The 576,716-nt window shown below is 36.5% G+C and overlaps 2 protein-coding genes across 4 annotated transcripts; both read right to left on the reverse strand.

The window, feature by feature from the left end:
• Positions 1 to 12,825: 12,825 nt before the first annotated feature.
• GPC5 (glypican 5) lies at positions 12,826 to 326,890 on the reverse strand. Its single transcript, XM_051780908.1, has 8 exons — positions 326,720 to 326,890; positions 315,839 to 316,000; positions 239,133 to 239,827; positions 219,573 to 219,706; positions 215,389 to 215,514; positions 131,259 to 131,379; positions 13,756 to 13,918; positions 12,826 to 12,854 (listed from the first exon to the last, which is right to left on the reverse strand). Exons 1-8 carry the CDS (start codon positions 326,883 to 326,885, stop codon positions 12,826 to 12,828), a joined length of 1,596 nt encoding a protein of 531 aa, XP_051636868.1. The 5' UTR covers positions 326,886 to 326,890.
• Positions 326,891 to 348,425: 21,535 nt separating this feature from the next.
• LOC127467597 (cadherin-related family member 5-like) lies at positions 348,426 to 352,933 on the reverse strand. 3 transcript variants are annotated; one of them, XM_051779736.1, is made up of 3 exons: positions 351,609 to 352,933; positions 349,804 to 349,887; positions 348,426 to 348,716 (listed from the first exon to the last, which is right to left on the reverse strand). In XM_051779736.1, exons 1-3 carry the CDS (start codon positions 352,519 to 352,521, stop codon positions 348,706 to 348,708), a joined length of 1,008 nt encoding a protein of 335 aa, XP_051635696.1. In that variant the 5' UTR covers positions 352,522 to 352,933; the 3' UTR covers positions 348,426 to 348,705. The 3 variants fall into 3 exon arrangements, with proteins under 3 accessions (XP_051635696.1, XP_051635695.1, XP_051635694.1); XM_051779735.1 differs by having other exon boundaries at positions 348,426 to 348,719; XM_051779734.1 differs by lacking the exon at positions 348,426 to 348,716 and having other exon boundaries at positions 349,711 to 349,887.
• Positions 352,934 to 576,716: the final 223,783 nt, after the last annotated feature.

Raw genomic sequence — 576,716 nt, forward strand, 5'->3', positions numbered from 1 at the left:
CAACCCCCTACAGAATTTAATTGGGCCTGCTTCTAATCACATAGAAACATCATAAACTCTAAACATTAGCTGACAAACCTGTTTGACCTCAAGACATGAAGTCTTTAAATATTAACTGAGAAAAAAATATTGACAATACATGGCATAGAATTTGCATTGTATAGTGCTTGTGAGTAATATTTTTCCACCTTTTGTAGCAGAAAACCCTGTACGGCTTAAATGCCACATATGCATTCTGGTTGAATGTTTCATGACATTCACATTTGACAGTGGATTGGTGTCCCACTGAAAATCATACATGCAGACCCTCTGAATATATTTGCTTGCTTTTTTACGTAGGCACCACTCCACCTCTGAGGACAAACAATTAATTAATTGAGAGCTTGTTAAAAGGAAGGGTTTTTCAAGTGCTTCCTCCTATTGTAATTTTTTATAGATTATCAATTTTGGCCTTTTTGACCATCATGGGGTGCACAGTAAACTTCCTCTCTCTTCTCCCTTGTCACCAGCAAGTAGCATAGGTGTTGAGAGGTTAAAATGTTCAAATTGTTCTTAAAATAAAATAAAATAAAATAAAGCATCCTTTTAGACAGACCTTTTGGGGAAATATTTTTTGGCTGCCCTGTTTCTTTACTACCTGGGGAAAACCTAGTTTCTAAAGCTAGTGATGGACTGCAAGAATTAAAAAAAAAAAAAAAAGAACCATGACACTGCAATAGATAGATGATCTCAAACCTCTCTGCTATTAACTGGATGTAGAAGAAAATGAAATAGCAACCTAAGAAGACTATTTTTTCAAAGTGATTTATACAGTATATTAAACAGCAGGAAATTCTTTCTAGAAAAATCCTTTGGAGAAAAAAACATATATTAATGTTTGGTACACTGCTCTAGCACATAAATATCCAAGGTAACAAATACTGGAAAAAAGGGTTGCAGTTAATGAAATCATAACATAAAATAACTGTTTCTTTTAATTCCCAATATGTACATGCTTTTATTTATTTAAAAAAAAAAAAAATTGCAGAATCTCATTCTCTTACCAAATGAAGACCCTGTCCTTTTAGGATACTCACAGTAATACCTTCACAGGAGCAATCAATCAGATGCTGTATCTGATAATATTCATACTCTTCTCCCCTGTCATCAGTCTTCACTGTGAGTGCTACAGTGGCATCTTCTGGCATAGAGAAGAATTAATTGCCTTCTTTCCATGAAAGAACATTGCTATTAAAAGGGTAAGTTAAGAAACAAGATTAAAGAACTGAAATAAAAAGCACCTGCTGTTCTTCAATTATCCTGTTTAGAGCAATTGAAACAGCAATGAATGGTGAGAAATTAAAATCCACTTCTTTGGTAAGTGGCCATTTGGACATGAGAGTTTATGTGTAAGGCAACTGCTTGTAGAGCTATTAGTATCCTACATAATGACCTATAATTATGTCAGTTAATATAAGATGACAAATGGCAGTTAATTAGAAAAAGGGAAGAACAATAAAAAAGACAAAAAAACCCGCAATAGATAGGATTAACTAGAGGAGGAATGAAATCTGATTATTCTCTGTGAATTCATATCTAAACACTTTCTTTTACAGTTTATAACTTGCTTTTCTTAGAAATTACTGCACAGTAAAATAAATTAATGTTTATGGATTTGGGGACAATGAAAGTTGCTAATGAACTGAATCTTAAATTTGAAATTTTAGTAGAAAACTACTTTATAACTTCATAAAAATACTACTGAGCTCAAAATTTTTAATCATAATCTCTTTAATTATATATCATATTTTTCTTTTCAATGATATATTCTATGTCATTATGCATCACACATCTTGCTCAGTGCATTCACATAAGAAGCTAATTTAGAGAAGCAGAAGCAGCAACTTTCTCAGTCCACTGACAAGAGCCTTAAAGGGACATTGTTGCTGGGCACAGCCCATGAGAAGTTCCCATTTATTTCTAGTGTCTATGGAATTTTTTGTTTTCTGTTAATACAGGTATTGATCACTGGACCATTTTTCACAAGGTGAAGCTACTGGGATTTTGGTAGTTGGGTGACTGTCTCAAAGGATCTAACCCTGAATTCATCAAAATACTTGGCACAGAAATGGAAGGAGCTGAAGTCCTGACTGTATATAAGCAGATCTACAAGCAAACACTTGTTAAATTACTGCAGACAGACATGTAGAAAGAGTAACAGATTTTGCCATCTGGCAGGCCAAACCTTCTGCAGTGTGTGTACACACAAGGAGACTCTCAGTTGAGCCCACAGGGCTGTCCATAGTGCTGGTTCATGACCAGGGCTGGATTAAACAGCAAGTGAATAAAATGAGCTGGTTGTTTCCTCAGCCTGTCCTCTTGACATGACTTCCAAAAGTGATTCCCCCATGATAAAGAGAGATGAGTCCCCTGTGGAATCTGACACACCAGTGCCCAGTGTGCTATTGCACTGGGTTTATGTGCCCCAGCTGTGAGTGACTAAAAACTGAAAGTTATTACTGGCTTGAAACAACTCTGTGTGTGTGGGAGGGGACAGATCAGGTTCTGCCAAGGTGGAATGATGCTCTACCCCCTGCAACAGCCCCATCTCCATGAGAGCCTTCAGTGCAGCTGTCAGTCCCGGGCACACAGGGAGCACTGCCCCACACTGCACCCCCTGGAGCCCCTAAACCAGCCCAGAATGGCTGGCAGACCGAAAGTCCCACCTGGGGGGGGAGCGGCCACAGGAGTCCAGATAAAGTAAAATCAACACCACAGCCCTGTTGTCCCTGGATCTGTGGTAGTTGGTTCTGTGCTGAACTGAAGGCGGTAGCTGTAATTATCTCTCTCTTTCTTTACTTCTTCTCCTTCTCCTAACGTCCTTTTTTTTTGACATTTAAGTAACTTAAACCTGGATGGGTTGAAATTTGCTAAGTCAATGCTTTCTAAAATGCTTTATGTTGATTGAATATTTGTTTTAAATTTTTGCCAAGTTCCCTTATTTTCCAAAGTATGCCATTGCATTTTTCCCTGAGCTTGTGGGGTGAGCCTGGGGTCCTACACTTGTGCTGGTAGTGGGGGCTGTGGGGGTTGCCTCTGTGAGGAGAGAGTTTGATGCCTTGTGCTGGACTCAGGTAGATTCAGTGACATCCGGTGGATCCACCACAGGGCATGGATGAGCCCCATTAGTCAGGACGGTGGTGCCTCTGAAAACATATTTAGGAAAGGGCAAAATGCTGCCTGGCACTGTAAGGAAGGAGGCGAAAAAAAAATGTGAGAGAAAACACCAAGGTGAGAGACGAAAGAGAGGGAAGAGGTGCTCCAGGCACCAGAGCAGAAATTGCTCTGCAGACCCTGGAGAGGAGCTCATAACCATGCTGCAACCTGTAGAGGACTACATGCTGGAGGAGGTGAATGTTTCCTGAAGGAAGTTGCAGCCTTTGGAGAGGACCCACACTGGAGCAGGAAAGAAAATGTCAGGAGGAAGGAGTAGTGGAAAGGAACTGTTATGAACTGGCTGTAATCCCCGCTCCTTGTCAGCCCTGCACCACTTGCTGGCAGAAGGAAGTAAAGGAGCTGGGAATGAAGTAGTGAAATAGAGTGAAAAGAGGTGTGTGAAGTGGTTTTTTACTGTTTGACTCTATTTTATTTGGCAAGAAAATAATTTTCTTCAAGTTGAGTGATGTTCAAGTGCTTGTGATGTTAATTGGTAAGTGACCTTCCTGTTGTTTATTCTTGACACAAGAAATTTTTTTGTCTTATTGTATTTTTTTTAATGTTTGTTGAGGATGGGGAGTAAGAGAACATCTGAGTGGCTATCTGGCCAGTACATCTATATTAATATATGGCAGAAGCCAATTCAGTTTGCCTCAAAGAGTTGGTCTCTGTTAAAGAGTTATGGTGAAGGTCCACTGCCATTTGTGGTGCAACTATAGCAGCTAGAGGAGATATAGCTTGAGAGGACAAAGTGGGCAGCAGAGGCCACCTTCTCAGCTAAATCAATTTGCAAATGATAGTCAGTACTCTTAACTTCCTCGTATTTAAGGTGTGTCTGTCTTATGTGTCTAAGTCTTGAAACTACCAGAGACAAGCACATTGTAAATTGTGAACGTATTCAAGTGTCTTATGATCTTCATTTAAATATATGAGTATGCATGTTTAGTTTGTTAAATATAAAATCTCTGATGTGTACTTTTAACTAGTCAACCCTTAACAAAGTTTTAATAAATTTCAAGGTCTTCTGCATGTCACAATGTATGATTAGTATTTTTGTCTATAAGTAGCTTTTGCTGAACAATTTTATTAGGAAGCCTTTTCCTTAATTAATAGTCCCTTTTTTTGGTGTGTGTGTTTTGTTTTTTTTTTGCTAATGACTGCATTTATCTATGAAAGGCAACAATACAATATGTACTAAGTGATTATCTTGCAGCTATTTAGCTCATATGTAGCTTCTTCCTTTAAGAACAATTGTCATATTCTGATTTTGCTTCCTGGTATTTCAGAAATAGTGTTTTTTAACAGCCAGCTATCTCCACTCCGTCTAACAACTGACATATTTTCCAAATGTCACTGTTTCAATCCATACTCTTAAGAGTATTTTACTTTCTATGTCACTATCAACTGTGTAAGAGCCACAAACTGTATTTTTCACATCCCAACACTGATCACAGGATCCACTCTTTGGCCTTGGAGATGGAGACTTACATATATAAGCATTTCTATTTAAGACTATAAACACTGGGGGAAAAAAATTAAAAAAAGAAACAGACACAATAAAGGTAGCGTACAAGGACATTTCTTCTTATCTCTCATATGTCATTCTCTATTCAGACTTGTTCTCATGCAGACATCTGTATCAGACAACTTCCTCAAAAAAAATCCTCTCTTTGGCACTAGTTTCTTATTCTTGGACATTTTATTTCATTCTGTCAATGTTGTGAAGGTTACATTTTTGTTTCTCCAGGTTGGGTCACAGAGACATTTTGGCCCTGAATTAAAATGGCATTGATTGACTTGTGTCCATAATGCTTAGGGCATTACTGATAATAAAATAAAAACAAGGGATCCATGTCCTTTCTAGAAATCTGACATATCTTTCCATCTAATCTATGTTCATAACAAGCCCAAATCATATGTCTGTATGAGAAACGTAACAGGCACTCAGGAGGCCCTTAACTTCAGCTTTTGCTGTGAAAGCAGTTACCTGGGGATGACTGCATGTAGCACAAACTTGAGAAAGGAAACCAAAAGGGAGAAAAGATCCATGTTTCAGAGACCTAATGGATTTGACATAAAAAAGTGCTGGTGACTACATGGTTCCACAAAGGATGCTTTGATGAAGTCTGTGTCTGTTGAGCTGTGGCGTAACCCTCTGTTTCTGCAACTGGGTAAATCACAATGAGGCAGGAGATTTTCCCTTCCTTAAGCATGTCTACTGGCCTTGAGCAGTGTCTGCTTAATGGGGCTCTAAGTAAGAAAAATGACTCATGTTTAGTACATCTAATCTCACTGCTACTGGCCAACATCTGGCAGGGTTCTAGTTAGACAACCTTTGAAAACACGATGAGTGGAATTTATCTCCAGTTTAACTTATCTAAATGTAGGTATGTAGGTATGTGAGCTGGCTCCTGCTATAGTGACTGGAAACAGAGTTCATACAGTCAAAATAAACTAGTGAGCACATACAGAAACAGACTCCTGAAATAATCTGCTAAAAAGACAGCATGTCTAGGCAACTGAGTCCCACCCACACAATTAGGTGTCTGAACTATCTTTTACAGGTATTTCATTCCAGAAAGTTAAAACCAGTATTTTTGCCTATTACCAGACTAATTCTAGAAATGAGGCATCACAATCATAAGCCAGATTGGAATTATACAGATGCCTAACCACTTCCCTTTAAAAGAACAAAAGAAAAGGGAAAGTCACTTGCTACCTTGCAGAACAATATTTTAGAGAATACAGATCATAACTGAGTATTTTAGAATAGGTTCACTATTCTTTAGGAAACTTCTGGTGATTTACATTTTTATATATATATATATTCACACATGTTTTGCAGATTTTAACAACTGGATCCTGCACAGGCTTGTATCTCACATACATATTATTTCTTGGGAAAAAAAGATAGTGCTAAGTTTCTGTAAAAACAAAAATTAATTGATTTCTAGCAAACTAGGCCTTTCAGACAACATGAATTCCATTTTGAGGAAAACAAAGACCTAAAGTCAGACACTAGTGAAGTGGTTATTCTGTTTTTATTACACATACCAGCTGTAAATCTTTAACCACAGCTCTAGAGACTTAGCCTGATTATTATCTCCCTCTAGTTTTTCCTGTTCTATCCAAATAACTAAACAGTCTTTGGTCCAGAGAGAGACAGATTTATAATAGATAAAGGTAGGTAAATAGGTAAAAGTGGGAGACAACGTACTTGGGACAGTGTGATGCTTTTTAAAGGATTAACCTTGACCAATATTCCACTGGCTCATTTGAGGGCATTGGATTAGTAAATAACACAACTTTGATGGTATCACATAAAACTTCAATAATATTCTCATAGGCTATTACTGATTGGGAAGCTAAGGGCACCTCACCCTTCCTTCTCACAGAAAGACTGTCATAATCTGAGCTCTCCTCTCTCATTTCCTTGTGGTTTGTGGAACTGAAAATCTTTTGAAGAGAAAAATTTATGTAATTAGCACATTTCAATGAAAAATTTACGTTTCAAGAAATTACTATTTACTTTCAGCAAGCAGATACATATTGTCAACATATATGATGTTCAAAGATTCTTCTGTATGCACGATCAAGTGTTGGCACAGAAATACATAATGATATAAATATTGAAGCATAAACAAAGCCACAAGTTCCGATGATTTCCACCAAAAAAAAAGAAAAAGAAGACTTGTGGATTCCTAAGCATAGACCTTCACAATGAAGTTTGCACAGGTAAAGTTGCTGAATGTATGAAACATGAAGCATTGTGGTGGATTGACCCTGGTTGGACTCCAGGCGCCCACCAACCTGCTCACTCCCACTTCTCAGCTGGACAGGGAAGAGAAAAGAAGAGGGAAAATAATTCATACATTGAGATAAGGCAGTTTAATAAAGCAAAAGTGAAATGTAGTGCACATACATGCAAAGGAAAAAAACCAAAGACTTTATTCCCTACTTCCCATCAGCAAGCAATGTCCAGCCACTTCCTGATAAGTAGGACTTCAGCACACGTAGTGGTTATTCCAGAAGGCAAATGTTGTAAATATAAAATGCCCCACCCTCGTTTCTTTTTTTCTTAGGTTTTATATCTGAGCCAACACCATATGGTGTGGAATATCCCTTTGATCAGTTTGGATCAGCTGTCCTGGTTGAGTCCCCTCCCAAGATCTTGCCCAACCTCAGCCTACCAATGGGAGGAAGAAAGTTGAGAGACAGTGCTGGTCCTGTGCTAGCACTGCTAAGCAGTAGCCAAAACTCTGATGCTTTATCAATACCTTTCCAGCTACCAATGAGCTCCATCTCAGCCAGACTCAATACAAGCAGTGAGAGAAGAAACAAAGTAATTCCATTTGAAATGCCATGCAAAAATTGAGAAAAGTTACCAGACAACTTTCTCGAATATTATTATGCAAAAAGGTGTGACCTGCATATTCATATTATACACTGGAAAAAAACAAATGACAACATTTCAATTTTTAGTTGTTTCCTATTAAAAGAGTATTGTCTCTCTCTCTTAACAAGATGTTTTATCATGAGTTAATATTTGAGCTCGAGTGATGAATTTAACCTGAGTAATGTATTGAAGCTGTACCATCAGGTTGAATCGTTTCAAAAACAAATAAGGGAAGGGTTACATAAAATTTGCTGAGGGAATTCACAAAGAGGCAGAAATGAAGTCAGATAATATAAAAATTCATATTTTGTAACAGTATTGTCCGGTATTAACATGTTATGATCCATATGAAGATTTTTATGACAGAGACTACCAAAACACAAACAAAGAAGCACAATTGCTCTTTAAAGGTTTTAAGCTATCATATAGCATTTAATGAACACCCTCACTGGTCTTAAACAGCACATCAGAACAGTGCAATTATTACAAATGACCTGTATTAATAACATGAGGTTATGTTTTGCTGGTAATTACTTTATAATATTACCACTAATTCTGAAGTTATCAGAAATTTGGAGCCTTTTATTACAGGTATTATTTCACTGAACCAATGTACAAATATTTTCAGTCACAACTACCAGTAAAGAAACAAACTTCCAGCAAAATACTAACATTTATTGCTTTCTCATTCATTTTTTTATATTTCTTGAGGAAAATGAATAAGATAATAGATGTCACAGCTATTTATCTGGATAAAGAATGTCCTAAATGCTTTCTTATTTCCCCAGCAGTAGAATGAAAAGTAGCCAGTGCCACTCTTACAAAAGTGCTAGAGTACAGCCCTGCCTGTTAAACAAATTCTCACTTACTACTCAGTTTTTAGCAACTTCCAAAAAAAACTCTCCTGCCTACTGCTTAATGCCTCCCAAAATTGGTCACAGAGGATATACTCCAGTATGTCCTTTTCTGATCTGGATTCTCTGGTGAAGGCTACAGCTCTTCAAGAGCTCTTTTTTGGAATAATCAGAGAAATACCATATATGGTATTGTGTGGGCAATGTATCATCCAGGTTGTGTGTCATCTGAACTACCTTTAGACTAATTTGCTATACTTCATAATAAAGTTGGTATCCTGGTGGAGATAGACACTTTATATGGTAATGGAGTAATAAAAGAGTAATTTATCAGCCTGTAGAACACTGAGGGCAGGGAGGAAAGCTTACTTCTGTCCATGGATTCATGCATTTCCTTCTAACTTTTCACCAACATGGACATCCTCCAAGCTGTTTCCTAGAGAGAGGGGGAAAAAACCCAATTTCTTGTGATTGGTCTTCCAGATATGTAGACACTTTTAAGCTGTTTCAGTCAAGAAGTTACATACTGAATGGAAAAGTAATATATCATTTCCTTGTTTCACCTAATTTTAAGCCAAAAAGCATAGAAGCAAGTACACAGGTCCAGAAAGCCAAGTACAGATATAGTCCTTGCTCAAATAGACCTGACAGTGAATAATACATCAAGTTTCCTAATGTGGACTATAAAATTAATTCTGAATGGTACTCTTAAGAAAGGTGGAGGGTAAAAACACCTTCTGTGTGAAAGTTTTTGCCCTACAACAGGGCAAGGCTATATTCCCTATTTCAAAATGGGGTGGATTGTTCTGTGAGTTTCCTCATTTCCCACACCTCCTCCATAAGGAGGAGTCTCAAAGACATGTCTCAAAGACAAACCACCAGCTGTAGACAGAATTTTCAAATGGGGAATACACACAGACTGTTTCTGGATAGATTTGTAAGACTAAAAAGAAGTCTACATTCAATTCTATTGAAATATATCAAGTACCATAATTAAATTCCAGTTCTTCTAGCTAAACAAGAGATGTTTAATCATATCCATCCCACAAATACAGCATAAAATCTTAGTATAAATGCAAATATTAGAAGTTAGTACCATATTTAGATCAAGATTGGTGTTCACAGAAAGAACTTATTTTTCTTATTTGTTTTTCATAAATTAAGATGTTCTGAACTGAGTGAACTATAAACAGTGAAGTCATGCAGCCCTTCAAAAGACACCTGAATAAGAACACCTCACATTAACATTTGGAGATCAGGAAGAATACTCCTGTGTGTAAGTAAAACCTGAAATCCTACTCAGACATAAGGGATGCCTGTCTTTACTGAGGTAGCACGGAATGCAGATGAGAGTTTAAAACAATATAACAGATGGCAAACATCATAATGAAGATTTTATTGCCAGCTTCAAGTAGTTTTGGTCACAGAATATGCCATCAGAATCAGATTTAAAAGTGAAAAAACCAACTATATTGAAGTGGGTGAAGGAGCAGAAAGAGGAGGAAGGATGTTTGAGACTTGAGAGTGCAGTATAATGTCAGATTAGAGACACAGACTGATTTATTTATATGGAGATCACAACATAAAGCCTAATCCAAGCTGTTTTATCTCTATTGCATATTCTGAAGAAGAAAATAATAATCTACAGATTAAGTAGTTTGAGAAATAAAGCATTTTGGAGACTTCTGTCTTCAGATAGGATGAATATCAGATGAGATAAAAATCAAGAAGGGTTCATCTCTATATACCTAATCACAAGCCCACCCTTAATATTTCTACATATTTGAGCCCTGAACTAGGAGATCTCTGTCTATAGTAAAGAAACACCTGTGTGGCAATTTAAAATTAGCAAAGAAAGACAAACCAGTGATAGAGCACTTTGAAAATTGGTGACCTTGCTGAAAATCTTATGAGAATTTTGATAGATGGCATTGAGAACCTCAGAGGAGTGATACCAGGGTTAGCCCATCCTCACAGAGCTACATGAAAACAGATTCAAATCAATACATAGCTGATAAGTATTTGTTGTTATTACTGCTGCATTCTGCAGGAGTTTTTGAAAAGGTAATTCATTGTGACACATGAAAGAGTCCTGTGGGAGCTCCTGGGTTAGAGTAGAATAAAACTAGCAGATGAAGTGTCAAGACTTTATACTGCTGTTTATTTTATGCATTTAAAGTACACTATCCTTTCTAGTACCGTTTTTTCAAATAACTATTTTCAAATAACCAATTTACTGTATTTTAAAAGTACTTATGAAAGAGCAAACCAGTCAGCACAATTGTAGCACTTTGAAACATTGAATGTAATGTAGTGATTGACTGGTATGAAAACCAGATTTTTTCCAAAATATATTTAAGCACTAGTGTAATGCTAGGGCTATCACTTCTGATTCACAAATATCAAATCTGTTCATTGGCCTCCTGAAACCTAAGAGTTATCACCACACATTTCTCAGTCACCAGCACTAAATGAAATCAATTCTTACATCTCTAGCACTGAGTGTGGAAATAATTAATCTTTCGCTTCACACATAAAATTGGTATAATTTTATGTTGGCAGAAATAGATCCCCTCCCTTCCTCTCTGTTCCTTCCAAGTCTGAGTATCATACACGTGTTCAAAAGGCAATGACATGGCATCAAAAAAAGAACGCAGATGTCTCTTTAAATTTTACTTTTATATAGAGCAGTACACTAAAAAAGCTTATTAAGATCATTAATTTGTTGCAAACAGGATCATCTCATTGGTGAAAATGTCTGCAGTAGCTAAGAAAAAAAGAACTTGGGCTTTGCCTAGGACCTTCAGACTCTGTATAGACCTTCAGACTCTATATGGACCTTCAGACTCTAGTTTCACTATTATAGTGAAAATAGGTAGAAATCTCCCTTTCTTTCCTGACTGGTTATGAGACAAAGCAAAGTTGTCCAGAAGTAAAATATGCAAAAAGTTTTCTTGATAAGGAAAAATAATACTATCTGTATGTCTCCATAGAGAAGCTAATGCTTAGGATCCAACACACTGTGGTCAACCTATAGGTTTATCTGAAGTTCAGATATACTTTTCAAAGAGTACTAAGCAATATCACCAGAGTGAATCTAACTTTACAGTTTAAAAACAAGGAGTTTAGAGTCTGACTTAGCTTGAAATTGATAACAGTCACCTGAAGCTAAGAAAATTACATAAAATTCTAAATAAATTGCATAAATATATAACATACATTAAAAATATCAGCTTAAATTCTCATTATATTTTTTAAATTCTAATTTGTCACATAAAATCATAATCTTGAGAAGGTAATTTTGTCTACTTACTAAAATATATTTATTTTACTTTTTTTCACTTTCAATTTAACTTTAAATTCCCAAGGTCCTACTCATATGAGTAGAACTGAGTGATGCAAAAGAAGAATGTTTCAAGCAGCTGTTTAATTTATCTTAAACATACACTTCAGTGATTTCTGAAAAAAAATATTTTCTTGGTCTATATTGTAACAAAATTCTTACTAAATGGAATGTTTTAACAGTTCTCTTGGACAGTCCACATCTGATATCCCAGAACAAAGTAGGACTCTTTCTGGTATACATTCAAGACAACTTTAAGGTGAATTCCAAATAATAAATACATGCCAGCATAAAGCCACAAAATCACAACAGCTGGAAGGTACTAGTAACTCAAGATTTATACACAAGTCAAATATTGAACAGTATGGATTCATATTTTTGTTCTATTTTTAAGAAAATGTTCAAATGAAACACCATTACATGCAAGCTTCACTATGCCTAATACATAGCTTATAATTCTGGAAATTTATAAGACATGTAGTATAAAGAGAATATGAAGGCTAATTATAATTTTGACATTTTGAAAAGATTACACTAAATATATCAATATAAAGAAAATTCTAATGCAGTAGAAGAGGCTGAAATGAAATATACTCTTCTTGCAGTTCTTTTGTCATTTAATACTTTCTTAATAGCTCTAGTCATATTCTAAGACTATTTTACAGTCTTTCAATACCATAGAGTGTCATTATCAAATAGATATAATATACTCAGCATTCCAAAGAACATCTGGTTTTAAATATTTGATCCCTATCTTCTTTTTCAAAGTAAAATCTTCAAGGACACTCTCAGGAAGTAAGTATTCAAACTCTTTTGGAGATGTCTCAAAATCCCATCTGGAGAGCCTCTAGTAGGACTTGAAAATGTATAGACTAAGTATTCATTCAAGAAGATCAGAGGCTGATTCCAAACTGTCTTGCTAAGGCATGGCCTAGAATGCTCAGTCTCATTTTTTTCTGCTGTTCAAACAGAATTAGGCAACCATACACTACAGCTTCTCTACAGCCACATTTTTAAAATGCCCCTTCACTATCAAGTCAAGAAGGACCTGGGGTCTCATCCAAGCCTGAAAACATGCAGCATTCTCAAATTCAGTAAGTATAGATAAATTCAGGCACTTATACCAACCTTGACTTCTTACCTGTTAGTATTGAATTTTGCAATGCAAAATGCAAAATGCAGAAAAAAAATACAAAATGCAGAAATGCAATTTAATGATAATTGCATCTATTCTCACCTTCTCTTCCTATATTTCTACACTGGGAAGAAAAATAAGAGATGTAGAAAGACGCCCTGATTCGCAGAAGTAGTTCACTCACTTGTTTGCTCATGATTGGAGTTCCATTCCACTGAAGTGTACAATCAAATGAATTTTTTAAAGAAAATTGTTACAAATGTGTTTCAGAGAAAAAAAAAATAAAATTAAAAAAACCCCAGCCAAACAAACAAACAACAAAAAACAAAACAAAACACACCAAAACAAAACAGTAAGGAAAACAGAAAGATGTGTAAGAAGCAATACTGTCATTATTGTTGAGTTCTTTAGTACATTGTTTCCAATGGTTCTCTATGAAATGCAGCTACCATCACTAAACATCATATTTTGCCACATTTCCATCAAAAATTAGTACAATTTCTCTTTTTAACTGCCAAATCTCTTCTATTTTACAAGTAGTAACTCAAAGGGTCATGTCACTGTAACACCTATTATTTGGCTAAAATACTATGTTGAGTCCAGTCTATATTACGCCAAGTATGTTTTAACATGAGTTACAATGAAAGTGGTACTCATATTGATACCATGCTCACAGGAATCCTACCAGTGCAGGCCTGTTCCTGTAAATCTTGGAAACATTATGCAGACAACATTTCCACATCTTTTCCAAGATAATTCAGTGGCATGTATTAGTGAAAAATATGCTAATTTACTATTTAAATGCAAGAAGGAAAGAGAATCATGCACTTACAGTCTGTGATTTTCAGGATTCTTTTGAATTCTCCACTTCCAGATCCTCCGCAGCCATCTTCATCATCACAATCACCACTTATTTGTTCATCTACACCTCCACCACTGCCTGTTTGATGGAGATCCCATTTATCATATTTTGGAAATGATTCGCCCTGCAACAGCTGAAGACAAGATACAGTATGCAAGTTAGCAGTACATGTGGAGAGCTTCAGTGAGTACCCAAAATTTCATATATGTCTCTCTAGTAATTATCTGATTTGAAAAGGAAATTCCAGGGTCAACAGAATGAGAATTCTGATTTATTTTTTTCATTTTTTTTAACGTGGCTTACAGACAGATTTAGAAGAGTGGTATCTGGAGATATATAGTTTATTTTTAATTAAAAAAATATAAATTGACTGTGTCTTTATTAGTATAAAAGAAAATCAGGCACCAATTTCTGGTCCAGAGACCAACTGGAATGAATAGGTACATAGAATCATAGAATAGCTTGGTTTGGAAGAGACATCTAAAGGCCATCTAGTCCAACTTCCCCTGAAATGAAAAAGGACATCTTCAACTAGATCAGGTTGCTCAGAGCCCTGTCCAACCTGACCTTGACTATTTCCAGGGATGGGGCATCTATCACCTACCTGGGCAACCTGCTCTAGTGCCTCACCACCCTCATTATAAAAATCTTCTTCTTTATGTCTGGTCTAAATCAATCCTCCTTCAGCTTAAAATTGTTCTATCACAACAGACCCCACTACAAAGCTTGTGACCATCTTTCTTATAGGTACACTTAAAGCAGACAGAGAGCATCTGTGCTACAAAGCAGGTGGACCTAGACCTTTTAAAGACCCGTGTGGTGTCTACCGAGACTTAGGGTACATTTATTATTTTGTGTGAATTTTTCAGTTTGAAATGTCTGAAATAGTATAAGAGCTCTGCTGCAGCTCTGTATTGGTGAATCCAAAACATATTTGTGTGCTCTGCATGTGTCATATTGACATCTGGTGGAAGCTGAAGGAAAAAAAATGTGTTGGGACAATATGAAATGCGTGACCAAGCAGCAGCAGACCAAGCTAGCACAGTCAGAGGCAGGGCTAGCATGGAGAGAACTATTTCCAAATTACATCCAGACATTGTTTCAGCAGAATTAATAAAGTTGACTTAAAATAAAGCAAAGGGATAGGTGATACTGGCCTAAGCAGTGTAGGTGATTTGAATACAGTACTTGTTCTCTTGATCCTTTTTATTTATCACCATAGAAATGGCCATCGATGCCAGCATGGTCTATAAGACAACTGTTAGAGATCTCAAAGTTTAACACATTTCTCCATTCTTCGGGCAGTGCTGGGTAATCATCTGAATAATGTTAATGTCTCTCATTAATCAAATGTACAGCTGCTGTCATCCAGTTTTTAAATACTAGGTGGTAGGATTGTCATGCATACAAACATACCCAATATGCCCTCTTTGATATTCATCGATATTCAGTTCAGTTTATGTGTCAGATACATATAGACATCATAATCTCTAAAGAACCAGGTTCTTACAAATGTTAAGGATTCTTACAACTTTATCTCATCCAAAATATCAGTTTGTGGAGGCTTGTACATTACAATTGCTTCAATCTAGCAAGCTTTCTTTACACTGGCTTAAATTTCACTGGCGCAGATTCTTTAATTTAATAATGAGATAGTTCTTTCTCTTGAAAGTAACTACTAATTAGTCTGAAACAGACTCAGTTGTTTTATACCTTCAAAAGTGTGGTTGCTTTGTTGTTTAACAATATACTGGGTTCATATTTTCAACCAATATACTGAGTTTATTTACAGATTAAGGAGCTGCTTCCCAGACTAGTTGATCTGTTAAGTGCTGTATAGTGCCCAACAAAAAATATTCTAATGACTACTACAACTCATATAAATCTCAATAGTTTTATAAAAACCACTTGCCACACTGCGTAAGAGCAGTAGAAAGCCATTCACCATTGAATCAGCAGGACCAATTTATGCAGCACTTTTAATTCAAAGGTTTTATTAGGCATTTATATGTTACCTGAAAGACAAACTACCTAGCTAAGAGGAAAAGATGTTCCTTTGTATTGCTGCCCTGTTCCCTGCTCATTGTGTAATCCATGCCATACTTCTGCCAAAATAGTATTTATGAAAAAAAAACACAGACAGTTTAATGAACCACATTCAGTTAAACAGCACACTTTTCTTACTTTTTGCCCCTATTCAAATCATGACACATTTCTGAAGCAAGTTGTATGATAAGGTACTCTTTATCCCTGAGCTCTGTGGCATAAAGGTGGACAGGTACTTCAGTAAGACAGTATTTCAAACAAAAGTTGCTGCCAGTTTCCACAGTATACCATATACGCATATACACATTATTTCAGCCTGAAAACATGCATCCTCCTCTATACTCTGTATCTCAGTCTTAAAAATATATTGGCTTGATAAGATCTTATATTTTCCTGCTTCTTTAGATTTTAGCCCAACTTAATTATTTCTCTTTCCTCTCTTTTTTTCCCCTTTTTGTCTTACTGTGTATTATTGACTTAAAACTAGGAATCTGAAAACCCAGGTGATCCCACTATATTCTTTTAAGGGTAGACTTATAATTGAAAAAGCGCTCTTCAATTTTTTCCAAACTTTTTACTGTACTTGAAAAAGTAAAGATTAAAGAATTAACAAGATCATTTGTTATGTGTACTTTGTTATTCTCTTCAGTTTCCTTAATTGTACAAGAAGAAATATTGTCTCCATATAAGCTCAGAAATCTCAGTGCCGGTTCTCTACTAAGCAAGACTTGGATCTAATACAAATTCTTTATTAAATGTGTATAATTCAAGCTAGATTGGATTCACATTATAAATAAAGATAAAAGGCATTTAAAAGAATTATTCTGTTGTGCTGAGCTTTTTATACAGTTATGATTTAAGTGGAGAATAAGTACATGTTATAACTAGAGAATTTTGTATACAGTTAATGAGTCTTCCAACTGAATAAGGAGGGTTACTAGTTATGTACTATGTGCCTCCCCAAAAAGTACAATGAATGTTCTTCCCATTGTGTCACAGCCTAAAATAATCACTTTTCTTTTTAGGTGTCTCAAACTTTTTTTCCATTCTACCAAATTTTTGTCTCAAAAAACCCCAACCCAAAACCCCATGAGTTTGTTTACTCATACACTATTGTTTTCCAATTTCAATTAAAATAACAGCAAATAATGTTGGCAACCATGTTAGTTTGAATTATGTCAAGGATTAGTTCACTGGTATTGTAAAATTGTGATAGACAACAATATTCCAGATTTGCTGGATCTTTCTCTTAATTTTAATGAAAGTTTATTGAACTAAGATTTTTTTATCTAAAACATGTCTTCTGCCAATGGCATTTTATTGTCAGAGAAAATTAGTGTGCTACTACTATGGTACATGTGCACAAGTGAATGATTTGGGTGTAAGGTCCTCGGGAGTCTTCAGCTTAACCTACATAGCTGTGGGAAGTTTGGCCTTCCCCCTAGATCTTTTACTGCTCAATTGACTAAATACCCCTCAGCATTTTCACTAATGTCTTAGTGGAATGCTTTCTTTGACACAAACAGCAATTCTGAACCAGCTTATAATATCAAAAAATATCATTAATAAATTTTGTGAAATTTCATCTTTTAGAATGCAAATGTTTGCATTACAGAAGTTACATTGTTGTAATAAAGTACTTACAGGGATGACTCAGTACTATGTAACATTTTGGTAAGAAAATAAACTGCTTACAGCAACAACATCTATGAGGGTCCTTGAAGCTTCTCTGAAAATCTCAGAGTCTAAGCATAATTGGGAAAATTATCACTAAGGATGTACGGTTGTTATACAGTCCTATAGGGTCTGTATATCTTTCAAGATTATGTAAGACTTTTATTGATGATCTAGAAAGCATTATAAAAACCAAAATGGTAATGATCATTTTTTACTGCCACAAGAACTGGAGAACTACTAAATAACAAAGAGAAATGACAAAAACTGTCTAAGAAAATATCTTATCTGGCAAGGGAGGCAATCAAGTGAATTTTTAAACACATACTATAATAAAATACAGACAAATGTAAATTTGCAAGTCTAAATATTATATTGCATGCATATTAGAAGACAAAATATTCTGTTCTGTAAAATAATTGTGGGTGTCTAGGGTAGCCGGCAGACTATGAATTACTAAGAGCAGTGTTCTAGTCACAGATTTTAATGGGATATCTCTGGGGACAGAAATAGGAATACTAAGTCAGATTAGGGTTGTTATATTACTCCTAAATCCCATTCTCATTTCCTTTGTTCAAAAAGGACGGCACAGAAATGAGTTCTATTATACTGATTAAAATGGAACAAAAAAACCCTTTTCTTTTAACCAAGGAGCTCATCCTTCAGTGCATCCCAAAAAACCCGACCTCAAGAATTTATTTAACCAGCTTTATAAGCCTTGTAAGCATCTACATGACAAATACAACATAATGGATTTGGTAGGCCAAATCATATGAAAATAGCAAAAAAAAAAAATATTTTCTTTACACATTCCAAGTTAGTAATTTAAAAAATATGCAAGTTGTTCTATATCAAAATAATTTATCAATAATAAAGAATAATTATGAACAGTTAGGGTAAGGTTATTTTATGTATATATACATATATATATATATTCTGGATCAAACAGTTTTTGGTCTTAAAGCATGAATTAATCCAGGGGTTCAAGGGCAGGGTATGCATGTGGTTAAAGTAAACCAAAATGCCTCTCAAAAATGTATTAGTTCATATAAATAAATATGGTTTAAATGAGAAGACTGTATTCACTTTTATTTTCTTGTGCTTGCAGGAAGTTACAAGTGATTTAATCTCTGTTGTTTATCTCGGCAAGTAGCTAAATATCAGATAGCCATTCGCTCACTCTCCCTCAGTGAGATGAGGGAGAGAATCAGAAAAATGGTAAAACTCAGGGGTTGAGATAAAAACAGTGTAATTGGACATGAAAGGAAAGGAAAATAATAAGGATAAAACAATGTGCAAAACAAGCAATGCAAAATGCAATTTCTCACCACTCATTGGCTGATGACCCAACCAATGGACCACCAGTTCTTGGTCAGCTCTCCCAAGATTATATTCTGAGCATGATTTTGTATGATATGGGATGTCTCTTGGGTCAGTTGGGGTCAGCTGTCCCAGCTGTGTTCCCTCCCAACTCCTTGTGCACCTCTAGCCTGCTTGCTGGCAGGGTGGTATGAGAAGACGAAAAGTCCTTAACAGAGTAAGCATTGCTCAGCAACAATTGAAATGTTACTGTGTTATCAACATTATTCTCACCCTAAACCTAAACCACAGCACAATACCAGCTACTAGGAAGAAAAATAACTCTAGCCCCGCTGAAACAAGGACAAGGGATCATCATGAATGATGAACACTGAAAGGCAAGGATGTTTATGTTTACACTATTGAAGTCGATGTGATACAAAAATCTAGTATCCTATTTACTTATTCTACACATCATATACCTTCAAGGGAAACACTGATTTCCTATGAATTTTATTTTATTCTATTTCAATAAAAATATCTTGATACTCTATTACCTTCAATATGAACTAAGCTCAGTCATAGTATTTCCGGTCTTTCATTTCATCACAGCATAAAATTTCCTTGTGAGGGGAAGAGGAGGAGCAGACACTGATCTCTTCTCTGTGGTGACCAGTGAAAGGACCCAAGTGAATGGCCTGAAGTTGTGTCAGGGAAGGTTTAGGTTGGATATTAGACAAAGATTCTTCACCCAGAGGGTAGTTGGGTGCTGGAGTAGGCTCCCCAGGGAAGTGGTCGCAGCACCAAGCCTGACAAAGTTCAAGAAGCATTTGGATTATACTCTTGGGCACATGGCATGACTCTTGGGGATGGTCCTGTGCAGGGTTAAATGTTGGACTTGATGATCCTTGTGGGTCCCTTCCAACCCAGTATATTCTGTGATTCTGTGATTCATGTGTGCACCAGAGGTACTTCTTGAGGGAATCTCAAAGGAGCCCAGCAGTGAATTCAATTTACCTAATCAAATCAAATCCAGAAGAATTATTTCTAGGAACTCTTTTAAAATGCGAGGAAGAAACAATCCTAATTTTTTTCCCTCCTCTTAGCATTACATACCTGAATACTTAAAAGTACTGCATTTCTTTTTGGTGATCTCATTAAAAAACTACTCTTACATCTGTAGCCAGAATATCCTACAGGGTTTCATTTTCTTAACAAAAATGAACTTTCTACATTAGAAGTCCAGTTTATATTGGATATTGGTATTAAAGATCACTAGTATTACAACTCTCGTAGTCCCTCACGATAGTGCCCTATGGGGATTTTTTGAATAAAAAGCTGTAGCTTTGTGTGAGGTACATCAGCTCCTTTCTTACTTTTTATTTTTTCAATGAAATTTTAAAAGAGAGAATGAAATTTCTTATCAGCTATACCTTTATATCTTTGGGATGATACACAAAATAAAAGCAATACTTGTACTGCTATGTCAAACCCACTGTTTTCTGCCTCAGATCCAGGGCAACAACTCTGTTTCTAGTCTGAAAACTCTTCCATAAAATCACCAATTAAACAGCAACCTGAAATTTTGATGGAACTAACACAATGCCAGCACTGCACAACACAGTTCTAACCTTTGTGTTTTCTTGATATACCTTTACCAGCTCGGGATCAAAACAGTTGCTACCTGAATAGTAGAAATAAGAATTAACTCAACTTATCTTTCAGCAAGAAAAAAAGAATTCAAACTTAGTATAACTTTATAAAAGTAGTACACCCCCAGAAAGATTTGAAAGCAAGTTAAATACAAAAAGAAAATAGAAGAGATCCTTTACTTTTGCATTAGCCATTGCTCTACAGATAATAAAAGTGAGAAATGGTCGCTCATACTTAAAAAATTGAAACATTAAAAGCACATTTCCCTGTTCAGCAGCTGAACATGTACTTTTTCCTTAGATCAGAGCATTTTAAATTGATCTAGAATATGATATGGCAGTAGACACCTATAAAATTTAACACAGAACTCAATTACTATGAAAAAAATCCTTCAGTATTCATTTATCTCATAATGGGTCATAACAATGTTGTCTATAGCACAGTTTTTGTGGGGAGATTCTCTATGCAAAAATACTGTCATGTCCTATCTCTCCTGCCCCCCTCCCTACCACTAATACAAAAGAAGTTATGCAGAAACTTAACTAATGTAACCAATAAGCAGGAATCTCCTTACCTTGGTGAGATCAAGTATCACTTACTTGATATAGGTATACCTCCAGTCCTTATCTGTGACTTTGTCTGGCCCAATGAGTTTGCCCCAAAACACATCACAGCAAAAAAATACATACAGAATCTTCTGCATCATCTACCAAGTTTTTCTTAAGGTCCAATATACCTTCTTTACATTATCAGAATATAATCTTCAGATAGAATGCCAGTATAAACTCTTGCACACCATTTATGCCCCACTTAAGCCTTACCCCAAAAAGTTTCCAGTTGCTGACATTTTGTGCTAGCTAGTGAATTCTCAGTAAGGGTAAAGCATGGCCTTCCTGTCACACATTTTGCCCCTTGTCCCCATTCTTGAGTTGTCATTTATTTTCATGATTTCTGCATACTATATATTCGTGTAGTAAGGCTGCTTTGCATAAATTGAGACTTATCATGTATGAAGGGCTGTATTTTTAAATCCTCTTTGCCTCCAAACTATTCTTAAAATAGTTCCCATTGCCTAATCTTGTCAAAATGCATCATGCCTGTTTTTCAAAATCTGGAAGAGAATTAAGGTATCCTTGAAGTTTGAAAGTGGTGGAGGAGGGGACGCTTACATTACTTGAGAACAGGTTTCTTGATGCATAAAGAAGTGGGCCATTTACAAAAAGAGTCTTCTCAGAAAGATTTGATAGAACAATTCTTTAGATCCCATTGGGTCTTGTATATGTGATAAGATTATAACTTTTCTCAGAAAAGCTAGCTTCAAGTTCAAGTAGCTGCCTATGCTATTTCTCTGCAGCATTACTTATTCAGATGCAATCAAATACCATGGAGAATATTATAAAATAGAAGAAGCCTTTTTGAAATTTCTGAGAAACCCTGGCTCATCCATTTTGCAGCTGTAATATGTGTGCAATAGTCTAATTATAGTAATTCTAATCTATACAGACTATGTTATTAAATGTGACATATATTTTAATTGTTGACAGATGGCTTTGAATTGTGTATAAATATTTATAAAGTCACATGTATTCCTATAGCTAGCACACACAAAAATTCCAGGTATACTAGTCTGTCTTTCTGAGTCCTTTTAAATGCACATGCAAACTCAGGATTTCCATTATAATAACTATTCTATTGTTTGGGTTATCTGAAGACATAAAGAGACCATTTTCTTTTTAAAGTGAAATGAATATTGCATAGATTACAGACTATTTTGATTACTTTGGAAATCATAGTCCTTTTTCATCAGTACATTGTATTGTGTTAGCCCATGTTCTCACAGTTATTAAATATTGCCATTGTGCTGTTTATTCATAATCACCATCTTCAATCATCACCTGCGTAGGAGATATCAATAGAAACCTTTAAATCTTCAAGAATGGTGCAGAAAAACAGGATCAATCCAGCAATACCATCCACTGACATGTGAATCTAATGCATATGTTCATCTTATTTAGAACTTAGAAATCTTCATTTAAATCTCATACAGTGAAAAAGTTGGTTATTAACAAAACACCCAAAACAACCAGAAAATAGGTAACATTTACCAAAAATGCCACATAGGAAATACATTTCCCGGGCTTTTAAAAAATATCCTAGGACAGGCTTAAACTAATGAATAAGTGAAGACTGACAGATCACACTAGTCACAAAAACTGCTTATGTATTTTCTCAGCTATTAGGGTGGGAGTCACTTCATGTGGCTTTAGAAATCTAAATTTAGGCATATGTCTGTGCAGAAAGATGGGAAAGTCCAGTGGGTAATTCATCTCAGCTTAAAGTTTTCTGAAAGATGTTTATTGAAGTCAAAAGTCAGATTCTTTGATGATATGCTGTTTTACAAAAAAACCCCAAACCGACCAACCAACCAAACAAAAACAAAAACAAAAAAGCCCCATCAACCGTGTAGGTTTACTCTTTTTTTTCACTGTAGGACTTGTCTATTAAACTGCAGGATACTTAAGTGGTAATAGTCACCTTTTAGAGTCACTAGACCATTTGTAGTCAATGGAAAGAAACAAGCATCTTCAAAAGTCTGATCTCATCCTAAAATAAACGATGTAAGAATGCATGGACATATGCATTACTGATTTTGGAAGGGTCTTATCTGACGCTACATATTCCAAAGAGGGTTGGGTTTTTTCCCCCCTGAATTCTTGCACAAAAAGCTTATTCTGGCAAAAACTACCCTCCTGCAGAAAATGAAGAAAGGAGGCAACCATTTAAAAGAACAAAGTGAAAATGAGAAACCTTAGCACTTAACTTCAAAAACTGAAACCATGAAGTTATAGTCCTTTCAAGAGAGCGTGATAATTTCTTCCTTGAAAGTCTGGTGAAGGGATAAATAAAAAAGGAAGGAAGGAAGGAAGGAGGGAAGGAAGGAAGGAAGGAAAGAAGGAAGGAAGGAGGGAAGGAGGGAAGGAAAGAAAATGTGTCAACCACTTGATGTCATTCTTCCTACTCTCTGAAAGGTAAAAATATTTTTAAAGTTCTGAGAGTAAATTGTATGCTATTTGTTATATTAATTTTCCTTAGAATTAATACAATTTTTATGGCAAGTTTTATGCATTTCTTTAGCACACTTAGCTTTCAATTCTTTTTCGTGTGTCAGAAATATTTCACACAAACAACAACAGATGTTGCCAACAACATCAGAAAGAGATGTGTCAGAATTCTAAAGCTTTCATGAAATATAAAAAATCTTATATTCCTCTCACATGAGCCATATTTCTTGTATTAATTTTTTTTCTCATATAGACCATCTAATTGGGGAAATACTGAAATCTCCTATTTGATGCAGTTATACATTTTTCATTTTATTAGAAGCAGGAATTTCTATCACTAATAACTTTAATACAAATTTTTAAAAACCATTGTTAAAGTAAAGAATAAATATAATATACTTTTTTTAAGGCACTTGGGATGTTTTTCACTTGGGATGTTTTTCAATTAATCATAATCCAATTACATATGTACATGTCCTAGCTGCTCTGGAGATAATATATGACAGATGGAATCTGAATTTTGTTTCAAATGCTAGTAGAATTTATATATTGCACTTAACTTGACAAGGATTTCATTACTGTAATGTGTTCATTTCTGCATGGTTTTGTAATGTAAATTTATGTAGAAATGGGAATCACAAAGAGATCAAGTATTAATGCCAAAAAGTATAGAATACATTTGGTAAAATATGAGTCAAAATATATAGAAATGTTAAGTCTGAAGTTAATTTTCTAGAGTTTAGTGCTCCCATTTCTCTTTATATCTTTTTAAAAATTGAATGTGTACTAAATTACAATCGTAGAATTTGTTCAAGTCAGGACTTTTACATACAATCAATTGGATACACACAGTATAAATGGCAGTAAAATACAGTTGTATTTATAAAACCAATATTAACGGAGCTTCAATCTATAACACATAATAAAATTTGATTTTTTGTTTTACTGTAGTGTTCTTTTATATCCAGGGCTGGGCTATACTGCTGTGTAATTGCAAAGAAAACAAAACAGTTCTAACGTGAGCTGATATAGTATAGTGCAATACTGGGGCCTACCAGCAGCTGTGCTCCAGCTTGGGAGAAAAGATACCCCACTAATCATAGAATCATAGAATGGTTTGGAAAGGGACTTTACAGATCAGTTATATCCAATCCCCCTGTCACCTTCCACCAGAGCAGGTTTCTCAGGACCTCATCCAACCTTGAACACTTCCAGGGATGGGGCATCCGCTCCAAGAGGTACATGTCCCCAAGAGGCAAAGATTATTAGTACAAGCACAGCCTTAGGGAAGAAGATATGGCTCAGCAATCAAGAATTTCTGTGTCTCACTGTTTCTTAAAATTCTGCCAACAGAAGAACAGATATCACTCATTTTCTTTCATATAAGAACTAAATTATTTAGGTTTTCATGCAAAAAATGAGTGACTTGGACTGAAACCTGTACCCTGCCCACTGTGAGTCATGCCCTTATTTCCTTCTATTATCCTAATTTTTATACTATAGTCTAGTTTCATTAAGGAAGAACAAAGGCATGTTCTCAAGCTATTCTTACAAAAAATGTATCAGTGAAGAATGAATTCTTAATATTTTATGGCCCAAAGTGCTAAAGAGAAATCAGAGATTCGTAACCTCTTAGTTAAAAATCTGAAAGTTATAATCATTGAAGAAAAAAGTTCTTCCTTCTCAAAGATCCTGTAGCTTTGATCTAGAGGCACTCTCTTTGGAATAAACTGAACTAGGATTTCTCAACTGGTACTTTACCCATCATACTATTATTTGAAGGGAAAGAAGGGAAAGAGCAGCAGTTTCTTTTCTTAGGTCAATGTTAAAAGACTATACCATTTAGCATAAGTGATTAAATGATCATCTCCACCATTATGAAGGAGAACACAGACACAATGATTGAAGGGAAACCAAAACAAGCCAGATAGAGATGGATGCCTGTCCCAGCCATCCCAGAAAACTCTCAGTCCGTGGGCTGGGGGATTATCTGTCTTCTGGACTCAGTGGGGAAGGATCTCCACAGATGACTTCACGTGCTGAAGGGGTTACTTCCTAGGAAATGTGAGACAAATGAGGATACAGGGAAAGAGTATTTAGAGATTGTACAAAGCTTAATATGGGTTGCTTGGAGGTAAAACCAAAGATGGGGCGAGACCAAGGGGTTATGAGAAGGAACAAGCAAGGGAAAATAAAGGGATAAAGGGATGAAAAGGGCCAATCATCTGTAAATAGTGTCTCATCTGTACACTTGTCTGGCTGTGTTCTGCATACGACCTGCACAGCCTGCCCTGTCTTCTCATTCAACTCCATCTCTCACTACCATTTAGGATAAGAGACTGAAGTGTATAATGTTCTGAGTGTCAGCTGCTGATGTGGGGATGATTGGCCACGCAGGTCCATCTCTCCGTGATGATAGCAACTGGAGGGACTGGAGTGCATTGCTATTCTGTGATTTTTATTGAGCAATTGGTAGTCTGGACTAGCTCAAGAGTCAGGTAAGAGGTCTGGGAGCCAGGTAGTGAAGCACACATAAATATGGGCTGAGTGCTGGAAAGATCAGAGGGTCTGTGATTTGGCCAGTGGAGGGACCAGGAGGCCACGTGCATGTTGATCTCAGTGTGTGAGGCCACTAGAGAACAGAGGATCCAAGATGGCTGGGTAGATGATGAGTGTCTAAGGGTAGTTGCTGAAAGGATCCCTAGTCTGTGTGTCTGGAGATATGGTGGTAGCCCTTCAGGGCGGGGCACCTTCACAAATGCAAAAAGTTTCATTTTTGAGAAATAAGGAAGTTTAAAGTCTCAACAAGGCCTAGGTGCTTCTGAGACAGAGTGAATAGGGGAAACAAATTTTTATTTAGTTTCTCACCTTCTGGTTTACTTTTTTTTTTAAGGTGAGGGGAGGTCAGTCCTTTAGGAAAGATGAAAAGGATCCTGAAGAATGGCTGTGATCACAGCAGGTATGTCTGTCTGGTCAGTAGGTTGTGCAAGTTCTACATTCTGTTAGAGCCCTGCGTATATCAGTGAATATAAGATGGTAGTACAAAGTCAACATAAGAAAAAATGGCTATTTCTTGTGAGGAACATTACCTTTTTCTTGGCTTGACCTTCATTCCACAGATCAATTACTTACAATGCTTGATGTTGAGATTCAAATTGAAAGTATTTTTCCCTTTTTTTCCCCCAGTAAGCAAGAGCTTAAGGCCTGAACCTCAAGACAACATGTATATACAAAACTGTATTTCTGAAGAGTTAACAAACTGTAAACAAGTCTGTCATATATCAATGTCTGTGTGTTGGCTAGCCCCTCACATGCTTCAATATATGTCTGTTGTTTTAAACTAGTTTTGTTATAAACAATCACTCTTGTACTATAGCATAAACGAATGCTATAGTTCTAAAAGCTTCTTTTTCTTCCTTTAGAACATACTCTCATCACCATTGTCTTCCTATTTCATAAGCAAAATCTAGACTATGCACTATTTGATACATATCACTATATCAACATAAATTAGGGTCACTATCTGGCCAAGTAAGAAATATAATTAATAATTTATTTGGTAAATTATTTTGAGAAGACCCATTACCTTACTAATTAAAATATAAATGTTGGCAGAGTAGACTACATATAGTACACAGCTCCCAAGGACACATTTTGCTTCAGCCCACATTTTGGCCTTACTTATGTGAAATTAACCTTTTCATAGTTCTTTTTAACCTGAAACAATCATAGATTGCATAGTTTGTTAATGTAAATTTTCTGATTTTTGTCCCTGACTTTCAAAAAAAGGCACAATTTGGAAGGAATTAGTTTTACCATATTAGTTTTACCATATTCTGTTGTATTTAAACAAAAAGCCTTTCCTCTCCAATCTGTACTCACAGAAGATGATGAGGATACACATAGTAAAATGTACAAAAAAAATTGTTCAAATACTCAGCTCCAACAAAGTAATCAGAAATATGGCAAAGCATGCTGCTTGCAGTAGTTCACCATATTTTGAGGTACAATTTATTCTTGTGTAATAAAACCCATATGCTTTCACACTCTTCTATTATTTCAGTCACTGTCTCTTTTACCAGATCATTTTTGTCTGATTCACAGTTTGCAAGTAGCATTAAGTCAGGACTGTCAAAATGAGGGCCAGCTATTACAGCAGACATATTTTCTATCAACACAATTCAGAGAAATAAATGACCTAAGAGAACAAAATTTCACCTATATAGTTTAGACAGTGGGGTCTCATTTTATGATTTCAATTATTTAGTTTAGTTATTACAGTTTTAAGTGTTTTGTGGTAATCAGAAGAAACTGATTAGACATAAAACTATAAGACATTCATTTTGAAACGCTTAATTACATTGCAAATGTTGATATTAACAGATCACATAGCAGTTTGTTTTGTTGCTTCAATGATTGCTAGAGAGTACTCTAAAAGCAGTAACAAATGCCCACTAATATCTTCAGAGTCTGCAGTAGATGTAAACAATTAAAGGAAGGACACAAATTATGTACATTTATTTTCAAGCACAAGAGATAGAGAAAGGACCACTACTTACATCCACAACATTGCAGAGTGATGTCAGAACCAATTTTTTCAGTAAGAACAATAAAATATTCCCAGATATGGACAAATTAACAGAAATGGGTCTAGCACATTAGCTCAATATCCTCCTGGTAATCCTCATCATTCAAAACAAAACTGAAGAAAACACTAAGTAAACAGAAAAAAATCCAAACAGCAGCCAAATACACCAAGTTCTTTCAATGGAGAGAGTACTGCTTCTAGGGCAAATGCAGTCCAACATCCGAAAAAGCATATATTTTAATTTTATTCTGTTATTTCTAGGCAACTATATAGGTTTAAAGTACCACCAATTTGCTTTGGTATTATCTCTGTGGCAAATTACTATCATGCTACTCAGATTTTTCTTCCGTCAACATGAAAATTATAAGAATGAAGCCAAACATATCAGTGTGACATGCTACTGGAAGAAAACATACAGAGAAGTTTACCTTACCTCTTGCAAATTCTCCTTTAACATACTGTGTTTATTTCAGGAGTCTGATTTAAAAAAACAGGATAAAAAACAGCTGGCTGCATTCCTGCCATGCACTTTCATAGTTCATAGACTTCCAAACCACAAATGAAACACCCTAACATCAAAGAATTCTTAGTTTACAGCAAAAATCTTTAACTTCGTATCTGAACAATATAGCATAATCTCATTTTTCCTGAAAGTGACTGCTGGTCTCTTGAAAGTCTTTATGCAAAACAATCAGCATGCCAAAAGATTCCACAACAAAACAAAACACAAAAACAAAACTGAAAGAAAAACAAACAAAATAAGTACAGACTAATTTAACTCTTCCAAGAAACCACAGGAAACTATTAAAGACTTCAGCTTACCTCAGAGCCACAGTATTTTCTCTGCTTTAAATGCAGGGAGTGGAAATTAATTATTACATTTTTGTATGAGACAAAAGTAGATAGTATAGGCAGTGACAACATACATAGAATGCTATGAAAAGTTAGTATTTGAATACTAATACTAAGCAATTATACTATTTGATATTCTAAATATAAAGGAAAACTCACCACATATTAACAAAGCTGAATTTTAGCTGTATCAATGGTATATTAAGTAGTCTACACACTGAGGACTCATTTTAGTGCTGGTACAGATAATAAGCAGAACTCTTTCAAAGACTGCCACGGTAACTATGAAATGCATTTTGCTAAATCCCAATAAAACCTGAATAATTTCTATGGTATAACAAAAAAATGCTTGGAAGACTGGGAATTAGGTGTTGTCTTAATGTTTAATTCTCTTATGAGTTTAGGAATTTTCTCCCAAATTAGGGTCTTGCAAGGATTTACTCATGCAATTTACTCATTTTCTGAAGACTCCATGCAAAGATGTACACACCATTTAATAAATAAGTTGTGGCCATTGCTTGGTTCTCAGCCATAATCATCCCTACTTTCCCCAGTATGCTACTTTTAGGACATTATCTTCCAGACTGTATCATCTGGCAAGGGTCACGACTTCCAAAGAGGATATTAATATTTAAACTGTAGTTGATCTAATGTGAGCATTTAAGTTGTGTCTGTGCAATTTCCTAGTGTGGATACAGCTATCCAATCTAGTAGGTTAATACTTCATGTATCAACATGAATCCTGTATTATAAAACCAGTAATGACAAACAGATGACTGAGATGGTCAGTAATTACCACACACCTATTGAAATCCAGGATTAGACTGCCCAGTTTCCAATCTCAAATTCACAGAAAAGTGGTAAATTTGAATAGCAACTCTACTGTAAATTTTTATACTCTTTATTGCAATACTTAGCCTCATTGAGGCTCTATTCCTAAAAAAATATTAAAAGCAAAAGGCTTAATACAGAGCTTTTTGAAATCAATCAGAAGACTTTATGTGGTTACAGAGGCTTGTGAATCAAACTCCCAAAGTGTGAAACAGGAATAGTCCAGCACAGGGAAAGTTTTAAGAGAATAATTGTTTTAAACCTATCCTCTATAAAAGCAAATGAACGATTTACTATGCAGAACTCAGACTAGCAGGGATAGTCAGAAATGAAAATCAATAGTAGAGGAATCACCAAGAGAAATACATTATATTAAAAATGTGCAGCAACCTCCTTGGAGAAAATTTGAAAATTGAGTTATGTGAAAATTTTTATGTAAAACATGAGGAAATATCAGAGAAAGCTAGTATTTCCTTTTTCACTTTCACATAAGTTTTTCACTTTCAAATTATTTGTTTGAGCTCTAGGTAAGCCACAGCACAACTGAGTTTTGAATTCATGATTCATATTGCACTCAGTGAAATACTTTCTAATCAGCCATTATTGCCTGTAGGCATGAAGCCAAAGAAATCATCAGAGTAGAATGTACTTATTTATTCATTTCTATCAGAGAAGCTAATGCCAGGACCTTTAAACCATCTGCTTCACTTAAGGAAAAAGTATGGACAACTGGTGATGTTACTACTGAAAAAAGCATTTAGAGGAGAAACATATGTTCCAATGGCAGTTTTCCTCTGGAACGCAGAAGGAAAGCGGCAAGCAGCATATGAGAGCAAGCTCTACAGCTACTGTTCCACAGTTCTGCATACTCTGAATTGCCTTCCAAGACATAAAGGTTTTTCTTCATGTCTGCTGGTACTCAGGGGGGCAAAGGGGACAGAAAAAAACCCCACTGTAAGCAACCGAATCATCTCATGATGTATACACAGTTCAAAATGAACACACGAGGATTGATATATTGATCGCTCACTCCAACACATTCTGGATAAACACCCCAGAAACTGATCTGGCAAATAACATTACAGTTTAGTGCAGATACAAATTTTAAACTCAACTTCTGTCTGTGCTACTTTTACTATTTCCTGGTTTATCCACACTTTGGGAATCTCCAGTTAAAGAGATTGTATAAGACCCAAGGCATTAGTAGAGGGCACAGGTTGTTTGTCAAGACAGATAGAATTGTTTTCTTCCCCATTTTGAACTGACTCTTTCTGAAGTCGGTATCACGTGGGCAACTTGTGTGTAATAGCTTGCCTTGCCAGCATCTCAGCTGCAACTCTTTCCCTTCCTGCCTTATATGACTAAAAAGAAACTTCACTTGAGTTTGAGATGAATCCTATCTTTTCACAGGGCACATGAAACGGCAAACAGAGACAGAATCTGACATGGAAAAGAAACTGACTGAAAAATTATCTGAGAGAGAGATATGTCTATGACCTTGGCAGTGCTCATTAAATGAGGACAAAAAACCAAACCCTCACCAAACCCTCCTGTGACCTTCATATTGCTTTAAGCAAGCTCTGACCCTAAGGCATAACAATTCTTTCATGGGAGTTTTTTAACTTCCGTGTCCAGAATAACATGAGGAAGCTGTGCCACCCCATCAGATAGTGGGTTTCATGCATGAAAAAGCAAATATGTATGGCAACTTTCCCAGTCATGCCAGGTAACTATGTGGTGGTACCTGGTGGTACCTGCCGAGGCATTGCTGAAGGTCCACAGAGATCCAGAGCAAAATGTAGGTGAATAGCAGAACTACCTAAACAAAATGCTCCCTACAGTGAAGGGATCTGGAACTATGTATTGGAAAAAGACAGTTTTTTACATATGTAAATAATACATTCATAGAAGTGGCATTTACATGTATATTTATTGTGTTCAACAGTCCTCACAGACAGCATCGATTATAAATCCATGAGTACAAGATTAGTCATTGAGAGGTCATCCTTGTGAAATGAACAGGGTTTGGTCTTCATTAGGCAGGACATTCCTAGTTGTACATACATGACATATTGTGGCATATGTTGTGGATTTTTAATACTAAAGAGTATCTTTAAACTTCTCAGTTTCTATAGATTATCAATAGTTTGTGTAAATAACATAGCTGTTATCTTTTATTTAGGAAAACTGGCCTGAGATAACTGCATGCACTGTTAGGATTTACATATGACATCAGAATTGCCTTATCGTTTATTGTACTCAGTAGGCATCGTACGAAGTGCCTAAGAAAAAACATCCTTTAGAAAGGATTTCTGAAGGAAAATGTAATCAGAATTCTAGCTGTAACAAGTCTTTGAAAACTGCTAAGGCATATGATCCTTTCAAAATTAAATCTCTAAGTGCAATGAAAATTAATTGGGAGTGTATACTCATGCCAGAAATATAAAGCTAGAAACATGTATCTGTAGAAGTAACAGGTGCGAGGCTGAAATGGGCAGCATGTCTATATCAAAAGGGACAGATGGGAATGTATCTTCTAAGGGTTCTAATACAACTACTGGGAATTCTGGCAGAATACAAAAGGATCACATTCTCCCTAAAGGGCACCTCCTATTGCTGCTGTAAGAGATAGAGTACTGAACTCAATGGACCACTAATTTAAATGGAAAGGACCTCTCTGGTGTTCTTAATCATTTGACACTGAAAGACTTAACATAACAGGATACCCTTTACATAAGATTAATTAATAGTGTATCAGTTTATGGTGAAGGAAAAAAATAGAAGAAACTTTAAAGGGAGAGGAACTGCTGTAATCTAGGGCTAGAATAAAGATGATGCTATATTTTAATATTTTAAAGTTTTCAGTGTAGCTAGTCTATTTCTGACTAACATCACATTCTGGTTTTTAGCCTGGGGATACAAACAGGCTTGCTATACTGCGTTTTTCCAAATACATATAGTATTTGATGACACAGATATCATTGTGTATAAGCACCTTTCTGAGCTTCAGAAGGAAGGAAAGAATGAAGGAAGGAAGGGAAGGAAGGAGGGAGGGAGAAAAAAGAAAGAAAACAAAGAAAGAAAGAAAGAAAGAAAAAGAAAGAGAAAGAAAGAAGGAAAGAAGGAACGAAGAAGGAAACAAAGAAAGAAGAAAAGAAAGAAAGAAAAATAAAGAAAGAGAAAGAAAGAAAGGAAGGAAGGAAGGAAGGAAGGAAGGAAGAAAGAAAGAGAAAAGTAAAAAACCCCACCCATCTTTTCCTAAAACAACAAAAATGAGTGGTATTCCATATTCCACAAGCAAGCTTCCATTGCCTTTAATGATGCATAATGGGGCCCTCAGTCATAGAAAGACAGCCACATTTCTGTGTAGCACCAAGAACCCATTTACACTGATGAAAGAAATAGCCACCTAAAACTGAAAGTTTTTGTGCATAATAGCTTTTTATGAAAAAGATATATGACCCAATTTCATTTTGACAGAAATCACGCAGTGAAATGGCCATCTAAGGTAAAATGTTTCCATTAAAATTCATTTGTGCTGTGAGCTTTAATTCTTAATATAACTTGGGGCATACAGAATTTAGGCACAAATGCAGTTGCTAGTAACTCATGCAGAATTTAGCACAAAAGTTGTACTTACAGGTAGAGTCCTTAACTTAGAGAAAGAAATTGACTGCCATGACATTTGCTGCAGTTACAACATGACTGAAAGGTAAAATCCTACTCTCCTTCCAGGCAGAAAAGGGAACAAGTCCAGAAGAAAACAGTCTCTCGGTAGGGTTTTTTAAATGGTTTGATTTTAAGCAGGTTTCATAGATATTTGCATCAAAGTCAATGAGACAATTCAAGTCCTTGTAGGATGAAATAAGCCTGTTGAACACTCTGTACCAATGAAAAATCAGTTAGAACAATGAGTAGACTAAATATTTTGAACCTTATTCTCAGTAAGTGTAAATTCCTATTATCGCCTGAGTTTATTTTAACTCCACAGATTTACAGCAATTGAAGAAATAGGGGAACATAAAATATTTAAATGCAACTTCCTGAAAGAAGTGCAACCGTTTAATCATTATTTTCTCTCTAACAAAGTGGAAAGATAATTTTGAAAGTTATTAATAAGGCCATGGTTACATGGCTATTTGTGACAATATTCCATTCATTTATAGCATATAAGGTAAATATCCTACTAAAAATGAGCTAATAGATTCTGTAAATTTCATAATATAGTAAGATCAAGAAAAACAGCTAAGCTATTCTCAAATGGCTTATAGTCATCTTATAGTTTTTCTCAGAGACTCAAAGACATTAAAGATGCTAAAATACCAAAATCAAATAAAAGGGATTTGAAAATGACATTATTTAAGCATTGAAATAAATTGTGTGCAGAGCCATACTAAGAATACAATCTATTCTGAATTTCTTTCTTTCTTATATTCTGATTAAACATATGAACTGGCCTCTACTGACATTTTAAAATCCTAGTTTTAGAGTCATGTCATGCTTTAAATAATTCCACTTTGAAATAATTGATTCATGAGCAGTTTATCTGATTTACTTCACTACCTTCTAGATAACTATGAAAGGACAGAAATGTTTTGTATCACAAGCTCTGCTACTGGGTCTTTTACCAAGACTGGATTACCTTATGCATTGGACCTGTAGTGGCTATCGGTAATGACACCCCTGTAAATTACCTTAATAAATGAATTTAACATTTATCTTTCAATGATCACTAATTTTTAGACTACAGGTAAAGAAAAGTGTTTCTGGATTTGTGTTAGCTGTTTCAGTTCCCTCTCAGGTATCATGAACACGCACTTTAAACAGTCTCATTTGGTGTGATCAAATACAGGAATGCAAGCAAGATCCTCATTAATGGTTTCCCATCATGATATAACAAAACAAAAAAAACACAAACAAATAAACAAAAAAGGGAATCTGTCTCATATTCTGCATTTCAGCATTCAAATTGAAAGAAAATCTGACATCAGTTTAAGATGAATATAGGAAAAACAGAATCAAGAACTGTAACTCAGAGAAAACAATACTTTATGCATTCAAAACATTAAAGAACCACATATAACTGAGCATCTTGCTGGCATCAAGGTAAACATACTAGAATTATGCAACCAGTGATCTAACCAGGAAAAGCATGCTGCACCCATGAAAGTTCCCTCCTGGAAAGTTCAAGAACAAACTTGTTTTCGAAGTTGCTTTATTAAATGTCCCTGTTAGTATCTGCTGTAACAGAATGGTAGCAGCTTTTAAATCCAGGTAGTGAAAGAAAAAAAGACAGGACAAAGTGCTGCCATTACAGTTATGAAAGTATTCTCTTTAAAAGTAGGCATTATGTAAAATTTTATATGAGCTGATAGAAGGTATGCAAAAAATTTTGAGTTAGATCCCTTCATATTAAAACTAAGTACCACAATCACTGCAAATATTATCTTGATCAAGTGTGGTTTGCATGCTGAGCTAACTGTTGTGGGTTTAGGTTTGCTCTTTAGTTTTTCTTTTTAATCTGAAAAGAAGAAGAGCAGCAACTGGGAAAAAAACCATTTTTTGTTGACTCCTCTACCTACAGACTGCGAGCAGTAGAATAAGTAAAAAAATGAGGCCAGAGATGAATGTAAAAGGTACAGATATGGCAACATATCGCTCAATGCTGCCCAAAAAGGGAACCAAGCAATCAGAAGCTGGAGGTGAAGAAAGTAACATGGAAGTTAAACAAAGAGGAACTATCTTGCAAAAATCATGAGACATGAAGGATTTACACTTCACCTGTGAGGTTTCAAAACGTCAGTAACTCTGTCTCAAATCATGCAGAAGAATGTCCACTAAGGGGATGTAGCCAGTGGTGAGGCAGCTACAATTCAATGTAGGGAATGGAGAGACACAGATACCATCTTGTGATACCACTGACCAGACAATGTAGAAATGACACATAGGAAGCTGGGTCTGAGCCATCTTGTCAGATTCCCTGCTTGGCCATTTGCTGAGGAGGAGCCCTGGGTGGCTCCAGGGACCTGGGCATCTGTTGGTACCATTTCGAACAGATTGCCAAGGAGATCCCCCCCTTGATCAGGGGGATCAAGGAAAGCCGAGGACTGCCACTCATCCCTAGCCCATTTATGGAAAGCACACACTTCTGACATCAAAGAACAGAGAAGTAATCTCTGTGAAATGAAGTGTTAAGCACTGGTGTATGCTCTGAGGCATGTCTTCCACTTGAAACTCCTGGAGCAACAACTAATGAGAATAAGCAGTGACAGAAACCACCGACAAAATTATGATTATTGAATGACAACTACTTCAGAAAGTATTCTAACTGTTTCAAATACTTATTAATACACATATTTTTAAAGAATAAAGGTTATCTACACGTCATATGTGCTTATCTTTAAGAAATGGTATGACGTGCTGTCTCAGCAGTTGAACCTTGTAGTTCCCCTTTTTTTTAATTCCTTACAGAATTTTGACCTATACTTTATCAGATAAGCAAGCTGAAGAGAACAAAACTGTTTTACGTATGTTATCTTATCTCCTTAACACAGTCCACAGACTTTTATGCTATATTAAGATTGTGTAACTCAGGAGTGCTTCTGAATTTCTGGACTCAGGCATTGACACCAGTCTTACTGCCTCTATTCTTGGGGATGAAAAGTGGTGATATCTGATGCTGACATCATGATACAGAGGAAGGAAAACCTTTTACAGAAAAGAAATTTTTTTGGAATCATCTGATAACAAAGATCAGTCCTGCCTCTGCCAGCTCCAGCATATAAACATAGTCATAGCCTTAAATTTATTTATGCTTTTAGACACAAACCTCTGAATTAACACAGATGATACTGCCACTGTTTGTGCACAATAACAGCACACTCAGACTTGGTTTCAGTGGAGTACATTTGTGCTTACAGACTTCTCCATGCCAATACTCTAGCAAGGTATATTCAGAAATTACATTGAATATATATTTAACAACCTACAAACTTCTTCCAGATATCCTACTGGAAACTGCATATTCAATATCAGTAGAGAACAGTTTCCATATTTCATTGGCAGATTCCAAATTTAATCTTTATGATATGTGGATTTTTTTCAGGGATCTGCCACATCGGGATTTTATTTTCATATATTACAGTTCATTTTAAACTTCAAATAATCCCTACGATTAAAAGACTGTCTCTGATTATACTTGTTCCTTGGGGTTCTTCAAGGTTGTAAAGTACAGCTCAATAAAATTCATATAATCGTGTTGCTCACCATTTAGAAGACCAGTAGGTCTCATTCTTAAGAAATCTAAAATGATCCATTATCCAGTTTCATAATTTTTCCTGTATCGAACTACGTAGATTTTTCTTTTTAAATTATTATTATTTTACTACCAATATCTTCAAAGACATGGAGGAGCGGATCTAGTCTGTTAATTCAGTTTAAGCAGAAAACTGCTTTGTGCAACAGATACTCCTGTGAATTTTAATTGGTTTAGTCTGCTGTACTACCAGAAGACTAACACCATTATACAGATACTTTGAAGAGCCATCAATCAGCCAGTGCTCCAAGTGAGCAAGAGCTGAGCTGTGGAACCTTTCACCACCAGGATCAAAGTTTCTGTGCTTCTCAATGAAAGAAGTGTTCTTACTGCTTTTCTTGAACAAAACAGTAAGAATAAAATATAGAATACAAAATGGAAACCAAAATCCATTCCAGTTGGTGGAAAGGGGGGAGAAAAAGCCAGTAGATTATTCAGTGAGGTTCTCTCTCTTACCTATTTTTGTTCTGCATAATGTAATCAATCTCTTCATTACCATATTCACTTTACATTTTCCCATTTGACTGATTTTCAAATGGAATCACTGTCACATAAGGGCCCTAGATAGAATTACTATGTCTTTTCTGCTAGCTACTGCATTACATTTATAATACAAAATCTGGTGTTCGATTTTTTGTCCTTTTTACATCCACATTTCAGCTTGTCTCTGACCGACATCATTCCTGTTCCTAATTACACTCAAGACTTTGCACGCACTTGAGGATGGATTTTCGTTATTTAACGGTAGTTTATTTCTTGAGTGCTCATAACTTACAAAGTAGCTGCACAGCTCACTGTATATGAGAATATGCATATAGGAATATAATAACACTCTTTGAAGTCTCCAAATCTAAATCCCTGTGACACCTTTGCTGCATTAGTCTTGATTCTGAACAAGAAATAGACAGGGTTACTATTACCACAGTTTTTGAGAAATTCCTCTTATTTCGTGAATAACAGTTGAAATAGTTGGGTTTAGAATGGCATTTATAAAGTAACCAGTAGCTTTTACAATCATTTGGTTTATTCTGCTTTGTTAGCAAAACTGAAAACTGCAAGGACTAAATATCAGCATGTCAAAACTTTCAGACACCAAACCTTGAAGTAATTGGAAAACCTATAAAAAGAAATTTTGCTAGATTAAATAATTCTAATGCATGTTTCCAAGGTTTTCTGGATATTATAAACCCACAGTAAGCACTACAGTCTATCTGTGTAACACTAATGCTCACAGCTGGTGGTACTGGGACATTCAAGAGCATATGGGTCCCAGATAGGTTCCTTTTTCCACACATCAGGAAACCATAACCTTCGAGTCCTACACTCTCTGATTCCTGCAATGAGACCCTAACCAAGCCTCCACTTTACAGTCTCTAACTAGGAGCTTTACACCCTCTAACTAGGAGCTTTACACCATGTCATCAGCTTTTCCTTCCACTCCTTCAAACTGATGCCTTCTCCACCCATTTAACTTCCTGCCTACATCCTTGTCACTGATAGCTGTAATCATCTCAGAAAGTATGTAATCCCACAGACAGAAGTCATCACCTCCAGACAGTCAGTTATTACTCTGAGATTGCTGAGTGCCAGAGATTTAGATTTAAGACCTCCACAGAGGCAATTGTTAATCACTGATATGTCTATTATCAAAGGGATATAGCTTAAGGGATAACGCAACTAAGGTGAGCTTCTCCACACAGGCGATAGGATCATATGGATATGTTTCCTGTAATAACATTTCAAGGTTAAAATGTGCTAGGAAGTTTTTAGGGTGGCTGAAGCATTAGCTTTTATAAAAGATTTCTAAATCAATGGTGCCATATGTTTCTCTCAATGCCCAGAATTTCATAATCTAATCAGGATACTGTTCCTGAGAATCATGTCTGGACCAGATTACTCCAATCCAGAATACTGAAAATAATAGTTTGTAAGTGTTTCTGCAGGAAAATATATTTGCACATTTCAATTTTTCCCCAAAGACTGTAGAGCTTGAATTTTGTTGTCCAGAAAGAAAAAAATGAGATTGTGCTGCTTCATTGCTTACCTGCCAGTACATCCCTAATATTTTTTAAAAGCATTAGTGAATTCCAGACAAATTTGATAGAGGGAGTTCAGCATTTCTGTACACATCTTTGGGAGTCAATGACTAACAGCCATTTCAAAAAAGAAGGGAAAGTTTAGTTGTGTTTGGCCATGATCAACTAATCAGCTGGGGAATCAGCAATCTAACAGCACAGATGTTAGGGGAAAGAAGTGGGAGTGTTCAGAGAACACATCTGAACTATATTCTAGTAACAGGCTTATGATGGTCTTGGGTTAAAACTGTGACTATATAATTGATTAAAAGTTCGTCTGGACCAATAAGAAGTAATCAAAAACTCTAGCCAATCTAATGAACTAGTGCATTTTATTCTTTCCATACTTCTAATTTCAAATTAGAAATTAGAGTTTGCTTTTCTTTTTCCATTAAATTTAGTGTTTAATAACTGTGAAACATCTAGAAATTAAGAAGTGAAAGTAAGAGTATTATTTGAGAATGGGTAGATTCGGTTTTACAAACCCAGATGTATTACAAGGTTTTCTTAAAAAATCTCATTATTCAAAAAACTGTCAGAGTCTAGCAGGAAGAGAAATAAAAAATACATTGAGAACCTACAATTCAAGTAAAACATTTTAAACTTTTTTTTTTAATTAATAATATGGGTTGGTACTGAAAAAAATATTTCATCTCGAATGAAATACAAAACCACTCCAACTAGAAAAGTTTCATAGAGCTTTATTGGGCATTGATGCCACCTACTGCAAACCAATAAAGGCAGAAAACCTAAATCTGAGCAGTGCTCAAATATCCAGAAGAAAATGAGTGAATTGCTATCACATATAATCTCTAAACACATAAGCCTGGGCTCAACATGTGGGTAAGCTCACTGACAAAATAACATCGTGATACTGTCTAGGTTAGTAACTTAAGAGAGTGCTTGTAATTGCATATACCAAAACAAAGAAATTTGTCCATTCCCGACTTTGAACTCTAAACTAAAATCAGAAATGGTCATCTGTACTCACAGAATTCTGAAGTGTTAAGAGGTTTTTTTGTTCAAGTGACAATCATTCAAAATATGTGACAATAGGATTTTGAAGACCACAGTGAGGTCTCCCCTCAGTCCTCTCTTCTCCAGGCTGAAAAAAAAGAGTGGTTGCCCTTCTCTCTAATTTGTTGAGGTCTCTCTGAAGGGCCTTTTCTGCTCTCAAGGGAGTCTACAGTTCCTCCCAATTTAGTGTCATCAGCAAACTTAGTATTCCTTTGAGTTCTACGTCCAAGTCATTTATGAAGTTGTTGAAGAAAACAGGGCCGAGGATGGAGCCCTGCAGAGCTCCACTAGTGACAGGACACCAGCCTGCTGTTACCCCATTCACTAAAACTCTTTGTGCCCAACCTCTGGGCCAGTTGCTCACCCATCACCTAACAGAGTTATCCACCTATATGCTTCTTCCAGAAAGTTACTGTGAGAGATAGTATCAGAAGCTTTGGTGAAGTCCAAAAAGATGACATCTACTGGCTTTCCTAGATCAACTAGATGGGTTATCCTGCCATAAAAGGAAATCAGGTTTGAAAAGCAGGACTCTCCCCTCATGAAGCCATGCTCATCTAGGATATTCTTAAAGGAAATACATTTGAAGTAATTGCTGTTTCTAAAATAATGTTTTCTGGTTTTGTGCATTGCAGGCTTCTCAAAAAAAATAAACCTCAAAGATCAGGTTTGGTTCTTAGTGTCTCAACTGCTCTAGTCTCCTCAAACTGCTACAGATAACGTACAAAAGTAATACTCTAGACAGAAATAGCTTAGATAGTGTAAACTTGCTATAATAGCTAAACAGAAATATAAAATTATAAAAAGGAAATGGAGTAAAACATGACAAGAAGAAATTCTGTATCAGATGTTAAATCAATAAAGAACTAAATTTATTTTAATATTGCACTAGAACTCAAAATTAAATAAGTGAGTACATTCACCGTATGTCAATTTCTTATCAACCTCACCCAGAGGATTCTTGTCAGAAAAGATTTTTTTAATTCGATACAATATACAGTTCAAGAAAAAAACTATTCCAAAGAGAACTCTTGTTTCCTTAGTCTCATAAAATGTCTTCATTTTTGCAGTGCCATTGGCAAAGGTAGCAGTAAAATGCAGGGGTAAGATTTTAAAATTGATAGTATCCTGCTAAGCTATAAGCACATTCTAATGGCTATTGCATAGGGAAAAAAAGCCTCGTGAAAAGCGTCACAGGACAGACATATGCAGAACCAAAAATATAAAACCCAGTAAATCTGGTCCTAAAACTATGCAGAATATACTTTGCAATTACTAACTGACCTCATATATGCAGTGACAGTGCATATTTGTCAGCATAAGAAATGATGTATCCAGTTTCCATAATCTTAGCATATTTATAGCAACATCAAAACAGCTTTAAAGCAGTGAAGAGTGAAAGTCCCTTTCTCTCTAATGCTGCATGTTCTGCATCAGTCCTCACTGGTCTCAGAAAGAATTCTAGAAACAAGTACAGCAAAGTCAAGCCCCATGTCTCCTTATATTATGTTTTCAAGTACTACAGATGAGTAGCACAGGTGTGACAAAGTACAAGTACAAATGAACACAGATGATGCTTTGAGGTAGTAAGATCTCTGTAGTTAGGAAATCCAAGCAGACAAATAGATCTGCAAAAGGAAAGGGACAGGAAAACTAAAACAAAAAAAATATGAACCTGAAAAAAAATTGACAACTCATTGCCCTCAAGCCTCAGACACTATGCTAAAAACTTAGACTTCCCCCATCACAAAATACTTTCATATCCTTGAATTTTATAAACCATATGTAAGACCTATCACCAAACTCATAAGAAACTTAGCTACTGGGACAAAATCACTGCTAAAATAATTTTCAAAATTAAGTTATTGAGGTTTCACTGGGGAACTTAAAAATTAAACTCTGTGATAGTTAATGAGATGATAACTACAGTGTTTGGGTAGAATGTGGACTGAGGTTCCAGACTTCTCTGAGATGAGCAGAGCACAGACAAGAAGGTGAACGTGTGTATTCCATGAAAGGATTTTTTTTTACTGCAGTACAGAATGAGAAAAAAATTTGATGTTGAAAATTATCACTAAATATTTCAGTTTCAGTAGGCTATTAAAAACTCTATATTTGCCATAAGACTAAAATATTTTGCCTGACTTCTTTTCAATCCCCAGCAGCATCCACAGAGGCTTTTGTCACACAACACCGGTTTGGTGTTACTCGTACATTGTTTTTACTGAGCTATAATGTTCTGACAGTTAGCATGCGATTTCTAAGTCTAGCCTGCTGTCACTCTTTAATGCTCCTGCTCCCAAGAACCAGACATATGTTTAGTTATATTTAGAGCATAATTCAACAAAATATTTAAGTGTATGTTTGAATCTATTGTTATGAGTTATGTAATTAAATAACTTAGAATATATGGATTTTAAAGTATTTCTCAGGTTTTATACAGACAGTATTCTTCATCTTTTATGTGAAATACATGATTTTTACAAAAATGTATTTATCAGATCTTATCCTTTCAGTTAGTACTCTTGGGAAGTGTGAAGAGTGAACACTAGCTGCCATTCTGTGAAATCACAGCCAAAAGCTGGATTTTTTTAATCTCAAAGAAGTCAACACACAAGCACTGCATCATGAATAGCCATAAAACAAAGGGATGCATAAACTAATTAAGATTCAGTCTTCGCAACTATTAATTGTATTTTACTTACACCTACAGGCACCATTAAAAATTTTCATTTTGATACATATAACAAGGAAGGAAGGAAAAAGTTGTCTCTGGTCTCATAATCTTAACAGTTTAAACAGGTTCCTATAAAAAATAATTGGAAGCATTTGTGAATTCATAGAAGACAATATTCTTCTTGCAGGGTTCTTCTGATTTTAATAGAAATGGAGCTCTGCAAAAGACATACAGGGCCAAATTCAGTAAAGGTCTCTATGCCTACAGCACAACCAATACCAACTTGAGTAACTGGGCTCTGTGTAGTGCTAATGATAATAATGATATGTCTTTGACATTAAGCATGGAGAGGTCCATTGGCAGAATGTGCCTCTCATAGAGGAAATGTGAAAAATAGGAGTGTGAAATACAATAATTTTTTCCCCAGAGTTTAAAGATTCTATCACCAGGAATCAGAACCATTCTTTTGGATAAGTAACCAAGGAACCCACGTACTCCTAGGCTGTGACTATGATATCATCTCCGGTGTGTATGGTGCATCTCATTTTCCTGTTAGAACTGCTTTTACTGCTTAGTAAAGAATTTAAGGAGCAGGGTGAGATACTTGGTATGTGCCCTTGCTATGTGTACTTGCTACAAGGTCTTTGTTTTTATGCAGTGATGTTTAAAGCAAGGATTAATTGTTCTGGAAATAAAATGCTAAGCTGAGTTTATGTTATGGTCCTCATGAAGTGCCCATGTCTTAGATTTGACACCTATATTACAGCCCAATTCATAAATGTAGGAGAGAAATTAATCTTTATTTTGTTTACTGCTTTTGATATTGAGCAACTTCGTCTAGTAAAAGGTGTCCCTGCCCATGGTAGGGGGGTTGAACTAGGTGATCTCTAAAGTCCCTTCCAACACAAACTGTTCTATGATTCTATGATATCACCACGGGCATTATTATCACTATCTTATGAATTAAAGACTACTGAATTGTCCCGCTAATCATAAAACAATGGTTAATCCTTCTTTGTCATGGACATATGTCCACCTTCCCGCATTTCCACTGCTTCTTTTCATTGAAATAAAACAAGATCTCACCTCCACCCTATCCTTAGAATGACCCTACAGCAATTCTTCAGTTTTCTGGCAGTTCCCAATTCAATAACAGTAATGACAGCTTCTCCCGACATCCATAATTCCTACTTTTCATAATTTAGCAGACTCTCACCACAAAATACTCCCTAAAATCCTCGCAGTTTCCTCCAGCAGTACTTCCTCTGGCTTCAGTAGTACTAGATCCCTGTCTTCCTTTTGGTGCACAGATAAATTAAGTCAAAATCATTGCAGTGCCCTATTATAGAGTGACATCTATTCCTTTTTTAGATGTGGCTGAAGAATGCTACAAGGTCCAGAAAGTTATCAGGAGCATTGGTAGACATAACATCATTGCACAGGTTCTAGTTTCTTAGGAGGCTGAAAATATGTTCACATCTGATTAGCAAATCCATCTTACTGGAGATATCAACATTTAGATATTCACATTTCTCTAGGCAAAATCTATTTTGTATTGCAAAGCTACACTGGGCCACTAAACTCATGGTATAAATTGACTTATTGAAAATATTTTGCTGCAGGGCTGCTGGGAAGGTGCTTATGATGTTATATTGAATTAGGTCGATGATGGGTAGGTAACTGTCCTGTAGTGAAAAAAATCTTTTTTTTTTTTTTAATTTTTTTATTCTAACAACAATCTGTTGTATGGAACAATATTTGTGTATCTTATACGCACCTAAATGCATGTTGGTAATGCATACTCAGTTTCCATGCTGTAGGGATGCATGCTACAGGCAATTAAAGTTTAAAGCAAAAAAATTAACAGATTGGGTCTGTCTTGAATCCAAAGTGGTACTCAGACATGTTAGTTCAGTTGGTAACACTGCCTGCTGTTCAGGTTCATATTGCAATGTGGTTTCATGGAATTTTAAACCACATCTTTTCCTCATTTGAATAGGCAATTTCCTTATCTGAAAATAAATTACTCCTGGAGGTATTTTGGTGAGAGGAAAAAGTTTCTGAGCATTTCTCATACATAAAATATATCAAGTCCATGTGAAATGCCTCAAACAGAACACTCAGCTTGTAGCAGAGGCTTTCAATTTTACCTTTTATTCTCTGTAATAGTTACAAGCCGTTTTTCCCTTCTTTTCAAATTTTGAATGGCATATTTCATTTCACACATCCATTGCTTTCTGTCCAGCACTGTAATTCAGCTAAAGAAAAAAGCTCAGTATTTGAAAATGTCAGCTCCCCAAAAGATATTTGGAAGTCTGCGAATGTTAACCTTTCTAACATTTGCTTAAAGCCATCTGAAATTAATTTTCCTCTCTGCCTTCCCGTATCTGAATAAGGAGAAAGAAATACTCTAAGATGCCTATTTAAGCAGAAACTGATACCAAGTGTATGATCTCTTTGGGGAAAACAGGCCTCCTAATATATGTAAATAACTCCCATTCACATTACCATAACTGCAGAGGAACAGATTTGCTCCCAAGATTTTTATTCAGTAAATTAAATTCATGATCACCCCTCTCAGTTCCTCTTACTTATTCTCATAAAAAGTATTTTTTCTGACATTTTGTGCACACCTTTCTCATCAGTTCACTGTTCATAAAATTAAATAAATAGAGATATATAAATAGCTTCAAACAATCTTAGAACTCAGAATATTTGTTTTAACCATTGACTATCAATTTATCAAATCAAGATTACTGGCAAAGACATAAATCCTGAAGGAAGCTTTGAATTTATTATCCTTTCAAATAAAACTTTACTGCTTAGCCACAAAACACAACTGAACAACAGAGCAAAATGCCTCAATTTGCTAGATCATCATTAACATGAATGTGACACTGTCTATCATATGTTTGATTGCATCCTCTCAATACAAAGTAAAATGAAACTGCAGATCTTATTAAAAATAACTTACCATGTAATCATTTCAAAGAAACACAAGAGAGTTACAATTGTTTGTGAAGAACAAATAATAATCTTAAAATGATTTATGCTTGAAGCAAGTAACTTTTTGTTATTGATACAGTTTGTTCTCTCTATCACAACAAAGTTCTTAAAATTCTAGTCCCAAAAATAAATAGTATTTACTTTACATAATAGGTCCCATTAAGATGAAACTATATGAGTTCACTGAGGCAAATCTGAATTTTTTACTTTTTTTCTTCCCTCTGTGGTCTTGAGAAAAGGAAAAGTCCCACTCTCTACTGCTGATGTATAATCATAGCCTCCTGCAAAAAAACTGCTCTGGGACACGTAAATGGAAAATGACCATGGCAATCAGAGCCAATGTTAGAAAATGTGAGGCCACAAGAAGACTCTCCTTTTGAAATACTTAGCTTCCCCTTTTCCTTTCATAATCACATCTGAGCTCCATCTAGACTCCACATCATTCATTATTCATCCACAGCATTATCTTCCCAAACCATGCTAGAGCTTGATGTCCACTGCTCTCCCAGACATCCATCTCCTTAACTCATGACAAATATACCCCAAGCCTACCCCAAGAGACAGCAGTTTCCATTTTGCACAGCAGACCTGTCTATCAGGAATTCCCTCTATTCTTGACAGGAGATGTGGCACAAGGGACATCTGTACCTACATGTAGGATCTTCTCCTACGCTACTATTTTGAGATGAAGAATCAATTACAAGGCTTTAAATTAGAAATAGAAGCATTCAGGGTCCTTTCCTAGAAGCCAATACACACTCTTCAGCATTAACATCCACTTTCCAAGAACACCTGACTACTGAGAAAATGTTTCCTGCTGTTCCAATCTGTCACATGTAGATTCTTAATTGACACCTTCTCAAGTGACTGATTCAATATGGACCTGCTGGCTGTCAAAGTAAAAAAAAATTGTTCTTCCTCACTACAGAATTATATGATTTGCATTAATCACATCCACAGTATCAGGCAGGCCTTAGTCCAAGCTGAACTCCTCAACTCTCAGTAGGCAGTAGGTACTCATGGACACGATCTACTACCAGTTTCAAGATATCTGGTTTCCTTCAGCTCTTAGGTCTTCCAACAGAGACTTATCTGCTTCAGTTTTGCTCAAAAAACATCAGTCTCTGTGTTACCAGAGTGCCAGTGTACACTGTAAACATTACTCTCCACTCATACTCCACTGCAATTTTCAGCCAATACTGAACCCTGTGAAGCTAAGAATGGATATATCCCTTCAGGCAAGTGACTCATGAAGGACTCTTATGGACATTTATGAAGCCTGCATCCCTATCATGGTTTATTTCACCTTGCTTTATTTCTGAGAGGAATCTGGAGAACCACACCATGTGAATGAGTTCAAAATGCCTAGTTTAACTTAATAAAGACTGGGACAATCGCTGCCATCTCCCTAGTACCCAGGAAGGTGAGTACAAAGGAATGTCATATGAAATATATGGATGTTCATAGGTAGTTTTGTTTTTTTTTTAATCAATGCACACATGCATGCACAAAGTTTGATGATGTGAGGTTACTCAAATCCTCTCCCGTGTGCAATGTCATCTGGGGTCTCCCCCAGACCCTCCAAACCTCTCAAGGGGAAAAAGTGAATAGCATTTTGGCCTCCCTGCTGTTCCCTGAGGTTGGCCTAGTCAGGTTGGAGGTGGATTTCAGATGAATCTGATGTGACAAATGTTGGTCAAATGGCACATGCCAGATAAGAAAATGCTCAAGGTAGGTGACCAGTACTTCTCTGCTGTTGGTCACTTCTTTCACCTATGTACCTATGTAGCCGTGAACCCCTGAGGGCTCACGCCTTCCAAGACTGCCCATCCATGCAGAGAAGTATAACTGTGGGGAGAGAAAGAGACAAGTCACACAGTTTTCAAGAGGAGGAAAGACAGCACAGCAAATAGTATCCAAATGCAAACTGATTGGCAATAAACCATTCTAAAAGGCTAGTGCAGCTTAAAATGAAGGTTTTAATTAATCTGTCGTTGATTTACAGGATCAGCCAGTCTGACTGAGAAAAAAGATGTAGAAGAGGCGAGAGGGGGGGAAAAAGGCACAGTCTGCCTACCTGCAGCAGACACATGATACATCAGCCTGATTGCCAAAATAAGGTGAGTGAGAGTATACACAGGACTGTCTTGCTCCTCTATCTTCTGTGATACTTCACTTATATCCCAGTTGTTTAAAGGCTTTGATAGTGCTTTGGCAATGATTTTACAGTCAAAGGCCTGACAAAGGTTGATATAGCATATATACTTAGCTACACCAGATAGCAATTTTTTAGAGGTTTGTTGGGTTTTTTTCTGCACCCATCAATTTCTATAGATTGGAATATCTTGTCCCTTGGACAGTGGTCATCAAGGCTGAGCTTCCCAGATGCCAGGAAATAGCAGGAATGAATGAAGCCTGGAAAAGCAGGAGAATTCATCCTGTAGAAACCAGTGCCTTGATCACCTCTGGACCTCAGTACCTGCTCCGTGCCAGGGCACAGTTGAGTAAAATACTCCTCTGTGCCCACAGTGTAGAAATTAAATAGCTACTCCAGACTAGAGCCAGGCTTGAGCCCCACATCAAAAAGTAAAGTAGAAAGTGACTCAACTTAGATAATTATTCTCAAGCCTTTAGCTGCTTAACCTGAAAATCTACAGAAAAGACTGGTGGATAGGCCCCAACTTCAGCTAAGTCTGACCTCATAAAATCACTGAACTGTAATTCTGTTTCTGGTTATTTGCAAAGTAAATTGTGTTTAATCATTGCCAGAGTTAATTTGACATGATATTTTCAAAACTGAATTATTGCATTTTTTGCACTAAAACCAGACCAGTTCTAATCTCAAATATGCAAAAGCACATGACTGTGCCAGTGATTATGATCACAGAGCCTACATATTGCAGTCTCCTCCACTTTATGCAATTAGCATTTATCACCCATTTCTCAGAGAAATTACATCCGCAAAGAAGGTTATCTTGACCAAGATCCTGTATGTAACCTGTATGTATGAATTTAATAAAAATCTTAAACAGAAACAATATATAAAAATCCAGTCTGTCAAAGTCTCCGCATGGAAGTGATAAATCATTTAATTTTTCTTTATAAAGCTGACAAGACTTCTGCACTGGAACCTAAGCACCATTAACAGATATATTGTTTGCTTGTTTGCATCTAGTGGCTGTAAATATATGTAGTCAAAGGTCAATAGAAATACACTGTTTCACTATAGCACTTACAGATATGCCATCATCAGCCACATGTTTGCTTGAAACAAAGATACTGACCATTCTATGGAATGAAAACACTGAAGTTGTAAAATAGATCTTTAAAGGACTGTTATCTGCTCTTTATAGATAGTGGTACTATTTATATCTCTATGTTATGATTACTGAACATTTAAAACTTAGTTTAGAGGGGACAGTTTTGTTCTGTATTGGGTAGCATCAAGGTTCATGGCTGTTTTTATTCAGCACAGAATGAAATCTACAGGTTCAATTGGATATGTGACACCAAGTTGTGGGGTTTTTATAACTAGTATCAGAATAGTTGATTTTAATTGATTGTGCTTTCTTTTCTTCTGCTTTTCAAATACATGGGGAAAATGAGAAACAATTTATTTTCATAGGAGTGACAGAAACACAAATTTCCTTGATTGTAACTGTACAATGTCACATGGTAAACTTGAAATTCCTTTCAGATCATATTGAGACCAAACACAAAGTGTGGTAAAACTGACTTAAATGGAAGAAAGTAGATTCATACAAAGGAATTCAGAACTGACAAACAAACCCACTTTTCTTCTGTATCAATATAATGATTATTATTGGTTTATTATTCAAAACCAGGTGTTGATGACTATTCACCTCATTTTTTCCTTTCCTGGTTTTTGAAATCTTATGGCAGCATTTCTCAGCCTGCATCAGGGAGGTGCCCTGTTCACAATGCCTGCTACCCGCTGGGGTGGTGGAACAGCTGTGGCTGCAGACTCTGCCCTGCCACCCCATGGGGGAACCTGCCACTCCTGGCAGCCCAGTCCCTGTGAGCAGCTTGCCCATGCTAGCAGAAACCTTGTCTTTGATGGGTGGAGATGAGAGTCTAACCAGCTGAACTTACTCTCCCCACAGACTTGTCAGGATTAGCTTCAGAACTAGGGAAACAGGAGGGCACACAGGCAGGGTCATAGTGCTGCTCTGACAGCCTTTCTACTTTCTCTTTCCTCCAAGACCCAAAATAAGAAAGGTGTAAGATACATCTGAGCTCAAGGTTTGCTCCTATGAAAGAAATAATAGGTAAAAAAGCCTTGTTTTCACATTGACCTTCCCTCTCTGCTTTCAGCCATGTGTTCCACCTTTTTGTTGATTTTACAGCTTACTGTATCCCTACACAAATTGATTTCATTGCCTATTCAGTAAAATTTAAGAGGAATTACAGAGAATTAAGAGCCCTTATAGAGCTTATGAAGCCAGGCAGGGAGATGAATCTGAAAATTAACTATTGCTAAAAGAAATCCTCCATATATGTCATATTTGACTTGTGTTAGTTGCCTGATCCAGTTTATCACATGGTCATGTTAATATGTCTGTAGGTGCAAAGCATCCAGTTGTGCAGGGCAGGGGAGAGGAAAAACTGTTTCTTTCAGAAGCTGTATCAGTTGATATCAGCTTAAAATATGACAGCCCAATGAAAGGTGGAGTAAGAGTAGTACTAGTCATAAATTTTCAAATAGTAATTAGTTAGGATATGTATTCAAGAGGTATAGGAAAATGTGGTTAGGCATCAGTATCTCATTGCAAGCCTAAGGAAGAGCCAAATATAAGTTTCAAGTGCGAAAATCTGTTCAGTCTATTAAAAATTATATGATATTTAATCACCCTGAAATCACAGTTATAGGAATAAGCTCAAAGGTGTTGCTTATTTTGTTGATTAAGTATGTAACAGACATTGTTATGGGCATTGGAAAAACTCTAAGCTGACAAATATCTTGTCAGCTCTACTGACAAGATATTTGTAAAGATGGTGGAAACCAAACAGCCTTTTATCCTCAGTTGACTGCCCCTGCTTGGGTTTTTTGAACAGTGGACTTGGATAATAATAGCAGAATCAAGATTTTTAGAATACTACCATCCTTCCTGCATTTTAATGATGAAATTAGATTTTCTTAGATAACTTCAGCAATTTTTATGTTGTAAAACAAACTTAAAACCTCTGAAATCCCTTCTTAGACTGATTTGTTCAAGAAATTCTTTCAAAGATTTTTTCATCCAACATATCAACAAAAATATGATTTTGCATCCTTCTAAGTATGTCTTAGGCCTCTCCTTCACACACAGCTCTCATCTGAACTCGGCGCATTTCTACTGTACAGACAAATCCAATGAATCAGATCCTTAGTTAGAAACTTCTTTGAATAAGAACTGTGTACTTGTGAAACAAATTTTATAAGGAAATATGTATGATAGCTGCGAGACAGTTTTCATGTGCATTTTTTGTGTGATTTGGAAATAAAGTCATTTTACAATGAAAATGCTTTAAAAACTGCTGAATAAAAGAACTTGGAAGAGTGCGCAGAGCTCTTTGAAATCCATTTTTGGGGACAAACTGAAATAGTCCACACAATTTTGAGTTGTGTATGTTTTTTCTTGACATTCCTAAAATAAACTACGACTGTAAAATAAAAGTAATTTCAAACTGAAAAATTATAACCTTTAATTCTGAAAATATGAAAATATGTTTATTCTTTTTTTCAAAAGTAGATGTTTTGTCAATTTCATAGATAGTCAGAAAACTGACTACTGCCAGCATAAGTCTTAAGCAAAAATTGCATTCACTCTTCATACTCTGTTGTATAGAATACTTAATACTCAACATTAGATGCAAATTAAAGTCCTGTACACCCCAATACTCTGTAAAAGAAATGTCAGTAAAATTGATATGTAAAGTGTCAGTGTAAACTGTGCACCAAATGATGAACTATTTTATATGACCAAATTTTCTCCATAAAGAATTATACTGAGAGGGGTAACTCACCAGCCATTTGGAGACAGAAAAAAAAAGTAGAGAATGACCTTTTAGAGATTGTGTTTCAATTACTGATATTTCAGATAGGCTTGGTTGAAAAATTTGGGCAATTTTTATGAAATACTTCAGTCCTATATGAGGAAGATAATAATAAAATATTACATAATGTAAACAAAAGATATGATGTCTATTTTATGAAGTCTCACTTCAGAGCATTCAGTATTAGTATTGTATTTAGCAACAAAATGCATCTCCTGGATAATGATGTCAAGTGAAGAAAACCAGAAAAAATTACAAAAGTTCCCAGATGTTACCTAAACTTCAAAGCACACTACTAAACACACTGACTATTTTAGATCACAAAAAACTTTGCAACAACTTCATGCACTCACATACTTAGTAACATTGAAAGCTAGAAATTTCTACCGAGCTTTTATTAAATTACTTACCAAGAATGAAGAAAAAAAAGCAAAAAACCCCCATCCACCTTAAAGAGAAACAAGGAAGTCCCTGTGTTTATCCACATATTTGTGCACATATTGCTTTTTTTATATTTGAACATGTGTGGATAAAAAGTAAAACAAAATGATCAAAGCTTTCTCAAATTAGGATGCATCAGTAAAGTTTTCTCCCGGACCATGCAGAGCTGCAAGGCAGGCTCTGTCCTGTTGAAGCCACCTATTCATCATGCTGGAATATGTTTGCATCAAAACCTGCAGTTTAACATAAAGCTGTAGGATTTGTATTATGTAGTTAATGATAAGGAAGACAAGTATCAGAAGATGTAAGAAGTATGTTTCCTAAAATAATAGACGTGAGGTAGTATAGAATAACCTCCTCCTAGCCATGCCCCCTTCCTGCAACTGCAAAAATTCACCCTGTCCTGGCCAGAACCAGGACACAAAGTAAAGCATCTGTTCTGACTTTCAATCTTCATGTAATACATATGGGACACAGAAATTTTATAAATTTGTCAAAAGAAATGAAACCAAACATCTCACAAGAGATTTCCTTACACTTCTCACATTTTAATTCACCTTTTACCACCACAAAGTCTTAGTATAAAAGTTTATAAAAACAGTGAACCACATATTTTGCATTAAAGCTTCTGGAACACTGAAAATGAGATTAGAAGAGAGTTATGTGAAATTATTTAATTTGAAACTGAGTTTCAATCTATGTTAGTGCACAGAAATTATTTTTACCAGAGACTTATTCATAATGGACAAAAGAGTACAGATAGTTCAGTGTGAGTGGGCACAGCAATTAAAATACCATAACAGAGTCATTGGGAAATCACAGTCTTTCTGTTGAAGCAATTGGAGGTATTCATACCAGCTAAGCTTCATTTGGAAAACACTGTAATTTGATTATGAAATATGAAAGTAAATTACAGAAGCTAACTGATACACTTACTTACAATGAATGTTTTTAGTTAAATCCTACTAATTTAATAGGCAGATTCTCCTGACTTCATTGGGTCTGCACAAGGGGAAATAAAGGTACGAATTGGCATTTACAGGTGTGGTTACACATCTACACTTAACAATAGGAAAATTAGGCTAAATTGATTAATGGCGTAAAGCACTTATTTGTGCTCCATTAGTAACATTTTATTATTTTTATTTTTTGAGATAAATTCTTTTGTTGTAGTGGCAAACTTCAGACCAATATTGCCACTTCTTTTTCAACAAGTAGAAAAAAAAATTAAAACCCAGGGATGTACCTAGCAACTGAGGATGTGACTTTTCAGGATGAAAGCTAGTTACTTATAGCATAATTTGATCTGACCTTCTATAACCCATAGCCTTCAAATCTGTTTTACAATATCAGCCTATAAATATAAAAAATGTAAAATTCCTTAATCACAAAGAAGCTAAAAGCAGGATGACATTATAGAGCAGCAATTGGTTTGCTAGGAGCCAAAGAGAAATGTCACAGTTAAGCTTCTGAATTCTTACTTTTGTCTTCTTGCTAATTATTTTCTAACTTCACTACAGTTCTGTGCTTTACTCTTGCAAGCTTCCTAGTGGTTTAAAGTTCAGTTTAGATTAGCACATGCTAGTAGTTGTAATGGCCATGGGCTTCACATCTGTTGTAAGAGGGAAAATAGTCAGAGACACTCATGTAAGGCAGTGGAGGTAAAAGCCAGCCTGTAGGATATTTCATAGGCCAAAGAGGCCTTACATTTCAGATGTAAGTTGGTGTGAAACTTTCAGTTATTTCTATTGTAGAATTCTCCTGCCTGGTGTCTTGATTAAATTCCCTGTTTGGAAAATCAAAGCAACAAAAAACCAGCTGTGAAAAACTCAGTTTGAACATTGGGTCACAAAACATTTTTTTACTCTCTTTAAATGACAGTTAACAACTAATAAATCATAACAAAACATTTCCCTTAAAAATAATTTGTGCAGTGAAGCAGTTAGCTACAAAAACCTCTAGCTAAAGACAGATGGGATGCAGTCCCAGCAGTTTTAATTAATCAATTAGCAAATGTGATATATCTCAAAATTAAAATTAATTGCATTTAATTGGAGGCAAAACTCCATATTTATCCTTAGCTCTTAGCAAGATTTTTCCAAGTTAGTACACTAAAGAGACTATCAAAAACAGTGTTAGAAAAGGTGAAAAATATTGTCCCATTTACTTGCAGGAACTTTTAGCACAAATGAAGTCTGTTTATAAAGAAGAAATAAACATAGCATATAGGAGCTTTCAAGATGAGTACAAGAAGAGATCACCAAGTACCCCTAGCAAATATTCAAGTACAAAAGTCTCTCTGAAAGAAATAGCCCTTAAAGCTATTTAATTCTGTGAACACTGAAGAAATAATTAGTCCTCACAAACAGCATGTCCCTTTTGACTAGAGAAAAAAAATACTGATGTTATGAACAAAAAAGCAGATCAAAATGTTGACAGACACTAAATGGGTTTTTTTGTCATTTTATTCTAAAATTAGTAATTTTGAAAAACTTTAAAAACTAGATATTACATGGACTTTTCACAATCAGACTAGGGGAGTTTCAGTCCCAGTGAAGGTCAATGGGACCAGTGCTTTTCAGACACATAGATTATTTATTGAAAATCTTCCCCTAGCGTATGTCATCCTCCATGTATTCTTTTCTGCAATTACAGAAGAATGGTAGATCAAGCAGACAAATTGAAAAGAATCGGTAGAAAAAAACCACAACAATATCTGAAGAACTAAAATAATCCAGGTTGCAGATTACGGATGTTATATTTATGTCTCCATACTAATATAGTGTATACACTCCAGCACTACAGCAAACTTCAGCCATGAGTGGTACTTTTAATCATTTACATTTACACTACAGACATACCAAGTCCCAAACTCTACAGTTGATCAAAATAAGACTTCATATGTTACTTAATTGCTGAATCCCTCTAATATTAAAAAGATTATATTCAAATTATATTCAACATTATCACTTCACAGAGAGCCAACTTAATCTAGTTCAACTTCCCTCTTAGAAAAGTTCTATATAGAAAAAAATGACAGTCCTTTATAATCGCAATTTAAATCTTCAAGAAACAACAAAATTAAGGTACGTACCTTTGTTTATCAGATTAGATGTTTTTAAATTATTGGTTTGGAAGTTCAGTGATGAAAATTTTTCCAGTCCTTCTGCAGCACTTTCCATCAAAGAACATGCTTTTATGCTAGCAAAAGAATAGCAATGCAGCTTGTGTCTTCAGAGAATTAGAAAAGGTTTTATACAATACATCTTTTAATTTTATGCTCAGTGATGAAGCTGTGCAATTTCCTATGTGGATAATAAATTTTCTCAATATATGTGTTGCTTCTCTAGTTCCAGCTACATCTCTAGGTGGCCTTTAACAACAGACATTTCTTCTTTCTTTTTTTTTCACTGACCTACTGTGTAACTAAAAAAATTTGGAGTCTTATTGCTATAAAATGCATATATATATCACTTGCTATTAGAAACAGCTTGGGAAACTGAGCATTTAAAGGAGTTTTGTCCATCACTTCCACCTTCAACATGCTGCAACTGTGGATCAGCTTCAAAATTACACTTATCTGCATTGTTTAAATGCAAAATTAAACCTTGAATTTATCAGTAAAACGCAGAATTATAGTTTTATTTTAGATTTTCATGTTTTCAATTTGTTGAAATCACCTGAAATGAAATTGGGACAGAGAAATACACAATCATAATAAATATAAAATAAATATTTTAAGGATTTGAATGGCAGATTCTGCAAATGATCTCAAAGCATGTTGCTATAAGCAGACCTGAACTCACCATTATCAATTCCTGAAGGTAAACAAATCTGGAGAAGGAGGTATACCTAACTCCCTCCTTCATGACTAGAGAGAGCAAAAAGTCTATTTTTTAAAAAAATCCAACATTTATACAATGTGCAGGGTCCCTCTTCTGCTTTCAAAATTTTCAACTTTTTTGGTGTGGGTTTTTTTTTTCTCTATGAGTTTACATATCTGTCTCATTGAAATGTCAATGAATAACACCAAATCTTCTAATGAGGCAGGTTTTGACGTCAGGCTCTTTCAGTTTCCTGCAGAGACTTCTTCTACACAGCATGTTTCTTTTAGAGACCTCAACATACAAGAAGCCTTTTTCTTCTCTTAAAGACTGTGATACAGCAAAGGAAATAATTCAGTAAGTAAAGAACACATTGCAGATTCATGCATAACTGAGTGTTGTGCTTCTTTGTGTTGAAAATGCAGTCTAGTAAAAAAACCCCAAAACAACAAATGAAAAAAACCAACAAAACAACAGAGAAATGAAGAAAAAACCTGCCACATGCACACTTATAATTACATCTGTGCCCCTTTCAAGTGGTGGCATTAAAAAGTCTTATTCTACAGAATCTCATTGTGTATAATAAGTATTCTTAAGGATAATAACTTACAGTCTGTATGATAAGTTTTATGATATTTCCAGCTTCCTTTAACCACAAACTCAGCTACAATGCAGAAACTTCAACCTACCACTTAACACTCACAGTCATTGTAATAAATATCAAAGGTACAATGAGAGTAAACAATGTAAGTCACATTTTAAATTCAAATGTTTTTCCAAAGGTTGACTTCAAATATCAAAACTGGAACTCTATTATGTTACAGACATAAAAATGAAATACATACTCTGCTTAAAACAGCCTAAAATATATGCATGTAAAAAAGGAAATAATAGAAAAAATCACTACTATCCACATTTCAGAAATTCTTAATTTAGATCTATTGAGATTCTATAACCAGCTAAATTACACTTAATCACTTTGGACCTTTGTGAATTTTAACATTGCTAATCCCTGTTTCTTGAATTTCAAATAAGTAATTCAACCACTAACTTCAAACCTTAACTTTTTTGTATAAAACCTTAGCTGGGCAGATAGTGGATGCACTTGATGTTGCCTCAATACACTTTGGATTTCACATCATCTCTGAGAATGCGGGAAACATTAGTTGTTCAAGCCATATATCTCTGACAACTTTTTTGAAAGAAAACATCACCACTCTAGCCTATCACCTAAATCCAGTGCTTGGTATATGTAACATAATAACCTTCTCCAGCAGGGATACTGATCTCTTAAAGTATGACAACTTCCTTTGGAAGACAATTTTTTACTCAAACCCCACTCATTCTTATAAATAATCAAACCTGAATTTTATTTTCTTCATGAATTTTCTATATCTTATTTCAGTGTTTCAAGTCCTTGTCCAGACTCAGTATCAGGTCAAGTTCCTAAAGGACCTAATTTATGGTTTTGAAAAATACTAGTGTAATGTTATCAATTTACCCTCTTCTTTCAGTACAAAAATATGCTCTTAATATAATTCTCTTTTTTCCACTTATAGCTTCAGTGTACCTACCCCTCATCATATTGACTCCATGTTTCTGAAGGTTATTTTTAAACTCATTAAAACCATTTTTCGACTCATGATTTACATTCATTTCTCCCTTTTGTTCTTTTTATGTATTTACACACACAATTCTGCTCCTGTACATATTTATTGTACATAAATACACAGCACTTAAACTCAAATTTCAAAATGCTGTGTATGACAGTAATACCACTAGAGGAAAAAAAAGTTAGTAAGCAATTCTCTATCATTTTGTGACTTGGGTGATTGCCGGTGCTGCATTGCAATCAGGCAAGTTCATATAGACATATTTTTTATCACCTTACAGGTTTTATTTTTATTTCTTATTGTCTGAATGAGATTTTATATATATATATATATACACATATATTTAGGTGAACAAGCTTTCTTACCTGCAAAATTGTAATTTTGTTGTCACATAATAAAGTTTTCTTAAAATATATGTATGTTTTCTTGATCAATCTTCATTTCACAGATTTGACTTGTGTTTCAACATCTGAAGATATAAAAGGCTAATCTGTGAAAGTTCTATACCTCCATGCTGAAAATGTATTTATGTTTTTCTGTTGATTAAAAAAGCATATGACGAATACAAAAGAAAAAAAAATTGTCCATAACCTTCCAACACTCAAAGAAGAAAGATTTAACTGTTTTAGTCAAAGAAAAATGGTCTTTTGGATGATTCAATGAGTGAAAATAAATAGAGGGGATTTATTTTCACTGGAGGAAAGAGTGAGGAATGATAGCTTGGCTACCCACATGCATATATATCCACCTGACATGCACCTGTTTCAGATGCTGGTCTTTTTGTTCTCAGTATATTTGCTTTGTTTTTGCAGGTGAAGGAAGCCATTGGGGAGATGTTTAATTGAACTCTGGTATGGGGGACAGACACAGAGAAGGCAGAATGGCTTCCAGCTTTCACTTACAAATTACACAGAATCCTCAGGGATCTTTAACTGGCAGACATTTGGAGGAAATTAAATGCTAATGTGTGCAGTTGCACTTCCTACACCCACAGACATCAAACATATAAAGACACTAGCTTCTCTTCTGTTTCAGCAAATTCATACTAAATGCACAAGGTATAAGGTTAAATCTTATGAAGTAAGGTAAGAATTCAATATAAAATCATGTACTTGCAGTATAACATGAGCCTAGACATTTTCAGCATTAAACTGTTTAACTAAATGACAAAAACTTTTTTTTAAGTGTGCAGAGATATGGCACTACTGCAGAATTACAGAAGGTCCTTGCTGAATACTACAATGTGAATCATGCCCAGGAGAATACAGTTAATGATGTTCTGGGATGGCAATAAAGTTCTTAGGGATAAGTTCTCAATATCTGCATCCAGAGAAGAAAAATGTTTTAAGTATTTCCCACCTAAGAGCTTCAAAAATAGTTCAGCAACTCAGGAGAAAGAGTGTGTACCAATAATGGCACAAACTGAGTCAGGTCACAGCGGAAAACTCATCTTCTTTTCCATACTCTTCTTTTTTGTAGGTTATGACAAATGTTTGCACTTGTATAAATGGCAAATTATGGTATTATGGATGTTTTGTTACTATTCTAAAATGTCAGAAAGCTGGTGTCTTTAGGAGGGAGCAGAGTGTAAACTGCCAGTTTAGGAAACAATGGTTTGGAAAAAATGTTTTGAGAAAGCATTGGATGACCACATAAGTGGACTTTTAGAAACCAGTCAGCAACCAAATATATAAAGAGTTGACGAAATTTATAAAATATATGCTTTAAAATAGTAGGGGAAAACGGATTTAAAAGGAAAAAGTTGATTCTGTGATTTTGGATATCTGCAAAGAACAAAAAAAAAAGTCCAGTTATTTCCTTAGAAACCTAAAATTGGGTACTAGCTGAATGCCTCAGCTGAGTTGCTCATTTTGTGGTTATTGAAGAGAAATAGCTAATTTAAAGACAACTTAGATTACTAATGGTTAGGGTTTTAATGCTGAGATGAATTATGTCCCAAGTTCTTACCAACACTAATGATGGACATTATTCTATTGCTTGTCACAGTTAGTATAAGTTAGACACAGTCTTTGTGTGTGTGTGTATAAGCTTTAATTGATGCTGTAAGAAAAAAGAGTAGCTAAGCAGAGAAGTAACCTAAACATAAACTTTTGACAGTGTGAAAAGTTGCGGCTGCTGAGATCCTTTGACATGGGAAGACTGAATACCAGCACCAGTCATTTGCTGGGCATCCAGTGAATCTGAATGAGCCAGTCAAGGTATTTTCTACATCATCCTAGCATGGACAGCATTCAGAGTTGCTCAGGGAGAAAATCTGAGGGGCCCTACAGCCCTGCAACAAGGTCAGGACCATCTCATTGACTTCCAGCAATGCCAGTGAGGAGAGAAGCACTTGAAGCTAAAGGAGGATGCAGGGCACATCTGGAACCCCTGTGCTGACACTCCAGTCTCTCCTGGACTTCATGTTGTCTCACAGAACAGGAAAGTCATGTAATTTTAAAACCATGTATATCTGTGCTGAAAGTGTTTAGGTATTTGTTTCTTCTGGTATCAGTTTCTGCACTGCCATTTGGTCTGACACCACAAAAAAAAGATAGTTTGCTTCTTAAAAGTATGTCCCTTGCATATGATGGCAGTATAGAATACAGACAAGCTAAAAATTTGAGCCTAGTAGAAAAGATGGACAGAGATAGGATTTGTTTGTAACTGCACATATATATGCTACAATAAATTTATTACAATTTAATAATAATATTAAATAATAAATAAATAATAATCTTGAACAGATTCTCAGACAGTCATCTTTAAGATGGTATACATAGCTAAATGGTTTCACCTACAGACCTGATTCAACAGCCCCCATTCAAGGTGCATATTTTTCCTACTTATATTTCATAACTATATATCCCATGGTTTGTAGACCTGCAATTACTGACCTGAAATTTCTAGAAGCAATATAGATAAAGGTCACGTGTTTTGATGTTAAAGTTCTTTTTGAATCACACCTTTTGTAAGTATAAAAATTTTTTTAAAAACTTAAGAGGCCTTTTCAGAATGTTGAAACAATCTGATAATTGAGGTGATAAAAAGGTTCCAATAAATGGAACAGTAAAAGAGTATTTTCTACAAAATAATCACAGAATATGCCAAGTTAGAAGCGACACACAAGAATCATCAAGTCCAACCCCTAGGTCTGCACAGGACCATCCCCAACAGTCACATCATTTGCCCAAGATGTCATCCAAAGGCTTCTTGAACTCTGTCAGGTTTGGTGCTGTGACTGCTTCCGTGGGGAGCCTGTTCCAGTGCCCAACCACCCTCTGGGTGAAGAATCTTTGTCTAATACCCAACCTAAACCTCCCTTGACACAACTTCAGGCCATTCGCTTGGGTCCTGTCACTGGTCACTACAGAGAAGAGATCAGTGCCTGCCCTCCTCTTCCCCTCATGAGGAAGGTGTAACTGCAATGAGGTCTCCCCTCAGTCTCCTCTTCTCCAGGCTGAAGAGACCAAATGACCTCAGCTGCTCCTTTTATGGCTTTCCCTCAAGGCCCTTCACCATCCTCATTGTCCTCCTTTGGACACTCTCTAAGAGCTTAGTTGTGGCAAGGAATTATGGGAGTTGTAGTTTTCCGGGTTCTCACGCATGCTCAATCAGTACTTGATTGTCATTGGTTGGAAGATCACGTGACATGTTTAAGCGCTGTATTTAAACCAAAGTGTTTTGTAATAAACCCTAATTCTGCCTGGCACACCGACGGGGTTCATGCCTTATTCATCACCTCACTTAGTGTCTTTCTTATATTGCAGTGTCCAAAACTGCACACAATATTCAAGGTGAGACTCCCCCAATGCAGAGCAGAGTGGAACAATTCCCTCCATCAGTCGGCTGGCGATGCTTTGCCTGATGCTTCCCAGGACACGGTTGGCCATCCTGGCTGCCAGGGCACTGCTGACTCATATTCAACTTGCCATCGACCAGGATCCCCAGGTCCCTTTCCACAGCACTGCTTTCCATCTCATTCCCCGGTATGTATGTACATCAACAACAACTAACTAACTAACTAACTAACTAAGTAAAAATAATAATACATTAAATCTCCTACAATTGCAATATGTTCCGTACTAGTATATAAAACCCAAAACTTTGGTTAACTTTGTCATCTTCTTCGGACTTACAGGAATGCAAGGATCACTGTATAATTTTGTTTTAATAAAGCAAAAAAGGATTCAGAATTTAATACTTTTTGTATATTTTTGCCTGATATGGAAAGAATGTAGTAATTGAACCTTTCTATGTTCAGAAATCTTAAAACTGTAATGAAGAGGAGCAGTTCATTTCAGGAAAAATAATTTTAACTTGCATCATCTGTAATTTTTAAATGATTTGGTCATTAGATTTTGAAAAAGTGATCAAATACGTTTCCCAAATGAACTTAAAAAATTATTTTTATGACAACAACCCCTATAGCCTAGAAAACACAGAACTGCCTAGTGTGTTTGAAGTATATTTTTCTCAGCCTCAAAGATACCTTATCAATGTATTCAAATGCCTAATGGGGAAGATTAAAGGAGATGGTGCTAGACATTTCTTGGTACCACCCAGGAACAGATGAAGGGCAATAAGCACAAACTGAAACTCAGTAACTTCCATCTAAGTATAAGAAAAAAACATTTAATAGTGACAGTGTTGAAAGACTGGAGTAGGTTGCCCAGAAAGGTTTGGAGTATCCATCCTTGTAGATATTCTGAATCCAACTGGACAAAGTTCTGAGCAACCTGTTCCAGTTGGTTCTGCTTTGAGCAGACTAGAGGAATCCAGTGACTCCTTCAAACCTCAGCTACATGTCATTCTTTGAATAGAAGGCAATAAAGCAGTTAAAGTGTTAATCCAAATATTTAAAGGAAACAAACAAACAAACAAAAAACCAAAAAAACAGATTACATTCAAGACATATCCTTCTGCTGAAAAAGAGTTTCTTAACACAGATTATCAGACTAAAAACTGTCTCATCAGAGCACTTCTCATTGACTCAGAGCAAAACCAAGTAAGGCCTCAGTTTTTAATTTCTGTGCTTACTGTGCTGTTCAGAATGAAGGCTCCATATGCATTGGAAGTAATCCATCCTGATGCCTGCAAATTAGACCTACAGTCCATGTAGCTTGTGAAAGCTGCTGTGAAATAGTAGGGCAGAATAAGAACTGTACTGATTGTGGCACAAAGAGAGAGAGAGAATGACAGCAACTCATTTGATAGATTGGCCAAAAATTGTCTTTGCCTTACTGGTAGCACTTCTTTTGTTCCAGCCTTGTACTTCTGCTGTTGCCAGGCTCAGTTTCTTACAGTGTCTGGAAACAGAACCCTCAAGGCAATCATTGTTCTTTTTAGTCTTGTTTAGTAATAAAGCATTCAGTTTCTGGAAGTTTGTTTGTTCATTTGTTTGTTTGTTTTAAGGCTAAATTTAGAACTTAGGGTTAAAATACACTAACAAAGCATTTCTTAGTGCTAGGTCTATATATGCTACCAAAAACAAAGCAACTTTTTTTTTTTTACATACATGATATGGAAAAATATATACAAAATCAAGGCATGCCAACTGAGAAAGTGAACTGCAGAGCACGCTTTTTCCTTTACCTTGTATCAACATAAAGGATCATTTTTATGATCCAAAGTTAATAATTCTGATAATGGTTTCAACAAAGTTAGTAGCAAGATTGACTGCATTTCAAAGTTTTTTAAGAATACTCTTGATTTTCTCTGAAAATAAACTCCCACCACATTGGGCTAAGCTTTAACCTCCTCCCATCTGGTAGTTTTAAAATACTAGACCAGTTAAATAAAGTTAGAGGACTCTTATTACTTTCATATCTAACTCTAGTAGGTAATAAGAATACTGCAGAGCATCTTTAATGCACTATATGTAATTAACTCTTCCACAATTATGAACTCAAAAAAAAAAGTCTCCACTTGAAGAACACCAGTAGGATACCAAAAATCCAAAGGAAAACAGAAAGGCTTGATACATTTGTTTGATACCAAAGTATCTTCCTGTTCACTGGAAGATATTTGCTTTATTAAAAGTTTCCAAACTTACCCCCCATTTAGTACTTTAATTCTTGAGTAGTTATTCTCACACAATCATGCTGACTCGTGCCTTCCTTGAAGCTGAGATGCTAGCCAGATAGCTGGAAGCTATCCAATGGCTACTTAGCAGAACCCAGATAAGATATATGAGAAACTATTGCTCATAGTACAATGTTCATTCTTGTGAAATGTCAGTAAGTTAACTGGTTTGTATCAGAAAAGTGAAATTCATATTGCCAGTCATAGCATATATCAGTTATAGTTACAGCCACATGCTGACATCCATCATCATTCATTTTCCAGTCAGGCATATATGCACTGACTTTACTTTTGTTTAGGGATCTTACTTCCCATAGTGCTTGGCAGTTACTGTAGAAAAGTCTAAAAAAAATGCTGAGGTAGTATCATGAATTTTTGGTACTTCAATTACAGTTTAATTATTTTTCATGAAGTTATGATACTAGCTTGTTGCAAACCCAGTTGGGTACAAAGAGACCTTCCCATATCAGGAGTTTCTTTTTCATGAAGTTCTTGAAAAAGTCTAGGGTTTAAGATAAGCTTTGTGAATTATTTTTTAACTGCTAGCTCTGAAAAGAATACACATTTCTGTGGACAAAAGAATTAATATTCATGACTGTAGAAGCATAGTCACATCCTTGAGTTTTCATGCCAGAGTATGCAGAGATGAGTAATTCTATTGAAATGCATATGATTAAAATGCAGATCAGCTAAATGTACCTTTTCATCTTTGCAGGTTGCAATGTGTTTTGTGAACCAGAGGATTAAATAATAACTTTGCCCACATAACCCCACAGAAGGCCTCCACAGAGGCTGAGTTGTCTTTTAGAAGAAAGAAAGGACCGTTCCTCTTTCTTGACTTGAAAGACAGGATAAACATTATCTCCAGGGCAGACTTACAACCCATAAATATGGTTCCCCAGACTGTGAGAAAGACTACACTGAAACCACAGTGCTGTCAGCCCACATACTCTGGTCTAGGTGGTTTGAAGCACTGTAGTCTCTGTGCTGTGTATAATAGATCTTATTCTAGGCACCTAAGTATTCACCCAATATATATTTTGCTTAAGGTCCAATGATTTAAAATTTAGGAGTTGCAGCATCAGCCCTTTCAAATGCCAAGAAAATGAATCTTTGCTTTCAAAATCCTTGGTCTGATATGGCTTGTTTCATTTGAATCAAAACCAGCATTTTTTACCTTCAGGAAAATATCCCAGTCCCAAAATCATTGAGTTTTTTTCCTTCCTCTTTGGTGTTCCCTGCCTCATTTAGAAAAGGGAGATGTTGATTTTCATGTTGGCTAGGTAAAGGATCAAAATTATCACCCAATGTGTGTGTTTAGGATGGATACACATACATATACTGACATAATTTCTGGTCACTTCTTGCTGTCAAAATTCCTATTGGAACAAGCCCCTCTAAAAAGGAATCTAAATAAATTTATAGACTAAAAATGTCACCCTGGATTTATTTATTATATTTTTCTGTAATATATAAGCTTTGCTGACTCAAGTTACTTTACATTCTATTAACTGTCAATATTAGTACTACGAAGAAAGCTATTACCACCTCTGATTTGAGGACCTAATATATCACTTTTTATGGGACTCAGCACAGTGCTATGCTAACACGTTTATCTTCTAACTCAGAGATCTCGGAACAACACTTCAGAGATTTTGCTGTTTGCTTCACAAAAAAAAAAAAAAAAAGGTTCTTCTCAGTCATTAGAACTGGAAGCAGAACTGGCCCTGCCACAAGAAGATGAACTATGCCTGAAGAAGTGATAGGCCTGGTACTGCAAGCTCCACGGATGAGGGGAAACACCCTGAGCAGAATCTACCTGTGGTACTGACTGAGCAGAAGTATCACAGAGAGGCTTTATGTATGGAGTGGCCCTGTGAAGTAGTTGTGCTGTTAACAGTTGGAATTTATGGATATAGTTACAGTAACTTGTGGATTCAGCAAAATATACTGACAAGGCAAAAAATCCTGTACTAGTTCTGTGTGTGTGTATATATAGATAACATTTTAATTGCTGTGAATTAAAATAACCTCACCACATTACATGACAGTTAAATGTCCCTCAAAATTATTTCAATATTTTTACAAGTTTCATAAAACAGTATTTTAAATGTCTTTCTTTCATACAAATAAGGAAATCAAAACAGAAAGCAAGATTGTGATATGTGTGATCAAAATTGAGTAGCAACCTTCTGTGCAGTTTTGTCCCTCTTTTTCTTATGGAGTCAAGTGCTATCTGGAATAAGTATGTAATTTTATCAACTCTCATTAAAATTGTGTGCAGACTGTTACTTGGGAATAGACACATTTGTCTATATTGGAAATTTAATTTATCATTGGTTATAAGATCATGATTAATTTTTGTTTATGGTTTACCATTGATTGCATATACTTTCCACAGCCATATCAATTTAGTATGTAATAAATAATAATAACAATGTTTTATTTTATCTTACCTGTTTCTACAAAAATTATCAGCACAATACAACTGAAAAGAAACTATGAAAATGCAGAATAGTGATAGCTGAGTAGACTGGGGAAGATTAATTGCTACTCTGTTCTTTAAACACGTGCTTTTTAACACTGATCCTACATACAACTATTCCATAGGGTCCTTTGGAGTGTTAGTTACCCATGCATTCTAACACTCTGCTTTTGTGGAAGCCTGGTAAAAGATTTCAAAATATCAGTTGGAACAAGTATGTGTTCTTCAGGATTTCTATAGGGAAAACATGACCAGAAAAAATGCAATAAACAGCTTTCCATAAGCTGCAATCCATTTTGTCTTAATGATAAGGAACCCCCAACAACATATATCACCAATGAAAAAATGAAGAAGCTGACAGCCATATGTATACATTGACAACTGGGAAATACAATAAATTGCTAAAGGAAACTAAATTTATTCATGAAAGTTCTAAGGCCAACACTGGAAACAAAATATTCTAACACTGATACATGACCTGAAGTTGACACAGATGGCCAATTCATCAATCAGTCATAATACAGCATGTCAAAACAGTATAAGAATATTTCTGTGTTTGAAACAAAGCCGGGTGAAATATTCCACTGTAAGTGATAAGAAAATACTTTCTATCTTATCACTAAATAAAATTACATTAGATGACATGATAAATATTTAAAATCCAGTTTAGATCCTATTTTTAAGTAATAAAATTTGGGTATTAAATTTCATCATGTTGTTAAGTGACAGGCTGTAGTAGACAATTCAGAATATATATGCAAACTAATCAGACTAACTTGCAAGGAAGAACATTGAAATTACGGATCAAGGAGCAGTCTGCATGACTGATGTTGATTCTTTAATAAGTTTTAGGCTACACTGTAGGCCCTGGGCAATTTGGGCCAGCTAATGTTCTCCCCAGCATTTTGAAGTGGAAATAGGTTGACGAAGGCAAACATGGGTCTGTTAGCTTCACAACAATTTCATAAAAAAAAAAAAAAACAAGAAAAAATGTATATGTGATATGGTCTATGAATACTTAACAGATGGCAGTGAAATCACTGCCAATTTAACTCAGCTCATATATACATATTTGTCTTCTCAGACAAGATTTATACTTACGTGTATTCTAATATACACTCATGTTTATGTGCATGTATGATCATTTATATGGGTGCACATATTCATATGCATAATCATCACTCAAGGCAAAGGAAATTACTGATAGAATCAATTTTAAAGATATTTATTAACCAACCTGCCATTCATTTCAGCCTTGCATGGCATAATATTAAAAAATCATTCTTTTGTCATCTTAAAATCTCTCAATCATCTATTCAAACAAAGCAATATGACATTAAAATTTCTTATGCTGATATCTCAGTGAGGAAACTGGTTTAGCTGTCTATTGAGAGTCAGGAAAAATTTTCTGTGTGATAGAAATGTGGAGGGGTTTTTACTTTCTCTAGAAGAGAAAGGTGGTTTAGACTTGTGCTTCCCTCTTTTTTCCTATTTTCTTTCAATAAAAAATTAATGTGCACCATGACAAAATTATCTTTTTACCATTAGCTACCAGAAAAACAAAACTTTAAGAGCTTTGCAGACATGATTTGCTTGCTAAAGAGTTAATACTGCAATGGTTTTGGGAATTCCCTGTGCAGGACTAGGTGAAGAAGGAACAGCGAAAGAGGGTTGTGCATGCAAGTGAAAACCTTCCTGATTATAATGAAGCATCTAGATAACTTAGAGTTTGCCAAGAACAAAGGGGAACGTAGAAAACAAGGTATGCAGAACTCATCACAAAATAAGGAGAAAGATTATCAACTCAAAAGAAATAAATATATGCTGACTCATCAAGCAGCGGTTCTCTGCAGCAAAGTCTGTGCAGGAGAAAGGTTCTAATTTCCTTCTCCTTAGGATTCCTGTAAATCCTAAATTAGATCTATATTCTCATTTAGACAAATGTTGAGCTGGCTTGTTTCTCACACTCACTACATGCCTCACATAGATCCAAACATAGCATCATTAAAGTACATACCAGATTTCTATTTCAGTTAGAACAAGATTTGACCAAAAAAGCTTTGGGGGAAAAAAATATAGTCTGAGTAAAGAAGTTATGTAGAGATCAACTAAGTGATCTTTGCCATTATATGCTTTCTCTCACAGTAAGTCTTGGATTCTGGTTTGTTTGGGGTTTTTCTAAGTGAATATTTAGAAATCATAAAGCATTATTTCATACCTAAAATCTGTGAATTACATGAAGACAAATGTAGTAATATGACATAAACCTGCAAAAACCTGCTCTGATCTACATTGCTTTTTATTCCTGAAGATACCATATAGAATACCATAATTTGTTTCCCAATGAACAACTGGGAAAGTGTCCTTCATGATGGATCAGTCTGCCTCAAAATGTAATTTAAACTTCTTTTCTTTTTTTTAATAGAATTGAGAAACTGATATGTGAAGGTCCTTAATGAGAGCACACTTACTCATAACAGCAGGACAGATAATCTTTTCCAATTTTCCTTTACCACCAACAGACTTTTATAAAAGCAGAAAGGCTTGTTCATATTGTGTACATGCAGTTCTTTTTCTTTTCTTTTTCTATTTTTAGACAAAATGTAGATATAACTTTTACAACCTTTCATAAAATAACTGGCAAAAAAGTCTACTGAACATTATATAAAGTTTTGGCATAGTGTAATTGCCCCCCCTACAGTCCACACCTCAGTATTCTGCATAAGAAATTTGTGGAAGAAAAAAGTAAGGCATCATGGAGTGACCAAGTTCCATGCATGTCCTCAGTCTAACATGCTGGACATTAATCTCACATGGTACCTCTTTCAAAACTTCATATTACTCTTAAAAGAGCCCAGTTCTTCAACTCACTCAACACTGAAGAACAGTATTTATATTTACAGGATAGATCTGTGTAACCTTGTTAACACCCTTGTTCATGATCTAATGTGTGAGAAACAAACCCCTCCAACTGAAGTACTAGATTTAGAACTTCACAATTTTATTGTTAAACCCACTTTGCTTAAATAAATACTAATTTTAATTTTGGTTTGCATTGATTTTTAGCTTCTTTGGCTTCATATGTATTTTCCTTGCAACCTCTATAGAAATATCTCTTTTTTGTAGCTCATTTGTAGCTCGCATACTAAGCATTGCTGGACTCCTCTATGACTGACTACAACTCTCCAAGACCAGGAATTTTCCTTGGCTTGATACCTTACCTACCATATAGACCTATTCATCTGCAAGCTATTCAGTGCCTTCCACATGTCATGCACAATAATTTTCTGTTCCACAAATGCAACAAAATGTGCCAATTCTTATATTCTCAGTTTTTATTTCCCCACAGCCTGGGGCTACCTACAAGATCATCCAGTCCAACTGTCAGCTTAGTACCGACATAATCACCCCTCAACCATATCCTCAAGTGCCAAATTCAGATGCCTCTTGAACGTTTCCAGAGGCAGTGACTCCACCACCTGCCTGGGCAGCTTATTCCAAAAATTTATATTATCTAATCTGAACCTCCCCTGATGCAATTTAAAGCCATTTCCTCTCATCCTTTCACGTGAGACAAGGCAGAAGAGGCTGATCCCCACGTCACTACCAGCTCCTGACAGGTAGTTGTAGAGACCAATGAGGTTCCCCCCTCTGAGTTTCCTTTTCTCCAGCCTAAACAACCCCAACTCCCTCTACTACTCCTCATAGGACATGTTTTCTAGACTCTTCACCAGCTTCCTTGCCCTTCTTTGGACACACTCCAGCACCTGTCCTTTATCAAGTGAGTGGCCCAAAACTGAACACTCACATAGGTGCAGTACTCAAGGTGCAGCCTCACATAGTTAGACATCTCTCTCAGTCCTAACCCAAGATTTTGTTTAAATGTATTAATTGAAGACAGGTGGTTTTGAATGTGTTCAGGAAGAGACTGAACTGATGAGTTCCATCTTCACTGGTCTGTAAAGCCCTTTTTATAGTTATTGTAATATGGGCCATTCCCTTTAAAAGTAAGCAGTGGAGAAGTCAGGGTTTTTTCTTTTGCAAGTTAGGTGTATTTTTAGCATTCCTGCTAGATCAGGCCTGCAGGAAATAATAAAGAAAAAGGTACTAGTTTCTGGCCTGTTTCACTTCAACAGCACATAAGGTATCATCTTTCTTTTTTTAGCATGAACACAGATTAAGGAAGATGGAGTTCTTTCCACGTTATGCACTACCTTAAAATCAACTGCAATTGCCACAAAGGCAATAGAGATGAATATTAAACATAGCCCACTGTTGACTCAGTATATCTTAGTTTTTCATTTGGTTTCTTTGAGAACATAATTTCCTCTCTTTCCCAAATTTCTTATTATTTGGTTTTCCTTTCATTTTCTCCCCCTCCTCTTTCTCTTTTTTCATTCCAAGCTTTTATCACAGATAAAGAAATTCCTGCTTTTGACAGACAGGATCTAGATTCCATCACCTCAAAGCCTGTCCAGCTTTCAGCAGGAGTCAGAAGCTCTTGTTAAGACAACTTGTTTTCCTCTATCAAGCAACTAGCTTGGAAAAAAAGAAAAAAGACAGATTTGACACAAAATGTAAGTAAAGACTGTCTCATGGTAGCAAGCCCTTTTAATCCCAGTCAGATGATCACTTTGATGTTTCATGCCTCTGTTGTCTTATTTGCCCTTTTAATTACCAAACTTTGCTAAAAAGTGAAAAAGCGAAACAAACATTACAAGTGTTTAACAGTACTGTCATTCATGCTAACTTACCTAACTCTCTCTTTAATTTTGTTCTCTGTAGACAATGAAAAGAAATATGAATCTGCAGGTGATAATTCATGTGTTTAAGACATACAGTAGAAGTTTCCCATTTCTTCCATTTGTTATAGAAGAAGCAGAGAAGTGCTGCACAAGAATTTGATTTTTTGACATTTAAAGTTATGGGCTAAAAATCCCCCCAAAGTGTATTTTTCATTAGTTTGCATTCTGTGCAATTAATAATATATTCTGTGGGTAAAGAGATTTAATAATATAGCTAATTTTGTGATTTAACAAGTGTTACAGAATTACTTTAGAGTTCAATAATTTTGTTCATGTTTGCAATTTAAAGCAGCACCCCCACTGAAAAGATATTTGTTTTACAAGTAAAAAACCCCAAACAATTATTTATCACAACAATTAAGGGAAAAAGGAAAGCAGATAACTTCAGTGGGAAACCTATACCTCTGGTTGCCACATTGGCATTGAAAATGTGGGGGTTTTATTAATTGGCACCCTTACAGAAGTGAAGTTTGAAATAACATTTGAAACACTGTTTAGTATTGTGTTCATCAGTAACCCAGGACAGAAGATAGAGGTCCAAAGTCTATTCTTAAGAATATCACATTTTTAAGAAACAGATGTCTCATTAAAGTGTTCCTTTATATCAGATTTACAAAGTGGATAATTAAAATACTAGCGACTGTATCAGTTTATTCTATTTTTTTTCTGCATAGTTTCATATGTAAAGTTATTTGGGCAATTTTATTTGATAGGCATTACTGCAAAAATGTGATTTTGGACACATCAGTTCAGCCTTTGCATATTGTGAATGTTACCAAAGACTTAAAATGATACAGTTTGATGCAGAATTTCTGTATCAAAAATATTGTCATTATTATAAGAAGCGCACATAGTAGTTTCTCAAAAACTCTGTCAACAACAACCACAAAAACAACAATGAAAAAGGCAGTAAAAATAACACCTATAGAAAAAGTCATGTTACAGCATTCTGTCATTATTAAAATATCAGACAAGAACTCAAACTTGTAGGTTTTGCTCAAAATACTTCTAGGACTTGTTTGAAAGCACTGAAACTTTTGGCTATGTATATAAAACAAAATGAAAGGCATTCAAAAACTAATGCACAATATTTTATTCTTCACATATACAAAAGCCCAAACCATTATTTTTTCTGCCCCCCTCCTTTTTTTTTATTCTTTTGCAGAGGTGTGGGGGAAAGCTTGGTAGAGCAATGATGGAGAGAAAAAACATCACAGATCCATAAAAATTGGAAATGTAGTAAATTATCCATACTTGTTCAGAATTTCTTAATTTTATTGAGTGTCAACAAGAGACTAAGAGGTGGTCATGCGATAACAAATATATATTTCTCAAGGGAAGTCTCCTTACCATTAAGTAAATAGTCAAGATCGTTATGCTACAAGGGCATACAAATCTTCATTGCCTGCACAAGAAGTGATAATGTTTACTGAAAAAGGGAATACGTACTTTCAATAGGCAGAATGTAAAAGAATTTGTAAAAATCTCTATACTTTTTCAGGGTAGTTTTGAACCTTTTTTTAAAGAATGTAAACAAATGATCAAAAATTAATAGAGGTATTGTAGACTAATAATTTGCCAGTTTCTTTATTGATAAAGGTGAAAAATCAGCCAAATTAAGCATTGCAATATTTATGTTAAGTAATGTAATATTTTATTCACTGAACATTGCATTCAACCACTAATTATTTCTTTTTACTTTTCAATTAATATGGTATTTGTGATGATGCAAACATAATCTCAATTTTTTCTCTGTAAGCTAAATAATGACACCTTTTAACTAAGAAACTATTTAATCATGTCATTGCCTTTTGATTTTAGGCTCACCTGATTGAGGACATTAGGGCTTACAGTGAGTGTTAAGTCAGGACTGTCTCAATTTAGGCCAATCAAGATTTATGTTTTAAAATTATCACCCTCTTCTTTCATACAGTTTTTCTACTTTTTACAAGATTCTTAATAACCTCCAGACACTCCATAAATCTGATGAATCTGAAAAACTTCAAGACCATTGGAGAAACTTAGCTAATTTCAGTGAAGTCAAATCAGACGCTGGATAAGAACAGGAAGATCAATTTTTTCCCCTAAAATGTTGCTTCCTAAATCAGCAAAATGGAAAAAAAGAACTAAAATTTTAATTAAAAATATAATACAAGCATATAACTATGACAATAAAATTATTTTTCTTTTAAAAAATCTAACAAAAATAAAGAGGGTTTTTTGATAGTGTCCCTTTAATCAGTTTTCACCTCACCGAGTTTCAGTATGTTACACTTTGTTAACAGACAGCTAGATCTTTTCCCTGTTATAGTAAATCAATGCAAAATGTATCATTCATTTCAGGTAGAAGTAAGGGATAGCAGGGAGTCGAGTCATAAAAGGGCAAAAAAGAGAGTTAAACACATTTGTTTTATTGATTACTGTTGCCAATATCTGCAAAACCATTAAAACCTTGATTATAGAAGAAGGGGCCTTGATTTTCTCCTTGTGTTGGACAGAAAGATAAAGAGTGCACAAGAAAGTAAGATACAGAAATGAAAGAGTCTTTCAGAAATTATATTTACCAAGTGATAGAAAGACTTAAAAATTCTGTATGTGTACATTTGCTCAATGTAGTCCAGCTTTTTACGTATAAATACACCTTAGTGCACGTATATCCTTCCAAAAAAATAATTAATTAAAAAAACTGTTAATATTTCATTAAACAGTACTATTCAACTGCTCTTCATTAAGTGAAATTATTGGAAGTTAATCCACACAAAGTTATACTTTAGCTATAGTTTGTACATGCACAAGTAGTTACCAAATTAAGACTACGGGAGAAGTTGAGAGATGACTATCAGTAAGTTAGCGAAACAACTAATGAGAAGATATACTTCCTTTATCAGCACTGCCTAACATACATTTGTTCTGTGTGAAGAATTACTAATCATATTATAGGATTTCAGTAGTTCAAGTAATCTAAATATTAAGGAACATAACCAACCTCTCTACACTTACTTGGATCAGTAGAAATAAATGGTTCAAGAGACATATTTTTCCACAATAGAGTGTCTACACCCTAACTTCAAGTATTCAGTTTAAAATGTAAGATTCTGTGTCACAAAATGAGCTTGTCGCGATTCTTGTCACAAAATGTGGCCAAGAATCCTGTTCTGCTTTTACTTAGTAAGGTAAAACAGAAAGGCATCACATATAACCTCACTGTCAAAAGCTGGGGTTGAAAACCCTATAGTTCATATGCACTGTTCTGGTGCTCAATGATCTGTCCTAAGCACTGTCACACAGTTGTACAGGTGTGCCTGCTTATGTCTGAGCCGAGTCTGAACAAATGGCACTAGAAAGTCTGAGAATGCAGGAGAGGCTAAATCCAGAAAGTGCCATAGGAGTATCTAGTCTTTCCCTGTGCTCCACAAATGACATATAGCAAGGCACAGAAGACCAGAAACACATGCATAGGAAGATACAGTGAATAATGTGGGTCTGGACTATTCACCTCAGTAACTGAGAGACAACACACAGTTGTACTTCACTTCGTTGCTACATTAACTTCTGTTGTATCCTATGTAGCCTTGCTTCAATTGTGCCATGATGTAGAGAATGATATGGTGGGGACCAGAAAAACAAAAGTGACTTATTCCACTTGGCATGGCTGAGAGAATAAATGGGTATAAGGTAGGTTTATGTTCCCATAGATTCTGAGGCTACCTGAAAGCAGCTCACCCCAGCATTAACTTGAGCAGTGTCAAGTCTTCAAATTTACAGCACCAATAATAATTCTCCAGACACGGTTGTAGCCACTAGAAATTCCCAAAGTACCACCACCTACTGCCTATATACCTTCCTTTTCTGAGAAAACCTGAGGGGCAGACTGATATGTAACAGCATCACGAAATCACTCACCTGGCCCTAAGCCCAAACACACCTATTATCATGTCAGCAGTGCTTCCAGTCACTGTGTTATTGTGTTATTTCCCGTGACTTTTGCATTAAAAAACAAGTTTCATCAGTCTACCTTAATGCAAAACATTTCTAGTTCCCAACTTGAACAGCTCTAATAGTGCCAGCACAGAAATATATTCAATGTCATATGTCAAAGGAAAGAATGAAGCCCCCGTGTTGTGTACACATGATACGCACAGAGGCACTTACGGTGCATGATGAGCATAATTTTGTGACACAGGCTGAACAATGAGGCAATTACAGCAGCCATCCTGCATTTCACAATCACCACTTCAGAAAACATTTTGTATACACAGTCATGCTATTTGGGAAAGAACTTACACTCAGAAGAGATAAGAGCTGATTGATTGAATTCTCTTCGGAGAGTATTTTAACCAAGCATGCTTTATTACAGCTTACTGCACTTTAGTTTGTGTTTATGAACGTGCAATGCTGAACATGCCTTGATAGACAATGATGATGTCTCTGTCTGACATGACTGTTATCATACTGTGACTTTATTAGCATATAAATATTTTTTCATTAAACTTTTTGGATGATATTCAATTCTCATGCAACTCCACTGGTTTCACCAAGAAAAGAGACAAAATAGTGTACTGCAGTCTAGTTTGATATTAGTCCAAAAATAAGTAAAAACCCTTGAAAATGGGATGTTTTCTACTGCTGAAATCAATCTACTTGTAAAATGTAATTTGAATTTAAAGTTATCTTAATTATCAAATTCACTTAAACTTAATTATATTTAAATTCACTCAGTACTCTGTAATAAATGTTATACTTGTAATGGATAGGCTCAGCCCATTAAAACAATAATTTTTTTTATGAGTGAGATGAGGCCAATTTAAAAGAAAATTAATCTGTGGATGGAACAAGGATTCAATTTCAATAGTCTAATATCTCAGACATAGTACACTTTTACCAAGGGCACCTCCGTCAGTATGCACCATATTATTCTACAGTACAAAATATACTGACTTGGAGAGTCTTTTTATTTCACTACTATGGCCTTCAACCAATGGCTTTGGTTTTCTATATAATAAGAACTGTTATACATTAATTGGTATTTTAACATAAAAAAACAGAAGACAAAACCAAAATCTCAAATCTGAGAAGTTAATTTTGGAAACGATTATTTTTAATTTCAAAAACTTCCACTGAAAAATGACAGCCAGCTCTGAGCCTCTGTGTAATTTATGTCCATACTTTCAAGTGAAACTTGTGTTTTCTAATACATTGTCAACACACAATGAACCTGCAGTTGCAATTTGCATAAGCAAAGACATTTTTAAACTAGTTCTTATGTAGGAATTAATACTTTATTTTTTTCCTGGCAAATTTCCAGACTCCATGGAAAAATGCTAAAATAATTCAATGCATCACGCTTGCCAATTCATCAGTTCTCTCAAGACTGGCTCCATTGCAAGGTTAAATAAATATTTCACATTTATAAATCTGCATTTTTGCTACCTAGTTCTTCTCTGGAACTAGAAGTTAGGTATTTCACCTGTACCTAGAGTTGGTATTGTACATAAAATTATACAATATAGACCTATTTAACTGTTACAGTTGCACAAACAGAAGTAAAAATGCCATATTCATATAATTCAGTTTCTTGCTGCATATGTATTGTAATCATCTAATAAAAATTAAAACGAGAGTCCATGAAAGGGCCAAGTAGGCATCTACATAATATAGGATTTCTGTTCTATACTTTCAACAACAAAGAACATTATTTCTTATCTTGAAACCCTCTGTCTCACTCACTCTGACCTCTTGCTCATCTTCAGTCCTGTCTTTGAACAAAGTTATATTCACTGAGTCTCCCAGAAAATATTCTTTTCCTACTGATGAATTTCACCCCAAAGCTCTTAGCTGGATTTTTGTTACGCATTTTATTTCACAAAAGAAAACATTACTTTCATTTAGAGCAAATTGGCAGCACAGGATGACTGCTTGTATGAAAGAAACTCCACTGCTCATTTTTATCCTAAATACAGAGTTTAAGTACTGAAGAACTCCTCCAACCTTTGGAAAATGTTGAGACACTTTTTTTTTCATCATATGGCTTGAAATACACATTTCTCCTAAGAATGCTGTAATGGTCAGGTTTAAGTATTAGGGCTGGAAGGGAAGGTATCTATATGCTTCTACACCTGAAGCTCATCCTGCACATATATACATACACACACAAATATGTGTTACAGTAGAACAAGCATGATTCTTGTTTCTTACTGATTAACATACTCAAGGGAGGAGTTGCACAGCAGTCATTTCTGAATCTGCTGTTTAAATGAGTTAAAACTAACTGTGATTTTCTTGTTTCAAATGCTAATTTATTTGATGGTAAAGACTATATTATTGCTTGTTATATGCACATAAAATATTGACTAATTTCATCTTAGTCATCCTCTTTTTGATTTTTCTTCCCTTTCAATCTTACTCATAGGTAAAGTCACTAGATAGCACACATAATGAAATATATTTACCATAAATAGAAGTTTTATATCAAGCATTTTAATTCCCATACACGTACAAAAGAGAGGCAATTAAGACTCATTTTGAGTTCTCTTTCCTTATATATAGCCAGTAATAAAACTTAGTTAATAAAACACAACTATTATTAGGGCATTGGACAACTACAAATTATCCCAAACTGATTTAATTCACAGAAGAGAGTAGAGTAGAGTCACATAATCAGAGTTCTCCAAGTAGCATCCAAATATTGTTTTGATGTGCTTCTTTAGTAATACTTCTGTGGTCATTTAAAATGGGGTTGTTATAAATGTTTCCATGACAGAAAACACAAGTATTAGGACGAGAATCAAATGACAGAGCATAAGGTTCTACCTGTACTGCCCATCAGTGGGTCTTCTGCTACTTTAGTGACTTTCTTTCTTCTTGTTCTTACAGTCCTTAAAATGTCAATAAGAGACACATTCCTGTATATGCCAGAATCAACTGTTCTGTATTAGATAGAGAATATTACTTGGACAGCAAAAATAGAGCTAGAACATATTTCTCTAGAATTCAGTTTAGACCAGATCCTTTATGATAAGTTATCACCTGTTCTTTTCCTTATTTGATGTGTTTATGCTGTGTTCACTTAATACAGAATGTTTTTGCTGAAATATTATAGACCATTTTTATTACTGAAGAACATTGCTGAAAAAATCAATAAATAATCACAAGCTTAAGTTACATCAGACACCTTAAAAAAAAGACTAAAGTCCTCTTATTTTCACCACTTTTACTCAAACACACATTTTATATGGGTATTTTGAGGTCTTTTTCTGAATTGTAATATTTTTGGTTTAGCAAATAACAAAGTGTGAGCTCTATAAAGTCGTAGATCATGTCCGCATGAAAGAGAAAAGGTGAGCAGTAGTTAATGGGGCTCCTTCCTGCAGAGGGGATAGATGCACCAGTCTTCTAACCAGCTCTGACATCTTGGAAGATTTGTTGGTTAGGGCCAAGACCAGTGAAGCCCCTTGCAGTCCATATGCAAGGCTTCTCAGCCTGTTGAAGCGTTACCTCTTCCTTATCACAAGCACCACTAATCCTGCCAGGAGTGACCTGGAGTATATCAAGAGTGTCTACAGAGCTCTAGGGTGAAAAGATGTGGGCAGGTGGTGTTCTCCTTAAACCTCCCACTGAGGCAGGAAAGGCTTAAGCAGAGATGGACTGAACCAACTGGTCAGCACCTGTCTATGTGGTCACGTTGCAGGCAGGGCTTTTGCTTTTGTGGTTATGGGATCCTCTTTGAAAAAGTACACTTACTGAGCAGGGATGGGTTAGATCTAAAAGAATGAAACATGCAAGAGAAGTGTCTCAACTGTATTCCAAGGTGCATCAAACACAGCATAATCAGAGGGTCAAAAGAGGGGATTATCTGTATTCAACTTTGGTGCAGCCTCACCTGGAGTACTGTGTACAGTTCTAGGCTTCACAATTTAAGAAAAACACTCAGGTCCTTGAATGTGCCCAGGGCAGAGCAGCAAAGTTTCTGAAAGGGCTGGAAGGCATGTCCCATGAGGAACAGCTGAGGACTTAAGGCTTGTCTAGTTTGGAGAGAAAGTGCTGATCTCTTCTCCCCGGGATCCCATATGTGGGAATGGTCAAAGTTGCATATGGGGAAGTTCAGACTGGATATTAGGAAGCATTTCCTTACTGAGAAGGTGGTTAAACATTGGAACAGGCTTCCTAGAGAAGTAGTCAATACTCCAAGCCTGTCAGTGTATAAGAGGCATTTGGACAATGCCCTGAAGAACACGCTTTAACTTGACCTGAAGTGGTCAGGCAGCCTACCCTATCCTATCCCATCCTAAACAAACTAGACTCAGCATCCTAATGAAAAAGACTTTAAACTAGGTGCACTGGGAGAGGGCTGCCATAACCTGAAGATAAGTGACAGTACAAGCTGCAACACAAATGTATGTTTGGCACGCAACATGGCAGTTTTCATGTAAAAGCAGCACAATTTGGCCCATTTCAATTTCCTGTAAAAACTTGGAAACATAGGAATTACTCATGAGGAATAAGAAATTCATGTACAACTGCAGAGTTATCACCTGACTGGGACTACAGTGACCTGGTAGGAAAACTCATGGCTGAAGCACTGAGAGAGTGGAATACCAACTCCTTATGAAAAATATGGCGGTTAGGTACGGAGGAGGGGTTTGACTTTATTTGAATGAGCAACTTAAATGCATACAGCTTTGCTTTGGGATGAAGCAGTTGATGAGGTGTGGGTGAGGCTTTGAGAGAACAGACCAGCACAGCTGATACTGGCTCTGCTTTGTATAGCTGGAGAAAGCCTCACAGACACAGGCCTTCATACTCATGGGTGACTTTTAAGTACCATGTTGTCTGCTGGAAGAGCAATATGACTGGGTGCAAGTTCAGGAGGCCTTTGGAATGTATGAAAGAAAATTTATTGATGCAGGAAACCAATGAACTGATCAGGGGAGATATTTTGCTGGACCTGCTACCACAAAAAAGGAAAAATTGATTTAAGTTGTGAAGATGAAAGGGTAACCTAGTCTGTACCCACCATGAGACTCTAGAATTTAAGATCCTGAGAGGAATGAGCAACATAAAACAGCTAAATTACAGTGAGATAAACGTCGAAAGCAGCAGAGAAAGAAAAGAAAAAAGGTAGAAACTGCTTCTTACCCCCCTCCATCTAGGCAGAAAGGTAGTTTTGGTGGTAACTTTCCTATGCTTCTAAAATAATCTTAGCTTTTTTCAACTTTTCCCTATTTTTCCCTCTTTTTCTCTTTGCATCTCTTATAATTAATAAAATAAAAATATCAGGTTTTGGTATCAACATATAGTTTTACTTGGGCAATACTCAAACCTCAAGTTCTTTCTGCAAAAATTTAGGTGGAGTGTAACAGTGATAGGTCAAGAGGCTATTGACAGAAGTTGGAATCTAGTGGTTACTGAATATGTAAAAATGCACTGCAGTTGAATGCATTAAGGAAACGTATTTTCATTTTTCTTGCTCTTCTTTAGGCCTTTACTTTAGGTAGTACTGGAGGATGGGATAAGGGACTTCTCAGACCATTTGGTCTGACCTAGGATAGCCAATTGAGCTTTGTGTTACAGTTCCTCTGCATGCCATAATCATAGAATCATAGAATGATTTGGGTTGGAAGGGACCTTAAAGATCATCTCATTCCAACTCCACTGCCATGGGTAGGGACACTTTCCAGTTGCTCCAAGCCCCATTCAACCTGGCCTTGAACACCTTCAGGGATTGAATATCTACAAGTTCTCTGGGAAACCTGTTCCAGTGCCTCACCACACCACAGTAAAGAATTTCTTCCTAGTATCCAATCTAAACGTACACTTGTGAAGGACTAGGAATCAGAATGGGGAAATCTCAGAAGTGGAAAAAGATGTACAGTGATTGAAAGGACTTTATTATACAGACTTTACAGTTATTATGTATATACACATTGTATGCTTCCCTAAAATTTGTATTTCCCGGGCATGTTCAGCCTTGTCCGTTCCCCTGCTTTTCTGCCGATTGGCTGGAGAAGCTGCAGAGAAGGGACAGCCTCCATTTGCCCCTTCTCTCCCTGGTTCCTCCCACGTTCCTCCCTCTTTTGCCCATGTCCCTATCCTGGTTTGTCCCCCCGCTTGTCTGTCTCATGCTCCGCCCTATGTTCTGGCCCTTTCCCCTCGCGAGCTGAGAAAAGATCGCGTGCACACATGAATAAAGGATTCTACCTGCATCCCACCTTTGTGTTCCGGACCCTTGCGGTGCCACGGTGTCCCCCCCCGCCCCCCGCCTTTTGGACCACGGCATACACTCTTTCAGTTTAAATCCATCCCCCCTTGTCCTTGGTAAAAAGTCCCTCACCAGCTTTTTGTAGGCCCCCTTTAGGTACTGGAAGGATTAAACTTCCTCTAAGGTGTGCTTGACCCATATGCCACAAGTCAGCCTGTCAGATAAGGTATAAAAAATGACAGTCAAAAGCATCACTCAAAAATAATTACTGTGTTTACTTTTCTTTTTATAATGCAACATAGTGAATAGGAAGGGAAAATTTCAAATATGTGTTTTGTACTGGATCACCAAGGGATGTTTATTATAACACTGTAATTTAAAATAATTCACTGTGATATTCTGTTTTGATTTTCTTCAAGAAAATCCTACTCATTTTACAACTAGAAATTCCCTATGCTTTGACATGGAAGGGAATAATTTCTCTGTAATACTTGCATGGATAAATAAGAGCTGACAGATGGTATAATACACAATAAAAGTTTCTATTAGGTTCAGAATACATATTACACAAACACAGTCCTTATGTACATATAATCCCAATAGCCCTGGTCTAGATCTTAGTGAAATCAACAAGACTATGTCAATTAAATCTGGTGTATAAGATAAGAAATTTAACTGTTTACCACTCATTTCATACTTCTAATAAAAAACTAACAAAAATTTATTGCTAGTATACAGTATTGAGATGCATTAATTTTAATAATTTGTAATCACTCTCATTCTGTTTATGTACTGCAGCCTGAAACCACTTGATTAAGCTAACTATATACTTAGTTAAGACAGCAAGAATATATAAAATAAATGCAGTAACGCAAAGGAAAATGTTGTTTTCCTTTTAGTTTGACTCTTTGGGCATGCATTCACTATATGATGCCTAGGGAAAATTCAAAACTGTGGATCAATAAAAGAACAAAGAAATTAAGTAAAGACAACTATTACAAAAATAATAAAGAAGATGAGAAAAAAAGGATATAGGATATACTCTTCTGGGGTTCTGCTGCAGCTAGTTAACTGTAAACTAAATTTGATTAAGCAATGAGAATTTGGAAGATTTTATGCATGACAAAAAGAGACGTGAAACCATCCTTTGTCTTTCTACATAAGAAGTAACTCTAGCCCCACTAGAACTTAATCTAGCTAGGACCCTAAAAGAAAATAAAAATGTTTCTCTAAATACATTAGCAATAAATGGAGGGCTAAGGAGAATCTCCAGCCTTTTCTGAATGTGAAGGGAAAAAAAGTGACAAAGGATGAGGAAAAGGCTGAGGTACTTAATGCCTCCTTTGCCTCAGTTTTTAATAGTAAGACCAGTTACTGTCTGGATACCCAGCCTTGTGAGTTGGAAGACATATGAGAGCAGAATGAAGACCCTAGAATCCAAGAGAAGATGGTCAGTGACCTGCTACACTATTTAGACACAGACACACACAAGTCTATGGGGCTGAATGGGATCATAGAAATATAGAATCACTAAGGATGATCACTAATATAATCAAGTTCAACCACTGAATCTTTCATAAACTCAGCCAGCATGGGTTTACAAAAGGCAGGCCTTGCTTGAGTAAGCTTATCCTTTCTATGACAAGATGACCCACTTAGTGGATGAGGAAAAGGCTGTGGATGTTGTCTACCTGGACTTTAGTAAAACCTGTGACACCATTTCCCACAGAATTGTCCTGGAGAAACTGGAGCAGTGGTGAATGGAGTTACATCCAGTTGGCAGCTGGTTACAAGTGGTGGTCCCCAGGGCTCAGTATCGGGGACCTATAATCATTCTGTTATTATATCCAATAAATGGAAATTTACAAAGAAACCCTCTTTCAAAGCCTTTCAATGGGTGACAGGCACCATAAACCTGGACTTTCCCTCTCTTTTATTTACCCTTTTCCTTAGTTTTTTTTTTTTTTTTTTCCAAAAATGCAGGAGAACCATTAGAAAAATGAAATGTGTTAATCTCAGAAGTTTTACAACATGAAACTTCTATCTCTGTGTCAGAACTCAGTTACTAGTTTTGTTGTAGCGTGCAGTTAGCTGTGGAAATGATAACTTTAATGAAGACCCTGTTTCCTTATAGACAAATGGAGTGAACTCCCAAGGGCATCCCCCATGTGTCATTCTCGCTATGCTTTTTGATTTGATCAAATTGAATCTTTCATGCTTGATGAATACACAGGTGGTGTCTTGTAAAGTTGCCTGCTCCTTGGATTTTCCATGGCCATTTCTAAAATTTATGTTTTCCTGTTTTCAGTGCCCCCTGGGGCAAACACAGATCTACCTACTTTAAATTATTTTTGAAACTTATTTTTTATCAGTATCTAACTCCTGTTACTTTCTTCAGCTTATTTTTTTTTCAATGTCTTTCAAGTCAGCATTCTTGTGCATTTTACAGACTTGAAAGGAGAATTTGAGAGGACAGTAGTTTTGAATGACACTCATGCTAGCCCACGTATCTGACCATTAAGTGCAAGCTCATGTAGTACATAGAAGTGACACTGAATAAGTGAGAAGGGTGCGATTTGTCAGGAGGGTGATTGAGAATACTTTTTTCATGGTAACCTCTGAATGATTACAAATACAACAGCCATGAGGAAAGTGAGGAAGGAATACCAGTTAGTTTTACAAATGGAAAGCGCAAAAGATAAAACAAGAAAAGTTTAGATACTATGGTAACTATAGACAAAACAATACTGCACTTTGCCAAAAAGAGAATTGCTAAAAATTTTTCAGAGGTACTGCTGATGTTAACTTCATTTTGGAAAATGTTGTGATAGGCTTTCAGTGGGTGGAGGTGGGGAGGGCGCAGGGAAGAGTGGTTTGTATCTTAAATTAAGTATGATAAACAATTGTAAAAAGATTTCATGAAGAAAATAACACTGACCAAGTTCAGATAGCTCTGTACTGATCCCCACTGCCTAGGCTTTTAGATTAGCCTTTCAAACCCTACATTTTTGATTTCCACACTTAATGCAGAAAGCTCCATCTGAAGGATCACCAACCACAAAATTAACTATACCAGTTAAAAGTTAAGAAATCTGAATGATTTATCAATAGGACAATGATGGTTCTTGGATAAGGAGTCAACACTGATGAGAAAACTGAAGTGCAAGCAAAGGAAACTCCAGTAAAGCAAAGGTAGAGTGTATAGCTTTGGAGAAGTTATTTCACACTGCATTTCTGCAGTCTTAGCAACCAATAGTTATAGCATCATAATGCATAGGTTTGCAGTAAAAAATTGATTTAACCAGGCTTTTAGGATTCATCCACTTGAACTTGAATTAAACCCATCGTAGTGGTACAGGAGCATGCAATGCAGAAAGGCATTTATTCATGACTTCCTGATCTCATAGGATAAAGAGCTAATCTTCACGTCATTGCATTGGTCAACCACCTTTACTAGTAAACATTATTTTCCCCTCAAACATGTCTGACTCCTTTTTCTCATAATTATTTTTCATAAATTCCAGATTAAAACCGTATTTTCAGATTTTCCTTCTGAACACTGTTATAAATGAGGAAAAGAACTCCCAAACCATCCTCTATTTGTTTGCTTTAAATATTGAGCTAAATATGTTTAAAAAGCAGGTTCTAACTAAAGGGATATCTTTTCTAAATATAATAGCTTTCTCTGTATTCTTCTGTACTTTTCCACACCACTTTAAAATATTGACTTTAGCTCTCCATTGTAATATTGGTCTTCTTAAAGACACATTTGAATGACAAATACTTTTTGCTGTCTCTACTGTACACACTTTTGTTTAACTTTTCAAGGATAGCACTAAACCTGCCTGCGCTTATTGTAATCTAAGACTGCTAAACATTTTTGAGGAGGACTGCTTGCAAAGGCATGGCCACCAGTTTTGTGGGTATGGTCTACCCACGGAATATAAATATATGCATATCTATTATTTTTTTGCAACATAAAAGTAAGACACTGGCTTAAATTTATTGTTTCTTTAATATTAATGAAACCAGGACATGTCAGGTCCTGGTTTGGAGGTTTTCTTCCTATTAGCAATGAATAAAACTACCCTAGCTAGTGAAAAAACTGTAATACATTTTCACTCACAGGTTACTTGTAGCATTAATATATAAGGACATACTTTTAAGGCTATTGGCCTAATAACTCGCCTTTTTGCAGCTTCTTAAGACTAATTTAATGATTCAGTTCTGTTTGGGGGTGAGGTTGAATATATTATTGCTTAGGTCACTATATCATCTTAAAAACAAACAAACAAAAGCCCAAGCCAAAAAAACTCAGCTGCAAGTTAATACACAACAAATTTCTGTGTGCTTCCTAGGGAAAGTCAGAGGAAGAAAGAGATGAACTGTTTAACCCACATCTCTCAGCTTCTTGCCACAGAACATTCACATTGCCAGGTCAGAAATGAGATTTTTTTCAAGATGTTCAATCTAACCTAAAAGATTTTGGGTGCCACTGAGAATTTCTAAAACTCTATTTTAAAAAGAAACTGTGCTTGTGGTACAGCATGGAGTAAAGATGAAGACTGACATGAGAAACCAATACCTTCCATGGCTAGAGCAATATCCTTTTTCACTCCATTATCCACACGAAGAAATTCACGTGCAAGAATTCAGATGTAGCCAAAAATACATGTGTCACAGGCATGTATTTATCTCTAAGCTAGGAATCTAAACTATCATCAGAGTCAATGAAGATCCAGTAAATACAGTCAGTAGAGTCTACAGAGCTGTTTGTGTCACTGTAAGACAAGACACTGACATTTGATCTGCTGGTTCTCTAGACACTGTTGATGTGCTGGCAAGGGGCTCAATGCACTTGACTGCAGGTATTGATTCAGTGTCATCTGAGACAGCAAAGTCTGTCCTGCATGGGCTCCAGCTGTTGCTCCTCTGTGATACCTGTGGGTCCCATGCCATATCTGCCAGCCATGCAGGGGCCTGAGATAGGCTAAGTCCTTTCAGAGATGTGTGTGTTCGAGCAGGAGAATTGAGCTTCGCTGTCTGAGTATTTCAGTGGCAAAGTGAATTCCATGTCACATCCAGATTTCTCCTCACACTTCTACTCTCCCCATCATCTAGATTTAGGGACACAATGAAGCTCTTTCATTATCAAGTACTGTTGTCAAATCAGTGTTTGGGAGGCAAGGAGAAAAACTCTTATTCAGATTACAGTCTCAGATGATATTCTACAATATGAAACTGAGACAGTGTTTAACTAACACTGTTTAACACAGCCTTATAAATCAAGGTCAGTAAAACTTCACAGCATTCACTTAGTGAATACTCACTTAGTCTGAGCACTCTTTTAGCACATTAATATTATATTTGGGATGCAGAAATATTTGCTATAGGTAATTAAGTAGTCATAGCCACAGATATGACTGACTTAAAGTCACTACAAAAATTATGCATTTTTATTCCATCAAGTAAATCAGTTATTTCTACTAGTTTTACACTAAATATTTGCAGAATGATTTGGAACATGCAGAACTGGAAATTATATTTGGGAATTATATTGTACACACTGCATGAGGCAGCCATTAATCTTTTACAGCTGAGAAGTTTGGGTAAATTAAGAATAAAATTATTCTATGTAACAGGTATAAATTAATAGGACAGAAATTTTTACATGGAGGATTTTTAAAAGGCAGTCTTCAATAGTAAATTTTAAAATGTCTAAGTTTTAGGTGTGCTTTTAGTATTTATTTAAAAAAAGCAAATCAGGATTATCGCAATCTGCTTCCTCAAACATCCATTAAAAATCCTTCATCATTAGATTTTACACAAAAACATATTAGATTTAATATAATAAATAGATTTAACATAAAAAAGAAACATTACAATAAGCATTTTAGATTATTAAAACAATTTCAGAAGCCTTATTCATATGAATGTAATTTGTGTTTCACATATTCATGACAATGAAACCAAACTAACTAGCCAATTTTACTTTTTGTTATGTATGTTTGAGTTTTTTAATTGCTAGTTCTGTGCCTCTCTTTCAGCTGCAAAATGGAATTAGAATGCATAATTGAAGTATTTTAACTTTGGGTCCAAAATGGTACTTTTTTTTATGCAAGGGATAGATTTACCTACAAAACCCACAAACAATTAAGAGTTTAATATTTTTTTTCTAATTATTTTCTAATTTGATCATACAAAAGCAGATTCTACAAAGCACTCAGAAGCTCTTTTTCTTTTTTTTATGTTAATAGATGTCTTTCTATTTATACTAAGAAAATTACCATTATATGGTTGTATTAATCCTAAAAGCTTTCTGGATGTGTATTTTCATTAGATAGTGATGCTCAGCATTACCAAGATAAAAGAATTAAGAATATATTTAACAATATGTTGGAGAAAGTAGAAGTTTGGCATAAAGGCCACGTTTACAAGTTATATGGACACATAAATAAATAATCACGTAATTTATTTCTTTTACTTATGTGATAATTTATTTATTTACTGTTAATTTGGGCACTGAGCACTGTTACAATGGAAATTACTGAAAAAACATCTGAGATTTTTAGACAATTTAGGGTACATGCAAAACATGATCAATCATCCTTTATGTTGTTTGTGATGTCTTAGTCACTTCTTCTGCAGTACAACTCTTCAAATTGCATGTATATGAACCAGTGCAGAGGTCAATAACTTCATATTTAAAGGGTTTAGGATTTACATATTCAACAGGGGGTTTACATATTCATGGTAATAAAATTGAGGGTTTTCACAAGGATGACATAAGGGGAAAACACAGGTTAACACATTTTGGGGTTTTAGGAATTACCTCATGGGAAAAGCCCTATTTTATCTTGGGGGATTTTACAGGGGGGATTAGGTATTGGACCTACCTAATCCAATGCATGGGATACATGGGATGCAAGGGACACAGAGTATACACATGCAAAGGGGGGAACACAATGGGTTTTATGCAGAGGTCTGATAACATCAAAGCACCTCTCCCTGTTTCTTGGCAGAGCTTTTCAAACAAGTGACATCTGTTCTGGCCCTCAAACAGGTTTTTCCCCAGCTTCTGTGATTCAAGGTTTTCTGTTTAAACCTAGCAGTTTCTTTTCTCATATCCAAATTTGGAACACAACAAACCAGTGCCAGCAACATTTTACATATTCAAAACCAGAACTGCTTTGATTGCTCCTTAGCCTTTTTGATCAAAAGTGGAGTTATTCTGCAAGTACCAAGGCTGCCCCTTTTGATTCCCTTTTCCAATTTTTTTTTCATGGGTGGGGGTTGGCTGGTTTTTTACACTGTGAAAGAAACTGTCACTAAGCTCTGCTAAACTGAGTGGAACTTGTACCTGCAATGATCCCATCTCTTGTGAAATTCTCTTTAAAATATCAACTGAATTACAGAATTTTTAGTTCACCAAACTGCTTATCATAGCACTTGGAATAATGCCTACTTTCTCTATTTTACTAGTTAAATGCATTGCTTTTCCTTATCACAACATAAGTGGCTTCTGAATACCACTCTTCCATATTGGAATTAGGTTGTATTTGTAACACTCTTGAGCATTAGTTTCCACCTGCTTCACTCATCACTGCTTTCCTTGCTGGTTCACTGTGCAACAAAAAGTTTACCACACTCTTGATATTTTTAAGCTGTATATCTATTACCTGTATATCGAGTTAGCTGCCTACAGCTAGTAAGTTCCCATTAGTATCAGGTTATATGAGAAACTAAGGTCTCCCAATTCAGGATTCTTTTTTCTAACAGTCATCATTTGTCTAAGCAACTTAAACTTCTGGTTAGATCCAGATCATATATTGAGAACCTGTATGTGGACAAGATAGCTCAGTCTGTTTTCTCAGGGTAAGGTCCAAGACTAAAAACATGCTTAATGGATACAAAACTCTCATTTTATCAGTTTTGGTTTTTGTCAATATAACTTCCCTCAAACATTTTATGTTCTTTTTCTCAGAAGTTGTGGTGTTTGGCCAAGCTCTTTTGTTTGTGACTACGAAGAAAACAAATTGCTTTAAACAGTAAATCTTACCTATGTATTTGGTCTGACTCAATTCTTCATCCTAAAAGGAACTTCCACTTTGACCTTTACCTCAAGGATTTGTTCTCCCAGTGATTTCTCAGTTCTGTAAATCACCCATACCCTAGTTTCCTGGTTGACATAGCTGAAGCAATGAGTGAACTGAAGTGACTAGAATTTTATAACTGCTCCTTCAACAAAGATTTCAGCTCTGACTGTAAGTTACCTACTAGAATGCTCCCAGGCAAGTTTTGATTTGACTGATTGGAATAACTTCTCCCCCTGGTTTCATCTGTTCTTGCATAAGAGATTACCATTCCTAAATTACTGGCAATCAAAGACTGTGTGCTGGTTGCTGACACATTCAAATTCACAGTCTGGCATATTAATTTCCTATGTCACTGATTTTACTTTAAATAAATATAGCAATTCACGAACTGGGAGTAGTTTGCACATATTTTGTTTTTGGCAACTCTGGATTCCTTTAGAGAGTGACTGAAAGAGCATGCAGTGACGGGATAAGGGGAAATGGTTTTAAACTGAAAGACAGTAGGTTTAGATCACATATGAGGAAGAAATTCTTTAATGTGAGGATGGCAAGGCACTTGAACAGGTTCCCCAGAGAAGCTGTGGATGACCCATTCCTGCAAGTGTTTAAGGTCCGGTTGGATGGAGCTCCGAGGAACCTGGTCTAGTGGTAGGTGTTCCTGTCCATGGCAAGGGAGATGAAGTTAGATGATCATCAAGGTCCAACCCAAACCATTCTATGATTCTATGCTTTGGGCAATTTCTGGAGAAAGACACAGCAGAAGAGATGGAGGAAATGACCTCTTAAATTGCATGAAGAAAGAGTTTGTCTGGAGTTATTGCCACCTTCTTGGAAAATATCCAGATATTGCTTTAATTTCTTTTGTGAGGCCTCCAGCTAACTTTTTTAAATTTCTGGAACATACTTGAATCCTTTTTCCTCCATTTTGGAGTTTGTGCATTGCCTCCATGGAAACTGAATCTTATGGTTGTCATCAGTACTGTCCTTTTTGACAAGAAGGATATTGAGATGCTGGAGCAGGTCCAGAGGAGGGCAACTAGGCTGGTGAAGGGACTGGAGTACAAGTCCTGTGAGGAGAGGCGGAGGGAGCTGGGGCTGTTCAGCCTGGAGAAGAGGAGGCTCAGGGGAGACGTCATCACTCTCTACAACTCCCTGAAAGGAGGTTGTAGCCAGGTGGGGGTTGGTCTCTTCCCAGGCAACTATCAGCAAGACAAGAGGGCATGGTCTTTAGCTCTGCCAGGGGAGGTTTAGGTTAGATATTAGGAAGAATTTCTTTACAGAGAGAGTGGTCAGACATTGGAATGAGCTGCCTAGGGAAGTAGTGGATTCTCCATCCCTGGAGATTTTTAAAAAGAGACTGGATGTGGCACTTAGTGCCATGGTCTGGTAAACAAGGCAGTAGTGGATCAAGGGTTGGACTTGATGATCTCGGAGGTCCCTTCCAACCCAGCTGATTCTATGATTCTATGATTCTATGACTACTTGGTTACCCAAATGCTGGGACTGTGTGGGGTCAAACAGTCCCTATGCAAACCCCTTCATATACTACGAATAAACAACAAGTTCCTTTCAGGCAACATTTCGTCAAAAATCTTTCTTCCTTAGCTTTCCCTGTATTGCAGTCTTTTTTCTCTCCTTTTCTTCAGTCCTTTCTTTTTTTTTTTGGCTCTGCAAATAAATGCTCAAAGACAGTTTTCTTTCACATGTGTCAGCATATGCCTTTATTCTGTGAAGTGACACAAACCTGGGTTTGAAGGAAAGGCTTCTATCGTTTCAGTCAACAAACTGTGTAGAAGGTTTTAAAGCTTCTATCAAATCAGGAAAGAGGTTCATATCCAGCCTCAGTGAGGCTGAATCTGGCCTATAATAGTTCCAGTAGTCATGGAATCATATTGATTTATAAGCCAATTTGCATAATGACATTGCAGATGTTAAACAAAGCAAGTTTTCTTTCATCTACCATCAGATTTGTATCTTTCTTCTGACACACCTACTGTCAGTAATGCTTATGAGTTTATACCAGACTAATAAAATCTTCACTGAACGGAAACTTAAAGATAGTCTTGCTCTGGTATAGCTAAGCAACTTACTTTCTTTTCAATTACGTATTTAAAGGAGGGGACAAGAAAAATTGTGAGGAATCTCCATAGCTTTTCTCTAGACATGGTTAGATGATCACTCAGACAGATTCCATTCTTTTGGTGGCTGGTTTTCTGTTACTAAAATTTGTAATATCTTATTAAAATTCTCTTAGGGTGTAGAGATGTTTCAAGAAGCTTATTTCTTTCCACTAATGTTTAGCTGCCTGATTATCAGTTCATTTATGCTTTCAAAGGAATCATTTATTTTTTTAGGACAGTGTAATTTTTGTGCAAGCCTGACTGTTATCTCATTTGCTTGCAAAGTGACAATTAGTTCCTGATATATAGCCTCTGGTGTACAGCGCTTGTCAGTCACACAAAATCAGCTCAGTCACTGATCTTGAAGTCTGTAGGAAAATATACTAAAACTTGTGTAAGGTTTAGGGGGTTTTGTTTGGTTTGGTTTTTTTTTTTTTTATAGAAATGAAATTAATGTTGACACATATGCATGCATATTATCTGCTCTGAGGCAGTTTTTATGACTTGCATTTACAACTACACTACTATGCATCTGATTTTCCTGTTATTTCATTTTCTTTGAAATTTTCCAGAAGAATTATGTTTCAGACAGAAAATCCTTTGATGCACTTCCTTAAGATGTTTTCTATGAAAAATCTAGCTGTCTAGTGAGACAATTTATTTGAGTCAGAAAATTACTTTCAAGTAGAAAATTAAATTAAAAATCTTTAAAAATGCATAAGAAACTTTCCCCAACCACCTAATTACTCATTAACACAATTATTTTGAGTTTAGAGTACTCTAAACACAAGTATTTAGAGTTTTCTATGAGACGTTAACAGGACTTTTACCCTTGACAGCAGTGAAAACCTTTTTAAGAGAAATCTTGGATCTGAGAGAAAATCAGCTAACACAGGAGATGTCTTTATTTAAATAGGTGGTATGACTGACAAACTTTTAGGGACTGAAGTGATCTGAAGGGTACAAAATCTGACCATCATTTTTAACTGAGGGAAGACATTGAGGCAGCAGATAGAGGCAGCTTAAAGAAACTTCAGCATAGTATGTAGGAGAAAAAAGTGTGTGGAGAGAAATGGAACATACATTTAGGTTAAACTTACAGATTTGGATCAGTTCAGATTTGGAAAGACAGGGGAAGAAGAACATAACACTGTTCTGCAACCCTGAACAGAACTTTGTTCCCATCCCCATATCTGTTTCAAATTTTCTCCTAATGTTTACAGTGTAGAATTAGTTTCTTCTGCCTCTAAGTTAGAGCAAATCAACCTGCTAAATATATACCATTTAAAAAATATTTTTCCATTAATGCAAATAAAGTCTTCATAGCAATAGTACAAAGGGTCCCATTCTATTCCTGCTAAAAGTAGCAGTAAAATTCAGTGTTTTTAATTCATGTTGTCAGCATTAATGAATGTTTAACCAATGTAATACATTTATCCTCTTATCTACAATAATGTATTCTAGTAGCAAAACAACAAGGAAGAAAAACTATACAGTGTTAAAAGATAAGACAAAAGTAAGTCCAGAGATAACATATATTATTTACCAGACACAGGCTGCAATTCAAAGCCTAGAAGAAGAGGAAATTTTTATTTGGTATTGCTGAGCTTAGCATGGCTACCACAATATCCTCACTAATCCACAATTGCAAAGATTCACTTGATCCCTTGTCCAAATTCTTTTTAAAGCTCCTAACCAGTTCCATTTTTCACAAAGTTAGGTTCTTATGGAAAATATTCATATACATGTATAAACTTGGAACTTGAAGTTCACAAATATAAAAACGTCAGGGTAGGAAAATACTTTGATCTGTCAAAACATTTAGCAGAAAAAATTTACCTTGAGCTTTATCAGGTAATTGCATAAGGACATTGATGAGGACAGTCTTCATAAAGGGTGAGAAGGAAGACCAAGGAACTACCGTCCAGTCATTCTCAGCTCAATCCCTGGAAAGGTGATGGAGACCATCTCTATCCACACGGATGACAAGAAGGTGAATAGGAAGAGTCAGCATGGATTCATTAAAGGTAAATTATGTTTGACCAACCTAATTGCCTTCTGTGATGAGAAAACTACCTGGAAGGATGAGGGGAGAGCAGTGTTTATTATTTACTTCAACTTCAGCAAGGCTTTCGACACTGTCTCACAATATCCTCATAGACAAACTGGGGAATTGTGGACTGAATGGACAGTGGAGAGTGAGGTGGATTGAGAACTGTCTGAATAGCAGATCCTAGAGGGTTGCAATCACTGGTACAGGCTCTATTTGGAAACCTGTCACTAGTGGTTTCCACAAGGTTCAATACTGGGCCCAGTATTCGTTAACTTATCCTTCAATGACTTGGATAAAAGGGTAGATGCCTTCTCAGCAAGTTTGCTGACAACACAATGTTGGGAGGAGGGGTCCATATGCCACAGTGCTGTGCAGTCCTTCAGAAGGACCTCGACAGGTTGGCAGAGACAGATGGGCAGAGAAGAACCATCTGAAATTCAATAAGGGCAAATACAGGGTCTTGCATCTGAGAAACAATAACCTCATGCACCAGTATAGGCTGAGACCCAGTCTGTTGGAAATCAGCTTTGTGGAGAAGGATGTGGGAATCCTGGTGGACAACAAGCTGTCCTTGGCCAACTGTTATCGTTTACCTTGGCTGAATGCCTAGTGTCCACCAAGACTCCGCCCAATCCCCCCTGAGGGTAAAGGAGAAAGGAAGGGGGGAAAGAAAAAAACTTGCAAAACCGAGACTGTTGAGAAGGCAGTTTCATATTTACACAGAGAGGAAAAAGAGAACTATAAGCACTATGCACACAGGGGAGACTGATAATAAAGACTACTTCCCCATGAAAGGTGTTTTCCTCCTCCGAAGAACAGCCGTCTATCCCGCGCAACTGTCCCGAAAGGAAAGGAAGGAGTTGTTTCCTTCTCATCTCTTTATATCTGGGCTGATGTAACACTGTATGGAATAGCTTATTGGTGAAATATACATCAGGTGACCTATCCTAGTTCCGTTTCACTCCCAGGGAGGGTTACAAGCCCACTACACCAACAGTGTGCCCTTGTGGCCAAGAATGCCAATGGTATCCTGGGGTGCGTTAGGAAAAGCAGGTTAAGAGAGGTGATCCTGCCCCTCTACTCAGCCCTAGGGAGGCCACATCTGGAGTGCTGTGCCCAGTTTTGGCTCCTTAGTAAAGAGAGACATGAAGATCCTGGAGCAGGTCCAGCAGAGGGCAACAAAGATGATCAAGGGTCTGGAGCATCTCACTTACAAGGAAAGGCTGAGGGAGATGGGCCTGTTTAGCCTCAAGAAGAGACAACTGAGAGGGGACTTCATCAGTGTCTGTAAGTATCTGAAGGGAGGGTGTCTGAGGATGGAGACAGGCTATTCTGGGTGGTGACAAAAAATAGGACAAGAGAAAATGGGCAGAAACTGATGCACAGGAAGTTCCACCTGAATATGAGGAAGAATTTCTTTACTCTGTGTGTGACCAAGCACTGTAACAGATTGCCCAGAGAGGTTGTAGAGTCTCCCTCACTAGAGATATTCAAGAACCATCTGGACACAATCCTGTGCAATGTGCTGTAGGATGACTCTGCTTGACCAGGCAGATCAGATGACCAGATGACCCACTGTGGTCCCTTCCAACCTTACCCATTCTGTGACATTAAAATTTTAACTACATACAGTAATACTTGATACCATTAAGTGACATGTACATGTATATATACAGAGTCTTCATGTTACAAGGAAATTTCACATCTCTAGATACATGCACACACATTGACATTATTTCTTTCTTGTTTTCCTTGTCTCTCTTGTACAGTTTCTCTTTTCAGTCACATTCCCTCCTCTGTTTGTTTCTTTTGTTCTTTCTTTGTTTGTTCCTTTATTTTTTTATTTCTGGGGCATATATTGTCTTCCATTTTTCCAACTCTTTTTTCTTCTTGCCTGTCTTGCCCCATTAAATATTTACTAATATATATCTGATATTTCCTTTCCCCCCCGGCCCTAGATCTCCTGTTGCATCTTACCACACTTTTAATCTGCCTTTCAGTGAGTCTTTTTAACTTCTATTCATCTTTTACTCTTTTCCAGATCCTTTGTTTCCTTTTGTTTCTCCTCCATTCAGTTATTTAGTTATTACTATTCAGCTTTCCATTTGTAATATTCACCTTTAGATCAGACTCTTTGGGGCCATCATGCAGTTCTTTCTTTGTAGTTGTAAACTATGTGCAGCACACACATATAAGCATCACATTATAGTTTCAGAATGTTTTTCTACGCAAAGCTTAAGTTATACTTTAATTCATTTAAATATGACAGCAATAGATGTGACTAGGCAGAAAAAAAGTCTGCGTTAGCATATTTGGGAGATGTAGTGAGGGGATATATTACTTTAATTTAATAAATGATGTATTTCATTCACTTTCAATCTTGTTTTGAAAGTGCCCCATTGTCATTTCGTGTGTACTCCGCCCAATGTAGCACTTCTTGTCGATCTTCAAGGCAGTCAATAAGAACTACTGCAGTATTACACAGAGCTTCTCTGTCTTTTGTTTTCTGCATAGATATCAATTTGTTAAACAACCGGAATCTCTGATGACTTACAAAATAGTTCAGCTAATGGTCCATGCTTTAATGCATCTTATCAACAGCAAACATCTGCCTAAAAATGGCTGTGCTTTCATGACAGTCAAGCTCTAGGGGAAATGTGAAGTTAGATGTCATTTTGCTGATCAAGTTTAAAACAAGGACTGAAAGATAAAAGATTCCTGGCTGTAAGCAGCAACTCCATGTAAATAATTTATAGTCCAAAAATAATGTGCTATTCAACACTCAGAGGAAGGAGTCTTTTTTCTGTGTCTGTTTTATAATTATTCCTTTAGAATTATTCTAATTAATATTCAAAGATTACCAACTTGTTATCTATAAATGAGTTCCTTATTAATATTACATAAGCTGTCCTCCTTTCCTCTCATGGAGCAGAGCACCACATGCTGTAAACAGTATTGACAGGCAAATACATGATTTGGAACTGTAGAAAAGTCATTTACCATTCATGAAGTAACTTACTAATAATAGTTGCCTACTTATGAAAACTCAAACATTAAAGTTTTAACAGGGCACTGAGATCAAAAAGGAACAGTAATAAATGACTAAAACTGAGTTCTTTTTCATATAGCTGCATAGAATAAAGTGCTGCATTTGAACTGCATGCGCATATGCAAAATATTCAAGAGTTGTATTTGCTTGGGAAATTCAGCACAGTAATAAGACAAGCAAATGTAAAGATCAAAAAGCTAGTTGTAAATAGCTTACCTACTGGTCATAGCTATCAATAAAAAACAAAAAAGAAAGAAAAGTATCAGTGTGCCTTTCGGGAAACAGGGGAAAAAATCATAGGTTCACAGAATCATAGAATATGCTGAGTTGGAAGGGACCCATCAGGATCATCAAGTCCAAATCCCGGCTCTGTACAGAACACACCAAGAATTCCACCATGTGCCTGAGAGCATTGTCCAAACATTTCTTGAACAACACCCTAGCTCAGTGGACAAAAGCTGAGTAAATGTTGCCTTCCGCACCCAACATCAATTTGTCTAAAGTGTGTACAAATCAAACACAATAACAATAACTGTAAAGCAGTGATCTACCGCAGGAAATTTCATAACTACATGCTGATTATTTTGACAAGTTCAGCTGTTTAATATCATGCCTGACTATGCCTTTATGGCTGATGGTTTTCTTCTGTTCGATATGACAAGTTTCAATAAATTTGAACCCAAGTGAATTAAAACTCTGATTCATTTACTTTGATTAAAATCCCATATGCACAAACCAAATGCGTGGTTTGGCTTTTGCTAATTAATTTTTAGAAACTTATGACTATCTAAGAATTCATCTAGCTGTTGCATATTCCATAATTCTACTGCACAAGCATATAGATCCAGCAAGATCCAGGAGACTCAGATGCTATTCCTTACAGGAGTGACCAAAGCCATATTATGCCCAATACTATTTTTTTTTTTTTTTAATAAATAAAGAGAGAGCAAGACTTTGCTGGCTCTTAGCATAAATTTAAATCTGGTTTATATGCAGTAAATGTCACATCATATTGATCAAAGAAACTACTATATTATTAACACTGGAATAATGTTTCCTAAAGGACACAAAAGGACTGCAAACAAATGAGCAGCCTGTTTAGGCAGCATCACTAAACCATACCAAGATCCAGTATTTTAAAATCTAAAGTTAGTCAGCACAACACTGAGATGGGAAGGAAAACATACATGACAGTGTTTCATCTACTTAATAAAACAAACCTCAGTCACAATGTAATTCCTCCTAGGAGAATCTCTGCTATGATTCTGCCTTTAAAAAAGAATGAGAGTCGAAAATAAATTTGTTACAGTACATCTCTAATTTTTTCTTAGATTAAAAGATTTCCACAGCAATAGGCAGACACACAAAATGGAAAAAAGCACTTTTTCTCTAAATTAGTTCTGATCTTTGCATAGTTTTTCTTACATATGTGACATACACGCTTATCACTGTATAATGTCATCATATCAATTTCTGTATTTCCTCTACATGTTGGAAAATGCTGACTGAAAAAAAATGTAGCAGTCATAATAAAAAAGAAACTAGTAAATGAAAAATAACTAGAGGTATGAAAAATTTAGGAGGTAGAAGTTGTGTGAAAAAAATAAAAAGCATTCTTTCTTGAGTGGGAATTATTACTAAGTTTTCAAAACTACAGAAATATTTGTGTTAAGACCGTAGACTAAACAAAAAAGAAAAAAAATCACAAAAAAATCCAAACAAAAAAAATCTAAAAAAATCAACCAAAACAAAACAAAATTATAAATCATTCATGTTTCAATTTACCAAAAACCACTGTTATCTTCTAAAATATCCAGAAGAATTATTGACGTTAATTATAAATATAGGAATCGGTTTCACCCAGAAGCTTAAGTCCCTTTTAATTGTTTCATGAATGAAGGCTTTGTGCCCCAAAACATTCTTGATTTGGTTATATGCAAAAAAATTGCCCGTTTTTTTCTTTACTGGCACCATATTTTATCTTGGGAGGATGTTGTGGTGGTTTGGGCTAGGCCTTCCTTGGTGACTAGTTTGCAACCAAGGAAGGGTCCAGATTTACCCAGTATTCCCTACGATTTTTACGTAAGCCAGATTATAAGAAGAAAGGAGGAGAGGCCTTCGTCCTCTTTCCTTCCGGCGACTTGGAGGTGCAGGTTCCCTGTTGTTGAGTCTACCGTGTTGGGGAGCGAGGCCTGGTTGGGCCTTGTCGACCTTGGGAGACAGAGGTTGCCGGCGATCGTTCCGGAGCGACCCTTGGTTGTCCCAGGAGAGTAGTGAGATATTTCTTTGCTAACTCTTTTAGTGGATAGATATTGGGCTGCTAATTGGGATATTTATATATATAATATTTTGGTTTTGTTCCTTTTCCCTTCCCCCTTCCCTTTCCCTTATTTTTAATTATATATAAGTGTAAATATATTTATATATCTCACTTTGGTTGTCTCTCTCTCGTTTCGGGTTTTCTTTCGTTTTTTTTTTTCTCCCTCTTTTCCCTGAGGTTTGAGGGCGGGGGGGGAGGAACTCTGGTGGTAAGGTTTGGAGACTTGGCAGGGAGCCAGCTTCAAACCATATCAGATGTGTAGAAAACGTAAATTTTAGGCAGCTTCTGATCTGCTTTTTTTTTTTTTTTTAAGAATTACTTTGATTAAGGGATTCAACTTGGGGATTTAAACCATCGTCCTTTTGGAGATCTGGAATATACAAAGTCCACTTTGAAATGAGTTACAGAAAATTGAGGGGCTACTGAAAAATTATCTCTCACAGAAAAACACTCTCATGGAAGACAAATTTCTCATGGGGAAATTTTGCAGTGAATCTTTTGGAGAGATTTTCTCGTTAAAACATAATAAATATTTGGAATATCTTTGCTAACCAACTGTGTGAGGGCTTATATTGTTTACATATACCTAAAATAACGTGGAAGGATATTGCATCATGCATCACCTCTAGCAGTGCATTTTTAAAACAGCAACATTTGACTCAAATGCTAATGTTCCATAGAAAGGTTATAAATTCTATCATGTGACAGTGCTGTTTTAGGAAACTTCATTAAATGCAAGAGTATAGAGAGGTTATTATGTTTCAGAAATCCTAATAAGTGATTTAAAAACCAAAGAAAAAACCTTCAAATATTTTCATTTTTGGAAGTGGTAAAGTATTTTCTCCTTGGCTTTCTCATAGTTTAAGATAGCAATATTTTTTCTTATTATTTCTTTCCTTCCCCTCCTTTCTGAGGGAATGAATATGACTTTCAAATATTTAAAGTATCTTTATTACTTAAAATACTTCTTTTCTTGGGCCATACATTACCCACAACTCTTTCTTTTCAGTATCCCTTATTTTGCTATCATATCTTCTCTTAATGCCCCTTGCAGAAGATTGGGCCCTGAATCCTCTCTAATAATGCTTAGCATGATGGTGATAATAATACTGGTATCTTTACAAATCTACCATACCAATGCAGAAAAGAAACTATTCAGTAAAAATAAATACAGGTGACTGAGCAAGGCTAAATAAAAATTAAAAAAAAAAAAAAAAAAAAAAAAAAAAAAAAAAAAAAAAGAAGTCTTCTGGAGTTTAGAAATCAGACCTGCTGGCCACTCAAGAAGAAGGAATACATAGTTTTGTTTACCTGGACAGCAGTTTCTGAAATTGTTTCAAAGACCTAACAGGTATGGTCTTGCTCACCAATCATATTCAGGAGTGCAGGCAGGTGCCAGGCTAATTGCTGCAACATGGGATTCATTTGTGCTCTTGCAGAGCCAAGGAGTAACTGGTGTGTTTCTGTCACTTCCTCCTTGAACAGCACAATGAGCTGTGTCATCAGTATGGTGTATGCTTGTTTCTATGTTACAACTTTGTTTCTCCCCTACACGGTTTCTGTGTCCCATAAGCTCTGTAAAGTCATTTGGATGCCTATGACAGCAGCTCATTTATCAAGCTGGTATTGCTCCTGGGATTCAACTATATTTGAACATAACATACTGATTCTGAAAAACAAAAGCATTTTCTTTTTAATTACAATTACAATTGAGAATACAAAACGAAAGTGAAATTTATAATCTTAAGAGGTGAAAGCAAACAAGTTTCTTTCATACGTAACTTCATTTCACTGGCCAATAAATACAGAACTAACTATGCACCTATTTGCACAAAGTTCTGATCATGCAAATGCTTCTAAGCAGAGGCCAAAGATTTCTTTGATTCTTATCAGTTTGTACTGGGAAGACCCTTTCTGATTTTAATGAAAGTTTTATTGACTGAAAATTAAGTAAGGCCTTCACATTTCAGCTTTATAGGATTACACTTCTGGATAAAGGCTGGGTGCAGAAGCAGGTCTACAGGATGTTAATGACATTGATAATGCAATACTTTCTGTGGTTCGCTCCTTTACCATGATAGAGACCTAAATCATTGCTATTTAAAACAGGGGAAAAGAGCTGTGACAAGGTAGTTATGGATGCAAGTACATGTGTGTGTGCATGTGTGTATGTATACTTACATGGATATTTATACACATGAATATGTATAAAAAATACATAGTACTATTAAAGTTGAAAGAAAAAATCTGATGAGCTTAAGTTTGAAATTATAGGATTGTTGTCTAGCTTTAAAGCCAGTCCTTGTTTGTAATCATGCTCTGAGATAATTTGGTTTGAAATTCAGTGCACCCTCAAGAAAGCTATACTGTTCCCCCCCTACTGCCCTGTCAGAGGAGATAGTGACACTGCCCCAATACTTCTGTGTAAAATATAGTAAACCCAGCTGTCAAGAATCCATTTGTCATACTCTTTCTTTTTCAGTCATTGCAGAGAAACCTGCAAGACAGTTCAAGGACAGTATGTCTTGAGTACTAGATACCAGCTATTGTCTTTTAAGAACCCTAAGATTCCATCAGGGGAGAGAAAGAAGAAACACAATCCAGTTCTTGCCCAAGGAGAAAAAGCAACAGTAAAAACAATACTTTCAGTGCATATAAAAATAAGAAGCCCTAAAGTCTGGACAATTGCACAAAGTGATTTCTGAAGTTTTGGTAAGGCTGTACATTTCAGAATTCCAGTTAAAAGAAGATATTAACAATCAGATACAAAAGAATTAGTACTGTCATTAAATAGAACAGCTTCTAAACATTTTATTTTATAACTGGTCAAAGAATACTGACTTTCCATTTTCCTGGATTTTTTGGTATATGTGAAAATCTCATTGGCTGCATGAATGTAAAAGAAACAGAAAGCATGAATTTTTTGCTGTTCCTCAAGAAACTTAGCATACTCTTAAAGAATCATATACATTTTTAAGTTTGCTTGAAAAGCAACAAGATAAAATTTATGTACTCTTTCCAGAAAGACATGGAAAGTTCTTCACTTGAGAAATTACAGCCTTTAATCAAATTTATAATCCTATGGTTTCCTTTATTTTAGGGTTTTTATTTTAAAACATACACTGAAATTGCTCACCACAGTCACTTATATTTTTTTTTCAAAATGTGTAGGATATATTAATTGTGCTTTCTTTATGGAGCACACTGCAGGAAAACCAATTTTGAATGTTTGGCTGTATTTCTTGTTCCTCAAACTAGAAAGGCCTAAGAACACAAAAGAAATTATCGATTTATGTCCCAGGGAGTGAAATTTAATTTTATCTGAAACAGACGTTTTGTGGCTATTTGTAAACAGTATGACTAAAGATCTTAAGTGTTCACAGTAGGCAAAGAGAAAATGTGTTTGCATTCCCTGAAACAGCTAAGAGATTATCTTTACCCTAAAATAAATTATTAACACATTATAATGCAGAAAATATTTTTCTTAAATAGTAGCATATAATGAAGCCAGTGTAGGGTAGACTATTCTGACTTGAAGTCCAATATAGATCTATGAGGAGTGTAATTATGTAAATATATGTATTTGGTGGAATAAAAGAAGCTAGTGTGTAACAGTGTCTCTAAGCCAAAAAGAATGGAGACCTGAGGTCAATGATGAGAAGCTTCTCTTCACATTATCCTTAAATTTTTACTGACTATAATATCTTATTTTTCACAAAATCATAACAGATCATGCATGTTAGACCATGTAATAGCTATATCACACACGTGCCTGAATTTAGGACACAGACATCTGCTGTACAGTGTCTCACCTACAGTTCACTGTGGTATCATAGGTCAAACTTGCTGGAGGGGCAGACTTGAGACATCTCTAAAACTGCCATCTTCTCTTTTACCTCAAATCAATCAAACGCTTGTCTTAGAAAGAAATCTATTGCTGTTGAACTATGAAATTGGTATTTTCTCCACTGAATATAAGAGAAGAAAAAACCCAATGTTTAGAATAAAATTACAGAATGGTCTAGACTGGAAGGTACCCTTAAAGACCATTTGGTCCAACTGTCCTGCCATGTGGAGGGAAATCTTGCATTAAGGTTGTTCAAAGCCCTGTCCAACCTGACTTTGAATGCTTCCAGATGGGACATTCACAACTTCTCTGGCCAACCTGTTCTATTGCCTGGACATCTCCTTGTAAAAAACATCTTCCTCATATCCAATCTTATTCTGACCTCTCTATGTTTAATAGCATTGCATTTTATCCTGTCACTACAGGCCTTGGTAAAAATGCTTCCTTCATCTTTCTTATAGGTTCAGTTTAAGTATTGAAAGGCCATGATATGGTCTGAGGATAAAACAGTTAGGATCCTGAACTTAGATTAAAACTATTAAAACTGTTAAAAATATAAAGCCTCTTTTCAGTAAGTTCTAATATTTTCCTATTTTTTGTTATCAACAGCTGAGAAAAAATAAATAGAACTTCTGCACACAAAAAATGTAAACATCATTTTCAACTTGTGTAAAGGTAACTTATAAACATTTTGTTTAATCTTTTTAATGTCAATTTATTTAAAATATTTTTACATATTCAGTTTAAACTCTTATCAATAGCCATGAAGAGTCCTCTGATACCCAGCCATTCTAATGATCTCGTCCCAAGTTGGACACAAAAATATTATGGGAGTCAGCTGAGGTTTCTCTTCCTTTGTTTCAAAATGCAGTCATTTTGTCACAGTAGAAAATCAGGGTGGTCAGACATGATTTACTTCTGATAAGACAACTTCATGATTTTCCCAGGGAATGCAGTAAAATTTATAAGCCTGTAGTTCCTTGGGTTGACCTCCAGGCTTTTCTTTTTTTCCAGTCATCAAGTCCCTGCCCAGATTTCCATGGTGTTCCAAAGATGATACAGAGCATCCTTGCCTTTCTTAACTCTCTTGGCTACTGCCTACAAGGTCCCAAGGATGTGTATGGGTAAATTTGTCCTTTGCAACTGTCCCTGTTTCTACTCCTGGTATACTGTCTTTCTGGACTGGAGCTCTCATGAGCTCTCAGTTCAGCCAAGCCAGTCTCCTGGTCTGTCTCCTTCCTTTCCTTCTGTCTCCTTCCTTTCCTGAGTATCACGAAAAACTTTTCATGCTGGAAAGATACTTTCCTTAAACTTAACAGTTTCCCGAATAAACCAAAATATGTTCAGTTAAAGTCCAAGGTTGGTACTCTGCTACTGTCCTTCCCTACTCTATTCAGGATGCTGAACACCACAGTTTCATGGTGATTGCAGCCAAAGCTACTGCTGACAGACATATCCCTAGGAAGTTCTTGTTACTGAATATCAGTTCTATCTGCGAATCATCTCTTAGCTGGTCCATTTGGCTCCTGTACCAAGCTGCTTTGGAAGTCTTGCTTGCATTTTGCTGTGTTGCCCTTCCAGCAGATAGAAGGGAGTTTTAACTCTCCTATACGTGCCAGGGTCTGTGATACAGAGACTTTCTCTACTTATTTAAAGAAGATTTTGTTGGCTTTCTGACTGTGATCAGGTGATCTGGAATGATTTCTGACCACGATGTCATGCTCACTGACCTCTCCTTTAATTACAGGTTACCATGCGCTGTCAATCAGCCTGTTGTCTGATGTACTCAAGGGCTACATACCTTCAAGCTGCTTCAACATAAAGGGCAGCCTCTCCTCTGCTTATTCCTTGCCTGCCCTTCTTGAACAGTCTGTATCAATGCACTGTAGCACTCAAATTATGGAGCTATTCCACCACATCTCAGTTATTGCATCATGATAATACCACAATTCAACATCCCCACATGAAGCTTGTAAAGATAAAATACCCTCTCCAGGAGATTTATGGCAAGGAGATTACAGCTTGTTTCACTTAAGAAAGCTTTTCCTGCACCTTTCTCAAAGATAGTTTGGATGTTTTCTCCCCCTGCATTCCAGAAGAGGCTTTCAGGCTCTCTCTCTGGTATGAGGAGGGATAAACACTCCCAGACATGTTAGGGCCCTCCACATTTGGGGAGGGCTAGAAGGGGCCAGCGAAATAAAGCCCTGAGGAGAACAGGAGGTGTGTCCTTCTCAGGCCTGGTGTTCAAAGCACCATTATGATTTTCTTCATTAAGTCTAGTGTTCTCAAGTTTGGAATAAATTTCCTTCCACTGCATGGCATTTCGGGAGGAGCTGTGTGTTATCTTACCTCACAAAGCTTTAGTTCTTCCTGCTCTTTTCCAAGGCCATATATGTTTGTGTATATTTCGGGAGGGTTCATTTTGCCCTGGTTTACTGTTCCTGGAGCATATCTTGTTCTTGTCACCTCGCACCCTTTGCTCTGCACCCCTGTCCATTGCTTCCACATTTAAATGGGCTGTAATTGCCCTCCACCACTGGATGTAGTCAGAAGCTTTCTTCACCAGGTTTGTCAGCCTGTTGGCAAAGGCCTGTAGGTCTTTACCCATCAGTCCTCAAATTCGGACCACTTTTACTGTAGCCTTATTAAAAAACAGAATGAAAACATGGCATATTGTACAGAAAGAATTCCTTTGAAATCATAAAGAAAGTGCTTTCATGTGTAGAAGCAGTAAAATCACATTCACAAAACTAATAGTAATCCAGCTATTGAAGTAAATAAAACTGAAAAACATGGTCAAAGTTGAAAATTAAAAAGCACTAAAAGATATACAGGGCCAACAAACAAGATTTTACCAACTGCAACAGTTTTTGATAAATCTCTAGCCTAAGTAAAGGGGAACTTTTATTTTTGTAATATATTGCATCTTAAAAATGAATTCAGTTTTTATTGATTTTTAAAGTAACACTTGCAAGTATGAAGGTAATAGCTTTTTGATTGATTCAGTCAGAATGAGTTAGGCTTTATGAATAAAGGGGAAATTAATCAGTAAGGGTTGATTTAGGGCCTCTTTCATAATATGGATTTCCATTTTTGTGTGTCATTGTTCTGTTGTTAAAAACCTGATGGACTGTTTGCACTGAGGTAAATGATTAAATGTCTGTAACTGGGAGTGACTGAAAAGTGAGGCCATCTTACAAGAATTAAAGCCTTCCTGAAATTAAATGCAACAATCAAACCTAGTTAAGAAAGTCTGTAGGAACCTACAAAGTCAACAAGCAGAAATGGAAACATTTTCCATTCTAGGCAAAGCAGCTCAGAAAAGAGAACTATTTCAGAAATTGACTTTCAGCAAGTCATAGATGAGCACAAAGACACTCCATGAGACTTTTCTGGACAAGTCTTCGCTCTTTCCTGTGTTTCAAAGGGGAAAAGTCATGAATACAATGCACCTCACTAGTGTACCATAAGAAAAGTATAGAAAAAGGCAGAGAGAACCCTGTGTAGTTCTTCACAGCCTGAAAGAACATATTCCTTCAGGCACACATGCAAAAAATAAAAATGGTTCATTTTTCCCTTGAACACGGAAGATAAATGCCAAGTTTATAATCACTCATATTTGGCACCACAGATGGCCTATTTAAAAGCAGTTTTGGGTTAAAATAAGAGAATGATTTCCAGATGTTTATAAAAGAAAAGAGATACTTAGAGCTTTTTCTTTTAAAAAAGCTTGAATATATTTGCATTTTTCAAGGTAGCATTAAAGACACTACTGTTACAAAAGTAAGACAAATGGTACAAGACTCTTTGCTTCTAAATGCACTGCAATAGATGCATAACCAACAATAAAATTACTATAACTGCTTTCCAAAAAACCCCAAGAAATTTATGAAGACCTTGGTTTGCTTTATTCTATCCCACCAGTATTTTATAAATCTTGTTCCAGTCAGCTAAGCTAGTTAGAAAAAAACCCTACGTATGGACTGTATTATGGACGGAAATACAAAAGTTAGAGAGTGCTCGTGGGTGAGTCAGAGGAATCAGTTAAGGGTCCAAAAAAGTTTTCACTAAATACCTGTAGATGATTTTTGGTGAGAACATTTTATATTTAAACTGAAGAACTTCCTTATAACAATACAGTCACACTGTCATAGGACTGTACAATCAATGACAATTGAGGAGGACTGAAAATTGGCTGACCAGGAACAAAAAGCAGGGATCAGTGGCATAAAGTATAGTTGGAGGTCAATATCTAGTGCTATAACCCAGAGATCAGTACCAAATCTAGTCCTGCTTAACATCTTCATTCATGATTTGGATGATGGGGCAGTGTGTACCCTCAGCAAGGATGCTGATGACACTAAACAGGGAGGACAGGCTGATATGACAGAAGGTTTTACTGCCATTCAGAGGGTCCTCTCAATAGGCTGGAGAAACAGTCTGATGGAAACCTCATGAAGTTCAGCAAAGTAAAGTGCAAAGTACTGCACCTGGGGAAGAATAATTCCAGGCACCAGTACAGGCTGCGGACTGCACAGCTGGAAAGCAGTTTGGTAGAAAAGGACCTGAGGGTACTGGTGGACACCAAGTGGAACTTGAGCCAGTGATCCTGTGGCAAAGGCCACCAACAGTCTCCTGGGCTACTTTACAAGTGATGTCATCAGGTCAGAGTAGGTCATCCTTCTCTATTTAACACAGGTGAGGTGACACTTGGAGTACTGGGTTCAGTTCAGGGCACCACAGTACAAAAGAAAGAGGAAGCTACTGAAGAGAATCCAGCGAAGGGACACTAAGGTAATTAACTGAGTGGACTATCTTGTAAGGAGAGGCTATGAGAGCTGAGGCTGAGGGTATCTCATAAATGTATACAAATATCTGAAGTGAGGGTGTAAAGAATAGGTTGCCAGGCTCTTTTTGATGGTGCCCAGTGGCAGGACTGGAAGCAATGGCACACTCTGAAACACATGAGGTCCCCTCTGAACATCAGGAAACACTTTTTTCCTGTGAGGGTGACCACACGCTGGCACAGATTGCCCGAAGTGGTTGCAGAGTCTCCATATTGGAGGCATTCTAAAGCTTTTTGGACATGGTTCTGGGCAAATCACTCTGGGTGGCCCTGCTTGAGCAGAGGGGTTTGGCCATATGAACTCAAAAGGACCTTTCCACTCTCTGTGGAAGGGTCTGTGATTCTGTGACAATCTGTGTTTCTGTGATAATTTGTCTTCAGGCTCCTCTGGTTTTAGTCTGAGTTTCTCTTGAATTGTGCATATTGCTGTGCAGTTGCAATACTGTTTGCAGGATGGCTGTGTTATGCAATAGCCCATTTTTAGCTCTCATAGTTTTCTTTTATTGTAACTTTTCTCGAGTCCAATCCAATACTATCTCACTAGTGTCTGTATGCCCCCCTTAAATAAATAGCAGGGTAGAAAAATCAAGGTTTATCTGTTTTCTAGTCAACATTGTCATCGCTTCATTTACTTTTATGTTAATGGAGTAACTGTTCTCCAGATTATAATACCATCCATACCAAAAGTCCCAACAGAAATTCAAAGTGCAGAAAGACATAATTTAAAACACAAGGAGACTTAATACGCAAAGCAGTATCTCAGAACAACAAAGAATGCAAAGGAAGGAAATAGAACTATTAATATAAATCATTATGGAGTAAACACCATATACATGGCACTTAAAGAACCAAGCTTAAATTGAATATATGTCAAAAGAGAGCAAAACTTAAAAGACAGTAAACAAATGTCACAAACAATTAGGAACCCCTAATTTCCCATCTCCCAGATCATGTTAAGAACACTGTCCTTTTCTGCTTCTTTCTATCCCACACACTATGTTGTCTTACTGAATACACTTCAATTTCTGATTTTTATGAAAGTTTGAATTAAAGAAAAATGCTGATTTTGTTCTTGACAGTAGACAACTGTCATAAACAGGAAACAGTGTACCTTTTCATAAACAGTGGTTTCATATTCAAAATTTTAAAGATAAAAAACTATACAAGCTGAATTATAATAACTGACTGGTATTAAATGGAAAAAGCAAATAAAATATTATTTCTTAAGAAAAAATAGGATAAATGAAGTATGATTACATAGATCCATCTGAGTAATTTTTATTCCAACACAGATAACAGTATGTGCAAGATAATCAGCACTTATTGAAAAAAATATTAAAGAAGAACAAAGTTTTAATTTTTCTTCCTTTATTTTAGATTCAGGGGTTCTCTTGAGAATAGTGTGCAAAACCAGTCATTTTAACCTATGTTAATTTTACAAATCAGTATCTTGGTAACCCTCAGTGGCAAAGGGATTTCTCAATGAAGTTCTTGCATTTTTTTAAGCAAAAAAAGTTCACTGGCAGTTTGAAAAAAAAAACACTAAAAAATATTTTTGGCAAAAATAGTCAATATTTATAAATGCAGATAATTTTTATGTAAATCTATGACTAAGGGAAAACTGTCACTAAATCAAAACAAAGAATACTACTAAGTATTTTTTTGTGATAGTATTCACAATAATAATTGGATGAACTTCCAACAGTTGATTAAAAAATCTTATTTCAGAATTTGTCATTTAAATATTTTTTCTGTAAAAGTAAATTCATAATAAGTAACATTATGCTAGCTTTTGAAAGATTGAATATGGACGGCAGGAGTTCTGGAACACATGCAGATGATCAATATGATCAGGCGATGTTCAGTTTATTATTTAAATGAGTTAACTTTTATACAGTTTAGTTTTTTCCGGGTACGTGCTTACAACAAGGTGATTGGATAGCTCAGTCTTTGCATGAGTCTCATGCCTTCAGTTCATGGGTTCTGGTGCTCTGTCCACATGCTCTGACATCACTCGTGCCACCCAAAGTCCCTCTTATCAATCCGCCTTTAGGGGCTTTCCGAGATTCTCCAGGTGTCCCTTTATCTCTAGTTTTCCCACAACTTTCAACTATAAACACAGGGTTTTCTCATACCTCACAACTATAAACATACAGTATTCATACAGCTAACAATTATAAACTCACATAATTTCACACAGTCTGCAAGTATAAACACAGTGTTTTTCACACAGCTTGCAACAAGCTCCAAAGTTATGTCAAATGAGGCCTAGTGCTCTTTAGAAACATGGATTATTCATAATGTGTCCATTTTCCTGCAAATATCCCACAACTGAAAACCAGATTTACATTAAATATAATACATTAAAAAATAAAGCAATCAGTGAATGCCATAGGTAATGGATGTAGATACTGTAATTAACCCATTTTATTATTATTAAACTTTATACTTGAATAGGGGAGAGAAAGACAAACCTTTGATCAAGTCTGATAAGAATGAAAAAGACTAAAGTGATTAATACTTAAATATCTTGTTCAAAGCCTACTTGCACTTTTTCACAACTCAAACCTGCTTAACCAAACAATTAAGTTTTGGAAAGTACCTTGGGAGTCTAATAATTTTTTTTTTTGGAGGTTAATTTTATTTCTATAAAGAAGAAAAAAAGATAATTTTTATTTAGAACCCTTTAGACAGTATCCAGCTAGGAAATAATATATATTGGCTTACCAAGACATGGCACAAAAGCAAGACTAATTTTTTTCTTTTTCTTTTTTTGAAAAGTCCCACATCATCTACAAGAGTTTTACAAAAAATATGGCTCAAATTTCACCACTTCTACAGTTAAAAGTCTTCATGGCCACAAGGATAGCAAAAGAAATTAAATGTTCAAAAATGCTTTTATGAGATATTTCTGATTGCAAATATTTCCTATTAAAAGTTCAGTGTAGGGAGAAAGAGTTCCTTATGGTTCAATTCTACCCTTTTTACCTATGTAATTGTGAAATTACATGTAGAAATATCAATATAGCAGAAAATGGTTAAAATAAATCTACACAACTATTCAAGAGTCAGCAGATACTCAATTTTAATAAAAACTTTTTATATATTTTAGGGAGTTGTGTGGAGTTTGGGCAATATTCTGAGCCTTTAGTTCTACTGAGTTTACTAATAGTAAGATTATTGATTCTGTCAAGGTAATAAAGTCTGAAATAAAATCAGTTCATCAACAGCATCTCAGAAACATTCAATAGAATGTGGAAGATACTACTATGGTAATTTTTAAAGTAGTGCTGCTTTGGCTCTAAGTCCTAGCTATTATTATCTTCTTGGTTTCATTAAAAGCTCATCAAAAGAATGCAATCATCACTTCCTCAGTTTAAAAAAATAAAATAAAAAGGAGCATTTTTTTCATACTAATACTGGAAAAGCCGATAAAAGATTTTTATTCCATTATTTTGAGGAAGCAGCCTATCATAAACAACTTTAGGATAGAAAAAACAACATTTTAATATTTATACATAGTTTGGCAATATTTAAATATTTAAGTGAAGCAGAAATAACTGAAAATATAAATTCACACTACCATCTTTTCTCTGTAATAATAAGAAATGCTAAACTTAAACATAAAATCTGAAAAGCAATTAGGAAATGTTGAATGTAATATTGTAGTGCAAACAGATTCATTAAATAACAGCTAATATATTTACCCAAGTTTCACCAATCACATCAAAATATACTGTTATATTAATAATAATATTATTCAAGCATTTATAGAATAAGGTATAAAAAAACCTATAAGGATTAGCATATAGAATTGCTAGGAAAAAAATAGTTTCATTTTTACATGGTTTGTAATTCTAGAAGAATCTATAAACTTGAGGTAGCTTTAAAAACAAAAACAGTGTAGTTCCAACCTTCCCCAGGTGCACATCTCACCGTATTTAATTACTATATTGAAAATAACTGGGAAGACGATGAATGTGTGATAAGAATCTGTTCCTGGACCTACAGCCGTGCAAAAAATAATAAGACTACATTGAGTCGAAATTACTGGGAAATGTAGGTGGCTCAAATCCATCTTTTCATCTGTTACCAGGCTCAGGTTTCCTCATATGCCTCTACCTGATGGACATTAACTTCATAGAATTTCTTAATTCTAAATGGAAGCCTGTCCAGCACAAGCTCTTGTTTCACATTTTTATATTTCATCCTATTTCTACTATTGTGGCTTTTAATCGTTTCTATATGATCTGACTTTTCTTCAGATTGCCAAATGTTGTCATTTCCAAATTTGTAAAACACTCCCTTTTAAGCCAAGATCATTTAATACTGGCTGCAGTCTTTGAGGAACTATCCTAGCGATCTTCCTCCAGTCTAATAACTGCTCCTTAAACACAGATGGTGACTTCCTTTTTCCATTTTTTTTTCTTTTTAACTAAATTTCTTAACTACAAACTCTATAATCCCTCTTCCAACTAAGTCTAACTTAATTCATATAACATTTTAGTGACCGTCTTACTGATACACAGAAATGTTTCTACGATACTCCTTCAATCAAAGATTCTACAACATGATATTTGCCTGGTATATTATATTGCTCTGTCACAGGCTCTCTGTAAACACATGTTGTCTCTTAGCACATTTTCTGCTTTCTCCCTCCTCATCTTTTCCTAAATTGTGTCGTGGTGGTGTGTTCCATCTTTTAGGTATACAAAAGCCTGAACTGAGGCTTCTAATCTGTTATTTATCTTGATCATTACATTTCATTTCCATGACCTCATTCCCATTCACTGCTCTTTAGATTCCCTATTCACCATCACCTTTGTTAGTGGAATGTCCATACTGAAGCTCAGTTCTCTCAAACAGGCTCTTTACTAATCTTTACTAATCTTTTACTGTTTGTTTTACTATTGTCTGTGTGTTTAAGTCAGCTTGCCTTCTAGAAATTCCATGCAATCCCTGCACTTTCTAAAAATCTCCTTCCATCAGGTCTCTTATTTTCAATAGACATTTACATTTGTATTTATCCATTTTGATTTGGATCCTCACTTTGTTATTTTATTTTTTCCTCTTGTTTCTTGACATTTAAATGAGAGTTTCTACAGTTCAGATACATTTTGTATTCAAAATCATTAACTTAGCAGAGTTACTCTCATATTTCTAATGTCATACTGCAAACAGATCACAGCTGTTTAAAAGCAATCCTCTCCTACCTATTTGCTGCTTTGAATCACCCAAACCAACTGTAGAAACCCTCCAAAAACATGTATGAGGAAAAGAGCACTGAGATGTCTGGCAGATGGGAATCCCTAAGATTGGTATTTCTGCTAAAGTTTTGTGTCATGAAAATTATCCTGACTTAATTATTTACGTTCAAATTACTCCCAAGAAATTAACTTATCAGAGGGTTTTAATGAAGTTTACATGTCTGGGGAACTGCCAATAAGTTTTAGAAACCTACAGGTTTTTTTGTGGTGCTGAAAAGCAGTCAATCTGTTCTTGAAAGACAGCTGCCTTAGGTCCACAGGAACAGATGCAAACAGAATTCAGTGTTGTCCACAATGAATGAGATTCTGTTTCCTTGGTCAAATGTATCTAAGAAAGAGATCTCAGTTTAGACTGTAGTCATTCTAGGATGACATTCTAGAGTATGATTTACACCATCTCAAGCATGAACTGCTCCTAGAGGTGTCTTTCCCTTTCTTATAGAGAAAGTCTCGCCACCAGTTTAAATGATTCAAGATTTAAATCACTCAAGGTCTGAGCCCAGGCTACAACTTTGCTTCCAATATCAAAGTAATGATAGCTATTCATGTTATTTTGTATTTCTCTAGAAATACACACAATATCAATATACTATTTTCCTATCCTGAAGGAACTTGCATATTTCACACTCTGAATAATGGAACTGTCATACAAGCTAGAGAACAATAAAGGCAAGACTCAAAAATAATCACTGTAGTGTTTGAAACTACTTCTTATTTTAAATGATTGGCAAACAAAAGAGAGAGGGAGAGGAGGGGGAAAAGAGAAAGAAGTTGAGCAGCATCAAAACCAAGAAATTTTATAAAATTAAATCTTCACCTGAGACACTCATTCCTGTAACATATAGAAGTACAGAGAAAAAGTACAGTCTCAGGGTGTACAGAACACATTTCCTGTTGATCTATAATACCAGAATGTCTTACAGAAAATGGCTTTGCAAGTAATCAGATGAGGGTTTACTTACAAATATTAGGAATATTTTATAGCAATGAAATAATTTTCTGTATTTTATGTTGCTGCTCCATGTTAGCGAACTCATTTCTTATATTCAAAGAATTGTCTAAAACATTTTAAAAAGTATCACAAGACAAATTCTCTAAGTTTCTGTACTGTGATCAGAATACAGAAAGTAAATACACCCCAGCGAATCCTGCTCCCAAAACAGTCCTCTTCCATTTTCTCAGAATATTTGCAGTCTTATTTAGACAAAGGACAGCAAAATTAAATTATTTGGTAGCAGCAACAACAACAAAACTGATGTGACATGAATCATCAGAAGTAAAAATTCTAAAGTATTTTCTCAAAATTGTTTAAGGGTTTTTGCTACAAATAATATCTAAGAACACTAAAGATTAAAAAGAATGTAATCCAGTTGCTTCACTTTTTATTTATTAATTATTTTTTTGCAGACCTTTATGCCCAAATACATTTCCTCTCAGTTCTTAAAAAAGGCAACTTTTACTTCTCCATTGCCCCTACTTCCAAAATAATCTGAACCAGAAGGGTGCTCTGAGGTAATTGCCCACTAGTGCCAGAGGGGAAGCTGCATTTCATCCCAATGATGATCCTCTTCCAGCAGGAGCCTGCTTATAGTAGGAAGGAATGAGGAGTAATGGGATTTGCTAAGATGAGACCTGGTCGTGAGGATAGCTCTGAATAACACTTCCAGGAGACAATGTGGAATTGTCATTGGACGTAATGCTATCCACTCTTACATTAGGCTAAAGTAAAATATAAGATGGAAAATTTTATACTGATGCCTTAAAATCTATATTATATAAGTTTTAGTATAGCTTATTAGGACATTCAGCCTGCTTTGTATAAGATTTCTAAAAATGCTGTTTAATTCTTTGTTAAGAATTTCAACAGATGAGGGATTTTAACGAGGTGGAGAGTTCTCTATCTGTCAAAATTTACTGAGAAATAAGACTTAATATAAATAGTCAAAGCTGCTCAGAAGCCTTGAAACAATTCCAAAAGGCATGACACTGGGTCAGAGGAGATGAGGAAGAGGAAAACATGATGAAGATAAGGGGTCTTTCAGACTCAAATTTGGGAGGCATGTCGAGGGTGGTATTAAGGGAGGGATGGTTTTGGAAGTGGGTATAACAGTATTAGGTAATGCTTTGAATTGTTCATTAAGTAACTAAATAAAAGCAAGAGGCTTTTGTAACTGCATACACACTTCTGAAGAAATTAGATTCTCGTGCATCCAATGTAATAATAAAGGGAATGCTGCCTTCTAAAACTCACAAATTGAGTCTTAGGGGTTTTCTTTTATGACTCAGTTTTAGGCATCAATAGTTGGGGCATAAGGAGACAGGCAAACAAAACTTGCTATATTCAAAGGACCTAGACAGTATGGTTAAGGGCCTGACATGCAGACTGGGCAGTTCAGAAATCTTCAAATATTAATTGAGTAGATGGACAAATTGGCAGGACACAAAAAGACCGTTAAGCCATGAATAAATTGAAAATATTACCAATTCACAGCATAGGAAAGACAACTAGAGCTCAGAAATTCAAAAGCACTGTAAGATATACCTACAGCACATTCTGTGAATTTCATACACAACACTGTTATATAGCATCAGATAATATATCCTAATGGAGAGCAATAATATTAGTTAAAAAAAAAAAAGAATACAACTAAGAAAAATACAAATATTTGAAATCTTCCACTGAAAACCCATAGAAAGTTTGTGGTTTTTTCACATGGGCTTCAACTGAAAATTCTGGAACATTCAAGAAAATTCAGGCTACTTCTATTTTGAAATTAATAATCAAAACACACACACAAAAAGAGAATTATACTGAGATCCGATTCATTATAAGATTGGGCTAAGATATGTAAATTTGTCAAAATTAAAAATTTTCAATTAAGTCTTTTAAAACTGAATATGGAATCAAAAATCAAAAGAATGGCTGAAGGGAAAAGGTTTTTAAGAGAAAATATTATACAATCATCAAATAAAAGATGAAATAGAATTTATATATTCACAGTTTCTTATTTGTTCACATTTTTCATTTATTAACATTTTCACTTAATTTTTTGTTTCTGTTAAATCATTTGTTTCTAAATGATTTTTTTTCCTTCAGGTTGAAAAACAACATTAGGAAAGATTAGAAACAGAATTAAATAGGAAACATAAGAAGACAGTGAAAAATATATGAAGTTAAACCAATCTTTTCAATCAAAACTGTCATTTAAAACCAATACTTTTTTCTCTTTTAGAACTTCCAAATAAATGCTTTCTCAAAATCTCCCAAAACTGTAATTTTTATTATTTACTGTGTTTTCATACACCACTATTTCTTGAGGAAACTTCTGTTGCACAAATGCTCCTAATTGAATTGTCCTCCTAGATAGGAAGATACACAACTTTTACTGAAAATAGTTATCTTAAAACTGTTTTATGAGGTGACCTCTTCACATATAAGCCTCCAAGACATATCAAACTGACTGTTACATTAGATTTAATTTTACTTACACCAAAACCAAAAGGTGTTGTTTGCAACACCTCCAGAGTTTAACTACAGTTATCCAGGAGAAAATGACACCTAAATCTGACCAACCCAGTACCCCAGAACTGCAAAAGGAGGCAAGTCTGCTATTCAATTATTATAGTATGTTCTGGAAAGCGTCTAAATACATATGTCTGCACTTCACCAGCTAAATCCTAAATTTACGCTCTGATCTTAGCAAATTCTTCATAGAAGACTTCCTTAAAAGTGCTGAAAGAAAATCAAATATAACCAGTGATTTCTTGAAGGATCTACAGAGAATGCCAGTATAATTCATATAAGTAATAAAAAACCACTATTAATATTACATGTAGTAACTAAAGAAATCACACTACATTACCTGGTTATGGTGAAGCCTTTCAGTTGTTTAAGTAAGATACGTAATAATTTTTGGATAAGAAAAAGTATAATGGTACACGTAGATTTATACAAAACCAACCAAAAAAGCTCTGGAGATAACATTTAAGCTCTTAGGAAGAAAACTGAAGACCAAGCCCTCCACAGTAGCATTTACTGACATACTTTCAGTATCACAGGTGGTTCCAAAAGCAGAAGTAGAGGCAAAATTTTAATCTACAATTGAAGAAATAGTGCAAGTAAAAAAAAATCTGATCAATCAAGAACAGTAGACACTAGAAATTAAGAGAGCTGTTACAGAAGGGACTAATTGCAGCTGAACTGTAAAGGAACCAGATGGCTGGCACTTCAAACAAGGCTTCAAATAGGTTGTAAAGGAGTTCCTAAACAGAAGAATGGGGAAAAGCTGGCAGCTATGATAAAATATGTACTAGATACATAACACTGAACTGTGGCACGGACATGTAGATGTTTGGAGAAGGACTTGTAGTAAATGAAAACATAGAGAACAATAGTCAAATGGAAAGTGGAGAAAAACAGATTAAATGGATCAAGTTATTAAAACAAATAAAAACCCTTTCTAAAGGGTTTCCATGAAACTATTGAATGCCATGCTCCATGGTTATGATGCTACCTATCTGTTCAAAATCAGTATGGGACTTACTTGGACAGCAGATTGTTATCTCTGCATATTACAAGGGTGTTAAATCAGGGGATGAAGAAATAAAGAAAGTAATGGTGGATGGTTTTATGAACAGTAGCCTTACTATGGTACAGGTCTGGTACAGAAGTTTGCATATTTTCACTAAAAAGTAATGTTGTTATATTTGTTGACCTATTATGCTTCAATTTTGTGTTTGCACAGATCTGTGTGCTTTGACATTAAAGCTCAAATAGAACAAACTTAGCATAGACCTGAGTAAATAGTTCTGTTGCAAGGCAGAGTCAGGGCAAAGCAGCTACGTTAAGATAGAAATTACAGTTCAAGGTCACAGAATTTGAATTTTGCAACCTCTTTCAACGTTATTACTGTGTTTTTATCATAGTCATTCATTATTTGCACTTTAAAATGCCTCCCTATCTCCCATCACAATCATGGCTTAAATTTTCACAGAGGCTATAATACACTTCTCTCCTGCTTTCCTGTATGACTAGTCACTAACTAACAGTAAGACCTTAATTCAGATATTTAAAACTAATTCTTGCTGTTTATAGTCATGACTGACTGGGAAGCAACATTCCTGTATTTGAGCTTTTTTATCATTGTCCCAGGCCTGCATGTCAATGGGAAGCACAGAAGGGTGCATGCCCATTAAAAGAAATGCTGAATATGACAGGAAAATATTTTACGGAATGAGGTGAAAGCTATGTGATTCTTTCAAAGAGGAAGAGGAACTGGGAAGGGTCAGGAAAAAAAAAACAAGAAGCTGACGAGGGGAAACTGGACCTGGTAAAATAGTACTTAAAGGAATAAGGGTAGGACACTTCTCTCTTCACTGAAAATACACATCCATTAACAGGCAGAAAAGAAATGAAAAAAAAAATCTAAAATTAGCTTACAGTACCTCTGTCAGCAAAAGCCTTTAGTCCCCACAAAATTCCTTTTTGTCATTTGCACAACCTGGATTATAGGCCAGTGTACCAATAAGTAGATTTATACAGTAATCACATGTCAAGTAACACTAGATGTTGGATAGTGATTACTTTTAACGATTTGGCTCAATTGAAGCAACAAGCAAGTTACAAGATGAGAAGCATCTAATCAAATTTTATCATACATGAAAAACTGTGGTCTATATATTGTGCTTAGGAATTTACAGATAACAAGAGTGGTTTAGGGTTCTCTTTAGACATACAGTTCATTGTCTATTGCTTGAGGGTTCTTTTTATCCTACATCTACAGCTGTTTACAGCTGTTTACAGCTGTTTACATCAATGCAGTGAGACAGTCTGTAGATCAAACTGAATGACTCACTGAGACAAAAAAAAAAGCCCAGAGAAAAGAGGAAGTAGAGGTGCTTCACCCAAATCCCATTACCAGAACAGCACTTCCTACGATTATCAACAGTTCCAGAGTAGGAAGGAGAAAGAGGTGTCTCCATTTTCTCTACAAAGTATGACCTACAGAGATGGACCTTGGCAAACAACTTAGGATGGGTCTTTGACAGTAGAATGTCTAGATCTTCTCCAAAACTTTTATCTGTCTGTTTTTTATTGATTGCAAACAGACAAGAAGGTAAAACACAGCATTAAGTAACTGGTAAGTATGCTGGTTTTAAGCCAACAAATAAGACAATATTACTTTTAAGATGTAAGGTCTTGAAAAGTCATTTAAATAAATGAATGCATTAAACAATTTAAATTAGACTGCACCATCTTTCTAATAAAGTATGTTAAGATTGTTCTGGTTTTTTAAAGACAAAATTTGAAAAATATTTTTCAAAAGTAATAACCTGTCTTGTAAAGAAATACATAAATGTCTATTTGTAGTGGGTTTCTGTGGCTGGGTTTGGTAGCAGAGGGGACTACAGGAGTGGTTTCTGTTGGAAGTTGCTAGAAGCTTCCCCTATCCTGTGGAGCCAATGCCAGCTGGCTCCAGGATGGACTTCCTGCTGCTGGCCAAGGATGAGCAGGGTCCTGCCAGAGACCTGCATCCCATGGAGAGGGAAGCCCATGCTGGAGCAGGGTTTTCCTGTGTAGGACTTGTGGCCCCTGTGAGGCACCCACATCAATACAGCTCATTCATGAAGGACTGCACCCCATGAAGGAGTGACCCATGGGACAGCAGTTTGGGAAGAACTGCTGCCTGAGGGATGGACTTATGCTGGAGAGGTCCATCAAGGACTGTCTCCCATGGTAGGGACCCCACAGGTGCAGGGGAAGGACTCCTCTCTCTGAGCAGTGGGAGAAACAAAAACTAAGCTTAAACCCCATTCCCCGTCCCCCTGCACCGCTGGGGGGGGAGAAGGGAGAACATGGAAGGAAGGAGGGGTGGAGAGAAGGTGTTTTTAAGACTGTTTTATTTCTCACTCTTTGGCTCTTATCCTGTTAGTAATAAATGTAAGTACTATCCCCACTCTGAGTCTTGTTTTGCCTGTGAAGGTAATCAGTCACTGACCTCTCCCAGCTATTATCTCTACTCAGGAATTCTTAGCTGTTTTTTCCTCTCTCTCCTCTGTCCAGTTGCAGAGGGAGAGTGAGAAAGCAGCTTTAGTGGGTACCTGATATCTGGCCAGGGTCAACCCACTACACTATTCAATCATATTGCTATCAAATTTATGATTTGTTCTACATGTAATGTATTTTGACATTTTTCTTTATGAATGCATGTTTTATTATATGCTTATTTTAGAAGAAATATAGAATCAGCATATTTATCAGGCTTTTCTTTCATTGTTGTTGGGGTTTTTTGGTTTTGTTTTTGTTTTTTTTTTAATGTAGTAGTCAGTTAAATACAGAGAAGTGTAATATTTCTTTACTGAAGGGAACCTAAGAAACCTAACCACAAACCTAACACATAACCATTGCTGCCAAGATGTATTTGTATTTGCCTGTATTTTCTCTTGAAACAAAAACTGAATTAAAAATTGCATAGCACAGCTTTTTTTCTGGCACTTCTTTTAATTCCACAGTGCTGAACAGCTTTGCTGTGACTTCATGCAGATTAAGTACCTTTCCTTTGACACTGATTCTTCAACCATTTGCTGACTGATTCTCTCAAGACAAAACTAAGGTTGTGCTGATCAAAATTTGTGACCCTAATCTATATGGTGCAGTTTCAGATTCAGTTTGTAATCCACATAGATTTTACACACACATATTACAGGATTCAGAAGCAGTTCAGTGCTCCATATTGTGCTGTTTTCTACAATTTCCAACACTTGCAGATGAGTTCTTTAGGCAACAAACAGCCCCTATAGATAACATGATACTTCTGTTTATAAGATTTCAGAGCAACAGATTGCTTTCCAGACTGATATTTCTTGTACCTGCTGAACACGTTGCTTATTTTACAAACTGACAAGGAGAACAAATTATGATGATGTCTGCAGCAAATGACTTGCTCTGTATTGCTGTCCACAGGTCACTGACTCAGAGGATTTCCCAGGACTGAGACTAAAACGAAATAGCCTGTCTCAAATAGGAACCATTCAACATGCTCAAAAAGGATGTATTGCTTTTCAGGCCAGAAAGTCTGTGGACATCAACTGTTTTCCCTTCAGCAGTTAACCATTGAAATACCACTGCATTTCTTTTTTTTTATTATTTCTATTTAGGATTTTGGTACCTGTTTTGTTTTAGATGTCACAGTTTTGCATAATGACTGTTGCACATATTCTGAGAAAGAATTCCCTAAAGAAGCCTGTTTCCCTCATGCTTTCTGTTTCGTAATTGTTGACAACCTTTTTTCATGGTCATAGCATTTGGGAAGACTGTTCCCATGTGTATTACCTGGTGTCCATAGAGATGGGTTCACACAGTATCATTTTAGAATCATAGAATATTTTGGGTTGGAAGGGACCTTTAAACACTATCTAGTCAACCCCCCATTCCTCCAGTAGTGTTCTCTGCAGCTGTGGCACTTGGACTCACAAGAGGGAATGCATTCCCATTGTATCTATCAACTGTTTCAGAATTGTCATTCTCTCTGAACAATTTCTGCTCCTGTACGTAATCCACAGCCAGCAAACTGAAGTGGGGACTGTCAGAGGCTGGATTTGTATCTCACTGATCAATGGGTCAAATCAACAATTTTGCAATAAATACCATAGAACACTAATATAATTGTCTAAATCTATTAATGGGATATGTTTTACTGTTATAGACATATCACTTGCATTTTGGTTCACTGTCAACCTGACCTGTAAACGGAAACACACAGAATGAATAATGTTGTTTGCACTGCAAGTAGCTGAGGCTTGTACGTATCTCTACAAAGTCCAATTATTGCCCCACAGGAGGAAAAAAGGATGTGGTTCTTCAGTCATAAGAAGAAAGACTCTTGCATGCTGAATTCCTAAACTCTTTTCAGTGGATTATACAGTAAGTGGCATGGTTGCCATTGCACAATTGATTCCCTAAATGGGAAGGCCAATAGCAAAAGTAATCCGCAATACCACTCTTGAAAACAATCCACTATTGAAAGTATCCAGACATAAGTCAATTGCTAAACTGGTATTCACTCAAAATTAAGTACATTTTCTACACCACTCTTCTTCTCCCTCCTCACAAGACATCACAGAAGACAAATAAGTTATGTTGTCCAATTAAAATAGACATTTACAACTTCCGCCTTTAATAAAATTGAAATAAACAATAAATTTAAGCAGTTTTTTTCTTTTTAAAACAATAACAAAATGCATGCATACACCCCCCAAAAATCCTATGATATTTCGAATGAGAGATTCTCCAAAACCAGGTAGCTAGTTAAAAATTTGGCAATGTCAGACATTATGCAATATGTCTGACATTATGCAATATTGCAACCATCTATACAACTAATGGGGTACCACCTCACTGCATAAGGAAGGGATTTTCTATTCTCTGATGAAATTATAAAAGAAAGCAAGTCCAGCCTTCATAAACAGTCTGCTATGCTTCTGTGGACCCCAACAAAGTTAATGAGAGGCTGAGCAAATACCACATCAGAGCCCTGAAACCCTCTTGAACTCTCTAGTCTGTCTCTGTTACGTATCTATATATATATTCCTTTCTTTTCCTAAGTTGGGATTTTGAGTTAAGGGCATCAGAAACTCCTTTTCACTTTCAGAATTGCTACTACTTCCATAGGGTAGGGAGACAAAACTTTCTTAGAGATATATAGCAAAAATGATAGGAAGTGTGAGAAAAAGTATTTAAAAAAATAATAAAAATCCATTTTTAAGAGAGTCAAGGCACAAAAATAAAAAATCATAAATAGGAAAAAATAATGTCCTTTCTACAGTTTTGCAAATAGTAAAGTAGGTCCAATTTTCAAAAGTAAGCATCACAAAATGTGATCATATTGTTTGTTATAGCTATAACTCTTCCAAAATCTTAAAACTCTCCTTCACTTAATATTGTACTGAAAAACGAGAAGGCAGAACAAGGTTCCATTTTTGCTAAAAAACCTGATACAAGCAAGTTTTACCAACTATAACAGCAAAAAATTTATGTGCAAAATAGACTTTTATAGAGAGTATCTGCACCATAACTGATACGTAGGTAAGTGTCACTGTTCACCTTGGTAGCTAGAAGAGGCTGTCTTATTTTCTGTGCCACTGTTCTCTGCACTAAGTGGATAAGAATTGACAGTATCATTCACTGATTGCATCAATGAATATGTTTTCTCACCGTGTACCGTGCAGGGCTTTATAAGAAATGGAATAAGCAAAAATAGTGAAAATACAAATGTTAGGGATTTTTTGTTTAATTAGCTCATAATTTATAAAAAATTGAACAATAAACTTAATTTCAGAAAGCTCCGTACACTGTATACTCTTTTCCTTTTCATCATGAATCTTATTTTAAAAAAAGATACTTCAGAAAAATGATCATTTGTGCTAAATGAATGGGATTTTGATTAGACTTTAATAACTTTGGCAAGCTAGTTAGTGAAAAACAAAACAAACCAGGGAAAAGATTATTGGGATTTTAATTAAATTACTGATCAAAAGGACTATATGGCTGGGGACTGTTCTTCTCAATATCTCCTAGGCAACAATGGGAGACACATGGACTAAATTTCAGGCCCTCCTAATCGTTTTTCTCTTTTCTACCTTCCACCTGTAAACCTTAAGACGGTTTGAGTTACACAGAATTTTCCAGGACATACAGTCATCTCAGAATGTTCATGTAACTTCTAGAGTTTTGACTTACAATACAGAAAGACCTTTGTGAGCAACAGAAAGGCTTTATACCTTCATTTTCATCACAGAACTGTGAAGAAAACCTTTTCACTCTCAAGAGATACAAAAGCATCAGTGATCCTGCACTCTTGTGTATTTTTGATGTTGGAAGCTGAAGTATATTTTAAAGGGAGGAGGATGACACTCAGGAAATAATTTCCCACCTTATTTATAACTGTTTAATATTTTTATAGAAATTATGCCAGTATCTGCAATGGCAATAATCAAGTATTTAACATACAACCAGCATCGGTTAGCAGTCAGAGACAGGTCAGGTCAATACAGTTGTCATAGGTTGAGCCGCCCCCACAGGAGGGGGTTGGAAGTGGTTGATCCCAGTTGAGTTTCCACTGAGGGACCAATCAGAGCTGTGTTTTTGCCCCTGTGAAATTAGGATATTACAACAGCCGGAAGCTGTTGGCAGAGTGTGAGAGAGAGATTTGGAGCCACGAGGTGAGAGGAGAGAGGCCTGTGGGCCCCTTGCAGGGGGGCCAGGCCCTCTTCCCCCCTTGCTGGGCTGCAGGGGAGCTCGGGACAGTATATTAACTGGACTGGGTGCCTGTGGCCAAGGCTAGGGGGCTTTTTTCCCCCTCACTGCCCAGGAGAGGCAGTGGTGTGGACTTAAGAGGCCAGCCAGGGGGTTGGAGCTAGCCCCCGCCCTGGCAGGCAGGCTCGGTATTGGAGTCGAGCCACAGATGGACTGAGCAGTGGTCTGGAGCCCGGAGAAGCAGCTGCGATTATGTAGAGCTGGAGGAACTCCAGGCAGAGGAAAGAGGCAGAAGCAGTCTCGCTGCTACCCTTTTTCCCTCCCCCTAATGGTGGGGGAGAGGGAGCGACCTTGAGTTGAGGCTGAAAAAACAGAAGACAGGCCGAGAGGCTCAGAGGAGGCTCTACGTGAGGTTTGGGCAAGAGCAGCCGAAAACCAAAGGAGGAATGGGGGGGGAGGAAAGCCTCCCTGTGACACATGGAAGCTGAAGCTGCAGCAGCTGAAACAGAGAGAAGCCAAACCAAGCAGGCTTTTCTGGGTAAGGACTTTTGGTGAAAACTATTTGGGGTAAAAAGACTGAGCAAAACCCAGAAACCTTGCTACCTGGAGAGGAAAGAGCAAACATCTACTCTCTGGGAGGAACCTTCACGAACCATGGAGAAAGAACTCAAAGCTGACTCCCTGGACCTTCGGGATGAAGACCTGATGACGCAAGTGTTCCCTTGCAGCTCAGGAGGAGACCTCACCAGGAGCTGAGGGCTGGTGGGAGTGTGAAAAGTCCCCTTCCCTGATACCCCAGTGAGAGAGAAACTTTAACTATCGCCCTGAAAACTTCTCCTGAACTGATGTGGGAGGGTCCAGGGGTGGTAGAAGTTCTGTTAATACTATGTATTTATTTGCTTTTCAGTATTTATTGTGTAAGTAATAAATTGTAATATAATTCCCTTCCCCCACGCTGAATTGTACCTGTCTGAAAACTTCTCTTCCGTGTTGAGGTAAATTGTGGGGGGAGCTTGGAGATTGGATTTTTTAGGGTCAAACCCCCACAACAGTGTGACAAACCAGCTCTCAGTAGATGTGATTAAAGACAGGAACAGCTCACAAAACAAATATAGAACAGACTTCTCTGTCAAGTAGGAATACCATAAAATGACACTGTAATATTCTGCTATCATGCCTTGCCAAAGATGGAATTTATCCAAGGGTTTGATTTCAAAAAGACAGTAACATTGTATTAATTCCAGAAATAAGAAAAAGAAAGAAAAAGAAAGAAAAAGGAAAAGGAAAAGGAAAAGGAAAAGGAAAAGGAAAAGGAAAAGGAAAAGGAAAAGGAAAAGGAAAAGGAAAAGGAAAAGGAAAAGGAAAAGGAAAAGGAAAAGGAAAAGGAAAAGGAAAAGGAAAAGGAAAAGGAAAAGGAAGAAAAAGAAGAGTCAACACATTGCTGGGGGAAAAAAAATAATGCCATCAAGATAAACTGAGCTATTCTGTACCTGCAGGACTGCTCTAACTTTGGAAGAAACTAAAAAGTGAAAAAGGCAGTAAAAACAAAGTAAGCAAATTAACATTTAGATATGCATTTGTAACATGAAAAATGAAACAAACTTGTAAGGCAATCTTTCCTCTTGCAACAAAAATAATAAATAGGCAGTTTAGGAGTGAACACAGATATACAATTCTAATACCAGTGAATGTTGAATGACTGCTGCACAAAGTGAGCTGAATTTTTACTTCACAATTACCTCTACAGGATACCTGTTATTCAAAGGTGCAAACTGCAGGTTACACCACATCAACCAAAAACATTTAAGAAGAGAAAGTGAAAAAAAAAGGTCTGAAAGTGAGTCTCCAAGAGCATGTTACTGAAGAATGTATCAAACTAAGTGTCTGAGACTTTCAAATGCTGTACTCCTAATTCTGTACTCTGAATTCTCTCATTCCATTCAGTCATCAACAAAGTAATCAGAATGTCTGATTTGTGACTTTTATACAACTGTTTAAACTATTATAAGAGGCAGAGGGATTCTAACTATTGGATGATCACCATAGCACTAAAGTAAGGAGGCACAAACTTGATATCAGCGGTGAAAGGGAAACACAACTGCAAGTGCCACATCTTGTGTATGAATAATTTAAAAATGTGGTTCTTTGTATGTGCAGATGAGGATTCAGGTAACATCACCATTTCCAATCCGTGCTTGAAAAGCTCTTACAAAAACACATATATGACCAGTAGTAAAGGAAAAATTAGACTGTCACCTACATTTAATGTCTTTTGATGTAGGGGCATTTGCTCCTTTAAAGAATGCAAGCATCAATACTATTACGGACAGTTCACAGCCCTTTGTGGAGAAAGTAAATATTATTTCATGCATATTAGCATGCAGTCCAGTGGTCTAGCAGTATAATATGGGATCTTTTCTAAAGAAGTTCAGACACATCTTTCACTGCACCTGGAAATTAGAAATAATTTATTTTGACAGAAGCATTAAAATTTCCAATATAGTCACTAGTGGTAGGTACCTATGGAGATCTCCAGAAGGAGATTTGGTCTGCCTAATTTAGAGAGTCAGACATAGGATTATCTTCTGCTATGGCAAGATTTTCTAAAATTAGGAAGTCTTTAACCTGTTAATAGAAGCTCCAAGTAATGTGTATTATTTTCAGAAGTGGTAGCTTTTTTGAGATTGTCATCTGAAAGAAAAAACACACTGAAATGACCAAGGTCCAATTGCCTGTAATCACAGCTCCAAAATATTATACTTACTTCATAGGCTTAGTATTTTCACTTGTAGGAACAATAAATTAATCATGTTTTTAAATTATTGGGGAAGAAAGAAAAATAATTACCATTATTATTCCTGCCATATGCAACCGACTTTGCATATCTTGATTGCCTATTAGAGTGATAGTTGCAGATTGCAGTACATAAAAGAATATGCACTGAACCCATTATTTGCCTGCCGTGAAGACAAATGAATGAAGAGGATACCATCATTTAAAACTCTCCAAAACACCAGTCTGTACAAGTAAGGATTTTTACAGAAGAAGGTGACTTTGTCAAACCATATTCAGCAGAGTTTATGTCAGTTCCTCTAACTGTACTTTGTCACTGTGAATACGAACCTGTGGAGTCCAGAGCACAGATTATAGCTGTCGGGGTCCAATAGAATCAAAAAGTTCTATTGATTTTTTGGTAAATCCACTATTTACAGAAAAAGGAGGTTACTGTGAGCCTCTCACAAAGGAGAACTGCACAGAAACCACAGCCTGCTGAAAAGAGATACTGTCACTTACACAACCAGTTTGATTTCAGGGGTTTAAAATTTCTAACAGGAGAAAACACGGAAAACAGAGTATGTTTAAGCATTGTATACTTACATATTTTAAAGCTGACCATTTGATTGGGATTTTTATGCATTTGCATATCTAACTGGCAAGAACAGAGGATATACTAAGAGAAATCTGTTCTTTTCTGTATGCAGGGCAGAATGGTCTTGGTCAGTTTTCTTATGTACACATTAAATATGAGCAGGAAGGGATCTCAAAGATGTCTGTTCTTCTTTTGTTATTTGATAATATTTAGTCATTTTTATGATAAATATGTTCTGCCTGATTTTCTGAGAGCTCACTGCAGCATCCCTTAAATGGGATCTCCCTTTACATCTCAAAATAATCAGTTCCTTCTTGCCTTCTTGCTGGGAATCTTGAAAGTAAGAAGGGAAATTCAATGCAATTGGTCATAAAAGTGATCATCTGCTTTGAAGGTAAAGAGAAAATAAGGTTTCATAAAACAATGAAGCTTTCGAACAGAGTTTTTATACTCCGGATTTACTAAAAAGAATTACTTTTTCTGGTCTGGAAGGACAAAATCTATTTAGGAGATGTTTTTCAATTTATCTTAAATGATGTATTCTAAATGCAAAACTAGCCACCATCTTCAAAGTAGTCCTTCTACAGTTTAATCATATTTTTTTAACAACTGGAAAATCATATAATCATAAAATGAAATATGCGTGTATATACATATGTATATACATATGTGTTTGTATATGCTAAATATTTCTCTTTAGAAAATGGTACATTTCTAATCTGTGTGCTCAAATTAACTATCTTTTGAAAAGGGATCAGAAATGTGACACAAGGGTGAAATCCTTCAGAACAGACACCTAACTGCAGGTGTCTACAGTAGAGATGCCAACACGTGGGCAATGTACCCAAACTTCTTATGTATTGTGCAGGACTAAAGAACTACTGTCCATCTTATCTTGAAGCATACATTTACCCAGGGCCAAATGAACAGTTCTCTAAGGTCCGTGGAGTAGATCTGTATATAAGGGAAGTTTAAACACCAAAATGCAGGTGTCTGATTAAAGAACTGAACTCCACCCCTGCTACAAACAACAGTCACAGGTTGTCACTGCTTAAATTGCATTTCAGGGCATTTTACCATTTTTATTGTGAAAAGTACCAGAAGCAAAGCTTCTGAGTCTTTGTGCATGTTGATATTTACCAAGTGGCAGAGATTGTTCAGTTCTGAAGGCCTCAGTACCATCACAGGCAGTACCAGCAAAAGAAAATCAGGCTGTACTATATATACTCAGAGCTCTGACTGTGGTTGGGAAGGAAGGACCATATCTTATTATGACAGGATGAGACAGAAAGAAATGCTATTTTGATGTCCTTAATCTTTAAATGTTTAAAAGCTGATGTGAAAAGTCAAATAAACTTAAATTACCACTCCCATTTACTTTCTCCTAATATCGAGAGCAAATAGCTACATACAAAGCAAAACTAAATAAAAAAAAATTACTTGTTTATCAAGGTTACAGCAACATGGGATTTGTATAAAAATATATATAGTTGCTTCCATAAATAGCAAGGTATATACCAACCTGCCAATCTATGTCACTGTAAAACTGAATTAAAGTATATAAACTTTTATAAATTCCAAGAATGATTGGTTCTGAAAAGCATGACAAATGTTTTGTTTCTATCAAATTAGCTATTTAAAACTTTGAAGTTCAAAGTATACTGCTTGAATAGAGTGCTAAAGTATAACTCTGCCTAAATCTGAGGCAACACCAGAATCCATTAAGCTCCCCTTATTTACCTGCCCATCATAAGCTTAATATGTGATTCATCCTTTTCATATCACAAAGGACAAAGAGGTGTTCTTTTGTATTTGAATCTGTAATTTCCACTCCTCCTCTTCCTTTCCCAAGCAGTAAATGGTACAGAAGAAAGCTTTTTCTGCAGTTTCTTCAGCTCTTTTTTTATTGAGGAAAAGCAGTTATATGTCAGGTCTGTAAGGAATTTGATGCTCTCTTTATCCTTCGACCCTATTTTCATACTCAGAGCTACAAGCAAAGAAGCTGTCCCACAGAAAGATAACATATTTGGAGCCTAGTAAGAATTTCAGTCCGTAAATTATATGTCCTTTTCCCCAAGATCCACTAGACTCTTTTGGGAAAAGGGAAAATAAGCTCTCAAAATGAAGTACTTTATAATGGAAATATTTTATTCCACTCTTTCAGATACTCCCTTGAGGAGAAAACAACACAACTCCTAGTCTCTAGAGGAAAACAGCACTATCAAATATACAGTGCAGATTTAATATCAAAGGATGAGGGCATTCCTGATAGATTAAAGACCTTGGGACTTACCCAGTAAGATTTGCAAAGTTTGTCTCTGCATACTATTTTGTAGCTATTAATTAAGCCATAGCATCTCTTTGTATGGAAAATTTTAATAAAGAAGAGAGACAAAAGCATGCTAAAGCTGGAGGAATACAAAAGATATTTCTTTCAAGAAGGAAGGAATAATGATGGCCTTTGAGCTTCATTCTTGATGGTACTTCTCCCAGAAAACAACACTACTGATGGAAAAGAAATTTTTCTGTTGGGTTCTTTTTTTTTCCTATTTCACCACTCTCTCTTTTGTTGTCAGAGAAGAGCTATTGTTCACAAATTGAAATATAAGAAGAAGAGGGCTTACCATGCAGCAATCAGTAATATTTAAACTCCAGAAATCATTTGAGAAATTGCATTTAAAAGCTACTGAGAAGATGCAGAAAAAAAATTAAAGCAAGCCCTTAGATGGAACTAAATGCACTAGACAAGGAAAAGACTTGTAATATCTCTAATTCTCATGTTTGAGGAATGAGGTAGAGAAAGGGCATGGAGGCCACAAAGGTGCCAAGTGTGCATGCTCTCCCTTTACCAGTGCAGGTGAGAGGATACTGGGTTAGATGGGTCACTGACAAAAAATGCCAGTAGAACATTCTTGTCACTGAGTCTTCAGATCAGAGTGAAAACTTATATTTTTAAACTGAAATACAGAGCTATTGGCAAACTAACTGCTGCCTTCAAGAGAATCAGGCTTTTGTCCTGTAGTTCTACCTACCTGTGCATGTAAATACAGCATGTAACCAAAGATACCTGTAATCCTGTAAACTTATTACAACACTTTATTGTGTGGAACCATATTGGAATTGACTGCCTTGTAAGTCTAAAACTAAGTAACTCACAGATATGTATATCAGGTAATGCACACCAACTCCTTTAGCAAGCATGTGATTTTCATTCACACTTCCTAGTTTTTTAATCTGGCATCTAAACAAGAAACCTTGCAACAATATTAGTTAAGAAAGAACCTAGATTTAGTAAAGAGGGAAGAGGGAAATTATGTTTTATTTTTATTTAAACATATGCACTCAATTAATATACCTAAATCATACTGTTTGTGCTTCTGTACGCTTACTGCGATGCTGAGCTGTGGCACTTGCAGGTACAGATGGCCCAGCTGCCAGTCTCACTTCCTACACTTATCTACCATATGCAAGCTTTTTAACTAAATCATTTTTAATAACTGAAGTGAGACAGCAACTGGTGTTTTGCTGTTGATGTGCATTCAGCAGTAACTTGAATTAACAATTAACCTTTAATGTACATTAAATTAATACTTTCATTACTAGAGTGGTAGTTAGTATTATACTGTATCTATAGGAAAAAGCAGCTTACCTGAATAACATGTTTCAGCTTGTCAATAATTCGACTTATTACAGGATCTGTTCCCTTCACTTTTACTTCTGGATTTGCAGACTGAGCTTTGATTCCACTGCCAACCACACGACGTGTATAGCTAGTTTAATACAGAAACACACACAAAAATGGTTTAGTAACTTATTCTACTTTTAGAGAGTCATCTTTTAGTTTGTATTATCTCTCATGGCACCAACATTCCACTTTAATGAGATGCATTAATTTTGTGCACATATTTTTCACAAAAAAAGAAATACAGCAAAATATAATTACTACATTCCACAAAGTTCTGTTATTTATTATAGCTTTAAGTTTGCTACAGACTTTAACAAGGAAAGTTATTTGCATTTTGAACCACAAAACATTGTGCCCTATGCATGGCTTTTTTGTGTCTGTGCAAAAAGACTGTTCTCCACTTTGGTTTTGCTAAATATGAACTACATGATGATTGCCTAAATGTATCACATTTCAGTTTTAAAACAGACTCCAGATTCTCCACATACTGCATGTTCAGAATTAAACCTGAAGTTTCCTAGTGTTTTTGTGAGCGCACATGCAGACAGAATACTTATTGCAGGACAACAATCACATTGTGCATAAATTATTTAGCATTACAAAAATTATATAGGTACAGAGGCCAAAATGTACTTAATATATAGATATGTAAAAAAGAAGAAATAGAAACCAGATATATGGTGATTCCAGAAAGAATTTGTAGCGCTAAATCTGATGAGAAACTTGTTTGGACATGTCTTAAAATGGCTCTTTGTGGTCTCTTTGCAAACATGTGTTTCTTCTTCCCAACACCCCCCACGACAACTGTTATCTCCCATGCAGGAATGTCCTGGGAAAGGTGTCCTGAGGTATTTCGTATTGGTCCTTGTTAACCCCTTCCTGTGATTGGGTGTTCCTGTAAGCCCCTTGAGACTTCTAATTAGTTAACCTGTGATTCCTCCTAACCCTATAAATGTAACATCCCAACAATAAACTCTCTCTTGCCTCCTCTCCACGCAGGTGTGCTGTCTCTGTACCAGCCATGGGACCACGTGGGTGCTGGGGGGAGGGGAGGGCACTTCTCCCCTCCAGGCTCGGGGCCTGAAAAACCCTGTCGCTGGAGTTCCCTTTCCCCATCCCTCAAGACGTCGGAATGGTTCTTCAGATGGAGATGGAACAAGAACTGGGCTCCCCCACGTCGTGGGTGGGGAAAGGGATCCAGAACGAACTACTGTAGTAATTAGAACATTGTTTCTAATACATCGAAACTCAAAATACGGAAACTGAACTAACAACCTAGCAGAATTCTGCGGCTTATCAAGATGCAATTCTTCATTCAACTTACCATGTTATATGTAATACTCAAGTTATGCAAGAAAAACTGAATATCTACCTTCTCATCACAGATATTGTAAAGTATGCAAATCCCCTCCATATGTTACATATTGCCTGCATACCCTTTAAGAGGATAGCTCTATACATCTCTATCTCAAAAGTATTTTGCCAGCTGTTATGCTGTCAGAAAAAGAAAGGAAATAACCTTAACAAAAGTGGAGTAAAAAAAAGTCTAATTCCTGCCTGTTAGATTCGCATATGAGCATAGATAACACAGCATATTCAAATTTTACTAATTTTTTTTAATGAAAAACACTACATGTTCTCTTAGCTCTGCAGAAAATCTTCCATATATGCTAAACACTGAATGTAGTTCAGTAGAACAAGGTTGCCACATAACAATGATATTTTATCTTTGATCTTTTCTTAAATATCACCTTAAATGAGATTCAGGATATTCCTAAGGAAGTGCACACATTGAATATATGAATGCTCACAGTCTTCAAAAAGTGTTATTTTGTTTTATAGCAGACAGCTTTTTGTGCTGTCTTGTAGCAATGAAGCTACTTGCCAGCTTGAAGTGATGGGGGAAAGCTTTGTATAGAGGTGTGTAAAAAATCCACAGCGTGCCTGCTAGTGGGTGATTGTTTAATGCAGCAATTTGAGAAGGGTCAACAAATCTTCTGGTAGTTCTTAGCTGAAAAAGTAAATGTAAAAACCTTCACCAAAAAAATCCTTTAACAGTCATTTGTCTAAGTTAAAATAGATGAATCAATAAGGAATTCATTCCAGCTGGACAATGGTGCGCTTACGAGAAAGACAACTGGTTTAACTAACATATTGGTTTAACGCAACAAAGAAATTTCTCTTCATACTGTAACACTATAAAAAGTCTTGAAGGTTATGACTATCCTTTCTATGCAGTGCTCTTGTTTTCTGTTGCACAGCATACAAAATCTGTGTTCTCACTTTCTTTCACTCAGAATTCTTCAATTAACAGGTTTTTTTTTTAAATGCTGCAAACCCAACTATCACACATTCACCTGTGAACTGCCGCTGCTGGGATGGCCACAAACATGACATCACACACTCTTCTTCCAAAAATAAGACCTTTATTTCATACAAACGTTGTTAATTTATAGTCTTTTCTAGCCAGCATCTTTCATCACCATCGGTGCCCCTACTACATAAACGTGTCGAGATTGGCTGTTCTATAGCTTCTGCAAACTCAGGATGATTCAGCAGACAGTCCAGGATCTCCGGCTATCACAGCTAACCCGCAGCTCCATCTTCCCTGTCCACCCTCTCATCTTCAGTGTTTACATTCCTTCACAACCTCGCAGCTGCAACCGCTCAAATTCAGGGCCCAAGCTGTCCACAGCTCAGTCGAGCTGTATAACTTTGAAAAAGAATACCCTTTCTCTTTTTTTTTAATTCAATTGACAATACTTGTTTCTCTAACCATGCAGGAAGAAATCAATCACACAGAAGCTGAGACTTCCCTAGGCACCAATTTTATCTGTTTAGCTCACCTGGGAATTATTTGGCAATGATTCATTCAAGACTGACCATCATTTCTTTTTCAGCTATTTCTACACTGAAATCCACAGCCTTGCACAGCTGGTATTTGCCATAGGACTAACACTTCTTTCACATGAGCAAAAGTAGCTAGGAAAGCAGTGCTGTCTGGTGAGTGGACCCAACATTAGGAGTTCCAATCATGTTCCCCAACCTCTTCAGAGCTGACATTCTCCGAATTCCTCTTCAGCTGTGGTTCATAAGGAACTGTTGGATTTACTCACCAGTAAAAAGTGTTAGCAATTACTTTGATTTTCTCTCTCTCGCACTCGTACTCATTCTCTTATAGTCATTCCTTTTCATATTCTCTCAAAGCAAAAATACATATACATCTACTTTCCAGATAGAGGAACTCTACTATCTATTACTTTTTTCTTGTATTGGAAATCCCAACACATATTAAATTTACTTCCACTGGAAGGTGATCCGGATTTGACAAACTGACATAAAAAGTATCATATAACTTTGAGTTTGTTGTAATTACATGTTCTGACAAGTTATAAGGCAGACTGGAAACCTTTTTTCTTTCTTCAGGTGTATAATAAGGCATTGACAAAAGCTTATGAAGTATTGATTATTGATTATTATCATAAAAGTAAGATTATGGAAGTTAATCTCTTTTTGTTTAACCTATTCTTTTGCTGCTTGAAATGGTATCTTTTGCATACAAAAGTTATAAATTACTTATACGTTGTTGTTTCATATTCCACATATCATCGTGTTTAATTAACAAATGTCTATAAATCTAACATCTTCAAACATACTAATGTAAACTAAATGATCTGTCAAAGCTAAACAAGCTATTGGGAATCTGAGCATGGTACACAAAACTTCATCCCTGTAGATTTACATTTACATGCAAAATATATTTCCCTTAAGTTGGAGGGGAAGGAAATGTAAAAATCTCACACTCTTGGTTTGAGAGACTTCATTTATTATAAAGTTTTAATACAGCATTAATCACTTGCTGTTTCTCTAAGTACTAATGTACAAGTAATGGCAAAAACATTTTAAGGATCCCCACAGAGGTAGTCTGACTTGAGTAAGTGTTGCTCAGATTTGAATCCTGGGGAAAAAAAAATGACAAATTTCTTGCTAGAGAAGTAATAGACCCACCATCTGTGCTCATTTCTGTACAAGCATGGTAATGTATCACATCGCTTTAATAGGCAGACTTGGTCCCCAAGTACTATTCATTTTCATCAACACTAGAAAAAAAAAACAAGCACCAATATATTTGTATTCTATAAACATGTTTTAAAGTGATGAACAACAAGGTGCCCATTTCCTGAGCTCATATATGAATATTCATATAAATTACCTATAACTATCTATTGTTTCTATGAATACAGTTGGTGGGGTTTACATTTCATTCTATCATGATCTCTGATAGAAGAGAAGATCATGCTTTATTGGCTATCACTATTTTCTTGGTATGTGTAATTAATTCTTGTAAGAATGAGCCATTTTGGACATGGTGCTTAAGGCAGATCTGTATCTCTATATCCTTCCAGCACAAAATAATCTGTTTTATATTGTGATGACAACAAGTACTGATACACCACATTTATTGTTATGATTTTCCCTGTCAAGCTCCTTTTAGGCAATTGGACCATGTTTCAAGCAGGAGATGAAAGCAACGAAAGGTGTATTATGATAGCAAACGCTATTCTGCAGAACATCCCTAAGTGTCCTGGCAGTCAAGCCTCTCCCAAAAGACCTGGTGATGTTCTACACTTCAGCAAGTTTAGCTGGTCATCCCATCCTGATGTATCTGTTTCAACTGCTACTATCACCTTCTGTCACTGCCTTCTTCTGGTCTCTAACAGTATTTCCCAGGTCTCAGTACTGGACTCTGTTCTGTTTAATATCTTTATCAATGGTTTGGAGAAGGGGCTCCAGTGCATCCTCAGTAAGTTTGCAGACGATGCCAAGTTAGGTGGGAGTGTTGATCTGCTAGAGGATAGCAAGGCTTCACACAGAGAACTGGACAGACTGGATCATTGGGCTGAGGACAACTGCATGAGGTTCAATAAGGCCAAGCGCCGGGTCCTGAACTTGTTTTGCAACAACCCCAAGCAGTGCTACAGGCTTGGAGGAGACTGGCTTGAGAGTTGTTCAGCAGAAAGGGACTTGGGGTGCTGGTCAACAACTGGTTGGATATAAGCCAACAGTGTGCCAAGATGGCCAAGAAGGTCAATGACATTGAGCTGTATCAATAGTGTGGCCAGCAGGACCAGGGCAGTCCATCTGTACTCAGAACTGGTGAGGCTGCACCTCAAGTACTGTGGTCAGTTTTGGGCCACTCACTTCAAAAAGGACATTGAGGGGCTGGAGTGTGTGCAGAGAAGGGCAACAAGGCTTGTGAAGGATTTAGAAAACATGAACTGTAAGGAGCAGCTGAGGGAACTGGGGTTTAGTCTGGAGAAGAGGAGGCTCAAGGGGGACCTCACTGCTATCTACAACTACCTGAAAGGAAACTGCAGTGATGTGCTTGATGGTTGGGCTAGATGGTCTTGAAGGTCTCTTCCAACCTTGATGATGATTCTGTGTGACTCTTGGGCTTTTCAATTTTGCTCAGTTGACACCATCAAGAGCTACTCAGGAATCTCTATGTTAACTTGTTGAGTTCCAGGGTCATGATACTGAGACAACTGTTCTGATTGTGAGGGGCTTAATGACTGGGGTGCATTGCCTTACCTCTGAAACGTTCATGTGTACCAGGTTACACAGCTGTAGGAGTGTCTATGTACACATAGACACTACCTGACAAAGCTCATTTTGTTCATCACTTTATGGCAATAGGATTCCCATCTCCATTTGCAGTATTTCATCTAAAATGTAATCTTAACTGATAGCATCACAGTAAACTCCATGACAGCAAACAGACAACAACAACTAACTCCTCATCTGGCAAAAATGGAGAAGTTTCCCCACTGACTTAATTTTCTGCATTTGAAACTAGTTTGGTGTAAATGATGCAATGCTCACTTCCATCTGACTGTTTGAAGTAAGCAGTGAAATCCTAGTGAAATAGTTTGAAAGTAGGTGTTTACCTCCTGTGGGTTCTTTGGGAAGGTCCAGACAGTAAGAATATAATGTACAAGAGACCAAATAACTTTTAAAAAGTATATTTATTTACTGTATTTGATTTTCTGTTTTCATCTCCTTTAACTGATATTGATACAGTAACTAAACCACAACTTTTGCAATATGTTCCCCCCTTCATTAAATGGATTTCCTCGTTTGTATGTTCTGGTTTATAAAAGTAAGCATTCATGTACTGGCATTGCTAAGGGATTTGCTTTGTTCAGCTTCTCATGCTAATTGAATTCTAAATTACCTCAGAACTTAAGTTGCTGGCACTTATAAGTTTCAAACAAGCACCTGTATTTATATAGTCTCTCCGTGTTAAAGAATGGCAAAATAGCACAGTGTGCCCACTACATTTTGTTTTATTTCAGACATGGGATATGACTTTAATAACTTTTTCTCAGCTTGCTTGCTTTATGATTGCTGGTAATTGCTGGTTTACACCTGCTATTGCCTGCATCTTCATCACTGATGGGCATTTCAAAATTCTGGGTAACTGTTAATTGAGAAATTAACAATTACTTGAATGCCAGTAAAAAAGTAAACATATGCAGCAACAAATGAGTAAGAGTGTTTAGTGATGCAAAATTTAATTAGTAAAGATGAGCAAATCAAAGAATCACTGCAATCATAAAAAATACCTGAAGCTTGGACAGGAGTGTTGGCTGTTTTTTAGTCTTATGTAGTTTTTTTAAGGGTAGATACTGTAGTTAGGCACAGAAAATTTGCTCAAAATATTTTTCACCCAGGTATCAGAGACAGTATTTGTAATAATTCTAGGACAGATCCCATATGTCCTAGACTTTTTCAATACTTTTTAATTGATCAAAAGCCCACTTAAAATAAAATAAAACGTCTTTGAATTTTTCAATGACAATGTATTTTTAGATCTGTAATTTGGTATATATTTGAAAAAACCTGATTGCATATGCACTTGTTAAATTTACAGAAAATATGAAGTGTGAAAAACAACTCAGTAAAATTTGTGTTATTTGTGTGTCGGGAAAAAAAAAAAAAAAGGTCCTGTAATCATTTAGGCTGAAACATGACTAATAAAAGGTATGCATTTAATTTTTTATCATTGCCCAGACCTGTTTTGATAAAGGAAAAAAAAAGTAGCAGATTACACTTGAAAACTAAGTGTAATGTCTTTGGAATATTCTGTTTAAAATAGGTATTTAATTTTGAAGTTGTTTATTTGGGACTACATTCACAGGATTATGATAAATAACATTGAAGTATGTAATAAAATACTGTAGAGCCTTTCAGACTATCTCTTTCAATGAATTTCCAGGTGTGGCCCAGATCTTTTTTTATTTTGTACAATATCTCTCATCACCAATAATTTCCATTATATTCAAATCCTAAAAAGCTCTTTTGAGCTCTTCTCAAACTCATAAAGCCCCCAACATTCCATCATGATCTTAATTTGAATATGAAAATTTTTGAGAGGATTTTATATGTAGTGTTTGGAAGTCAGTTCATCATTGTTTTGACGTTAGCTGCGTCTTCCAAAAAGTAGTTCTTAATAAGCAATATGAAGTGCTAAGGCAATAGCTTGATGTCCTGAAAGCTTCCTTAGGCAGACAGGTTTCCCTCTGGAGACATCCAAAAGCACAACTTCTTTCCAGGTGCTGTGTATGGAACATGTATTTAGAAGGATTGTTTTACTTTGCATCTGAAATTTAGTGCAGGATGTGTGTGGTTTAAGTCAGACTATCCTTTTAGCAAAGAACGAAACTTTTGTTAAAAGCTAAATTTTCTGCTTCAGAAGAAATGCTATAACACACATACTATAAAATCATTCTTTACAGCTTTCTTCTAGCACAACAAATAAATTCTGATCACACTGAAAAATCAAATAGTAGCACCGTTGTGACAATTTTGAAATACAAGTAATTTTAATGGATCTGCATTAACTTGTTAAGGTAATATATTTCAAGCTAAGGTTATAGAAATTGTTTTTAAAATACTATTTTTTCCTGCTGATTTTCCTTATTATTTTTCTTGAGGATTCTGTGAGTGAATTAGTCCACATTAGCTGAAAGAATTCTGGCACAATTCTGCCTCAAATGTTATGAAACCTTAAATACATCCCCCTGAAACTGCTGTTATTTCCTACTGTAAAGAAAATTTCTATATCATGTTTCCAACATCAGAGAATTTCGTTTTGCTTTACCTCAAAATTTAATCTTTATACTGTTTCAAAAAGTCGAGAACTTTTGAAGAATTCTCACTCAAAAGTTACCATGGAAATTAGTCTTCTTGTCAATTAATGGTAATCACTGTAATTCCTATTTATGTGTACATATCTCAGCAGTATGTTGCTAATTGCTGGACAGAGACACTATTCTTATATGTGATGCAAAATGAATGTCACGAAAAAGCATGACAAAACATGCCTGTAATGCACCCTAACAAATTAATGTGTTCTAGTAATTGCAAGCTCTGTCAAACAGAAAAGAACTGAAGAGGAGCTTTGAGACATATATTTCATTTAAACTAGGTGCCTTGGGTAAGTCACATGTTTAAAATTGAGAAAATAAATTCTTATTACATTAGAAAATAACTAAACAGCAGACATATGCAAGTGCACTAAATCTAGATAAATGAGAATAACAATATCTCCTTCTTCATGCAGTATTCTGGAAATCTTCTAACAACTGTAATAATTCTACTGTACCTTCATTTAATGGAGCAAGGAAATGAGAGATATTAATTATCATAAACAAGCACATAAATGTTTATAGTAAATAGTTGGCGAAACAAAGGAATTACCTCGGAAAAACAATTCAAACAAATTGGAAGCACAAAGCTGTCAAGCCTAATTAGTCTAAAATTGAGAAACCTGCTTCTCATATAAGACACTAAAATAGTTCTGCTTGGAAATGGCAAAAGGGTCGTGTAGCAGTGGCATTATGTAGGATACCAAACCTTGAAGACAGAAGTACGACATTTTATATTTTGTCCAACATAATGCTTCAGTGCACAAAACAAAGTATCCCCTAGGGACTTGCGATGCACTTGATAATTTTGGGACTCATACGTGACACAGTTAATACTTATCTCACAGCCCCATATGGACTACACCACTACAAATCAGAGTCAAAGGTGCACTCTCACAATCCATTCTTTGTTATTGAGTGGTTTGGGTTTTTTTCCTGAGGTAATTTATGGAAAATTAGAACAAAATGACAGTTAAGTTATGGCGAAGGACTATCAAGCAGATAATTAACCTGAATATGACGATTGACAAAAGAAAACAAGGTCATTCAGCAAATAAAGGTCATATGAAGGAATCAACCCAAGCCACTATGCAACACTAAGAGTGAAAAGCTATTTCAGCAAATTCACTGACATGAACCACTTGACAGAATTTTTTCCTGTTTATTCTAAAGAATGAAATCCCCTGTGCTGTAAAAGCTGCTTTTTACTGTCCTCTGTTGTCCGAGTACACTCCGAGTTAGCAAAAGGTTGGTAGATTATTAATAAATCACTGTAAGTGGCCAATCCATCTCCATGGCTCTGGATTCATTGTATCTTCCTAATTTCTCTGAATGTGTATGAATAATGATGCAAACAAGGAATCAATGACACGTATGCAACAGATGATGCTTTTCATCTTAAATGTTTTTTGAAACATATGTGCTTAATAGTAATTGTGTGGCATGGAGGGGCTTGTTTGTTGGTTGGTTGTTGGTTTGGTTTTGCTGATTTGTTTCTTTTTTCTCCCAAATAAAACACTTTAAAATTATTTGTTCTCATTTTCATTATTATCAAATCCTGGAGAATATAACATTTTCTTGAGGAGACAGAGGATATAATTGTCTCTTCATTCAAACTAGTTTTACACTTAGGGATGCATGCTTACTTACACTATATCTGTGTGGAAGGAAAATCCAGCTGTATTACTCTACAATCCGGATTGGGAAACAGTTTTCTCAGCAACTAGAAGTTTGTTCAGCAGTTAACCCATAACTTTTTTTTCATTTCACAGCTATATTATTCACGGTACCTTTGCTGGAAGCATGTGCATTACCTGATTTGCAAACTACCTGCATTGCCTGTTCTCAGAACACAGCGCATAACTCATATGAAGAACAAATACAGAGTTATGTATTAGAAGCTCTATAGCATGCTGTATTTTATTAAATAATAGAAACAAGCATTACAGTATAATGCCAGTTATGTGCTACTGTTACTTACTGTTTATGGGAAATTAAGCATTTCCTAGAATCCTGTATTTAAGCAATTACAGTTAAGTAAGGTTTCATTCTCTACTGGTCCTTAACTAACCTTATACCAAAGACAAATACAGTTGCCTTAACCTTTGATGCTTTTCACCCTCCATGAGAGGCATGATGAATATAATTTTTGAAGTATTTCAGGAAAAGTCACAAAGAATATGGACTTTAAATCAATTCATATTCAAAGATAGTGGCATATGCATGAAGAGCTCCAATTTCAGAAGCCACTATGAGCAGAGTAATGAACTGAACTTCTGTTCTGAGTAATGAACTTCTGGAGAAGGCTGAAGGATTGTCTGTGAACCCACTAGGCAGTTATTTGCACTGGCCTTTTAAGACTTGTGTCTTTCATTTCAAATTCTGTTAGACAAAATTATATTAGTACCACGAAAGCATGTTTTAGATGCACATTTTTAATATCTGACAGAACAGGAATAATGTAAATACTATATACAAAGCAGATCATGGTACAGGGAACATAAGATGGGATAAAAACACATTCAAGGATCTTTCAGAGTTGTCCGCAACATTTCAGCCCGATGGTTCTTGCATTCATGTGTGATGTAGAGCTGTCTTCTAATATTTCTTTAAAAAGATGAACTCATTCCTTAACCTTTGTGGGTACAATCAATAAATATATGAGCTAAGAAGGCTGATATAGCTATTGTTTAAATGTGTAAAGACAGAGATTGTACTGGAGGCTTAAGAGTTTTAATAAACTTTTGTGTTTCCCTTTCTTCCCAATCACCCCTTCTTGCATCTTCCTTTTACACATTTCACTCATCACATTCAGTTACTGCTTTCTTTTAGTGATAAATGAGTGCAGGTAAATAAATTTATTTTCTCTTCAGTGGATGAAGGTTCACAGGAAAACAGTAGTAAAAATATTTGTACCAAATTATAGGAAGATCATATTTCCAGGTCCTAATAAAAATAATTGCTTCACTTTTGTTGTCCCATGAATTACTGTAATTGTTCTTTGTTTGGCCCCATCGTGACAAAATTACAATGAAAATGTGGCAGTGACTCAGTTTTGCCTTCTTCCCATTCACCCAAATCTTAATAACATAGATTCTTTAGACAAATTTTTTAGTTTTCCCAGGGGAATGCCCCCCAGAAGAAAGAAGAACACAAAATTATTAGCAACTGTACTTCACTTACATATCTTTAGCTATTTAAAAATAAGACATCTATTGCCTACAGAGTATGGAAAGAGAAAGAAAAGAGAGAGAAGGGCCTCTTGTGGGAAATACAGCACCTCGTGCAGGATGAAATGATGACTTGCCCTTTATATTGGACAACCAGTCTAGACATAATAATGAACTTTTAAATAACTAAACTGAAATTACATTGCATTAGCCTTGGGGTACTCATTGCCAAAGTCATAAGCTCCCTGAAGGAAGCCTATTATTCTATCTGGTTTTCAGTTTTCTATTTGTAAAGTCATCATAATTCTTACTTGTATCATGGAAGATACTATGAAAAGACAAGAGTTAAATATTATGATGTGTCTTGCTATTTCAGTAATGGGAATTATATACCTGAGCATCAATGAGATGCTTGGCTTGAGTCAAAGAACTTGGTTTTTTTTCTGTAACATGCAGTTCAGTGCCTTCCAGAAAACAGTGCAGCTAATGACAAGCTTTTATCTTGCCTTTTATTCCTAAAGAAGCTCGAAGTATTTAATTTAATAAAATATGCAGTAGAAACAGACAAATTGAAGGACAAAACTTACATGAAATTTATACAGATTAAAATGGACTGCTAGAAGCAAGGAAAAGAAGGGTTCCACTTTATTTTTTTGGGATCAGAAGGAGAAGAAGTCTATTGTCTGTTGTAAGTTTGGAAGCTCTGTGTGACTGCTTAGTATGCAGTTTGAAGTGAGAATCAATCTAGATAAGGCTATTCTCAGAGATTTGATTTTTAACTTCACTTATGATATCACCTCGGTTACAGAAATTTATGTCAAGTAGGCAACAAGGGGTTCAAGGATAATATAAGTCAAACAGGCTATCTTCCCTATGGGAAATGCTGTCAAAGAAAGACAAGAAAATGGAGCGAAAATTTTGCCAAAAAATGTTCTTCAGGGAAACTGCACCTTACAGCAAGTATCGCATGACTGAAAATATTAAATGAACCTTGTGTTGCAAAATTATATGTAACTCCTGTGTACAGTTACGTATTTGTGTCTATGTATATATATGTATACATATGGACATGTACATTTCTGTTATGATCTAGATACTGAGCCAAACTCAAGTATTTCTGTTCTGTATCATGAAATGACCAGAATGTTTATGAACAATGGCTGAATTTTAAAAGCATTGTAATAGTGAGGATTTTCACTGAGAGAAAAAAACACACTTCAGTATCATGGGATTTGGAAATGTACAGGGGTGTGTCTCTATGTATTCCTGATTTAACATTGAACAAGCAACAGGAAAATAGGTCTTCACACTACAAGAGTGTTGCAGTGACATTTTAGTTGTAAGTTTTAGGTCATTGGCTGATGTCAGTAAAACGACAGCCTAATTTCTTATGCAAAATCTCTGGAGAGAGAGCAGTTTAAGAAACCAGCAGTCACAGGAATTAGTATGTTTCTTGAGTGAAACATTTTGGTTTTATCATTTTGTATTTATCAATATACATAAATTTCAAGCCACCTTAAAAATATTTCTCTTCAGTGGGTTGTTTTATATTAATTCTATCAATTCTTTGAAGTTTATTTCATTGTCAAATGAGATGATTAAACATAATGATTCAGGTGACTGATGTGCCTGGGATTTATTTCATGTTGTAACACAAGAAGGAGCTGGTAACAGGAAATTCTCCTCTCTGTTGACATCAGTAGGTCATTCATTTATAGGGTGATTTGGTCAGAGAGAAAAAAGACTGTGCTTTATTGTTAATATTTGAGGAGGAAATGAAGGAAGATAAAAGTTCCCATATCTTTACACAAAAGTATCTATTCTTTGTTTTACAGTTACTGGATAAAATGATGAAATATGCACTATGGAAGAAACTGTGATATCTGATTCCTAGCAAGCCATTCTAATCACTAGTCTACAAGCATGGTCATTCTTGCAGTGTTTTTTTTAACTCATGAATCTCAAATTAGTCCATACAGTCCGAAGAAATATCAGTGGGACAGACTAAGAACTGTGTTTGCTGATGCCTGCAATGGCCTATATCCCTCTGGACTGTGAGATGAGCAGCGGTTCTGAACTCCCAGTCATTTAGAAATGAAACTACTCCCTGCTCTGGCAGTATGGTTCTAACTGCTGAATTAAAGGAAGCAGGAAACTATCTCCAGTTTTTGTTGTTTTGGTGTTTTGGGTTTTTTTATTTGTTTGGAGTTTTTGTGGTTTGGTGGTTTTTTTTATGCATCCTAATCAGTTTCACATATTCTGATAACACTTAACAGATTGCATATTGCATATAAAACAGTCAAATCATTTAAATTGTAAAGCCCAAAGAGGTTGGTGCTTGAGCTAATTCAGCTGTTACACACTCTTATCCCTGAAATAGGTTTTTAATAGTCAAGGATGAAAGAGAACTTGCCAAACAGTTTAAAGAGGAAGTGTCATATAAAGGCAAGCAATAAATAGATGGAGCAACATGAATAGCCATGCAAACTTTTGATGAACAGTGGGTTGTGCATTCTTCTTTAAATATGGTGCTACTGACAATTATCTCCCCTCTCTGGGGCTAGAACTATTGTAGAAATGGGTCTTAGTCCTAACATCTTAAGGTCATTCTTCAGACTGTGGGGTTTCCTCCCTGATTTTACATTTTCTTTAGGAGACTGTAGTTTGTCAATAAAATACCTGTTGAAACAACAGTATTCTGACTATTTAAAAATATTTGTTTACACAAAAAAAAAATACTTTTTTTTCCCTTGAGGATGTTCCTTATAGCAAAAGGTCTGATTTGACTAATTATACAAAAGATGCTTTACTATGAAGGAGATAAACCCTAAAACATGAGTTATTAGGGAAACTTTATCACAAGCACTGTGAAGCACTGGAACAGGTTCTGGAAAAGTTGTGGATTTCCCATTTGTGATTTGATGATGGCACTCCCACATTGCCATGAGTCTTCTGTAAACAGACAAGGCTTGGAAGCAGCTATTTAATCTGAACTGCTGAGCTCTACACACAAGACAATAAGGTAAAATTCTAATTATTGTGAATAATATAGTAACATGATCTATTATTTCAACCTTTTTGGTCACTTCATACTTATATTTGAGTGAGCATTGGAATATATTCTATTTTTCAATAGAATATATCTTCCCAACCAACGTAGAAGGAACACAGTGAAAGTCAAAAAAGAACACTTGGGTCAAGGTATTCAGGACACATCTCAGAAATACTCATTATTCAGCTCATTGATCTTGCTACTTTGTTTTCAGAATAGGACTGAGCCAACAAATAGCATTGAATAATTTTTTTTTCAGCTTATAGCATTCACAGGGAGCAGTATTAATACAATCAATATTTTCTGACTTAATGAGGACCCAATCTTATGGTCTTCATTCAAAGGAATTTTCAGTTTAAGGTCCTGATCTTTCAGTGAATCTATTCAAAGAGGTCTCTCTCCAGGCAGATAGTGAAAATACAGACTTCAACTGGAAAAAGGATTATTTTTGTAATATCGGTGTTCTGGACATCTTAGAAAAATATTGAAACAAAAGGTGCCATATCCTGTTTTTATATTTATTTGTTGGAGGGTTTTTTAAATATAGCAGCAATATTATAGACCAGTAGACTGGGGGACTTCCTAAACAGTCTCTGATGTTAATAAATGAGTGTGTGGCCCACCAAGACAGGTGCATGCATGTCCTGCCCTGGGACCCTAACTTTCTTTTGTCTTAGATGAATTTTGGCAAGTGTTACCCAAGTTTATGAAATTGAAACCATTGTACAGATGGTGAGAAACAGTTTCAGACTCCTTTAGACATTCTGCTATAGATCTGCCAGCTCAATTATGTTTCCAAGAGCTTTACTAACCCTTAGCAGAAGCAGATAGGGAGAGTACTATCAGTGACTTTGAACATTCTAGTTCCCTTTGGCAAAGTTTACAAATGAAATAAACATTTTAAAAAAAGAATGTTTTGAAGAAAGAGATTGAAAGGAAGCCAGAATAAAGCACAGAACTGAACTGAAATTTCTCTGTTCTCAAGTTGTGACATAAACATTGGACAATTATTCCACTATTTATCTGTAATTTCACTAGTTTATTAAAAAAAAGACATTAAAACTACTTGCTAGTGCATCATTGGAATGAAGTCTAATTTTTTTTCCTCTGGAGGAAAGCAGTTTTGTAATTTCAAAATTCATCTGAGATGACCCAAGTCTGAGTATCAATAGAAACTTTTTTGTCCCTGGAGAATAAGAGACATTAATTACATCAATTATTTGTCAAATATTTTTTAAAAACTGGATCTTCAATAAAAATTAGGTGTGTGGTCAAGATTTCCTTCTCAGGAAATCTTCTAAATTTACATTTTCCACTTGGAAAATTTCCAATTTTCCACTTTATTTTTGTAAATGTAAAAAGAATCTATTGCCAAGTAATACTACCTCCTTTGAGAAACTACGTCTTTTCCTTTTTTCTTTTTTTTTTTTTTTTTTAACCTGGATGTAATGTAATAAAACCCTGGGAAAATAAAAAAATAAAAATTATCAAGATTTTAAATTTTTTCTTGATTGCAATATTTAATATATTTATTATAAATATTTTATATAATTTCTCAATATGTTTGAACTAAATCAAGTTCTATAATGAATCACAAGAACATATCATATGTATAATGTTAACTATATATTAGTTTTCTTTGCCAGTTTGCTCCTAGGGATGACATCAGCCTAATGAATTTAACATCTTTTTTCTTTTTAGTTTGTGTCTCATTCTGTTTAACTATTAATTGTAGACTATGATCAATAAACAGTACCAGGAGACATATTTCACTAAATCATCAAAATCCTTTAACTCATGAGACTTTCACTACATTTTCTCTCCCCTGCCCAGCTGAGGAGGGGAGTGATAGGGAAGCTTTGGTGGCACCTGGCGTACAGCCAGGAACAGCTCACCACAGATCTATGCAAAATAAAATCAAGAAGGCATGGAAGAGTTTTTAAATGTTCACAATTTCTAAAGTTAACACTTACATGTTTATCTTTCAAATAGCATGGATCATGCAGTCATAATCTTGGCTGCACACTGGGCTAGGGGTTGATTTTCTAAATAGATAAATTCTTTCTGAAAAGCTTTTAGTTCATTTCACTTGACTATTTCCTTTTCCTTTAATTAGAAGATCAACCATGTAGCTCTCCCTCAGCTACATATGTGGACAACTTAAGATGCCTTAGCTCGGCTGCAAACATCTATGATGCAGTTCAAATCCTCACACACAACTGACTAATGTCATTTGGAAGGCCTCAGATGGCTTATATAGACAAACCAGACTTCAGGTTTGACAGAGGACCCTCCTGGGATGGCACACGGATGCAGGGTACGTAGAGTACCTCCAAAAGTGCAAGGCACTGATGTTTAGGTGCCTCAAGCAAACTCTGCATGAGTGCCACATAGATCTCATCAATGCAGGTTACAAGCTAATGAAGGGTGACAAAAAAGCATGAGACAGTTTAATAATAGGCTTTGTGTCATACTTGCTTACAAATGTGAACTGAACTCCTACCCTATAGACATTTCAAGTGCCTGAAGACGAGCTGACATGATTACAAGTCAACAAAATGCTCCTCAATTTATTCCATTTATTTAACCTTTTGAACTAGGACCAATGAATTTGCACCAAAAACACAAGTCATAATATAAATTATCTCTAGGAAACTAAACATTGTATACAATGGTTAAAATGCAGGTTTAAAATATTGGGATGGAAGTCAGTGGATGATTGAGACACTCACAGTGTCTCAAAGTCCCTAAAAGTGCCTTACAGGCCCTGCACTGTTCCTGTTGCCCTGTATCTGCCTCCAATATCATGTTGCCAAGAAACAGAATCACTTCCTGGAGATCTAGTGACACCCTCAGTGGAGTCAAAAAAACCAACACACCTTAAAAGTACATTTCATCAGCTGAACCACTTTGTAAGCATCACTAATTGTATTGATTAGGGACTTGTTGGAATTGTTTAAACACATGTGTCTAGTGCTGTTTGAGATGCTGTCAGGTGCCACATCTAGTCAACAGCTGTTGCCCCACAATTGTGCAGATCTCCCATGGTGTATTTACCTGCTCCATACAGGTGATTCTAGTTACTCTGGGTATTGCAAATAGCACATTACAAACATTGTACCTTATTAAACAAAAATTCAGTATTATAAATCCCTGAACTACATTGGGAAAACCTGACATGCTTAGCCATAGTTGTAAACTAACACTAATATTAATATACTCAGCAGTTTCTAACATCTGTATTGAATTTGATAGTTTAATTCTATTTATTATTTAAATAAAAATTGCACTCAAATAACAATTAGACATAAATCAGACACAAATTTAGCTCTTGATTTGTTGTTTTGTTTTTGTGGTTGGGGTTTGAGTATATTTTGCTTTGTTTTTAAGTATTTGTGTAACCTCCATATGAAGACTTCTCAAATTTTTAGAATTACCCTCTGGGTTTTGAGTACTTCTGTACTCCAGGTTGGATAGATGCCAGTCAGTCCTGATCGGACGAATGTGAGCTCAAGCTACTTTAGTAATCCTAATGAGAGTACAGCACTGTGCTAACAAAGGTGGACAGCTTTCAGATTTAAGCTGGCTGGCCTTTAGCCAGCCTCGAGTACAACTAAAGGGTATGTTTGTCTGCAAAAGACCAGGAAGATATGCTGTGACTTGCTATAAATCAGATTCCCAGCACTTCATGAAATGATCACATTTGGCACAGCCAGGTGTTGAATTCCAGAATCTCCGAAAACATCTGTGGCTAATGTTTGAATAAATATGTCATATATGAAGAGACCTCTGTTGACATAATAAGACTGCTGACTCCACAGAAATGCAAGAAGGAAAAAGTCCCAGTGAGATCTAGGAAACTGGGAAGTGTCTATTTGATATAAGAATTATACATGCAGCTTTTTTTTAACCAGAGATACTATGTTAAGTATGGGATGAGGTACAAAGATAAAAATACTTATTCATTAGAATGCGTGGACCAGAAATATGGACTATTTCACAACTGGGTATTTTGGAAGTCACTTATGTTAAAATAATAATGTATTTGGATTAGACACTTTGTATAGATTTGACAAACTACCAGCGTAAATAATGTGAATGTAATTCCATAATTTCATATTTACATGGTTTACAAATGTTCAGAAAATGAAAATATTGCAAGAGATAAAATGACAGACAGTTATGAGAAATTATATTTATACCATCACAACAACCCATTTTGTCAAGCCACATCATGTGAGAAAACAAGATTTTCTCTATAAACATAAATAACAGGACTTGAGAAGATTTTGTCTGTTTACTCCTGGCTTAATATTTCTGCAGTGAGAAATCCATGACATTTTACAATAATTTTAGTGACAGACAAAAATATGAATGCAGCAAAAGTCTATAGTTCTATTTAACCTAATCAGAATCAGTTAAGAACTCCATCAATATTAATTCTGATGATTTTGCCATTTACATACAAAGAGGTAGTTTTCCTGTTGTTATGCTGCTATATGTTTGAATAGTGGGAATAAATGGCACAAGAATTTTTTATTATGTAAGAATGATGAAAAAATTTCAAAATCCAAAGTTTTTTTGAACAGTGGTATGAAAGAACACAATAAACAATGAACTGTAGGGGGTTTTTACTGCTTATTATAAAACTTGCAAATTTTATATTATCAATATCCAGTTGAGTAGAACTCATGTTTGGAGCAAAATTATGTAAGTTTATGCCAATCAACTTCATACTTAGTAGGCAAACATGAAATACCAGTAGATTTTGACTATTGTTGAGGTCATTAATCCCAGGAAATGTACCAAATAAAATATGCATCTTTTTCAATGCAGAGAGATACAAAAATTCCTTTGGTTTCTCACAAACTTCTTACAGTATAGTGCAATGTGTGATGCATCATAGAACCATAGAATTGACTGGGTTGGAAAAGACCTCCAAGATCATCAAGTCCAACCCTTAATCCTACACTGCCATGGTTACTAGACCATGGCACTAGTCCATGCCACATCCAGTCTCATCTTAAAAACCTCCAGGGACGGTGAATCCACCACCTCCCTGGGCAGCCCATTCCGATGCCTGATTACTCTCTCTCTAAAAAATTTCTTCTTCTATCATACACACAAATTGTCCAATACCCACACATACAGTGAACATGTTCATACCTGGGGAATGCATATATATATATATTCATGAACAGACATACACATCTAACAAACTAAAAGTATGGCAATTGATCAAATCCCCAAAGTGGGATTTTTATACGCCATTTCTCAGGTTAGTCTGCTATAATGTACTGTTAACAGAACAAAGTGTATAATAAAGCGGTCAGACAGTCACTGTAATATAGAGTAAAAATTACTTTTGATCTGCTTTAAAAAAAAAGAGGCTTTGTCAGCTACTAGACAGGTCTCGAGTGGGAGGTCATTATCTGGAGGTGCCTGGGTAATTCTGCCTAGAAGTGCTAATACTGTATGCTCAGTTACCCTAGTCCCTCTGTAGTCATAGGAGAGACAGGGGCAACTTGGAAGGGAAAACTATCCCATGTCAGTCTGATTCAGGTTTTTTAAGAGCCTCTACCTTTCCACTGGTGACAACCCACACACCACCACAATGGAAGACTCGGAGGAGGTGGGCAAGAAACATTTACTCAGGGAAGAAGATAAGGAACCGTCATCAGTCACTGGTGAGAAAAAAAATGGCAAGGACTGGAGGGTAACCTTTGTTGTAGATACACATTGTACCAGTGGGCCTGCAGATTGTAAACAGCCTTCCCTGAGATAATTAGGAGAGAGCAATATCTTCCTGAGCTAGCCAGACCAGCATTAGGTTAGGGAAAAACATACAGTGGATCAATCCAACAAAAAGTATAAAAGCTGCACAATTAATGAAAGGAACTTTGAACAGAGAAATGGGCTTGAGTTGGCTTTTACTCACGTGCTCCTTCACAGCAGCTGGGGACACCTGGTGTCATGACATGTCAGTGAATATAAACAGACCAGTAATGGGAATCATGTTTGTATTGTGGTTCAGCTGTATATTGCAACCACAATGTTATGCTTCTCTTGTGATTTAAGAATATTGATGTATCACTTTGTTAAACCAAAATCTCATGTAATGCCAAGTATCTTCAAATAAGTAAATGTGACATTAAACATTAAACTGTCCTTGTGTGGAATATCTAAAACACAGCCAGACAGTATTGGATTCTAACACCACTGCACATAGGAGGCAGGAGAACACAGACTCCTTGTCTAGGAGACAGGTAAGTCCTTTAGTTAAGATTTGATGAATAAGGGACAAATGAGATGTTCAGGATTCAGGCCACTGGATTTCAAGTAGCATGGTGCCATTTAGGATTTCAGGGACTACGCGTAGCTGAGTTTAATCAATATAGGACAGTCATTTAGGAAAGAATATGGCATAATCACATTCTGAGCAGCATTTTGCCAAATGGTTGTCTCCCTATATACTGGGTACATAGGCATTTTTGGGGAGCTTAGGATGTTTTCTGGGTAATTCTCCTTCAGTAAACAGTAAAAAATAAAAAAAATATGTAAGGAAAAAAGAAATCTCTATTTCTCATCCGTGTCTTATTCTTACCAATTAATAGACATTTTTCTGATAGTTCTGTGAGCAAATGATGGCCAATGTACACCCTCTAGAATATGTAAATGTATTAATCACATTAAAGAAAATGCAAGTGTTCTGTATGCTATGATAAGACAGAGTATGATAAAAATCCCTTACTATCAGTACAGGAGTTGCACTTTAGCAATCACTTCTGGTTGTCAAAATAACTGATTCTAATAGGAAGATTCAACAGAGAAGAGTAAGTGCAACTATATATTATGCAGGGAAAAAATTCATCACAGTATCATGTAATTTACAGACCAATGAATTGACTGGCCCAGGTTCCTGAATTTTTAATTTTATCTACTGTCAGTACAATCACTGTAGTTCATGCCAACACCATATGTTACCTCACATATATGCCACTCCACTATATATATTTCAGATAATGAAGATCTAGGAGATCTCTACCCACTTGGCTGAATCACTTTTAAGGTTTAAAAAAACTTGGATCTCTGTATTCATTTTTCTAAAGATTGCATTTGGTCCATGAACAGGCTGTATTAGGTAGCAAAACAGATATATAAATGAAACATTTTTGCTTAAATAAACCCTTGGAAAAAAGGTTCAAAGAGGAAGAAGTAGATGTAAAAACTTTTCTAGGTAGATTTGTGTTTTCAATTTAAAATATTCTTAAATGCCATTTGAAATGATAATCAAATAACTAAAATACTAATGAGATTAAATATGCAATAATACATTTTTCTTCTATGATATGACAAACTTTAAGATTTATACAAGATCTATCAATATGGTTACTGAACAAGTAGGAATAGATAATTTTATATTTTAAATTTGAATTTTAAAACAAATTTTATAAGCTTTAAGAGTAATGGAAGCAAAGCTGGTATGTATAGGAACCCAAAAGACAAAGACAGACATGAAAATGAGAACAGCTGTAATTTGTACTGGAAAATAGTATTAAAAGACTTGAAAAAACATGACATCATTGAAGAAAATTTGAAATATCTCTTGTCCAAAAGCCACAAAAAGGACATATACATCTGCGGCATTATTTCCACTCTACAGTTAAAGATAATTAAAAACTGTTGCATTTTTGTTACACTCCCTTCACATATGTTAATGTTCAGCCACAGAAACTGTCTATTTGCTGATAGGTATATCTACGTAGGTTTCTGTATATATGCTGCCTTGCACATCTTATAGCGAGTAATTTTCAGACTGAACATCACTGTCATAATGTGTTTCAGTCAAACATTCAAAGCACCTTAAATAATTCGATGCACACTGGGTCTTTGTTCTCCTATATACAGCATAAAGCAAAAATAAAGCAAGATTGGACTTCACTTACAGATGTTATAAACTGTAACATAAATGGGCATAGTACTATTTTATTCCCAAACTAGAAATAGGATTTCTTTACAGTGCTGAGCTATGGATTAACAGAATTAATTAACAGAGCAAGTGGCAGTTACCATCTTTTTTAAAAATAGAACTGCCTATCATTATAATGTTAGGTGTGGATCTCATCCAGAAAGTGTTTGATAGGCGTGTTGGGAACATGCCTTCAGATAGGGCCTGTAGGGGATTTAGTGAGAAAAAAACCTAATTTAATGACCAGTGTTTGGATTTGACATGAGATAATCACGCAGCTGCTCAGCTTGAAATTGCCTAAGATAATTCTGCCTATGCACAGAAACAGAAATTTTGCTTCCCCGTTAAATTTTCTGATGACTGTTGGTGTTGAGGTAGGTATTTTGATGATCACAGTTTCTTACATGCATACATAAATTCTATGAACCAGAGCCAAATTTATTAACTGACTTGTGATGCAGAAAATCTCTGGCAGAGGCAGGGAGTGGCTTGATTCCTGGAAGCAAAGGCAGCTCATGATTATAGACCTGATCTGGAATTAAGGGAATGGCTACTTTAATTCCCCGCTCTGTCACAAACTTTCTGTGACCTTCACCAAGGTCTGCTGGATACATCTATTTATATGTGTAGCTATTTCCAGCTTTTTTCTAAATGAGTCAATGGGAACATCTGAAGCAATGCAGTTACATACACACGGCTCTGTGAAGCATGGCTCTTCCAATAATTCCTTATCAGTCAGATTCCAGGACTGAAAATATCTAAAATTATTAATTGTTAGCAGCTATGAGATCTTCCTCAACTTAAAAAAAAAAAAAAAAAAAAAAAAAAAAAAAAAAAAAAAAAAAAAAAAAGCCATTTCACAGAATCACAGAATCTGCCTGGTTGGAAGGGACTCACCAAAAGCATCAAGGCCATCTCCCTAGCACCACACAGGACCATCCACAGGAGTCACAGAGAATTGTACAAACGCTTCTTGAACTCTGACAGGTTTGGTGCTGTGACCACTGCCCTGGGGAGCCTGTTCCAACACCTAACCACCCTCTGAGTGAAGAACCTTTTTCTAATATCCAACCTAAACATCCCCTGACACAACTTCATACCACTTCCTTGGGTCCTGTCACTGGTCACCGCAAAGAAGAGATCAGTGCCTGCCCCTCCTCTTCCCCTCACAAGGAAGTTGTAACTGCAATGAGGTCTCCCCTCAGTCTCCTCTTCTCCAGGCTGAATAGATCAAGTGACCTCAGCCACTTCTCATATGGCTTCCCATCAAGGCCCTTCATCATCTTCGTTGCCCTCCTTTGGACTCTCTCTAATAGCTTAATATCTTTCTTATAATCACTAGCTTCTTTTCTGCTTCTTTTTTGCTCGATATGAGCCAAATATTTATTTGAAGACACTTCCATCACTCTGATTCAGGCACAATTCAGATGGTATTTCTGGTTAAATTTTACTCCTTACAGAGCTGTTAAGTCAGTATTGTATGTTTAGCAAATGGGATCTTGGAAGGTAGCTTCAGCGAGTCATGTGCACCAGAACTTTAAGTTGCTCATTCCACAGTAGATAGACATGGTTCCCTTGGTCTTTGGCATTATTGACTAGGATTGAGCTGTGAAGTTGAAGTTTGCTGTTCAAACATCTTTAATAAAAACTATTCAATAGGATGACTAGAATTTTGCTTTGTCACTTCTTCAGTTTAAAGTAATAAAAACATTACATTCAATTCCAAAGAATGAGAAATTAAATATTTCATAAAATGCTGAACAAGTTTAATGTGATATTACACATTTCCAGAAGTCAGACACTACTGCATCAGTGTCCTAACCAATGGTCTCAAAATCAAAAGTACAGTTACTGTTGCATTTTTATTCCTGTTGTAGCACTTGCTTTTGTTTCAGGCTCTGGAAGATTTGGATGACAAAGAAACTTCATAAATAAACCTGTCATCCTTTTAAGCTGTGTTTTCAGAAAAAAAAATCTTGATAGTGAAATTGGAAGACTTAAAGAAGGCCATTCATGTTACCCAGGAGAATACAAATCAATAAAAGTTCATGGCTCAGAGGTTCTCATTGATTGGAACATGCTGGTAGCACAGTAATTTCAAAAACCAATGCAGGGTTTGTCAACCACACCACATTTTGTGATTGTAGACAATAAAACTCTATGACCTAGAAACAGCTCTCTACAGTACAGGTCTCTCAATGTCTTAATGCGTTTGACTCTGACATGGATCAGCTAAATACTGACCACTTGGAATGTATTTCAGAAAATTTTAATACTCACATAACATAAAATGTTTAATATAAAGAAATCGATAAAATATTGTAGGCTGAAGAGCACAGACATTATAAAGGCAAAAAAAGAAAAATAATATTTCAAGGGAAATTGTATCTTATGAAAAGGCACTTAAATGCCATGTAATGCCCCTTAAAGATGTACCAAACTAAACTCTTCTATTCATTCACTAGATGTTGAAAACATTATTGGCTGTCACAGTCAATTCATGCATGCTGCTATGCCAGTAATTAACTTCAAGTCAGCAAGGGAGAAAAAAAAATCCACTCCTATTGCTCAGAGACAAATTTCAGTTAAGTTCTCAAACAAAAATAGCTTTCTCTATCAGTTGTTGCTGTGAAAAAAATGCAGATTATGTCTGAGCTGTACTGGAGCTTATTCTGACTCTTGGGACACACTGCTAATGCCACGTTCACAGTTCCAAACCATGGAACCAAACCATGGAAAAAATTTCTACATAGTTGTATCGGGACGAAGTTGGGATGTTACTTTTTGGTCTGTGTTTGGCCCTAGCCACCTGCAGTTAGTTTATGTTTTCTCCTGCCAAGTCTTCTGATAAAGCAGTGAACTTGGCCTTGGAGGGAGAGCTTCTGTGTAAACTGTTTTAATTGGTCTGTTGTGATTGGCCCATTGTTCTTCAAGGGCAGTTGGAGGACAAAGTGATGATGATGGTGCTGAAGGCCATCCCCCAGACTCAATTGGAAAGACCCCCCCCCAAATCACTGCACCTGCGTCAGGGGATTTCCAAGGTGCTCACGCACGAGCAGGAGGGGTGCACTTACATAACAGAAGGGGTGGGATTGAGAGCCCCTGACGGGGCAGTGCTGGCCACACCTCCCCGGGGCAGGTGCTCTCAATAAACTTTAAAAAGGCAGACTCGTGTTTTTGGTGTGGCTGGCTCTCCATGATGGACCAAGTTGCTTTCAGCAGGGATGCCTGCTTGAAGTTGGAGCCTGCCACCCCCCATGGACCCGCAGCTGCTGCAGAGAGACTTCACTATTGGCTAGGATGGGTAAGACTTGTTTACAGGTGACACCTGGGTGAGTAGGGGGGGAAGCCTTCTTCCTAGGGTCTTTTATGCACTTTCTCCTCCGCCCCAATCCTTTTCCCCTCAGGCGCCTGTGTTTTTCCTTTTTCCCTTGTTTGCCACCTTTTCCTAATAAATAGCTATTATTTTTACCAACTAGCAACGGTGTTTGGTTTATTCACGTTCCAGAATCTCTCGAACCTGTGTTTTTCCCTTGGCTTAGTCCCTTCCCTGTTACAATAGTACATTAACTCATGCAGAGTCAAGTAAATATTCTTGAATATTTAATTGATGTACAAATCATTATATATAGATAGATAGATAGATATATAATTATGATCTCCATTTTCAGTCGTGATAAAACCGACTGATTGGTTAAAAAAATTAAAGATAAAAGATACAAAAAATACAAAAAGAAAGAATATAGTATCTTAAGTATCATCCAACTTTATTTGAAATTCATACTAAACTATAAAAATCATTAATTTTCAAGCATATGCTTGGTCTTGCATTTTAGCATTAAGTAATGGGTTCAGTGCAAGGCCCAAGTTCTACAGTAAGGTGAAATACCAAGACTGGTCTAGAAAAGCCAAGAATGTGATTTATCTCATTTTCTCTTTCATGTACTCTTTCATGACTGAAGATAAAATAAAGCCTATTAGAGCAAGGAGCCTCTTTCATTGGTTATAACTTGTTTTAATAATGCAAAGCAGCATATAGAATAGAGAACAGAATAAAACTGATTGTAAATTACAAACACTATTAGAAAGGATGCAATAAAACTGAATGTTTCACTTGGACACAAAAAAGTCACCCTAAGTTATTCAGTCACAGGTTTGCAAATCACCCATACGCCTTTTTCTTCTCACATTTATGCCAGACAGGCCCTTTTATACCCAGGGAGTTTGCACATGACACTCATAACAAGGAAGACATGCACAGGATATTTGTACAGAGCAGTTAAACAGGTAAAGAAGCAACAGGTCATCTGTTTATAAAGTCTGTGTGGTAGTCAGGCACTCAAGCCTCATTTCCTGAGTCAAAATAGCTGGACGACTGAAGAGCAACAACCCCATGATTATATATTTCTTCTATTATAAGTGTTTTAGCTTCAAACCAGGTTCCATGATCCATCAGGAGCTGTTATTCTGCTTGGCCTTAATCCTTTCTTATTTTCACTGTAAAATGTGCATATTCCTTCCCATTACTTCATCACTCGTTCCATGCTCATAATCTACAACAGGAACTGGTCTGTTCTGAAGCTTGTGAAGAATAATCGCTCAACTCAGTCTAGAGAGAAGATTTTGTAAGACCTTTTTTTTCAGTGTCTGGAAACAGACTTGATAGGGACTCTTTTTTTTTATTATTATTTTTTTTAAATATGTCTTCCTGACTACTCGATAGTTCACACTCCACCTTTGTCTCTAAAGCCACATAGCAGGAGGAAGAAATTGCTAGTGTCCAGGCAGAGATTTACTGCTGAGTGAATCTGGTTCATTTCTCACCTGCTGCCTCTGCATCCGTGTTAGAAACACTGACTGCCACAAAGGGCAGATACTCCCATACCTTTCTAGCTTCGTTTGATCATTTTCTTCTTTATTACTTTCAGATAAATATTTCAGGATAGAAAAACTCACATTTTATGTTTATATATTTTTGCTTTCAGTCTTTTTTTTTCATTACGTTTGTAATAAATAAATTATATTTGTATGTTATCTAAAGGTCCATTAAATCCTATCCTTAGTGGTGTGCCAGAAAATTATTTGGCTTCAGGCCATGTGAACAAATATTCTGCCAGCCTCTTCCAGCTAGCTAAGCTGACTGCTTGCTATAGAATTTTTCTCTCAAACACCTGACATCCTTTCTCTGGCATGCATGGGGTCCTGTCCTTTTTGCTTATACAGAGTCCAAACAGTTTTCCCATCTTTCATCTTCTCATAATTTTTCTCCTCCTCCTTCTTGTAGCCCACTCCTTAGTACCTTACACACTCCAGAAGTGGAAAGCTGTATGACACAACCAAATCTGTAAGTATTAGTCATACTTCTTTCTTAGTCATACTTCATAGCACTCAAGGACCAGCAGAATTTGAGAAGCTCATACATCTGCATTATTGTGGAGTGTCCCTGTGGCTGGTCTGAGTGGTGTGGTTTTGGGTAGACATATGAGTGAAACTTAAATGGGGCAGAAATTAATACAGAACGGACAGACAGTTCTTTCATAAAAAAGTAAAGGCAAATGCAAGAGGAAATTTTTCTGTTAGAGTCCAGAAGACAGCTTATACAATAACACACCAGATTTCTTTAAGGCAGGACTGAGGATAAGAAAAAAAAGAGGGTAGTCATGAGGTGCTTACCTCAGACCCAGATATTAGAGATATTTTAGGCTGAAATACAGCACAACTGTTTATTTATGTTACAGGTTTCCTATGGGCTGATGAGCTTGGTAGCATTATGGAGATACATTTCTGCATTTTTTTATGCCTCATCAACTCTTCCTGACAGCCTGCAAATGTTGTGTCTTCAACAAAATTGTCTCATTGTCCACTTCAGCCTCATATTATCATTTATTAACTATCAATTACAAATTAGTAATTATTTATTATAAACTACCAATTATTTCTTATCAATTACCTATTATCTATGGTTATCAACATTGTTAAAATCCCAAAATAGGTACAGACTGGCACTACAGATTTTTGCAGTATCCTGAACACTGCAGATAGGCTGACTCCATGGTTTGAGCAGTAAAATTTTGACATAAGGTTCAGAGACAAGGTCTTTCGAGGTGTTACCAATGCTGAGACCAAGCTTGTATAAAACCTGCATATATTGGATGACCTTAATGCTAAGACAGTACTTTTTAAAGAAGGTTTGTCTGTAAGGATGACAAACCCAAGCAGAAGTGAACACCACTAGAGCCACTTAGACATATCCGTAGAGCTCTCCCAGGTAGCAGTGTCCCTAAAAGCAAACACTTGCTGAAAAAATTTGTCTTTATTATATTTCAGGATACTGCGTCAATGTAGAAAGGTCTGACTACAGTCTCCATCTTGTAATGCATGATACACTTAAATACAACTGAAGTAAAACAGAGATTTGGTTATAAAAAGTAATTTCAGATGAAAAACCAATTCTACCATCCCGCAAATCACTATTTTTTGTTTTAAGACGAAAAGAACAGTACATCCTACAAACAAGGAAAACTCAATTTCCAGACTTAATAGGCTAAAAAAGTAAATAGCAATTCCTTAAGTTTCAAAATTAATCATGAGTGGTTGAGATTTCTTTGCTCCAAATAATTATGACTCCAAATTACAGCAAGGTTTCATTTGCATATATCCCAACCTTACCAAGCAAGACCAGTTAAGGTATATTGCAAAGAGATATGTCTAAGAATATACACCCAAGAGGACCGTTATAAAAATATGTTTTTGTATCACCTGTCAGTTCAAAACATTTCTACATATGGTCATGGCTTAATACTCCCATTGCTCTTCTCATGCTCATGTTCTCCTTTCAAATCCTCTCTGCAATTAGTAGTATGTTGGAGTGAGCAGGGTGTAAATCACCCCCAAACTGGTGTTTTTATGATCCCTCCTGCTGTTGTTCCTCCTCTTACAGATGCTTCTCCTTCTGTTATTTTCCTATTTTACAGAATAGGGGCAATAATCTGAATTTTGCAGACTCATCAGTTGACAAACATTTTTGAAAAAGAGTGCCAGCCTTTAAGAATTCCAGTTTTCATAATGCTTGTTTGGTAATTTCCATATTAATTTCCAATCTGGTAGCCAGTTTAGTACTGAATACTGTATGGGGGCTAATTTGGCATTGGGTTTGCCACTCTAAAGTCACATGAGCTGCCAACAAGAGTGTGACAACATTATCTGCAGTTGAATTTCAAACAGGAAACATGGCAAAATGAACGTTTATGAATGGTACAGAAATTTAAATATTTTATTTAAAATATTGAGGGGGTTTTTGTCCGATTACTATTGTGTCATCTAGTATAATTCAAAAAGCTTATGTTATCCTCTCCACTATGCAAAAGTCATAGCAATTGAATAATCCTCTAGCCCCACAGTCAATTTGGAAGACTCATTCAGGAAAGACAAGTTGTCCCAGAATGCCATCTTTTCCTCAAAAAGCAACAGCTTCAACAGAACAGTCATCAAGTATTCTTCGCTATTATTTCAACTAATAGAGCTATTTAAGGAGCAGGTAATTAGGCACATCATGGATTCATCTGCTTTTCATTTCCAGTGCTTGGGAGATTAACAAAATTAATCCAACTGGCAATCAAATCTTCAAGAGCTGAAGCAACTATTTGGAAAATTGCCAAAAACTAAAGGTATTATCTATATCTTAAAATGCCTGATTTGCAAATCAACTCCAGTATATCTTCACCCTAATGACACTTACTACATGCTTTCCCTTTAGATACTCAAAAGAAACCATGCTCTATTGGTTATGCAGGTATTTGAATTTTGTCTCATCTTTTATTCTGCATTTAGTGATCCAGCAAAAATCTGAAGGACCACCACTTTTATAGTCAAGAGAATAATGAATTGTACCAGGCCAATAATGTACCTTGAAAGAATTTGTCTGGATTTACCTAAATTGAAATAAATTATCTTAGAATGACAAACCACAAAATTATGTTTAAAAGGAAAAGCAATGAAAGAAAATGGAACAGGATAGGCCTATCGTAATATTTAGCATATTTCCCACTTAAAAAGAGAACTTAAGAACATTCCTTTTTTTTATATTTTTCTACCATTTTGACTCTAGTTAACAGTAACTTACTTGATGAAATTCCTTCATTTTGTTATAAATTATAACAAGATATCTCTCTCAGTGGGAATATATTTCATTTCTTACTCTCATTGTCTTTACATTTCTTTCAATACATTGAAGAAAATCTCTTTTATTTTTCAATGCAAAAGTTTGTTATCACATCCAATTAGTCAAAACTAAATTGAATTCTCTGTACACTGGTCATATCTTTTTGATGTCTGGGTATTGAAAAAAGGAACACAATATCAATACATTATATAAAGAAGGGCACAGACTCCCTGCTTTATGTTCATATTCTCTTCATATGCATTTTAGAAAATCACAATAGATTTTTCCTTCTGCCATGTCAAATTTCAAGCTAATACATAACCAGTTAGGCAGAAAAAGTACCAGAAAAGAGAATATTTATATCGTGCAAGGTCAAATTATATTTTGAACTGTTCCTTAGCAAGGATTTGGAGTTTGTAATCTTCTCTTTAGCAGACTTATGATTCCCCCAGTTCTATTCATTTGAAATGCCTGCAGAGACCTTTTTCAGTCTTTACAGAACAATTGAAACATTCCATCTTTCATCAGAAATCTTTGATGGTGCGTTGACTACAATGAGGTGCAGAATTGTAAAGGCTTCTTCTGTCCTTTGACCTATTCATTAAATGAGATATCACATGAGCAGCCTTTGGAACTCCTGAATTTCTGACCACATGGGAAAGAAATATGGTCATAGAGCACAAGAGTTGCTTCCTGCCTAGATGATCCATTTTTAACCCATTCCCTCAGGTTTTCTTTACATTCCTATTGTTGCTACGTGATCTCCTGAACTTGTTTTTTTCTATTATATTCTTAAACCCACATTCAGCTACTGACCTTTGCTTTGCAAACCTTTTGCATTTTTCTGCTTATAAAAAAAATACATTTATTCAAGAATTTTCAGCTATTGTTATATCATCGTGATTTTTATATGAATAAAAAAACCTTCTGCCTAAAATATCATCCTGATTCTCTTTGCAAAAAAACAGTCAAAATTGAATAAACACAGAATTACATCTTTCTGATTATTATCTTTTCTCATCACAAATTCTACCTAGAGTTTAAAAAAGGTGTCCATAATACAGCATATAATTTTTAAAACATACATTTGTGGAATAGTCATTATCTTTTTGGGGTTTTTGCACATACTAGAACACAACTATAAGTCCTGTAAAATACCATACCTAAAAAATAAATGTGAGATTTACATTCTACAGACATACCATCAATTACAGTAGTGTTTATCATACTCCGAGCTGCAAATAATACCATCATGTGTGAACAGCCAGTTGATATCAAGATGCTATAGATAATGAAATGAAAGTAAGACAATTATATGCTTTGTTCCATTTTACTTCATTTAATTTGTAAAAATTAATGTGAAATTCAGTTTTACAATTCTAAAAGTCAAATAAATTTAAGTTATTTCTTTCCATAAATAATAAAACTTTTTTTTTTTGCTATTAGTAAAGACTTCTTTTGTACTTGTAATTGAATTTTCAAAAAATGGTGCATTCCTCAACAAGGTTACAACTTTCATAGAAGTCCAGTATTTTAAAATGAAAAAATCTTGTAGAAATATTTGACTTATAATCATCTATTAAATAGCACTTTCCATAATGATATGTATATTTATAAAGATAAAATATGCTCAAAATAATTTCAAGTCTTTACAATGCAAACTCATTATAAATTATATGTTTGTTTTATCTTTAAAAATGAAACCTTCTATCTGAATACATACAGTAGTATAGTAAATTGTTCTGTTTATGTTGTCTACACAGTCACATTGGTCCTGGCATATTTTTGTCCACCCAAATACAAATACTTCCATCACAAATACATGGAATAAATTGTTGTAACAAAACATAATATGACATTTATCTCTCCACTCTCATGTAAAAAAATGTGGTCATGAAAATTGACACAGTTGTTCTGCATTATGAAAAAAACAAAAACAAAAACAAAATGAACAAGAATTTAAATTCTATCTGTATGTTTACATGGATAAAAATGAATTTATTAAAATATTACATGTAGTTCAAGTAAAGTACAAGTAAAAGCAAGACAGTCTTATTCAAGAGGAAGAAGTCCCCTTAAAAAAAACAGGATCATGCCCTCAGTAGACAGAGAAAGAAGGCATTACACAACCTTGCTTGAAATCAATATAAATAAACTATGCTTATTATTTAGGAAAATGAGGCTTTTCCGAGACAGTTCCAGTCTTACTAGGTTCTTACTCAGCCATTAATATTTCAATTTTCATTTTTTTAATTAAAAACTTCTTAAGGGTATTGTTATAGCTTGTTTCTGCTGAGTAAATGAAACTTAATCATGGTATGTGTTTTCTCTGAGTGATTTGTTTATTATTTTTAACAATATCATTTGTTAACTTGGTAATAAAACCCAAAATCCAAGCTGCAGATTTTTTCAGCTCTGTATGGAAAAATCTGTAACTCCAGTTCTCCAGCTGCAAGAAATTATTAGCTTTACAGACTCTGCAATCAGTCCCATGTTTGCATGCCAGGATACACCTATTTATTCACTGTCAATACTGACACTCTATATGTGTAATCCCACCACTTTTAGGGATCAGACTCATCTCACAAAACCTAACTCCTTTGTCACAAGGCTGGGATTCAGCCTGAGAGCAGGATACCTAAACTTAATTGTACATATGTGGGCCATGTTATAGACAATGGGAACTTTCTTCATTTGTGCAAATAAAAGCATTGAGCATTAACTGAGATCTAGAGGATCCAATGCATCAACGTGGGGGTAGCAAATGTGTCCCAGAACCTAACCTGCACCCAAAAGGTATATGAACTACAGTTGTCAGGAAACACTAACTACAGTAACACAAATGGTGCTAAATACCTCTCTTTGGACAATCAAGACAGCCTCGGATGTCTGACCAGCTGGATCATTCTCCAGGTACCACTGACCAAGCTGATGATTCCTTGACTACAATAGAAGTTCAGGTACTGGACTTTCCTGTAGACGTGTGGATAGATGCCTAAATTAAGTGTCATATCAAATAGAATCCCACTCACAAGTTTCCTTATTTAGGACCATGAGGAAGATAAAAAGCATACCACCAAAAAATGAAGAATAGATGATAAGAAGCCTCAAATCAAGTAATCTAGTATCTATATATATTTAATCAGTTCAACAAAGGATTTTATAGACTATTGTGCTTATGTGTAAATTTCTCATTTTCTAATTGATAATTAACTTGTTCATTAGTCTAAATATTTCACAACCTTGAGTAATAACATCAAATGTGTATTTCATGCTGTTTACCTAGATGCACCATAGTTCCATCTCTCTCATTTCGTCTCACATCTGTATATCCTTCTCCATAAAGTACCATTGGTATCTGGTAGCCACAACTCCTAAATTTTAATGAAATATATGTATACTGTTCATTAGTTCAGGGTTCTGTAGGTCTAGTGCTACTTGGCTCCTCACTGAGAGAAAAGAAGCCTTGGAATCCCTACAGATCCCAAGCTCTGTTACACACAGTCAGGAGGAGAAAGCTCCCACCCCAGGTTCTCTGATTACTTTTCAAAGGCTGTCAGAGGCACTTCACTTTCTGAGAAAATAAAAAAAGTGTGCATACGCTTCTAATTTAGGCAGCATTAATGACATTGCTTAAGCATCAAATCTGCTTTTTAAATGCAGATTCTAAAGGCATTTGGGTAGCACTAATGAATCAAATTCCATGACATGTAGAGCAAAGTATGACATACACATTGAATTTTCCACCTTACTTCCAAAGTCCTCTCTGCTAAATATAACACATTTCTCTTTGCTTGCTATACTTACCATTGCAAGGCACAGTTATATGTGGTTTGCATTCAATTTATTAAAAGATTAATTGAATTATACACTCTAATCTGTGATTTAAAAAAACACGTGTTTTCCAATCCTGTTGTAAGAATACATTTTTATTATCAGAAGTGTAGTAACAACCCTGTCAGAGAGTATCTTAATTCATCTTGAGAAGCCCCATCCATATGTTGTTTCAGACTACCTTAATGGATAATTCTGTATGCATAACCACATTCCACAAACATAGTGTTCAGCATACACTGAAAAATTGAAATATTTTTCAGTTCTTTTGCTGGCAGATGATGAATTTCTAGTTACTTATTTTTTTTCTTAATAAATTAGCCAAGGTACAAAAAACATGTGTGCATTCTATTTAGAAGAAGCTTGATGTCTGTACCTGCTTTAAATATCTGCAGTTATTTAACTCACAGTTGTTGCATTTGTCTTCAAATGTTACAAAATGTTCCCACAAGACCAAAAACTAGAACAAAGAAGTCCTTGTGACAATTGACAGAAGAAAGGTTTTATTTTGAGAACCAGAAAGAAGAGTTCTATATGTAAAGAACTTCTAATTAAAAAAAAATACAATAATGTTAAATGAAATCTGACAACAAATATTTGTGGAATGATTCTTCAGCTTTTATTTTAGATGCATAGACAGATTAATAAATAGATAGACAATTATCTGGTGAATAATCAAAATATGAATTTTCTTGACACTTTGGAGAAAAATATTGTACTCCTGAGTATTTCTAACTACTTCACAAGACAGACAATTCTTTAAAACAACAGGCTATTAAAATATGGGCTTTTAATAATGGGAGATCACTCATGATTTAACATTGAGTACTTTATTTTCTCTCTATAATAATAATTAGTAGAACGTTTTTACCAGTTGGGTAGTGAACACTCTTGAAAAAAAATTATATTATTATCTCTCATATTATGGTGATTGTGTGGTTAAGGTCAACACAGCCAAATCTGTGTCAGCCATGGTTTTTTTTCCCTGAAGGAGACAAGATTCAATCAAGTCTTTTAGATCTGTACCCCCAAAAAATGTCTATATTTTCAGGTATATAATTTGGTTTAATGGAACATATCACTTCTGTCCATGTAACAAATTTTGAATGATATTTTTACTTGTTCATGTGAGAAACTAATTATTTGTAAAGTAATATCCAAATTTAAGTCTTCTGAGTAACATTAAATAGAAGAGTTGACAAAACTAGAGTCTCCTAAGAGAGCCGTTTAAAATTATTATCAGAACATTTACTTAAAGCTTCGATCAGAATTTTCTGAAATATTTGGGCCTGTTCTAAATTAATATATTTATTTTATTATGATATGTGTGGTGCAGTTTTTAAGATGAATTCTGCGATTCTTTCTACTTGATAGGCCAAGAGACACAATCCTTCTCTCCCACTGGTGTAGCAAATAAATATACTTTTTAAAGAACTTTGTCCTACGCTGAAAGAGTTTCACAATGTACTCTTTCTTTCAACAATCTTTATATTCTTATAATAGAAAAAAAACCCCAAAACTATGTTGTCTTTAGGACACAAACTTGGGAAAAGTCATACTTCAAATTAATCTTTGCAAGAATGAAAAGATGCTTTCCCTTACATTAAAAAGAAACAAAAAAACCCCAAACCAACCAAAAAAAGAAACTCCTTCTGACAGATTTCAGTAACCGCTTGATAGGCTACATATTAAGTTCCAGCTCCATTCTTACAAATTATCATGCAATACTGTATTACTCAGTTCCAAAATAAATGCTTTCAGAGTGCTGTATAGTATATAATGAAGTTCTAAAGACTATCTTAAAATACCCTCTCCATAACAATGTTAGAAATCATAAATTAATGAGAGGGAAAGGGAAAGCGAAAAGTCTTAATTATCAGTGCAAGACAACATCTAAAGGTTATATTTTAAATATCTTTAGCATGTGAAAGTAAAACAGCTCCCAAACAATTAACAATGTTTGTACACTTAGTTCCTCAATTAAAATATTTATTTTTAAGATTCTGAAATTAAACAAAAAAAGGCATACTTCCTTATGACAAAATGCTATAGTGAGCCTGTTTCTCATTTATACTGAAGACCATTTGCATGTTACTGACACAGTTAAGGGGAGTTTCAGTGAGTGTAAATGTAATTTACGATCAGCTAGATTTGGAGAGCTGATGTCTCCTGGTTCTGCAGTTACATTCTAATGCATAATTTACATATAGCTGAAACATTAATGTCAGCTGAAATAATTAATTTTTGAAATCCTATATAAACTTAGTACCAAGCTTAATTCTTAAACAAGTTGCTAGGTGGCCTTTAATTTATATGATGTACAGTAACCTTTTCCACTGGTAAATGTGCAGTTTGATCTGCCAATTAAATTAAAAAGCTGTTCATGCTAGGGAAGATGTTCAAAGTATGAGTACATTTCAGATAGGAATACTGTAAAGGTTCTTTTCTGTTCAAAATGTAACAAGATAACTTTTCTTCAGTACCTAGCATTAACACAGATTTTATTATACTTGATGCTGTCCTTCAGCAAATGTCATAGAAGAAAAAAAACAACAAAAACCCAACAACTTGCTAATAGATCATACTAACCACAGAATCACCTAATTCTGTCTACTGCACTTGAGAAATTTCTTTGGATTATTGCTACCTCTTTATATTTTATTAAATCAGTTGAGCTCCACAACTGAAGACTGAGAGTAAAATTCAATTTATTTCTGAAAGATGATGCTGAGTGTTAAGAATAATCGCATGAACTACAGAGGTTATACATAAAAATATAAACATAAATAGATAAATAAATAAATAAATAAATAAATAAATGTACATGAAATGTGAAGTCATTTTTAGTTGCTGATAGGCCTGAACTTTGATCTCCTTTCTAATCATAGCACCAATCCATGCATTTGTGCATACTCCTCATTCCCTAGAGACCTGATCATTGAACGAAGACAGAAAAAGCTAGAACAGAAAGTTTTGTAAAAACAAAATTAGAAGACACGCAAAGCCAAGAGTAATTTTCAGACATGTCTAAGTGGCTCACAACCCTTAATCTTAGTTTGGAAAAATGACCAGGAATATTTTAAAGAAGCTACTTGAAGACCTGCAAAAATTTATACCGTAGTAGACTCAGTCACTTCTCAATACAAAATTTGCTAATTTAATCCACTTAGATACTGCAGCTTTTCATTGGCTCAGTTTTTCAAAACTGTGGAAAAGCATGAAAGAGCTGAAAAATGTGCCATGAGATTGATCCAGATAGTTTTTCACTTCTGTCTCAAAGGTTTGTTTAATGGCAACTTGGAGCAGGGGGAATATCCATTATATAGTACAGCTATTGCTGTGTAAAACATGAACATATAAATTTTTTCTTTTTACTAAATCATTGTGACACTATCTGCTCAGCATTATTTTCACACTCTTTGACCTATTCCCACATATCAAATTAAAAATGGTAAGAAAACAGAAATATTCACTTGATAGTAATAGATGAAAAAATAGGATTTGTCCTGTCTGTCATGGTTTGAGATAGTCCCAAAATCCAATTCCCTAGCTCCATTTCCCCCTCCCACATCTCAACCTAATGTGAGATGGGTTTTTTCCAGACAAAACATACCAGACTCAAAGTGGGGGAAAGGGAATATATTACAATGACTGTACAAATAAATACCACATCAAATTATACACATGATCACAAACTATCTTTACCATGACATATAGTATTTACAGTGGACCAGATCTCTTCTCCCCTCCAAATAAAAGTCCAGGAGGGAAAGAAGGACAGATCCCTTCCAGTCCTTAAGCAGCAGCATCTTCTGAGGCAGCAGTCTGTCTGTCTTCTCCACATGCAGCAGCTGATAGCTGGCTTTCTGCCAGCACTCACGAGGGAGGTATTCAAGCCTCTCTCGGCCCCATCGCCTCCAACCGAGGGGTCTTCCGTGGGCTTCGTAACCCCAGACAAGGTCGTATCACCACGTCATATCACGAAGACACAGGGGGGTCTTCGTGACAGTCTGATATCTCCAGGAGACTCAGCTCCTTGCAGGGCCTCTGTGCCCTGTCTCTCAGGCTGCCGCCGTGGCAGCAGTGTAAGAGGGGGGAGCCAAGGTCAACTCCCCCCGCATTCCATCTGGCCGTCCCAGTCCAGCTCCGGGACGTCTTTTGAGCTTCTTAGCTCCTCTCTCTCTCCGGTGCTGCATGTCTAAAACTCTTCTCCTTAGTAGGAGTCCATCTCCCTCTTTTCTCAGAGGCATCTCAAAGGAGTTTTAGGGGATCTGGTACAGTCTTACCCCCAGAACTCTGTCTCTCAGGCTGCTGGCTCTCTTTCTCCTTGGCTCTCTTTCCAGGAGTCTTCTCTCCGGTGCTGCATGTTGCTTCTGCTGCTCCCCCGGTTCAGGTTCTTATCTCTGGCTCTCTGCCACCGTTTCTCTGGTCAGTGCCGGCTGCTGCTCTGTGCCCATGGAGAAAACATCTCCCAGCATAACTACAGGCACCTAGCCCAGCTTTATGCTGTTCCAGGTCCCTGCAGCCCCTGCTGGGGGCTGGGAAGGCCCCGAGGCCCCGAGGGGCTCAGAGCCCCTTCCTCGTGGCTCTACAACATGGCCACCTCTCCTCCAACAACCAAACTACAACTCTTCTCTTCCAGTGAGCTTGTGATATGTTTACATTTTTGCAGGAGCGCCCATTGGGCAGAATTTCAAAACTTCCAGGGGTTTCCACCCCTTGGGGTCTACCACTTTTCTTAGCCTCTGGGGGAAAACAAGATTCAAACCATGACATAAATGGTAGCAGAGGATGGTTGCGAACCATCGGGGGAAAGAGATAAGAGCCATGATGCCTGTGGTAGCAGAAAGAGTTTTCCAGACAAAACACAGACTGTACCATTGTAGAGAAAGTAAGGCTATAGTAATGTAAGTTAAGTCCTCAGAGTAAAGTTTGCGATAATGCTTTATTGATGTGTAGTACAGAGATTTTGGTTATATTTTAGTTTATTGAAGATTGAATGTTGATTAGAGTTTTTTTTCAGTTGTTGTGATATGTTGACATTTTGCAGGAGTGAGGGGTGGAGTGTTGTCGTGGTTTGAATCTTGTTTTCCCCCAGAGGCTAAGAAAAGCGGTAGACCCCAAGGGGTGGAAACCCCTGGAAGTTTTGAAGTTCTGCCCAATGGGCACTCCTGCAAAAATGTCAACATTCCACAAGCTCACCAGAAGAGATGAGTTGTAGTTTGGTTGTTGAGGAGAGGTGGCCATGTTGTAGAGCCACGAGGAAGGGGCTCTGAGCCCCTCGGGCCCTCTGGGGCCTCCCAGCCCCTGGCTGGGGGGGGCTGCGGGGACCTGGAACAGCATAAAGCTGGGCTAGGTGCCTGTAGTTATGCTGGGAGATGTTTTCTCCATGGGCACAGAGCAGCAGCCGGCACTGACCAGAGAAACGGTGGCAGAGAGCCAGGAGATAAGAACCTGAACTGGATGAGCAGCAGAAGCAACATGCAGCACCAGAGAAAGGACTCCTGGAAGGAGAGCCGGGAAAAAGAGAGCCAGCAGCCTGAGAGACAGAGTTCTGGGGGTAAGAGACTGTACCAGCCCCCCAAAACTCCTTTGAGATCCCTCTGAGAAAAGAGGGACATGGACTCCTATTTGAGAGGAGCCTTGGAGTACAGCAGTACCGGAGAGAGAGAGGAGCTAAGAAGCTCAAAGCGTCCCGGAGCTGGACCGGGACGGCCAGAGGAATGCGGGGGGAGTTGACCTTGGCTCCCCCCTCTTACACTGCTGCCACAGTGGCAGCCTGAGAGACAGGGCACAGAGGCCCTGCAAGGAGCTGAGTCTCCTGGAGATACCAGACCGTCACGAAGACCCCCCTGTGTCTTCGTGATATGACTGTGGTGATACGACCTTGTCTGGGGTTACGAAGCCCACGGAAGACTCCTTTGCCTGCGTCAAGGGGGCCGAGGGAGGTTGGATACCTCCCTCGTGAGTGCTGGCAGAAAGCCAGATATCAGCTGCTGCATGTGGAGAAGACAGACAGACTGCTGCCTCAGAAGATGCTGCTGCTTAAGGACTGGAAGGGATCTGTCCTTCTTTCCCTCCTGGACTTTTATTTGGAAGGGAGAAGAGATCTGATCATTGTAAATACATATGTCATGGTAAAGATAGTTTGTGATCGTGTGTATAATGTGACATGGTATTTATTTGTACAGTCATTGTAATATATTCCCTTTCCCCCACTTTGAGTCTGGTGTGTTTTGTCTGGAAAAACCCATCTCACATTAGGTTGAGATGTGGGAGGGGGAAATGGAGCTAGGGAATTGGATTTTGGGGCTATCTCAAACCATGACACTGTCACTGTTTTGGTAAAATTTTAACACATCACAAAGCCTTATTGAAACAACTACTTAAACACAGAATGTATGTTCTTCATTGCCAATACAGTCTATTCACTGCTAATGACAAACACTCAAATAGTCACACTATTCTTTTTTTTGATCCACTCATACTTTTTCATAAGCCATACATACGTCAGCAATACAGCAAAATGTTGGAGCAGAGCTAAAGAGAACACTCAAAATACATACAAGTCAACATACATATGGATTTGAAAGCATGAGCAATGAAGACACCAACAACATTAAATATCATTTGCCTTACAAACAGAAAGAGTGGATGGTAGTAGAACTACTACCGTTTTAAACAGTGAATGAGATGTGTGCACACTCAATCTTAATTCTAGTTTTTCTTGGTTTCAATCTGAGACTGCATATCAATCTAACAGTCAAGCTTTCCTAGAGATACCACAGGTATTACAGAAGGATGTGCCTACACTATGGTGTACCCAAAGCCCTGTCTACTCACATAACTCAAGCAATTGACTGCAGTGTTGTGCTTACCTGGGTAACATCCCCAGCTTCTCTTTTTGAGGGAGTTGGTGCATTGGTTTCTCTCACAAGTCTTAATCAGGATGCAGCACAGATGTTGCCATCAGTAAGGTATTGGTCACAGAAAAAGATCAACCATGGACATATTAAGAGGTAGACCTCGTACTTTTGTTTTTTTTCGAGCAGCCTGACAATATGCTTTATTTAAATCTTATTGTATTCTGCTGCAATCAGAATATTCAGTTTTGTGATAAAACTGAACATCAGCACCAATGAATGCAAGTATCATTTGGAATGTGATCAATCAAGTGGACATGACATGAAGGTAGAGGACCAATAAAGAGTGACAAAGCCAAAGGATGGTCTAAGAAAATGATCTTTGCAGAATGAATGACTGGGGAAAAATTAGTCATGTCAGTTCAGTGAGCCTAGTCAGTATACCTACATTATTAATGTTACTGAATCATTAGCAATCTGGAAGTAGATCTGAGAGAGTTTTGCAGTACTTGGGGCATTTTCTGTGATGCTGTAAACCCAGACTCCCAGTTTACATCAAGTGAGAACCTAATCCAATTACAGCAAATTCTTTCTAACTTAGCTGTGCTGGTTTGGGGTGAGGTAGAGCTAGTTTTCTTCACCAAGGCTAGTATGGGGCTGTGTTTTGGATTTGTGCTGAACACAGTGTTGTTAATATAGAGATGTTTTTGTTATTGCTGAACAGTGCTTACACAGAGCCAAGGCCTTTTCTTCTCATACTGCCCCACTGGCGAGGAGATGGGGGGTACATGGGAAGTTGGGAGGAGATACAGTCAGCACAGGTGATCCCAACTGCTCAGAGGAATATTCCACACCATATGACATCATGCTCAGTACATGGTGAGGGGGAAGGAGGGAAACAGGGAGAACATTTGGAGTGGTGGATTTGTCTTCCCTAAGTAACCACTACGCGTGATGGGGCCTACACCTGCCTGCATGTGGGAAGAGGTAAATTAATTCCTTGTTTTGCTTTGTTTGCATGTGTGGCTTTTGCTTTCCCTACTAAACTGCCTTTATCTAAACCCATACATTTTCTAGCTTTTACCTTTCTGATTCTCTCCCCAGTCCCACTAGTGGAGGAGTGAGCAAGCAGCTGTGTGATACTTAGATGCTGGCTGGGGTTAAACCACGACATTAGCTAACCTAGTTTGTTGTGTTGACTGTATTCCATTCTCTTTACTAGCAAGGAAAACAAAATCTATGACCTTGGCTACTTTCCTGTGAAAGCAGCGCTTTATCTCAGGATAGAGAGATGAAGTATGTGATTTGAATAAAGCTGCTAAATAGAAAGCTGAGCAAGAAAGTGCACTATGGAAAATGCAGAAGTAATGTATTGGCAAATCCCCTATGAGCTTTGCAGGCTGGCAGGTGTGACTGAAGGCTCTCTTTCTCTGGAACAGCGATATTCTTAAAATCCTGAGTATATTGAAAAAAGTAGAAAATGTCTAAGACAACAGTATTATGGTAGCTGCAAGCAGGTTAAGGCTGCAACAAAATGTAAAAGCAAAATGGGAAAGAAATAGACACACTTTTTTTTCTTTCTAATTTTCTGATACATTCAACTGGAATATTTTGGGTTTCCATTATACTGGAGTGTACATAGAGATCATGGGGTTTTCTTCCTTAAAGATTGAAGCAATTGCTGTCCCCAATTTATTTATTAATAATTTATATAACACAGCTGGTGTTCCACATAAGCCGCTGGGCATTTGTAGACACTACATTGAGCAGTTATATTTACAGTACTCAAGAGAAAGTGGTGTGGCATTTGTTTTTGAAAACTCCTAAAGCATCTGCAAGGTACTATAAAAAAAATAAATAAAGTCTGCACGACCTCACTGCAACAGCAAATGCTGACTATTTAGAATTAATTTACCTTCTACTATACCCCTGATAGATTATAGGCATTTATGTAAACTGCCAGGTGAGGAAAAAAGAAGAGCAGATTGAATTTGCCATGGCTATTCAGAGATTTCAGAATGATAAAAACTATATGGAAGTATAAGCAGGAAAATCTGGCACAAGACAATGTTGTTCAGTCCTTCAGAAAAAAGGAATGGATGGAACCCAGGTGACTTAGAACAGGTAAACCTAGTAAAGGTTATGTCTTTACTACTTGATGGTACTGTTTTAAAAAATCACCATCTGAAACAGCAAAAAATGTCACCTTTAACTACTCAGAATGACTGATGCCACATGTTTAGGACTTAAGTGATGTTTCAACACTGAGTATTTATTATTGAAAAATAATAATAAAATCCATGTCTGCAAAGGAAATTAATTAAAATGGTGGGTAACTAGAAAAGCTAAAGGTGCAGGAGACAGAAAAAACTAGAAATATCAGCATTTTTGATCACTGAAATTTGCAAATGTAATACTGTGTTTTTGTGTACTTTGATATTCTCAGGACATATTCCTGGAAATAACTTGAATGAGAAAATTAGAAAAATTGCTTTTCAAGAGAGTGGAGACATTACATGGCATAACTACTCACAGCACAAAGCTTACTAAATATGCAGCAGTCATTATGTGATTTTGCTTTTGGTAGCAGAGCACAGCTGAGGTTCAGCAGACCTTTTCTTAGGTCTATGTACTCATGTCTGGCTAGTTGGGTTTTGATTAAGTTTCCTAAACTAAACTAAGAGTTTAGCAAAATGAGAGCTATCTACTCTTAGAATCAATCCTAATTATGCCAATTTGATTTACTGAATGTCTTCAAAAGATTTAGAATATGTACTCCTTTATGCAGTTGAGAGCATATGGGAATCCCAGTCATCTTGGCTGTCACAGAATCATAGAATCATATTATGGTTTAGATTGGAAAGTACCTTAGAGATCAGCTAGTTCCAAACCTCCTGCCCTCCTTCCAAACCTCTCTGGGCAGGGATACCTTCCTCTACACCAGATTGCTCAAAGCCCCATCTAATCTGGCCTTGAACACTTCCATGATAATATTGTGGACCCTGCTCTGAAAGTCTTATAGAATTAAGACTCTCCCAATAATACAATTAATATAAAAAGACTGATTATTTAGTCCAGTATTTTGCAGTCTCTGTCCTCTGCTTAAGTAAAACTGGTCTGTACATCTCACAGTTTCCACACTGTGAGACTTATTTAAGATAAGCTGCACATTTGTGTATACTTTTTTAGTCACAATTTTGGAGATCCTATGTTCAATGCCCTTAAGAGGTTAAGTGGCCATGTTTCAGCCTGTTCTAAAGTTTGCAAATCTTTTTGTTTTGCATTGCAAGTCAAAAGTGCAGATCCTGACAGGTCACTAGTTCCCACATGGTGGTAAACTATACTATGAGATTTCACAGCTGTCACTGAAAAAGACTAATGCCTGGAGCCTGCTTAGGGGAAGACAATATAGGCTCTACCTCAACATAATCTCTACTGTTAAAAGCTTCATTTGAAAATACTCTTCACTAATATTTTACTTATTGTAAAAAATATTCACTTCTGGGAGGGTAGAAAGAGCACAAACAGTTTTTCTTTTTTCCTTTGATTCTGTGAACATATTTGCATGTACTCTAGCTTAAAACACCATGTCTGCCTTCTGCTTTTGTAAGTCATAGTCCAGGAATAATTTTCTATTATACCCCAACAGGAGAAAAATCAATAAGTGTTAAACTAGTCTCTCTAAGTGCCTGCTAGACAATGTTTACGAAAAATGCTGACTCCAACAATATGGAGGGAGTCCATGCTTATCTGTAACAAAAGAAAGAATGCATTACTTTTCCTGTTACCTTGTATTCTATTTCAGAAAATTGGTATCCAAGATGCTAGAGCACTTGCTCAACTTCCCAAGTTGATTATTTGGTAACAGAAGTCAAAGATGACAGATTTATCAGCATAATTAATTATTTTTGCCTTGCATATAGTACACTGATGCCATCTACAGACATGTGTAAAAGCATTCCTAAATGCATCCAATTCAATTTATGAAGGTTGTCTCCTGGATATTAATTAATATGTTTATTTCACTATGACTGGAATACTAATAGTTTAACCACTGAAGATCAATTCCTTCTTGACTGATATCAAATAAAAGGCTCTCAGAGTCTGGCAGAAACTGAATCAGGCCCTGAAGCAGCTTTTTGTCTTATAATACCACTACCATGCCACACACACCCCCTCCACACACACCGTCCCTTCCTTTTCAAACTAAGTTATTTCCTCTAATTTTGCTACACGAGACAAACTGTTCTCTTGACTGCAGATAATACATTTTGTTTGATTTGGATAGACTGACCAAACCCTTTGTAGGGGTAAACTGTTCTGCTACATCATATTTATCACTTCAAGACACTGTCTCTTACTTGAGATCATCTCAACAAAACAGTTTTACCTGGTAAATGCCAGGAAGAGACTAGGGCTGTAATTCATACCCTCGTGCACAGCCCTGCATTGCTTTTACATTCACAGATCATCCAAACCTTTGGAAGGTTCCTCTTCTCCTCATTTATCTTGATTTTAAGATTAAACAAATGCAGTCCAATAAGATTTGGATTTTGTTAAAACAAAATCCTTCCTTTTTCTTAGCTTTAATCATATCCCCTAGACAATTCCATTATCTCACCTTTCACTAAAATTTTGTTCAAGATATACTTTGTACTGCAAGAACTGCAACTATTTATTTCTGGAAGTATCACAGTGAATCCAGACATAGTCACTAGTTCATTCTGAACAGCTGTGTTTTATTTGCATTTCTAGCAAAACTGACATTGGAAATGTACTGCCTCCTACGTCTGATGAAAGAGGGAGGTTCTAGCTGAGATATCAGAAACCTGTCAGCATGAATGTAACTGAGTGTTCTCCCTGCTCTGAGGTTGTACTTTCTCAAATACGTTCATGTAAATAAATGCATCAGTCTTTATTACTCATCATGATATGATATTCTTACAAAGTCAAACCTTTTGAAGTTCATTACACTGACAACCTTCTTCTGTTTGAGTAAAACATGAGAAAGGAAAGCAGCACTAAGAACAGGCAGCACAGGTACACTGAGGGCAAATTATGTCTGACCCTCCTGGGGTCATCACCCGTGATGATGGCCCTGTAGATGAAAGTATGCTGTACAACCTGACTTTAGTAAAGACTCTAAAATGACCAAGCTGATCAGATATGGTTTGGGTTAATGGACTGTAAGGCAGGTGTTACATTGGCTGGATCACTAAGCCTAATGAGTTGTGATCAGTAGAACAAAGTTAATTGAAAACCACTTCAGCTGGGGCTGACATTGTTTAATGGCTTTATGAATGGCTTCCTTAAAAAATGAAGGAAATGAACTTTCATCAATTTAGTGGGTGATAGCAAATTGTGGAAGAGCAATCAATATGCTGGAATTGGGCTGCAGTTCAGAGGTATTCCTCAGACTAGAGAAATGGGCCAGCAGGAATTCCTTGAAGTTCCAAGAAGGCAAAGTCCTACTCCTGCACTTCTATTGAGGTGGCTCTACAGGACAGTTGGTTTCTTGGTGTATATTCTGACCAGACAGGCATTACTGTGAGAACCTGTAGTATAATAGTACATTTATGAGGCAGGAGTCCTGATTACTAAATCCAATGTTACTATCAGCAGGTTAAAAACTAGACAAGAAAAAAAATAAAATCCTAATCACCTGGACTAACCTACATTCATGAAACACTTTGTCCCATTCTAAGTTGGGTTTAACAGTAAATGATACAGCTAACTCCTATTCAAAGCAGAATACACTTATACATAGTTTGAAAAAATATAGCTTTGTAGCTTAGTAAAAAAGGAAAACTCTAGACAAAGCCTCTTTTTTTAGATATTTTAAGAACTGTTTATTTAAATTTCTGCTTTAAATACAGAGGATAATAAGAACAATCAAGAACTGAGCCAACTGCTTGACTAGAAAATTTCCACTGATATATTTAGTATATCTAAAGCCTGGATGAACTTTCCATAATGTCACATACCTCACACAGGTAACAGTCAGTTCCTGTGTCTGACACCACTACTTGGTACAACCCTGGTAAGTATAAAAGCTCAGTAACTGTCTAGATGCAGAAACTACAAATTTACTCATGTACAGGTACTGTTAGGAAGAACAGTATTAGCCAAAATGGATTTCACATGAAACACAAGAGAAGCAAACCATCAACTATAAAAGAAGTAAAAACAAAGGGGAAAAAAGGGAGGAGGGAAGCAAAAAGAATAAAGGAGAGAAAGAAGGGAACAGGAATAGAGAACACTGAAATTGAAAAATTAAGGTAATGAAAGGACTAATACAGCAGTAGTTGCTGCTGACAAAAGAATTGGACATGACCAAAGTCACCTACTCCCATCCTTTGCTTCTTATGTTGGCTTCCCAAAGTGGTCATGAAGCTGAACCTTTATATACTGTTCCTCCAAAAAGGCAGAAGGGCTACCTAGACCTGATTGAGGAGTTAGGATCTAGCTCACAGATTGGCTTTGAAAGGATATACATTTTTAGGAACCATGAGAGGCTCTTAAAGGTTTCATTAATGATGGACGGAGTGGTAAGGAGAGACAAAGAATCTCTGCCTATGAGGCAAAGAATGCTCTTAGATTAAAAAGATTTGAGAAGAAATACAGGGAAATACAGAGTGAAACGTCCAAAAATAATAAACAAAATGGCTACATATCTACTTTTCATTGCAGCCAAATTATTTTAAAATAAACCCTTCATATATATGTATGCATATATATATATATATATATATATATATATATATATAAACACCCATCATCCAGTGGCGCTTTACTCTAATCCACCCCAAGGGATCTATTAACAAGAACCTCAGGGATGAAGGTACAAACAAAAGCACAGTTGAGACCCAAGCATGAGAGTTAGACTAGAATTTAGTATTTGGATGGAAGGTGGAGGACTTTGTAATTGAAGAAGAGAACTGATACACCAGACACATTCCTTTAAACTCTTGTTTGAATTCCAGAAGTATGTTGGCAGGTATAGTACAGCTGTACGGTTTGGGAAAAACTTCTTCATTTCTTACTGTTTCCAGTTTTCCATTCATTGAGTGCACTAATATTGTCTTTCTCTTACTGAAACGTTGGGATGACAACTCAGTTAATGGACAAATGACTGGCTAACAATACTTTGACTGACTATGCAAGCCACAAACACTTGTGAGTTCTCAAGTGCAGTTCAGTATTTGCCTAAATTGGAAATGTTTACAAGGTAAGAGAAAAGGGCACGTTATCCGTCCTCTTAGTCCCTTGCCTGATCATTCCCAAAGAATATCCAGGAACATGCCATAGGATAGCAATCCTGGCATTTTCCAGCAAAGTGCAGATGTGGACAGTTACTTTAGTCCTACAAATACAGCTCAGAAGCTGAAGAGATTGGTGCAATATAAAAACTTCCAAAGCAAAAAGGAGCTCATTATTCTAAACATACTAGATCAGTTTGTTATCATGCAATTGTATTCTCTGTATCGCTAATAAAAAGACAAAAAAGATTTTGAGTTTTCTAATATTGACACCGCAGATGCTGTTACCACATGGTGTTGCCACAACTCAATTTAGAACCTAATTTAGAATGCATCTGTTTAAATGTATTCAATTTAGGATACACTGTAATCATTTGTTTTAAAGGAAAAATGAGAAAATTAAACACTAAACTCTCCAGCAAAGACAATGTGTGTCTGGGAGATGGAAACTTGAAGGAAAGCTAATTACTTGAAATGGTGAGTATCCAACACATAGAGAGCTTGAATATTTCAATTTGTTTTCCAGTATATGTGATTTATCTGTATTATATTAAATTAACATTTGTGTGCTATGAACATTCCCTGAGACCGGGATAAACAGGTGTTAAACAGCCATTGCCTATGCTAGTGAGATCTCCTAGCCTTCCAAACAGGGTGACTGCAACATATTGCTTATTGGGAACAGTGCCTAGAACCTTCAAACTCCCAAATTATGCCTGGGAATTGCTTGCGGAAGTGCCAGCTGATACAAATCAAAGCTCTTCCAGGGATTGTTCTAATAACAGGATAGATGACAATTTTCAAATGCCCTGATACCAGGGATTGTTCTAATAACAGGATAGATGACAATTTTCAAATGCCCTGGTACATCCTGAACACGATTTATTTTATACGTACATATAAAAAATAAATACATACATATAACATATAAAAACATATTAAAATATTTATTGCTCATGTGACCAGAAGTTCTGCTTGTCCAAGTTCTCCTAATTTAACAGAAATGCCAGTGAAAAACTTCAAAAGATTATTTTGCTTTACCCACCTTCTCCTATCAGATCACACTGGGAACTGCCAACAGGAAAGCAGGACATTTGAGATGGATACCAGCTCAGCCCATTCTACGGGGAATTTTTATTTTTAGAAGTTAGTTCATCTGGATGGGGAATTGACTGGTATACTATATAACAATAATTTAAACTTACATGTGTCTGAATTTTAAATACCAAATGAGCAATCACCATGAATAAATACAAAAGAAAACTATCAGCAGTAGAGGTACATGTCGGCTTTTATAACAATATTTAGACATAAATTATCCAGACTTTGGTCAGAGCATATAATTTTATTTTTGGTCTATAAATTCACTAATATCTTGCAACTCACTCTGAAGACTGTTCTTGTGCTCAATTCAAGCAGCACTGCTGTGATGAGCAATGGGTGTAAAAGAATCCCTGTACACGTAAAAGAAATGGCTGCCAAGGCAGCTTCATATGTGCGAACTCCTTCCATTTGAAATGATCCTTTTAGTTCTGGATCTAACACACTCCATAATTTTTCATAAAGGCTGCACAGCCCATCTTCTCAAGCCTGCACTGGGTAGAATTTCTATTGGGGAAAAAAAGGGATGCAGTGGGAAATTTTTTAAGTCAGTCCACTGCTAATGAGTACCATCTGGCTGGAAGGAAAGTAAAAAGCTGCTGGCTTGATCAAGTTTGTTTTGTACCTGATTTTTCTTGTGTTTTGTAAAGAGACATACACAAACCCTGGACTGGCAATTTTTGGAGAGGACCTTCTAAAACTTAAAGATAACAATTTTTAAAAGTACAGAAAAACAAATGTGAACTTACTGATATAGACCTTAATAAAAGTAATTTCTCTGAGTTTGCACTTCATATGCCATATGCAAGGCAATTATTATTAATATCATTACTTCTTAAGACATACAGATGAAAGCACCATGCCTGCATATACCATTCCCTCAGTTTTGCAAGCATGGACATAGCCTTCCTCAAAACAGCAGCTGTACTTCCTGTGAATGGCAAAGTCCTCTGAAGCAAGACATGTTTAATAGCATCATGTGGAGAGTAACCTGCATATGACACTCTTTAGCAAATAACTATTTAATCTAATGCTATCACTTAGCGTAATCACAGACATGTCTACAGCCCGTGTAGACTCAGATGACTGAAGTCCTGACAGGAACATAGTTGTAGTGGAGGATTTTTTGCATCCAGAAGCCTGATTATTCACACGTTTCTATGTAAGTCCAAGGTGCCCTGGACTCCACACTACCCATATACATACGAGTTCAGTATATAAAATAAACATATACACTGGACAGTGAATTGCAGTTATGTCACACAATCATGGAAAGGTTGGAGTTGAAAGGGACCTCTGAAGATCATCTACTACAACCTCCCTGCTAGACAGGGTCACCCAAAACAGGTTGCACGGGATAACATCCTGCTGGGGTTTGATTATCTCCAGGGAAGGAGACTCCACAACCTCTCTGGGCAGCCAGTTCCAGCGCTTTGTCCCCTTCAAAGTAAAGATTTTTTTCTTCATATTCAGATAGAACTTTCTGTGTTTCAGTTTATGCCCATTGCCTATTGTCTTCTTGCTGGGCACCACTGAAAAGAGTTTGGCCCCATCCTCTTGCCCAGCCTTAAGATATTTGTATGCATTGATAAGATTCCCTCTCAGTTAACTCTTCTCCAGATGAAACAGTCCTTGAATACAACAGAGATACAGTAAATCTGTAACAACACAGGTGTTTTTCATTCATCCTTTTCAGGAAGGTATTTAAACATATAGCTAATTATACCTACATACTGTGTTCATCATCATTATTTTTCCTTCCTTTCACCTTTGGGAGAATAAAAGTAGTTTCAGTCACCGTTCAGTAGGCTTTGGGGTAGGTTTTTTGGTGGCTAACTCCATGCCAGCAGTAAGCTGTGAGTCCCTGCTCTACCACAAGCCCCTGCAACCAATCAGTCAGAGAAAATATATTTTGAAAAGAAGGATGTTGATACCTTTGCTCCATTCTGGAGCTTCTCTACCTGTAATCTGGAGTCTGTGGGCTGGCAGTATGAGGTACTGCTATTGCATCACCAGACTACAGTAGCAGAAATCTTGGCCACCAGACAAAAGGTAATGAAAATTTCAAAGGTACAAGGCTCTTGGAGCTGCAGAAAATGACAGAGCTGTCAGTGAAATCATAACAGAAGCATCTAAGTGAAAAGAAAGACACCACCGATAACAACAACAACAAGAAGGTTTTTTTTCTGGAGATAACTAAAAGTGAAGGTTACAAATACTATATATGTATTTTAGGAGGAAAAAGTCCTTCCCAATACTCAGGCAGTTGTTTCTACTAAAGAAGCTGGCAGAAGAGGGAAAGTGATTTTTTTTTTCTAAGGACAGAAAAAGTACCTCTCACATTAAACATTTAAAAGCCTGTCAGGACTGAAGAGTAAACATACAAATATGGATGGCATTCTGTGTCCTGCAGTGTAAATGCCTCCTGAACTGCAAATATTTAGCTGTTCCATAGTCTGGTCTTTAAAAAGAGAGTTATATTTTCATCCTGCAGACCCAAAGGGAATTAGATCCCATACTTGCAAGGTACTGTGTTGTACTGCTCAGAAAAAAATACACTAAAATTGCATTAATTTCCATGTACCTGTGGATTGATTTGTCATGACCCTTTTTAAATTATTAAAATTTTTAAATTTTTAATATATTAACCTAAAGACCAAGACGTGAATATGCTTAAGAAACAGGGGTTGTTTGATATATTCTATGTTTTACAAAGAAAAAGCTATATTCAAACATGAGTTAAGCTTTATGATACTAATATTGTGTATCATTTTGAAAAGAAAATTACAAATCACAAAGAAAATCAAAACCAATGCTTTCAGTTCTATGTATGTACGTGCATTTTATGCAATATTTACAAAGTTGCCAGATACAGGAAGGAATCCAACAGAGAAGAAACTCAGTCCTGCATCGCATGCTTTGATCTGCTCCAAAGTGTTGTTTAAAGCATGAATCTTTTAGTAATTTCACCAGTAGTCACATGGGCAAGGCAAGGTTTAGAGAAGCAGTGGTCAGAGATCACTTCAAAACCTTTCCTAAATCTTTCCTTCTGATAAGGCTTAAACAAGCAGCACAAACCTTCCCGCAGCTGCCTCTCTGTCGCAGCCAGTGCAGCAAGAGCTCCCCCCTTTGTTTTCAAAAAATTTAACCACTTTGCTCACTCTTGACTCTGGAAAGAAAGAAGACAGGAAAAAAAATGGAAAAAGTAGGTACTATGCCCAATGAGAGAGCGGAAAAAAACCCAAATAACCAAAACAAGCCAAAAAAGCCCCCTCCAAAAAAACCAAACCCAAACTCCTAGTTCTTTATTTCAACAGAAAATATATAACCTGAGTACTTTGAGATATTTTCAAAATCATCCACTTCAATCCAAATTGGGTTTGCTTAGAGAACAGGCTGTTTTGAAGAAGTCAGCCTGGGGAGAAGTGACTTTTCAAGGCAAATACTGTAGTTGTTTATTTTACTGAAAGTTTATTGAAAGTTGTTTAAAGGCCTCAAGCATACCCTCTGAAAATCAGTAATGCACATATATTGAAATGCAGTAAAAATAACAAGAAAAAGCAAACAATTCTGGAAAATCACCTAAGACACTATCTAAGAAAATTTACTAAGGTGTCTCTAAAAATATGACCAAATTTTTGAGTAAGAACAGTCAGTAACTGCAGTTTCAGTAAGCATAGTAATTAATGCAGAGACTTTTAATTCTCCTTCTCTGGGCATAGGCTGACAGCAATAAGGAAGATTTCTTATGGTGCTGTACTACTGCTTGCTTATGGTAATGTGCATAATTCTCAAACTATAGCTGCATGAGTCAGGAGGAAAGTCGAAGTGCATCTTATTTTTCCAGAGAATGTTTTACCTCAGTCTTAAATATAGGAGGACGCATTTCTCTTATCATATTATTTTAATGAAAAAAAAAAAGATATTTCATAATAAAATTAAAATACATTTGCACATACTACAGATTAACTAATGCTTTTCCTGAATTATATATTTGCTCTTTCAGTGCACCTGGCAGGGTGCTTCAAAGTGTCTGACTCATTTAGTTGTAGCTCCCCAATGTGGCCAATGTGTGAATACACTGAAGGAGAGAGAGCTATCCAATGCTTTTCCAGTTATCTGCTTTCATTCCCAGTTAGGCACCAACAGCTTTGTCCTTAGCCTTCTCCTCCTACCAGAAAAGATTACATGCTAGTGCAAACTACTAATGTTTTGGGGGCTTTTGTTTGGTTTGGTTTTTTTTTCAATATTAGTTTCAGGAACTTAGTAATATTAACTTCAGGAAGCTTAACATCTTTTTATATCCTGTAAAATGATGGCTTTTATATAAAACACAATACTGAAAAAAAATAAGTAAATACGATCAAAATAGTATTGACGAAGACAAAAGATACAATTGCCTAGTAGAAAAGCTTTTCATTTTTTAAGGAAATTCATGGTCTGATAAGACAGGAACTGTGGATATTTTAAACATTGTAGACGCAATTTCTTATTCCACTGGAACAACCTGTTAAGTGAGATAAATATACTATTTTGAATTACATGCCATTAAGCATTACATTCACTTACAAACAATTATTTTCTTATGTTCTTTCTGTGAGAAGCTTAAAGGTAAATCCATTCAGGTTATTTGTTGTAGTATCTATGTGTTTGCACAAGCTTGCTTAATTTAAAGCTGGACCACGGATCTAGATTCTAATATTCCCTGAGGGTGACTGGAGACATTACAGATCTATTGTTCACTCAATACAAGTACTTATTGAAATGAACTATTAGAATAAATGCATTAAAAGTTCCTTCAGTGTTAACTGCAAAAGAGATGACTATTCTGAGAGTTTAAGAATACAATCAATTCTGCACTAGCATTGCTGAACTGATTCATTCTAGCAAGAAAGATTTTAAACTGGGAAATTACAATACAGTTAAGGTTGCCAGTTTGCATTATTTTATTCTTAGCTAAACCTTTCAGGCATTCATGAATTGACCATAAAGATTTACTCTGCCCTGAGGCTACCGTGATATATACATTAGGCTGACAATCTGTTCCTTATTCAGCTTGCTGTGTCTAGATAAGAAATATTACATGTTATCCCGTATCTGCTTGCAAAGTCTGACAAGGGTATAAAGTTAAGAATCCAATGACAAATTTTATCCTGTCTTTTCTCATATAAATTGACAATGCTCTGAAAAAATTTGGTCACCCAGTTTTGATTATCCTCATGATAACTAAAACAGTAACGATACTTTATCAGAATACTTTACAAGCATGATTTAATTGATATTCATTATATCCCCATGAGGTAGATAGGTAAGTGTTATTGCCCTTATGTAGGGAAACAGAGAAAGGCAAAATGACTTGCAAAAGGTTGTACAATGATTTAATACTACGTCAAGATTAAGACCAGGGCTTTTCTGACATAACCCTATATCTTTTCTTCTGGATTATAGTTCCTGCCACATTTATTAGTCAACTTGGTCTAGTGGGAGGTGCCCCTGCCCATGGCAGTGAGGGTTGGAACTAGATGATCATTAATGTCCCTTCCTATCCAAATCATTCTATGATTCTGTGATTCTATTATAAAAGTCTTTGAAACTAAAGAAAAATATTTTTACAACGTATAAATGTAAACACATTGGTGTTGAGAAGATTTTTTTCTTCATATTTAGTTCTGTGATGAAAATGAATTAAAAATTCATCCTGAATTAGTTTCAAATGTCCCTTTTAAAGTCACACTGCCAACATCAAATATATATACTCTTCCAGTCATAAAGCATATGAGATAGCTGTATAAGAAAGAGATAATGAGAAATAACATTGCTTTTCTATATGAGTCTGATAGTTCTGAGAGTGCTTGGGTATTTGGGATTTAGCTGTTGTTACTGAACCTGAAAATGCTCTTAGCCAGAGCATTGTAAGAAACTGCCATCTTTTCTTCTGCTCCTTCTGTGATTACATGGTACTGAATACCCAGAATAACTTCCAAGATCCTAAAACATTAACTTATTAAATGTGTCCAACCTTTTTATTTCCACCTTAAAAAATACCCAAGAAAATATCAGTCTTCACAAGTATGTGTTATACAAAAACAGACTACACGAACACAACCACAGACTACATTTCATTTCAGATTACATGATGCCATGAAGACTTCCTCGGAGTTAAGCTTTCTCAAGAACTGTTTATCCTCTGTGTTGCAGTTCCTTGCTGCCTGACTCCCTCTGCACACTATCCTGATTTAAAGGGTGTAGTGGTATCTCTCGCCTGCCTCATTTCAAAGAATTTGCTTGAACACTGTAGTTTTAGAAAGGTTTTTAGGAAATCTAGTACTGCTAGAAGAAAGAATGATTTTTTGAAGAAGAAGAAGAAGGAGAAGAACATGCCGGAAGGAGAAATAGTTTTAAAAAGAAATGTATTGCACATTGCTTTAGAAGAATGAAGTCCTGAAAATTATAAACCAGAATTCTTTTTTTGATGCAATGGTTGCCAGTATGATATTTAGCCTAGGGAACACACAGCTTTTCTGAGTTTTAAATTATTATTTCTGTATCTGTGGATTTACTTATCCAAGATCGGTTGCTGAAGTAATTGAAAACAGTGTCTAACATTTCTAAAGTTCTACTGACACTTGCAGCCATTCCCTTCTTTATAAGCTCTCTGCTTGCATTTTCTGGGAGCATCTTTCAGTGGAATAGAGTAGATAATTTCCTTTTATCTTCCATTGTCACTTCATGCCTTCAAAGGCTGTGAATATACCCTGTATTATAGTTTGAATAATTAAACATTCCTTTTTGTCTGAAAGCATGAAAAAATATCAGTTCAGGCTTTGTTTCTCTGTTTCAGAGACAGAGAGAAGAAAATCTAAGTAACTTTGACTATATTATACTAGCATATAATATAGCATACATGTATGTTATTATATCATAAAAACAGCATCAGAGAAAGAAATTGCCTCTAAAGCATTTAAAGACTGTGCCCAAAAATCATCGCAATTAAAACAAAGAGAGAGGAGGAGGGAAAAATATCCTCACGGCTGAGTATTTTCATTAAACTCAAAGTCCGTCAATGAATATTTATCTTTATTCTTCTGCCTGGAAGGAAGGCTGAAGAAAAACTGAGCAAAACACTTCTGTCAATGAAGCTTAGTAATCAACTCCATCAACAGAAGTCCTCTTACTTCCAGCTGTCATTCAGATGACAGGTTATTCCAGTATATCAGCAAAGGGCCAGCTGGCAGGGGGATAGAAATGACAGCCTTGCTTAAGCAATGAAAAATATTTTCAGCAGAATTAGCAAGGGTGAGATGCCTGTATATGCCTGAGGATACAACTATGGCCAGAGATAGGATGTTTTTGAGCAAATAGGCATTTTTATTCTCTGTTTTCTAGTGAATGTAGAGAAGTTTTTTTTCCAATTAGCAAAAAGTATGTTACTCAGAGATAACTTAGTGTTTGATTTGTTTGACAGGTTGGTTTTTTTTTCTATTTCCCAGTGTTATTCTCTCATTGCGGGAGAACTCAGAATATCCTGGGATTCTATAATCTCATACATTTAACTCTTAAAAGTTTCAGCTCAACCCTGTTTTATTGCATGACATACAATGGTTTCTTTGGACTTCTTGTGACATTTGTGACTTTCCTTTTCCTCCCTTTTAAAATCTTTAGCTCTTATTTTCTTATTACTTCAGATTCTTCTCAGTCTCTGTCATTTTTTTCCCTGCCGTGCATTCACCTGATTTCAAATCCTCTCAGAGGTTTAACTCTAGTTGACTTTAAAATTATCTGCTTATGGATAAAACTCATATTTTGAGAACTTCCATAGCAGAATTCGAAGGTCCAGTTTGCAGTGCTGTAGTACAACTGTAAGAAACTTGCACTGACTTTAGGTGAAGGCATCAAAAGTTGCTGAAAATCAGTCTCTGACTGTGAGTATATGCAAATGAAAACCTGACTTTCTTCTGCTACTCATTTTGTGCATTTCTTTTATTTATCTTTAGTTTTGACAGTATCTTTTAAGTACTTCTTTTCAATCCTGACTTTTTTCCATCAAAGTGTTTATAAACTCCTTTACTGAATTCTCCACTTTCATAGGTAGAATGTGAATTTAAAGTGACAGATTGCAAATTAATTGGACTTGGAATTGATTGGTATTCTGTATTCTACTTAATGTTTACAATTCCAATATATTAAATAACTATTTTCACCTAAAAAAATCATCTTGTTGAGTTCAAAATGTAGGGCACAGGATGCACATAGCTTCTATTTTCCTCAATTCTCTCAAAGTAAAAATATAATCAACCCTAAAATAAAAATTATATTTTATATACCCATAGTTACCCAAGCTATCTTATATAATACAGTAAGCACATAAAAGTTCTGGAAATTGGTCAAAGGAGGGAACTTGTATAAGGGCATCTCATATCAGTTATTTTCATGCTGAGGATTGCATTATCTACAGAAGAAAGTATACCTAAATTAATGTTTCTTATCACATACACACATGATCCCACCTGTTTCCTATGGAGTAGATATCACCCCATCAGTACTCATGAACATAGGTTGGACTGCAAAGAAACAACTTGAATTTTTAAGCAATGTCTCAATTGAGTATCAACTATTTTGCTCCCCCAACAACATTTTAAAAATCTATAAATTTTAGATTTAAATTTAAAACATCTACAAATTTTAAGGTTGCCCCAAAGCATGTTTTGCTAGTTCACTTATGTGTGCCTAATGTAGGTTCAGAGACATAAGGTACCAAACGGCTGTCCTCAACCATCCAAAGCACTTCAACAATTCACTAAAAATATGATGAAGTGCTCCAATTTCATTATGGTATAGGTTTTTAATTTTTAGGGAGATTTCAATAGCAATAAGATATTTAAAACACACCACCACCTTTCTATTTTTAGATTGTTTGACAAACATGGATTTTAACCACCTTTTTTTTTCTTTTTCCATAAGTTTGTTTTCATTGCTATTACCTTATAAACAGTGAATTCACTGAAAGAAAACAGGAAATTGCTCAGTTAACAGGCATTCTTGTAACAATATATATATGAATCTCATGGCGTCTACCTTCCCTTACTGGGATGCAAACACTGAACTCTCACTGAACAGATTTACTTGCTATACTTCTCATGCCATGCTGCCAGATTTTAGAGGATTTTACAGCAAAATGCAAGTTTTCTCAAGAAACTAGTGAGCTAGAAATCTCAGTGGCCACTGAAAGGCTTGCTGTGTAACATCTTTATCCACAAAATGTTCTTTAAGAATGGACAAACTCTACATTCTTAAACAACTTCAAGCCAGCTTGCATCCCTAAGAGCAATGCTGCTATTTTAAAATGTGCAGCTAAGCAAACTGCAGACACAATCTTTACCTGTTTCTCATGACAGAAGAAAAGATGAAAGTGCTACTTACACTGTGACCTAGCAGCATTCAATATTGTTTAGTATTTGGATAGCAGAATGACAGGTGCCATATTAATATACAGGATCTCTTGAAGACATAAAAAAAAAAATCCCAAACCAACTGATCACTTGTAAACTAGTCTTTAAAATGCATGACTGCATTATGTTACTAATAAAGGCACCTTGGAGGTAATGCTAGTGAAAGCACAGATGGGTTCTGAGTACCCTCTCCAAATTCTCTTGGGAATTTATTACATTATAGACAGAAAGAAAAAGGTGGACTCTTCCGAGATTCCTCTCTTGAGAATTCCATAATGTAGCTTACAGCACAGTCATTAGCATGCTATTTCAGACATAAAGGAAATATTAGAGGATACTGCAGGAAAATCAACATAAACGAACCACAAATCATTAAATTAATTTTTCATTTTCTGGAATGTATCCTTTCCTTTTCCCTCCTATCACCCTTTCCCTGATATCATCAAAGAGTGCTTTAAATCAAAACAAACCCAGCTAAGATGGAATATATTATTCCAAGTTGGAGTCAGACCCAATTTCACTGGGACAGCTGCAAATCATGTGCCCAGCATTCCCATTTCCCAAATATCCCACACCTGTAGTGTATTACAAGAATTAATATTCACATGGTGGTACCTTTAAGGTTACAAGTAAAAATAATACAATGAAAAAAAGAAAAAAAAAAACACAACCAACCAAAAATGATGACTTTTATAAAATTCAAGAATTTATTCTGACTTTTATAAAATTCAAGAATTCATGCTTAGGAAAAAACTCCCAGAAAAGACACACACACAGAAATTGAACATGCTGCAGAAAAAATTAGATGTTCCACACCTTTTGAAAGAATCCACCTCTGCAAATCCACAGAACAATTATACTAACCTACTGCATTTTAAATTACTATATATGACGTAGTTTACTATATTTAGGTAAATGAGACAGAGCCACTATGTTCTTAAAATCTTCTGACAATACATGTTTCTAAAAGTTGATTGAATGGTCATTTTCAGTGATTCATAAAGGTCTAGATCAAAAGTTGATGCTACCAAGCAGAGCAGATAGGCACTTAAAATGCTGAAATGACTGTCAAAAGAAATTAATAGGACTGAAGTCAGTAAGGAAAGAAACTCCCTCATTTTTCAAGGTTATGTACAATTCTGCTTTCCTGGCTAATATAAAAGAGTTAATGTACCAAATGAGTGCTTAAATATATACCAGGACATTTTTTCCTATTTTTTAGTAATCTTTGTACAGGAAGAAAGAAAACTGTTATTATAAAATATTATCTCATACAAATATTTCAGGAAAAGAGTAAGTATTTGGTTGGCTGTACACTGTAGGCATCACTGACTGTTTAGTTATGAACATTGCTCAATGGCCTCTACATCTTCTCCATTTCTTTTTTCTCTGATACTCCATGGCAAACAATGATAGATAGCTTATGTATGTTTAACTCTACAAGATGTTGACAAGTTGAATTAATTTTTCCAAAGTCTTTTGTAGTTTTAAAACTATGGATGTGACCCCTTGTTCCAGATGCAGCAGGCTAGTTAAAACTATGAAGGGATGCCATATTTAGACAACTAAACTGATTTAAAGAATTGTTGCCACTATACAATGGTCTTCAATACAGATGTTCACTTTCTGGGATTTTTTCAAATTAATTTTCCTTTCTTTTCCCATTCTATACAGTTAGTCCATCTGTTTTTTTAATAATTTGTCTTATAATATCTTTCATCTTTTGTACCTCTGTCTAAGCAGTAGTGAAAATCTACATATGCTCTCTTTTTCCTGCCTGCTACAATATGACAACAGTCTCCAGTTCTGGTTTTTTTCTAACTCCCATTGTGTAATTTTGCCATATGACCGGTGATCTGCTCCAGCTTGAACCATCAGCACATTTCCACAGCACATTTCCATCCAATGACTGGAGCTAAGCTTGACCACAGCTGATTCACTGACACTGGAGTGCTTTAAACAGCCTGGGATTTGATCAGGGCACGGAATCCTGTTGTACTCATCACCCAACGGCAAGGATTTTGGGAGCCAACCAGTGGTGTTGGACCATATATATATATATATGCAGCCTGGTTCTACTTAGCCTATCTGGTTTTGTACCAAACTTTTTCTAAACAAATGTCTGGTAAGATATTCATCAGAGTTATGGAGAGTAACTGAAGGTTCTACATGTGAACATAATTTAGATAAACTTACAGGATGCCATTCCAGCCATACTCTGTCAAAAAAATTCAGTGAGGTGAGCCTGAATTATTGTAGGGTAATATAAAGACAGCTCCAAACCCATGTGACTGCTGCAAACCATCAGTAGGTGCATTGGGGTTTTATGGCATTGCCAGGGAGGTAGGAAACAGATGATAATTACAAGTGAATCTGGGAGGCACTTTTATTAACTTCTTTGACCAATTGATGGATTTAAACCACAGTTCATTCAAAAATTTATGGAACCCAGTAGAGGTCCCCATTCTGCATGTTTGACAGTTGTAAGATTAACCATAAATAATATGTAAATAATTTACACAGAAGTATAAATTCATATATAGCTACTTTTATGTACAAATAATTAAATTTCTATCCTCAACTATTTCAGCTATAAACAAGCAACTGTTTCACAACAGTTTATAGACATACCCAATGTTCATATACATTTGAATATAAGAACATTGTAGAGATTGATATTTTGCAGGTATGTGATTTTATCTTTTCTCTTCTGCACTATTATATTAATATTTTGGGGAAAATAATCAGGAAATATTAGTATGCATTGAATTATTTTTTTCTGGGCAAGGGGATAGATTCAATATGCAAGAGGAATGGAAGGAAGATAAGGAAAATGAGTTTAAGAACTGGATTTTATTACTCATTATTTGCTTGAATGGGTTTTAGAACTAGTGATTGATAATTTCTTCTAGAACGAAGGCAACCTTACAGCTGAAAACTTAAATAATAATAGCAAAATACAAAAAGCAATGTACTGAAATACAGCACAAAAAAGATCTTAAATTCATGAAAATACGGACTAAAAAGAGAAGCTTGAAAATTTCAAAACCTAAAATTTCAAACAAATATTTTATTATGAATCTTTTGAACAGATTTTAATACTTCAGATTTTTTTTACATAAAAGCTGTTTCCACAGACACTTCATCAACTTCAATATTAATATTCTCAAACATGTGATTTGGCCATAATTTTCCATTGCTAGCAATGTTTCAGGTAATACTTTACTAATCCATAAACTTCAGGCCCTGTAACCACATAGAAAATAGTTAAAACTACTTCTAAAGTTTAATCGAATCTTCACATGAGTTAGTATTTTTTAGTATTTCTTTCCCAAGAACACTGACATTTAAATTCCATAATTTTTGTGTTTATTTCATCTACCTTCAAACATGTTTCACCTTTTACTATTTTTTCCAACCAACAGTAATTCCAAAACTCAAATTAATCATATGTATGTCACCTACCTACTAGTAAAGGTACTGAGAAAAAGTCATGTTGTTTTCTGTGAAAGTAAGAGCAAAAGGAACAATATTTTAACAGAAAGAGACATTGATCTTCTTAAGCAAAAAAATCCTAACTTGTGAATTTATCACTTTAATCATTTCCAAGTCTCCTTCACACCTTACAAAATATAAAGGTTATGCTTTTCAAACAAAATTTGAATTTTGCTTTTAAATATGACAAATGCATCAATAAAAAATTAATTATTCTTCTTGTGAATCAAATGTGCATGGTAACTAATCAGCTTATGATAAATTAATGGTGTTGGAGTCCTGAAATGGACATTTAATCTACAACACAAAGAAAAATCTTTAAAGTGCTCTAAAACTGCTTTGACAGATAGCCAAACAGGTGTATTTTAGATAAACTCATTCAACTCATGCCACATAAATACAATTTCATAATGGAAATGTAAACATTACTTTTATTGTAGCCAGTTTGCCTTTGTTGTGTGTCGGATATTTCTACTACAGGTTTGTCACCGGTGATTAATATGAGTAAACTAGAAGGAGTCAGGAATTAAGTAATAGAGCTCTGTATCATTACATTTCAAGTTCCTAAGATTAGGTTCATGTACTTCACAGAAATTCTTTTCCCTATCAAGTGTACTTGATCACACAATCACAGTGAGCTACCAAATGCTGCAGCCATGAAAACAGGATGTTCGGATGGAACAGCAGAAAGCACACTGGTAGGTATGACAATATTAAGCTACACTGCTGCCAGGGATTGGCACCTCCATACAGTGCAGCCAGTTCAGCTAGGCACTGCCCTGGGAACCTTTCGCATTGCACTCCTTTGAGCAGGGAAGTTTGTCATTAAAGAGTTTCTTTAGAGTAGCAGAGCCAGACACAAGCTAAGGGAAGATGGTTGCTCCTGTATAGACACGCTGTTCAAAACCAGGAATGGACATGAGGTACAGAACTGCAATTTAAAAGTGGGGTTCATGGTGGCATGGGAATAGGACTCAACATCCTGCAAGCTGTGTGGCAATGTCTGAAGCTAGCTCCCAGGTATTGGCACCTTAAAGACCTCAAAGTAGCTTTAAACATACTTTCTACTATTCTCAAGAGCACTGCTTTACTTGGGAGAAAGGAACAGAGAGTAGACTTTGGCCTGTTCACAGATCTGCTTTGACAAAAATGTCATGGAAGACAGTTCCGGAGAAAGGATAGGTCCAGAAAAGCTGGTTGTTTTTCAAGGATCACCTTCTCCAAGCTCAAGAATAGTCCACATTCTTGTGCAGGAAATCAAGCAAGGGGACAGAAGGCTTACATGGTTGAACGAGGAGCATCTGACTACCCTCAAACATAAAAAAAAGCCTGTAAGAGGTGGAAGCAGGGTCAGGGCACCAAGGATGAATATAGAGATGGGGTGCAGGGATGTAGGTAAGTCAAAACCCATCTGGAGCTGAATCTGGAGAGGATCATGAAGGACAAGAAGGAAAGTTTCTACAGGGGTATCATAAGCTAAAGCAAGCCTAAGGAAAATGTGGGACAAAACAGAGCCCTGAGAAACCAGCCCTAGATGACCTGCTCTGAGCAGAGGGTTAGACTAAATGTTCTCCAAGGGGCCCTTCAGCCATCCTATGACTGCATGACGACCCCGGGGAACTCATCTGCTCATACAGAGAGCCACAGGTCTCTATATACCCTGAGCCACAGCTGACTTCAAAGGACTTCATGTCCTGTTCCTCAGGAATCACTGACAGTGCAGGATTCCTGCTGGCTTTTTCTTTTCCAAACCAAAGGAAATGTGAAGAAGTAATAATGATTTTTATCCTAAATCAGACAAAGACTTTTCTGACTTGTGCAAATGCCTGTGTAATAATAACTGACTACCAAAATAGAGCAATTTGCTTTTTTTTACTGTTCCTTTACTGTTAGGCATCTCAGAGAACTCAGAGAATACTTCTGCCTTTATATAGAGAGAATGCTATTAACTCTTAACGCCATTATAGAGACACTTAATTTAATGTGGAGTAAATGGAGTGCCAAAAGAATAAATTATAATAATAATTTATTTATTATTAGATCGAATAAATTAGATTTTCTGTGCTATGCCAAGATAATTTAAAAATATTAGTGTTGTTCTCCACTCCACGAGCCATTAGGGATCCTACACAAATACCCAAAACACAGAAACATGTTGCATCTTCCATCCTATTTCAGGGTTCCATTGGTCTTCCACAGCTTAACCTGCTCCTTTTGTCAGCAGGTTAATAGTTGAATTACAGATTCATGAGAAAAAAAATGGTACAGAACCTATGCTAATTTTATATGAATAATAGAAAAAACTATTACATAAAAAAATTATTATTTTATGGAAAAGATTTTCTAATTTGACAGTAATCCTAGCTCTTACAGTCTGATTGAGTGCCTAACCTTTCTTTCCCTTGAATAGGCCTTTTTATAGCTCGCTTCTAGATAGCTTGATCAAGAAGGGGAGGAAAAGCTGCAGTTAATCACCTTCTTCTCTAGAGATCAGAAACAGGTCAAGCATAACTGTCCAGTATCTGAAAGGGTAGTGTTAAATAAAAAGAACTAATGTCTTTATGTATATAATGATAATGTGGTAATATAGTTGAAAATTCTTTATAAAATCAGCCATATTTATGAAATACAGCAGCATAGTCCTTCCTCTGTTTATTATAAGACCCTTTACACAAAAGCAAAACTTGACATCCTCTGGTGAAAAGCACATGTGAAATATTTAAGTGACTATGTGGCTTTTAAAGTTTCAGTCAATCTTTGCAAGAGCTTTGGCATAAATACATTTTTATCTAAACACAAACATGAAAAGAAATACTACAGTTATTGATTGCAAAAGTAGAGCCAGCTGGTTACTATTTATTTAACAAATAACTCTGCCAAAAAGAGAGCTTCTTCCTCAAAGACTTCATTATCTAACACCCCAGCTTTGCAAGGACTTTTCTTATGTGTGTTGTTACATACATAAGCAGTTTCTTTGATTTCAGCAGTACTTCTCTGACTGCATTTACCTTCCAAAATGCCTTTTTCTTGTCCAAGTTTAAGCAAATGACAAAGTCAAGGGAAAGGAAGTCTGCAAGAAGGATGAATTGGAGGGATTTGGGCAAGGCTTCCTACGTTATCATGGGAGAAAGGTGCTGCTTCTTCAAAAGAGCTGCTTAGAGAAGGAGCTTAACTCAGGGCTTCCCAATCACCTTCCTGCAGAGTCTGTCCAGCTCTGGTTGCTATTTAGGAGATTAGCCCATGAAAAAGCCCAAAGTCAGATGCCTAAAGCCCAGGCTAAAACCATGCTCCATTATTCCCAGTGTTTGCACTCCAGGAACTGAAGCACATAATCCACTGTGTTGTAGCAGTATTAAAATACAGCTTTTTTTTAGTGTATAAGTCCACTTCCCTGACTAGACTAGAAATGCAAAGTAGCAACATGAAAGCTCCATCCCCAAGATATTTTAGCCAGAAAAAATGTTCAACTTTCTTGTTCTTTCACAGGTCAGGTATGCAGAGATTCCAATTTGAGAAACATTTCCCTTCAGCAAGAAAAATATTTCATAAACTATATTTGTGGTGGTAGCATTAGTGTTGCAGTTTAGCCCTCAAAACACTTCCTATAGCTAAGAAGTATTGAAAATCAAACTGTTATGATAAAAAAACTTACAATGTTTGGCAATTTTAATTACCACATATTGTAGGTCAGATAAATTTGCTACTCGGTCTTTAATACTATGCCAAGATGACACAGACACTCACATGTATATGGGAATGACATATTCATCTAAGTTTTAGTTGGTAGGTATCATGTTAGATTTCATTTACAGACGATGTCACACAGCAGTGATACAATCTTTTTAGTTTACTTGGCTAATATATTAATGCTTTCAGTTTACAGAATTTTCTTTTTTTCCTATCTCATATGTGTCAGAAGACACAGAAAGAACATAGGTATGTAAGTCAGTGTCGTTCCACCCCTAACAGAATCTACATTTGTCATTATGCACAAAAAGAAAAATCTCAGTTGTTACCAATTTTATAAAGGTATCATTACTTCTCATGGCTTAAATAATTGTTGTAAACAGTTATGTCTACAATTTTTAACAATTATATAATTTTAGCAAATTGCTCATTTGTTTGGCTGAGAAAAAAATTATATAAGATAAAAACTTCCCTAACATACAAATATATGGTTGAGCTGAGAATTTACAAAAAAAAAAAAAAACCTCTTTGAAAACTATTCATGTCTTTGAACACTAATGAAGACTCTGAAGACTTTTTTCCTATTTTCAAAATATTTTCAAATTCTGACATCTCTTGTAAGCATAGGCTGAAAGAAAAGATCTTAACACTCAGGCTTTACTGCCTTTAAAATTTACATTTATTTTAGCAGGATGCTTGTATTGCATAGGTAAAAGATATTAATGAGAAACTACTTCATCTGGATTACTCCCATTAAATATGATACCTTATAAATATATATAATGGGTTTTGGTAATCAGTTTTTAACCCAAAGAAACAAACAATAATGATGAGTGGTATCTTAAATTCCTTCACTTAACAGTATATATATTTCAAAACTGAACAAACAGATAATCTGTCCTTTTACCTAGTCATCCCCCATTTGGTGATGAAGCTGAAGTGTCCCTGACTGTGTAAAATTTATTCAGTGTTCCAAAATTTCAGGCAATAGGATAAAACCATCCCACAGTCTAAGGTTTCTTCCAGCTCTGAAGCAAACACTAGGGAGTTTAATCCACTGTCAGAGACATTTGCCCTTTCAAAAAGCAATGCAATCTCTCAGACTTCAGAAATGCAAAGCAGTTGTTTCAAAACAAGATGAACTAAGTCTGTTAGTCCACTGAATGACTGCACTTGGTAGCTTTTCAGTAGTGGAAGAAAATCAGATCTAATCTACTGCAGAGCCAAGTGCATTTGGCCACCCTTCTGTGAATCTCCTGCATTTTTTCCTTTTCTCTGTCTATCACAGAGTACAGTATCACAGTGCTCATTTTATTTGTCTCCTTTGGTTTATTTATTAGTATAGGACCAGGTGACCTTTTGATACTTCTTACTGAAATGAAAGGATTAGCAAATACACTGTCCTCAGACCTCCACTTTCAAGTTCATGTTTCCTCCAACACTCAAAAATTTCTGTGTCATTCTGCTAAAATAATCGCTTTGTTCAAGATGATCACAGTGGCGGGATTTTGAAAAATGTCTACTCCTTTATTATAACAGAAAAACAATGGCAAAAATCTATAAATCAGTAAGCACCCATAAGGTTTTGAAAATTACTGGATTTCATACCAATAACAACTGTAGTAAAAACTCTAATTTTTTAAGTAGCACAGCCATACAAATTGCTGATACAGCTGCAGCTATGTCAGAATAAAATGCCTAATACATGAAAATTTTTCCCCTTGAGTTCACAGGATCCGTTCTGCTTCAGGCATCTTTACACCCATAAAACAGAATCCACACTGAGTGAATAACTGTACCCAGGGAGCAGAACAAGCAAACCTTAATAACAGGCTCAGCAAGAGATCTCAGTCATTCTGGTATCTTTTTGTGCAAGACAGATTGGGAATGTTCAAGGAGCAAAAGCCACAAGTAATTTGTAGCATTTCAGAGTTACATTAACACCTCTAATTGTAACTGACAGGGCAATTAAGCCTGAAAAACATCCCAATACACTGCCTTGTACGTGATGATTGTCCCACTGAAGCAACAGATCATGTATTTTATTTGGAGGAAAAGTGTTTCGCTTTATTTTCCTCCATTGAAGTAGATGTCCCAGTTCATCATGCCTCATTAGAGGTCTGTGTTGCTATAAACATGATTATTTCAAACAATCACAAGCCTTTATATCGAGGATATAATTTAACAATTCCCTTCTCAATAGGAGTGTCAACAAGGTTCTTTTTAAAAAAAGAATGTTAATTGTTAGATAACCCATTAAAATAATAAGTCTTAGCATAATGAACAGGCAATAGACTGAATACAAATATATCACACATGGCCTCCTCTTTTTTATATTTTTTTTTAAATCCAGACAATTTGTCTCATGTGCCTGGGTTTGCCAGGTTTTGTACACTGGTTTTCCTACAAGTCTCCCTTCCTCCCAGAACCATGCACAGCTTCCTGTGGTGAGCCATAACAATCCATGGCCAATATCAGCAAGTATCTATAATGGAATAACAATTCTGTTAAAGAACAGTCACAGATTTTACTTCTTTTTTCTGTAAAAATTTGATACTTATGGCCCAATATCTGCAACACAGATACATATATGGTAGAGAATACTTGATTAGATCTACTCTAATCCCAAGAGACTGAATGCCCATTCGTAGTCAGAGTGCACTAGATGAGATCTTCAGGCACACCTCACTGTTGAGTTTTGTCTGAAAGGAATCCTGTTTATTTCCCCCAAGGCTGTTCCACAACATGAACCGAAGTAACGGAGATGACTGAGAGATTTGTGTCAAAAGCGCAGTCCTGCTCCAAATTAAAATTCTAATGTAAATGCATCTGTATCTTCTTCAAGTAGAAAGCAAGTGGGTAATGAGTTCGTAATTTAGGAGTCAAGAATCCCTCTCCAGTTTCTGCACATATGCTCAGGATTTTAACTGGGTGGGATTTTTTTTCTCCTCTGAGAACTCTCCCAAGTCTTGGCAGTCTCAACTATTTAATTTTCCTACTAATCATTTGGGATATACATTTGTATATCAAACATTAATGATATGTGGTCATACTTTATACAGCTGTGATTCAAGCTCAGAAAGCCAGGCTTAGGGGAATCTCACCACACACTTTATAAAATATCTAAAATATAGGTACAGAGAAGGAGAATATAATCTTTTCACAAGGATGCACACTGACAGAATGAGAGGCAACATGCACAAGTTACTCAGGGGAAATGCTGTCTAGATATATAAAAAAAAGCACCCTGTGATTAGCTGAACACTGGAATAGACTGCTCTAGAAATCAGCAAAATCTTTGTCATTGAAAATGCTACTCAGCTTGACAGAGTCCTGAATATCCTAATCTATGGCCTTGACTTGTTACTGAAGTTTGTACAAGTATTTCCAGAGGTCCCTTCCTAACCCAGGCTTTTCTCTGTTTCTGAGCCCTGACTAACAACAGAAGTTCTACACACAAGGTGAAAAATATTATCTTTTTCTTTTTTCCATTGGAATCCTGAACTGCAGCAGTTCATGCACATTTGTACTTGGAAGAGGATAAATTATAGCATATTTTTTGGTTTGGTTTTCTTTTAGTCACACTGCAAACAGTGAGAAAGTATAGATACATATGTTTTATATCCTCCAAAGTTTCTGCCTTGTATGCTACAACTTGGTTTCATCGGTAAAAGACAGCGGTATCCTAAGGTGAGGAGGGCTTTAAAGAAGCTGAATATCTCACAAGTTTGGAAACCCTACATGAACCATCACAGGCAGAACCAGCCCTCCCCTCCTCTTCTGATAAAGGCTTTGGAGGAAAACATTGAAAAATAGAAATAACAGCTAATAGACTAGATAAGGAGGCTTCTTTTCAGCTGAAAATGTGAGAGATAATTTGAAGACTTTGAGTTTCTGTCACTTTTAATCTTTCTAAAGAAAGGAAGCACTCTTTGATACTTTGTAACTTGGCTTTTGTCACAGCAATGGCCCATTACAGATGGACAGACTATTTACCAGATAACTTTATCCCTATGTGTTTGGTCTGGTCTGGACACCCTTAGGGTTTTGGACCAGGGCAGAGTGATGGTTATTCAGGGATTACTTCTGATATAGAAGATGCTGGTGACTGTCTTCCATGTCTCTTCTTCAGAGTCATCAATATCCTTGTTTTTTTTTTCTGTACTCTAATTCAACCTTCTCTGCTCTCCTCCTTTTGTTAAATACTCAGAGTATTTCCTCATGATACACTACTTAAACACCAGTGACTGCCAACACTTGCCTATATTATTAGCTTTGTACAGCAATTGCAAACACTTAGATTAAATAAGTACAGAATGAGTCAGAAAACTCAGTAATACAAACTGGAAAACAGGTTTGTGGTTTGGGTGGTTTGTTTTTCTTTCCTCAAAGCTGTGAGCTGCTTGTTTAAACATAGCTAAGGCCAAGTGATGTTTGTGTTAGAAGAGATTTTAACTACACATTATAAGAAGTTGAAAATAATGTAATCTTTTTTTTTCTAGAATACAAGGCATTGTTGCAAATCACAGCTCTGATCCACTGACATGTTAATGAGCTTTTAGATTAATATAAACGGACCTGCATTGTTGTATCAGGCTGGTATATGGCATATAGCACACTGGTCACACCCAGCAAACATCTAGAGAAAAGGGGCAAACATTAGAGGACTTTATAGCAAGATTCCATGCTGTTGCTAGTTGACCTTTTAAATCTAAATTAGAGCAACTAAAAACAACAAAAGCAAGCAGCGCTTCCCCAGGAAGACCACTTACAAATATTTGCTTGCAGAATAAAGGGCTACTGGCCAGAGGGTAAGAAGTGGTCATGGCACCAAGTTCCTCGTGGTTAAAGAAGCGTTTAGATGATACTCTCAGGCACATGGTGATTTTTGGGGTGTCTTGTGCAGGACCAGGAGTTGGACTCGACTATCCTTGTAGGTCCCTTCCAACTCAGGGCAATCTATGATCCTATGATAAGGCTTCTCACTGTTGGGATTGGGACCAGGAGAAGTTACAGTCTTCTCCGCTGGGTGGCAACCTAGGATACAGCAACAGCGAGAACAGCTCTCTCCACAGGACCACCAAAAAAAGGGATTTTGCTCCTGTTGCTGTTTCATTTGGCACTTTTGTGAACATGGGAGGTGGGAAGTAGCAAGAAAATATATGTAGTTAGAAATAAAGTGAGGACATGAAAGTAATGAAAATAAATTAAAATCTTATAGTAAGAAAATGAAAGACACAAATAAGGAAAAAAAGCCACAAAGATTATGTCTCTGATTTCTTTAAAATACTGAATGCATTTTCCCTGACAAAATTCCCTAGCACAAGACTACAGCATGTATCTGTGCCTCTCCATTTCTGGCAGACAGGTGAAGGTTATGCAGCATTACTCCCAGATACTCACAAGTTTAAATGCATAAGCTCAGAATTTTTCCAAACGCACATATAAATGAAGAAAATGAACTTTTACAAGAGATGATTTTCTAGGACATGAGTTGTACTGTTCCTAGAGAAAGAATTTGCTCTCTTTCTATGAAATGTTAATCTATTTTATTCAAGGTCTATTTCATGTTTATGGAAAAAGTAAAAAAAAAAAAAAGACAGTGTAAATATCAAATAGTTTAAACCTTTTGGAGATTGATGGAATTATTAGAAAGCACTGCTCCTCTGAACAACAAATGTAGGATCTTTTTACATATGGCTTCTCTTCATGTATTCCACTACAACTTGTGTACACAGCTGAGACAAGAGTTTTTCTTGTCACGAGCATCTGTTTGACTCATTCTATGTGCTGTATCTATCACTGTGAACTGTTCCAATGGCAGTGTTGAAGCATCTGCCACATAGGCTTTCTCTACAGAGGAGTTCAGATCACAGAGGAATCTGAAAGAAGAAAGCAGTGAAAAAGCAAATCAGTGAGTTTCAGCTGATGTTCAGAAAATTCAGGTATTTTTTACTTTCTGATAACATTTAACTAGCTTCTGGTGACATTTAACTAAGGGTGGTGTGCAGTGGTCAACCTGTAACTACAGCTTTCTGATGCACAAGGTAGAAATGACCATTTCTGTATTTTCTTTTTGGTAGCCATGAAATATGCTCTGAACTACCTCTATATGTTCATGCTGGTTTTAATCGGAGTAGAGCTAATTTTCTCCATCATGAGTAGTATGGGGCTGCGTTTTGGATTTGAGTTTAACAAAATATGGAGATGTTTCTGCTATTGTTGAGCAATACTTACACAGAGCCAAGGCCTTTTCTGGTTTTTGAACTGCTATGCTGGCAAGGAAGTTGGGAGTGCATGGGATATTTGGAGAAGACACAGCTGGGACAGGTGACCCCAACTGACCATAAGAATATTCCATACCATACGACATTATGCTCAGTATATAAAGTGGAAGGAAGAAGGAGGAAGGGGGGGACATTTGATGTGATGGTGTTTGTAACCATTACACATGATGGGGACCTGCTCTCCTGGAGATGGCTGAACATCTGCCTGACCATGGGAAGCAGTGAACTAATGCCTTGTTTTGCTTTGCTTGAGTATGTAGCTTTTTCTTTCCCCATTAAGCTGTCTTTATCTCAACCCATGGGTTCTCCAGTTTTTATCCTTCCGATTCTCTCCCTGATCCCCCTGATGAGGGAACGAGTGGCTGCGTGGGGCTTGGTTGCTGGCTGGGGTTAAAACACAACAATGTTCTCTTAGGGTGCAAATGCTTTTCCATCAGACTTGCACATCCTTGAGAGCAAGATTCAGATGATCTAAGCTATGCAGCAACTCTGTTCTGCACACTCCAAGTGGTTACAGTGGTTAGAAACAGCCAATCCACTTGCACGAAGTAGGATGTGTCTCTCCAGTGACTGCACAGACTCAAGCAGTCCAGATGCCCAAGTTTGCATAGCTATAGATGTCAGTTGAATCTCATTCCAGAAAATGAAGTCTTCCTTGTACACTCAAATATGGCATTGTCAACATATGAATCCAAAAGAATCAATCATATTGATTAAAATATGAGCTATCTTATTTTTCATTTTAAATTCTTCACAGGTGTCCAAGCAAATAAACAACTTCTGCCTGTTTGATTCAATTGTCTTTTTTTTTAACTACAAATATATTTCTTTACTAAGCAATTAAAAATATGAAAGAAGTAGAAGAGTCTAGTTATCAGCACTTGAACCAATTGGTAAAAAAAATTCTTTCTGAAAAACTAATTCTTTAGATATTAAGATATGGATTTGAAATTAAATAATTACTGCCAAGATCTCTGTGAATATAGTCTGTCCTGTCAAAAGGCTGAAGGGCAGTATCCAGAATGAGCTTTCATTGGGTTGGATCATAATAAAATCCTCCCTTTTCTAGAAATATAGGCTGCTAAGGGCTAGATGTCTTTATCTTGAGATTCCTAGGAATTGAAAAAAAATATAGTCATAATCTGCAATTACAGAGGTTTTTTTTAAAAGAAAACTATAATGGTTTATACAACCTCTCTCCGTGAGCTGCTGTCTAGAACCCCTGTACCATTTCATTGCTGCTTTTCTACCATTCACTACCACTGACCATGTTTACTACTTTTCAATGGAAAATGAAAATCCTTATATCAAAAAAATTGTTGGAATTTTTAAATAAGTTTTTATTTATTTTAAACAGTTTTTGTACAAGGATTGTACAGAACTCTAAGTAGACTAGAAAAGTTGTTTGGATGTTTGCACTTAAGCCAATAATACTAGCTATCTGCCATTCTATCTTTGTAGATTTCAGAAATAATTAAACAGTGAAAAAATGCAGTTTTGTTAGACTATAACATAGGATAGGTTTATTACTTCTATTACTGTTGTACTTATGTGTGATTCAGAGGTTTTAAAGACATGGGGGTATGAAAGTGAGACATTAAAACAAGGATTGCTAGGAATCTAGTTGTGTACAGGAACATAAGCATCTCTCAAATATTGTCATCATCATATTTGAAAAAAGAACATGATCATACAAATTTTTATAGCACTTTATAAGAACTGTTTATAACAACTGCTTGTCAGAACTGAACCTCAGCCAGAGAGGTTGTAGAGTCTCCCTCACTGGAGATATTCAAGAACCACCTGGATACAATCCTGTGAAATGTGCTCTTGGATGACACTGCTTGAGCAGGGAGGTTGGACCAGATGACCCGCTGTAGTCCCTTCAAACCTGAACTATTCTGGGATTCTGTGAACTGGAGACTTAAAACCTGAAGTTCTAGATACCATAACATCTCCTAGTGAAAATAGGCTGAGGAAACAGAGTGAATACAAAAGGAAAAGTTAATATTCTTTCCATTAAACCATAACTCTTTATTCCCAACTTTATCTAACATTTAAATTGAAACTCTGAGAAACTATGCAAAACACAAAGATTTATGCCTTGTTCAAGAATATGTTCCATACTTGACCAAAGGCACTGAGAAAGAGCTTGGTCCTGCACAGTTATTTTACATAGCTTAGCCCAGTGAGCTTCATACATCACTTTGACCAAAAGATCAGTACCAGCAAAAATTGATCTGTGGTGCTATATGATATATTACTTGTGGTATATGGATCAACATGTGTACCTAGTTTTTGAGTGAAATACCTCAAACACTTAGGCATAACTAAGTGTTCTGGATCAATCTCCCAGCTTCAATACTTAGCCTTTAGGGTATTTTGGGCTTTCGTCTCAGCACTGATACTTTTTATTAGTGTGAGATTCTAGATATTTACACTTCAATAAAATAAATTCCACCAATACCTTTAGACTGATGCCCTTTAGAGACAAGGGAGAGAAACAAGTCCTTCTAGGAAGTTCTATCCAACTATTTGAAGATTAAACAAATTGCATTCTACAAGGGTCCATTTATCTCTATTGAAAAAGAGACCAAAAGGTCCATTTAGATGTGCATTTCTTCACACAAATACCTGGAGTAGAAGAATAACATAAGTTTCAACATGGCAAGCTCTTATTAACATAAGACAAAAATGTGTTTAAAAGATAACATGACATAGATTCACATCTCACACTCCTTAGGAAGAGAAGCTACATCTTATTACACAGCAGTATGCTAGAGTGCAATCCTTCCATCCAAGGGATTTTCTCAAATATACAGAATCACAGAATCACAGAATATGCTGAGTTGGAAGGGACCCACAAGGATCATCGAGACCAACTCCTGGCCCTGCATAGGATCATCCTCAAGAGGTACACCATGTGCCTCAGAGTATCATCCAAATGCTTCTTGAACTCTGACAGGCTTGGTGCTGTGACCACTGCCCTGGGGAGCCTGTTCCAGTGCCCAACCATTCTCTGAGTGAAGAACCTTTTTTTAATATCCAACCCAAACCTCCCCCGACACAACTTCAGGCCATTCCCTCGGGTCCTGTCACTGGTCACCGCAAAGAAGAGATCAGTGCCTGCCCCTCCTCTTCCCTTCACAAGGAAGTTGTAACTGCAATGAGGTCTCCCCTCAGTCTCCTCCAGGTTGAACAGACCAAGAGCCCTCAGCCACTCCTCGTACAGCTTCTCCTCAAGGCCCTTCACCATCTCTGTTGCCCTTCTTTGGACGCTCTCTAATGGCTTAATATCTTTTTTATATTGCAGTGACCAAAGTTTGAAGGAAAGTCTTGCTGATAGCAGAGAGGTCTAGTTTATTGTGGAAGAACAGCTCACTGTGAGACTGGACTGTGTTTTATGCTTCATATTTTCTTTCTCTGTCTCATAGGTATCAAGTAAGTATCTGGGAATCTGCACTGTCTCCAGTTGCAGGAATTTAGTAACAATTTAGTTCTGCTGCTTTAATCTGTTCTTCATAGTAACTTCTGATACGAAACCTTAGGTGCTACCTGAACTTGAAAACATTTCAGATTTGGACACGACTATTCACACTAGTGCTTGACTGGGTCACTTACTACGCCTGCAGCATGGCTAAACTCAAAACACCACTTGGAACATATTAAATGCATTAACTTGGCTGACTGATTAAATTTCTGTGTGGGATACTACAGTTTAAAAATTAAAGTTCTTTCTGAATTAAAGTAGCTTCAGTTTGGTTTATTCATTCAATGAACTGAAAAGGAGTTAACATGACTGATTTCTAAATTCACAGTCTTCATTAATGCAGCTTAATCTTCCTGAGTGCCCACAGGTGGACAGGTGCTAAAAATCTTTGACCATAAAAATGCAGTGTTAGAATAGAAACAGTTACAACAGCATCATTTTAATGAATATAAGCCAATCTGTGATTCCAGTCACGCAATTCTAAAGGAATTCCAGTAGAAGCTGAGCTGCTAAGGAAGATAAGAAACCATAACTTTTATTAAACAAGACAAAATGATATTTTGAAGTACATGCTCTTAGATTCACAGTTGTGAATGGCAGATTAGTTTTACTTCATTAGAGAGGATCTTTTGACTACAAAAGCAGCAAGAAAAACACAATTGGAAAGAATAATATTTATTTCTAGAAAAAATAATGAACTCACTGCATTAATAACTGTATGAATATCCGTTTTTATCACCTGCATTGCATAAATGACATTATTAAAATCAATCTGTACACATAAAAATCTATAGAATATTCATCAAAATGGGATTACATAAAGCAATTTTTTTCTTACACGGAGAAAAATTTACCGCAAACTTTCGCAATTAGACATATAGGAAAAATCAGTGGTTTTTACATAAGACTCCCAAGCAATTTCCAGATCTCTATAATCTCCCTGCTTGGGTATCTTAAGTCAGCCATGAAAATGTAAAAAGCAAAACCCCCAGCATAATCTAAGTTTCAGTAGCACACTTACATGGTGCAGGATGCTCAATGAAAATAAGACCTACAGTTGTCAAGAGGAAAGTCTTCAGCAGATGCCACATAGTAATAAGAATGTTGAAAGGATTATCTGTAAATGCTGTGGTGCTGAACATCATTACATTGAAGTTTCCTGTCTGGACTGGTAAAGCTGCAGTGTTCACAGAAGATTCTTGTGGGCATTACAGTGAAAGATCTCATAGACAATATTTCACAGTACAAAATATTGTTTAAATAATTCATTGAGAGCTGTTGTATTAAATTACCATGGCTAGAGGTGATAAATAACTTGGGTTAGAACTATAAAATGTTTCAGAAGATCAGTGTGTGAAATAAGCCTCACTGTAAAATATCATTAAACATATTATTTGAAAGAGAACCTATATATCAAAGTTGAATTCAGTAAGAGCATATTTCTTTTATAAGAACTTCAATAAGGCACAAGTACACAAACTTTCCGTCTAGTATAATCTACTATGACTCATAGTTACTTATTTTATGCAAAGTTTATTTCCGAACTATACAGTAAAGCCTCTTCCGTGAGTTTTCCTTGGTGTTAATATGAACTGTTATACAAAAAGGAGATGATAGATTTTTTTTTGCCTTTTCATGTCATAAACCGTAGTAAAGTAGTCCTGAACTCACTAGAAAAACCTATAAGAGTCATCTGATCACTAACACTAGATTCTGAAGCCTATGTTTTTTCTATGGTTGTATAAATGGAAGATCAAAACACTCCAAAATGAAGGTATGATGATGGTCACTGTTCTTTCTCATGCCTATGTTTCAGCAGTTTTCTGTGACTTTAAAAATAATTCTTTTAATGTACTGCTAATCATGTTTTAAATTCAATACAATTTTAATTTAAATGCAATATACAATAATAATACAATTTAAATTCAATATAATTTGTAAATTTTTACCAACTTAATAAAAATTAATTCACTCAGTGTTAAAACCCCTCTTTTACAGCCTTTGCTGTGCTTGACAAACAAGTCCAATGTTTCTGGGACAAACATTACAGAAAATTATGTATTTGTTCAAGCAAACAAGGAGAAAAATAGAACATTTGTTTTGAGGTAATCTAATGCAATATATATTTTGCTGCTTTTAAGTAATTAAACCTGTTCCATCTTGAAGTGTCATGAGATTTACCTAAGCATATACTGGGCAGTGATATTACCAATATTAAAAAGTAGAAATTACTTTTGGTTTTATAATTCATGGCAAAATAGGGAACAAACCGCACAATTACTATAAACAAAAGGATCATATGGCATTTCATGTATTTTCTATGTTGACATGAAAATATTTTTGTAAGCCCCTCTAAGCCCCTCTCATTCCTTTGACTAGTGAAATACAATTAAGAAGAAATTATTTCTGACTGGGGGGGCAGGGAGGGAGAACAGTGATGTTGCTGGTTAGTTGTTCAATGTACCCTGATGTCAGCAATTTTTCAAATGAAAATGCATCAATTGTAATGAAAAAATCCTCCTGAATTCAGGGATGACCTTTGGAGCCCTATCTTCTTACATATTAGATGACCTGATTTTTATTATAGCCCCAGTGTCATATACTGGTACCTTCACTTACAAGCATCCCAAAAGAGGCAGCAGCAATTCAAAACAAAAGTACTTCAGAATTTAGGCATTTGGATTTTAAACTTTATTCAATTTTTATTGTCTTTACAAAACATTCAGCCTATGAATACCTTTATCCACCATTTCCCTCTTAAGTTGACTTGGTGCTGTGATACCTGAAAACTTCTGGTTCCCCTGTTGTGGAATGCTACTGGTATTAAGATTTTTGAGTTCATGGGAAGATTGAACATTCAGTTCTGGGTCAGACATTTCCAAATTTGCAGATTTTGAGAAAGTAGAAATTTATGGTTGTTTTTTCTCTATGCATCTGTATCTGGTCATTGTTAGCAACAGCATATTAGGCAAAGCAGTAAGAGCCATAATGGGTTGTTCCTAGATTTTAAGTAGCTCAGGAAATCTTTCACATTGGTGTCAAGTGGTGCCTTTGATGGCAGTTTACATTCTCCCTTATTATAAAGTGATGACTAGCTCAAATTAAAGAAAATTAAAAGCAATTCATTATATCTCCTTATAACACCATTTATCTTCTTTTGTTGGATAAGAACAGAATCAGGATTGTACTCTTGTTTCAGAATATTTAGGAATCAAAAGAGAAAATTCCTTCCCCCAGCCTAAGAGCTATGCTAAAGCTAAGCATTTATTTGATGATAGATGCTTATTATAATCACTTTCTAACAATTTGCTCAGCAATTAAAATCAATCATGCTGTTTAATTTCTCTTAATTTGGACACTTCAGATTTGCATTTCATATGAAACTCTTCCTTCAAAACTTGATTAGCTGTTTTTAATAATCTCCATTAGTCTTGAATCCTTCAATACACATAATTTTATTATTTTTTCTCTCATATCTATTTTTGCTTCAGTTGAATCACTGGTCTCAAGATGTACAGTACCTATTTTGCTCTCCTCTGTGGATTTTTAATCCATCTCCCTCCACATTCTAGCCAGTCTCTCTGGGCCACGAAAGCTGTCTACCTCAGTGTATCTGCACTCCCATTATTTTAGCTTTAATGCTAAGGTGCAACCAAAATTCCAAAGTGATGCATGAAATTCTTCTCATATGCATTGTTAGTGCATAACTCATTAATTGCAATTCCTCTTTTTCCATTGAAACTAAGGAATCCCATGACACTAAATTCTAGGTACTTCACCACGACACTGCATTGGGTCTGGCTGAGATGGAGTTAATTTCTCCATAGCAGCCCTCACAGTGCTGCGCGTTGCACCGGTAGCTGGAAAAGTGTTGATAACACACCAATGTTTTGGCTACCGCTGAGCACTGCTGGCAAAGCATCAGCACTCTCTCTCAACATTCCTCCCCACCTCCCAGTCGAGGGCAAGATCCTGGGAGGGGGCACAAGTAGGCCAGCTGACCCAAACTGACCAAAGGGATATTCCATATCATATGACATCAGCTTAGATATAAAAGCTAAGGAAAGGAGTAGGAAGGGGGGGAATTTGATGTTTACAATGTCTGCCTGCTGTGAAATCACTATGTGTGCTGAAGCCCTGCTTCTCGGGAAGTGGCTGAACACCGCTCGCTAATGGGAAGTAGAGAACAAACCTTGTTATTTACCTCTTTGCTTGTGTACGTACAAACTTTCACTTTTGCTTTAGTAAACTGCCTTATCTCAACATATGAGTCACTTTTCCAGCTTATTTTCTCTCTCCTGTCTGGCTGGGAAAGGGAGTGATAGAGCAGCTTGGCATCCAGCCGAGGTCAACCCACCACAGACACTAAGTTTATGCCTTTAAAAGTGAAGTTCGAATTTCAATTTCATGCCCAACCACTGTAGTCACACAATTGGGTAAAACAGTAAAAGGGCTCGAGATTCCTCTGAGATGTCTTCTCCCTCATGCTGCAGTGATGTGGACCTCATGAGCGTGGTCTTGCCCGCTACTGATCTTGTCAGGCAGGAATACAGGGATGTGGGGATTCCGGTCTCAGGTTTTGATAAAAGCATGAGCCTGTACTGTGTGACAGGTTAGATCCAGAACAATTTCTAGTGCAGAATCAAGGGCCGTATTTCCATGTCATTGTGATTTGAAAAAGAAAAAAGAAAGTCTTAAGCCGAAAAGGAAAAAGCTGAAGCATATGAAATGTAAACCATTAAGTAAGCTTTTATTTTAGTAATGCCCATTTTTTCTTTTTCTGACCTTTTCCCATCCACGCTTGATAATCTCTTAGACAGTATTAGAGAAGGCAAAGGTTATAAGATTTATCTGATATACAATATTATAGCTGTTAAAAACCTTGAACTGCTTCCTTTAGGAAAATGAACAGAAAAGGAAAATATAGAACTGCAAAGATCTTTAAAAAATGTATCTGTCTCCTGTCTCCAGGGCTTTTTGCTACTTGAAGCTTGAAATACACATACAGTAAGCAGTTTTAGCAATCTCTTCAGGTCCTGATAGACCAGCATTATGTAGTTTATGATATTGTTTTCTCATGTCAGGTGCAAACTTGGAGTCATCACCAGTTATGGTACATGTTTTTTAAACAGAAGGCAAAAATGGATGGGAAAGGATGAAGAATCTCAATTTATCTAATTGAGATAAATAGAGATTATCAAATCTCTATTTAACTTATTTGAACAATACAGGCTTTCCCCTATCAGTGCCAGAAACACTGCACAGATGAGTTCACCAACATCTTTACTTATTACTATATTAGTGGAAATGCAGGGTGGGAGAAGAAAAAAAGAAGAAGAGACTTAGTGTGCAGGTTGAGGTGTTCTTCAGTATTTAGAGAGAAAAGTGATGAAACCTGCTCAGGTCACTACTGCTTCTAAAATGTCACGGTATCCTGGGATCATGGCAATAGAAGTTGAACAACATAGGATTTAGATAATCCTAGATTCAGAATCGTAGGGCTAGAGGAGATTTTAAGAGGTTATCCAATTTGTATCATTAAGAAAAATCAGCTCTTGCTGCATCATTTCTCAGTGCCTTGCCTGTTCTTAAATATCCTTCTTCAGGCAGATGCTGGACAACAAAACTATTTATTTTTGACCCTTACTGTCCTTGCTACAAAAAACTCTCCCTAATGTTGAAGCAGAATATATTTTAAATGTTTGCTATGTGTCCTAGCCATTATGAAAGCAGATAATAGACATTTCTCTTTCTGCTAGCAACAGCCTGTTTCCACCTAACATATTTTCCTTTCCAGGTTAAACAAATATAATTCTTTGACTCCTTTTTTTTTTTGTAAGATGAATTTCCTAGAGGTTCTCAATTGATTATAATACATCTGGGAATACTCTATGAGTATGCCACAGTTTTCCTGAAAATGCTAAACATGGGCTCAGGTTAAGTTTCACCAAGACAATTTTGAATTGCTTACCTTGGGTTTTTTTGCATGTTACTAGTCCCTTTCAATCTGGTTTGCCCACACAGCACTTAGGTTCACAGCCTCCAGTCCACACTCCCAAAGCCTGATATCTTCATTTCCCTTCACAATATCCCCAACCACAACCACCTCTGATGTTAGTCATCCCTCATTAGACCTCTTGGCTCGTTGATTGATACAATCAATCAATTACAAATGTCATTTCACAATCTGTGGGGCAGATCAGGAGACTTTTTTGCTCAAATACAACTTCCTTGTTTCCAAGTTTGCAGAATTTGTTTGTTTGAGTGTGTTTCTGATCCTGAGTTTGACTTTCCATGGCCAAGAGAAATCTCCAGATACTGTACACCCAATGTGCTCCTCTCCCATAGGCTTGTGCCACATATGCCTTACTTTCACAGAAGGCACACAGATGTGCCCAAACACAAAAAGAAAAGACTGCCTATTTTTTGCCTGGATCATCACTTCTGTAATAGTAATAATAGTAAAAAATTCCTTACCTTAGAAGTTTTTCCCCCTTCCGCTACAGAAATAAAAATATAAACAAGTAGCATTGAACAAAGGGCATTTTTACTGAATGAGAAGACAAAATGAAAGGGTGCAAGAGGAAAGATCTGAGCACCGTCATATAGCTACTGAAACAGAAGAACATGTACTACAATGTGTTTAGTGTACAAGTAGAGGTATTGAGATGTAGGAAATAATCTGCAGGTGTCAGAGTATCCTGCTCTTCTGGTTTTAATCATCATTCTTTACTTCTAAGTATTATCTACATCTCAGATCTTCAGGAAGCTAACACTCATATTTACTGACAAAAATATAAATATAGATACATTAATATATATATGAAGACAAAACATTTTAGTAAGGAAATTTATAAATTAAACTTATACCGAAGTGGTCTTACTTTTAAGACACAGTGCTTTTGTCCCCTGTTATATCTTTAGGTGGATCCGAAAATTGCTGAAATCTTTGGACCAAGGTTGCCAACGAGACTACCAAGGGGGTCAAACGCTCACTGGGCCTTGGTGCTGCTGAAGCACTGCACTGCCCAAGAAGATAAAGAAAAGTAGGCCTGCAGATATTTGCTGAAAGGATGTCCATTTCTTTAGATATCAATAAATAAATGACAGTTCCTACCTAACTTTTTAAGAGATACCTAAAGGTGCAGGCTGCCCACTGTTCCTTCTACTTGGTACCTGCTATCTCACACTACTAACTCACCTCACAGCCTTTAGCCACCTTCTTTGATAAGACCTTTGATACTACCTATTAATACCACTAATGTCACATTAACATAATGATTTTGAATAAAAATAATTGCAATAAACCTTTCCATATTTTGGTCTTTGTCATCACAACGACTTCCCACTCACAGAAATATTTGTTTTGGTGATCAAAGCAATAAAGCAAAAACATAGACACCGGCTCTCTGAAAGTCTTTCTGCCATCCAAAATTTTATAAGCTATGATTCCAGAGATACACATCCAGGAGCATAGCAGTTTATTATCTCTTTACCATTGCTACTGAGTGATGTCTGCCAAGCTGCTGCATACATAAAAAAATACATGCATTTCACCTTTAAAATGTGTCTTCATCTTTTAACTCTTAGCTCTCTCTTGAGAAACAATATATATTAAGAGATTACTTTGTTCTTCTTTGCTTCCAGAAAAAAGTTTTAAGCTTGAGTCTGTTATCACACACTCTGCATTAAAAGGAGCATTTTAAAAAGATCAAGATGAAACAAAAACCCATATCCTTTTTCTCTAACTGTATTTTGTAAATGCCAATCCAGCTTCTTTTCCAGTGTTTATTTAGATGCTGCAAATTTGAAGGGAAAATGTCTGAAGAACAGTAGAATTCTTTTTTTTTCCTCAAACACAGATGCAGAGAGATTTTGTTTACTGTTTATTGTTTACAGGTGAAGCCTGAGAGAAGTAAACCCATGCCGATTTATTTTTCAAACTAATCTTGACATTGACAGAGGGAAACAACTTGACTCAAACGGAAGCTAGTTTAGAGAAACTAAAAAAACCTTAAAGTTTTTTGACTTACAAAAAAAGAAAACAGACAAGAGTCAGAAAGGTACCTTTTTACGACATCTTCTCCATTCCAACACGGGAGTCCATCTGCAGCTGCCAACTCGTTACTGCACATCTGGTCAGCCAGGCCACCATAAAAGGCTCTGTAGAGCCGGAGGTGGCTGATAAATTCCCTGCACAGGGGAACACGAGAAATAATAAGCAGTGTCAATCAACACATTACTGTTGTGCATTTATACAAGGAAAAAAGGAATGTGCTTATTCCATTACTCTCCACTGGTTCCAGTGATATTTTAAATCAATTTGTCAGTTTCCTGTTAGATAAGTTTCAGATACACTTTTATAGTTTACAAAGTTGATATTCCCACTGATCAAATAAAAAAAAAAACCACCTACTTTACTCATGCTCTGTAACAGGAACTATTTTCCTTCAACCTGAAATTTTTTTGCATACTTGTGATACTGTTTGTAATGCTATACTTGGACCATTAAATGAAAAAATGTTCCAAAAAAAGCAGCATAGAAAATAAAAAAATAGGTGCATATGAATAAGTCACCTCTTTTTCACAAGAGCTATCAACTAGTCCCCTACACATCTTTACAGATAATACAATGAATATTTGTTAAGAGTTATGCAGCGACTCAGGATTTAGGTAAGATGGGTAAGATGTAGGTGTTAAATATTTAGTGGAGATTTAAATAACTGCCTGAAAGATTACATCAGTTCCACCATGTGCTGTGCTGGTATGCTATAAATTATGTATTGTTATTTTAAATAATGGTCAAGATGCCCAGAGCTAATGATAAGGTTTTGTACTTACTTCAAAACAAATTAATTACTTTTTAGTTAGTATGTTCTTAACTGAATTGTGATATTTTATATAAATTGTTTGCTTATGTATTGAAAATTTCTTCCTAGGACACCTCTTCCTGCTGTGAAAAATTGAAATATTTATTCATTTTGGTGTAGAACATCATGCTTTACTGAGTTATCTATGACCTGCTGGCACACAGAAAAGCACCACCAAATGCTGTACTCATTGCTCTGTAACCCAGCAAGCTTCACTTTATGTTAACTTCTTGTATAGAACATGGAGTTGAGAAAAAATGCCAGAAATAATCTACATATTTCTCCATATTCTGTCAATGTAGGCCTAAAATGGTATAAGGAATTAAATTAAGTATTGTTTACTTCAAATTAAAACAGATAAAACATCAGTGATTACAGACAGTTCATCATTTAAAAAGCCGTATGTTCTTTCATGCAATACGGCAAATATTTTACAGAAACCACAGTGATTTTGATTTACTATGCCTATTAAATGGGATGTGAGTGCTTTACTAATTCTAAAACTACAGTTATGAAAAATCTCATGTATGGTCAATTTCGACTATGTATCATATAATTGCCTATGTGCAATAGATTTTAAATATGTAAATATGACTCATCCACACTCTCTTAGCCATGAATAGTCACATCTTTTATTTCTTCACACCCAAAACTGAATCCAGTAGGCACAGTGCGTTTGCAATTTCCCTACAATTCCTATTGAATGGGACTGATTTCATTTTTGTCTATGCTTTACATTTACATTTGGGATGAAAACTAGCGTTTAGAGTCCTCGCAAAGTGAGTAGTTGGAATTTCTTCTGAAGAAGAAACAGAAATAAATAAATATAGCTGGCATAATATCATGTCACAAACTGCATTTTAACAGAAAGGTCATTCAGTTTATTAGTAAATACAACCTGAGGCAAAGCTAAAGTTAATAGAGAAGTAATAACTGATTTCAGCCCCCACTGATGTCTGACCAAAGCAGTTAGAAGGGCAGATGGTATGAATGTCAATTTTCACATCATCATCTTCGAGACCAGATAGCATGTAATTATGGGCAGCTGAGCACAAATGTGCAATTACAGTCAGTGGAAGCCGAAGATACTTTTTATCTGTTTATTTGAAAATGTTCTTTTTTTCTTTTTTTTTTTTTTCTCATTCTCTGTGCTAAAAGCTGACTGCAATATTAAGTTCTGAGGAAAAGCATTACATACTTTCAAGTTTGTATGTTGCTATGGAAGGGTCTGCTTAGCTTTTTTTTAAAATTCCTCTAGCAATTTTTTGGCATGAAAAGCATAGAGAAATTTCTTTTTCTTCTTGTACCACACAGTAGCAGAAAATACCAGCTTAGGTCCAATGGTAAAAATAATTGAGGAAAAGTTCAGGCAGAAGCAGTTCACCATGTACTTTAAAATGTAAACTTTCATCTGGAGATGCAACTGAAAAAACATTAGGAAATCAGGAGTCACATATTTAATGCAATTTTTTCGTTCATTTGTTTTCTCTCAGGTAACTGTCATTGATAAAGTCTCCAGTTTGGAGAAGCCTATTCTTTTCTGCTAAAGCCTGTGAAAGTTGCTGAGAGCAAGCTGCTGCCAGAAGTACATAGGCAGTAAATAAGGTGGACTTAAAGAAGAACACTTCCTTAAAAGCAGGCTGCAAGCATTTGCTGAAATCTCTCTTTCATGTGAGGTTCTTACAGTTGCCATGGGAATATAAAGTGAAATATAAAGTGATTGTGACTAATAAGGAAGGAGGTGATTCAGGAGGCAGTAACTGCAGGTGATACCAACTATGAAGCTGTTAAACTGAAATCTGCGCCAATGGATCTCAAACTTTCTTTCCATTCCTCCTTTCTGGTGCAAAGCCTGTGGCATGCCATAAAGGGTCTCCAGAATCTCAAGGCAGGCAGATATCAAGGGAAAACAATGTTGCTTTGTGTTGCCAACTGTCTTCTCCTGCCCCTTAGGGTCTCTCGGGATATCTCCCTTAAAGTCAGTCCAGTGTTCAATCTTGGTTTAAGTGACATTTTAGAACATGGTTTCATGTTTGCAGAGTGTTAGTGATCAGAAAACATCAAGAACTTGCTTAGCTACACATAACTGAGAAACATGTGAATGTATAATGAGTATTCCCTAATGAACTTCTGTTCTGGCTAAAGCAAACTTCTCTTTCTGTTCCCATAATGTTTTCCACAACTTGTGCTATGTATTTTGGTTTGGGGTTTTTTCTCCACTGTTGCTACATGAGGGTTGTTACACTAAAAAGAATGGTCTGCCTTTGAAGCTCAGAGGCTCCTTTCCTTCTCCAGACATCAGGAGTGAGCAATTATTCCCTGCAATTTTCTCACTTCTGTTTCTTTCTGCACTGCAAAACAAAATGAGAGGAGAAAGAGGAAAGAAAACTTCTCTGTATTTTAGCAAACACTGTGACAGAAATGAAACTTCTGATTTTAACTTTGTACTTTATTTGCATAAAATAAGGCCTTTAGTCTCACTGCAACACTATCCTTACGTCTTACAGTGCTATTACTACTTACAGTCATTAAAAACTTGATTCACTTGTCTAAATATAAACTGGCCTTTGAGATGCTTTCAGCTCTGCAGGATACCTGCAGAAAGCTGGAAGAAATGAAACAACTTACAGTACACCTGCATCCTTCTTGGCAGGAGTAGCTCAGTTGGGATACCCCAGCGTATCCTTGAGTGGCACTGGATGCTTGTAGATGCGTGGGCAGCTGAAATGAGTTCTCATTTCCACAGACTATAACAGCAGCTTAAACATTAAACTCGTAAGCAGTTAGGCAAATTTCACCCTGCAGTGCTGAGACATTAAATGAAATCTCCAAGCCTTTGCAGTCTCCTCAATTCACTATATACTGGCAAAAGAGCGAGAGAAAAAACTAACAGGCCTTGCTTGAACAGGACTTTCAAGATTTAGTCCCAAATGCTTAGTTGTCTCGTTTTTTAAACTAGAAAAGTATGTAAGAAAAGCCTTCTTTTCTGTGCTATCAACTTGTACAAATAGTCTTCTATAAAAAGCTACAGTCAGTTTTTTTCAGATTTAATACTGCCTGCTGATGTGCAAAGTTAAAAGTAATTTGAATAATTACACATAAAGATAGAGCTAACATTCATATTCTACCAATGTTATCAACTCAAATACTTTAAACCACATCAAATGACTCTGGTCATATGTCCATTATTTCAGAAAACAAAATTTAGTCATAAAATTACTCAATCCAAAACATAACAGAATAGATAGTGCTGAAATGTTTCATTCTTTGGAGTCTTTATTCTCTAGTAATGCATGCCATTGCATTGAATATAATCTATTCTGTTGTAAAATTAATGGCTTACTTTAGTCTTTCTTTCTGGCTGTAAAACTAATGTCTTACTTTCTTCTGTTGGTGAGCATTTCTTCACTGTCTCTTGAGAACATCTTCAACCCTTGATTATCTTTGTTCTGATCAAATGAGCAACCTGGAGACTGTGTAGGCTTCCTTACAGGAGGACCACATATCTTTTTCACCTAAACGGAAAAAAAGCCACAAGAAGAAGGAAAGAACACATGTAAACAATAATTATTACGTATTTCTCAATTCAGTTTAAAACCATTTTAATAACAGAGAGGAAGATCTGTAGACATTAAGCTAAGAAAACTATAATTAATTATAATACTTCTCAACACTATATCCGTAATGAATGAACAAACACAAAATTAGTCATTTTATAGTAGGAAAAAAATAATAAAGGCACTAATTTTTAAGGAATACCAGGTGTATAAGAAAGTCACCACATGTATTTTATTGATTGTGGCTTTTTAAATTTCATAAGGGAAGTGTATTGCTATGCAGACAGTAACAGTTACCTCAGAGAATAGGATGTGTTGTGAACAGCAGCATATTTCCATTTTTTCTGTGATATATCCCAATGACATTTTTAATATGCATTGAACTTCGTGATTTCTTTCAAGGTTGATAAATTATTATGGTATGTTCAGCACAGTTACACAGAGCATATAGTGAATAGTGAGCATAGTGGAAACTTGCATTACAACATTGCAACATGTTAATTTAATGATCCAAGATGTAAGTTTAATGATTTGGACCATAGATGTTGAAAATATCAAGGCATTTCATGTCTGGCTTTCTGATCTGGATGTCAGTAGATACAAATTCACAAGAATTCCCATTTTCTTCTTTGTAAAATGTGATACTGAGCATTTTGTACGATAGAGGATATCAAATCATGTTTATAGCTTCCTATATAGCTTCTCCTATATACTCTTCCTAGACACTGAATAAAAATAATTAGGGCCACATATATTTATTAAGTAAGAGATAGTTCATGCTGGGAATCATATCAGACAAGATATTAAGCAGACTGAACAGCATGTATTTTGTGTAAACTAGTACACAGGCACTGGTGAAAAACTAACACTGCGTGTGATTTACGAAAAGTTGGTTTCAACAGGTGGTCAACTTTCTTAAAGGAGAAAGGGAGAGAGGAGATCGTGGTTGGCTCTAAGACAGGGATCCAGTTTTTGAAGCTACCATGAGAAGGAGGAAGGAGTGTGTATGTTATACACCAAGGATTACTGTTTCCTTTTGCATTTAATATCCCCACATGTAGGAACAGAGAAAGTAAATAAATCTCATTTTCAAGTTATCATCATACATAAAAGAGAGAAGTGCAAGTCTCAGGGACCATCTTTCCAACTAAGAACTGCTGTAGTGTTAATTAAGAAATATATTTAATATTTAAAATAGAATAAACACAATTTTGATGAGTTTGTTGTTATGCATGGTGTAAGAGGTGATAATGTAAGACTCATTGAAGGTACTTGCTTAGGCCAGTGAAAAGAAGAAGAATCAGCATTATTGCTACACATGAATATTGAAAGCAAGAGTAAACTCGAAACCGAACAGTCCTTTTGGGCTGTGGCTCACATGTCTTAACTCAGGTAGCCAAGTTATAGCTTGAATCCCCTTCAAATGAGATGCATGAATTTACCTGCAAGACAATCGTCTCTGGACATATGACTAATGTCTTTTAAGGGATTACACTTTAAACAACCCTTAAAGTATTAATTTCACAATTTCTTATCAGAAGCAGTGTCTCTTTGGGCAGCATCTTACTACATTTGCTCTTGTCCTCAAATTCAGTTTCCAACCACCCTCACACCATTTTCCCCATTAGCTCTTCTTCAGAGTACCTTATAGCACACTCCACCAGCTTAACTGGACTCTCACTTCCCCCCCTTTAAGTCTCTACACTTTTTCTAGGCTTCATCCATCCTTATGTGAGTTTTCTTCTTCAGTGCTGCACTTTGCCAGCCTCTGCAGCAGCCTATCCCATCAGCCAGTCTACACTAATAAAACGCAAATATACCAGAGGGACAAAATATTTTCATCCTTTTACTTGTCTCACTGTTCTCATATTCTCTTATTCTCGTTGATGTGACACAGGAAGCTTTATGCTTAGGATCAGCTTTTATGACAAAGCAACTGATTGATTGAGTTGTCTCAGTTCCAGCTTGCCATGCACTTTAACTACTGTCTGTCTCACCAAGAATAAAAGTAAGGATTTAACAGAGAGTGAGAGTCAGATCAAGATGGGAAGGAGACTCTGTCTCATGACAGGCATGGATTAGGTGTGTAGGTTGTTGTAGGTCTTAGGTGCCTTGCCTATCTGAACAAGGCACCTTCACTGTCCAGACACTCACAGAGACTGACTGCAGGGTGGCAGCCTGTGAGGGGAGGAGAAATAGGGTGGAGATGACTCACTGGCTAATACAGTCCCTAAACAGATGAGTACCAGGTCAAGGGGAAAAAATAAAATAAATAAACAAATAAATAAATAAATAAATAAATTGCCTCCAGTTACAATAAACTGAAACACCTCTATATACATTCAGCTTCCCTAGGAAAACAAGAGAATCCACAGTTATCTATTTCCTGAATTTACAATAAAGTCTTGTTATATTTTACTCTAATAGGAACAAAAAAAAATAATCTTTACAGTCATAGTGCCTTGGAATATGCATGATACTTGTTTTATATGTGTTATACATATAAACAGTTTTTTCAAAGTACTGTCTAACAGCTTTTCTCTCTGTTCTGTTTGAGTCAATGTCTCCAGAAATGCATTGTGCAATACTAGGAAATTTGCATTCACTGATACATGTAAATACAAACCTTAGTTCCAAATATAAAATCTTTCTTAAAAATTAATCTTGGGTAAACTTTATACATAAAAATAACATTAAAAGCCAGTAATTATCTGAAATGTCTTTTTAAGAACTTAAGATTTTTTCTCAGTGTTTAAAAATTCTGAAAATTCTACTAAAAAGCATTTGCCCAGCACCATGTACACCTCTGCCATCCTCACAGATATGCATGACAGTAATCATACTGCTGAGAACTCAGTTCTGCTAATAACAGCAACAGCACAAAGTTAGCTTACCAATCTTTAGCAGAGTCACTTACTTATTCAGACATACTTTGTTCAGAATGAGCTACTTCAGCCTGTACAATGGTAATGTCATCCTCTCCATTATCTTTCTCATATCTCTGATGTTCAAACCCCAGGTACCACTGACTGACCAACTGTGTTAGTTCTTCTTTGTGTGTTTGGTATGTTTATGGCTCACCCAGCTGAACCCAACCTGGGTTTTTTAACTGTTCAGTAGTGTCTGTCACTTCTATGTAACGTTTAAATCATTAACTGTATGTGCATGACAAATTTACTTCTGCCTCCCACACTAGCCTAGTCTTCATTACCACCTGGTTTTTTCAGTAAACTTGTGTACATGAAATGGTCATACACTCTTATCTTGCCTTCAGGTGCCTGTTCTGTCTGTGAGCCAAATAATTTATAATCAAAATATTTCAACATTTTGTTTCCCAGTACAGGGCTGATGATAGTCTAAAAAAGAGATGAATACAGTTTCCATAATCATGTCTGTTTCTTTTTTTTTTAATGCATTCTTTGTATCTCAAGGAATGAGTACCTGTGGTAAATGTAACACCACCTAGTTGTATTTCCTGTGTTTTCTGAAGGACTACAACTATTAGCTGCATTGTTTCTTAATTTTTAGTCTTTGGGCTGCAAAATTAACCTTGTAAGTAAAAATTCATGTAGTGCTATTATTGCTAGTCTTGAGAGACATTGACTGGAATCATAACTTTAAGAGAAGGGGAATGAACTAATAAATTACCATTTTGCATCAATATCTGAGTAGAATGCTTTCTTATTATCTTCCAGTTTCACTAGAATGGTATCCCTTCTGAATGTTTCCACAAACTGAGTGGATTTTTTTGGCTTCAGAAACCAAATCCCTGAAGAGTGTGTAAAATCCTCAAAGGGGATCAAAAATACCCTGAGAAAAGTGAGACTGAAAAATCACCAGAAATATTATTCAGGAGAAAATTACACATCTCACTGAATTTCAGGAAGAATTAAAGACTGCTATAAAATTTTAAAATAGACAAGCCTCAGCAACTTACTAGGAATTTTTTTTCCTTTGGTGAAATGTTCTTAAGAGCTGCACAATATTTAAGGACATAAAAGGAAACATCAGAAAATTATAAAACTCCTGATTTTTACAGTTCAGAAAAACCTATTGTCATTATACTCAGCATGCTGCTATTATGCACAATTTGTATGCCACAGTATGATGATTGGGTTAATTAAAAGCTCTTGTAATAACCATGCAGTTAAATTACAATTAGTGCCGCCCATGAACTTTATGGCAGTTTGATTTTGCTTGGTGCAATTCCTTAAAATGTCAACTTATGGTTACTTACAGTTTGGAAAACTGGGGCATCATAAACCTTTATATTTACACAGGACTGGACAATGATGGGAACATCATATTAATAATGGTCAGACACTGTTCTCTAAGTTCACACGTTCAATATAAGAAATCTGACACATTCTTTGTTTTGGTTTTGGTTTGTGGGGGTTTTTTTCCCCACCATAGAAATTATTCTTTCTGATCTCAGCATTTCTACTGAAATTATTTTACATCACATGACTGAAGCAAACTGAATGCACAGTCCTGTAATGCACTTCAAACTAGATTTGCCAAGTGATTAGTGACGCTGCTACTGTGACAGAATTAAGACTTGGGAATCCTGAGACCCTCTGTTCCAATTTGGGTCATACACTGTTGTGAAATACACAGAAAAGATGATCATCTACTCCTGCAGTGTGTTCATAGTCTTTTTCACTAGTTCTTACTGCTGTGCACAGAGGAAGAGGGAAGATAAAACTTCTCTGTATACAAAATCTCTTGGGTTTAGACTCAGTTCTAGCCAAGAAGCAGAATCAGGAGTCTGAAAATTGCCCTTTTCTTTATGTTTAACTCTTCTATGTACGCTTTCAAAAGTTTAGCAAGCACTGTTTTTGGTACATATATACATATATATATATGCTGGATTTCCTGTAAATGAGGTATGTGTCAAGTATTCTCTAGATTGATCCAGTCTTTCAGACCTGCAAGGCATCAGAGTGGCCATAGTCCATGCAAGCATTAAAACTGATTTTATTTAATGGGTGTTTTAGTTACTGATTAGTCTGATGGCTTTCAGTTCTAGCTGTCAGATCACAAATTCACCACATCCCTTACAGTTAAATCCCCTCAGTCACTCCTGAGTAAATGGACAGTTGAAATCTAATAACTCTAAATAAAAGCAAGAATGAAAAGGCAGGCTGGTTGAAAATACATTTGTTACAAATAAAATTGTGGTTAACTTAGTTTTTATTTTCTTTTCTAGAAGTACACAAGTGAATACTTTCTTTGAGAAACAGATTCTTGATGAGTCACAAGCATTTCCAGCACCAGATTACTACTCAAACTACCCAAGTTATTCATCCAGAAAAGCAATGAATTAATATTAATTTATAAAGTATCCTTGGTTTGTCTTACTCCAGTTAAACCACAAGAGGGAGCATCAGCATTTCAATATTCCCAAGCACTTCAGCAGCCTTCTATCGGTTTTTTTTTTGCTTGGAACAGTTGCTCATTTAATATCAAATTCCGTTTCAAAGAAAGATGCATTTTGATATGTGAGAAGGTGCACACGTACATGGAAGAATAAAGTATTCCCTATCGAGACAAAATTCAAGTTTTTGAAAACAAGGAGAGCAATTATGAGGTACAAACACCCATGTTTTCCTTCAGAACACGAAAAAAGACGTTCACACGAGATTGTTTCAGGAAAGAGTGGTGGAGTACCACCAGTATTTGTAACCCAGAAAAACTATGTAAAAATCGTGTATTATTTCCTTTGCTTTCCTTGCAAATTTTGTGTTCTTTATCCTTCACTAGTTGATTTTAGCAATGTCTTCGGTATACCGAACTAAGCAAGCTCTGGAGTTAGAGTGGCAAATTATGTTTCACACCTAGGCTTATGCATTTTACAGAACTTGCAGGAGAAGTCCAAGACAAGTGAAGAGGCAAACATTGTGAATAAATGCCATGAGAAATAGAGAGTAAAGCTGACACTTAGACTAATACCTGCTCAAATTACTAAACAATTTGTAATAAACTGCAAGTTAAATCTTAAACAGGTTTGCCAGCTAATGACAATTTCAAAGCAATTTTACTCAAAATTGAAATTAAAATCTCAGATGATACATAAAAAGTTGCATTTATAATTTTTCAATGGAGATATGAGTTGGGAATGGTTTCAAACTCAAGAAAGTACAAATCCAATTTAAAGTAAACCCATGAAATGTAGGAGTTTGCCCCACACCCACCAAGATATTGTTGAGGAAACATAAAGGCAAACTGCAGATATACAAAATGAACACCAACCAGCAAAGCAGAGGTAGTCTCATCAGGAAAAATGGAAAGGATTACATGTTGCAAATAAAAGGCAAATAATTTTCCATGATATATAAATTGAAGTACAACTTGGAGATACTGAAGTAATTATTCTACTCGGTTTGGCAGTAGTGCAGCATCAGTGCCATTGCTGTACAATTTCTTGGGGAAATGCCCCATCACTGGAAGTGTTCAAGGCCAGGTTGGATGGGGTCTTGAGCATCTGGTCTGGTGGAAGGCATCCCTTGCCCATGGCAGGGGGATGGAACTAGATGATTTTTAAAGTCCCTTGCAATGCAAACTATTCTGTGATTCTGTTTCTACCAAACCTTCCATCAAGATGGAGGACCAAGGAAGAGACAAAAATGCTAAGTTTGCAAGTCAGCTTTTTTAATTACAATTTTTTTATACGCAAGTTGTTGAATTCTAGGAGCCACAGTGCCCAACTTTCATGTGACTGAGACTCATACCCTCCTCCTACCACTACATCTATCAAAACTAGTGCTCCAGTTCCTTTTCTTGAGACTGTTCTCATATCTTATCAGTGTTTAATTATCTCTGCTTTCCTTCATAATTTTGCATGTTCTGATTGTAAAATAAAATTTAATAGACCATTAAATATGAGCTACTTAATATACTTTTAATTTGTGTCTTCTGGTCTTTAATTACAAAAACTGTAAATGGTTTTAATTCTGCTGCTCCATTCACGAGGGACTAACACTCAGCAAGTCTGGCAGTAAAAACAGTTGCTCCTCTCAAATGGGGCTGGCTGGGAGGGAAGGAAATTATTTTTTTCTTCTTTAAATGGCTTAATGTTAGGGGAAATCCTGATGTTCTTAGCCAAGTAACCCTGTAGCCAGAACACAGCACTGCCAGTTCAAATTCTTCAAAGGCAGTTCAACAAAAAGTGCTTCTTATGAGAGGCTGCCAGCTCTCCCGATCCAAGTCTGCTTCAGTGGATGCCAAGGTGTTTCATTCATGTTCAGTGAAAAACACTCTGTGGTTATCCTCTGAAAAGGAATTATATAAAACCAGCAGTAGCCCTTTCCAAAGATCAGCAGCTTGTGTGTAGTTTGACTGATTTATTTATGTTCTCTTGTGGTTCAAGTATACTTTATTGCTCATTACTTCTGTGTGCCTGCAAGTACAGTTCCAACACAGAGGGTTAGCACTGTGTTTTCTTGTCGGATACGGGTAGAATTCTTCATTATATCTAGGTCTAAGTCTATCCAGGGTCACCTGTGTAAACCAAAAGAAGTTCAGTAGGAATGTGATTGTCAGTGAAAGCAGAAATGGGGCTCTATAACCTTTATTAAGTATGTTACTCACTTAAAAAAAATATTATAACTTACAAAACATAAAGAATTAGTGAAGGCAAAACAATTTGGTTGCATCAGCATATCTGCATAATGTGTTTGTATTTTGTGGAAGGCTGCAATTTACGCTCCAGAACTGTGAAAAGCAGAGTGGTTTTGTAAGTAAGACTCTGCAACAAAAGTATGCAAGTTAATAAAATCATGTTCACTTACAGTAACAGTCATAATGCATTATTTTAGCATAAGATACTGTCAATACCTCTTTAGATAATTGGAGGGTCACCTTCTCATGATAATAACAAAAAAAAAAATCAGAAAATAAAAAGAGGATGGAAAAGCCTAGTTAGTCAGCATTTCAGAGAATCTAGTTGTTTCTCCTTCATTCTGAATTGCATTTTACAAGATTAGCGGTTTTGCTTCCTGTATCCATATATTAAGTGTTTCAGTGTCTCCTCACTCTCTTCTTTGAACCTGGAAAAAACAGGTTTCTTTGAAAATCTTTTGTGACATACAAGATAGTCACTTATTCATACATGTTCATATCATTTCTAGGACCAAAATAGTCCAAAAAGCTCATTCGTTTCAAAATATCTGTATTTGCCCTCAAGAAAAACCTTCCTTTCCAATACAAAGGATTGGTAGTGGTTTAAAGAACAATTGAGATAGCAGAAGTCTGCTCAGCTCAGTAGCTCCCTTTGCAAAGTTATTCTGTTTCACAATGAAAAAGGAAGAACAGAGAAAAAAGAAAACATATATATAGCTTACAGAAAGGATTCTTAGTGTCCTTTGACAGTTGTTCATACCTTTTATTCAGCTTTGGAGAAGGAGTGAAAAGTCTCCTTTCTTCTCTTTTTGCAAATGAGAAGAATCAGACTACACCATTTTCAGCCTGTTAGAGCATCTTCCTTCCCTTCAGTTCAGATGCCCAGTGAACACACTGAGACAAGGCTGCCACAGTGCCAGATATCTATCACGTCACCTAAACCCAGAACATGATGGCAGCCCAGACTGCTTACTCCACACTTTCAGACCTCTGAGTCCCTGTGCAGCCAACGGAAAGAGGAAATCCCTTTCAAATCTTTTCCCTAAAAATCTGATAAAAAAGGAGAAAAAACTTGAGGTGTATTAAAGATCCTATGCTTCCCTGACATAACAGATCTCAATCTTAAAAAGGGAGTGCAGCAAATGTGAAACATAGAATCACAGAACCAACTTCCAAATATTCAAATAATTTCCAATTGTGAAGTGGATTTTTTCAAAACACATTAAATAGGAATGCATAATGCATGCCGTGATGTATTCCTACATTATTGACTTGGTAGACTATGTTGAACATATCTTATATAAACCTGCACTACTCATCATTACTTGCCAAAACGATGTGTGTATGTTGATAACTGTGGTGGGTTAGACTTGGCTGACAGCCAGATGCCCACCCAGCTGGTCTCTCATTCCCCTTCCTCTACAGAACTCGGGGAGAAAATGAGATCAAAAAGCTTACGGGCCAAGATAAAGACAAACAGATCACTCACCCATTACTGTCATGGGCAAAACAGCCTTACCTTAGGGAAGACAAATTCATATATATTGCCAATTAAAAATACAGTACGATGGTAAGAAACAATGTTCAGACTAAAAACACCTTCTTCCTAGCTCCCCACTCCTTCATCCCAGGCTAAATGTAATTCCTTCATTCCCAGCTCTTCTGCCACCCCTCAGTCCCTCAAGTGCTGCAGAGGGGTTGGGAATTGGCAATTGTGGCCAGTCCATAACACTTTGCTGGTGCAACTGCACCCCATACAACAAGTAACTCCACTATAGGAGATGCAGGCGAGGAACCTGGGCAATTTGGAAAATGAATTTAAAAAAAACACTTCTGAGAAAAGTGTGAGACATGAACTTGATAATGGATTTGAACCTCTTCTCACCAAAGGTAAGAAACATGTCCTCTCTCATTTCCATAAATGAAAGGAAAATTGGGAAAAAAAGAAGAGGAATTAGAATTGATGTATCTTGAAACTGGTATATTCAAATGCTAGAAGCTGATGAATGTAGCAACTGACTTTAATTAGACAGTTGTGGTTTCATGGCTTCATGTTCTGCTATTATATTTAAGAAGTTCTTGACAGAAACAAGTGCTTCCAGTGTTTGCCACACATGACTGCAGTAGACCAACTTCACGCTACATAAAAAAAATGGCTGATATATAAAAATATGCCATACTTTATTACACAAACAGTACAGTTTTTCACAGCTACAGCTGGAGGCATTTCAGAAAATGAAGAGAAAGGGAAGGTGACGGTCTTCAACTATGTGTTAAGTTAGATATCAAGCTTTCTTTTAGAATACCATCATATTAGACTTTATATCTAATTACTGTTCAGCAGTTTTCACAAATCAGTTTATATTGATCTTGTGAAGTAATTTAAATTCATCAATGTATCAAGTAATTTAAATTCAGCAAAGTAATGATGGCATAGTCATACGCCAAAAGCTTTAGGCAGAACTCCACAATTTTATTTCAAAATCTGCTTTGCTGAAAATGACAGGGTTTGGTTTTTGGCTTTTTTTATTAAAAAAGTATGAAAGAACTATATGGCAACTGGCTTACTTTGTCTTTTACACAGCGCTAATGGGAACACACACTTGCTGAAAGTTAAAGGAGTACAAGGATGAGCCCAGATAGATAGTTTGGTGACAGAAACAATATAATGAAGTTTCCCACAATGTCAAATCTAGGCAGTATCTGTGCAATCGTTAAACCAAAGCTCATTTTCCCTTTACAGTTCATCATCAATACTTCCATTTCTCCTGGGAACAAAAATACCTACTGTTGATATATAGCTTGCCTACCAACTCATTTGAAAACCTCTGTCCTTTGAAAACCCCTGGACTATCACTCTGTTCATCTCAATTTTTATGATCCTGCTGTGGGGAATTTTATCCAGGTTTAGAGACTGTATAAGGAGAAATTCTTTTCCTTTGACCAAAGATCTCTGAAATTAAAATAGACAGTGTATACTGACTTGAGAAGATTCAGTTTTAACATGCTCACATGGCAGTGTTCATCAGTATGAGATGAGGCCAGTGCCCACATCCTGCACTTAGGAGAACATGAACATGATATATCATTGCCTGGTCCCTGATGTCCACGTGTGGGCCCTATCCAACCACAGCTGATTCAAAGGTGACAGGCTCTTCAATAATAATATTCACCTGATACACCCACCTTCTAAATCATTTCACAGAATCACAGATTTATTTAGGTTTGGAGGAACTTCTTGAAGTCATATAGTCTAACATACCTAATTCAATCAGGGTCAGCAACAGTTGGTTGTCCAGGTTCATGTCTAGTTGTGTTTCGGATATGGAAGGATGGAATCAAGGATGGAACTCCACAACCTCTCTGGACAACCTACTCCATGGAATTTTATGTTTTTTGATTTCTGCCCATTGCCTCTTGTCCTGTCAGTGAACAAGGCTGAAAAGAACTTGGCTTTTTCCTCTTCACTGGCTCATATCCTGTGTTTATACAGGCTCAACAGTCCTATCTCTTTCAGCCTTTCTGCATATGAGAGATGCTCCAGTCTCATGATTCTCTTTGTGGCTGGACTCATTTCAGTCACTCCATATCTTTCTTGTACTGGGTAGTCCAGAACTGGACACAGCACTTCAGATGTGGTCTCCCCAATGTTGAGGAAAAGGGAAGGATCGCCTCCCTCAAACTGCTGGTAACACTCTTCCTAATGCTGCTTTCCAGTCAGTCAGCCTTCAGCAGATATTGGTGCGTGGAGTTATTCCTCCCCAAGTGCAAGACTTTTCATTTCCCTTTGTTGAACTTCATCAGATTCCCCTCAGGCCAATTCTGTAGCCTGCCAAGGTCCCTCTGCATGGCACAACCGTTTGGGGAACCAGCTACTTCTCTACAAACTTGCTGAGGGTGCTCTCTGTCCCATCACTCAAGCCATTAATGAGGATATTAAACAGTATCTGCCCCAGTATCAACCCCTGAGGGTCAGAGCACTAGTGACTTGCCTCCAGCTGTACTTTGTGGTACTGATCACAATCCTCTGGGCTCAGCCACTCATCTGGTTTTCAGTCCTCCTCACTGTGCATTTTGTCAGTTTATATTTAAGGGTGTTGTAGGAGACAGTCTCAAAGGCTTTGGTAAAGTCAATGACACATCATCCATTGCTCTACCCATAGCCTATCAATTTGGCTGTCCTATGAAGGGTATCAAGTTGGTTAACCATGGCTTCCCCTTTGTAAATCCATGCTGATTACTCCCAGTCAACTTCTCAATGCGTTCAAAATGGTTTCCAGGACTGCCCAGGGAAGTGGTGGATTCTCTGTCCTCGGAGGTTTTTAAGATGAGACTGGATGTGGCACTTAGTGCTATGGTCTAGTAACCATGCTGGTAGTGGATCAAGGGTTGGACTTGATGATCTCAGAGGTCCTTTCCAACCCAGTTGATTCTGTGATTCCATGATTCTATGATTAGTTGTTCCATCACCTTTCCAGGGATGGAGGTAAGGCTGATGGGCCTGCAGTTTCCTGTATCCTCCATCTTACTCTCTTTGAAGACACTGGTGACTTTTGATTTCTTCCAGTCTCCAGAAGCCTCAGTCTTCAACCTCTCCCAGTTTCCATGACCATTCAAAGACAATTGAGTGGACACATGATGACATCAGCCAGCTGCCTCAGTGCTTGAGGGTGGTTCTTCTCAAGCCTAATGAACTAAGGTATGTCCAGTTTGCTAAAGTGCTCTAAGGTTAGTCCCCAAACTTGTTCTTCTCCACTTCATTGATTCTACAGGCTACAGTCTTCATTGATCCACACCTTCCCCCTAGTCTCTGGTCCTTTAATTTCTGAAGGTCAGTCTTACTAGTAAAGACTGAGGCAAAGAGGACATTGAATACCTCAGCCTTTTCTGTGTCTGTGTTACCAGTTCCCCCGCCCTATTCAGCATCAAGCACACATTATCCATACTGGGTCCATCCAGAGGCAGAAAAATCTGCAATCGGCACTGACAGTGCTTCTTTTTTCTGCCCATACAAAGTGCACCTGGAGCTTTGTGTTACACAGGGCCCTTTTACTAAGGAGAGTGATCCTCCAAGGTAATCACAGCAATTATGACAAAGGAGTTGGAGCATGTGTAGAAGCATGGAAGAGAAGGAAGTTAGCCATTTTAATATGGTAAGTTGTCCTTGCCCTCAAGCTGCTATTCTTTTGCTGCAGCACTGGAGAGCTCCCTCAGAATGAAGCTGTCTGTATTTCTCCTTATTGTGTAAATGCCAGAAAATGTTGTCTACCCAGCATCAGATGAACCACAGACAAATGCAGTCAGCTATCTGGAAAAGCCAGATAGATATTTGTCTAAACTTAAGTATTTCCAATCAGATAAAGTATACCTAGAATGTTTGCAATATAGAAATTTACTTTGCAGTTTAAATATAAACAATATGTGCAATAGACCAAAGCAGTCATAAATTATACAATGCTGTGTAATCTGCTTAATTTGTAAAATAATAAGTGATTAGGTTATTCTATTACAATTGCCAGTTTTACTGTGGCATATACAGTAAATTAGACTGTGAAACTATGTTTTCACATAACTAATTCTTATGTGTAGGGCCTTTGTTTCTTTTTAACCAGGGTTTTGATTTTTATAAAGTGAATAGAATGGAATAGAATAGAATAGAATGAACTATTTCAGTTAGACTAGACTATTATCTAGTCTGACTGTCTGACCGCTTCAGGGCTGACCAAAAGTGACAGCATCTTACTACAAGCATTATCCAAATGCAACTTAAACACTAACAGGTCTGGGACATCAACCACCTCTCTGGGAAACCTGTTCCAGTGTTTGGTCACCCTCTCGGTAAGGAAAGGTTTCCTAATAGCAAGTCTGAACCTCCCCATTTATAAAATAGTGTTTCAATATTTATTTTAAAAATAACAAAATTTTGAATGCATCACTTCCAAAAGATATATTTCTTATTTAATTTTATGTTAGTCATAAGAAAATTAAGGTGGCAAGAGCAAATGTACATTGTTTCCTTTTGAAAGTTTCAAAATCCAAAAGTAGGAGTCATGAATAATGCTAAGACTACAAAGCAAGAAAACAAAATCAAAAGAAGTAAAATAAAGATTAAAGCCCTTACCCATTTTGCTAAAGGGTATGCAGCATTCAGTCTTCAAAATCACAGAATGATGAAAGTTTTCTCCACTAATGAGGCCAATTAGATAAACTAGTGGTATAATAGTCACTAAATTTTATAATGAATGCATGTCCCTTCTGTGTACATACTGTTGGGTGAACTGAAACACATGGAAATAATATTAGAAGACATTCATATGACATTGTTTAGACAGACTGAATTGTATTAGGAGGGATATTTCTTACTTCTTTTTTTTTCTTCCTTTACTCTATTTTCCTGAATTTTCAGTTTTATTGGAAACGCTTATTTTCATTCTTCTCTTTTCCTGAAATTTTATTAGATGGATAACTCTTAAATTTTTCAAATAAAATCAGGGGTGCATATTATAAATACTGCTTGGAAGTACAGCCTAATATTTCCCTTAGAGAAAAATACTGTAATTATATCTCTGATCATTATCAAATCAATGATTTCTTTAAAATAGGGACAAAAATAATTATTTTTAAAATAATTTCAAATAGCTCATGAACTTACTCCATCTGATTGACTAATGTACTCTGAGTAAGCAACCAAAGAGCAGTGCCTATAAAGCACCAGGTGTAAAACTGTTGTATTTATAGGCATATAATCATCTAAATAATAGATTTTAGCTACTAAGGAAGTGGGTTCACAGGATAGCTGGTTCAAAAGATCCTCATTTCTTGCATCTCCCTAAGTGCTTTAACCTGTAAAGCTACGAAAGTTACCACATATCCAGGCACAGCACTTCCCACAATTAGAAATGCTGTTAATCTGGTTTTTTGTTCACAATCAAAAAAAGCTTATAGCTTTCCAAAAATAAAAACTGTAGTTATAATATAGCTTGCAGTTGTATGTTTTGTACATATTTGGGATTACCAAAAGCTGTCTTTTCATCACCATCTTTCCAAACCTTTTTCAAACCTAAAATATTAATTTGTTTAGCGCATTTCTACAGCACTTCATGTTCTGGAATGCAATAAGGCTGTGTGACTTTTCACTGGAGAGACCCTAATAAAAAGTAGCTACATAAAACAGATCATAGAAGGAATAGAAAAAAATCCCATAAATATTATATTTATAATGCTTGTGAATGTCCCTTTCATGGGAATTTTAAATCTAAAACATCACTATATTACAGCAGTTCTGACTGTTTATAGCTAGTCATTTCAAGCAAAAATAACCACTAAGAAAATACAGTCCTAAATATAGTCTATTAAATTCTTCCTGCTAGCATTCTATGACAGAAGAAAGACGTTGCTTTCTTTACAGTATTTAACAGCTGATTAAAAAAAAAAAGTAAGACAAAAGTCTCTTTTAACACAATATAATTCTGCCTATTTTTTAGAAGACACATAATTTAAGATTTTCTTTCAGTATTAAACTGAGATGAAAGGACTTAAGAGCTTTCATAATTTTGATATTTTTGTTATCTGCAACTGTTTGGAAAACTTAGAACACAGTGAAGACATAAAACTTTTGAAAATCCCATTCTGAATTTTTGTAGGCTTATATTACATACAAAAGTGCATACAAGAATTTTACCAAACCCGTAGCACAATTTCCTCACTTTCAAAATGAGGAAATACCAGAATTCCTCTGTGTGGTTTTTTTTTTTTTTTTGCTTTTTATGTTGTGTTTCTGATTCCCAATTTTTATATGCATATATAGCTTATAGCCTTTAATATCACGGTCACATACTTCCTTTTCCTTCAGATCCCAAAATCATCAGTGCCCAGAATAGCCAATGAACAACTAATCAATATTCCTTTTAATCTCTTTTATTCAACATTAAACTCAGACACCATTGATCTTTTGGGAATCACAAACAACAGTTTCACATAAAGTTTGGAGAAAAGACTTAATTATAAAGCCTTGTGCATTTTCTCTTCTCTCCTTTCCCTTTTCTTTTCAGCTCTTGCCTGACATCAGACTCGTCTCACCTCCTCTCAGGTCCTGTGTTTGTTCCACTCCAATGAACCTCAGCCCTGTTACCCGAAGTGTGGCAGCACACGTCTTCAAACACGAAAACAGAACTGTGGCTCAGAGTACAGACAGCTCCCTCAACCAGCTTGACCCTCAGCTGTCAGAGCAGTGTGCACACAGGGAAAGGGGTGGGAACATAAAGCTAAACTGCTCCTCCCAGAGCAGGACTTGGGCAATCCAGAGTGAGACTGGATTAAGTTGCTGCTGAACTACACTGTGAGTGACACAGGAACTTGCCCTTCCATGGCATGGGACGGTGTCATTAATCCATGCAGAAAGAGAATGGAAACACACTTATGCTGAGAATATCAGGCTCCATCCGTACCAAAACTTTGTAAATCTTGCTAAAATCTCTTTGTCCTTCTGTCTGAACACTGACAGTGCCTGAATAACAGAAGAGAGGTAACATGAAACAATTTATTACAACTTGTAAACAAATTTCCATAAGATTTTTGTTTTGGGAGGGTTTTTTATTGTTGTTTTAGGGGGTTTTTTGCTTGTGGGGTTTTGGTTTTTGGGGGTTTTTTTGTTTGTTTTTTTTTTTTTTTTAACATTTATACAAGGCTTAAATGTATTATAAAGTTCTTATGCATTCAATCCAGCTGTACAGTGCCCTCTGTGGTAATCTCCTTGGCTAAACACAAGCTCAGAGACCAGCACAAAAGAACAGGATGAATCTGCAAGGTGCTCTGTAACAACAGGTACCTTTAGCTGTGACCCAATGCTTAAGAATTACATACCATCTTTCTCAGGCTGTCTTACTAATGCTTCCTGTTCTTGCTTTGTATTATGCAGCTCTCTTAAACCTATATTACATTATATCTGCAGGAACATACACACAGATATTTGCTAAAAAAAGGAGTTTGTTTCAACTCCTACCAGCTAAAAAGCATAGAGTCCACTATGCACTGAGCAATACCAGTAGGTAAATGGACATATATAGACTTCAGGAACAGAAGTGTCATTAAATATATATCAATGCGAACGTGTGAAAATACATAAATATATGAATAGTTGTACAACCCACACTTCCCCACTAGATTCTGCAGAATAGCATAAAATAATGCCCAGGTATCGAGATGATGAACAACTGCTGCACTTATTTGTCAGTCAGCAGAGCTGTGGGAGGCAGGAATTAAAGGTGAATTTGAAACAGGAAGAACAAAGGAAAAGACAAATTCCATCTACAGACAGCATGGCATTGCTCTGCTGACCCAAGCAGAAAAGGGAACAAGTTGCAAATTACCAGAAAAGGAAGCCTTGTTATATTGGCATTAGTGGTCTTTCCACATCACACAGAGTTTAAATTATGAATATAAATCAGATTTAAATATTCATACAACATGTTAGAAAAATTCCTTTATGTATGGTAATTTACACAAACATACACATGAACAGAAAAAACTCTACAACTACATGTATCACTAAGCAGGATACTCTGTAGATTCTCATATTAACACTTGCATATGTATATATGATACTTCCAAACATTTTAACATTTTTTTCCCTGTCTACTTCTTTAAAACTCACAAAATATAATAAAATTCACTTTTAAAACTGCAGAAATTGCCATTACTTGCTTGCTCATAATCATCTTTTCCCTGTCTATTAGAATCACTGATGCATTAGTTGCTTATCAAAACTTGAAACAGTTCATGAGTCATTTCAAAGATAAAATAAATAAATATTAATGAGCCAATTTCAATGGAATTCATGTCCTCTGCATCTTAAAGCTGAAAAACTGTATTTATTACATGTCAGAATTGTCTTGATACCTAATAAATGGGAAAATATGAAATATGAAATATACCGACTAATTAGATCACCATTGTTCAAGGGATCATTGCATCATAGTCTTATTTGGTCAAATTAAAGATCAAAGAGAGAAAGGACTGGTCAATTAAAACAAATTAACTGAAAGAGATGTTTAGATCTGATGCAGCTTGAGTGAAAAATGAAGAATTTAGGGTAGAAATTTTGGAAGTCATTCTATATCAGACAATCTTAACAGAAGTAAACACATGATCTTCAAACAAACACATTGGTAACAAATATCATTACATAAGAAATTTTAGTATTCTTTACATTATATGAAGAAAGGGGAGAAGAGAGGTATAGAGTTTTCAGGAGTAACAAAAGAATTTTATTTTGGATCAATATGAAATTTTCATTAAGCCAAAACACTAGGAGGAGGGCTCTTCATCCATTTAATTTTTCTTACTAAAATTCAGTGAAATACACTATTTTGGAGTAAAAACTTTCATTTGGAAAACATAAGTGCGCTGAGGGACTTTCAAGTCTGGGTCCATGACAGTTCACTGCTGAAAATTCAAGTCTAAAACTTTTCAAATTAAATTACCCAGGATGAAATAGGAAACACAAGTCCTTCCCTTGAGCCTTTACTTGCTTGTTCTAGCTTGTTCCTGAATATTATAGGCAAAAAAGATCCCACAGAAATCAAAGGAGCAACAGGGTATATCCCTGAAAGGCAACTGTAGCTCTCAAATAACTTGAATTAGACATCAGTGAACCACTTATGAGCCAAACTGTTAGTGAAAAACCTTTTCCAAAAAAAAAGACGTTTTTTCTCAAGAAGTTCAGCAGCAGGATATTATGGTTCATGTAGTTGGCTGACATAATGCAGTTAAAATGGGAAATTCACAGACTGAGCAATTTTCCAGTTACTCAGTGACTAAGCAGGATGAAGAATCAGTTTTAATAGACTCTGAGTCTTAGTAAGAAATGAAAAATGCTTTATTTATTATATTAGGTCAAGTTGTTTACTGTCAGAGGTCCTGTCAGCTGCTTAGCAGAAGAAACTGCTTCAACCTCACGTACTGAGGCAGGCTAGGGCAGTCCTAGAAGTATTACTGCACCTCAGCTGAGGCCACACCACAGGGACACTCAGACACCCTCTTCAGACCAGTGTGTACCGTGAAACTAAAGACATCTCCCCAAATCAAGTTATCCGATCCAGCATTTAACATAGAATATGTCACTGTCAGTGAAGTCTGAATGTAAGAATACAGAGAAAAATACAATTACAAAACATAATATAGATTAAAAATAATACATGAAAAATTCAAATTTTGGTACTTAAACTTCATAAATTAGAAGATATACTAGGGTTTTTCCTAATGTGTAGGTAAGCAGTGCACACTTTCCCTAACAGTATCTTAAAATTCTTCATGTCATGCATTTACAGCTAACAGAGCTCTCACATAACTCACTTTTTCTCTCAAGTATATGTAAGGAAGGACTCAGTTTATGTTACAAATGAACTGTGCTACTTCCTCTGAAACCTAAATAATTATGGAAATAATATATGCAAAGTCACAGGTTCTCTAAGGCAGGCCAATAGTATGTAAAATAAGGATTGCTTAAATTTATCATTCCCAAATCTTCATTCGCGAAGCCTAGCCATGAAATTTATCATTATCTGCGCACAGGATAGCAGTGAAGTGATTAAAAATTTTTCTTATGTTCATGAAAAACATTTTTTGTGCTCCTAAAAATTGCATTGTCAAATGAAGCTGAATTCAGATACAAACATGTTCCTCACCATAAAAATGGCCAAACAAGTAAGAATTATCAGTCGTACTTTTCCTGCTTTCACTGAGTGTATATAAATCACCTTCTTACCTGCTCAGATAACTCTGGCCCATGGATATGAGCCTGCACCAGAGCATCATTAACAAGCAAATGAAAGTTGAGAAGCACGTGCTCAACGTCGTGTGTTCCACTCATGGTGCTTGAGAGCTCCTCCAGGGACCGAACATATCCCCGCCAATGAAGATCAATCTCTGCTATGCTGGCTAAGCAGCCCCGGAGGATGTTGAGGCAGTAGCCCATGCAGGGCTTGCTCAGCATCACTCCCTGGCAGTGGGGGCAATACTGCATTCTCAGTAAAGCTCTGCTGCAGTCTTTGGAGAAATGCGGGTGATCTGTTGTATTGATCACTTCAATCCCCAAATTCAGAGCCTGCAAGAAAGTCCGGCTGGATAAGAGTGATCTTCCCATTTGTCCTATGGCCTTTTTGGGAATGTTGCCAAAGGGCCTGATGTCTCTTCTCGCCATTCGGAGGCACTCTGCATATTCCAGTGAAATGTCAGTCAGACCGGGGTTAATCACGTGGTTGTAGACTACTGGAAACAGAGTGTCAAAAAATCTATTGACAAATTTCTCTGTGCTAATGTCTGTGCCAAACACGAAGAGTCCAACATCAGTGAAAAACTCCTGAACACGCACAGTAGCCTCAGCAGCCATGTTTCTATATGCAGTGCAGAAAAGTGTGCTTGTGTAATTCTCAGCCAGTCTGATAAGCATTTCAAAGGTTTCTGTAATTAATAAATCAATCAATCAATCAATCAATCATTATTTTTAAGGTTTAAAAAATAAGAAATTAGAGTAATAAGAACTTAAAACAGTTACATTAGGACAACTTACATTTATCCCAAATGAATTTTTGTATTAGAATTTCTGAAGAGACAAACTTCTCACAAATTATGACAACTGTCTTTTGCATATAGGGAAACACTTTACAAATAATGTTTCGACACAATTAATAATCCATATGTTTTCTTTGCAGATTACATTAAACACAGCCTAAAAAAAAGCATCTCCTTGGATGTAGCAGTCCAGAATAGCAAGGACAAAAATTTAAGTCAAACTGATTCTTGGTCTACATGGTTTAAATAATAAAAGTGCGAAGAATATTAAAGGTTTATATGAAAATAGTTATTTTTGTAACTGTAAATTCAGTCCTTTACACAAATTTTGCCAATGCTTTAGATGAAAATTGTTAGGTAATATTAGTAAAATAGTGATGATTCAATAATCCCTATAGAATTACATTAATAAGGTTTTTATGACCCTTTTCTTTTTTTTTTACTACTACTTTTCCTAGATGAAAACATCTAAAATGTCTGTCTCAATCCACGGTTGCAGTATCCTGTTACCAATAGCACAAACAGTAGTTGAAAGAATAAACCCGCTGCACATGGATAATCAATGAATTTTACAATATCGTATAAACAGTAACAAATCTTCAATATTGAACTACATTGCCAGTGCCTCAACAAACCCCAGACGAATGAGTACAATAATCAACTGTATAATCGATTGACTATTTGTGCTTTTCTAAACAGGATATTATGATACTGACCTCTTGTGTTTACAATTCTGCATCATACTGTTTAATTGTCATTTTAGGATTTCTTACAAAATTTGTTATTCAGGTTTATTCTACTGTCACATTTTCTACTTTATAAACACCAAGGTTATTCCAGAGATTTGTTTTGCTCTCAGACAGTCTGACAGACAGCAAAGCAGACCCATGTTTGCTTTCAATACTGAACAGCGCCAACGAATACCTTACAAGGGCAATCCATGTCATTTATAACACATTCAGACACCTCAGTGACAAATCAAGTTATGCTGGTTCAATACTGCAAGTGTATCATAGACGTAGCAATGTGTTTCTTTATCTTTTAAATCTATGGGCTCAGACTAACATAATCAGTCCTAATTATTCAGCCACATAAAATAAGTGCTGAGTTTTCAATCAGTATAAATCTAATAGACATAAAATACATTTTGAATATAACCAAGATGAGTTATACAAGCTCTTTTTATTGTTATTAAATGATTTTTTTAATCTGCAGGCTCAGTGCCTCTTATCTCCATCCTTTATGAGATCTTCATATTAACCACTATACAATATCCTACAGAACTTTCTGCAGTACTACTGTCAATAATGTCTAGTATTTACCAGAGATGACATGTCAATTTTATTCTTCTTTGTCTACAATTAAAACTAATGTTTGTACATTCCTAAGTCAAAAATCAGGGTTTCCAATATCTTAATCCATTAATTTTTTGAAAGAACAGGTCTATTTATCTTCCTGATTTTGCTAAGAAGAAACAAAACTCAAGGCTAGGAAAAAATGTAGATATAGGTGTTTTGTGTATTGCATTTATTCACCTGATACTTCATATCAGTACATATATATACATCATTTTTTGATAATAGTGTATTTAACAAAGTGATCACAAAGTAATGCAAAATAACTATCAAGTCATTGCTTTAAAAGATTTGCTCTCTTCATATTCTTTAACCTTTCTGTTCCTGAGAGCCATAGGTAGTTCTAAACTGCAAAGATGTCCCAGTTTAGCCATCAGTCCAGTGGATTACTAACTTTAAAAGAAAACTCAAAAGTATACACATGCCCTGTTTACTAGAAAAATTCACAAAGAAAACAAAAAAGAAATATTGTTTTTTATTTCTAGACATTAATCAGATTTAATGGAAATATCACACAGAATGAAATAGAATCTGGATTGGATTTAAACCAGCCCTGTGATTCTCATCTTTAATAGTTCTGGCAAAGTGTCTTTCTACTACAGGTACCTTGGAAAACTAATTTGAAATAAATTTCTATGAAACCATGTTGTTCTAAAACAACTGCATTTTCTTAAGTTTACCCTTTTTTCACATAGATGAATGTACTATAGAAGCTGCTAAATAAGCAAATGCATGGTCTAAATTCTGAGTATTACTTTTTGAAACACATATAGTACTTAAAGCAAAGATAATCTAATAAACTAAAAATCCAGTATTAGTAGTGGGCCAACAAGTTGTGAAGTCTTATAATTCAGCAGTAATTTATCAGCCGACATTAAATATTATAAATTAATTCACAGTTAGCCAGGGTAATATATAAAAATCAATAAATTATAACCAGACAGGTTAAAATCCATCCTTGAATTATGGATATTGTATTTAGCAAGACTGCCTTCCACAATCCAGAGGGGAACCAAAACTCGTGAGCCTGGATTACCTTAATGATCAGCCCATGACATACAGGAATCCAGATAATCAAATCCAAGCAAAAGCTGAAAAACGTAACAATAATATGAATTCATTTTTATTTGAAAAAACTTTATGGGAAAGCATTAACTTGTTGACAGCTGCCATTAATGTCTGGTGATTTCGTAAGTTTTCCTTCTGTTTATGAGCAGCACAAATAACCTAGAAGCATCAAACTCCCTCTCCTAAAGACTTATACTCCACTCAAATGCATCTTGTATACATTGTCCTACTGGAGACATGGGGAATGTCTCAGTTAAAGTATACAACCTAGCTAGTAAAAGGCATTCAAAAATTGTGAAAAAAAAATTGTGGAAAAGAAATTAATCCACACAGTATTACATTCATAATATCTTTGTTTAAAATACATCAAACAGAGAAGTATGTATAGATGGGAAATTCAGTGTACCTATTCCTAACTACAAAGTAGTACACAGTACCAGATACACTGCAAAATCCCTGAATCATTTACCATATCAGAAAAATGAGCTGGAAGAATAATGTTTTCAAAATACATAAATGGATTACTAAGAATGAACTCATTAGGGCATTGCCTGTGAAGGTTATTTGGGAGAAAGATAAAAAGGATAAGTGTGAGCAGAATAGATTTGAGACTCACTAAAACTGCTCCTCATTAACACATATTTCAATTAATCCATTTCATAGATTGTAGACTCACCGCTGAAGTCAGTAAGAAAACAGGTGTAACAGATTAAACCTGTAGCACAGTCAACTTTGTGTTGTCAACTGCTAGTGATACACCTTAGGCTTTGCAGCCCAAAGTACGCATAACAGACTTCAGAATTTGTCATATCTTCTTTGGTCTTGAATTTATTTTAGCTGTCTTTGAAAAAAAACAGAAACATTTAAGAAACTTGCATTAGAATCAGTTGACCATTGTCTAAGTTGTCTGTGTTCCATGGCATATTACTCAGATATTCAAACATCAGGAATTTCTCACATATCCTGTGATTTTGAGTTTGTTCAGTTATACTGTAATTTTTTTTAGTTGTGGTTTGTGTTAGGGTTTGTATGGTCTTTTTAGTATCAGGAACTGTTGCACTTTGAAAAGAAACAGCAAATTCTCTGAAATCCATATGTAAGGTGTGCTCTCCTTTTTTCCCATAATGAAATTGTGAGGACTGATAAGAAATTCTTTCCCAAGTTAACCAACAAATAGAATGTAGAAAACATGTCCCAAAGCCAGATGAGATGAATTTCACACATTATTGTGCTACATCCTTTCCTGAGTCTGAACTGATTACGATACTTCTCATTCTTATTTTATAATCTACTTAATATCATCATCAGTGTTAATCTGTGTTTAGTAATCCTGATACCAACCATTTTGCTATGTGGAATTTGCTTTCTAAATCAACAAATTCAGGTGTTTTTTTCTTTTCCTTCTTCTTCTTGCTATCTATACATTCAAGAACAGGCCCTGCACTGGAGGAGGACTCAAGTTCAGCTGACCTGACACCATGATCTCCAAGTCTTGTAATTTGCTTGGGTTTTTTTATGAAATGTTGGAATAAATTTATCTTTTATCCAGTTCTCTGGAGTTACATTAATTTTTATGACTTAATGGAAGTCACCACAATTGATTCACAGCATTAGTTTTGAACTTTTCAGTGCAACTTACTGCTGTTGATTTTAAAATACCTAGCCTTAGAATCTGCTATTTAACATACTCCTAAATAGTAACTGGAATGTAAAGTATTTAATCATATCTTGATAGATTATATTTTAATATTGAATGACTTTCATATGAATGAAAGAATAAATGAATGATTACATTTATGAATATCATAAAGTTATTATTTTATCTAGTTGTCATCAGTGATTCCACTTTTCTCCCCAAACTGTGCTTCTTTTCTTTTTTTTCAGTCTGTTGTTATCCTTTTAATAGTGCTGACTATGGAAACATTCATCTAGTCATTTTGGAAGCAATATGAGTAGATTGCTTTGTATGGTGCCAGGAGAAGAAATAACTAGCAATTAACAGAGTTCAACCAAACCATTTTTTATCTCTTGGATTCTGTTTATGTTCTTTCTGATTTTGCATTGTTCCATGTATTTCACAGGCAATGTTTTCCCAGAGAAAAATATTTCAAAATTCTGATTATATTGCTTATTACCCTGGAAAGAAATACACTTGGAGTTGCAGGCAGACCACTGAGCGGAATCAGAGCTTTAAAACTTCTTATAATGAAGTTGCTTGGAAAATATTTTGATTTAAAATGTTGTGCATGGTTTGCCAAAAGGACGTAAATTGATACTGAGTTAAGATAACTATATTTACGTATTTGCCATAATAAAAAGGATGGCAAGTCATCTCAGATGTATGAAAAGGGTATTTTTTGAAAAAAGAAATTCGTAGCAGGATGATGTTGGGATAGGAGGGTCAGAAAATTAATTGATTAGAAGGATAATTTCACTTCATATAATTTCAAACATATATATGATAGCTAACAAGCACTTCTAAGACATGATTCATTTCTCTGACTTGAGATTACTACTTTGAGTTGAGATGAACTGCTAGCTGGAAGTGATTGTTCTTCTCCCTTTACTATAAAGTGATGTCACAGTGAAGCCCTATGATTTTTGTAAGGAACTGGTATTAAGACACAGTGTCCTTAAACAAAATGCAATACTGAAATTTATACAAATAAAGAGAAGAGATGAGATGATCATGCTTCTATAAAGTAATTTTAATGGTAGATAAATTATAAACTTCTTATGCATTTATGCAAATCTTCTTTCCCTCTGCACACCTGTGAATATGCTTTTCTTAGAATGAAATAAAGTATGTTCTTGGTTTCAGAGAGCTGCCTGAGCATCATGACTATACATGCTAACTTTATAAAATGTAATTATCAGGGAATCACAAGGAAATTGCTCATGAAGAGAAAGAACAACTTCAGGAAGACTTCCATGAAGCCATGCTAATGACTGACAAGAGACAACGCTTTTGCCTTTACATTTAAAAGTTTAGAACCTGAATTTTTATTTATTTTTTTCCAGTTATCCCAGTTTTATGTTGACAATGTTGATTCAACTTCAGTAAGCTGATTTTTAATTTATACACATTTAAATGAAATGTTAATTGGGTTATAGCAGATTGCAACATTTCTCACACATCAAACAAGTAAATATATTCATTTTGTATCACTGAATATTTAAACTCACAGCTTTCTTTTAAGTCTTGGTTGAGGTTTGGTTAGTGCCTGTATCCAATAGTCTGAGGAATTCCACACTAAAAATTGTCATACCATCAGTCAAAGGAAGTTAAGGAGTTTGTTTACTTAACATATGACTATATGTAATGGGTTTCAAGAAGCCTCCAGAGAGCTTGGTAGGGTATTAGTTGCATTTTTTATCTTTCACCTCACTTTGCTTCACTTCATATTTACTGAGAAGAAAAAAAAAAAAAGATGAAAAAAATGTCCTTTAAGGCTGCATTTCTTAAACATCAGTGCTTTAGCTCTGGTATATCAGCAATTAGTGATCTAATCACCGTGATTAGTGATATGTGCAAAATTCTACTTAATGTAGGTGATACAAAAAGCATTTTGGTCTATGCCATGTACTTCAGTACCTAGTTTTCAGAATGCTATAAAAAGGAATGAAGTATGCACTTCCAAGTTTCAGACAGGTTAATAAATGTAGCATTTCTCACTTGACAAGATAGAAACTCACAGAAGGTGGATAACCAGGCAGACAAAAATGTTCTTTCACAATTACAAGGAGAAAATAGCACCTGTCAACAATATAAAAACTCCAGTTTGCTAAACTGGTTAGGAAAGGACATACAGATTTACTATATAAACTTATCAAAGTTAAATGAAATTCAACTCTGGGGTAGTCTCAGGAAAAAGAAATTCCTTCTAGAATGACTTTTTTATTCTGTGTAGCTGCTTTTGATGATAACATCTTAAAATCAGATATTGATATGGATTGGAATAGTCCACTGTACTTTGATTTATCCTTTTTTTCCCATTATGATTCCTGATTTTAATACAATTGATTTCTACACCAACTTCTAACACATTCTTTAGAAAGAACTAAATAATACAAGATAAATGATCCATAGCTGCTTGTAGCTTTGGCACTTATAATGACAGAATCATAGAACGGTTTAGGTCCCACTGAGACCCCTTCTATTCTGTCTCCCGTAGGCCATGGATCTCCATGCCCTACCTCTGCTGAGGCAGCAGACTGAAGGACCTGCCATCTGATTTTTCAGTCTAGTTCTCTGGCCTAATGGCACCAATGAACAAGCAGTCAAAACCTGAATTTCTTTATTTAGTCTGGATTTCTTTCTACAGTCAAGAAGCAGACAATTCCATGAAATTTTTTTAAATATCCTCTTCTTAAATACCAATCCAATTTCTTAGGAGATTATTATCTCGTCTATTATTTTCTGACTTTGTTTTGCATGGTGTTTCTTTATGTCTATTAATGTTTAGTCAGAGCTCACTCAATGGACCAGAGAACAACAGATGTTAGATTTAAATGCAAATCAGTTGTTTACTGTATAATTACATAAATGTGGGTTGAATATGGGCTGAATATCATTAAATTATTCTCTTAAGCTTTATGTCTTAATACTCTTCAGACTTCACCGAGTTCTTTCCAAATACACAAAAGATAATTTGCCTTTTTAAATGCTGTTTTTTTACTTTCATAAAGATCATGAATATAATCAGTACATTATCTACTTTTACTATACAGCTTTACTGGGGTGTTAATAGCCTTCCACCCTGCCACTATTTGAAGCTGCTCTGCTAAGCCCTGTTCTGCAAATGCTTCTGCAGCACTGCTGAGTCACACATTCTCAAGGCATGTAATGCTTTCCGTGAAGGAGCTGGAGATACAAGCTGATGGAAATATGTATCTCTTCCAAACTATAAGCCCATGGAGATTTCTATCCCATCATGTGACTTGCCCCATCATGTAATGTGACAAGGGGTACTCATATCATGCATCACTCAAAACTGGATCAGTCCCTTTACAGCTGTGTATCCTAGATCACGTAGGACTGAGATATCTATCACTAGAGAATGAAACCTCACAGAAACGAGGGGTAGAAGGCACTTGCGATGTGCTCCAACCCATCCTTTGAACCCATGATCTTATATTTTAACATCTTCATCTGAAGAATTCTTAAAAAGTGCACATTAACAGAGAGGCCACAACCTTCAAGAAAATCATTCCAGTGCTTCACAGTTCTCTCATTTGCTCTCACCAGTGAGAACAAATCATTTGCTTCTTCCTCCTTTTAGGTATTTCAGATTAGGTCCTCTCCCAACCACAGCAAAAATCTCTAAAGACCAAATGCGTCTCCAAAGTAGATGTGCCTACATCTCAGCTACCAGTAGAGAGGATGATGGCATGATTCATCTGACCTAGTTTAGGTGTCCACATGGAAATAAGATGAATCATGCTGTTTTTCTCCTCTATTTATACAGAGAAACAGGGTGATTAGTTCATCAGATAAGCTAGAAGATGAATCTTACTCCTGAAAACTGTTATAAATCTTTTCTCTTTATTAAAATGAACAGTCCTATTACTCAGTCATAAAGGGGTCACATTCTACCTCTATGTAGTCAAATTTAACTCTAAATACTTCCAAAGGGAAGTCTAAATGGCCTAAATTATGTGCTTAAGTGGACAAGCTGCATATTTAGGAGTTCAAAATTCATATATAGCTCTGTCTGATTAGGTACTTCAAAAATGTTTTGTTAAACTATTTCAGGATTGGATTGCTTCTCTAAGTCATGTTTACATTGGGAAACACTAAGTTCTATACATCATTTCAAGAGAACAACTGCTGAGCCAGTCCTCCTCCAATCTTCAACTCATCTTACTCCTATGTCAGTGCAGAATCTGCGTATGACTCCATTGAATGACATCCCTCTATTTTGAATTCTAGCTTTATTTTCCAGCCTGCACATGCGCTTTTGTTGCCCTCCTTCACTTGTTGAGAGCACACTGATTATTTCACCATTCAACACAGTAGTGAAAATGGTGTCCGTCCTTGCCCAAGAACCACATCTGAAGACTCTTCTTCTAGTCTGACCAGGAACGCTCACTAACCAATTAAATGGACATTTCCAAAAACTTTAACATCTGTTTAGTGGTAACTTAATCAAGACAATTCCCTAATTACTTATGAGAATGTCACATTGAATAGCATAAAGAGACTTAGGAAAGACAGTTGATTTAACATCTGTGCTTCCCACGTACCCACACTTTGGTTCCATTTCCCTACAGGGAAATTAGACTGGTTTGACCCAACCTGTCACCAGTAAATACAGTCTCATTGTTACTGTTTAATATGTTCTAGTGTTTGGCTTCTAAATAGTTCAGCATTTTATTCTCAATAACTGAAATTAGGCTAAGGAAACTAAAATGCTCTAGTTTTCTCCTTTTCTGTTTAACAACAACAACAACAAAAAAACCCCAACAAATCACCCTTTTCAGTCTTTTGTTATCTCTAGAAATCCAAAGACAACTACTAACACACTTCAGAATGTGTATATTGACAAAAGCAACCAATCAATGAAAACCACATGGAAAACAATTCTGAAAACATCCTTTTCATCTTACAAACGCTGTTCCCTAGCTGTACATAGGGATCCTTTATCTGTTAACAGCCTGATCAACATGAGTGATAGATGGACTTGAACAGAATTAACTGTTTCCAGGGGAACCTGATAGGACATGTGAGAACATTTTGCCCTTTTCTCCTTTTTTTAATGAATCCACATGAGAATCTTAGTTATGGTCCTAGAGTAACATATTCTGTGATGTCATATATTAATACACATTTTTACTCTGTACTACAAAGCAAAAGGTTTATTATGGAGCTTTCCATTTTAATGTTCCAATTCATATATAACTTTGAATGCATGCATGTCAATACTGATGAAAGCAGTGACATTCACTAAGCAATTGATAATGCCAAACTCAAAACCTTCAAGAAAGACAGCAGATAAAGATCACATCAGCTTATTACCCCATCACACAAGTATACAGGGCAGTGATTCATCTCAGCTACCACCTCAGCTTAATACCATAGTCTCTTTTTCTCAACAGTAGAAAATTATGGGAAGTTTAAGGTATGATTCATCTGACACATTTTAGATGTTTATGGGAAGATGAATCACGCAAAAATATTTATGTGGGCAAGAATCGTGCCAAAAAAGTGCCTCTCATATAATTTTCTGCTGAGGGAGCTGATGGTGACAAGCTCAACAATCCACTCTATTATACCAGTCATCATTAGTTTTACATGTATAGCTTGGTTATCTTAGTTACAAACTTACTTATAACTTCCACATTATTGTCATGTAACAGTTGGATCTGAATTTCCACTTAGAAGATCAGATCAAGCTCTAATCAGATCAAGTTTCTTCCAGAGATTTATTTGTCCAGAGATTGTTTCCTTGCAAGTAGGTAAGTTTTTAAAATGATGTATTCATCTAACTTCCACTGCATGAATGCAATCTATATCATAGAAAAAATTCTGGTGAAAGTAATGAACTCCTAAATAAAATACAGAAACTCTACAGAAGATGAACAATATACCTCTGCAAGTTGGAAGGCATCTTCCATTTCTTTTTGATGTTATTAAGTTTAATGTTGAACTAATAGTCACACAAAATAAATGTTTATGCATTTTCTTTTATTTATGCATATTTACCCATAACTAAAAGATTACTCCTCGGTTTGTTTCAGATCACTCCTACTAGTTCTTTCCAAGACTGCCTGTGTGGTTCTACAGACAGGCTTACCACAGGGACCACTTTGAAAAAACAGTATAGCTGAAACTGCGTAAGCTTCAGCACTCTCCACATTCTTTCAATATTGCTCCAGAAAGCTTCCCATTCCCTTTATCTTTCTGACACCCCATGGCATATAGCAAAGCACTTCGGGTTCATTTTGTTGGGTACGGTGCATCCTTCCTATTACTGAAGACTGAAAAAATGCATTTAAAAAAAAAAAAAGGTCATGTAAAATCAAGAATGCACACACAGTCAAGCAATACATGAAAAGGATATGGTCCTCCTGCTCTAAAAGGAGCTAGCCCTAAATGGTATGGACACAAGCCACACTGTATTATTTGGCTGCAGTCTGATGTCTCCTGAGACCCGTGCAGTTGCAATGCTGAAGTACCTAATATGTCCAATCTTCCTTCTGTAATCATGAAGACAGTGCTTTAATGTTCTCTCCCTCTTGTGTACCTTTCATCTCACTTCTGAATTTTGTACTTGGTTCCTGGACTACTGATGGGGCTCTCTCACCCTCTACTAATAGAGATCAAACAGATAAAAGAGATACAAGACAGAAAAGACTGAAAGTAGCATTCCTATTCTCCACTCTATTTACCAAATGCCTTTTAATTCCCTGTCAAATCCAGTTTCTCAAGAAGATCACATATTAAACTATTTCCTGAACTGGCCACTTTCCTAGAAGTGACAAAGTAGACTTCAGCTCTTCTCCACACTGCAGTCTATGAAGAATGGGATGGAAGAAGGAGAACCAAGAGCACTGATCTGCTGTAACCATCCAAGGAAATAAAACCTTCATTTCAGTTCCAATGGTATATTTCTTTTAAAAGAAAACCATGCAATTAGTCCTACTTTAATCCTAAGGGATGAGCAACAATTGCAGCTCTTGAACACAGACTGTTACTCTGAACACAAGATATACAAAACATGTAAAATCTTCCTCCATAACCACGAAAATAATCTGTCTGTAAAGCAATAAAATACTCCCTTTACAAATCCCACACATGCGGGAATGATGTTTCCAAATTAGCAGATAACATAGTGTGAAAATAAGAGGAAGGTGAACAGTCAGAGAAATTCTGCATCTCCTGAGACTCTTAGAATTGCTCTGCTATTCTTTTCTGTGACTAAAAGTCCATATGGTTAATTCGTGCATATTAAATATCACAGGAATGTTCTGCTATGAGAACTAATTTCTTCTCTCTCTTTATTTGTGGGTCTTAGTGGGATGACATTTACAGCAGAGATACAGGATCATCCTGTCCTTTCTTAAGAATTCTGTGTATTGCTCTCAGTGGCTCAAGAAGACTTTCAAACCAGCATGACTGCTGATGAAGGACTCTCCTTGAAGATGGAAAATTTCCCTCAGAAAGCTGCATTTGACTTGAAGCAAAAGGCAGGGAAGGAATCCCTTTCTCTTCTAGCTGGTAGATAATGCAAGTTAATAAACCTCAATGCTGTTCTAAAATAAAAACATGACTAGTCACATGGCAGGAGGCTCAGGAATCGAGCACATGTGCAATGAATAGCACTGGTGTGCTTCTGAAGCTGCAATGAGCATTATTTATGTGAAGCTATCAGAACATGTTAAACAACTATTTCTTTCATTCTCTGACTTATTTCTACCATGACCATTTTTTGAATTTTTTTTTTCACTTGACATCTTGCAGCATGATTTGGTTCATCTGCATAAGTGACTTGACAAAGTGGCATGAGCAATAATCATTGGTCATTTAGGAACCATGGAAAACAAGTAGCATTGTAAGAGCCACTGTGGATCAACTGAAAATATGGGGCTTAGAAAACTTTCATCTACATGAGAAAAGATGACACCCATATATATTTTTTGTGGAAAAATGCACCATAACATAAACCATTCCACTGAGCAGACACAGGTCTGTGAGCACTCATGTTACGGTAATATATCTCTATAGATGGCACATACAAAAAAGGACTCAGAGGAGAAAAGCTAAAAGGAAAAAAAAAATCCATATAAAAGAATTTTCTTTTATTTTCTCTTTCAAGTAGAATGTTCCCTGCTTCTTGGGCTTTACTGGTTTTAACTAAGTCTACAATTAATGCCAACAGAGCTTTAAAATTGCAAAGTTCTGGCTTTATTGTGTCTTTTAACTGTTGATGCAGTACTACATGCATCATTTAGAACTTGCTTCTACAATCCCATCAAATGAATAGTCTTCAATAATAAATAAGCAAATACGTAAACAAATAAGTATTGTTTTTACATTTCTCCTGGATGGTTTATGTAAGACAATGGTGCATTTGTATTCTTCCTCAATGGTGTTCTGAGATGGGGAGAAATAAAGTGGATAATATTTTCTCCTTTCTGTATGTTTAAGAATTCTAATTTGTAGTATCATAACAATGAGACAATTCCTGCCAAAGTATCATCTTTCCAAAGTATAAAGGATTAATTTCACTTTACTTTAGCCATATAGAAATCAAACACTTCACTTACCCTAGCTAGCTGGATAATCAGTGGGTTCAGATAGGCACCTCCTCATATTTTATCCCTGAGGCAAATCTAAGATTACTGATTAATTACAAAGACGCTTTAACTGTGCAAACCATAGTTCCCACTCACACAGACAACTTTGAAGGGCAATTCATCCTGATTATGGCAACCATCCACCTTAGGATGGGATGAATTGCACTCTGGTACTCCTTTTCTTTCTTTAAGAATTATGCTGAGCCTAAATAAGGCAATAGAGCAGATACTCTTTTAACTACTTTACAGATGACTAAAATTAGAAAAGAATAATTCCACTCAAAAAGTCTGCAAATTCAATCAGGTTCAGTCCTAGGTGGCTTTAGTACTGAGTTTACCTACCCTATGGGTCTTCAACTGCCACAAAGATAATTTCTTTTAATTAATGAGGGGGAGGATTCTCTTCTGTTTGGGAACCTTTGGGTGTAAAATTCATTCTGCAAAGGCCTTCAAGTGTAAATGACTAAACAGGTATGAAACTTAAATTTGCCCCTTACCTGATGAGGTCTAAAAGGTCTAACCCATTACATAAATTAAATACTTTCAGCAAAGATTCCTTAAAACTCAGGAATTAAAAATGGGGAAAAAATGGAAGTGGTAAAATCTGTTACTGCTGTACTGATTTTGTCTGGCACTAATAAGATATGCTACAACTGACCATTTATTCAGTTGAACCCTGAAATGTTGGTTAGCACTGGAGAAAGGGACAAGGAACCTCATACTGAGAGCCTATTGAATTTATTCAGCTCAGTGATACACTGTTAAACATATCCTTGCAGGTTAGTGTTTTGTAATTATTTAGTAATAGGTATACCTATATATCTACCAGTAATATATTTGTTTTTAACTTCAATGAATGTGTGCTACTTGATATATAGGTCAGCCATCATCCACTTAAGAATTTAATAATACCCATTTTCTGTTCCCACGATAAGGATGCAGCACACTGCTATTTCACTATATTTTTTCCTAAAGAATACTATACTGTATTGACATGATTTTATTTGATTCAACCCATAGAAATAGATACACTCCCACAGAATACGTCCCATAGAAAAGAAATACTGCAGTGAAAAGTCTGCACTGTGCTAACTTTATGTAAAATACCTTTACTAGCTAACTATTCTTTCCATTGCAGTCCACCTTGAAATAACTTTCTGAACTAAATCTTTACTTCTAAAATCTCCACCTACAATTAAGTATTCTGAATACCTTTATTTTAATATACACTAAGACTCCAGAATAATTTTTTCTGGGTCTGTCTGCACACTTAGCTCATTTCCTGAATCTGTTTTAGGATAAAATCCAGGTATGCAGCAAGTCCCCGTCCCAGAAATTAAACTTCAATTCACTTCCCTAAGGTCTATGAACAGAACATCAAGGAAAGCAAGCCACTGACTATTACATAATAACACTTCAACTTTTTAAGAATGCTTGTATACAAAGTTGAGCCAGCTATACAGACAGATTTCTAAGCAGCATCCTAGCATACTGAAGGTGAAAGAAAACTTTTTTGTAAACCAATGCTTTCTGATTTTTCTAACTTAGCCAGAATCTGAAGACAAATGTGAGTATTACCAACACTTCAACCAACAGACTTCTGCCTTCAGTGGAAAATGGAAAAAACAGCTCACCTGATTCTTCAGAGTACATCCTTTTCTGATTACCACTTCTATCTTGCTTTAGGGAGATTATTTACTATTTAAAAGGTAATAACCCAAAGATATTCTGACAGTTAGTTATGAGCATCAGTTTGAAATAAGACACAACATAATGTATTGTTCATGTGTAAGTGTAGCCAAAGCTGTGGCTCACAGAGTGGCTTCCTGTACAGCATGAGACAGCCTAATTCCACTAACACTCCACAGATAACAGTTTTCAGACAGAAGAGAAATTACCCAGGAATAGTTTCTAAGTTCCTCTGAGAAAAACGATGCAAGCCACTGCTGTGTGGGATCACCTATTTCTGTATTAGCACATAAGCATTTGCTAATGTTTGATCTTAAAGGCCAGAGGGAAGATTGAGCTTGGAAACTTCATACTGTTCACAGTGATAAGTCATTGTTTATCGATGTTACAGGCTCTTGATCTTTTTTGTTGTGCTGTACTGCAGTCTGACTGTGAAACACATAGGAAATTCATTCATGCTGTGTGTTTGTGGAACTCAGTGATTACTTGTTCACAGGAAGGAAACCTGAGCATGGGGTGCTAGCCAGAGAGATCCTGGATCAAATCCTGACAAGAAAAACTACTGCATTTTCAAATAGTGTGTTAAGTACACTCATTTGAAGGAAATCAATTGTTTGGATTAACAGTGAGAAAAGTTTTATTACTTAGAAAGCAAGAAAGAAATCTACTTTGGAGAATGGAGTGTGAAAAGTTTTCAAAGCAGCTCAACTTTCAGCTTACGTTTTCATGCTGAATGCATTAAAAATTGTGAAAGAAACTTATCTAATTCCTTCAGGTAGAAAGCAAATGTGGCTCGATTTCTTATACTCTGTTCAGTGTTATAGATTAGTACGCAAAATAAGACTATTGGTTCCTTGGAAGCCTATAAGAAAAGCCAGGGCTGTTATAGTATTTTGTAGTGAGACTAATCCTGCATGCTCTGTGACAATCAGGATCCAAAGGGTGTTGCCATAGGGACCTCAAATTTTTTATGCCACCACAGTTAGGTTAAAAGATAAAACATTAGATATTGAAGTGTTTCTACGTATTTATGGAAGTACACTTTTTGAGCATCTTCGGGAATTTAAAAACTGCTGCACCTGTACAGTTAGGTCCCCACTAAATGTCAGGTTTTCAGAGTACAGTTCTGATGGTAGACAATCAAATTTTCTCCAGATTCTGGTATTCACTCTCAAAGTTAAGTTTGTGAATGAGTCACCTAAGAACATTATTGTTCAATTTGACTTCCTAATGGCATCACATGGAAGACAGTTATCAGCTGTACACATTAAGTCTGTTCACTCACTTGTATCAGGGATGTCTGCCAGTTTACAGGTTGATAGAGAATACATGATTCAGCCGGCTATCACACATCACACCGAAATTTGTGTGGCAGATCTTAATGCGGGAAAGAAGTCTGAGCCCACTGAGGTTGGTGTTTAACTACCATGTTTGGTGCTTAATTGCTTCTTTAGACTCAGTTCCTTGATCCAATGTTTTTAAAACAATTTGCAGACTTAGAAGCTTTGCTTTCACTGAATGTCAAGCACTAAAGTCTGAGCAGAAATTCTAGTTTTCTAACTGTGCAGCAATAAATAATATAGTATACAAACCGCTTGTCAGTCATAGCTATAGCAACAGTGAGCAATTAAATAGCACTTTGAAATGGTGTATTTCATTAAGTGAACAGGTTAGAGTGCTTATGCTATTAAAAGCTATCCAGTCAAAGACTTAATCTACTAGACTCTTAGAGGTGCTAACAGCAGCTACTTTGTAAAAAATCTCCTCCAATAAAATAAGGAGGCTTCTGGATCATGCAAAACTGGTTCCATTTTCAAGTATAGTTCTGCTGCATGTGCCATGTGTGTTTCAGTAACAGAAATACCAGCAGACTCCATACAAAACTAGTAGGCACTCTCATCATACGTGCTTTTGTGATAGAGTATTGTACAGATTCTCTTTTATAGTCGTGCAATATACTTATAATGGGAAGCTATCTTCCGAGATAATAGACTGAAATGTGTGTTAGGTTACTTAGGACTGAGAACTGAAGATATGTCAATAGAAGTAAAATAGTTAATATTTCCCACAACAATGCAGGGTAGTTTGGATCACTGAATAGTACTGAGAATTTTGAAGCTTCAAGTTCCTGTATCTCCAAACTGAGCAGAGGGACTATCTATGAATACCTAGGAAGTCCTGTAATTCCCTCTATTTCATAGAGTCAGAGAATCATCTAGGTTGGAAAACACCTCTAAGATCAGCAAGTTCAGCCATTAACTCAGCACTGCCAAGTCCACCACTAAACCACATCCCCAGGTCTTTTAAAGACCTCCAGGGATGGTGACACATCACTTTCCTGGGCAGCCTGTTCCAATGCTTGACAACCCTTTCAGAGAAGAAATATTTCGTAATATCCAATCTAAACCTCCCCAGCACAACTTGAGGCAATTTCCTCTTGGCCCATTCTATTCTTTTGCAATGTTAGGATAATATTCTTACTTGCATGAGAAGGAGGCTATGAGGATTTATTATTTGATCAACATGTTTTATACATCAAGAGACATAAATATTCTATCTGCACTTATGTCTAAATGAAGATAGGAAATTTGCCTGAAATATCATTAATATTGAATCTTTTTTCCACATTAAAAAAATATATAAAAGTACATGACTTGTCATATGTGACTATCATGTTTTCTATTACTGACTGCATGTTCTGTTATCTGTTATCTTCTATAACAATGAGAGAAGAAAGGTGGGGGCTACTGCACTAGTGCCAAACTAGAAAGACTGAACAGATAAAGATAATTCTTACATGCATCTAAGAAGTACTGTCTGAAACATAAAACCAGAGATAATTCTGCTCTCTAACTAACTAAATATCTTTTGGGAAAGTAATGTAGTGAAATGCAAACTAACAATCTCTTTGGAAGGACTGACAATAATTTGTTACACAAAACAGAAAGCAAGAACACATAGACCCTAGGAAAGAAGACAGATGGAAAGACACATTGAGAAAAGTGAAGGTACAAAATGTGAAACAACTAGCAAGGAACATGCAAGGTAAACAAAGAAAAAGATCAATAAGAGCATTAGCTGCAAGAGGAAGACAAAGAAAAGCTGGTCCACCGTTCAACATGGAAAAAGCTATCAAGTCATGGCATTACAAAAAATCTAAATGTTTAGTGCATTTACTGCTTCAGTCTTCACTAAAAAGATAAGATGCAATCAGGCAGAAAATGTAAATAACACAAACAACAAAGCATTTAAGACGGAAGAAAGGAAACAGGTTAGAGAATACACCCATTAGTTAGTTAGCTTTAAATTGTTCAGAAATGACAAAATTCAGGGAGTACAGAGAATTTGCTGAAGCAATTTCAGAAGCACTTAAAAAACCATGGATGATAAATGGGATTCAGGAAGACTGGGAAAAAAAAATCAAACAAGTTATCTATCTACCCTTAAAATAGGGAAAGCAAGAAAAAGCTAGAAAACTATATATCAGTCAGACTACTTCCCATTTCTAGAAAAATACTGGAATATATCAGAAAAAAAAAAAGAGTGGAAGCCTCAGCAGAAGGATGAGTAAGAGCAAAACAATTTTTTAAAATCAATTTGTTCAGGGGATAGGGGTGAGCAAAAGAAGATTTTACTTGTTTAAAAGGCAAAAAAAGCTTTAGTGAAGCTTCTGATACTAACATAATGTTCTGAAAAGTTCTCATGAGATAAACTGGTTTAAGTTACTCTCAAATGCAAAACCAGCTGGAAAACTATATTCAGAGATTAAAATGGTTCCTTGTTAAACAAGAACATACTGATTTGAGATTCCCATGAATCTACTATTGGTCTAATCAGTATAAAAGATGTAAATAGTCCTGCTGTAGCTGGCTTTAAGACATCTTTCCCTACAATATTAAATTTGATTTTGATACCAGAATCCCAAAAGTATGTGGCTTGTTTAGAAGTAATAGAGGGCACCGTAACAAAATCATCAGAGATGATGATTTAAATATGACTTGTAATGAAATATACAAGTAAATATAAGTTGAATCCAGCCTAAAACTGAGGAAAGGCATGATACGAGAAGAACAGAATAAAATATTAAAATGAGTAAAATGATAGAAGGAGAGGAATGGAATAAAGTAGTCCTCATGTCCATTGTGGGTACTACAAGCAATAATAAGCTTTAACTGTGGAAAGGAAGATTAATTGAGGCATAAAGAAAAGCTTACTAGAAGTGATAGCTACAGTCTGGAACAGATTGCCTTATGAGGGTGCAGAGTATCCATCACTGAGATTTTAAAAAACAATCTGATAAAAGCTGTCTAGTTTTGTCCTTTGTTGTCTGCAACTTACAAAATTCTGAGAGATTTGAGAGATTCTGTCTTGAAAACATAATGCTGCCATTGTTTCCAAGAATTTACAGTTTTCTGACTTCTTGGACTGGTTGTGGTGCTCAGTACCCTCACGACAAACCAAAAGAGAAGTCTGGTGATCCACAAGATCCACATGTGAGCTGGCAAATGGCCCAGCAACTACAGAATCAAGGGTCAGCCTGAGCTGTCTGATAGCCAGGGTGCCTGATAAATGAATAGTTCAGCATGGATAATCAGAGGACAGGGAGGAGCTTGGAAGACAGATCAATACTAAAGAGGAAGCAAATCAGTCAAAGACCCCAGGGACTGTGGTAGGCTTGTAGAAAATGAGACCAGAAACAGGTTAACTCAGGAAGGACAGTTGCTGGATTTTACGTTGAAAGGTTTTCTTCAACCAATATGTGACTGTGGAATGTGTGAACTGCCACTGGAACAGAATTTTCCAGTGAAATTGCTCCACCTTCCAAAATGCTGAAAAGCTGTTTTCTGTAATGGAATGGGATCTCAGCAAGTTGCAAGGGACCTTTGTTGCTCCGGCTGATTTGGAGGAATGGGGAAGCCCTGCGATGTAAGAGGGTTTGCGAGAAAGTAGGATAAGGTCTCAGGACAGAACACACTGGGGTACTCGACGTGGACAAGGTTTGGGAGACTGTAGGTAGAGCTGGAGCCTCAAACAAGATGGAATCTGGGGTGGTCTGAGAAAGAGGGGATTATGAAGAGTTGTGGCGCTTTGGCTCAGAAAAACCTAGGCATTAGAGCTAGCAGGACAAGGAGGCTTACATGAGACTTAGTAAACCTCTGCACTAAGTCTTCAAGGCTCTAGAGCAGCTGTAGTGATAATTCAGTTCTGGGCAGAAGAATTATGATTTGGCATGTGAAAAGCTTTGGGTCAGGACAACAGTGAGTTTTAAAAACTTTTTTCTCCCTCTAAACATCTATAACATGCTCTTGGTATGAAAAGGGATCACATACACAGTTTGTCCTCAAGCTGGTATAAAACTACTGTGCATGTTTTTACCTCCCTTCCACATTCTTCCTTTTTTTTATCCTTTTGGTTTTTTAATAGGGAATATGGTAGCTTTACATCACACAGAACTCTGAATGTCACCCTCAGAAGAATGCCTCAATTTCAAAAGCTTCTATCCCGAACTTTTAACTTATGAGGAATATTTCTCTCCCCTAATATCTTCAGTGTAAACATCGATATATGATTTAGCTGTATAGCCTCTCTTTATGGAGAGAAATATAGTGAAACATACTGCTGTATTAATCCCCCCCCTCTAATATGTACAACTAATGTGGAACAGATCAGTCATGAGGTGCAGATATCCATTTCTTTCCCCAACTATAAAAATTATTACCTGAGCTGTAGAAACCTAGGCTGAAAACATCTGTAATTAGATGAGCTGAATCACAGCTCTTTGCACTATAAAACCTCTTTCGAAAATGTTATTCAGAACCATTCGGGCACATTAGTAGTTAAGCTATATGCCTAAAAAATGATTGAATTCATGGCAGGATTAAACAGGTATATTTTTGTGGTTATCATAGAAATTAAATATCACTTAGATTCCCGTAGTCTGAGTATATGGTCTGGGATCACATTTTTTTCTTAAATCAAATATATTATTATCTTCCTATTTTCATGTGAACTTAAGACTGGTTATTATCTGTAATTGCATGTCCAGGAGTGGCTCCTACAGCTTATTTAAATATGGAAGCCAATCTTGCACAAACAAGTGACCATTTTCAGACTTGGATACCTACAATTCACATTGCAGAGGGTGATTTGTAAAACTTTCCTACTCCTCTTTGCCACATCAACACAGTTCATTTTCACTCAGCCAATAAATGAATCCCTGTGAGACCTTAGGAGTATAGCACAACTTCTGCATATCACCCAGAAAAGCCAGTGAAGTACACTGAGCTTCAGAAGCTGTTCTGTTTTGCATTCCAACAGCAGCTGCCAGTGCTCCCTCGTGCATTTGTTCCTACAATACTAGATTGAAATTTCCCTCATTAACTAACACCATTATGCTGTTTGGCTTATTACTGTCATCTGGAACTACTGCTCTGTTGTGCTTTGCAGAATCGCTCGTGTGTGCAGTTAATTGAAGGGTGGAGCTGCTTTGTAATGCTAAGAGTTCTACACCTGTCCCTTGCTCATCAGAAAGTGCCAAGGCAATTATCAGAATTCTTTATAAAAGCCCACTTTATATATATATATATATATATCTATGTATGTGTGTGTGTGTGTATATACACATATGTATATATATGTGTGTGTGTATGTGTGTGCAGTATGTGTATCTATGTATATGTGTAAGAGGATTTAATCTACTGGCATGTCCCTGAATGAACTTACAACTTTACAATTGGAAGTATATCTTCACTATATGCGCTGTTTACTGGAAGTTCTTTTACCTTTAAATTCTTGTATCACATCTGTTTTATCAACATTATGTTTATTCATTTTCTTGCATGGCTGGCTGAAGAGCTCAGAGCAGCCTGTCTAAAGAGCAACTGTGAGAAAACATACATTCACTTCCTTCTTTGCTGCAAATGAAAGCAACTTATCGGAGGATGAGTAATTTAAAATCTGGGCGTATATAAACATTTTTAAGAAATGTTTTACTATATGAATCTTTCAAATGATGAGAAACTTCTATGGTTCTTGAAGCTTTCTTGGCAAGGAAGGAATTTCTTTTAATATACTTGGAAAGAAAACAGATGACTAATTTAATAGAGAAGGAAAATACAATAGATGAAGTTTTTTATTTCATTTATGCAATATTGTTATTTTACTCCCTTTCATTCCTCTCAAAAAACAGCTCTGTAAGTATAACTTCTACATCTAAACATATTGCTGCACACAATGGGAACATAGCTAATGGGAACATAGCTAATAACACTTATAACACTGAACTAATATACCACCAATATGATGGTCATATGAAGTTTTATAACGTCTTATAATGGTTATGTCAACTCTTTCATTTATATGTTATAAATACTGTCCTTGTGTGAAATGCATAATACATTTTTCTTATGGAGACAACATATAAGCTTCCAGTGCTTTCCCTCATAAAAATTCCCCTTTATCTCCATTTAACAGATGGATCTAACATTTCTTGGGTATTGAGAGAGCAAAGGGGTCCAGAAAGTATTGTTTGTTTGGCTTTCTAGATAATTTGGATTTAAATCTTTCTGTGTTTCTTTCCTCTGGCTCAGCCCATCATTCTTTTAAATAAACAGCTTTTTTTTTTTTTCTCTTGGTACTCAATATCACAAACCAGTGCTTAATTCACAAAATCATTGGCTCATACAGCAGAGATGGACAAGCATTACGGGTCCTACTGCCTTGCTTCTGAAGTGGGCAGCCTGAGGATTGCAGGTTCAGGTTTGAAACGCTGAGAAGATAAGGTATAAAATTCAGTCAGTAAATCTGGTATCTCTTTGGCATCTATATTATTCTACATTATTTACATTCCATATTATTATTGTGGATCAGCACTTTAGACATCTATTCGGCATATGTTCTGATATCTTTAAAATCTGTATGGAATAAATATTTTAAAGTGGTCAGTAACTACAGACACATGACAAAAAATGTGTGACCTTTCTGAGCACATTTCATGACAATCTTAAAAATCAAAGTAACTTCTTTATCTCATCTTTTCATCAAATTCAAAGTTTACCATTCATAGTACAATTAATCTAAGGAAAGACAGACATTTTTAGTGTAGGTGTGTATTCCAGGTACAAATTCTAGATTTTTTTTTTTACAGTGGCATCCAACACAGTTCCAGTGGAGTAAATCTGGACTATACCTCGTTTTTATCATTGACTATAAAAGAGTGGGAACTACTTATATTATAAAGGATAACACAAAAATTCGAGGTGAAGATCCTGAGCACGACGTTTTCCTTTGCTTCCTGTAAGGCAAATTTTCTTCTCAACACTGGGACACCTGCACTTTAGTGCCTCCAGATGTTGTAAGCCTTGTAAAATACTTAGTGATGAAATGTGCTACTGTACACAAGTAAGGTCTAAAAACCCTTCCTGAACTTTCTTTAATTCCAACATATCCCATTTCCAGGGTTTGTTACATGCAGAATAGTTTTACTTTAAAGGAATTACAAGTTGAGCATAATGACGTTATATAAACCAACATACTGATACATTTAAATCTGGGTAAAATGTTGAGAAAATCAAAAAGCAGTTTATGACAATAAAATAAATTAATACATTCCAAATGTTACACTACAGCAGGTTATATATTTCTGCCAGATGTTTCTCTTTACACTAACTGTATTATGTCGCAAAGGGCAATTTGTTTTAATGGGAATATTTTTTTGCAGATAATAATTGTTCTGGAAAGCAGTAGTTCTCCAGCTTTGCATTCTGATGAGAACAATTTCCTTTGATTCATTGGTGTTACCATTCATATGTTGACTCAGTCAAAACACCAATTAGCTGCACACAAGTTGCAAGAGTGAGAAAGCAGGAAAATGCTGATTAGGGTCCTGATCCTGAAAACTCTTGATTAATATCATTAACTTAGTGGAGTTCTTTGCATAAACTGATCGCATGATTAGGAGCTTTAAAAACGCAAAATTAATAAATAACCTGGAATAAATTCCAAGTGTATGATCAAAGGTTTCTTTGCTTCTGTATGAGAATGCACTTCTCAAGTCCACTGGACAGACTTCCTTTAGTGAAAACGTTTAAGTACCTCTATTGTTTAGGTTCTGTTATCATTAGCTGTTTGTCTTTCCAGGCTATACTATTGTTGTAGCCCTTTTTCTTCAACATATATATACTTTCATACACTATGTATTTTTCTTTTATGTGCTACATATTACTCAGTCAGTCCTTCAGATTAAGAATCTGAACTCTCTCTGATACTGACAAAATTCAAATATACATATACAAGTGCTCTCTTATGTTCATCTATATATCACTCTTTCAAGTTCCTACCAAAAAGGATACAGCAACCTAAACTATTCCTGAAAAGCTGAAATTTAAAATAAGTGATTTTGTTTAAGAAAATTAAATTATTTTCATTCTGCTTTAGCTTGTAGGAGGTTTTACTAGTTACTAGTTACTTTGGCCAACAGATTTTCTCATAAAAAAAAAAAAAGTCGGTGTTACGTCTAGAAAGACTTAGATATTTATACAAGTAAAAAGAAGTCTTATTTATCTTTCAGTGCATTAGTGGGTCCCTTGAATTTCTATGTTTTATGAAGTGTCATCATTTATTTGTTATTTAGAAGAAGAGGACGACCCCCACCTTGCTACAACCTCCTTTCAGGTAGTTGTAGAGAGCTATACAGTCTTCCCTCAGCCTCCTTCAGGCTGAACCACCCCAGCTCCCTCAGCTGCTCTTCATAAGACTTGTGCTTCAGACCCTTCACCAGCTTCACTGCCTTCTCTGGACACACTCCAGTACCTCAATGTCCTTCTTGTACTGAGGGGCCCAGAACTGGACACAGAACTCAAGGTGTGGCCTCACCAGTGCTGAGTACAGGGTACAATCGCTGTCCTAGTCCTGCTGGTCACACGATTTCTGATACAAGCCAGGATGCCACTGGCCTTCTTTGTCACCTGGGCACACTGCTAGCTCATGTTCAGCAGTTGTTGATCAACACCCCCAGGTCCTTTTCCAGTGGGCAGCTTTCCAGCCTCTCTGCCCCCAGCCTGTAGTGCTGCATGGAGTTGTGATCAAAGTGCAAGATCTGGCACTTGGCCTTGTTGAACCTCATACCCTTGGCATGGATCCATTGATTCAGCCTGTTCAGATCCCTCTGCTGAGCCTTCCTAACCCCAGCAGATCAACGCTCCTGTTGAACTTGGTGTCACCTGCAAACTGATTTGAGGGTGCACTCAATCCCCTGTCCAGATCACTGATAAAGATATTAAACAGGACTGGCCCCAACACTGAGTCCTCAGAAACCCCAGTTGTGACTGTCCACCAGCTGGATGTAATTGCATTCACCAACACTCTCTAGGCACAGCTACTCAGCCAGATTTTTACGCAGTGAAAAGCGTACCCGTCCTAGCCATGAGCAGTCTTTTTTTTTTTCAGAAGAATGTTTAAAAGCAATTTTCAGTAAGGACATCAATTTATATATTCCTTCTCAAGTTACTTGTCTGTGCATTTTTAATAGCTAATTATCTAACTGCAGCAGTTTAAAGAAAAAAAAAATTTAAGTACATTAAACACAAGGGCTATTTATTTTAATTTCTGATGCTTCCTGTCTATTTTTGTTTTTAAATTACCATGAATGCACATTATCTGAAGGTAATAACCCTAAGCCCACAAGTAAAATTTAGAAGGAACTGCAGATGCAGCAAACTCATAGTAATCAAGAAAGGTAACTAGAACCAAGTGCCTGAAGCCTTTTCAGTCATTTGACAAATATGAATAACAGTGTAACTATAAAATATATCATATTGCTCTTTGAAGTGAGGTTAAGCTGGTAATATTGATGGCTTCATCAACATGTGTGCTGCTGTTGGTTTTCAAGAGCCCTTCCTACAGAAAGCAAAAAAGAAAGTACCTGGGATCTGTTAAAGAGGAAACAATTACAGAGCTGGCGATAGGTATGATTTCTACTTTTGCCTTTGCCATTCAAAAACAAAACAGAAAGTAAAACCCTGTGAGTCGCACTGTAGGACTGACTCCTAAGTGACTGGCTAGTTACTGTAGCCAGTGGTTTCCCCAGTGTGTCAGATGCTTGACTGCCTTAATAAGAAGCTAGCAGTGTATTCTTGTAAAACTTGGCACTGTAAGCATTTCTGGGAAAATCAGAGAGATACCTGAATTTTCTGAATATTTACCATCCCTAGAAATACACCTCGATATTAGTGAAATCTGAAAGAGATGTCTTGCAGCATTATTTGCTTGAAAAGTGGTGTCCATTTCAATAAATATTTTTCAAGATTAATGAAAATATTATAGAAATAAATGATTCAAGTTTTCTAAAGCACCAAACCATCTGACGTAACTGTAAAGACTTTAATGTTGAAGAAGAGGCACAGTTCCCTTCTTGTTTTCTTTGTAGCTGTAGTTGTAACCCATCTGGTAGACGGGGTGCAACCAGGAGACCCTCCAGACAGATCTTCTTCTTGACTGTCCTCTGCCTGATTCTCTGAGTCCAGGGCCTCATATCTCTTCTTTAAGGGCATCTGGGGGGATGGTGGGGGTTGGGAGGGGATATTTTGTAACGTCAACACTCAAAATGTTACCAGCAACTGAAAACTGACTCCAGTCCTTCTTCATATTTCCATAATGAAAACTCTGTAAAACTTTATCTTTAGCAAATCACTATTAAAAATAACCCTGTGAAAGAGCTAACAGCTAAGTATTTTCACGGTCAAAGTATATTCCTCTTGTTTGTCAAATGCAAACAGCTTACCACAGCGTAAAGCAGTCAAGTTACCTTACAATCTAGCTATTTATACCTGGTTTAAGAATCTTCTGTTACATATATTTTTCTATTAATCATAAATATTCTTAATTTCTATAACTTTGCAGTTTCAGAAGGTAAACATCTGTGTCTTGCAAGGGACAGGACTGGGCAGCCATACAGATTCCCTTGCGGTGAAGCACTGCTGCATGCCCTATTGGGATGTAAAGGACAACGTGATAATAAGCTTACTCTTTACAAGTTACTAACAGGAACATTTTCAAAGTAAGACTTTTTTCTAAGGACATAGTCACAAATTGTAACTGGGAAGTCTCACGGTTAACCACAATGATGTGAAGTTTCCTACTAGAAGAAAATCTTTGCTTACTCAAGCAATTCCACGCTCAATAGAAAATCTGAAGAACTAAAAAATCAGCCTGATGCAGTTCAAAAGATGCAAAGAAATGCTTAGGGATTCTACGGTATTACAAGAATGTCTTTGCTGACCTATGTGAAGCATGACAGGTATAATCCAAGCTTCGACAGGAAAGATTAGTAAAAATCCAACCACAAAGACATGCAAAACACCAAACTATGCTGCTATTAAAACATCACTTTTTGATATGCATGCAACAAAGTGTTTAACAATATATTTTTTAAACATCACCACCTGTTTCACCTTGTGTAAGGGACGTGAAAGTACATCTTACGCATGGTATATTGCCATAAGCCAATTAAGGAAAGTAAACTTCATCTTAGAATTAAAAATTAAAATACGAAAAGATATGTTTTTCTTCACAATCTTTAATGATGCTATTTTCAGTTATCTCAATAAGCCAATGCTCTAGAAAAGAGAAATGGGTTTTTCTTCATTTCTGCCTTAGGGAAAAAAACCACTGAAGCTGTACCATTTATCATCCTGGAAGGTACTGTATATATTTGAGATACCTATGAAAATATCATGTTTTGTTTGATAATATAGGATTTTTTAATTTGGTTCACTCTACTTAAGATGTTGACTTGCATGAGGTCAAATAAAACAACAGAGAAACAAAAGGAGATTTGAATAAGTTGCATCATCCTAGAGCATCCCAGGTTGGAAGGGATCTTGAAAGATTGACTGGTTCGACATTTTGTGGGAAAGGGAGCCTAGGTCAGATTATCTAGCACGTTGTCCAATTGAATCTTGAAAGCCACTAATGACAGGGACTCATCTGTAAAAGAAAAAAACTTATTCAATGTAAAAAATTTATTTCTTATTGTTGGACACCAGATCAGTGTTTATTGGGTCAGAACCACCTTATGGGGGGGGGGGGGTGTGGAGGGGGAAAGGATGGGTCGAACCTCACAGAGGTGGGGTTGTAACCCTCATGGCAGGCCCCTGGAGCCCACATGGGGAAGCCCTGGAGTAGCTGTCAGTCACAGACAGCTTGGGAAAACTATAACACACCACACCTCCTGGAATCCCTAAGTGAGGCTCAGATTGGCAGGGGCAGTGAGGGCGCTGGCCCTCACCCTGACATGGATCCCCCAGAGTGACTGGTGGGTAACAGACCTCACCTGGTGCAGTTGGCTACAGGGACCAGAGCAGACAAAACCAAAGGTATGTGTTTGCCTTGTGTCACAGCCCTGTCATTGGATGTGTGAGACCTGGTCTTCTACAAGGTTCCAATGGTAGCTATATCATCTGTCTCTCCCTCTTTCTCCTTCTCTCTTCTTGATCCCTCCGCTTCTCTTTCTCTGCTCCTTTCTTGATGCTTTGGGTGGCTTGGAGCTGGAGGGATTGGAATTTGACTTAAGTGTTGTGGAATTGATTGTTTCCTGACTCATGTGTTGTGGAATAGTATATGCTGAGTCAGCATTGTGGTGGAACATTTTTGTCTAGCTTGTATGGTGTCCTTTTGAACTTTGGCCCAAGTTCCCTTATTTCCTCCCCGAAATTAATAAAGAAACCCCTTGGGAACAAGGCCGTGGCTTATTCTTTTGACACTACCTCAAGGTATTAAAGAACCTTCTATTTATATTTTGAAGTAAATCTCCTAGCTGAGCCCATGAGCCTGCAGCTCCTGGGGCTGGAGTGTTACACTCACAGTGACATGAAACCTCTCCAAGTGCCACCTGGAGCCACTGCTTCATGTCACCTCCATTGGCTTCCTGTGAAGGGAGAACCTCTGTCCTCTTTGTTGCTGCTCTGTAAGTACTGCTAAGCTGAGCTTCAGCTGGTCTTAGAAGTCCACCCATTTGAGTAACAATAGATAAAAAAAATCAATACTCTTACTTTGTTTTTCTTGAAAAATTTCATTTAAAAATAGTTGAGAGACCCCAGACCAAGGGACCCACCGTGTTTGCAGTTCTCACAAAGAGCTGAAGACTGCCAGCACTTCAAGTTGCACCTGGAAATCTCCTATAATTCTGTTCAGGTGCATTAGCTTTACTACCTGTCTTGCTTGCATTAACTCTTACATTAGTCTGCTACAGTCATTGACTTGGCAAGATTAACATTCCAACTCAACTGAGCATTTAAATACAGGCTTATGCATATTTCGGCTTCAGAATGGATTTAAGCACAGTTAAATGCTTGGTGTGCCATGCCATAACCTGTGCAAACCCAAAGTACCGTGTCATTTTTGTATTACAAATTCTTCTAAACATTTCCAAAGTCATATAAGATAACACATATTCCCTTATTATCTCTAGTTGTTTAGCTATCATAACTGACATATAATATAGAGATATGTAGAGATATAATGCTTTACAGAGCTTTAACTAAGTGTGAGACTGCACAGCTCTACTGGGAAAGGCTCCAAATATGCAGCTCTCAACTCACACCAAGAGGCTCTCTCCTTTCACAGCCAAGACATCTGCAAGACAAGACTGAGAGATCCCAACATATAGTCATAAATCCACAGTATGACTAGTGATCTCTTTTGAGGTTGGTTGGGTGTTTTGGGTGGTTTTTTGTTACTATTATTTAACATAAAGAAATGCCTAAAAATAGTCACACAAATGCTCACAAACTAGCAAAAAATGTAGCTCATCTCCATTTACCCCATTAAATCAGAAATTAAATGTTTTATTTTGCCTCTTGCCAAAAGGATTAGCTGTCCCATTAAACAGAAATCTTCATGAAAACATAATGCAGATGTTACTAAAAGAGGTCAGTGAACAATATATGGAAATTCTAAAGTTCTTGTGCTTTTTAATCACGATAAAATCTTTTCGTTTTCACAACATTTCAAATGTCTACCTTCTCCAGACATATTACAGACTTATTACACACTGAGATATGTAATTCCTCTGGATTCATTCTATACAACATCCCACCAAAATTAAGAACCACTACCCCAGTGCTATTTTATTCCGTGGAAATACAGCTTTTCAGATGAATCCAATACTGCATGGGTCTGTCCCTCCTGGTCTCTCTGGGAAACTGAAGATCCCTACCTGCAGTGCAGACATGCTGAAAACAGCTTCTTACCTACCTATAATAGATTAGGTCCCATGTAAAACAGCCAGATGTAAACAAAAAAAGAAAAAAATAGGAGAAGAACTATTTTCAGTATAAGCCAGACCACAGATAAGAGACCTCTTCTAGGATGTAAAGAAAATAAACTGAAATAGTTTATACTCTTAACCACATCTAAGTTCTTAGTTTCTGGTAGTACACTTAATTAAAAACCGCCTCTTCTATCACAGCATCATGGAATAGTTGAGGTTGGAAAAGACCTCTGGAGTTCCCCCTGCTCTAGGGCCACCTAGAGTCAGTTGTCAAGGACCATGTCTAGATGACTTTCATATGTCTCCAAGGATGGAGACTCCACAACCTCTCTGTGCAGCCTGTGCCAGTGTTTGGTCACCATCACAATGACAAAGTTTTTCCCGATGTTCAGTTTGTGTTTCCGTTTGTGCCCATTGCTTCTTTTCCTGTCACAGGGGACCACTGAAAAGAGCCTCCTCTTTGCATCCTCCCTTCAGGTATTTACAGACATTGACAAGATCCCCTCTGAGCCTTCTCTTTCCAGGCTGAACAGCCCCAGCTATCTGAGCCTTTCTTCACATGAAAGATGCTCCAGTTCCTTGGTTGCCCTTGTGCTCTTTTGCTGCAGTCTTTCCAGTATGTCTCTCTTGTAGTAAAGAGCCCAAAACTCGACACAGTACTCCAGGTTTGGCTTCACCTGTGCTGAGTGCAGCAGCCAAAACCAGGACGCTGGTCTTATTAGTAAATATTAAGGAGAAGAAGGAATTGAAAACCTCAGTATATTTCATGTCCTTTGTCACCATGACCACTGCTCATTCAGCAGCAGGTACAGGCTTTCCTTGGCTGTTTATGTATTCACAGTCTCCTTTATTGTTGCCTTTGACATTCTTCCACATTTTCAACTTCAGGTGGGCTTTGGCTTTCCTACCTCTGTCCCTTTAACACTGGACAGCAATTCTGCGCTCCTCATGAGTCACGTGTCCCTGTTTTCACTTTTTGTATATTTCCTTCTTACATTTGAGTTTTGCCAGGAACTCCTCCTACCATTTTTTCCTGTCTTCCTGGCCAGTGGGTTGGACAGCTCTAAAATTTGATCCTTGAATATCAACTGGCTTTCTTGGTCCCTCTGTCCTCTGTGACCTCATCCCATAGGACTCTTTCAAGAAGATCCCTGAAGAGGTCAAAGTCTCCTCTCCTGAAGTCCAGACTTGTGATCTTGCTTTTTTTCCTGTTCTCTTCTCTTAGGATCCAGAACTCCACCACCTCATGGTCACGGCAGCCAAGGTTGCCTTCAGCCTTCACGTTCCCAATGAGCCCTTTCTCGTTCGTGAGTATGAGATTCAGTAGTGCACTTCTCTACCATTTGTGGCAGGAATTTGTCAACAGTTCAGGAACCTTCTACATTTCCTGTGTTCTGCTGCGTTATCCCTCCAGCAGATATTGGGAGGGTTGAAATTTCCTGTGAGGACCAGGACTTGCACAATGCAAGGTTCTTCAGGCTGTGTGCAAAACTCATCATCTATGAAGTAAGGTAGGTGTTTTCCTTTCCTAGAATAGGTACTTCAGTTACGGACTAAATCTGAACTAACAAATGATTCTCAGCCAATATCCAAAAGTGCCTAATGAATTTGTTAAGACACAGTATGTTGGAAGGGAGACAGACTCAATTGCTGGCTAGGATTTAGGAACACTGCAGATGTCTAAGACCCAAATAAACAATATTTATGTAGCCTGCAATCAATATGAATCTTGGAGAATGTTGTATTGCAGACTTCTACAAGTAAATATTATTTTTTTTAAAAAAAGGAAAAATCTGTTACCACGGAACTTTCTGTAGTGTAACAGATTAATCTGAGTACTTAAATAAGCTTTGAGCATTTACACTTAAAATCACAGAATCACAGCACAGTGTGTCATCTGGTCCAATCTCCCTGCTGGAGCAGGGTCATCCTAGAGAACACTGCATAGGATTGAGTCCAGACGGTTCTTGAATATCTCCAAATAAAGTATTTGCATGAGTGGAATTAAAATTTAGGCTTTGTGTGACAGTTTTGAATCCTTCCATTGTAAATCTCGATTGCAGGATCAGGGAATGGCATATGAACATATTTTGTAACATTTGTCACTGAAGGGTTAAATAAAATCAATCCAAATGATTGTGAAAAATTACAATGAATACAGTATAAGAAACTAAATTCTACATGATTAGAAAACTGAAGCACATCCCTTGCTCAGGAACTGATGAGTTATGGGTATAGGTATTATGAGACAACGTGTGTCTATCATAGTCGTTTGCTGGTATTCAAAACTAAAGATGTAAGGATATGGTTAATCTAGCAATCAAAAAATACCATTAATGAATATAGGATGAAAACAATGCCAAAGTAAAAAAAAAAAAAAAAGGTATATATAAAAAACCTACGATGAGAGGTATAGAAACTCAGTTTTGATAGGAAAAGTATAATTATCTAAATGTCTAAATGTGCATGTAATGTTTTTTTCATTTACATTAGTCACATTTTACATTCTTCTATCATTTTATTTAATTTCATAATAGAATTAACTGTCTCTAAGCAATATTTACTGTCACTTTGTGCTTCTCTGTGAGATTATCAGACATTTCTGAGTCAAAAAAGGAGAGCCTGTTACACAAAGGTCAACTACCTGCCCAGGATGTCATCTTCAGAAGTGAATTTGCTTTCAGAGTATATTCAGTTTCAACCTACTCTCTACAGCAGCTGCTTACAGAAAATGGCAGAGCACTGAGTAGAAAACATACCTGACAACAGCTCTGAAAGGGAAGTAAGGTTCACTTTTTTCTTTGTTTTTCTGTGAGTTTGAGACTACCTTATTTCCTTATATGAACTAGCATGAACCTAGCCCACAGCAAACAAAAAAATAAAAGGCCTGGTTAAGCTTTGAACTCTTCTGAAGAAATTCCAGGCCAATGAAAACGGACAACAGGCCCACACAAGTTTGCCAAAATACAGTAATTTGAGGGAGTGTCTGGTACATGTACTGTGGATACATATACACACTCTTACACAAACAGTCTTGTTTCCTATTAATTTTTACAGAAGTTGAATTTCCATAACTTTGTGCATTATAGATATTAAAGAAGTACTTTCTGATTTTCCACAAAATGAAAGGTAAAGCAATTGACATGCTACTTGTGTAATAAGCAGAAGGCAGCAGTATGTACACAGTCAATTCACAGTAACAGATCAAGGAAGTTACTCTAAAACAAAACTTTCCTACTATTTTCACTCACAAAGTACACTGACTTTTAAACAGAAGGTTCAATTAATACCAAAAGCCAAATAGAAATATCTGCAGAAATATCTGAATGTAAGTAACCTGGTCTAGATGAAGGTTCCCTGCCCATGGCAGGAGGGTTGGAACTACATGATCTTCCAACCCAAACCACTCTGTGATTCTATGATTCTTTAAGTATCTTATTTCCTTATGACTGGACAAAGCTGTTTACCCCCCACAAAGCAAGATACTTCTTATATATTCCACAAATAGGCAACATGACTTGGCAGCGAGAGAGGAGACAATAATTTTCTGAAGAACTTTACAATTTTCCAGAAATACTGACATACAAATGAACTCACTATTCAGTATAGGTGACACTACACTGATGTGTAAACACATCTCAACTTGGATGCAAAAAGAATTTTCTATTTCAAAGTATTCTAGCACTAAAAGAGAATCTGAGGAGTATAAAATATACACAAGTCCACATACACACACACACACACACACACGTATGCTAACACAGAATACAATGAATTACTGAATTCAGTAAAACTATTCTTCAAATATGTACATGTTTAGAGGCACGGACTACTCTGTAAACAGAGAAAATGCTGTTTGGAAGGCAGTGGTATCAGTCTCTACAATTATGGACAAGCTCAAGAGCACCTCCAGATCTCCAGGGACAGGCATGGTGTTTGTGTCCCAGGTGGACACTGTGATGAGGTCTGGTGGTGCACTCCAAGGTTGTCCAAACAGCCACTACCCAGTTGCCATTGGAAAAAAAGCACTTATAGGCAGGCAAAATAGAAGCCATTGACAGGCACATCTGTTCAGATATTGAATGTGGCTTCACAGCTCTACAAAAGTTTCAATATCAGCCTGAAAAATATTAGCACTATCTCTTAGTTTTCTTCATTTAAGAATTTCCAATGAACAAGATTGCAGAGATGAACATTTTAAAACAAACAGCACTACCACTTCACTTTAGATGATACAGAGGCCCAAAATTACTAATTGGAATAAATGCAGAAAATACATTTTCCTTATTCTAATATACTTAGAAATTGATTAATATACTATGCTGTTGCTCTCCCAGAAAGACTTAACTTCTAAATTCAGGCAGGGGGAATCTCTCTCTGGGGACTTTTGTTTGAAAAACTGTTACAAGAAAAACACATTTCTACAAGGGAAGCAGAAATCTCTCACTAATTTAAAAAGATGCTTCTACACTCCTTATTATCTATAATCTCTCTCTGCCTCACTAGCATATTGTATTTTCAAGATTTTATACTCTATTTATATAAGATTGTATTTTTATCATAATCTGGTCTTTTTTCAGTTTTCAAAACAAATGTTAAGACTAATTTTCTATAAATTGTGAATAATTATGTACTTTTCATTTGTTGAATGATAGGAGAAACTGAAATGTGAAGGTATTCCTTATTGTGAAATTAATAATCATGAAAATACTATAGAATATGCAGTGGTAAAATTATTATATGGTAATAACTAAGAAACCAACTACAGTGTAATCCATTTTATTTTGTTCTTTATTGCTGCCATTAAGTTAGCAGGAAACAGAATTAAATAAAGTATAATACTTGCCTATTAAAGAACAGTTGATGTAAGAAGCAATGTATGAATGTAGTGGAAAAGTGCTTGACTTCTTTAACTTTTCACTTATTTTCTTCTTATTAAACCAATTATTCCTGCACCATCTAAATCCTTCTGAAATAATCTCCCACTGGCTGAAGCAAAACCCACTGCAGGGAACAAAATCAGCCATTTTTTTTAAAGTTGCCTTGATATTCAAAACATACACAACATGCTGCAGAACTCAAGCAAATGTTTTCAGTTTCGAAGATTAAGAAAACTTTGTATTCATGTCTTCCAGTGGCATTATTCACAAAACCTGATGTCCTTCAGCTTTACTAGAGCCTAAGGTCAGCAAGAATGTGATATAAAAATATTATATTATTAATCACCAACGAGTAAATCTATGAGCTTGTAGCAAACACTAAGAGAATAGTATAGTATTTGTACTGATGTCTAATCCATTATTTTTTACAACGTAGTAAATTGAAAGGCTTTTGTCATCATGGACTTTTGAAGTCTTAAAAATAAACACTGTGTAATCACATACTGCATACTGAAAAATAAAAAGTGAGCAGTAATATATGATTCTGTAATTGAATATAGCAAGAATTATCATCAAAATCTTTCAAAAGTATACATCTGAAAGCCTTTAAGGAATCAAAATTCTTTATATAGATCCTCATGATATAAGCCTGACTTTTCTCTCTTAAGACTAGCTTTAGGCAAGGTACAAGGAAAGGTAAGTACTGGTACTATAACATTACAGCTTTGTGAGGTAACTTACTATAAAAAGTGATGGTTGCCACAGATAACTGCAGATCAGTCGGAATAACCAGAAAGGAAAATTGGAGCTTATTCTCATTATAAGACATTTTTTCATCAGTTCCCTTGGTAATAAAATTTATTGTCTGTTTCCAAATGCACTTGCAATATTTGGAAAATAAAGGAAATGGGGATGGAAATCAAAACAGTGTGAGTGATGTTGTTTTCCATGGTACAGTTGCCTGTGGAAACCAAAAAGTTGTCACTTACTAAAAGGATGGCCATGAATACTAACTATGGCTCACATCAGCCAAGTGGTCAGTCCTGAAACGAAAGTAAAAAGTCTACCATATGCGGATTAATCTACTTTTAAAGTGAATTTATTTCTTTGACTTTAAATATAATTCTTTGACTTGACAGAAAATGTATATACGAACTAATTTATGTAAATCCTGTTTGTGTTTTTATTGTTACCAAAAATAATTCAGAACATAATACATGCCCCTACTTTCTGAGTCTGCCTGATTTTATGAGTGCCTATTCATGCAGCACCCTCTTTGCTCTGGAACCTCTTTTGCCATTTAATTACACTCCACTGCAGTTGCTCATTTCTGAGAGTTCTGCACTTTTCTTCTGCCTAGAATGGCATTTCAACACATGTTTAGGTAGACCATGATCCAAATCCCACTTATGATTCTTAGAGAAGCCCCAAAAACTTGCAGAGGAAGGGTAACAGGTATTACAAAAATTTTCTATAATATTTTTGACATCAGAAATAGGTGTCAACTCCTATGCAAACCAAAGGAGAATGAATTTTTCTGGAACCTGAACACTCACACAAACAGCATGTTTTCAGCTGAAGTAAGAACCCAAATTACACAGATTAGACTGTTTTTCAAAAAGCAAATAGAAAACCTTCCACACATTTGAATCAGCCCCTATTTAGCCATAATGATTTTAATAAAATATCTTCGAAATTTTGATTTTTCTCAAAATTTTGCAAAATGTCATCTTTATAATGAAGATAAGAAACTCCATAATAAATGAATGCTACCCCAAGATAATCACTTAAACTAATAAAAAATATCACTAAATGTTAACAAACTACTATTTTCAATTAAACAAGATTTTAAATTCATACTTGAAATTATCATATTCATAAACAATAAATATTTCTCATAATAATTCATAAATAATTCTCCAAATATTCATAAATAATTTCTCCAAATCCAAGTGAGAAATCAAAATCCAGACCAGTGTATGTGCTATTTTGAGCATCAAGGAAATTTTGAAGATACAGTCTTATTTAAAATCACAGATACACAAATGTAGTGGCCCTACAACCCAAGTGAAAATTAAGTATTTGTACAGCCACTGAAAGTTCTGAGGATCAAAAAAATGAAGCACATTTAAACTACTTTTAACTATATGTTTCCACCAAATAAGGACTATGTTTCCATCTTTCAAATGTGTAATATTTTGCTACTTTGGGTTAAAACCTTTCTTGTTTCTTTTCTTTAATTTTTTTTATCAATCACAATGAATAAAGGAATGAGGAGTAAAAGGAAATGAGATTCCAAGGTTGTTTTTTCCCTCATTTTAGTCATCTGCTCTACACGAAGCTTTTGTTTTATTTGAATTTCCCCAAAAATCCCCCCTCAAATTTCAAAAATCATCTGGAACAAAGAAGAAAAAGCAAAGTGGAAGGAAATGAGAGCACTAATATTTGTGTGCCATTCACTGCTCCTAACTCTTTGGATTTTTTTTGAAAGTGGATCAAAGAACTTCCCAGGTATTTTGTACAACAAATTCTTCTAACATCAAAGTCCTATAAGAATGTCACTATTTTCCTGTAGTCACTGATGAAAAATCTCATTGGTTTCAAAGTTTATTTTTGCTATTCAACAATGAATTGTAGTCAGATAAGAGTGACATGAAACAGCATAAATTCCCTTAATTACTTGATTTTTAATTCATTTGACAAGTTTTATCTTCTACAGGCTAAATCCTTGTATTTGATTTCTTTTCTATTGCACTGAAAACCCTCAATTTATGAGACAAATGAGAGAATAAGAAGACCACTGACATGAACTAAAAAATTACTTTGATGAATAATTCTTGTCAAGTGAGAAATAATCTCAATGTTGTCTTCCCCATACATAAGCTTCCTAATGCAAGTTATTTTTCTAAAGAACTGCATGAGCCAGGTTCTAAGCCAAAGCTTTACTATTATTACAGCTGCTTAAACAGTTACCAGGTGAAGACAGAGTCCGTAATGTTTCTTAAGTTAATGAACATTTAGCAGAGGTCTCTTTAACACCAAGAAGTACAACAAGAGCATGTAAATACAGTAAACCTTTTCCCTGAGCTTCCAGTTGAGAACAATTATCTTTGTCAGTAACTGACAGCAATTGATTTACTGTGATTTCAACACTAATTACGCCCATAGGGAGTCACCGTTCTGATAAATTACTATTTATCTTCTCATGTGGAGCCTAAATAACGTGATCACAGTTTTCTGAATAGCACTGTCTCTTCATAACAACTTCACACCTCTCTGAGAATATAAAGAACAGATCAATTACTAGTATCTCCTTATTTCTTTGTTTATTTGCTAGTGGTGGATCTTGGAAGACATGAACAGAAGAGCCACACTGTGATATAAGAGGGAATAATTTTTTGCTCTTCCAGTTACATTCAGAAAAGGTAAATTAACTATAGGCTGTTGCTGCACAGTATCTATTAAGATGATAAAATGAGGCTACAGCTGCCTGAACTGTGAATTTTGGATTGCTTTAATGATTTCTTACATTTTTAACTTTAATCTCAAATGAGTCCAAAGAGTAATGTTTGAGTTCTGAGAGAGAAAATCTGCTTGAGGGAAGATGCTCAAGAGCAAGCAAGCTAAGCTACACGGTAACTGATGCTTCAACAATTTACAGTAAGATGACCTCACCTTAAAAATGTCAACCTTTAGCTAAAAAACAGAGCATAAACTATTGAACACTGTGGATCCTTTGACCTTGTAACATAAAAATCTAGAAATTACAAACAACGTCTTCCAACATCAAGAGTGTACCTTCAGAAATAACATGAAATGTTATTTCTGAGAGAATGAAAAATTTCACATTCAAGGCTGCACCTCGAATATTGTGTTCAGTTCTGGGCCCCTCACTACAAAAAAGACATTGAGGTGATGGAGCATGTCCAAAGAAGGGCAATGAAGCTGGTGAAGGGTCTGAAGCAAAAGTTTCATGAAGAGTAGCTAAGGCAGCTGGTTGTGTTCAGCCTGGAGAAAAGGAGGCTCAGAGGGGGGACCTTACTGCTTTCTATACGTACCTGAAAGGAGGCTGTACTGAAAGGGGGGTCGGTCCCTTCTCCCGAGTAACAAGTGACAGGACAAGAGGCAGTGGCCTCAAGTCATGCCTGGGAAGCTTAAAATTAGATATTAGGAAACATTTATTCTCTGAAAAAGTTATCAAGCATTGGAACAGGCTGTCCAGGGAAGTGGTTGAGTCCCTATCCCCGGAGGTATTTAAAAAACATGTAAATGTGTCGCTTAGGGACATGGTTTAGTGGTGGACTTGGCAGACTTAATGGCTGGACTTGATCTTAAAGGACTTTTCCAACCTAAATGGTACTATGATTCTAAATTCAGAACTATTTTTCCAATTAGGTTAGTCATTAGCATTTTCTGTGTCAACTTTCATGTAGCATACATCAGACTTAAGTGCCTCTAATCTTTGGCTGCAACCAGCTAAGAAAACTGTGACATGATACAAGGAATATTACACAAAATATTAAAAGCTATGAACCTCATAAGAATTCACATCAAGAGTTCAGGCAAAGGTGTGATATGATATGTACACAGATTGTAAATATCTTTTAAAAAACTTCAGTACCATTATAAAAGATAAATCATCAGAAAAAAACATTTACTAATGTGGAAGTGAAAGTAAAAAACTTGCGAATTTCTCTCCTGTAATTGCCTGCTCCTAAAGTTTGTTTTTACGTATGGTAAATTTATATTTTGTATATTTCTAGTAGATTTATTAATAAGGATGACTCACAAGATCATTTGAAGGCTGATTAAAATGTCCTGGAAAAAGCCCATTTCCTGTTAATCTAAATTCTAACTAGACTCCTACCTACACTACCAAGCAGGTAAAGCTACCTGTAACATGCAAAAATCCGTACTAGTTAGTGTACACTCCATTATTTTTTTTTTAATATAGTCATAGAAACATAGAATGGTTAGGATTGGAAGGAACCTTAAGGGTCATCTAGTTCCACACCCCCTGCCATGTGCAGGGATGTCATTCACTAGATCAGGGCCATGCAGCCTGGCCCTGAACACTTCTATGGATAGAGTATCCACAGCTTTTCTGGGCAACCTGTTCCAATGCTTCACCACCCTCTGAGTAAAGAATTTCTTCCTAATATCTAAGTTAAACTTGCCCTCTCTCAGTTTAAAAACAGTGCACCCTGTCCTGTCCATTGCAGTCAACATAGCCCATGTCTGATTAAAGAAAAATAATGAGCTCAATAGCACTTAAACACGCAATGATTAAATTTCACAGCTATTGCACACTGCTATTGTGCTGTCCATATTTTCCCTCCTCACACCATAACACAGAATCTTTCCACAGTTTGTAAAAGAGGTGATGATTTACATGTCATATAGTAACAGATTTTGAACAGAGAACACTAAATGTTTTCAACAAAAGACCAGATATGGAGCAATTTAATGAGAAGTGTTTGTTTTCATTAAACTATTAAGAACATTACACTTCCAAGACACATCCTTAAATCCTCTAATAAATTGAGCAAGGCATTCTTCAAACTACAGTTGCAAATAGCACACAGGAAGAAATTTATCAGTACTGAATGATGAGCCTGGCCTGTTTCAAGTGCAGAAAGTATTTATGGATCTTTGCCATCAGCAACAGCATTCAGTCCAGATCCTGCTTAACTATTCAAAAACTTCCAGACTGAAAAGTGAGTTATTCTGGTCCATGACATTTTTCTGCATGATAGCCTTGACTGGCAAAGAAATTTCTGTCCATGGTACCAAAAAATTAACATCCTTCCAAAAAGAGTACCTTTGTCAATAAAAAGTGGGTTTGCAAAACCTCATTCCCAGAAACCTCACAAGAATGATAGACGACAGAATGATTTATCAAATTAATCTATCATGGACAACAGAAAAAAGAGTAATTTTTCTTCTAAATGTTGTTAATATCACTTTGCAAAGTAGTATAATCAATGGACACTATCACTGGCATCCATAAAATCCACAGAAAAAGATCAACAAGATCTTTAATAGAGGTCTACAACTTAAGCAGTTTTGCTTACTGTAGCTGGAAAGACTGACACAATAGGCACGATGACAGCATCTGCAAATGAAATCTGGCATGCCATGTGTTTACATGCCAGCATCTGGCTTTATTTTATTTCAGTTGGATTTGATCCTGTCCTCGGGAACAGAAAACAGATCTCTAATAAAATATCCCCGAAGGGTATGTCCAGTTCTCTAAAGCACTGAGTGACAACAGAAGCTGTTTTAGCAGTGAATTCTACATGAGACTGGCAGATGTGACACAAGAGCCTGTAAGACTCTTTCTGAAGCCACAGCTAGTGGTTAGACAGGGTACTATAGGGGCCTCTAAAATGGCATTGTCTCTATTTTGCTACCCAATCTTATGCAATATCTGCTATATCTTCTGCATCTGAGTATCTTTTCATATATGCTGTATGAAACCGGATGGTTCTCCTGTTTGTGGTAAACATGTAATTATCTATCAACTACAGCGTATCAAAGTTACTTGTATAGCTACTTGAAATGATGTTCTGACAGCTTCTGTCCTCTGTGACAACTTATTCCAACATTTTCCTCTTGCTTTTGAGTATTTTAAAGCAAGAAGAACGTAAGAAAAAGTATTTGATTACAAGAAAAAGCAGTCTTCTAGCTTAAACATTACCAAGGAGAATTATATCCCTTGCATCTCCATAACATGAACTTTGGTAGCAACTTGCAGAGTGTGTTAATTTATTTTTCCTTCTTCTGATACTTGTAGATCTTGATACCTTAGTGAGGTGTGCTACATTTTCCATTTAGATTAATTTTAGTTGAACAGAGTTGGATGCTTAGGTTTTCAAGGAAGAACCACCTTCATTCCAGGCATTTGAATTAGCTCTGTCTCAAGCAAAAAATACAGAAACTATGTCTATCCTTGATGGAAATTAGTTGCACAGGATGAGTTTCATCTCACCTAGTTTAATACAGTTGTTTTAAATAAACATGTTTTAATCTAAATCAGTCATACACATTCACTTTAAAAGAAATAAAGGGAAAAGAGAGAACTCCAGAAGATAATTCACTCAATTCTTAAACATGTTAAATGATTTGACCGTTGAGAAGTTTTGATGATTCCACAGGTCCAAGAGACTTTCCATATATATATGCAAACTATCAGAGACATTACAATTCATCTGCCCTGATGTAAATATCTACATCTGAGCTAATCATACTAATCTATACTTGTAGTATCAATATGGAGAACTTGGCTGTTTAAAGCACAATTCATCTCCTCCGAAAGTATATGGCAAAACATGTTGCCGTTTAAGTGTCTCTTTCTTTCCAGTTACTTTAAATGATGTCTGGACACCTAGTTCAGATACAGACCTCCAAAACTTTTATACCTAAATTTTGACAAAATTCAATTTCCTGCAAAGTGTAAAATATCTCAGAACTGTTGTGAGGAAATGGCCTCCCTGTGAGAGCAACACCAAACTGGTTTACAACAACTGCTTAAGGAAAAATATTGACAGCTTTCAAGAAAACTGACAGAAAAAGGAAAATTCTGTTACAAAAATAGTAATTGAAAATGGCATTCTATTCTATACTATAACTACGCTGACAAGAAAGTATTCAATTTTATTAAATGAAGAAAACAACACAGTGTTCATCCAAGGCTGTTACAAATTACCTCTGGAACAAATAATTTGGACCTCTGAAAAATATTTGATTCTGCAGAATTTCTGAAAGATTGAAAAATATGTATATTGTGATAATAATTATTTTTAAAAGAAAGATAAAGAGCTCATTAACAATACTTACACTAACCTGATATTGCTTATAGGCAAAATTATATTTTTCCAGGAAAAGGAAATCAGAATGCTCTTAAAAGGAGTAAGAGCACAATTAGTTCCAGAAAGGGTGACCTTGTGGAAGATAAGTCTTCTTGGCAAGGTTGCTACTTTTTAATGAGATCATCAGATCTTTTAGTTCATAAAGGTAAATGGGATGAGAACCTAAAACTTTTGCATTAATAATTAAGACAAGAACGAGAACTTGAAGTAAAAATAGAGTAAATATCCCTCTTGGATCACTAAGATTAACTAGATTCTCTAAGATCCCGTGACAAATTGCATTTATCAGAACAAAAGATAAAATTTTTGCTGACACAATCTGCAGACAGAACTGGTGGGAAAACAAATGATGCCATGAGGCAAATCATGCAGCTACATCTGAATCTTTTGGTAATATGCAGTTATTTGCACAGAGACAAAATATAGTTGTCAAATGCTAGAGTCAGAAGAATAAAAGCCAAGCAAATGCAGTATCTTTAAACTGATACTGAGTGACCTAGGAATAGTGGCATCAGAGAGCTGAGCTACTATTTCTTCTACGACAGTGCAGTTACAAAGGATAACCCAGTGCTTGAGGAGCATATCAAGTCAGAACTGATGCATCTATATATAAACTCAGTGAAACCAATATTAAAATCCTGTGCCATCTTTTTAAGGAGAATTCAAGGAAGTTAGAAACAGTTCAGAAAACAGCAACAAGATCAAATCAATTCTATTACCCACACTTTATACTAAAACACTTAACAAGTTTAGCTCAAATTAAGGAAGAGAAATCAACCTGACCATGAGTAATAAATTTCCATAGGTATAAAACTCCAGCCTCAGTAGCTGCCGGCTCACAGGACTGGCTATGAGTTTTACTTTAATATATAGATATAGGGTTCTTTAATACCTTGAGATAGCATCAAGGGAATAAGCCTCAAGCTTGTTCCCAAGGAATTTATTAATTTAGGGAAGCAAATAAGGGAACTTGGCCAAAGTTCAAAAGGACACTACACAAGCTAGACAAAATGTTCCACCACAACGCTGATTCAACATATACTATTAATCCACAACACTTAAGTCAAAATCCAGTACAACAACAACAAGATCCAATCTCTCCAGCTCCAAACGACCCTAAGTATGAAAAAAGAAGCAGAGAAAGAGACACAGAGGGATTAAGAAGAGAGAAGGAGAAAGAGGGAGAGACAGATGATATAGCTACCACTGGAACCTCGTGGAAGACCAGTTCTCACACATCCAATGGCAGGGCCGCAACACGTGGCAAACACATGCCTTTGGTTTTATCTGCTCTGGTCCCTGTGGCCAACTGTTCCAGGTGGGGTCTGTTACCCACCAGCCACTCTGGGAGTTCCATGTTAGGTGTGAGGGCCAGTGCCCTCAATGTCCCTGCCAATCTGAGCCTCGCTTAGGGGTTCCAGGTTAAGAAGTGAAACAGATATAGTTCAGGTGACATTCTCTCCTGACAAGTTCCATGTTTTCTCTGCAGTATTTAACAGTGACAGAAATCTCTACTTCAACCACTGTTAGAGATGTACAGAAATAAGAGATAAATCAAGTACAGATTACTCCGTGCAGATGACAGTAACAGATTGTCTCAATATAACAAGTACAAAGAAAACTAGCAAGACATTTTAAGTCATCACTCTTTCTGTATGTAGTATTGATAGGCACTCAAGGACTGAGGTCATAGTACACAATTAAACAAATTTTATTCATACTTTTTTCCTTCAAATCTCATGCCGAGTTAAAAAAGCAAATTTATTTTCTATATTTTTTTTATAATTGGTAAATTTTTATTTGCTTTATCAGCAGAGTTGATTTTTTTTTAAGTGTAAACATATTTCATTAAAATAATTGTTAGGAAAATCTCCTTGTTCAGGCACTTTTTATCAACTGAGATAATTAAGAACAATTTGTGAGTATAAATATTGTTTTATGAACTTCATCCTATTTGGTTGACCTTTATTCTAGTTGGTTAGACTGCATTTTTTGAATATTATGCTTCAATATTAATTGTGAATTACACAGAAATATTAAAACAAGGAAGTTCTGATAAAATGTTGAGATGCTACAACTATGCAATATTTATATATCCACAAGTATGTTATAAAGAAGCTAATAAACAGAAAAGCCACATTATCGAAGTCTTACAGGCCATAAAAGTATATCATTATTTTTTACAATGCCTAAAGTGTATGTTCTTGCTATTATACGCCTGGAGAATCATGGAATTATAGAATCATAGAATCAGCTGGGTTGGAAAGGACTTGATCAGTGAATCAAGTCCAACCCTTGATCCACTACTGCCATGGTTACTACACCATGGCACTAAGTGCCACATCCAGTCTCAAAGGATGTGTCAGGAGTGGGATCTATTAATATTCCTTCATGTGAGTGAAAATACTTTTCAGTTCCATTTTCTTCTTTATTCTCATTCAGAGATCACATCCTTCAACTGTAAAAAAAAAATGTGTAATTTCATCCTACTTATGTCATGTCCAATGCTTCAGCTAACTTCAGTGAACAGAATATGTGCAAAAGCAACCACTACAAATCCTTCTATGTGCTGAAGTTTATAAGACCATTACACACTGCTACTTGCTTTCTTTTTAGACATGCTGTAGAGGTGATGGAAAACCAAAGTACTTCCCATGTTTCTTTTTCCACACTCTCATTGCAATGCAAGTTTTTTATTTTTCTAGCTCTTTGGCAAAAACTGCAGAGTAACTCACCCTTAGATGATAGACTGTAGCCTCCTAAGAGCCTTGAGAATCACCTAGTCATCATTACAGAAAAATAATTAGAGCATTATAAATAATTTAATATTTAAATCTATATTAATTGAATAAACAGAAATTCTAAGAACTTACCAGAAAAAACAAGCAAATTGTTTCCTTACTGTTCTCACCCCTAACTGGTTCTTCACTTCTGAAGTAGATACAATGTAGTGCATTGCTAATGAACTATTTTTTCATTAGGATTAAGTTTAAGACTTAATCACACTTTTGTTAGGATTCTACTGAAGTTACTGAAACACCAAGCTATGGTTTATCATGTGCTATTTACTAAATCTTTTCTGAATACTGTCAGGCTCACCTCTGGATTGAGGATTATTTAAATGCCTTTATGAAATACAAAGTGTATGACTGCTGTACTTCAGCAGTGATTCCTTCAAACAATCATGAACTGATACTCAAGCAGTTTGCTATTAAGTAGCTATGTGAATGCTTCACATTTGCTTAGCATATTCTTTTGCAAAGTCTAGACTTACTCAGTTGATCAACATGTGGCTTGGTAGCAGTTTGATCATTTGATTCTTAGAGGGAAGATTAAAAGTAGAGCATTTCATCATTATACTCAATTTCTACCAGGGCAAGTCAAGAGAGCAAAGGCAAAAAAGAATATACCTAATCACAAATTCGCACTAACACAATTCGTAATCTGATAAAAATCCCACATAAAACCTCTTTGCTTTAGATATCACAGTCAAGAAAAAAGCTCAGTTCAGCACAATATAAAATATGGCTTCAAAACTCTTGTGGTTCAAAAAAAAAAATCCCCAAATGCCAATGTTAGTAGCTAAACTTTCTAAGAATGTTAATTGTTATGTGCTGGTATAATAGTGTTTTATTGAAAGCAGACTTCGAACAGATTGATCAAAGTGGTGTAAGAGTAATTTCGAGAACTTCAAGTCCACAGATATCTGTGACACTTAAGCTTCATCTCTACTAATGACTTAAACATGTCTGTGTACTTTTTCACAGAAGACAATTTGTGTGGAGTGACCCCATCCACTCCTAACCAGCACAGTGACTTCCAACAGTAGGTGTTCTTGACACCTAATAACCACAGAACTATACACGGGAAGTTTTTCATAATTGTGTTCGATGACTAACAAGCAATCAAGGGACTATTCTGACATAATTGCCAACCACAAGGATGGTCAATTCCAGAACACAGGCATTTACTTGTTATTGATGAATTAATAAAAATACAGATTTATTTTCACAGATTTAAAGTTCTTAGCTGCCACTGGACATTTCCACAGGTCAAGATTGACAGGTGGAAAGCCACTAATAAATACACAGTGCTGATTAATCAAGACAAAATACTTTAGCATCTTTTAACTTAGACAGAGGATATTTAAAAGTTAGGTCCTTGACTTTGGAAAGGTGATTCACAGGAAGAGCAGTAAGTGACTGAGACTCCACACAAATGGGGCTAGGTGTAAACCTCTGAACTGTAGGATGATTTAATCTTTTAATAATGCTGGTTAGATGAGTTCTGCTGTGCAACTGAAAAATGTAACTTACCTTCCGTAAGTGCTGGAAAATCCTGAACACAAAAATATTTTGGAATTCCCATTTTCTGTGAAGCTTCTCTGCCTTCATCATAATTTTGTATTAAGTATCTCCACTTACTTGCCATATGTATTTGTCACTTACTCTCCATTACCAAAAACCCGATTCTGAAATTCTGAGTCAAACTGATTAAGCCTTAAAATATCACTAGTGATGGCTGTAGCAGTGAACAAGACCTGCATCTTGTTCAAGGAAGAAGCAGTGTGCCATTAACGTCCTGTGCTCAAGAAAGAAGCTTAGATCTTCAAATTCTCAGACTTAGTTTTCAAGGAAAAGGAGAATTTTTAATGTATAAACAATTAAAATTTGTGGTGACTGGTCATTTTTTATTCTGGAGACAACGCATTATATTTTCTAATTATCATTTCAGAGAAAGATGCAGCTTACAACATAGGGTTAACTTTTAATAAAATAACAGAAATATACCAAAAAGGAAACAGGGCCTTACTGACAACTAAGAGCAAAAAGACCATGTGAACATTACCCAAAAAAATTAGTTACTGACAAGACATACACAGGATATGGTCAATAGGATAAAACACAATTCCCTCAGTGAATAACAGATAAGGAAATAAGGATAAATATATCAAAGCGTGAGATTAGCAATCCAACTGCATTCTAATGTGCCATCTTAGCTTTTTTTTCATTAATAAGTATTTGCTGAACTGGGACATAATAAAAAGAGAATTCATGCTTTGACAGATTTCAGTAGAAGACAGAATCTTGTTAGTTAACAGTGACATCTGGCTTAACAGTTAGGAGCACCCACAACACAAATCAGCACATACATGCAAGAGAAAGTATCATTCACCACAATAATCCTTTGACTTTTTAAAAATGTACTTTAAAGTACTCATGTTAAAAAATACATCTGTGCAAGATGTACTTAGTACCTCCACACAAGGCTTGCAAATCAAACAAATCTTTGTAACATGACCAATCACTACCGTATTCTGGTTTTAGAACTTTTAGTGAAACATATGAAATGTAAATTTTAGTAAGTGTATATGTGATTGACTTCTTTGTGAATTCATTAAATGATTCGTTACTGAATATAGCAACATTAAAGAAGAGAAATTTAATTCTAAATTTCTTAAATGTATCTTTCCAAAATTATATATATTTCAAAATCAAATATTAATATAAACCAAAATACAAATAATATATAAATATATTTTATTTATATATATAAATAAATATATATTTTATGTAATAGATACATAAAATATAAATCAAAATATATAAATCAAATATCAATATAAATAAAAATCAAATATTTTACCTAATTACCTTCTGTTTTAAATAAACATAGTTCTATCTTAACTTACACTGAAGTTTCCCAATTAGCAAATAATAAACACAAGCACACTGTAAGTGAAACAAAATTAAATTTCTTTTTCAGTGTAGTTCTCACAAGTGTGATACTTACAGGAAAAGAGTAATTTTTCCACTCAGAGTAACATAAATCACAACTTGATTCCATTTCATTTCATAACAGCATGGTTGGCTCCAGTCTTTTTCTATCATAACTAAAAGGGCTGTGGACACTAATTTACTCCAAAAAATGCAACACTTCTGTCTTTCTTTCCTTTTTTGCACATTTGCTGCTAAAACGTTTTTCCATCTTAACATACTCATACAAAGAAGTTAATGGAAAGCCCCTTGACTCTGCTTTATGCTCTGGAAAGTGCTTTTTTACAGAGAAAAAAAAAAAAAACCTGTTAAAATGCTCCCTTTGCTACTGATGTAGAGGCTGAATAGAATAATTAGACTCTGCTGCTTTTCCAAGTGAAGAATTTTATGAGCTTTAAAGGATATTGCCCAGATCACCAAGATGTGCAACTTCAACATCTGGCATGAGATCCTTCACATAAAACTCTGACAAAACTGACCTGTCACCTTAGAATAAATTATCCTTTCCCAGTAACAAACTAATGGGGTTCTTAATTGATTATGTTCTGTTTCGCAAAAAAAAATATATATAAAAGATCTGTATCAGACTAACAATTTTAAAATTACTTAAGGCAAAGATATGGATCCAAACAAATTCTACACGATTATGAAAGCACATTATCCTTGTTAAACATCAGTAGAAAATCAATTTATAGTATTTAGATTTAAAATCACTGTAATTTAACGTGTAAGCTAATAATTATATTATAAGGAAAACACAGTTCCAGTTTTATGAGGCCACTGCTTTTCCTTTTTCTGCAGGTCTACTAAAAAACACATTATATTTGATAAAGTAGGTAATTTTTTTTCCAGTGAAGCTGATGACAAAATCTATACCAATTTTTTACCCCTAGCATTTGGAGAGGTAAAGAGAAAGTGAGAGGGGGAAAATGAAAAGTCTCCTAACCTTTTTGGATGGAGTCTCATAAAAAGAGCTTTACGGAACAAAAACTAAAAATACATGGGAGATCTGCTACCTAAAATTAGGTCACTACCCTCATAAAGTAGAATATCAGGTCTTCCTCCCCCCATTATTTCTGACTGGTTTTCTTTAAAAAGAATAGTGATGCTTTTTATTAAAAAAAAAAAAAAAGGCAACATGACAAAGGTTTTTGCTGTCAAGAGAGAAGTCTAAACTGCATCTTATCAGACTGAGGTATCTCCACGACACTTTACCAGCAATACTTTGAAAGGACAAGGGAGCAGATGCACCTCTTTCAGATTTTTTGGTACTTCATACACACACAGCAAAAAATATGAAGCAGTCCCTAATCACTACAAATACTTTCAAAATAACCTTCTCAACTCCCTAAGGCAATCTGCATTTAAAATTCTTCTTTAAGAGCAAAAATATTAGGCACTGTAGAACTTAATTTTCAAGTAGGGGCTGTGCACAGTATATGGTCTGACTCCACAAACAAATTTAAGCGAGTTTTTTGACATGTCATACCTCAATCAACATTTCAATATGACAATCCAAAAGTATTTATCAATACCCACTCAAACTAAATATTAACAAATCCTCTAGACTATTATTATCCTCTAGTAATTATAATTCACTAAAGTTTCTAAAATATTCTTTTTGACAAATACTGGAAACATGTCAGCGCAAGATGGTATGTACCTTTTTACTGGAATAGTCTAGGCTTGGCTAGAGTATACAAGATTTTTCATGCTTGTCTTTCAAAATAGAGAGCAAAAATATCTAGGTTTTAGAGGAAAGATAATGGTGCTGGTAAATAAAAGGAGAGTTATTCTGTTGAATATAATAATTACAAACCTCTGATGAAAAATACTTTTTTTTTACAATGTGTAAAGAATTATATAATGAGTATTCAGAATTTTTGTTTGTATCTTATGACAATTAAATTTTTAATCAAAATTACTAAAAAAAACCAATTTATTAATGACTCTTTCTAAGAAAGAACTCTGCAAAATTATCATAGTTTGGGGAATTTATTTTCCTTTCTTTAGATAGATGAGTTTAGAAGTACAATGTCATTACCTTAATTTAATTATTAATCTACTTAAGGTTTATGTAATTTAATGATCCATATCTAATAAAGGAAATAAATGCATCAACTTATAATATTATATGGACAGAATCAGAAAAAAGGTCCAGCTATACCAATATCCTGTCTGAAGTGGTGGAATAGATCCCTGGAATGACTCCCTGGAGTCATTCTCCAGAGTCATTTCCAGTTTCCAACCATTTGAGAGTGGAAGTCTTCCTTAGCCAGAGATGGCAATTTTGCATTTAGTAGTCAACTACTCCATGGATATGAACTGATGTAAAATTTTTTCAACTACTCCATCTTGATGGCATCAGTGTCATAGTTATGTGTTGTGAGAAGAACCACCATCTCAGAAGTTCATTTGATGCTCTCTAATTCTTGAAGAACAGAGTAAAAAATGGATTTGTTTATTCTCTCCATCCCAATCATGATTTTAGACACCTCTATCATACTCTCCCTTGTTAATGCATTTTCTAGCCCAAAGAGCCATTATTAAAGACTATTCTATACCTACTTAGTCATTCCTTATACAAATGCCTTTCCAGTTCTAAAGTCTACAGTATCCATTTTGAGATGCACAGAAAAGAGCTGAAAGGTTTTGAAAATGCAAGCCTACTAAGGCTTTCTGCTTTAGTATCCTAATGCTTTGTTTTCTTTTTGTTGTCGTTGTGCAGGGGTTTTGCCGCTTTCTGAGCACTCTCGTGTTCTGACCACTGTGGGACATTGAACTGACACACTGTAGTGGGTTTCTGTGGCTGGGTTTTGGTAGCGGAGGGGTCTACAGGGATGGCTCCTGTTAGAAGCTGCTAGAAGCTTCTCCTGTCTAGTGGAGCCAATGTCAGCCAGCTCAAGGATGAGCCTTCTGCCTCTGGCCAAGGCCAAGCCAATTAGGAATAACAGTAATGCCTCTGTGATAACATATTTAAGACCAGAAGGCTGTTGCACAGTGAAAATTCCAGGCAGGGAAGAGCATAGTGAGAACATGTTAACAACAATGCAGACACCAAGGTCAGTGCAGAAGGAGGGGCAGGAGGTGCTCCAGGCACCGGAGCTGAGGCCCCTGCAGCCCGTGGTGCAGACCATGGTGGAGCAGCTGTGCCCCTGCAGCCCATGGAGGACCATTGGGGTGCAGAGACCCACCTGCAGCCCATGGAGAAGCCCGTGCTGGAGCAGGTGGACATTCGAAGGAGGCTGTGACCTCATGGGAGGCCCATGATGGAGCAGGGTCCTGCCAGGGACTCTCCTGTGGAGAGAGGAGCCCACACTGAAGCAGGTTTTCCCAGGTGGGACTTGTGGCCCTGTGGGTGATCCATGCTGGAGCACCTCATTCATGCACCCAGGGCACAGCACCCCATGGAGGAGTGACCCAGGGGACAGCAGTTTGTGAAGGACCATTGCCTGAGGGATGAACTCACGATGGAGAGGTCTGTGAAGGACTGTCTCCCGTGGAAGGAACCCCATGGGAGCAGAGGAAGGACTCCCTGAGCAGCGGCACAAACAGCAACTGTCCATAATCCCCATTCCCCATCTCCCTGCACCACTGGAGGAGAAGGTAGAAGCTGGAAGGAAGAAAGGGTAGGGGAAGGTGTTTTTAAGATTATTTTACTTCTCACTCTTTTGCTCTGATCCTATTAGTAATGAATTCAATTAATATCCCCACTTTGAGTCTGTTTTGCCGATGACGGTGATCAGTAACTGACCTTCTCAACTCATGAATTCTTCGCTGTTTTTTTTGTCTCCTCTGTCCAGTTGCAGAGGGGAGGGAGAAAGAGGCTTTAGTGGGTACCTGTCATACAGCCAGAGTCAACCCACTACACATACTCATAGAACTATCATAAACCCACTATGTCGGCACTGAGTAGAAACAGCTCAGAGTTGCTATCTTTCACATACAGTAATATTATTTCTTTTTGCATAATGATATTCAACTGAGTAGCAGGTCATCTGGTCTTCTAACTTGCAGCTGTTCTGCCTCTCAAAAGATACCTCTGCAGACCCACACAGCTGGTCCTTATTTTCACTACCCTGAAACAGTATCATAATCAAACCTTGTCATTTTGCTATCCCTTTTCCAGATTACTTGAGATATGACAAACTGTATCCCAAAATATATCCATCAAGAACTCCACTGGTGTCCTCTTTCCACTCCAAGAATAAAATACCTATTTTAATCCCCCATTTTTTATCTGTTAACCATACAGGAACCTGATTCTTACTTATGGCTGAGTTATTTTCCAAAAGTCTTTTGGAGAACCAAGCAGATTATATCCACTGCATCTCCTTTATCCATTTAGCTGCCGATTGTTTCCAAAAACTTCAATAAATGTGAAGAATTACCTCTTTTTACAAATCCATGTTGACTCTCCCCTGACATTACTCATTTATGTTCATTATTGCATCTACTAATATGCACAGTAAATCCTTTTTCAGATGAAAAATATCTTCAAACTCTAAGCTGAATTGAAAAGGTTGTGAAAGCCCCTAAATACATAGAAAACTTTCCAAGCTCATTGCATGATATTTGATTCTCTATGTAACAGAAATCATATTAGCCCTGGTGGGAAGCTGAAACAAAAAGTGGGAGTTGGTGGAGACATGTCCTTATATGAACCATTCACACAATTACATAAAATTTTACAACATTTAATTCAAGGACACACATTCTTCTTGTATTTATTTGTAAAAAAACAAAAAAACCCACAACTAAATAAAAAACCAAAGCCAACAAAAAGAAACAAACCAAAACTCAAGAGTCTAGCGAAGCAATAAAATATTAATGTAGCAGCACAGTGCTAGTATGTGCTAATCACTGTTGTAGCACAGCATTAAGCATTTCTGTGAAAATATCCAAGATTCTCTTTACACTTTGATGTGAAATGTTTGTTTCTTTAAAGTGTTCTGCATTGCACTGATAACTCCCTAAACTGTTTGATGCAAGGCTGGTTACATGAGTTACCCTTAATGAATTCCCTCAGGGCAGCTATAACCTATGTTCCCATATTAAAAGAACAGACTAACTTTTTTCCAAACTAAAAGGTTGAAACTGCAAATTAATCTATATATAAAATGTTATTTCACACTCAGAAACCTCAGGACATTTGAAATTTCAATGTTTTCTCTATCTTTTATATTAACAGTTTCAGTTGTAGATTTGTCAGAAAAATCACAAAAATTAAGTCAGTACAACAACATGGAAAATTTTTTCTCACATATTATTTTCTGTGGTTCTGAAATACATATTAGCCCTTGATCACACTTTCATTAACTGGAACAGGAATATCCTGTAAATCACTGAAAACTATTGCAGTAGATTTCCAACAGAAGACAAGTGTGACAAGGACTGAATACAGAAATCAATTTTCAGTTTTGACAGTGATTTCTTTATAGCTTCTCGAGCTCCTCTTGATTAACTGGAAAACGAAGTTCTCCTTTTTTCTGATTCAACACCTAAAGGTCCTCATATTTTTTCATATTTTCATATTATTTACAACTACAATCTGCCACCTTCATACTACCCCATTTCTCTGCAATGTTTTCTGGAAAGCTACACTAATTCCTTCTGCATGTTAATAGCCATTTGGTCACACTATCACAGTTTTCAGAAATCCTGTCTCTCTGTCTAAATTCATTCGCACAGCAACTGGAAAATACTGTAATAAATGTAATTTGTCAGACCTCATTGCACACATTTCCATTAACATGCAGCATCAGTTCTGTTTATATCTCCTGTTATATATAGGAACACTCACAGAATGATATTCTATAATGCCTATTAACCTATAAAAATACAGGACAAACTTACATGAATTTTTAGCTAACAAGCTAAGTATCAATTGCCACTGTCAGCTCATCTTTAAGCACTACTTTCTTTGACTATGTGAACTTGACTATCATCTCAGGAAAAAATGTTTTAAAAAATGTAACAAAGAATTTGCAAATGGTCTCATTAAACCTCTGTGAAAACAACTGACACGACCCCTAAGCAATGAAATTTTGAACTAAAATGTACTTGGTTTAATCATTATGGGTTGAACAGAACAGAAAACAGAAATCCACTGAAAGACTGATGGGTCTATATTAAGGTGAAAATCTAAATTAAAGAGTTGGGATTTGTGTGTATGATAGTAAGAAAACTTTTTTTATCAACTGCTAACACTGTATAACCAAAGCCAACAAAATACATACGCACAGGATATATGTGTACCCAAGTCCAAGCAAGACCTTCTTGCATGTACATCCTGTACATATATATATCCTGTGTAACTTTTGATTATTCTTTCCTCCTGATTGGCTTTAATAATTATTAGCTATTCTCTGAAATGTCTATTAACTGAGAAAATAAATTCATCTCCACAAACGGCCACACCACAGTCACTTTTAGTATATGTCATATTTCAGAAGAAGACAAAAAAGATGCCAAATGCCAGAGAAACATTTTTTAGTTGTTAACTAGTGTTCATTAGCCTTTGTAAAGGTAAATGGTCTATAGCTTCAAATACCTAAAGAATTCTCTCCAGACATGCAAAGCAAAAAAATGTACATACACAATTGAGGGTGTGATCTTTACAAAATGGTTATTCTTTGTGTTAATAGAACTCCTGAGGTACAAGCAATTACATTACTATAAATAACCTTAAAAAATTAAAATACATTAAAAAATCCCAAGTACACACACAAATAAACCCCCTATGTTACCAGAGATACCAACTAGCTTATGATCCAAATAGTTTCTAAATTATCCTGCATCTGACAAATAAATGATTTTCATCATTCTCTTGGCTTTGGAAGAAGATGGCTGGATTGCACTTCGTTTCTCATGTCAGGAAGGGACAATGGGAAATGCTGCCCCTAATGGCAGTGAAAGAACACTGTCATCTTGCATTCAGCCTGAATGTACAAGGCTTACAACCAGTCTTCCATAAATGCATAGAATCTCCGTGTTTTTGGGGGGCTTAGTGCTTCTTGGTTATAGAAAAAAAGCAGTTTATTGGACTTATGAGGATAATTTCATTTACATGTAACTTAGCTGGGTTGGGTTTTCAACTTTCCAGCTCTGACTTTTTAGAAGTGTCAGCACTACTTTGCATATTTTCAGGAGCAGAATAGAGTAACATTATCTGTACACTACGGATATTGCTCTTTACAAGTTCTCCAAAAGTTCCACTGAGCAGCAGGTGAAAGCTTTAAGTCTTTAGGACAAAAACACCATAGATGGCATTGCAGAGGAAGAAATGCAGTCATCCCTCATCACACTTGGCTAATCATGAAAGGAAAAGCTGCAATATAAGATATGGTAATAAATATCACAGGCAGGTTAAGGAAAAAAACACAATATAAATATATATTATTAAGAATGAAGAAAAAGTATGGAGAAAATTCAACTTTTGTATATGGCACTATAGTGATTTGTATCATAAAATCATACATAATTTAGATCAGTAAAGCTATCTGACAATTAGGTAGAATGTTTTACAGTAAGGCACTACAAAGGCTTGCTTAGCTTACTGAAACTATTACTGAGAATGGTGTAATTACATTCATATGGAGAAAATGCTGGATATTAAAGGGTTCTTTAACAGAAAAGTTGTTCACATGCAGTGTGATTACCTACTGTATCATATTATCAAAGCAAACAATGGGTTAATTTTTTCCTCCTGACAGCTTCAAATCAAAATTGAATACCTCTCTGGAAAATAGTTTTAGCTAAATTTTACTTATTAAACTCAATATAAATGTAGAAACATAATGTCTGACTAGATCATCTACCGATACATGTTAGCAAGAGATTTTGTCATAGTTCAGAGGGGGCTTAAACTGTCAAAAACTAAAAGTAAGGAATTATATGAACAGGTCTGTGGAAGAATAATACACTTTTCTCACATGAAGCTGGTGAGACTGATGGTGACTCCTGAACTTACAGCTGGTCATCAGTAAGTACAAACTAGCTACGTGTCACAATTATGCATTATTACTGTAGTAGAGCAAGACATCCAAGCGGACACAGGGAATAGTGTCATGTCATAGCTAACTGACTAGGGGAAAAACAACTTTAACACCAATAAACAACAGAATGCATTTGTTTAGGTGTGACTGTAAGTGTAAAAGGAAAGTGTGTAGTAACTGCAAGAAACCACATTATTCTGACCTAACGCAAAAATATTTACAGGAATATTTAAAATATGCCAGCCACAAAATGCAATGAGGGTAAAAAAAATGGGTCATGCTCTCCTATCTACTCATACTCACTGCCATAGTGTATAAGCAATTCTGAGAAAATAACAGTCACAGCAAGATACTTTTTCCTCTTCAGTCAATACCTCAAGTACAAACGTCTGTAGAGAGCCAGAGAGCTCTTATATGTGACAGAGTGAAAGTACAAACAGGAAAAATGTGCCAGTGTCACTTGATCTTCCACTTTTTATATACCCTGGGAGCTCCTCATAAAGCTCAGCAAGTTCAGAAACAAAAAATTCAGAGCTGATCTTACATTACATTGGGGTTGGGCACCTAAACAAAGACCATAACCACTTCAGACTGCCTCTGCACCAGTGAAAGAAAAGAGGCATCAGGTCAGTGTTGGGTGGTCTGTACATTTCAAGCACAGGCTCTGCCCACCAACTAGCTGGTGAACCTTATGCCATCAGAACCTAATTTTCATTTCCTTTATTATTTCAGTTCAAAAGTGTCTGAAGGCTTGCCACAGTCAGTTGCAGCACCTTTCCCTAGCATATAACAGAACCTAATGTGTTGTGACAATAATGTCTGAAGTCCACACAGGGTAAAGACAGCTGAAAGCAGTCTCATCCAAATGGCCTTTAGCGATTAGTCTCTGTGATGAACATTTCAGAGAGCACGATATGGCACTAGTCAAACATTATCTAAGAAAACACTAATGGCTTGGGCAACACGGATAGTTATGACAGTAATCATAGCTGCCTTTTAATTATAAGCACTGGAAGTAGCTCAAAAGCACCATGACTTAGGCTGTGGTCTCACAAGTCTTTGGCTGCAGTACCAGACAGACACACAACAGTTTGTGCAGCTGCTCCATGAAGCAGATCAGGGAAAGGATCCAATTTAAATATAATACAGAAGGAAAAATTATCCAGCACTAGTTTTCTAATGTAGTTCATAAAGAAGACACAAAAGTGGTTGGGCAATTCCAAAGAGCGTAGGACACAGCATACATTGTCAAAGAGTTAAGAGTATGAAGCAAGGAAGGAACGAGAATACCTTAAAGTGCATATCAATGCTAAAAATAAAGAAAGAGAATATTAAAAAGAGTTTTAGGAATAACCATGATCAAAACAGGTACTTAACTGAGAAATTGCCAAACAAAGCTATCCCATCCTGTTTGAACAGAATTCTATTCCTCAGCATAAATGGGTCTGATACAAACCAATGGAAATAAAATGGATTAAGTCAAACGAGACAAAACTAGCTACACTTGTTAAAAGATATCTCCAATACTCAGCTGGCTTGCAAGCCTTAGAATGTATTTTATCCTTCCAGTACCACAGACACGTACAAAGTAAGGAGGTATGTAAGCATGGAAGCTGAAAATAAAAGCCATTCTCACAAATGGGTGAAACTCATACCAACTTTAATTCAGGAACCTGTGTCAAATAAGGAAGAGGGGTTTTAGGGAATCCCACAAATCCAACAGAGAGAATCACATTCTTAACTCCATCAGCTGAAGCCCTATTTGCACAAGAAGGCAGAACATAGACATTAGCAACCAAAACACTTAAAGATAACAAACACCTTTTAATCCACAGCGGCAACCCAGTTCCTACTGAAATCCATGTGATTTGATACCTCAATTGACACTAACTTCAGGTAGCAACTGAGGCACTGAGGTAGGAGATGAAGAAGTAGGCTAATCTTCCTCTGCAAGCTGACTACAAAGGAGCCCAGAAAAGCTAGGCTCCTAATTTAGGAGTCCAAGTTAAGTGAAAGGCAGCTGGACCTTTGTGGATTTAGTCCAGCTGCTCAAATGCACTCCACTTCAGTACAGACAACAAGGGCTTGTGGCTCCGGGCTCTTTCTCTTGTTAATGGAGAAAGGCATCTCCAGGAATCATGACTGGTGAATTGCATTGTCCTTTCTCTCCACAGCCCACACTGGGAGGTGAAGTGCCTAATTCAGGACAGAATTACTTTAAGTAAATTTTCTAAAATTTATAATCATTGTGACTGAACAGCAGAAAGAAATAGGTACGTTTCAATGGCAAATTCAGATGACATGTCTTGGAAAAGTCTTTCAGCACATCCTCTACAGATGAATTAATTATCTCAGTGGTTCCACCACTCAGCTGTCTTGAGTGACTCAATGCCCCATCACCATGCTATCAAACTAATTTCAGTGACATGTACTTTCTACTTGCCGCCTCTCAGATTAAACACATAAATCCTGGACATCAAAATCTTCACACATTCAACATATGAACAGGTGGGAAAATACCTATCCTTTCTATGTGAGTTTATAAAAAAAGAAAAAAGGATATAACCTGAACACAATAGTGTTTGTTGCAAACCCTCCTGCTTTTACTGTACTAGAAAACATAAATTGAATACTGATGGATTACTGTGCTTGTAGGTGCTGAGCTCCAGTAGGGAAAATTGTTTAGCTATAAAATGTTTCTCAAACTACTTTCCTTCTGGAAAGCAGGCAATAATTTGAACTTTTGAAACAAATGTAACCACAATGGTTTTCTTTACTCTTCTTGAAAGAGAAGTATTAGAGTAACTATATTTATAAACCATTATATGCAATCCTTCATGGTTATTCTTAAGAGAGCTTTGAGTGAAAAATTTATAAAGAACAGAGAACATTGATTTCACTTTCATGTATATATAAGTGTGAAGGAAAGGGTCAAAGGCAAAAGTAGAATTTCTCACAATACTCTCCTTGTGAAAAACAGCTGAGAAGTATGGAAAGCAAACTAAATTGCTTAACTTTCACATTACCAACAAAGCTGTCTTGTGAAAGAGCAGTTAAAATCTCCGTCATCTGTTATGTTTGATCAAGTTAGATTTGACCGAAATACTCGCAGTGTCTGAAAAGAGAGCTCTTTATTTTCTTTAAAGGGTTTCAGAGACATGCAAGAAAATGGTGTTTCTTTTGACTTCTAAACCTTTTCGGGAGAGGATGCAGGAAACAGTAACCATAAGTACTGCTATCAATCAGAACAATATAAATGATGAAACAAATAGTGTATAGTTAGAAAAAAGATACATTGAAGCAATTACTTATTTTGAGTTTCTGATACCTTAACACTAAATATTAAAAAAAACCACAAATTCACAGAATCAATTAGGTTGGAAAAGACCTCTGAAATCATCAAGTCCAACCTTTGACTGAACACAGCCTTGTCCACTGACCACACATCCAGTCATTTCTTGAACACCTCCAGGGATGGTGACTCCATGTGCAGCCTATTTCAACGTTTAACAACCCCTTTTGTGAAGAAACTCCTGCCTTGGTTCAGCTTGAGGCTATGTACTCTTTTATATGCAGCTGTAGAGAGGAATAAGGTCACCCCTGAGACTCCTTTTCTCCAGTTTAAACAGCCCTCAGAAAAGAGGGAGTATGTGATTCTATCTCTACATATGGCATGTCAAACAGAATGACTTTCAAGTTTTGATCTATATCAAAATACTGTCCAACATTCAGGATTTGAATCTGGTTCCTAGATATTTTAAGGAGCAATATCTGAAATAGGAAAATTTCCAAAAAATATATGACTAGGTATTACCCCTTTGTGCAACTCTACCTCTGATATCACATCTCTCTTTTCAGGAATCAAGATATTTTCAGTCCCTATTACAGGACTGCTGACATCTTAACACAGCAAAACAATTGTGTAGCTTCAGCAAAGACACTAAAAGGATTCCATTATATCATACATCTTACATGGTCTTCCTTGGGAAGCCAGATTTCTGCATGCATCCCAATAAACTATAGATATATTCTTATCTTCTGAGTAAAGAATAGCTTATTCTCCCAGTCTCATTGCATTCAGCTAATTCCTAAATAGCAGTGTTAAAAATGCTATTGGCTAGAGTTCCACTGCCATCAACACACAATGTCAATAAAATCTGATTAAAAGCAACCTGAACGGGATTCAGCTACTTAACCATAAATAGACAATGGAACAGAAAGAGCCCCAGAGTAACTGTGATAGCCAGGAAGACATGGCACAGGATTCACAGGAGACCTCTGCTTCTCCAGAAGTGCCCTGGAGGTCAGGTAGGAGGTTTCAGTTCATCAAATATAGTATTATATGTTTGTGCTTAGGAAACCAAATAAAAAAAAGTGTCTAATTTGCGTAATACATAGGAACAGAACTGCTTTCCTTTTAATATTACTGATTTTAATCTCAGAGTCAAATGAAAGCACTAACTAAAAATAACCAAACTAAAAACAGATAAAGAAAAGAAAGTTATGAGCATAAGAAGGAATATCAGATAGACAGCAAATGTAGATGCATGAGCAAGAGAATGATGTAATTCAATTTAAAGAAGTACAATTGATAACAAAAAGGAAAAGGACATTAAAAAAGAACAAGAACCCTTCATGCTCTGTGAGCTGGCTATGAATTGTTATCTTTTCATGACTGGATATATTTTTGTTTCTCCACATTTATTCTGCTGAGGAACTCACTGCATGTATCAAAGGCATTATCGAGGATTCCATCTATCCTGAGAGTGCCTACCACCTGTATTTCCTTAGCAAAATAACGGAGTTTATTTTTGCAGTAGATTTTTTTTGTGAAATTGGTGTAAAGATGATGCAGACAAACCACAATCTCTTTTAAAGAAAAAAAAAAACAAACATATCCATAGACACAAAGAAAACTATTAAAAAAAAAGGTTTGTAGACATACTGCAGCATTCTCCTGAAGTTAGATATGCTAGAGCTTCCTAGCACAATATTTGGGAATAAAGTTTAATCTTCTTTCCTGAAGAACATATTTCTCCCTCCAGCTTAGCAAAAAGCTTTTCAATCACTTTTTAGTTCATTGTTCAAGCTCCTCTATATTTTAGGCCCTGGCTTTGTCCTTAGCCAAGCCAGTTGTCTGTGGCCTCCTCAGGCAAGGAAGAATATGATATCTGTGCTGTATATATCAACAGAAAAAAACCAAAACAGCAATAGAATACAATAGAATACATCTGGATCTCCAGGTTGCTAAAATATCTAACACCTAAAACATTGACTGTTTTCTTTAAGACGTATTAAAAACCAACAGAAGTGGATTAACTCTCTGTACACATTACTCACTCAGAGAAAAAGCAATAATATGATTAAAGTATTAATACATAAACATTGGTTAAAAATCAAAACAAAATAAAAACAAAATAAAAACAAACAAACAAAAACCCACAACGCAAACATTTTTCCGCATCTTAAATTATCTTCTTTAAATCTGGAAAGAGCCAGATGGGGCTTCTCCTTGGGACTAACAAGCACTATGGAAGCAAACACCTTTCACTAGTCCCGTGAAAGGTCAGCCAACCACCCTCTGGCCTGGGATGAAAGATTCTCAGGGCGAGAAGGAGAGCAGGCAGAAGAAATCTAGCTCTAACTTAATCACCAAAAACTCAGATAAGGATAGAAAGAACTACGGGTTTAGTCCCTGCTACAAAGATACAGATCAAGGATGTCATGTCGGTGTTTGAAGCATTCTAGTTTTGACTGTTGTTTTGAATCCACTGGCTGTTTAAAATAAAATACATAAATATAAGAGAGAACAGAATCCAAGTTCCCCTATTGTCTATTTCTAGGTAGGCATCTTTTCCCTCACAGAATGGAAAGGAAGGGAAAAAACCACAAAGCATGTGTTTGCAGAAAAGTAGCATAATTCAAGCCTGAGGAAAGATTTCTACCTTTGTGATCTCACAAGCTAAATACCTGGAAGCAGCTGCTACATCTAATTTTTGAAAACTTATCAAAGCTACAAGACAAAACAGTCATCATGGCTGGGCTTTGCAAACGAAGATTTAGGAAGGCTCTATCCACATTTGTTACAAGCACGCTGGTGGCTTATGAGGCCAATATGAGATAGACATGTCCGATTGCAAAAGGCACAGCGGAAAGACTCCAAAACAGTAAATCACAAGTAAAAATGCTCATCCTTTCACTTAAAGCATTTCACAAAGGTTCCTCTGAAGCATAACTTTACTAGGTTAGTAACAACAACCAGATTAGAACAGGCCTTGATGTTCACCAGGTAACTAGATATCAGTGTTGAAAATAGATCTGGGAGCAAACAATACAAAACATTCTCTCAAAAACTCTTGCAATAGAACTTAATTGAGACAGTATTTGGTACAAGAATTTTCCCTTTGGATTAATGTTCTTACATCTAAAGTATGCTATCTACTACAGTACTGTTCTTACAACTCTGGTGACCTAACCACACAGATAATACTGGAATTTGTAGATACAGGTAATAATTTTTATGAGCTCAAAAAACATGGTTAAAAGTTTATCCACTCCATACAGATCATAAGAGAAATTACTGCTATCTAAAAAATTCTGCCAAACTTATTTTATATAATAAAATGCAGAAAATGATAAAATTTTAATGATAATTTATATGATATAAGAGTCATACTTTTTCGCCCTAGCATTTTTTCACTTCCTTCAGCTAGACACAGTCTCAGTCCTATACACTTACCACGGTAACAGAGTCATGAATCAAAAAAGATAGTTGAAAGCAAACACAAACAACAGCTTAAAATAATATTCACCAGAGAATCACATATTAAAAATAACCTGGTGTCATAGTTTGAAATTGTCCCCCCTGAGAGGCTGGGGGGGCTCAGAGGTGATTGGGTGCCAGGGTAGTGTTCCCTGGAGAGCCGATCACTGTCCATGTTGTTCGCTTCTGCTCAAAATCTTATATCACAGCACCGGAAATGGTTGGCAGTTCTGTCTTGGCTGTTTTGCTGTTGGTGTCTGCTGCGTGTAGGTGGACAAGGCCAGGCGGTGGCTGGGCTGCCTCTCTTCCCCTCCGGGGGGGAGAGGGGAGCCCTGCGACCCCCCAACTCAGCCTTTGGCTAGAATTAGAGTCAGCATTTGGAGTGTGTGCTGTGAAGGAAGAGATTCACAGCACCTGAGGTAAGAGGAGAGAAGCAGGCTTTGTAGCCAAGTCCTCTTCCCCCTCCTTTTCCGCAGTGAAGCTGTAAAGGGAGGCTTTTTCCCCCCACTGCATTTAGCCTGGTAGGGGGTGGATTTTAAGGCTCAGCATTGAAGTTGAGCCAAGAGACGGGCCGTGGAAGTAGGCCTGTCGCTCGGGAGAAGAGTCCCAGGTGAAACTGGAGACGAGCCAAGAGCTCAGCAATTGCCTGCTGAAGGTGACCGGGGGCAGCTGAGAACTGATGTGGAGGAATGAAGATTCCAGGATGTGGACGCTTGATAAGCTAAGCTACACTACAGCAGCCTACGAACCGAGAGGTGAGACACCGAGAGGGAGAAATCACCAGCAGCAGAAGAACAAGGACTCAAAGCTATTTTCTTGGACTTCGTGAGGAGAGAAACTGCAACAAACAACTTGAACTTGGTGAGGGGGGAGCGTTCAGGAGCTCAGAACACTCCCACAGCAAAAGACTGTGTTACATATCAGCCTTAAAGGCTGTTCCTGGACTAAAGTTAAAGGAGGGGTTTGAAAGGACTGACTGATAGTAATGTAAAATATATATATATATAGTTGCCTTTAGTTTGTATAGTATTTATTTGTGTAAATAAATGTATATACTTCCCCCTTCCCCTACAGAAGCCTCTGGCCTGAAAGTTTCTCTCCGGTGTTAGGATAAATTGTGGGAAGGGGTGGGGGGAAGCCTAAAAATTGGATTTTAGATTTCTAATGTGGCTCAAACTGTCACACCTGGTTTCACTTAATTTGTAGGTAACTTGTAAGGCATGTTAAGTTTTAGCCTGCAAAAAAATGGAGGCAAAATATTACTTCATGTAAGGTAAAGATTCATTTAGCAAATAATAATAAATCATGGAAGCTGGTTTCCAATGTTATTCTTTCCCTATATAGTGCTACGGTTTTCATTTGATAACCTGAAGAAGACTTGGAGCAGGGATGGGCAGGGATTATTTTTCATGGTGAAATAGCAGTGTTGTAAGATGTCAAGATGGTGAAAGTATCTCAGTCATGCACAACCGTTTTCCATCTGTGATCAAGTAATATAATGTTTGACAAACATTAAACTTTGAATTAAACTTGACATGCTCTGCTCAGAATGTTTTTCTTCCTTCATTTCACTAGAACATCAAATAGAGTTTTCTTGGTCTTAAGAATTTTTATTTTTAACTTCTCAGGAAAATGCTGCAACTGTCCTCACACTGTATAAGGTTTTACACTTTCAGGTAGGCTAAGTCAAAAATCTATCACTTGTTCTGAATTCTCAACATTCACAGTGAGAAGATGTCATGGTTGGCCTTCTTTCAGAGTCATAGAAGACACTTTCACGTAAATTGGCCAAATTAGGGAAATACTTCTTACAGCTTTGAGTCATACTGTGTTTCAACAAGGCTAAGTGCTGGGTCCTGCACTTTGACCACAACAACCCCAGGCAGCTCTACAGGTTGGGCACAGAGTGGCTGGAGAGCAGCCAGGCGGAAAGGGACCTGGGAGTTTGGATCGACAGGAAGCTGAACATGAGCCAGCAGTGTGCCCAGGTGGCCAAGAAGGCCAATGGCATCCTGGCCTGGATCAGGAACAGTGTGGCCAAGAGGTCCAGGGAAGTGATTCTTCCCCTGTACTCAGCGCTGGTGAGGCCACATCTGGAGTACTGTGTCCAGTTCTGGGCCCCTCAGTTCAGGAAGGATATTGAGGTGCTGGAGCAGGTCCAGAGAAGAGCAACAAGGCTGGTGAAGGGACTGGAGCACAAGTCCTTTGAGGAGAGGCTGAGGGAGCTGGGCTTGTTTAGCCTGGAGAAGAGGAGACTCAGGGAAGGCCTAATCACTCTCTACAACTACCTGAAAGGAGGTTGTAGCCAGGTGGGCATTGGTCTCTTCTCCCAGGCAACCAGCAGTAGGACAAGAGGGCATGGTCTTAAGCTCTGCCAGGGGAGGTTTAGGTTGAATATCAGGAAAAAATTTTTTACAGAGAGAGTAATCAGACATTGGAACAGGCTGCCCAGAGAGGTGGTGGATTCACCATCCCTGGAGGTTTTTAAGATGAGACTGGATGTGGCACTTAGTGCCATGGTCTAGTAACCACGGCGGTGTTGGATGAAGGGTTGGACTTGATGATCTCGGAGGTCTTTTCCAACCCGGCTGATTCTATGATTCACTGAAATTTAAAGCTAGATGATGCAGAGAAGAGAGGAACTATAGTCTCCTAAACACAACTCGAACTTTTTTTCTTTAGGTTATAGAAGGAGAGTAGTGTCCTCATTTGAGGAGCAGAAAAGAAACTTTCTGGATTCTCTACAAAAAGCAGCTGATTAGTTGGATACATTGAATTCTTAATACTGCCTTTGATTTCCCCCTTCATTTCTCATACTTATTTTAGGTTTTAATCTTCTCAAGAAAGGACTGTTGGTTATAGTTGTACACTGTGCAGGTGAGGAAATTGAGGGTGTAAAGTTCTATAAAAATGAAAAAATTAAAATGACGTATCTATCTTCTTTTTCCTTAATGACCTAATTCTATACTTCTCTCATTACTTCTCTAAGATTTCAATTTTTAGGATTTACAAACTTCTGATTTGTTTATTTGGTTATTTTAAGCCATTCCTCTGATCACTACACAGACATAAGCTGATGCTCAGATATTTTTAAAAGATCTTTAACTGACATGGGTATTTTTAATTATTTATGTCCCTAGTATAAATGCTCTTGATTGGTTTTATAAGAGAGGAGATTTAAGAAGATATGCACCTCTGTACATTTTCCCAAATCTGTTTGACAGTATGCTCCTGTTCCAGTTGCATTAGGTACCATAGCAACTGCAAGGAGAGAAGCCGACTATCAAAGAACTATTTCAGGTAGGGAAGCAAATCTGTAGTTAGAAGCAAGAACAAATCTACGATCATGATTTTTTTTTCCACCCTACTACCTTGTCTATTCTGTATCTAATTCAAAAACTGTGGTATTTCTAAAAAGCAGCAATTTGAATCGCAATTTTTTTAATCTTTTTTTTTCCCCTCAGGCACCAGTGACTGTTCTGTTACACTGGTGTTGTCTAGGGCTTCAATATAACTTAGCCCCTTACTTTTAAAATATACATATACACTACATACAGTCTATATAAGTAAAAAGGCATAAGTATTGGAGTTATTTAACTCCATTTAAAACAGACATATTTGATCTCATTTCCTTGGACCATTATGGGACTAAAAGCCCCTACTTCACATGTAGACACTACATATTGACCTCTAGAGTCTGAAAGAATGAACTTGAATCTTCTACCCAAAATACACTAGTATTTTCTTTTCTCAAGGTTATGCAGGATATCCTCCATGGGATATGGAGGATATGACAGACGACAAACAGGACCAGCATTTCTCTGTAGTGTTAGGTCTGGCAGACAGACAGGACACCCTATGACAGCTAAAACAGTACTAGATAGATTCCTGTTGTGCAGTTGAATCAAGCCCTGAACCTCATCCTAATGATTTACTGGGATGAGTACCCTTTTCCTCTTGTAGGGTCACACTGCAATAAGTCATTAAACTTTTTTGTTCTTAGGCAGTTACCTCTTCTTCTCCACATGGTGCCCTTCTAACTTCTCACTTGGATCTTCCACAATCTTGGCTAGTTTGTATCACAGTAACACAGAGGGAGGAAGCAAAATTAAAGTTCTTTAAACCAAAGGGGTCATTAATCTGCCTCACAGTAAGGAATCAGTGCAGTGACTAGGGGAAGGGCTATCTTTAAAACTTAAATTATAATAAATACCCCCAAAAACATTATCTTTAAAAGAAAACAGCAGGTTTATGATCACCAGGTGTAAAAGAAAAAAGTTATTTTAATAAACCATTAAACGGAAATATTAAATGAGCTACATCTTTCCCAAGGGGGTAATCACTACAAAATTTCCTTAAATATTAGCTTCTACCTAATAACACAATGAAGAAAAAGACCTTGAATAAAAGAAATTATAGATTTTAATCTTCTACTCCAAAGGAAACCCTAAAATTAGATGGCTATTTCAATTTATGTTTAAAACAACAAGAGTAAGTCATGAAGTATCAAGTCCCTCATGGGACTGATCAAAATTGAATTTGCAGTTTTCTGTACTATGTTGACAATCATTTACAATAAAATCAGAATGAGAAAGGGAAATTGTCTGTGGGAGAACTGAGCCAGGTAATAGCTTCAGTATAACACAAGTCATATAGCAGAAAACAAATTAAAATGTACACAGAATTTTAATATGGCTGAACTAGGCCTTACTTTGCTTATAGGATTCTTCCTTGTAGCTTTTAAGTAATAGATCAGGAATGAAAAACTAAATACTCATTGGTGATAATCAGGTATCTTACATTACCAACAATTTGTTTAAAATAACATGAGGTTAAAACTGTGTTAGGCAAAATCAAGAAAACTGGCTTGCAAACTATTTTAGTTTGAAATTGTACGGACATAATGGAAACACAAAGGAAAGCCATACTATAACTTCAAATTTCTGGTCCCATTGTGTACATCTACAAACATCTTAATTTATAACTACATTATTCCATCTTACAAAACACAAAGAGCTCATAAATATACATAAGGAACTAGGACTTTTCAATTTTTTCATTATTTTTAGATACCTAACAATAAATAATTATATTTATACATGCATAACACATTTTACACAAATAGGGAACAAAGACTTGGTATATTTCAGTAAAAAAATAACACATTAATTTGATTTGAAAGAAATCCTCTCAGCCACATAATAAGCCTGACTGCAGAACATCTATGCTATACTTTTCACAAGTTCATTTTAACAAGCAGCCAGCCTTTGGCTATCATGGTGATAGCAGTGGAGGGGAATGTCCACTGGAATTTAGATACACCTCTTTTCATTCTTTTGAGAAGTTAGTAAATTATATCCCATTCAGTACATAACTCCTTGCTTTAAAGGACTGATGACCTTAGAGGATTCATTGAAAAGGGCATCAAAATGGATGAGATTCGGACACTGGAAGCATATCCAGCACAGAGCTCATACACACCTTGAAAAACACTTGTAAAGTGATTCAGGCCTGGCAAGCGAAATTATGCTAATGCAGACTATATTTATACATTATAAAAATAAATAAAAATACTCACTGGAGCAGCAACCTTCCTTTGTGCCAGACAAGTACCCAGTACCCTTTGTGCCAGACAGAGCTAATTTTTCACTTTGTTTCTGTCCCAGCGAATATTAAGTAGCTGTATATGTGTGCCATATAGATCAGAACATCATCCATCATCCCCATATCACCACTGGCCGATCAGAGCTCAAATCAGTCCAGCAGTTTAATTACCTAGGTAGCCTCATCTCCTTGGATGGTAAGATTGATGGAGAGATAGACAACAGGTTGGCAAAGGCATACGGTGCTTTCGGAAAGCTTCATAAAAGAGTTTGGCAAAATAAACACTTGAAGAAAAGTACAAAGATCAGTGTTTACAGAGCCATAGTGCTGTCTACTCTCTTATATGGATCTGAATCATGGGTCATCTACCGCCACCACCTGTGACTCCTAGAACGCTTCCATCAACGCTGCCTCCGTACAATCCTAAACATCCACTGGTCAGATTATGTGACTAATACGTCTATTCTAGAACAAGCAGCAGTCACAAGTATTGAGGTCATGTTGCTGAGAACACAGCTGCACTGGGCAGGGCACATCTCCAGGATGAAGGACCACTGCCTCCCTAAGATCTTGCTTTATGGTGAATTTGCCACCGGCTGCCGCAAGAGAGGAGCCCCAAAGAGGAGATCCAAGGACTCCCTGAAACAACATCTCAGCCTTGGCCATATTGATCATCATAACTGGTCTATTCTGGCCTTCAGTCGGGAGGTCTGGAGACACACCATCTATAACGCTGCTGATGCTTTTGAGAAAGCACGCAGGATCACCCTTGAGGAGAAAAGACAACGCAGAAAGAATCGTGTCTTGCAGAATATACCACCTAAGGAGTCTTTCTGCTGTGTCTTTTGCAGTCGGACGTGCCTATCTCGTATTGGCCTTTTTAGCCACCAGCGTGCTTGTAGCAAGTGTGGGTAGAGTCCTCCCCAACTCTTTGTTCGCGAAGCCTAGCCATGATAGATCAGAACAGCTGCAACAGGGAAGTCTAAGAGTTACACACTGCAAAATAAATAACCCAGGAAACAGCCAACACTCCTCAGTGAAATCTGCTGTATTTTTAGACGCTATCCAAAAACATAACATAAATGGCTATTGTGCCAGTGCTGAACAGCTATGCAGCTGATCTACAGTAAATCTGTAACATGCCATATTGTGACCTGCTATGCATATGCATTTCAAATGCACTGAAATAGTAAATATAAAACATTCTCTTCTGGAACTCAAGGTTGAGCAGATCTCTGTCATGGCACTTCTCTAGTCTGCACAGACCTAAGTTCTTAATGCAAGCTGAAATTCATAGATTTATTAAGAATTGACATTAACTGTGTCAATAGTTCTTTCAAGAATCAAAGTACAGTTACCTGCACCTGCTAATGATCTGTTTAATATTAGTAAAAGTTTGTTTCATTATCACTGTTAAAATCACTATGTCACTTACTACAAGACACACATACGTTTGTGCTTCATTCAAGAAGAACAGAAAGAAAAGTAGATATTCACTTCCTATTTTGCATGTAAGCATATTGCCCCATGATAAGCAAAGGGGTGAACAATAGATTTCACAATATGCGCACATAATCTACTTGCACATTTTGTACCTCTCCGGCAGGAGGGAAGCAGTTCTCTCCAAGCAGTCAGCCAGCTTTCATTTACTTCAGGTTAAAAGCAATCACATCCATGTAGTTGATAGGCTGGAAACTCAAATATTAGCTTACTGCTCAATAACCTACTCTTGTTCACAGACCTCACTCATGCCCTTGAGCTATCTCAAACAAGGTGGCCGTAAGGTTTCAGAGTATGGAATTTCTGAGGGCTGCTACTCATTGGGGCACAGCTTCAGACTATTCAGTGCGGGTAGCTAAATATTTGAAATTTATCTTTCATTGCAGTCAAGGGTGACACTGTTTAACCATAGCTTCTGGTGACATTTGACAAGACCTGAGGTGTTTAACGATAACTCGGGTTTTGTCTCCACAGGAGCAAAATTCTCCTCCCAGGTTTATGTGTACAGTACAGTTCTTTTTTGCATATTTCCTGGCTTAATTACCTCTTTACTATACTTCCATTTACTTCAAGTACAGGTGTAGTTATTTACAGGAAAAGTCAGTACTTAGACTGTTAAATTTTGTAATACTGTATTTTAATGTTTATTTTATTAATTCCAATTTGATGCAATTCTACTCTCCCTCACTTTTCCTTTTTACTGTTTCAACAGGACGGTTTTCTAATTTAAAAAGTCACTTAAAATGCAATCAGATTTACCCACTCTAGATGCAAACATATCTATCTTTAAAAATTCCACTTAAAACCAGATAAGGTTAGTTTACTTTTATTGGGAAAGAAAACTGGTTTTACCTCTCACAAAGCCTTTGAAAATGCAGTACATGACTCCACTTCTTCTAAGCAGTATGTCAGGTTCACCAAGATGCAATTTGAAAAAAAAACCCAACAAACATTAAAATTAAGACAATGTTGTAAAAACTGCAAAATTCCTTGAATTTCCCATGTAGAATATGTAGTTCAAAATAGCATAATTACTAAGTATCTATTCAGGTGAGTCTACAGATCTATTAGCTCTATACAAAACAGTTCCATTGTAAGACTGGTACTGAGAAAAATTGCGTACAAAGTTTTGAACAAGTTCTTGGTCATTTAATACTGGGATATGATATTCTAAATTTAAACCCATTCTGCAAACATCTTTATGACAGAAGCAATCCATCCCATTATGTTATAGTAGAGAACTGTGTAATCTTCTTGGAGAGAGATTAATGAACAAACCCTTTTTTGTTAGAGCATAGCATTCATAGATTAAGCTTAAAATTAGTTAAAACATTCAAATCACCTAACTTTTCTTGGTAAATCACATTTTAAACCTGTCTTAAGGTCTGTCAAAAGTCTTTTTAGCAGTCTAGTCTAACCCCTGGCCTGCTTCGCAACTGTTCTCTTGTCCAGCTTGTTTTGAAGACCTGTGGACATAGAATCCCCAAAAATTTTAATCAAGAGCATTTTAATTTTGTCATTGGAAAATTTGCTAATATTTGCTAATAATGAGTCTATATTTTCTTTGATGTAGTATGACAACATTGGTTTTTTATCTACTACAGACAAGAGGATAAACAGAAATTTCATTATTTCTTATGGCTTACCAGAGAAAGCAGCTCAGAAGATTTCAAAGTATTTTCTAGCTCACATTATTTACTTTATCTACTGACTAAAACTTTAGCATATTTAAATGTAGAAATTGTACTGTGATCTCAAACAATATTATATAGCAGTTTGACTTCATTTAATTCTGGTCTAGGATAAAGTGGACATTGATCTATTGCGTAGCAATAATTTCACAGAACAACATGAAACTGCATCAAGAAAACCTGATTCAATATACTTCAGAACTTACATTGCAAAGGCACTAGATTTTTCCTACACAGTAGGAAAAGTGTCAGGCAATGCTCTATTGAAAAATGCAGTTTATTACCTCCTGCATACAAATACACATTTGCCAAGTTCACTGTTTCAGTGCCACGTTGACACATTCAGAAATGATTGATGCTTCTATATTTATAAAAACTATTGTACAGTACCAGAGTTGCCAAATACAGTAGCACAAAGAAAAGTTCATTTGCTCTGGACTCCACAACTGAATTCTTATCTCTAAATTTCCCATTCAACCAGACAAGCTGCTATCTTGTTCTATGTCATACATGGTCACTTTTTAAAGGGTTATGAGCTCTCTTGTGGAAAAACAGTGAAGTGACACAAGATCTGCTATTCTGTTGCACAGCGCTCCATATCACTGCAGATCAGGTTTAAAAAGCTTTCTTTTTTATGGTTACAGCTATCCCCACACAGTGCTCACAGTCTTTACCTCAAATATTAAGAAATACTAAAAAAGAAGAGATGTACAAGAATGTTATCCTATCAAAGTAACTGTCTTGACACACGATTAGCATACAGCTCAAGTTCTCTAGTCACCTTTCCTGACGGAAGAATGACTTACTGCTCTCCGTAATGTCTCTCCCACTTACCAGATTAATATCTTATCTAACTTTACTCTCACCTATCCTTCTGTTTCCTTACCAATCCTCAAAGGTATTAAAAAGAAATAGATTCACAATGAAAAAAGGAAACATGCATTCTGACACACCCTGAAACATAAGGAAAAAACTGTAACAGTATTCACTAGGAAGAAGTACACAAGTGGTGCAATTTGCACCATATAGCTTGACCTGACCTAAGAGACATGGAATTTTTGCAACATTTGAAAATTGCCAATAGTTACTGCCAGTAGGCAGCAGTTACAGACCCACAGAATTCTGAAAAACATTGGACGGTGACAAAGATATGTCAATATATATATGAATTTACTTTCATGTAAAGATACATGCAAACACATGCAGTTAAGAAACAGGCAGACAGCTGCCTCATTTCACCAATACAGTCATCCTAAAGTATCTGGTAGATAGCTGTCCTGAAGACTCAAGGTCTCTACAGTGTATTTAATGCAGAGTGAAAACACACCTCTGAAGACCTCCAGAGTCAGACACAGATTATTTATTTTAACTGCCTACTTCTCTTTACTGAATATGTAAGAAACTGAGAGAAAATATTAGCTATTTGTTCTGTTTGGATTCAGTCCACCCCTTTTAGGCCAAGACATCCAGCCTCAACATATTTTGAAAAGAGGCACGTGACAGCAGTGACAAAGTCCACGACATCTGCTCCCTTTCGTACACACCTCAACAATTCTCTTCACACTTTCTGCCCAGCTCCTGAGAGATCTGTCCAGTTGCCAAAGTAGCAGAAGAGGTAATCATACTCTTAACTGCCCAGCCCAGCCTCATCGAAACATAAAGGGAATACCTAAAGATCTGGTGATGAGATAGACACCCTGTCATACAATGATTCAGACTGTAAAGGACCTTAAGTAGGTCTCCAGTCCAAACTCCTGCTCAAAGCACCATCAAAACTGAATTCAGACCAGGTATAATGTCCTACTATGTTCCTAGAATTCAAAACTGGAAAAATATCAGTAGCATCCTATTATGGTTTCTGAATCTGAAATCATTTAGCTTGAATTTTAGTCAGCAATGATTGGAATTTTTCAGTAAAGAGTGGCATGTCCGACAGCATGTTTTTCCATAAATAACTACTTCAAGGTTACACAAGGCTTTAAATCTAAATAATACCAGAATCCATGGAACATTCTCTCTCAATCATACTTCTTTACATAAAAGGAAAACAAAGATGAAAGTACTCCAGACTAAAGCATGTACTTCAAAAATATGTGAAGTCTATAAGGTATATAAAATAGATATACTTTAAAGTATAAGTATTTTAAAAATATTTGTTTAAAAGCAAATGATGAAAGACAGACAGTGGGAGAATCAGTGTAGGCTACATATTTGGGAAGGATGGTTTGCATTCCTGTAATAAGAAATGCTTACATGTGTTTCACCAAAAAAAAATAAATACTATAATTCTCAAGCAGCCCTGAAACTATCCCTCTAGAGGGAGGACATATAATCACTAAGCTACAGAGGCAGGCTTCTTTCTTTCCATCACTGCTTCTTGAATTTCCTTCTACACTGTAAATTAGCACTGCTAGGAGAGTTAAAAGTGAATATGTCTCATATTAGCCTCTGACATGGTGTTCAGAGAATCCCCCTGGGCTGACAGACCATAGAGTTTTAATGTGTACTAGCTGAGAAGGGCCTGGAACCAAACGCCTGAATAACCACTCAGATTATACCAGAGGGATTCACAACTATTTCTCCTCAAAGGCATATATGTATCCCTGTCTTTCAGGGAGAATTCATCAATGAGGGAGATGCACCCTGCATGTATTCTGAAAATACCCCACTGACTAAGCCCCACAGGACATAATAGCAACAGAAATACAGTTTTGGGGTCCTTATTTCACTTAATTTCATTATAATATCATTTAAGTCCCATTCTTGTGAAGACTGAGAAATCTTGGAATTGCACAAGTATATTATCTAGGTAGCTAAGGGGTTTTTTCGTGCACTGGTTTTTCTTTTGGGTTGGGGGAAAGGAGGAGATCTTAAAACACTGAGGCAAAGAGTACAGCTCCCACTTACGCGAAGTACAGTTAGTCACTGAGCTCTGCAGAGTCTACAGCCCCAGGTCAGCAAAGCAATACAAAATATTATACTCTTATGGTACAAAAAAAGCTAATACACACAAGTTGAAAAGAAGAAAGAAGGCAGAAGAGAGCAAGGGAGAGATTTCTTTGCACATTTTACCAATGATCTCCTGATCATAACACCCACTGACAGCTGCATTAAGCAGGCTAAATGGCAAAATTCCCAGAAGGTAGAGAGCAACTCCAAGTTGTTTTTAGCATTAGACAGCCTAAATTTCAAAAAAGGGAAGTCTTCAGAACTCCAAAGTCAACTTTTCTGCCCATTTTATGACCCTATTCTGCTAATCATTTCAACTTCACAGGTTAAAAACGACAGTCACCAGGACAACTTCCCAAGCCCGTATGAAGTTACCATGTTATCCTGTCCAATCAAGTGGTCATAAAGGTCATAAGTACATATTAATAGACAAAAAACAAGACTGTAGGACTTTGTCCTCAACACATATGAACTGTATATATCCCTTTCTACCACTTATGATCTCGTATCGCCGTTGTTCTTCAGATCTTCCCAGCTCCGAACCAATTTCTGCATTAACTTATGCCTTATTAAATCAGAAAAAAAATTAATAGTATATGCAGGGTAATTGTGAATAGGCAAGCCCACCACCAGTCCAAATAACTATTATTTATGTGATATCTTCCTATTTATGCATTAGAACAACTATTGCTCAACCTACAATTTTTTTCAATAGGTTCTAGAAACTTAAAAGCTTACAGAACTAGATCCCAAAAACGAACCTCAAAACCAAGCTACCCAAGTACATCTATTAGAAAAAGACAAAGAATATGGTGGGTGGGAATACTCTAATAACAAAAATCTCTCTTTTGTAGCACTCCAGGCATTAATTTTGCATTTTAGTATCACCTAAATTAAAGAAGTTCAAGAGAAATGTCAAGTTACTGGTTTTCAATTAAAATCAAAGAATCTTACTAAAATAGTGTCTTACTTTTTCACAAATTATATTTTTTAAATATATTTGTGAAAATTTCAAAAGCAATGCAGTTCTTAATCACTTGCCTTTTTTAACACTCCTTATTTGAAAGCATAAAATCATAGTGAAAAGCTAAAAATTAACAGATGACTTTTATTACATGAATAAAATAATCAAAGATGAAAATCAAGAAAAACATGAAGAAGTTTGGAAATAAAAAGCAGAAAGCCTTACCTTGAAAAGCAGCTGCATTACGAGATATTAAAAATTTTAATGTAGCACTTGATGTTTGAAGCACTTGCTGTATATCTTGCTTTGCTGCAGTCTGATACCTTTCTTCCATCTTTTTAGTACAGCATGTTGGATTTCTAGAAGTACAAATCTGGAGATCAACACCTAAGGAGAAGGTAATAAAGTAATTACATTGATTAATATAAACCAGAAGTATGCAAAACACAAACACATAGAAAACAGCTACTTTTTTTTTCCACATAGGTATTGACACATAAAAGAAATACTCAAAACTTTAAAGACATTTGGTCTCCTTAAGCAGAAGGCAATACTAACTAAAATTCCATGGGAAGACTACACTTAATACAGTTAATAATGTCATATAATATAATTTCCCTGACACTGCAATCTTGTTCCAGTTGTGAATGTTGATACCTAGTGTTGGTAAAATATATTGAATATGCATTGTACATCACCATACAGGTGGTAGATGTCCCATCCCTGGAAACATCCAAGATCTGCTTAAATGGGGCTCTGAGTAACCTGATCTAGTTGAAGATGTCCCTGTTGATTGCAGGGGGTCAGACTAGATGACCTTTAGAAATCCCTTCCAACCCAAACTATTCTGTGCTTCTATGATCCTCCAGAATACTGAATTGCTGGACCAGCTCAAGGCTCTTGTGCTTCTTTAGCTAACTACTGCTAAATATTACAAACACACCAGCGGAAATCCCATTCCCTACAGATTCATAACAAATATGCCCATATTAACTTTTATATGGAGCAGTCCTAAACTCCAGTCCCTTACCGTGTCTTTCTCTAACATAAAACGTTCCCATGTATCCATCACGCTGACTCACTCCTTCATTAACAGGTTGGAAATGTTTCCAGAAAGAAGTATGTTTTCAAATTTTGGGCACAATGAAATTCCAGAGGAGCAATTCAGTACTTTTATAACTTTAAAACTGAATAATCAAGCATGAAAAGACCTTATTCACCTTCCTTGTTATCATGTGGTATTTAAAATCTTTTTTTATATATACTATATATAAACAATGTTTTCTAAAATAAGGAACAAACACATAATGAATGAAGAAATATGTGAGAATTTAAATTATATTAAAACAAAATTTAACAATCCAATCCTAATTCTGTTCTCAAATATGTTGTTTCACTGACAGGTATCACAAGATTTCTAGCAAGTATCATTCTTTCTTTATAACAGGTAAAAAAGGATGATTATGATTGGAATGAAAAAGGTAAGAAATTAAAAAGTCAACTTAAATCCACATTGTCCTTGACTCTGCACCCACTTTCAGCTCTTACACCACCTCTGTGTACCTAACCTTTTATTTTCCTACCACTAAACCTACAAGCCACAGTGCAGGAAGCTGAACACCTTCACTAGCACAACAAAAAGTTAAAACTCTAATGCAGATATGAATCACTGAACTTCTGTGAGTAAGAAATTTTATTTCTTAAGTGTTATACTATATCTTTTTTCCTTGTATAGCCTAATTTTTTTGAAGGCTATTTATCCTCACAATTTATTTAAAAATACAAATTTCTATGTTCTTCAGTATGCACATTTTACAAAGTCATTTGTTCTGTCTGGTTCCATACATTTTATGGGGACAAAAACCACTAAACAAATAAATGATAATATAGATAACCAAGAGATAACCCACTGCTTCTATATTGTTCTTAAAAGAGCTCTCTCTACTCTTCCTTCAATGTACTCTTTCAGTTTACCAGTACTGCTCAGATACCTCAGGATCACTTTGGTTTCTAAATCCTTTTATTCTACCAGATGCTGGAAACAATTATTCTAAACCTGCTCCTCTAACTTCCAATTTCACAAAGCATCCTGAGAACCCTGGTACACAAAATTATATATTTATACATAAATATTTATTTTATAGCACAATTCTTAACAAATTTTCCTATTTCTTGGTTTCATATTTTTGAAGTTGGATATGCCTAGCTACCCTTAAATGCTTCTTAACCTCAGAAAATTTTAAGTATGATTATAAGAGCCCAACAAATCTGTTAGAATAAAAAACACAGCAGTAGCTTGAACTAGAATTAAATGAAAGAAAAAGGTAAATTAATCTAGATTAATTAAGCCATGTCTGCAGTAGGACTTTCTTCTGTTCTTCTTCACAAGCTGAAAACATAACTATGAAGAAGACAGAATCATGCAGTGTCTCAATGAAGATTTATGTACTCTTTTCATAACTTGCTTCTCTGCAGTGGAATGTCCAATATACAAATTTTCCAAAGATGAACTCAGACAGAAAAGCTAGCATATCAATATGGAATACATTTTCAAGGTCACAAATAGAATTAATTCATTAATTAATTAAGCCTAGAAAGTCTTAAAAGCAGAAAAACTTCGACAGTTTGAATGTTGATTTGCAGGTGGAACTTAAAGAATACGCTCATATCTGTTTGTTTTGGTTTTCTTTTATTAATGTCATCAACAAGAATTTAAATTTCCTAGCTGTTCTCTAAAGGTAGCCAAAAGGCTGATCATGGTCTTTACTTACTATAGTTTTGAGATACATTTATGATCCTAAATACTGGTCTGAGTTATCAAATATATCTTTTTTAGAGCATTACAAGCAATTATTCTGACTTTATGATATATGACATTGGTTTGTTAAAGGAAAAAGTGAGTTTTGTAAGTCGTTGGAGTAAGTTTGATCCAAATGGAATATGGACAATGCCTTTTCTTTGTTTATGAAATCTGTTAACATTCTCCACTTTCTTTCTTTTTCTGTGGGTTTTTTCATGTGCATATGTAAGGATGCTGGGGGAATCAATTAAACAAGCTCGGCAGTTGGCTAAATTGCTTCAAGTTTTACCAATGAGCCAAAGTAAAATTTTCAGCTGGCTGCCCCTTAGGGAAGAGGATGGCAGCACCCATAAAGCAAGAAAGACAACACAACAAAAATCCAACTAATGAAGTAATCCTTTAAAGTATGCAGAGTGCTCACTTGAAGCTGATAATTCATAACTTATGAAGATCCTGCTTTTTTTTTTTTGCTTTGCACTGCATGTAGAAGGGCAATGCACAGCAATCACAATGTATCAGTATAAAAAGGGGCTCCCGAATTTTTAACCTGTCAGCAACACAGTGGTGTCATTTGGAGAGGGAGGGTGCATTTTCACTAGTTAACTTCACTACTGAATTCTCAGAGTGTATACGGATAGGCTTCAGCTGCCAGGAAGAATTTCTGGGAGCAGTGTCTGCTGGATTCAGCAGTTCCTATAGCACCCTTAACACTGGAAAACAAACAGGCAAGGTTGGAGCTCCAAATATGCCCGGAAGAACCAGACACAGTTGGAATAACTGAGGTATGATGAAACAGCTTGAGTGGCCACTGTGCAGCAATGGACAGATATAGGTTCATGAGGAAAGATGAGGAGGGAAGAAGGAAGGTTGTTCTTCACGTCAAGAAAACTGTTGGAAGGTACGGAATGGACAAGCTGGTTGATGACATGTGGTGACCCAGGACCAAAGCGTGGATAACACTGTGATATGAATTTGATACCATGCAAAGTCAGGAGAGGGAAGTAAATTGAGTCTTCTTTAAAGCAAGACCCTGGTCCTGACGAGAGACTTTAAACCTCTCAACAATAAAGAGAAGTAGAACACAGAGGGTTGCAAGCAAACCTGGAGATTTTTGGAAGGGACTAGAACAAATTCTTATCACAGAAGCTAGATGGGTCAACCAGATATGACACTCTTTGGATTGAAACTAACAGAGAAGGACCTAGTCATAAATAAGGTAATCAACAGCAGCTTTGGCCGAGTGCCTGTGAAATTATGTATATCAAATTCCGTCTATCCACAAACAGCAAGTCTAAGGCTTCTCTCCTCATTGGCTCACTGAGTGCTTGTGACAAGAAGTTATGTCCTACAAACTTCAAGAATTTCCCAGACCTGTTTGTCACAGCAGTATGATATTCCCAGATGATGTCTGGAAAGTTGAAATGTCCCATAAGGACAGTGCTACCAAACCATGAAATTTCTCCTAACTGCCAATAGAAGAACTCATCACTGCTTACATCCTGGCTCAGTGACCCACTACATCATCTCCTTTGTTTTCCATCCTCCTAATCATCACCCAGAGGCTCTCAACCACATCATCACTAACTCTATGGAGTGTATAATCAAACTTCTTCCTTACTTCTTGTGTGTCACCTTTACAACTCGCACTACTTCAGACAATACTATAGTGGATGGTATTAAGTTCTTCAGTAAATTTACTACACAAAATAACTCTGAAAAGGTTGAAAAAAGAGAAAACTCCAAAACAGACATATTTTGCTTCTCTTACATCACTGTAGTCTTATGGTTTTATGACAAGTGATTTATTCAAGACATTATACAATTTTGTACAGTAGTCTCCCTAATACAACTGTTTAATCTTCAAACTTCAACACAGCTTTCATACAGATCAGAATACCAGTAGGAGACTTACAGCTATTCCAAATGAAAAATATAGCTGTGCTGGATTTAGGAAGGCTTTTGCTTTGCTTTATGAAGTATTTAAAAATTAGTAAAAAAACCACAGCTCACTTCCATCTATAGAAGATGACTTACCTTAGCCTCTAAATCTTAGCAGATAATAATTACATATAAATGTCCTCTCTCTGCTTGAAACTGAAAATGTAAGAGACAAAACTTGGCAAAGTGTTATTATCACACTGCCTGAAACACAAATAACATTGTGTCGCACACAGCATCATTTTAGACAATGGCATTGTTGTATAATAAACCATAATTTCATAATCAGAATTGTGTAGCTGAGTTGTCAAGAAAAGTGAAAATTAGAACTTATAAGTACTATTTCTTATTCTCCTACTGACTTGACACGTCTCTTTCACAAGTAAACAGTAGTTTCATTTCCCAGAAGCAATGACCTCCTTTTTCCCCATGAAGTTCAGTAAAGATCTTCCACAAAACCTTTGAGCCATTTTTCCAATATGTATGACCTTTCACCCACCAGATTTTAGTTATTAATAAATAATACACACGGTAACCGCTCACAAGCAGTTCTACATGTACACAGGCATAGACATATATAATATTTGTTTAAATGAAACTAAGATTAGCTGTATTACCCAAGCTTTTCTTAGTATTTTAAACAAATGTTAGGCACTGCTTAGCTCTCAAATCCTTGCCTTTTGTACAGCAGGAGGTAATATGAAATTTTACCTAGCTTCAAGAAGACATTTAGACTTTTAGTAAAACTCTAAAATAATAATGAATATTTGTTTATGGTTTCAGCTGACTCTTCAATATTATTTTAGTCTCTGGATTTTATGGCAAATACTTTTTTAAGCAGTACCTATTTAACATGGGTCTCATTCCCAACCCTATGGGAATTTTGTTTTATACTTTTAAGACTGCTAATCACGCACATATAAAGTACATTTTATTGACCTACTTTTGTTCCAGCTCATTAAAGACAGCTGCTTTCAATGGCCAGGAAAAGCAACATGCAAAGAACCCAAATGACTAAAAACTGAGTGATTGCTCAAAATCCACAGTAGTTTTGTAGCTGTTTCTTTATAAAACTACAGAACAAGCAACAGCTTACAGATAATATTTCAGAAGAGGGTATGAAACAGGTCGTTCCATTTCAGCACAAGCAATATTAAAAAAAAAACCACACTTTTTTTCTGTGTTTTCACACCTAAAAACCTTCCCATCTTCCACAGGAATTGTTTTGTCAATAACCAATTTTGAAGTGCAGAGAGAAAACATTTTCTGCTCCAATAAGGCATATTGGCTCTTTTCAGTATCAAATTCTGATGGTTCCACACTGTGATCTACTTTGAGACAAGATCACAAGACAGCTAGATGCGAAATAACTTGTAATAAAAAAACTGTAATAAAAATATATTGACATAAACAGTTACAGTACAGGAAAGGTTTTTAAACTGAAAACAATCTAGATGGGTGTAGGAAAGACCGCTCAGGAAGAAAAATGTAACTCTTCTGAGATGCACGTTTACCTCTCTGGAACTGATTTCAAACTTTTATTCATGGTCTCAGCCATACAAATCTGTATTTTCAGCACCTTGAGATAAACAAATGCTGACAGGATGAGGACTTTAATTGCCAGGAAGAGAAAATGACATATGTGTAGTAAATTTCTCCCTCTCTACTTAGATTTCCAAGAGATGAAATCCGGACTCTGAAAAATCCCAAAACAGACCTAGGATTGTAATGACAAAGAATCTCTCAAAAGCCAGCACTAAAATGACATATGGTCTGGAAGCAATTGTCAAATCAGCGGTTTATTTCAAAATGGATTTTCAACCTGTATCAGACATAAATTCTTCTCATGCTCATCCTTAAATATTTGTTAACTCATTTTTGTTACAAGCACTGCTCCAGACACAGTACTAACTGCCATCACTGTGGTGGTTGCAAAGTACTTCAGCATTGCTCAGTAATGAGCAATGGTCAAGGTCAAGGCACCTCTCCATACACCCACACTCCAGCTCACCAAACAAAACATGTAATCATGTAACCCTGCATTCACTGCCTATCAAAAGACCTCCTATTTTTAAGACTGCTTGAATTGCGGAGGAAGGGAACCCACAGCGCCTTGGCATTACAAAAGCATTATTTTGGTTCTCAAGAGGATTCAAGGGCAAACCCCGTCAAGTGAGGACAGTCCATCCCTTTGGCAGGATACCAGCCCTGAGCAATGTAGACATGAGCCAGTCTATTCCACCAAGCATGAGAACCAGGAGTTGGTCCTCTGTCCTCTATTGAGCAGTATGGCCACCACCTTTCAGGTCACCCCAGTAAGATCAAGTCCTAAGGCTACTGAGCACTGCTGACTTCCTAGAGAAGCTGAAAGATGGAAGATAGAGACAGGGAAGCTGCTACATAGTTGAGCCCATTTTTTTGTTGGTTTTAATCTCAAAATATTGTAAAATTTTTTTCACGGTGATAGTTTTGTGGATTCCCGAGGTGAAATGTTCACACATACACACAATTATGTTGTTGGCAAAAGTCCTTACAAAAACAGACATCAGTTACTGATATGACAGAGCAACTCACTTTCTGTCTCTGACTAAATCCTTTTCCAGAACTCTAAATGTCAGTTAAACAGAGTAATTAGAAGTGCCCCTGCCTGTACACACCAAACAAATTTTAATTTGACTTCAGATAGAACAAAAATCCAAATTACCTAAATGTAAATCATACTAGAAACCCAAATTAAAATTCAAATATGATCTTGGAATTGCAACAAAATAACCTGTTCTGGATTTCAGACTGACTTCCATTGTTATCATGGTTAGGCTTCGCGAACGAAGATTTGGGAAGGCTCTATCCGCATTTGCTACAGGCACGCTGGTGGCTTATGAGGCCAATACGTGACAGACATATCCGATTGCAAAAGGCACAGCAGAAAGACTCCTTAGATGGTGTATTCTGCAATACACGGTTCTTTCTGCGTTGCCTTTTTTCCTCGAGAGTGATCCTGCGTGTGTTCTCAAAGGAGACAGCTGCATTATAGATGGTGTGTCTCCAGGCCTCCCGATTTGAGGCCAGAGTAGACCAGTTATGGTGATCAATATGGCCAAGGCTGAGATGTTGTTTCAGGGAGCCCTTGTATCTTTTCTTCGGGGTTCCTCTCTTGCGGCAGCCAGTGGCAAGTTTACCATAAAGCAAGATCTTAGGGAGGCAGTGGTCCTTCATCCTGGAGACGTGCCCTGCCCAATGCAGCTGTGTTCTCAGCAACATGGCCTCAATACTTGTGACAGCTGCTTGCTCTAGAACAGATGTATTGGTCACATAATCTGACCAGTGGATGTTTAGGATTGTACGGAGGCAGCGTTGATGGAAACGCTCTAGGAGACGCAGGTGGTGGCGGTAAATGACCCATGATTCAGATCTGTATAAGAGAGTAGACAACACTATGGCTCTGTAAACACTGATCTTGGTGCTTTTCTTCAAGTGTTTATTACGCCATACTCTTTTGTGGAGTTTTCCAAAAGCACTATATGCCTTTGCTAACCTGTTGTCTATCTCTCTGTCAATCTTACCATCTGAGGAGATGAGGCTACCTAGGTAATTAAACTGTTGGACTGATTTGAGCTCTGATTGGCCAATGGTGATGTGGGGATGATGGGGGACTTCCTGAGGTGCAGGTTGATGGAGGACCTCTGTCTTCTTTAAACTGACTTCCAGCCCAAAGAGCTCAGCAGCATCTGCAAAGCAGGATGTTAAACGCTGCAGAGCTGCTTCTGTGTGGGTAACATTTTACTGACTGTAGAGGTAGCCTTCCACTGTATACATATCCATACACCAGCTAATATTCCTGCTCTTCTTTAGCTAGTGATCCTACTCCACCCAAAAGGTGTGGTTCAGCTTAGAACATTTAAACTAAAGTGTTCTTACACAAGTTAGGTCTAAGCTACCACTAAAATAAAGACGTAGAGGCAATGAAATAGAGGTATTTATGCAGCTTGTTCAGAAATCAACACCAATACTTGATGATAGCTGATTGGCTCCTAGATGCCACAGGCTGCACTGGCTGGGCATTGTGCTTGCCCACCGGGAGCATCTGAGATGCCAAAGGTATCCCACCCACCACCCACTGCCCCTCCAGGAAGATGTAAATCTCCCAGAGGTATTGTATCTGTTGGCCCCATGAGACATTCTGGAAACCCTAAGGAAATTCAAATGGTGCCAGATGCCTACATTTGAGCAACCAAATTAAACTTTATAAAGGCAACTTTGACACCTATTTTCATAAGCAGACACTTACAAAAAGTGTCTGTGCTGTATGTGTGCATGTGTGTGTCTTCTACACAAACACATTGCTAAGTGCCATCAGAAAAGGTTTTAAAATATTTTTACATCTTGCCTCAAAAGAAGGCTTAATACAAAAGATCAGTAGCAAAAGTGACATTTCTTTCCTCTTCATATTATGTTTTCAGCCTACAAAAACCTTTAATCACACCTAAACCTTCTAAAATACTCATTTTATCTCCATTTCTTTTGTCATTGTCACTTCAGGATAGATTTTAATGTTCGCAGTTATTTGTTGCATGTATCTCTGAGACAAGTGCTACTCAGAGCAAGTGCTACAAGAGCTACTCTGACACTCGAACAGGGCTCCTTGAGGGCTGGTGTCTTCCAGGCTGCCCACAGCAATGCAACTCCTTCAAAGAGTGAAAGGCTGCTGACCATGCAGTTGTACTGCACCTCCTGCTGCCCACTGCTTGCAGGGGCAGCAGCAGAGAAAGGAATTCTTTTATTATTCTTATAATTCAGAAATGGCTTTTGCTTCAAACAGGAAACATAGAAAAGTCAAAAGAAAGAAATGAGAGTGAGTGGTGGTATAAAAATACAGGGGAAGGGAAATCAGAGGAGCACAGTAAAAGAAACATACACAAGGTACCGTACAGTTCTTTCCTCTCAAGGCAACGTTTCCTCCCTATCCTAGTACACAAGTAAATGTATAGTAGTCAAAATAAATGACCATGAAAGAGAAATTGTAATAGTTAGACTAGGATATGGAATATATACATATATTCATACACATATAAACAGATACCATATAATTCATACTGATATTATTCGCACAAATAGCACAAAAAAATTAAGCCACTGACAGGGCTTTAACTCAGATTTCACTTTCTAGACAGTTCCTGTCTAATTAGGCTTTCCAATTAAAGTGTTTATTTTCTTTTTAGCAAAGACAATTAAAAATCTTTAGCCAAGGACACCACAAGAAGATAACAATGCATGTTGTCAGAAGTACTGGTAACCTTATAAATATAGTATTTTGATTTTTAAACTGCACACTACAACTGTGTCAAGTTTAGAATTATCTGTCATGCTTTAAAATAGTCATTAAAAAGCTGTGTTTTGAAAGAATTCCTTTGAAATAAACCCAGTATGCCTCAACTTGCAGAGTTAATAAAAACTAGACAGATTATCTTAAAAAAAGAAAGAGGCTATTGATATTTTAAAGTGAGGGGGACATTAATTCAGCTTTGCATTCAGAAGTCATTTTCTGTCAAGAAAGTATTGATACACATTTACTACTTGACTGTCATCCAAACATGAACATATCTTATAGATATGTATATCGCTGACCATGAAAATAACTCCTTTTTAATTTTGTGATTAGCATCACTGAAGGCAACAGAGGTTCTCATGAAGCTGGAAACAAACCTCAGATCTAAGGAGGTACATCTTATTACATACAAGCTTTGCAACGTCATTTGGTACGCTCTTCAAGAAAAAAGTTTTGTTGTTGATACAAATGCTAGATATACTCAAATTACTATTAAGACATTACTTTCCCACGAATTTAATTCCATTACAGCGACAGGCAGATATCCGGCAGAGAAAACGTGCAGCTCCACCGCTTGCAGTAGTGTAAGTCATTCTCCTTTCACACCAGAGTAACTCCACCAGCCCCAGACGCTGTTCGGTGGCTCTCCCCTGCCTTCAGGGTTCGCGCTGGCACCGCTGTACCTGTGCCTGCCCACGGGCGGCTGGAAGCAGGGTGAGCCCCCGCTGAAGTTCGCTCTCCTGCGCGATACGGCAAGGAAGTGGGTGGGCACAAGGGGGTTTTAAGCAGGTGTCAGGGTGCTCCAGTGCCCGCAGCCCGAGAAGAGCGTTTTCTCTCTTGAGTAAGGGCCAGGCATCCCCCGCAGCCACCCCCGATGTCGCTACGGAACCCGCTCCCCCCGGCCGCGGGTGCCCCCCCGCGGGCATCACCCTCCCACCGCCGCCGGCGGCACCAAATTCAAACCCGCCGTCCCCGCACCCCGGTGGGGCAGCCCCGGCCCCCACTGCTCCCAGTGCCTCCTGCCCCGCCAGCTCTCCCTTACCTGCCCGCGGGGACTCCGGGACACCGCCCAGGGGGCCGAGCCGCCGCAGCTGGAAAACTTTCTGGACCGCATCGCAGCTCGGCGGCGGCTCCGCACCCGCCGAGGCGGCGGCCAGGAGCAGAACGCCGAGGCTCAGGACGCCGAGGTTGACACTGTTCCCCCCCATGGCCCGCCGGCAGCCGCCGCAGAGACCGCGGCCGAGGCGCCCCCAAGTCTCCGAGCAGGGGAGGCTGCGCCCCGCCCGCCGGCCCCGCCGGGACCCGCCCCCGGCCCCGCCCCTCCCACCGCCCCCCGCACCATGGGGGCTCCGCCGCGGGGACAGCGCGGGGGGGGTCCCAGCGCCGGTGCCGCGGTGCCTTCGCGTCGCCCCATCGGGGCTTGGAGGTGGGCACGGCCCGTTTGGGGACGGGAGGAGACCCTCACCTATACCCGGGGTGCCGAGGGTACGGGCTCCGGAGGAGGAATCCACAGGGAAAAGAAGTGATGTCATGGTATGTGAGCAGTAACTGCCAAAAAGCACGCAAAAAAGACAGACTTAATTTGTAGAGTTTGGGCGAACTACTTGCAACAGGCTTAACGCTGCCAGTAAAGTATACTGCTCAGATTGGCTTCAAATGCCAGACTTTTGCTTTTCTGACAGAAGTCTCCAAGCATTCAGCGCTCTTCATGGTATCTTCAAAATTTTCAGTTTCATCAGGCAAAAGTGACTAAGGACAAGTTTACAAAATCCTCTCATGTCTACAAGACAAAGTGTGATGGTATCTGCTAGAGCAGGCAAGGAAGATGGGAATCATCAAGTTATCTTTAAAACAGCTTCCTTGATGCCAGCATCAAGAATCCCCTCCACGCACAAATGTCACACCTTACCCATTGGAGCCAGAAATTCTTCTTAGTGTGTTTTGAAGCTGCTGGTGGTCATTCAGCACTGTAAAGCATTAGGCTTTCAATTTAAAATAAATCTTTGATCTGTGTCAGCAATTTCAACACAGGACTGCAAAACCAGTTCTAAGTGTGATTTATTCTATGCATTCATTTGAATACAGTTAACAAATTGACACATAAGTTAATAAAACTTGTACTAGAGATCAACCATTTCACTGCTGAGCAAAGCAATAAAAGAATGGCATTAACATTATCCAGTCTACTGAGTGACAGTTCATAAGAAGGGGAGAGGACTAATAGTTCTCTTTTCTGAATCATCTGTACTCCAGGACTTGGCAACTTCCTTCTGTCAGCAAGTTCCAACACATATTACATGAACTGTCCTTTAACACAATTTGTTCTACTGCTCTTATACCTTGATGTCTGAAGAGTGAACACGGCTGACAGGTTACAACCTTCTTGATAAAGCAAACTACAGCAAAAGACATTTTAGGCCCCTCATGAGGAAAAAGGGGGAAAAAAGAAAACAGTGAGTCCTCCTGGAAAGAAAAAGATTTGGTTTAGATTAAAAAAAAAAAAAAAAAGAATAAAAATGCAATACCTTGAGTGGAAGCTGGTAGTAGGAAGTGAACCCCTTGACAGTCAGTAAAACACTTTTCCTTAAACAAAACACTTCTTTAAAATATTGAAAAATACACCAGAGAAAACAACCTGAATATGGGAGCCAGAGAACATGGGATCTTATTCAGCAACTTGAAGATGGCAGAGCAAATTGCGGGAATGATGAAATGCCATTCTCAACATCTAGTACAAGATAAACACGTGAAAATAAAGTATTAGGAGACATGAAAAAATTCCTGCAGGTTAATAAATTTTAAGATAAGTATTCCTACTTAATAATAAAAAAATAAATACAAGTTTCTCCTTTACCTCACAACTACACTGAAGTTTGCCTACAGCAGTAGATGATGTTGGGCAATCTCTAGAATCCCATGGCTTCAATTTGAACTAGTACTTCCTTGCATCTTCTGCTAGTATCAATTCAGAAAAACCTCTACCTTCCAGCTCTACAGGCTAATGGAAAAGGGAGGGGTTTTTGGTAAGAAATTGAATATACGTTTTAACTAGCTCTTTCCAGACAAGGAAGATTCTAGTTTAGTCCATAAGGTGAAGTGGGCTTTTGTTTGTTGGGGAATTTGGGGGTTGGGTTTTCAATTTTTTTTCTTTTTTTAATAAATTTAGCATAGCAAGTGTGAAGGAAACAATTAATTCTCATTTAATTTTCTTGCAGGTTCTAGGCTTCAAAGTTTCCTTGGTTTTAGTGTTAAAAAGGTATATTTTAACTAACAAGTTTAATGATGCAATATTGTGGAATAAATTTTTGCATGTTTTTAATCATATGCAGAAGAAAGAGACTTATTTTAACATGATTGTGTATCTGTATATATATAAAGTTTATGAGAGATCATTAACATTGACTACAGACTTATAACTTCTTGACCAAAGCTTTAACACATGCTCTTCGTGGCTCCTCATGGATATCTAGCTCGCAACTCAAGGAGACTAAAGAATACCCCTAACACAAATTCTCCCTTTGCCTCTTTTCCTTAATCATGAACAATACCACTGTATTACCTGAAATGCTGGCACAATGCCAGAGAAGGTTATACCTTCAATTTATCGCTCTAAATCACATCAAGCTAAAACGAACCTTTTTATTATTTTTGGTACACGGCACTAAGTTTCATGCTCATCTCCTTTGGACTGTCATCTTGTAGCTACTGAAAAGGCTTTATATGCCTGTGCCATCTTCCCTGTTCGCATCCCTTCACAGAGCTACTACAAAAATAACCCTTTCCAACCTGTCACTTTGACCACATGCACTTTTGTCACATTCTTTGTTGTGTCAAACACAAGTCACTTGGCTTTAATTGCATATCCTTTTACTGTTCCCATGTCAGGATGCAAAGGGGAGTTCCAGCTTCCAGAGGACCTGTCTCCACCTCCAACTTCTGAAACGATGAAATGCTTTCATGCTATATCCTGTTGTGTCTCATGTATCTGAAAGTAGTTCAAACGTTCATGAAGCTGCCTCATTTTTCCAAGTCACCCTTCAAATCTTTCTTTACTGCAAATCTTTTTACTATTATTTTGATATATATCACAGCAGTTAAGGAAGCTTTTTATTAAGAACACGGACTGTTGTGTTGACTAGTATGTTCACACCATGTCCCAGTGGCAAATTCTACCTATCTACTTCTGGTCTAATACATGTTCTCTGTAAGATCTTAGTTCCAATACTATCCTTTTGCTTCTCATACAGCTTTGAACAGAGTGGGGATCCTAGCACTCAAATTGAGTTTCTTGAAATTATAGTAACAGCATGGGGGGGGGGGGGGCAGGGGGAAACAAGAACAAAACAGTTATTTTAGGTTGAGATAATTAAGCTAGTCAGCTAAGACTAAAAGCTACACAGCATTTGTGTTCACAACAGTCCCACGCTCTTACCAATGACCCTATAAACTTAGTGAGGCCAGTAAAACTTCACACACAACTCTAAGTTTAATTCATCTAATAGTCCATTAAATGTAGAGCTGAAATAGAGTTGATACTAGTCTTGCAAAAGTTTGACCTGATTTGGAGATAAATTCTCAAAAAATGTTGGTTAGGTTTCTTTAGTTCTTTTAAAAGAAGGAAAAAATTATGAATTTTAACTGAAAATCTTTTTGAAATCTTAATGAGAAAACAGTATTTTGTTTCATGCTTGCAGTGACCAGAGTTGCCAGCTGAGACCTCAGGGAGGGATAGATGAGAGAACACTGAGGAAATAGATGCAGAACACAGAGAAGTATTTTACAACCATAGAACAGTTTCAGTTGTTAGGGAGGGACCTTTAAGGTCATCTAGTTCAACTCTCCTACAATAAGCAGGGACATCTTCAACAATCACAGACAATCAGCACTGCCTCCTCCCGCCCCCAAGCGCGTAACAAATGCTATTCTACTATTAACTTATATTGCAATCTAAACTTCAGTTGACACCTCCCCCGTGCATTACGGCCCCAGCATCCCTTCCGTCCCAGCTCGCGGCCTCTCCGTAACTCCCCGTATGTTCTCCATCTTCCCGGCGGAATCATCCAGCCGCCGTGTCCCAGGGAAAGGTCCCTGGCAGGCAGGCCGGCCGGCCGGCCCGAGGAAGCGCTGCTCCCGTGCCGCTGCCCGCTGACGCTGCTCCCAGGGGGTCCGGCAGGGCCGGTGCGCGGGCAAACACGGGGCTACCGATCGCCACCGGCTCCAAGAGTGCATCCTCGGCTTGGGATCACAGCGGGGGAAGGCCACCCCCATGGGGGAAAGGGTCCTCCCCTTGGCCCCCGCACCTCCCCCCCCCCGAGCTCTGCCTTTCCCCTAAAGTGAAAGAAAAAGGGGTGTAAAAGCACAGCCCTGGGATCCTGCCGGCGCAGACAGAGTTTCAGTTCTTCACAGTAGTTCTAAGTTCAAGAATTCGTTTCAGAGTACTGTACCCAGAAGTTAATTGCACATCTATTTTCATAAAGTTTTTATTTATTTAATAATTTGTACCTCAAACATAGCTCAGCAGTCAGCCATGTACTTTGAAAAATATTTCTCCTTACTGCTAGGTACACTGTTTCCATGGAGACTTCCTTAGATATTCTAGGGTGAACACTCAATCTCTTGTTTTCTTTTCATTTTAAAAATCAGGGCAGACCTATGCACTCCTAAAAGTCAGTAAAGGTTTAAGTTTCCATTAATAACAACTTCTAGGCATCTATTTTTAGATCACTAGGAGCTACACGCTACCCGTGTTGAGCAGGTGACCTACCTCACCATTAGGTCCCATCTGAATTGACAAACTAAGTGAAAGAATTCCAACCAAATCTCAGGTTCAGACCAAAACACAGTAAATCAGTCACATCTTATGTAAATGAGTATCAAAGAAAATTAATGTAGACACATTCCTTTTCTTCAATACCATTCATGCATTCAAGATGCAAGTGACTGGCTGTCTCTGTCTGCTTGACACAGATCCAAAGTCTCCCCACCTTTCCCAGGTGAACATATGAGATATTAATGTATTTTTAAAGTGACAAGGCTATGCAGTGAAGTCCCTCATGTTATCTTAGCATGCACTGTAGTAGTTGTAGCAGCTGGTCTGGGGAAGACCTGAACGTGAGCATACCGAACTGGAGTACAGGAAGGAGGGAACACTGGGCTCCAATCTCTTTCTACACGACCAAGTATTTAATCTAAAAGTGATCTCTTTTTGCCTTATAAATATAGAAAATACAGCCACAACTTTCTATTCAAAGGCTGTTGAACTTCTTCCCGAACTATACACTACTCTAAAGCAGGACACAATTTCCATCAGCACACAAAAAATAAAATTTATGAACTTGATAATGAAATTCACAATACAATGTCATTTTCCAATCTTATATTTAATTTTTTAAAAATAAAAATCATGGTGCATAAAGATGTTAATGTCTATATGCCCATAAGAACTTGTTAATGGGTATTTCTCTGGTATTATAGGTATGAGATATCCAAAATTACTCCGTTACAGGAAAAAGCTTCAAGTGGAAATTGGGATTACTGTGGGTACCAAAGCCAATCCCCACTCAACAAGGTTTCATGAATACTACTATCCTTGAACTACTTGTGAAGCAGTACTTCATGTTTATTTCTCATTTTGTATTAAACAGAAAAATGAAATTATTATCTGGAAACAGTTAGGCCCAAGTCCTCAGTAAAGAAAAAAAAAAAAATTATGCTTAAGGAGATACCTCGATACCACAAATTTTCATACTGTGTCTTATTGCCACTGAAAAGACCTATGTTTTTTCTTATATAGACACAAAATCTTTCACAAACTGGAACCAAACCGCTCCCCATTAATGAGGTGATTAGTCTTAGCTCGAGGCATATCCTGGATGAGGATCTCAGAGTTGTGTGTTCCTCCTGTCTTGCCAACAGCATTAATATATGTTTCATGGAAACTACATATTACGTGTAAGTGACTTAAAAGTCCATTGTAGGAAGAAGAATTAGATATTGTAGCATGTAAATACTTTCGAGATGTTAGTTTGCTGTTGTCTGCTGACTGTTCCAGAGTGCTGTCTGGACAACACAAGCATGTAAATTTAATCTTAGTACTAACTGGTTTCAATAAAATTTATCAGCAATATGTTAAAATAATAGAAATATTATTAAAAGTTAGGAAAAAGTGATTGCAGAACATATTTGGAAAGTATTTTCTAGGCTTAGAAGAATAGCTAAGGGGGTTCTCCAGTAAATACTGTATCTCCAACTATATTGAAGCTTTGTCTTCAAGTTCAACTCTTAGATGACTTTAATATAAAAAACTAGTTCAAAAATCTTAACTTAAAAATAAAAAAAAGAGAGGGTAAGTATTGAACTGATACATTTTTTTGGGTTCACTTTGCTAGAATATGCTGTTTGATAAAACATTGCTAAGATAGTATGATGCTATACAGCAATCAAAAGTGACACAAATTCTGATCAGCAAGGCTATTTTTGTTCTTTTGTCTCCTCCAGAAGACAAAAGGAAACAAAAATGAAGGGTCTTGATAAGGAATTATGTTTGCACATTAGAAAGGCTTCTCATGTCCTTCCCCCCTCTTTTTCAGCCCCAAACAGAACTTCATCAGCCCTTAACATTTATAGAAACAAAATGCTACACAGAGACTGCACTTGCATGAAACTTTGGGTCACTGTATGCTTTCATTGGCCGCGTCTTCTCTAGCTGCTCTCTCCCTCACTAATTTGGAGGGCTAAGCTGTACCTACAAGGGTGCATTTTTTACAACCTTGTTCATCCTATTAAAGTCTTGTGTTTATTAAGCGTTCCTGCAATGACTGAAAAGACAGCTAAGCAGTACCTTCTCTTCCATTAAGAAGTTATCATCTTGCTCTATCAAACTCCAAGGCCCACTAAATCCCTTATTTCCAAACCGAAACAAAAACATTTTCCCCTTTACATAAGCACTTGTGCAAGTCTCAGTTTAAAGACTGTCTACATGGTATTGGTTCATCTCTGCCTCTTTTCCAGAAATGGATTGACTATTCTCTCCCTCTTTTTTCTTGGTCAGGATGGCTGTCATCTCTCCTACCTGTATAATTCTGCAATATGGACCAGGGATGCTGTCAGCTATACTGGTTTTGAGAATATTGCTACTGATTCTGAACTAGCACTTGAAAAAGGAGCCCCCTATAATTTACCTTAAGCTACACAGCAATAGCGGAGTTTATGATTATTTAGAATTATGAGGGGGTATTTACACATTGGCTTAAAATGAAAGTTGGAAGTGTTTGGTTATTTACTAAGTTCCTGATTCTGATTTTCCTTTTACATTTCTAACTAGTTCAGTACAGCTAGAACTGAATTAACTCATTTCAGCATTATGTATTGTGATAGCTGCAAAGCGATGGAGCCACCAACTGTTCAAACACGGCAACAGCTACCTAACTTCTATTCCAGAGTAGTGGATACAAAACACATCACACAAAGTTCTGTGACCACTGAGTTTTCTGCATTACTAAAGGCACAAGATCATATTTATCCTATTAAAATTCTGAAAACTTTGTATTAGATAAAAAGGATACCTATCTCAATTGGTTATATTTCTACCTCTAAAGATATGACATTAATTTAACACCCTAAAAGTTCTTCCTTACAATTAGACACTCAAAGGAAAGACAATTACAGATAACTATGGAGCAGATGCAGTTTCTTGTGCACCAGTTCATAAAAAACAAGTTGACACAAGCTTTTCATAAAGAATTTTATAAAATCTGTCACTGCAAACAATTATGTCTAGAGTTTTAAAATACTTAATGGAAGTTAATTAATAAATTAATCATCAAAATGAAAACACACTTCAAAGCATACTGTTAAAAATCCTACATGTTCTTCTCAAAGTATACCTAGACATAATAGCCAATACTCTAGATTTTTAAAGTTTATCTTGAACTTTTGTCTTCAAATCCAGAAGACAAATGTATTAATTAATCCAAATGTATTAATTCCCCCTATTTCATTTCCTCACAGTCCCTACTTTAACCATAAATTTCTGTCATTGAGCTCCACTAATGAGTTCAGGCAATCAAATGTCTCAGCTATCCCAAGTTCTGACTTTTTGTGGAGTGAACACACCATTAGCAAGTTTGCTGATGATACCAAACTGGGAGGTGCTGTTGACTCTGTAAGGGAATAAGAGTCCTTGCAGACAGTTCTAAATTGATTGGAGCATTGGATAAGTGGGATAAAATTTAACATGTATGAATACCAAATTCTGCATCCAGTACTGGGAGAGGAGTGGCTGCAGAGGAGCCCTGCAGAAAGGGATTTGGGGGAGCTGGTTGACAGCAGGATCAATGTGAGTCAGCTGTATATCCTGGCAGTCTGGACAGCCAACCACATCCTGAGATGCAAACACAGCATCACCAGCCAGTCAAGAGAGGTGGTTTATTCTGCTGTATTCAGCATTGGTGCAGCCTCACCTCGAGTACTGTGGCGGTTCTGGGTCCCACAGTTTAATAATGTTGAGGTCCTTGTATGTGTCCAGAGGAAGGCAACTAAGCTGATGGAAGGGATGGAAGGCACGTCCTATGAGGAGTGGCTGAGGATTTTGAGGTTGTCTAGTTTGGAAACAAGGAGGCCAAGGAGCAACCTCACTGTTCTCTTCAGCTTCCTGAGGAGGGGAAGTGAAGAGGGAGGTGCTGATCACTTCTGAGATCAGCAATAGGATGTGTGGGAATGGTTCAGAGCTGCACAATAGAAGGTTCAGACTGGAAAACAGGAAGCATTTCTTCGCTGAGAAGGTGGTCAAACTCTGGAACAGGCTTCCTAAAGAAGTGGTCGATTCTCCAAGCCTGTCAGTGTTTAAGAGGCATTTGGACAATACACTGAAGAACATGCTTTAATGTTTTGAAGTCATCAGGCAGTTGTACTAGATGACTGTTGTAGGGTCCCTTCCAGCTGAACTATTCTATTTTCACCTGAATTCAATCAGCACAAGTGGAGGAACATCTGGACAATGAGCATTTCTAAGTTTATTGAGAATTTTAACCAGGAGGCAATGGTATACAGTGCTAATTTCAGTTTGCAAAGCATCTTGGAACAAGCTGAGTTTACATCACAGCACTGCAGTTTTGAGGTAGCAGATGTAACTGAACAAGTAAGCTACTAGAGAAGTCAACTATACATTTCAACTACAAGAAACTCAGAACAGTTTTACTTCATCTTAACACAATGTTACACTTAGTACTATGAAATAATAAGTCAAGCATCTAAAAAATTATATATACTGAGGCAGACTTCACAGTAAAAAGAGAGATCAACTATGAGAAGTTTCATGACACAAACCATTCTTCAGATCTTTAAACCATCCTAGTTCTGTTAATATTGCATCACCACCTAATTCCTTGATGGAGAAACAAGATTCCTACATAAGCATATAAGAAGAGCTGTGGCAAAATACAAGTCTGTTCTCTCAGTATCCCAACTGTAATAGCAGACCCCTAGGGAAAAATATAACATTTTCCCTTCATGTCCTTCCAACCATCTGTATGCTCAGAACTACTTGAATAACTGCTTACACTTTCTTTAAACGTCCCTTAAGGGATTCCACCCTACTGCCCCGCCAGTTTTGTCCAACTGCATCCCCACACCACTCCCAACGCATTTGGGCATCTTCCCATGTTTGCAATCTAACTAAGGCAGAAAAGCTCAGAAAAGCTCACCCTGCCAATATTTCAGAATTTCAGAAAGAGAAGAAAACCTTATGTACTTCCAGGTCCAGCACCTGCACTGTCCACAGTTTCCTGAATGCCTTAAAAAAACAACAACAAAAAGACATGAAAAACTTTCTTCCCTCCCAAACAGGTTTTCCTGGAAGAACGTAGGCATTTCATGTGCATTCCCTCATTCTCACTGGTGGTGTCTATGAAACTAAGTCTTGTCAAACTACAGTGATTCCTTCTCCATTTCCTGATCATTTGTAGCAAATACTAGGCAGGAAGTCGTTTTACTAAGCAGCCTGTTCTTTTCCCACATTTTGTGGATGTAAATACGTACTAGTTTTTGTATACTAGTAGCATTCCAACATGCATATATTTATGCACACAATAACTATATGTACCTATTCAGAGACACAAATATATATTGTAAGAGAGAAAAAGTATAGAGTAGGGAAACAAGAGTAGATATGAAGAATGAACAACTTCTGAAGCTTGAAGAAAGTAAAAAAGCTTCTGGTTTGTTCATAACACATTTCTCAGCCCCCTCAAGGAAAAAGATGAAATGTCATTTGGAAGCATACTTTTTTTGACCTTGTATACTTAGGGTAAGGCTAGCCCTGAAAAAAAAGTCAAGGGAAATCAGAGAAATTGCAAATATCTGTAGTTTTACTAAAGGTTTCTCCAAAATGATTCTTGGAATCCACAGCAGTTATTAAAATTCTGACTAACATACAGCAAATTCAAATTAACATTGTAATATTCCTAAATAATGCTATAAAAGGTTTTTAATTATCTATGTATGAACAGTGGACTAGAAAACTTTTAAACATAAAGTTGAGGAAGACTGATAGAAATGCTGCACTTTCTGTGCAGCATTTTTGTTGGCAGATCTAGAGAGAGAAGCCTGAGAACTCTTAGCAAAAGACATACATAACCCTGATACTAGAACAGACCAATCAGGTCAATCAGGATTATAAATGTCTATACTCTTACCATTCATGAAACTCTTGGAATAAGGAACATGCAAACTTCCCACCAATAAAGCTGGTGCACACCAGAGATCCAGACACCAGGGAAGTTCTGATTTTGCTGGGGCCATAAAAAGCCAATCGGATGTTACCAGTGAGTAAAACAGAGATAAATCTCTATTTAGCAAACGAAAGAGTGAAGCAGCTAGCTGTGGCTCTGACAAGGTGTACAAATCATACAGGATATTCAACTACTGATTAATGCACCAGTTCTACAAGTTACAGCTACCACGTGAAAGAACACCACTTATCCTGCCTTTCCAGTCAAACACAAGGTGGTGTTGCTGCCCTATGGAAGCAGCACTCTGGTATCTTGAGCACACTGAACACTAGCCTCAAGTCCTGGCACTATGTATTTATCAAGTGCCATTAAGGAAATGTCTCAGTCTGACCATTCACAAGACTCTCTGGCAGTCACACTCCCAAGGCCAGAGACTTTCACTGGGACCGAAGCCCCTTCACAGGGGGCAGATCCAGTGAGCCAACAGGTGCTCCACTCGACTCCCTACACACCCAGAAGAGTCAGACCAGACTTCCTACAGAGAAGTCTCAGATGTCACATTTCATAAAGCCATTTATTCATGGCTCAGTAACACAGAAAAAGCCTGAGCTGGTGCGTCCAAAGAGGGACCCCCAGCCAAGGACCCCGTGGGCTTTTATACCCTTATAGTCCACTCATGCCCCAGTCTTGCTCTTTCTCCTGAGTCCACGGCTCCTGCCCCCCACTCTTGTGTCCATCCACCTCGCTGGGGTCACCGGTCTTCACCTCCTTTGTCATCCACAAGGTCGGCAATTCCCAGCTCCTGCTGTGTCTCTGTGTCCATTCACCTGCGCATCTTCACGCCCTTTGTTATCCCAAAGGTTCGCAGTTGATGGCCTCTTGTCTCGGGCTTCCACCCAGAGCTCAACCTGCAGCTTGTGAGACGGGCTACCTGGACCAGATGTATTCCTCAACAGCATTGCCATTATTTCTCTGAATAGCACTGAACTTGGATGTCACACCAAAAGCAAACACCCATAAACAAGAAATTTAAGGCAATCTGGCTAAGCAGACTATGAAGAGTCACGCTTTCAAGCAAGGAGCTGGTTTTACCACACCACCAAGGACCACTTAATCCCAAAGAATGCTTCTGCGCAACACCTTGACCCAACCTAGAATCATGGCCTGCGAATACCATCTGGAGCAAATCGTAACAAAAGCTGTTACAACAGTGGTTGTTAGGGTGATTGATCTGGAGTTTTCTGTTTTGGCCACTAAGGAAAACTTAACAGATTTCTCACTGTTGCTCATTGCCTGAGGCCAAAATCAATCAATCCCACACACCACAAACCTGAAATGGGGCATAGAACAGGTATTTTAATTACCAGTGTGATGTCACCCACTTTTCTATCTTTTTATCTTCCCATCATATTAAGGTGATTTGCTATAACCAAACAAAATCTAATCTTTACCAAGCAGGGACTTTTATTATCCTCCCCCCTTCCTCTTATTCCCTCCACTGCTCCCTCCTTCTACCCTGTGCTGCTCCCCCCTCCCCCATCCCATATCACCAGTGCCTCTGCATGGAGTCTATCTAGCTATAGAGACTACTCAAGTAGCCTTAACACTCGCTTGGTAGCTCCCCTTCACCATCTAGCTCTCAGATATTTCCTTCTCTCCCATTTCTCAGCAGACAGAAGAAACAGATGCATATTTTTATGCAATTTTGATCTAGGTTCCGTTCCACTGTGCTTTATGAGAACTCTAGAAAATATCTAAACTTTTTGTCCATTGTTTTTTAGATTCTTTGGCCAAGATTCCTTTGCAATTAACTTTTTTAAAGGACAGGGAAGGGGCAGACTTTCCAAGTGCCTTCAGGCTGTAGAGGGAAGACTCAATGTATCACTATCAGAACTCTGAAATACATAGTTCACGTTTTACGAATATAGCACATCCCTGAAAGTCTTCTTGAATGCTGGACAGTTCTTTTGTTTCTACAATGTGTGTAAAACATGGTTCCATTCTTCTTGGCTCACCATGTTTCTCATAAAAGAAACATAAGGCGGAATGTAACCCAATTTAAATGTCATAGAAATCCACAGATTTTTAGAAGTAGGTGATCCCTAACATACTATAGCTTACCTATCACCAAAAGGGAATAGGCCTACCAATCAATACATTTTAGACCAAACTCTTCATTTAGTACTAGAGAAGCACTTACCAAATGCAACTACACAGATGCACAAACGGAGCAAATAATTTTTAAGCTTAACTCCACACAGTTGCAGATACCTGGATATGGTTCCCAGCTGTCAACACTGAATACCTCAGTACATAGAGTGCTGTCGATGCTCACACAAACTATTTCCCCAGGTTACCACTCACATGTCAGAGCATGAAGTACGTCTGTCGAGTCTAGTGATGCTGCTTAAGTTTGGGTGGGAATGAGCAGATAAAGGGTAAAGCTCAGATTCCAGGTTGTGTTCAGACATGCTATTTCGACAATTGCTTAATGAAAGTAACCCAGAAATACATCCAATCAGCACAAGGTTACTGGCAACATACTAGGGTATGTTGCCAGGAAACAACTTTGTGATTTGGGGAGATAGTGTTAATACAAGAGTACCATCATCTTCAGTTGGAATCCAGGACAGTCTTTGAACACACCATCACAAAATACAGCAGGAAGGATTCTCCAAGGCTTTGATTCCTTTTTTAACCACTCTCCATTCTAACAGTGAAAATTTATTAAGACAAATCTTTATTTTTATCAAAAGGATAAAAAATTTTGAAAACCACTAATCTGAAGTAGCGACCTATAAAGATTCTATTCTCTGTATCCAAGACATTTGTGTCAAAACAAAGGGGAACTCTCCACTTACCCTCTTAATGGAGTAGTTCAAACCTCTAACACTCCTGCATTTTCTCTTATAAATGCAAAAAAAACCCCCATAACCCTCCCACCAAAACCACTAAGCCTCCCTATGTAAAATACGTCACCAGAGAGAATGGGAAACCTTAGGAAAGTCAAAATATTCTTGGGTACATTCAACAGCCATGTTAGAATACAAAAAGTATAAACTGAGAATAGTCTACTGGTCCAGCAGACTAAGCTTCACAGGCATTTATTTTTTCACCTTACTTTGGTAAAAAAAATCACTCCTCTCCAAAAAAAAAAAAAAAAAAAAAAAAAAAAGAGAGAGAGAAAGAAAAAAAACCCAACAAAACAAAGAAACCCCAAAACACAAACCAGAAACACTAAATAAAAAGCACAAAAAATAAATAATGAAACTAAGCTGGCAACAAATACAACTACTGCAGTTTTATGAGCCCAAGAGTGGCAAACCACTATCACTCCAAGCACAGTTTACTTTATTTTCTAGGCTTTCTTGGAGAAAGCACAGTTCTAGCCTCCCCAGCATACAAGGTTCTCTTCCAGGAAAGATTTTGCTACCCTTTCCTCTCCTACTCTACTCTTTAGTTTTAACCTCCATCCACCTCCTGTTGAGAAATAACAGTCACATAAAAATATGGTATAAGTAAATGTGGTTTTCCCCTCCAAATTCCAAGTGCAGTATATATTTAAATTCATGTATAACTACATCTTTCTACTGACTGGGTGTTCCATTATTAGCTGAATTTAATAAACAAACTTTAAAAAGGGACAAAAATAACTTTGAATAGTAGATACCAACAAGTGAACATCTGTTCTCAAAGTGATTATTACAATCCTTAGATGCGAGTTGCTAGGAAATAAAGAATCTTCTTAATTCAGAATACAGCTTCAAACAGAAGCTGACTCAGACCTGACCAGACAAAGAACATGCTCACTTTTGTTTGCACTGATCTCTGTGGATAACCTGTATTACTACAGATTGCTCGTACAGTCTCTCTGAGCAAAACCTGCTTTCACTACCCTGCTAAAGCAACCTCTCAAATGCTACCTGCTAGGATGTATTCATAACTCAACCATTTGGATTTTAACCTGGGATCAGTGAGTTTCTGCAAATGGAGACTTGTGAATCGGGAGAACAGAAAAGAAATACTTCTCCAAATGCTCCTGGGCACCCAGCTATTAAAGCACAGAGACTGAGAAAGAATGAAGAGACAATTTTTTTTTTTAGCACCTCTAGTCTGTTTTCCCCAAGGTCTTAAGTGTGCCAAGCTTATAGGCTGACTGTTGAAAATACTCCAAGAACCTCTCATATGTTTCTTAAGCGTAATTTACTATAAAATACTCTATGTTCATTCTTGCAATTATGTCTGTAAGAGTATTTGGGATTTCCAACACCTAACCAGTTCTTACAGCATACTCACCTGCACAAAAATTCAATCCAACACTTTTAGAAACACCAGGTATCTGTTACTCCAAAATCAGGGCTCTACCAGAAGATGTTGACAAATACAAGGAGCACATAATTTGGTCACGTACAGAACATTAAAAACCACCTGTAGGACATTCAGACTGGAACTAAACTATGAAATGAGCAGTTCAGAGAGCACAACTTGCTTATAAAAGTTAACCACCCTGTGCAGTACAACAAGGACTCGCACAATTTCCATGTGATGGCTGAAAGGGAGCACTTCTTAACACTAAATAAGAACAAAGACTATTTCCTCCACAATCCTTGAGAATATAAGCATAATGCAATTTCAAAGAGATTCATGACTTGAAGTGCACCAATTGTTTTGATACACACATATAAATACTCATTACTTGCTTTTATGCTTCATCTGATAATATTAATGCACAAAACTACAGCCCAGAACTGCAATATCTCACTGGAACTATTTAACAAAATACAACCACAAAGCTTAACCCCACATATAGTTAAGTCCAACCGTAAAATCTAGGAATCACTGTTCCATCAGCATGTTTTTCAAAAGCTTTTGCTAGATGGGATTTTACCTAAATTAAAACCCCATTAGCAGAGATTATTACACTGACACTCTTTTCTGCAGTTAAGAAAGTTACCCCTACACCATTCTTGTTGAAACCTTTCATTTCAACGTTTTTACCAATCAGAAAAAAACTGATCAGCCACCTAGTAGTGCCAATTTCCAAAAAGTCTGATTGTAGAAAATAAGCTTCAAGACATAGCATTTTTTTGGTCCTTCAAAAACTACTAAGAGCTAAATTAATAAATAAAAACTTGAACTCAGGGTTCTTACAGGGTTTAACACATAAATATCTTGTATTTCCAAGTATTACAGCAATATTCATAAGCTATAGAGTTGTTTCACAGATAAAACATGGACCTCTGCCAAATTATCATGGGGTGAGAAGATAAAATTATACACACATATCAAAACGACTGACTAGTCACTCAGTACTTCCTAAGTGCTCATATTTTACATCTCTGGAGAGGACAGTTGAAGAATTAGAGAAGTGACTAGAAAAGTGCCAGTCCTCTACAACAGTAGAAGCAGATTTCTCTCTGCACCAAGTACACTAAGCAGGAACTAGTTAATTTTTTCTATAGCAGGGAAAAGGATTGCCATAAATGCACTTATAAGATGTGGGTATCTGGAATCTTTTAAATATTCTATAACATGTCACCCAAAGGATTTCTTATTGTTGTACGCCTTATCCATTGTTAAATTCCAGACCATTTCTATCCCAACTGCTGACATGCCCCACAGCAGGACAGTTGCTCCAAAATTCTTGTCAGTCACAGCAGCATACGAGGCATACAAAACAGATTAAGTAACCCAAGTTATACTAGTCTCCTGCCTTAACTGGGCTTTCTACTCTTTCTTTTCCCATCTTTTTCATCTTCCCTACCTTTAATCACAACCTTGATCACCTTCCACCTCCCACAAAATATCACAATTTCTAAGAGGAAACAGGCCCACATATCTGTACTACAACTGGGACAGGACCAGCCACCACTTAACTCCAGGTCAGATTCCTGAAAACACTTCTCTTTAACTCAAATCACTAGATCAGACATACTTTGCAGTGACCACAATATAGATCATTTGTACAGCACTCAAGCACTCATCACAGACTTTTCCTTTCCGAACATTGCTCCGTTAACTCAAGACTACATATTGATAGCCTGCAATTATCAGTTAGCCCAGCAGACAATAACCAAAAGCAGTCTGAATCCCTGATACAACCAACCACCACCAAAGCAATTCTTCAGAAAATCTCACCGGTGTTCACCAAACTTGCATAAACATCATGTTCCATGCAAAGCATTTTGGCCACATTATTTTTTTCCTTAAAGTAACTGGGGACATCCCTTCTGTCAGCTGAAGTGGATGTCTAAACCTGGTATAATTTGTGATGCTTCAAGGAATCAGTCCTTTAAGTGCTAATCTCCTTGGGTCACAAAATTACATCGAAGGGTACCCAAATCACAACTATTTGCATTTACAACTTTGTCTGTAGTTCAGTACCCATGTAAAGAACCTGATGCATTACCAGAGAGCCTGAAAAGTTTTTAACCAAGCAGTCTGTATTTGGACATTTCAGACTAGAATTACTCGTGTATTATGTCATCCTAGCAAGTTAAATGCAATGAACAAACCCTAACACCCTTGCCCCCCAATAAACAAAACCACCTAAAACCGAACACATAAGCCCAAAATGAGACTAAATTAGCAGGATTGCTCATCCGTTAAATGGGCAACTAGGTAAAACTAAGTTTTATTTAACACTAAGAATGAAACACTATAATAACTTTAATAGTTTTGACTTCCTTATGGAGGTGGAAAAATCCAAACCAAGATCCATTTAACAACTCTCAGTCTTTACTCACAAGGCCCCTAGTCAGTTTTCCTCCAGCCAGGAATCCCACTGGCTATAGCAATTAACAGCCTTATATCAGTGTAAAGACTAATATATGCAACACTTTGTTTGCCCTGTTAAAAATGGCCTTCCAAATTTCAGAACCTGTAGAATGCAACAATGGCAGGGTGGAAACTCAGGCCTAGCCTCACTGATTCCAGACTGACAATTCTCATGTACCAAACTAACGGGTAACAGTTTCTTCTCCTGTTGACCATTATCAATGAAGACAGATGTTGTACTAATATAAATGACAAGTGCAGCAGATAACCCATCAGAAAGAATACGATATAGTAAAAGTAGAGAATTCTTTTAACCACACATTTATTTTCTCCCCAGTGTCTTCTCCTTTAGACATCATTCAAAAAGATGACACAAAAGAGAATTACCAGAAATTTACTCTTCAGAGCAGAAAGAATCACAACATGATGCAGTCCATTACTTAAGGTTCACTTGCTTAATCTCCTGTACCCATGACATTTCTGTGGTTTATATACTGAATGCTATTTGCCTATTCATCCAATGCTACTAGAACCAGACACAGAAAAGGTTCCAGGGAATGAATTCTAGTTTAGTGACTGGGGGAGGGAGGGATAAAGGAAGAGAGAGGTGGTGTGGAAACAAAGCCCAGCGAGTCCCAGACTTGAAGCAAGCTGTGGTCTTTACCAAGTAAGACTCTGTAGACAAGAGCACTTATGAACTATACAAATACAATGGATGTACTGCAGAACATGGGAGTCTTGCATTTGTTTTCTCATGGTAGCATCTCAGCTATGTGTGAGAGATCCAACTCTGTGTCAGCACAGCAGGAGATGTTCTCTTCTAGTCCTGTTCATTTAATGCCTATGAACAAGCTATTACTCGAAATGCCTGTTCCGGACAGTCATCTCACTAGTTGATTTGGTATTCTGAAGTCAGCAAAAGAAAGTCAATTCTAAAAAACTGAGCTGGCTTTTCAGCATCATCCAGTGACAAATCATTAAAAAAATTGCTCATTTCCCAGCATGCTTCCAGACTCTAAGAGTATAGTTTTCTACAGTTAACAGACAAGGTTTTCCTTATAAGGTTAACTGTGCTATACCAGAACTACAGGGAAGTATTAATACTGCTTGGAATTTCTTACTTTTTGTTTAGCAAGACAGACTAAGCTATGCCCTTCTTTAATAATACACTTGAGAAAAATAATTTCACTTTAAACAATTCCTAAAAGTCCACACAGGTTTATTAGCACCAATCTCCCAGAAGCTCCTGTGTCTCAGACTAATTCATAGCAGTTCACTTGAAAAATGATTACCTGTTTCAAAGCCAGTAGAAATATGCCTTCCATACATGTGACAGTTTTAACAAAGCTAAATAGAGCTGCAGAAAATGCCTCTTCCTATTTCTGAAGGATTAAATAACTGGCACTTGTTTTAGCTATCTAACCACTCCTTTCTAGTCAGATCTGCTACACCAAAATCAGTGGCAAGGCTCAACTTATTTCAGTAAAACCAGCTGAACTCAGCAGCATTACTTCTATCTCTTCAGTCTTCTGTCAACTAGTTTAATGTCTTAGCTACACTGAAACCAACATACACAGTTAACAATTATTTGAGGAAACACTCAAAGGACTGAAATAAAACCAACAATATACACAAACTGGGTGTAAGACAGGACTATATCCATTACATATTCATGAGAACACTACCAATGCATTTGAATTAGATGAAACAGACTATAAAGTATTACAGGTATTTTCCAAAAACAGCATGTGACCAACTTGAAACTTCTGATAACCTAAGTTATACAATCAATAAGCCAATACTGCATTGAAAACATGCAAATAAGACTGATATTACAAAAGCAGTGCTGTAATTGCTCTTTAACTAAGGCAGAGCTTACCATGTCTTTAAACTGCTGTATGACTGTTACAAAATAATTTCTCAGACTTGCACCACGTAAAAGTTATTTACTTTGCAGTAAATAACTGAATTAAAAGTCCAGGCAATGAAACGATGAAGTTAGGGAAACCCTTACTAATGTCACATGGTTTGATATTAAAACTACATACACTGCAACATACCTGATACACAATTTAAGATTCCATGGGCACAAAAACCGCTTGTGCAAGCACTTGGTTTAAACAAGCTGCAGTGTTAAAACTGTAATACACATCTTCAGGCATTTCAAAACTTGATACTTACATGGCAGCATAAATATGATCCCATATTAAAATGCTTCCTGAATTCCAACTTTTTTAATAATGCTGCTTTTACACTCAAAAGAGTTAAACCTGCCATCACCAGACACTTATCATACAGAAATCAGGACAAGACAGTTTTCTTCATCTGCTGACTTCACAGACACAAGTTTCCTCTAACCAACAAGACTAAGAAGAAAATTTTAAGCTTGGGAAAAGAATATTTTGTACAAGAAACCTATCTGAGCTATACATTCTACAGAAACAGAGATAGAAAGAAAAAGGGGTAGAAACTGAGCAGCATGTAGTAAAAGCTTAAGTTGGTTGGGCTACTTCAGAAAGAAACCTAAAGATGCCAAAGCCATTTAAGAACTTTCAACATCTTGCTAGAGGACAGAGTATGTTGCAAGACAGCATTGCAATATAGTGTTCAACACTCTCATGAATGACCCACTGAGCTTTGTATTCCATTCTAATTTGAAGCAAGAACATCAAGGGCAGCATTGACCCAAATATTCTTAATTTTCCTACCACAAAGGAACTCTACTTTGCTTTAGAGTACTATATACGGGCTGGCGGCTTTAAGAGGCAATATGAGTGTTTTGAATTTAAGGCATTAGTCCTCTGGAAGCCTGTTTTAGAACTAAACCCATTAATGTTTGAGCTACAAGTGTAGATTACTAATGTGCAGTCATTCAAAAAAAAGCAAGATGGGCTGAATGTTCCACTTGCACATTTTAGTGACTGTTCCTTACCATGTCTTCCCCAACCAATCTCAGTTTCTCTGAAGCAGTTATTTGGATCAGTTTTGCTTCAGAGAAATTCTTCAGGAGGCTCAAGAGATGTTTTATATCATTGCTATGCATCACATGCTAAGTAATTCACTCAAAAGGTTATGAGTTGACCACTGTTACACTAACCATGAATGTAGATACTCCACAAGAAGCTGACACCTGACTATTAAAAACTCCATAGCCAATGAATGATTAAAGCTCTACCTGTAATCTCATTTATTACTCTTGAATTTGACAAATTCTGGATGGAAGAACTAAGGTTAAAAATGCACTCTACTACCATTTAGAACATAGAGAGTTGCAATATAAGAAGCATTACAAAAGAATGCTGCTGAATCCTTTATGTAATTCAAATTTACAAAGCAAGTTTACAGCAAACAAGTTAGAATAGAACTTTCATCCAGATTTTCTGATACCCAAGATCCATTTCTTCCCAACAAATTCATGAGGAAACTGTAAACAAGCATCCACCTCAGTTTAATAGAAAAGTAATAATAACCTTAAAAAAAAATAATCCATAATTAAGAATTTCAGCAAATACATACTGTCAGCGACAAATACAATACATACAAACAAGAAGCCAGATACAAAAAAATGAAAGTCTGGTTACACAGAGAATTACATGACATTTTTTCAAGAAACTTAGAAATTTTAAGTTTCACGGATCAGTGAAGGAGAAATTCCTTAAAGCTACAAAGGTGTTTCAGCCTCTATCCCCACCAACCTCAACAGGCCGGGACAAGTGCAATACCACAGACATACACAGCATTGCAACTGATCCCAACCTGTGTAGAAAGGGGTATAATTTTTCCACACTCACTGACTGACTTGTCACTGCCACAGTCAGTTTTGCATGGATTTGCACAGCAGAGTATCATACAGCTGGATGCAAACCTGCAAAACTAACCAGAGAACAGTGTTCAATTAAACAACAAATAAATTGTACGACACAATATGTAGTTCTACAGCTAGCAGTACTTTAAGTGCTTATAATGCAGTAGATTAGTGAACACTACCTGCACTATAAGCACTTTAGTGCTACAAGAGCTGTCATTCACTAGACTGCTGTTAAAATAAGGAAGGCCACAAAATATCCCATAACCAGCAGAAAGCGTTCCAACTTCTTGATGTAGATTATAACAGGCCACCATCAGCTTTGCATAGATTTGCACAACCACTCTCTTCTTGTAGTGCAACTATGCAAAACTAACAGAAGACTGCAAAGCAGAAAACTACTGGAACATCTACAGTCTTAACCTGAGTGACTGGATGAAGACATAACTTCTTATGCCAGAAGGAGCACTTAGGGCAGTAGATGCTAATCTACTTCACTATCTGCACTAGATGCACCTTAGTACAAAAAGCACTTGACAGCACCACACTGTACCTTTCCGTTCTCTGAAGTCCTGCGAGATCTCCTGAGGCAGTTGTCAACATAATGCTACAAGTGCCTTCACTGCAGTAGGTTCTATATATCACTACCTGCACTGTAAGCACTTTGACATTACTCTGACGCAAACAGCGTTTTTTTTGCAATTCAAGATATGTTGTCTACCTTGTACCTGCTGAAAGAAAAGAACAAAGTCTTAGATCAGGATTAGAATTGCAAGCTTTGGAACAAATATTTGCACTTCTTGGCTAAAGACCTCCTTCAGAGTAAGATCAAGCAGCCCATCAGCCCAATCCAGGACACTCATAAGCCATACCAGGAGTATCAAAATGCTGATTGACAGTAGAAGAGCTCAAGTGTGAAAATTAGTTACATGCTTCTCCTATACCATTTGTGGAGGTAAAAGTAACTGAATTTTCATTGACAAATCTGAAATTTGCTAAGAGCTTCCACCAACTCTCTCAACTAAAATAAAACAAATTATAAGGCCAATAAGTATTTAAACAAAGTTTATGCATTTCCAGGACACCGGGAATTTTAAAATTAGATTGAACACATAATACCATCAGCTTTCTGAAGTCCAGAAAGCATCTTATGAAATGCCAGGTGGCTTCCTAAGTTTTCCAACTACACTCTTTGCTGTCCAGTTAGAATATTTGCTACCATTGCCACAGATACCCTGTCTCAAATTACAATTCCTATTGTGGTATTTAGATTAGCCTATCTAGCAACAAAAAACAGCTTCTAATGATGGCTGTAAAATATACCACCACAACCAAATTACAGCTACTTATTTAAGACCTGAGGTTCAGTAAAGCAGGACAGTGCTATACTTGAAATTTTAAAAAAAACCATTTTATTCCTTCTTCAATAGGAATATGGACTTGAAAGAACATGAAAACATAGTCTCCTTTGCCTGATACTTATAGCCAGTTTAATACAGTACTTTGAAACTACAATTAAACTTCTGTTAGACTGACTGAAAAAGGACCTTTAATCAAAGAAAAAAAAATAAATCCCAAATATCAAATTTAAACGTTTTTAAAACTTTCTAATTGTCCAGCTGCTTTAATTGAACAAATGAGTGCTTGAGAAACTTGCACTATTCTCCTCTAAATGAGTGAAACTGTGGACTGCTATACATACCTCCAATCCCAAGGAACTCTTTGGAATTTAGTGGTCCTCACTGAAGTCTAAGCCTGAGCCTCAAAAGAACTGGTTCTGCCTCGATATTCCAATAAAATAAAATAAAAACTTACCATCATCCGTTAAAAGGAACTTCCTCCACACACTGCTGCAACATCCACATAAAGCTTCATTATGTCCTGCTGCACATGTCGATACTGCGAAAAAAACCACCGAGTTATCTGCTTTTTATCGCAGAGGAGCGAACAAAGTCACCGAGGAGCAGGCAAGTTCCATAACCCAGGGCTCCCCATCCCCACTCCACCCCCCAGCAGGGCGGGAAACGCTCCGCAGCCCCTCAGGCGGCCACGAACCGCCTCGTGCGACCCTCCGCACGGGGGCTCACCCTTTTTCCCGCTCGGTCGCTCCCGCTGCGCCCCGGCGGGAGCCCTTCCACGCTGCCCCCTCGCCAGGGCCGGGCCGGGGGCGGTGGGGCCGCCGTGCCCGGGCCGGGCCCGCTCCCGCTCGCGCACAGCGCAGCACGTGCTCCGCCGAGAACACAGGGCCGACCGCCAGGGGGCGCCGCCGCGGCGGCGCGGAGGTCACAGCCCGGCTACGGCGTGACGCCCCCCCCGCCCGCCCGGGCCCCGCCGAGCCCCGCAGCCCGAGCCACGCCAAAAGGCCGCGCCCGCCCGCTCCCGGGGGCCGCCCGCGCGGGGAAGGGGCCGCGGCGGGGAGAGGGGAAGCGGCTCCCCGGGCCTCCGCTGCCCACACGCGGCTCCGGGCCTAACAGGGAACAATCGGCCCCAGCACGCAGCCGCCGCCATGTCCCCCGCCTCCTCCCCCTTCCCAGCAACATGGCGCCGCCGAGGCCCCGCAGCTGCCGCCGCCGCGCCGATTTCGTAATGAAGCTCGCGGCTCCCGAACGGCGGCGGCGGTGCGGGGCCTGTCCGGTGTCCTCTGCCCGCCTGCCCGGGAGAGGCGGGAGGCCCTGCGCTCCGGCAGGGAAAGGGGGGGGGTACCGGGAAAGGGGGAGGTGGGGGGGGAAGAGGAGGGCCCGCCGCCCCCGCCCCTCCGGCGAACAAAAGCCCATGCGGAGGGGCCCGGGACGCGCTCGCAGCCCGCGGCGCTGCCCCCTCCCTGGGGCCCCGCGCCACCTCTCCCGGGGGGGCGACGGTGCACAAAGCGCCTTCGCTGGGAACTCCCCGAGAGCCCCCACGCGGCCCGCGCCCTCCCCTCCGTCCCTCCCCGCCCGCCGCCTCTTTTACCGCCGCTGCCGTTCCCCGAGCTGGGCGTGGGCGGCGAGCGGAGCCCCCGCGCCGCCGCCGCGGCCTCTGCCCCACGTGCGGCTTTGTTCTGGCGCCGCCAGCTCCCCCCCGCAGCCGCGCCGTGCACAGCGCAAACTTTCCCGGACGGGCCTTCCCCCCACGGCCCGCGGGGGCAGAACCCCCGTCCGCGCCCACCCCCGTCCGCCGCTGCCATTGTGCCGCGCACGCCGCCCTGCCCTGCCCTGCCCGCCCCGGGGGCTCGGCCGCTCCCCGCGCCGCCCCGGCCCGGCGAGGCGCCCCAGGCCCGGAGCGCGGCGGGAGGGGGTGGGGGGGCGGGAAGGGGGCGGCGGGACTCACTGCAGCGGCGAGCGGCGCGCACGCTTTTTCAAATCTCCCTCATTCCAGCCCCTCCCGCCCCGTGTGCGAGCTCGGGAGGCGCCGCCGCCGCGGCGGCCGCTGCCATGCGCCCTGCTCCCGGCTCCCCCCGCCACCCACCCACACCTCCTCCTGCCGCCCCGGCCACTCGCTACGGCCGCGCCAGCACCCCCCGCGCCGCCCGCCCGCCCCCCGTCCCCGCGCTGCCTCCCCGGGCTCGCCCCCCGCGCCGAGCGGCCGCCGCCGCCTCACAACAGGTTTCCTGTCAGCGACACGCGCGCGGCAGCGACACTCACCAGCCAGCGGCCGCCGCCACCATCTTCCCTCCTCCTCCTTCTCCTCCTCCCGCGGCCCCGGCGCGGCGTGGCCGGCCCGGCGGAGGGGAGCCGCTCCGCTCCTCGGCGGGGCGGATGGGGGGTGGGAGGCGGGGGAGGGGGAGGGAAGTGGCGCGAAGGCAGGTCCCGGCGGCAGGAGCGACCAAGCTCGGGGACCATGTGGGTGAATGAAGGGCGGCGGCTCCCGCCTCAACGTAAATATCCACAAGCCCCGCTCCGCCCTCATTAGAATAGAAAACAAAGTGCTTCCGAGCGCCGCGCCGCCCAATCGCCGGCCGCGGCCCCCGCCCCCGCCCGCCGCCGCCTGCTGCGATTCATCCACGCACCAGGCATGCACCGAGCCCGCCGCTCCCCCGGCCTGCCCCGCGCTGCACGGGCACCGCCGACACCGCCGCAAACTTTGTCTCCGCCGTTCCGCTGGGGCCGGGCCGCGGCGGGGGAGCGGGGCGCCCGCCCTACCGCACCGCACCGCGCACGGCTCCCGCCGGGGGATGGCGGTGCCGCGCGCATCCTGCCTGCGCAGGCGGTGGGGAAGGGGAGGGAGGGAGGGATGCGCGGGGTGGGGGATGCACATGGTGGCCCCTCGCTCGCGGGAGGGCCGGGAGAGGCCCGGCCGTGGGGGGCGGGCTGGGCTGGGCCCGCCCGCCGCCGCCCTGCGAAGTTGCGCTTGGTTGGGAAAGTGGGGGCGCCGCGGTCGTCCCGACCCGCCCCGCGCCTCTGTCCCGGCGTGGAGCTGTTCAGGGGGTGGTCCCGCATGTGGCTGCACTTGTCCGGGGAAAACTCCTGCACTTGGGTCTGGCGGAAAGGGAGAGTAGGAAACCCGAGTCGCGAGGGTGCCAGTGCGAACGTGTGGGAGGGCGAGCAGCAGCAGCATCCCGGGCCGCCGCTCTCGGCTGGGGGTCCCACCCACGACTGGCGGACCCCGGGGGGCTGCTCTGGGCTCTGTCCGGTGGCAGCCGCCGCCTTGAGCAGGCTCCCTGCGGGCGGGCCCGGGAGCTGAGCCCTACCCGGAGCCGCTGTCGACTGCGGCCGCACCGAGGGCAAGCGGGTACCCGCGGCCGGGGGCGGCAGAAAGTCCGGGACCTGTGGGACGGATGGATGCTCTTTGTAACAAAGCTGTGCAGATGCGGGGGTAAAGTCCTTAAATGAAGTGTGCGACTAGGTTTTCCTATGGCCTTGTGTCATCCTTGCCTTTGCCTCAGTTTTCTGGACTCTGATAGAAAATGATAGTTGGAGATCAACATGCACTTCCTCGACATAGACGCTTATTTTACAGACTCGATTAATCCTGCATTTTAAAAAGTGGAAGTGCCTTTAGTTATTTTATTTACGTATTATTATTTTGCACAAGAATTATATTTTATAGATGAACATTTCTTCAGTTCTGTGTGTCATTATAAACCAAAAAATCACTTCAACTTCTGAATAAAAAGACCAGAAAAACTATAGCCTGAATTTGCCATTTCCAATGTACTTTGAGGTTTTCTTTTCTGTTATATTATGTTGTTGTCCAACGATTTCTGCAGACAATAGAATATTTGCTTTTGTCAATTATTATAGTTACCTGCAGTATATAGCAGAAAAAGTTTGCCTACTCTCAATTTGTCTTGTTTTGTAGATTTTTGGAATAGGACGCTATTAGTTCCTAAGCTTGTAAATACATTTCATTTAAGCTACAACATTCTCTTTTAGGTGGGTTTGTGGTATGAATTTAATAAACCAGAGAGTTTGGGGGAGCGGTTTATGTGATGTCAAATGTCACAGAAGTTGACTATGAGTTTTTTCTCATCCATACCTTGTAGTTTGTGGGTTTTTTCTCTTAAATATGTGTTTACTGATGTACACAAAAAATATTTTGCAGTTCTGTTTTTGATAAAGGATCATTTCAAAACTATATATGCTTTTTAAAACCACAGTAGTGGAAAATGCAGTTGATCTTAGCAATATTGAAGTTGTTATTCCCTGCAGCTGAGGCTCCTTTCTTGCTCCTTAGTCTTGTTTACCCACCACCATCACCATTTCTATAATTTTTAAAAATTTTTTTCTTGCTTTTTCCCTGTACTCCTATAACTTTTGGCAAAAAGGCCAACAAAAGGTAATCAATAAGGTGCATACAGAAGGATATTTTTATTCTTACTGCATTGGATGAACTCCATGCCTTGCCAAAGTTGGTCGCAATAGTCCCACTGATTGAACAGGTAAGGTTTTAATCTTTGTTGTATATCTGAAGATTCCAAAGTTCTTCTGTAATTCTCCTCAGAATCTAGAGTAAATGAATTGATAGGAAAAGTAACATCACAACGTACAAAACTGTCCACTGGCTGAAAAGAGCCAACAAAAGCATAAGCAAGAAAGAAAGCATACAAGAATAGTTTGTTTCAGTGAACTTTATTCATTTGCAGCAGAGGGGATACTGCATTTAGTACCTAGGTGTCTTGTGTTCCTCTCACCGCACCTAGAAGAAACATGCTATTGATGAAAAAAAAAATTATTTCACTGATCCAAATGTTTGGGCCTATAGGGTCCAGTCTGACTCCTGCTGAAACTAGTGGTCTTCATAAAGCCCCTGTGCACACAGGTCAGGCACAAGCACAGGTGTCGCTGTGTTTTTTTCATAGCTCTAGTGGATTCTCCTACAGATAACTTTCTTTGAATATAATTTTGGAGTAGAAGCCACTAAATGAGAACAGCTTTCCTAAAGAGGAAAAAGTGACACACGTGTAAATTCTCTTAAAGGGAAAATTTTTAAACAGTAAATATTGTTCTGTATCTTGAAGAAAACACTCAAAGGCCTTAAGACCACTCCTTTAACATGTATGAACTCATCTGTTTGTCCTTTAAAGAGTAGTGCCCTTATTTTTCTTCACTACAGTAGCCGAGCACATGACATTTATCATATTTAGCTTCACAACAGTGTGACATGGCAATTACTATTCCCATATAACAAATTAAGAATCTGACATAATAAGGATCAGAAATTAGTGTTTTCAAAGCCAAGGATTACACCTTAACTAAGGCTAGTTTGCTCTGTTTTAATTGCTATAAAGAATATGGAATAGATCAGTATACTTTATACATCACTCAAGATCAGAGATAATGTGTATGTTATGCAGTACACACTACTAAGAAATCTTAGGAATTAGCTGTTTTACCAAGCTGCCTCTAAACAGAAAAGAAAAAAAATATTTTCTGAAGGAAAAATAAAACTTTTATAAGTTTGTTAAACAAACATAATTATCTAGTGATATGTATAGTAGTGATGCCAGCTCCTTGTCCATATGCAGTTACTAAATTAGAGTGTTATTAAAAAGAAGAGTTTGCAACATTCTTTTTGGCGACTTTAGGGTCTTTTATTTCTAGAGAAATAAATAAACTAAGTAGTGACCAGAAAGTGCTCTAGTTTGGTATTTTACTCACAATTAAAAAATTCCCCATTTTTAAAAAAATTGTATTATTATTTTGAAATGTTACGAACTGTTTATCTATAACAGAGGTGTCAGAATTAGTAGATTTCAGTCAGAAATCAGAAAGAATGAAAAATCCCCAAGTACCTTTATATGTTTACTTGGTGCTGCTAATGCATGAGCCAGTTAAAATTAAAAAGATTAACTCGTCTGAATTATAACATTCTGGAACTACTGATGTTTTCAGACCTAGTTGTTACTATTCCACTTACAGTTTCAAAAACACTAAATAAAATTGCCAAAACAGCAACCAAAATGGTGTAAAGAGGCTTCCCTGTTTTTAGGATTAGACTATACTTTTCAGTCAAACCATTTTTTTTTTTTGTAATCAAGCCTTTAATTCCTGCACATTTTATCATACTCAAATACTTGAATCATAATTTCAAATATTTATATTTAGAAGGAGGCATGGACTCTGTAGGGAGGTGAGTTATAACAAGATACAGGAGTCCTCAGTCACAGGCAGTTAAACATCTATATTTGATTATTATTCTTGGGAGCGTAGTACTGCTATCATTCAACCATTAATTTTATTTCCCAGTGTTTATGATGTTATCCTATCTGGAGATCAGTGTTTGCACAGACTCTACCTATTCATTTCACTTGTAAAAATGTTCCCTTTTATATGTTAGTTTCATTTGAGGTATGGAAGTCTTTAATCTGTCGGTATTTTTCAGCATCTGTGGAGAGATGAAAATTTAACAGCTGAAGCAGCATGAAAAGAGGGAATGTTTATAACTGGAGAATGTTACATTTGCAGCAGTGTTTCCCTTACCTCTGTCCTCTGCGGCTCAAGTTTCGTGCACTCTGAGGCTGGAGTGGCTGGGTAGAGGCAGGGAGGACTCTTACCCTCCCCTCTCTAAAGCTGGCCAAAAGTGTCTGCTGCTGTTATTTTTATGGAGCCAAGTTTTGCTGCAAGCTGTGCCTTAGGTTTCTTGAGAATGCTAATAAGAAACTGGAAATACTCCTCAATAGGATGTTGAGCTATTCTGAAATACTTTGTGGAAATGTTTCTGTTACTGTGATCACGATCCAGACATGGCTATAGGAAACAAACGTGTTGCTGAGAGGTGAAGGAATGAAGATAAGCTGCTTCATCTTCAACTATTCTGTCATCTATCTCAAGATTTTGCTCTCTCGGCTGTTGAAACTCTCTTTCTTGCTTACTGTTTCGAGTTGTTTACTGCCTTTTATTTCACAGTGCCTAAGTATCTTACCTGTGTTCTCTTAAATACACAGTCTATGGAGAGGCAAAAAAAGCCTCTGAACAGCTGGGGAAAAAAGCACTAAACAGCTGGAAAATAGAAGAAACCACAGCATTTACTTCAAACTAGATCTAAATTAGATCTAAAAATATTGGGGGGGGGGGTGAGGAGAGGGGCAGAGCACAGGTTTGAGAGCGGTAAGAAGAGATTTGGAAAGTAAGAAAAAGAGCTGTTAAGAACAATCTCTGTAAAGAAGGAGAATAAGAAGTTGAGAACAATCCAGACAGGATCTCTCCATGATGAAGTTTTGCTCTGACATGGTTCTTATTAATGTCCAGTAAGTCAGTCCATACCTCAGCCTTTCTAGGTACTGATGAATGTAGTTCTTGCCTTCTGATCCCTTTGCATCCATGCAAAAAGCACATACTTTTTTATCTGCTTCGTGAACAATCAACATTACTAAAAGCATGGTTTCAAGCCTCACAGTGCTTTATTGTTGAGGCTAAATAAATGAACATGCCACGAGAGAGAAAGCAAAGTGACTGTTGTACGCTTCCACAAAATCCCCTCTTCACACTCGATAGGAAAGTTTTTCCTCTGTTGCATAGGCACATTTACACAAATAATTATGGGATATACCTTCACAAATGTGTAAGAGCAATTCCTGAAATGCATGTGATTATAGAGACATGGTTATCTCTTGGGGATCCCTGTACCTGGCTTAGCTAACCCAAATGCTTAATACAGCCACCTGTCTCCTGGATTAATTAGAGAATAAAGATTAACAATGAAAGAGTGGAAAAGGATGAAAATGGTAGATGGAAGGACTGGGGCGGCATATATCCTCTAGAGATTTGGGAACATGAGGATTAATAGACTAATAGAGAAAATTAATATGGAAAAGGGAATTATTGTGTAATAAAGAGAAAATTATGAGTGGTGAAAAAACTGAGGGTTTGACAAACTTTTTATGTTCATATGAGAACAAGAGCTGAATACCAAGGCACAGTAGGACCTTTTGAATGTTACAGTAATACCTGTAGATATTATTATAGACGTTCTTCAGAATAATATCTGTAAACTCTTGATATTTATACTTAAGAATTTTATACCTCTGTCTTCAGGACTGATGCTAAATTGTACTTCAGGTCTTCTGATGAGATCTCTGCTTTGTTGGTAGCCTTTGACTCTGAAATTAGTCAATGTGTAAAGGACCACTCTGGCACCAGGACCAAAATAATACCAGAGGAGCCAATGTTTTTTGAAGCATTTGGCAGCTTTGTTGACCAAAACATAATCGTGCTGTCCAACCAGAGTCCCAAACATTTTGGATGCACAGTGGACTGAGGTGCTTGAGAAATACATATTCATTGACAATGTGCAGTAATAAATGTTATACTTCCCTTTAGTGCCTACATCTCTACAGACAATGACCATTACACATCAAAGATATCCTTTGACATCCTTTGAGTGTATTTGGAGCTGGGTGGACCCAATGTGCCCTCACCCCAAGGGAGAATGAAGCTGTCCAACCTCTATGAGCTGCGTGCTCTCCATCATGTCACCCCCACCTTTATTTTGCACTTTTGCAAACACTCAGTCCTTTACGTCTCCAGTGCCGCCTTCTGCTCTTACAAAGCTCTGTCATGCAAACATACCTTCTTCTGGAGTGAGGAACTGTGAGAAGAATATAGATGAAAAGGATATACCTACAATTTTCTTCTTATTTTAAGTAATTTTAAGACACTAGTAGGAACAAACTTCAGGTATTTATTTTGTCCCCTTTTATGTAGCTTTAGCTCAAACTTCTTAATCTATCACAGCAAAATATAGTAATTTCATTTTTTTCCAACATTATCTGGGCAGGTAGGCTAGTGATCTGCAAACTTCTTGTTAGTGAGAAAAGTCACTCTGAATGCAAGGGGATGACTGTTCATATGTATATATTGAAGACCACATTGACTCTACCCTTCGTTGTGGGACTGTGCTGAAAATACTATTCTGAAATACACATATATAGTGATGCATGTATACACCAATAAAAATGGTAATGATGTCATAAGCATTCAGCTGGCCCTAGTCCACTGTAGAATATTTGGCCTAGATTTTAGCTTTCTCAGTAGCTTTGTGTCAGTAAACCTAATGGTTTTTAGTGACATCAGAGCGCACATAAATGAAAATCTTTTGTCAGGTCAGCAACTTGTGAGAATTTACAACTGTTTCAAACACTGGTTCTAGAAGAGAAGAATGATAGGACCTTTCATAAGAAGAAATTCTGAAATGCTTACCTCCCATTTTAAATGGCTTCACAGGCATTGAACAAAAATGTTTTGATTATTCTAATGATGATTTTCACTAGATGCTACTAGGAAGAAGTTGTCTGTATCAGTTAGTTCACCTGACTTGAGTGCTCTGTTGCTTGGAAGATATTCCTGACTAGCCCACAGCCTTCAGTAAGTGTAGAGTAGACAACATTTTGCTGAATTTTATGATTATTCATTGTCTTTTCTTCTTTTCTCCTACTCAGAGTGGTAGGGAAGCCAGTGAAAGGTTTAGAAGTGAGATAATGTAATAGATGCTGTTACTGTGCTGACAACAAAACCCATCATTCCTTGTTTCTCCTTTTCTGCAATGCATATTGCGTCAGTAGGAAAGATAATTCAATGTCTACGAGAAATGGAAGCTTGGACAAGAGCTGTCTGGTCACTAGCATTGCAGTAGCAGAATGGGGGAAAAGGAGAAAAAATGGTTTTGTGTCAGTGTCTTTGATTAATTAGTTTGACCACCACCTGCGATACATATTTCAGACATGCAGCCTACTTGTACAGATAGGTCCATACACATCAGATGCAAATAAATATGTGTTTTCAACTACATTTAGGCAAATTCCATCACCTTTTTGTCAGTTTCTTCAACCTTTTCTGGTTGTGCATATCTCAGTTACATTTTTGCAGTACTATCTGCATTCAACTTCTTTGAAGCTAATCCAGATTCTTTCCTGAACAGAGATTCGTCTTAACTGAGTGTAGTAAGAGTGTTGAAGAGCTGTGCCAAAACGTAACATGGGACTTAAAATATTCAACTACAGCGAAACGAATATCATGGTCTATGGGCTTTCGGATACAGGAAGTAATTTTCATGGCCTTTACATATGGTGTTTATTAGCAGAGTAAATTTTAAAAAAAAGTCATCTGGACCTTACTTCTTTTTCAGAGCAAAATTAATCCACATTTTTTTAATCTCATGTATTCACCTGAAAATAGCAAAATATAGGAACAATTATAAATATGACTATAATGAGTGAATGAAAATATAGATATAAAAATGTTATGAACAAATACTGTTCTGAAGGATCTGACAAATATTATTTGCAAATTAAAAATTCAGGAATCACAACTTCCATATTCAGAGGACAAATAACTTTTTATTAAGTTACAATAAGAATTACTGTAAAAATAATTTTTTTTTATTGAAATGTACTGTTAAATCTTTTGCTTCAAGAGACTCCTATCTTTTTAACATAGACTTAACATTTTGCTTTTTAATATGTTATGCATGTCTGTAAAGAGGATGAGGGAGTCCATACTTTATTTTAGTGGAATAAAGCAAAACTCCACTAACATTTACTTCTTCTTAGAATATGATTGAATTTGACCAATCATTTCTATAGTGTGAAGTATGCCTGTAGAAATAGATTCTGCTTATTCAGTGAATCTGTTCCTTGCATATTATCCATGTCATATCTAGTCTACCGTTCAAAAAAATCTGTTTGATGTAACCCTTATTCATTAAACCTGAGGGGAAAAAAAAGAGTGTCCGTGAGAGATTGTGGTATAGTTTTCTCAATTTAACTTTCATCATCAACAGAGCTGTTAAGTGAGCTTAATTTGTGAAAGTTCCTTCTTTCTTCAGGGAATAAACAAACAACATAGTTTCATATTACTTCAACATCCAGAAGCCACTACATTAGGATTAAAAAAAACCCCGAAACCCTGAAACTTTTATGCATTTGCTGTCTTCATCTTTTTATTTAGGAAAAGTTAACTACATATATTTCAAGTCATGAATTTCCTTAAATGTAAGAAAACATGAGTGAAGTTGCATATTGTACAAATTCATTATTTCATTTTGCTTATGCTCCACAAGAGTTTGACCATAAAGTTAGAAAATTGCACAACAATGTATTATAACTTAGAGACTCTTAATCTTAACAGACAAGTTAAAATTGAAGCCAATAGCGTTGAATTGTCAGCATCATGTGTGTGAAAATAAAGATCTAATAATTTTAAAAATTAATGAGCTGTCAGAGTTTCAATTAGTTGATTGGTCATTTTTACAACAAAAAAAATCTGACAGAAATGTTAAGTTCCATCAGTGGAATAGGACCTCAGATTTATTAAAATTAAAAAAAATAGAGAGACATTAGATTGAAGAAATCTGATGGGTTTTGTCATGGAATGATACACTAAAAATTAAAAATGTGTGAAATGATTTGGTTGATATGCCAAATAATTTGTAATACTTTGATCTAACATTAGGATTGGAATGGAACAAACACAAGACAAATGCAGAGGTAAAATAGAATTTTTATTAAGAAAAACAAAAATACCTCATCATTCTCTAAGAAGTTATTGTAATCATTAAGACACATAACAGTTATGACTGTTAGATATATCTTTAAAAAATGTTTTGTAGAATTACACATTAATTAAGCTTTGTCATGGTTCCTTTTGGAGCAATGGTAAAGCTATTTTTTACCTCAGCCACACCATTTCCCTACATGAGCAAACAACATTATAATCTCTATTTTTAGCTCTCATGAAATGCTGATTGCCCAAAAAATATCTTAGCCTTTTTCTTTTAAGAAAAAAAAAGAAGAAAATTAATCAAAATGAGCAAATCTTGTTGCACTGTGTAAGATAAAAATTGTTGATGAAAATGAAAACATTTTCAAGAAAAGCCTCAAAAGTATACTTTCTCTGCTTATCCTCAAAATAATTTCTTCTTTGGTTTATTCCATCATCTCTCTTTCCATCTGCATCACTCTAGGTTTTTCCCTCAAGAAGACTTCTCAGCCTACAATTAGCACAGGCATAATGAACATGTTTCTGGTACACAAACTAAGCTCACTAGCAGCTGCTTTAGGTATCACACCATCACACTGCATTGTAGTATCCTGTGGATGCACTTGGAAAATGCCTTTCCCCCCCCCCAAAACTGCTGAGTGCCAGTAACTTGCAAGATGCTAAGTGCCCTGCTCCTGATCGCTCATGCTGGGGTTTTAATACACTCATTGCCTCCTTATGTGCCCAAATAAGAATAAATTAGAAATTTGAGTGCAACATTTCGACCATGGCATATTACTTTGTTATTAAAGAAGTTATTAATGAAGTTCAGAAATGTAGTTAGAATATTTACTGTATAGATGTATTTACAAACTGATATGATGAGCTTGTCTTATTGTGTCTTTCAGTCTGGAAGACTGAAAATGGTGGTTTGATGTAATGTCAAAATAAAAAAAATCAAAATTTACTTTCATAATACACATATGCATATGTTATTGGTAAAATGCTATTGATGACAAGAAATCTGCAGTGGTGATTGTGGTTAGAAAGCTGAATATTTCCTTAGAGATTGTTCCATTTTTCTCTGATGAATGCAACAAAGAAAATTATTCATGCCTTTTAGTTTTACAAAACAATTTCAGCTTTGTTCAGTTACACCAGTCAACTTCCTCCAGTAAGTTTATCTGGTGAGGAAACAAGAAATATTAACAACTTAAAAATAATCTGAATTTAGACTCCTATATTTTGTATAGGATGAACTGGATATTTTGGGGGTTTGCAATGTATCTATACCATTGTGGCAGCTACAAAAAGGTTTACTTTTCACCATAATGAAGAAGAAGTTTTTAGGACCTTCAAACTGAAAACTTCAGACTCAAACTCTTCTGAATAGGAGCATAACCAATATGAAATAATGAGTTTGTACAATATGTACAAATGATTATTTTTTTCAATTTGTAAGCTAAACCACTTTAAGATACTACTTTACCAAAAGAGAAAAAAAGTTGCAATACTCTGTCTTCTTCCACAGCCCAGTATCTAAGCAAAATATTTAACTTAACATTGACACTTCTCAGTAGCTTTTTCTGGCCAATAAACATGGGACAGATTTATCAGTAACATAATTTTAGGAGACTTTGACACCTTATGGTAGCTAGCAACTTGATCCAACAAAGGCAAGACTGAAGACAAAAACAAATTCCTTGCAGAATAGAAGAGGGTGTAGTCAAACTGATACTGACACAATATAAAGTGAATTACAACCCAAGACCTTATGCTCTATCAAGCCAAGGAATCAACTTTTATAGACAACAGAATAGAATAAGCATGTTTTAGATGTAATCATAATAATAAGCAGAAATAGAGACAACAATGGGAAAAATGTGATGATATTTAACTATACTTTCAAAAGATACAAAGGTGTTCGGTTAGTTGATTTTTAATATCTTTGTCTTTATTCTGATTTTGAGGATTGTGGATAATGTGAGATGTGAATTCTCCTGTTTCTTTCCATATGTTCCTAGAGCAAAAATAGTTTCCTCTCTTCATATGGATTTCTCCAAATAAGGAATGAAGAAGTGGTAAATTAACTCCTCATTACTACAGAACAAATGCATGCTTCCAATATGCTGACTTGAGGGGAGAAGAGGAATGAGGAGACAGCTCTTTGGAAAACTCTGTTGAAATCTGTCTTCCAGAAATTTGCCACTTAATTACAGATTTATTTTTTTAAACAGCATTTAATTATTTGTCTTAATACATATAAATGCAAAAAAAAAAAAAAAAAAAAAAAAAAAAACCAAACCACAAACCAAACAAACAAAAATGACAAAAACCCCCCCAAACACCAAAAAAACCAGCCTGAAACTTCTGACCTTAGTAGGAGGTCAACAAGTTAATTAAACTGCATTTTCCAATAAGTTTCATTACATTTGTAAATCCTTATTTCTGGTAAGAATCAAGGTAGGATGATGCTGTCAAAAATTCACCACTATGGGACAACATGATTCAAACAGCAGAGGTGACCAGATATGAAACCAAATGAGAATGTCAGGTCAGAACTGAGCTACAGAGCTGTAAAGAGATCCACAACAAAGAGCTGAATATTTTTATTGGCGTGTGCTGTTACTCAGACCTGTGGATCCCAAGAAATTATCTTTGATAAGGGCAGATTCTACCTTCTCTTTCTGTTTTGATTATTTCTTCAGCATCACTTGTACTTTAATGTACAGCGAATACAACATCTGTTACAAGATGTAATAACATCTGTTGTCAATGATTGTGAGCAAATAGACTGGGCTAGGTGCAACAAATGATCCAGAATGACAGCAATTATGGGTCTCTAACACAAATATATATGATTAAAATTAACAGCATAACAGCAAACATAGACTTTTGCATCCACTAGGACATTCTACTGTTCTTTGAAAAAATAAAAACGCTGGAATTTTTTCAAGTGATCATGCTATAGCTTTATGGAAAACAAATCCCTAAGTATAGTATATTCAGGAAAGTATGTATGTGAGTATGCATATGTATGTTTAGAATTAAAGACATCAGGCATTATATTATGATGGCGTTCTATTTAATGTTATTATAGTCTAGAAAGTGCTATTTTTTTTCCGTTCACATACATAATTTTTTGTAAATGAAATTAGTATTCAAATAGTTAAATGTATTTTTGTTTTAAGTCAAATGTTTTGACCTTTAGAAACAGCCTATTTTTCTCACATTCTGACTTGCTATTCTGCTTGAGTTTAAAACCAGCATCTGCTTCCCCATTGTTTTATAAGAAATCTTCTGTGGAACAAGTGATATATTCATTGCAAGCATCGAGGTTAAAAACAAGTTCTTGATCTTAAAAATCAGTAGACAGAATTATCTATTATAGTCCTTTTATTTTTGTCTTCTTTCCTTATATCAACAAAATGCATCTATTATGTCAACACCTTTAGCCCTTCTTCTTTATGCCACTACCTTTCCTGGTATCTTCATCTTGTTTATTTTGAAATCCTTGAATATTTTACTGGGAACAAATCTGTACTTTTCAAGGTTTTCAATGCTAAATTTTCAAAGATATGTATTTTAATTTCCCACATGTAAGATTTGCTTGTTCCTACATCTTCTTTCACATAATTATCTCTGATTTACCTACTTCCTTGAAATGTATGGACGTTGCTTTATGAGCTTAGTTATGGCTTTTCTCTGCATTTACTTTGTTCTCAGTTCATGGTTTTGAGTATTAACTGTTCACCAGTTATGAATTGCTGCTAAATAGACTTGAATTTCAAACTTGTGTAGTGTGCTCTCTCATTATTTGATTCCATGTCTTACCAAATACAGATAGTTTTTGTAGAAGCTTTTTTAGGTGCCTCTTCAATCACATGATAGTTCAACTTTCACTTTTAAAAAATTTTCATGTTGCTGGATGCAGAATAAAACTTAAAGCACTATATGCTGTAAAAGTGAATGTAAATAAGAAAATTATATCACTTTATATTACTTTGCATCAGTGTTTTGGTTTGGTTTGGTGGGGCTGTATTTTGATTCTGTATTTTGATTCTTTTTAACAATTTGCATTTTCAGGACAATTTCAGGTTTTGACTGACGTTTCATCTTTGTGAGTTTTTATCTTTTATTTGGTATTGATGTCTCATTTCTTATAAATGATTATTTAATTTATAGATTGATATGCATATCTAATTTGGTAATAGTTCAAAACTTACAAACCTGGAAAATGGAAAACTAGGAGAAGGCTGCTGTTTATGATACTGCAGACTGCCATTAAGGACTGAGTTTCCCAGACATGCTGGATGTCCTTCTTGAATACTCTGTCCTTATACATACCTGGAAATGGATAGAGAATAAAAAAAATAACTAAAACATTGTATACCTTTAGATACTTGATGCTACATATTGCTATGCTTGCAATGCTAATCTATGCTGTAAAATTAGCTCTATTAATATAGGTATCCTGACTGGCAACCAGACACTGTTTCTGTGCAAAGATATCCAATGAAAATGAAAGGCAAATACCAAGATTCACATATTCAGCTAGGAAAAGCTGAGAAACTGAAGGCATAACTTAGATGCGCAAATACTGATATGATATGAAAATGTGTGCAGTTCTCTAAACTGCTGTTTGATGACTCACGGAATGTTTAGAAATTGTCTCATTTTTGTATGGGTGAAATAGACCACACAGCTTATGCATCAATATTAACAATACCTGAGCATCAGCAAGCTCAAATAGAGAGGAAATTTAGTTTTTATTTCATGCATGTAACTACTTCTATTTTTTATTTTTGGAGGGGCATGTGCTATTAACTGACATTAATCAGAAAACAATTACCACCTTTGGTAAAGATCTCACAAATGCTTTGCTATACCCTGAGAATATGGAGTTTATTTATTCATAGTTAGAAATACAGAATGTAAAGTCCACATAAAAGCGAAATGAGGTGAAAGAATCTGTGAAGGACCAGGAATCAGAATGGGGAGAATCTCAGAAGTGGAAAAAGACGTACAGTGATTGAAAGGACTTTATGATACAGACTTTACAGTTATTATGTATATACACATTGTATGCTTCCCCAGAATTTGTATTTCCCGGCCTGTTCCCCTCCCTGCTCCTCTGTTTCTCTGCCGATTGGCTGGAGAAGCTGCAGAGAGAGGACAGCCTCCATTCGCCCCTTCTCTCCCCGGTTCCTCCCACATTCCTCCCTCTTTTGCCCGTTCCCCTATCCTGGTTTGGCCCCCCGCTTGTCTGTCTCATGCTCCGCCCTATGTTCTGGCCCTTTCCCCTCTCGGGCTGATAAAAGACCGGGTGCACGCGTGAATAAAACATTCTACCTGCATCCCACCTTTGTGTCCCGGACTCGTGCAATACCACCGTCGTCCCCCCCCTCTTTCGGACCGCGGCAAGAATCTACGTGGATGACAGAGGAAAAATGCTCTCAAGGCATTTTTCTACATTTTTAAAAATATAATAGAAATCTGACTCTTGCTTTTTCTAGACTTTTTCTCATTTTCAAGTAGTATCTCAATTAGAAACTAAATACATGATTGTATGCCTGGTCTGTTTTCATAGACGCTTGACACTTTGATTGTGAGTTAATGAATTTTCTTTATTTGATTTGAAATATAAGTTTAGATATGCAAGCATGAGTCTACATTTATCTTATCTAATACAATAGGATTGTAACTAAAATACTTGGTAAAAAATGATGTCAAACCAGATTCTAGTCCATATTTAACATTCCTGTTAGGGAATAGCACTTAAAAAGCATCTTTTGTCTTCTCTTGATATTTGTTCAACGGCAACTGAAAGTAAGAGTGCTTGAGTCATCTCTACTTGTGGATGAATAAGTGGACAAATTGAATAAATTAACCCTTAAATCTTCAGAGCATGTGGGACTGCACAGCCTCAATACACCAAGGCTTAACCTCTCCAGAAAAGAACAAGGCTGGAATTCTGGAAGGCTCTTAATGATGGCTACTTTACTGCAGCATTATCATAGTTAGTGTTCAGTTAGTTATGAGTATCTGTATCATGTATTATGTTATTGTTAGCTTTTGATATGTTACATTTTAGTTTGGTATAAAAGACAATGTGGGGCCTCTAAGGGCCAAGCTTCACAAAAAGGAATGTGGACATCTAACATGGATATCCTGTCTTTTTTGGCTTGGAACAAGGCAAAATAGAGTTCTTGCAAGCACCATGAGAGACAAAGGTGAAAACCAAAAATGGATCTTCATTTTGCTGCCAGATATGGTCTTGTAGCTGAAGTTCTGAAACTTCAACTTGAAAATACTGAAATTCAGAGCAAATCTTCAGTCACTTATCTTGCCTACAGCCATTTAAGATTCAAAGTGTCTCCACAGCTACATGGAGAACATAGAAGAACATAGAAGAACATAGAAGAACACTTACATGGATGGATGACATTATATTTAACTGCAATAATTGCAAGCATGACTTCTATCATTCAGTATGGTTGCTGGATTCCTGCCTTTTACCTAATGCTAAGTTAGTGTACCACTAGTCAGTCATGACAGACTAGATGGTGTGAGAGACTTGTGTTCTTAAGTCTAATAAGAATGTAATACTCAGCTTTCTGGATAGGAAAAAAAAATGAAGGAAAAAGAAAAGAATTGTCACATAACTGAATGGTGCTGGTATAAGACACCTCCACATCTGTTGTCAAAATGTCCCCTCAGTGTACAAGATAGTTTAACTCATTCATAGGACTGTGCATCACTCTGATTGACACCAAGGGAGCCTGGCTTAATACATTCAATATCATTTCACACATTTAATAGTTAGACAGAAAGACATTAAGTTTTGTCATGTCAAGTTACTTTTTGGATGTGGATCTTGAATACTCAATGAATCCTATATGGCCCATTTTTTATCCTACTGCACAAATTGGGAAGCACTATAGTCTGTGGATTTTACAGAATGGTTCCTTTTTTGTAAATTCCAGTATTTTTTTGTCGTGATGTTTTTCCACCCTGTGCAGAATTAACCTGAAGTTTTTTTCTAAAACTGTAGCATTTATCTCTACCTTCTAATATTTTTATGAAGCTTATTTACTGTAAACATGCTGAATTTGGTTTTTTGGTTTTTTTTTTTAATATAGCCTAGCTACCCATATTCATACCAAAAACTAGACAAAAAAAAGAAAAACATAAACAAACACCCCACTAAAGAAAAACCAAAAAAAACCCCAAACCCCAAGAAACCAAAGCAAAACAAAAATCCTATGAAATGTTTTCTGAACCAAAAAATAACCAATGAGTTAATGTGAATTCAAACTGATTTTCTTCTCTGTCACTAACTGAGAAATAATTCCAGTGTTTAGTTATTGTCAGGTGGTCAGCCAGTATAAGTCAAGACCTTTTTTGGCCATAGATGAAGTTGAGTTCAGCACTGTTGCTAGGATTCACCTTAGTAAATACATATATTTAAACTTTAGAATCTACACTTGACATAGCCATCTAGGCTTCCTTTTCTCACTGTAGAGAGCAGTTTCTTCTAGACTGAACTTTTTATCTACTGGAATACATAATAAATTCCTAAAAGTGCCTTTTCCTTTCCTTTAAGTATAAAAGAAGTCTACACTGACCAGCTCAAGTTTAGGTATTCTAGATACCTAAAACTACCTGAGTTGTATTTACTATGTACTGGCAAGATGTTTCATTCTGTTTTCCACTCAAAATAGTATGCATTCCTATATCTACAGATCAGCTGCCCAAGTCTCATCCAAAACAGTAGCTTTCGTGCCTGCAAACCACAAGTACCTTTGATCACACTTTGTTCCCCCAGAGGTTAACACCATATGTAGGCATTCACAATACTTGATATATCATGGATCTTGAAACTCCTCCCACACACCTGTTGAACAACACTGTTTTATACTTTGGCATATACATACTGTACTTGATCTGAACTCTGTCTAAACATGACACAACTTTCAAGTTCCTAAGTGTCTACATTCGCATTTCACTAGATCTTTCTTCAGACTTTATGTCTCTAGAGTTTGGAACAACAGGATTTTTACCGCTATGTCGGTGTGTTTATTGTCTGCATATAGAAGAGTTTTGAAGAGCTTCAAACTGAAGTGAGGAAATGGTATAGTTTTAAAAGTTCAAAGAAGAATATTGAATTGTGTCAAAGTATACCTCCACAGTTTCAGTCTGGGACTACACATACAGGGTGTTTCTGTAAAAAGGAGATACAGAGGCACAAGGTATGTTAGCAGAAAGGAGCAGAGGCAGAAATAATGACCTTCTGGTGCCTTACCAGTGTTCATTTAATGATCAGTTGTGAATAACTTTGATGTGAGCAAAGATCTTCTCTTAAAGCAAGGAAATATGTAGCTTTGTAACTTGAATGATTGTGAAGATGTGATATGACATAACTTGGCAGAAATTGTTCTGAAAAAAAGAACTTCATTCTCATAAAAATAAGATGTTTTCTTTATAGTTATCAGGGACAGTATTATGAAAAATTCAGCATGTTACTAACCTGCAATTGTAACATCAGATGAGGGTAACTGTAGTAGCAACAAGCTTGTCCTTTCACCCCTACTTCTACTTCCTTTCATTCCTTTCTTTCAGCTGTGCTGTTCAGGCTAGGGAAAGCAAAATATATTTTAAGATTATTTTGAAATTCAAGAGAATAATAGTGCCTGAAGGGAAAGAAGAGCAATATTTATATAGAACAACAGTATTTATATTAATATTTAAGAGTATATGGCTATGTCCTTAGCAAACATCAAATTATGAGAAAAGTGTGATTAAATACACTCAAGCACCTTGAATAATGCAACAACATCTTGTCAGCATAGCAGTTGCTCTATCATTACTCCCACTCTAGCCTGTTTCTGGACAGTGATAAAATACACTTTCCTAACTCAGTAAGAGATACCTGAGTTCTGAAATTATTTGATAAAGCAACCTTCCTTTGTAATTTCAATGTAACTTGAAATCCCTTCCCTTTACTTTTTTTCCAGAGATTTGTAGAAGCTGTCTTGAATAGTTAGCCTTTTCTCTACTGGATCTTGAAGCAGAACATCATTTTAACATTGCAGATGCAACTAGAATTATAGGCTAGTTCCCTTTGTAGACAGTGATGGTCCTTCAAATGGATGGCTCCTGTCTGCGAAGGATAACCTGCATGCATCATCCTTAGATGTTCCTGGCTTTCTGCACTAACAAACCTGGGCAACTAGTATAGGGCAGCAACAGATTTAGACTGCTACAGCTGGATTGCCTAATTCCATCCTTCTGTTAGTTATCCTTCCCAACTCTCTTTCCCTACAGAAATATTTTGATTAGATAGAAGCCAAACTAAATTTTGTATGTCTTTATATTGTATATTTGGAGAATGACAACAAAATTTTTTTGTTCCAAAGTGTCTACCATCGGTATGACTGTGCCACTGGGGACTAGTTTGACCTTTTGAAAAACATCAAGCCAAGGTTTGCCCACTGGATAATCACTCTAGTGATTGTATAACAAATCTGAAGCGCAGCAACAGAAGCGGATGGATGTCTTGACAATGTTGCCAGAGTCAGACATGCCAATGAGATAGGAGAAATGCAGGAAAAAAAAGAAATGAAACTTGGAAGTCAAAGAGATAGAGGAGAATCACAAGAACCAACATAAAATACTGCTTCTAGAAGATCTGTAAAGTGATTATGAAATGAATGGGCAAGACATGGATTTTTCATGGGATGTGCTTAAGAGAGTATGCAGTTAGGAGAGGGAAACCTCAGTAATACAGGCATCTGTGGTTTTGTTTCTGCATAATCATGGACTACAAAATATGCAAGCAATATTTTGGAAAGGGAGAACTGGCAAATGAGCCACAAACCAACAAACCATTAGCAACACAGACTTCATTCTGTCTTTAATCAAGGCTCTGAAAGAAGACTAGATGCGGTATAATAATTCTTACAAGAGTCCCTAGTTTTTATATAGGATAAACTCCAAGGTTTTATCTTGTATCTGATGCTTACACATAACTGACTAGTTTAGTGCAATAGTATACCTACTTTTCTGGATCAACAGAATTTAAACGTAAGTGAAGAGAAAGGAGATTTTATTTCCTCAGTAAGTAAAAAATACTAGAGTTGAATACAAAGACAGTGGACTCAATGTACCATATGACAGGCCAAATTTGCCATGCCACCTGATTAGTCAACCTGATTATAGTCTCCAGGCAGCTTGCACATGTGACTTAAAATAGCATCTCTAATGTCTTTGTAGAAACAGACCATGTCAGGAAGAAATTCAGCTGGTTGTTTATATGCAAACTACACTTTTGTAGCCCATAATTCATAACATCCTAAATTTAGGAGGTGATCCACTCTCCCTAAGGATCGGAAGCATCATGATGTACTCACCATGACCCAATCAAATGAAAGGCAGCAATAATGTTACAGTTCAGATTAGTCAATTAGAAATGCCATCTTGCTAGAGGGCACCTTTCACCACAATCTGCATTGCTCAGAAAGCAGTTCAATTAGACAGATAACACAATCCAAACAGAAAATTTCCCAGCTGTCCAGTTTAAAGACGAAGTTTAAAATTGGTGTGCATCTTATTTTAAATTCGATTATAACATGGATTTCTGCCAAAAGAAATAAAAGGCTGTTTTAAAGAAATATTTCAGTGATATATATTATTTTCTTCAAGACATAAAGGACAGCATGAAAGAAACCATGAAACTGAAAGTAAGGGAATTTAAAATGAATTGCTTTAGACAGAACTTTTATGGCAAGGAATGAAGACAAAAAAAATTATTTTCCCTTCTCTTTATGTTGGGGTATTGCTGCTTCTAGATGCTTACAACATTTTTTGCCTTTGGTCTTATGAAATAGTATAAATTACATTAGCTGAAGCTGAAAGGTCTCAAAGACAGTCTGTAATCTCTCAGCATGATAATCTGGGAGAAAAGCACATTTCGAAGCTTTTGTGTGTTTTGTGATACATGAAACAACTATACTTACAAAGCTTTCATTTTGCTGTAACTCTTGGAAAAAATATACTGCTTTTTGTGTCTATTATCACCTTGTTGGGCTCTCACTTGTAATAGTTTGCAAACAGTTAGCCTAAGTGAATGTATGTAGAAAACCTTCAGAATAACTAGCCCTGTGACTCTAAGGGTGCAGGTGGATTATGATAATTTCTGGAAAATTTTATTATATAATGTCTAATGTCTTTCTGTATGTTTAACATGCTTTATTATTCCAATAATTTTTCTTCGTTAATTACTTCCAAATAAGCCTGGTTTATAAAAATACCAGTATAAGTAAGTAAGCATGATACACAACAATAAATTATTATCAGGCCAACTGTGCATGCATTCTCATAAAAGCTGAAGGCATCCTGGAAGAACACTTATTACTTCACAAATATCTGAAACTCTTGTCCCAAAACCAGGGACAGGACATTACATTGTCGTTGCCTTTAGTGATCATTAGTAAAACAGTTTCAGATGATCCCCTAAGGAAACAAGACCTCTGTGGCAACACTCGCTGTGTGGGTATGGTATGTATATGCTACTAATTTAATTTCAGTCATTTCCTGCTTGATCAGTCACTTTGGACAGAGAGTTGGAAGTATGAAAAATATGTAAGCTCTTGTAGTTTTCATAAAAATAGGTACTTGGGAAGAGAAAACCATATTAAAAGAAAATCTTCAGCATGAACTCAGCCCATCATAAAGGCCAAGGACTGAAGAGGAGAAATAGCTGTAAAAACAAATCAAACCAAATGAACAGCTTCGTTAAGGTCTAGCAATTCACTGCAAGCTACAAACTTGTCAGTATAAGAATTCAATTTACCTGACATGGACATCATGCTTCCACCTACAGCTTAGATAAGAGTTACCTCACCAGCACTGGCCATCTGAGAGTTATTTACCCCAAACTAGTCATATGGGCTGTGTCTTTACTGCTGAGTGATACAGGGCTAAGGACAAACCCTCAGACCTGAAAGTGAGTAGTGTTGAATAGCCGTAACTAGTAGTGCTGTTATCTCTCCAGGAAACTTAGGTACTTTTTGAGAAGGTCTGCTTCTACAAACACATGAAATTTAAGTGTAAGGTATCTAATAAAGATGGACAGAGTTCAGCTTCAGATTTTAATTGATTCTGGTGCTCACTGAACAACCTTAATGTCAATAATTGCATCCACATCTTATTCAGTGGATTTGCCTAGAAGAAAATAAGTTGGAACAACCTGAGGCACTTCCAGACAGTAAAGAATTAAGTATATATGCAGTGTTTGAACTCATTCCCCCACGATTTTTTATTTCACAGTAGGGGATCCACGATCAGTGGAGCTAACAGACAGTTCTAGAGGATGAGATGAATTATCCTAGAAAAGACACCTCTGCTTTTGATTGTAGTTGAAATGTGCGCAGTACACTTAGGCTAGACAATCAGCTTTTAAACAGTTTAAATTAGGTATGATTAATCCCAGCCTGGAAAGTACTGAACTGATCTCAGGCTACCTGAGTTCCTCATACAGTCAATGAGGAAGGCTAGGTTTTTTTGAAGATACCGTAAGGAAATTCAATTAGCTTAACTTTGCTTGTTAAACTGAATCAGGCAGAATCACCCTCTTGTGAAACAAACTCTTACTATTGACTATCCAGGAAACTTAAGCACTTGCTTTAGAAGGATTGCTTCAACAAATTCAAGGTGTTTAGGTGTTCAGTGAAGATGAACAGATTTATTTTTTCAGATTTCATTAGTACTGGTGCTCAGTAAAGAACCTTAGCATCATTAGAGCTATTAAATTTTAATATTCAGTATTAAAATTAATGTTTATATTGTCATTTTTATAATCTGTTACCACAATGGCAGAAGATTACAAAAAAGTTACAAAAGGCATGCAGGAGGAGGCAAAACATTCTAAAATGTCAGATTTTTCACCTATACTGTCAATGTCATTTGTATTATTAAGAACTTATCTAAATTGACAAACCTAGGAACATTTCCCAGCTAGTGGATCCAGGTGTATTATCCAGCTGATTTCTAGTTGGATGACAACAATTATGGCCCTTTGGATGAGTAGAAAAGAAACTGTGGCATAGTCAGTGTGACCCCTTGCTTGGCACACCATAGTTCATGCTGTGAAGATGTAAACAAAAGTTTAGGAATGGCAGTTTAGGTCATGTCTGTATATACACATACACACACATATATAAAAATACTTCTTTAGGTATATTCATAAAACATTATAGGAGTTTTGAAAACAGTTTGTTAACTAGAAGATCATTTAAGATAGAAGCAACATGCAAATAAATAATATAGTAGAAATCAAACAACCTCCCTGAAAGTAAGGTGAGGTCTATTTGATGGATTTCCTCTGAACAGCAGATACATCAGGCTGAGAATAATAGCATAGAAAAAAGAGAAAGAGGATACATTTGTACCAGAGGGAAATAAAATTGCTCAAGGCTGCAGCACTGTGGAGGCTTGGGAGAAATGGTAGTGTTTTCCTATCCCTAGGGAATCTTGGAACTGATTTCAGAAGGCAATACTCTGGATGGGCTGTAGCTGAATTGTTTCCTCTATGGCTAACATATACACTAGGATATTCTTATGCTCAACCATGAGCAGACCTTAAGGAGTTATTTAAGGACATATTCTAAATTTGCCTTTTTATGTCTTCCGTAACTTTCCAAATCTTTTTTTCCAATTCTTTTTTTTCCAAGTCTTTTTTTCCAATTCTTTCACTGAGCAGTTTATCCTCCTTTGCTAGGACAAGCTTGTTTCCTCCTTTAGGCTTTTCTGCAAACTTAAGGAGAATTGCAGATAACAAACAGGTCCCATTAAAGCAATGGCACTCCCATTAAAGTGATGCTCTTTTATTTGGTTATCCTCTGGCTAGCAATCATCTAGGGCAAACCCTGAGGCTACATCCATATGAATAAATAAATAGGATAAGGGCTGGTCTACTGGCCCTGATGTGAGCAGCAAACACACCCATAAAACTAAAATAATTTCTCATTCCCACACCAGATAGCCTCTTGCTTACTGCCTAGCAGAGAACAGTCTCTGTCCAGCGGTATTTCCTAGACAGCACCTAAATATTTTCTGACAGAGCCTTAGTTAGAAAGGACTGAAAGCATAGAAGCTTATGTGCTAGCAAATCACTTTTACAGGGGATTGCTCGCTAGTAGTTCTTGAGCATATATGCCCTCACCCTGTTTATTAATACTACGTCTGTAGTATTAATAGCAGCAGGGTCCAGGCATGATTGAGGGGAAAGCATTTTTAACAATTAAGGTTCCTTAATTTTCTTAAGTTATTACAGCATTTGTATCTGTTGTGTAATAGAAGTTCTCCATACTAGGAGTTGAGAAGTAAAACTAAAAGAAAAATATCAATACCATTCACTTCACCCCTGTACATTTTAGGGTTCCTTCCAAGCCTGTTTTTTTCTCCATCTCCTTCTTTCAAAGGCATGCTACAAAAAAATAGAGGGAAACAGAAACCTTTAATATAGAGTCACTATTTCCAATATAAAACCAAAACCAACCTCCAAAAAAAGAACAGAAGTACAGTTATGTATGGCATACAATATATTCCTCACCTTAGCTATTGTATGTCACAAAATACTTCGAATATTTTAGAGTATTCACAAGTGGCTGCATTTATCAAATTCTATACTTTAGGAAAAAAGTAATGAAATACACAGAAGAACAGACACGCTTGGAAGTGGACCTACGTTTTCAACACAATTTTTTCAGTAATGCAATTTTTGTCTGGAAACCAAGAATCAAGAGATTTAGCTCATCATGGATTTCTAAAGAATCTGATTCAGAGGAGCTGCCACTGTTAGTGCTGTTTGAAGGTTGAGATTCTAAGTCACAAAACAATTTAATCTTTTATATAGGAATTCAATAGCTTTTTCAATCTGTAATATCTGGGATCTTTTTTTACACATTGGAAAGGAATAGCTAACAAATAATTCAACTGAAATTCAGTTTTGGTTGGCAAAGTTTTATCTGTAATGTCCTATACACAATACTTTCTCTAATGAGTTCAAGCAACCTTAATAGATGCATATGATACTAGGTTGTCAATTCCTCATCCAAAACTATTTACTAGTGCCACTGTGTAAATTTCGAGCAGTCTGAAGTGGAGTAAAACTGAGCCATGTAGTTTTGGTTTTCTGGAGAACCATTTGTTTAAGACAGACAGAGATTTTAGGGTAAGTGAAGTAAGTGGGTGCGAAGCCAGCCAAAATGAAATGACTTTTCCAAACCGACATAGCAACAGTCACTGCACATACTTTATTAGTTCTATAATCTTACTTTCTAAAAATAGGAAATCTAGTAAGTTAAATAATAGTTTTTTGAAAGTTTGTCTTAGTAATATTTTGATAAGGATGTCACTTGAAGATGACAGTGCTACTGAAAATTTCAGAGCTGCAAGAGTGGGAAATTAAAGGTTCATCCTGGAGAAGATATATTTATTTATCTGTGATAATATTAATTATGTATTAATCAGTGTTTCAAATTGACATCTGATGGATCACTCCACATCTGCTATGACTACCTGTATAGTAGATTTCAGTCTATAATCACTCAATATTGCAGGTTTTTCCACCAGGGAAAATATTAACAGAATGGATGTATTGTAAACCAAAGACTGAAACAGCTTCTTGTGCTGATTAGGGGACAGCTGAACATGATTAGCAAGTCTCCTAAAAAGTTGAAGGCCTAGAAAAAATAATTCAAAAGATGAATGCTTATCTCAACCTTGAGATTTTGTTGAAGTAATTCTGATGTAAAGTGGATAAAACAGAAGAGCAGAGCATGACAATGCAGTCAGAACCTTAGACATGGAAATAGCAGTGAAGAGACAGTAGAAAAGGAAATTATGTATGACTAAAGAATGGTTCAGTTGGAAGGGACCTACAATGATTTTATAGTACAATTCCCCCTGAGAGTTTCTCTCATCCATCAGGGATGGATGTTTCATTTGTAAAGTTGGATTTAATTCCCTCCATACTATTGTAAAAGTGTGGAAATAGGTTTAGACAATCTGTTTAAAATTAGTGATGTTAGAAAGTCAGATGACATGAACCACAGCTTTTTTCTTTTATTGAGCCAATGAATGCTTTACTAGGGTTTTAAAGTTTTTTTAGGTTTTGGTGAGGTAGATGTCATAATACATTTACACAAAAATAAAATCTTCTGTTACGTTTTTAATTTGCAAGCTTCTTTAGCCACAAGAAATTACCAATCTGTGATAGTTTTGCTTGTATTTTCTAGCTTTGCTTACCAGGCTATGAGGTGTAAAATTCTGTAAATTAATATATCTTGATACTGATAAGATATACCTTAAAATTAGAGACTGTCAGTGCTGTACTGGTTTTATATGTATGTTCTTGAGGAGTGACGAGATCTTCCAAGCACAGAGAAGCCTCAGGTAAATGCAGCTTTGGAACATGCTCTTGTTACACTATGTCCTTCCCAAACTCATTATTTAATATAGCACACTATCAAATGCTAGTTCATATAACACAGTCCTGGTTACATACACAGATCTTCCTGTTCAGCCATTTGTGTATAAATTTTGGTTTTCATGTATCCATTCTTTCTCTTGAAGTGACGAAGATTTCAGATGGAGACACCCATAGAAATTACTTTACAGTATCTGTAAATATTTCAAAACAACTGTTGAAAAGCAGGGAAAGAAAAACCCAAACAAGCCAAGTAGAAAAAGAAAGGTTAGTGTTCAGTAATCTAATATACTGTAAATAAAATTGATGCTGGTGTATTTTCACAGTTTTTTAGGCTCCAAGAAGTGAAATGATGGTGAAACTGTTACATGTCAAAATACATAATCCAGTAAATCTAGCTTTTTAGGAATGCAGGCAAAATCTACTCTGCTGATTATCTGTAAATACAAGGCAAAGCTCTAAAGGAAAGCTGGGTGGCAAAGGGTAGGATGTCTGCCAGTCATTTCTTTCACCATCGGTTGAAAGAAACAGGTGATTCTTTGGTGTAATTTAAAACATATTACTAAAGAAACCTAAAGTGGCCAGATGAATTATATCCCAGTAGTCCTTCTCTCCCTTGATTACAAGGAGAGCCTAGGATGACTATGTCAGATGCAATTGTTTATGTGACTAATGTCTACAATCTGTAGAAAGGAATTTTACCCTAAAAATCACTATGGAATGAAGCTTCTTTGCTTTTGTATGTCCAAAAATTTTAAGTGTAAAAATTTTGAAACCTTTACGAAAGTTTCAAATGAAACCTAAATTTGGTAATGTAGAGATTAATCTCACATGCAAAGTAACATAGTCATAGAAAGAATAGTCTGTCTTCCAGTTTTAATTTTAAAAAGGAATGTGAGCTGCTACTATTTCCAGCTGTTTTGAAAGTTTGGTATTAAAATATATGGAGTGTAATCATGTTCTCTATGCAGCTGGGATAAAGTGGGGACATTGGCTTTGTTTTATTGACACAGTTAACAATGCAATGTTAGATTTAGCTGAAATGATTTGTCCAAATATGTCTTTTCTTTAAATTTTCTTGAGGAATTCCTTAATTCCTTTCTTAATTACCATTTTGTAATATCCAAATAATGAATAAGAACTGTTTGGTTATGTTTCATAAACATAATTTTCATGCCTTAAAACTTAACAGTCTTTACAATTATTTCTACCATTTAAAAATAATTTATATTCTTTTCATACTCAGAAGAGATCTAACTTTATACTTTCATTAAAGCTAATTTATTCCATTTTTATATGTATATTATTTATATACTATTATTTATATTGTCTTTTAGTACACCAATAAGGTGGTATTTGTTTAATTAATTTCTTAAGCTTTATACATAAGGCCTTTGACACATCCTGAAATATGAATAATAACCCTTTGATTATCAGGAAGCTGTTCAAAGTTTAATGTATGACTGGATGTTGCAATTATTAAGTAACCGCTGAAGCACAACCCCTCTGTTTATGGACTTTCCTCAAAAATACACTCTTGTGGGAAAAAAAATAAAATCTAGCATTATTAATAGTGAAAATTGCTATTTGGCGTAACTGGGAAAGTGATCTTTGTCCAAATGTCATTAAAAGCAATCTTCTAAGACTAATACCAGAAGTGCTCAACTCCATTATAACTCCATTATAAAAATTGTGTGTTGCTATTTCCTTACCATTTTGAAAAGCTGAAAAAAACCCAGTCCATATAAACCATTCAACATTATTTAAATTTGTTTTTGGATGCACGTGGAAATCTCAAATTAAATTAAATCTCAAAAGGTACATCTGCAGTATGAAATGGCATACCACTCCAGTTTACCTCTGAGTTCTCATCTCCTTACCCTTCACACTATGTAAGCATTAGCTCATTTATGGTCTTTTTTTTCTGGACAAAAAACCCCAAACAAACAAACCCAGTTTCTTCTGCAACAAATCCAGATACAGCTTTGGGCATAGTTCACTCTACTTGTAGTTCTGATGGTTTTTAGGTGTAACATTGTACAGCTCTCAGCAGAAACCTTTGTTGTCTACTTGTGCATTCATGAAAATGCATAACCATACCAGAGGTTTGATGAAATAAATCTGTACAAAGCAAAGGAGTACTTGTTATTCATTATCACAACAGCAAAAAAATTGAGAACGTTGTTTTATGTCGGAAAATATAAAAATTGGCCTTTACCTTTTAAAGAGTTGGATAACTTTTTCCCGTGCTCTCTTTTTCTGTTTAGCTTGAGCTGCTGTATGCCTGTTTCTGTGATGGTGAGAACAGCCAGTGGATGAAGAGCACACTCCCACTCTAGTATTTACATCTCATTCTTGTGTGTTGCAGTGCCAGGCTTGTTGCTAGCATGGGCACTGTCTACACTTAGCACAAGAGAGAAGTAAGACTGATGAAGTTTTTACCAAGGCATCTAAAGGTTTGAGAGGGATAGATCCCATCATCTACAAAGGAAGAACTATCCCATGATGGTTCTCAGTGCACCTCACTACAGAAGTGCACCTCACTGTGGATAAGACCACAATGCTTTCACCCTCTGTCCTTCTTTGATGCTACTTTGTGCTCTCAGATATTCCCATATACCTTCATTTATGTTGATGGCATGAAGGTTCGGTCTTTCCTCAAAAATATTTAACACCACTAATAGTGCTTGAATCAAATTCAATAAAGGCAAGTGCAGGGTCCTGCACATGGTGGGAAATAACCCCATGCACCAGTACAGGCTGGGAGCTGACCTGCTGGAAAACAGCTCTGTGGAGAAGGACCTGGGTCCTGGTAGACAACAAGCTGTCCATGAGCCAGCAGTGTGCCCTCGTGGCCAAGAATGCCAATGATAAGACTGGATATGGCACTAGGTGCCATGGTCTAGTAACCACAGCGGTGTTCGATCAAGGGTTCGACTTGATGATCTTGGAGGTCTTTTCCAACCCAGTCGATTTTATGTTCTATGATATCCTGGCGTGCATTAGGAAAAGCACTGCTATCAGGTCAAGGGAGGTGGTCCTACCCCTTTACTGAGCCCTAGGGAGGCCACATCTGGAGTGCTGTGTCTGGTTCTGGGCTCCTCAGTACAAGAGAGACATGGAGCTCCTGGAGCAGGTCCAGCAGAGAGCTACAAAGTTGATCAAGGGACTGGAGCATCTCTCTTACAAGGAAAGGCTGAGGGAGCTGAGCCTGTTGAACCACGAGAAGAGACAACTGAGAGCGGACCTCAACAATGTACACAAGTATCTGAAGGGAGGGTACCAAGAGGATGGAGCCAGGCTCTTCTTGGTGGTGCCAAGCAATAGGACAAGAGATAAAGGGCAGAGACTGAGGCACAGGAAGTTCCACCTGAACATGAGGAAGAGTTTCTTTACTGTGCAGGTGACTGAGCATTGGAACAGGCTGCCCAGAGATGTTGTGGAATTTCCTTTCCCGGAGATATTCAAAGATATCTGAATGCAATCCTGAGTAAAATGTTCCAGGGGACCCTGCTTTAGCAGGGAGGTTGACTAGATGATGTCCAGTAGTCCCTTCTAACTAAACCACTCTGCTGTGATTATGTGAAAACCTGCAAGTATTTTTTGCACTTTGGTACAGGCTGTAGGTCATTAGGGAGAAGAAAAACATCATTCAGACACTCCTTTTTTCTATTATCACTTTTTCTTCAGAGAGGATTGAGAACATCCATCTGTAAGGAATTCCCTTAGACCAATCTTAGTACTTATTTCTTGCTTAGTTATTTTAATTTTGAAAAAGGAATTTGTGTAGACACTATTAACTTCCTAAGGAAAACTTGATATTCATGTTTTTCTGTGGATGAAGTTAACCACAGCACTCCTGACAGAAGCCAGCTGAGGGCTGACCACAGATATGATGTAGAATGCAATGGTAAATATTATTTAGCATGAGATCCAGTGTAAGATGAGTTCATTTTTTCTTCCAGTCATCCCAATTGACACATAGACACTAATCCTAAAAAAATTTCAGCAGGTATTTTGTTGAAGAAACAAATATTGTAAGCTGTGTTAGGTCACTTATGTAAATGAGCTATTTGAAGAATGAGAAAAAAGATACTGAATTGTAGATTTAATTATAAGATTTATTTTTCCATATCTTGAAATGTATGTTTAGTCCATGACTGCTGGACCATAAAGAGATAACTTTTCAGATCAAATCTCACACTTCTGGATCCTACAAAAAAGCACCTTTTTTTCTTGGCTAAAATGCAGGAAACCTGAGATGCTCTTTTAATGTATTGTAAATGTATTGATTACTTATAAATTAGTAAACTGATAAAAACACCCTACTTTCTTAACTGTCACTATTAAACATTGTTTGCAAAAATGTAAGGAGATTTCAGCTGCTTATCCTTTCCTTTCTTGTTAAATACTGCAGTTGGCTATTTCGCATTGTAGATTCCGACAGCAATGCTTCAAATTTCTACTTTTGACTAAAGTTAGTTTCTGAGGAAACTAAAACTCAATTTTGTTTCAAATAATGAAAATCATGAAAAAACACAACTTTCAGGACTACACTAGAATTTACTAAATTAATTTTTTGTTGTTCAAGGCTTGTGTCTGCTTCTGGAGGAGGCCACTTGAATATAGTCAAGTGTATTATCACAAATGAAATTAATTTTATAGTTTATACGGCATTTTGATAAATTAGGCTCTTTAGTCAGTAGTTAATAATTGCAGTTCTCATTGGTAATGCTGCTCCTTTATGGTACTGAGGTAATCGTCTAGATTCAGATTTATCATTTGATTACTCCTAGTATCTGTCCAAAGATCTACATGCAGCAAGGAGGTACAACATAACACAACACCTGCTTCACAGAATTATTAACTTTTAACAGCACATGATGTCTAAGGGAAAGCTATTGTCTTTTTAATACTAAGATTGAATTTTTTTTCAAAGTACTACCCACACCTATTGAGCCAAGAGACTCAAAAGGGGTCAACTAATTTATTTCATAAGTAGTTGCAGGACAGGGATGTCTATAAGCAAATAACACTTGTATTAAGCTACTGTAGTTTAACCAAGTGTTTTAAACCAGGACATAAGGTTTATCCCAAAGAAAGTTTCTTCCGTCATAGAAACAAATGAATGCTTAATCTCATTCACCCAGCTATAGAGGCATTTACAAATGTTGGGACATACAGCAGTAATGTGCAGAAATAACAAACCATGTGTGGTACTGCACTCTCTGAAAACAAAAATACAAAACCTTGCTGGTAAATTACACTACATTTTTTCCTTTTCTGTATATCCTTCTTTGTGTAGAGAGATAGAACTATTAAACTTGACAAGCATACAAATCACAGAGTTGCTAAATAATGGTTGGAAGAGGTTTCTGGAGGTTATAAAGTCCAGACTCCTACATGAAAGAGGACTGTTACCCACTCTCAGGTCAGCTTTGATGTCTGAAACACTCCAAGGACAGTCCCTGATGTCACTGACAACTCCTAGTCTTGAACAACCCTCCTGACATTTTTCCCCCTAATGTCCAAACTGAACCTTCCAAGCTCACACGTGTAGCATTTTTTCAGTCTTTACATCACCTGGCACTAGTCACCTTCATAGTGGCCCTTCAGGTAGTTAGAAGCAATCACTTGGCACCTCATGGCCCCTCATTAGCCTCTTCTTCCTAGGACCACCAAAGCCCAGTCCCTCCCTTCTTTGTAGGGTATGTTTTATGCATTGACCATCTTAGTCACCCATTACTGGACCAGTTTCTCCTGTAACTGGGGAGCCTGTCATCTGCCAGCTCCCAGCGCAAAGTAGAGAGGAACAGTGATTTTCCTCAATCCCTTGGCCATCCTTCTTGTAAGTGGTTAGCCAGTAGCAGCATGCTCTGGACCCGCGTTGGCCACGGCCTCTGCCCGATGCTTTCCTGGGGGCCAGACCCGTTGCCTGGAGCAGTGGGGCCACGCTGGATGCCATGGTGGGTGCAGACCTTGCTCCTTCCCCGCAGGAGGTTTCTGCCAGCCCCGCCACTCCTGGGAGCTTTCTGGCCGTGACCCGACTCGGGGTAGGGCGTTTCTCCAGTGGCAGCACCGGTCGGGACACCTTTACTTGACGGCGAGGGGCTCTGTTCCCAGAACAGCAGCGGTGTCGGGCGGGCGGCGGGCGCAGAGCCCGTTCCGAGTGCGTGGGCGCCTCCCGGACAGGCAGATGCCGGGGCTCGCTGCCGTCTGCCGAGGGACGGGGATCGCCGCCCACAGCTCTCCACGGCGCGGCTCCTCCCGGGACACCCACGCCTCGGCCCTGATCGGGAGACGCCGATCCCCACGGAGACCCTCTCGCCGCCCGGCGCCGCCCGCCTCGGCTCCGCCGGGCCCCCGGCTGCCCTCCAGCGGCCGCCGGGCCAACCCCGCCGATCTGGGCCGGGGCCGGGACGCCCGGCTCCTCCCCGGGGCGGTGAGGGCGCGGAGGGACCAACCCTGCCCGGGTGCAGCGAGGAGCGGCTCCCGCCCCCGGCCGGGGAAAGGCTGCGAGGGCGCTGGGCTTTCCACAGGAGAACGAGCTCTAAGGAAATCAGGGGAATCGGATGAAATCAGAGGAATTAACCCGGGAGGGAATTTTGCCTGCAGATTGTGTGTCAATAATCCCAGGATCACACTGCTGTCAGCAAAGTAGTAACCCACAATGGTTTTATATCTTAATTGGTCGGCACTCCTCATATCCCCTGCTCTGTTCATTCCGTTTGCTTGTTTTAGGAGAAGTGTTCCCTATTACTTAAGAAAGGGGGTGATCCATCGTGTGCTGCCTCTTTAAGATGCTATATGTAAAGTTTGGTTGCTAGGTCCCTTTTTTTTTTCTTTTTTAATGAATGCCAGATGTAGGGAGAAAAAAGCAGTTTATGTTCCAACAAGCCTACAGAGTGGATGTACATTTCTGGCTGTTAGCAAAACACTTGCTAATTACAATGCTTATTCCTTCCTTCTCTTTCAAACTTGGACAACTTGCAGTATCCTTTATGCTTAACTGTGACTGAACGTTATGGTACCAGTGGTATTTTTTTTCAACAGTGCAGTAAATGTTAAAAATTCAACTAAATTCTTTAAATACCTTAATTGAGTTTGGGAAGAGCTAGTTTTGTTTTTTGTTTTCCCTATTTGAAAGCTAGAGAAAGTGACATCTGAGTCGTGAACAGATGGCATCAGTCACTCAGCACAAATCCTGCCTAACGTTGGTGTTACAGTATAGTACTCTACTCAAATGAACATAAATTTTGGACACCAAAATGATTTTTAAGGAAGTTTGTTAGAGTAATTTTGTTCATGTGGTACATTGCTTCAGTTATTACAATTTTTTATTTTTGGAATGGCTAGATAAACAAATAATTTGTAACTCATCTATAATTCTTAAATAAATGGAAGTTTTTTATTTTATTTAACAAACTCAAGTTTTAAGTAAAGCTTCTGATAACTTTCTGATAAGAAATATCCAATTGATTATTTCTGTTCTTCCTATTATACACTAAGCAGACTGGTTTGTTAGTACCTTTGGTCTAATCGTGGTTTTTTTCAGTCCTATTTAGTCTATATTGCCTTTTCAGTAGTGTATCAATCAGTCTTCCTCCTATTTTTTCCCCTTACCAGCCTACCCTCTGCCCACATGCATAGGAAAATTGCCTCACATATTATTCTTCTCCCAGCAGGCAAGTAGGAGGTGTTTTATGATACCTTATTCTTCTGTAATAGGGAAGTCACAGAATTACCCTACTACATGCACTTATTTAAATCTCATTTCAATCTATAAATCTATGTATACAATTTAGGGGAAAAGGTAGGTTTCAAGAAAGTAAGAAAATTTGTAACTTTGGTCTGGATCTAGTTTGTGTATGCTTACTGATTAGAGTTATGCTTTCCCATTTTTGGTAAACCCTTGAGAATGACCGGAGTAAAGGCGCTCTACAATTTGTTTAATTCCCATGCAAGCTTCTGATGTGGTGTGAAAGAGCTTATAGTCCTTTCTCAAGCTTCAGGATGGGGAAGGAAACAGCTTTCACTGTCTGTGGGGGCACAGCTTCTCTTATTACCCTTTTGCTCTGTTCCATTATCACCTGGGAGATCAGGGAAGCCAAAACTCACTCTCTACTCCACAGTCTGGAACTCTGTAATCACAACCGCAATCTGCTCTATACTCCCTGATCCCCCACCTCACATTTCTCATGCCACCTACCATCGCTGCCAGCTATCCTGTTTTTGTTACCAGTCACAACCTACTTGCTCCTTTCAGTTATTGTGAGCAGACCCCAGGGCTTCCACTTTCCCACAGAGACCAGAGAACGATGTTGCTTCTATCTGGCTTTCTCTTTTGAGCTCATGGTACTGTTTCCTGTGGGGTGACCCAGCAGCCTTTCCATACTTGCTCTTAAGGCACCTTTCAGGAAAACAAAGTTACTGGCTGAAATCCCCTCTGAAGGGGACTGGCCAGCTTCACAGGCACATCATTTCCCAGGTGGGTCCTCTAATCATGAGCATTTCCCCCCACCAATGCTCCTGCTTTTCCCACACAACAACCTGGAAAGAGGATTTTGCCTCCTGAATAAAGGGAAGTGCTACGAAGCCTGGGGTCAGGACCTATTTTGGTTGCACTTCTCTCCTAACATCACCTGATGACCTTCTTTGGGAAACTTGCTGTGCAGTGACTCCGTCCTTCTGCAGAGACATGGAGGCTCACAGTAAGAAGAGGGAGACTATCTCCTAATTAAGACACAGAATTACTCTCTGTAGGATCTCAGCAATGACTTACGAGGAAGTTGTAGAGTTTTCCTCATAGACTAGTAAAGAACTAGTTTTTAACTTTGATGAGTGTTTCTTGTAACAATAGGTAGAAGAAAAACATTCAGGAAAAATGGCTTGTGAGGGAAGGAGAAAGATGTCTCAGTCATCCCAGCTTTTGATGTTAACAAACCACACATAGTTTGTCATAGTGGGTAGTAAATTTCAACCAAGGTGTCTTCAAGAACCAGTTGTTTTAGTTTTTTACTATTGATTATATTCAGAATACAGGCTCCTAATTCATGTGCTAAAAATCAGGCTTCAGAGTTTAGCTGCCTGACCTTGTCCTGCAAAGTGAAAATTCAGAGCCTAGTCTGGGCAACTTGAACATAATCCAGAGGCAGCTGCCTATCAGAGAACAACCTGTTCAGACCCTCTCATGGCTCAATATTTTTAACTCAGCCAGCTTCACCCATATCAGCTATAGGTACCACCTGTTATGCACCTAACAGAGTATCAGCTGCACAGGCAGGATACAGAACAGCTTCATCACGTGAATTGCACTTGAAGTTCACATGCATGGAATTCAAATTTTAGAATATTATAATAAATCTTATGACAGAAAATGATTCCTTCTCACACTATACTTGTAAATGTGAACCCAGGATAAAGTAAAATGACAAGGGGGATTGTGGTTTCAAGGGATTTTCTTTAGGGGAGGATAGTATTTGAAGGAGACCAAGCCTCAAAAGAATTACATTTTTCCCCTTGGATGAATAGTCTGTAAGGGGAGCAAAGTCATAGCTGTTGAAGGAATGCTAAAAAAAAAAAAAAGAAAAGACTGAGTGCTCTGCTGTAAGCAAACAGGAGGCGGTATGTTTTTTTACTTTAGACTCCAAATGTTACTGCTTTTCTAAATCCCATATTTCTGATCACTGAGGAAATACATAGTAATGCTTTTTACCTAAAAAGTATTACTAATCTTCTTTTGAAATTATTTGAACGAGTCATGAACCTCGAGTATTTTATTCCACAGCAAATAACTCCTACTTAATTTGAGACCAATAAAAAAAGCTCCACATATGATGATGTTCCTAGAAGATATTAAAGCAAGAAGAAAAAAAAACAAACAAGAAACCCAGCCAAAACCATACCCAAAAAACCCAACCAAAACAAACAAACAAAAACTCTAAGGAAAAGTATAACACAGAAATCTTTTCCTAAAATGGTTAAAATTTTAATGTTAAATATGTTCTCATTTGTATAATGTACATTTGTATTTGTGCATGGGTGTGTGCTCACAGATGAATGTTATAGCTGTGACAACTGAGAGATGTGTTTTAGATTATGTGTGAAAGAAGAAAATACTGATTTTTTAGTTGTTGACCATTTAGGCATCTGTATTATAAACCAAAGAATGTGGAATTGTCTAGATTATGTTAGAACAGAACAGTCTAGAAGGAAATGTAACCATCTTGCTTGAAAAACTGTATAGCAAGCAAAAGATTACAAATGCACATTTTATTTGCTTTAAAACTAACATTTTTATCTTCCAGAAAAATTGTCACTAAAATACAGTGGAAATGAGAGCAATCTTCCCTGGTTATTAACAACCTAGCTACATTTTTATGGTTCTATAGTAAGACAAGAAAAAAATCCTTATGAGAAGGAATCCTTAACCTGTTCTAGCTAAGTTTGAGAAAAGATGTTTTAAATATTTTGAGGAGGAACAAACATTTTATCGTCAACTTATTTTTTTCATCAGTCACTTCAATTTGTCAAATCCAAGAGAGATTCCTGGAACTTAAAGAATCTGAACATGATATAGGCAGAACAGATATATTCTTACCTCCTTTCCTAAGAAGAAACAGTCACTTTGACAATGATCTTCAGGTAGCAAAGTAATTGAAAAACAACATTCACAATTTTAAGGCAAGTTGCAATTTAACTCTATTGAAAACACAAAGTGAAATGGAAGAAGAAATATACAGCTGCAGCAACAATAACAGGAAACCAGAAAAAAAAAGGGGGTGGGTTCTACCTCTTGTTCTGAATATACTCAAGATAAAAGTAAATTTGACTTGCTTCGGCAAGTAGTTGCATAACAGGTGTCCTGAAACTTGGAACATCCTACCCCCCCCCACACACACCGAGAGACAGACACACACAGATACACACACCAGGTATCTAACAGTGAGAACCTGGTTTCTTTGGTAATGTCTTATATCTTTGGTAATTCTGGAAGTAGGTTCCCAATTATTCAGACCTGGACTGATTTGGAATCCTGAGTCAAAAGACTTTTAAGTTTTACTCAGAAATTAATAATGCCCTGGAACCATGGGCATTAGATTCACTTTGGAAACAGCTTTCCTTCTGCTTCTTCTCTCCTAGATTTTCATTAAACTTAAAATTTGCAAAACTTTGTGTTATGGATGTTAGAAATGAAATAAAATATCAAAAAGATAGATTATTTTCCAAGCAGGAAATCTTCTATTAAAGACTGGCACCTTTATATTTTCTCTGAACCTTTCCAGTTCTATTAGGAAGCGTAACTGCTACTGCAGCAGTGTTATTATAGGATGGCAGCTATGTCCAAATGATAGCATTCAATAAGTTTAAAATTTGACTTTGATTTTGCTCATTTCTTTTTTTTTTTTTTTTTTTTTGTAAAAATACACAGGAAATGTTTGGAACAAGACAGATCTACATCCTCCACTCTATGATGAGTACATTCAAAGTTTCTTAGATTGCATGCTCTTTCTGAGCTGTGCATGCTATGCAGCATGTAGAAATGTGTAAAATATTAGTACTCTTGAAACTTTAGAATTTTTGCAATCTACTTGAATCAAACTAAAAGAACCCCAGATACCAGACCATTTCTTCATTTCCTTCCCTATATTTGTATAAATTACTCAGGCACACAGAACAGTAATAAAGCAAGGCTGTGTCCCTCTACACCTGGAATGTGCAACACAAGAAACTCTTTCTGGCATGTCCTGACGTCAGCCTTGACCAAAAAGGAGTAAGGACAGAAACTACTGAAGTGTGGTCACCAACACTTGCCCAGCAAGTGCTGTAGCTATGGTAAAAAGAAGATCTGATTAGATTATACTGTTCTTTAAGGACTAAAGAGCTTCCAAGAAGTGTTAAAACTTAGTTCAAAGTGGTAACTGATATTTCTGATATGGACTCCTTTAATCTAATTTTTTATCGCCATCCCTGTCATGGACATATTTTTTTATATGTAACAATTAAAGACAGATAATTTAGTCCCATGTTCTCTTTCACTCAATATGATCTCAGTCACCTGCAGTTCTCACAGTGCACAGTACTCATGTTGGGATTCACAATAAGAATGAGCTTGGTTCTAGTATTCAAACTAGCTTTTAATTTTTCATTTAAATACTGCAATTAAAATAATATAGTACTAAATACAACACCAATAAAAAAGCAGTAGTTTTTAATATACATGTCTAGTAGATACTGTGATTTTGCCCTTTCACGTTGAATATGAAATTCAGAGGATTTTTTTTCTGAGACCAATACTCATGCTTGTAATGACAAAAAGTGGCAAAATAGTATAATATAGCTGGAAAATGGGCAGTGCTTCAGTGTTAACATAAGTAACATGGCTTTGGGGTTTGGGTTTGTTTTAAACATGACTGTAGTATCAGAAGTAGTGGCAGGATCTCTCCTATGTATCTTTACTAGAGTAGATACTTTTGCAGTGTCTTCAATTGAACTGAAGCAAGGTTTCAGATTAAACTGACACATTTTGTTTCCCAATTCAAAGGAGAAGGAAATTGGTTTTCTACTAGGAAAAATAACTACTATGTTTAATTGGTTCCAGTAAGTTTGAAGCAGACTGTCGCTAAATGCTGATGCACAGTAAAGGCAGCAGTGCAGGTAGAATTTTACAACAAGTATAGTACCAGGGAAGGGCACCAGTGCAAAGAGAAGTTGGCACACACAGTGTGAAAATTATACAGAAAAGAAGCCAAGGAACAAAATGCAGGTTGCCATTAAGCACTTAAAGTTGTGCAGGGGTAGCAATAAGGGGAAGATTACTTGTAAAGAAATATAGGACTCAAGAGTTATTTGTGATTCTTGGAAAGAAAGTTTTTCTTAGAAAAATATTTGACATTCTTGGCTGTCACTGCTTTCACTGGTACCTTATATGATAGCTAGTTGTTCGTTATCAAATGACTAGTTACTAGCATATTTGGTATTGACTTAAAACACATTGTCTTCATGCTATTCTAGATTTAGCAGGATGAAAGAAGAAATATGTGGAATATTATGAGTTCGTCTTTTAAAAGTATATATATATAAAACATGCTAGCTCTATTATTTTTTCCAAATTACTAAAATAATGATTTGGAAAAATAAAAAATGATGAGGAAATAAGAAGTGTCTTTGGAGATCTTGTAAAGTTATACAGGTTTGGAGATGAGGTTTGAGCAAGGCGAGGAAACTTAGCTTGCACTTATTCTCAATGTGTTTCTATCACACGCTATATAGCTATATACATCTTCACTTTCAGGAATGTACAAGTTGTCTGTGTAGTAGTTTTTCTAACCCTGTGCTTATCCTCTTTTTTTTCCATATATGTGATTGCTTGCCTGTAGGCAGGACCCTGATTTTCAGAATTCATTCTCTTTCTATTCTAGTTAGATCCTGTTACAGCATCTCAGTTTCAGGATTGAACAGCCATATCACAACAGCCAAAAGTAACTTGGGTTTGACTATCAGAATATGCTTTGTAAACAAGGATTACTTAAACTTGGCAAAGTAATGCTTTTAATGACTGTGGTTTGTTTTTTATGAAAAAACAGTGGTATTAAAGTAATACATATTACCAAGACTAGCCAATCTTTGATATTATATTCACTCAGTACTGGAATGTAAACCAATTATTTTATTCATGTTTCTCTTTATGTGTACAAATTACAACAATCAGAACAAATTCTGTGGGGTTTTTTTAACAAATTTCAGTGATTCAATAGTACATACAGTAAGAACTGACTGTACATCACCCTAACATCCTTCTGGATGCCCCTGAAAAACATTGCATGTTGAAAGTGCTTTTCAGCAGGCATCCTGGTCTGGAGGCTGGAGGATCTGCACTTCAGTGACATCATGAGTGCATTGGCCTCCAATTTAGATACCATTGTAAGTTCTTATGGTAATAAAAACACATAAATAAATAAAATGTGCAAACAAGATGTATTTTCTAAACAAGGTGACAGTATTATGGATGGACAAAAAAAATCACAAAATGTGGCAATTCCAGCGTTTTCAAAACTGCTCTCAGGGCATTTTTAAACTGGCTCCTAGCAATGCCAAAGCATATGTAGGCAAGATAACAAACCATTATTAAGCGTTTATTAAAGTTCACTTTCTTGTCCTCTTGTTGCTGTGCTCATTCATGTCCACAGAACTGTAAGAGAAGCTGTATCTAATATATACAAAATCTAACAATTAGAATAATTGATTTCAGAGAAATTATGCCTTTTGTTAATCTCATAGACTGCTGGTTTGTATTAAAATACTTATTAATCACCAACCAGTAAGTCTCTGCTTATTATGTAAAAAACTAGTTTTCCATTTTCATCTGTCATTTTCTTTATGACATTTTCCTGCAGTATATTATTTACTAGCTACAATTTGTGTTCAGTGAAAAGTCCCATTAAGTGTCATGTTTAATATATTTTTAGGTAACTAAACATGAGATTTGATTTACCGGACTTTTAATTAAAAGTGAAAATAGAATAAAATGGGATTATTATGATTAAATTATTTTATATTGCTAACATTAATATATAATACAGACACCAACAAATTAATGAAGTCTCTGCTACAGGTACTATTGTTATATTATTACCTAAGTTGCTACTGATTATCTTATAAAACTAACAGCTTTAAGAAAAGCAAACAAAACACAACCGGAATAATCTGGTTTGCAGAGGCCATCTGAATTCCAAATGCAGCACTCATGTCAACAAAGGAAAGTTTTTCTTTTCCTTTATTTTACAAAAGTCTTTAATTAAAAAATAATTTAATTTAAAAATCATTCACTTAGTCTCCTGCTAAACTACCTATTTCCACACTTCTTTATGGCCTGGTTTTTAATCTTGAAGTCAAAGAGCTTTAAATGCAAGGAAGAAATCCATAGGAGACATCAGTTCTTATTATTTTGTGTTTCTCAGGACCAAAATGATCTCCAACCAAACTTGTTGGTGAAAATGCATGATTTTATTTTCTGAGAAAATATAAAATTATATGTTAGTATTGCTTTGCCTTGGTGAAAAAGAATTTAATGAAAGTATAGGGTATGTTTCAGAAAGAAACTAGAAGTGAAAGTTAGGGAGTTCTTCATCTCCTCTGAGAGAGATACTAAGACAATAATAAAATAGCAGTGGTGGTTGAGGTTTCCCCACCTGTCTGCACTGGTAGTCCATACAGGTATTTCTCCCATCTTGAAGTGGCAGAATACCAGCTCTGTATATTCATGTCACAGAATCATAGAATGGTTGAGGTTGGACAGGACCTCTGGATGTCAGCTGGTCCAACCTGCTTCTTCAAGCAGCGCCACCTATGGCAGGTTTATCAGGACTGTGTCCGGATGGGTTTCTTTAAATATGTCCAAGGATGGAGGCTCAACAACCTCACTGGGCAACCTATGCCAGTGCTCAGTTATCCTCCCAGTGAAAAAGTGTTTCCTAATGTTCAGAGGAAACCTCCAGTGTTTCACTTTGTGCATTTTGCCTCTGGTTCTGTCACTGGCCACCACTGAAAAGAGCCTGGCTTTGTCTTTGCATGCTCTCTTCAGATATTTGTACACACTTACGAGTTACCCCCTGAGACTTCTCCACACCAAACAGCCCCATCTCTCTCAGCCTTTCCAAATAAGAAAGGTTCTCTAGTCCCTCCACCATCAGCTTTATGGCCCTTTGCTGGACTTTCTCCAGTATGTCTATGTGTCTCTTGTACTGAGTACTCCAGAACTGGATGCAGTACTCCAGGTGTGGCCTCACCACTGCTGGTGAGGGAGGGGAAGAACCACTTCCTCGACCTGCTGGCAACACTACACCTAATGCATCCCTGCATAGCATTAGCCTTCTTTGCCACAGTAGAACATCTCTGCCTCATGTTCAATTCTGTGCTCAGCAGGACACTTTTCCATCTGGGTGGCCCCCAGCCTGTATTTGGTCCCTAGGGTTCTTCCTCTTGAGGTGCGGGACTTTGCACTTGCCCTTTTGGAACCTCAGATGCCAGTGTCTGCATTATTTTTTTTAAATTTATTGAAGGAATTCACATTCTTTGAGGTAAATAACTATATTTTTTTGATATGTTTTGGAAAAAGTAAGATCACTGCCTGGCACGTGCAGGTCAGTCTGTATTTAACTGTACTTGAGGAGTCTGAGATAAGGAGGACTTTCAACGGAGTTTGTTATATGTGAGTTTGGTTGCACTAATTGACCTCATACTGGGTTAGATGTTTTTATAATGCATTTTCTATTTCCCTCACTTATTATGTTACACTTGAATATATTCTTTTCCAAATATTTAAAACACAGCTAGAAACCTTTATTACAAAGGAATTGAAAATGTATAGAATATATTTTTTGCCATTAGTTCATATTTAAATATCCTTAGAGTAGTGATATTTATCATAAAGTGACATTTATGATAAGAATGACTGTTGAAAATAGAGGTCTTGATTCAGCAAAATATATAATACATAATTTAGTTTTGAGGCCTTGACAGTCCAAATGAGTTCAGTGTCTAAACTACTCCAGTAACATATACTGTACATTTTTATTGTATGTTACATGAGAGTCAGAAGTCATACCTAATACCTTCAGTTATTTGTATTAGACTCATATATTCCATTTATTTCTAGGTACAATCAACTATGTAGCTATACAGCTGCCCTGCAGTGCATCTCAATTATTTTTATTCATCTAGTCAGTAAATTTAATATTTTTGGTGCCACTATCTGAAAAGAGTGCTACTTAACCTTAATTAGAAATTCAGTTACAGGTTTTGGATGCACAAAGCGAATTATTTAGAAATCATTTTGTTTTACTTGTTGTGACACACTGAAAATTCCAATAATATTTATTTGGCTGATAAATGTATATGATTTGGTCACATACAGTGTTCAACATATGTATATATATCTTATTGCATGTTTTGTGCTTATGCATTTATGTCCAACTGATTTTGTGAATATGGCACATTGCTTTGCCTAGAAGACGCGTGTGTTTTGCCCCTAAAACGTAGGAATTATAAATAGCACCTAAACCCTCATATTTATTTTGCAGCAACATACATTTTTTCCTCTAGATGGCAATATATTGCAAGAAATATTGTCAATCTGTTTGCAATACTTTTAAACATTGTATTTGACAGTCTCCAGAAGGTATTTAAAGTGAAATTACTCTTTCTTTTCACTTGAATCTTTTTTGAGGTTTTAAGTGTAACACAATATATAACTGAGAAAATCCTATAAAATTGGAAGAAGTAAATGAGTTAAGTAAAATCATCAGTTATAGTGCATTCAGTGCTTAAATACTTACCTATAATTGATGGTCATATGGACTTTTACATCAAGGTAACCTGTATAAGTATTTCCCAAGTATTTAAATACTTTTTACATGCATTACTGTAAGAAATGTGGCTTTTATATTTCCATATCAAGACTTCAAAATTCCATACTGATTCATTAAAATTTCTGTTTTGATCAGTAATTAAAATATAATGAACCAAAAATAATATTCTAAAACAGTGAACAATACTGATATGGAAAACTAAGTATAATATATTAGAGGTAGCAATGCTGTTATAGAATTGATGATTCAAGAATACAGCAAGAATTAATATGTCAGGAGAGGTGCTATCTTTCATAGACCAGCTGACAAAAGTAGGGTGTTAAAATAGACATTTTTCCAGATATCTCAGTCAAAAACTTTTATTTTACCCTTGTTCATACATTTTTAAACCTGTCTTAATCTTTTTCTGTTCTAGTATACTGTAGATTGTATTTTCTTGAAAACATTAACTAGAAACTCAGAGATTTCATGGTAGCAATACACCAGCATATAGTAATATGGAGCTTATTTATTTTTATGTATGCTTTTAGAAAATACTGTGTGCTCCTATTGAAAAATATTGAATTGAGACACTATTTGAATTTCACCATATAACACATTTGAGATATCCTTTTTTCTATACATGAGTTTGATTTTTTGGTCAATAAAAATAAATGCTGATACTTTATTGGAAGATTTTCACCTTCACCCATTTGAGCAGAATGTGACAGATCAGTAAATGAGTCCAGAAGTTTATTCATAGTTTATCTTCCCCTGAAACTTCCAGTATGGATTCCTGAGGAATTACACAAAAGAAATATTTTACCCCTCACTTTTTTTGAGTCAAGAGGTGACTTGGTGACATGATCCTGAGGACCCTGAGGATAAGCTCTGCAGCTGGGAAGGTCAACAAATTGTGAAGTATGGCCATAAGAAAGAATGGGAGGGGGCAGTGAAGGGGGTGAGAAATGTCAGTTTTATGGCAACATGTCTGCAAATGTATGTAAGTGTCATACACTTTACCTCAGGATAACTCTGTGGGTTTAGGGATAGATTTCTCTGCACTGTATACTTGCCCTCTTAAAAAGGAAGCGTTGAACTGGTATTTTTGGCCTTCTGGATCTGATTAGGAGAAATGGGGGGTGGGGGGGTGTGGTACCTGAGGCTCATAGATATGGAAAGGGAAGGCACAGATCAAGACAGCTGGGCATTTTAGGATACTGGTAGTGGAAATGCTGTGGGCATTTCCTTTGAGATGGCAAAAGGATGAAGATGACCCCACTGTTGACTACAGATTTTAAGAGGTCTCAAGCAAGAAAAAACGCTACCTGATTTCACTGTAGCAAGCAGGTAAAACCTGAAGATAGGTGAGAGTTAAGAAGGGAGTAGAGGAGTTTGCTAGATGGTTTCTTTGAGATAAACACATGAAGGTTAATAGACTAGTGAAGGGGTGGAGCGGTTTGAGGTAAAGCATAAATAGCATAGGGAGATCTGTAGATCTTTCTGTGGACAAAATACTTGTGAAGCAAAGAAATTAGTGCAGGAAGAAGTGAAAAAGAACTCCAGGATCCCTCTTAGCTAGTTAGAATGCAAAATTCACAATTTGAACAGTGGCAGTTTCAGGAACTGTTGACTATAACGTTACTGTGGTGTATCTGGAGCCTCTTTGTAGTGTCCAACCACAAAGTACTTCAAGTGCAGGCAACACTGAGTTGAGCTCTGGGGTGAAATCCTGAATGCGTTAAGAAAACAGGGTGCAACATTGCTGCAGTGCTGCATCTTCTGCAGAAGGTGTTGGTCTTTGATCAGCAGTATGAATATGCTTCATATAATACTTCTTTCTTAAACTCCTTAAAACTCTACTGTAATGCATTAAAATACAATAGTTGCCATTAGGAGTTAGTGATGTGCTTTTGCTGCTGCTGGTAGAAAGCAAACATCAAAGAACCCCTTAATAAAACCATGAAATTGATAGTGAAGAAAGATGCACATTTAAGGCAGAGCAGTGAAGCCCTTTGAAGCTACGAGGCTGTAGTATTACAGGTATGTCACATACATGGCCTCTGTGAGGCCATGTAGATCTGGAGGATATTTCTTACTGTGCAAAGTTATTAGAGAGCAAGTTTGAAAGGAAAAAGGACTAGGATAAAGGAAATGTTCAACCTCTGATCTAGAATAGAGATGTATTATGGCTTTATTAATATAATAAATAAATAAACCCACACAGACCCGTCTAGTTGAGGGTTCAGCAACCAAATCCCTTTATTGGAAGCAAACACCACCTTTTATATGCACCTCAAAGTAACACCTTGACCAACCACCAAGTGCGTGGGAGTACATTCGGGACTACATATCCCAGGATGCTCTGTCCAGCATCCCTAAAACACGCCTCTTACAGTGTATAACTACTAGACACCAATTCTTCCCACTGTTTCATTTCTTCTTCCCATGACCCAAGAAACTGCTTGGATTAGGGGATCACTCAGGATTTAAGGTGGCACAAGTTCTCAGATGTGGTGCAGCTCTTATGATACAGCCTTTCTTTTTTTATAGCCAAAGGGAACTGTATTTGCAAATCTACCGCACTTTAGTGATCTCCAGCTGCTGTATCAGCACTATAGGATAACTTACAAACCTCAGGCTTCTCCTTCTCAGTGCTGAGACTTTTTCACTTTTGTCTCTGAAATTAGTGAGATGTGTAAAAAAAAGCATCAAACTGTCTCTACCACCATCATCTTTGTCATTTATATCTCTTAGATCAGTGAATGAATTTGCCAAAAAGCGTTAATCAGTAATTATAAAAATATATATTATTTAAAATGAAACTATAAATCAGATGTGGCTGCATAGGAGTAGTGGTTGGAATTCATCTAACTAAACTAGATTTCTAAGAGACAGTCATCTCTTGTTGGAACTGTCATCTCAGATTTTGATCCTTACTGTGAAAAAACAAGCAGATCCAAAAAGTAATTAATTTCATAAAGTTTGACCAGAAAGTATCCTTTTCTCTCTATTAACTAGTTTTAGACACTAAATTTAGGTAAAGTGAATCTCACTTGATATCTGCTCTGAACAGCCCTAGCCTGACTTGGTATGTGTTGTCAAAAAAACCCTGCTCTAAGATCTAAATGTATAAGGACTTTTTGTATTTTTGTAATGAAACTGCAACAGAGTTACAGCAGTTTAAACTGAGGAAGATCTGGCCTGCAATGTTGTTGTAATGTTTGCTACATTAAATGAAGTCACCCTATTTTCCTTAGAATGGTACTAATACATATGTTTGCTAACCTGTTATAAATTGAGGTTTGCATTAAGGCATCTAAATTTGTTAGATATTTTCATACTCAAATTTCTGTAATGAACACAAAGCCTTAGATGCTGTGGAAATAATACTGCACTGCCTTGAATCTTTTAAACTTGTTTCTGTCCATGCTAACTTTGAATGTAAAATGCTGTAAAGCAGCAGTATCTATTAACTTAGTACTTGTTTGGGGTAGTAAATAACTAAAGGCCAAGGAAGATAACAGTGACATTATCTTGTGGCAGAAGGTCATTCAAAATTGAATTAATTATTAAATAATTGATTCTGTACTCCATATGCAGAGAAGAAATTACTTCTATGAGCTATTCTTTAAGAATACTATCGTTTATGTTAGTGCTAAAATCGGTATCATACAGTTATGCACTGTAACTTGAAAAAATCCTTTGTGATAATTTCATTCTGTAGATTCCCTCTCAAGAACTAGTTGTTCTTGTATCACCTCTGACATAACAGGGAATGTATCATTCTTGAAATTCACATTTTCTTACCTATATTTTAAAAGGTCTCATGTGATATCTATACTTATTTAGGAATTAATTCCATTTTCTAGAAAGTATGGAACGTTTTAGATTAATTTAGGAATAAAGTAGGATGGATGCTGAAGCGTTATGTGTGATATTAGCATATGGATGAAATCACAGGAATTAGCATAATTCCACATAGTTTTTGAGAAGCAGATACTGTGAAAGGTGACTGCTGTTGGGATTGTGACCTGTACCAATATTTATCCATGGATTCAAACCACGCTTAAAATCCTAGACAGCTTTCTGCAATACCAGCTTAGAAAGGGTCTTTCCTTCTATGCTTCACATATAGTCTCACAGTCAGCTGGAGACTGACTTGCCATTGGCTTTTGACCAGAGCTTTTATGAAATTCCTGGTCTATGGCAACAATGGTCACAGCTGAGCTGTTTCTGATGGTACCAGCTTCTGAGTCAGAGGATTATATACAGTTATACCCATCCAGAGAAGTATATAGGGTACAGTGTGGCCCAAATTATACTAACTATGTGCACTTTGGATGATTAAATCTAAAGTTTACTTTGTCGCAGTATTAAACTGAATTGTGAATGTTTCCCTCTTTAACATATTTAATGAGACGATGGTTAACCCTGCTCCTCTAAAAGTGGTATCTGTCCTCCCTGGTCTGCACCACAGTGTTCACCACTTTGCTTTTGCTGGTACTACTGTTTGCAAGAGAGTTGCCAAATGAGGGAGCTACTCTGGCAGAGACCTAGCACTACACAAAAAGAGCTTGTGTTGGCCCCAGCACTGTCAGTTCCAAGCTGTCTTGATGCCTGAATCCCTATGTACACACAAGGAAGACAGCTGGAGTAAGGGAAGGATGACCTTCTCATCAACCAAGTCAATTTAGATTAAACTGTGTCCTTAGTCTGTACCAGCATAGTTCAAAGTTTCACACAGCGAGGGTGTTCTTCTCATTATAATACTAAAACTCCCTGTATAAAAAAGATGTTAAAACTTTCAGAATAATGTCTTTTTTCACATTTAAAAGGAAGATAAATCAGTCAAACATTCTGACAGTATATTTCTAATTTAAAGAAAAAAACCCAAACCCAGTGGATCAGACAGAAAGCTCTTCCTCTGTTTTCCCATTTGGGCTTCTGTCTGTTTACTAATAGTGATTAATAGTCAACTCTTAGTTTTCTAGGGTAATTATATATGACAGATCATTAGGACTGCCTAGAAGGAGTGATGGAAAATGTTACAACTTATGATATTTCTTAAGACACTGTTTGCCAAAGGGTTCTGTTTCCAGTACTAAGAATCAGATAATATGCAAATTTTTTCTAATATAAGACAGAGACAGTAAATAAAATGTATTGGAATAGTTCTATTTATTTTCATTGAGTTTCTATCAGTTGTGCTTTCTTGCTTGCTTGAGGGGAAAAAATCTGATGTCTCTAAGTCATCTATTTTAAAAGTCAGAATATGGTTTTGTAAGTTTTTTGTAATGGTCTGGGCCTGCATTTCCCCAGCTGTAAATTGAGACTAATTTTTCACAGAGGTATAAGGAGACATAATTAATTAATATTTAGGAAATACTTTGAAATCAACAGATGGAACTTTTTTAAACTTAGTGCTACATGAACAGTGTTCCAGAGAGCTATGTTACTTGGATAATATTCTGCCAAAATATTCTGCCAAATATGTAAGTATCAATCAATCTGTAAAAGTGAAACCAAATTCAGAATTGCTAAAATTCAGTACATCATGGAAACTAATTAAATTAACCAAAAATGGAATGTCGTGCTCCTGACATGGAACAGAAACTACCTGACGTAATTATTTTGAAGGAACTTTCATCTTCCATATGTCAAGAATGAGTTTTTCTTTTATGAAGCTATGAAGAATTTACTTTCTTTGCAGAACAGACCATCATGGGATAAGATTTGGACACATAATTGTACAAAAGGAGTTTTACTTGATTAGCAAAGGAACAGGCAAAGACAAATTTTGTCTCTAACAGTGCTTAAATACAGATTGACCCAGATAACTTTAAGGGAAATGCCAGTTAAGAGTGTAATTGTTCAAATCTCCTTGAATATCCACTTAAGAGAAGTATATATTTCTCAGGAAAAGAGTAATTGTAAGTGGGTTGAATGACCCTTTAAATCTGCCTGGTTTACTCTACTTTGTGGATAGGGAACTTGTATTACTGCTATGGTTGACTGTATGCCTAACATGGTGCCTCAGTTGCTAAATTTATGTCATGAAAGATATCACCTAATAAAGTAGAAGTAAGCAGTGCTAGTAGCAAGTCCAACTATTTTACCTGCTTTTAAGAAGTGAAAAAGGAGTAAAACAAAATACAGAATGTAAAACAACAACAACAAAACCCCAAGACAAATGCTGGATTTCTGGTTATTGAGATTTATTTTATTCTTATGGTGTTATCCTGTTCATGACAAGGTAAATCAGTAAAAACACTAAAAGAACCAGACATAGCATAAGCAATGGATGAATGTGCCAAAATTCTATTTGTGCATTGTTTTTATACATAATGGCATGACACCAGACAGCTCAAAAGCATGCAGATGAACCCTCAGTTTGTCAGGATTTCAGAGAACAAAAAAGCAGCCTGCAGCTAGCTTTCTCCACCTATGCCTGGCACAAACACGTTATCTAAATGCTGTATTTTATTGCTAAATTGAAAGAACCAAACAGTGAAATTTTAACATCAAGCAAGAGCTAAAGCTGACAGAATAAGAAAAAACAATAGCATTCAAAGAAAATAACCACAACAAGGAGGGAGTAATATGGTCCAAAAATGAATAAAAGAGAAGGGACCACATCCAAGGTTGTAAAACATGGTCAGAGATAAAATATTCCCAGTGGAAGTAAATGGGAGAGGCACTATATCTCATAATGTGGTCAAGTAGAAAATTCCGCAAATTATCCTTTATGTAGCCACCAAATACCACTTTATGTCTGCACTGTTATCCATTTTTTGGCATTGTATATTTATTTCCATGCTTTTTAGGGGCTACTATTTTAATTATTTTAATCCCCTTGCTGTTGTTGTTGGTGGTGGTGGTAGGCTGTTATCAGCAAAAATATGTAACATATGCCTACTATTGGCCTCATCACTCAGAACACAGCACATTTTGGCTATGTTAATGTGCACTGAATGAGGCATGTGAGTAAAGCTTTGACCCTTCATTTAAAAGAGTTTTAATTTTAAGTGCCTTTTAAGATCCCTCATAATTACTTCCCAATAATAAAAAGAGTCCACATCTCAAACACACCTGCATGTCAGGACCCTGAAGGGACACAAATGTGAGGTTATCTGACAGAAATGTAAGTACAGTAGGTATAGAGATTGTGAATCTTGTTCTAGTGAAATGCTGCGTGTGTATAAATACAGATGAACAAAATGGCTAATGCAATATCCAACTGCCACCAAAGTGAGATGGTTCTACTCCTCCTATACCCATCATTTTGGTCCCCCTGTGCATCCCTTTTCAGACATGCTGAACAATTTTTTTGATAAATTAACAGAAATTTAATATAATAAAGAAGAATTAATATTTCAGCTCTTTCAGAGGCTGAAATCAAACAAAAGGGCATTTCTGGGAAAAGCCATAGATATAGTAGAAGAGCAGTTGGGTATGCAGGCAGAAGCCTGGGCGAAAGGTTGGGTGTCCACAGCCACCTCCTGTAGCAGCAACTGGCTCATATCTGTCACCCTCAGAGAGAGAAAATCCCCAAGAGCATAAAAGAGGGAAGTAACAAAGCATGAAATAACCTCTCCGATAATGTATCTGCCACTGGGGAAAAGCTAAAGACAGAGAACATTTATGTTAAATGCTTATAGCTCCAACTTTCCGACTCTAGGGAGGAATAATTTTTATATCTTTTATAAGAAAAAATTAGGATTACACCAAAAAAGTGACTGATTCTACCATCAGTTTCTTTTGTGAATGGAAACAGCTTATGTTTTATGAATTTTTACTGCCTATTTATCTCACAGAAGGGATAGCAAAATTGTCACTGATTGGAGTTCTTCTAACAAAATGGAAGCAAGTGCTGCTGAACCAAAGTGGAGAAGTGATTCAGGGAAAATGCCTTGGAATATCTGAGATGAGCAAACCCCCCTAAATATTCAAATATTCAAATGAAATTAAAGACAGTCTGACATTGCCCCACCTCCAAGATATATTTTCTTAAAAAAAAAAAAACACAAAACCCTGGAAAATTCTGACCCACTGTAAGAATTTTGAAGATTTTCTCTAGCGGGCCAGGGGAGTACAACTGAAAAACTTACGGAGTAAAATAGGCAGATAGATGGCCAGCAACCTAACTGTCATCTAGAAAAGGTTTCCTCCAAAGAAAACTTTGGTCAAATTACTAACAGAGATGAGCTGTAAGAAAGACTGATAGAGTTGAAAAATCACAGTCATAGACCTTCAGGGAAAAAGAACTACTTGCTTTTATATTTGGACCATCCAAAGAATTTGCATAGGATCAGGATATTTTTGCAAATGTTTTCTATATTTTGTAACCCAAGACCTTGCTGGATCAGGTTCAATTTGCAGTGAATCAATTTTAAATATTTAGGCAGAACTGGAATTGCACTTGAAATTGATTGAAAATAAGAATAGGTCCCTCCGAGTTCTAAAATTTGCTAAGCTGCAAACCTTAGAAGTACAGCCCTGTGACAGAAAATGATTTTGGCTTTTGAGTGAATAGATGAATCATGTTAAATTCAATTTGTGGAACAAGAGAGTGTAGCAATAATAGGAACACAATATTTGAGAGTTGATAAGTGGTGAAAATACATCCACAAAAAGGGCTTTTAAAAAGAGAGAGACAGGCAGACCTGAATGTTATTAGTTTTTAAGATATCTTACAGCAGCAAAAACTGGAGGAGCAGAGGCTGGCCAAGAAATTCCCTTCTGTCACTATTTGTTTATTTCTCATAGTTGAGTGATAATGATAGGAATATGTAGCTAAAGACTGGAAAGCTTAAAATATACTGGACAAGTGCAGAAACTGAAGGTTTAGATACTGATTTATTAATGAGCTAGTCAATAATAACTGTGAAAGAAAACCATTCAATTGGTCCTAAGTGGAAAAAAGCAAGGATAGAGCATGATCTACCTGAAAATTCATATTTGAAAGGAAATTTGAGCAGTTAAAATAAACCATATTGCAGTCTCCTCTGGGATCTTCAAGGTTCAGTGGGATGTCTGAGTATACACTCATCTACCTCTCTTTAATGAGTCCAGGAAAGCAGAAACTATTGCATGTTCCATATATGGAATAGTGAAATTCTGGTTTAAGATCAGAAATCTATGAGAATCTAAATTGTCAAGGCCTTAACAGGTTTAAAATAGGGAACAAGTTGAAATTTTTGTTTCTCTGACTATTTTTACAAGCTGCAGGTTATTAAAAAAAAAAAGTGTTGTTCACAGCCTATCAAATCATGGTATTTTCACAGTTTTTGGAAAGGACTGATAATAGTGGCCCAGTGTTGGCCACAGTAGATCATACTGTTGATCTACTGTTGATCATAGACAGTTTTCTAACCTGAAGTTAATCCTCAAAGTGTAAACTGTTTCAGGAGAAGGAACAATCTGTGAGAAGGTCTTGTTTATTAATACACATTAAACAAAAAAACAACCTCCTCCAAAAAAAACAAAACCAAGAAACCTTTTATATTGGCAGCAAATATTATTACGTGGACTTTGAGACCAGTTGCAAGAATCATGGATTTGTATAACACAATTCTAAATTGTCCTAATATGAATTATAATGCTATTTTTCATTGCATGAGAGGAATTTTGTGGTCAGGGGGAAACATGCATGTCAGTAAAGGTCTTTAAGTACAGAAATAGTAAGAAGAGCAACTCATGAAGAGACTGGGAAAAAACTTTACCTTAATAATGAAAAAAGTACATTGAAACCTGATATAAGCTAAGCTTCGTTGGGACACTAATTTCAGTTATCTAAGAAAGCGAAGGAGAAACTGCTAAAAGAGATGTTTACTCAGGTACAGAAAAGTTCCATTCTTGTCTTATAATTACAGAACTGAAAATTTTCCTGCTTTATCTCACTGGCTGCTGGAATGGTGTTCAGATAAATCAAAAATTACCAAACACAAGATCGTGCTAACAAAATTGTTGTTCGGAGGACAATTTCACAAACAGTCACCTAAAAATCACTGAGTTTGTTGTTTGTGGTTTTTCATTTTTTTTTGTCTTGATTTGGGTTCTTTTTGTAATCACATTGACCTTACACTGTGATGGTGATTAAAAAGACTTAGTGAGATTCAAATGGTTGAAATGGCCCCTTCTCTTGAAATGGGCATAAGTCTGTAGGGCTGGTTCACTGCATTTCTTTCTAAAGAGTGTTGGGTATACAGTCAAAAAGAACACCCTGTGTGCCACTCTATTACCAGTTCATGAATTTGAGCAAAGAAACCTATCAACTAGTCTGTGTGAGGTACTGAAGGTGTCAAAGTCATTTGGACTTGGCAACAACCTCCTTCTTACAGTTGCTACTTACAAATATCCATGTTTTCTTAAGGATTATTATTGATCTACTAAAGAGAAATAATGAGAACATTTAAAACCAAGGTAGCCCTGCCATTAGTTGTACAGACATTGGAAAGGACTATACATGCTACTGATCTGAGTATGTAACATGACATTATGAGAACTGATTAGATCCTGAACCATCCATGTGGGTCGATAAGGACCATGTGAATGACTGATAATCAGCATTGATAATAAACACAAAGGTACAGGAACTGAGATTAGCTAATAAGACAGAGATCACTTTCTAAAAAATAATCTGTCAGTAGATGTTTGGGCATTGATCACACATATAATTTGGTCTTGCTGTAAGGGGGAGCTTCTCAGTCTGTTATTGGGGAACCAGAGTAAACTTGATGAAAACTTCAATGTTATGAAATTATTATTAACAAATAGGTGAAAATATCCTGGCAGAAAGGCAACACAGTTGTACAAGTAGCAGAACTTATTAGGCTGGTTATTCTTTTCCTGTTTGTATCATAGATCAGCAAAGGCTGCATTTCTCAATACCAGAGTTTTACAGGAAGGTGTTGACAAGTCACAGAGTGTTAGAAAACTTTAGATCATTTTAAAAGGTGAAAATAATTATAAAAGTTATATAATATAAAAATTATTCTGATCTTTTTCTGGAATTATCTTAATTCACTCAGAGTGAGGAATTAAGAAGCATCTAGTGGGCTGAGTACAGCTTAACTACCTCTAGTTGCTACCAGCCCTGTAGTTACTTCAGGGAAGTGTGCATTTACGCCTGCAGTCAGGAATTACAGCTCTCTGCCATGCAAGAAATGAGTTGGCAGTAGTCAGGATTGGCTTTCTGGTTATTGCATCTTACTGACAGGAATATACCAAACACAGAAGGGGCCCAAAAGGGAGTCATGTTTGAGCAATACTTTAGACATCATCATTTTAAAAATGAAGACAAGTTGGTGTGTAAGAGATGCCATGTGGAGGTTGCTGCAATTAAAAAATTAAGACCATATGTCTATGCTTTGAGTTCCACCCCCCAGTAGTTATATTTGTAAACTCCTTTTGTGATGCAACAAAACAAAATAGAGTGTTAATGTTGTCTTTGATGAGTATATGACATATATGCTTTTCTCTAAATATCACGTTTGGTCATAATATTTCTTGGTTGCCTATAGAAAGAGCTTTTAATGATTGAACCTGAAGAAACCAGGAAGTGTCACCATGATATTTATCTGTGCATATTTTTCAAACACATAATCTTATTATTTTCCTAGATCTAGATTTTTCTTTCTCATATAAAAACTGCCTTCTTTTTGTAGGCAATCCTTTTGACTACAGTGGAACTGGTTATGATGAGCATTACTAATCAGAGTAAGGTTGTTGTAATCGTGTCCTTAATGTGTATCTTTTCTACAACTTATTTATAAAAAGATCTTTTACTTCTTTTTATTTCTACCTTGGGAAAAATGATTAGATGAACAATTTTTCAATTGTGTGTATTAAATTCTTTGTGGTATAACTCAGGAGAGGGGAAATTTTCTAGCATCCTTATCTCTTTATATATTTAGTACATACAGAATTTCATTGTGTGTTTTGAGTATTTTTTTCTTTTTTTTTTAAAAAAAAGCAGTTCTTGATTCTAACATATTTTGTTGATATAGTAGCTATTAAAGACCAAAACTGGTGAAAATGTTAATGCTTTCTAAGTGACCACCCAGGGAAAATGCAGTAACCATTACTGTTAAAGCTCCCACATTGGCAGAAAGGATGACATATAAACTGGAATGTGTCAGTACTTCAATTCAGTTACATTGAAATGTAAAGAGTCCAAAAGAAGCTTTGTTAGATTTTCAAAAAGCTAGCACTTGGATTCATAGCCAGCTGCAATGGCACAGTGCAGTACTGTCTATTACTGATGTCAGTCTCAACGCCATTGCGCAAAAAGGTTACTGAATACCCCTAACAGCATTTGGGCTGTGAAATGAACCCCTCACTCCAATGAACATCTTCTCTTCTTGCTATGAAGACAGTACAGTGAGAGCATTTGCTAATTCATTTTCGTTCTGTTGTGTTTAATTATCACTTTCATAACTTTTTCTTTTGTGCTTAACTCTTTTTCTACTTCCCCTCCATTTTATACCTGAAAGACAATAAGGTTTATTATGATAAAATTGTTTATAGACATTATCTTCCAATTACCCACTCCACACACCAAAATTTAACTTGATTTCTGCTCTGGTCATTGAAAAGAAGGGTAACCTGTGTAGTATGGTTTTAAAAAAGAAGCTTCTGGCTCCATACAAGAGAATCAGAATGGGAGAGATTTGATTTGAGTTCTAGGGAGTTAGTTGTAACAGCAAGGACAGTGGCTTAAATATGTGCATAGATTTAACTGGGTTGGGTCTAACCCAATTTTTTTCCCCTAAAAGCCTACCATTCTCATGGCACTGTGCTAAACAGAATGGCATTTGTACCTGAGTAGGTGCAGCTTACATTCAAGTGGGTAAAACATAACACACCCCATTTTCAGTTCAAGTTCACATTTGCATACCTTGGGGGACTCTGTTCACCCATACTGTTTCCCCTCTGAGATAAGCATGGCTAGAAATAGGTCATCTACTGCCTACACCTCCCTGTTCCAAACATCACCTTACCAGCAAAGAACAATTTTGAGTTGCAATTGGAACTCACTGATTTCAGTGAAGCCTCATTTGTCATAAAATTGGGAAATTCAGTTGCATATCAAACTCCATATATTCTGCCACTGAAAAATTTAAAGACTTATCATGCTGTACAAAGCAGTGAAAGATGCGGAAAAGCAAATTCTAAAGTTCATAGGGTGGTAAAGTTCTTCAGATCCTTAAACAGCAATTGCATAACTTCTAATGTAAAGCAGTCTCAATATTTCACTCTACTTCAGATAGAAGGAAAATACTACTCTGCAGCAGAATTTTAAAGTTGAATCAGGTGCAGTAATGTAACCTTATCTGAAATACTAACAAAAGAGCATTTGCCCAGAAGAAATGAATGATCAGCTTATGCCCACAGATGGCTGATAGGAATGGTAAGGTATTTTTCACCTAGTTTGGTATGTTCCTTCAATATTATCATTGCAAATTGAAATGTGTTAGTGATTTAAAAAACAAAACCAAACCAACTGTTGCTGACAAAATAGTAGATTACTTTAAAGGTAAATCTCTATCGTGTGCTCTGAAACATTTTTACAGGAAGCCTTGGGTCACATAGAACCTACGGTGTGAACAAGTCCTGGATTGTAAGTTTTTGGGAACAAATAGGTTTCAGCTGTCAGGCAAGGAGGGAAGTAATGTGTATCTTTCTGTTAGGATATATTGTAATTTATATACAATGTCCTTGTCTTATATGTGTGGTTTTAAAAACAAACAAACAAACAAACAGTGTTGTTGACAAAACTGTAAATACCCCAAATTGTGAAGTTATGAGGAGGGCTATTATTCTGTCTTCTGGGGAATGGGGACATGCCATGTGTTTTCTTTTGTATTTATAGAATACTATGAACACTGGGACCCTGATGTTCTGTTGCTACTCATATAAACAATTGTATTTATTTAAATAAGAACAATAAATATGTATGACCTTTATATTTTGAGTTTCATGATACAAATTCCCAGTTCATATTTACATTCACATCCTTACATAACAAGAACATTGAAAGCCAATGAGTTGTATACTTTTCTATATATTAACTTATACACCTAGAGTAAAATTTGGGTTTGTATTTTGAACGCATCTTATCTGTTGATACATCTAAACTGTGTAATTTTAGTTGTTAATTGTACTTATAGATAATTTGCTAAGAGTTTAAGTGGAACAGTTGCTCATTAGTGTGTGACAAGGATGAACAGTTGATTGAAAAAAGTAATCAAAAAAGGCAATTAAATCAATATGTTTTCAATGCTTATCTATAGTTTGGAATACTACCATCTAAAAGTAAAGGCATAAGTTGAGTTGGATTCAATTCTAATTTCTTTGGAAAGGTTCTTTCTGTCGCAAAAAGCATTGATTAAATGTATTGAAACAAAAATCTTGCCAGTTCCCTTGTTCTTTAGGGGAGTTCCTATAGTAAGCATCTAAGAAGTGGTATGATTTTTTTTTTTTTCATAACACTAGCTCTATCCCCAAAGGGACATAATTGGGAAATCCCATCTGTGCATATCATCTGCTGCCTGTTAAATTACTTTGCTCAAATTGAGTTTGGTTATATCAATCAACCTCAGACTTAATGCAATTCCTGAGGAGGTGGTTAACCTTAGTTACAGTTACAGGCAAGAGTTTAAATTACTATTGTTCACAGGGTACTAGGGCAGATTATTTTCTGGAAATATATTAGGTTTCCTCCAGTTAAACTGAATATTCAGATATAGGTCCAAACCCACAGATTTGTGAAGGTACAAGTTCAGCTCAGTCAAAATAGAGTGCTAAGATGATCTCCACATTTAGAACAAGACAGAAATACTTGAAAGTATTAATATAGTATCAATATTTCAAGTCTTTAAAATGAATTTAATAACTTTAATTTGATAAATTAAAGTATGAGAACAGATATCTCACTACCTGTGAAAAGGATATAACTGTTTTTAAGCAAGGAGTAGCTTAATGGTGAGCCTTTCAAGAATTGCATTGATGATGATCAGAGGGAGCTGCTAGAACCTCCTTGCACCCTCTGAGGTTTAATCAGCTCCTTCTGGCTAACCCAAAAGTGAACTTCATGGCAGATCCTATTTTCTAGAATTGGATGAACTGAATCAGCTGAAATGTATTAATTTATTAGCTGTTGTCAAATCAGAAATTTGAATCTTCTCACATCACTAAGGCTTCAAAGAACTGGCACTGACACAGTGCTATATCAGTACTATGTTTCAGGTAGCCTTTTATTTTTATTATCTTTTCAGGCTGCAATCTGATTGTAACTATTAAGGCAAAATAGAAATTAGTACAAATCAATCCTTTTACTTCTCGATGATCTTTTTCTGACTTGTTGCAAGGGTCATATGACAGAATAATTTGTTTACTTTTCCAATATGTGTACTAAAAAAAAGAATCCACTGAAACAGTGAAGTCTTAAGTCAGAATACCAGGTTATGAGTAGGCAGTAATAGTGCCAAATAATAAAAGGCAAAACAGCCAAACACAGAGAGAATGACTAAGTTGTTTAAGATATAACAAACAAAAAAAAATAAAAAAATTTTCTCTGTATTGTTCTGCCTAAAGGATGACTGAAAGGTTGATTTATGGAAGATCATATAGAATATATGTATAAAATTCTCATTATTATTTTCATATTGAGAGAAATAAAATATGAAATAACAATTAATTCCTCTTGACTGGACTTCATTTCCAGCAAAAACCTTCCAATATATATTAAAAATACAATAAAAAAAGACATTATAGTGAAATCTGTGGGAAAAACCTGCATTCAGTTTGATTAAAAAGAAAAAAAAGGTAAACATCTACATCAAACTGCATACCGTTCTGGAAGGAAGTTAAACAGTGTTGAGGCTCACCCAGAGGGATGTGAGAGATGTAATCTGACACAAAGACATCTCTTGCTGCAGAGGCCTTTGAAAGAAAATGTGTTTCCTCTCATTCTTAAGATTATACAATATTTGGAAACATTCAGTAGTTCCAACTTTAGTACTTCCAGTTGGTCTCTGATGTAGGTTACTTATGTATCTTTGAAGACTTGCAATGGTAGTATAGCAAAACTCTGAAACAAATTTTCAGGATTAAAAAAAATAGCTATTTTAGGCTTGAGAATGTCTGTAGGCAGAACTGTACGTAAGATTCAGCCTGAAACTGAAAATACTCAGAATTAGTCTTTTACTCCTTGACAGCTAAATGTATTAAAGTGTAGAATGGTCTCTCAAGGGAAGCAGTGAAAATTCAAATACTTGGTACTTTTAAAAGTAGGTTTGGCAAATGCGTAGTAGATGTGTAATAGCAAACAATGCTGCTTTGGCAAGCAGAAAGACTGTATAGCTGTCACCCAAATTGCTATCTTGTAAGCTTGAGGGGTTCAACTGCTGTTTAACACCGGTCCCAGCATGCATCTTTTGCTCAACTAGGCAATTGCTCAGTAATGTAATTTTGAGACCATACTAATGAATTTTGCAGTTTTGAAATAGCATGGATCGAATGGACTATGGAAGACATAGAATGGGTCATAGAAGACATTTTGTTTGTTGCCCTAGGTCAACAACCTTGAGGTTTGCTTCTGTTCTGTCTCTGTGATGCTTTGAGAATCCATTTATGAAACATATAGATGATCTCCACAGGTCCCTTCAAACCCTAACAATTCTGTGATTCTCAAACATGCATTTCCAAGAATGACTTTTGGCACTCCCATAGTCAGGACCTAGGAACTTTTTTGACCTGACTCCATAGGGTAAGAGCAATGGGATTCATCACTGGCACGCTCTTCTTTGGCAATATAGGTAAGTTGAATAGTTGGTTAAAATAGTTCATTTTAGGGGTGATTGAGGCTGTCACTGTTTCTCTACAGTGAGGTTTATGTCCCAGCCAATGAGATCAGAGCCATCAGTTTCTTTTGCCTGACACCAAGACCTAGTTTCTCTCACACACTCCCATAGGAAACTAACGTTTTCCTTCTGATGAGCTGAACTGTCAGGTCTTGTCAGCTAGCCAAGTCTTCCCCTACTGTTTGACACACTTGTTTTAATTGTAGATTCCCAGCTAACTCCCCATTTATAAAGTACCCCATACCTCAGTTGCATCTTCAACAATTTTTCACCTATTTTTTCTTAGTCACCTCCAGATACCCTCTCTTACACTTCAGATGCAATTGAATCTTCCTTACAGAAGTTTCAGCAACTGACAATCAGCAGGAAGCTCTCTAACACACTGCTAATACAACATGCATCTTTTCAGAGCAGTACTAAGCAGTACTGGTTAGCCTCTGCAAACTCACAATTCCTAATCTTAAAAAATCTGATTCCTAGGCTTTGTCTCTGATAAGGGGAACATAGCTGCTACTGCCTTACTCAATGCTTTGCACTGAAATTCTGACTGCATCAACAGAAATTAACTATTTTAATGTCTTATCTTAGGAGTCATAGTCAGCAAATCAAGCAGTCAGTTGCATTGGGAAAAAATGTGGCATGTAGGTAGAGGCAATATCTTTTCTTAGAATAGCCTGTATAGTTGGAAAAAAGAACATACAATCCCTCCTTAAGTCTGGTGTAGAAACAACAGACTTCAAAGTTAAATATGAGTTGACAACACCTGTTCAGTTTAATTTGTTTTGATTTCTCTTTACATTTGTGCCAAATTAATGGCTAGAAGTAGCAGAAAAAGAAATGAAAAAGAAAACAGAAATGAAAAATTACCTTTTTGTCAGCTCATTTGGTTCATCTTTTGTTTACTTCCTTCTTCTACTTGTTCCTGCTATCAGCTGGATTATTTACTCCTGCCTTGTATTGGCTTTAGCATCCTATGTGATTGCAGCAGATTCAGTTTTTTAACCTGGCCAACCTTTTTCATGCAGCCTTTGGTTTTTTTGATTTTTTTTTTTTTTTGGTTACTTGGTTGTTTGGTTGGGTTTTTTTCCCCCCTTTTCTGCAAAGTTAGTGCTCTTTTTGCCATTTTAATGAGATGAATCAGTTTATCTTGTGATCAGATTGTGATTAGATTGTGATCAGATCACCAGCACTTGTTCTAAGTAAGCTGTAAGAGTGTGGGCTAGTGCAGATGGAAGCGAAAAGCAAAAGTTTCTCCTTTGAAAAATAAAAAGCTGTTCAGTCCCTGCTGTGCTGCAAAACTGTACTCTGAAATACGGGTAACTGGATACTTGCCCCCGGGGGCAATGGAAATGTTTCTGAAGCTTATGGACATTTCTTTTGCCATATATCCAGGATAAATGTGAGTGGTAAATTAATTGGTTTGTGGAATAGGTAATTGAAAAAATAGGACCCAGCATTCAAAATACAGAGTGGCTTCCAAAGATGGAATTAAATTCTGTTGTCGGAAGAGGTTTCCTTTAAATAGAAATTCAGATGAGGCACTGTGCCAATATTTGTTTGAGCTATATGCATGCCAAACTAGAAAAACTACCTACCTATGGAAGTCATCAAGAAAGACCCAGAGACAGACATATAAGCCTTTACCTTGCAAAACACTGCTTAGACACAAGAGACTGAAGTGCTAGTAAACATGAGATGTGGGATTCTAAGAAGCGGTAGTTATTTTAATTTGCTGACATTTAGAGGAATAAAGTATTACTGATATAATATTATATCATAAAAATATTATGTTTACCTAATAGAAAAAAAACCCCTCATAAAACTTTAGATTCAGCTAATTATTTGGGTAAAATAAAGGGTAAATTTTTTTCATGGATAAAGCTGTGGACAAAAACACTGGTAAAACATGCTTGTCTTCCCTAAAAAATTATTAAAAAAAAAAGATGCTTTGATATTTCAGAATTTTTTTATCTGATCCCTCTCTTCATATGATTAGGGTGGAGGAAAGCAAATAAAGGGAGATATAAATGTGGTTTGTCAGCTTTGGGGTTTTTTTCTTTTTCCCTCTGACTCTTCTAATTGACTCGTGGTAAAACAGTTCTATTTGTTCTTTCAGGTACATATCTCCTGATCAGCTGCAAAGATAAATCTTATTGGATGAGTGTAGCTATATACACTTAGTGAGAAAGGTAAATCACATGAAAATATTCCAGTCAACACTTTGATCTTAATGTGCTTTTTGCTTCACATGGTCAAAGAAAAAATATTTTGAAACAGAGATATGTATTTATTTTTAAAATTGTAACTTTTAGAATTTTAGGGCTTGTCTTTCTACTGATTCCCTGGTTTTCACAGTTGTTTCTCTCAGAGAAGACGCTCTATTTGTGGAAAAAAAGCAACCAGAGACAAATTGAATATTTTAAATATTCTTTCCATGCCTTTACCTCCCTTTCCTTTCTTCTGGAAAACTGATTAAAAGTATTCCTTTCAAATCCCACTTTGACCTTCCACTTCTTATTCTTATCTTACCTTTCATTCTTCTTTGAGCATTAAACTTTTCCTTTTAATTTTCAGTGAGGAAAAATGAAAAGAGTAAATAAGTGTTTTGATTCTGTTCTCCAATTTCATTTTTATTAAGTGAATGTCAATGCTGAAGGAAAAATATCCCCTTTGAAGCATTATTGTTTCTAAATTAGAAACATTCAAAATAATTCAAAAATCATAATCATTTGCAAATTCATTTTTGCATAAATATTTAGCCATATTACTTTGTAACTTAAAAATAATAAATGATCATTCTCCTCTTAGTTTTTTCCTGTATGTGGTGTAAGCCTGGTAGTTCAGGATATTTTATAATTGCATATATACTCCACCCAGCACAGTGGAGTCTGAATGTTATTCAGACCTTCACTTACAGAAGCAAACTGTAAACAAAGCAACAGTAGGAAATACAATCTTTAATAATTTTATAGTGGATAAAAAATGGTAGAAATTATAATGTAGAAGCTACCTGTTGGAAATGTATGTAATTACATAAGCAACAAGTTCTTTAATAATTGAAACAAATTATAGTTACAGAATTATCTGTTTTTACTTAAATTCTGAGGAATTCAAGCCACTGCATATTAATACCAGAATTTTACAATTGCTTTGAAAGAAATGTTTTTAATTTGGATTTATTATGCTAATTAAAGAGAACTAAAGAAGCACATGGAACTGATTACTTTTAAATCAAATGAGCATTCACAAAAAATTAATATACGATTGGTCCTGGGAAATGTACAAGCTGAATTTCCTGTTCAACAAAATATGTGAGGTGAGCGACTGTTCACAACGTAGTAAGGGACTCAGAAACATTTGCATCCACTTTTATTTCGATGTTATCTGTTTAGTCAGAAATATTATTAAGTGCTTTAGGGTGATACTAAAATTCTTGTGCATTCTGTTGCCACTCAAACCCACGCTACTCTGCCCCCTGCCCCGTCCTGTTCCGTCAACAACGAGCTTGTTTTTTCTCTGCAAAGCAGCTTCCTGCTTTTCATGAAAGCACTTCTTTCAGCTACCACCTTAATATTCCTTTTTCAGAAATAATTTGTATAGAGTGTGGAGTTCCTTTGAACGGCAGAGAGAAGCCATACAGAGAGCAGGACTGGGAGAAGAACAGAGATAGCTGCCATCTGCCACTTTAGCTAAACTGAAGCAAATTGAAAAGGCTCTTCAGCACAAGTTCTTCTTTCTATTTATTTGTTTAAGCCCATCTCGTGGACTAAGAAACAAACTCCCTTCGTTTAAAAATGTACTCTTTTTTGGACGTTGTATCTTTCTTTTACTGATTGAACAGGGATATTTTAGAAAATCAGCATACTGTGTATGACACCAAATTTAGTTGGAACTGCAGAAAAAGATGCTATTCAAAGCCCATTGACAGAATTTAGAGGTTTAGAGTGTATGCAAACAAACCCGAAAGCTCCACATTTTCAAGTTGAATGCTACAATAATGAACAGGAAAAGTAGTCCTGTAAAAGAAGGGAATATGCTGTTAGGGCTAATGCAATGAGAGAGAGCTAAGAAACTCTGCAAATGCTAGCATTAACCTACATGAGCAGGCCCTGTTGTACTTATTATCCTTAGAGTAAGTGGGAACACAGAATATGTTTATGTCTCTCAGAGAACACAATGTGTTTGGGACTTCCATCAGTCACTAGCTGTAGTCATTGTGCTAGTTTTTTGTCTCTGTGAGTCACAAAAGACTGAAATCACTGAAGGCAAGGCTCAGCCTTACAGTTCTGGAAGATTTGTAGTATTGATGTTATTAGCCCTTTCAAATCTGTCCTTTTCTTCAGACCTGAAGAAAATTAAGCTAAAGGCAAATTTCGACCAAATTTATGCATTCAGGATAATAAAATCATGAGATGCAAAGAATTAATAATGATTTCCAGGAAAGTGCCTAAGAAGCATACTGCTTAGGGTGTATGCACAGGCAATTTAGAGTCCATATAAGTATCTGGGTAAACTTGGGCATGCAACAAATAATTAGCAGTAGCTGTGACAGTTATGAAGATGAATGGGAAAGTTTTAAAATTGGGAGTCTATTACTTAGCTTGTGAAATTTCCCTATTTAAATGATAAACTGTTTAATTGAATATAGGCTTTTTTAAGTAATGCTTAACCCAAATACATTTCCTGTCTGAATCTTTCTCTTATTTTGCAGACAATAATATCTGTAAAAATGTAATAAGTCTTAGAACTATATTCTCAATATGAAAGTCAGGCATTAAAGAGAATATGAAATGAAGAAAAATAATAAGAAACTAGACCATATAAACTCTACAGTTATGTATCATAGTCTGACCTTAGAATGCTGGCTACTTCTAGAAATCCCAGGAGTCATAGGAACAATCTTAATTTAGAAAAAATAATTTAACTTACTGTATATTGATTACAAGATATTACAGATGATATGTCTCCAGATGTCCTGAGAAGTAGGAAAAATTGTGACTATCAGAGGGTTGTTTTTCTTCATAATACTTCTTAATCTCTCTACTTCTTTGGTTATACATGGTTTTAATATTTTGGAGAAACTGTCACCAAGAATACATATAATATATGCTGTATCTTTAATGTTCTGAAATTAATAAAGGGGTTTGTTTTGTTTTGTGGGAAGATTTGTTTGGTTTGTTGGTTGTTTTTTTTTTCCCCTTCTTTTTCTTATTTTCCCCCTTTTTTTCCCATTACAATTGCTTTTGTATGGAGCAAAGATTAGTTTCTCTTAGGAACATTCTCTTTGCTTCCAATTTAAGTATATTTGTGTCATGCTATTTTTGAGACAGAGCAAAAAATGTAACAACTGAAGAAAAAAAATATGTCTAGTCATTATCTGTAGGATGAATTCATTTTCAGAAAGATTTGTTTGAGCAGAGGAAAAAAATCTATTTTTAAGGCAATAGTTTTTAAATTCCTATGTATGTAAACAGTGAAGGGAATTTATATTTTGAAAACCCTACAGTTCAAATAAAGAATAACCCTAGAAGTTTAGAAAAATTTAGATAGTATGACTGAATATATTTATTGATTGAACATGGAAAACAGATTTGCATTTGTTAAGAGACTTTATAGTCATGGAAAGAACTAAAAAAATAATAAGGGAAAAAGAGGGAAAAATTTAAATAAACCAAGTAGTTAATAGCCAACATTTACATTAGATTATACATTTGCAGAATGTGACTGAATACAATGCATACAATCAAATGGATATCTTTCATTTTATATCAGGATCTGTGAATAAGTTCCTTTAAAGAATTTTGTCACAGATCTTACTAGGACAACCTGTGCAGAAAAAGTGTTTGTATTTGATTGATATAATGTTGTCCGAAATAGAATTCAAGTTGATTCTATAGACCATTGAAGTCAAACTGTTCAACACCAGTTGTGGAGAACATAAAGTAAAACTTTGTGGTGCCTTGAAGTTATGAGCCTGACAGGTTTTTTTAGTAAAAGATATAGATAACAATAATCTGACAAGAGAGAATTCTGAATAGCTAGTCATTGTGGGCTCAATATGACTTGAAAATGAAACACATGGAGAAACATTAGTTAGTCACAGCACATAGGCACTGGCAAAGAGCTGAGAAATGAGATTTTTCCTTTTTTACTCTGAAATCATTGAAGTGAAAACTACTTAAAACTTTTCAGCCAAAGTGATGTGTCATTGCTGTGAAGTAATTGCTAACTATTTTACTCAAGTGGAAGAAGAGATTTGCACACAGAGCTGTATTTGAGAAGGGCTCCTAGTTTTCATCTAACTCATTTTCTCATGGCCAACATAGGTTTTCGTAATTCAGTTTAAAAGCCATAGCTTATGACTTTTTAATATATGAGTAAATAAATAAATACACACACACACACACACACACACACACTCTTAGAAATTTTAACATGCCGATTAGGATTTTCAAAGTACTCTGCGATCACAAGCTCCAGAAGGAAGTGGTGGGTGATAAGTGATCAGAGATTCCCTCCTGCAGGAGATGGAGGCATCCATCTGCCTGCCAGATATGATTTCATGGAGTTTTGTTGTTCCGCAACATCTGGGATAATTGAATGTTTGTTGAGATTGAGAAAAGTATCCAATGAAGGGAAAAGGTAACTGTTGCATCTACGTTCTACAAGAGGAGAAAGGGTGATATCTGATGAAGTAGAAAGTGCTCCTCTGACAAAAGGACTTTTCTTCCTTTGGTCTCTGGGAAAATCATCAAGCTCTGGAACTGACAGGCATCTGAACAGATATGAGCAGTGTGCCCTGGCAGCACACTAGCAGAGCACCAGTGACTGTAACCAGGAAGATGAATATTCCCCTTTGTCTTCCATTTTTCAGGCCATGTACAGGCTACTGTATACATTCCTCACCCAAAGCAAGACATCATCAGACTGGAGCAAACCTAAAGGATGGTCACCAGGTTGGCTGGGAGTGGATTACTTGCCCTGTGAGGAGAGGCTGCATCTCAGAATATAACTGAAGCAAAAATGTCTGTAATGATGAACAACTATTTAAGTAGTACACCAAAAGTTTTTCAACTCATCCAAACTGATGAAACTTCTCTTTCCATTAAGAATGGTTAAAAAAAAAATATTTAGTCAATATTATATTTAGTCAATATTTATCTGTTGAAGAGGTTACAGGGTTGTTGGCCCCTTGAGTCGAGCAGATTCAGGATGCCTGTCACAGGTCACTCAGGCTGAATTACAATAGGCACATGGGATCATACAGACCGAAAGCTGTATAGACTGCACAAGGATATGTATCTGAAAGGCCCTTTAATTTAGGTGAACAGCAGCTGTTTTGCACTGCATTAATGATAAAATTCAGCTATTTAGAGTCTAGAAACATACAGAGTGTTTGCTATTGCTCAAATAAAGCTTTATTTTATAATAAAATTGTGTCTTACAATATCAGACCGAAGAATGACTTTTTCTGGTGCTAAAAAGCCATTTTGGTTGTAACAGAAATGGGATAGCAGCCTTGAAAGAACTTATACACAAGATTTTAATAAATATTTTAATTGTTTTATCAATTTGCATTTAATTAGTTTTCACGTAGAAATTAAGAGATGGATTTGTACATTTCACATATAGGTCAAGAACTCGTTTTAATAGTTAAAATGAATTGCCTAAGTCAAGCATTTCAACCTGAAAGGTTAAAGTGGCAAAAACCAGACAGGCTTTTCTTTTCTGTTTCTTCAATAATTTCTAGTTAAATCCTGAACAGCTATAGATTATTGCACGATTGTGTCCCTTTGCATGTAATTAAGAAGATATTTATGAATTGTGATAAAAAAAATTCCATGTAGGGCTAACACACATCCTGGTAGTGTCATAGGTAGTTCCTCTTAATGATTTATTTTGGCTACTAACAGTGTACCACATTGACCTGTGGTTTGCATTGAACACCAACTGCCATCTGCACTGATGTATTATCTGCTAACATCATTGCCTCCAGATACGATAACACATTTAGTAGAGAGTGGCAAGGCATTTCCTGTTTGTGATATTCCAGATTAAGGAAATTTGTGAAATGATTAGAAGAAGTAGCAGGCAGTTAGGTAGAAATGCATTCTTTCAGGGCTGTGACTTTCAATGAAAACAAAGAGAGTAAATACCAAAGATCTGAAAAACATTTTAATTTCTCTTTCACAACTTTTAGATTTCCATATTGGAAAACTAAATGTCAAAATAAAATGAGAATTTTATGTTTGTGGTATCTCATATTTAACTGAAAAAAATAGGTCTTTTCTTACCAGTGTAATAAGACTTCAAAAAGACTTTCAGATTTGATTTGGTAACGATTTTATTTAGGCACTGTTTTATGGTTGTAGATTTACTTGTTCTTCATTAATTAATGATTCATTAACATGAAAGCAATGAAAACAGTTCACCGAGAAGCAAAAGATATCACTGACCAAGGCAGAGATGCCAAAGTCTATCCTGAGGCCAAAAGCAAAAGTGCTGGGAAGACAGACCAGAGACGACTGAATTTTTTCCTTGTTTTTCTTTGGGCTCAACCTGCCCATAAGTGGCATGATACTATGCTATGGTGAACTGTGTGATTAGAGTTTATCATCTATGCTTGGATTTTAGAGGGCATTAGAGATGTGTCCTAAATGAAATAGGAAGCATGAATTGATGCTGGGGTTTGTCCCTCCACTGGCATAATTTGATAGATTTTGACTTGTATCTGTGCAGAACTGGTTGACACAGACTAAGGCTAGAATGTCTCCTGTGAGAATTCCCAGACGGAAATAGTGCTGAACGCTTCATAAAATCATGTCCAATAAATCATGAAGTTGCAGATGGCATTAGTTCAATGTATGGTACTGTGTATGCAGCACACAGGTGCTTCTCTTCATGTCTGGTAAATCCATATTGGAAAAGCTGAACTTCCAGTGTAGTGCAACCTGTGCACTACACACACTACACACATAAAAAAAATATTTCCTGGGAGCATCAGGATCTAACTCTGCAACCTGCCTGCTGTGGAAACGCGTATCTAGTATGAACATTTGCTTCTGCCATGTATTGGTGGAACTACTGTGCATTAACTGTAATTTGCCTGAAATTCTGTTGAAATATCAAAATACTTGAAAATGTTTCTGAACAAAATTATGGTGAAAATCTGTCATAATCTAAACTCAGAAATTTACTTGCTTCACTGAGTCTATAGTCCCATCATACCCATCTTTCTACCTCTTAGGTGGAACAGGCTTTTCAGCTTTTTTCTGGTCTCTGTTAGTAATCCAGTGGCAACTTCTGTATTCAAGAACTTCTGATTCTCCTGTATTTAAAGAAATGCCTGCCATTTCTCTCCTTTTTCTAAATATTTTTGATTTCGTGTGGGAGAGATACATGCATTTTAAGGGGGAGATAAACTAATAACGAAGAGAAAAACAAATATTTTATGAGCTGAGACCAAAGCAAAGCGTATGAAAACTGCATACTTGCATCCTTTGCTATGGTAAACCATCTTTTAGTAATGTTTTCATTTTTCTTTAAGTTAATTGGGGGGTGGTGGAGAGAAGTGCAATAGAAAATGCTACTGTAGGCTATTTACATTGTAAACCTAAGATAAAATAAATGGAGAATAGAAATTAAGGTTTCCATAGTAGTAGTAGTTTACCAGTATTATGTATCTGAAGTGTTTGCAACTCTTGACTGGACTACTGTGTACTTTGCTGTATAGTTTGTGCATTGATGAGTAAATGGCTCTATGGAAACCTTTATCTGTTATGTTTACTGAATATAATGGAATAAATAATCTCATTTCCAATTTGGTATTATTTTCCATCAGTTTTTCACAGCTGAAATGTTTCTATTCATTAAAGAATTAGAGCTTCAGATTTTTTTTTTACTATAGCTAATTCTTGTTTTCTGACATGTTTACTTGCCAGTAAGATCCGGGGATACTCCCCTTTTAGTCCTTGGAGACCTTTATCTCTTTCCTCCCTGCCCCCATCACTAATTATTGTAACTAGAACTTGTTAAAAAAACAATAATTTGTTGTTCTCCATTGTCCTTAATAAATTAGAGCTAAGTACACTTAATTGGTCTTGTGGAGCATGCCCTATTGATACCACAATGATCTTTAGATTGTTTTTAAACTATCTATACTTATATATATATATAATATTTATATATATTTTTATATATATTTATATATATGTGTGTGTTTGTGTGTATTTACATATACATAAACCTTTTGATCATCTTAAACCTGATGGTATTAACAACAGTCTTAGCTTTAGTTAGCTGGTTAGCTAACTACCTTAGTTAGCCTGTCAAGACAAACTAGGTAAACAGAAAAGAAGACTGTTGTCTTAATTTCATAACTGAACCCTCAAAACCAAACAATTTTATAACCTGTAAACTAAAGGATGTGGTAAGAGGCATGTCAATCACAGCCAGCAGATCACTGTTACTACCGGATCTGATTACTGCTTGCTGTTGTCTCCGGGACAGGGGGTTTCAGTTCAGCTATATTACGTACAAGTTACATCTCACTGAATCAGAAGGAAACTGTTAAAAAATTCTGGATAGATATTTAAACATTGAATAAAAATTTAATACAGTAATAGAGATGAAGATGAGAGTCTGGGCTTTTTAACTTGATGGTGAACATAGCATGGCAACAACTATTTTTTAATTTTTAATGCTGAAGGAACTGAGGCATGGATTTTCCAGAGACATTCTTAGAGCAGCTGCATGGATACTAAAGAATCATGATTCTGTTTTCCTGTTTTATGAAGATATTATTTTCCTACTGTAATGTTCCAAACCACTGCGGGTGTATATATATGGACCTTTGACTACTCCAAAGTAAATGAATAAATAATATCAGCTACAGGCTAGTCATCTACATATATATGTCCTATAGACAAGCAAGAGTAATTTATATTTCAAAGTCTTGAAAGGTGTGAGAACATCACAAGTCTAATTTATTAAAAAAATAAATAGAGAAAGAAGTTTAGGATTTTTTTTCATAAATAAGCTAGTTAAGAATGATACAGGGCCTGTGGGTGGTATCCAGTACTGCAGTCCTGTTGCACTTCATGTTGTATGTTCAAAATTAGACAATGGTGAATAAATATGAACTTTCTACAGATATGTTAGGCAAAAAGAAATCATGAAATTCTATTAATAATAATAATAAAAAACAAACCTAAAATTATGTATTGCCACTCTTTGAATAAGCAGTTTAAGTTTTTTCTTCTGTTGAAATAATGTTTTTCTGTACATTTAAAAAATTTAATTTTAAAAATACCCTAAAAATGAAAGATTTCACTATTATTTTGCCAAAGAAAAATTAATAAAATTTAATCTGTAAAATTTAGAAATTATTTTTAATTTTTTCCCTTCTGTTGACAGGTCCCAAATGGTACATAGAACAATGCATTCACAACAAATCAAAAGAACAGTCACTTGTACTTGTCTCAAGAGTGGACTCTCCACATATAACTATCTAACAGCTTTCAAGAACTGTGTGGTTTATTAACTGTGCATAAAATGAAGCAAGATTGCACAAATTTGTTCTGTATTGCTCATGTCTTTAAATAATCAGTATCTCATACATCCTGTATATTTAGTTAATAGGAAAGGAAGCAACGGCGTATTTAGTTTATCTATGTAAAATTAAGTAGTGCAGCTTGGGTAATGGGCAGTCTAGATGAATATAGCATTTACTTTAACTAAATTACTGGATGTTTTTCAACAGTGTATGAGAATAGTGTAAATTACTGGTCTCAGTTAACAAAAAGAAGCTGAATTTATTAAAAACAAGTACAACTGCATGTAAAAGCACTAAGAAATTGGCATATGATGATGGATTTTTTTGACTACTTTGTGTCCTCTCTGTACATCCTGTTATTTATAGAGAGACACACACATATATATTTATATATAACTACACATGTCATCAGTAAAAGCCTGATGAGAGCAATTTAAAGACCTCATTGATGTAGGCTATTCACAGTAATTTCATTTACTTTACTAGAATCCATGATTTTCAAATCACATTTAAAGTAGAGATGTAGTCATAATTCCCAGTACCACATGAGATAAGAAGGTATTCTTTCTCCCATCTTACAGAATAAAAATGAGCCTTTCTTTGTGTATAAATGTATGATATATGCAAAGATACGGGAAATAATTGACACAGAATGAGACACATCAGGATAGTCTTAATCACAATTTTATCCATAGGACAATTCCAATTCCCAGATAAGGGAAGAATTTAAGTTTTCATCATTGACAGTTGGATTAAATGATTATATGTCTCCACATTAAAATTTTCTGTACTGATGCAACAATCTTTAGTGGCTTGAATACTATGATTTCTATATATTCAGTATTGACTTCTAGATATTCTGTTAAATAACTATATCCTTTAATCTGACTGGTTTTGTCCCAGTTTCTGTGAACTTCCTTGTCCTTCAGCAACAGTGCCAAGTTGTGGAAGAGAGAGGAAAAATATATTTTAAGTAATAATATGAAGTAAAAATAAACCAAAATTAAATAGTATAATAAGAACTTCCAGATAGGTACAGTCAAAAACCTGTGCACTTCAGAGGAACTCCATTGGGAGAATGGTGTTTGAAAAGCAGGCTGATACCTTAATGTGAGGGGTTTCACTGACTCTCATAGTAATCTATTAATTCTGTTAATATTTCATTAGGAATCTCTTACAATAACCACTATGTCCACAGCAGACTGAACTTCTAGGAGCATGTTTGATCCTCATGATTGCAGTGTGAATTGGCACTTTAGCTCCAGCCCCAAGACTGCTCTGGTTTAACAGCATGTGAAAATATACATGTTCATATGGGCACAGTCTTTGGTGCGCTGCTACCTAAATAGTTGGAGGTTCAGATGAACTTCTCCAGAGCACCACTGCATAATTCTACATAGTGTAGGCACAAATGTGGGGACCATGGCCAGATTCCTGTTAATTAATGGACCTTGGAATCTGAATGAATTGTAAGTCTTATGCTATTTGGCTTAACTGATCTGTAAAAATAGGGAATGAAGAACAAGAAAATCAATTAAAGACAAGAAATGTCTTCTTCAAAGGACAGGTAGGACAACTATTTTAAGTTCTCGGAATTGAATGACAATGCTTGTTTAAAGGATAAAACAGGCTCATCTTCTGTCAGATTTTCCTAAAAGAGTAGTATGATAGATAATATAAAAACATCAGTTGTGCTTATAGAAATAAAGGTGTTTATTGCTATGAATTTTTCTTCCAGTAAGGAAATGGTCTTGTCACTTGGTATAGCAAAGGCATTTTGGCTGATTCCATAGCTGACAAGATGGAGAACTTGTCTTTACAGAATTTCTGAAGCCCAGGGTGTCACAAGAAATATAATATTATCTGTAGGTAGATTATGAAAGTGTGTTGCATTGCAGTTTTCTTGCTGAAAATGGAAAATCAATGCATCATCATTTGCAAGATACATGCATCACATCAAGACTCAAACAAAAACTTGCTGATTACCATCTTTCTTCATCACTTGCTAATTATCTTCTTCTTTTTTCTTTCACTGCCAAACTGCTGCTTCTAAACACAGAGAAATTCTCATCTATGTCTTCTACTCCATTTTTCATAGTTCTCAGCTGTAGAGCAATAGAACAAGAGGCATTGAAGTCTGAAACAAGGTCATGAAAGTAATTTTCATGGACATGCTGGAGAGGAAAGCTGAACATGTGAAGATGAATATAAAAAATTAAATATGTCTCCTGCTCTCTAATTTCTAACTTAAGTATTCTTAAGAGAGTAGTTCAGACTAATTTTTAACTGGTTTTTTTTTAAAACTGATTTTAAATAATTATTTTTGTAAATACTTTTTTATTTTCCACTACTGCAGGAGTTTTAGTGTTTAGAAGGGAGATTTTTTTGAAGGGTAGTTTTTATTTGAGTTAAAGGATCTACAAGATTGTCTGAAAACTCAAATGTTTTCAGAACTTTTGATGTTGAATAAAAACCAATATCAAAATAGACTAGAGCTAGAACATTGGCAAGGAAACAGTTTAATTCTGTAACCAAGACTAAGCATTGCTAAGTAAAAAATAAAATAAACCCTAAAAAGCAAATGAGACTATGCTATAACTATGCAACTAATAGTTTTGAGCTGTAGTTACCAGCATTATATTATTATTTTTTTTTATTGTTTCAACACTGATAGCAGTAAATTATCCTTTTCTCCTTGTGGACCCATGTCTCAATCCACTCCAATCTACAATTCAGGAGACTATTCTGTGCAACTACATCCTTCCTCAGAAGGCATAAACATTTACATGGCATCATAAAGACATCTCCAGCATGGATGGGCTAGGAGAAACATCCTGAAGTCAGCACATATGCCCAGAGTCAGAGGCAAGTGCCTCCTGTGCAGGTACAGGGACCTGTAGGATGGAGACAAAACCCTCACAGCAGCATATGATAAAAGTCTGGGGAAAACAGAGACGGAAGAGGTAAGGTGCCCCTTTAGATGGTGTCTGTTTTAGGAACACATGCACGTCACCGTAGCAAATGACTAATTCTAAATAAAAGATGAAGATACTAAGTGAGAGTTAAACAATATAAAAAACCAAACTCCTTGTGACCTTTCTTCTTTCCACTGTTGTTCCACAGAAGTGTTAAAGAATACAAAGTAAGACTAGGTTTTTTCCTAAAAAGTACCTCTATATCATTTTTAGTCAATCACTTTTCCTTTTAATGTAATCATTAAGCAAAAATTAGATCAGCTATTTTATTGTATGTTGGCTTAATTTCATAGAGATACATTTCATATGATATATTTCATATGTGTTGCAAAATAGATAACAGGATTTAAATGCATGGTTCTAGAGATATATTGTAAAGAGACAAAAAGATGGAAAATCATGATGTTAAAAGATGTTGAAGGTAGTCTTATGCATAGAATAACTTGTTAATTCCTGTTTTAATCAAGTTATTTGAGGGTGAAGCTAAGGACCATTTTTTTATTTGCACCTGACGTGTTAGGATACTTGTGTCCAGACAGAGATCAGCATCAAAGCTGTGAACATTAGCTGGCCCAAGTAACTGAAGATATTTTCTTTTGCATAAAAGTACATGATCACTACTATATTTGAATTAAAATGAAAAAAGCAACACGTGTGCTCACACATCCATGGCCATGCATAAGCAAGTATGAAGCCAGGGTATATTTTCATGGGTCTGAAAACAACTGTGAGGGAAGCAGTGGAAGCCCTGTGCCAGAAGGAAGCCGAGGGAGATGGGGAGAGCTCCTTTCAGGCTCAGAGCTGACTGAAAACCAGACTTGGATTTATGAATAAAGAGGTGGCCTCCTCTTTTTTATTCTCTTTGAAGAAAGGAGACTCTGTTATCTTCCTTTGCAAATAAGCAGACTTTTACTAAAGAGATACCTGAAATAAGACTGTTCTATTCCTCCTTTTTTTTGTTTTCTTGTTGGCTTTTTTTGTTCTGTTTGGAACAGCCTGGAAAGATGATTAATATTCGTTCATTCCCAGCAGCAGCAACTGCTCACCTGGGAAGTTATCTTTGTAAGCAGTTTTTCATATCTTGAGGTTATCCATTCACATTTGGGTTAGGATGCAAAGGAGCACTTTTCAGGAATATGACTTGAAAATAATTTATACTAAACAATATGAGCTTAATCATTACACTTTGAATCAAAGCATATTCTTTCATGTTATGGAAGAATGTCCAATTCCTTTGAATAAACAATCTTTTGTCTCTGTACCTCTTTCTTTTCCACTCTTTTACAGATCCCACATCATGCTTCTTTGAACAAATATGCATTGTTGTTTTGGAGGAAATAAGCCTGTCAGCCCAGTTTGTGCGATGGTCTTGTAAAGATTTACATGGGAAGATAGAAGACTGCTGTCTCTGTTGGGCCATGCAAGGGATATTAGTCATGGCCTTGAGCAGAGAGATTGTTGATTCCTACGTGCCCTCAGAAAATCAGAAGATCAGAGATAAAATTGTGTACTAGAATGAAGAACGTGTACAAACATGTAAACTAAGTGTATTCACCTAAAAAATCACATAAAAATGTGTTTTCTTGAAGGTATGGCTATTTGTAGGTGATGTAGTAGTTTGTCTCCTCTGCTTGTATGTCTAGAGGCATATAGACATCACCCAAAACCGTTCTCCCTGGGAGAAAGAATAAAAATAATTGTGGCTACTTTCAGCTGGAAAAAAACAAACAGCAAAGCATTTTTTTTCCTATTCCTATATTGATTTTTAAAATCTTATTCAGAATTAAAAAATCTTGAAAAGAAAACTCTGAACTTAAAAAAAGATAAAGTAAAACCTGACAGATCATTAATGACAAAGGGTTTTAATCCACTTCTATACATGTGGCTTGGCTGAAGAAAGTGTAGCATGAGTTATATGAAGATTTTTGGGTGATGCCCTATATTACTAAGAGGAGATTCCCCATGTGGATAGAGGTCCTCAGCTGAGACTGGTAGGACAACTCTTTTCTGCTTAAACAAACATGATCAGGCTCCTGTCTTACTGATAATGCTATAAAGTTCTGATGTTGGTGGAGCTAAACAATTGCAAAATAGACAACAGGAAACATCCATGGCCATAAGTATTATTACTTTCCCAAACCAAGCAATAAGATGTATCTCATCGTAATTTTGCTTTTATACATTCAGTATATATCAAAATGTTTAACAACACAGAAAAAAAATGAGAAAAGACAGTGGAAATATAAAATCATGTACAGCAGACAAATCTGTTTTACACATTATTATGCTTCTCTGTTTAAATCAGACTGCTATTAGCTACCACAGTGCTAAGTGCTTTAGATAATGTACTTTTCAAGGAAATTAAATAATAATAAAAAAAAAACCTGAGAGTGTGTAGCTTCCATTAGCAATAATTGGAGATTGGGCACAGTTGCAACTTACAAAATCCTCAGTTTAAAACCTGTTTATCAGGTAATGGTTGCAGGCCAGGAGTGGGAGCATGAGAGCACTGAATTAACATAACATCTTTTCAGACCCACAGTCTTTGCAAGGAGCTAATTTATTAATCCTTTTCTTTTTTAAGTTCAGAGTGTGTTTTCTTTTCAAGATTTTTAAATTCTGAACAAGATTTTAAAAATCGATATAGGAATAGGAAAAAAAATGTTTTGCTCTCTGTTTTTTTCCAGCTAAGAGAGTAGCCATGGTTGTTTTTATTCTTTCAGTGTCACTTAAGGCCAATCTTTCTACACACGAGATTGAAAGCCCTTAATGAAGTGCTGAAAGTACATCTAGTTATTTTAGGGGTAAGTTGTGTGGATGTAGTACAGACTGTGTCTTTTGCACAGGATTTGTGAAGTGGACACATGCCAGAAATCCAACAGATGTAATAAATTGTCTTGGGAATTTACTCTGTTAAATAATTGACAGTAACCTGAGGCTGAGTGTTCATAAATTTGTTCAGCTTAAGTGGATGTCTTAAAAAGTCGTTTACATTTGGGTGTTTGAACAATATTTTACGTAACAATGAAACTCCCTTCTAAGCCTGGAAAGGATGATACAAACCAGAGCCTCTTGAGGCTGCCACCTAGCGGGACAGAGGGAAAACACTCGGAATCACACAGCAGGGCAATCCATTGCATCAGTGCTGCAACTTCAGTTTCATTGTTTCAAGACAGTTTAGGTGGATTCCTCCCTCTGCATTAAATTTAGTAATATACTCTCGATTCTCACTGGTGAACAATCTATTTGATTAGATTAGATCAAGACTTTAAATTTTTTAGGAAGTATTTACAAATACAATTTTTTCTTAGTATTTATAAATGCCAGTACAAGGTCACATTTTCTAGAATTGTTGAGTTGTGCATGAAGACAAATGTATTCAGCACATCTGAAATCATTCTTGGCAGTTATAACTACGATCCAGGTACTACCTGCACAGAATCTCAGCTGTGGGATCTCAGGGTCAGGTTGAGATAGTAATAGAGAGATTAGTTTTGATAGACAGCTGAACAGTACTCACAACTAAGAGATTTAGAGAGATATTAACTTTCTGGTTACCATGTGGAGAATAAATATGACTAGGACTACTGGATAGATTCGATTATTTGCATGTGATAAAAGAATCCAGGAAGTGGAATAGACAGAACATAAAAATTTGGTTAAAGAAAATACCATGAGACAGTGTTCCAGGATTCAGTTTAAATGGAATTGGAAAAAAAAAAAAGTTGGAGTTAAATTTCAAGTTATTTAGCAATTAACCCCCCCTTAATTATCAGAATAAGTGAAAATCATCAAAAAAGAGGGTTTTAATATTTTCTTAACATTATAGCTGCTTAGAATTTGCAAATCTTCTCTTTTTCATGATTTTCTGACTTGTCAGTTTTTCTAACACAATTTTTTAACAAAGCATAATTTACAGATTCTTTTAAAAAGCAAAATTATACTCAATATTTATTTAGAGTACAACTAAAAAAAACAAAACAGAGATGTGATTTTGATGTGCAGAGATTTGTCAATGTACAAATCCGTTTTCATAGAAGTGAACATAATGCATTACGCAGAAAATAATGGACCAAATAGTTACCTTAATGTCAGAGCTCATGTTGGCAGCATGAAACAAACTGTTAATTATCTTGCAGATATGTATAATGTGAATTTCTCATGAAACTCAACATCACAGTGATAGAATTTGGTCCACATGCTTATTATCTCTGCATGAAGACTGTATCAAAAAGGATACACAGTTTGACTTTTGTCACTTGGCTTCCACTGGACTTCTTAATTGTAGTAACTTGTCTCTGTGGTTGTGAAGGTCATAGAAAAATTTCCATGATATCCTAGTGTTCTCACAACTTTCTGACACATTTCCCTTTGGACCTGAAGTGTTCCATGCTTGAGCTCTGTACCAAGAACAAAGTCCCTGTGGTTGGTTTAAAGTCCTGAGAGAATTAAAAGTAATACATATTCTTTTTAAACTGGCCTTTTTTAACTGCAGACCAGGGAAGTAACACTATTGAGAGCTGCTGAAAAAACGGTCACGACTTCCACGGAGTATATGACATGAGAAGAACTGTGGAGTTCTTAAAAATTTGGCCATGTCTGCTGTAAGCCGGCACTTTGTGCTAACAGTCCTAACTGAATGGTGTTTTATTCTTGAGTCTTCACTTAATAAAACACCCAGTTAAAATGAAAAGATAGATATTATTCACTGGTGCCTGAAATATTCATTGGGTTCATCTACCAGTTAATTTTCACGTTTTATTTGAGAGGGCTTTAAAATCACATTTTCATGAGTGAAAGGATGGTATAATAATTTATTATTATTGTTTGAATTGATTGAGTTGTAGATTATTATTTTCCAACTGTTCAAAGTTAGAAATAAGAACTGAAAAGAAGCTGAGAAAAGCAAGTATTTTCTCTTTTCCCAACCAAGTACCAAATAAGTCCACCTAAGATGCTCATAATCATGGAAACTCATGGCCCATACTTTTTGATCTGCTTTATCACTAACTTTTATTTGTTCTGGGTTGCGAAATTTTTAGGCACGGTAACCTGGACAAGAGAGATCAAAGAGGAATTTGCCTAGAATTTAGCTTGATCTCCTATGAAATATGACTGTAACTGACTAGCTGACCTGATCCACATTTTATTTTGTGTTCTTCCCTCTCTTTTTTTTTTTTTTTTTTTTAATCATTGACCTACCATTAAGACTTGGAAGAGTCATGCAAAAGCAACAGAATAATGATGGAAAACACATTGCATATGACATCAATGACAGTTTTATTCATTAACATAACACCCAATCTTGAAGTAGATGTGGGAAAACTTCCAGGATTCAAGACATTATCAATAGCTTTAATAGTCAGTTCAGAACACCAAAATGTAAGCTCCTAATTTTTTTTCGTTTTTTCCTCATATACAGAATCTTGAATAATTTACTCTTTAACAATTTAATTGCAAGATTAAGGATTTTTTTTCTGCTAAATTTCTTCTCATTAATTAGAAAATACTTTATGGTGAAGAAAATGTCCACACTCAGGATGTTATTTTTCTTAAAAATCCCGAAAAACCTATCAACCTCTTAGATCAACAAGAAATCTGGAGAAATGTGCATGTAAATGCATTTGGGTTGATATCAGAAGCACAGCTGGTCTTTAGATTCTTTGGAGCTAAGGAGCTGGTGATTTTAGGAAATATAAAAACAGTATTACTAATCCTGTATGATCCATTCTTCTCTCCCACAAGTGTTCTTTTTAAGAACCCTACAGCATTCATATCATGAAATGCAAGGAATAAAATTGTTGGCTTTTTTTTTATAATGTGAGGCCATTGTTCACTAGACAATTTAGGAAAGAGAAGACAATTGAATATTTTTATTTATGACTTTCATACATTAGATCAACTCCTCAGCTGACATGAACAAACACTCTGTTACTGATACCAGAGGAATTAAATGCCTGGGTCACTTTGCTCATGGAGATATACTGCTCTACAGCAGTACAACAGTATCTCCCATGACCATATTTTATTTTGATGGCTGAACTCTTATTCTCACTATTTCAGAAACTAATTTTCTCAAAAATTATGAAAAACTTGATGTTGAAGATTTTTTTTTTTTCAGTTTCAGATGATTTTAAGGACAGCTACCTTATTTATTAGATTATGGAATTTTATTCAGTTAAAAATATCAGAGGTAATTTGGGTAGTCACTGTATTCACAAAACCATGACTTTTCTGTCTGAGCTTCACTGGACACAACAACTTAGGAAAATAAATTACCTAAGGAAAACTCATGTGCTACTCAAAATAGAAAATAAAGTACCAGAAAAACTGACTTTGAAGCTCCTAAAAATTCTTGAAACAGATAATGAAGAGATACCCACTTAATCACTTTTAACTACTAGAGTACTTGTTTATGCTCATTTCACATAGACAATTGTGATTATTTTGTTTTTTATGGAATTCAGAAAAAAAATCCAATGTAAAATGAGAGTTCCGGTGACCTACATTCTATATGCTATACAACGGAACAATTAATAGTTATTGATAATTCCTAGAATATTAACAGACTATATTCTTCAGTGTAATTTTATTATTCACCTTAGATTTGATTAAACAACAGTTAATAGCAGAAGAAAGTTGTCACTTATATGCTTGTCTGTCAACCCACGGTCATTAGCATTGTTGTTTACACACTGCTAACAAAAGGAGGTTAAAATAATTTGTGATCACAGCTACAAACACAAAAAAATGTTCATCCCTTTGCAATCTGTGCATAAAAGAAGGAAAATATCAAAAGCATAGTCTGTACGTAATGGACTTTCAAGGACAGAATGTTTCTATAAATGAAGTTAATTGGGCAGTATTCATTCTTGCTCATCATAGTGTTTTGCAGCATTTCAGAGCCCGGTACAGTGAATGGTGAAGGCCGTTGATTTTTTATGATACTTCAGAATGCCAAGTGGTAAACAAAAATTATAAAAGGCATAATATGGTCCCAAAGTGCATGCATAGCTACATTCATTGCTGTGGATTTGCTGATTCACAGAAACTGATTCCAGTTGTATTCTCATGATGATAGCTTATGATGATGATAAAAGGACTCCCTAAATAATTCCAGTCCTTGCATTCATTCTGGATCTATTTTTTTTATTCTGTGAGAATTGCAGATAGCATGTACAGTTCTTACTAAAATATGCGTTAAATAAATGGCTCAAACCACAGCTGTTCTGAGTTCTTTCTGCCTCTCTATCATGGAGCGGCTTTCATTTTCTCCTGAGTCTGTTGTATGTAGGGAGTGCGGTACCCCGTACAGCCTCTGTTTTAGCATGTATATATTAGAAACACAGAGTGAAATTCATCTCGCTTTTTTAAAAGTCCATTTCACAGCTAATCATTCAGTATGCACTTCTGGGATGCCATTTAACTGCTGTTGCAGCACGAATTTGAGATAAGGCAGATAAACAGTGCCTGTAAGTCCCACTTTTTTTTGTTGACTGTGAAGTGAGCCTTAGGTGACTAGTTGAGAGATCTGCAACATTAGTTGATAAAATTAGGCATTTATATTGTGATTAAGCTCATGGTGGGCACAGCTGAAGAGGGAAAGCCCCAAGATCCTCATAGTACAGAGTAAGAAATAGCTTTATAGAAAAGCTGCAAATAAAGTGATGCCTGTTGGAATGATAACTCAGGGATCATTTTGACAGACCAAAATCACTAGCCTTTTAGTTCCTCTTCTCCCCATGAATTCTATCTTCAGTTGAAGATAAAGCAGAATAGACAGTGTATATCTGGTTTTAATCACAAGAAATGATACTCAGTTAAGTTCTCATTGTTCACCTTTTTCCCAGTAAGAGAAGTAAAGGACCGTGTATTATATTCTTCCTCAGCCTTTGTTTGTCTAAACTAGGCAAGCCTGGTCTTTGGGGCTTCTTTTCTTTTCTTCTTAAGCCCATGTGATCTCCTCTTTATCTATTTCAAATTTTGTTCATCTTTTTTCAACAGTTTCATCAGAATTATGTACAGTTCCTCAAATTCGCAGCAGGATAGCAGAAATAATAATTTCTTAGTTGGAAAGGATTGTATTTGTTTTGGCTATACTACACTAGCAACTCATAGGATCCAGGTAAACAAAATTGTTTTTCATCCTCTGTCATTTTAAGGCTGCTAAATTTTCAGTTCGCAATATCAGTTTTCTTTTATAAGTCTCTAAATGCACGATCTAACATTTCTTACTTCTGTACTTCCCCTTTCACTAGCCCACCCTTTGATACTGATAATTGAATATCCTCAGCCTTTACAACATGTTCAAAATCCATCTACAACTCACAGCTTTTAGTGTGATGTTCCTACAGTCAGAATGTTAAATAAAATCAGTTTCAAGAATGATCTGGAATAATCTGTTTTTTGCTAATTTTAAATCTTGATGGTGAAACTTCACATTCTGCATAACCTGTCGCCCCCTTCACTTTGTTTGGACCCTCAATTCATCAGGAAGTAATTTATTAAGCTCAACTAATTTACTAATTCATCTACTAATCTCAGTATCCTCATTTAAATTATAAACTTCTCAATATTGCATCACATCAAATGTTTGACTAGATTTTACATGGTTGAGATAGTTTTCATCCCTTTCATCCAGTCCTCTGTCTGAGCCTGTAACAATTTTTCTCTTTTGTCAGCTGATTCTCATCACTGTGAATAAAATGGCAGAGTTAAGCATAGATAAAGCCATTTTCCCATTCCCTTTTCTGTGAACTGCTCCTAACGCTAGTTTTATTTTGATGGTTGTCAGGGAGGAAGGAATAAAACAACATATCTGAATAAAAGCCTAGTTATTAAATGCACTGAACTATTTTACCCCTTTTATTTTGTAGGAGCTGCTTAGCAGAGTGATAATGATTCACAGTATTGTGACTAGGTATAAAAGCATCTAAAATCGTCAGGCTTATAGCTAAGTTAATGCATAGTGTAATTCTATAAAACCATTCCATTTACTCTACAGAAGTATATGAAAGTAAGGCTTTTCATTCTAGGTCTATGAATTAGGGAAGATGACTTTTTGGTGACAAGCACCTGCACTGACAATATCTATGTTGTTTATTAATATAACACTTGGAGTAAAGACTGAATTTCTAGGGAAGTCATCATGGAAATATAGGAGGAAGACCAATAATGTTCTTAGTGATGAGTAGGTTTTGGAATGAACGAATGATACTCTCTTTAGGCAGATAATGGGTAGATTCTGGTCAGAGTTTCATATTCATTCAGAGATGTAATTTTTTTATTATCTTTCAGCCAGTTCATGCCCAAGAAGTATAGCGCTTCTGTTCCTCCTCAGTCCTCCAAACTATCTGTCTGCCACCCCATGCACTGACTTAAAACACTTGCAAGCAGTGGGGGACTGGTTGGTAGGCAAATACTCTTAATCTATGTCACAGTATCTTAGTGGTGAAAAAAAGGATTCTGTTAGAGGAAGGCTTTTCAAGTTTTAGGGCTCAGTCCTCTTAAAGCTAATATTTGACTACCTATACAATCAGTGGAGTAAAGCAGATACCAATAAAAGACTCCTGAGATATTCTAACTACGAGTGTAGACAAAAATGAAGTCATCCTGGGAGAAAAGAAATAAGATTTATGTATTGTTAAGACAGATTTCTTACCCTGAAAATGTTGGAACACTCATGCTTTAGATTTATTCTGAAATAAAATTATATCTTTGCAATTGTTTTATAGCTTTTGAGACAGGTCTGGTCTTGATCCACTGAAATCAGTGGTACTCATCTGTCTGTAAATTTATTTCTTTTCACAGATTATAAAAAAAAATCCTTTCTTGTATAATCTGATGGTGGGAAAGCTATTCGAGAAAATGAAATATATACAAAATGTTTGGACAAACATATTCTTATTTTTATTAAATAACAAAATTTTTAATCTATTTTATTTTTGTTTTATCTTATTATTCCTTCATGGGACAAAACCAAAAAATATTTCTAGGAACTGCACTGTTGGGTACAAAACGTAAATTCATCACACGAAACCAGAATATAATGTTAAATGACAGTTTTGGAGCTATCTCCTTACACACTTCGCTGAATGTCTGCTCTGAAGTAATTGAGTCTCTAAAGCTAAATAGATCTTCAGTAGGTCAAGGAGTTTTAATTTCTTCAATGGGCACTAGATGGCAGCATTAATCAAGATACTGCATTACTTTAGAGCGTTTCACTAAGGGCAAGAGACCCTCAGAGAATTGTGTGAAACATTTATTTATAGGTTTTATTTTCCTATTTTGAGGGAGAATTCAGATTAAATATTTATTTCAAGTGTATGAAAGTTCCTGGGCTTATGACTTCATAAAATAGTATCTGTTTGTGTGACTGGTACAGGAAAAGGCAAATAGTGCTTTCACAATGAAGATTAATTAAAAACCCATGAGAGCATAGGAGAGGGAAATGAAGAAGGTCTTGATATAGAACTGGTATAGGTGGAGGGAACAAAGGATGCAAAATTTTTAAAATAAGGAGTAAAGGTTGGAGAGGTCACCGGGAATGCCAGAAAAAAACAGTGGAGATTAGTGGAAAAGCATGAGGGATCATAAGATTTTGAGTAAACAATCTGGGTATCAAAACAACAGATTTCACTTCTTACATATCAGAATTAGTGATGTACTGATTCTTTAACTGACTCACCTACAGTGACTTACTGCTATTTAAAAAGAAATATTATTATCCTTTTTGAATTCAAGCTTTATATTTTTTTCTGTAATAGACAGGAATGAAACCATAAGCTATGTAGTTGTTGCCCCATTTCCAAAATGCGTCATTACAGTTTATTTGCTTGACTCATAAGATGTGATGGCTGATGGTAACACGACTCACCCACCTGAGTCACTCCCAGATCTTAGCAACACTCGCTTCAGGAGAGCCTTTTACCTTGAAATCCATCTGCCTGCATATCTGTCACAGAACTGCTGGTCAGACTGTAGTTCCCAACAGGATGCTAAAGCAGCCTGCCAAGCCATCAACCTCTGAAGCAGCTGGAGCCTGATAAACCGATCAAAACTCCTTGAACTTCTCACTGCAAACTGGGGTGACCTCTGTCTTTGTGACCATAATTTCCTTGTTCAATGGAAGACAAACAAGAAATACTCTATTCAACCTAACAAGGCTCTTTAGCTTGTTTTTTTCTGCTCAGCAGAAAAATGAGGGGCAGCAAGGACTCAAAATTTCATAATGGTGATGAAATTACCATGAAGATAGTGCACAACATGATCACAAAGCCATAGACATAGAGAAGGTTTTGGTCACTTCTGGTCAAAGTGGGAATTAGTTTTAGGTGGGTTTGAAAGCGATAGTGTCATGGGACATATCTGTGCATCCAAATCCTCAGAAAGGGTCTGTCAGCCTGCTCTGGCCAGCTCTGATACAATTTGGGTCTGTGGCCTTGAAATTGGCTGCTGGGGAACGGTGGGAGGAGAAAGAGGTGGGAGAAGTTAGGGAGAAGTGGGGGTGAGCCCCCTTCCCACCCTTGGAAGCTGCTCAGGCCTGACTGGCCTCATTCCTGCTGATCCTGAGCCTGACCCTATCTTGCTGATCTGATGTCTCAGCCCGGCCTCAGTCCGTCTCCATCTCCCAGGAGGTGCCCAATGCCTGGGCTGGGCTGCCTCAGTGCCCCTGACTGCCCTGGAAGGGGGTCTAATGGCCTCTGGATGGCCAGCCCCTTACCTACTACCTAGTGAGGAGCCCCCAGCCAGAGGAAAACCAGGATAGGCAGCAGTGTTGGACAAAATAGTTTTGAACTCGTACTTGAACACAAAAATGAGTCATCCACACAGTGTGCCACAAAACGCTTGATTCTCACTCTGAAATGTATTAGCCACAACATTGCATGTGAACCATGGGGAGGAATTTATTGTCACACTCTGACCAGAACTGGAGAGACCTCACACAGAGTATTCATTCCACTTCAGGCACCTGGTATTAGACAGAATTCAAAGAACAGGAAAAAAATACTAAAATATTTGGAAAGCATGAACCAGGCAGAGGGAAAGCCGGTTTTGCGCTGTTTGATCTTTAAGATGATTAAGATGTAATTCTTTGGAAATGATCACACCTGTATCTAACAGGCAAGTATAGGGAAAAAGTTTAAGACACTAGCTTAATCTGAAGGAAGAAACAGGTTTATTTTTAGTATGAGAAACGTTACTCTAAGTTTGAGAATGGTGCAACACTGTAAGACTCTGGAATGTGCTTCACTGAATTTTTTCACTGTAAGTTTAGAGAATGGTCTGCCTCTGTAATTTCTGGTCTCTTAAAATATCTTCATTTCTATGGTATGGCAGATATGAACCACATCTAGTTTTTTTTTTTTTTAATATGTATATATTTTTTCTTATTTCTCTAACATTAGTGACAGTTCTCCATTTTAAGGAAAGCAGAGCACTGCAGGTCCTTTAGCAGAAATGCGATGATGGAATTTTGCACTACAATGCATGCACAGCTCAAGTCCTCAAGAGCAAGGTTGTCCCTAATTAAAATGCATTAAATGCTGTAAAAGTTCCTCGAGATATTGCAACACCGGTGTCAGTAGCATCAAGTACACATCATTGCTAGACATTCACTGCATTACCTGAACTGCATGAGTTATAGCTTGGAATTTTATTAATTAGAAGCTCAGAGATATTTTATAGGGTCTGGAAATGTGTATATTTGGTGAGCAGGCTAAAGACAGCTAGTTTATTTTGTGGCTGAAGCTTGTGTTTGTAGCTTTGTAAAACATAATCTGTAGCTTTATTACAGCAATCATCCTTGTGGGTTCTTTTGTGACTACAGATCTGGTTTTTATTTTTCCCCTGCAGAAAAAAATGCAGTATGGTTTAAGAGTATGTTGTCATCCCTATAGATTTTTACAAAATTCTGTGACAGGAATGCTGGATTCTATAAGATGGTTTAAAGTTCCTTAGGAAGCTTCTTGTTCTATTTATTCTAAGCCATCTTAGTGCAACTGAGACATGTTCCTGCTGTAGAATTCTTGCTGTCTATAAAGGTTTTTCAACATTAAATTCCAAGAAGATCACTACACTGAAAATATGGCTGCATAGCCAAAATCAACTTGAAGTAAAATCATGAAGTAAAAACACCCCATATGTATTTTATTATTAAAGGAAGATAGAATAAGAAGCTAGCGATCAAAAGGAGTAGGGAAGAAGTAAGAGTTCTTTGGTTCTTGTGGTTCAGTTTTTACATTTAGTTAAGAATGGGATAAATTCTACTTCAGAGGTTTTTTTGCTTTTTCAGTATCATCTCTATCTTCCATTCTGACTATTTTTTTTTATGTCTAGATCAAAAAATATTTTTACTTATGGTTTCAAAAATATTTTTATTTTTATGATTTCAATATTGAAGTGGTTGCAGTTCACTTTAAAAAAATAAATATCTCTGTGATTATTACATGGTGCAATCAACTTTAAATGTTATATATCAAAATAAGACAAGTGTCAAAACCTATAAAATTATATAAAAAATTTAATTTCTCTAAATTATGAAAATGCAGGATCCTACTAATAAATATATTGTTAATGCTCCTAATACTGTTCAGATATTTGCTCTGCCACAACACAGGAATGATGCTTAACTGATTTGTGAAAGCTGTTGTGCCAACTAATCTCTCAAAAACCATTAGATGGCAATGTTCACATGGCAGTACCTTTGCAGCAATGCAGGAAACTTTAAGGCATTGTGTATTTCTGTACATTCATTTATTTCTTATTTTAAGCATTATTGTTTAATCACTTTTCTATTTTTTTTTTAAATACAAGACTAAAAGAAACTACACATAAAAACCTCCCCGAGGTTCTCTTCTTGCAATGTTATACACTGCGGGACTATTTCAGAGCTGCAGCTCAGTCTTTGTTACTATAGTTTCCCCAGTAAACCTTCATTTAAGTAATCTGGACAAGGCTAGGCAGAGTATCAAGTAGTGTAGATTTATGCTCACCTTAGCTGTGTAATGAGGCATGAGGCAAAAGCACATGAACACCTCATCTGTTTTAGCATAATGCAAACAAAATAACCATTAAGAGCTGAGATTTTAATTTTTTGATCTCATTGTGATTGAGCTTTAATAGTCTTAGATTTTAAAAATATTTTGAAAATGTAGCATCAAATTGCTAGTAAACTAATTCTCATGTATCTCTGAAGTTCTTTGATTGCAATAATTTTCTTCTAGTATGTTCATATTATTATTAATCCATCAAGGCTTTATTTTATATGTTAAAATAAAAAGGTTCTGTATCAGACTGGTATGCTGCTTCTTTCTGACTTAGACAGGCTGTAAGTCCAAAGATGTTATGGCATTGATACTAGGATTCACACTGTCTTCACTACCAGGTTATTACAGTGGAACTTCTGCAAAGGTGAGAGGTCAAGTTAAGCTACTTGGTTGCGTTTTGCCTATGAGTTATGCCTGTGAGTTTCAAAGAAGGGACCAGATCATCCACTGATGCAGAACAAACTAGTATTTTGGAAGAAAGTGTCTGAGTATTCTTTGTGGTGATCAGAAGGGAATTGTGTGAAAAGATTGTATTTTGAAACACTGAGAAAACACATTCCCTAGAGCCAGGAAATAAGGTAGTACATTTCAAAATATAAACTCTTGGAACAGCTGAACATTACATATGCCAAAGATTCCAGTAAAGCATTCTCTGTTAAATATGATAATAGGTCAGAAATATATAGAAGAAATGAATACTTGCAATGTACACTCACATCAATGTTGTCTTAAGAAGTTTGGTCATTTCAGCACGTGAGTCTGACCAAATGTAGTGTCTCCGTTGTGTACGTCTGTGTTAACAAACTTAGAATTCTTAAGAATAAGTGGAGAGAAAATAGACTGATGATGAAGGGACCGGAGCACCTCATAAATAAAGGTTAGGGCAATGTACCCTGGAGAAGAGAAGGCTCAGGGGAATCTCATCAATGTCTATAAACATCTTGAGGAAGGGTGCAAATAGGACAGAGCCAGGCTCTGCTTGGTGGTGCTAGGTAACAGGACCAGAGGTAATGGGAACAAACTAAAACACAGGAGGTTCCCTCTGAACATCAGGAAGTGCTTTTATTGACTTTGAGGGTGACCAAGTAATGCCACAGGTTGCCCAGGGAGGTTGTGGAGTCCCTGTCCTTGGAGACATGAAAAAATCTTCTGGAGATGGTCCTGGACAACAGACTCCAGGGAGCCCTCCTTGAGCAGGGGATTTGACAAGCTGACCTCCAGATGTCTCTTCCAACCTCCATCATTCTGTGATTCTTTAAAACTTTTCGAGTTCTGTTTAACTGACACATTTTAAATGACTAATTTAGGATGATTTTGATCTGCACTTTCCCTTTTAAAAAAGCACAGTTTTTATGTCTAAATTCTAAAATTTAAAATTCAGTATTAACATTTTAATTCAGTTTAATTACTCTAGGAAGAGGAAAACAACTTATTCCATTGTTTGCGCCAGGAAGTCTTCCATCATCCCCATATCACCATTGGCCAATCAGAGCTCAAATCACTTCAGCAGTTTAATTACCTAGGTAGCCTCATCTCCTTGGATGGTAAGATTGATGGAGAGATAGACAACAGGTTAGCAAAGGCATATAGTGCTTTCAGAAAAATCCATAAAAGAGTTTGGCGAAATAAACACTTGAAGAAAAGTACTAAGATCAGTGTTTACAAAGCCATAGTGCTGTCTACTCTTTTATATGGATCCGAATCATGGGTCATCTACCGCCGGCACCTGCGTCTCCTAGAACGCTTCCATCAACGCTGCCTCCGTACAATCTTAAACATCCACTGGTCACATTATGTGACTAACACGTCTGTTTTAGAACAAGCAGCAATCACAAGTATTGAGGCCATGTTGCTGAGAACACAGCTGCACTGGGCAGGGCACATCTACAGGATGAAGGACCACCACCTCCCTAAGATCTTGCTTTATGGTGAACTTGCCACTGACTGTTGCATGAGAGGAGCCCCAAAGAGAAGATCCAAGGACTCCCTGAAACAACATCTCAGCCTTGGCCATATTGATCACCATAACTGGTCTACTCTGGCCTCCAGCTGGGAGGCCTGGAGACACACCATCTATAACGCTGCTGATGCTTTTGAGAAAGCACGCAGGATCACTCTCAAGGAGAAAAGACAACGCAGAAAGAACCGTGTCTTGCAGAATATACCACGTAAGGAGTCTTTCTGCTTGCCTTTTGCAATTGGACATGCCTATCTCGTATTGGCCTTTTTAGCCACCAGCGTGCTTGTAACAAATGTGGGTAGAGCCCTCCTCAAATCTTCATTTGCAAAGCCTGGCCATGATGATGATGAAGGAAAAGGTATAATGTACGGTAAAAAAAATAGCAAACCTTAAGGTCTTTCCTTTCTGCTACAGGCTGCCCTATTTCATAATTTTTAATTCTTCCTTTCTCCTAATTAGGCTAAGAGGTTATCTATCATAATTCTATAAAAATTGCCTAGTCTTTGGACTTCTCTTTTTGCTTTATATTTTTTTTCCTCTGAGAAAAGCAATATCTTGGCTAGGCATTCTCTGAGGGAAAAAGAAGCACTTAATTTTTTTTCCTCAGGATACTTCACTTGTCAGAATACAAAGTACTCCTCTGCTTTCAATATAGTAAAATGAGCCTTCTCAATCAAGAAATCAAAAAGGAACTAGCTGCATTCCTTGTTTTTCTAAATTGACTAAATAATTTCATCTGAAAAATTTATTAAGTAGTTAAAGCCTCCAAAATGGTGTTGACCATATAGATCTGAGTCTGGACAGGATCCAGCGCTCTTCCGTAAGGACTGTATAAATTGTTCATAGAGAGAGGAAAACCCATTTATTCAGAGATTTAAGGAAATACAGGGTTCATCCATACTATCAAGCCATTTTAAAGAAAGACAATATATTTATGTGAAGCAGCTTCTTTGGTGTTATAAATGTTCATTTTTTTTTCTTACTCTATAGCTGTGACAGTCTGTATGGGTGGACAATTTACACCATATATTACACCATAATTTTGAAATTCTGTCTATAAAGAATTCCCACTGTCATCATTAGCACTTTGATGTGGAGATATCAAATATGGACAAAAATGATCACCACAGAGCAAACGACTAAGGTCTGGTTGTCTACCTCTGCTATGAAACCCTCAGGTTTTTCAGAAAATGAATGCCAGAAAATGGCTTTTGTTTGTTTGTTTGTTTTTAGTACACCTCTGTCTCAAGTGTAAAGCTATGTAAGAAAAGGTCTTCATGATCCCCATTTCTAGTATGTTTATACTATGTTTACCATAGTTCACCTGAACTTGAAGTACCTGTGAGATGCATTCATCAGAAACCAGTTTTGAAAAAGACAGTCCAAAACTCCTCTAACTTCTTAACAGATACTTTTCCTTGCTGTAACTTGCTCTAGCACTGGTCCTAGGATTTCAAAAGAAACAGTCTCAGACAAGAAGGAGGATGAATTTGAAAGTGTAATTTTCAAGAACAAATCAAGAATTGTACTTTGGAACTAGTTTTCACTTCACAGCAGTATGGCATAAGATGGTGGAATCAAGAGTGGCTAAAACTAAAATGTGGTCAAAATCACTGTTTTCTACACACAGCCACACAACCTCATGTTGCAGTTTAACCTCAGCTGCCAACTAAACCCCATGCACCTGCTTGCTCACTCCCCCTGCTCCCCCTGCCCCAGTGGGATGGAGGGGAGAATAGGAAAAATAAAAATGAGAAAAATTGCGGGCTGAAATAAAGACAGTTTCATAGGTAAAGCAGAAGCTGCATGCACCACCAAAGCAAAGCAAGGAATTCACTCATCACTTCCCATGGGCAGGCAGGTGTTCAGCCAAGAAAGCAGGGCTCCATCTCGTGTAGCAGTTAGGAAAGGAAACGCCGCCACTCCAACCATCTCATTTCCTTCTTATTTCCCTCACTTTATATGTTGAGCATGCTACCACATGGTATGGAATATCCCTTTGGTCAGTTGGGGTCAACTGTCATAGCTGTGTCCCCTCACAAATTCTTGTACCCCTCGAGCCACGTGGGATGAGAGGCTTGAAACTGTGCAAGCATTGCTCAGAAATAGCAAAAACATCCTTGAGTTATCAACACTGTGTTCAGCACAAATTGAAAACACAGCCCCATACTAGCAACTGTGAAGAAAATTAACTCTATGCCAGCCTAAACCAGCACACTTCGTCACACTAACAAGCAAAACTCACCTGAGGTTATTAACTTAGTTTCAACAGCTGCTTTTTCAGGAAATTATAGGAAAAAACCTGCAAGGCCTTGTCTCTCTTTCACCACCATTTTAGCAAATAAATTAATGGAGAAAAATGAATATATATATATTTTACATTTGTTCTTTTTGAAATAATTTTTATTTAAAAATAAATTTTTATTTAAAATGGATTTTCTTTAGTGAATCCATGATAGTTGTAAATGAATGAACCATTCAATATGTCTTGCTATTTTATATATATATATATTATATTTAATGAAGACACAACATCAACATAAAAATTCTTTAGGTTTTCTCAAATGAATGAGGGAAATAAATACAATATCTTAGGACTCCATCACAATTGGTCTTCTGAAACTGTTAATATGCTCATGGCAAAAAAGAAGGGGAGAGGATTTTTAATATTGCTGAAAAAATTTTGTTTATGTTAAATATGTTTCTCTATTTTCAATTATTGTTAAATATGTTTCTCTATTTTCAACTATTTTTGAGCATTTTTATTATATGTTTTTTGAATTTATGTGATTTGACTCCTGAAGGGCAAATGGACATTTAAAAATATTGCCAGGAAAGTGAAATGTAAGTCTTAAAGAAAAATATTTCCCATGACTCCTCTGTGATTGGAAGTCCTGGAACATTTTATTTCAGAAAGAAATGGCAAAAACCTAACTTAGAAACATTTCTTCTCAACTAATCTACAAAGCAGACATCAAAACATGATCTAGTTCATCCTAGGTCAACTTAGTGATCAATGGAGAGAGAAATGTCAGTACATCTACCTTGCATATCTGTCTTAAAATTACCTGTACCACCTCCAGAAAATGCTTACTTGTCTCGTTTGATAAAAGGGGCACATGTGATGTATGGACACACAGAATTTTACTTTAAAATATTCATGTAAGAACAGGTTCCTTATACTTTGCTAATTGGGTCTTCTGTACTATTCTAAGATCAAGTTCTCTTTTAAGATGCTTTTACTTCAGGTCAGAAGCAATGCCATTTTTTAAGGGTTTGGCAGCTGAAAAAATGTAGCAAATGTATTTTTAAGGTGCAATTATTAATTTCTATATATATCTTGCTGTTGGCTCATGTATGTCTCAGATTAAAACCTCTTACTCTCGGGGTCTCTATAGTGCGAACCTCTCAGATTGATTTGAAAACAGGATGTGCAACAGTGGATGCCTTTGAAAATTTCCCATTCTGGGGAGCAAAGACAAAAAGGCTGGGATTCTACCTTGCTGAGTTCCTTGGATGTCCCATTTTCTGCTTACTCCAGGATGCTAGAGAGTTCCAAGGGCCAAGATATTCCCAAAATATACTCTTTATCCTCTGGCACTCCCTCCATATAAGAGCTATAAATTTCCATTTGTATTTCCACCTTGTTTTCTGCATAGAGTTCTGCTCAGTTAAGAGATGTGAATTATGCTCTTAATATTTTCTAAAGAAGAATTCTAAAAGCAAAAGCATATTAGTAATAAGTTTAGGTAGAATATATTTACATTTTTTAATTCTTATTTTATTCATACTGCCTCTTTTGAACTGTATTAATGTTAGTATCAGTCTCTTTGCTTTACATTTAGGAACACAAAAACTACCGTACTGGTGCTTAGTTTCCAGGCACAAAGCAAACCTTTCATTTTGTAGATAAAACAGTTTCAAATCTGTTTTAAGATAACTTCCCCTTCCCCCTGTGAATTTTTCTTCCACAGAAGGAATACAGAATTTTTTAGAAATTCAGTATAGGTAGTAAAACTCTTCAAGTTCTTCAGCAAATCAACAGAAATTTTGCAACAAGCTTTTTAAATCACTGTCATTTAATAATCCATACTAGTAGGGTTTAAAATATTTTTATTTTATTAGTTCGCTGTAGGGCTACCCTTTCTAAAATACAATGTTAAAGGTAGTGTAGTGGCTTGCCACTTCATATGTGTTTATTGTTGGTTGTTATAAAGATAACAGAAAATTTAATTCCAGTTAATGACAATTAAATCTGAGTTCAAATACTGTCACACAAATATTTTCATGGGTCATTACGCTTAATAAAGAGCTTTACTAATATGTCAGTATACTTACGATTTTTAGATGTATTCTACTTTATAAAATATATACAGTCTCTGAGAGTAATGAATCTACACATTATACAAACAGTTTTGAGTATTTTTTGATAATTTTATCTCTTCCTTGATACTGTCTTAATGTATCCTAAAGGAAAATAAAATGAAACTACATTTTGATACAGAAAACATATCAAGATCATTTTTTACACTCTGCTAAGAAAGCCTATGCCCAAACCTGTTGGTCCTGAACAGCAAAAAATTCTTTGACTTCAAACTAGTTTTCTCTGGGAAGGTGGATAGGACCAGGCCCACTAACAGGAGAACAAAAGACACAATAATCAAAAGATAGATGTACGGAGCAAAGGCCATTTTGCCGCCTTCACTGCAGGAGAGGCCTGACTCCCTGTGGCTTCCCTTGCACTTTCCAATTTCAAAGGCTGACACTGCAGCAGGGTGTTTGACCTCTCCAGAAATGGTCTGATCACAAGAAACCCTGAATGTAGCCTTGTGTTCAGTGAAATAGCCAAAGTGAAATGAGCACACCCATAATTTCATTGAGCTACATTAAGTTCGTTCGCCTTCAGTTAACCCTCTGAAAGACTGCAGTGCTGGTGTTGGAAGTAGCCCACACACTCAGGCAGAACTTTACTTTTTATTACTGGTAATAGTAGACTTGCAGGACTGCTGACCATGGATACTGCACTTGGCAGTGTTCCCCCAGACACACGAAGTAAGATAGCCCATGGTCTGCAATTTCATATTGAAGATGATAGGGTAAATCCAAAGGAAGGGATAAGCAGAAGAATTTCTTAGCAAGAGTAGTTGCATATTAGAATGAACTTGCAAGGAAGTGATATAATGAAGGCAGATTATTAAGACTGGAAGTAAGTAGATGAAAATTAGTGGTTTACAATCAGGGAAAGAAAGCTATATCTAGTCATCACATGTGGACTTAAAATCCATGAACCTCATGAAGCCCATTTCTGGTTATTCAAAATGTTTAAAGACCCTTGAAATATTCAGAAAAATGGAATTAAGTGTAGATTATCACAGGAATAGTTAGCAAGTATAATATCAAGCTGCAAAGAATAAACATAGATTTAAGTAATTAGCTGTGTATGAACTGTCTTTGCTACTGCTTCTCTTTGGAATTCAAATGCATTCTCAGACTATATATCCTCTAGTTTTGAAGAATTTCTCCAAAATAAGGCTATTCTATGTCTTGAAAGGCTATGGTCCATCTTGCAAATCTGCATAACCTGCTCCTCTTCAGACTCTATTTTTCATTAAGGTCAATGAAAAGACTTCTGTCAGTCTACATGAAATCTGCATATAAATTTTATAGCCTTCTTAATTATCATGAGGTTTATCTATTCCTGTTGATCCGAGAGTTTTCCAGCTTACCTTAGAAAAATACTGGAACTAAGTAAAAAAATCCAGGGGAAGTAAAATGCTCTTAATTGTGTTCTATACCACTGTCTTCATTATGTAAAGAAAATTAAGAGAGATAACTAATATCAAATAATATGAGAGCTGATACTGGTTTGTCAAGAGAAAGAGGATGTACTATTTAGTGACTATTTTCTTGTACTATTCATGGAAGATCTCAAGTAATCTGTAAATATAAAGAAGCAACTCAACATATTCACATTTTGTTAGCTGATGAATTTAAAATCCTTAATGTGAAAATATGTCCTGCTGAAATGATCAGTGAAAACAAAGTTTTTATCCTCCTTACACCCAAGGTAACCATTGCACTTCAGGACTTTCAAGTAACCGAATAATTCACATTTGTCTTTTAACACCAGCTGGATCTCTTTTAAGTCCAGTGGGAAATAAAACAAGTTATCCACTGCTAAAATTGGTTAAGGACGAAAGTTCAACAGAACAGGAGAAGGTGATGATCTCTGGTGACATTCATCTGTATTTCCTTAGGTATCCTTCTCTGGATGATTTCTTCTATCCTCTGTGATGTATTATATCCAGTGCTTCATTCTTTGTTAGTAGTTTCCTGGATCACAGAAGGCATTCCAGCAGTGGGTCATTTCTTTGTGGGGAGAAAGTGACTGGCATGCCACAGGATTATTTAGCTCAGTTGGTTTAATTTTGGTAAGTACATAATTTCTCCTACTATGTTTTCAACAGAATTATTAAAGTAAGAGAAGTAGATTAAAGGTTATCGATTCTTTATAGTAGAAAGTTTTCTAGAGTGGTGGCTGTATTTTGTTTTGAGTTTGACTACTCCTGACAAAACGGACTCATTCTTTCATAATCCCTCCAAGAGATTTTAGACACTACAGTAGTACAAATTATTATATACTCAGAAGAATAGTCATCAGAAAGTTTGTAAGATCACAAAAATATTGACTCTGCTTCATTTCCCTGGTTTTGTTTGGTGGTTTGTTTTGTTTTGTTTTGTGGAAGGTTTAACTGATCCTGCACAAAATCTGTATTCATGTGTGAACATCCTTGGACATTTGAGAGCTGAAAATTCCTACTATGAAATAGGCCAGCATTTACTTTGCTAGCCAGGATAAAAGCCTTTTTTCCCAGAGATATTGAAAATTAATATTCCATATAATTCAGCTGGAGTTTCTGCGCATCAAAAAGTCTTAATATCAAGCCCTAAACCTTCTGTGCTACCAGCACATACTAGAGCTGTTTATTTAAATCACTCTTCCTTTGGCAATAGACTCGTGAAATTTAGTACTGAAATGGAGGGGTCACATATCTATAACTCTTCAGATTTCCTTGTCTACCCATACGGAAATAATTGACTGGTTTTTCCTTTGAAGTTGTGAAAGCTGGTGGGAGGTATAGTAATGATTGCCCAAACAGAGGTACTTCTCAGCTCTGCATTGTTAGCTTCCCTCATGTGGGATTGTCTCTACACCATCAAGGCAGAACTTGTTGCACTGATACTTTGAATTAATTGTTTTCTCTGATATTGAAACATATCAGTAGAATATTATCAAATAAATGCAATTATTATGTAGAAAAGCCTGTCTGAATTCCTCACAACTATAATTTTCTGTCCAGTTTGAGAATGCATGTATTTTCTGTTTTTTTGTTTTTATTTTTAATATAAATTGGCACATATACATAAGTCTAAACTATTTGTATCCACAAGTAAAAACTGTAAGGGATCTCAGAACAAATAAATAATAATAAATTCCAAGTTTAACTGTCATGGAAATAGACAATAAAATTATCAGTTTTCCTTCAACTTATGAGAATAGACAAGAAACATTTCTTCAGGGTATTAATTTTTGTCATCAAATAGTATCTGTAGATAAAAATATGTTCAAGAAACCAAAAGAATAATTACTAAAAGAAACCCGAATTAATCTTGTAAGAAATCCTACACAGACAAATGCCAAAGAGTTTACTTCCAGAAGGCTTGTTGCTGAATCAGTGCTTTGTTGAACACAGAAGCTATTCAACAGTAAGAGAGAGATATCTAAACAGATCCACATAGAAAACTTTTCCCTAAATGAGAGACCTTTTTTTCAAGCACAGATTCTTAGAGTTTTAACACTTTTTAGAAACAGAGGTAAATAAGACATTTTTTCAGTTCATGTAAGCAATCTCTGGGTAATAACCTGATTATTTCTGTTCATTTTCACAGTGAATGTTGGCACAGCAGAAACAATTCAGAAATGACTGAATCTGCTGTTTCACTGGGCCAGGGATCATGCAAATAGGTCTTCCAAAACCCCAAACATCACTGAATGTCTCTAGTGCTGTAAGAAGCCACTCACAAGTTGGACAGGGCCAAAAACCATTCTAAATTATACTGGGAACAGCAATAATTCTCATTTTCTTGGACAGATATGTCTCTTGTTTTGTGCCTTCCCTCTTCATAATGACTAATCCTTCAAAGTGTGAAGCATTTCTCAAGACATACAGGTCCCTGTGTGTAGCTTGAGCTGGCAGTTTATAAATTTTCACCAACAATGCTTGGCAGCCCACAATGGAATAAAAATACAGACTCCAAATGATTAGAGTGTTAGCAAAAGCTAACAGTAAGATCAGATACTTCCCATCTTTATGACTGACATGACTATGACATGGTAATATAATCCTTGGCATGGTGTCATGATTTTACATCAACCTTTAGTGATTTAAGGATGTATGACCTTTTTCAATTCAGAGAAGTAATGTAGTAAGGGTTCATACAATGCCCAATCAAGGCAAGGGAATGAGATGAAATAACAATAAAAGCTATTATCTAAGCCCATATTTAGTCAATGATAACTTAATCTTGCAATCTGCAAACCCAAAGTGAGATAACTGAGCATTGTAAATGTCTTAACATTGGTGGTTTGTGAAGAGACTAGAATGCCTGTAGATACAAGATGCAAACAAAAGTTTTCTTTACTCTTGAGGCTTCCATATTAAGTGAAATCAGTGGAACAAGAGTCCAAAAGTATATATACAAAAAGATAGGCTAGAATATTCAGTTGCTCACTTCGTTCTGACGTTTTTCTCTGTGATATTCTTTTACATGTGCCCTTAGAAAAGCCATGCTGCCTGTCTTGGATCACCTCCTTTTCTTCTATGCATCTCAACATTGCACCATGATCTTCCCAGGCACAGATGTGAGGCCAACAGGTTTGTAGTTACCCGTATCTTCCTTTCTCATCTTTTTCAAAATAGGAGTGATGTTTCCCTTATTGGACCCTTAACTGTTCTTCAATCTTTTCTAATAATAATTATCGTTTAAATAATCGGTCAAAAATCAAACCCATGAAAAATATTGGAGAAATGTTTATGGAACTCAGTACTGATTTTTTTAAGTAAAAAAAAAAGATGGAAATAAAGGAAGAACAAAAGCAACAATATATTTTTAGAGTAGTATTTTTATTTTTGTTCCTTCTTTAAAATTATGTTCCTTTCTGAATTCATGGAGTATTTGTCTCATTTTCTTTTTCTTTTACAAACACCAAATTTTATCAGTTTTTGATTACGTTTATGATACCCATATTTCTCAATTCTTCTCTAACACACATTGCTAATTGTGGTGTAATCTTTATGCAAGTGATTTCAATGAAGTGAAGTTCTATACAGAAGTTTTAAATATTTCATCTAGCTGATGAGGTATTTAAAAAAAAAAGTTCTGTGCAATTTTCAACAACTTATGTGGCTACTCAAAATGTAAAATATAGCACTGGTAAACAAAACATGTAGGAAAAAACCATGTCTGCTTCACTCTAGCTTGCTGTTGTAATTTGTAATTTTGTGAAATAACCATGAGGAAGAGAATTAGTAATGCACTTTCCCATCTTCAAAATGCAGGACTAGTCTCCTACTGGATCTGGAACCTTCCTTTTAAATAATAAGCAATTTCTCACTGTAAAACAAGCAATGACCTTTTATTTGTAAATAAATGATGAGTTTATAACACAGATGAGTTTATAAATAGAATAGGAGACATGACATTGACAAGCTCTCCAGAATCTGAACTGGACAAAATTTGGGTAAATGGAACACTTTTTTATCTATAAACATGAAAGTCCCAGAAAGGTTGAACTCTGCAAAAACCCACACCATTTCAATATTTTTTTTAATGACTAAAAGCATTTTTCTCATACACAAAAGCCCTCTAATTATAGACTTTGAGATCATATTAAGCTTTTTTTCTTTCATTTCACTCTCCTGTTTTGAAATGAGTACAAGTTGTGCTGAGGTAACGATACAATGAAGCACACAATCTGTTAAATTGAAAGCTTTTTAAAAATTGCATAGGAAAACTCCTTTTTACTTATTTTCCCTATTGAGAATGGAAGTGTGTTTGAAATAAATGAACTAACAAGAACCTAATTCTGCCTGACTTGATTGCTTTTCAGTTAGTTCCATAGGGTGAAGTTTCCCATTTCATGATCCTTGTCTTGCACCAGTATAAATTACTAAAGATACAATTGAAAATCAGATGTAGAAAGGTCTTGGAGTATCAATTCATTGCCATATAGTTCTTCAGTAAAGAAATTAAAGTCCTTCCCATTGTGAAGTGGAAAAGAAAAGAACATTTTTTATATATATATATATAAAATAGTTATATATATATAAATTATATTTTTTTATATATATCTAATGTACCTTAACAAAATGAATATGTATATCTTAATATGTGTGTATATATATAAATTTGAAATCACAGCATGTCAAAGCTTAGTTTCAGGTCACTAACACAGACTGAAGACGCAGTTGGATTTCTCTCACTGCAATCTTCTCTTTTTTTTGCATTACAAAGAAAAGGATTCTTTAAGCTCTCCCTCAAAGAGACAGCATGAATTTTCTCATTTTTTCTTAACTGTGATTTTATTACCCATGTAATGTTTTTGAAGGTGCATTTCTCTTGTCGATACCACCTGTGTCTTTCCGCTGTGCCTTTTGCAACCAGACGTGTCTATCTTGCATTGGCCTTTTTAGCCACCAGCGTGCTTGTAGCAAATGTGGGTAGAGCCCTTCCCAAATCTTTGTTTGCGAAGCCTAGCCATAATGATGATGATGATGATGAAGGTTTTTGAAGGTGCATTTTTCTAGTAATCCTAGAAAACTGAGATGAAATAATATTTTTATGCTATATGTGAAACTGATTTAGTGATTTTCTTCCCTTTCTACTATAGCTTGGTAATAGCTTTGCAGTTTATAGGTCAGTGGAATAAATACTGCAGATTAAAACTGCTGAGATCTAAAATTCTTTGTGATATTAACAAATATCTTAGTAAATATTTATCTTTTATATTCTCTTAATTAATAAAGGTGTTAAATAAGTATATAAAATAGCAGAAAAAAGTGCCTTCTTCAGAGATCACTCTTCACTATATTTTTTTCATATTAAAAATACCTAGAATGACCTCTTGTCATTTTTACTGAAGAAGGTATATTACATATAACAAAGACCAAGGTTTATGATATTCTATACAGATAGAATGAGATGTATTTTGTGGTCCTAGACAAGATTTAAGACCTTAGATGTATTTGCAGTTTTCACTTTTAACATAACTGATTGTCTCCTATAAATAAATAAACTAAAAATTACTGTCCCTGCTGTTCTTCTGGACTCAAAGGACCATCAGTGTTCTTGATCATGACTTAATTTCTTTATAGATCTCTACACTGTCTCTGAAGGTACACCCATAGTATCTGATTTGTAGAAAAATGTCCTGGCTTATGTTTCAACTCTATTGGTTCCTAGCTTTTCATGAGTACTTAATTCCTTACCTAGTAGGAAACAATCACACCGTAGAAGGCTGTGGACCATGAAGGGTAATTGGATAAGGTCTTTTGAAAGATTTACAAGCCTGCCAAGGATTGTGCCGGCTTAAAACTGACTGATTCAGTGTGAAAAGATCTGAACAATTCTGATCTGAAGGTTTAAAGAGAGACCTTTTCTGTGAGAGTATAATTTAGAGCCCGTAATAAAAGCGTATTGAAAAACACCACAAGGAAGAAAACAGCCATAAATTCTTGAGCTTAATATTACATTACAGAACACTTTCTGGTGACATATCCTCTTGTCTTACAGCAGACCTTCTTTGCCTCAAACTATTTTTAATCGTTTCTTTTAAGGGTTACAATGGTAGCTCATCCATTAAAAGATAACAAGAAAGCCATTTGTTTAATACAGCTGGGAATGTCAACTTGCTTTCTCTCTCACTATACGTAAACATACTCAAAGTAAGGCCAGGTCTTTGAACAATGTCATAAGTAAGAAATAAGGAGAAGACTCACAAAGAAAATTAGGCATTTTATATGCAAAAGGTAGGTTCTGAAAATTCCTGTTTAACCTCTCTACTACCTTGAGTAGCTAATATGCACCCAGTGGTAAAATTCTTTGTGCTCATTCATTTCTATTCCTGTGCAGCTCACTATGGGCCAGTGCAATACCTAAACCACTGTGGAATACAAAAAAAGGATGCTTTCTCCACCCCTCTCATCTACAAGGCCCGAGTGGGTCAGCCCATGGCTCAGATAGATGTGAAGAAAGACGACTTCCTCCTCTGGTCAAGAAGACAAGTCTTATGAGGAGCACAGAGGGAACTGAAGTTGTTTAGTCCGGAGAAAAGGAGGCTCAGGTGGAACCTTATGAATGTCTACAACTACCCAAAAGGAGGTTGTAGTGAGGTAGGGGTCAGTCTCTTCTCCCAGGTAACAGATGACAGGATAAGGAAATGGCCTAAAGTTGTGCCAGGGGAGTTTTAGACAAGATATTAGGAAAAATTTCTTCACTGAAAGAGTGAAGAGCATTGGAACGGGATGCCTAGGGAAGCGGTAGAGTAACAATCCCTGGAGGTATTTAAAAGATGTGTAGATGTGGCACTTAGGGACGTGGTTTAGAGACTTATAATTGCTCAGGAAATGGCTGGACTCAATGATCCTAGAGGTCTTTTCTGACCTCAGTGATTCAATGGTTCTGCTCTATGACTCAACGCTACCTGGTAGTAGAGCAGTAACAAATGATGCAAAAGTTTCACTCAAAATTCTTAGGTGGCATATAAGCATTAAGCCCTGCAAAGAGACGTTTTATTTATCTTTGATTACAAAATATTGACACATAAAATAACTTTAAAACATTTGCAACTTAGCTGTATTACATACAATGCAATTGCATACAATAAAACTTGTCTCTGGAATTTCTTGGCAATATGTTTGTGTAATCGGTTAGCATATGTATGTGTAGTAAAGATCGCTGCATTTCTGCCAGTTCTTTATGCACTATTTGGATAGATTAAAAAGCAAATCACACACAGTTCTCATTCGTTTTAATGACAGGGACTAATTCTCTGTGATCAATTCACTCCTGAACAAAGTGTATCTACAGGGCCAGTGTCTCATCTGAGAGCTATGTGCACTGTTTTGCACTACCCAGACACACAATCCATTGCCTTCAATGAACTTTGCTTTTTATTGACCTTCAGACAAGATTTCCTGTCTTACCCCACGCTTTCTGATTGCAGACCTTTAAGGTTTGTTATTCTTGTGTTCTAACTTTATGGTGTGTGCCCAGGAGTAGAGATTTTTGGAGGCATGTGACATGAATATAGGAATGAGTAATAACTTCTTTCAGAATCACAACTACTGAATTTCAAACTAAGATCTGCCCTTAGGCTCCTGTTTTAATTGCAGTGGTGTGAGTAACATGCCTCTAGGACAGCCAAGAACAATCTCTATGTGGATACCAGAGGGGAATGTATCCAGAGGTAATCACTGCATGGGTCTGCAGCATCGGCTGAGGAAGTATTCTTGTGAGGAAAAGATCAAAGGGTAATTATGAGATAAAGGAGAAGTCTCTGGTCATTTTCAAATGGTAAAAAAAAAGAAGCATCAGGGACTCCACCACAAATAACAGTTAGAGAAGCACAGGGAGAGGGCCCGTGAATCTGCTTGAAGAGGAAATAATGTATTTGTAAATTTAGAGTTTGAGATAAGGGGATGGATGATAGAGTACCTAATTTGGTGTTGGTTGTTGTTTTTTTGTTGCTGTTTGTTTGTTTGTTTTTCTTTTTTCGGTGTGTGTGTGTGCTTGTTTTATTTTTGTTTCCCCTGATGAAATTGAGAAAGTTAGACTTCATTCTGACCAGATGCTGGTGTATAATTTAATTCCACTAAAAGCACTACAGTTTCATATGTGTGGAAATACAGGAAAGTACGTTGGAATCTGACCACAGGGCTATAAATTAGAAGTTTATTATTTTCATGAAATACATATAGTTTCTATCTATGTATCTATGTATAGATTCCCAGGTATGAGTTTCTATACTAGCTGTAGTTTTGTCAGTATGAAGGGAATTAGGATTAGTTCCATAACAGATCAGATCACTTCCCTGTTTTCACACTCTGACAAAATTTAGACAAAAGGGAACGTGGTAAAGATGACAGCTGAACATAATTTTTTTGATGTTTCATTTTCTGTGGATAAGCCTTCAGAATGAAAGATTACCACAGACAAATTAGAGAAACACTGTCTCGAAAATAATTAGAGTTTGACATCTTGCAGGTACTCTATGACATGATGATTGCTGCTTTAGGAATGTTCCAAAGTGAAATTAAATTGCATCTCTTATCAACAGACCATAAATCATTATCTGTAGTTCAGTGGGATATCTTCAGACCATACATTTTAAAAGATTTATTCTAGTTTATCATATTGTGTACCTTTAGGGAGCCTTAATCTTTAAATAATTGCAGTAATAATTGGGAGGAGGCACACATTAGAAGCGCTCAATGAATCAGGTTATTGACACTAAATCAACAGAATTATGTTGTATTGTTTTCACAATATTTAGGTATATTTGTGGTGGAAAAAAAAATTCTATACAATATTATGCAAGATAGTCTTCATTTATCATGTTTACTTTCTTAAACATTTTTCTATATAAGTAAACTATGTATTAGGACATCAAAGCTAAACATTTTCTACTCTGTGAATCATAAAAGTATATTAATGTCATGCAAGCATGCATCTCTTCTTCCAAATGAAAGAATTCCTCAGTAATCACTATTTACCCTTATACATCTATGTTCCCTTTTCACTATTATGCTCTGCCTGAATTTTAAACAATAAAGAGAAAATCTATCTTTGAATGCAAACCTCATCTAATCACTATCTTTTAAAAATTATGCTGAATGTTAGCATCCAGCTTGACTCAATTATCTATGGAGAACTGTAGAGAGTGGAAAACCCCATTGAGAATATGAGGAGGAGTGTTAAGGCTGCTACCGAGTTGTTCGGATGAAGCAGGAAGAAGCACCTTAGAAAATTAGAAGAGTGAAGGGATTTAAATGCTTTGGTATCACTCTAATCATACTTCCTATTTCTTTTAGGACTTTTATATTTGTACTTAAAATTTTGGACTTTAGTCTCTAACTTCTTTTTTTTGTGTGTGTGTGTCTTAGCAAGTGTTTCTGACATTGCAATGTTATTGGGTTCTTTAGTTCTGTCAAAAAATATAGGGTATTCATCCACAGTCACGTGTACAATTACAGATCTGAATTCTGATGATTGCTCATCATAAAAAAACACAGGGAGCCCTGTATTTTGCTATTTCTTAAAGACTTGTTAATTTCCAGCAGACACTACTAACTGAAAAATGTGCTTATTAAACAGTCTCTCTTGGGTTATGACTTTCTTAGTAATTATTAATGTTATACCAAAGCACAGAACAGGAATTATAGTAATGACTAGGGAATGTTTTTAAAATGTACACTTGTCTTCCTGTGTAGATCAAAATGTGAAGATTGCAGTATAGTCGTCTGCTTCTGCACAACCTCTAGCTATAGCAGATTTAAGTAGAAGTTTCTTTTCTAGTTTTCTTACTTTCAACTATTTTTTAACTAAAGAGTTTCATACCTTTCTAAGGTATTTGCATCTATTTTTCTCATAGTTTTTATGTATTTGGACCCATTATTTTCACTCATGTCTTGTAGAATTCTTCTATCTTAGCAAACATAAGTCTGCGCTTTGAGATTGTACCACCTCTGCAGAAGTATGGATTGCTCCCCATATTGATAAGGTTTGCTTCATTTACTTTTTCACAATTATGTGACATTCACAACTAGGAGTTCTATATATCCAACCAGACCTTTATTCCTATCTTACATGTGGCTCCTTGTGATATACCCTTCTTCCAGTTAAATTAATAGAACTTCCTCTAAGTACTGATCTAATTCAGTAGGTTTCTAACTGTGAAATTTCTTCCATTTGCATTTGATGAGGGAAGATGCATTAGAATTATTCTCTTTATTATCTAATGTTCATTAAAGTGTTCTCTAGGCAGACAAAAAAGTAGCTAAAACTAGGTGAAGATGATACAACCTTTTATGACATCATTGTTATGCTGCAGCATGAAGTGTGATGTAGTGTATAGAGGGCAGGTATAAGGCAGATGTGTGTTCAGTGACAGTTCAGGGTTATTCTGAAATGACTTACAAAAACCTGACATCAACAGTGATGACATCACACTCAAAGAGGATGAGTTTATAAAGTTACAAATAATACAGACTTCTGGACTGGAGCTGACCCACCTCTTCTCTGTTTGAAAACCAATAAGAATAACTGCAGATCTGCTCAGAGCTCAGGCAGCACTTCCTTAGCACAGTGCATGTAGTGTTGTGTGTGAACAGGTTATCTCCTGCCCCAGTGGATATATCTGTGGATATAGTGATGACATTGTGATGTGACTGTTCCCTGGCCCTCTGCTCTGTAGAATCCGTAAAGCAACAGTTCTTTAAGATACACTAGGGACTTTCTGCTGTTTTGGCTTTTTGGTGAACATCTGAAAATACCTTTTGCTTGTACAGGATTTGACTTATAACAGCTGAGAGTATTCTTCTTACCCAAGAAAAGAAAAGCTGTGATCAAAACAATTCTGACCTCTGCACTATACAGGAAGTCTCAATTGTATCCTGATAAGAAGAATGCTAGAAATAATAGATTTTAAGGCCAGCTAGCCTGACCCCTTGCACAGAACAGGTCATAAGATTTTATTCTGCAACTCCTTCAAAAACCACAAGATTATGTTGGTGTTGAACTCTTATGCAAAAGGATAATATCTTTTGAATTCACTGTCACAATTACGCGTTTTCCAGGTGAAATTAACACTACTGACAGGGAAGGAGAGGATGTAAACTCAGATCACTGGATGCAACAGGGCTGAGATAGGAGTGGGATTTAACTTCACTGTAGCACAACATAAAGAGTAGCAAAGCAAAAGACTTATTATGCTGGCATCTGATTTAGCTTTTTTTGTTTGTTTGTTTTCTACCTAGCATTCATTGTATGTAATTTAAAAAAATTTGACTGCTGTCTTGGTCAGTTGCTTTGATGTGAGCTGCTATTCTCAAAAAATTTATTTTATAAAATTGAAAAACTTACATTTTCTTTCTCTTTATTTTTTAGCATATCAATACAGTTGCCTCATCCTGTAGTAAATAATACATATAAATGGATTCTGAACTGGTATAAAAGCATGAATACACAGCATGTTTGCTATTCTTAAGTATGAAGAAAAGTCCAGATTTATTTAATGGACAGTTCATTTTTGACTACAGGTCCAAAATAAGAAGGAATAAAACAAGAATATGTCAAACCATGTAGGCTAAAGGCATGACTGAGAAATAAACTAACTGGTAGTTTAAAGGAACTTTGAATCTCCTAAGTTTTGCCCTATCCACTTTCAGGACCCTAAAATTAAAACTGTATAGAGTATCACTCAAGTTTTGAACTAATCTTCTTTTCTCAAAACAAGTTCTCCTTCATTGAACATATTTGGTAAATTCCTTTTTCATTGGTGGAACACTGAGACATACACGAACTGTCTTTCACTGGTGTCTATTTAATTAAGATTTTAATCCTAATGTAATAATATTACAGGTAATTTATCAACGACTATTGCAAACTTGATTATATTCTTAACTGTCTCAATCAACATAATTTCAGGAAATTGGAAAGGAGTCACAAGCCAATTAAAAGATGCACATTGTTCCTATTATACTGCTGAATGACAAATCTGCTGGCCTAAGGTCAAATTTCCTTTTGTGAAAGTTTTCCATAGTAATTTTTCTGTTCCTTATTGTCTTCTCTTTTGTTATCTCTAAATCCAAGAGTTTGTGTAATTCTAGTTACACGTCCACAACTCTGCCCACTAGATCCTTAAACACCTGATACTATTGAAGTACAAAATTAATAAACAAACAGTGTGATTTATGACTTTGTTACTGGTAATAGTTTGGGAGGATTGTAGATCTGCCTCAGTTTTATTGCAACCTTCTGCCCTATTAACGTAATGTAGGTCTCAATGCATGTGTATGCAGACGCATACACACCCTTTTTAATCCCTTATTAGAATTCTTTTAATTTCAGCTTATTAACGTGAAAACAAAAGCTATAATCAGAATTTTCTTATATTTCCTGTGAGAAAGAAAAGTGATGCAAAACTGGTACAATTGACATGAATCTCTTAAAGCAAAGATAGAAAACGTATCAAGCAGGAGGATTAAGCAAAACTGCCTTTATAGTTATACTACTATAAAATTGGACTAATTCTGTGCCCTTGAGAGAAAACAAATTCTTTGTGTTCCTTTAAAATAATTGAAGAATATTTTAAAGAAAAATATTTTTCCTTTATAGTTTCCTTACTGGAGACATTTACTACTCACATATTATCTTGCATAATATTAGTTGGAGCTCTCTACTTTCAGAGTTTGGCATCATGAAGAATAACTAAATGGAGCAGAAAGCCTAAACCTCTTCAATAAAGCAAATCAGCTTTAATACTAAATTATCTTTCTGATGCAATTCATTATTCAAGTCATAATTACAGTGCTTCACAGTAAATACAAAAAAAATATGAGCATTCTCATGCCTCCTCTCGTATATTCTTTGAGTAGGTTTTCTGTCTGTACTTCTATTGACTACTTTGTTCTTCTAGTCTGCCAATTTTTGTTTGTCTTCAGAACATATCAAATCTGCAATTAGAAGTAAGTTTTTTTTTTTTCTGTTGCTCTTACTATATTTCTCCTTGCTACCTCTTTTAATATTTGACTCTCTTATTATTTATACATAGGCATCTACATCCTTTATTAGACCCTAAATATATTCTCTTCTGAAACCTAAAGATAGAAGTCTAAATTTGATATAGGCACTGAGATGCTTTATTTTTTGAAATTTCTGCCTATCTGGTAAAAATACTCTGGAAAGATACAAAGGAGCTCAGATCAAGAAGCAGTATAGTGACATTGCTGCAACAGTTAGTGTAGACTAACCAACACTGTGATGTGGGAATCCAAATGGGGAAAAAGGTGCCCATATTATTACCAGTACTCAGTGTAGTTAGATATGGAAATGTGAATTGCTGCAAGCAGGTTGTCTGCCATTTGAAGGTTCAGAGATACATATGTCTGTAAGTATGCCTGGGAAAAATCAGATAATTTTAGTAGAGGTCATTATATTGACATATAAGTTAATTAATACAAAATATTAAAGATGAGGATAGTTTCCTCAGCTTTTGCTCAATGAAGCAGCACAACAGAATTAAAGATAGCCAGTTTTGAAATACAGAAAAGTGTTTTTCAGCCTTTATTTTGACTGATTTAGAGTAGGTTCTTGAATTCTAACTCCAGCCTTACAAAACTGCTCCCTTATTTGCCAATCTATGGGGTGTTTTGAGGTACCTTATTCCTAGTGCAGATCCTTGGATGAATTTATTCCCCTTCATATGAAATATGTATTATCTGGGGAACATAATTTAAACTTTCCTGAGTTTCAGCCGATCTTTGTCAACTCAAGGACAGACTACCAGGTTGTAAAATAAGGTTTGTGTTTTGGTTTTGTCCGTCCCCCCCCGTACTTTCAGGAAGGTATTTCTGCCATAAAATAAGTTGTATTTGTGGGCTGAGGGTATTCTACGTCTCCTCAGGTAGAGCTGAGAATTAAACCTCTGAATGCTATCATAGCATGACACAGATCTGGCTGTGTTCCCTGGTTGCATTTTGGAGGAAGCTGAGCGCAATGGAACGGTCTCATTGGCCATGGCTGATCAGTGTTGAGTCAAAAATTGACCTCTGGCCTTAGGAGGTGAGTGGTGCTGATTGCCTCCAGGCTAGTGAGGGCTAGCCCTCTATGTTGCAGATTCATCCTTAAGGAAGTTAATTGAGATGGTACAAAACATGTCCAGGGAGTAATTGCAGGGGCACTTTCAATGCTCAATGGCTCAGTGCTTGAGCTGGCTCCCTGCTGCTTTTCTACTTGGTAGCAGAGATGTCCCTACAGTGCTCTCTCTTTGTGCCTCCCAGCTGCTTGAGGAAGAGCAGGTAGGACTGTATGTAGCTTGTGACTCCCTGTAGTACACAATTGTGAAATATTCTTGATGGCCCCGAATGGGATGTTGCCTGGGGGTTTGTGGGTATGTTTGGAAGCAGAAGCTCAGCTGCCAGCTTACCTGCTTTGCAGAAGCATAAGTAATGCAAGAGCCCTGAGGATACCTGGCAGCCGAGGCAGGCTCCTGAGGACCTACTTTTTAGACCTAGGCAACTACTGACGCATAAATGGCACTTAGGTGGTTTTATGAGCCCCAGCAAACATTTCAAGTTATTGAGGTCTGAGGCTAGTAAGGTTTTCAAAGAATCTTAAATGAGATTTAAGCCAATACTAAGAAATCCCAAGAGCTGACAAAATATTTTGTATATATGCTACCTTGGATTCTTTTTAAAATGTCACCTTAGGGTGAATTGATATTAGCAATGAAAAAATAATTTTATGACCCTATTGTAAAACACATTTATTTGTTTGTTCTTTGTAAGAATAAAAATTCTGACTGGAAAAAAATGCTTTTCTGCTTCACACACAAGTCTGAGTCTGAAGTGGGTGTAAGGTATCCATTTGAGTCTAATTACCCAACTAGGTTGAGCACAGCCAGTCCAACAAAACCCCAGCTGTAGTTTTTAATTGCCTTAAATGAGCTCCTAAATAACTATGTGGAGTTAAACCACAGCACAGAGAACACAATATAACTACATAGAAATTCTGAACACCCAGGGCTTTAGAGTGTTCAATTAAACTTTCCTTGATTATTCAATAGAACAGAAGTGTGCAAATTAAAGGCTTTCATGCTACAGCAGGCTACGACCTCATTCTCAAGTTTCAATATTGCAATGGAACTTAATTAAGATATTCCCCATACAAAGCATAACCCTAGAGGTAAGTTTTGTTCCAAATACCTCATATAGGCATCTCTCCTGCTGTTAAGTGAATGGCTCTTCATGAATCAAAATAAATATTGTTCTGGCATAGACTCACTTTTATTGTATACACAATGAGAAAGTAACAGTATGAAATCATTAAAACATTTAACTCACCATGCTGAAATACAGTTGCTAAAAGGCCTTGAACTCATTGTATTCACACTGTAAAGTACCTGAAAAATAGTTTGTGAAGAACTCACATTAATTCCTGATTTCGTGATAGACACTCAGTTTAAATAGGAATAAATTGTAGAGACACTTGCAAGTGTAAAAATTTTTGCCCCACTTAAGTCAGTGGTAAAAGCCCAGCAAAATCAATACTCAGTAGAAAGAACAGATTCATCTCAGCATATTTGTTGGTACATATACTGTCATGAAATCTGTTTTTTTTTTAATAACTACAAAGTACACTAGAGACACTACATGAAAGGCCTTTTAAATGCAGTGGTTTTTAATTAGATGGACAGAATGCAAATGCATTGGAAACGGTCATGTAAATATCCTGGTTTTGTCCTTTATGCTTATTTTAGAACCACTGAAATATAATAATACTCTTTTAAAATATCACTATTAAAATAGAAATCTTAGACAACACAATAATTTAATCTCAGTACCAAGTTACTTTTCACACCAAAAGTCCTTTTATACTGTTGGAACAATTTGTGCACTTCTAAATGTTTAAATTATGTGCCAAATTACATTGCTAATTATGATATAAACAGTATACTGTTACTTTGCTTTAAACAGTTTTTTTCCCAAATAATTGTTAGTAAGTTCAATTACTGAAAGCAAAAATACCTCTTAATTTTAATATGTGGCTTATTTGACCACATTCATCTAAGCAGACTGAGAAAGCCACGTCCCTTTATAGTTTTGCCTCAGTTATTAGACAAATTTATCTGTTTCTTTATATTATTTACACCTTTCTTTGACATTTCCCTGTCTTCCATTATCTTATCATTGTCTATTATCTTCCATTAAAAAAGCGACATTAGAAGCGGATGGTCTGGTACCATTTGTTGACTGTACATCAGTTCCATTTTTTTCAGAATGAAACTTTTAATTCCATTTCAGGAAATTAAAAAGTAAGAGTTCAACATTGCCACAAGAATCATTTCCTTTGTCCCAATATTTTCTTCATAGCTTAAATCACCCCAGAAGCATCTAAAAGCCATGCATTGTAATGTCTTATTTTTAGACACATACAAACTGTATTAGATCTTAATAATGACTATGAAGACAGAAATCTTAATTTTTCTTAAATACACTTCAGTAGGCTAAGACTTGATATGGATATTTTACTTCTGGACATGTATGTCTAGTATATTTTCTAAAAAGATTAGTATTTTTTTCCCCTCAAATTAATTTATGTGCAATAAATTCCTATTGCATAAATAGATTCAGATACAGTTTTCTGATAATTCTTTTAAATTTGTGAACAACACCACACAGAAAAAAAGACTTGAAATATCTATGTAAAATAACTTCAAAATGCATCCTGACTCAAGACTGAAAAAAACAACATTGAGTGGTCCCAATTTCTGTGATAAGTATTAGGGGATGTCAAGTGAGTTTAGAGGAGAATCAAGCCTCCTTCTTTGTAGGCTGATTATAAAGATTAGCAGTGGCACAAGGAATAAATTTTATAATGTTAACATTACTAAACAGTGTTGAAGATATAAACAGTGGCATTGGTATTAGTGTGCAGGGGTAAGTGGTTGCCAGGATTTTGGTAGGGAGCTCTTCCCCAGTTAGGGTTGGACTTTTGGCAATGCCAGCTCATAGCAAACTCAATAAATTGCTGTTGTGGTACCACCTGAAGCTACTTCTTTGGAGCAACCAATACAATCAACAGCTGATGTCTGTACTTTCTCACTTATTTGGGTGTTAGATGATGTTATCAGAGAACAGCACAGACCTTTTCTCAGTCTATTCAATTCTACCAGTACAGTTCACAGACATTTTAAAAAAGAGATGACTAGTCAGAGACACTGAAAGTAGAGAAGAATTAGATTAGGAAAAGGAAAAAAGAAAAAAGTTTTCATCTGGTACAGATAAGTTTGAAGTAAATATTTTATTTAATGTGTATTTTTCATTGTTATATTTCATGTATTTTTTTAAATAGAGTTTTGACGTATCCGTTTGATCTATACGTACATTATGTACAATATAAATGCTGGATATAAACATAAATTATGAAAGTGGGAAGTCTTTCTCTTCAGCTTACCGTAAGGCTCTTTGGTGGTAGGGTAGTCAATCAAGATTATCAAAATGCCTTTTCACTCAAGTGTATGTTGAGTGAAATGGCCTTTTCCAAAATTAGCCAGATAAATCTAAAAAATCTAACCTTATATCTGTTCTATGTTTGTATGTATGTAATGTCAGCATTGGTCATTAGACAATCTCTCTCAAACGATCCTGATAAAATGTGAATCATTCTCATGAATTTAGTGCTATGAAATGCTAGAGTGCAAACATAATTCTTCAAAATGTTTCACCAGTTGGAAAATAAATAATGAAAAATACCTCGTTATTAAAATGTCTTCTGGAAAAAGAGACTAATACTAAGTGAGATATTGTATCATTAGGGCTTGCTAGGACAGGAAAGAATGAGGGAGGAAAGCACATTCATTGAGTCAACAGATGATTCTCCAGAAGAATTTTTTTGTTTCCTCCCTGATCTGCTGATTTTTTTAGAAACTGTAGTTGAGAAACAATGTTTAATGTTCAGTTAGTCTAACAAATAACTCTGCAATAGCCACACAACCAATGCTTAAGACCAGTGCACAAATGTTCAGAAATTATTTTTATTGTGCAATTTTATACTATTATGAAACTGCTAATGAAAGTATTATCACTAGCTTCCAATTTCTTTTATGAGTTAGCAATAGTGTAATATTTTCAGGACGGCAAATGGAAAACAAGCATTCTTTGTTAAAATAAAACTAATATGGGAGTACTATTAAGGAACATCTGCTCTTCTACCATTTTCAGCTGCCCCAGTTACAACAATCATCCCTTTTAATTGCTAAACACCTGTGTCTTATTATATTTGATAGCAATTCTAAATTTAATTTAATTTCCAGTCTCTTATATGATTTTGAAAATGTTTTATTTCTATAATGCCCATTCGCATGCTTTATTTCCTTAATATTTCTATTTAATCTTGAGAACCCTAAAAATTATTGTGGGATTAATTGTGCAGGGAAGTAATGTTTCTCCCTTGTAGTCTAAACTGGATACCTGCTCTTCAGTATTTCTGGGGAGGGGGGGAAATAAAAAAAAAAAAAAGGTGTCCTGAGAATTAAGAGCTTCTCAGTGGCAAACATAAATTAGTATCAAGATACAGTCTTGTTCCTTAAGCTACTGCCACTGTAGCATGTGATTGTTGAATTTATTGAATGTCTGAGTATTAACAATACAAGTAAGAAATAAAATTGAGCTAATGTGACCATTTCTTTCAATAGGGCAACAGAATAACAGTATCTTGTTCTGTCTTACTCTTATCATCTTATTCCCACTTTCTGTCACATGCTAGCCCATGAAGTAATTTTTGGGTTTTGTATCAAAACCCATGACACAGGACAGAATTTTGGTAATTCAAATGAGGTTATTTGACAAGACTGCTTCTCTACTGTACCTAATTGCTATTTGGTATGTGGGGGAAAAAAAGCTGATAAGTTACTTTCCCATAACAACCAAAATTTAGATCTTCTTGGCTCATATATGGCATCAGGATCATGATCATGGGAAGTGTCAAATTGAGTGGAATCATAAAATCATAGAATAATTTGAGTTGGAAAGGGATGTTCTGACGTCCATCTAGTACACCCCCTCTGCAGTGAGTAGGGACATCTTCAACTAAACCAGATTGCTCCGGGCCCTGTGCAAGCTGACCTTGAAGGTTTCCAGCGATGGGGCATCCACCACCCCTCTGGGAAACCTGTTCCAGTGTTTCATCACCCTCCTTGCAAAAGAATTCTTTCTTGTTTCTACTAAATCCTTCTTATATCTACTAAACTCCTTCAGTCAGGAGTTCACCCACTTCAGTATCGTGACTAAATTTATTGATGTTCTACTTCCCAAAATTTCCAAATGAATATATAGAGTGTTTGTTCCTGTTCTACTGCTGGCAATCTGGTTTTGAGCTCTACTTTGTACTCATTGCTGCTATTATTTTTGTTTAGTTACAGACTTATTAATCAGTCAAAACCTATAAGGTGTGCTTCATTAAATGAAATTTCAGTCTCAATGTTTTCAATAAAAAGCTTCAAATCCACCTCTTTAATAATTTTCAGATATGATTAATTCCTTCCAGAGGTGCATTTTTTCCTCTTTTTCTGTCTTTCTGTTTCAGGTGTTAATGGTAGTTTCATTATTAATAACAAGGAAATTGGAAGTCTTTAATGTTATAGTTATGCAAGGCAAGTTGAGATTTTATCAAAGCTAACACTGGCAAATCTTAGCTCTAGTGACCCCTGGGTGCCTCTGAAAATACTTGGATTTGTTTGTTTCTCTCTTTTTTTGTGTCTTTTACTGTGTCATGGGTTGAGATAGCCCCAAAATCCAATTCCCTAGCTCCATTCCCCCTCCCACATCTCAACCTAATGTGAGATGGGTTTTTCCAGACAAAACACACCAGACTCAAAGTGGGGGAAAGGGAATATATTACAATGACTATACAAATAAATACCATATCACATTATACACATGATCACAACTATCTCTACCATAGCATATGTATTTACAGTGGATCAGATCTCTTCTCCCCTCCAAATAAAAGTCCAGGAGGGAAAGAAGGACAGATCCCTTCCAGGCCTGAACAGCAGCATCTTCTGAGGCAGCAGTCTGTCTGTCTTCTCCACATGCAGCAGCTGATAGCTGGATTTCTGCCAGCATCCACGAGGGAGGTATTCAAGCCTCTCTCGGCCCCATCGCCTCCAACCGAGGGGTCTTCCGTGGGCTTCGTAACCCCAGACAAGGTCGTATCACCACGTCATATCACGAAGACACAGGGGGGTCTTCGTGACGGTCTGGTATCTCCAGGAGACTCAGCTCCTTGCAGGGCCTCTGTGCCCTGCCTTCAGGCTGCCACCGTGGCAGCAGTGCAAGGGGGGGGGAGCCAAGGTCAACTCCCCCCGCATTCCTCTGGCCGTCCCGGTCCAGCTCCAGGACACTCTGAGCTTCTCAGCTCCTCTCTCTCTCTGGTGCTGCATGTCTAAAACTCTTCTCCTTAGTAGGAGTCCATCTCCCTCTTTTCTCAGAGGGATCTCAAAGGAGTTTGGGGGGCTGGTACAGTCTTACCCCAAACTTTGTCTCTCAGCTGCTGACTCTCCTTTTCCCGGCTCTCCTTCCAGGAGTCCTTTTCTCTGGTGCTGCATGTTGTTTCTGCTGCTCCTTCAGTTCAGGTTCTTATCTCTGGCTCTCTGCCACCGTTTCTCTGGTCAGTGCCGGCTGTTGCTCTGCGCCCACGGAGAAAACATCTCCCGGCATAACTACAGGCACCTAGCCCAGCTTTATGCTGTTCCAGGTCCCCGCAGCCCCCCAGTCAGGGGCTGGGAGGGCCCAGAGGGCCCAAGGGGCTCAGAGCCCCTTCCTCGTGGCTCACAACATGGCCACCTGTCCTCAACAACCAAAACTACAACTCATCTCTTCCGGTGAGCTTGTGATATGTTTACATTTTTGCAGGAGCGCCCATTGGACAGAACTCCAAAACTTCCAGGGGTTTCCACCCCTTGGGGTCTACCACTTTTTTTAGCCTCTGGGGGAAAAACAAGATTCAAACCACGACATACTGTTACCTAACTGCCAGTGATCTGTGTGAGAATTTTCCATAAAGATTGCTAGAGCCAGATTACATTAATTGTTATCTTCATCACTTCGCTTCTCTAAAGCAGAAAATGACAAATTCAGATGTTCAGATGTTTTTACTTTTTTTAGATATTGCAAGGTGATTATTATATGGTTCAACGCTTTAGTTTGCTAAGTGCTTACTCTTTTGAATATACTCACAAACTTATGAAGAATACTACATTAGTCTGCTACCATGAACAAGGTGCTGAATATGTCTCCAACATACTGAGTACTATTTCAGTCATCTTACCTTGTGGGATGGGGTTTTGTTTTGAATAAATTAATTGACCAGCTTCAGAAATGTCTAAATACATAAGTAGGTATATTTAGTTATCTTAAAGTTGTCAGTAATATTAGATTTTTTGATAATTTTTGATCAACACAGTTCCATTTAATTAAGGACTTGTGGAATTTTGTATGTGAGTCTTTTCCAGGAGGAAGAGGAGAGGAGAGGAAAGTGGGAGGAGTAGTGAGTAGGAGCTGGGAAATGGAATAAGAAAAAATTCCTCATGATGCTTTTTCTCACTGCTACTTCTGACTAATACACTTTGAAAAAGTATACTTTGAAAAAGTGCACAATGTTAACTGTGACTAATGCTCACCAGTAGGTCTAGCTAATTTTTTTGGGACTGAAAAAATGGAGAAATTTAGTGAAAAATTGATGTAGTTGATAAGTGTACCTGTGACTCAGAAATGTGTTATAACAGGTTGACTTAGGATAATTGAGAAATTAATTTTACCCTCTGCTGTGTTCTAAGTAAAAATGCTTCCAAAAGCTTGCTACCTGCTGTCTTTTAATATAGTAATTATGCCTGGGCAGGTTTTTTTCTGCTGTTAATCTGTACTTTGAAAAGCCTGATGCCTGTATATAAATATTAAATTTTCAAACTGGGGGTCAGATAATTTAACCATTTAACCTAGGGAGAGACTGTTAAAGGTAGTACTTGGTTCATCAAATGGAAAGAATATGGTGTCTGTTTTTACATAATCAGGTCATCATGGCTAGGCTTCGTGAACGAAGATTTAGGAAGGCTCTGTCCAGGTAGCAGCTAACTAAAGGTGGTGTCTTCCTGAGCTTAGATTTGACCCTTCATCTCTCAGGTTGCACATGATTTTTCATCCCAGAGAGTTGTGCATACATGTTTTCAGAAGGAAGAGGACAGTGAGTGTTGGTGGCAATAAACTCTCTCTCTTCTTTTATGTAGAAATTGTATATTTTTTCCTATGAAATATTTAAATGTACATTGGTGGAGGGGCTTTAATTTAGCCTGATAGCACAAGATTGTGATAAATTCACTGCTAACTTTCTACTGATAGAAAAGCTCCAGGCATGCAGAACATAGCATGGGAGCTATGGGATAGCTCCCATGGGAAGCTATGAACAGAACATAGCCATGGGAGCATTGGATAGGTCCTAGCCATTAAATTCATAGAGACCATTACTGTGAGGTACTTTTTGTTCTGTTTCTTTGTTTTCCAACAAAACCCTATCATTTTTTGTGGGTGATGAAAACGCTGGCATGTATTATATTGTCATAGTTTTAAACATCATTGGAGTGAAAATATCCTCTTATGTACCTTATAATCTTCATGCAGCTTAAAATCATTGTCATGATTCTGCTTTAATTAGATTTATAGGGCTTAAAACATCAAGAAAAAGGATGCCTTAATGTCAGAAAAAAGTGAGATTTTTGATTAATTGCAACTATTCTCCTTATCCAAATTGTGTCTTCCTATCAATGGCATGTACCAAAGAGTATAACAGCTTCTGATCCAGAAATGGAAGTGAAGACCCTGAAGTTCTCCACCTGTAGCCCATCTGGGAGCAACCTGAGCTCTGCTCCACCTGCATGACTATGAATGGTGTACTCAGATATGCAGCGACTTCCTCTTCATCCAGGACAAACAGTGGGTTTTTCCTCAAGTTGTGAACTATAATAAAGACTAGCCTTTATTTGAAACGTCTGGGTTGACCTCAGCACTTGAATTCCACTATGTTTTGGTCCCTTTCTAAACATTGTTTTAAACTTTAAGAAATATATTATGAGGCTAGGCATTTTACTGCAGAAGGAAGTAGTGGTTGCAGTTGATAATAGCTCGTTTGTATATTACAAGCAAGAGTGAGGAAGGACTGAACTAAAACCAACTGGTTTTACCTAGATCCTTTATATGTATTGAGATCCAATAAAGTAATCTAGAGAAATCATAGAAAGCTCTTTCTCTGATTTTTTAAATCTTATTCAGTATTTACCTCCTCTTAAGTAGAAATTAATAGTTCTATTTACGCAAGGGTAACGTACTGAAAAAAATATATGAAAAGATGTGGGTAGTCTTTTATTTTAATGCCACCAATATTTTCTTAAAGCTCCAAATAGTCTTTCTTCTCTTCTTTGGAATGCCTTTTAAAGTGTGCAACTAACTTCAGAAGTTTTAAATTGTATGGACCCTATAGGGATAATGATAGCTTTCAAATCTCAGAGTGGCCTTCTCCCCAAAAATCAGCTCTTTACCATGCAAGGCACATTATTGTGCCAACTCCTTGTCTGAATTATTCCTTGGAGACTCTGTAGAATGGTTATATTAGAAATGAATAAAATTAAATCTGAGAAACACAATACAAAAACCCTGAAAGCACTTGAATAATATGAAACATGAGTTATTAAGCCCAGATAAAGACAGTTATTGCTTGATGCAGTATAGTTCAGTAGAAGAGAAATAAAATGATATTTGAATTATGATTTACAAAAATTTTCCTTTTATTTTACATGTGAACTGTAGTTTCAGAATACAAAATTGTAGAGTTTGATAAGGAAAAGATTTAATGAATAATTAAATATATTATGAATTGTTTTGAATAAAAGTTTGACGCTCTCTTTGTTCAATTGCTTTAAATACATTATATTACTCTTGTCTCTCAGGAATGCATGGTATAGGTCCATAGGGACTGCTTTGGTGCTCTATTTGGGAAACAGTTGCCACGTAGAATTTTTTGTAATTTTTTTGCTGTTAAACTAGTTTTTTTGCAGCAACATCTCAGTCGAAGAAACACGAGTAGTAGCCAAAAGAGGTAGATTACATGACAGGAAAGTTCTTTCTTTGTTCCTTCCTGTTTAAAATGAAAATCTTTACTTCAAACAACCTCCTTTAATATTTCATATTTATTTTTTTAATATATTGCTGTCTTTTCCATGTAAAGGTAAGTTATGTGGGATGGAAGGCTTGTCTTGTGTAGTCCTGGGGGCATTAAACTAGAGTGAATCAAAAAAGGAATGCTTCATCATTGTCTTGTTGCTTATGAAGTAATTTGCATGAGTGCAAAGGAGGCAGAAAATGCTACTGTTTTGTTATGAGAAATATAGAGAGATAAATAGGTGCAGCTGCAGCTGTGCTATTTATGGTAGGGAATTGTGCTTCTCCATAGCCACTATGATAGTGTGTAAGTAGAAGCTTGTATATTGAGTTATCAGTCACATTATCTTAGTTATTCTGTTCTTGATTTATATTTTGCAAGGAGTGCAGAATCAACATTAAGGCATCAGCACAACATAGGATCATAGACTTGAAAGAGTTAAAAGTATAACTAATGAACTAAAGTTTGCATTTTATTGCTGTAGATAAGTATTATTTGTTTAATGAAATTAGGAAAATCAATATTTCTCACATAAATTTCATAGCATTCTTGCACCTCAATATTCTTTTTAACCTTATAATTAGTTTCTTGAGTATGTGGTTTCCAGGTTATTAAAAATAGACAGTAAAAGCAGGTGATAGTCTGTGTATAGATCTTCCATATATACACAATTAAGCTGTAATTTATCTATTGCCCCCAGCTGAAATCTTCGAGACCTTTTGATAGTGCTCTGACAACAATTTAATGCTCAATAGGTCAAAATGCAGTGTTAGGAAATATTAGACTTTTTGGGCAAGAACATCACTGTGCTACAGTGTGTTCACCACATATATATATGTGTATATATATATATGCACACTTGTATATATAGAGAGAGTTGTTATATATGTATCTAAACATTTGCTATCTATGTTTAGATATATGGCTATTATAGTGATATATATTATTTATATTATTATTAATTATAATCAACATAGAATTAATACAATATAATAAAGTATATAAAATAATATTATATATCAATATTAATAGATAATTAATATTGTGTGTATTAATCACATCTTGATTAATATATACAGTTAAAGTCCACAGGATTTAGAAAGGACAAGAAAGGCCCACAACAGAATTAGGGAAGATAAAAAATATTAGTAAGCATGGACAAAGATATGGAAGAGTTTCAGAGAGCAGGAGCCTTGTAGATAAAGTCTCTTTACTAAAAAGAAAATTCAAGGTTTCACCAAGTTAAATAATTACACAGTACATTTTAAAAAAGCAGAAAGTCTTTTTTTTTTTTTTTATAATCTACAGAGACAAAAAATTAAATTGTAGGTCTCATCTGTGACAAGACATTCTGGAAAACAAAAGTGTGTACTAGTACAAAAAAGAGTATTGAAAAAAATCATCTATCAAACACAGTTTTCTGAACTCAACATCTGAACCTGGAAATCATAAGCAGGATGATTTCTAGAATTTGGAAAGATTCTTCCGTTGAAGTTTTTCATACATATTTTCCCTTAACATCTGCTACTAGCTACTGTTGTGGAGAAGATAGGCTAGGAGAATGCAATGACTGCATCTCTACTGCTAAATAAAACATGGTAAGGGACCTTTCTTTGGCCTTGAGGCCAAGTGTTACATATTGGGTGAAATCAAACTTCACTTGGCTCTGGATCTCTTCTGGGCTTCATGCCATGCTTTTTTTGTCTGTAGGACATAGTTATCCTTTTGTGTTGGTGTGGGGTTTTTTTGTTTGTTTTGGTTTGGTTTGGTTTGGTTTTTTTTCAGTTCAAAGTGTTTGAAACAACATCAGGGCAGTTGACTGAGTTGGTATTTTCATACCGCAAATCTGAGAATATCTTTTACAAGCTCTGGGATGTGTCATGAGGGTCAGCAGGGACACTTCAGGCTCTGAAAATCCTGTTGAGATACAGTGTGTGAAGGGAGACAAAACTGGTGCAGTCTAATGCAGACTACATATTGGGAATGGCAGATGACATGTGATGTCTCCTGAACTATGCCTAGGCACTGCCCCAGGGACTGCTACTTGGCACAGTTTAAACCTGACCTCTGTAGCTGAGTTAAGCATTTGCGATGATGAAACCACCACTGCTCAAGCTTCTTGCCTTGAGTTTTTTTGTTTAGCAGTGTTTCCGAAGCACAGACAAACTGAAACCTTGCTTTCTCAGCGAGGTTATAATATAGCTTCTGTTTGAGTTTCTGGGGAAGTTAACTTAAAAATGTGAGGTGTTTCCTTTTCATCCAAAGAGAAATCCTGGTATAAGTTTTTCTACTGTCCCAATAAAACCCTTGAAAAGTTATTTAATATGCTGTCTGCTCCATTTTTTGTGTCTTAAAGATATAAAGTATCACGTACAGGCTGGAGTGCCTTACAGTTTGTGTATAATATCATATGAAAACAGGAATTGTGTGTAACTTGTCAGTGATTTTCACTATGGTCTATATTTCTCTTCTGGTGCATTTTCAACAATTGTTTTGTTCAGTAGAAGAGAGATTTCAGTCAACAGATGTAGTTTAGTTTTATGCAGAACTAAGGTTTTACCAGGATGAAGAACTGAGAAGTTTAACAGAGCATGTAAGTGAAGCTGTGGACAAAATGAATCATTTATCTGATCTAGCACAAAAACTACCTATATTATAATACAGTTGAGGCAGTTAAAACAAGTGCACAGTGAAGCAGGATTTTGTAGCTTTCCCAACAATTAGATAAAGGTTTTTATTTGGTTGAGAGCCTTAAAAAACATTCCAGATGCTGAACGCAGCTGCAGGGACACTGGAGATGGCAATGACTACGTGAAGAAAGGAATGCTCTAATCTCTAAGGCCAGGTCAGATGAGAGTCCTGGCCTCATGGAGAGGACTGGCTTTTGCAAGAAGTATATGTTTCTTGTGCCAGTAGCAGGTCATGTGACCTGAATGTCTCCCGAGTGACAAGCTGACCAAGAGCCAGAGATTTTCCACCTTTTTATTACAAGAAAGATGAACTGCAAAAGAAGTAGATGCTTCAGCCTACAGAAACAACTCCAGAGGGCAAACCAGAATGCTGACCCCAATTTTCACTTGTTGCCATGCAGCAACAATGACCGCACAAAAGATGAAGAAATATAGGAAATTGCAGAAAGAAGGAAAATTGGAAAGTGATTCTTATTTAGAAGGTAAAAAAATGATGAATGTACATATTACAAAAAAAATACAGCAGCTGAAAAAAACAAACAAACCTCCTGATGTTAAAATTTAATCCAGGAAGACTTCATGTTTTGTTTGGGTTTGAATAGCTTAGTTCCAGGTGTGTTAGAGTGAAGAACAGTACACAAAACTGTACTTCTTGCTTCTCAACAATGCATAGTCTCTGCAGCAGCTCCCTTGAAATCCCTCAGTTCTCTCCAGGAAACTACTGTCGCATTGTTCTTAGAGGCCATTAGTTGTCTGCAGGCTCCATCTCGGCTATTCTTTGAATTCAGCAAGGCACTGAAGTACTACTCCGGGCCTTTGCCTGGTGATTCAGGACTACAGCAGGTGTAATTAGGCTCAGGCATGCTGGTAGGAAACCCAGGGCTGCTCTTACAGTATGCGTGCACTATAAATGAAACTCCTGTTGTTATAAAAGAGTCTGTTTTCAGTTTCCTGCCATTCCCATTGCAGCACAGGACTGTTCTGCAGCAGGGAATCCTTTTAGATAAGGGCAATAAGAATTGACTGTGATGGGTCAGCTTGACATGCTTTTGTAGGACCTGGGAAAGGAGTTGAAACAGTAAGATTACAGGTTTTTGAAGCCATGAATGCCTAACTTAACTCTTTGATGCTTACAGTGAGGATTTTCTGATACTTAAACAGCACCAAAATAATACATGTTAACAGTGGGATAGTTAGTATTAAAAAAACCCAAAACAACCTTACAGAGATTATATGTGAACTCCTGGACTGTATGAGTATGCTGTATCAGTGTGCATGGTACATTGTCTGAGGAACTTGCTTAGTACTGAGCTTTTGCCAAGGAAAGCCCTAGTGGCATTTGTCTGTGAATGTATGTCTAAATTTTAACTGCCTTCATTTAAATAAGTAACTGTTTCTGGTAGAGTTAAATCTGTCTGATATGCATACAGATATGACTGTGCAGTACATTAAAGCTAAAATCTCCTTACATGCCACCTTAAGAATATAGATAGTTGAAAAATTAATTTTCCTCAGGAAAATTCAACAGCTGGATTTTGCTATTCTTAGAGCAAAACTCCAATCCTAGAATTTTTAGAAGAATGATAAAAGTCCACCTATACTCTGTGGATGCAACATGCACTAAACTGATTTTAGGGGATAGTAGAGTATTTGCTTTATTCAAAATTAATTTTATAAGAAGGCATAATAATCTTATTATTTTCAGTTGCTTAATAGCCTTTTATTTGTTTAGGTCCCAGTTCACTAGGGTACTGAAGGAGGTACATAACTTTAAATATGCTCAGATAGTCCCCATGAAATTAAAGAAATTGTGCTTGAAGTTAGTTACCTGTAACTACCTTGAAGTTAGTTGCCTGTTAGTTACCTCATCTTAGCATATGAGCTATTGTTGTAGAGAATTTATATATGATTAACCTCTTTTATGCCACTGTACAACTTTAGAGAACTATTGAAATACAGCATTAGAATCAAGCAGCCTGAGAAAATAATTTGATTGCCACATGGTATGTGCCCATGTCAGCAAGAACTCTGACATGATCTCTGTTCTCAGTGCTAGACCAGAACTCCTCTATCCTCTGCGTACTCAAAGTGATGAATACAGAAGCACTAAATGTGAAATCTTGTAGGCAAACAGGTGTATTTTCTGTGTAGTTAAAAATAATACAAATGATTTTATTGCTAGAGATTATTTAGAATGCAAGCTGTTAGGGTTTGCTCCTAGATGAATATTGTTTTACTTAATATCATAAAAAAGCAGTCCTAAATTAATATGCCACTGCTTTTGGAACAGCCTTGTTAGACAGGGGTAAACTGTCTGAAATTAAATAATCTCCTAAAGCTGATAGGAAAAAAAAACTAAGCAGTCAGCAAACTGCACAAGATACTCCCTTCAGAGAGTCCCTGTTTAAAAATGGGAATGTCTGTGTGTCTCAGGTAAATTTAACCAACAAACCCAATGAAAATATTAGCTCAACATTCGCATAAAATACAGTTTCTGATCCTTAAACCCCCCTCAAATATTGAATACAGCTCTTATATTTTGCAATCACAGGAACAGATGTCATTCTTTCACCTACTCTAACCCCTCCTATTATGCTGTGATTCAGTCTGAGTTCAAAATGACCATTAGAATCCCCAAATCCCAGACTTTTTTCATTTGTTATCACTCTATCACTTTTGTGATTAAGGCAGTTTGCTAAAATAGTGGCTGAAATGTTCTGAGTCTCACAATAGCAGGTAAATTGCAACCTTAATGTGCTGGTTGCTGGGAGGTAGTGACAGTACAAATTGTGACCAGATTTGTAATCTTTCTGTACAGCTGTATCAGGAAATGAGCCAGCTTGGAGCAAAATTCCGGGTAGAAGCTCTTTGAGGAAGCATGAAGACAGCTTTAGAGTGTAGGTCAGTTTTGGAGATAATACTGGTTTACTAGTTTTTTTTATTTCTTTCTTCTGTGACAAACCCACTCATTGAATTTGGAATACTTTGATTAAAAATAAGATGGGCACTATGGACACAAAATCTCCCCAAAGCCAGTGTATCCAGTGAGTAGAGCACTGTGATAGTTTGCCAGTGCTTCAGCTTTTGCCCTTTGCCTGCCTAGTCTGTCGAGATGATGGGCCCTTTGGAGCAGACAGCGTGGGTGGGGTTCATTTCCCAAATGCAGACTTCTACATCTGATCTAATCACCCTAGGCCCCTTTCGAGGGTGTAGTTCATCTTATCCTAATTTACAGGTCTGAAATAAATCAGGTGGATTGTGCTATAGAATATTCTATTTGTCTCTCTGGATTTTACACAGCATCTGCAGTGAGCAGCTCATGCTGTTAGCATCTCAGATTAGGTGAGCTGCACTGTTGTAGTGCTGTATAATAAATATGATTTCCTTTGAGATATCTAGACATTGCTGTAGGCTGCATGAGTTTTTTTTCCCTTGCTGATTTGTTCTGTGTGCAAGCATTTGTATAGTAAAATAAAATAATGTTAAGAATAATATCCTTTTTCAGTACTGTGCGCAGAGAAGACAAGACTAGTAGTAGGAACTTATCACTTTTCAAAACTGATTTTAATAACTTTTTCAGTGTTGTCCCTAAAAAAAGAAAAGTACAGACAAATTTCCTTTATTCTATTTGAATGTCCCTTACTCATCCTGTCCTCTCTGCTGGCTGATAAGTGCCGGATCCCTTTCCATATGGCCTTGGTTCCCAGTGAGTAACGACTGAAGACCGAGTTTGATGGATGAGAGAGCTACGAAATTCAGGAGAATTCAGGAGCACTTTCCTATGGTATTTAAAATATATTTTTTTTCCTATGCTGAGAATTTTCTAGGTAATTTCCTCATTTGAAAGCTGGTAAGCCACAGATGATGAAAGTAGCAATTTTTGAAGACTTGTTTTCACCTTGAGAGTCTTCATGTTCTAAAATACAGGAGTATAATCAGCTGGGTACTCCCTGTAGTGCCATCCTCACAGGAAAAGAGAATGGTTTTGCAGTATAGGAGTAATTGCAGTAGGTGTGTGCCATCCATGCAGTCCCTGGGGAAGACGGGATCCTAAAGGAGACTATTCACTGATTTAATAATTATTTTTCTCCACAAGAGGTGCACAAGGCAGTTTTATTTATTTATTTTTTCAAGAGGAAACCATGGTTCATATTTTTGTCTGTGTTTTGTTTGGGATAATCCACTTAATCTGAATGATAAAATCCACATAGGGATTCTAGAGAATCCTGAGAAAGTACCTATAAGCTCATTTTAACAATAGAGAAGGAAAATAAATTGAAGAATTCAGCTTTTTTCTTATAGCCTTATACTAATATAGGTTGAATGAATCTGGTATAGTGAGCTTGTAACTAGAAGCAATTATGTTTCACTGACCAGAGATTAAAGAGAGCGGTGGGAATTAGTCCATTCTTTGTGTTTGGAGCAATGGAAATTTTTATTTTCAAAGGATATGTGCCTTTGCTGCATTCTCTAGCGGTAACCCTGAGACCTGATAATTTATTAGCAAAGAGTCCTTTTATAACATAATCCTGTCTTTGCGAGGCCATGACACTCAGCAGGTTGATCCTTTTCTCATGGTTTCCTCAGTTATAGGTTAATTTAAGTGACATATTTAAAGCACAAACCAGTCTGGAACTGAGTCTACAGAAATATGACTTTTTAAAAAAATTAAATTATTAATAATATATTTTTGTCTTGCACTGTTAACTTGTTTAATGTTCTATTTTGAAGAAAGAGCCCCAAACACAGAGATGTCTAGAATGTCACCAGCTATTCTAAAAGTCATTTGCTATGATTTGCAGCGAAGTAGTTAGCCAAATTTAGCCCTTTTGTGAAAAAGTTAGTTGCAAGGTTTATACATGCATATAACATACAAACTTCTGTGTCGGAAATAGAGAAGGCAAGCCTTGGATCAATATTTGGAAGATAAAAAAATTGAAGCACCTTTCTACTTCCTACCATTTGTTTCACTGACATAACGAATATTTCTTAAATATGTATCAGGTAAATGTTTAATGTTTTTAAAAATGACTTTATGCCTTGGAAATCTGAAAGTTGTTGAGATAACTGCCAACCACACTGATTTAATTGGGAAACAATCCACTTGTTCTTGCTTTTTGTGCTTAACTTCAATTATTAAGAAACCTAGCAAAGGGGTGAGCAAGTTACTGCAGCTAGTTAGCTGCCTGAGGGATATATTGCAACTGTATGAGAGAGAGGGTGTTTGTATACTCACCCTGCAGACTGAAAAAATAAGAAAACCAAATGGTAGGTGGTATCCAGACCAAGATGTGCTATAGGAATCCTTCGTAGTTGTAAATAAAACATAAACACATCATTTGGTGGTTGAGTAGTTGGCTCATGGATTGAGCACAAAGGGAAATAGTGAATGTGGGAACATCAGACGAGTGACCTGTCACTAGTGGGGTTCCACAGGGCTCCCTCTTGGACCCTGTGCTATTCAACATCATAAATTACTTGGATGCAGCACTGAAAGGAATACTAAGCAAGTTTGTAGATGATACAGAACTGGGAGGAGCTGTTGACTCCCTCCAAGGCAGGGAGGTCCTGCAGAGAGACCTTGACAAATTAGAGGACTGAGCAATCATCACCCACATGAAGTTTAAGAAAGGAAAGTGCTGGATTCTGCAGCTGAGATGGGGCAGTTGTGGATGTATGTACAGACTGAGGAATGAGATGCTGGAAAGCAGTGCCATGGAAAGGGACCTGGGGGTCCTGGTCAACGGCAAGTTGAATATGAGTCAGCAGTGCCCTGGCAGCCAGGAGGGCCAATTGTGTCCGGGGGGGCATCAGGCAAAGCATCGCCAGCTGGTCAAGGGAGGGGATTGTCCCACTCTGCTCTGCACTGGTGCGGTCTCACCTTGAATATCGTGTGCAGTTTTGGGCACCACAATGTAAGAAAGATATTAAGCTTTTGGAAATATAAGAAAGATATTAATATAAGAAATTGGAAATATAAAAAAGATATTAAGCTATTGGAGAGCATCCAAAGGAGGGCAACAAAGATGGTGAAGGGCCTTGAGGGGAAGCTGTATGAGGAGCAGCTGAGGTCACTTGGTCTGTTCAGCCTGGAGAAGAGGAGACTGAGGGGAAACCTCATTGCAGTTACAACTTCCTTGTGAGGGGAAGAGGAGGGGCAGACACTGGTCTCTTCTCTATAGTGACCACTGATAGGACCTGAGGGAACGACCTGAAGTTGTGTCAGGGGAGGTTTAGGTTGGGTATTAGAAAAAGGTTCTCCCAAAGGGTGGCTGGATGTTGGAACAGGCTTCCCAGTGCACTGCCATGAGAAACTTACTTTAAATTGACAAGTTTCAGTTCAGTTTCTATGTATATGGAAGGAGACAAATTTTGGACATATGTAATTTCTCCTGTGCGCACTCTTCACTTGAATTGTGAACAGAACAAGGCACTCCCCTGCCAAGAGACTGGGCATTTTGACAGCAATCAGCCGTGATTTTCAGAGCAATCCTCTCTGTAAGTATTGAAGTTCCAGTGCCACTTGGTACTGTGTTTAAGGAAGGGCTCTTCCAAAATGGAAAGAGTAGATAGAAATGAACTCCTAATAATTAAAACCAAAAGGTTATTTCTTAGATGATACATCTTCTGGTGGAGTAGGTTTCTTTTGAAGTTAGTGTCTAGTATCTAAAACACAGAGATGGTTAACAGTGTTATGTTATGGTGAGTGATGCTATCTGCAATTCAGATCCCCCTCTAAAGAGGGAGGGGGACAGGGTGAGGGAAGGAAATTCCTCTTAATGCAAAGTTTGGATAGCAGCCTTATATGCAGTTATACAGGTCACTGCCTTCCGCATATTTATGGTAGCAAATCTCTATAAATCATGCCATACTTGCTCTGCTGTTCAGAAATATACAGTAAGCCCCCTAGAGACTATACTGAATTTCTAGGACAGGTTCATCTATTGCAAAATGTCATTTAATTTTAAGTAATCTCAAAATCTTCTAATGTGCTTTGATTAACACTGAGCCTTCTTGGATTTCTCTGTATGTTCTAGATGGTAAATGAGGCATTGTGTTTGCATAAACTAGTCCACGTGTTTCCCTGACTTACCTCAGCTGGAATCCTCATTATTTGGGTAATGTAACTGCCTGTCATATTTGGGAGAGATTCTTGTCGTGCAGAATTAATTCAGATACTTTGTCCATACTGAGTCTTTGAGCAAAAGATAGGCCTTTTAACATCAGTATGATCTTTTTTCTCATTCAAATATTTTTTTTTTCAGTAGAAAAGAATGCAGTGGTATATAAGAGGGCTTGGATTTTGAGTACCTGAGAAGAAGCAGCAGGTGGGACAGAAATGACCTGCCAGGCCTGAGACTACATTTTGAATCCAGGTTACTTTTGCCATGTATGAAACTATGATGTGTGATGTAAGTCATCCTCTGCTCTCCTATTCACCAGTCTACATGGAAGAGAAAAAGATATTTATGTGAGCCATGAATGAGTGGCAGCATCTCCCTGACCCAAAAGAGTGGAAAACAAGCATGCAGAAGGATGAAATACCCATCTAAAAATGACCTATCGCATTGATCTCTCTTGTTGCCAATAGTGTAAGCGAAAGCAAAATCATCAGTGTCTCTTCCCTCCCCAGGCAAACTGAAGTAAATAATGAAAGTAACTTTGTTCATTTTGGTATTTTAGTGAGAGACCAGCGTGATAGTTGGACTTGGAGAGTGAGAACTGAAATTTAACCAGGAGTAGAAGAGAAAATGAACAGACTAAATTTTGCTTGATGTAATCCCCCCAACTGGTACATTATATGTTCACAGTTTAAAAACACTTCTGAACAGTATTTAAAAAAAAAAAAAGAACATAAACTTAGATGCTTATGTAAAAATATATATAGTCTATCTTAAATTCCTGAAACAGCTGACATTTTTCAAATGAAAAGGATTCTGTAAAAGTTTCTCTTTTTCAATAACATTGTCTTTTTCAAGGTAGAGGGCTCATTTATGAGACATCCACATTACACAAAGAATGATATAAAAGTTATATGTATTGTGCTCATAAGAAATGCCTTATAAATTTAGACAGATACCTTGAAAATGCAAAATATTATCTTCCCAGGTAGAAATAGATTAGAAGACTATTTTGTGATTAAATAAAATAATTCTGACAGCTGTAATGTAGCATAAGGTTGATTCAGCTAGCAGATGCTCTTCAGGCATTAATCTGTCAAAGGATAGCTTTCAAATTTCTGTTGTGAGGTAAGATGAAGATGTCTACCTTTGAATGCTGCAGATGAGAGGCACTGAAGTAATGCCTCAGTGAGGGCTTGTCACAGTCTTATTCCAAGCTGACTTGATTTTGTTTTAATGCTCTTCTTCAGATGGGATTCTAAAATATGGTCTTCAAAGCTTAAGAAAGTCATCTTGGTTTTCTCCAAAGCTGACAGTGAGAAGTCAGTAGGAGGGCTGACCATTGAAGAAACTTCTTCACTGCTCAGGATCTGGGTCTCTTCATGGGTGTGCAATAAGGAACACGCCCAAATCTGCCTGGATAGACACTACAATTTTGCCTGTGCTCTAAAGAAAGCTCTGCTTATACAGCACTCATTCCTCTTTGACACCATCTCTTTTCCCAGGTGATGTTATTACTGACCTCAGGTAAAAGAAGCTGATGACTGTGCACCACTGCAGTCAGTTCACACAAATTTAGTTTCTGCTGCTAAATAGGGCAATTAGAGAAAGATCCATGGCCTCAGAGTCTATAGACATGCAAATATGCAGTTGGGCTAATCCAGCACAGGTCCATGGAGAAAACTAAAAATTGGTATAGAAGATAGGAAAATCAGTGCTTGGATGTGGACGTGTTTATAGGGGCTGCCCAATAACAGAATTTCACCAAACTTAGAGTTACCTTTTTCCAATATTTCTGTAAGTTTGGTATATTGAGTTTTTAAAGCTGGAATTATATTTATCTATTAAGAGAATTATGTAAGCACTGAAGAAATTCCAACAGTTCATATCTTCACTATGATGCTTGTAGTTGTTACTCACGTATTGTCTCCCAGTGGTGCCAAACACTCTAAAATTGTAAGTTCATTTCCTTTGTGCTGTTTGAATCCCTATTCTTAAATTTACAGCAAATTGAAAATACATTTTTGAAACAATAGACATATATTTTTATAGTACATCTATGCTTTCATTCCTTTTTTATCTAAATGGGAATTTTTTTTAAATTTTTAATCTTTATTCTTAAATTTATTTTATTCTCTAATCTTTATTTTTTAAAATCTAAATGATAAAGCAATCTAATTTTTTTGTTTGAATTGTGGTTCAAGTAGGAAACCTGCAGTATTTTTTTCTTACAGTAGGTGGCAGATGTAGACTACATATTCCTTTGCAATTTTATTTTGTAAATATCTATACAAGAGGCTTATTCTGTTTTCTAAAAATCTATATCAGTGTTTAGGAAAACCTGCATGTTAGAAATATTATTCCTTCCTAAAAAATTTTGTTTTAAGTACCACTGTACTTTCACTATGCTTAAAAAAAAAAATCACAGGTTAGAAAGAGAATGAATTGGAATGAAATGATTTCTGCTGCATTAACCTTGAAGTCAAACTTGTTCATTTCTCATGTTTTCATTTTCCTGGAATTAAGAGTGAGCAAAAATGTTTCTGTAAAAGGACATTTGTTTTCACATATAACAAGTGCAATGCTAGGTCTCGTATGCAAAACATTGTCTGAAGCTGTTTTAATTTCTTCTAGTAGCTTTATGCAACAATACATAACTTCTTTGATTAGATTAACTTTGATTAGAGTAAGTTTGCAGTTGTAGAATTTTAAAGAACAAATTAAAATATTATACAGGTATTTTCAGTGACAGCTAGTGAACACATGACAGATACTTCACGCGTCTTGTTGAGCAATAGATGACCTCAGGTAGGCATATAATACTGAAGTACTCTGAAAGAGCAAGATAAAGTGAATTAATCTGAAAAGCAACATGGATTATTGCTAATATGAATGACAGAAAAGAAGCATGGACATTAGGTTTTCAAAATCTGTTAAAGAACATTTTTCTAGTGGAGATACTAATATTTGCTTGCTGCTTCAGCTTTTAACTTGTTCCAGCTTTGTCAGACTCTTGCAGTGTGGGTTGTTCTATTATTTTTTATATGTGCTCTTACACTGTGCTTATCATCATAATACCTGAGTGTCTTATGGTAAGTGCATTGAATAATTAACATTCACTGCATATTTGTGCTGTCAGCTTCTCCCAAGGAGGCAAGTGTTTGTGAGAGAGGTGGGGTTTTTTTCAGGCAATTAAAACAATGTGCAGGCACACAGTAATATGTGCTGGAGGAGGCACACTCCAAGAAATACAGCTTGTAATTAGAGCAATCTGATGATTCTTTAATTCCTGTGGTAGGGCTTTTAGTTTTTTGTTAGCTGTATTTTCCATACATTTGGGTCTTTTGCAAAAGGGTGAAGCACCGTTGTCTCATGAGAACACTTTTATAGAAATTTTAGCTTGTGTATGTGAATGCAGAAATGGTGGATGCTTATTTAATAGGCTTGCAATGAAATCAGTAGAATTACAATGAGAATTGGAAGGAACTTCTATACTGTTGTCTAGACAATTTATATTTCATTAATTGTTGCAGTCTTGCTGTGCTAATATACTTCAAAGAATTATTTAAATTTCTACTGCAGGAAGCAAGAATGTGATCTTGAAAACGCATCCTGTTTTCTTTTTCTTTTTTTCCTTTCGTCAGTCCTTATGTCCTTGCTCATCAGATGGTTGTACTACCAGATTAGTCAAAGGTGATACACATTTGTATAATTGCTATTGCTGGGAATCAAGGATGTATACTGGAATTTGTATGCACAATAAATTCTTCTTGTTTAGGTAACAGCTTGACCAATTTATATAACAGTTACCACTGTGAATGGAGTAGATGAAAACTCTTGCCATTGAGAACAAAAACTGTTTAAGTAGTGATGCTGGATCCTATCCAAACCTGATTTGGATTTTATTCCAATTACATTAAAATTAAACAGCAGATTATCCCTCCCTTCATAGATTTCACTCTTCACCATACCTTCTTCCTACTGGAATTACAGATGATTCCATTTGATCTATCGTTGATAATCGTTATTAGTTGAATGTATTTGTCCACCAATTAGCAATGCTTTGCCATACCAAGTAGAGAGGAATAGCAAATTCTGTGATCATTAGTATTCCTGATCCCCATTAGAGCACCATTCAGAATCTGGAATCTCAGTCTAATTATGTTCCTTCAGCTAATGAACAAAGAAGCAAAACTCTTGCTCATCCCTCATAAGAAAATGGAATAACTGAATCAGATATTTTTGTTTTCCATTTTTCGTACAGGTAATTATTTTTATTATCACAGAATCTATGAATCGGTTCCAGTATTCCCATTATGCGCAGTACTGTAAAAACAAAGCAAAAATCATTCTCAGAGCCTACAGTCACTGTATAAAATAAGGAACAAAAAGTGAATTTTAAAAGAAAAATAAGGGTTATATTTTGAAAATTTGTCTTTATGCCCTGTAAAGATTGAATTAGGGATTTATAACTTCTAAAGCACATTTTAAATTTAATTACAATAAGGCAATTCCGGTTTTTCATTCATCCACAGAATGGAAAAAAAACCCAACTACCAAAAACCACAGAGTGAAAATGAGGCTTATTATAATACTAAACCTTCCTTCATGAAAAACTTGGACTGAGAGTTTGCCTTTTATCTCTGTTTTTTGGCAGAACTGCTGACTATTTACAGGGGTGCTGGGGTCTTCACAGGATAAACATTACCATGACCAATAATGAAGTAGAGGAATCCTTTCTTATAAACCAGAAAATGGCCTTGAGAAGAAAATAAAATAATAAATAATAATTGTAGTCTAGATTTCCATCTCAGCATTGTTTATGGGACTTGTAAGAAGCTGTCCTTAGCTTTGTCTTAAGAAAGGGTAGAAGTAACACCTTATTTCTTTGTGAATTATGAATTCTAACTTTCATTAAACCTCAAGCATCATCTAGTCTCTTACTAAGCTAACAGAATGTAGTCTTCATCGACTAGTACTTTTCAGTAATGATGAATCAAAATATGGGCCAAAAAATGTAATAACATTTTAAATAATATCTGCTGATATTAGTTGCCTCACAGATGGAAAATTTCTAACAATCAACCAAATCAAATGCAAATGTATCAATGGTGTTCTCAAAGAGAAGGAATTTGATCTATTCCTCGGACTGTATTTTTTATTATTTAAATACATATTAATATTATAGTGCATTATTCAAACTGTGGTGCATTATTCAAGTCTGCATTCTGCTTCTTTCACTTTGGATTACTGTGTGATGGTTTCTGACTTTTTTTTTTATTTCTCTGACTCCATTTTGGCTCTGTGTTTAACTGTGTCTCCATTTGTATTAATGTATTAAATTGCTACTACCTGGACAAACTTGAGATCATGAAAATAAATTGGAATTATGCAATTTATTTCAAATTAAACACTGAGATTCCTGTAGATCTAGTCCATCTGCTTTGACTCTGCACAGTCAGGCTAATTAAATTCTGCTCACTGTATTTAAATTCTTAAGTGTATTTTCTTCATGGTCATCCTTCAAGCAAGAAGTTAATCATCTGGTGAATCTGAAAACATCCTGGACTATTATTCTGAATGTGGTCTTGGAAAATGCTTTGGATGCTTACATAGACTTTTTGTTCTTGTTTGACTTTGTTTTGAGTTTTTTTGTAAGACATATTATGTATTGCTTTCTTGCTAGGAAGGACAATTACACTGAGTGCATGGCTACTGAATATAGTCAATTCAGCAGACTGTGTTTGTGTCTAAATTGCAGCTAGAAATGATCCTTGATTTATGCTTAAGGGCAGGGTGAGTCCAGATTGCCCAGCTCCTTGCTTCCTCTGCAGTTCACAATGGACTGTTAGCTCGCTCTTACATGTGCAAATGTCAAATTAATTCAATAGCAGACATGACTTGAAAGCCACATATAATCTAAGTCCCAGGACCTCACCATGAGCCTGAATGATACTTGTGGCTTGTGCATTTTCAGGAAGACACATTATTGTTTTAAATCATAAAGACAACCAAAATATACTCATCCAAAAGTTGTTCGACATAATGAAAGACAGTTATACTAACAAGAATGAAAAATGAAGATTGGTTTTACAAATAACTCTTTGAAATGCTGTGTGAACAATTAAATGATTTTGCCCTGTGTGTGTGTGTGTGTGAAAAGTGGGAAGAAGTGGGGATAGAACAGGGAAGACTTTCAAAATTGCCAAGAGAAAAATGCTGTTATAAAAATTGAGCAGTGGATGTAGAGACTGGTGGGCATCTACACATTCTTCAGACTGTAGTAGAAAATATAAGGTGCTGCAAAGATGAAATGGGGATATATTTTTTCCTATCCTGATGGAAGCTGTTCTAGTGACAGAAATAAAATATGGGCAATGAACCACTGAAGGGGAATACAAGAAGGGCTGTGGTTTTGAAGTCAGACCTTTCTTCTGGAAAGATGAGACAAAGCTTCAGCCTTGGTATTGCTCTGATCATTCTGTGTGTTTTGAATTAAAGAGGTTGTGGCAGGAGCAGAAACAGGGATGCAGAATACGGGCTAGAAGGAGGCTGTGTTTCTTTTGTCACTGGTTGCCATTAACTGGCCTGGCTTTCTGATTTTTTTTCACTCTCTTCTGAAATCAGGCTTTAATTATCAAAATCACACTTAAGTTTCACAAAGGATTTAGGGAGATAGTGTTTAAAAATCTTTTGGTTTTATTTGTCTGTACGTAAATTTTCTATTCTAGACACCTATTTGTTTAAAAGTAGGCATACTAAATCTTTAATTCAATAAACTATGTTCACTGAGACCCAGATTTGTTCTATCTAAACCAACATCTGCTCTCAGGGTGCATGTTCTCTCTGCCGTCGAGAGAGAGAGAGAGAGAGAGAGAGAGGGGGAAAGAGAGAGAGAGAGAGAGAAGCACTTCCATGGGACAGCTCAGCCCAAGTCAAGTCCGAATTGGTCTATGGAAATTCCTCCCTGTGGACAACAGAAGAAGCATGGAACAATTACCCACTTACATTTATGAGCCTGAAGTTAAGTGGATATGAGCCAGATGTATTACTACTTGTTTAGTGGTTTTTTGTTTTGTTTGTTTTTTCTTTTTTGTAATCATAGCTGTTATTAAGCACTATTCGGCCCTGGTTTCAAATGTTTGGTCCACTAAGAAACAGATGAGAAAAGTCTGAGAATGGAAAGAATGGAAGCCAATTTTTTTTGTGTAGTGCTCTTAGCTGATGCAGTCACACCAAACTCATCATCACTATAATAGAATCATAGAATGGTTTGGGTTGGAAGGGACCTTAAAGACCATTTAGTTCCACCCCCTCTGCTGTGAGCAGGTACACCTTTCACTATACCAGATTGCTCAGAGCTCCATTCAACCTGGCTTTAAGCACTTCCAGAGTTAGGGCATCCACAACTTTTCAGAAGCATCAGTCTCTCTAGGAACTGAATGTCTTTCTGGGCTTTCGGCAGGTATATAAAGCTAGAATTTCAGTATAGTTATTCTAAATTCTGGGCTTTATGCAGGAAGGAAGGAGTACTTCAGTGGAATCTCAATATAGAGAAGCTGCCTCCACTTTCTTTTGGCACAAAATGTAATTAGTAATTGTAATAATACAAGTAATTAGTATTATTATTACAATGAGTAATTGTAATAATACAAGTCATAAGAGGTACATATAGATATCTGCAGAGTATTCTCTGGTTTGGAAGCCTGTAATGGTACTTTATAAGGGTTTTTAGGTGACAGGTTATTTCTGTCAGTTGTGGTATAAATTATGATAGTAGTGTTAAGGGGACCCTTAAACTCTTGATATTTAATTTTAAGCAGCTGCTGGAGACTTTATGACACATAAATCTTCTTAGGTAACAAGTCCAACTATTTGAAGTTTAAAAGTAGTTTTAAGTCTCAGTAAACCTATTTATGGAGATTCTATAAGTGTGGCATCTAAAGATACCATTTTGGTCACTATTACTGTTAATTGTTATTAATATTGTTATTAGTTATAACTAACTTGTTAAAATTGTAATTATTACAACATAAGAACGTGTTGTAATGTTTTACTGGGTTCTTATATGTATAGAGATTCTACTGGCATCAATTATTCTCTGTTATTATTCTCATCAATGATTATGATCAATGATATCTTGAAAAATATTTCAAGAACATTTGGAGTCCCCAGTTGAGCTCACAGTCTCATTTTGCCATTCTCTACAAAAATGCACAGCAACAGACTATGCCTCTCTTTCAGTGTAAACAGATGCAAAACATAAGAAGCTGCTGGCCTGATCTCATTAGGAGAGAGATACTTTTTAGGTAGTACAAAATTAATTCTTAGTTTAGTTGACTAAATCCATGATTTCAAATATTCAAATCACTCTGGCTTTCATAGAGCTTTAATTCTGTCTTTTCAGCATTGTTCCAGAATATAGAGAACAATTATTAATGTGTTTTCTATTTTACTCACTTTAAAATACATTAATTCAGTAATCTGAATTTAGTTTGACTAGCTATAAAAGTCCACTGGTACAATATCTAACAGTTTTCATATGTCAAACTATTGATCAGATAATAGAAAAAAACCCACAAGAAATAGTGGCAAAAAACCCCCACCTTGAAAAGTTCCTATTATATATACTTAAGTAATACAATATGAATTCATTGGAACTGAGTGAGTCTGTGGAGGATCTAACTCAGTGTGGCTATTTGGCAAGTTAGTGACTTTTGCTGGATATTTTGTGTTCTCAAAGAACAGGGAAAAAGTGATTTAACCTGTAATATTAATGCCTATGTGGTAACATTCAGAAGCACAATATGAAACGGTACTAACTTAGGATTTTAGATATAAACCGTGCCTAATGAAGGCAAGGTCCCTCATCACAGACTCATCATAGAAGATATAAATAAGTTGTTTTCCTGACTCCTCATAATATAAGAGACGAAATGGAACATATCTTATTAAACGTAAATCAAGAACTGTTTCCTTTCTCTGTTGCATAGAAAGGTTTAAAGAAACCTTGTTTGATCTTCTGTTTATTTGCTTCTTTTGCAATGTCCTTCTCCCTTTGTTTCCATTTTCATTTTCACTGTACACATAAAAATCCAGAATTGCTGTTTTCAGTGATTATGTTTACACTAGGTTAGAAATAATCTGTTATTCCAAAAATTGAATTAAAATAATTTTCTGGACTACAGCAAAGTATGGGTTGTTTTAATTTCACTTCCTTATTCAGCACAGTCTGGGAAAGTAACAGGTAGAGAGAAACCTTATATTTCAAAAGCAAAATGCTGCAGTCTGTATCAGATGGGTAAAGCTTGTGTTGTGACCTCCTGCAGGATATATGTCTCAGCTCAGCACTGAAAATGTTTCATTTGCGTAGACATTCACCTTATTGATTGCGGTAGAAAAGAAAACAGACAATAAATGTGATAAAAGTCAATGCTGCTCAAATGAGTACTTGTTTTTAGCCTTCATGAAAGCTGTTGGAGTTTCAATAATAGGGCTAGCCTCTGAAAACCTTTATATCTCATAAGCATTTTGTAGAAAATCTGCATGAAGTGATATAGAAAACCAAAAGAAGTCAAAGCTTTACATTCATGACAGTGAGACAGCACTATAATTTTAAAATGTTTCCAATAAAATAGAAATGTTCTTTCCTTGATCTGACATCTTCAAAACATTTTTGGCTACTGTACTTTACAGATATCCTGTGGCATGCCACATGCATTTTTGGCATGTGTCACAGTTGCAACGACTTTACATTTTCTGCTTATCCTATGCCTTGCTGTCTTTTATTACCTTTTCTGGCAGTTGAAAAGGATGTCCCGTGTCTATACATATAGCAGGCACTGAAGCTCAGATTCATGTAAGAAATCTTGGGGATATTAGATAAAATGTTTTTCTTTTATGGATGTTATCACCTTTGAGATTGTTAACAGCAGAAAACTTAGGTGTTTCTATTGTAGCAATTCATAGTGCCAGTTAAGCCATAGACAAATGGATTTGTCTTTACCTGTCCTTATTTAAGCATCTGAAGTCAGATGCTTAAATACGAACTGGTCAGCCTAGACTCCCCTGTCAGCCAAGTAAGACAGGTATGTACCTCCTAGGGGTGATTGATTTCCAAGGAGTGTTTAAGGTAGATCCCTTGAGTTGCCTAGGAACATGTCTTTCTCCCAGCAAGGGAGCCTCTGGCTTCAGATATGAGTGCAACTTTTTCAAAGCTGTAGTTAGTTATGCTAAACCTGTCCTTGAGTGCTTCTAGACTTAGACACCAGAAACTTCCAGTGGTACGAGGGACCATGTAAACAAATAGTCCTTGCTTAATTCATGTCAAATACAGTGCAGTTTAAACATCTGATAAAGATGATTTTATGCTGTGGTTATTTTTTTTTTTTGAAATGAGATAAGGTATTGTCACTTACTGCTCTTTTACAGCTGGCAACTCCAAATGGGGGCCTGCAAGTGGCAGTGACTCATATGCTTGTTATTTAGTAGGGATCTCAAAAAATATTTTGTGGTAGGTGTGGTGTGTGTGTGTGTGTGTGTGTGTGTGTGTGTGTACGCCCATGCATGCTTAAGTATAAAGCACAGGAAATTTAAGAGAATAGCATCATACAAAACAAGAACAGTATAAATTACATCAGTTATCATGACAATGCAAAGTCAAGGTGATATTTAATGGTTATATGTTGGAACACCCCAAAATGACCATGATCAAAGCTAAGGGGCATTGCTGTTTTCTCCTGTGTCCTTCTTTTCATTCTCAGCCCTTGCTGCCACATGCCCATTTCTATGAACCTGGGGACAGCCAGCACTTGGCAGCACTGAATTCTACACAGGTGCATGGAAGTATGGGAACTCACTAGTGCTGTCACTGAACTTGTTTTTCAGGACCAAAAATCTGTCTTTCAATTTCATAATGTGAAGGAGGGTCAAAGCAGACAGGTAGGGAAGTCTCACAAATCACCTCATGCATGAAATCACAGGAGAAATGGGGTAGCAGGACCAATCAGCTCACTGGTTTTCATGTTCAGCCCATGTCGCTACATACCCAGCTCTGTGACTTTTGGGGGTAGCTGGAGGAATCCCAGCTGAGGTCTGTGCTCCCTGTGCCATGTACTTCCTCTTGTGTTGTGTCATGGTGCTGGCACTGGTGCTAGCGTGTGTCATCTGCCCTTAGCCCACGAGAGAAATGAAACTGAACAAGATTTTACGTGGGGCTTTCAAATTCTGATGGAGAATTATCCCCCTTACGCCCAATGCAAGAGGTACAACTGAGATACAAACTGTTTGGTGGCAGCAGCTTTTTTGAGTGCTGCACCTGTTTCTAACTGATTTGAGTGCCACTTTGTCTTGGACAAATCTGAGGAAGATCAATTACCTGTAAACAAAATGTTATACAGAATATTTGCAAGTCTAAAGGGTCAAGTGAAGTGTAGCTCTCTCAACTGGAATATGAAGGAATTGATGCAGAGCCAATTCTTGGGACACTGGTAAAATTCACTGGAGACTGGATGATGATAAAATTAACAAGTATATGAGTAGAGAGAAAAAGGAGTGCTGAATTCAGAAATTAAACCCAGATTTTAAAAATTTTAGCCTAGTGTCTATACCATCAGACTTCTTCTTCCTTTCCAATTAAATATCTGAAAGTACATTTGATCGATACCTGTGAAGAAAGTTAGTAACTTTTCCATACTTTTCCACGTAAAAACTGTGAATACAATTGATATTTCATGCTTATTTCCTCAAGATCTTTTATCCTTGAATATATGGCTGCTTTGTGGTAAAGTAAGATATTAAATAGCACTGGATCAAAGTCTTCAGTATTTGTTCTGCATCAGAGCAGAATTCTATAATGACATAAAAAGTAATCTTTATTTTTATACATCTGTATATCTTACTGTTCTGCTTATACCATAGACTGTTGAAATGGCAATAGCACCAAGTCTAATGTTCAAAAGCAAAACCAAAGAAAAGGCAAAATTTCTTTTTTTTATTTTAACAAGACCTGATAGCCTCCAAAGAGATATTACTTGTTTTTGGTAAGTGTTTTATGGCTTTCTCATTGTTTTTTTTCCCAAGTCTGGATTTTAGAAACTCCAAGCTGAAGACATTCAAAAATCTTCAGTTCTGTTTGTATGTTTCTTATTAAATCATTGTAAAACCCCTTGGCTTTAAGTGTCACAATAATGAATAAATTAATTATGGATTTCTATAAAGTATGAGAGTTATTACAACTGTTTAGAATGGGATAAAAATCTTTATTCTTCTTTTCTCTCCAAAGAGAAAATAGAGCATGTATTATAAATTCAATAGCAAGTGAGTATATTTAATGTTGAGCTTCCTCGACATTACTGCAATGTGTTATCTTTTTTGACATTAAGCACCATTTTTAGTCCAAAAATAGTTTTCTTTAGAAGTAATACATTAGTATATGTGTTACCATTAGCATGTTAAAATGCAGAGAACTTATATTTATTATTAGTAAATGAAAATACTGGTAAATTCACATTAATAGTATTCTTGGAACTTTATATATTGAAATATTCTGTAACATAATTATGTAACGGAAATTCAGTTTTAATATGTCAGTGTTATCATCTTACAGGCAGCCCTCCAAGGTTAATAATGTCAGGAAATATCAAGTGTTTTTGACTAGAAGATTAGACTTTTTATTTGGGAAAGGGCTTTAAATTTCATTTCAAAAGTAGATTTCATGCCCCATGAAATTTAAACGGTGACATTTAGAAAACGTTCACTTTATGATAATGTAGTGAAAAATTATAGTGTACATGCTTCTTGCTCAATCCATCAAGACTGCCTCTGGAAAGACCAGGAATCTTTTTGCAGGTAAAAAAAAATGTGGAATTCACTGAATAATCAAATCTACCAACTCTTCAGAATTATTTGCTTCCTTAATTGTGTTCACTGGAGTTTGAAACCAAAACCCTAAAAGGTATTTAAAACTTTTTAAATATTTAATGACACTTTTCCCCAAAAAGGTTTAACTTCCACATAGAAATTCCAGGAATATCTGATAAAAATTAAAGAGATAATGCTGATAACTATTTACTAAACTTGACTAGGTAATGCTGTGATCCCACACGACCTTTCCAGGAATGGGGGGTTGTCTTATACTAGAAAGAAGCATATTTACACTTAAGCTTCTTCATAAGGAAGTTAATGGAGAAGAGTCACTTAACTTTAAAAATATGCAAGTGAAGCCTTCTAGCCCAGTGCTCAGAATGTCAATAGACTTGTCTTTATGTTTCTTGTTTCATAAAAAAGAGACGTGAACATTACAAATACTGAAGCAAAAGTGTTTTAGATAACTGCACTGCCATAGACCATCTCTGCAGAAGTGCAGAGCTGCTCCCAACAAAACTATGGCCAGTCCTCTGTGCAGAGAGAGACCAGTTGAAGAAGTGAGAGAAGATGCAGAAAATTCAATCAGTGGGTATGCTAGCGTTGTTTGAGGTAGAGTTAACATTCTTCACAGTAACTAGCATGGGGCTGTGTTTTGGATTTATGCTGAAAACAGCGTTGATAACACAGGGATGTTTCTGTTATTGCTGAGCAGTGCTTGCACAGCGTCAAGGTCTTTTCTGTTTCTTGTATGGCCCCGTCAAGGAGTTGGGTGGAACACAGCTGGGACATCTGACCGCAACTAACCAAAGGGATATCCCATGCCATATGACACCGTGTTCAGCATACAAAGCTGAGGAAACGAGGAAGGAGGGGACATTCGAAGTAATGGTATTTCCCTTCTCAAGTAACTGTCACACACGAAGGAGCCCTGCTTTCCTGGAGATGGCTGAACACCTGCCTGCTCATGGGAAGTGGTGAATGAATTTTCTGTTTTGCTTTGCTTGTATGCACAGCTTTTGCTTTTCCTATTAAGCTATCTTTATCTCAGCCCACGAGTTTTTCCCTTTTACTCTTCTGATTCTCTCCCCCATCCAATTGCTGAGAGCAGTGAGCAAGCAGCTGCATGGTGCTTAGTTGCTGGCTGGGGTTAAACCATGACAGCGGGCTATCTTCAAGTACCATTGATAAAAAGAGATTTATTATAAGGAGGAAAGAGGCCCATTTACTGCCCTTCAGGTGCCCTGGCTGTTCCTCACAAAGAGATAGGTGGTAAAAAGCAGCCATCCCTTACATTCCCTGCTTGCCCTGTTAACAATACGTTTTTGTTAAGCATGTAGTAGCAATGCAGCTGTGACCTGTGATTCATTAGTATTAAAGCTGAATAGATATGTATGAATCATACTGCTTCAGCTAGCATCAGCCAGCAACTGACCATTAATCTCATTAATCAACAACTCTGCTTCATGGACTGGTTACAATTAATGTTGAGTAAATGGTGAATAACAGCATGTATAAGCCCTGGCAGATGTTTTGGTTCTCACTGGGTTTTGCTTTTTTTTTTTTTTTTAAAGAAGCTGCTTATGTCTCAAAGAACCTTTTGATATAAATGAGAAAAAAAATGAAAGGTGGAAGAATGGATATCTTCATCTTAAAGCAAAAATTCAAAATCCAGAGACAGTTAAGAATATAGATATTCAGCTGCACCCTTCCTAAACCTTTGGTAGAAGGGTTATAAGAAGAAGATTGCTACAGAATCATAGAATCATAGAATGGCCTGGGTTAGAGGGGACCTTAAAGATCATCTAGTTCCAATTCCACTGTCATGAGCAGGGAGACCTTTCACTAAACAAGGTTGCTCCATCCAACCTTGCCTTGAACACTTCCAAGGATGAGGCATCCACAGCTTCTCTGGGCAACCTGTTCCAGTGCCTCATCACCCTCACAGTAAAGAATTTCTTCCTAATGTTCGATCTAAACATACGCTCTTTCAATTTATAAATTGGTATGGAAGGAGCATCCTTTCAGCACTTCAGTCGAACTGAAGCATTATGCAAAACAGGCCCAAGCATGGTTGGTTGCCACATTCCCAAGGGAGGAAGGAATGTCCTGACAACTTTCTGCAGTCTTCTTTGGATTGTGAAGTCAGATGTGTTATCAAATGTAAGAACTAATCCAGAGGGTCTTAAAATGGGGACAAAATTTACAGGCACAAAACTGTAGTGAATTAATAAGGTCATATAAAATAAATGTGACTATTAATTCCCAATTACACAAAAGCAGAAAAATTGCCAGTCTAATGTATGAAGGAGTAGGTAAACTGAAAGACTTTATTGGTAGGTGTAAATATTGTCTATTAACTGTCTATTCCAGCTGAGGTGTCAATGTTTAAGGACCCAATTTTTCCCTACAATCAGCAATTCAGGCTGCTGAAGGAGAATGTAATCTTACACACTTGTTCTGGCAGAGGCTGCACCCAAGTCAGTCCTGTAGGTTAAGACTTCCAGTGATCTAGAGTGCTTAAAAAGCTTTATTGAGAATAATCCTAATAGTGTTGATTAATTGATGGCAAGATAAATTTAGAAGTGCTAAAACTTTTTGCTAATCTCTTAATTTTATTCAAAAGGAAGTCTAACTTCCATCCTCTGGATTTAATTTTCTTCTATTGTATAATTCTCAAGTTATAAAATAAATGTTTTGAGATGATATACTTCTCTAGATATGAATAAATATGTTACATTACATAATGGCTACTACAGGAACTACATTGCATATTTCATTTCCACATCTCAACTTCACAGGTGCTTTCACAAATTCAGAAGTTTTTATATATTAATATTCTACCAAAACTACATAAAATTATGATGGTTACCATTCCTCTACAAAAGTTTGATTTTTAATTTTTTAATGACAATCAAATGCAATCCAACCTAATCTAATATTATACCATTGTTCAGTATGTTGCTGTAGAAAGTCACAAGATTAAATTAATACATTTTATAGCTCTTGTTTTTATCTTGTTACCATTTCAAATCTTTTAGTTGGCTTTACTTTTTTTATTACTATTGTACCTTTACTAAGATCTATATGGTAGTTATATCTGACAATATTCAGACTAGATATTTTGTGCACAGAGGCAAAGAGATTAAATGCCTCTCCATTGGTGTTATAAGTTATGGATAGCCTTGCTGTTTTGTCTTTGAGTATCTGTTATTTATTTGCTCTTGATAAATGCATTTTATTTCTGTTAAACATCAACAGTTGTACATTGTTTCCATGGCATGATCTTTAGCTGGTATAACTTTCAACAGATTTTTTTCTAATATCCTAAAAACGTGTCTCTGTGAACTTACTATGGATTTCTCATTTACTACAGAAGATAGAGCACAAGATCAATTTCAAGTCTCTCAGTTGAAGAGTAATTTGTTTTCTTTAAAATAAGAACTTTACCAAATATTCTGTGTAAGAGTTCAGAACAACACAGACAGTTTCTACTCAGTTTCTACAGTGTGTTTCTACATACTTACTTTTATAAAAAGAGGACAAAGAGTTGAATCACAACAGATATAACAAATCCAGCCTCTATCACCCAGATATCCTCAACTGAGTTTTCTGTTCAAGAAAGCTGCTTTGCAGCCAAAAAATGATATTTTTTTAACAATATGGTTTTCTCTCTCATTTTATTATGTTTTCACTCTTGATAGAAAACATCCACTGTTCTTATCACTTTGGGAAATGAATTCTTTTTAAGCACAGATTAATATAATATTGATAAAAGCCATTGTTAAATATATACGTCTGAAGTGAACAAAAGTAATTTTGTTCCTCTAGACCTTTAAAAGCTGCAGCATTATTGGCTGTCTCAGTCTCATTGATTTTCCTCATGTAAACATATGGAGTTTTTTGTAAGTAATGAAATGCTAGAGTTCAATGTGGTGCATCTTTCATTAAATCTGCAGTGATGAAATCTGCTTAATAATGTGTATGACATTCTTTTCCCCTCCCCCAATTTTCATCTGGGATGGAGATTAATTGAATTGCTTTTCTTTCATATTTTCAGTGGAAAGGTAGTAAAATCCATGATATTTTTAACACATTGTGAAAATCATCTCTCTTGTCAAGGTAGAACCTTGCTTTTATATATATTTGTGGTGAGCAAATATAAAACAGATTAGCAAAGATACCTGTTCAAACATTGGATTAGTAGCCAGAATTAAGCAAAGAATAAATCAGAAAGAAAAGGAAAATCATTGTCAAGAAAACACTCAGGTTTTTTTTTGATTGAGGACTCAATCCTCAATCCTAAAAGTAACTAAACTTTATGCATATTTTTATATAAAAAGAATAATCTATTTGAAAATCAGAGGATAATTATTGTAAATAGCATTGAAGCTTTGCTTAAATTCTACAGTAAAATGAATAACTGTGGCTACAGATTCAGTCATATCTCATGAAAAATAAATAATTCTGTAAAATCTTATCTTTATAAAAATGAGTAAAATTCATCTTTTTTTGCTATTGAGTGGTTGGAGTATAAACAGTGTTATGGTAAAACATTCAAGTTGAATTTATAAAGCAAGATTCAGAGTCTTGGGCTGTACTTTAGATTGTTAATCATGTGTTATAGAGAACTGGAACTGAAAAGAATGGAGACAACTGTCCTTTGCACTGTGTACATAAATACATATTAGTTCAGAGAAAATGTTTTGTTGAATAAAATACTTGAGTTTGAGTTATAGTTTTGTCAAGGATACTGATGACTTACAGATAAAATTTAAAAAACATTCTTCTATGAATAAATAACTAAAGCAAACTGCCTCTAAATATTGATCAGACCAACTTATTAAGCCTGACACTCTTTTTACAGCACAGCCCACTTTATTTCTTCAGATAAGGATGCTCTGCCTGTAGATTACTTAAATACTGTCATATGTTAGAACTTTTGTGTCCATTTTAAATTCCAGATGAAGCTCATAAAAACAAAGCCTGTTTCTACATTTTCTTTCCTTCTATCTGATAGGAAAGAGTTTCATATTTCAACTACACATTAACACCTGAATTTTTCAAAGGCACTGTAATTCTATACCATAGCATGACTTACTATTCAACTCTGATGGGGGTAGTGTAGGGATCCAGTTCTTCAGCTTCCTCTATTTGTATCATATTTTTTTCAGTATCTCCAAATATAGATCCTCTGGTCTTCTTTTCTACTAGTTACAAATTCATTGAAGTGATACAGATCTGAAAAAAATGAACTTGTAAACTGCTGTACACTGAAATGAAGGAAAAACACATGATTTAGTCCTAGGAAAACCTAGGAAAAGCTGTTATGGGACTATGGTTTCAAGAAGTTTGAATGGCACTGTGATACAATATGACTGAAGCGTTAAAGAGGTTCTTTACAAGTGTTCTTCAGTTATAAGGCAAATGGTTACCTCTTTGGTTTGCCTTTGACAGAGTCTGGTGTGTTACTAGATAAAGAGTGGTCAGGGAGTGGACACATGGCTGCCCTCACTGCTTAAATGTTAGCTTGCTCCCTGGCTCTGGGCTGGGCTGGCTTTTACCAAGACAAAACTTAGCTACAAGGATCTAAAGCTATGCAATGGGGATACAAATCAGTTGATGCAGCTTTGCTCAGAATCATCTCCTGCTCTTTTACTACTTGTCACTGTAGTCAGCATGTTCTCACATGCATGAGATGTCCCTTCTTATAAAGCTGATGATGTTAGAGACTTTTCCAGTTGAAAACTTGTGTGACTTTCTTCCCAGAATTGACAGGGTGATAGAGGACAGACTGGAAGACATTAGTTAAGTGGAGGACATAAGCATAGATATAGCCCAAGTCTGTCTTCAAAGGTAAGTTATGAGGTGGGTATAGGGTGAGGGTAAGTATTCAGCCAACCACCCTCTTCCTTATTGTGTGCTTGGAGGCTTGAGATCAAATGAGTCAGCAAATGCATGTAATTTAGGTACTGATAGTCTGTATCCTCTCTTTAAGATGTCACATCCCCGTTACCCACAAAATGACAACTTTATTTTTAAAAAGGGGACTCCTAGAAAGGTGGTGCCTCTGGTGGCAGGAGCATGTATTTTGTATGTATCTATAGACAGTAGTCTTGTTTTATGTCATTGTAATAGGCCGTGTATAGATGTTTGTTCAAAAATGAATGTAAATACCTTGAAACATTTTGTAATATTTCAGAAGTCTTCTCTGTAGTTACCCTGATTAAGCTTCAGAATAATTTCAACAGTTTTCAGAATTTGCCACCTCCAGAGTAGGTCAACCTCACATTTTTGCCTATGCAGACTTTTCTCATAACCATCTGAACAGGTATTATAACAACCTGAGTTCTTATATTATCCTCTATGTTCTCTATAGTTCCTTTTCCTTTCCAGTAATCTCTCTTTAGAGGTAAATAAAAATGTGCTCAGAACTTATAATTCAGTCTCATTTAGAAGAACATTTTATTAATTTCTCTTAATTTGTATCTACTCCTGCCATTTGTGCACTCTACTATTGTGCACTCTACTCTTGTTTGCTTTATTACTGCTCCGAAGTATCACTCTGAAGGCTTTGGAGATTTCTTCTCTCTTGTGTGATGCAAGGGCACTTAGTATGCATTGCCTTTATTTGTCCTTGTAGGCTTTTTCTCTTTATTCTTGCTTTTTTTCCCCACATATGAGCCACTTATCTGAAAAGACTGAATGTGTTTTGCCTGAACATAATATGTTATATCTTCTCTGTACTCTGAAGAAACAATGGAGAGAAATAATCTTGTTAAAAAAAATGAAAGAAAGAAAACCAGCCTATCCCTATGTGTAGGGGAAACAGTATGCTTAAAATAGTCTTAAAAACTAAAATCACAATTCTGATTTTTTAACCTGAAGCTCTTACATTTTCTTGGAATCAAAATGAGAAGACTGATTATGAAGGCATTTAAAGTTCTTCAGCTTTTATTGTTTTATTTTACAGATTTTGTAGTAATGACACAGAATTATCAGCATTTACATATATTCCAGGTTATGTTTTGTTAATAATTAATCTAAATTATTACTTATTTTTAGTTTAGGTAAAATATGATTGGAGAGATAGAAGAGGAACTCCCTTTATGAATGCTTTAATAAATCCACATTAGCCATATTATATTGGTTATAATTTTGAATTCTTGCTCCTTTTCCACAGTAACATTAGTTTAAATGCCTCCTACTACCGTTTTCTTCTTGAAATGTACCACAGTTGAACAACACATTTTGGAAGCTTTGTGGGAGATCCCACTGGTATTGCTTGGACTGGATGTATACAAGTTCAAATTCCCATAAAGCTTAAAAATAGATTCTGAAAGAATCGAATCGCTTTAAGAAAGCTTTCCAATACAGAGGTCACTTGTAATAGGCAGCTCATGTGCTGACCAGAAACCTCACTCAAAAGCTAAAAATTCTCTCTTATCAGTTATTTATTGTCAATAGAGGGAAAGCTACAGTACAATCCATCTCTGGTCTAGAAATTTATTCTTAAGTATTGTTTGCTTTGGAGTTCCAGATCCCCAAATTTATTGTCATCCAGTCTCATCTAGAGCATTGTCTTTCCCTGATTTTTCTTTTCTGTAAGACAACTTTTTTATCCTTTTTAATATAGTCAAGCCACATAAACCTGCAGTCAACAAATAGGTACATCACAGAATCACAGAATAAAAGTTGGAAGGGACCTCAGGAGTTAATTTGTTTCAACCCCCCTGCTCAAGCAGGACCACCGGTCCATAAAGTTGGATTTCAAATTTTGGATTAAATGTGTGGAAATAAGGAACATTGATGGACCTGAGTTAAATGTAGTTACTGCCTTCCAGATTCTGGGTTTAGCTTTCTGTATTGTGCTTCATGACATTGAATTTAGGTGTTATTTGGATCAGGAGAGGACTTTCTCCTGGATCTAAACCTTGGAGATAACGGAGAAAACAGTAGCAGTTTAGGAGAACCAAGAAACAACAAAAGAATAGACCTAGAAAAAGGGAAGGTTTTCACGCTCTTCGTGTTAATGGCAGAGCAGTTGTGAAATTCACAAAAACTGCTTTTTTCATGGGAGGACTTTAGTTTATTCATGCAGTGTTAAGAATTCACTGCTGCCAATAGACAGGAGAGATGGATAGAAGAAATAGGACCAGATCAGGGTGCAACATCAATGAGAAATCTGTGATGGTGAAGAGTGAAGAAGGTGAGGTGTAGGGACATTTTGAAAGAAAATATGTATGGCCTCTGTGAAAAACTACAGCTTATTTATTACATGAAAGTGTTTTTTTTTTTTTACTTTTGGAACATGTGTTATACTTCTAAGAACTTAGCTATTGGCAAAGACAGTAGGAGGGCTGGGTATTGTTTAATGTTTTCATCTTCTTTAAGGTAGTAGAAGAAAAGGTGGAAGACCAAATAGAATCATAGAATCATTAAGTCCAAGATCATGATGTCAAACCTTTGTTCAAACACCACCATATCAACTAGAACGTAGCACTAAGTGCCAAGTCCAATAATTTCTTGAATACTTCCAGGGATAGTGACTCTGCCACCTCTCTGGGCAGTCTGTTCCAATACTTAACCATCCTCTCAGTGAAAAAAATTTTCCTGATGTCCTACCTGAACTTCCCCTGAGGCAGCTGGAGGCTGTGTCCTCTCATCCTGTCACTAGCTGCCTGGGAGAAGAGGTCGACCCCCATCTTGCTACAGACTCCTTTCAGGTAGTTGTAGACCAATAAGGTCTCCCCTGAGCCTCCTTTTCTCCAGTCTAAACAATCCCAGATCTCTCAGCTTCTTCTCATGTGGCTTACTCTCTAGACCCTAAAAGAGCTTGTTCCAAAATGCTAAAAGTCTGATTTCATAAAATATGCTTGATCTCAAGCAATAGTACATGACATGTTTATGCTCTACTAGTTGCCCTCTTGTCTGTTCTTCCAGTTTAACTGAGCAATTCCTGTCCTTTGGCAAAGCAGTTTGACAGTTTATAATTAACTGTTACTGTATGCTAGTGCTTTAAATGACAACACTAGTTGTGCTTAATGAAGTAAATGAAAATGAAAATGAAATGGATAGTTCCTTGTTAGAGGAGGAAAAAAAATACAAAGAACACTCAGTCTAGAGGAAGTGTTTATGAATATAGGTAAAAGAAAACAAATGTTATAACTTATGAGAGAGCATAAGAGAAATGTAAAGAATAATTCAAAATAGATGTATTCTTACCCAGCTAAAAAGGAAGCCATTCTAATTAATAGGGCCAAACTGTTATTGAAATTTATGTTACTCCCATGTGTTGAAAAACAAGCTGAGATAAAGCTGAGATGTTAGAGGAAGATATTCTAAGAAGTCTGAGGTAAGAAGTTAATACTGAAAAGTCTTCTGGGAATGCTAAATAAAAAGGAAAAATGTTATCTTACTTAAAGCTAGGATAATGGAAAGACATTCAAATTTCAAGGACAGTTACTGCAAAGGGAAAGCATTGTGATAAAGACCTTATTAGTCGTAAAGAATGCTTTTAGAATCTGCAGAAACTGCACATTAAGATTTGAAAAACAAGGATGAACTTGTAAGGGGGGAGCTAGTAATGATACTGGAGATCAATAGATCTCCCATTTCCCAAAATACCTAATAGAGCAATTAAATTGAAGGCCATTTCTACTGCAGCTGTCAGTTTAGCGTGTGATGAATCAAAATATATTAGAGCTGTAGATCTCTATTTGAAGAGCTTTATTTGAATTTGTTTATTCATGGCACTCCTAAAAGCTTCAGAAACTCAGAAGATCTACTGCCTTCAAACATTGCATGTTGGATCCTAGAAAGAAGACGTATTCAGATCTGTTCATTTGGTTTGTAGTGAAGGGCACATCCAGTTAATCCCCACAGTTACATTAAATCCAGATGAAATTTACAACTTTTGCACCTTACTTTTGTTTCACTGCTGCATGGATTTATATGAACTAAGTTTACCACAATTATAGAGGGTAGGATCAAGTCTGTAAACCAGACCAAACTTTTTACACAGAGTGTACAAAAAGAGCTCAAGGTACCATCAAGAGAAGGAAGGGAAGAGAATATCTTGGACTTGTGGGACCTAACAACTATGGACTTACACACTGTGAGGAAAGACCAGCACATTGATGCCTGCAGTATCCAATGCCTGTGTATCCAATCTGTCCTTCTGGCTATGTCTAGTGAATAGTACTGAGTCTTTAGCCTAGCTTGAAAACTTTACTAGATTGACAAGAATTGTATTGGCTTTGGCATAAGAACTTTATTTTCTTTCCTAGTTGAAATAGAGCAGCTCTCATCAGTTTTTTGTTGTTATTTCAACTAAACCCTTGCTGACTAGTCTGTGTTAAAAAACACAACAAACCAAAACACTAACAAACAAACAAACCACCACTGCCAAAAAAAATTATGCCCAGAGGATGGTCTTCTGCATTAACCTCTGATTGTTTTGGCTACTGAATTCTTAGTGCCATCACTGGTATAAATTTTGTCTGAGCCATACTGAAGAGAGTAGACACCAAGAAACACTCCCAAAAGGCATTATGGACAGCACTGCTCCATTTTTGGGTCCCTCTGCTCTGTTTAGTTTCCTAGCACTATCCCAGCAGGCTTTGAATCCTCAAACTCCTCCACATATTTTTTATGTTACACTGCAGATCTTCAGTGTATGTATCATGGAAACTCAGAGTCAGCTGTAGATTTTTTTGCAGAGATTTTGAATTGATAAAAATAGATAAAAAGTAACAACCAGATCCCCTTGCCAGAAATGTACCGCATAAGGCCTGGAAAAGATATGCAGTAAAATGCTATGCTGTGCAGAGGTGGCTGTGCCATGCCGCCTTGCCTCAGGGACAGAGAATGGTTTCTTTTTCTGTTTAGTTTACTAATATCCATGTGCCAGTGTCTGCTGGTCTGCTGGGCACCTAAAAGAACATTTGCTGTGTGACAGCTCTCTGAAGCAGAAAAAAAATTATTCAGCAGGATCCCAGCTCTTGCTGCAAAACAGAGGCATCTTGTGTTGCCCCTTTCTGATTTTCCTTTCTGGCACCTCTAAGACATCACTGCAGTTTCTGGCACTGTGCAGGGTGATCTCCTGCCAAACACCTTACCTACCCTCCTGATATAATTTACTCTCAAACATAAATAATTGAGGTTTTTAGTTCAAAAACATGTACCTTAAACTGTAACAGAGCAGGTGTGCAGTCTGACGCATCCAGTAAACTGTCCTCACAGAGGACTTCATCTTTTCTGGAGCCTCTAAGGCCTCTGTTGCCACTCTTTTACCCATTTAGCAAGGAGCACCATATCAAACTCTCCATTCCTAAACACATCACAGACTTCATCAACAGTCTTGGGAGAGGGGACAGAAATCTAGATGCAGTTTTCCACAGAGAACACTGGTGCATAGCTCATACTGCTGGTGAAAATATCAGTCTTCTACGTAATTTCAATCACCTTTTAGCTTAATAAATCATCACTTGTACACAAAATGAATGTCCTGTTTTAACCCCAGGGGGCAACTAAGCCAACACAGCCACTTGTTCACTGTCTCTGGTGGAGTAGGGGAGAGAATCAGAAAAGAGAAAAACTGTGAGTTGAGATAAAGGCAGTTTAATAGGTAAAGCAAAAGCCATGCACGCAAGCAGAGCAAAGCAAAGTAAAGCTAGGAATTAATTCACTACTTCCCATGGGCAGGCAGGTGTTCAGTCAGCCCCGGGAAAGCAGGACTCCATCACACGTAATGGGTACTTGAGAAGACAGATGCCATTACTCCCCCCTTCCTTCTTCATCTGGCTTTATATGTTGAACATGATGTAATTTCGTATGGGATATCCCTTGGATCAGCTGGTGTCAGATGTCCCATCTGTGCAGTGCTGTCAGTCAGCTAACAGCTGTGGCAGACTCCTAGGAAATGGGAGACAGAAACAGCAGTCCTTTGAAGTGGTAAAGTAATTTAAACACTGAGTACAGCATGCCGGATTCAGCAGAATCCCTTCCAGTCTGAGCTTCTGGGGGAAATTTAGAAAGAGACTCAATTTGTGGAGAACAACAACTCTTACAAAAGAGATATATGTAAAGACTGTGTTTGCAAAGAAAAAAAAGAAGATTGGATGGGTTTAGTCCCTTTTTAATACAAAATTAGATCCCTGAAGCTTTAGCTAGAGGTCTGAGGATTACACCATGATCACATTATAACCTTGTTTGAATTCTGGTTACCTAAAAATTTGAGTACCAAAATTACTTTATCAACATGAACAATAACATGACAGACTGAAAGTGTGTTTAAAGAAAAAGGCAGAGACAGTCTCAATTGTTATTTTATTCTGAAAAATGCCAGGACTACGAAAAATATCTAGATAATATTTATGGAGCGTTTGGCTTAGGCTAAAATTCAGCAATGCATGCTGAACTCCCAAGACTGCAGTCTTATTTATGGGTTAAGAAGAATGAAAGGGACTGACAATGCATTTTCATGAGGGAACAAAAAAAAACAAACACAAAACCCAAAAGAATTCAGGAGCTATTCATGAGAGAGCAGGGATTTTAAATTTGTGTATACTGCTAAAATTAAGTTCTGGAGCTACCACAATGAAATTAACATTTACCAATAACAAAGTTGTTCAGGGAAATTAGTTAAAATGCAAATAAAAGTGTATGTGATGAAGAAATTAGTGGCCTAACTTTTCTGAGCCATATATGGTTTCTGTCTTTGCTTTAGGTCCTTTCTCATGTCTGTATGTGGTCCACTCCTAACCATCATTTTGCGTCTTTGGTAGAAGTAGTGCTAATAGGAGAGATTAAAAAACTGCTAGAAAGTTAATACAAAAGGACTATATAATTTTCTTTTGAGAGTTCACTATTTGAGTTACCCAAATCTTGAAGGGTAAATAGCTTATCTAGCAGAATGATATTTCTGCAGTGTAATAGGGAATACACCAGGGGACAAAATTTAATCAAACTAAATATTGTTTAAGATTCTACTCATTTAATAGAGATTTGTTCATGTCAAGCTCACACTGGTTGTAGGTAAGACTAGTTTAGAAAGATCATAGTTTTACACTTTATTGTATCATTCTTATATTTTTAATAGGATATTTATCCTTGTCTGTCTAACTGTAAGACCATCATAGGTACTTCTGTTTTATTTACAGAACAAGAGGAAAAAAAAACCAACATCACCACCACCCTGAACTAGCATTTTTAACTTGTAAAATTCCAAGATTATGACATCCTTACTTATAAGGAACCTCATCTATTGTTGTGGGTATTTCCCCTGGTTTCAGAAATGAGTGAGGAAATTAGATTCTGTGCATTTATAAAAATGTGAGTCCTGGATATAAGCATGCTATAAATACTATAAATACTAAAGGCATAATAAACTTTCTTCCAAAGTCTCAGAAGACTGTAGAAAAATACTACTTTTTTTTCAGTTAAAGCTGGATTATGTCCCAAAATATGGAGGCAAAAAAGTGCATATATTTTTTTTTCCCTCTTTATCCTGTGTCAGTGCGTAAAACGTTAGACTCACAGTGACTTCATTTACTAGAGCTTCCTTGCTTGCAGATCTATTTGACTGAGGTCTGTAAAGTGTAACACTGTGTGTGAACCAATAAAAAAATTGAAAGATAACTGCATAATTCTATATTGTTTCTTTGAGATCATTTCCCCAACATGCAGTTTAATATAGAGCTCCAAAGTTTTTATTATTAGATGGTGTTGGAAAAATTGCTGGAAACTTAAATAGTATTGCAAAGCTTCACACAGGATCAACTCTATTTGATAAATGCTGGGGAACAGAGCTTTTAGTCCAATGCCACAAGGCAGAACAAATGTCCTTAGACAATTTTTTAAAGCTACCGAGGGAAAAAAACCCACCCTAAAAATTTTTCATACTTCAAAACCAAATTAAAATTTACAAAAAAAAAAAAAAAGAAATAAAAAAGGGAAAAATTTTGAACACAGTAAATCAAATTTTAAATTGTATCCCTGAAAAGTTTCTCTGTTGATTTTAAAGCATGTGTTGGGAACAGAAATGATTAAAGAGGTTTTGTCTTTTTTGTGAGGCATCTGCAAATTCTTGGGGCAACCTGTTCCAGTGCGTCCTCAGTCTTACAGTAAAGAATTTTTTCCCAATATCTAATCTAAACCTACCTACTTTCAGTTTAAAGCCTCTTGTCCTATCACTACATGCCCTTATAAAGAGTCCCTCTCCTGCTTTCTTGCAGGGTCTCTTCAGATACTGGAGACCTTTAGGTTTCACTCTGATTGCCAATAAATACACATTTTTTCCCCCAAATGAATGTGTGGAGATATTTCTAGAATTGTACTGTGAATAACAATAGTCCCTAAAAGTTGCATCTATAGTCTGTATAAGTTTCCCAGTTTACTAGTGCACGCTGTAGACAGAGCTGCAGGGGATGACAATGAGGTTCTGTGCATTCTCTTACTAGCACATGTCAGCTGGAGTGAGTTACAGGCTCCCAGACCCCTCACTGATTAATTTGCAGTTTGTATGTTCCACTTTTTCTAAGTAATCTTTTGGGTAGCTAGAAGATTGATGTTCCTTGAATTTGATGAATACCTAGCCAAGAATACTGCAACTACTATTGCACTACTGCACTATGTATGTGTTTCCTTCCACGTATTCCATATAGATAAACCAAGATGTTTCTTGAACCATGCTCTCTATACGTTTTTTCTCTTTTTTTGTCTTTTTTGTCCTGAACTTGAAAAAAGAATTTATGGCTAATAAGACATGCAAAAATAAAATTCAAACCACACTGTAAATAAAATGTAGTGACTTGTGAGGTAGTAACTGCTCTCAGCCAGCAACAGATCACCATAATCAATCAGTTCAGGATGAGTATGCTTTAGTCTGAAAGAGATGGAGTTGTGGCAGGCACATTTAAAATGTTGTAGGAAAGTGAGGTAGTATATTGCTATGATGTAGTAAAGTTAGACAGAATCTTCTGTCTCAGTAGAGCAAAGAAGTTGTAGGTGTGAATGAACAACAATTCTTAAGTATTCTGGTTCAGTCTCTAATAATATTAATACTCCTTAAATTATTTTTTTGGATTAAAACTATGTTATAAAGTGGCAGCAAATTCTGTATGTTGATGAAAAATGTTTTGAATATTTCTCCAGATGTTAAAGGAAGCAGTTTAGGTCGTTTCCCCTCAGTCTCACCTTTAACTTTACTGAGAGAATAGATTTACAAAAATTTACATAAATTTGCAAAACTAGGGCATATATATAACCTTATATATGTCCACACTGCACAGTTTTACATGTATCAACCCTTATTTTGGCACTGTGAATCTGAGCTGAAGACTTTTAGAGACAGTACTATGGGTTTCTGTGTTACAAACTATACCACATTCCTGAACTCAGATCTGTAGCCATACAGATATATAGATGGGAAAAAAATCAAAATTCTTCATCTATAATCTAAAAAAAGACCTGCCCAAATATCTGTGCTTGAGTGAAGACTCCAAGTATGGGTTCAGCTACAACCTTTAAATACCTGACTGTGGCTGTCTCAGTCTGGAGCTGAAATGTATCCCAGCCTGTACTTTCTGACCAAGAGTTTAAAAAGATAAAATTTGAACCTATGTTTGTATTCCTATTCTGACTTTGATGACTTTTTTCATGTAGATTTTGTCATTTGTTGTTGTTATATCTGTTTGTAACAATATCTTTCATTTATTTTTCATTTAAAAACCATCCACTAATCATCTGCCTTAAGTAAAACTAAAAATCATCAGTACGTTCCCCCTCCCCCCTCTTATGATTTTTATGGAACATTTATGACAGTTTTTAAAAGTTTTTTATTTTTTTCTGTCCTGTAGACAGGTAATTTATTTAATCTATTCTGTTTGAATATTTTGCAAATAATTTGTGCTTTACAAGAAGTTGGAGCTTGTGATGAAAAGCATGTTTTCTTCATATTTCACAGAAGAGAAATTCAGAGATAAGTTTCTGATAGATCTAAAAGATTTGTTTTTAAGACTATTGTAAAGCAACATTAGAAGTTGCTTACTTAGTAAAAGTATTTCATCTGCCTTGAAATGTAAATTTCATTTTCTTCAAACCTTTTAAAAATGTACAATTGATTGGATGATCTTAGTTAAAGGAAAAAAAATACCTGAGATAGAGAACTCTAATGGAGTATTGCTGGTGCCGAGGACTTTGCAAATCCCCGTATTTGAAAAAGGTTTGCTATAACATAGAGCAATTACCTAAGATTACCTCCCACAGAGAGCTGAAAAATCCATTTCACTGAGCATTAGGATTTATCAGCATGTCTTTAGTCAAATGGGTAAATTTTGCTCCATTTACATAAAGAGAGCATTTCATACTTAAAATGTGTGGAATCATAAGGCATTGCCTATTTGATCCTGGAGATACACCAAAATAATTTATTTAAATAAATAACCTATGGACTGTTGTGAATGTACATACCTGTACAATAGCATATTAAGTAATGATAATGCAAAAAAAAATAAAACAAACAACATAGCTTCTAATAAATATCTTCCTATAAAATTACCATGTTTCCTTGAACTTGGGCTTTTTCATGTTTAAAGACATATGCTTATACTGTGCCACTTCTATCCACAAATGTTCCAACAGGGAACTTCAAAGCCATACCTATTACTAAGCTGAAAATGTACAACCATGATACTCTCAGTGGCATAAATTCAGTTGCAGAGGGAGCATTTCAAGTTCTAGTTATTCAAGGAATATTGTTATTGACGGAATTTTGCTTTAAAGACTACACAAAACATAATTAATATTATGGTATGTAAATGTAAATGGATAGGAATATTATTTTTTTGGATGCAGAAAAATAGCAAACTACAACATATATAACTCTGAAGTGGTGATGATATTTCTGAAAACACTAAAACCTAGTGGAAGCAGAAGATTATGGAGGAGCATCAGAGTGAGCTTGTTGAACCTGAAAATATTGTCAGACGTCTTTATTGCGTTACATAAAAAGGCACCTGTTAGCACAATGTAATTTGCAACCTAACTAGGCAATTGGGTGTTAAGGCAGGTTTTAGCTGTTTGCTGCTGTCTGGGAAGTGGCATTCTGAGCAAAAAGGAAACTTAAGGGAAATGTGAAGGCTGCTGGTAAAATTCAAAATATTTATTGTGCTCAGAGATTTTTTCAACACTATCTGCTCACATTTCCATGATGGTAAACCCAACATAGTTATGCTGAAATGTAGTTTGGTAAAAAGGTTTATTGCTACAAGAAGAGAAAAAAAAATCTTTAAAAAAGAATGACAGTGTTATGTATAGGACAACTAGCCCACTTTAACTTCATGTACTAGAATAAGTTGCCTGAACTGACAGTTTAAAAGAAAATGAAAAATCCCCAGAAATATTATTTTTTCTTTAAGAAAACAGTAAAAAAACCTGGTTGATTTTCATTTGGGTTACAAATTCCTTGGGAAATCTTGATGTTTAGGCATATTCTACAGTGTCCAGCAACCTGTGTTTAAGATCAGGCACTGGGGAACATCTATTTGAGGGCAACGTGCTATGTCGCCTGTGCACAAAGTGGTCCCTGAGGATTATTAAGAGAATAAGAAAACAGTGACAGTCAATGATTGCTGTGGGTTACTATACACTGAAAAGATGGTTTGCAACCTGTTTTTTATGATTTTTTTTCTATATTCAGGACCAGAAAGCATAATTTTTTGGCTATTTTTAGTCTGAAATTACTTTTTACATCAGATAGAGTAGAAGTTAAGCAATATTTAATACTACACTTGATGCACCAACAGTTTAGAATCAAGCTCATAGCTACCTGTACCTTACATCAGCTCCAAGTTTCTGCTTTGGTTTCATTCAACTAGCAAGTAGTCAGAACAATGACAAAGACTTATTAAAACTACTGCTTCATCCCCATTTAAAAAAATAAAAAGAAAAAAATGGTCTTATGTGCTTTTTTTGCTGAATGAGATCTGGATTTGAAAATTCATGTAGCATGGTATGCACAGATTAAAAACTTCTTTCTACAGATTTTCACAACTAAGCCTGAATATAAGCTCTGGTACATTTGAAAGATTATTCGCTGCCACTTCTTATCTTTCAAAAATGACATTATCACTTCACTGTAAATGTCAGTTAACCTTTAGTAAGTAGGTCTAGCTTCCAATCTGAACACAGATAAAAATTGTTGTTAATATTCCTGGTAATTGACTGAGCTACAACAAATTTCTAATATATTGTGAATACTATATATTATCAAGGTGGGGAAGAGAAGACTGCTTATCATGTTCGTATACTTTATATACTGAAACCTATAAATGGATTGTACTACATAGTTACAAGATATAAAAGATATTAATTTAAATCTCTTATTAGTTGTTGATCAAGGCTAGACACAACTGCCAAACAATTTTTGTGACAGTGAGTTTCAGGTCCACAATCCTAGACTGGCTTTTGAGAGACCCTCATACCTCTAAAATATCATCACTGAAAAAAAAAATCTCATCTGGAAATACAGAAAATGTGCAGTTTGAGAAAGTGTTGAAAGAAATATATTTTAAATCCTGTAAAAACTGGGCAAAAAACTAATGCATTCATTTTTTTTCCTATTAGCTTACGGGAGAGAAGCCAGGTCAAGACAAGATCTATGTTAAGATCCACTTAGATTTCAAGAATCAATTCCAGAGGTCAGATTCGAGACATATCCACATTTCTATAAGAAAAGAAAAAAAAAAGTTTTAGATGTTTTTAGATATGGAAGAGTTTAGAATTTATTTGTTTCTGTGCTAGCATCTTGTATGTATGCCATCCCACACCCCACCCATCCCACTCCCAATAGTTAATCTGTGCTGACTGAAAATGCTACTATAAATGACATACTGTACTGGCTAGCTAAATGATTTCTATGTAAGGTTTCACTCATCAAATCTTTGGGGTTCAAGCTGATGAGAAACCTCATAAGACTAAATATAAAAGAAATCCCGTTCTGTTCTGTAATATCTTTTCACATGCCATTATTGGCAGCCAGAGTGCGAATGATAGTCAGGAAAAATACTTATTGACATGCTAATCAATACTAGTGCCATAAGAGGATTTACGGGCAGGCAGAAATGAGAGTTAAATCATTTCAGTGAAATGGGTTTTTTAGTTTGTAGACCTTAACCTCAGGACAGAGACTTGGAGGAGTGACTTTGAGCAGATCAAGGAAGGCTTTATAAAAGAGATAATAGACTCTAAACTTTTCCTCCCAGCTAAACTTCATGCTGTTTCTGAGAAGAATTTTTCTGGGTTATAAAAATCTATCACTTGGTAATCTGATAAAATCAAGTGACTATACTCAGGTTGATGAAAGACACAGTAGAAAGGTAAGAAAAAATATTTGCAATATGAAATCTCCATGGCACAGCCAAGGTCTGGAAGACTAAGCTACTTTCTTTAATTTTCCTTTTTAAAAATAAATGATATTTAATAATCTAACATTAATTTTAGGAAAAATATAAGTTATGTTTGGTGGATTTCACTGAAATGAAGAGTTAATATATGAAAGACCAGATTCTCATTGAGATCTCCCACACTCCTGGACAAAATAAGGAGTTTAGATAGAAAAATTATTTGAAAAATTTCTGATTCACTGAATTAGGCCTAGAGGAAGCACTATAGCTATGTTTTGCAAAGGTGTTTTCCTACAAACACATATTATCTTGCATATTTATGAACCTGTGCATTTTTAACAGAAAGATCAACAGAAGAGAAAGCAACTTAAGGCAAAATACATTTCCCTTCCCCTGTTATCCCTGAGAAGAGACTGTGCTCTTCCTGTGACGTAATAACAGGCTCTTGTGCTTGCAGTGTATCTGGATATGATTCTGTCAAAATGACATGATTTTTTTTTTTAGACATTACTTTTAATAAGTTCTTTAAGTTCTGCTTTCTGAGTTTATGAGAGGTCAGAATTACTTCATGTAACATGAAGGAGTATTACTGAATAAAAAGAAAAAAAGTGTTACAGCCTTACATCCACTTCAGGTGTACCATAAGTAGTGGAAAAATGAATTACAAATTAATAGACACTGTATGAACCCAACCAGAAAAAAAAACATAGAAAATGTTCAATTTTAAAATTTACACCAATATTTTAAAAGATAAAAGGTCCTTATAAAGTAGTGGTGCTGTAGCAAGAAATAAGCTAGAATAATGACAGCTTCCACAATAGTTCATAGTGAAGTCAATATTTCTAAACTTCCAGTTTATAAAGTAAGTTTCCTGTTTGTCTAGCTAGCAACTAACTCCCTACTGCCATGAATAAGTCATGGCAGTGATGCCTAAAAGAAAATTCAGGGAGAAAAAAACCCGAGGCAAATTAGTTTTGAAGGTGAGATAAGGAAAGGGTTTTAATTTGTGCCTAGGCATAAGGTTACAAGACGTGTGCAAGTCCCTCTGTACAGATGTTACAATTTATAATACTGCTTGTCCAATCCAAGGTTTTCCCACCCTGTGGCTTTTGCCCTGGACCACCCTTGATCCGCCCCTTGGGAATTGAGGTGGGGGTCTTTTCGGAACCCTCTTTTCATCAATCTTCATCTTCTTTGGGATACAGGGGGCGCATAGTTACCCAGGGTTTGACTGTACTCTGTGGTTTAGGCCAAGGTACAAGCATTCTCCAAATAGAACAAGCCTATCTTAAAGAGAGACTAAACATTTCTACTGGAATTCAGGGGGTAGAATTGATATGGGGAGCATAGAATGCGGTAATAGGGTTGAGGAATGTGTGTAGTTTCACTGCTAAGGGCAAAGGAATGAAATGCTGCTGCTTCTAAATCTGTTTCTACTATATAACTACTTATAAAACTTATAACAAGTAGAAAAATCAAAAAACTAAAAGGGCCTTAAGGCATCAGCAGGAAAAGAGTTATAGTTTTTCATGGTACCTTTTTTGGATCATGACAAACATTTATCCATGTACACATTGGAAGGTAAAAGAAATATTAAGTCATAAATCATAGAATCATAGAATATCCTGAATTGGAAGGGACCTGCAAGGATCATCAAGTCCAGCTCCTGGTCCTGCACAGCACAGCCCCAACCGCAAGAATCACACCATGTGCTTGAGGGTGTTGTTCAAACACTTTTTGAACTCTGTCAGGCTTGGTGCTGTGACGACTTCCCTGGGAAGTGTTTTCCACCCTTTGGGAGAATAACATTTTTCTAATATACAACCTAAACCTCTTCCTCCTTCATGCCATTCTCTTGAGTCCTATCATTAGTCTCAAGTGCCAGAGAGATCAGTGCCTGCATCTTTGCTTCCTCTTGTTAGAAAGTTGTAGATTACAAGGAGATCTCCCCTCAGTCTTCTCTTCTCCAGGCTGAATAGACCAAGTGACCTCAGCTGCTCCTCATATGGCTTCCCCTTTAAGCCCTTCACCATTTTTGTGGCCCTTCTTTGCACATTCTCTAGTAACTTTATATCTTTCTTACATTGTGGCACTCAAAACTGCACACAGGACTCAAAGAGAGGATGCCCCAGTGCAGAGCAGAGTGGGTCAATCCCCTCTCTTGACCAGCTGGTGATGATCTGCCTGATGCCCCCCAGGACACAATTGGCCTTCCTGGCTGCCAGGGCACTGCTGACTCATATTCTACTTGCCATCGACCAGGACTCCCAGGTCCCTTTTCATGGCACTACTTTCCAGCATTCCCCAGTCTGTACATGCATCCATGGTTGCCCCATCCCAGGCGCAGTATCCAGAACTTTCCTTTCTTAAACTTCATGTGGGTGATGATTGCTCAGTCCTCTAATTTGTCAAGGTCTCTCTGCAGGGCCACCCTGCCTTCAAGGGAGTCAACAGCTTCTCCCAGTTTTGTATCATCTGCAAACTTGCTTAGTATTCCTTTCAGTGCTGCATCCAAGTCATTTATGAAGACATTGAAGAGCACAGGGCCCAAGAGGGAGCCCTGTGGAACCCCACTAGTGACAGGTCACTCGTCTGATATTCCCCCATTCACTACAACCCTTCGTGCCTGACCCATGAGGCAATTGCTCACTCATCATATGACGTGTTTATCCAACTGTGTGCTGGACATTTTGTCCAGAATGATACTGTGAGAGACAGTATCAAAAGCTTTACTGATATCCAAAAAGATCACATCAACTGGTTTCCCTTGCTCAACTAGGTGAGTTACCTTGTTGCAAAAGGAAATTAAGTTTGACAAGCAGGACTTTCCTCTCATGAAGCCCTGCTGGCGGTGGCTAAAGACTGTGTTGTTCTTTAGGTGTTTTTCAACAGCTCTCAGAATAATCTTGTCCATAATTTTATGAGTCACTGAAGTGAGACTGACACCCTGTAGTTTCCAGGGTCATCCTTCTTGCCCTTCTTGAACAATGGAGCAATGTTAGTCAGCTTTCAGTCAGCTGGGATATCTGCAGAATTGCAAGACAGCTCAGAAATCATAGAAATGCCTTGCAATGACATCAGCCAGATCTTTGAGTACTCTTGGATGAATCCCATTAGGAACCATAGATTTATAGGGATCAAGCTGGCACAACAGTTCCTGGACAACTTCAGGGTTAACTGGGAGCTGATCATTCTCACAGCCATGATCCTCCAGCTCAGGGCACCGGGACCTCCCTTACTTATTATCAGTGTTGAAGATCAAAGCAAAGAAAGCATTACACTTCTCTGCTTTCTCTGTCTTGTCTGTTTTGTTTGTGAGGTGACCATCCTCATCAAGTAACATACCAAAGTTATTTCTGGACTGCTTTTTGCTATTGACATATTTTTAAAAGTTATTTTTATTGTCCTCCACATTGCCCTGCTGAGAGACGTGCCTGCACTGAAGCTGTTTGAAATGAAAAAAGAATAAAAAAATTACTTTATCTCAGACAGTCAGCACCTGTATATGTCACACAAATCGTTAAGCCATATGCTAGCAGTTAAGTGTTGGATCTAGAATTAAGTGAATCCCTTCATGTGTGTTTCAGAAATTGCTTGCAGATCTTTTCAAATTAATCTGATTTATTCTCTAAACCATCAGTTATCTTCAGATCTGCACAGTGGGTATTTCTGCAATATTTGCAATTTGCTGCTTCTTGCTTAGATCTGCATTGCCTGTGGGTGCTTGAACAACATTTATTTTTTTGGCTGTAACAGAATAACTTTTTCAGCACCTCAACGCTGCGTTAAGAATTTGAATAATATTTTAATGCAAAACTACTAACTCTGTGGGTCTCTCATTATGTAAGATACCTATTCATGTATCAGAGCTTACAGGTAGATTTGTCTGAAATGTACTTTTTTGGTCCCTATAAAATTTTTTAGTGATTTTAATTACTTTGAAAAATAAATCTGTAGAAAGTCTTGGCTACATTCATCTTAAAATTTTTTCATTACAGTCTAAGCATGTGTAAATTTACATCAGCAAATATCTTTGACTTTCCAATGCACAGTAGATGTGAGAATCTATTATGTTGATATGAGGATCCTATAACTGTTTTCTAGGATAGTTTTTTTACTCCTTAATCCTACTGAATGAAATACATGTACCTTGCAGCTGATTTAGACTGTTATATAAACTTCAGGTATTTATCTGTGGTCAAATATGAGGACTTTTGTGCTTTGAAATTTTTGTTCAGAATTACCTTTCTGAAGTCTTGTTCCCCTGGTTTTATTTGATTGTGTCTTCTTTAGGTATGTCAGTCTCTCTTAAATGAGATGTTCTGATACCTGTCTCTTGTTTTTGGTGGGAATCTCATAATATTGCAATCCTGAGCTATTATCTCTTTTTACTCTGTTTTTTTTTTTTTCTATTTTTTTTAGATCTACTTCTAAGTTGATTTCTTATTTACATTTGGGAAAAATATAAATAACTAAGTTCAAGTGTGTGTAAATATCAATACAATCCAAAATTTGCACCTGGGAAGTTCTCATGAATGATTGTTACCTGACTGGAAACATTTAAGATGACATTCAATTCACCATCACTTGATGGTTAAGATTCATTTTACCAGGACTTTGAGAGCACCACCAGACCTTAATGTCCCAACCCAGGCTCCACTGGGGCTCTCCCACTCCTGCCCATGGCCTAGAACTACATGTCAACCCCTTCCAGGGCCATCACTCACTACTCCAGTGATGATGTAGCAAGGCCAGCCTTCAGCTCCCCTCAGCCCTGTCCAGCCTGGCTCTGGGTCTCACTGAGCTGTGCCCACCTGCAGGCATAAGTTTCCTATAGGTTCCATCTTATGTAAGTCAGCCTCAGGCAGGTGACTTGAAAATCTTCAATTATTTCATACAGTGTTAGACTCCTATGTTCAGGAAATGGAAATAAGCCCCATATCAATACAATCATGAGTCCAGAAGGTTATTCAGGTAATAAAAGGTTCAGAAAATGGAAGTCTATTTTAGGGTGTGATAAGTCTTCCTGAACTCCATCTACTGTACTTATTAGATTTTCACTGATTAAAACAGAAACTTAGTAACCTACATTTAAGCGAGTTGAAATCCACTCTCGAACTTAAGAAGGGATTCAATTACTAAATGTTTCTATCTGGCGTGGCATTAAGGCACACATGCTATTTGCAGCAACAAAACTTTTTGGAGTAGGATTGTAGAGCTATTGAGGATAGAGGGAATCAAAACTGGATCAGTTTTTTGCAAGCTACCCTTTCATCAGAAAGAAGTGAGTGGGGTGAATTTACTCCAGAATGTGCCCTGCTTGGAGACAGGAGTCATTGGAGCACCTCAGAACAGGGGATGGGACTGATCCAGTTTGTAAATGCCGTGTGGATCTGATCAGCATTCTAGGCTTGATTATATTTTATTTATCAGAAGTGCCAGATCCTTGGATTACCCAAAGTTATCAGCTTAAACTGTTTAAACCTGAGAAGAAAGTGGGAAGAGCAGTAAAATAACATTTCTCCATTCAGTTACCAAGAAACTTTACACACTTACAGAACTTATCTTCTCCAAAACTGCATAACATAGCCTACAGGATTGATTAATGAAATTTAGTTAAACTGACACATGGCTCATTCCTCCCAATTACACATTTAGCTTCAAAGAGTACATCAAGTCAACAGGATTCTTTGCTATGCACATGTCTAAATCTCTGAATTGCTTTCCTATTTAAATAGAGAGGACAGCCTGGAATCTGAACACACAAACAAGCCTCTAGGGCTGCCACTCCGAATGGTCTAGTCTAGTACCAGCAAAATTTACAAGGAAAGCTTACAACACAACCACCTACCTTAGCAAATCTCAAGATAGTATTATCTGATTGCAAAGCTACTAAATTCACGTCAGTTTTAAAAGTAACAGGAATGACTTGCTAGGTGGTTAGCATAGTGACACATGGGTACATGTGAGAATATGGGTATCATTTTTAAAAAAGCTGATGCACGACATTTTTTAAATGGTTGAATACATTGTTTACATACAATTCATAATAATTAACTGTATTTTATTTAGAAAAATTGTAATATAATGAAAGGTATATATAAGTAAAGTTGTTATATCTAGCTTAGCTACAAGAATTGATTCTTATAGGAATTAAAAAAAATATGCTTAAAAATGTATATTCTTAAGACATATTATATTAAATATCTATTTGACTTTTTAAGAACTTTATTATTTATGTGTGAAGTCTATGGGATATCCAGTGCAGACAATTTACTCTGATAAAAAAAATCCCACAAGTGTAAGAATAGTATGAGAGTTCCTTTAATAGAGTCCTTTTTATAAAATGTTTAATTTGCTGTTTTGAAGCCATGAGAATGGCTGTTAGTGCATTATCTGTCTAGCAACTACTATAGCTTATGACAGAAACCATTCAGTTTAATGACTTAGATTAGTAGGTTTTATTTCATTAATTATTCCACATTGAAAATACTTAAATGAAATAAAGCAGTTCTTAAAAAACCTCAGAGCTCATATAGGAGTAATATAGCATGAAACATATTGTATTCTTGAGAAGCTATTTTAGTATCAGAAAATGAAACTGTTACATTATTGTGAAGTAAGTAACCTGAATTCTTTTAGCATCTGGCCCAGGAACATGGAAGACTGAGCTGGGAACCATAATCATGGCACTGAGTACTACTTGTAAAAGAATAGTAAAAGGCAAAATAGCTTTTGTAGCAAAACACTTAGAATCCTATGATGTGTATTCCAGAATTTACTCTTTCAGAGTCTCCTTCCCATACTGTGTTCCTCTAGTATGTCCTAGCTTCTGGCAATTTATGCCAAATCATGTAATATGAAAATTTGTTATGTTCATAATGTTTGACTGAAAGAGAACAATGTGATTTCCTTCTGAAATGGAGGATGAGCTGCTTTTTGCTTTTCCAGTCTAAAGATTCTTAGTTCCAAGTTCCTTTAAATCCTTGTTGATGATTCCTTTCCTCCTCTCTCAAAATCTATCTATTTTATTACATCCATTTTAAAATGGAAGGACAAGAACTGTACAAAGTGTTATAGATCTTCATGTAATATTAATTTGCAGTAGCATTTTTTTCCTTTGTTATTTTTTTTTGTATTTTTCCTATAAACTTCTAAAATTCAGCTGAATTTTTTGTTACTACTGAACACTTGACATCTTTTCAGAGAACCAAATATTCTTTTGGAGTCTTGTCACTGAATAGCCGCAGTCAGATCAGAGTCCATCATAGTATAGGGGTTTTATTTTATTCTTTTCTGTGTATAGCTAAAATTACTAAAACAATTATCTACCCTGAATTTCAGTGCTAATGTTTGAATTCAATCAGGCTGTTAGATAAAGACAAAGTTAAGCAAAAATTCAAACATTCTCAGCCAGAAAAAAGTTCTCAGTATCATTCTTTTTCCATACAAGTAAGGACACTAGCCACTTATCTCTGTAGATGCTGTACGTACTATCTAAATCATTAAAAAAACGCAGAAACAAAAACAGGAGAGGAAGAAATGATATCATATACTGCAAACCAAGAAGAGTCTAAGAGATCTGCAAAAATATTTTCACAGTGGAATTAATTAATTTTTCATTATTCAGTTAATTACATTGAAAAAATAAAATGTTTTCTTAAGATTGATTTATAATCAAGTATAAGATAACTTCCTATCTTTTCAGTACCAAGTCACAGGGAATTATAAACTTAGAAATGCATTAATGGCAATTAATGTCAGCTAAGATTTTTTTTCCCCCATCTTCTGGTTTTGACTAATTAAATCTTGATGACATGACAAAGAAATTTCCCCAAGGGCTATCTGATGTCACTTTTCCATCAGTATAATCTCATTGTACAGTGCAGCTCCTCTGCAGAAAGAAAACAAGACAAGGCTAGGTAGTGACCTCAAATCTACCCAAACCACCCAATCTACCCCAGGGAAGGGAGAAAAAGTAAATTAAAATTCTTAGCTGGTATAAATCTGACAATCTACACAGAGTTATCTGTGTACTGACACTAATGGACCATGATGACTTACACTGTTAAAGAATACATCTGGTCCAGGTAGCCCCGTTCACAAGCTGCAGATTGAGATGCAGATTGAGGTACAGGTTGAGCTCCAGGTGGGAGCCCAAGACAAGAGGCTGTGAACTGCCAACCTTTGGGATAACAAAGGGTATGAAGGTGTGTGATACCAGGCATGGGGGTCCCTCTTCAGAGGCACCAGCTCGGGCTGTTTCTGTGTTACTATGCCATGAATAAATGGCTTTATGGAATGGGACATCTGAGACTCTGCTATGGGAAAGGTGGTCTTACTCTCCGAGTGGGTGTGCAGGGAGTCGAGCGGGGCACTCATTGGCTCACTGGATCTGCCCCTTGTGAAAGGGCTTTGGTCCCAGCAGTGTAAGTCTCCAGCCTTGAAACTGGGAAGTTTCCTTAACAACACTAGCTAAAAAGCTGAGTTTCTTTTCTGTAATGGTTCTTAGCTTAAACTGCAGACAATTAGCATGAAGTGCTATTTTAAACTCCAGTATTTATACAAACAGCAGTCCCAATTATCTATGTTATATAATTATTCTTAAAAGTAGTTAGTATGGGAATTTCCTCTAAACAATGTTGCTCAGTTAATTTTCGAAGAACTTGACAATAATAGATTTTTGTCCTATTAGTCTTAACAACTTTTTATATCCTAACTGACTTTATTTTCAGTCATTTTGATGTAAAACAAGAATAATTGCATCAAGTCATGGTAAAATTCTAAATAATAATTAATAATATATCTGGAGTAATCAGTTTGACTTAAGGAAACCCAAACTGGTAGCATGAAGTATTTCAAAGTGTATGTTCATATTTTTTCAGTGAGATATTGGCAAATCCTGATGTTTAGAAAGTATAGAGGGGAGGAGGCTTGCCAATGGTGTCTTTGATTGCAAAGATGAACAGTCCCTTCCTGTACTCCAGGTGAAAAGACTACCTTAAGTGAGGAAAGAAAGGATCAAGGTAGGGAAAATATGGTGCTACACTTTCAGTCTGAAGCACAAAATGGTTCTGAACCAGGAACTGGACCAGTTTCTTTAGGTGTTTGATTAGTGAACTGTAATTCTGAATCAATTTTTTTGTGCTAACATGACTTTGTACTCATGGTGGCAATTTCCTGGGTGTCTAGGTGGAGGCTTGAGTTGTTCAAATATTTTGGGTTTTTTTTGTTTTTTTTTTTTTTGAAAGAGTGCTCAGAAACTGATCCTGGCCAGCTTGGCTGTTAGTCAACATTTGGCAGAATGGTTATTATACTTATCTTGAAAAGAAATTAGATCTTCTGAGGAGTTTTTTAGATGGATAAACTGCTAGTCAATTGTCCTAGTTAGAACATCTGGGACCAGTTCATCACTGTATGAGTGTAACCCAAAACTGTGTATTCTATAGCATTCCATGCCATTTCCCAGAAACTGTTATCAATGAACCATTTACACCATCTGCCCATAGAACCTGACTCCTCAGGCTATAAACTAAGTGTTAAGAGGCCTGTGAGATAGGAGGGTGCTCTTGTCCTCATGCCTATTGAGGAACCCCCCACCCTGAGGGAGGTACTGGGCATTCCTGCCTGAACTGGAGGATATATAATCTTGGAGTCTTGGGAATTTTTTAACCACTTGTGGGATCCAGAGAAGGACTGCAGACCACCACTCTCAACCAGAGACCACCACTCTTGACTGGACTGCAATCACCACTCTTGACCAGACTGCAACAGCACTCTCACCAACAGGTTTTTCCCCTCTCCCTTTACTTTGGACTCAGGAGGCCCAAAGAACACCACTCTGTTCATGCCCCAGGGTGTTGGGTTATACATTTGGGTTTTGTGGGTTAAAACCAATTGTTTGTCTGTATAATTGTACTTATTGTATTATTTTATTAAATTGTTATTTTGATTTATAATCTCTCTTTTGAGTTGAGTTCATTTCCCCTGCTGGTTTACCTTTAAACCAGCACATCAATACAGACCAAAGCAAATTGCCTCTGTGCATTAAATATTAAAAAAAGCCTACTCTATAGGTCCACAAGAGGACTTGCACGAGCTTTAAGTATCTGATGATCTCTACATGTTTTCCTAATCCAAAACTTCTAACTCCTGCATGCCAACCCCCTCTAGCTGCTGACTGACTATGTAAAGGTTTATTGCTGCAAAACAGAGATCTTTAATATGAGAATCTTAGTGTGCCAAAAACATTTTACATCTAGTATTGCACAATAGGTCTGCCTCTACTGTGATATCTATAGCCTGCTCCTTTGCGTGCCTTGTCTGCCAAGTCAGATCTCTTCTGTGTTCTCAGATGCTAATAAAACAAGCTTTTGATGAAAGTGAGACAGTGAAAAGAGCCAAATGGAGACTCCAGTGATAGGAACAGCTACAGAAACATCCAACACAGTCTTTTCCACATTCTGATCTGTACTTTGTTCTGGACCACTGGTCTGTTTGGTACAAAATGTGCCACATTCCAGCTAAAGGAATACTTGGACTTACATTTGCAGAACCCAGAGTCCAGTCTCCTGGTTGGGCTATGGTTGGTTGATCCTACTTTATCCGGTAGAGTACGCTGTTACATAACAATATACTCTGTTATAAATCTATTGGGATTCATATTGGCAAGATTATTTTACTTTTCATTAAGTAATTAGAGTTTAATTTCCAGGTTCAAGTCCTTGCTTTTGTAGTAGATTATATATTTAATAAAAGATCACTGTATTGTTCTGTGGGTACATAAATGAAGAGACAAGAATAAGGAATGGATGTAAAATCTTACTTCTAGTTGCTTCTACAATGTTTAGGAAGAAATGAGTCACCTTTTAGAAGAAGGGATTGAGATATCAGTTTCAGTCCTGCACTAAAAGGTGTGAATTCTCAGAATAGATGGAGCATACTATAAGGTGTATTCTTAAACCCAAGAGTCCTCTGTTCTGATTAACTGTCTAAAAGTTATCTGGTCATTCCAGTCAACCTTTATATTCAAAAGAGAAAAATTGTCATCTTTAGAGGATTATTCATATCCTCATAGACAAAAAACTGAGGCAGGACAGGTAAATTAGTCTTTGAACATATCTGCTTCTCTCCAGTGGTTAGAATGAGTGAACAACTTGGGCAGGTAAATTCCATCCCTACTGTCCTATCTATGTGAGTCTCGCAGAAAGCAGTCTTGATTCCATCTTAACCAATTAACTCTTTTTTATCCCAGATTTATTAAAACAAATTACACTAGACAATTAGATGTCTATAAATAAGGCATGTGATAATATAGCCAATGAAATGTTTTTTTTTTTTAAAAATAGAGGTAACTTAACATCCAAAGAAGGCAGATGGAAAGCTTTTGCAGAGAGATGGAAAACCCACCGGAAAAGGCATTTTTCTTTTTTGGTTGTTTCTTTCTGGGGGGGCTGGTCTGCAGATTTGAGGAAATAAAAAAGGTAATTACAGAACTCAGTTTGGTTTTTTGCAATTAGCAGTACTATCCCCAAAGTAGGCTGGAAAAAATATTGTAGGAAACAATATAATTTTGGAGTACTGTGGATTTTTTTTGTCTGGAGCAGAGATGCTTTAGTAAGCATCTTCACAGAACAATGCACAGTAAAGAGAGAAAGCATACACATGAAAAGTCTAATCTATAAGCATCTGTTATGTCTTCTTTTAATTTTTAAGATTCATAACTCAATTATAAAATTGTGCCTCGTTTATAGCTGTGTTTATATGGAAAACATGTCGAGTTAAAAAGAACTCTATAATGACTGTTTATATCTGAAGTGCTAAAGGCTTTCTTTGGTTTTCAGTATGACAGTTAGCTGGTTTTTACTGCCTTTGATGTTTGGTGGAAAGAAAGGTAGAAGAGACGAGTTACCTTTTTTAAAATAAGTTTTTATTACAAGAAGGAAGAGCACAAGCAAAGATGGTCTGTATGGGAGAGGGCATACAACATGAAATAGGGAAAAGTGGTTCCTTGCTTTCTCCACAGATGCAGAAATTTAGGTCATAGGACAGTGTTTCCCTTCACTCTCTTTACAGTTCAAACTACTGCGACTGGAGATAAAGGCCAACGGTGTTTTGGATTTCTAACTAAAAGTGTCATAACACATCCATGTTATGTCTATTGCTGAACAGGCAGTTGCCTATCCCTCTTCCATTCCATTGGACTTAAGGGGAGAGTGAGTGAGCAGCTGTGTGGGTGCTTAGCAGTTGGCACTGGTCAACCTATCACACAGTAAAGAAGTTTCCAGCTGACAAATACTTCTGTGGAAGTAGCCAGAGTAGAATACTTTCAAGTAATTCAGGTAATGTGTGTCATCCCTTTGTATTGAATGGGAGAAATAGAATATGAGTCATCTGACCTATTCCAGATTTCCATGAGATGAATCATTGTCTCAAAATGTGTTTCTTACTGTTTAGTCAGATAAATTCCACAGTTCATGTCACTAAGTGAGGTCTCGCCTAAGTAAAGGTTCAGCTAAGCAAGAAGCTTAAATATAAGAAATTTATCATGGCAAGAAGAATAAAGTAACTAACTGTGGGATAACTTGGATAGGCTTGGAGAACTGAAGGGCCGACAACATTATCAGACACCCTAAGGAAGTTCCATTTTGTAAATAGATATTTAAAAATTAGCAATAAACCCACATAATTCTTTTCCTGCTATGTGACAGCCAGACCAATACTTGAAAGGATTATAGTACCTATCTGTGGCTGAAATATAAATTTATATTTTAAAAAGTTGGGAATAGGTTTATGGGCTCATTCAAACCAGATATTTCATTCACAAAAGTAGAATGGGAAAAAACATCTATGTAGAAGCAGATGACTCCGAAGGGGAGAAGCTATGAGGCGATATGACAGCTGAAGCGATATAAAATAGTACAGATTTAAACTAAAGACTTCTGTAAGAAGGAAGAACTGTTACCTAAAGCAGCAGATAAATGTGCTGGACTGTTATGTGACAGTCTAAATAACACACATTTGAACAATTATGTGGAAAAGCTAAGTGTCAAGAAGGCTACAAAAGAAAAATAAAGAACAACAAGAAATTATAAGGGATTTGGCAAAAACCAAACAGTGTATTTAACAGACTTTAAAAATCAGAATTAATCGAATATTGTAACAGTATGTAGGAAATAACTAAAATTGTATTCCATATAAAACCTTAAATATTTGATGTTTCATGGTGAGGCACAGCACCTGTAATATATTAATGACAAGATCAGATGTTAAAATGAAAAGTTAGTTTAAGTTCATTAGGATTGTACTTCTTAAAAGATGCCTATAATTTTTTTAATAGGATGAAATTGGGGAAAATCTATTTCAGCACCTTGGCTATATTCAAATTAAAATGAAGTCAACAGCTGTAGGCTTAGCATGAAATATTATATAGTTCAGCATGTTAATTTAATTATAATTGCTATTGCTAAACAAAAGGTTAATTATAGAGCAGGAGAATATTGTTGTGGAAAAGTACACCAAAGCTCTGTAAGCATATCCATACTTAAATATTGCAAACAGGTAGATGAAATGTCAGAATTGCACAGATATTAAAGCATATTTTAAATTCATGATATTTACATTGTGTCTGGGAGAATAAAAATCCATGCCATAGCAGAATTCATCTATTTTCAACAGAAGTAATACATAGTAGACAACTTTTTCATTCTGGCCAGCTTCATAGCCAATGTTCTATGCTCTTTGCCTTCTAAATGCACTTGAACAATCCTTACTTTCCTCTGAATTCCTTCATCAATCCTGTATAATAACATCTGCCACACTCCTGCATTTCAACCGTTCTCATATGAAGGTGATGACACAATAAACAGATTTCACTTCTTGACTTCTGAGTACTTGGCTATAAGAATAATAGAAGTACTTCAGTATTTCAGACCAAGTGCTTATGTTGTCTAGATATTTAGCACAAAGAAGCAACAGATGCTTAGGAAAGCATTTAAAGATACGGTATTTACTGTGAAATGTTAATTTCATCACAGTTCTGCATTCTTATTTAGAATATCACCTTAATGAGTGTAATATGGAAAAGTAGTGAGAGCTTCTACTTTATTTTCATTGTCCATGAAAATTCATAATGTTGGTGGTTTTGTTTTCTTTTTTCCTTCAGTGAGCCAAATTCTGCTCTCAAGTATGTATTCATTATTTTTTTACAGCAATGGAAATAGTCCGCCTGTATCTTCAAGTTGATTTTGTCACATTGATTTTTCTTGACATTTCATGTAAGCCTACAGAAAAAAAAAGGCAATAAATATAAACTTAAATGTGAGAAAACTTTTGGATTTATTGACAGTATGAAGTTTAGAACTACTCAAAGTAATTTTCCATGTTAGCAATTATTTTTTAGAGAGAGTGCTCTTTGAATGCTTTTTGACTGGCTGCTTTTATTTTGGGGAAATGGAAGCCATGGAAACCTGCTTTTAATATGACTGTAAAAGTTGTCTTAGAGCAAGATACAACATTCTACCAATAACTTTCTCAGTTACATGAACAGCTTCTAAGGTGGTTACTGAAAAGTAAATTTTGTTTTGAGAGCATCAGTAAGTTCGAATCAATGACACTGGGTTTTGTTTTCTTCTTGTTGGTTTGGAGTTTTGTTTGTTTGTTTATTGTTTAAATAATAAATGAGCCTAAAACATACCAGTAGGTTTTAACACAGTGATATGAAGTATTTTGGAAATACTTTGTTATTCATGTCTCCATGCTAGTGCAAGTTTTATTTTCTATTCCTTAAAATTTTCTTCTATATTGATTAATTTATTTGCAAGTATATACACTTAAAATCTAATACATAACATCTATGAAATTCTTAATGAAAGGAGTTCCATAATCAAGTATTGATTGTGTTTAATTTTAATTTTCCTTCAGACATTTTGCAGCAATGAGATATTTTCTTCTTTTCGTATAGACTAAGGACACAGAGAGAAGGACTGTGATATCAAGTTACGTGAGACAGTTTCTTTTTCCTGTGTGACTTCCTATTCTTTCCTTATATTACTTTCATTTAGAATAATGGAATCATTAAGATTAGAATAGACCTTTAAGATCATCAAGTCCACTCGTCAACCCAATACTACCACTGTACCCCTACACCACTAAGCCACATCACCCAGTACCAGGTCCAGACACCTCTTAAACACCTCCAGGGATGATGATTCCATCACCTCCCTGGGCAACCTATTCCAATGCCTGACTATCCTAACAGGGAAAAAATTTTTTATAATATCTGATCTGAATCTCCCCTCTCTCAGCTTAAGGCCATTTCCTCTGGTCCTCTCACTGCAGGCGCAGTAGAAGAGATCGGCCCCTGCCTCACTACAATCTCCTTTCATATCGTTGTATAGGGTTATGAGGTCCCCCCTGAGCCTTCTCTTCTCAAGACTAAACAAACCTGGCTCTCTCAGCCGTTCCTCATAAGGCATGTTTTCTAAACATTTCACAAGCCCTGTTGCCCTTTGCTGGAAAGGCTCCAGTATCTGTATGTCCTTTTTAAAGTGAGGGGCCCAGAGCTGAACATGGTACTTGAGGTGTGACCTCACCAATGCTGAGTACAGGGGATGATCACTTCTCTGATCCTGCTGGCTACACTATTCTTGATACAGGTCAAGATGCCACTGGTTGTGGGAAATAGGCAGGCTGAAAGCCTGGAAAAAACCAGACCTTTTTCAGGGTACTAAGTAACTCATTACAGGAATGAGTCTGCAGCCCTGAAAACCTGCCATGTCCCTAGGCAACAGCTAGCAGCCAATCAGATGCTATGGTTACAGTTTTTGTCTTACAAAGAATATTTTCCTGTTTGTTTGGTTATAAAAGGCTGTGACCTTTTGAATAAAATGTCTCAGCTCTTCACTCCCTCTGAGTCCATGCTTCAGTACGCCACAATTGGCCTTCTTGACCACCTGGGCACACTGCTTATATTGAGCTGGCTGTTGGCCAGCACTCCCAAGTCCCTTCCTGTTGAACAGCTCTCAGGTCACTCCTCCCCCAGCCTGTAGCACTGCGTGGGGTTCCTGCAACCCCATCGAAGAGGCCACCCATCCAAACCACAAGCCACTGGTTTTCTAGGAGGATACTGTGGGAAACATTGTCAGATGCTTCACTGAAGTCTAGATAGACAACATCCACAGCCTTTCCCTCATCTACTGAGCAGATCACTTTGGCATAGAAGGAGATCAGGTTGGTCAAGCAGGACCTTCCTTTTGTAGATCCATGTTGTCTGGGCTTGATTCCTGGGTTGTCCTGCATATGTCATGTAATGGCACTCAGGATGTCTTCCCTAACCTTACCTAGAACCAAGGTTAGGCTGACAGGTCTGTAGTTCCTCAGATTGTCCTTCTAAGCCTTCTTGTAAATGGTCATTACATTTGCTAATTTCCAGTTAGCTGGAACTTCTCCATTTAAGCAGGACTGCTGGTAGATGATTGAGGGAGGTTTGGCTAGTTCTTTCTCTGGTTCCCTCATTACTCTGGGGTGGATCTCATCAGGGTCCTTGGACTTGTGAGCATCACTAGCAGGTTATGTAACCTCCTCCTCAGTTATATAGGCTTCACTCATCTCCTCATCACCAATTTCCAGCTTTGGGAGCTGGGTATCCTGGTGACAACTGGTCTTGATGTTAAAGATTGCATCAAAGGCAGTATTAAGCATCGACTTGCTCTGGATGACAATACTATCTCTATAGAGATCAATAAAAAGAAAAGAAATTAATGAAAATAAATCTGGGTATTGGAGCTAAACCCTTATGAGACTGGACAGAAGGTCTGGGCAGATTGAAGGTAGAACAGAACTTAAGCAGGGAGAAACAACTTGTATAGATACTAAAGAGGAAAGAAATCAAAGAGAACAGACTAATAAGGGAGAGTCAATTTTACAGAGAAGGAAGGCAAAGATGTGAAAGAGGTGGCTGTGGACCACTGTTAAGAGTTCACTTCATTTTACCCTTTGTTGGTTTTCACTGTATTATGATACATTTATTTGTGTGGTTTTGGTGTTTAGTGTTAACTTCTCCCTGGAGTTCTTCTGAAATCCAAGGGATTACATGAGAAAGGATTTCTTACTGTCATTTGAATAGTCAGGGAATAATTAAATGTCTTATTGTAATACTATCTCACTTCATACTTATTCTTATGGGATAACATATCTGAAACCTCACAAAGAGTTGAGGCTTTCTAATTATGCACTTATATCCCTCACCACTCATTATCTCATGTCAGTTTTGACAAAATCTATTTTTTGCCACTCCTCCATTTGTATTAAATATCACTGAAATTCAAATACTATCACTTACATTTTAATTTTAAAAATCATTCCTTACTATTATTGAAAAGTTTTGTTATTTGTTACTATTGTAAATTGTTATTCAGAAGTGGTATACCATGGATCTTTGTTGCAGATGGAATTTACACTGGTTCCTTAAAACCAGTCTAGTTAATCTGATGAAAATTATACTATGGACACTCTCCATTTTAATTGAGAATGTTTTTCATGTGTTTAATCCAAACGGAATGAAAATAAAACTTTTTAGTTCATAAGTGCCTGTTTGGACAGTTGTTACAGCTATTTAGAGTAAGACTATTTATTTGCAATAGGACTATTTATTCCACTGTATCTTATATCTGATCACAGAACCATTAAGGTTGAAAGAGATCATCTTTAAGATTATCTAGTCCAACAGTCAACAATCAACCTAGCATCACCATCATCACTCTAAACTATATGTCCTAGTGCCACATCCAGATGCCTCTTTAACACTTCCAGAGTGGATGAATCCACCACCTTCCAGTGCAACTTATTCCAATGCTTTACCACTCTTTCAGTGCATTTTTTTCTAGTATCTAGTCTGAGTCTCCCCTGACACAGCTTAAGGCCGTTTCTTCTGATGTTGATTTGTTCAGCCTGCAAAAGAGCAGTCTACAGCTTCCTCACAAGCCAAAGCAGAGGGGGAGGCACTGATCTCTGCTCTGGTGACCAGTGACAGGACCCGAGGGAATGGCATGAAGCTGTGTCAGGGGAGATTTAGGTTGAAGATTAGGAAAAGGTTCTTAACTCAGGGTGGTTGGGCACTGGAACAGGCTTCCCAGAGAAATGATCACAGCACCAAACCTGACAGACTTCAAGAAGCATTTAGATGATACTCTCAGGCAAGTGGTGTAACTCTTGGGGTTGTCCTGTGCAAGGGCCAGTAGTTGGATTTTGATGAACCTTGTGGGTCCCTTCCCTCAGCATATTCTATGATTCTATCATTCTATGATTCTTAATTGCCTCTTAAGTTTTTCTAGCTTTCTTCATTGATTTCAATTTAATTTTCTTCCAATAATTCAAGCACATTAATTATGTTTTACAGCATCCCTTTGAGGTACATAAAGACCACATAGAAATAATGCAGTTTATTATTGAAATTAAACCTACAGTAATGCCATATCTGCAACTGAGTAAATAAGATATGCAAAATAAATTTTAAAAATTCTGGGAAGGAACTGAAAAACAATTGCATTGAATAGAACATCCAGAGGGGTTTTAGGCATATAGGTTGCAATTTAGTGAATTAGAATTCAATTATCACAATTCCATTGCTATAAAAAAAAAAAAAAAAAAGATCTGTGACAGTTACCTGGTCTTGGTCTTAAGTTCTTGACTGAACTTAAACTGCCCAAAATTTAAGTGAGTCCTGCCAGGCGTTATAAGTAATGTCCCAATGTCACTTTTTGTACAATCTTATGCTGCCAATGGATGTAATAATGTTTCTGGTACCATTTCACTCATCCTTGCTTATCTGCTTGCCACTCCCTTAGCTCAGGCACTATACCCGCCAGTCTTGTGTGGATGTCTTGGATACCTTAGATGCCTGAAATTAGCTTAGGCACTTACGTTTATGCAAATGGAATAAGCATGAAGGATTTTGGAATGACTTCAGACTGGAGATGCCCAGAGTGGGATCCAGCTCCAAATTAAAGGGATTATACACAAGCATTTATTTTCAAGTTATATGTCTAAGGACTTATAATTAAGTTAAAGACTTAATTAACTTGCCCAAACATAGACATCCAATACCCTTTGAAGTTCACCAGGAGATCCTAACTGTTCTCTAACCTTGTCTTCAGAACAGATGTCTTCTGTTCGTCTTATGTGGCATCTGCCAGTTATATGTATGCATCTTTTGTTCCACAACCTATATGAACAGATGCTAAACACCTACATGAATGGAAGTAAATCAAGTCCCTAGTCAACTAGTCAACCTAGTGAGTGAAATCTGAAGATGCATTTAGCTGACTATATATGGGTATTTAAATTCAACAAAATGTCTTAATGCAATAAATTGGTCAATAAATATATAAGGGTTTATTATTTTTAAATTGTTGGGTCTGGTCTTTTAATACCATAGCACCAGAACTCCAAAGAATGATAACATATGCATTGTGCAGTACACAGGGAGGGATACACGTAAGTTCTGCAATGACTACTCGTAGTACACTACCTCTATTGCTGATTCCAAAGTATCACCTATAACATTAGTCATGCTAAAACATTTATTATTTCAGAAAAGGTATCTTTTTTCTCCAACTCAGTCTTTTCTGCTGGGATTAAGAAAGGCTGACCTCTTAAAATGGTTTTTAGAGAATGCTTTTTACTTACTAAAATAATTTTAAAGTTTTCAAAAGGCATCAGAGAAGGTGATGGAGGTTAAATTCTTATTAAAAACAGAAAAAAATGTATTTAAAATATGTGAATCCTCATCTATTTTCATGATGAATGCCAATATGCATTCCAAATCACCATGCTTTTGAACATATCTCTCCATCACTTAGAGGGACAAAGAAAGTCCTTGTTTAACATATTCATCAGTACTTTGCAGCAATAAGAAAAAGAAATCATTGTGGCAATATCTCTGTGTGCTTTTAAATCTTTTTTTTCTCCTTTTACTGAAGATTTTAGAAGAGGTGTTTAAAAACAGAAAAAAAAAAGGAGCGAAATCCATTTATTTTCACTTTGTTTCTTTATTATCATGACAATATTTTCCCACTTCTTTTTCTGGGTCTAGTAAAGTGTCAGTGTAATTGCTTTTGCTACAGATCTGAGGGCTAAATATGTGTTCTATTTAAAATCAGATTAGAAACCTTTTTTCTAGAGCTTAAAAATAAATGACAACCTAGAGTTTACAACAGCTGCTGTGGTTTAATAAACCATGAAGTTTATATTATCAGGTGAATATTTGTGCTAAGGCTTTAGGCACATCTCAAAGCTGTAGCATATTAAAAAAAAATTGCTTTTTGTTAACCATGGTATCCTACTGAAGAAACAAAAAGTAACTTTTGTTAGAGGATATATAAGAGTTTTTGTTGTGCTTTAAAATGTACTATGTATTTTTCTCAGATTGACAGGTTTAGTTGTTACCTGGTCATCACACATTTCAGATTAGTATTAAAAATGAGAACTTAATTCCTTATTAGAGAATACTGACAGATTCTGATTCTGGGGTTTTATGTTTTTGTTTTTGCTTTCTGAAAGTGCAGACATTTGTTCATTTTTCATAATTGTATTGCATAGATAATCGGGAGACTTGTGCAAAAAGATAAAAAGATTTGTTGAGTTGCTGAGAACACAGCAGAGATCCTGATGATGAAGTTTCCATGCTTATTGCTGAATGTGGGAATGGTAGTAAAGAACGTAGAGAGGAAATGTTTATAGGAGGCAACTAAGTAAAAATAATGTAAGGATTGGTTAGCTCTTGAGTATCTTTCCAAAGATGTACTCCACTGTTAATTAACCAGAGCAATAAAATTTAGTTGGACTTACACATGCCAGAAATTAGGGAATAATATATAAAAATCCACAGGAAAAAAAGGAAAATGAAACCTTGATATGAGACATAGATTCATACCATTTGCAGATCTTTGTTTGGACCAGCTCTTACCTCCCATCACCGTAATCTTACTGCTTCTAATAGTATCTAACTAAGGCCTGAAATCATTGCAAGTATCGAATCATTTTCTTTAATATTTTACTTGGACTAGAAAACAAAATCGGGTATGAGCAGCCTCATAGACACACCTACGTGAATCCCTGAAATAACTAACAAATTTGTTTTGGAAGAGGCATCTATGGACAAAATATGTGATTAGAACATTCTTTAGGTTCTCTCAGAAAGAAGGGGCAGAAGTGTCATTCTGACAAGGACAACTGTCAACTGATTGTGAAATCCACAAATGGATGAATTTTGGATTTTCTGATATTCTGTTAGATAAAGTGCAGTTGTAAACAGCCTTGTGAGTTCCTGTGTAACTTGTGGGGCACAGATAAGGGCCTGTGAATATTTTTATAAATGTTTCTGTAAGTCTTGACTGGTGCCTTGTCCCATATGTATAGGAGATCTGCCTCAGACTGAGCCACTGACACAGTGTCAGGTGTTGATGCGTGAATTCACTTTCTCAATGTATCTTTTGTTTTAATTTTTTTTTTTTTTCCTAGATTAGATTTTCAGCTTAAGCCAAAAATGGCATAACTACTCATGCAGCCCAGGACAAGTTCTTGGGCTTTCTCCATATGTTAAGACTGATTAGCAGTTGACACCATACTTTCTGTCACTTTTGTCTCCTACCTGAAATGTGTTACATCAACTGTGAAATCAGTGACAATTATGTAACATTTGTATAATGCTGTTTTGTTTCTGAAGGATTTGGATATGAATTAAGCCACTCAAGCATTATGACAAATGTTAAAGTAAGAGTGAGATTAAAAAAAAGAGATGTGTAATAGTAAAAGGACTAAGTTTTTAGAACAGCCTTCCATACACTGTCGTGGAAGGACAGAAATGGGAAAGTTAACAGATTTAAAATGAAGTAGGTTATGTTATGGAATTGGCCATATGGCATACTGTCTGCAGGAAAAAAACTATGAATTAGGAGTTCTGTAAATTCCTTTTGATTCTACACTCTGTCATTTGATGTAGTTTTATAAAGACTTGTCAAGAAATGCTTCATCAAGAATTCAGATCCTTATAGAGTTTCTTATATCCTATTCATGCAGATTCATGCACAAATATTCCGGACCCATAGCTTATTTTCCTTTATATATAACTTTTTAACATTTATGCAATCTCAGTTGTAATGTCTGTTTCACTGATTGTTTGTCCTGGAGAGAAATACATAGGTATTATGGACTACAGCACTGATTCTCATTCTAGCTTTGCATTATATTCAGCCTCAGCACTTCCTTGGATCTCTGTGGGTTTTCCTTGAGCAGAGTAATAGTTCTTCTCTTTCATAGCTCAGTGTAAAATATAATAGATCTCAAAACTGCTACTGCTCCTGCTTTCTGTGGAACATGAACATTCTGTCCAATCATCTCTTTTTGAAAACTCCTCATTTTATCTGCTGCCTCACTTTTATTGTGCAATATCTACTTGCAAAATTTCTTCTTTATTGGCAAAAAAGTCTCCCAAATACTGAAAATATATATATATATATAACATTAACAAAAAATGTGCTTTCCTTTTCTGTATGTTTTTATATGTATGAAGAAAATGCTATGTAGGAAAAAATGGTGTAGAACTTTCTTTGAAAATTGTATATGTAAGAAAGGTAAAAAAATCTTCCTAGATACAGATTATGTAATAACTCCTAGCTTGCAAGGACTTGCTAAATGATTTTTTCCTTCCTCCCCTCCCCCAAATCTTCAATCCATCTCAAATTTTTTGCAGTCTCATAAATAATATCTTTAAAATATCTAATTTATCTAAAAAAAATTCTAAAAAAATCTCTTAAAAATATCTAATTTATTAATCTCATCAAACTAGAAAAATAACCAGAACTTGGTACCTAAACCAGGAAATTGATGGAGGTTATAAAGCATTTAACTTCCTGAGTATGGACTCAAGTTTTTCAGTAATTTTCCCTACAGAGTGTCAGAGGAGTAACAGATCGTTACTCAAGGGGAGTGCCAGTGACAGTGATTATGTTCATATTTATTCTAGAAAATGATTTGAAATATTTAGAAAGTAATACAGGGATAATTTTATTTGCTAGGCAAGCAATGGTTTGTGAAACAGCATGTTATTTAGAACTGGAATAAAGATTCCTCTATTACAGAACGTAAGAGGCATTTTACTTTTACACTGATTTCTAAATGTATTCATAAAATTTGTGAAAAATATGATCTTACTGTCAAATCTTACAGAATTCAATGGTAACTAAACTAGAGTTTATCAGTTTCTATACCATTTCTTTCAAGATTTTCATAATGAGGAAATTTTAAGTTTATTAAGAATGTGCTTTGGCTGAGCTATGCTGTGGAAAAGCCCATCTCCTTCTATTGATTCATGCAAATTAGTGGATTGAAATTAAGAGAGCTGACTCAGAAAATAGTTTTTAAATGGTCATCAGTACTTTAACTGAAGATGTACAGGCATTGGTCCTTAGAGAATGAGGCATCAAGTATCACTTCTGTGAAGTAAAAATGAGAAACTGTCATCCTTTCATGTTCAATTCTGTTTTGAGTTCAACCCAGCACTTTTTAGCTTCAACTTTAATGACAATTAGAACATTAAAAAAAATCATAAAAATATACATACAGAAAACAGTTTATTTCTTCTACAATAAGATTTTAAATTCTACCCTTAGACTCCAAAAGTGACATGTCAAATTCATCACTATAAACTGGAAATAGGATCACAGGTTTAACTGAAGGGCAAAAGGACATGGCTTTCATAACACACATCAATGCATTTGCATTTGTATCAGCATATTATTTAACAGCATAAAGGCAATAAACCTTCGCTACAAAGACACTCCTCTATAATTCAGAGATTCTTTTCTTTCATTCTAGTATATACTTGACTATTTCTAATACAAATCAGTAGTCATATTTTTATGTGCTAATGCATGCCATTGTAATCAAGGCATAAATTGTATTTTGTTTCACTTACTCAGTAAATGTATTGTGTGCATCAAAGTTACTGTGTATTTCAGCTCTTCAGTAAATGTACTGTGAATACATACGTAGAAATCAGCACCTGTTTGCAAACAAACAGATGTTCTCTTCCTAAGAGAACAAAGAGACAAAATGATTTAATAGCTTATTTTCAGGAATAATGCCAGTGGTTGTAGTTCTTTTTATTCATTATCTTTCATTATAACTGATTTAAAATAGTTTAAAATAGTTCCTAGCATGTAATTATTGATAAAATGTGACACGGAAATTTATCCTAGATTATGCCACATCTCTTTTTTGCTTTTAAAATGAATACAAAGAATACGTTATAATGTGTAATGTGGTACTCAAAATTCAAATTTATTCTAGTTATTACATGGTGTAGGAAGTGATCTTTAATTACTGGCATGATAAGCCCATATCCATTCAAATCACATGGGTACATCATGATCACGTCTTCTTTCCCTCCCCAAATAAGGGAGGGAATTCAAAATGTCTATCAGGAATAGTTTTAACTAGATAACCCCAAACTTGGCCCTGTCTTAATCTAGAAAATTCTAGTCTGTGTTCCATGTCTCTGCTAAAGTCAAAAGTGTGGACAATTGTGTATCATTGCTGACATCCATGTCTGTGTCCTTTTTATTTTACAGGTGTACACTTAGCCTTCTTAAGAAGCTTTAAAAAATCAGTGAAAGAATCCCTTCTCTCAGAAAAAGGAGAGGAAAGGATAACAAATCCTAAATACGAGAAAGTGGCGTATTGCCCCAAGTAAACAAGGACAAAGTACTGTAGCCAAATTAGTTTATAGGCTGTTAGGAAGTAATATTATTCAATTCATGAAGCATTTTAGTTATAGAACTTCCACAAAATTTGTTGGCAAACGTCCTGTTGATGTCACATAAGAGAATGTAACAGCATTGCAGGCAGCAGGTTTCTAAGACACTGCCTTTGAGAAAACAATCATGCTGGAGTTGAGTAGCATCCCCATCATTTTGATCACATTAAAGGTTTGAAATATATTCCCATAAATAAAACAACTGTGTTTGAAATATCTGCTTTGCTGGCATTGCAAGAGCTTCTCTTCACTGACGGGCTTAAATTCTAGGGCAGCAGTCCTTGTTAGCAAGTGGCGTGAAGGTGTGTCCCCTTAAGTTGTCATTCCACAGCAGTCATAATACTTAAATTTAAAGGAAGTGTTCTGAATAACTCCTCTGATTGTTTCTAGATGTCTGAACAAGGATCCTGGTACTCAGATGTAATGATCTTTGCATTTACCAAACCTTTTCAGGAACCAAACTTTTTAACTTTTCTTTCCCTTATAATGTCTAAATTCTGTTCTCGTGCTCATGTTAAATAACAAAAAAGGAAATTATTATAGAATAGAAAAAACAGAGAGGAAATTAAGTTTAGTGTTGCTTTTGATAAGGGTTCAAAACTACACTGACTTCAATGAGAATTCTACAAAGCAGGTTATTATAGATTTGGATCTTCGAGACCTCTGCACAGAGAGAAGTCATTACATTCTTTCTGGACTCTTCAAAGTTCCTAAAAATTTGAATTATAGAATGTAGATGGTTTTCTCAGAAGTTCTTGTTACAATCCTGCTATGTTTTTCCAGCCCTATTAACTCATGTACTTTTTTGTAATTCTGCTAGAAAAAACCAAAATATTTTATATTCGATAGGGTGTCAGTATTTAGACTGCAGTAGCATAACTGAGAAAGTAATTTAAACCAAATATGCCATGGACAATATAGCTTCCGATATCTGACTTTCATTTAGATTCACAGAAGCATGAAAAATAATGTGTCTGTGTTATTTATGTGAATTGTATTGTGAATCATAAAAAAAAAAAGAAAAGAAACCCCTTGATTAGATGACTGAACTCTTCCAGTAGTAGGGCCCTGTGTCATGGTGGAAGCTGCAAACCGTGGCTGTGCCAGAGGAAGAGCCTATTGAAACCCCAGCAAGGGGTGCAGCAGTTACACTGATCCTGAAGACTTATAACTGATTCTAAAGGAGGGACCTGGGTTACGTGTTTGGAACAGATGGTGGTCCCAAGAAATAATACTAAAAGTGATTTTGGTAATAAAAACATAGAATTGAGCCTTGTGGCATTCTGTGTTCTCTCTTGGTTCCTTGCATACAAATGTTGATCAGGGGCTGTCTGATAATTAATATCAGACATATAATATTTTAAAAGCTAATGTAGTACTCTTATGGTTTGACAAGTTAGCAGTATTCATGGCTGTAGTGCTCCATGTATTTACAGAGTAATACAAAGAGGAAATAATATTACAAGTCGCTTGACAGAAAGATATCTCAGTGGTAACAGTCTCTAAGGGTTTGCCTAATCCCTCTGATGAAACTGATGATAGTTCGACTTTTTGTAGAGCACTTGTGCTGCAGAAATTGAATTTCAGCCACTGGTTAGTTTCACACAGATCACTGAACAGCAAGAAGGCCATTTGAAAATGAATGGTTCTATATTCCAGGATCAGTTCCATGAGATAACTGAGCTTTTGTGTTAGAATGAAGAGAAAAACACTAAAGAGTGGAGAGAAATTTTTAAAAGGGTATGAAGGACATAGCTTACACACCTGGTAATATTGGAGAATATTACTGGTGTGGTTGTAAAACCTGCATTTGTGCTGGAGAAATAATGGATGACTACGTCTAATAAGCCGTGAATCTATGTGTGTAAATGAAAAATAATATCTTAATCTTTGTCCTAAACTACTTATAACAAATGTACTCAAAGTGCTAGAGCAGTAACTAGGGCAGAATTGGTTTTAAAAACAAACATGTAAGCAAATAAACAAAGCCTGCCCCCAACCTAAATATACATTTTATATTATTCTTATTCTTTTGAGGGATCAGTTAAGGATCCTTTTATATGCCACTCCGGTAGAACAATTGGAATCAACTGCATTTAACTCCTAGCTCAAATTGTGTCTTTGTCCCTTATACCATAATTTTTGGGGCTAGTATAAGAGCAATTACATCAACTAGTAATTCATAGGCACATGGATTTCTGCTATGCATATTGTGAAGTTGTTATAGATGAAATGACAAAACCAAAGATCCACATTCTATAGCCTCCCCTTTGGGGTTGCCCATTTTGAGCATATTTTATAAATGAGTTTTCTTTCCTGATTCCTTCTAATTAGATCATAGCTTTGTCCTTGCAGAATTGATGTGCTTATATTCAGCAGACAATGCTATGCCATCCTTTCAAGGAAATCTTTTCTCATCCTGCTCTCATCTAACACTTGTAAGTGATAAGTTTGTGCAGAGGTTCTGCATCAGTGATTAAGTCCACATGCCATAAGCAGTCTAACACTGAGCAAGATTAATTTCAGAAGTGAAAATAGTAACTGTCTTTAATTCTATAAAAGGCATTTTAGTTCTTTTGATTTTGATCATCAATTCCCAGTGGAATATAATTCCATTGCTATCCAGTCTCAGAAATGCGGTCTAAAGCACTGTGGTGGTGCATCCCCAGCTCAGGCTGCTCTACAATCTCAGGAATTCTTGTTAGCCTTGGCCTTGATAAATGGCTCCCAGGTGATGCTGTTCCTCTTGAGCTTATCAGAAACACTGCCTGTACCAGGAACTTCTGTTGACTAACCAAGGAAAGGGATGAGAGATAATCAGTCATCCCCTGATAATCTTGGAACATTGCTTTCCTGAATCATAGCCAGAGTGGAACATTATTGTTGCTAGACTTTTGAAAAATTCCAGCAATTACATCTTGGATTATGTCCAGAATGGAGATTCACAGATAGCTAAAGCAAATCATCTTGTGACCCTATAAAACAGTGGTCCTAAGTGAGGATCTCAGCTCTCCTGGAGTGCAGCAGGCTGTGACCAGCATCTCCTGTGAGAGAAATATCTCTCAGAGCTCACAAACCCTCAAGCTGGCAATACACAGAGGACCATTGCTGAAATCTCACAATGGGGCCTGGGCTGATACCCCCCTCCATTCCTCAAGGTTCAACCCTTACCTGTTGAGAAATCTAAAGGCATTCAATATATTTTACTGAATTCTAAGGGAATTTTCAATGGGAATACTTTTGTATGTGTGTGTGTGTGTATGTGAGAATTGATTTAAACACCCTATAGCAAGTATAGGATGAATGTTTCCATATCAGATCTATAAATAAGTCACTACTGTAATGATTGTAAATGCTATTGAATCACTTTGTAAATGTTAAATTAGTCAATGATTAAGAGCTACGTAATCATTTAGACATAAACCATTGACTAAGTCTGGGCCTAAGACTGGGCCTAGTTACACCTAGACTCCATCAGGGGTTAGAAAACAAGGGGACCTCTCTGAAACTTGTGACTTAATGGGAAGGTCTCCCTCACCCATCTGCCTCTTTACTATTTTGTGGCTGAGGTCTTCTAAATTGTTTCTAATCTTTTTCTTTGCATGTTCCTTCATGAAGCAAATAATAGAGTGATCCTTGCCATTGAACTTTGTTAAGTCATGCCTTTGCAAATTTATATTAAAACTCCTTTTCCTGTTACTTTTGCTAGTGATTCTTAAAGTGACCTGAACCACTCATTTGTGACAGGCACATAAAATTCTACGACCTGGCACTTGTTGAATTCAATATTCTAATGATATACATGTGTTTATACAATTTTGAAAGTCCATTTTAATGGCTACTAAATAGTAGTTTGATGAGAAAGTATTTGATTGCAAGTAGTTTTTGTTGGTATTTGAATATATGCAATGAGATGAATTAATCCATAATGATGTAAAGTAATTCTGATTTCTTTTTACCTTTAAGAAATAAGCAAAACAGCATACCCTACACAAAATACAAACAGAAAGTAACTGATATAAAATTCATAGGAAAAATAGTTGCAAATTTTTAAAAATAGAAATAATAAAAAAATCGACCCTAACATTACATATTTGAAAAGATTCTTTTCCTATTGATGGCTTGAAATGTACATTTAGACATAGAACCTAAAGCTGTACTAATATTAAGTCATGGCTCCTTTAATTTCTTAGATGGCTTGTCCAGTTTGATTGTTAAATACGGATCTTTTAAAATTTTTATAATCTAAATAAACACCCCTGATTTCCTTTCATATTCTTGAACAAATTATTTAGATGAAATAATTTCACAATTTTTAAGATGGATACTTTTTTTTTTATCTGACACTGCCCTAATGACAATAGAGCTGTCATGAATGAACTAAGTTGAAAGATGTTTATCTAAGACATATTAAGGTAAACCTCCATTTTGGAAAAGACAGTGACCATTTCTGAGCACATTGTCAACTGGCAGCTAAAATTCATAGCAACATCAACCACACAAAACAGACATGCAGACAGTTTATTGACATTTAGATTATTTTCACATAAGGGTTTTATGCCAAGAATTTTTAGTGTGGCGTAATCAACAGTTAAAACAATAGCCAAAACTATAGAGGAAGAAGCAAAATTAAATAATATAAAAATAATTCTAAAATGACACTAATTTTAACATTAATTAATTGAACAACACCTTGAAGTTTCATTTTACTTCATTAAATAATATGAAAACTAAAGATTTAAAAAATTATTCCAATAGTTCTTTTGATTCTATTCTATCTGTATATAGATCCCCCAACTACTCTTTAGTTTACTTAAATACAACAGTACTTAAGTACTTAAGTGCAGCAGCAATTTTTGCAGCTGTAATTACAGCGAGATTCTTTTTAAAATCTAATTTGAGTTAAACCTGTGTATCTCTAGGTGTAAACACAGAATAAGAAAATCTATATTGCTGTAATTTGCAGAAAGGTTGGAATCCAGTTTTAGGTGACTAGTGGAAGCAATCATTGCTCATTGCCTAACTAAAATGTTAGATGTGTTCCCAAGAGGGGGTAATTCATTCTGCTTAAAAAAAAAATTCCACCTAAATTTCCTGTAAAGTCCAAGGAAAGAAGAAGGTACCTCTAAAAGCAGAGAATAAATGTTCCTTAGTCATTGAGTCTCCATTGACTGTTGGGAACATAGATATGTCAGAATGGTCATGTAGGAATGTAGAGAATGAGTCCTGTTCTGAAGAGGGACAACAAATAGAGCATTGTAATAAAGCAACATAGTGGAAGAACTGCTCACCTTTCACATACTGATGTAGTTCTTCGAAGCATTCCTCCTGAAAATTGAAAAAACCTCTTCTGTGCTGTTTTTACCTGCACAAAAATCTGTGCACATCAAAGCTTTGATGTAACCAGGTCTAGTGGAGTAGAGAAAAAATAGAAAACAGGAAAAAAAAGACAAAACCAGAACATTGACGAGTCATCACTCCTGAAAATGTTTGTTTGTTTGTTTTCCCTTTTAATTCAGGGTTCATCTAATGCAAATTGCTTTTAAGGGAGTGCTATTGGTACTTTCAGGGCACTATTCTGCTATGTGTTTTCATTCTCAAACTTAGGGGGAAAACTTAGGTTTCCTCACATGGTGGATTTTTACCATAAGATTATTTTCCCAAAACACAGTCCACAAAATAGGTGTCTGCCCAGAATTTCAGTGCTGTCCTCTTCAAGAGGCAACTATCTACCTCCTCAGAACAAGTAGGTCTGATCGTGCCTGGGTGACACAACTAGCTTTTAGCTAAAAAGGGAGTATTAACAGGGTTAACTAAGCTGTAAAGCAGGCAGACTGAATAGCTGCTTGAAACTGAGTGAGCTTTAGGCAGCCATGCCTTGACTGAACTTTCCTTATCTATACAGAATCACATATACGTCTGGGAACTGAAGAGTTTTTAGAAATGGGAGGACTTGAGGACTGGAACATATTTTATGAGATAGGAGAAAAGCTGCTTTATCTGCCACCTCCCTGCTCCATAATAATAGCTGAATAGTCCTTATCAGTTCTGCACTAGTATTAGTAATGGAGATAAAAATGCCTTGTAAGGCCTCTTCCATTTGCTTTGAAAGTGGAAATAAAATTTCACCAGAATTTCATTCTGTCTTGTAATTTGGCCTTCATTAGTCATGTGGTATAACTGGAACCTAAACGAGGCCTAAACGAGTTAACTGAGATATCTCGGCCTGCTAAGAAACCCCAATACCTATTTTGCTAGAAGAACATTTTAGGAGCACTGGTTAATAGGATTTTCTGTTCTGCTCACTGGACCAAAGGCCTTATTATAGAAAGAATAGGAGTACACACACAGTAATAAATTAGGTAAACTAGACATTTGAATAAGATCTAGAAGGCCCAGAGCCAGGATTTTGCAAGCTTGAAGAATTCAGGTCACCTAATTGAAGAGGTCAAATTGAGGAAGATGTCCATGGCGACCACCAGAGGGATGAAGGCTTGAGGAGAAGATCCCCACAGTAGAAGATTGTGCATGTCTGGAAAGACTCCGCCCAGAGACTAGCCTACTTATTAATATGCATGTTAAATGATGTAACCATGTATCTAAAGTGTATAAAATAGCTTGCTTTTGCACTTTCAAGCTGACCGAGTTTGTCCAACACAAGCTAGCTTGCTCCCAACGTTGAATAAACAAATACCTTGCTGCTTAAAGATAAAAAAAGTCTCTGAGCAGTTTTTTGGACCGAGTTTTTCGGAATCATAATAGTACTTATCATGATGAACTCATTTGATTTCATACTGATATGTAAAACAGACATCTCACTTTAATTTATAATTAAATGAAATTAATAAAATATTAATTACCATTTCGGTATATTACAGCTACTTTCTAAAAACATGTTTAGAAAAAGCAACAAAGAAGTACTTTGCAGCACATGGTAGATTGGACTAGTGAAACTATGGCTCTGTTTATAAAAGTTTTATATAGGTCGAGCTTTATTCTTCGTGAGCTGCTGCAGTAACTTCCCTGCAGTACTTAATGCTGTGTAGTACCTTGAGAAAATTTTTATAGGATTAAGACTTTCCAGAATAAGGGTTAAAGAAAAATAGGCAAAATATTATCTCTGGAAGAGATTCAAATATGTAAAGTACAGCCTTATCTGCATATACTAAAGGGAAGTTGTCCTGTTTTAGGGGAACATTTGTATGACCTAATAATTAAAGAACTTGGACATTGTATTGCCAGTTCCATTACTAGTTGGCTTTGAAGCATTAAACAAATTTCTTAACCTCTCTGAGCATCTTTTCTGGCTTTTGAAAATGAGAATATAATCAAAAGTTATATCTAATATTTGTCAGCTGAGTTCAGATTTAAAAAAAGAAACTGCAATAGAATTAAGAAGTACTGTTCTCATCTTTCCTTTATTGCAATAAGAAAACAGAAGATTATATTAATTAACTTTTCATTTCAAATTGTACGTGTTGCATCATTTTCTAACCTTGAAATACAAGTCAAACATCCTGAAGGTCTGAAAAAAATAAACCCTAAATATTTGATTCTTAAAAGTGAAAATAATATGCCACATTGAATCAACAAACTGTTGATTCACATACTAGAAATAAGTTTGCATCAGAAAATGTTCAAAAAAGCATGAAGGAACATAGTATTAATTTAATATGATTACAGATTGCAATTCAATGGGGAAATTAGTGTAGCTTAATTTTCATTTTTAAATTAAAATTACTTCATGGATTTTTTCTCCGATTAGCTGTGAGAGAAGAAAAGTGTCCACATCTGTACCACATCTGTAAATGTTTAAATCATCTAACAAGAAACATTATTTTAACAAGTAATGCAATCTGTTAATTTGTTACATAATTAAATATGCATTTCTGTAAAAGCTCAAAACTGCAAGCACATTTAATGAAATTTAAATTACATTTATTTTTGCATATCCAGGTATGTTATTAATAAACTGAGTAATTTAGACCTAATTTACATAGTAAGTGAATTAAAATCAAACTTTCATTAAAGAATCACAGGAAATCTTTGATTTCTCATGTATTTTAAGGATGGAATCGAGATTATTGCAAGAGTAATGCCAACAATGGCCAGTAATACATATGAAACAGGTGAATGTACTGCAGGTCAAACTATGTTAAAACAAAAAATAACTTTTAAATATTTTGATAACTCATGAGCATAGTTTTTGCTTTTCAAATATATACCAAAATTTTGATTTTGTCATTGAGATGAATTTAACTATGAAATTGAAGTTATCAAACAGTAAGAATATTAGGAGTCCTCAATTTCTGATATTTCAATTTTTTTAAAAAATTATTGATATTTGCGAAGAACCTCAGGATTTCCTTTGTACCTGTTCCATTACAAATAAATAAATAAATAAATAAATAAATAAATAAATAAATGCAGAACAGTTTAAATTTTCTTTAAATTCCAGGAGTTTGCACTTAAAAAAAATATTAAATGTAGGATGATTCATGATAAGGAAATGCATGTTCGCAAGAAAGGTATAAGCCCCATGCATGTAAAATTATAATGCTTTTGTCATTGTTACAATATTGTCATTTGGTAAATACATTGTTCTTTCAAAGCATTCTTTGGATAGATCAGTGAATTTCTATTGACTCAGTCAAATAATCATAAAAACCTGCTTTCCAGTAATAGGAATAATGCCTTCAAATTTCACACTAGCATGGTTTATACATACAGTAGTGTTAATTAAACTCTTGGTGCAATGCTAAAATAGTGACCTATTTTAGGTGTTTAGGTCACTAGTGTTTCATGTTTAGGAGGTTGGAAAACCTGACACCAACTCCTTGTATAGCTCCACAAGAGAAAAAAACCCCCAACTGTTTGTTTCTTTGTCTTGTGGTATCCTGATGTGTCATACAGATGCACAGGAAAATTCTGTGCTTTGTGCATTTAACAGACACAGAGAGGAGGAACTCCAGTTTGAGATGTATCTGGAAATAGTTGTAGTAAATAGGAAAGGGTGAAGAAGACCTGGAGTGATGATGGACTAACAGGCTGGCAGAGCACAGATGTAACCGCAGAACAAAGTAAGCAAATCATTACTTTATGAACAAGTGTTCAAAACAATACTCAGAAAGTATCAGAAAGTGACAATTGAAGAGGCTATGACCAGTAGGAAACAACAAAATTTTTCAGACTTTTCTGAATTCTAATCATTCTGTCCTAGTATTAGACCTTTAGTGCCTCTACCTGATTCAATAAAGGTTTGGATAATGAATTCCTACCTTAAAAGGCATTTCAGATCTCAATATGTGAAATAAAATACGTGGAGACTATTGAGACATACTTAGTCCAGAGTCTAAATATCCATAAAGTTCTTAGTTTGTTTCTTTTTAAAATATTGTTTTACTCTTTTCTATAACATGAAATAGTATAAAAGTAGAAAGAACAGCAAACCAGTTGCCTTGATGGGATTTTATATTTTGGTTTAATTTGCTTCCTTTTCAGTCTTGATATCAAATTCTCTTTTGAAATTGAAATGAATGCATTTCAGATTTATTTCCTATTGTAAAATTGCTTGGCACAGGGCAAATTATTACTGAGAAACTCTAAAAGAAAAAGAGAAATTCCCAACAGCATCATTGTCAGCATTTCTATTATAAACCCTGAATTTGATGTTTCTCTTAGTCTATTGGCTTGCTACAAAGAACTGAGGATATCAGCTGAGATGTAGTTTAATTAAACAGAAAAAAAACGTGGCATTAAAGAATCGGAGATAAAAAAAATTATAAAATTATAATTATTAAATATTTACTCACCAAAAGTATTATGATATTTTCTCACAAAGAACAATGACACTGGAGACAAAATATACTCTTGTTCTAATCTCACAGTTACTTGCTATTACAACTATCATAAGTGAACCTCTATGGATTCAGAGAAATACCAGTAACTTAAGAGAAATATTCTGTATTGACTTCTACTTACTGTATATTAAAATTGGTATGGCAGTTCTGGTCTTCCAGTCAGTTTAATGTGTGCTTATCTTTATTATCTAAAATTAGGTACTTAAATGAAAGCTTGCAAGACTGAGAATTCAGTGATAGATATCTATATTGAACACTGTAACTATCTAAACAATGTATGACTGTTCTGTAAACCCAGTCATCATTAATGAAAGCTAATGCTGCTATTTATCCAGCAAAAGCATATTTATCATGTCCCAAGGTATGAGTTATATAAAGCACTTATGTGTGCAAAGTGTGTAATATAAATTTATTGTTATGGTAAATAGTTAGTTACACAAACTTTGAAAGATTACTGTTTTTCTTTCCATTGCAGAGACCACAGGAGCAGGAACTGAAGGTCGTTGCTTCCTTGGGGTCTTCTCCTCGTATCTATTAACAGAGTTGTAAAGGCAAGATTTTATTTCTTCCATTTGAATGTTTATGCTTCTCGCTTTGGCCTTATGTGCATGGGGTACTTTTAGCCAATAAGTAGACTATGAAAAAAAGCGCCTCAAATTGGCATATGGGTGTGAAACAACACCATAGAAAAGAGTACAAATATTATGATTGTATCCATACACATATGCTAATGTGCCATACAAAAAAAGCAGAAAAGCATTGTAGGCATAGTTCAGTTTGGACATTTGTACAGGTGTAAGTGCCAAGGGACTTGTCACAGAGGACAGAATCTGCTCTGTACTGAGTACAAATGATTCCGGATGATTTCAAAACAGATCCACTGCGGGACACGTCTTTGTCCGTCAGCCAAGATGGGGGCAGCTCAGGAAAATGCACTTAACAAAGGGCAAAATTCTGTGTAGTCAGTGAGGAAAAAATGTGAGAGAACAACCCTGTGAACAAGTTAGATAAGAAGGAGGGGGAGGAGATACTTCATGTGCCAGAACAAGGATACCACTGCAGTCTGTGAAGAAGACCATGGAGAAGCAGGTATTTGGAGAAGCCTGTGGTTAGACTGATGTGGAGCAGACATGCTTCTGCAACCCATAGAGATGAACACAGTGGAACAGATAGTCACACTGTGGAGACCCCAAGCTGAAGCAGGTGGACATATCCTGAAGGAACCTATGGTCTGTGGAGACCCCAAGCTGGAGCAGGGGAAAAGCATGAGGAGGAAGGAGGGGTAAATAAAAGCTATTATAAAATGATCATAACTCCCCCATTCCCTAAGTCAGGAATGGAAGAGTGAAGCTGAGCTTGGGAAGAAAGGCGTGGATGGGGGGAAAGCATGGTCTTAATTTGTCTTGGTTTCTTATGATACAAATCTAATTTAATTAGCAATAAATTATATTATTTTCCCCTGTTTTTCCAATGATAATTGTCAAGTCAAGTCATCCCCTTGTCTTAATCTTGATGCTTGAGCTTTTCCATTTCATTTTCTCCCCCTGTCCTGTTAAGGAGGTTGAGTGAGAGAGAAGTTGGGTGGGTATCTAGCAGCCAGTTGAGATCAACCCAAAACACAACATATTTATTATTCTTTTCAGATTACTGTGTATGAATCCTTAAAATATCAACTTTTGTTCTACTACTATTTATTGTCTCATACGACATTTTCTAAGTTTTCTAGAGTTTTGACTATGACACCTGTAACAGGGAAGGGACTAAGTCAAAGGGAAAAACACAGGTTCGAGAGATTCTGGAACGTGAATAAACCAAACACCGTTGCTAGTTGGCAAAAAAAATAGCTATTTATTAGAAAAAGGTGGCAAACAAGGGAAAAAGGAGAAAAAAACAGGCGCCTGAGGGAAAAAGATTAGGGCGGAGGAAAAAGTGCTTAAGGACCCTAGGAAGAAGGCTCCCCCCCCCCCCCATACTCACCCAGGTGTCACCTGTAAACAAGTCTTACCCATCCTAACCAATAATGAAGCTTCCTTATAGCAGCTGCGTGTTCCAGGGGGGTGTGGCAGGCTCCCACTTCAAGCAGGCGTCCCTGCTAAAAGCAACTTGGTCCATCGTGAAGAGCCGGCACCCCTCAGGGAACGTGTCTGCCTTTATAAAGTTTATTGAGAGCACCTGCCCCGGGGAGGTGTGGCCAGCACCGCCCCGAAGAGGCTCTCAATCCCACCCCCTTGGTTATGTAAGTGCACCCCTCCTGCGCATGCATGAGCACTTTGGAAAGTCCCCCACGCAGGCGCAGTGAATTGGGAGGGTCTTCCCCAGTTGAGGCGGTGGGGTGCCTTCATCACCTTCCTCATCACTTTGTCCTCCAACTGCCCTTGACGAGCAATTGACCAGTCACAACAGACCAATTAAAACAGTTTATACAGAAGTTCTCCCTCCAAGACCAAGTTCACTGCTTTATCAGCAGACTTGGCAGGAGAAAACATAAACTGCTGCAGGTGGCTAGGGCCAAACACAGACCAAAAAATAACATCCAACTTCGTCCCGATACAGACACCAATATTAAATAATTCTTTCATTCTAGGAACTGTAATTTGCTCCTTTTCAGGATAATTCCAACTCCATATTTTTTTCAAAACACTGTAGGTGAGAATATGCAACTAAGACTGAGGTTTTCAGACTCCTGTGTGTAGATAAAGTTATAGGTATATTCACTTTTGAAATTTAAATATTATAAACTATTTAAGAATTTCAAGACTTATCAGTGAGGAGAACAGATTAATTTTCCTACAGAGGGGCTCAAAAAAAATTACAACACAGAGATTTTCTTCCATACCTACTATCTCCTGGTAATAGTAGTAATTTAAAATGTGAGTTCTCAACCAACATTGCCGCTGAAAACATTTGTTATATTCTTCATCTTCAAACTCTTAACAATGTCCTTTCATGGCTCATTTTACTCAATTTAACATCTTCTCCAGATATCATTGACCCTGACCTCATTTTACATCATCTTAAGCACCTTGTAAGTCTCACTGGCACTGTTTTAAACTGGCTGATAACTTTATCTAACTTGACCATAACAGTGTAAATTAATTACTATAGATATTTTTTTCCTGAGCTTGTTTTCAATTGATTCAGGTATCTATACTGTGTACTATGATTTTTGTTACCTATATATTCCGACTTCCTGATATTTTTTGTTATGGTTAATACACTGTTAAATGATAATACTTATTATCTGAACTTACTGTTGATTCTTCTTAAACTTAATTATTTACATCACTGTCTTTGAAAATGGAAAATTATATAACAAACTAAGTATAATCAAATGACTGATGACATGGAATTTCTATTTAGCAATTTCAAATTAGGCTTGTTTCTTTCTTTGATACCTGTAATCAGAAGTTTACAATAATTTAAAGGCAGACGATATATCCTACTGGGGATGCTGCAGGCCTTATTTGATGGTATCTATAGGTTATTTCCAAAGAAAAGCACCTTCCTGGAATGGAATGGTTCCCCAGTAGTGCACTGAGTTCTCAATCCATGCTCCCAGTGGATATTTTCTGTCACCCCAGAAGTCAGAGCTCTCTCTGTGTAAACTAGTACATGGTCATGTACTTAGTCTTCCTGTTACATTAGTTCTTCATATCCTTTCTCAGTAAGCAGTGAAGGGCCTTGAGAAGAAGCCGTATGAGGAGCGACTGAGGTCACGTGGTGTGTTCAAGCCTGGAGAAAAGGAGACTGAGGGGAGACCTCATTGCAGTTTCAACTTCCTTGTGAGGGGAAGAGGAGGGGCAGTCACTGCTCTCCTCTGTGGTCACCAGTGACAGAACCTGAGGGAATAACCTGAAGTTGAGTTAGGGGAGGTTTAGGTTGGATATTAGAAAATGGTTCTTCACCCAGAGGGTAGCTGGGCACTGGAACAGGCTCCCCACGGAAGTGGTCACAGCACCAAGCCTGCTGGTATTCAAGAGTTCAAGAAGTGTTTGGACAATGCTCTCAGGCACATGGTATGACTTTTGGGGATGGTCCTGTTCAGGGTCAGGAGTTGGACTTGATTATCCTTGTGGGTTCCTTCCAACTCAGCATATCCTGTGGTTCTGTGAAATCAGGAGTGCTTAAGAAAAGATAATACATGCTTAGATACAATATTTACATATAGTAAGGAGTCTAGATGTCCCTCTGTCTCAGGAGCAGTAGAAAAGACAACAGTGATACAGCCATTTTCACATAACTTTTCATTTATACTCCCCTACTGGCTAGTTTAGGGAGGTTGCTGCTCTCAGTTCCTAAGGACGTACACATAGAATTTTTTTCTCATGGTTTTTGGGGAAACTGTCTGTACCTCTGTGTTGGTTTCCACACTTTATTCTTTAATCTCTACTGCTAAGTCCTTTTCTCTAAGCATTCTATCTCATTCCTGAACCCTTTTCAACGTGAAAAGTACTAGAGGAAGAGAATTGAAGACTGAGGAAATACTAGGACAAAGGATGTCACAGATCAACAGAAGAAGTGACTGGAGAGAAAGAATGGAAAAAATAAATTGGTATAGGAAGACATGCAATAAAAAATAAAAAAGACAAAGTTAAAATGGTCACAGTCGAATATTTCTAACATAAACCCAAGGATGGTTAAAAAATAATTAGAAAGATTAGGGGAAACCAAGTAAAAAACCCCAATCTCTGAGAACCAAGAAAAGAGGATTATGTGCAGTAAGAAAGCAAATTCTAATAAAAAGTATTTAGGCAAAATAAAAATAAGCCTTGCAATTAATAATAGCTGTTAATTATATTATCACCTTAACAGGAATTTTTGCATTAGCTGAAATATTGGTATTATATGAGATTAACTTTTCTCTCTGATTCACCCAGTAAGGTCTTTTCAGGATATTTGTGCTAGTGTCAGATGCCGACTTCAGGATTTCTCACTCTGAATACAATTATTTGGTAGCTCAACTTCTTTTGTTACATTTTTTTCGTCATTTTGTCTCTTGAAACTACTTTCTTCTTTTGACAGTTGTTCCTTCTACCTCCTTGTCCTACTCTGTGAGCAAGTTAATGCAGGAAACATGTCAAGAAACTCTCTAGTAGGTATGGGAATGGGAAAGGAAGGCATTAGAAATGTCAGTTGTACATACCATGGAGCACACCCCATAATTCCTCCTTTTCTCAATTTTCACAATGAAGAATCAGCTTGAGTATCCCTGCATTGTGCTGTTGCAGCCGCAAGTGCTGCTGAGTACTGTGGAGTGGCACAGAAACAGTGAGTACAAACCAAACAAACAAGCTCGTAGCATTTTTGAATATATGTGTATGCACTTGGGAATGGTGGTGATGAGTGTTTACCCTGTTTAATAAAGGAGCTGCAACACATTACACATATATTATGCCTTAAAAGTTTATTGCTTCCAGAGACAAACTCAGGTCTAAAAGGCACTGATACCATTCCACCGTGGTCCTGCAATGAGTGTGAAGGAGGGTGGCAGAAATAGACTCAAATGCACCATCAGTTTCAAAGTTGCACAGCTTATTAGCTCTGGTTCAATGTTAGCTACTCGTCTTAGGTCTCCAGAGCAGCAAATTCTGAGCAAGCTTATTAGGTCAGTCACGGTGCCAGACAAGAGCCATCTCTATATATTTTTCCAGTGCCCCAGGTAATAGGCCCTTCTGACTTAGGGGAAATAGTTGAGTTGCTCTGCAACAAGCTGTCTGAGCCCTGCAAAGCTGGAACTGAGGAAGAACTAATAAGCCTTGTTAAAATGAAGCTGACTGTATGTATTGGGATGTCTCTACATCCAACTCCACAGTTCTTTTGGCTCTGGGAATGTAATAAAATTCTCTTTCATATGGTGATGGATGGCTTTATTCTTTGTTCCTGGTTCATTACATGCTCATTGTACAGCACATTTTCTTACAACAGGAATAGCTGGATACTAAAGAATAGGGCTGCCTATTTGGTGCCACTGTGGCCACAATAAGCCTAGCTGTGTTGTTTCACAGTTGGTTAGCACCCATGCTCCTAAGATGTGGTTCTTTCCTGTTGTCCTTTATCCCCTGCTAAAAGGGCTGCAAGGTAACTGAATCAGATATAGCTGAAAATGAATACCTTTTTTATTTTTTCTTTTTCTTTTTTGCTTTTTTCCTTTTGGAGAGCTGTGTTTTTGAGCTGTGTAACTTCCTGGATTCCATAACTGTCTAAGTGCTGGTCACAGTGTAAGAGAGGTAGATAGCAAAGCACAGAATACTTAGAGTTGATTACCCAAAAACATGTCTAGACACCTTTTTAATATCTCTAAGGATGGAGATTCCGGAACCTCTGGGCAATCTGTTCCAGTTCGCAATCACCCTCACATTGAAAGTGTGTTTTCTGGTGTTCAGGTCAAAACTCCTGTTTTTGAGTTTGTGACCATTGCCTCTTGTCCTGTTACTGGGCACCACTAGAAAGAGCCTGGCTCTATCCTCAGATATTTGTGCACATTGATGACTTTCCTCCTGATCCTACAGCTGAAGAGTCATAGCTCTCTTATCCTTTTCTCGCTGAAGAGGTTTTTCCAGTCCTTTAGTGAGCTTTGTCATCTTTCAATGGACTGTCTCCAGTAGCTCCATACTGTTCTTATATTGAGGAGCCCATAACAGGACCCTGTTCTTCATGTTTTGTCTCACCAATGCTGAGTCAAGACAGTCCTGTGATTTATTTTATTTTTGTGTTTCCACCACATCATATATAGTATACACTGAACAAGAAATTTCTGTCTGTTCTGTGTCAGCTGGTATTAGTATTACTGCTTCTCATGAACTTTCTTTCTATATGATCTTGCCAAGAAGAATACCCGGGTTACAAAGATAGCTTTTTGTCTTAGCAATTTCTTCAGTAGTAGAAGTGTTAACTGGGTTGCAGCAAGTCACTCCTGGCCTACTCAAAAAAGAATGTTTTCCCTTTTTTTTACAAATCATTTTTCAAAGTTAACTATGATCAGAGGACACATATTAACAAGAAAGGTCAGAGGAAAACATTTTAAAAAGAGAGAGAAAAAGGCTTCTCCCTCAAGGATCAATTGTAAATATGAAGTTTTTTGACAGTTTCAGGACAAATTTTTTTCCTTGTCTTTGATAGGCAATGTCCCTGGTCAACCTGAGATCCAGCTGGATAAAAACCTATCTCAGTGGGTGATTAAAGTTTCCTCTTTTTTCCTAGTGGCATTAAACAATGGAGAAAACAACTGACAAAAAAATCAAGCAATCAAAGCCTTATGCCAAGACTGTCTAGGTTACACTGTTAAACTTGAAAAAAGGCTTTGGCTATTCGCCCAGCAGACTAAGAAAATGGGAAGGAAATATTTTCTTTTTTTTGAAAATGTGAGATACAAGCCAAACATAATAAAACCAACTAAGGAAAAAACTAAATCCCTTAGGATTACTCTGTTGAAATAACCCTGTAGAAAGAGTTTTTTTGTTTGTTTTCATTTAGTTTGTTTTTGGTTCCTCTCACCTTCTTTCCCTCAAGCACTAGATCAATTTGAAGTGAAGGTGTGGGGGTTTTACTTTATTATAGGATTATAAATACATAATATGAATTGTACAACTACCCTAACAGTACACCATAAAGCTGACAGAACTCTAGTTGTACATATGAGTACTTTTCAGAAGTCTTAATAAAGTTATTGAGGTGGGAAAAAAAAAAAGATAAAAATCACTGAGCCCTGATGAGACTTTACTGTAACCCACTGCAGTGTGAAACAATATGTGCTATGTATCCTGGTGGGAGGGTAGCACATGAAAGCATGTAAGAGCATTTGAGAGAGAAAAGCCTGCTTGAGTCAATATGAGAGGACAATTTAGGAGCAGCCTTGGTTGAACCTTATCCCTATTGCTTGTTGGGAGCAGTTCCTTTGGTGAAGAATTCCACAAGGCATGTTCAGTTATTGTGTGGGGCAAACAAGCTGACCTAAACCAGTCAAGAACTGCTATGTGCATGACCAGGGGTCTAGTGATCAAACTTGTTCCCTGAGCCATATTATTAGGGTCCAGACATTTTTACAGAATAACTACATGAGACTTAAAATCATAAATAATCCTGTCTTTGTTTCCTTAAGTGCAGGGAACTAGAAATGCTCAAAAGCAAAATAAAAAATGGTAAGATAGAGACCACTATAATTTTTAGCTAACATGATTTATTTCAAATAAATAAGAAAAAAAAAAGCAGAATTTTGAATAATCTAAACATGTTTTGGTCTATGTCATTTAAATTGAAACCCAGAATTTCTGTGTCAGAGGAAATTATTTCTATAACTTGGTGCACTAAATGATTATATAGCTGGAATTGAAAAATCCTGACTTAAAATGTCATTTTGTTCTCTTTACCCTCCCCCCTCAATTTCGTTCATTGATTTGATAAAAATGCTAACTGTGACTGTAGTCTTTGTTTTCTTTAATGTATTAAAATAAATTTGGCTAAAAGGTTAAAACAGATCATTCAAATTAAAAAGTTTATGCCACCAAGTCAGTGAATTGGTGCTTCACTTTCTACACCTCAAAACCATAATCCAGAGTCTAAATGCTGCTGCCCGTGTGCCTCATTCAGTGTATAAGGAGGGTTTCATGTCTCAGTTTTGTCCAAATTATGTACTAGATATTAGATGGGATAGAGGTAGTCAAGAGGAAATGCTAAGTATGCAGGTTTGTTTGAAACTCTACTCTTCTGAGAGGCTAGGCACTTAAATTATTTGGGACAATTTACCTTGAATCTTTTTATGATCATGGACACTTGTAACCACTCTTGCAGAGAAAGGAACAGTTTGCTCTCTACTTTGAAAAAAGGCAGTGCATATGAGGTCAAGAAAACCCATAAAAATTACACTTGTATGACAGTGAACAACATCCTAGCATGCAATAAAAATTAAATCTAGGAGATAGGAGCCCAAGTACAGTCACTTTCACCTGAAAACTTAATTTAGACCTGAAAATGTTAAAGAGAGGAAAAATTGTAAACAGTAAATGGACTGTTCACCAGCAGTGCCAGCCATGGAGAGTGCAAAGCAGGTATATGATTTTCTGGTAGTAATTAATCCTGTTCAAAAATAGCAGGCAAATATTTACAGCTAAGTGTTAAAGGCACAAGTGGGTATGTGGAAGGCAATTAAAGTGCAAAGCCATTTAAATATGTAACTAAACACTTGCATAATTTTTGCATATCTCTCACAGAATTTTATTTTGTAATGTTCTACTGAGAAACGCAGTCCCACCCAGGCTAGTAAACTGTGTACCAAAGACTGAAGGGGTTTCTGTAACTCAAAACTTCTTAGAAGGTATTATAATAATTTTGAAAAATAATACAACTTAAATATATCTGAGTATTGCAGAACAGTAAAAAATAAGATGATCATGGTTATAAGAGTTAATAAAGAAATATACATATGAGATATGTATGAAGGGTAGATTTTCTAATCTGTAATTTGATTTCCCCCTTATTAGGAGAAAGAGTAACTACCGTGAGCAGCTGATTTCAGGAAGAAAATGGACTAGTATGGCACAGACACTACCTCTAATCAGAATCACAGAATCACAGAATCACAGAATCACAGAATATGCTGAGTTGGAAGGAACCCACAAGGATCATCGAGTCCAGCTCCTGGCCCTGAACAGGACCATCCCCAAAAGTCACACCATGTGCCTGAGAGCATTGTCCAAATGCTTCTTGAACTCTGTCAGGCTTGGCTCTGTGACCACTTCCCTGGGGAGCCTGTTCCAGTGCCCAACCACCCTCTGGGTGAAGATCCTTTTTGTAATATCCAACCTAAACCTCCTCTGACTCAACTTCAGGTCATCCCCTCGGGTTCTGTCACTGGTGACCACAGAGGAGATTCTGCCCCTCCTCTTACCCTCACAAGGAAGTTGAAACTGCAATGAGGTCTCCCCTCAGTCTCCTTTTCTCCTGGCTGAACACACCAAGTGACCTCAGCCACTCCTCATACAGTTTCTTCTCAAGGCCCTTCACCATCTTCATTGCCTTCCTTTGGACACTAAGAGTTTAATATCTCTCTTATATTGCAGTGCCCAAAACTGCAAGGTGAGGCCCCCCCCAGTGCAGAGCAGAGTGGGTCAATCCCCTCCCTTGACCAGCTGGCAATGCTTTGCCTGATGCCCCCCAGGACATGGTTGACCCTCCTGGTTGCCAGGGCACTGCTGACTCATATTCAGCTTACCATCAACCAGGATCGCCAGGTCCCTTTCCGTGGCACTGCTTTCCAGTATTCCCCAGTCTGTACGTGCATCCAGGGTTGCCCGATCCCAGGTGCAGAATCTGGGACTTCCTCTTGTTGAACTTTGTATGGTTGTGATTGTCCAGTTCTCTAATAAGTTCTGTTACACATGCAAGATAAGTGTAGTTTATAACCTATTTATTACTATGTGTGTTTAGATAAGAAGGTCCTCATATTGGGACTTCATATTACTGGTGCTTTTGTAATAATTACTTTATTATTTTCCTTTTTGATGAACTATCAGTTTCTTTTGGCAGAAAAGATATTCCTTAAGCTGTCTTTACTGGTCATATATGCGGAACTAAATTTTTTGCTGAAAATGAACATTAAAAAACACACTAAAATACATATAAATATAAATAATACATTATGTTTTACAAAAACACTCCTGCAGTTTGTTATTTTTTGAACAAAGTACAAATAATAGAAGACAATACTGATGCTCCTTTAATTTTGACATTTGTTTGTAAAAATCCATCATTAAGTTAAAATTCTCCAAGAATGCTTTATTCATATGTTAGTAACCGAAGTGAATAATTTTGAATTACCAGTGTAATGAAGCCTTCTTATTATTTCATAGTTTATGAATAATGAAAATTTGCAATGATATTAATGATGATGAAAGTAATTATTACTTCAAAGCATAAGGATTCATTGACACAAAAAGGCTCTACCTGCCTAATTATTTCTCACTAATAATTAACACTGGCCATTCTATGACTTGAAGTTTGAATAGACAACTGTTATTCCTTCTGCATAAGTACTACCATCCATAAAGAACACTAAAAACATTGCCATTTTAACAGATTGAGATTACATCAGTAGGCTTAAATGTAAATAACATACATATTCATTACCTTTGCTAACACTTTCACTAGTAAGCTAGGAAAGAATATAGCATTTTTTCCTTTGTCTTTTCACAGTCAAGTTTTATTTTTCACTGATATCTCAATCTCATTATAAGCACTTTTGAATTTTTTGCAACTTAATTATTTCTTTTTTTATCAATCCATAGAGCTCTTTGGTGATTTCAGGTATGAATTAATGGCTTACAGAACAGAGGACATCGACTATTCTTCATTTTCTCTTTAAATAACAGTATGTATGACCTTAACTACCATATAATCTTGCACTTCACAGTAAAATAGAGACTTTTTTTCGAAATGAACCTTTCTATTGGAATATTATGTGGATATGAATTGTTAAATGAAATCAAATCATCTCACAACTGAAGTCTTTACCTTGAAGGCAGCATAAAATGTTGTCACAGAACGTTAACAAGAAATAATGATTGTTTTTGAAATTTCTACAACACAGCAGTACAAACCACTCAGAGTTCAGCCATCTGTGGTACTAGCCCTTGAAAAACTCTTTTACTTTCAACAGAGGGGATATAATCAATTTGCGATTTAAGCTGCAGTTACAACCATATCCATCTAAAGTCTGATGAAATACTTCCCTGTAAAAAAAAAAATAAAAGGAAGTACTGTCTACCTGTGATACAGAATTTTAATGTTATAAAATGTTTGCCTTACAGTAGCTTTTGAAATAACTACTTGTCCTTCAAACACGAGGAAAGCTCATATCCCATGCATGTTCACTTGTAGTATTTGAGTAGTCATACTGAATTCAGTAAGATTATTCACCGTCCTATTGTTTTTTTCCTTCTATTAAGCGTAAGAACAATAAACTATCATGATGGTAAGATTAAAATACAAACTATTAGCCATATTACTGGAGGTCGCAGCAGATTTTTAGAAAAATATTGTGACTAACAGATGATGTATAGACTGATCCTGCACATCACATAACTTTCCAGCTTGTAGACGTCAGAGGTTTCTTGATTTCCTGAGCAAGAAGTTGCATTTTCCCCACTGTTTTTTATTAAGTACTTGTTTTTTTTCTTTCATGAATTGGTCTACTTGTCCTTACTTGAACTCAAACATGCTTTTAGAGTTCACAAGATCCTGCAACTGTGAATGCTACATGAATCACACACTGTGTGCAGTGTCAGTGGGAATCAGTGTTTAGCTCCTTCTGTCTGCACAGAAATCTCATCCCATGTATATTTCTAAACTGGAGACAGAATTTGGTGGTCTCTGCTGAAATTTGGTGAGCTGAACCTTTGGAAGGTTACCTATATCTGGATAAATGATATACAGGAAGAGAAAGAAATGTACCTTTCTGAATATAGGTGGGATTGTAAACATTCTGAATTGATAATAAGTTCACATATACACACAAGGGTAATGGTCTATTTTTTTTCTTAAAATGTGCTGCTTAGACTTTTCTATTGTAATACTAATATTCAAATTCTGATAAACTTCTACTGATAAAAGAATGTCTTGTTCAAAGGCTTCTCAATCACCTACTGATTGGAGTTAGATTTTTTTGGCAGACATAAGACAATACAAGAAGCAGAATTCTAAAGAGTGCTGAACAAGTTTTTCTGAAAAAAGAAAAAAAAAAAGCCTCTGGAATATAGATCAAATTCAGCTTTGGATGATGTTTACCTTGACTTTGGTAAAACATTTGGCACTGTCTTTCACAGCATCCTGAAGTACAAGCAGACAAATTATGTGTTACATAAGTACACACTGAGGTGGATTGAAAACTGGCTGAATAACCAGACCCACTTGTTTTTTATCAGCAACATAAAGTCCAGCTGGAGGCAAGTCACTATCAGTATATAACCCAGGGGCTGGTACTGAGGCCAACATTATCATCTTCATCAACAACTAGGATGCTGGGACAGAGTGCACCTTTGGCAAGTTCTCATAGATGATACAAAGCTGGGAGTAGATAGTTGTCCTGCCATTCAGAGGGGTTTAGACAGACTGGAGAAATGGGTGGAGAGAAATTTCATGAAGTCCAACAAAGGGAAATACAAAGTCTGTTCCTGGATTGGATAACTCAAGACACCAGGATGCTCTGTGTGCCAAGTGTCTGGAAGGCAGTTCTGCAGAGAACTTTAGGGTTCTGATGCACAGTAGCAATCCTTTCTTATAGCAAAGAAAGCCAAAAGTGTACTGGACTGCATTAAGGAGAGTGTTACCAGCAGTTCAAGGAAGTCAATCCTTCTTTTCTATTCAGCACTGGTGAGGCTGCATCTGGGTACTGTTCGGTTCTGGATTTCTGAGTATGAGACATAGACTTACTGAACTAAGACCAGCAAAGAACCACAAAGATGGGTAAGGAACTGAAGCATCTTTCTTATGAGGAGAGCCTGAAAGCTGGGACTATTCAACCTGGAGAAGGCAAGGCTCAGGGGGAGATTTTATCAATGTGTATAAACACTTGACAGAAGAGATTGAAGATGAAGCTGCCAGACTCTTAGTAGAAAACATACTTGAGCTGACTGCTTGAAATGGAGAGCTGGACTAGATAATTTCAAGACGTCCCTTTCAACATAAATGATTCTGTGATTCCATGATTCTTGAACCTCGTGAGGTTTCTGTTGGTTCAGTCCTCTACTTTCTGAGGTCCCTCTGAATTGACACTTTGCCACTTATTGTGTCTACCACTCCCCCCAGTTTAGTGCAATAAAAGCTTTCCTGATGCTGTACTCCTATCGTTGTCCATTCCACTGATAAAGATGTTGAAAAAAACCAGACTTTAGTATTGACCCTTGGATACTCTGGTTGTCAGTGGCTGCCATCTGGACATTACCCTATTGATCATATTCTTTGCACACAAGGATCCAACAGGTTTTCTGCATACCTAAATATCCATCAATTCATTCAGACATTGCAGATTTCCTCAGCTTCTGTATTATTTTCTGCTGTTTTATATACATAACACAGGACATAGTGTATAAAGATTAAATGCTTGGGCAGTAAACACTGCTTTCCTTATGAAGAAAAGAAAAGATGGAAGTGAAAGTATTATCGATGTATAATTAGTGACTTGTTTTAAAAAAAAAAACAATGTACTTTCTGATAAAGCAAAATAGTATAGGATCTGTTCTATTTACTTATAAATATTGTCAGTGAATAACGTGTTACCAACTTGAATATAGAGTTTTTTCAAAATGTGGTGCAATTAAGATTATAAATTAATTAAGGAAAAGAAACGGTGGTATTATCTATGTATTGTTTCACTGAAAGAGATTTTAAAAATTTGCTTTAGTTACATATATGATACAGAAAATAATGGGATTTAGGTGGCCTACCAGAGTGTGTAATTATTTAGGTAATGTGGAATTCTGTGGAAATTACTAAAGTCTGTTACTGGGAATTATGTGAGTAATTTGTCATGGTATTAAGGATTAAAAATTGGTGAACAAAAAACTTGCTATTAAAAAAAAGGTTAATGAGATTTACGCAGGTAACTTGCATGGAGCTTTAAAATGTAGTACTTGGGACATTATACTTCTCATGAAAACGAGGAATAGTCATATGAGATCATTTTTAATTTAGAGCCATAAAAAGGACCATACAAAGTGCTGCTCAAGCATAAAAGACAAGGATTCTAGATGTGTGATGGCTCAACATTGGCAATGTGCATATCTAAATATCTGTCCAGACTAAATTCAAAAAAGGAAACAACACTTAATCTCCAGAACAGCATCATCAGTTATATTTTGTAATGGTATCACAGTCATCAGAATTCCTAGACAGCTTACAGCTGGAAGGAAAGGGGATGAGAGCCAAAGCATGGTAAAACCCAGTGGTCATGATTCTATTTTAGTTTCAAATCAGTGTAATTTATAAGAAAGCTGAGAAACATTATCTGTCAGTATTCTTCTTGAGAATTGTCTTTCTGATCCTAGCAACCATTCAACCACATTGTAAATTCAGTCAGCCTGATGCAAGCCTTCTTAAATATAATAACTTAAAGTAATCTGTACTGCTAATAGCAGTGAGATATATTTTTGCTTTTCATAATTCTAACCATTTTGAGCAGGTTTTTATAAGTGTTTAGACATATCAAGATACAGCAAATCATCTAGTGGGTTTTCTGTGGTATGATTTGCATGTACAACAGTTTCTAAATACCTAGAGAGTTTCTATCTACTTAAATATTTTAAAGTCCGACCCAGTTTTGGAAGCATGTGGGACAGAACTGCAAAATGAGTAGCATGAAGAGGGTGTGTAAAAGATAATTTGTCTTTTCTAGACAGGAACGAGAAAAGTGTTGAAGGATAGCACTTATCCACACCCTGTGAAACACTGCCAAGGGGAATTACATATTCAAGCTTGCAAGATTCAAGAAGTTTGGACAAGTATTCAAGGTCTGATCAAATGTAGGTTACTATAAAGAAGATTTAACAGTTCTAAGACAACTCAATCCGTGGGTGGTGCTTGGGAGCTGAAAACAATCTGAGACTGGTAGAGTACTGGAAACTGCATCACACGCTTATCTAGTTGTGCTTCGTAGGAGTGGAGAGAGGTTATTGGGCTGATCCAGTATGGACATGCATATACATGTAGTTGTGGTCCTAAGCACATGAATTACAGGAGAACGAGGAAGGTGTGACTCAGGAACAAAGGTAGGCACACCGTCCACAGAAAAGTCTGAAGCTCAAGGAGGACAGACTAATTATCCCTTGCCAGCAGACCAACAGGGGAAAAAACTGCCCTTTGTGTCACAGAGTGAAGAGGCACTTACTACACTCCCTTAATGGGGCCTCATTAGGGAGAAGGGTGGGAGAAGAAATGTACCTCCAGAGGCACAAACAAGACACTGGTCAAGGGACCATACCCTCTGTGAGTACCCCTCTCATTGTAGTGGGCCCTGGCCTTCCTGAGGAAGGCTGAAGTGGTCAACAGAAAATGCCCTGAAGAAATACTGGACTGGGGAGTATAACACCAGGAAAAAGAAAGAAAAATAGAATCTAAGAAGGATTTTCTCTTTAAAAGATATTGGAGGATGATTAATGAGCCTTTCTGTAATAATGAGATAATGTGGACTGTTAGACTGTTAAAATATTAATTGGGCTAGTGACAAATTCCTGGCTCATATGTGAGGTGTGTTCCCACTGCCTCCAATGAAGTTCTGGGAGTTGCAAGAGAAGAAGATCCACCACAAAGCTGGTGTCACTGAGTTTGTGGCTAGGCTCAGCCAGGGTTTGCAACATCACCCTGGCACAGCTTCCTGATATTAATAATGTAGGAAGAAAAATCTCAGAGAAGGTCTTGAAAAAAGTCTTGCATTCTCATAGTGTAGTAACTTAAGTTTATATATAATGCACCAGCCAGTCTCTCTGTTTCCATCTAGCCTTACATTTCCAAGCCAGTCTGTTCCCCCTGTAACTGTTATAACATGATTACAGGTGCAGTGTAAGTACTTTGGTAATGACATAATACAACAAATGGTTTTCCTGTTTAAGTTATATGTGGGTTTTTTGCAGGCCTGTGTGGCAACAGCAGCCAAGTTTCTCATCAGAACCTTTATACAAATCAAAAAAAGAGCTACAAAATTTGCCAAATTGCCTTAGGAACCAATTGTGGGGTGTTTGCTTGTTTGTTTGTTTTACTAGTGCCCCATGAATTATTGATGTGTTTTACTATGGAAACTATCCCAAATTTTTCAAGGTTTGTGAAGGGGATTGTTAATGCAGTAAGAGGAACCTTGGTCAAAAGAGATCTGTGATTTGCAAAAGGTACCTATTACCTGTAGCTTGCTGTACCTCTCTGTAAAGCATTAACTACAATGAAAGCACAGAGAAAAGACAGGTGGAGATCAACCATTTCAGCTAAGAACAGAGTGTGTTATTCCTCTTGTGCCCCTATTCCCCCTTGAGAAAATCACCTTGCTCAGAAATCTAGAGCAGCTGGAGCTTTTACTAGCATTGCTAAGGCATCAATCTCCCACTGCCACTAGGCTTTTATAATTTTTCTTCTAAGTGAGATAGGAGGATAGTTTCTCCTTTATGTATAAGCTACTTCTTCATCTTACAAAGTCATGAATTCCCTTTCCTTATTGCTTATGAATTCATCTTGAGGGCCTGACAGCATTTTTCTAATCTTTTTGCTCTCCTTCCCTTCATGCTCTTCCAGAGGTCTTTCTTACTGCCTGAGGTTGTCTGAATGCTTATGGATTATCTGCTTCTCTACAGCAAACTCTCTTCAGTTACATTAAAAAAAAAGAGGCAGTAATTTTGTTAGACAGTCTGCTTTAACAGACCAGTTGCCAGACAATTTTTTTAATTATTATTTTTTCAGTTAATAAGTATTTTGTGAAGAGAAGTTTTGTCAATGATCATGTTTTTTATGGTATATAGAAAAATTTCAAGCACGATTTTGTCTATAAAATGCAGAAATTTATATTTGGAATTTTTAAACAAAAAATGGTTTAACCTAAAGACCCAAGAACAGAGTTCGATTAAAAATGCGCTTAAAGATGACTATTTTTATAATGAAAATATCCTGAAGGTGGAATGATATGTTTCATTTTCTGTTAACAAAATCAATGAGAATTTTTAGACCATGAATCATCGGAGAGATAGCATTCTCATTTTTAAAGACTGAAGAGAAGTAAGTATTTCTGTGTACTCCATGAAAACACCCAAGATATGCTGATTTATGCCAAAAATCTATATATTGATTTTATGAAGCATTTGAGATTGTTTATTAACTGTTATACTTGCTTATAGAAAATGTAATTATTTCCAAGGTATTTTATGATCAGTATTGGAACCTCTGAATGGCAGGTTTATCAGATGAGAATATGGACACAAGGGGGCTCTCTCGCTTTACTTTTCTGGATTTTCTTGTACATTATGGGTACATTGTACAAAACATGGTTTTCCTTGAAATTATCCAGGATATTTTTTATAAATCTATAAAGGTGATTGAAGGGTAGGTTCTTCTACTTTGAGGAAGAGAAATGTCATCTTATAATCTGTTTCTTTTGTTCAAAATAGATAATTTTTCTTAAATTTAGCTTGCTACAAAATGATTACAAAAATGAAATCCTGTTAACTAATACATATTAAAACTAGTATGCATGAAGACATTAATTTCAAAATCTTTTTTTAACCATATGGCTGAGGTTAGTACAATCTTTGTAAACATGTGATCTTAGATATATGGACCTTCTTTGACCTATTATGAAAAATTTCACATTTGGAAAATGCTAATGGCCTTTGCCAAAGTAAATGGAGTGGGTTAAATGAAGGATTTTATTATTACCTGAACAAGACTGACTCGTCTTTTACTTTTAGAGGAATAAAACCATTTTTCTTGCATGACACAGTTGCGTAGCAAGAGAAAGAAAAAGGCTATCCACTTCCTGTAGTTCATCTGATTGCCTGTATATACACTGAAAGTGATGGCTTTTTCACAGGAGGATCAGCTAAGGGTTTTTCTTGCATGGATCTATTTAAACTGTGCAATCCCTCTGTCTCTTTGACATCCGGTGAAGAAAAGAATTGTTTTTCAATGCTGCCTTCTAGTTCAGATTCTCATGTGCTTGTATTTAAGGGAGAATAGATCTCTTGTTTTTAGTCATATTATTTTGTACCCTTATATCACCATGAAAAAGAAGGAACAAATTTCCTCCTAAAATATTTCAACTGAATTTCTTCCCCAGGAGGAAGAAATCAACAAAAATAACTTCTTTTCCCTTTTATGCTCTGGAAGCAATAGTTGACTAATATTATCTCAAATAAATTCTGAAATTTTCAGTGATGCTGAGGAAAAGCAAAAAACCAAACTAATAGGGAATTGCTTCTGGAACTTATGCAATAATTGTTTCCATTTTAGGTATATTAGGAAAGCAGAAAAAAACCCAATCTTTTTTCAGAAAGAAAAAAGATTAAATAAATATCAAGTAAATAAATAGCAAGTCTCTCAGATCAAAACAAGAGTTAATTTATTCTCGTTTTGTAGAGCTGTTAGAGAATTTATTAATTTGAGTTTGACAGTGGACTCTAAGATGTTTCTAAAATGTTGGCTCACCGTAAGAGATTAAATTCTCTTTGAGAGAAACCAACTTCAAATAACTTATCTGTTGAGGTGCTGTTTGGTTTGAGGCATCTATTTTTGCAAAAGCTCTTAGAAGTTTTAGGTCCCTCTGGGGTCTTAAAGCTTGTGCTGAGCTGGATAAAATATTTGAACGTGAGGAAAAAAATACAGTCTGATAATGGTAGTTACTAGGTAAAACCATGTTTCAACCACAGAAAACAAGTTCTGAACAGTGTGGCTTGTTCACAAAAATGAAGGCAAACCATTGTATTACTCATTCCTGCTCCATCTTCCTGTCCAAATGAGATTAGTTATATCAATAGAAAGTAGACATGCTGTGAATACCAGCTTTGTGATTTATTTTTGTCAATAATACTCTAACTGAAAAGGTCCACCTCTACCTTTTTTCCCTCAGACATTTTCATTAGGTTCATAAGGCCTTCTGCCAGAAGAAGGAGTTCAGGTTAGTGCACAATGTTTTCTTTTCTTTTTTTTTTTTTTTTTTTTGAAAGGTCCAATAGTGTAAGGTCTTTACATGATAAAGAAATAGAGTCTGCTCTCAGCTGAGGTGGTGGTCAGAGAGCTTTATTCAAAACCCAGCGCTCTTTTTATCCCTTAAAACCATGTGACCTTATAACCAATGAGAGTATTGATTCCGGCGCATGTCCCCTGAGCTTCCTCGTCCTGGGTGCTTCCCCTGCACCCCTGGACACACCTCCTACACAGTAGCAAAAATTTGCAGTTTGAAATATAATCTGGATTGAGGACCAAATGCTGAAACTTTTACTCATGTTTGTCACCACAGCATGGACATCAAGACCCCTCTTTTTAAAGGTTTCAGATCGTAGAAAAACAATTAATCTACACTAAAATGATGTAGCTGAAACCATAATTACTCTGTTTTCAAAGCACAGTCTATGACTTGTAACTGTAGTTTCTTTGGTTAAGCAAATACTATAAATGTCCTGTCAAGACACAAGCAGCATTTACGTGATTGCATTCACACACTTGAGCATGTCAAATGCCTGATGGTAAAAAAACCAATAACATAATAGGTTCAGTTCAAGTATATGGAAGAGTTGAAGCAGGTAATGACAGGAGTTTTAACTGAGACCCTTGGACCTCCCCACCACATGTGGAGTTAGGTCATCATATTCTTTAATGATACTTAAAATATCTTGAGCTTTGTGTAGACAACCAGAAAGTATTCTATAAATGATTTAGCAGAAATAAGATATGCATACTGGCAGAAAAGAGTTGAAATTGAAGTATTCCTGCTTTCACTTTTCCTGGCTACTCACTTATCACACAATTTGACACAGAGATGATAGTGTAGGTAATTGTCCCGATAGTTTAACAGTTGCAATGCGAATTGATTTTATGTATTCAGTTACAGTGCTTTTGCCTCCCCAGCCTTGGACTCTGCTAAAATATACTGATTGGATTAATCCAGCTGCCAGCCGAAGAAATTACCAAGGTTAGAGGTAGTAATAAGAATCCGTCACATGTTCGTTTGCATTCAGTACCATTTGTTTACAGTGTACGCATTTGGTGAGCTGAAGGAGCCCCTGCACTGCAGTCAAGCAGACCAGTGTATCTGTGTTCAGATTTTCTTCTTAGATTGCCAACTCACAGTTCAAATGACTTGGCTTCTTTAATGCACCATCAGTCATGAGCTGTTCAAGCACTAATGGCTCATTAGAAGGTTCCTGGAACAAAAGCAACTTCCCACTTGAGTCTCTTTGTCTAAAGCTTACCCTCCTTCCCCTAATATATCATTCCTTTTTTATTATTTTGTTTCAACCTCCTCTCTGGTTACTCAGAACTAGGAGTCACTGTTGCATAGTTACTGAGAAGAACTACCAGGCTGACAGTGTCAGTACAATGGTACTGACAGGGTACTTGACTGATCTGTTGGCTTTCTTTATTGTGGAACTTAAAATAGGTTCTCATGAATTAAGAGAATACATCAAGGCATACTTTTTAAAAAATCCTCTTTTAAAAAAGTTTGTCATAGTTTTTAGGAACTGTCAGCCAGACTTAAGGAAATTAAGGTTCCTATAAGAGCAGATAAACGCTCACTGACAGGTGAGTACTGAAAACTCACAGGTTTTCAGTAGACACCTTGAGAGTTACAAGGTTTATCTTGACCGGTCCTAACAGGTATTTCTTTGTGACTTTAGGAATTTGCACTTTTTAGAAAACTGTCCCTCCATTCTTTTCTAGCAGAGGTCATTGTTTTTCTTCTATACCAATCTATTTTGAATCGCTAAAATTATTGTACAAGAATGTCTGGATCAACTCCTACCTGAAGTCCATATCCTTATCATTATTTTGAATACGAAATCTTGCTGCGTTCTTGTAAGCTTTGCCTGTGAATTGGACTTACAGGCTGCAGCCTATTGCTATTCAAGTGTAGTGATAGTGTTTACAAGACTAAGTTTCCACAAATACTAAGTATTTTGAAATCATTGCAAAATGTCTTTGTACTCAATTATACAGATGTGCCTAAAGCGTGTATAGCCTGAACTTTAGTGTTATTTTTACATACTTTCATATAATGAAGTGTCATGACTGCATAACAACTATCTAATGAAATATTCTTGGCTGACAAATAATTTTAGAAATCTGAAAAACATCAAGCTCCTATGCCAGATGGAAAAATCTATGTCATATAATTCTCTATTTAACTGTGGGTAATATTGCAGCTTTGAATAACCTGGCATGCAGGAGGCTGGCTGAAACCCATCATCCAGAAATACAAACCCAGATATTTTGGGGAAGTGGTATGGGAAAAACTATTGAATGTTTCTCAAAACATAAAGATTAAGACTGTCAGTTATATGCAGCAGGTTGACAGTGTCATTAGAATTCTATAGTGATGTCTTACAGAAATTTTGGCAGTATATCAGAGAGTGAAGAAATAGTGACTGAATATGCAGATTTTTGAAAACTGTCTACAACCTAAGCTGCTATACTAAAACAAACTTCCATGTACCTGCCAGGATTTTAAAAAGAAGTATTGTGGAGAACTAACCTGCAGTCATTGATGAAATAGTCTAAAGTGATTACAGGGTGTTGCAATATTACAGAGTAAACTTGTGCAGTTTGTGGATTTCAGAATCCATAGTTGTAGTGGATATCAAATAGGGCATTAGAGCAAAGTACAGTTGACAGATCTTGGATTATATGAACTTCAAAATGGTGTAGACTCCCCTGATTTTATGGACTCCATATTCTGAAATATTCAGAGGTAGAAGGGAAATCAAACTTTTTAAAAAAATCAAATAGATCAAATCCTAAGAATTTTTCTGGTTCTACTTGTAGCATGATCTAGTAATTGATCAATGTGGAAGGATAAAAACATAGTTTGAATTTCTGAGTGGAGATACAAAAAAAAAAGTAATTTTATTCTTTATTAGAGAGTTTATATCTCCATATTAAATTTAGGAAATATTTCTACCTGTTTTTTTATAATGGAGATGGATCAATATATTATTGCAGATCCATGGAATACCATAGTAAGTACATGTACTATTCCATTTCTATGATCAGACGATCCTTTTTATGTGTCAAACTGGAAGGATATTGACATTTAACCCTATTTGAAATGTTCTTTAAAAAACTGTGGTTCTAACAGGTATCCTCATTTAGCACTGCTGTACTTAACTCTTTTAATGGGTATATAACTAAGTTATTAAGCTTACAATTATGTTATTCCTAGAAAGTTTTTTGGTACCTAAAAGCTTCTAAATGAAAAATTAATTCAAGACGTGGAAGAAAGAAGTTTTTTTGTGTGGTTCAAGCCATTTTTTGAGCTTTCTTTTCCTTGAGAACCAAATAGTCATGTTGGCCTGAGTTCCCTGGAAAAGTGATTTACCTCTGTATGGTATTTGATTTTCTCATTTCAGGAATAAAGGCTTGTATATGAAAATAGCCTTAGTTTGAAACAGAACCTTTGACTTTGATTGTTCCACCATTCATAGGATTAAAACAAAGACACAGTAAAGACTTTTGATTTGAAATTGTATGTACGTGCAAATAAATACAGAAGCAACTGAAGAAAGGAATTATATAGTCCATGCTATTTTAAGTGAAATTAACACAACCAGCAATAAAATTTATCCATAGGAGGGGGGTTGGAACAGGATGGTTCCTTCCAACACAAACAGTTTGTATGATTCTATGCTTTTATGATTCTATGATTCTATGACCATATGAAATTCAACAAGAGAGAATGCTGGATTCTGCTTCTAGGTCAGGGTAATCCTGGTTGTAGGTATAAAGTAGGGTCAATGGCAAGTTGAATATGAGCCAACAGTGTGTCCTGGCAGCCAAAAGGGCCAATCACGTTCTGGGGTGCATTAAGAACTGCATTGCTGACTGGTCATGGGAGATGATTGTCCCACTCTGCACTGTACTGCAGCCCCACCTCAAGTCCTGTGTGCAATTCTGGGCACAATGTAAGAAGGAATATTGGAATTGGTCCAGACAAGGGCAACTACAATGGCGACAAGTCTTGAGGGCAAGACTTATGAATAATAGCTGAGGCCACTTGGTTTGTTCAGCTTGGAGAAGAGAAGTCTGAGGGGTGACCCTGTCGCAGGCTACAGCTTCCTCAAGGAAGGTAGAAGAGTGAGAGGTGATGATCTTCTCTCTGGTGATGAGTGATAGGACACAAGGAAATGGCATGAAGCTGCATCAGGTGAAGTTCAGATTGGACTTCTGGGAAAAAGTTCTTCCCTGAGAAGGTGCTCGGTCACTGGATGAGACTCCCTGGGGAAGTGGTCATGGCACGAAGCCTGCCAGAGTGCAGAGTCTCTTGGCAATGTTGTTAGGAGCAGGTCCATTCCAACCTGAGATAGTCTATGGTTGATCCCAGGTCTAGTTTGCTTTTCTTGTTAAAGAATGCATTGTCACTTGGAGAAATTCAATCCTGTGCTGCCCAGGAAAGCTGACTACATTAAGCTTAGCAAGAGGTTTTTAACTTCTGCCTGCTTCTCCCTGTCCCCTCTCCCTGCCCTTCCGTTTCTGATAAAGGCTTTAGAATGCCTAGTTTGATTTAGGTAAATAACTGTAGCATTAAGTCAGAGAATTCAGTGTTTGAGCTAGACAATTCAGCTTCCTTCTGCATTCTGTTCAGTGCTATATAACCTGATATTGCCTCAATGCGACAGATAGGTCAAAATGTTTTGTGTCCAAAAAAATATTTTGGGCAGAAATATTAGCTTAGTCAACTCATACCAGGAATGCTTTATCCCATACAATTTACATTATTCAGTGACATTGTTTTGTTGCATAAAAGTTTTATTATTTGAATAGATATTAAGAATTGATCTTTACAGAAGTGCAAAAGAATATGTTGCTTGTATGTGCAGTGACTCAACAGTAGCCAGCAACTGATGATTCATTACCGTATGCTACAGTTTGCACAATTGTTGGAGATCTTTAATTAAGAATTTTGATCCGATCTTAAAAGACAACTTGCGAGTTCATGCATGTTCTGAAGGGAAAGACCCCAGGCAGGATTCATCTCACTTGGCTTTAGACATTTGCAGTTGGGATGTCTGCCCTCAGCTCCGTTTCTATTCAACTGAGAGAAATGTGGGCATCTGTTACATAGTTCATCTGACCACATGTAGTCATACCTCTTAATATGAGATGAGTTGTACTGTAGAAGTTGTAATTGCTCTCCATGTTCTATAGGGGGAATCAATACAAATGATCTGAGATACACTGTTTAATGCACTAAAATGCAAACAGATACCCTCCTACCCCTCCTGCTGCAAAGATGATCAGTTTGCACTTTCAGCTTACAAATAGTGAGAAGGACTATCTCTCCTCCATTCAGGCTTCCCTTGTTCCCCAGTTCTTCACTAACTTCCCTTAGATAGTTCAAAAACACAACTCAGAGACTTCCTCATACATGGAGATGCTTGCACGTTTCACTGATGAACATACCTTCTGGATCAGTTTTCACTCTTTGACCTGTGGCTGGTGGAGATATCTCTGCACTTGTTGGTACTACAGCTCTGCTAGAGAACAACAATTTTCGAAGATATATCTGGGCTGTAAAGATAGACTGTGGTTGATCTGTCCAATAGTATGTGAGGTACTAGGATTTTATGCACAGAAACCTTGCCCTATTTATTCATGTGCTGATGTGGTAGAAGTCATTTGCACATAATCTTTTATTTTTCTTATCAGGGAACTGTATGGGTCTCTCTGGGAAGAAGTTAACTTTCCTCATGGCAGCACTTATAGTGCTGTAGCTAGAACAATGTTGGTAACACACAAATGTTTTGGCCACTGCTGACCAGTGCTGCACAGCATCAGCACTGTACCTTCTAACTCGCCCTCTAATGGCCTGAGGATGAGCAAGGCTGAGATGGGACACAGCTGGAACAGCTGGCCCAAGCTGACCAAAGAGCTTACCATATGGCCCTGTGCTTGGTATTAAACATTAAGAGAAAGGAGGAGCGGAGTGGGCATTTGTATTGAGGCCCTGCTTCCCAGGAAGTGACCGGGAAAGTAGAGAATAAATCTTTTTTTCTTTGCTTCTGAGCACTGCTTTTGCTTTTCTCTGTTAAGTTGCCCTTGGCATAATTGTTACTCAATTTTCAAACAGAGGAAGAGGGATAATTTTGCTATGAAAAAATATTAGCTACAAATTGTTTATTCAACTTTAATTATCAGATGAAACAGTAATAAATCATTTAGTGAAGCTCTCACAAATTTTAAGCTGCCTTGCAGCTGTAGACACCTAAAATTTCCCTCTTTTAAATGTATATGTTTTATTAATAACCACATCTTATATATATATGCCACAAATGGTTTACTTCCTTATATTTGAAACTATGCCCAAAGTTTATTACTTTCTAGTGAAAAAGTGAAAGATTATCCTTGTAAGTTAAAATAAACTGAAATTGATGACCCTGAGACATATAATATAAATGGAAGCAGGACAGAAAACCTAGTTCTGAAAGTTGCTTCATAAATAATTCATGACTTTTCTAGAAATAGTCCATGAGCTTTTTATGACATTTTGTAAGCCTTAAAGTTTTTATTGCCACTAGTTTTATACTGCTGCAGTTGTAAGCTACTTTTGCCAATACATAAAACTTACAGTTGGAAGGGCAGTAAAACCAGGCATCTTTGTCCCATACTGCACATTGTCTTATTTTAGGTTGTATTCTCAGGCATTCCTAATTAGCTGACATGTTCAACATAGAACTTAGCACCTGATATATTTTTTAAGTAACTAACTAGGAAAAAAACCCAAACAAAACAAAACAAAAAGACCTAATCAAAAACCAGATAAAAAGATGGAGCTTTATTTGGAGAAAAGCTTAGAGTTGATGCAGTTGCACTAAGAATTCACAAGAAATAATAAATGCAATTAGTTTTCAGGTTCTTTCTCCTTATGTAACATATCTAAGGTCAGAGCATGACTCTGGGGACTGATTACCTACTTTGTGTTTTATCTCCTTTCCATTGATTGTGATAATTCAAAGCTTAGTTTTTATTTCATAGCTATGACTGAAAAGATAAATAGTTTCTTTCCATGGCTGGTTAAACATAAACAACTTCTGACATATATGACACCATGTTCAGGTTAATTAAAAATGGAATTCTTGCAAAAATATTTCCCATAAGAATTCATTGTCTCTCAATAATTTCAATGAGAAATTTTGTCAGACTATTTTCAGAAACCGAATCTATAGAAGAGGAAAACCATGACTTTTGGGGGTTTTATGTGGTTTTTTTTTTTTTTTTTGGTGGTGGTGTGGGTTTTTTTAAAGAAAGTTTTCATTTCCCACTTTATTTTCCAAGTTCTAATTAACAGCAAGAAGGTAGCTTGAATAATCAAACAGAATTATTGGTGTTTTTTGGAAGCAATAATAATAATATAGAACAGTTAGCTAATTTGATACATGCAGAACTGGGAATTATACTTAAACAGGGTATCAAATTTAAACTCAAAGATACTGGGACACGTGCAGGTCACATAGTCACATTAGGATTCATGAACAATCTTTCCAAATGTACTTAACTTGGGAATCCATCTTTTAAATTTTGTTCAAACTTACTGACCTCCCTTATTTTCAGATGAAAAGTTATAAAATATATTCTTTTTCTTCAAAATCCTGGCCCAGAGTAAGCCAAGCTTTCCACTCTAGGAGAGTAATATGAAATTGTGTATTCAAAAAAGAAAAAAAGAAGGGAAAAATATCTATGGAAAGATAGCATTTGATTCTACATTTTTCTTAGATGTGGTTGTGTCCTAGATCTCAGTCTCCACTGATTTATATAGTTGCAGCCTTGCTTTTACAGTCTTCTTTTACAGTCTCCCTTTTACTTCTATTTCAATAAAAATTTCGTATCTTCCCTTTGTCCAATCTCTTCCGCTTTGACAATTTTTCACTTCAGAGCTTTCAGATGACTTTTTTTCTACTTGACTTATACATAGAGACAATTGAGACACACACATAGTCTACCATTATCAGAGTAATGTCTAGCATTTTTAATAGTTAATGAAACTTCAAACACTAGGAGAATTTTTGAATCAATCTTGGACCTAAGTTCAAGCGTATCTTTTAAGCGTATTTTC

This window comes from Manacus candei, unplaced genomic scaffold, assembly GCF_025592945.1.
Source record: "Manacus candei isolate 608988 ecotype Guabito, Panama unplaced genomic scaffold, ASM2559294v1 h1tg000014l, whole genome shotgun sequence".
Classification (NCBI taxonomy): domain Eukaryota; kingdom Metazoa; phylum Chordata; class Aves; order Passeriformes; family Pipridae; genus Manacus; species Manacus candei.

Coding starts and splice junctions, on each gene's coding strand:
- LOC127467597 (XM_051779734.1), bottom strand. CDS start 352,521: ATGCTGCTGCTGCTCGCCCTCCCACACGTTCGCACTGGCACCCTCGCG. Junction 349,888..351,608: donor GTGGCGGCGGCCGCTGGCTG/GTGAGTGTCGCT, acceptor TTTTTTTCGCAG/TATCGACATGTGCAGCAGGA.
- GPC5 (XM_051780908.1), bottom strand. CDS start 326,885: ATGGGGGGGAACAGTGTCAACCTCGGCGTCCTGAGCCTCGGCGTTCTG. Junction 316,001..326,719: donor CCCGGAGTCCCCGCGGGCAG/GTAAGGGAGAGC, acceptor CCTTCTCCTTAG/GTGTTGATCTCCAGATTTGT. Junction 12,855..13,755: donor AATCCTGAAAATCACAGACT/GTAAGTGCATGA, acceptor GCATGTTTTCAG/GCTTGGATGAGACCCCAGGT.